The sequence below is a fragment of the Carcharodon carcharias genome, chromosome 7 (genome assembly GCF_017639515.1).
Source record: "Carcharodon carcharias isolate sCarCar2 chromosome 7, sCarCar2.pri, whole genome shotgun sequence".
NCBI classification, from domain to species: Eukaryota; Metazoa; Chordata; class Chondrichthyes; order Lamniformes; family Lamnidae; genus Carcharodon; species Carcharodon carcharias.
Genome location: NC_054473.1, coordinates 131481970 through 132058685, shown reverse-complemented (window position 1 = coordinate 132058685; position 576716 = coordinate 131481970). Strand labels below are relative to the sequence as shown.

The 576716-nt window shown below is 44.1% G+C and overlaps 4 protein-coding genes across 5 annotated transcripts; all 4 read right to left on the bottom strand.

Annotated features, from left to right (window-relative positions):
• Positions 1-56264: 56264 nt before the first annotated feature.
• On the bottom strand, positions 56265-57628 carry si:dkey-148a17.6 (uncharacterized protein LOC108190685 homolog). The gene has a single exon (XM_041192073.1). The coding sequence runs from the start codon at positions 57599-57601 to the stop codon at positions 56627-56629; it is 975 nt and encodes a 324-aa protein (XP_041048007.1). The 5' UTR covers positions 57602-57628; the 3' UTR covers positions 56265-56626.
• A 28063-nt stretch (positions 57629-85691) lies between these two features.
• Positions 85692-88841, bottom strand: LOC121279668 (C3a anaphylatoxin chemotactic receptor-like). The gene has a single exon (XM_041190888.1). The coding sequence runs from the start codon at positions 88819-88821 to the stop codon at positions 87793-87795; it is 1029 nt and encodes a 342-aa protein (XP_041046822.1). The 5' UTR covers positions 88822-88841; the 3' UTR covers positions 85692-87792.
• Positions 88842-98189: 9348 nt separating this feature from the next.
• On the bottom strand, positions 98190-100976 carry LOC121280251 (C3a anaphylatoxin chemotactic receptor-like). The gene has a single exon (XM_041192054.1). It carries the CDS (start codon positions 100963-100965, stop codon positions 99934-99936), a length of 1032 nt encoding a protein of 343 aa, XP_041047988.1. The 5' UTR covers positions 100966-100976; the 3' UTR covers positions 98190-99933.
• A 176614-nt stretch (positions 100977-277590) lies between these two features.
• bcar1 (BCAR1 scaffold protein, Cas family member) lies at positions 277591-521169 on the bottom strand. 2 transcript variants are annotated; one of them, XM_041191428.1, is made up of 7 exons: positions 520614-521169; positions 369064-369819; positions 294633-294812; positions 293495-293617; positions 289608-290867; positions 282709-282798; positions 277591-280017 (listed from the first exon to the last, which is right to left on the bottom strand). In XM_041191428.1, the coding sequence occupies exons 1-7, from the start codon at positions 520623-520625 to the stop codon at positions 279508-279510; spliced, it is 2931 nt and encodes a 976-aa protein (XP_041047362.1). In that variant the 5' UTR covers positions 520626-521169; the 3' UTR covers positions 277591-279507. The 2 variants fall into 2 exon arrangements, with proteins under 2 accessions (XP_041047362.1, XP_041047361.1); XM_041191427.1 differs by lacking the exon at positions 520614-521169 and adding an exon at positions 396302-396481.
• Positions 521170-576716: the final 55547 nt, after the last annotated feature.

Sequence of the window (576716 nt, the reverse complement as noted above, 5' to 3'; positions counted from 1 at the left end):
CTTTGAGGAAGTAATGAATAATGTGCATAATGGGGAACCTATAGATGTGGTGTACTTGGATTTCCAAAAGGCATTTGAGAAGGTGCCTCATCAATGGTTGCTACAGGAAATAGGAGCTTATGGTATAGAGAATAACATATTAGCATGGATAGAGGATTGGTTAGCTAATAGGAAGCAGAAGGTAGGGATACATGGGTCATTTTTGGATTGGCAAGCTGTAACTAGTGGAATGCCACAGGGATTAGTGTTGAACCTCAACTATTACAATCTATATCAATGACTCGGATGAGGGGACTGAATGTATAGTAGCTAAATTTATTGATGACACCAAGATAGGTAGGAAAGTAAGCTGTCAATAGGAAGAGTCTACAAAAGGATATCAGATGGAACTTTACACCAGCAGGATGTTACAGTCCCACTGGAGTCAATGGACTTTTGAATGGCTCGTTTCATTTTATGGCTCCGCCTTTGCAGCGACGGGACCGTAAAATTCCACCCGTGGATAGGTTAACTGAGTGGGCAGAACATTTGGCAGGTGAATTACAGTTTGGGAATATGTGAACTGGTCCACTTTGGCAGGAAGAATAGAAAAGCAGTATATTAGTTATATGGAGAGAGACTGTAGAACTCGGTGGTATAGAGGAATCTAGGTGCCCTGGTGCATGAATTACACAAAGTTAGTATGCAGATACAGCAAGTGATTAGAAAGGAAAATGGAATGTTGTTGTTTATTGTAAGAATGGAATATATAAGTTAGAAAGTTTTACTGCAGCTGTACAGGGTACTGTGTGCCCACATCTGGAGTACTGTGTACAGTTTTGGCCTCGTTATTTGTAAAAGGAGATAAGTGTGGCAGAAGAAGTTCAGAGAAGGTTCACTCGACATATTCCTGGGATGAAGGGATTATCTTATGAAGAAAGTTTGAAGAGTTGGGCCAACACACTTTGAAGTTTAAAAGAATGAGCGGTGATCTTATTGAAACATATAAGATTCTTAGGGGACTTGATAGGGTGGATACCGAGAAGTTGTTTCCTCTTGTGGGAGTGCTAGAACTCGGGGACACAGTTTAAAAATAAGAGGTCTCCCTTTTAAGACAGAAATGAGGAGAAACTTTTTCTCTCAGAGGGTTGTTAGTCTCTGGAATTTTCTTCCCCAGAAAGCTGGGCCATTGAATTTATTCAAGGATGAGTTAGATAGATTTTGATAACCATGGGGGTCAAGGGTTATGGGGGGCAGACAGGAAAGTGGAAGTTTTTTTTTTGTGAAGCCACAGTAAGATCATGGCTGAAGAATGGTGAAGCTGGCTCAAGGGGCTGAATGGTATACACCTGTTCCTAAGTCCTAACTGCCTGTATAACCTCCCTCTATCACCCCCATATTCACTCAGGCCCTCCTACCCACAATCTACCCACTTTTTCAGCCCAATCCCCTAACTACATTCTATCTCCACGCGCCGTAATCAACCCAACTCCAAGACACACTCTATACTCCCCATGATCACCCCAACCCCCTAACTTGACTTTACGCTGTCATGATCACATTGCCCCCCTAACCACGCTTCACCCAACCTCTCTCCATTAATATCCCATGGAGGTCAGGAAAATTCAAACTTCTGGGTTTCTGACCATGAGTCCCCCCAGCTCCATTCTAAAACGCCATCCAGATGAATTTGGGGACCACTAGCCAAGAATTTCGTGTACACAATAGAACAACTCCAGCTTATTTACAATGCAAAATATCTCAGGAAATTATGACATAAATAACAACAGCTATTGTTTAAGTCACTGCATGGTTTCTTGAGAGGTTTGTACCACCCTGCCATTTCTATCATTGAAAAAGTGGAGCAGCCAATTACCTTGGTTCCACTCTCCATTAAAATCAGTGATGGGATCAAGGTTATAGAATCACGAGAGCCACCTAGACCATTGCAGAATGGCACTGTGGGGCTCGGTATGTTTGGTGCAATCACAGGAGTCAGAGTTTGCTGTTCAAGTTAAGGAATTATTGTGCAGCTAAACATTCTGTGATGCAGATGACACTGCCTATGGTCACTAGTGCAAAGCAATGGAAATCGTAAATCATTTGGGGGAGCCAGTGGCCAGTCTCTAACATTAAATTACCATCAAAATGCAACTTCTTTTTAAACATGTAATTCTGATTGCTAATCTTCTTTATTATGAATGTGGTCATCAGTGATCACAATGTGTCGGAGTTTGCTGTCAAAAAGAGAAGGCTTGCATTTCTCTAGCCTTAGGACGTCCCAAACACTTTCCAGCCAATGACGTACGTTGGAAATGTAGTCACCATTGTAATGTCGGAGTGGGCAGATAGATGAAGTTCAATGTGGAGAAGTGTGAGGTGATGCATTTTAGTAGGAAGAGCATGGGCAGACAATATGAAATAAGGGGTCCAATTCTTAAGTGGGTGCAGGGGCAGAGGGACCTGAATGTATATGTGTATAGATCACTGAAGGTGGCAAGACAGGTGGAGAGCAGTTAATAAAGCATACGGTATCGTGGGCTTTATTAATAGGGGCTTAGGGTACAAGAGCAAGGAGGTTATGTTGAGCTTATATAAAACACTAGTTTGGCCTCAGCTGGAGTGTTGTGTACAGTTCTAGGCACCGCACTATGGGAAGAATGTGAACACATTGGAGAGAGTGCAGAAGAGGTTTACAAGAATGGTTCCAGGGATAAGAAATTTCAGCTTTGAGGGTAAATTGGAGAGGTTGGGACCGTTCTCCTTGGAGAGGAGAAGGCTAAGAGGAGATTTGATAGAGGTGTTCAAAATCATGAGCGGGCTGGATAGAGTAGATTAGGAGAAACTGTTTCCACTCGTAAAAGGATCAAGGACAAGAGGGCACAGATTTACAGTGATTTGCAAAAGAAGCAAATGTGATGTGAGAAAAAACTTTTTCACACAGCGAGTGGCTCAAGTCTGGAATGCACTACCTGGAAGTGTGGTGGAGGCAGGTTCAATCGAGGCATTCAAGAGGACATTAGATGAGCATTTGAATAGAAACAATGCGCAAGGGTATGGGGAAAAGGCAGGAGAGCCAGTGCAGATACGATGGGCCAAATTACCTCCTTCTGCACAGTAACAATTCTGTGATTCTGTAATTAGCTTTGTGAAAGCAACAACTCGCTGTCTGTCTCATCATTGAAATGCATTGGACAACGTGACAGTGATCCTAGTATATCAAACAACTCAATCATAAGGAGCATTGTGCTGAAAAATAGCTAGGAAAATAATGACGTTTGCTATTACATTAAGATTTAACTGCATGTACACCAGGATATATGTACATTTGCCACTATTCATTTTGTTTCTTCTGATCAACAGATTCTTCTTCCTACATTTTTCCATTTCTAATTATATTTGCTTTTTTCTCTGCAATTCCATACCTCCTGTTTTTGCCCGTATATCCTTCTTTTGGCTCTTTAGGTTTCTACATTTCCAGGCGTGCCTGGCAATGTGAGCGAACAATATGGCAAGAAGGCCAAAAAACAGTTTCACGGTGTCGTGAAGCCAGTTTGCAATCAGATCTTCACTTGATACAGCATCGCCAACCTCACCGTCAACACAGGACCAATCTCGGTTATCACTGGCTAGCTGGATGGCTCTGTTTTCAATGTCCGTGAGGAGCTTGATTTCAGGCATTCCTCTATCAGTCTGCGACCTCTCCCTGTTGTTGTGCATCAGCTTGTCCTGCATGAATAGAGATGGAGACAGTGTAAGCAGGACGCCTGCCAAGCTAGATGATAAGTACGCCTGGTGTGTGTGGGAGGTGATTGGTCCCATGGATGGGATGAGGACAATGAAGGTGTGTGTCAGAGTGAATGGTGATGTCCCTTGAACTGGCAGTGAGTGAGAGCCCTGTGGATGTGTGATGGGTTTGTGAGTGTGTGAGTTGAGAGTGATGAGAAGAGTGACTTACCCTGGTGGAACAGAGGACATCATTCATCCTCTTATGGCACTGGGTGGATGTCCTCTTTTGCAGGGCATTTCCACTAACCACCACTGCCACCACCTTCCAAGCTGGATTGGTGATGTTGCTGCCCATCCTGCAGCCAGAATGGAGTAGAGGACATCATGGAGAGCCTCCACTGCATCCAAAAGGTGCTCAAGGGATGCGTCATTGAACCTGGGGGCTGCAATCTTTTTGCCTTTCGGGGCCATGTCTTCTTTGCAGCAGCCGTGGGCTGGAAGCACTGAGATGTGTGCGCACTTAAAATATGGCACCCAGCGTGATGGAGCGGCGAGATGACGACATGGAGGGCATATGAGAGCCTGCCCACCATGGAAATGGTGTGATTCCTAGGAATGCATAATTAATGCGGCGGGTTTGGGCCGATACTGCTTGAGAAGTCGCAATTGCGGTCAGCAGGCAAAACGTCGTTTTCCCTGCCCACTACCACAATCTCCAGATTTAGAAAGTTGAAGTGCTACCACTGAACCAAAGATCACAGTTAATAATGCCTGCTATATTCAAGATGATATCAGCAGGTGGGGGACACATTCCTGTAATGGTGCTTGACCTCCTGGCCTCCCTGTATAAATGCAAAACTGTAGGAATATCTCAAATGAAAATTCAGTTAGGTCTCTGAAAGTGAGATCAGGGTGGAAGAGAGAAAAGGAAATTCTACATCAAAAGACTTTTGGTGAAGTATTTGTCAACAATAAGAGGAAAAAATTACAAATTTGATGCAGCTGATAAATGAGTCTTTTCTGAGTCAGAGAAGCCAATGAGCCCATTGAATCTATCCTCATCCTTATGCAGAAATGCTGTATATAATTTTACATGGGCACGATTTAAGCACAACATCAGCAATGATGGAAAATAGACAAATGATGTCACAATGTCATTAGCGCTTCATTTGAGTTCTCATGACCTTTTTTGGTGTCATATGGAATTGATGCCAAAAAATTGGGTGGCTGAGAAAATGGGTGGGGCACAGTGTTCCAGGTGGTATGGACAGCCTCTACACTTCTCACAACCACCCATACCAACACTACCTGAAAATCATGCAGGCTGAAAAGGTAAATGCAGTGTCTTTGTCTTTAAGTGATTGCAATGCTTCTATATTGTCTCTATCCCTGTGTGTCTGCACCTGCCTTTTTCTGTAACAACCAGTAAATCTATAAAAGAAAGGGCAAATTCAGTTTGTTAAACAATAAGACCAATAATTTTAAAAGGTATTAGTCACTCATAAAAAAAAATTAACTTGCCAATCCCAATGAATAAAATGAAATGGCTTGTGTCCAGAAGTTGGAAACGTGTATTGCACATTTCAGAACGACCTTGTTTTATTCATATCGCAAATTACCTCCAACATTTGTCAAAAAATGTAAACAGTCCAAAGATAAAACCAGATTTAAATAAAAATTAAATGAGGCCATTTATGGTCCAGCACCTAGTTCTCTGGGAACTTATATGCTTGTTCATCCATGCATTATTACCTTAAACATGTTCACAATAGCTAGCCTGATAAGAGGCATGCACAAACCATGGGCATTAACCAGTTTTCCAGGAGATCCACTGCTCAATTATAATGGCATTTCTTTTAGAGGATAGCTTTATCTTGCTCCTGTGTTCTCACCGAAGGGTGCAAGCCTTGTACAGCTTATAAATCAGACTGAATCAGAAGTGCACATTTCTTGCAATGCATACCATGTATAAGCGTGAAGTCTCTTTTAACTGCAGCGTGCATATATCTTTTCCCAGAATATAACTTGCTTCAGTGCTGTGCTATAAGTTTATTATGTCAAGGAACAACATTTTTGTTGCAGTTAGAACTATTGTAAATCGCTAGGTTTCTTATAACTAAAAGCTCAGCTATCTTTGCACTCCATTTGCTGCACTTGAAAGTAAGTGCTGACTAAACGTAGGACTGATAAATGACACGCAAGGCTGAAAGGTGTGAAATATACCGTGACATTCCTGTTAGCATTTCTGCTTAACGTGTTTTGTCAATAGCAGATTAATATGGATCATATCACTCAAGAGCAATCTTTAGGAATAGTTAAGGCCAGCCCTAAAATTATAAATAGATCCTTATTGTATATAAATATGGTTATCAATGGAGAAGACACACTCTTTTCTCCCTGAAGGCACAACAACAACAACAACAACTTGCATTTCTATAGCACCATTAATGTTGCAAAAGATCCCAAGGTGCTTAACAAGAGCGTTACGAATAAAAGGCTTTGACACCAAAGCATAGAAAGAGATTTCACAGCAGGTGACCAAAAGCCTCATCAAACAGGTAGGCTTTAAGGAGCATCTCAAAGCAAGAGTAATGGGTTAGTTATAAGTTGCAACAAAGTTGACTGTTCAAAGTTGTGAACAGTCTAGCTCAGCTTCAGACAGCTGCCATGAAAGAGGAGGGAAACAGTGGTCAGGGAACAGAGTTTATGGCAGGAACCAAAGACAATGGCTATGTCCTTCTCAAAGAGAGGAATTGTGTCCAATGCTTAGACTGAAAGGCCTATGTATATTTTGCTCTGTAACATTTGTAAAGGGGAATGAGATTGTTTCATACTACATCACTGCAGAATTAACATCTGAGTTGCATTGGAAAACAGTTGCCACTATTTTTCTGGCTACAGGCAGACTGGGCACCTTTTCCATATTGTTATTACATGGTCATCTTGTCCTAGCATTTGTCTGCAGCTAGAGTAGGAAAGTCATGTGTGCTTGGGCAAGTGCGCTAGGGAGAAATAGGGTTATGTAGAACTCAGTGTCAGGCACAACACAACCAGCTAATGCTTAAAAATGGGATCCAGGATTCACATGTGTCCTTCCGGTGAAAAGTGCGCCAGATCTATTGTGGTAAATGGGTTGACATTCATGCATCTAATAACTCCTGGCATCATGCAGAGCAGACAGATTATGACATGAATCAGTGTGAATTGCTGATTTGATGCCAACACTGCCATTTTCTAACTACACCCTCCACTCAAAGCCCTGTCTTAATTTTGCACCATTAAACACAATGTTAAGCAACATGAAGAATCTCCCCCACAGCCAGTAACATTTACTGGGACCATGATCAACTTACAGGTTAATTGCTGGGTTATTTCTGCTGGTTTCTGGTGCAATTGTACATGTTCTTGTTGCTTTCTGATACTTGGCTGAAGTTTGAATAGCCTGCAGGGAGTGGTCTAGCCAGTGCTGGATAACAGTTCTGTTCATTTAAAAGCTTGTGCTGAAACAAGTTGCATCCAAGCACCTTTTAATATACTTTAATTCTAGGGACTGGTTATTTACCCTATGTCAATCAGTTGTTTGAACCCTTCAAATCAATGAATACAGGGCAGAAACCCAAAGCGTCGGAGGGGGTGGGGTGGTGGGAGGGAGGGTGGGGTGCACAGGTGGGTCACCTCCCCCCTTGTCCATCACCTTAGCTTAAGGTCAGCTTTTATTTTATCCCATGCTGAAGGCCATTGATTAGCCCTTACCCGAATCTTGTATAGGTAAGAGGGTACACAAGGTACCAGAAGACACCCCACTATCAATTCAGGAATGTGTACATCTTTGTTTTGCCTCAGTCAGAATGTTTTTCCTGAAGAGTGGGGAAAAAAGGATATAACCTTCTACTAGGGCTCCACAAAACTACGCTTGCTAATTCTATAATATTCTCACTCACTTTTCCAGAACCGTTTTATCCAATTCAGGTTGCAGGGAGTCGGAGCCTATCCTGACAGGTAATGGACACTAGGCTGGGTACACCCAGAACAGGATGCCAGTCCATCACAGGGCACACGCTCACACGCAGATATATGCACTAAGAGACAATTTAACCGTAGCCAGTCGACCTAACCAGCAAGTCTTTGAACGGTGGGAGGAAACCAGAGAACCTGACTGAAACCCAGGCAGAGACAGGGAGAACGTACAAATTCCACACAGACAGAGTCGGACCCAGGTCTCAGGAGCTATGAGGAAGCAGCGCTTGCCACTGCACCACTGCGCACCGCCCCCCCCCCCAATAATATTCTCAAAGACCCCATTTCTTACAGTTGCAGTGTACTACTGCAGAAGGGAGGTCACTGAAGCTTTCTGTTCACAGGGAAACAGTTTCATCTGATTCCCTTTCTCCAAAGGTAAGCAGATGGAGTGAGCACTGGGTTTGCATGGATTGCAGACTTCCCCATGGTGCAGGACTCCATTGACTGCACACATATTAACCGTGATTCTCCAGCCCCACCATGGCGGGACCTGCTGCAGTGGATGCGGTGGCTCAGCCCATTGAGTTTCAGTGGGACCAGACAATCCCAGTGGCGGGCGGGGCAGGAAAATCCCACCCATTGTCTTTCATGTGCCCCATTTGACCCAGCCATTTTCATGAGCTAATGGGATTTTGCTCCCACTGTGAGCAGCTGGGGTTGCAACCACAGGCAGTGTATCATACTGGTGAATGCCCATTATCCTGGCAGTAATCATGATTCCTTCATTCAATGGTAATCCCTTGTGCCATGCAAGGCTGACTACTGGGCAACAACACCACATGTCATGGCTCATGAATCCAGTCTGGGACCCTTACACACATGTACACTACAGGCCTACATTGAAAACCATGCTGCCCCACGAAATATTATAGAACATACCATCGGCATACTTTAGCAACACTTCCACTATCTGAACCGTTCTGGAAGAGCCCAACAGTACTCAGCTGAGCAGGTATCAACATTTGTCATAGTCTGCTGCATGCTGCACAACCTGGTCCTTATGTGGCACAGCTGCTGCCACCACCTATTAGTTGAGAAGCTGAGGAGGAGGAGCATGAAGAGATGGAAATGGATGAGGAGGAACCACAACAGGAAGTGATGAAATAGGAAGAGGAAGGAGACTACAACAAAGACATAGAGGCTGGGCTGTATTACTCATGAATGATACCAGTAACCCTACCAGGAGTTGTATATTCACCAACAGTCCCACTCTCCGTTCCTCTCCTCTATCACTGACCACCTCTTTCCAGTAACACAAAAAAACACCAGAAAATATACATTCCAATCCAATTTTATCAATTGTACCTCTGTGCATTTCCTTAGTGCCTGTCTCTCATGTGCCTTTGCCTTTCCTTGTGCTCCTACAAGGTGCTTTCCCAGGGGTGTGGCATGGGTGGAATTAGGCTATTAAGCTTGTTACAACCAGTCCTCGGGAGAGGTCCCCTAATTTGTTACGATCCAGGGCGAGATACCCCAAATTGTTAACTTCCCAAACAGGGCCCCAATTCTGTTAGACTTCCGGGTGAAGAAGAATGAATTGGCTCCCCTTCTATTTAACCCTCTGGGTTGGTCGCAAGAAGGTTTAATTTAAAAGGGATCCCTTTACTTATGGATACCTTTCCTAGTCCAAATTGTATTTATGTTTTAGAAGGAGCCAATATAACCAGGCTTTCTTGAATCATAGAAAGAGTAAGTTTATTAGTTACTAAAAACCGGAGAAAAAATAATTAAACACAACACACATACACACAGATCAGAAATGAGAAGTTGAGTCCAAAAATAAAAGTTAAAAAAGATATACTGATCAGTCTTTGGCTTGTCCTTGAGGAGTAGATGGTGAAACATTGCAGATATTAAGTTGGGTGATTTCCGGTAAAGCTGGCTTTGACAGTTGAGCAATTGGTTTGGAGACACTGGGTTCTGCAGGTTAGCTGAAGGAGTTGTCCTGTTTCCTTTTTGACTGTGGCTTTGCTGATTTGCCTCCAGCAACAGAGAAAGATATAATCTTTTACCTGCAAGCTGCAGAGATGTCTAGTTGCTATTCTTCTGCTGCGACCTTCAAAGCACACACTAGCACACCAGAATTAGAACTCATCGATCAGGTTTGCAGCTGGCTATCTAACCCCATTTCTTTTGAATTCCTGGAAGGGATTAAACAAACATGTCTTTTGCCCAGAATCTACTTTCTTTCAACTCAGATCATGTCCACGTTCCGAGACATAACTCAACAGGAGATGATTTCTGCTAAAATGTGGTAATCAGTCTCAATGGTCTCCGCAACCACAGGAGATTAAATTCAGTTTTTTGCAGTGCATCTCTTCCTTTCAAGTGTCTGTCTGAAGTGTGCCTTGACACCTTTTTAGGTGTGACATTTCAGGGCCTCCCTGGGCTTGCTGGTCAAGTATAATTCACTTAGGAATTTTCCAGAAGGTGGTTGCTTTACAGTCTTAGCCAGATTTTGTTTGTTATGTCCCTTTTAAAAAAACACGTCTTCCTCAAAAAAGTTCAATATGTCTGTAAGTAAATGAGACTGCAATCCACTGTCATGACAACCTCCAAGTAAGGAAACTGCAGGTTGCCTTAATTGGAGGGTGACCTTGAGCAGCTTTGGGCTTAAATGGCCCAGCTTGAGACTGCACCATCTCAGCCTGAACTACAGGAGTCTAGGCCTGCTGGCTGACAGTTAACAGCAAGAGCGCTGCCAGAATGGCAGAGGTGGGGGGATCAATGCTGTCATCCTGAGAAGGGACTTGAGGCTCACACTCCATGGAGCTACTGCCACTTCCCTGGGACATTGCCTCAGCCACATTAATAATCTGTTGGAGAACAGATTGATGGACTGCTGTGAAACCCTGGTCTTTGAACACTAGTATCCAAAGCTACAACAGCAGACTGAACTTGCAAAGCAGCAGTTTGAGCTCCCACCGCAGCACTCAGACCTCTAATAGAGGCTGTTTGTTCCACAACGGAAGCTGTGACATTGAAGATTAGATGTTGCGTCATGATGGATTCCATGGGGGCTCTTATGGAAGTGGCCATGCATTCCATATTACAAAGGATGTGCTCCAAGCTCTGCACCTAACCCTGTGCCAAACTGGTGCTGGTCATCTCTATGTTCCTTAGCATTGACTACTTTCCAGTAGGCTTGCCAATACACAAAGCATTTGATTATGTACACCTATCATAGCGTCATTATGGCACAGAAGGAGGCTATTTGGCCTATTGAGACCGTGCTGGCTCTATATAGAATAATCTAGTTAGTCCCATTCCCTGGTTCTATCTCTGTAGTGGTGCAAGTTTGTTTATTTCAAGTGGCCATCCAATTTCTTCTCAAAATCATTGATCATCGACACTTCCACCACCCTTGTAGGTTGTGAGTTCTAAATCATTACCACTCACTGTGTAAAAAAGTTCTTCCTCACATTCCCCCTGTATCTGCCCAAAACCTTAAATCTATTTCCCCTAGTCCTTGTACCATCAGCGAATGTAATTGCTTTTCATTGTCTACTTTTTCTAAACTGATCATTATCTCGTACACCTCTATCAGATCTCCCCTAACTGCTCCTTCTTTGCTCCAAGAAGAACAACCACAGCTTCTCCAACCTAACCTTATCGCTAAATTCCCTCATCCCTGGAACCATTCTGGTAAATCTCCTTTAAGTCTTCTAAAGGACTTTCACACCCTTTTTAAAGTTGGTACTGGATGTAATGATCTAGTTGTGGCCTAACCAGAGCTTTATAGTTCAGCATAACTTCTTTGCCTTTGCGCTCAGACCCTCTATTTATGAAGCCCAAGATCCCATATGCTTTGCTAATTATTCGCTCAATATGTCCTGCCACCTTCAAAGGTCTATGCACTTGAACCCCCAGGTCCCTCTGTTCCTGCACACTCTTTACTGCTATCCTATGAAGCCTATATGGCCTTTCCCTATACCTTCTGCCAAAATGCCTCACCCCACACTTCTCTGCATTCACATTTGCCAATTGTCTGCCTATTCCACCAGCCTATCTATGTCCTGTTGCAATTTATTTGTACTTTCTTCACTGTTGCCACACCAATAACCATCAACTTTATTCATATTGAAGTGCTCACCTGACTCCTCTTCAGCATAACACCAGTGTGCATCCTCACATGCAGTGAACTGTAATTGCATTATATTTTCCACTCTGTGCCATTCTTTCCTCCCTCCCTGAATCCTGTGTACTCGTGCTCGGTGTCTCACTATGTGCAGATTTCCTCGCTGCCCTAACTTCTAAAATCAGTGTCAGTCACTGAGTTGGTGTAAAAATGAGTGATACTATCTCTTCACCTTTACTGGGAGCTTTCCAGTTCTTGGTCAGGATTTCTACCTTGTCGGGCAGGCCCGGGAGTGGCCAATTAACAGCCAGCCAGTGTGAAACACTTGCTGCAGTGCTCAGCACTGCCGGGGTGGGGACGGGACGAGTACAAGCACTGAAGTTCGCGCATGCGCATGAATGCGCACAATGAAAGCTCCCTGAAAGCACAGAGCTGCCTCAGGGAGCTGAAGATCTAAAAACACAAAAATAAAAAATTCACCGCTGTTAAAAGCATGTTCCCTCATGTGACTCTGTCACATGAGCAGGGACATGTTATGAATCAATTTTTAAAAATTTTATTTAATTTTTAATTGCTGTTGGAATCCTCATTCTGCCCGTGGATGAGGTTCCCTAAAATATCCAAAGGCCACTTGGCCTTTTCACCTGCCCGTCAACCGTAAGGTTGGATGGACAGCGAAAAATGTCAGTTATTACTTTAACGGCCTTAATAGACCTGTTAATCATCAGTGGGTGCATTGCTGTCTCCTGCACACGCCCGCCAACCAAAATATCGCACGAGTGCACGATGACATCGGGACATTCGCCCAACGTCATCGCACATCATTTTATGCTTGGGCAGGTCAGACACGTGCCAGCCTGCTCAGTGCAAATTTCTGCCCCTGTGTACTGAAACAAAAAAGAGACAATGGCTGGGTTGTGATCATAAGAAATCAGAACAGGAGTGGGTCATTTAGCCCATGGAGCCTGCACCACCATTCAATATTATTATGGCTGATCTGATTGTGGTCTTAATTCCATTTTTTTGCCTGCCCCCTGAGGTAATTAATCATAATCTACAAGGGATGATAGACATCTCTCTCTCTGTCAGGGAAAGACAGGTGTTTATATAGATTGGGGAACACACTGGTACAGGGATTGAACCCTCACTGTTGATGTCATTCTGCATCACACTCTAGTCATCTCGTCAACTGTTAACTAACCCCCAAGCAAGTGAGAAACAGATAACATTTATTTACCAGAGCTGCATTCAAAGCACTTCTATTTTTTTTTAAATTACAATATTTTAAAAGGTGCAGGAAAAATCTAGTTGCAGACTGATGAAGATCGTGGAGTCCTATATTTATGACATTTCAGTGAATAGACATCTAAAAGTACTTCATTGGCTGAAAATGCTTTGTGGCAATCTAAGATCCTGAGGCTCTTGCTGTCTCCAAACTGTTGCAGGTCTTTCTCAGTGAGGAACCATTCAGAAGGACTGATCTTTGACAACTCATGCCAAAATTGGACAAAATAAACACTTACACAGAATATTTTGGTCTTCCACATGGTAAGGGTAAAGGAGAAAGTTAGAACAGTGTGACTACATCAGATGAACCTTGTGTGTGAGTAAAGATTGTGTGATGAGGGAGCAGTGGGAGGAGAGAAGAACAATAAGGTGAAGAGTAGGCATGTGTCATCAATCTCTCCAGTCCCAACAGTGTCCACAGCCTCAGCCATGCTGCTGCCCATGATAGCCAGCACTGATTCCTCCATGGGATTAACATTGCTTTCTTCCAGTTCTTTCCTGTTGTCTCATGTTATACATCCCCTTCTGCAAGAAACAGAATTGTGCCAATGAGTATTCTGCAGCGTTTGGGTTATGTGGCTGTCATGGTTGAACAGCTGCAAGTGTGTGCAAGCCATGAGTCATGGGTGCCAGGTTGTAATAGGCCTGAGTGTGTAAGGGTGAAGTAAAGTTTATGAATTGAAGAGTTGAGTGTTGATTGTTAGAGATTATTGATAAATGGGTAAAGGGGAAGGAGCGAATTGAGTAATGGATGAAGCTCATAGTATAGTTCATAGGATGTGTTATTTAAAGATTAAACGGAATTACTTGACAACTCATGTCTAATCGTTAATCCCACACTGCATCCTTGCTCTTGGAGCAACACTCCTGGCATTGATCTCCACTGCTATGTATCCCCATTCCCTCCTAAGCATAGGTCTGGAGGTCTTCCTTTCCTTGCCCAGGGACAAAGAATGTCTCCTTTCTGTCCACATCTTGCATCATGACCTCCAATTTATAGTCAGAAAAACTTGGTGCTTGTTCTCTCACATGTTCAGCCGCTCCTCAAAGTATCACTGTCAAGATTTACTTTTCAAAAGCTCCTATTTTTGCAGCCATAATGTACCTCACCTTTAAGAGGTGGTTGCTGCCTTTAAATGACGCTAGACATTCAAGATAATGGGACCTCCGTGTATGCATGCCGTCAATGAACAGCATGGGCAGTGCTGGCTTAGTTATCATGTAAATCCACAGCAGCACTATTTTACTGTATTGCCTTCAACGCAATGTACAGGCATGGGTGAATAATCACCAAAATCTCCATACCCATTTTCAGGACTTAGCCCATTTAAACCCCCACCTCCATATATCTGCTATATGTATAGCCTTTCCAGCTGCTCAAAGTTATTCCACTGAATGAATCAGGAATGTTGGCACAATGGTTTCCCTGCCTGCAGAATGGGTGAAAAGGGTTCAGTAACTGTACAGTGCAGTACAGTGTAGATGCCTCAGATTAATGTTACAGTAATATTCTCAGTAGATTTGAAATAGCTATGTTTAGAATATTAACATGCCATCTGAACTGAATTTTTTTTAAAGTTACTGGCATTCTCAGGGTTAAATTGTAATACTTTAAAGTAGATGTACTTTGTTTATAATTGAAGCGTAGATCTGCAATTATATCAACGTTTCTACATGTAGGTACTAAATTAGCACTTTTCAGGTTATCTATTCTTCGCGAGAAAAATAAACGCCCATCCAAATTCATTGTTAAATTTTGGATTAAGTGGATTCTTCCCAGCAGACTTTATATGGTAGAGTTCTCACAAGCATGTTGAAGATTTTCAAAACAAATCATGGTGCAGATTTGACAGTTGTGTAATCAGGTGCTTCTTAATAATCAAAGGGATTGCACTCCCCCAATATCCAACTTTAATGTGACCAAAGACACACATCATAGAGGGCCCATGCTGAATTCCTGACAATATGGCCATGATGCAGTCATTCTGTGCCAGTTTTCTGTGCTGTGTCACCTTTGTTGACTTTATGCAATAATATAAAACTGGTGAGAATTAGTTGATAGACCGTTTTACATCTCCCTCAACTAAAACAGACTTCTAATTCCCTATTACACATTTTACACTATTGCACAAAGTCAAGGTCTATACCAGCAACTGAATGGATGAAATAGTAATTTGGAGGCTACAACATTTCCCATTGGAATAACTGGATTAATTGTAAGAGGACAGATTGCCTGCAGCTCAGCAATAAGGCAACAAATAAAAGCCCGTCAAGGGCAATACAGTTGGATTGAGAATTCTTACTATTACTACACCACACTTCATTATGCCCCCTTCTCATGTGCCAAATCCAAAGGGGGCAGTCTTTGTTGCCCAGTAGCCAGCCTGTAACCTGGTGACTTGGTTGGCGCAAAAGCAACACAGCACTGAAGACTAGTGCAGGATAATGCATCATGCTACAGATCTGCATGATGTGATGCTGTCTGTGGTTGCAAGTAAACTGTATGTTGGTGGAATGGAATCCTATTCACTTAAGAAGGGTGCCAAAATGGTGGTATAGATTACACAAGGCAAGGTGGGTGCATTCTATTGCACCGAGGACCCTGGTAAAGTCTGCAATACAAACAAAGCCTTGTATTCTCTTGTATTGTCAGTGGAAAATTAAAGTTCTAAATTACTGAACATGTAGGTGAACTTAATGTTAGCAGTTGGACTTATGGAGAAAGACTGGAACAAGTTGGGTTTTTCAACCTTGTAAGGAGGTGTGGAGTGAGTCATGTCAGAAATTGGGATTGGAACCTGACCAAAATCAGAAGAGATTACAATATGACCAAGAATTTTCAGAAAATGCTGAAATTAACTTTGATTGATACTTTAAAGAAAAAATTCGAAGTGTCACTAGTTAACTGCATTTACAAAGTGTTTTAGAGCTGAATGTAATAAAACTATAGCACCTCTCATAATCATGACCCGGATCTTATAGTTGTATCCATGTCATGAATCCTCGGTATAGTTCTAAATCGTTATTGCTATATCTAAAACTTATTGATACAGCAGTTCTGAGCTATTCCCTTGATTCACTCAGTAATTTGTTTGAGCAGAAACACCCAAATGATTGTATTGTTAATCACTTTAGCTTATCTTAGAGTTAAAAATTCACCTAGAATATGTACAAACTGTACAAATACGTATAGCTTGGGGAAGCTAGGTTACACACATCTGATCTGTCAATTTGCATCGTCTTTTCTCCACTTTCAGTCAATGTTTTATATTCATTATCCACCATACATTGAGATTTCATCTACAAATGCCAAAGCATTAATATGCATTTTCTATCTTTGTGAACTGCTTTGGATATTTCAACATATGCATCTAGTACAACATGAGTGAATAATTAAAATGGTAATTATTTGGCCACCTGAGGACCTCAATTGGGTCAGGTTTCGGAAATAGTATAGTATATTGATTCGGCATGTCCATCTAGCACACTTCACAAAGATAATGAAGCACAATGTAATCAAATGTAACTATATCCTCAGAGGCTTAGGCCTAATAAAGAGTGGTGGAGGAAGTGGAGATACATGTTGTAGGGTAGGACTGGGATGGGAAGGAATAGAGGTAGGGAAGCTAAAAGTGCCAGGAATAAGGATCCAATGAGACTTCATCAGCATCTTTTTATTACATTTCCTTCTTGGCAGCCAGACAGATTGAAAGGTTGTTTGGCTCCCAGGTGGGAAAGTCAACAGCAGAAGGCTGCAGTTGGGCATTGCTGGTGATGGGATATGAGGAGGGCATGGTGGAGCATTCAGAGTGCAGAAGTGAGGAGGGAGGGAAAGAAAGATTGGGACAGGGTGACAGGGGAGGGTCAGCAGATCACAGAGAGGGAGGCAAAGGTCATGGCACAGAAGAGAAGGGTCAGACTGGCAATTGGGGGAGCAGGGAGAGAACAATTGCACAGAGGAAATCTACGGTGTGTGGGGTAGTGGGAAAGTCAGAAAATTTACTTCCTGCTCTGCCTGACCCACAGGCAGTATTGGAAAAGCATTTGCCTGCTAAATATGACAGCTCCCACTTCCCTTCAGCTGCTGGGTTTCCTGAACTCTGGGAAAATAGGCTGACCAGAGTTAAGTTCAAATGGCTACCGAAATCTGGGAGTGGAGCCTCATTTAAATATTATAACAACAAGCATGTCTCTCCAGAGTAGTTAACTCAGATGCCCTCAAACCCACGGCCGTTAAGACAGAGGTTGTGCATTTGCAGCAGTTTGGGGCCATGTTTCACATATTTATCAATTTAAATGCCCTCCCCACAACCCTTCCGCCCACAACCCAATCCTCTCATGCCCATTGTGGAAGGGAGTTAAAATTCCCCTCTTGATTATTTTCTTATCTTAAATTAGTTTTGGAAAATAGATCATGTAAACTATTGTTCATTTAATTGATAGCCAGATGGCTCAAATGATGTGGAATTTATTTTTATCCCAGGTTGAAGATAAAAGGGAGAATATTCTCCCCGTCGGGCAGGCTGGGTGGGAGCGGGCACGAGCAGATGCACAGTCGATCGCCACTTGCAATCGGCTGCGCACGGTCATTTTACATGGAAGGGCCAAATTAAGGCCCACCCAGCGTGACACGCACCCGGAAGCACTCAGCGCTACCTGTGCGGGCGGGGGGAGGAGGTAGAGTCCGGCCGTTCGCTCTTTCGTGCATGCACCTCCCTGAAATCTCCCTAAGGCAGCTCTGTGCCGCAGGGAGATTATTTTGATTATGAAAAGTTGAAATAAAGAAAAAAAATTATTCAGACATGTCCCCTCATGCCACATGAGCTGGGACATGTCAATGAATTTTATTTAAAATTTTTATTAAACTTATAAACCCTTCATGAATCTTCATCCCGCCCGTGGATGAGGCTCCATAAAGAATGCAAAGGCCGCCTGAGCTCTTCGCCTGCCCAGCAACCTTAAGATTGGATGGGCAGCCCTGTTTATGACTTTAATGAAGTGATTAATGGCCTTAACAGGCCTTTGACAGTTCGGCGGGCGCACTGCCGACTCCGGTGCATGCCCATCGAGCTGAAGATCAGTGATGTCGGGACACATGCCCGACGTCACCGCGCATTATTTTATGCGTAGGCAAGTGGGCACGCCCCGTACACCGACCAGAAAATTCAGGCCAAAGAAAAGGCAAGGGGAACATTTATCCATCATCATAAATGCTAAATATCAAACATATCAAGGTGCCCTCCTGCCATACCTCATCTCTTGACATTTGTTTTCTCTTTGTGTCCCAAGCCAAAATGAGAATCATGAATTTAAATTCCAATCCAAACAGCTCTACACTCCTTCGAAAAGATTCACCATTTCTTGAGTAAGTTATCATTGATCTCCTGCAGTGAATATCTGAATTGGCTAAGAAAAATTAAGACAAGTCATCCCCTCTCCAACACTTCATGTTGGTCATTTACAGATTGCTGTTAACCACAACCATAAAGAAAGCTATGGGCCAGATTTTACTGAACAAAACATTGGTGCCTGAATGACAAGCATTGTTATTAATTTGAAAATCGGCCAGCAACTTATGACGATAAGACATGCCCTTTGAACTATAGATTGCCATGAGTTGTTGGCCAATTTGTACCGTTCCCCTATTTGCGTTGTTAAAGCAACATCTTGAGCTTAGCTTCCCCATGAATTTCATGAAGTTGCTGGATTTGCATATAAATTGTCCATTAAAGCTCTCACGAAAAGTTGAATCTAGTAACTAACAGCATATATACTCTTTTCATGATGTGATAATTGTTAATGACCACTAATCAACCTCTCCTGCCCAGAACATGAATTACTGTATAAGAGTGGGCTCCCATTCCTTCACATTGTGAATTGTTGTTGGAACTTAAAACACAACAAATTTTAATTTCCTACTTTCTTCTTAACTTTTCCTTTCTATCTTTTTTTCTCTCTCTCTCAATGTTTGATTCGTCTTTCCATCTGTTTATTTTTCTTTCTGTACCTGATCTGGCATTGAATTCACTCATTCAGCCTTCTTCTTAGTCCTTTCTTTGTTTATTTCTCAATCCTTTATTCTTGTTAGCTAAGGAGATGCATTATCTGTTCTACTGCTCATAAGTTCCCAGATGCCCTGTTACCCTTGTCACACTGTTATCAGCTTACACTGCCAGCAACTTTGTGGGCAATATTTTTAAAAATCGTCATGTGTATGAACAAGTTTGACTAACAGGATGGACTCCAAAAAAAATCTGGGGCTGGATTTTCCCCTTTGATGGGGGAATTGGGACTCGGGCCATTTCCCAATGTCATGATTCCATCTCCTGAATGCCCAAGCTCACCCATTGTATTCTCCTCCTTCAGAATCAAGTATGGACTGAAGTCAGGGCCATGACCTCCAGAAACAGGGTGGAGATGGAAACAGAGGCAGGCAGATGCCAAGGCATTCAGGTTAGAAGGCCACCTCCATTCACCGGGACATCAGCCCAGTTCTGTGGATGAGTGTGAGACCCTTAACCCTCACTCTACCTACCTCCCTCACCTTCCCCACACTTCCCATGTCTGCCCATGCACTCCATTACTCCTCCATATCTCCTCCATATCCCCTATGTGCCCCTCATTCCTCAGTGCCCCATGCCCTCTCACCCACCATCCATACCCCCTTATTCCCACATGCCCATTTACCCACTTCAAAAACATGATCTTCTTAAGTGATCATGAAACCGTCCAGATTAAAAAACCTCACAGTCCTCTGGACAGCTGTGTCAACAACTCCTGCTTAGCAGAATCCAATAGTAAGGTTTGAGCTCAGCCAAGCATGCATAATGAGATTCTATTGAATGACTGCATCAATAACACCTGTTCAGCTGAATCCATTACTGGGGTTTGGAACTCAACCAAGCTTTCATAGTGGGATTCCATTTCACAGATATATAAACCAAGACTCAAGAGCTGAATACAATAAACTTTTGAAGTCAGTGAAAGGCCTCAAACATCTGTTCAAGCTTAAAAACTGGAGGACAGATATCTGAGCTACAAAGACCTCAGCCACCTGTTGAAGTTTAAAAGCAGGGACAGATATCTGAACTAACATTCAATTAAAAGGTTAAATCACAGAGGACAACTGACAAAATTAAATTGAACATCAACACTTTTCAATGCATAAGAGCAGTTTATCCATTGGATAATGCACTCTAATGCATCAGAACACCTTTCCACTTTCACAATGCTCGCCAATTTAATGGCCTCATACCTTTTGAGAACAAAGCCCCATGATTAATCGCTGTTTTAAAAACATATTAACTTATCACACACCTTTACATCATAGCATGAGAAGTTGTCACCACTTTATGAACTTACCTGCCAAAAGGCTCCCAACTTCAGACTAGCATTCTCCCATAGTTCACGGCACCTCTGAGCTGTTGTGATCCAAATAGTCTTCAGAAGCTGGCCTGCCTTCATGAAAATTGCAGGAGATCTAAAATATTCACCCCAGCAATGCAGCAAAGGGCAGGAGAGCTAAGTGTAGGCTTACGACCTAACCCCTTCCATCACTGATCATAATAGCCAATGATGGGAATGGGGACAGGACCTCTACATGTGAGATCTGACCTTTCAGACCTGAAGAGCTGAACAAAGTAGCACAGTCATGGAATGCGGTGGCTGTGATCTAAACTAGAATGTGGGCAGCAAAGTTATCGATAAAATAATTTACAACAGCAGAATACTGGGAATGTTGGAAATCTTGAATAAAAGCAGAAAATGCTGGAAATACTCATCAAGTCAGTTAGCACCTGTGGAGAGAGAAACAGCAGATCAATGATCCTGGGCTGCATTTTTCAATGAATGTGGATTGCTCACACCACCTGCACCCCTCCCTCTCCAGACCCTGGACAGAAAGTCAGCCAAGGGCCGACACGCCAGAAAGAAGCAGCCATAAAATAGTGGGAGTGGGATTTTTGCCACTCAGTGGGTGGAATACCTGCCCTCAAGAGCTGCCAGCCAAGCTCTAGCAGTGCCAGCAGCACCACAGCTCAGTAGTGGGCTCTGTCAGGACTGCAGGAAGCAGCATGAAGGAGAGTGATGGCTGCCGCAGAAAGGTAAGTCCCGGATGTTTAGGGTGGAGAGGGATCTGAGAACCCAGGAAGGGGAAAGAGGGGGGTGGGGGGTGGGGGCTGGGTTTCGGTGAGCAGATGGTGCAGAAGGAAGAGGGTTAACATCTTGGGAGCAGGGGAGGCTGCCCCGACACACACAGGGCACCTCCGGAATAAGGTGCCCCCCACTTCCTTCCGACTTTTGTAATCCAGGCCACAAAAAACGGCTTGCCCACTCCCGCCCTCCTGCCCATGCCAACCATATTATGGCGTGGGCAGCATATTATCCTGGTCAATAGGCTTCCTAACAAGCCTAATTGCCCTTAAATTATTTATTTAAATATGGCAGGTGGCTTGCTGATTTCAGCACCCGCCCATTTAACGTATCATGGGGTGAGCTTGGCGTGGGCAGGAAGGTTGTGGGCTAGCCACCAACATATTTTATGTGTCACCCACCGCCGAAAACACACCAAGTGGGGTGGGGGGGTGGGGGGGTCAGTAAATCCAGCCATCTGATTCTCTGCAGATGCCACATGACCTGCTCGCTATTCCCATCATTTTCTGTTAATAAAACAATCTATCTTGGTTATGCAACCCCCAAAGTGTTAATGCACCTGGAATAAATGCGAGTTGGGCAATGGGAACAGACAGCTTCTCAACAGGTTGGTGCTGGTATAACTCACTGATTCACAGCTTCCAGTCGTTCATGCCTCTTACTACAGCAACCTCATTCCAGCCAGAGGGAAAATGCTCAGAACATTTGCAGGTGTGGAGAACACTTCTGCCAAGTGGGCTCACGTGATACCGGGCCATACTTCTGTCAGAAGTTGATTATTTTTTTTCCCCGTGCATTTCATAGGCACTTGTAGCCAGTGTACTTGGTCACCTCCTTTGTCCCTTTCAACATGCCATGCTTGGCCAGTTCCCCGAGCAACAGCAGGCACACGGTGGCCTGAATCTCTTGGGATCTATGGCCAAGCTGCTTGTCGTAATGGCCAGTCGGGAAGCCTCGCTCCTCCACCGCATATTCAAAAATAAGATTTATAAAGGAGTTCATGATGCTCATGGCCTTGGAGGAGATGCGGATATCTGGATCAACCTGCTGTGTTGATGGTGGCGATGACTGCTGTAACATTTATTAGCTTGAAAAGCAGCTCAGGAAGTGACCTGGGCCCCTGGAACATTTGTCAATTCATCACTCTTGTGACAAACTTTAAGCAAGGTTTTAAATAATGTAGGTTCATGTCTGAATTTCCAAATTCAGTGAAGTACTGATTCTATCCTTCATCCAAACATGTTACAAAAGTAAACACTGCACACAACAGCAACAAATTATTTTTATATAGCACCTTTAACATAATGAAACATCCCAAGGCGCTTCACAGGAGTGTTATGAAACAAAGTATGACAGCAAGCCACATAAGGCAGTGTTAGGTCAGATGATCAAAAGCTTGATCAAAGATGTTTTTTAAGCAATGTCTTAATGGTGGAAAATTAAGAAGAGAGACAGCGAGGTTTAGGAAGGAAATTCCAGAGCTTGTGGCCTAGGTGTCATGGTCTCTTACTGGCTGCCACCATGTATGTTGTGGGTCTTGATGTAGGCCTCAGATGTTTGTGTGCTAGCTATGCTCAGCAAGATATTGAGACTGACAAGGGTTCTGGTCAAAAACAATTATATGAAGTTTATTACTAGCAACACCTATATACAGCTTTGACTATTATTTGACTGTATACCTGACTCATAAGGCATACATAAATTCTTAATGACACAGAGCCACAGATAGTAGTGAAGATCTGGAGTAGAGATCACAGGCAATAGTGAACATCTAACATGGAGGCTGTATCTTTTATCCTCCAGCCTTACACATGGTGATGTCATAGTGATGTCACCATGCAGCTCCTTAAAGGTACATGTCATTGTCTACATTGGCATGCATACAATATCACAACATTAGGCAACTGACTCCATGGCCACCAATGTTGGAGCAGTTATAACTGAGATGATAATAAGTATCATGTTCTCTGGATTACTTGTCCAGTGGTGTAAACATTACATTAATATTACATCCTGTCCAATGCTTTAAAATCAATTTGAGGTAACCTGTTTTAGTGAATCTTGCTGTAACTCATTTCCTCACAACAGTAAAGAGAAATTTGTTTAGCCGTATTTCAGTGGCATTTGCACTGTCTGTTTTATTTCCATTTTTTTTGTTCTCCCCATCATCTCATTTTATTCCCTCCTCCAATTTTTCCCAACATTTCTTACCAGAAGAGAGAGGAGGCAGCTTGAAGATATAAAAGGGGGAATTTTACAACTGATGTATGTTGCATTGTGGAAAATCGTGAGAGCACATACATTGTATTTTTTATATATATTCATTCTCTAGACATCACTGAAAAGTCCAGCATTTTTTGTTCACCTATAGTTGCTGGGCCACCTCAGAAGGTAATGTGGGATTGGACTGGGCCAGATAAAGACAGACAGTTTCCTTCCCTAAAAGACATTAGTGAACAAATTGGGTTTTTACAACAAACGTACATATTGATACCAGCTTTTTATTCCCAGATCAATATTTTAAACTGAATTCAAATTCTCAAAGTGCCATGTTCTCTGGATTACTAGTGCAATACTATAACTGTTACATGAATATTGTATCCTAGTCAATGTTTTGAAATCAATTTGAGGTAACAGGTTTCAGTGACTCTTTGCTGTAATTTATTTTCTCTCCTTTTCCTATTGTTCCAAAAGGCAAATAGTAGGCCATACCTGTGCCAAAGGTATCACACTACAGGACTGGATATTGATCTGTTCCCCATCGCAGTCCACCTCTTGGGTTGGAACAGAAAGTGATACAGCAATGCAGAAGGAGGATCACCATGGAAACAATTTGACAGCTGGGCTTTAAAGATGCCATGTTGCAATCAGATTCTCCTCACTAAACAGGAGACCTGTTTGTCTATTTTCACATGAAGCAGGTGTCCCAATAACCAGTAATCCTTCAGTAACTAGTTCTCTTCCCTGTGAGATTTTACTGCATTAGTTTGTTCTGTGGACATTGGGAACAAGGACCAGCCTTGTCCTGACAACAATTAAAGGAGAAATGAGGGTAAAACAAGGGGAAAAAGAAAAATCGGATGGGTAGCTAACATTGTTGCATGGGCTGAGCAAGCCTCAAAGAAAGCTAGAGAAGACCATGCCAATGTCTCCACCAAGGCTATGGTGACAACGAACAAATGAACAAAAGTTAATTGCTTTTTATTCTGTTTTCAAATTCAGACTCAGCCGCATGTTTTTAAAAGGATCTGAAGGATTTTTTTATGCTTTTAGGTTTGATCACCGTTTACAGGAACATGGTGGAGTTATTGATACAAGTGAAAGATCTGTAGCCCTACTTCAAATCTGTACTTCCAGTTGAAACCTCAATGGAAATTCTTCTATATTTGGCATGGAAATGCCCCAGTTCGTATGCATGCTGAGTGAAATAAAAACAGGAAATGCTGGAAATACCCAGCCGATCTAGCAGCAACTGTGGAGAGAAAAACAGAGTTGACACTTCAATTTGAATAAGACTCTTCTTCTGTTCTGATTTTATTTTAAAAACTTTTTGTTTTATTTTAGATTTCCAGCATCCAATGTTTTTTGCTTCTAGTTTATATATATGTTTAGTGAAGGTGAATTGATGCAATGGTCAAGGTTGCAGAGAAATGATTATGTGACTTCATTTCTCATTTTCTTACATTGTGATGTCCCATTCCAAAGCAGCACAGAGTGACCAAACCTTAACTGAACATATGCAATTCGCAACCTTCATGAAGCTGCTTAGGAACAACTGTTCCCAAGCAAGCCTCCTCCATCATTTATGAGATCATGACTAATCTGTGACCTAACTCCATATACCTAGCTTTTCCCCATTTCCCTGAATACTATTGGTTAACAAAAATCTATCAATCTAAGATTTTAAATTAAACAGTTGATTTAACATTAATTGCCATTTGCAGAAGAGGATTCCAAATTTCTATCATCTTTTGTATTTTGCTGTTTCCTAATTTCGCTCCTGCAAGACTATACCTGCAGGCCTAGACTTCCCGACAAGCAAAAATAGTTTCTCTCTATCTACCCAACTGTTCCCCTTAATATCTTGAAAACTTTGATCATGATAAATTCCAGGGGATGCAATCTTGTTTGTGTAATCTTGCTTTGTATTTTAATTATAGGAGCCAGGTATCATTCTGGTAAATCTATGCTGTGCTGCCTTTAAGGCCAGTATAGCCTTCCCAAGGTGTGGAGCCCAAAACTGAACACAGTACTCCAGATTTGATCTAACTCAGGGCTTTGTATAGCTGAAATATGACTTCTACCCACTTGTATTCTAGTCCTCTAGATATAAAGGTCAGAATACATTAAACTTTCCGGGCAGAATTTTACAGCCCTGTCATGGTGGGGGCAGGGCTGTAAAATGCAACAAGCCATGCAAAAGTCTATTGACTTCGGCAGGACCACAAAATCCCGCCAGAGTAAAAGTCCTCCCTTTGATTGTTTTCCGCACCTGTTAATGACATTTTAATGATCTATGTACCTGGACATTCACATCTCTTTGGACCTCCACGAATTCTTGCTTTTCACTCTTTAGAAAGTACTCTGTTCTAGCCCTTTTAGGATATCCACTTATTTGCCTGCATCAAAATCTATTTGCCTCAGTTCTGCACATTCACTTTATTTATCAGTAATTTTATGTTTCCTTCTATGTTACTCCCAACACCGACTATCTTTGCATCATCACCAGAATTGGATATGTGGCTTTCTATTCCATCATGCAAGTTGTTAAGGAATGAGTGAATAGTTGAGACCCCAACACAGATCCTTGCAGGACACCTGGGGCAGAATTTTCCCTGATTCAAGGGGTAAGTTGAAGAACAGGCGTGCGGAGGCACGCCAACAATTGGCGCCCCTGTGCGGGAGGGGGGAATCCCTTAGTCGAGAGTGCGCTCTTTTGCGCATAAGCACGAAAGAGCGCACTCATCTCCCTGAGGCTAAGTGCTGCCTCAGGGAGACCGGTTCTACTTTTAAAAATATTAAAAATAGAAATAAAAAACTTCCTTGACATACCCCCTCATGTGACACTGTCACATGAGTTGGGACATGTCCATAGCTTTTAAAAACACTTCAATTAAATTTTTTAAAACCTACATGAAACCTCATCCCACCTGTGGATGAGGTTTCATGTTTATTCTAATGCCTGCCAGGGCTCCTGGCCTGCCCGCCAACCTTAAGATTGGACAGGCAGGCCCATGAATTACTTAGATAAAAGCAAAAAACTGCAAATGCTGGAAATCCAAAACAAAAACAAAAATATCTGGAAAAACTCAGCAGGTCTGACAGCATCTGCGGAGAGGAACACAGTTAATGTTTCGAGTCCGTATGACTCTTCAACAGAACTAAGGAAAAATTGAAAAGAGGTGAAATATAAGCTGGTTTAAGGAGGGTGGGGCGGGGTGGGGGTAGGACAAGTAGAGCTGGATAGAGGGCCAGTGATAGGTGGAGATTGCCAAAAGATGTCATAGACAAAAGGACAAAGAGGTGTTGAAACTGGTGATATTATCTAAGGAATGTGATAATAAAGGTACAGATAGCCCTAGTGGGTGTGAGCTGGGGGGAAGGGTTTGAAATAGGCTAAACGGCAAAGATAAAACAATGGATGGAAATACATTTAGAAATAATGGAAATAGGTGGGAAAAGAAAAATATATATAAATTATTGGAAAAAAGGGAGATCGGAAAGGGGGTGGGGATGGAGGAGAGAGTTTTGAAATGGCAAGCAGCAGGGAGGTCTGGGTCATGCTTGCGGACAGACCGAAGGTGTTCCACAAAGCAGTCACCCAGTCTGCGTTTGGTCTCTCCATTGTAGAGGAAACCGCATTGGGAGCAGCAAATGCAGTAGACTAAATTGAGGGAAGTGCAAGTGAAATGCTGCTTCACTTGAAAGGAGTGTTTGGGCCCTTGGACGGTGAGGAGAGGGGAGGTAAAGGGGCAGGTGTTGCACCTTCTGTGGTTGCATGAGAAGGTGCCATGGGAGGGGGTTGAGGTGTAGGGGGTGATGGAGGAGTGGACCAGGGTGTCCCAGAGGGAACGATCCCTGCAGAATGCCACCAGGGGGGTGAAGGGAAGATGTGTTTGGTGGTGGCATCATGCTGGAGTTGACAGAAATGGCGGAGGATGATCCTTTAAATGCGGAGGCTGGTGGGGTGATAAGTGAGGAAAAGGGGGGACCCTATCATGGTTCTGGTAGGGAGAGGAAGGTGTGAGGGCGGATGCGCGGGAGATGGGCCGGACACGGTTGAGGGCCCTGTCAACCACCGTGGGTGGAAAACCTCGGTTAAGGAAGAAGGAAGACATGTCAGAGGAACTGTTTTTGAAAGTGGCAACATCAGAACAGATTATCAGAACATTAATTACTTAAGTGACTCTGCCAATGGCCTCAATTGGCCATTGACAGGTCGGTGGGTGCACGGTTGATTTTGCTGAGCCCCTGCCTGCCTGAAAGTTTAAATGGGGCGTGGTGACATCAGGAGTTCTGCCCGACGTCAGCGCACATCATTTTACATGTTGGTAAGAGGGCCACGCTCCCCGCTCGCTGACGGGAAAATCCTGGCCCAGAAGTCACATCCTTCACATACCTGCTCATTATCCCCACTCTATCTCCTGCCACTCAGCCAATCTCTCAATCAGGTCAATAATTTGCCTTCAATTCCATGAGCTTCAACTTTAGCAAGCAGTGACTTATGAGAGATTTTATCAAATGCCTTCTGGAAGCCGATATTAATAATATCAACAGATATTCTCCAGCCCTTCACTTCAGTCACCTTTTTAGAAAATACAATTAAATTAACCAGATTGCCCTTTACATGCTGGATCTCTGATAAATTTAAAATTTCCAACATGTTCAGTCAACTTATTCTTAATTATAGATTTTAGTAATTTCCCATCAACAGTTACACTAACTGGTCTCGAATGGTTTTTCTCTCTTTCATTATTATTAAATAATGAAATTACATGCCCAATTTTCCAATCAAAAGGCATGGTTTCTGAAGAGAGAGAACTTTAGAAGATTATAGTTCAGACATCTCAAATATTCTCACTAACTTGTTTTAATATCCTGGACTGGAAGCAATCTGGTCCTGGGGATTTGTCACCCTTTAGTGCCATTATTTTCTTCATGATTGTTATTTTGCTTATTAATTCTGGTGGGCCCCTGTTCCTGATTCAATATTAGTTTTCTTGAAATTTCCAGCATGCTGATCTCCTCCTCCACTCTAAATACTGGCACACAATCACCACTTAACATGTCTGCTACTTCCTTATTTTCAATGACAATATCATCATCATTAGATTTCAAGGGGCTCATATTACTCCTGACCAACCATTTTTCTCTATTAAAATTGTCAAAAAATGCTTGTTGCAATTGTAATTCTTCAGTCTCTTTGTACATGAGAGTCCTGTTTTATAATAAAATTTATTTTTTTTCAAACAAATCAATCTGTAGCTTATTGTCGTTACAATTGTGTGTGAATCTTGAGGAGTACTTTTCACCTCAGCCCTTACATAAACTTTGAGAACAGAACCAGTTTGCATTTAAAAACTGTCACAGGACGAACTTATGTTTTTACGTCTGTCTAAACAGGAAAATGTCAGTCTGAATCAATGACATCCTCTGAGGCTGGTTAAAGGAATGTCAGCACCCTCTGCTGGTGAAATTATGCACATTGCATCCTGAGAAATAGGGCATCCCAGCATCCGCAGTTTTTTGTTTTTATCTCTGAATTTTAGATCCTGTTACTGGGATCAGAAGCAGCAGCCACATCCACTTGGGTGAGGATCAGCCGGCCGCACACAATCCACAGGGGAGCAGCCATTTAAGTCTGAGAGAGTTGGGGGTCTGACCGTTGAGGGAGTAGAGGTTAGGGTGGTGGAGGGGACATGAGGTAACACAACGTCAGGTACTGGCGCCATATTTAAAGGATGGCAGTTGTCAATATAATGGGGACAGCCAGGAAACCTTCAGAAAAAAACAAAGGTGGCAAAGAGAATAGCAGAAGGAAGAGGCCAGATGACTCCATGGGTCAGCAATGCCCCCCTGCAGGCTGTCCTCCAGAGTGCAGGGGAAAGGTGGGATGTCCTCTTCCCGGGAAGGGGAAGAGGAGACTGGCCCCACTCACCAAGCAACCCTGGATGGATTTCGCAGAGGTCAACAGTCACCCCCAGAACCTGGATCCAGTGCTGCAAGTGAGTCAATGACCTCTTTGAACCTGCGAAGGTGAATACTCAGTACCCCTTTGGAGCTTGCAACTGGCAATGCGAGAGGGTGTGTTTAATGGAGTGGGAGCGACCACCCAGTCTTTGGTAATGAGGTGAGGCAGTAGCTTATCCTCTCAGAGGCATGGCTCCATCTTGCCTGAATATAAATACTGTGACCACAAGAGCAGGTCAGAGGCTAGGAATCCTGTGGCAAGTAACCCACCTCCTGACTCCCCAAAGCCTGTCCAGTATCTACAAGGCACAAGTCAGGAGTGTGATGGGATACCCTCCATGTGCCTGGGTGAGTGCAGCTCCCATGACACTCAAGAAGCTTGACATCATCCAGGACAAAGCAGCCCGCTTGATTGGCACCACATCCACAAACATTCACTCCCTCCACCATCGACGCACAGCAGCAGCAGTGTGTACCATCTACAAGATGCACTGCAGGAATTCACCAAGGGTTCTTTGATAGCACCTTCCAAACCCATGACCACTAACATCTAGAAAGACAAAGGCAGCAGATATGTGGGAACACCACCACCTGGAAGTTCCCCTCCAAGTCACTCACCATCCTAACTTGGAAATATATCATCATTCCTTCACTGTTGCTGGGGCAGAACCCTAGCACTCCCTCCCTAACAGCACTGTGGGTCTACCTACACCACATGGACTGCAGCGGTTCCAGAAGGCAGCTCACCACCACCTTCTCAAGGGCAATTAGTGTTGGGCAATAAATGATGTCCTAGCCAGCAATGCCCACATCCTGCAAATGAATGATAAAAATGCCTGTGATTGCTGATCCTGAAATGGTCCCTCAAGACTGGGTGTTTGCAGATGACTTTTGTGTGCCCATGTCATGGCTCACCAGGTGGCCACCAACACAGGCATTGTGATTGTCTTTGTGGAAAGACTAACAGTTTTCATCTTTCTGCTTACAGGAAAAGACAGCCAATAAATTAAAGGAATAGTCCAAGACAGGCAGACGGATTCCTGGCCATCCTGACCCCCATGGAGGAGGAGGTGTTAGAACTGGCAGGGCAGCACAGTGGCAGTGAGGCAGGAGTGCAGAGCTAGGAGAGTGAGTGCCTGAGTGCAGAGGTCCGATAGTGCTATTTAATAACAGATTAACATACTGGAACTACATCTACTTCCATTTTTTGTGCCTATTTGGGACTTCAGTTATACTCTGGCCCCCTCAAGGGGCTGATTGCGAGGGACCACACCTCATGCAATCAACTCTTCACCCTTGCTGCCAAGTGATGTGCAACTGGATGCAGGGCAATGGACTGGGAAAATGAAGGAGACAACAGCAGGCCTAGAGAAGGATAAGGCTTTATTGAAATGGATGCAACAGGTAGCAAGGGCCAAATAAAACATATGCCTGTTAGTGTGTGCTGAGTCTCCCTAGCGCATTTGTCTTTGTGCCTTACCTGTGGACCCTGGGGTCCTCCATCTTACATCGTCTGGTCGGCTGCCTCCAACATATCTTCATCGTCAGAGGAGATATCATGATCAGCAATTTCATCGTTGTTCAATACCTCCTCCCTCTGTAGTGCCAGGTTGCGCAATGCACAGCAGACCACCAGGGTAGGCGAGACTCTCGCTGGAGCATTCTAAACTGCTCCACCAGGTTGATCAAGGCACCTGAATCACATCTTCAGAAGCCAAATGGCTCAATGGTCACTATTTATATAGCACCTTTCATGATTCCAAGACACCCAAAGGCTGCTTTACAACCAATTAAGTACATTTCAAGTGTAATCACCATTGTAATGTAGGAAACACAGCGACTGACCTGCACACAGCAAAGTCCCACAAACAGCAATGACCAGTTTATCTGCTTTTAGGTGTTGGCCGAGGAATAAATGTTGGCCAGGGCGCTGGAAAAATGCCACTTCTCTGACTTAAATAATATTGCAACATTTTCCGAGAGGGCCAAAAAGGTTTTGGTTTAATGTCTCATTCAGGGCCTTGAAGAGGTGGGTGCAGATGGTCCTAATCACCAAGGCCTGTGTCCCTGGGGCGGCCCAGGCTCATTGGCCAAGTAGACTATCAATCTGGATGGTCAGTGTCCAAAGCAGACAATCTGGCAGGTCGACCATCTCAATATTCAGGCTAATCGGCCAATGGTTGCTGTTGTTCTGAACAATCATTGGCCAAGTAATAAGATGCACCAGATTCCCCAGCTCCTCCTTGCCTACCTCGTGGCTTTCTGTTTGGACATTGGACATTGTAATTCAAAAATGAGAGTACTTGCAGGAACACATTAGTTGTATGGAACAGGCTACTAGAATGGAAACAGAATCTGCCTATCCCGAGGTTTCACCGTAACTTCCTCTAAACATGCTTCCTAACTGCAATCAGCAACGCAAGCTATAAATAAGATGTTACATAATCAACAAGAAGCAATTTTCACTGTGAATTACAGAACTGTAATAAGTGGTATGATCTTGAAATGGCAATGCAATGTTAATTATAATAAGACGACAATGTGTTAATCTTTGAATATTTTAAAAAAGGGAAGCACACTTGCCACATGGCCCCAGTTCATGCTGTTTGCAGTGGACAGGGAAGGGCAAAAACCAGTTGTCTGTTCTCAGTGGGAATGGCTAGCATTTTTTCGTTGTTCGTTCAGGAGAATGTGGGCAGCACTGTCAAGGTCAGCATTTATTGTCCAGCCCTAATTACCCTCGAGGAGGTGGCGGTGAGCCACTTTCTGGAACTGCTGCAGCCCATGTGGTGTAGGTACACCCACAATGCTATTAGGGAGGGGGCTCCAGCATTTTGACCCAATGACAGTGAAGGAATGTCGATATAGTTCCAAGTCAGGATGGTGAGTGACTTGAAAGGGAACTTGCAGGTGGTAGTATTTCCATATGTCTACTGCCGTGCCATTCTAGGTTTTAGAGGTTGTGGGCTTGGAAGGTGCTGTCTAGGCACCTTGGTGAGTTGCTGCATGCATCTTCTAGATGTGTTGGATGCAGTGCCTTTGTTTTGTTGGGGCTAAAGGATCAGGTTGCTTGCTTCGGGGTAACCAACAGAGGTATAACAAGACAGAGATAATCTGTAGACCATTCTTAGAAGAAACACATTCTGTTTATATACAAAAGAAACTCAGCAGCTACACTTATGTGCTTACAACTCAAAACCTTTTCTTTCCTCTTCAGACTCTAACTCAAGACTACTCTATAGAGGTAGCCTGTGCTACTCTGCTATTGAGTATCAAGATCATGTGGTCTTATATTACAACATTTATCTTAAAGGTATATTACATATCTGATTACTTCATCCCTCCCCCTTTACTCAGAAATACATTTGACAATTTTTTTCAAAGTATCAAATTATTCACGCAGATCAATAATTTACAAAGTCAGTCTTCCTGTGGCTCTTCTTATGCAACTAGAATGTCTCAGCTCTACAGCTTCTGATGTTTTATCCAGAATCTCATTTATTGTAGTCATCTGAGCATCAGGTTCTTCAGTAGGTACTTGCAAATTGGTCTCTTCAACTCTTTCAGGTACAGTCAGCCCTTCAGACACAGTTGAGTTCTTTCAACAGGAGGCATTCATTCCGTTTCAAACACCGGTGAAATCATTTCTGGGTATTTTTTTCTCCTCTTCTTATGTGATCCACATTGACTCCTTTTATGACTTAATCTTCCACTTTCACATGGTAGGGAAGAGGTCCCATTACTGCACTTATTTCACTACACAACCATGGGACTGAAATGAGGAACTGAAAGAAATCAGTATTAGTAGGGAAATGGTGTTAGAGAAATTGATGGGATTGAAGGCCGATAAATCCCCAAGGCCTGATAATCTACATCTCAGAGCACTTAAGGAAGTGGCCCTAGAAATAGTGGATGCATTGGTGGTCATCTTCCGAGATTCTATAGACTCTGGAACAGTTCCTACAGATTGGAGGGTAGCTAATGTAACCCCACTATTTAAAAAGGGAGGTAGAGAGAAAACGGAATTATAGACGAGTCAGCCTGAGGCCGGTAGTGGGAAAAATTCTAGAGTCCATTGTAAAAGATTTAATAGCTGAACACTTGGAAAAAAAGTTACAGAATCGGACAGAGTCAGCATGGATTTACGAAAGGGAAATCATGCTTCACAAATCTACTGGAATTTTTCGAGGATGTACCTAGTAGAGTTGATGAGGGGGAGCCAGTGGATGTGGTTTATTTGGACTTTCAGGAAGCTTTCGACAAAGTCCCACATAAGAGTTTAGCGTGTAACATTAAAGCACATGGGATTGGGGGTAGTGTATTGAGATGGATAGAAAACTGTTTGGCAGACAGGAAACAAAGAGTAGGAATAAACGGGTCTTTTTCCGAATGGCGGGCAGTGGCTAGTGGGGTACCACAGGGATCGGTGCTGGGACCCCAGTTATTCACAATATATATTAATGATTTAGATGAGGGAACTAAATGTAATATCTCCAAGTTTGCAGATGACACAAAGCTGAGTGGGAGGGTGAGCTGTGAGGAGGATGCAGAGATGCTTCAATGTGATTTGGACAAGCTGAGTGAGTGGGCAAATGCATGGCAGATGCAGTATAATATGGATAAATGTGAGGTTATCCATTTTAGTAGCAAAAACAGGAAGGCAGATTATTACCTGAAATTGAGAGAGGGGAATGTGCAACGAGACCTGGGTGTCCTCATACACTAGTCATTGAAGGTAAGCATGCAAGTGCAGCCGGCGGTAAAGAAGGCAAATGGTGTGTTGGCCTTCATAGGGAGAGGATTCGAGTACAGGAACAGGGATGTCTTGCTGCAATTATACAGGGCCTTGGTGAAACCACACCTGGAATATTGTGCGCATTTTTGGTCTCCTTATCTGAGGAAGGATATTCTTGCTATAGAGGGAGTGCAGCGAAGGTTTACCCGACTGATTCCTGGGATGTCGGGACTGATATATGAGGAGAGATTGAATCGATTAGGATTATATTCGCTAGAGTTCAGAAGACTAAGGGGGGATCTCATAGAAACCTATAAAATTCTAACACGACTAGACAGGGTAGATGCAGGAAGGATGTTTCCGATGGCGGGGGAGTCGAGAACCAGGGGTCACAGTCTGAGGACCATTTAGGAAGGAGATGAGGAGAAATTTCTTCACCCAGAGAGTGGTGAGCCTGTGGAATTCGCTACAACAAAAAATAGTTGAAGCCAAAACATTGTATGTTTTCAAGAAGTTAGATATAGCTTTTGGGGTGAAAGGGATCAAAGGATATGGGGAGAAAGCAGGAGCAGGCTATTGAGTTAGATGATCAGCCATGATCATAATGAATGGCTGAGCAGGCTCAAGGGGCTGAATGGCTTACTCCTGCTCCTATTTTCTATGTTTCTACGTTTCTATGTTGGTCCTTCCCTAAAGTTTTTCACAAATACTTTCTCTCCTATGTTAATCATTCTGTCATGACAGTCATGTCCTATTTTCTGGCTTCCCTGACTCCTTTCCACCTTACCCTGCACCCCCAACCCCAAGTTTGGAATAATTAGGCTCAATCTCGATCAGAAAGGGTGTTTCATCAACAATTCTGCAGGTGCAACATCTGTTGTCGTATGAGGGGTGGTTCCATAATGGAAAAGAAAACGTGTTACTTTAGTCGCTATAGAATCTCCAGACAATTTCTTCATGCCAGAGTTGAATATCTGAACTGCTCTCTCAGTGAGTCCATTTGAAGAAGGGTGGTATGGTGATGTTTTAACATGAATAATACCGTTGATGCTTATAAATCTGTTCAATTCAGCACTCATGAATACTGTTCCATTGTCTGAGACGACCACTGCAGGTGGTCCGTTGATTGCAAAACTTTGTCGTAGCTTGTCTATTGTAGCAGAAAATGTTGGCGCCTTCATTTTATTTATGTCAATCCATTTTGAATGCGTATCGACAATAAGTAGAAACATTGGTCCCATAAAAGGTCCCACATAGTTGATGTGTATTTGCTCCCATGGCCTTCCTGGTCACTCCCAGTGGTGTAACGGAGCAGTTACAAATAATTTTTGTACTTGCTGATACTGCACACAACTTCTCATTAAGTTTTTTATTTCTTCATCTATCCCAGGCCACCATAAATAGCTGCGTGCTATTGCCTTCATCTTGGAAACTCCAGAATGTGCACTGTGAAGTTCAGATAACAATGGCTTTCATCCTTTTAGAGGAACAATCACTCATTCTCCTCACAATATGGTACATTCCTGGCTGGTTATTTTGTACCTTCTCTGGAAATAGGTTTCATTTGATCAGATTCTTCTTCTTGTGACCAACCATAAAGAACTTGATCTCTCACTTGGGATAAGACTGGGTCTCGATTTGTCCAATTTTTAATCTGTCTAGCACATGTCGGTGATGAGTCCAGGAAGTTCAGTAATGAAATGAATTCTTGAGGAATTGGAACATCTTCATCTTTTACTTGCATGGGCAAATGACTGAGTGCATCTGCGTTTGCAATTTGATTTCCGGGCCTGTGAATGAAAGTATACTCATACGCTGCCAGGATCAATGCCCACCTTTGTACTCCTGCTGAGGCCATAGTGGGTATAGCCTTGTCTTCACCAGATAATCCTAATAATGGCTTATGGTGTGATATGATAGCAAAATGACCACCATGTGTGCATATTGGTGAAACTTCTTAACATCAAAAATGATTGACAGGCCTTCTTTTTCTATTTGAGAGTACACTTTTTCTGCTGTATTGAGTGTTCTCGATACATTATCTATAGGTCGTTCTAATCCATCATTCATTTGATGGGAAAGCACTGCTCCCAATTCATAGGGAGATACATCACACGTTGACATTGGTTCTTTTTTGGGGTCAAAGTGTACTAGAAGTGTAGATGACTGTACCAACTGTTTCACTTTTGTGAAAGCTTCTTCTTGTGTTGATTGACATGACCATCGTTGGTTTTTCTTGTGCAAGTAATCCAGTGGTGCCAGTTCTGTTGATAAATTAGGCAAGAAGCGTCCATAGTAATTGATCATCTCCAAAAATGATTTCAGTTCGGATGTATTCTTTGACATTTCTCCAATTTCTTTTACTTTTTCTTCAACTGGATATAGGCCTCGTGAATCTACCTTGTGACCTAGATAAGTTACCTCTTTCGCTTGGAATGTGCACTTCAACCTGGAAAAAACGTTTCAAAACTTACTCCAAGTTCATCAAATGTTCCTTTTCAGTGAGTCCCGTCATGAGAACGTCATCCAAATAAACTACAACTTGTGCCAGTCCTTGTAATAAACTTTCCATGGTTCTTTAGAATATAGCACAAGATATGCCAAAAGGTAAACAGGTGTATTCATACAACCCTTTGTGTGAATTAATGGTGACAAACTTCTGGGAAGCCCTCACCAATTCCAATTATTGATAGACATGACTCGTATCTAACTTGGTGTAGACAGTTCCACCTGCTAGTTTAGCATATTAGTCTTCAATTTTTGGTGTGGGGTGTTCTGTTCAATTTTGCCATTTTATTGACTGTTAATGTGTAGTCCCCACAAATTTAAAAGCTTTAGTCAGGTTTGAGAACAGGTACAATTGGTGCTGCCTACTCTGAAAATTGTACTGGCTGTATCATTCCCAGCTTTTCTAATCTGTCCAGTTTGACATCTACCTTTTCCCGCATTGCATAAGGTACTGGTCTTGCCTTCATGAATCTTGTTGTTGCCTCTGGATCTACATGAATTTTTGATTGTAGTCCCTCAGCCTTTCCAAGTTCATCTTTGAAAACCAAGGCATATTTTTGTAGCAGCTCTGATAGTCTATTCGTTCTCAGTTGGAAGATTTCAGTCCATTCCAATCTAATTTCTTTCAGCCAGTTTTGTCCGAGGAGACTAGGTCCTTTGCCTGCTACAACCATTAAGGGTAATCTCACTGTTTGACCTCTGTAGTGTACTGTGACCTTACATATGCCCTTGTCTTGTATGCCTTCTCCCATGTAAGTTTTCAATTTGGCATCAGTTTCTTCGAATTTAGTTTATGTTGCCCATGTTTCAGGTATTTAAAAGTATGCTCCCCTATCACCATAGTGGCTGCTCCAATATCCACCTCCATTCTGACAGGCCTCTCATTCACTCTCATTGTTACGTAGGTAAGCCCTGTTCTTCCTAACTTTAAATTATATAATGAATAAATACTTGAATCTATTACTTCCGGCTCTTCTACGCTTTTGTCTGAAAGTCTGCCTGATTCTATCTTTACAATGTCTCATGAGATGTCCATTTCGGTGACAGAAAAAACATTCGATCTTTTTAAACTGTGATTCATTACAATGTTTTCTGCTTCCACCTCTGTTACCATGATGCCATGCTTTTGCTGCTAAATTATCTCTTTTAATTTGTCTGCTAGTGGTGGCAGTTTCCCACTTCTGAGCAAAGCTGCGCACTTTTGTGCTCTTTTTGGCTAAGGCTCCCTGCCCAACATGGAGGACAGCGCTATTTTCACTCCTCATGACTTCCGAGTCTCACTCTGCACCTTCCATTTCCAGAGCGACTTCCAATGCTAGATTGATGGGCACATTAAAACATATGAGGATTAATAAATTTCTCTCAGAATAGTAAGTATGAATGCCAAGTAGGAAATATAATTAGGAAACGACAATCAGTTTAACTTATCAGTTTAAATAGTAAAAAGGAACTTTTTTTCTGATGATTTATAAATTGAGCAGGGGAGGGCAGCAAATGTCTGACAGTGAAATGGTAACCAGTGCCCCCTCCCCCAATCATCTGCGAAACCCCTACCCCAGGCCCAACCCACACGATGGCTGGAGTTCCAGCTAAACAATAGGAAAAACTTGAGATAAAAACAAAAAAACTGCAGATGCTGGAAATCCAAAACAAAAACAGAATTACCTGGAAAAACTCAGCAGGTCTGGCAGCATCGGCGGAGAAGAAAAGAGTTGACGTTTCGAGTCCTCATGACTCTTCGACAGAACTTGCGTTCGAGTCCAAGAAAGAGTTGAAATATAAGCTGGTTTAAGGTGTGTGTGTGGGGGGCGGAGAGATAGAGAGACAAAGAGGTGGAGGGGGGGGTGGGGGTGTGTGGTTGTAGGGACAAACAAGCAGTGATAGAAGCAGATCATCAAAAGAAGTCAACGACAATAGTACAATAGAACACATAGGTGTTAAAATTAAAGTTGGTGATATTATCTAAACGAATGTGCTAATTAAGAATGGATGGTAGGGCACTCAAGGTATAGCTCTAGTGGGTTTTTTTTTTATATATAATGGAAATAGGTGGGAAAAGGAAAATCTTTATAATTTATTGGAAAAAAAAGGGAAGGGGGAAACAGAAAGGGGGTGGGGATGGGGGAGGGAGCTTACGACCTAAAGTTGTTGAATTCAATATTCAGTCCAGAAGGCTGTAAAGTCCCTAGTCGGAAGATGAGGTGTTGTTCCTCCAGTTTGCGTTGGGCTTCACTGGAACAATGCAGCAAGCCAAGGACAGACATGTGGGCAAGAGAGCAGGGTGGAGTGTTGAAATGGCAAGCGACAGGGAGGTTTGGGTCATTCTTGCGGACAGACCGCAGGTGTTCTGCAAAGCGGTCGCCCAGTTTACGTTTGGTCTCTCCAATGTAGAGGAGACCACATTGGGAGCAACGGATGCAGTAGACTAAGTTGGGGGAAATGCAAGTGAAATGCTGCTTCACTTGAAAGGAGTGTTTGGGTCCTTGGACGGTGAGGAGAGAGGAAGTGAAGGGGCAGGTGTTGCATTTTTTGCGTGGGCATGGGGTGGTGCCATACGAGGGGGTTGAGGAAAAAAAAAAAACCCACTAGAGCTATACCTTGAGTGCCCTACCATCCATTCTTAATTAGCACATTCGTTTAGATAATATCACCAACTTTAATTTTAACACCTGTGTGTTCTATTGTACTATTGTCGTTGACATCTTTTGATGATCTGCTTCTATCACTGCTTGTTTGTCCCTACAACCACACACCCCCACCCCCCCCTCCACCTCTTTGTCTCTCTATCTCTCCGCCCCCCACACACACACCTTAAACCAGCTTATATTTCAACTCTTTCTTGGACTCGAACGCAAGTTCTGTCGAAGGGTCATGAGGACTCGAAACGTCAACTCTTTTCTTCTCCGCCGATGCTGCCAGACCTGCTGAGTTTTTCCAGGTAATTCTGTTTTTGTTTTGGATTTCCAGCATCCGCAGTTTTTTTGTTTTTATCTCTGTGTTTAATTGACTGCCACTGCTCTTCAAGAAATGCCTACCTCCTTGAAGAAGTTCTGTTCCTCTCTGCGACAAGATTTCCGTATCTCTCTGTTGTCTTGCTCACCTTCTTTGCTTTCCATTTCCCTCCTAGTGTTTGACAAGGTGTTTACTAAAACCCGCTTTCACAGCCATATCTCCTTTCTCAGTGACTGTCTCCGTCTCCGACTTACCCCACGTGGATTTCAACTGAAATTCCACCCCTCATGTTTCGAACCCACCCAGGATTACAGGTATCTCCGGGACATAAAACGTTTCTCGGACTGCTGTTCCCGTCACATTCTGAAATCCACACTCAGTGCCATGCGCCGCCATATGAACACACTCGACCTCTCCCTCCAGCAGCACCGCCGTACCCTTTTTCAAAGCTGCGCGTGCCCCCAGTTTCATTTTATCCTTCGGCTCATCCGACGCCTCAACAAGAAACTTTTTCTCTTTCTCTCAAGTGCTAAGGAACGCAAGCTACAACTCATCGACACCAACACCCATCTAGGACCCCCCACCCCTGCCTGTTCCTCCGTCCCCACCCTTTCTTCCAATCCCAACCCCAGCCGTGTATTCACTATACCCCCTGACCTTCCCCTCTCCGATGCTGAACGTTCAGTGCTCAGCAAAGGACTTAGTTTCATACCCTTACGCCCTCACCTCAATGAATTTCGGGCTCGGCATGATACTGAACTCTTCTTCCGCCGTCTTCGTCTCCGGGCTCACTTCTTTGGGCAGGAGTCCTCTCCCAGTTCAACGGATCCTTTTACCCATCTCCAATATTCTCCCTCCACCTGGACCCCTCCCTCTGGATTCTTACCTTCTCTCGATCTTTTCATTGAGAACTGTCGGCGCGACATTAGTCGTCTCAATTTCTCTGCTCCTCTCACCCATTCTAACCTGTCTCTCTCTGAACTTACTGCACTCCATTCTCTCAGGTCCAACCCTGACATTGTCATCAAACCTGCTGACAAGGGTGGTGCTGTTGTTGTCTGGCGCACTGACCTCTACCTCGCGGAGGCTGAGCGTCAACTCGCAGACACTTCCTCCTACCTCTCCCTGGACCATGACCCCACCACTGAACATCAAGCCATTGTTTCCAGGACTGTCACTGACCTCATCTCCTCTGGGGATCTCCCTCCCACAGCTTCCAACCTGATAGTCTCCCAACCTCGGACGGCCCGCTTCTATCTCCTACCCAAAATCCACAAACAGAACTGCCCCGGTAGACCAATCGTCTCAGCTTGCTCCTGCCCCACAGAACTCATTTCTCGTTATCTTGACTCCCTTCTCTCTCCCCTTGTCCAGTCCCTTCCCACCTACATCCGTGATTCCTCTGACACCTTACGTCACATCAACAATTTCCAGTTCCCTGGCCCCAACCGCTTACTCTTCACCATGGACGTCCAATCCCTCTACACCTCCATCCCCCACCAGGATGGTCTGAGGGCCCTTAGCTTCTTCCTCGAACAGAGGCCCGAACAATCCCCATCCACCACTACTCTCCTCCGTCTGGCTGAACTTGTTCTCACACTGAACAATTTCTCCTTCAACTCCTCTCACTTCCTCCAAATAAAAGGTGTGGCTATGGGTACCCGCATGGGCCCCAGCTATGCCTGTCTCTTTATGGGGTATGTGGAACATTCCTTGTTGCAGTCCTACTCCGGCCCCCTTCCACAACTCTTTCTCCGGTACATCGATGATTACTTCGGTGCCGCTTCATGCTCTCGTCAGGACTTGGAAAAATTTATTAATTTTGCTTCCAATCTCCACCCCTCCATCATTTTCACGTGGTCCATCTCTGACACTTCCCTTCCCTTCCTTGACCTCTCTGTCTCAATCTCTGGTGATAGACTGTCCACCAATATCCATTATAAACCCACCGACTCCCACAGCTATCTCGACTACAGCTCCTCACACCCTGCTTCCTGTAAGGACTCCATCCCATTCTCTCAATTCCTTCGCCTCCGTCGCATCTGTTCCGATGATGCTACATTCAAAAACAGTTCCTCGGACATGTCCTCCTTCTTCCTTAACCGAGGTTTTCCACCCACGGTCGTTGACAGGGCCCTCAACCGTGTCCGACCCATCTCCCGCGCATCCGCCCTCACGCCTTCTCCTCCCTCCCAGAAACATGATAGGGTCCCCCTTGTCCTCACTTATCACCCCACCAGCCTCCACATTCAAAGGATCATCCTCCGCCATTTCCGCCAACTCCAGCATGATGCCACCACCAAACACATCTTCCCTTCACCCCCCTTATCGGCATTCCGTAGGGATCGCTCCCTCCGGGACACCCTGGTCCACTCCTCCATCACCCCCTACTCCTCAACCCACTCGTATGGCACCACCCCATGCCCACGCAAAAAATGCAACACCTGCCCCTTCACTTCCTCTCTCCTCACCGTCCAAGGACCCAAACACTCCTTTCAAGTGAAGCAGCATTTCACTTGCATTTCCCCCAACTTAGTCTACTGCATCCGTTGCTCCCAATGTGGTCTCCTCTACATTGGAGAGACCAAACGTAAACTGGGCGACCGCTTTGCAGAACACCTGCGGTCTGTCCGCAAGAATGACCCAAACCTCCCTGTCGCTTGCCATTTCAACACTCCACCCTGCTCTCTTGCCCACATGTCTGTCCTTGGCTTGCTGCATTGTTCCAGTGAAGCCCAACGCAAACTGGAGGAACAACACCTCATCTTCCGACTAGGGACTTTACAGCCTTCTGGACTGAATATTGAATTCAACAACTTTAGGTCGTAAGCTCCCTCCCCCATCCCCACCCCCTTTCTGTTTCCCCCTTCCCTTTTTTTTCCAATAAATTATAAAGATTTTCCTTTTCCCACCTATTTCCATTATATATAAAAAAAAAACCCACTAGAGCTATACCTTGAGTGCCCTACCATCCATTCTTAATTAGCACATTCGTTTAGATAATATCACCAACTTTAATTTTAACACCTATGTGTTCTATTGTACTATTGTCGTTGACTTCTTTTGATGATCTGCTTCTATCACTGCTTGTTTGTCCCTACAACCACACACCCCCACCCCCCCCCCACCTCTTTGTCTCTCTATCTCTCTGCCCCCCACACACACACCTTAAACCAGCTTATATTTCAACTCTTTCTTGGACTCGAACGCAAGTTCTGTCGAAGGGTCATGAGGACTCGAAACATCAACTCTTTTCTTCTCCGCCGATGCTGCCAGACCTGCTGAGTTTTTCCAGGTAATTCTGTTTTTGAATAGGAAAAACTTTACCCTTTAATTTGCTGTTTTCAGTGCACTGTTTTTTGAGTCCACCTTAAGCAATTGCCTGGCATAATGACAGTGGTTATTCTGTTTAAAATACCCTATAGACACTCAGAATCATAGGGCAGAATTTCCTGGATGGTGGGGGGGCGGAGAGGGAGCGGGCGCAGGTGGGCGAGGACCCGATCACTGCTTGCGATCAGGTCCGTGCTGCCATGTTACGCGGGCCAGCCTATTAAGGCCTGCCCAGCATACTTCTTGACTCCCATGCATAGCGGGACTGGGTGGGCGCGCTCAGCCCGCCAGGTCCAATGGTGACCTGGCGGCCTGTATAAAGGAAGGCACCTGGCCACCTTGAAAAGGCTGCTCGTAATGGTTGGGTGAAGGGCTCTGCAGAGGGTCAATAGAGGCTATGCAAGTCCGGAAGGTAGGCCATCAAGGCAGGCCGGTCCGGAGGGTAGGCCATCGGGGCAGACCATGGCAGAGGGTAGGGCGGGGGGGGCCAGTGTGCTCCTCATTTTTCCATTGACTGCCCCTCCTCGAGGAGGTGGTAGGATGGTGGGAGGTGCTGGTTCCCCAGGACGGGAGGAGGAGGCCCCTCCACATGACAAACCATGCCTGGGAGGAGGTGACAGAGGTGGTGAGCTCCCGCGATGTGGTGCGGCGCACCTGGATCCTGTGTCGCAAGCACTTCAATATTTTGTTGTACTCTGGAAAGGTGAGTACCATGTTGGCATTGGCCACTTAACCCAGCAGGTCAGTATTCCTCCCTGCTGCCCCCCACCCCACCCCAATTCTGAGTGTAGTGACTGCACTGAATCTTTGATGCCATGTGTCCTTTGCTGGGTGAGCCAGCAGATATTGCCCATGCCGAGGTCACCCTGAGAGGGCGGTGAAGAGATGGGTTCTCCGCCTGCAGCATGTGGTACACTGAGACCCACATGACTGATTTGGGAGCAACCGGGAGGAGTTGCACCTAGGCGCAGTGCTGGAACACCAGGACATATCCAAGTCAGGGCGATGACATGCTGGGAGGGGAGCTTCAGGGTGACGTGGCAATGAACCATCTGCTGTCCCCTGCACTCCACGTGCTTATGCCTCCTTGCTATATAAGGATATACAATGTGGTGCCTAGTGTGATGTAGGCAGCATGTGGCCAAGGCGGTGGGAGTGGGGGGCAGTGTGGGAGGGTGGGGAACATGCCTAGCACCTTTGTGTGAGTGTTCAGCAGCAGCGGGGTGAGGAGGCACTGAAGCCCTGATATGTCCCACTCTGGTTGAGGTGGGCCATGCGCGAAGAGAGTCCGGGTACAATTTGCATAAATCAAAGCTCTTCTCTCATTTTCAGGAGAAGAATGCTCATAACGCGGCAGAGTGTGTGAAGACCGGCGATGGCCAGGCACAGTTGGCCATTCTCAGCCGGTTTGAGCAGGAGGCCCTGGATTTGGAGAGGCACCATGCGCCCAGGTCCACTGGTGTCGGTGAGGCTGGCGTGCCATGGCCAGGTATGTAGGGCCAGCAGTGAGGTCATCATTGTTCTCCCAACAGCCATAGCAGTGCTAAATGTTAAGAGATTTAATTTTGCAACATGGCTTGACCATTGCTTATGGAAGGATGAGCGCATAATGATCCGGGGGACAGGGATGCACATTGACATTGTCTCCATGTTAACTGATCCAATATCCTTGTTCTCCCTTTCAGCATCAGCAGAGCAGGGCCAGGAGGAGGAGCAGTTGAGGCCCCCTCTCACACCTGAGGGCCCTGAAGTCTCACCAGCATCACACCATCTCTGTCAAGCAGGCACCAGGACAGGGACTAGCACCCCCGTGGGAGTTAGAACATCGGCTAGTGTCCCGGGGCACAGTGGTGAGGGCACTTCACAATTGCTGGAGGAGCTGGCAGAGGACTAGGACAACAAGCAGTCCCCAGATTCTAAGTCCCAGATTCCAGGGCCTGGGGCAGTATCATGGTGGGGAGGGAAGGTGTGGTCCATGTGGGGTTTTTGATGGAGAGGCCAGGTAGGGGGAGACTGCTGGTACACCTAATGTTGAAAGGGGGCCCTTGAGAGAGGTGTACCCCCCACCCCCTTGAGCCCAGATGAGGCTTGAGCAGGTTGACCTGCTGGGCTTCCCCTCTGCCGCGAACCCCTCCTGCCAGCTTCAAAATTGGGTAAGTGACCCATAATCGGCCAATAATTGGTCACTTATGGGCCTCAGTTGAGACGAAGACAGGTGGGCCGCCTTAGGCCTTGCATGCACGCCCCTTCCCCCCAACCCAAAAAATTAGGGACAAATCAAGGCGGGTAGCAGAGGGGTGGGGAGGGTCAGCAGGGATTTTTACAGGCACACCTCCTGCAAACCTGCTGGCCGGGGATGGTAAAATTCTGCCCCATGAAACAGCATCTAAACGCAAATATAGGAAAATGAATGCCACATGAACGTAAGAAATAGGAGCAGGAGTAGACCATATAATGCCTTGAGCCTGCTCAACCATTCAATCAGCTCATGGCTGATCTGCTACTTCAGTCCACTTTCCCACCCAATCCTTATATCCCTTGATTCCCTTCGATTCCAAGAATCTATCGCTCTAAGTCTTGAATACAGAATGGCTGGGAATCCATAACTCCCTGTGGTAGAGAATTTCAAAAATTCATAACTCTCTGAATGAAGAAATTTCTCCTCATTTCAGTCCAAAATGGCTGCTCCCTTAGTTCTGGACTCTCTAGGCAGGGGAAAATAGCCTCTCAGAATCTTATGTGTGTTAGTGAGATCACCTTTCATACTTCAGATAATATAGGCCCCTTCCACTCAATTTGCTTCTAATTTAAAAGGTTATGGGGCAAACAGTAGGACAACCCTCTCATAATAATAGAAATAATAGAAACTATTGGTCCAATGATTTATAGGAGGAAGAGACAACATTGGGCCCATTTAAGAGAACGCCAGCAACTTTGAGTTAAAATAATTGGCTTAAAAGTGCCAAGGAGTTAAGCATTCTCATAGGATTTTTTTAATCAAAATGTGCTTGTTTGACCTTAACAGTGTGACAGAATTCAAGGTGTCCATAACAAAGACCTGGCAGCCAAAGTTAAATTGAAAATGTGCAGCCAGCAGAAAACGGCTGCAGTTGAATACAGAGTAGCATTAATTTTTACTGTCACAGATAGTTGGTGCAAATATTCTGGAAAGTTGCTATGCTAATCACCGTACAATATTAGCAGCTGGAAACATTATATAAATTCTAGTATCCCAATGTGATTTTTGCAGCACACATGCAAAGGGAAATTTTGTACTTCATCTCAGAGAAGCCTGGGCCTGTGATTTTTCTTTCATTCATTTTAATTAGCAGTATATCCAATCTCTTAAGGTCTCTGTTCATATCTTCAGGCCTGTATGCAATAAAACATTTTGGCTCAATGTTGTATTCCTGAAGTTGAGTTCTAGGGCATCAAACACTTCCTAATTCCCACAATTGGTCACTGTGAGTGAGATTAGGTGGTTTGTGTCATTTTGTACTGTGAACCTACAGTATATACTCCAGGGACTGGATCAAAATTTGACTTAATTCATACAGGCCCCAAGAGCCAACAGACATTGGAGACATCCTGTTCCAATACAACAAAAACAAAAATACCTGGAAAAACTCAGCAGGTCTGACAGCATCTGTGGAGAGGGACACAGTTGACGTTTCGAGTCTGGATGAGCCTTCAAATATTATACACCTCCCTGTCAGAGGAGATTATGAATACTGTGTCCATCAATGTTTTTGGCTGGACATTCTAAGTCATATTAACCCTTTTCATAAAAATAATTCTCCTTCAGCTGGTTTGAGCAACAGACGGGTTGCTGAGCTGCCACACTTCCCCCTCCCTCCCATTTCTACTGCAGGCCATCCATTATTCAGGCTTAAAAGGGACAAAACAAAAACAGAATTACCTGGAAAAACTCAGCAGGTCTGGCAGCATCGGCGGAGAAGAAAAGAGTTGACCCTTTCGAGTCCTCATGACCCTTCAGCAGAACTGAGGGCCAGTTTAAAAGGGACAGTTGAGAAATAAACTACACCTTTCCCCCTCCACTTCCAGTGAGCACAGCATGGGATAAGAATTCCTCTGGGTGCCACAAGAAGTAATAACATAAATATACTTATAATTTCCCTATAAATATTGAACAGAGAAAACCTTTCTGTTTATAATGTCTCCACATGTAACATAATTCTTATGAGCCACATTCAAGCTAGGATCTTCCGCTTGGTGTATCAGATAATTGGGATCACCAGGGAAATTCTCAACAGTATCCTACAGTACATATTTTTATATAAATTATATATATTACATAATAAGCTGAGGCCTGAGCAGGCTGATCTTATACTTAGTTATACTTAAATCTGGCCCACTATCTTCCCAGCTTACTTAACACGTCAGCAATTTGGAAATCGAAGACAAATATCCTCTTCTATAAGCCAGACATGCAGAATCTAAGCAGTTGTTTTAGAGTTATGCCAACCTTAACAGTTACATTTATACAGTGAAAACATATTAACATATATATATTCCCAAAGCTGGTTCTGCCTTTATCTATCTCCATATGGTACTGATACTTGGGAATCAGTCATAACAGTGACTAATTCTCTTATAATATATTGTTTGTTTATTCCAAGCAGCATAGCAAGCCTATTAAAATGGCAGACAACCATATGTTATATAAACATGCCAAACATTTAATTGTTCATGCCATCTTGCAGTCATTTCTAGGTTATAGTTCATAATGAACAAGGACAACCTGAAATCCTGCAGCCATGAGCTACTGAGCCTACTTTGCACCACATTGCTTGCTAAAACACTTTGTACAGTTGTGCAACAGGCAAACGCAAAGAAAGAGGAATTGCAAAAGAGAGTGAAAAAAGAACAATGCAATTACTTCCCTATCGAAATCTTTGCTCCTTGAGCTACCACAAGATAAGTGCATGCACAGTTGAAAAGGAAACCTAAAATAGTGTAGTTAAATGTAGCAAATGAAAATGCTGCTCCTGCAATTATCATTACTTCCTATTGCTTTGTTTTATATGAACCTGGGTGAGATGGGGCTCTATCTTTTATCTGCACTATCAATGTTCAAGATTTTACAATTTGGTGAATGTATTGTTTATGTTTGTACATGTGAATTGAAGTTAGTTCGTTATACGCAGTAAATGTCAACTGGCAGAAACACATGGGGAATGTGTTTTACGATAGTAGAGGCCTGAAGAAAATATACTATAGAATAGAAAAAAAGGTGGCAATTAGGTAAAAATTCTAGCTCTGAAATTTGAATCCAAAGTAATCCAAAAGGAACAGAATGTGTAGATTTGAAAATCCGTTTATTCCTGTCTCAGTGCCACATTGGAGCTGTGCTTGAGTTGCCTGGCAATAACAGTGAATCATTTTTTTTTTACCTGCGGCAGCCACATTACTTGAATGGGTGAGAGGTATCACAGTTTGCTCCTGATCTCGGCAACATGCACATGTTCTCCAGCTGGAGCTTTTGGATAGTAACGTGAAACTGTTTTTCTCCCTTTCCTTAGCTGAGACAACTTTGAGCCGATTGCCCATTGGCACCATTGTTTGGTCATTGAGTTGGAGGCAGAGTGAGACTTATGGTAGGATTCACAGCATTCAGTCTATTTTACAGCAAACAAAATCTAATCAAACAGAGCCTATTAAAAATGGTACACAGCCTACAGAGGCTATTTACAAAGAGTCCCTAGGAAATACAGCAAACAAAATTCATTTGTTTTTATTCATTCATGGGTTATAACCACCACTGGCTAGGTCAGCATTTATTGCCCATCCCTAATTGCCCTTGAGGAGGTGGTGGTGAGCTGCCTTCTTGAACTGCTACAGTCCATGTGGTGTAGGTTCACCCACAGTGCTGTTAGGGAGGGAGTTCCAGGATTTTGACCCAGCGGCAGGGAAGGAATGGCAATATATTTCCAAGTCAGGATGGTGAGTGGCTTGGAAGGGAGCATCCAGTTGATGGTGTTCCCATGCACTTACTGCCCTTGTCCTTCTAGGTAGTAGTGGTCATGGGTTTGGAAGCTGCTGTATAAGGAGCCTTGGTGAGTTGTTGCAGTGCATTTTGTAGATGGTATACACTGTTGCCACTGTGTGTCAGTGGTGGGGGTAGTGAATATTTGTGGATGGGGTGCCAATCAAGCAGCTGCTTTGTCCTGGATGGTGTCAAGCTTCTTGATTGTTGTTAGAGCAGCACTCATCCAGGTAAGTGGAGAGTACTTCATCACATTCCTGACTTGTGCCTTGTAGATGGTGAACAAGCTTTGGGGAGTGAGGTAGTGAACTACTCGCCACAGATTCCCAGCCTCTGACCTGGTCTTATAGCCACAGTATTTGTATGGCTAGCCCAGTACAGTTTCAGGTCAATGGTAACCTCCAGGATGTTGATAGTGGGGAATTCAATGATGATAATGTCATTGAATGTCAAGGGGAAATGGCTAGATTCTGTCTTAATGGAAATGGTTATTGCCTGGCACTTTCCATTTGTCAGCCCAAGTCTGGATATTGTCCAGATCTTGCTTCATTTGGACATGGGCTGCTTCAATATATAAGCACCATGAATGGTGCTGAACATTGTGCAATCATCAGCGAACATCCGCACTTCTGACCTTATGATGGAAGGAAGGTCAATGATGAAGCAGCTGAAGATGGTTGGGCTGAGGACATTACCCTGAGGAGCTCCTACAGTGGTTTCCTGGAACTGAGATGATTGACCTCCAACAACATCAACCATCTTCCTTTGTGTTAGGTAAGACTCCAACCAGTGGAGAGTTTTCCCCCTGATGCCCATTGACCCCTGTTTTGCTCGGGCTCCTTGGTGCCACACTCGGTTAAATGCTGCCTTGATGTCAAGGGCAATCACTCTTGTCTCACATCGGGAGTTCAGCTCTTTTGTCCATGTTTGAACCAAGGCTATAACGAGGTCAGGAGCTGAGTGACCTTGGCGAAACCGAAACTCAGCATCAGTGAGCAGGTTATTGCTAAGCATGTGCCCCTTGATAGAACTGTTGATGATCCATTCCATCACTTTACTGATGATAGAGAGTAGACTGATGGGGTGGTAATTGGCCGGATTGGATTTCTCTTGCTTTTTGTGTGCAGGACATACCTGAGCAATTTTCCACATTGCTGAGTAGATGCCAGTGTTGCAGCTGTACTGGAACATCTTGGCTAGGGGCAATTTTGGCACTAGCACCTAGATGTTATTAAGGATGAATTTAGAGGGTCAACAGGGCTGAGTTTGCCATTGTCAGTTCTGATGCCTAGATCGATACTCGTTGGTTTCATTCCATTTTGGCATTGTAGCGGTTTGATACAACAGAGTGGCTTGCTAGAGGGATTTAGTAGTTAACCACAGTGCTGTGGATGTAGGCCAAGCCAGGTTAGGACAGCAGATTTCTCTCCCTAAAGGGCATTAGTGAACTAGATGGGTTTTTACAACCAGATTTTTAGTGGATTAAAATTCCACCATCTGCCGTGTTAGGATTCAAACCCAGTTCCCCAGAGCAATACCCTGGGTTTCTGGATTACTAGCCCAGTGATAATATCACTATGCCACTGCCTCTCCTAATGAAACCACAGCAACATTTCCCGATAAGTAAAGGTTGATTTTCTCAGCACAATGCAGTGAGTGGAGGGTAGTTCAAACAAATTCCGTGTGCAGAATGAATCCTAGCCTCTTATAGCTCTGTGGCCTCTGGTGTGATTGATGAAGAATTTACCCAACCAGCTCCATTCTAGCCGAGAATAATGGCATCGCTAAATACGGTTCATTTTCAGTGTCCCCACTGCTGCTCCAATATAAATTAACTAACAAAGCAGGAGATTGAACCTGGGACTTTTATTGATCTGCCTGAATCAGTACCACACCTTACTTTGCATTTATCCAAGGTAGGGGAGCCCAGTATTAACACATCTTACTGCCTTGGTGTAGTTGTATTCATTGACTCATTTCATAAAGAATGTAGCCATTAGATTAAGATAGTGAGGAAAGGTTAAGTGTGAGTAAAATGCATTCAGCCCATCTAGGCTCATCACTCTACAATTAGGTCTCAACCAGCCGAGCATCCTTCTGAATGCTCCTTAAAATATTAATTCCACTATCTTACCTCATACCTGATGCCAAATGTTTCCCCCCTTTTAAGTAAACAAATCCCTTCTGAACCCTGTTTAAATTTTCCTTTTGTTAGCTTTGACGTAAACCTTCTTTTCGCCTGACTTAGTGTGAAGTAATATCCTACAGTCACATTCACCAACCCATTTAATTTTCTCCTTAGACCAAGGAGTTTAAGCTTCTCTAAGAAATCTTCACAGATCATTCATTTTATATTTGTAGCCCTTTTCTGCACCATATCTATTCTAGGTGTATTCTTTTTGAAGTGAGCTAACCAAAATTGTACACAGAGTCTCTATGAAGTGCAGTCAGTGCACGAGAAAGATTCAGTATTATCAATGTTGATGTGCAGTCTATTATTTTGGCTATTTGCTTTTTAAGTTACATCTCCAGGTTACCTCAACATTGAAAATAAATCTGACACTCCAAGATTCCTTTACTGTCATATTAAGAGCCAGAGGAATAGAAACTTGTCTTGGGCATTGACATAAAACGGACAGTATAGGATTGGCCAACCATTAAATACAGTGCCCAGTATTTCATTCCACCAATTGTAATGGAAGTGAATATCAGGCACCGTGTATAATGGGCAGCCAATCCAATTCTGCCTACTTTGTGCCGCTGCCTGAGACGAGTTTCTATCCAAAAACCTTCATCTTTTTGCATAATGCATAAACAGCAGATGAGAAATATTAATGTTTTCCAAAATCATCTTGAATTCTGGACAAAATGAATGCACCATTCTGAGAAATATGAAAACACACCTTTCATAAATATGTTTTTAAAATGGTTCTTCGCAGTATTCAGAAGTATTCCAAAAAGTACAGCACACTCTTCCATCGCAGATGGTGAGAAATGACATTGGTCAATCCAGAGTAAGAACAACTGGTGGAGAGCGGACTGGAACCAAAGGTTGGTGGGAGAAACAGTAGCTGAACATTGGGCTACCTTCAAAGAGGAGATGATTTGGGCACAGTCAAGGTATGTTCCCTCAAAAGGGAAGGGTAGGACAAACAAATCCAGAACTCCATGGTTGACAAAGGAGATAGAAATTAAGTTAAAGAAGAAAAAGTGTGCTTACGACAGGCGTCAGGTAGCGAATACAATTGAGAGCCAAGTTGAATACAGAAGGTTCAGAAGGGATGTGAAAAAGCAAATACAAGAAGCAAAAAGGGATTATGAAGAAAGACTGGCAGCTAACATAAATGAAACCCCAAAGTATTCTATAAGCACATCAATAGTAAAAGGGTGGTAAAAGGAGGAGTAGGGCCGATTATGGACCAAAAAGGGGATTTACATATAGAGGCAAGATGCATGGTTGAGGTGTTAAATGAATACTTTGCATCTGTCTTTACCTACGAGGCAGATGCTGCCCAGGCCATGGTGACAGAAGAGGAAACTCAGTCATTAAAAGGGTTTAAAATTGATAAGGAGGGGGTATTGGATAAGCTGTCAGTACTTAAAGTTGATAAGGCACCGGGACCAGATGAGATGCATCCAAGAATATTGAAGGAAATGAGAGTGGAAATTGCAGAGGCACTGGCAATAATCTTTCAATGTTCCTTGGATTCGGGGGAGGTGCCGGAGGACTGGAGAATTGCAAACATTATGTCCTTGTTCAAAAGAGGTTGTAAAGATCTGCCCTGCAATTACAGACCAGTCAGTTTAACTTCGGTGGTGGGGAAACTTGTAGAAACAATTATTCGGAATAGAATTAATAGGCACGTGGGAAACTGTGGTTCGATTTGGAAGAGTCAGCATGGATTTGTTAAAGGAAAATTGTGTCTAACAAATTTGCTGGGGTTTTTGAAGAGTTATCGGAGGTGGCTGATGAGGGCAAGGCCATTGATGTGGTGTATAAGGACTTCCAAAAGGCGTTCGATACAGTGCCACACAAAAAACTTGAGAGAAAAATTATAGGTCATGGAATAAAAGGGACAGTAGCAACGTGGATAAAAAATTGGCTGAGGGATAGGAAACAGAGAGTAATGGTTAATGGGTATTTTTCAGGTTGGAAGAAGGTTTGTAGTGGAGCTCCCCAGAGGTCAGTATTGGGATCCTTGCACTTCCTGATATATATAAATGATCTAGATCTTGGTGTGCAGGGGACATTTTCAAAGTTTACAGATGACACAAAACTTGGGAGAATTGTAAACTGTGAGGAGGACAGTGTAGAACTTCAAAAGAACATTGACACATTGGTGGAGTAGGCAGATAGTTGTGTCATGACTCACTGGGGCTAGTGCACTGTAATATCAAGCCCCACTGTTCCTTGAGGCGCAACAAAAGTGAAAAGTTTGACCAAAGCACCAGATCACCCCAATTCTACCTAACTGTTTAATCTAGGTTAACAGAATATGAGCCCTAGGTTTGTAAACTTAATAAATATATAACTGTTTATTGAACAAACTGTCATTAACCAGTGACAAAAGAAATATGAACTGCTAATTTATAACTATAACCTAAACTCTACCCCTTCTTAAATCTCTATACACACACATACAAGACACATAAAACACACAAAAACATGGATTTTAAGGGTGTGATAAAACAGTTCAATAGCACCAATCTGGAGTACAGGATTCGATGAGTTGATTTTGATCAATGTCTTCCAAATTCCTTTCAGTTCTTGTTGATGACACGAGGTGGCCTTCCAGGTCTTTCATATTTAGTTCACTGGTTGAGAACTTGCCTTTCAATGTCTCTAACAGTAATTTTTCTCTTATGCCTCTTGATAGGGGTTTTCAAGAGAGAAAGAGAGCAGATTATGGAGATATGAGGAGGAAAAGCCAGTTAGCTATTATTGTAGAATTACTGGAATCTGACACACATAGAAGAAAGATGTCTTAGATCTTTTCCTTTTCAGTCCAGGGGCTATTCTGCTGCACTGCTCTCACACAATCCCTGGTCTCCTGGTCAGGAGCCAATTAAAATGTTGTTACCAGGTAGTTCACCATTAGACCAGACTCCTCCTTGGCACCATCTTGTCTTTTATGGCACACTCTGTTCCAGGACAGCAGCATTGTATATACCTCTCACACCGTTTCAGTAGACACGTCTTTCAAACTGCAGCCATTGTAATTTTAGTCCATAGCCCAACAAAAATAAAAAGATGTGTTCTTTATAGGTGGCAGATGAAGTTCAATGCAGAGAAGTGTGAGGTGATACACTTTGGTATAAAGAACATGGAGAGACAGTATAAAATAAAGGATACTATTCTAAAGGGTGTGCAGGAGCAGAGAAACCTGGGTGTATATGTACATAAGTCATTAAAGGTGGCAGGACAGGTAGAGAGAGCTGTTTCTAACACATACAGTATTCTAGGCTTCATTAATAGGGGCATAGAGTACAAGAACAGGGAGGTTATGATGAACTTAAATAAGACACTCGTTAGACCTCAGCTGGAGTACTGTGTACAGTTCTGGGCGCCATAGGAGGGATGTGAAAGAAGAGAGTGCAGAAGAGATTCACAAGAATGGTTCCAGGGATGAGACACTTCGATTATGAGGAAAGATTGGAGAAGTTGGGACCATTTTCCTTGGAGAAGAGAAGGCTAAGAGGAGACTTTATAGAAGTTTTCAAAATCATGAGGGGTCTGGACAGATTAGATAGGGAGAAACTGTTTCCGCTCATAAACGGATTGAAAGCCAGAGGGCACAGTTTTAAAGTATTTTGCAAAAGAAGTAAATGCGAGGTGAGAAAAAGCTTTTTTACAGAGTGAGTAGTTAGGGTTTGGAAGTGTGGTGGAGGCAGGTTCAAATGAGACATTCAAGAGGGCATTGGACGATTATCTAAATAGGAACAATATGCAGGGTTATGGGGAAAAGGCAGGAGATTGGCACTAAGTTAAAATGCTCAGAGAGCTGGTGCAGACACGATGGGCTGAATGGTCTCCTTCTACATCGTAAAAATTCTGTGATTCTGAGTATCACGATATATATCCATTTCCTTAGTCTGGTTAAAGATGCTTTCCATTCAAAATTCATTGACTGTTCCACAAATATATCAAAAGAAAAAGAATAATTAAAGACCAGAGCTGAATAGAGATGGAAAGGGAATTTTCTCATGCAGGATGACAGAGTGAATGCTAAAAACAGAAGAGTGCAATATTAGGAATGAAAGGATGCAAAGAGGACCTCTAGCTCCTTTCAGTGTACCATCTATATGGCCCCTCAGTCGTCTGCACATAAATGTATATGGCAAGTACTTTTCAGGGTGTCAACTTATGTCAACTTCACCTGAGACAGAGGACAGCAGCCAAAATGAGCAGGTAGTCAGATTTATTTCTCTGGCTGGTTTCCCACAGGCATCTCATCGACAGCACAAACACGAACCACCAGAACACCCAGGAGCTTTAATCAATCTATTTCATTCTATCCATGTGTAGCTGGTGTACAACCATAAGAAGCAGTTCATGAAGGTGTGCACCCGATTCCCTGAGAGTTGTCATGATTGTTTTATACTGCAGTAGTCCAACATTCGATATCTCTTTGCAGCAGGAAACAGAATGAGCTGCTGACTCATAGGAAGCACGTGATGCCAACTTCAGGCTTAACTGTGAGGAATTCCAGTGAGGTGCAAAAGTGCCACAATGAAAAATACATGATCTCCAGAGCAAGTCATTGGCATGTTGAAGATGATTTTCAGGTGCCTAGGTAGGTCTGCAGGTATACTTCAATACCACCCAGTGAAGCTGCCCAGAATGATAAGGCAACAATCTCAGCTGAGGCAGAAGTAGGAGTATTACAAATGGCCCAAGTGCCCTGTGTTGAGCAAGACAAAACTGACTAGTGTTCATGTGCCAAATTGCTGCTTAGGAATCTCTTCTGGAATGCATATGTTTTGGTGACAGGTGAGAGGAAGTTCTGGTTTGGATGTGATTCCTTTGTCATTGCTCTCTCTCACTTTCACAGGCTGAAAGCCCCACTAACTCTCTCTATGTGACTCTCTACAACCAGGGCTACACTACAGCTCTCTTTTTGATCCAATGGTTGCTTTGAACAATCTGGTGACAAGGGATTGACTCTTCGTTCTTTCGGTTCACAGACAATGAATGACACTCGTGAAAATTAGGAAAGGCGACCAAAACCTATCGAACTTTATGGCATCAACGTCACCAGGAAAAGACAGAAAAGCGGCAGAGGAAAACAGGGGAATCAAAGCAAACAAAAACTGTAATAATATTTTTTAAATGGGCAGATGACAATTTTTCATAATTGCTTGAATTCAACATCTTTATAATCTAAGTATTGATTTTAAAATCATATGCGCACAAAAGTAGTCAATTTGAACCGACTTGTCAATAAGTCATTCATTAGACAAATGATTGTAATAAAGTATAGCTGATTAATAATGTAACATTTGTTTCTGTAGTATGCAAAGTGTCATGTGTTGTATGGCAGAGCAAGTGCTCTAGTTTTTCTTTCTATTGCATTATTTATATTACACACAATATATTTTTCAGTCGATAATCGCGTAGCGTGTGAATACATCCCATCATTGGCAATGCATCAAGTATTTACAGGCTTTCCATTCTCGTTGTATCATCGCGAGCTGGGGTATATTCATCTTTATTGGACGGGGTCATTTGATCAAAAACCTTGGCTATTACTGAAGACCGAAAACCGCTCCTCAAATTCCGGGCGGCAAATGCATAAAGTAGAGGGTTAATGCTGCTGCTGATGAAAGCTAAAGTTCCAGTAATGTATGATCCCACACCAGAAAAGTCTTGCAGCTCCTTTGCTGCGTCCGGGTCCAGCTCCACCATCATAGAAACAAATTCAACTAGGTTGAACACATGATAAGGCAGCCAGCAGATTATAAAAGCTATCACGATGCTTGCAATTAACATCTCAGACCTGTTTTTGCTCTTAAAAGTCATTTGCCCCACCTTTTTTACAACAAATCCATAACAGATAGTCAGCACTGAAAAAGGAATTATAAATCCAACCAGGGTTTCCAGTACAAGGCAAGTCACTTGCTGGGCTTTGGACTCATATTGACGACCCAAACATTGAGGGCGGCCATCGAAAATGTCCACATTTTTTACTAAAATGACAGGAACAGCGAACAGGAAAGCCAATGACCAAGCAATGACTACCACTTTGCGAACAATCCCCTTCCTCCGCCATCGCTGTGAAGCAAATGGATAGATCACAGCCAAGAAGCGGTCCATGCTCATCAGCGTGATGAAGAATACACTGCCATACAAATTGCAATAAACCAGGTAGCCCAGGAATTTGCATGGAGTTGTTCCAAAGACCCAACTATTCACGATAGAATATATCCACAGAGGCAATGTAAGTAGGACAACCAAATCAGCAATTGCCAGGTTCAGGATCAGGGTGACAGTGTGCGATCGCTGTTGCATCTTGAACAATATAATCCAGATGACAAGTGAATTCCCTGGAATTCCAACAAAGCAGGTTAATCCAAGGACGATGCTGCCTGTTATCTCAACTGCTGTGTTTGTTCCATTGTTCGGTGGCTCCATCCTTATTATGAACCCAACCAGCAACACTTCAGTTTATATGAATTCAGTTCCCCAATTAAACTGACTAAAGGAGTTGACAAGTAGATTTGGGTTGCTATTTTCCTGCCATGTACTGAAATTACAAAATATCAATACTAGCCACACCAAAAACTTCCCCTTTCTGCCAGTGGCTGAATTCAGAAATCTGGGGGTTGGGAAACGGGTGATTAAACAACTTTAACCCTCTGGAACTGCCAACCACCCCCCATGTGATGTTATGATATGACTCATTGCCAGAAGAATTTCCCCCTATGCATTAATGTGCTTCACCTTGTATATAATCTACATTCAAGTAAATAATTATGATGCTGTGAAGTATTTCTACATTTTTGAATGGAGACATAGCTCAGTGTCTCTTCTGACCTTTACAGCCAGAAATAAAGTCACATGTGGGGAATGCGGCACAAGCTTTTCTGGAGAGATTTTACATTTACTTTTGGATGAAAACATGGAAGAAAAGTTTCAGCCACGAGATATCATTGTTCCCAGTATCACAGAAGGTGATTGTAGCATAAGTATTTCCAAGGTTTCAGCAGAATAGGGAAGTCCTTAAAACAGCAAATCTGTAAGGTGACTTCAACCCCAATCTTTAACCCACATCCGAGGTACCATGCCAGCTCACTATAAACTAGACAACCCAGGGCCATTTGCAATCCAATTACAGATTAATGTTTGGAATTACATTGGTAGTATCTCAATTAAAATAATTAATGGCACAAGCTGAAAAAAGGCATCCGTTGCTACCTTATTCTGCACATGCAGAAAAAAGCTTACTGAACAATGTGGAAATAAAGTGAACCAAACTTATTGCACAGTTAAGCTGAGCATTGTGTTTTTATTTCATGCTTCCCATTGATGAAAACATGGGGCAGATTATCCTCTTCAATGTCTGGGCTCAAGTAATTTAATCACAACCTGCACATGATCTTCAGCCCATTACAGCTAATGAATGAGAAATTGTGGACCACCCGTGCCCAAAGTGAAAAGGCAGTCAACACTCTTGTGCCAGGACATTGAACAGGAAAATCTGAGCCTGTTTGTTTTGTGTGTTCTACATCTTAATCTTGTGCCCCTTTCTAATTGTTTTCCAGGTGGCAGAACTAAGACAGCGCCCTCCAAATCTATGACCGCTACCACATGATGTTGAAGTAGATGGCTAATTTTGTCCATCTTTGGCACATGTTTGGTCATTTGGAGAGTGACTGGATAGGCCAAATGTAGCATTGGCCAGGGAGGCAGCAGCTTCACCTGTTCCTACTCCAGCCATGCCCCCGCTACTGCTCAGTATGCCCAGTGATCTACATGGGCTTCCAGGTAATCATGGATGTCTCCCTTCCTGGCACAGGCTGTTGCTCACTTTACTACAGTCTCTCTTATCCAGCTTTAACATGTTGGGGAATTGAATGGAGACAACAAATGTGCAATGCTTCTCTTTCCTAATAGTTATCTGGAGTTGCTGCACACTCAATGTAAACTGCAATTCTTTGAAGCAATCATACATGATTAGTTGTATAATAAATATAATTATTATATATAATTATAAATTAATACCTGATTGAGGGGCCTGATATTGGGAAGGTGGGGGCCACTGAGAGCACTTGTTGTTGATCCATCTTCCCCATCCCCCCGCAACCCCCATCCCGCCATCACTCAGCTAGATGGCCTAGATCCCTCAGTAATCCTGAGCCTTGGGTGGGGCCATTACTAGCAGGACCCCCCACTCCCCAGTGACACTGTCAAGCAATGCACAGCTGCCGGTCTCTTATCGGCCAGCAGCTCTCAGGGGGAGGGAGCGGGATTTCTGTGCTCGGGCTCCTTGATCCATCACTATTCAGTTATGTGCCTCATTGGCACTGAAGCCAAAGGGCCTCCCATAAAGGAAGCAATACAAGGCTCTTGCCAGCTCTCCAGCTAATGCAAGTCTTCAGTTGCCTCCATTGAATACCGCTCAATGTGTATAAACTGCGCATTTATTTGTCATCTGGTCATAGTGAGTATCAAATACAAATGTTTTCTCGTAGATTCAGTCAGGTTCTCCAGTTATTAGACAAAACCTGGACATCTGCATCTCCCCGTTGGCACAAGGGGCATTGCTGCTGTGGTGATAGAGACTTGGAATACCAAACAAGACAAAATCTATGATGCTTCACTTCTCCTCATGGTGTCCTCATTGTAGCATCAGGAGACCTTGATGTTCAGACACTCCAATGCTCTGTGCTCACACTTACAGTTCCCAGCAAGTAATGCAAAACCTTTTACAGCAACTTCCCCGCTTTAGAAAACTTTGAGGGCTCTTGGAATTCTTGTCAGATAACTCACTTACATGCTAGGAGCTCACTGCCAACATATTGTAAATGTACATTATGAGCTGGCTACGGAAACAACGTTGGAGGTGCTATCTTTTGGCTGCGGCATTAAATTGAGGTCCTGTTCTGCCCTCTCTGGTGGATGTAAAAAATCCCCGGGCACTATTTCGAAGACCAATGGAGTTCTCCCCAGTGCCTTGGCTAATGGTTATCCTTTAACGAACGTCTAAAGATACATTATCAGGGTGAGTCACAGCTGGGAGCAGCATCTGGACTGCTAACTACTCGGTTTATAAATGCTGGAAGTCATTTGCTTGTTGAGATGTTAAACAATTCTGTTCAAGGTGACACTGCTTTTAAACCAGCTGGAAACTCAAATATAAACCCTATTTATATAGTGCTTCACAATGGCTTGAGGAATTACAACATGAGGTAGGTTTTCAAGCCAATACCCAAGAAATAAAAAGCAATTGGTTTCTACAATGGGTATTTGATCTGCAATTCCATTTTCATGCCCAGGCAACAAGTTGAAATTTTACATGAAGTGTCTCGAGGAAGGGGAAAATCATAGAAAATTTCTGTGGCTTAGTTGGGGCATTTTCACCTCTACAGTTAAAAGGATGTGGTTTCAAGCCTCATTCCAATAACTCAAGCATAAAATCTATACTAACACTTCAGTGCAGCACTGAGACAACGTTGGAGGTGCTATGTTTTGGCTGCAGCATTAAATTGAGGTCCTGTTCTGCGCTCTCTGGTGGATGTAAAAAATCCCCAGGCGCTATTTTGAAGACCAATGGAGTTCTCCCCAGTGCCTTGGCTAATGGTTATCCTTTAACAAACGTCTAAAGATAGATTATTTTACTGTTGTTCATGGGGCCTTGCTGTGAAATTGGTTGCTGCATTTTCCTGCACCAGTGACTGCACTTCAAAAATGGTGTGCTGTAAAGTACTTTGGGACTTCCAAGGGTATGAAAGGTGTTGTATAAAGGCAAGTCCTTTCTTTTTTTAATGAAGCCTCCATCAGCTTCAGGCAGGAGTTTCAGATGTCTACCTGAGACCCGGCCTCGAAGGTTGCACGGGGCCCAATCATCCTTCAGACAAAACGATAAACAGAGGCCTTTCTCAGGTGGATATAAAAGACCCCTTGACACTATTTGCAAGAAAGTGGGAGAGTTAGCCTGGTGTTCTAGCCAATATTTATCCCTCAATCAACATTAAAAAAACAAACGGATCATTATCATTGTTCGTGGGAGCATGCTATGTGCACATTGACTGCCACATTTGTTGTATTACAACAATGACTGTGCTTCAAAAGAAACTCATTAGATAAAAAAAATGCTTTGGGAAGTCCAGAAGTTGGAAAAGGTGCTGCATAAATGCAAAACTTTCTGTTTATTTTCCTTTCAGCCTGAAGGATGCTGGTTCCCAAGAACGGAGCATAAGAAAATCTACCTTTTGAAATTTAAATCCATCTTCTCATTGATATGTATGTCAAACTGCTCATACTAATTTAGGATTATTCCAGAAAAGAAGCAAAAAGTCTAAAAATGTACTTTCCAAATCCCAGGTTCACAAACTTCAAACTAGCCCCTGGGATTTTACCCGCCTTCTATGTGTGAGCTCAGGGGCATGGGCCAGGATATTTAAGCTGGTTGGGTTTCCATCCAAAGAGTGGGCAGAGAACACATCCCCTCCGATACTGCCTGCCCCACAGCCATTTCACACTCAAATGAGCATTAGCTGGCTACAGATGGGGCTTCTGCTCCACACTCACGAGCAGAAATCCAGCCTGAGAGAGCTGCTGGCCTATCTGATTGGCTGGTAGCTCTCTGGTCCCTTCAGCGACAGATGCTGCTGAACTTCATGAAGAAAAAGGAACTTAAGTCCTGGGACTGGATGGAATGGTAAATTTTCGGGGCCACAGGGTGGAAGGATAGAGAAAGCCTGGGTTTGGGGGTGCAGATAATGGGCAATGGGGGTGTCAGGGGATAGGCTGGGATGGGGAGGGCTGTAAAGCAGCCATGGGACCGTTGGCGGAGGTGCCCAAAGTTAGAAGGGGGCTTTTGATGGAGCCGTTTCCACCCCCCCTCCCCCGCCATCCCAAGCCTTTCCGCCTGAGGCCTAAACCACATATTATTTTCAGGCTTCCTCCACAGCCAGGAAATCCTCCCGCCAGCACTAAAAATTGAGGCTGGGCAGGAAATGGCCCTTAAGTGGCCATTAATTGGCAAGGCAGTGGCGTAGTGGTATTGTCGTTAGAATAGTATTCCAGAGACTCAGGGTAAGGCTGTGAGGACCAGGGTTCAAATCCCACCAGGGCAGATGGTGAAATATGAATTCAATAAAAATCTGGAATTAAAAATCTAATAATGTCTATGAAACTGTTGCCAATTGTCAGGAAGCCCATCTGGTTCATTAATTTTCTTGAGGGAAAGGAACCTGTCATCCTTACCTGACCTGGCCTACAGCAATGTGGTTGACTCTTAACTGCCTCCTGAAATGGCCTAGCAAACCACTCAGTTGTATCAATCCGCTGAAAAGTCTAAAAGGAATGGAACTGGATGACTGGATGGACCACGTGGCATCGACCTAGGCACCAGAAACAACAATGGCAAACCCAGCCCTGTCAACCCTGCAAAGTGCTCCTTACTAACATCTGGGGGCTAGTGCCAAAATTGGGAGAGCTGTCTCACAGACTAGTCAAGCAACAGCCTGACATAGTCACCTGCACGGAAACATTCTGTACAGGCAATGTCCCAGGCCAGCAGGGCAGACCCAGCAGAAGTGGCACCACAGTGTTATACAGTTGGGAGGGTGTTGCCCTGGGAGTCCTCAGCATCGACTCCAGACCCCATGAAGTCTCATGGCATCAGGCCAAACATGGGCAAGGAAACCTCCAACTGATTACCATGTACTGGCCACCTCAGCCGATGAGTCAGTGCTCCCCAATGTTGAACGGCAACTGGAGGAAGGACTGAGGGTGGCAAAGGTTCAGAATGTACTCTGGGTGGGGGACTTCAATGTCCATCACCAAGAATGCCTCAGTAGCACCACTACAGTCCTAGCTTGCTGAGTCCTAAATGACATAACTGCTAGACTGGGTCTGCGGCAGGTGGTGAGGGAACTAACAAAGCCAGCATTTATTGCCCATCCATACTAGCCTTTGAGAAGGTGGTGGTGATCTGACTTCTTGAACTGCTGCAGTCCATGTGCTGGAGGTGCACCCACATTGCTGTAAGGGAGTTCCAGGATTGTGACCCAGCGACAGTGAAGGAACAATGATATATTTCCAAGTCAGAATGGTGAGTGACTTGGAGAGGAACTTCCAGGTGGTGGTGTTCCCATCTGTCTGCTGCCCTTGTCCTTCTAGGTGGTAGTGGCCTTGGGTTTGGAAGGTGCTGCCTAAGGAACCTTTGTGAATTCCTGCAGTGTATCTTGTAGATGGTACACATTGCTGCTACCGTGCTTTGGTGGTGGAGGGAGTGAATGTTTGTAGATGTAGTTCTAAACAAGTGGGCTGCTTTTTCCTGGATGGTGTGAAGCTTCTCAAGTGTTGTTGGAGCTGCTCTCATCCAGGCAAGTGGAGAATATTCCATCACACTCCTAACTTGTGCCTAGTAGATGATGGACAGTCTTTGGGGAGCCAGGAGGTGAGTTACTCGCCACAGGATTCCTAGCCTCTGACCTGCACTTGTAGCCACAGTATTTACATGGCTAGTCCAGTTCAGTTTCTGGTCAATGGTAACCTCTAGGATGCTGATAGTGGGGAATTCAGTGACGATAATGCCATTGAATGTCAAGGGGTGATGGTTAGATTCTCTCTTGCTGGAGATGGTCATTGCCTGGCACTTGTTTGATGTGAATATTACTAGCCACTTGTCAGCCCAAGTCTAGAAATTGTCCAGTTCTTGCTGCATTCGGACATAGACTGCTTCAGTACCTGAGGAGTCACAAATGGTGCTGAACATTGTCAGTGAACATCCCCACTTCTGATCTTAAGATGGAAGGGAGATCATTGATGAAGCAGCTGAAGATAGCTGGACCTAGGACACTATCCTGAGGAAGTCCTGCAGTGATGTCCTGGAACTGAGATGACTGACCCCCAACAACAATGATCATCCTTTGTGCTAGTTATGACTCCAACCAGTGGAGAGCTTTCCCCCCATTCCCATTGACTTCAGTTTTGCTAGGGCTCCTTGATGCCACACTTGGTCAAATACTGCCTTGATGTCAAGAACAGTCGCTCCCACCTCACCTCGGGAGTTCAGCTATTTTGTCCATGTTTGAACCAAGGCTGTAATGAGGACAGAAGCTGAGTGACCCTGGCGGAACCCAAACTGGGCAGCAGTGAGCAAGTCATTGCCAAACAAGTGCTGCTTGATAGCACTGTTAATGACCCCCTCCATCATTTTACTAATGATGGAGAGTAAACTGATGGGGCGGTAATTCGTCGGATTGTATTTGTCTTGATTTTTGTGTACAGGACATAGCTGGGCAATTTTCCACATTGCCAGTACATGGCAGTGTTGTAGCTGTGCTGGAACAGCTTGGCTAGGGGTGCGTCAAGTTACGGAGCACAAGCCTTCAGTACTATTGCCAGAATATCGCCAGCGCCCATAACCTTTGCAGTGTCCAGTGCCTTCAGCCATTTCTTCTTATCATGTGGAATGAATTGAATTGGTTGAAGGCTGGCATCTGTGATGCTGAGGACCTCCAGGGACGTCTGAGATGGACCATCCATTCGGCACTTCTGGCTGAAGATTGTTGCAAATGCTTCAGCCTCATCTTTTGCACTGATGTACTGGGCTCCTCCATCATTGAGGATGGGGATATTTATGGAGCATCCTCCTGCAGTTTGTTGCTAATTGACCATAACCATTCGTGACTGGATGTGGCAGGACTGCAGAGCTTAGATCTGATTTGTTGGTTGTGGGATCGCTAATCTCTGTTTATCGCTTGTGGTTTATGCTGTTTGACGCACAAGTAGTCCTGAGTTGTAGCTTCACCAGGTTGACACCTCATTTTTAGGTATGCCTGGTGCTGCTCCTGGCATGCCCTCCTGCACTCTTCATTGAGCTAGTTTGATCCCCTGGCTTGGTGGCAATGGCAGAGTGGGGAATATGCCAGGCCATGAGGTTACAGATCATGGCTGAGTACAATTCTGCTGTCTCTGATGGCCCACTGCACTTCATGGATGCCCAGTCTTGAGTTGCTAGATCTGTTCGAAATCTATCCCATTTATTATGGTGGTAGTGCCACACAACACAATGGAGGGTATCCTCAATGTGAAGATGGGACTTTGTCTTCACAAGGACTGTGCGGTGGTCACTCCTACTGATGCTCTTATTAATAGTCAGAGGCCATCTGCCATGGGCTTCATTCTTCCAGGCCTCATGGCACCCATTGAGGAGGAAGAGCAGCTCAGAAGGGAGGTGGTCTATGCACATTACTAGCCTCATGGCCAGCAAGAGGACCAGCCTCAGGTTGGCAAGGCACAGAAAGACATAAAGGGGCTCACCAACAGCCACCTGCACACAGAAAAGGCTATCCCTAGGAGGTAGCCCACTTCCTTAAGTTGAACTTTCCTCTAATGTCTGAATGACAATGTCATCAAAAACTGCAGCTCTCCAAGGAGGATGCCACTTATATCTGTGCCATGCTGCAGGACAAGCTGGGACCCATGGGATTTGTGGACATCCAATGCCAGTGGCACTGAAGATTGTCGTGGCTCTCAACAATTACATCTCCAGTTCCTTCGGTGGATCCACTTGGACATGGGTGGGATCTCCCAATCGGCAGCCCACTGGTTCATCAAGGAGGTGACCAATCTTTGTTCAAGAGGGCCACAGCAACTATGTAATATATCTCTGACTTGGACAGTCAAGCAGACAGGTCCATTGGTTTCGACTTCCCATTGCTGGATTCCCCCAGTTGCAAGGTGTGATAGGCTGCACATCATATGGCTATCAAGGATCCCACAGACCAAGCAGCAGCCTTCATCAACAGGATGAGCTTCCACTCATTCAATGTCCAATTGGACTGCGACCACCCAAAGCAGATTTTTCAGACGTTGCATGGTTCACAGCAAGCAGCCACAACACCTACATACTTCGACAATCCCAGCTGCCATAGCTTTTCCATCCCTGTGAGCCTTCAGGGATAGAGATTTGATAACAAGGGCTACCCACTAAAGGTATGGCTACTCACACCTGTGAGGATCTCATACACAGGTGCAGAGGAAATGTACAATACCTGCCAGGTCCACCCGAGCGACCATCAAGCCATTGGGTTTTTGAAGATGGGATTCAGGTGCCTTGATCAATCTGGTGGAGCCCTTCAGTATGTCCCAGTGAAAATCTCGTGTATCTTAGTGGTCTTCTGCACACTGCACAACCTGGCACAACAGAGGAGGTAGGCATTGAACAATGAGGATATTGCTGATCACGATATCTCCTCTGACAATAAGAATGTGGAAGACCCAGCTAACCAGATGACATAAGATGAGGGACCCCTTGAACCATGAACGTGGCGCAGTGAGATCCAGACAGGCTCAGATACTCTAATACACAGCTGTTTCCTGTGACCTTTTTGTCCTTTCAGAAAGATTCCAATAAAACCTCACCTTTAATGAGTCCTGCTGTCGCCTCCCTTCATTTTGCACTTCAATGTGCAGTGCCCAGGTTCACAGGACACAGTGCCAAGGCTGAAGAGCTGAACAAACAGCCTTCTTTCATCTCTTCAAGAAAAAGGTGCCAAGGATGAGGAGCTGAATGAAAGGCCTTAATACATCACTTCAATCGCAATCGGGAAGGGTGTAGATGTGACCTTACAGGTCACAAAGAATTAGAGCGAGAAGCACGAATAGTGATTGAAAGATTTCACAACAGAAAGAAGATTTAGCATTTAAATGCCCCATGAAGCTCAGGTGCAGCTAGGTGCTCTTCTTAACTCTCTACGGGAGCTCCTACTAGGGTCATCACTTGCAGCTGCGGTGGAGGCAGGCAGCTGATTGGGTTGCCCCAGTGCCTGGGATAACCTTGGTCATCCTCTGACTGCCTGGGGCCTCAAAGGTGCAGGACCCTCCTCCATCATAGTGGCTTTTGGAGGTGATGGATCCACTGGCAGAGACCCAGAGATGGGCGTCAGCTTTCTTCATCCTATATAAGGCATATTTGTACTTCCCTGCTGACCTGAGGAGGACAAGGATGTGGATGAGAATCCAGGCACCTCCTTCCCCTTCTCGTCTTGCCACTGCTGCATTGAGCTCACATACAAAGACTATGGTATGCAGGACTGTGCGATCTCCAGTTGCCACTGAGTGGTCTGCTGGACCTGGCTCTCCATGATGGTCACTAGTCTCTTGAAGGAGGAAACCAAGCACACAACCATCAGATTCACAGCAGAATCCAGGATCTGGGTGGACTCCTCCATTGACCTCACCACCTCCATTCCCGCCTCACACCTCGGATTGGACAGCCCCTGCACCATACTGTTCTTAATTGTCCACTTAACTCAATAACAGAAATGTCACCCGTACCAAGACCCACACCATCACAATAAAATCCAGTCCAGCATATCTACAATATGTTAAAATTGGTACATGGAGCAGCACATCCCAAGCAATACCTCTTATGAGTGTCAGTACTTTTGTGACCCAGCTCTCCAACGTTAAGTATTAACCAACTTTAGCTAATGTTATGCCATTGCCTGACTGGTTATTTTCTATAAAAAATAACTGCCTACAGTTCCACACTCAGGCCACTGTGGAGCAGTAGCATCCTCTCAACTCTGATTATTGTCAGAGCAGACTCCTACTGATAAAACTTTGCTTGCATAACAGCTTCACATAGTGCTTACTCACTCTAGTGGTTTCAGTGTATGTCTGTGTGACAGGACTTAAGTGACTATAAGGAGCAAAGGGCAGCACAAGAGATGGGTCATACTTGCCCTCTGCTAGTCCGAGGTCGTTATCTTCATCTTGCCAAAGTCCTTGCGTATGTGCTCAAAGCCTTTCTATCTCTCTCTCAGCATTACACTGATGTGTCGCCCAGGTTATACAAAAGTTGAGGAGGCACCCTTTACCCTTTAAAACTAAACCATGAATTAGAATAAAAACAAAATGCTGCGGATGCTGGAAATCTGAAACAAAAACAGAAAATGCTGGAAAAACTCAGCAGGTCTGACAGCATCTGTGAAGGGAAAAACAGAGTTGACAGCATCTATAGTGAGACAAACAGAGTTGACATTTGAGTCTGTTTGACCCAAGGGCCATACAAACTCAAAATATTAACTCTGTTTCTCTCTCCACAGATGCTGTCAGACCTGCTGAGTTTTTCCATGAAATATAATGTTCACTCCACTAAACTAGTTTTCATCCAGCAGCATGTCACAGGAGAAACAAACAGCAAGGAGATCAGGTAGGATACAGTGAGGTTTGCCTCTAGAGCAAGATGCCATGATATAAAAATAGGCTAGGTTCAAGAGCAGGTTCCGTTCTTCCAGGCTACTGAAAATGACCTAGGGCAGAATTTTTCGTTGGGCGTGCGGTGCACGCCCTACCCACTTGAGCGTGAAATACCACGTTATGACATCAGGCAAGCGTCCCAATGTTATCACGCACTCACGATATTTCAGTCAGTGGGTGCACACTAAACTTGGAAACCCACCCGCCGACAATTAAGAGAGCAATTCAGCCCATTAACGGTGCAACTAACATAGATTTTTCATTGCCCACCCAAAGTTATGGACAGGATGAGCTTTCCATTATTAAATTTTTTTAAAGTATATGGGCAGAATTTTCATCATGTATATGTTCAGGTGACTGATTCTAATGTGTGAGCATTTTTTTCTGGATTTTAAAATCTTTATTTATTGCATTTAAATTCTTCAGCTCCCTGAAGCAGCTCTCTGCCTTCAGGGAGCTATCATTCCACACTCCCCAGTGCCCGCACTGAATTCAGCACTCGCCCTCCTCTCACCCCCACCCCGACAACACTGAGCTTTTCAGCGCAGCTTTCACACTAGCTGGTCATTAATTGGCCAGCCAGCGTGAAATCGCGGTCAGGGGCCAATCGTGGTCGGCACAATGTTCCCCGGCCACTCTCGAGCCCACCGATTGCGGGCACCCACTAAACTAAAAATCCTGCCCCTAATTTCTAAGGCATGCTATCTGTTTATGTAAAGTCATTCAGGCTCCTGTGCCTAACAGGAATTACCAGTGAACTTGTTGAAGGACAAGTGTCCATACTGACAGGCATTGCATCTTATTCTGGAGTTGTCAGATGAGTTTACCACTAACAATAAATAAAAAAATTAAAAATTAAACTGTTAGCACTGAGAGATGGGCAATATAACACTGCAAAGATGTTAGATCTAACCATGGGACACGCTCAGAGGCTTATGTAAAACAAGCCCAGATTGAATTAATCCAGTAATAATAAAAGGAGAGAAAACAGGGGGATGCATGAACAGAGAAGAACAAATTGTAACCCATACAGAGATTAAAAACAAAATGAAATATTAATAAGTTGGGATGGTTCGTGCTAATTTTTCAAAAGGCAGACTCAACCAATTGTAAATCACCTCTTCTCCATTATGAGGTAGAGATGCAATGTAAAACTAACAATTTTGCTCCCTTCACTTGTGAGTAATCTGCAAGGAACAGATTCTAATGACATTCATGAGTTAATCAAGCTGAATCCAATGAGGTTGGTATGCCAAGGGTGGAAGGGTTCAAATGCCACTTAGCTGATACCGTTGAAATTACCCTTACATTTTTGTTTAACTTACTTAATCGTGGCCAGATGATACTGCTTCTAATGTTTTCAGTAAATGTGACACACCTGAACTCATTGTGCACCTCCTGTGAAAATTCCCAAGTGGAAGCCTAAGGAGGGAAATCTTACCCAGCACAAAGACACTGCAGTTATCTATCCAAAAGGCCTGTTTTTGAGTATATTGCACATGCAACATTCTTTCTTTGTTTCATTCTAATATTTTTCTATTTTTATTCTTTATGTTTTGTTTCTCAGCCCTTTTGTTCTAAGTGGAGAAACACATTACAATGTGTCATAGATAACGCACACAGTGCCTGGACCAGAGAAGTGGCAGGAGAAGTGGCATATAGGCAATAAAAAAATCAAAGTGTGAAGAGGCAACTGGTAAGTATTACGTTCTTTTTCTCTAAGTTAGGGCAGTGGGTTAAACCAAAAAATTTAGCTAGTGGCCTAATAGGTTTTTAAGTTCTACAAGTTTTAAATTTGATCAGTTTTAACAGACTTATGTCTTAGAAAGTCTAACGCTTTATTTCTGGTAAGGTTCGATAGTATTCCAATAAATAGAAGCATGGCAGGGCACCCGTAGAATGCACATTCCGTTCCATGTGGGAACTCCAGGCTACTTCTCTTGCCAGTCCACCTGTGCAGAAACTGTCATCAGCTGCAAAAGCTCGAGCTCAGGGTTTCAAATTTGGAGAAACAGCTGACATCACTAAGGTGCATCCCTGAGGCTAAGAGCTACGTGGATAGTATATGGTCATTTTGAAGCTGAAAGATGTGCAGCAAAGAGGAACTAGATGATTACCAAACAGTCAACAAGGATCAGGCAAATCTATCAAGTATATACCACAAGTAAAGCTCTAGTTTCTAAACCAAATGCTGGTCCCGTCCAAAGTTCTTTGGATTTCAGCTTTATTCGGATTCCTTCATGTGAGACATTGTCAGAAGCTTTTGAAAACCTTAATAAACCTACTGACCTATTTGATATTCTCAAAGAGGTTCAGGTGATCTATGAAGCAGAATGTCCCCATTAATACCTGTTCTGCCTGTTTCTTATTAAGTTATTAGTATGCAGGTTTTTCTCCAGCTTATCCCAAGAGTGCTTCTTGCTATTTTGTCTATGTTGATGTTGTGTAGGTGGTCAGATCTGTCACCTTTTGTTAACTCTAGATACCACATTAGTTTGCTTCTAACACCGTGGGACCTCACGAGTGACCAAAGATTTCTGTCTGACAACAAGCCGGGCCTTGCATGTTTCTTCTTAGGCTCCATCAGAACCCTACAATATTTGCAGCTCAGTTTATTGAGTTTTTGGCCTTCAATCCCTTTAATTTGTGAAATCACTGGCACTCTCTCTAAATCCCTGAATGAAAAATGCTGGCGTTAATGAAATCCCTGTCATGGATATCTCACAATTTTAATTTTGAAAAGAGAAGCAAACACATTGTGACTTGACATTTGTTATTTTCGTCCTTTTTCACAAAGGAAATGCTTTAAAAGCAGAACTGTAAAGATATCTGTCATCACATCTAAGACATTTCACAATGTTGGAAACTTGCAATTTCATAATACATGCCACAAAATGCACCATGGTGTCTGAAGCATGTTTAAAATAAATTGAAAGTATTGTAAACTCAAGTCACATAATTCTAGTGGTGAATTTAGACTCTGCTTGATATCATTTCTCAGGGATCACTGAAGAATACACTGGGAGCTTGCCAGACAGTGGATTTTCAACTGCCGCCTTAATCAGGCACAAAGCTGGCAGAACAGCCATGCCACCTGAAGGAAACCCATGTTGGGAGACTCAAATGGTAACCAGTAAGCTGTGGGCACAAAATGGGTGCTACACTGAAGTTTGCCCGTTGTGGGATGGTGGGAGAACCAATGACTCATAGATTGATCTCAGAGTTGTTGGCAGGATGTGTGGAAGGTCGTTAGTTTAGGCTGATGGTAGCCTCGCGCATTTTTATGGAAATAGGAGGCCCCCTTCCATTCCCCTTGGCCCCACAAAAATCCCACCTCCCAAAAAAAACACTGGGGGTGCAAAATGGAGCTCAGCTGGTTTCAGAGCTACAGGAGCCTAGTGCTGAAAAGAATGGTTAGGGATCCACTCCTGACCTCGGGCGCAACCTGCACCAATCGCTATGTTTGAAGGGCAATAGTGTGGGTGCCCAATGCATACATCAGTCATATGCCATGGGAACAGATCATGACATCAGTCAGCATCTAGCCCTGATCTGCTGCATAGCCTGCCACTTCAGACCATACAGTTCCTGTTGATGTCCTCTCTTACATGTGTTCTGCTCCACCGTTATCTAATGGCATCATCATTCAACTTTTGGGTGAGGTAGTTGTGACTTGCATTTTGCTGCTGTACAGTTAATGGAAATCCTGTGTTGTTGGAGGAGTTGACAGAAGTTGTTTCAGTCAGCGGGAATGGTTCTGAACCATTGGAAGGAGTGGTGTGGATTTGAAAGGCTTCTGAGTTCACCAGCTGCTCCAAGTCATAAGCACTGTAGTTGCAGTTCCCCTTGACCTGCAGCAACATAGGGAGATGGAGCAAAGCAGTAGAGAGACAATTTTTGTAGAGGGAGAAGGAGGAGGGTTCTCAGCAGGAGACCCTGCACACACCTCAGTTCTTCAGAGAGCTTATCTCCTACCTGCATCTCAAACAGGAACACTATCTGTGGCAGTATTCTTCACCAAGTCATAGAACTGTGCCATCTCCTCAAACTGGACCTGCAGCCACAGAGCAGGGTAAGGGTGGCATTGCCAGTGGCTGTCAAGGTCAACATGGCCCCCAATCTCTATGCCAGCAGATCCTTCCAAGCCAAACCCAGTGACACCACCAACATATGGTGATAAATGTCCAAGTCAGGATGGTGAGTGACTTGGAGGGGAACTTCCAGGTGGTGGTGTTTCCAGGTCTCTATTGCCCTTGTCCTTCTAGATGATAGTGGTCAAGGGTTTGGACGGTTCTGTCTAAGGTGCCTTGGTAAGTTCCTGCAGTGCATCTTGTAGATGGTACACACTGCAGCCACTGTGCATCGATGGTGGAAGAAGTAAATGTTTATAGATGGGATGCCGATCAAGTAGGCTGCTTTGTCCTGGATGGTGTCAAATTTCCTGAGTGTAGTTGGAGCTGCACTCATCCAGGTAAGTGGGGAGTATTCCATCACACTCTGGACTTGTGCCTTGTAGATGGTGGACAGGCTTTGGGGAGTCACGAGGTGAGTTACTCATTGCAGGATTCCTAATCTCTGACCTGCTTTTGTAGCCACAGTATTTCTATGGCTAGTCCAACTCTCCATCCCTCTGGTATAGATCGTTAAAGTCCTGAAATAAAGGACACCACAAAGCAACCATTCCATACCAAATTTATTCAATCAAATTTCCCAGTAATCCACATAATATTTTGTCATTTACCCTTGTGCATTCCCTAGGTGCCGATCTTGCAGGTGCCTTTGCCTGTCCTAGTGCTCCTCTTCACTTTGTTTTTTTCTTTCATGGGATATGGGTGCCTCTGACTAGGCCAGCATTTATTGCCCAACCCTAAATGCCCTTGAGAAGGTGATGGTGAGCTGCCTTCTTGAACCGCTGCAGTCCATGTGGTGTAGGTACACCCACAGTGCTGTTAAGGAGGGAATTCCAGGATTTTGACTCAGCGACAGTGACAGAATGGCGATATATTTCCAAGTCAGGATGGTTTGAGGCATGGGGGGGGGAAATTTCAGGTAGTGATGTTCACATGAAACTACTGCCCTTGTTCATCTAGGTGGTAGAGGTCATAGATTTAGAAGATGCTAACGAAGGATCCTTGTTGAGTTGCTGCAGTGTATTTTGTAGATGGTACACACTGCTGCTACTGTGCATTGGTAGTGCAGGGTGTGGATGCTGATGGTGGTGGATGGGGTACCAATTTAGTGAGCTACTTTGTCCTGGATGCTGTCGAGCTTCTTGAGTGTTGTTGGAACTGCATTCATTGAGGCAAGTGGGGAGTATTCCATCACACTCCTGACTTGTGCCTTGTAAATGGTGAACAGGCTTTGGGGAGTCAGGAGATGAGTTACTCTCCATAGAATTCCCAGCTTCTGACCTGTTCTTGTAGCCATAGTATTTATATGGTTGGTCCATTTCAGGTTCTAGTCAATGGTAACCCCCAGGATGTTGACAGTGAGGGATTCAGTGATGGTAAAGCCATTGGAAGGGGTGGTGGTTAAATTCTCTCTTGTTTGAGATGGTCATTGCCTGGCACTTGTGTGGCGCCAGTGTTACTTGCCACTTGTCAGCCCAAGCCTGGATATTGTCCAGGTCTTGCTGCATTTGGACATGGGCTGCTTCAGAATCTGAGGAGTCACGAATGGTGCTAAACATTGTGCAATCATCAGCGAACACCTCCACTTCTGAACTTATGATAGAAGGAAGGTCATTGATGAAACAGTTGAAGATGGTTGGGCCAAGGTGACTACCATGAGGAACTCCTGCAGTGATGTCCTGGAACTCAGCGATTAATCTCCAACAAACACAACCACCTTCCTTTGTGCTAGGTATGGTCCAACCAGTGGAGAGCTTCCCCCTGATTCCCATTGACTCCAGTTTTCCTCACGTTCCTTGATGCCACACTTGGTTAAATGCTGCTTTGATGTCAAGGGCAGTCACTCTCCCCTCACCTCCAGAGTTCCACTCCTTTGTCTATGTTTGACCAAGGCTGTAATGAGGCTAGGAGATGAGTGGCCCTGGCAGAACTCCAATTAAGTGTCCGTGAGCAGGTTGTTGCTAAGTAAGTGCTGCTTAATGGTACTGTTGATGGCCCCTTCCATCACTTGGCTGATGATCGAGAGTAGACTGCTGGGGCGGTAATTGACCAGGTTGGGTTTGTCCTGCTTTTTGTGGACAGGACATACTTTGGCATTTTTCCACGTTGCCGGGTAAATGCCGGTGTTGTAGCTGCCCTGGAACAGCCTGGCTAGGGATGCAGCTAGTTCTGGAGCACAAGTCTTCAGCACTATTGCCGGAATATTGTCAGAGCCCATAGCCTATCCAGTGCCTTCAGCCATTTCTTGATATCATTTGGAGTGAATCGAAGATTGGCATCTGTGTTGCTGGGGTCCAATCCCAATGACTGCAGCATGGCTGGCAGGAAGCTGCTGACTTTTAGTTGGGAAGATTGTAGATGGTATCACCTTTACTCAGCTCTGGGCCTTGTGGGCCTAGCTGTGGACTGCATCACCTTGGCATGGGTGGCAGTAGTCTGAGCTGGCTGTCATCTCAAGAGGGGGAGCAGGTTCTTGCAACGTTCTGCCATTATCACTCCCATGGAGCGGCACCTCAGCAATCCTACTAATCTGCTGGAGCACTGATTGTTGGGCTGCTGTGAGAGGCTACATTGAACACTGAGATCTCCTGCCAGATGGCCACAGGCTGTGCTTGCATGGCATCCTTGGTCCAAGCTTCTACTGCAGCGCTCAGCTGTTGCAAGATTTCTGTGTGTGCTTCAATAGAACCTGAGACATTTGCCACCAGACTCTGCATCATGGCTTTGTACCCAGTGTGCTGATGGAGTTAACCAGTGTTGGGAGGGTGTTGGTTACAGAATGGTGTAAAGAAGTATTCGCAGTCTTTCTTAGCTACTAGAACTATTTACACATGTACAGTAAAGGGTACTGGCTAGGAGCTATCTCCATGCTTATGTCTTTACACATCTCTGCTCAACACCACACTGACCCTTGGTTCTGGGTCATGGGTCTTCTTACATCACTGTGGGCAGTATTGTACTCAGTCCCACATTAACCCTGTATGTGCCCAGATCTTTAAACTACACCTCAACCATGCTGCAGCCATTGGGATAGGACACCTGCATCACAGATGCCAGTTTTCAGCCAATTTGATTCACTCCGAGTGATAATAAGAAGTGGTTTAAGGCTCTGGATATTGCAAAGGCTATGGGCCCTGACAATATTCTGTCAATAGTACTGAAGATTTGTGTTCTAGAACCAGCTGCATCCTAGCCAAGCTATTCCAGGGCAGCTACAACACTGGCATCTACCCGGTAATGTGGAAAATTGCCAGGTTTCCTCCCCCAAGTCTTTATCCAATGTTTATGGATTTATACTAGTTTACTTTATGTCTTACACTGTTATCAGTGTCATACATTTACATTGTTTTTACTACACTATTGCTATTCCTATTTTAGCACCATTATAACATTATCACTACCCCATCTCCTGCCTTCAAGTCCTTGAATTTAAAGGTTCAGGCAGTCTGAAGGCCTTATAACCCTTCTATATCTTGTCTGCCATTCTGTCAGGTGAGTAGTAGGCTCTGTTGTGTTGGTTCTTCCTGTTGGTTGGAGGTTGGCTGGCACCTGGGTATGCTTTCATTCTTTTCTTCCATTCCTTCATGGTGCGGTTCAGCTATCGCATTGATCAATAGTTTCTGCTACACTACGTCATTTTTGGTAAAGTGGACAGGCACAATGCTCATCTCTTTGTTGCTTCTTTCTCCTCTTGTGGGATATCTCAATGCACTCTGGTTGGGGAAGAGCGTCCCTGTAGTGAGAAGAACGTCTAGTAGTATGCACACCTCTGTTATTTGTTGTCGACCGTGGGCAACTGCTACCAGGTTCCAGCATCTCTTGTGGTTGTGGAATGCTGGCAGGAGGTTGTGGTGTGTGCTCAGTGGTTGCACAGTGGTTGGACTAGCTGTTCCAATGTCGGGACTGAAGGTAGAGACCTCTCAGGTTGCTGATCACTTTCTGGGAACTGCAATGAGAATGGACAAATCTGTTCTGCAAAAAGAGAAAAGAGTTCAGAGCTGAAGTTCCAGTCTGAATACTCTTTAGTGTTTGAGTACTCAGTACCATGCAGTTCTGTTTGGTTAATGACAGTGGTTGTCTTGATTTCATCTGCCATCTTGAGGAGATCCAAGGCTATGAAGGCATCCCTGCTCAGGAGAGAGAAAGGCTGGCTACAGATGATGTACAACAGCTTGAAGCTCTGTTTGCCACCATGCTTCAGTGGTTGCAGGTTCGTACCAATGACAGGAAGTCGGAACCCTGCACGCTTATAAAGTGGTGTCTGTTGTTCAAGCCAGAGGTCTTTCAGCCATGGTTCTTTGTCCGACAGGACTGTTAAGCTGGTGCCAGAATCTAATTTAAAATTTGTTAGATGGCCATTGACAAAAATGTCCGCATTCCAAAATGAGAAACCACAATCTTTGATCTCACCCAAGAAGCATGGCAGTGTAACTTCTGGGTTTGCAGATTAGTCTTGTGGATCCTTTTTGGGCCTTTCATGCCTTTCAAGGGCTTTGCTTTACACGGTTTGCCATAGTGTCCAATCCTGTTGCAGTGGAAGCATTGGTCTGTACTCACAAGACACTGATATCTCCCGTGAGGGTGCTTTGCACCGTACAGCTGGCAAGGTCACTCTGCTGGGCGGTTCGGGAACTGCTTTCCCTGACTTGGATTGTCCCTGTTTCTTTGTGGCCCGACAGGCTGAACTGAGCTTCCGCACCGTGCTTTATTCTGTCCACTTAAGATTGCCCCATGCTTCTCATGGAGTTCTGACCGTCTACCTGGATTGCCTTGTCCAGGGTTAGATCTTCCTAAGTGTTTGGGAGCTCAGAGAGTGCATTGTCTCTCATTCCCAAAACTATTCTGTCTCTAATGAGTTCAGACTTTAAATCTCCATATTCACAACCTTCTGCCAGCATGTAGAGATCAGTTGGACTCTCTTGCTCAATTTAGATCTCTCTAGTATTATATTACCTCTTACAAGTCTTCTTTACTTTACTTCTTACAATTCTTACAAAATACATGTCAAAAGATTTTAGAAGCTCTTCAAATTTGGCCGATGATTCATTAATTCCCTGCCTTACAATGATGTCATCTACAATCGGGCCTATCGAGTAAAGCAGCGTGTTCACCTGCTCTTCTTCAGACCTTTTATCAAACCTGAAGCAATACTGTACCTTAAGAATCTTCTCCTCCAAAGACCCCAATTTTATGATTGGCCTGGGTCTTGGGTTAGTCCAAAGTGAGTTGTGAGTATGGAATTGTGATTATTGTTAAAATGTTTAAAAGTGCATGTGCAGCTTTAAGACCTTACCCACTTTCAAGATGGTATTACTGTTGACTCAGAGACAAAGGGATTTCCCCCGCTTGCCAGTCTTGGTGACCTCCACAAAATGGCAATGGTGCACTTCTTGAAAAATTTTTAGCAATGGCTGCCTGGGTCAGCTGTTCGTCGACTTCTTTTGTTCAGCAGCTTGCTTTGCTGAGTAATGAGGCATTTGAATTTAGACTTATGCTTGTTTTCCGAGCTAGACTGTCACAACGTTCCTGAGAGATTCAATTATATTTTTTAAGAGCTCGGAGGCTACGTGCTGAGGCTCCGAATCTGGGATCAGGTTTTAGCAATGGGTTCCTTTCGAACGGAGCTTCTGATACTGAATTAGTGAAAGGGTTCTCAGGACTAGTTGCCGCCTGGAACCTTAAAAGAATTAGTTCGCCCTTGCAGGTTCTGGCGTCTCTGCACTTTGAAGCTGGACTTCCAAGGGAGGTTCATTGCAGTTTTCTGCCGCAGTATAAATCTCTGCCTTCATCTTCCAAGCCTTTCCTCTGGAGCATTTTCTGGTGATTTTTTTTTTCTTTTCTCTCTGCACCCTTGGCTTCTTTTGGGAGCTTCTTTCAGTTCAGAATCTTAGTTGAAGGTTTTTCTACGCCAGGAATTTCCATGAGTGCCGGTGTTGGGCCTGTTCAGTGGGGCGAGCCAACAATATGGCATGATCGGTTTCACGACGGTGTGAACCCAGTTTGCAATTGTCCGCTCAGCCGCCGATGATGGGCCGCATTTCTCGCCATTGGACGTCAGGAACCTCATTGTAATATATCAGCATATCATTGTAAGGCCAGCCTGCCGGACTCATCCCCCCCCACCCCCCTCCACCAGCTGAATTGTTCCACGTCGGCAGGAAAACACACCAACCTGTTTCACAACAGCACATAAGCGATGTGCACTTGGCGGGTTACACTTCTCTTGGGACTTCAAGATTTGTTTACCCACCTTGCTTCGTTCAGCACTCGATGTCATCAGCACCAGGCTTCACAGACAGCATCACTTTTAGGGGGTGCTCATGGACAGGTCTCCACCTACCAGTTTGCCATATATTGGTGAATTTTCAATGGCTGCAGGGCTAGGTTTTGCTTGGGGAAGGGGGTGAAGTGGCCTCAAGCAAGGGAAGAGACTTCAGGACGAGGGCTGTACTGGGGAAGGAGGGTAGTCCAGGGTGTGTGTGAGGGGGCAAATATTGATCTGAACAAGTGGCCTCAAGATGGTGAGTTATGAGGAGGCAGTCTCCAGAGAAGATGAGGCCAGATAGTCATGTGAGGGTATGTGTGTGAGAATGAGTGGTGATGTCCCTTGAGCTGGCAGTGGGTGAGATGCTGGTGAATGCGTGATGGGCTTGAACGTGTGTGTTTAAAGTGATGAGATCGTTGCCATACCCTGGCTGCATAAATGAGATCACTTATCTTCTATTTGCATTGGATGGCCAACCTCTTCTACGCAGCATTGGCACTGACAACCGCTGCCACCGCCTGCCATGCTGGATTGGTGATGCCGCTGACTATCCTATAGCCAGAGCGGGAATAGAGGATATCATGGCGGGCCTCCATGGCATCAAAATGGCATTCCAGTGATGCGTCATTAAACCTGGAACTGTAATTTTTTTGTTTTTAGTGGACATTTTCCCTGCAGTAGTCATGGGCTAGAAGTTCTGAGATGCGTGCACGCAGCTGGATTTTAAATATGGCACCCGGCCTGATGAAGCAGCGAAGTGATGGCAGGTGGGCAAACGAGAGTCTGCCCACTATCAAATTGGCATGTTTCCCGGGAATGCATAAATAATGTGGCGGGTTTGGGACGATACAGCATGAAAACTCGCCATCGCATCTGTTGGGTAAAACGTTGTTTTACCCGTCCGCCACTACACTTAGTGCAAATCTGGGACGATTACGCCCTTAGTCTTCCAGCATTTTGGATTGTTTCAGCATTTTAATGAGGTTGAGGATTTTTGATCCCCTCCTGCCACCATGTTGAGACAGTGTTGGTTACAGAATGGTGAGTCTTAAAGAAGTCTTCATAGTCTTCAGTAGGTTAAATGTAAGTTTTATTAACTACCAGAACTATTTACACATGTACAGTAAAGGGTACTGGCTAGGAGCTATCTCCATGCTTATGTCTTTACACATCTCTGCTCAACGCTGTATTGATCCCTTGGTCTTGGTCATGTGCCTTCTTAAATCACTTTGTGCATGGTACTGCACTCAATCTCACATTGACCCTGTATGTGCCAGATTATTATGCTCCAGCCATGCTGTAGAAGATGGGCATCAATATTTGTGTGAAGCCCTGTGCCAAGTTGGAGCTCAACTCCTCCCACATGCTCCTTGTGACTGCAAGCTATCTGCCAAAGTGACAATCATTTCAGTGCACATACCCATCAGCCTTTTCCTGTACTTTGCCCATCAGAGTCCTCAACTGAGTCCTCTGCAGCAGAACTTGTGTATGACCTCACCCTCCAGGGAGCTGGCATATGGCCTTTCCTTTACACTGGCTTTGCTGCAGCCCATCCATGCCATGTAATTCACCACATGCTGACTCCTCTTCTACACTCTACCCTCTAAGGTACACATAGCCCCAGTATCTGAGCTAGTGGTGGCAGATGTCAGATCAAGACCCTTAGTTGAAGGGTCAGTCACAAGGGGGCATAAGTTCAAGGTGAGGGGCAGGAGGTTTAGGGGGGATGTGAGGAAAATCTGTTTTACCTAGAGGGTGGTGATGGTCTGGAATGCACTGCCTGGGAAGGTGATGGAGGCGGGTTACCTCACATCCTTTAAAAAGTACCTGGATGAGAACTTGGCAGGTCTTCAAGGCTATGGGCCAAGTGCTGGTAAATGGGATTAGGTCAGGTGTTTCTCATGTATCGGTGCAAACTCGCTAGGCCAAAGGGCCTCTTCTGCACTGCATGTTTCTGTGATTCTGTGAAATGACAATGCTTCTTTTTCAAAAGTCTGCTCTCCCTCAGGGCCTTGACCGGGTGGCAGTCCTTGAGTCCCTGAAAACAGGAATGCACAAGGGAAGGGTTTGGATAAGGAAAGTGGGGAGATGGATGAAAAGCAAGAGGTGCATGGTTACATCAGCTACAGCATCAGATTATGCAATGAGAGTGGGGAGGGATTTGAGGAAGTGCAGGCCTTGTCTGGGATCAAGGACCCCGAGCAGAAATCCCACCCCCCAACAGCTGCTGGCCAAACAGAGGCTGGCGGCTGGCAGCTGTCATTGCTCAGCAGCATCACCTGGCAAGCAGTGGCAGCTGCCAGAAATGCACCTACCTGAGACCCAGGATCATGGAGGTGAACGATGGCAGAATGGGAGTTTCAGGCTGAGGGTTGGAGGATTACCGGGAGTGGGGGTGTGTGTGTGTGTGTGTGTGTGTGTGGTGGAGGCCCCCCTTTCCCACTGCCAGGTTCCTCAATAAGGCACTGAGTACCTTTGAATGACGGCCCCCATGGAAACCCACAGACAATGATTGTTTCAGGTATGGCAAGTCCCATGCCCACCACTGGATGAATGCCAGTGATGCATGAGGCCCTTAAGTAGGCATTAATAGCCTCAATTAGTGCTGAGGTCAGCAAGCCTTCCTTCCCTGGATTTAAACAGGACATGGGCCAGAAGGCGCTGAAGTCCCCACCCTCCTGCCTGATTAAATGCCCCCCCTGCCACCAAACAAGCCTCTCAGGAGGGCATTAACTTCCACCTATAGAGTGGACATCAAGGTGGCAGATAGAATATAATGTGGGGAAGAATGAGGTGAGTCACTTCGATAATAAGAATAGGAAAGCAGAATATTTTTTGGAAGGTGTGAAACTTTTAAATGGTGATGTTCAGAGAAACTTTGGTGCACTCATGTCAGGAACACAGAAAGTTAGCATGCAGGTAATTAAGAAAGACAAAGACCATGTTTGCCTTTATTGTAAGGGAATTGAAGTGCCAGAATAAGAAAGTCTTGCGATAACTGTAACCACGCTGGTGAGACTATACTCGGGGAAGAATTTTACGTTGATCAGGCAGGCACACGCCCAACCCAATCTGGCGTGAAATCACATGAGAGGAATTCAGGCGAGTGTCCAGACGTCATCCTGTGATCGCGCGATTTTTACCGGCTCACTGTATATGGATGGGCACCGAGATGGGATACTTGGTGCTCAAAACATTTCCTGCACTGGCACTGACCAGCTGAGGTCAATGCTGCTGTGAGGGCTTGCAGGTCTGAGCACAACCCCAGGAGGCCCTGATTCATCTCCTGGAGGAGCCTGTGCATGAGAGTCGCTGTGTAGCCCCAGCCTCACCGCCATCGGTGGACCTGGGGGCATGGCACCTCTCCAGATCCATGGTCTGCTGTTCATAAGCCGTTAGAATGGCCAACTGAGCCTGCCCTCCGCCAGTCCACATTCTTTCTGCAGAATTGTGCACAGTCTTCTCCTGAAAAGGAGAGAGGAGCATTGATTAGTCCAGCCTGCACCTGAATTCCCATCATATCCCTGCCACCCCAGGCAGAGTGAGACATTGCAGGACTCCAGCTCTTCGCAGCTGCCGCACACTCACCCAAAGAAGCCAGAGCTTACCCCACCTCAACAGCCGATTGCCCAAATGCTGCCTCCTTCACATGTGGGACCACAAGTTGTCACTTTGCTAAGGAAGGAGGCACAAGCACATGGAGCGCAAATGCCAGCAGATGGATTGGTGCCCCTCCAACTGGAAGCTCCCCTCCCAGCATGTTAGCACCCTGACTTTGACATGCTTCCCAGTTCCAGCACTCTGCCTACATGCAGATCCTTGACTTTCACCCCCATTCTATACTCTGGGTGTCAGTGTCACACATGCTGCTGATGCTGAACACATCCTAGCTCAACCCTCTCAGGGTGAACTAGACGTGTGCATTATCTGCTGGCACACCCAGTGAGGGACACGTGCCATGGAGGATTCAATGCCTTTACTGTGCTCAGAGTTGCCGGGGTGTCCGGGGGCTGGGGGGAAAGGGTGACAGCTGCATTAAGTGACTTGAGGAAACATGGTGCTGACCCTTCCTGAGCGGAGGACATGGTTGAATCTATTGCGGCACTGGACCCATGTGCGCTGCACCACCTCATGGGAGCTGATACACTCGGCCACCTCCACCCATCCACACTTGGTCAGCTGGGGAGGCCTCCGCCTCGCGTCCCCCGGAAGAAGGACCTCCTGTCACACTGCCACCTCCTCTAGGAGGGCAGCTAGGCACTGATAAGAGAAATGCGCTGCTGGCCTATCCTCTGGCCTGGACTGCGCCGATGGCCTACACTCTGGCCTGGAGTGCCGCGATGGACTACACTCCGGCCTTGCCTGCCCCGATGGACTACCCTCTGGCCTGGATTGCCATGATGGACAACGTTCCAGCCTGACCTGCCCCGATGGACTACGCTCCGGCTTTGCCTGCCCCAGTGGCCTACCCTCTGGCCTGGACTGCCACGATGGTCTACCTTCCGGACTTGCATCAGGCACATTGCCCCTCTGATGTACTCTTCTACCAGCCATTGTGAGCAGTCTTGCAATGGCTGCCAGGCCCTTATTTAAACAGGTCTGTGCATGCCCGCCACCGCTTGCCAACTCCTGGCAAGTCGTGCACTACAATGGCGTTAATTGCCCACCCGTGTAAAATGGGGGTGCAGATCCGATCGCGGATGGCACACCCAGCCGTTACCCAGTCCATGCCCGCACAGCCTGCCTGACATGGGGAAAATTCTCCCCCATGTATATTTTCAGCAGCCTGATTGGGGTAGTTGGACATTCTTTTTCTGCTTTTCAAAACTTTATTTGAGGATTTTCGGGTCTGCAGCTCCCTGCGCTGCCTTCAGGGAGCTTTCTCTCAAAGCTGGCCCGCACCAACGTTGACTTCAGAGTCCGTTCTTTTCCTGCCCCCATCCCGGCAGTGCTGAGTTTCTGAGTGTGTGTTTCACGCAGGCTGGCCGTTGATTGGTCGGCAGTCCATTACCTGGCCGATCCCAGACCTGTCAACTGCGTCTGCCCGACGACATAAAAATCCTGCCCCAAATCCAAAGCAGGACACATTACCTTGGAGGCAGTACAGTGAAGGGTCACTAGATGATGCCTGAAATGAGAGGCTGAATAAATTGGGTCTCTCCTCTCTGCAGATTAGAAGAATGAGAGGTGCTTTCACTGAAACATGCAAGATTCTGAAGGGGTTCGACAGGGTGGACACTAAGAGGTTGTTCCCCCTGGCTGGAAAATCTAAAACATGGGGCACTGCCTCAGGGTAAAGGATCAATTATTTAAGACTGAGATGAGGAGAAATTTCTTCACTCAGAGGGTTGTGGATGCACAGTTATTTAACGCTGAGATAAATAGATTTTTGATCTCTCAGGGTATCATGGGGTATGGGGAGCAGCTGGGAAAGTGGAGTTGAGGTTGAAAATCAGCCATGATCATATTGCATGGCAGAACGGGCTTGAGGAGATGAATGGGTCTCCTCTTGCTCCTTTTTCTTATGTTCTTATTTGCAACAAACTTCCTTGCATTTTCAGGTCAGATATGGGCAGCTAGCAATCACAAATCGCTGCCACCATAAAGCACGTAACACACTGTGATTTCTTAGCAGACTCACCAGCAGTGACAGGGAGGAGAACTAGGACATGAAAAATATGTTTGCGGAAAAGGGTTAGTCCTGACGGTGTAATCGGATTTGGAGCAGCTGCCCCCTGAATGGAGACGGGGAGCAATTTCAATATTTAAGGACACTATTAGGGTTGATTCTTCAGGCTGCTGACATTTTGCCATGGGGGGCTACCTCTCTGCAGCCATTCGGGGGCCCACTAACACTGGAGGCTTATGCCCCAAAGAAGGGGCAGTCTGAAGGGGCCTACCTGCTTGGTGCCTGTGATCTTTATCTCTTTCCTTACCTCATGCACTCTCTTGATCCCTGAGCTGCCTCTCCCATTGGGGTTGTCCAGGTTCCAGAGCTTCCAGCCCTCTGATTGGAGCAGCAGCATTGGGAGCCCACCCATCCCCCTCAACTGGACAGCCCGGCCTGAGGCAGCCAATTTGGAGGCCGCCTTCAGGAAAATCTTTGAGCCTGTCCCACTGCCAGTAAGTGCAGTCTCAGGACTCCATTACTTTCCAACATTAGGGGCCCAAAGCCCATTGTGAAATATGCCAAAAATATGTGAAAAGTAATTATTAACTAAATGGTAAGCACTGACGATATTTGCTTTACCAATAAAGGTCAGACCAGAAAATGATTTCTCAACTTTCAGGTTCACCCTCTACATCTTTTATATTTCAGACTCATCCTTTAGTTCTGGTCTGTCTTTCATGCAGTGAAACAGCAATACACATATATACATTAATACATATAATGATACACATGAACAGTTATTGCCTTAATAATGATTTAATGCATGAACCTGTGACAATATTTTTATTGAAGCACAAGAAATAAAGCAGAAAGTATTGAAGAACAGTTTTGATTAACTGAAATCCGCACATCTTCAAGAAAAAAGATAGAAAGCTATCATGTAAATGACACTGAAATTTACCTTTACATTACTTGCATGTGTTGGCATCACAAGAAAAATGCAGCACAAATCTTCATTTTAATCTTTCTCAAAACTGCAGGATTCACAAATTAAGCTTTTCACACATTTTACATTTGGAGATCTCCTTCAATTAACAAGTCATCTAATTCCCTAAATCTCCAATGTTCCTTCACAACATGTAATTTACACAAAAAAAAGAAAGATTTGCATTTATATTGCATTTTTCATGGTTTTAGGATGCCCCAAAGTGCTTTACAGCTAATGAAGCAATCACCTGAGTGTAGTCACTGTTGTAATGCAGGAAATGAGGCAACCAATTTGTACACAGCAAACTCCAGAAAAATACCTCAGATAAATGACCAGATAATTTGTGTTAGTGATTTTGGTTGAGGGATAATTATTGACCAGGAGAACTTCCCTGTTCTTCTTCAAGGAAATGATTGGGGATCTGTTACATACACCTGAGAAGGAAGGCAGTGCCTTAGTTTGCCACCTCATCTTGATATATAACACCTCTGATAATGCAACACACCCTCAGTGCTTCACTGAAATACTGGCCTGGATGACATGCTGTGGGACTTAAACTTTACCACCTTCGCAATCAGAATCACTGAACCACCTCTCACACATACAGGAATAAAATGCCTGAATTAAACTTTGGTGTCATCAGATGTCAGCAGCATGTGTTGAAAGTGCTGCACTGGAGTATTTCTAACCCAGTGCTAACATACAGGAATTAATTGCATTCTGAGGAAATCTTTTCCATTGTGGCTGAAAATCAGTATTCCTTGGATGCTTTGTTTTGCTCTTTAATATTATGTAAAATGAAATAGCGTATCAGATTATTTATCTTTCATCCAAAACTGAAAATCGTTATCAATAGGACCCAGTATACATTTAAATGCTTCACCAATGCTTTCAATTTTGAAGCATTAGAATTCCCTGTACTAATTTCACATTTAATTTAATATAAGGCAATGGTTAACTTAATGCAATAAAGTCTGGTTATATGACGGCTCTTTCCCTTCAATATGACAGCCTATCAATAGCTTAGCTCTATACAGGCTGACATTCCAACACCACAGCAAAGTGAATAAAAAAGGAACTCAGGAGTTTGAAAGTTAATTTAGAAAGTATTTTAAAGGAAAAACAACCATGATATTCTCTCTTTGTAACTTTGATTTCTGCGATTCAGCAATATAAATAGCCATGGTATACATTTCAAATCATCATTATAGCACAGAAAATGAATGTGATTTATAATGCTGGAAGTTCAAGTCAATATGTAGGTGATTTACCCATACACAGACTGCTTGTGTGGTTTAATATGGGCTTACAAGCTATTCCTGATTGAATTTGAAACGTGTCTGCTTTATATGCAGCTTTCCCAGTTTTCCTGAACGAGAATGTACGGAATCATTCTCAGTGGGATAGCTGGCACAGGACAGCTGAAAGAGCCACAACCAAACCACCCCAGTTATTTGGTAATTGGAGCTGCCATTGAACGGCTATGAGCTCTAACTGTCCCTGCCCTCCTGAGTGAAGGAAAGGCACGGCAATAATCAATAACGAGTAAGAGGGTAAAATTCTGTGTCCTTTCTGTGAAAGGTCACACTGCTGAGGAGAATTGTTTTTATTTAAATATTCGTAATTAGCAGAGCTGACATTGGCAGCACCAGTGTACGAATTCAAATATAATTACTTACATTGCAATTAAGATTAAACTCCAATTCCAAACAGATGGTGGTGGGGCTCCCTTGCTATAGTTTGCTGAGTTTGGTTAGCACAAGTGCCGAATGACGGACTGGACAAAGGGATATTTGTCATCTGAAGGCAAAGCAAAACAGTAGCCACGACAATGAAACGATGATCCCTGCCACACGCTTGCACCATGTAGCCATAGGAAAATTCCTGACTCAAAGCCATTTCACCCGAGAGCAAGAGGTGAATTAATGATAGCAAGCAACCTGAAGGGGACAACTGTCAAAGCTCGAAGTAAAAAGTCCTCAAAATCCCTCTACCATTTTAGTACTAACTTTAATTATCAAACTTTCTTGACTATAATAGCCAGAAAACCAGTTAGCGCAAATAACATTTAAGAATGCCAATGGCATGGCACACTGAGTAACCAGGAACAGTGAGTTATTGTTTTACACAACTCTTTCTCTGCCTCAGCTGCAGCATTTTGCGGAGGTTTCAATGAAAGGAGGGTGAACAGATCAGACAGCTACCGCAGGGCGAGACTCCTCCAACCTACACAGGAGGAGACCCAGAAGTTTCCTCCTGTCTTGGCAACAGTTGCTACTTGGAGTACAGTGGTGATGGGGGAAGGGAGCGAGAAGGCGGGGAGAGACGGGTGGGGGAGGGAGAGGAAGCTTTACCAAATTTGTTTCGTTGAATAAGACAAATAACACCTTAAATAACCTGCAGAGAGTGCATCTCCTCCATAGTGGCACTTGTGTCCTTTTTTGTAGTATCCGTGCATCCTTTTCGAGATTCTTCTTTAACAGAATGAGTCATCTGGTCAAATAACTTGGCCAAGGCTGATAGTCGAAAACCATTACGGATATTCCGGGCAGCAAATGCATATAATACAGGATTGATGCAGCTGTTAATGAAAGCCAGAGCTCCAGCAATGTAGATACCACTATTATAGATATCGGTTAATGTATCTGACAGGGTTTGATCCGTTGTCTTGCTCATCAGTGCTATAACTGAAATCAGATTTAAAACATGGTGAGGCGCCCAGCAGATAAAAAACACAATCAGCACACTGCTGATCACTGCCCCAGTTCTGTTTTGAGTATTAAAGCTCAGTTGTTTCACTTTCCTCCCAATGCAAAAGTAACAAATAGACAGCACTGAAAAGGGAATTAGAAAACCAACAACAATTTGTAACACTGTGCACAACATTTCCTGCTGATCGGTGTCGAATTGCATGTACAGGCATTGATGCTGCCCAGTGTCATCGTCACCCACTGCCTGGTAAATCAGCACTGGAACTGAAAAGAGAAAGGCCAATATCCAGATGGCGAGCACCACCCTCACGAAAACTTTGCTTCGGCGCCATCGCTGGCTGGCAAAAGGGTAAATGACAGCCATGAAGCGCTCGACACTCATCACGGTGATGAGGAAGATGCTTGCATACATGTTGCAGTAGATGACACAGCTCAGGAGTTTACACAATGGTTCTCCAAAGGCCCAGCCGTGCACGAAAGCATAGATCCACACCGGCAAAGTGATCAGAACAAGCACATCGGTTATTGCCAAGTTCAGGATGAGCACCACAGTGGGGGATCTTTGCGTCCTCATTGTAAAAAGTATTATCCAGATGACCAGTGCATTCCCCGGAACTCCGAAGAGGCAAGCCAGGCTCAGGATGATGCTTGCCACTGCAGGTTTGGCTTCGAACGACTGATCTGTCCCATTGTTACTCAACCCCATTGTCACTGTCTTGAGCTCCTCTCCAATATGAGAAACAGCTCCGTTTATTGTTTCCTACAGCACACACTTCCTCATTTAAATCAATCTGCAAAATGGACCAATTGCAATACATTATTCCTACATCAAATAGGCTGACAAGGTTTCCTTCGTCTAGCTGCTGAAATTGTTCTGATCAGTCAGGAATCAATGGAAATCGAGAGATCCTTAGCAGAAAATTTTTAAGTCATAAATATAATAAATGAGAGTTTCTTCTACAGAGTTCTAGAAAACTATTATTTACTGTTTGAAAGTGATACCTTTAGATTATTGAATTGCACTGAATAGGGAAGTGGCAGTTTGGATCTCTGGTTTGCACTATGTTTGGTCATCTCAGCCAGGCTAGTGCCAGAGGTGCTATGAATGGGTCTCCTTTGATGACAAAAAACACCCAATGTAAGATGAGGAGTGGGCCATTCAGCCCCTCTGGTCTGCTCAATTAGATAATGGATGATCTGCTCCTCAGCTGCATGGACTCCATTTCGCATGATACAAAAACCTTTCCATCTCATCCTCAAAAGCTCCAATTGTCTGATGATAAGTAGCTAGGATTGCCAACAGTGATTAAATGTATTCCTGGAGGTATCACCACTTGACTTGTCCCACGCTCCAGCCAGTAGTCGGCCAACACAGCCATCCCATGTCGCACTACCTTCTATGCCACTTAGAAAGCAAAAGGACTCATGATCCAACGGGATTATGCTTGTTAATCACCCAAACAGTCTTTTATCCCCCATTTTCAATATTTTTATATTGGGTAAAGAGAAATCATCAAGGAAAATAACAAAAAAATCATTTTTAATGTCCCAATGATATTTCTCCAGGATTGCACACAGCAGTGTCCTCGAGATTGATGTTCAGTTCCTAGAGACTCCAAGCCAATCCTGGTGGGTTGACAACCCCATCAACAGCCTCTTGGAGGATGAGAGGCCATGATTTCCACATTTGTGTGGGGGCACACTCCAATACCCCCCCCACCCCCCCCCCCCAGATTGTGTATCGCTGATAGTGGTTGCATGCTGCGCTCTCCACAATCTGGCGATGGAAAGAGGGGACACAGTGCACACGGAAGACATAGACGCAGTTGCTCTGGTTGCACACAGTGGGTCCAGCAGTGAGTCTGAGGATGAGCACGCACAGGGGAACGCTGTGGGTGCAGACGCTGACCTGGTCAACCTCCAGGGAGGCAGGGACACCCAGGAGGCTTTAATCCAAAGAACCTTCAGCTAGCCCACCACAGATGGACCTTCAACACAGGGCAGGGCTGCAGGCTCCACACGATACCTGAGTGCAAAATCAGCCTGGATACTAACATTAACTGAGGCCCTTCTCAAAAAAGCTCAATGTCAAACAACTCACTCATAATATCATGGCTTCCTGTCCGCTTGCAGAAGTAAGGAATCACCCTGAGGCAAGGCAACATGTCAAAATTTATTGAGTGAACAAATGTAACTTCATGAAGCTAAAAAAAGGTGTTGGACTTCACACCAGATCTCCCAAAAACTACACTGGGCCAACATAAAAGCACCAGTGAGAAACCCCTGGTGTGCCTTAGTTACCTTAAATTTACGCTTACGGTGCCACGTCTAGGTGCTGTCCCCTTGCTGGCCCTGGCATCTGAGACAGCCTGCTCACTCTGCTGTCCTGTTGGCCTCGATGACCTTGGTGGATGTCCTCTGGCCCGTGGACCATTTGATGTCCCCGCCTGGGAGGGAGCGGCCAGTTCCACTGCTGGCTTCTCCCCAGTCACCGTAGCCTCATCGGATGCCACAGTCACTGGCAGAGAGGTGGAAGAGCTGCTGCCTTCATCCAGAGTGTTCTGAGAGGAGCCCGCAGAGACAGCAGGCAGCTGCTGCACTGACGTGAGGTCGCTTTGGACCTCCCAGCTCACCGTAGATGGATGGGCACCAAGCTGGGATATTTGGTCCTCAATCTCCCACACTGGCACTGACCAGCTGATGTCAATGCCGCTATGAGGGCTATCAGGTCGGAGCACAGTACCAGGAGGCCCTGACTGGTCTCTTGGAGGAGCCTCTCCATGAGACTCGCCACTCTCTCCATGAAGGAAGCATGGCATTCAGCCATGAGGCTCACTGCATCAACGGTGCATGGCGTGGACTCCTCCAGCATGAGCACCATGCCACATATAGTCTCATGTATCTCCACCAAATCATGCTGCATACCATGCTGTACTTCCAGTGTTCGCTGTTTCACAGATGACTCCAGAGGCACAACATCAGCTACCGACCGAGCATGTGCCTGGTCCCTCACACTCCTCCGACTGCTGGCGTCCGTGGCACTCTCTGTGTCTGCCTGCACCTCAAGCGAGTGTGAAGTGCCCTCACCGCTGTGCCCCGGGACACTAGCCAAAGATCTAATTGCCACTGAGGTGCTTGTATCTGTGCTGGTGCCTGACTGGATGAGATGGTGTGATGCTGGTGAGTGGATTTGTTCTGGGGCTTCTGGGGTGAGAGATGGCCCTCTGTCTCCTCCTCCCAGCTCTGCTCCGGTGATGCTGAAAGGAAGAAAAAAAACATTTGATTAGTTAAAGTGGAGACAATGCCAATGCGCATGCTGCTCCCCCAGATCATTATGCGCTCATCCTTCCATAATCAATGGACAACCCATGTTGCTAACTTCAATCACTGAGCATTCAGCAGTGCCATGTCTTCTGTGACACACATGGTTACCTGAGCGCTCGGCAAACATACCTCCCAGTGGGACCCCAACCTCACCGCCACCGGTGGACCTGGGGGCATGGCACCTCTCCAGATCCATGGCCTGCTGCTCATAAGCTGTTAGGATGGCCAACTGAGTCTGCCCTCCACCAGTCTACATTCGTTCTGCAGAATTGTGCACAGTCTTCTCCTGAAAAGATTGATTAGTCCAGCCTGTACCTAAATTCCCATCGCATCCCTGCCACTCTAGCCAGAATGAAACACTGCAGCACTCCAGCTCTTTGCAGCTGCTACACACTCACCCAAAGAAGACAGGGCTCCACCCCCTGCCGATTGCCCAAATGCTGCCTCCTTCATATTTGGGACCACAAGGTGTCACTTTGCTAAGCAAGGAGGCACAAGCACATGGAGCGCAAATGCCAGCAAATGGATTGGTGCCCCTCCCCTTCCAGCATGTTAGCACCCTGACTTTGACATGCTTCCCAGTTCCAGCACTCTGCCTAGGTGCAGATCTTGGACTTTCAGCCTCATTCTATACTCTGGGTGTCAGTGTCACACATGCTGCTGATGCAGAATACATCCTAGCTTAACTCTCTCAGGGGGAACTAGACGTGGGCATTATCTGCTGGCACACCCAGCGAGGGATACATGCCATGAAGGATTCAGTGACTTCACTGTGCTCAGAGTTGCCGGGGTGTCTAGGGACTTGGGGGGAAAAGGTGACGGCTGCATTAAGTGACTTGAGGAAACATGGTACTCACCCTTCCCAAGCACAGGAATCTATTGCAGCACTGGACCTATGTGCGCCGCAACACCTCATGGGAGCTGATACACTCGGCCGCCCCCTCCCATGCACATTTGGTCAGGTGGGGAGGCTCCTGTCTCCCATCCCCCGGAAGAAGGACCTCCCACCACACTGCCACTTCCCCCAGGAGGGCAGCTAGGCAGTTATCAGAGGATGGGCTACCTTCTGGCCTAGCCTGCCCCAATGGACTACCCTCTGGCCTGGCCTGCCCCGATCAACTGCCCTGTGGTCTGGACTGCCACAATTGGCTACCCTCTGGCCTGGCCTGCCCCGATGGCTTAACCTCTGGCCTGGCCTCCCCCGATGGGCTACTATCCGGCCTGGCCTGCCCCGATGGACTGCCCTCTGGTCTGGACTGCCCCATTTGGCCACCGTCTGGCCTGGTCTGCCCCAATGGCTTACCCTCTGGCCTGGCCTCCTCCGATCTCCTACCCTCCGGCCTGTCTTGCCCCGATGGGCTACCCTCCGGACTTGCATCAGCATATTGCCCCTCTGATGTGCTCTTCTCCCAGCCATTGTGAGCAGCCTTGGCTGACAGGCCCTTCTTTAAACAGGTCTGTGCACACCTGCCACTGCCCGCCCACTCCCGCTATCTGTGGGAGTTGATAACTATGCTGGGCAGGCCTTAATTGGCCCACCCGTGTATATTGGCAGCGCTCATCCAATCACAGGTGGTGTTTGGGTCCGCGCCTACCCGTGCCCGGTCCTGCATGGACCGCCCGACGTGAAAAATTCTCCCCCATGTATATTTTCAGGGGCATGATTGGGGTAGTTAGACATTTTTGTTCTGCTTTTCGAAACTTTATTTGAGGATTTTTGGGTCTGCAGCTCCCCTCTGATGTGCTCTTCTCCCAGCCATTATGAGTAGCTTTGCAAAAGCTGCCAGGCTCTTATTTAAACAGGTCTGTGCACACCCACTGCCCGCACACTCTGACTATCCGCAGGAGTCATCAACCTTAATTGGCCTACCCGTGTATAATGGAATGTATACTTTCAGCGGCCTGATTGGGGTGGTTGGACATCATTTTTCTGCTTTTTGAAACTTTATTTAAGAATTTTCGGCTCTGCAGCTCCCTGAACTGCCTTCAGGGAGCTTTCTCTCAGAGCTGGCCCGCGTCAGCATTGACATCAGAGCCTGCAATTTTCCCGCCCCCATCCGGGCAGTGCTGAGTTTCGTACTATAAAAACAAAAAACTACGGATGCTGGAAATCCAAAACAAAAGCAGAATTAACCTGGAAAAACTCAGCAGGTCTGGCAGCATCGGCAGAGAAGAAATGAGTTGACGTTTCGAATCCTCATGACCCTTCCACAGAACTGAGTTTCGTACTATGTGTTTCATGCTGGCTGGCCGTTGATTGGTCAGCAGTCCATTACCTGGCCGATCCGGGGCCCGCCTACTGCGTCCGCCCGACGACATAAGTATCCTGCCCCTTATCCAAAGCAGGATACATTACCTTGGAGGCAGTACAGCGAAAGATCACTAGATGGTGCCTGAAATGAGAGACTGAATAGATTGGGCCTCTCCTCTCTGCAGTGTAGAAGAATGAGAGATGCTTTCACTGAAACATGCAAGATTCTGAAGATGCTCGACAGGATGGACACTGAGAGGTTATTCCCCTTGGCTTCGGAATCTAAAACATGGAGCACTGCCTCAGGATAAGGGGTCCATTATTTACGACTTGAGATGAGGAGAAATTTCTTCACTCAGAGGGTTGTGGATGCTCCATGTGACTCCTCAAGCACTGGCACCATGCAATACGTAGCCTCATGTATCATGGCCAGATCGTCCCACATACCCTGCTGTGCTTCCAGTGTTCGCTGCCGCAAGGGTGACTCGAGAGGCACATCATCAGCCATCAACCAAGCATGTGCCTGGTCCCTAGCAGTTCTCTGACTGCCGGCGTCCTCGGCACTCCCTATCTCTCCCCGAACCTCAAGCGAGTGTGAAGTGCCCTCACCGCCGTGCCCCGGGACACTAGCCAATGATGTAATTCCCACCGAGGTGCTAGTATCTGCACTGGTGCCTGCCTGGGGGCTGAGATGGTGTGACGCTGGTGAGTGGATTTGCTCTGGGGCTTCAGGGGTGAGAGGTGAGCCCTCTGCCTCCTCCTCCTGGTCCTGTTCCAGTGATGCTGAAAGGAAGAAAAATGACATTTGATTAGTTACATTGCAGACAATGTCAACTTGCATGCTGCTCTCCCAGATCATTATGCGCTCATCCTTCCATAATCAATGGTCAACCCATGTTGCTAACTTCAATGACTGAGCATTCAGCAGTGCCATGGCTTCTGTGACACACATGGTGACCTGATTACTCACCAAATTTACCTTCCCATGGTACCCCAGCCTCACCGCCACCGGTGGACCTGGGGGCACGGCGCTTCTCCAGATCCATGGTCTGCTGTTCATAAGCCGTTAGGATGGCCAACTGAGCCTGCCCTCCGTCAGTCCACATTCTTTCTGCAGAACTGTGCACAGTCTTCTCCTGAAAAGGAGAGAGGAGCATTGATTAGTCCAGCCTTCACCTGAATTCCCATCGCTTCCCTGCCACCCCAGGCAGAGTGAGACACTGCAGGACTTCAGCTCCTCGCAGCTGCCGCACACTCACCCAATGAAGCCGAGCTTACCTCCCCTCACCGATTGCACAAATGCTGCCTCCTTCACATGTGGGACCACAAGGTGTCACTTTGTTAAGCAAGCAGGCACAAGCACATGGAGCGCAAAGACCAGCAAATGAATTCGTGCCCCTCCAACTGGAAGCTCCCCTCCCAGCATGTTAGCACCCTGACTTTGACATGCTTCCCAGTTCCAGCACTCTGCCTACATGCAGATCCTTGACTTTCACCCCCATTCTATACTCTGGGTGTCAGTGTCACACATGCTGCTGATGCTGAACACATCCTAGCTCAACCCTCTCAGGGTGAACTAGACGTGTGCATTATCTGCTGGCACACCCAGGGAGGGACACGTGCCATGGAGGATTCAATGCCTTTACTGTGCTCAGAGTTGCCGGGGTGTGCGGGGGCTGGGGGGAAAGGGAGACGGCTACATTAACGGACTTGAGGCAACATGGTACTCATCCTTCGCAAGCGCAAGAGATGGTTGAATCTATTATGGCAATGTACCCATGTGCGCCGCACCACCTCATTGGAGCTGACACCTTCGGCCACCTTCTCCCACGCACATTTGGTCAGGTGAGGAGGCTCCCGCCCCCTGTCCCATGGAAGAAGGACCTCCTGCCGCGCTGCCAGCTCCCCCAAGAGGGCAGCCAGGCACTTATCAGAGAAACGAGAGGCGCACTACCCTGCTGGCCTAACCTGTGGTCTGGCCTGCCCCGATGGCCTACACTCTGGTCTGGCCTGCCCCGATGGACAGCCCTGTGGTCTGGACTGCCTTGACTGGCTGCCCTCTGGCCTGGACTGCTCCGATGGCTTAGCCACTGGCGTGGTGTCCCCCCGATGGCCTACCCTCCGGCCTGTCCTGCCCTGATGGGCTACCCTCCGGACTTGCATCAGGCACATTTCCCCTCTAATGTGCTCCTCTCCCAGCCATTGTGAGCAGCCTTGCAAAGGCTGCCAGGCTCTTATTTAAACAGGTCTATGCACACCCGCTGCCCGCCCACTCCGACTATCCGCGGGAGTCATCAACCTTAATTGGCCTGCCCGTGTATAATGGTAGCATTCACCTGATTGCAGGTGGCATTCAGGTCCATGTCCACCCACACCCGGTCCAGCACGGATCGCCCGACATGGGGAAAATTCTCCCCCATGTATACTTTCAGCGGCCTGATTGGGGTAGTTGGACATAGTTTTTCTGCTTTTTGAAACTTTACTTGAGGATTTTTGGGTCTGCAGCTCCCTGAGCTGCCTTCAGGGAGCTTTCTCTCAAAGCTGGCCCACATCCGCAATGATATCAGAGCCCACACTTTTCCTGCCCCCATCCCGGCAGTGCTGAGTTTCTGAGTGTGTGTTTCACGCTGGCTGGCAGTTGATTGGTTGCCAGTCCGTTACCTGGACAATCCTGGGCCCGCCAACTGCATCCGCCCGACGACATAAAATTCCTGCCCCATATCTAAAGCAGGATACACTTGGAGGCAGTACTGCGAAAGATCACTAGATGGTGCCTGAAACGAGAAGCTGAATAAATTGGGCCTCTCCTCTCTGCAATTTAGAAGAATGAGAAGTGCTTTCATTGAAACACGCAAGATGCTGAAGGGATTCGACAGGACACTGAGAGGGTGTTCCCCTGGCTGGAAAATCTAAAACATGGGGCACTGCCTCAGGGTAAGAGGTCAATTATTTACAACTGAGATGAGGAGAAATATCTTCACTCAGAGGGTTTTGGATCCACTGTTAATTAAGGCTGTGATAAATAGATTTTTGATCTCTCAGGGTATCAAGGGGTAAGGGGAGCAGCTGGGAAAGTAGATTTGAAGTTGAAAATCAGCCATGATCATATTGCATGGCAGAACAGGCTTCAGGGGATGAATGGGTCTCCTCTTGCTTCTTTTTCTTATGTTCTTATTTTCAACAAACTTCCTTGCATTTTCAGGTCAGATATGGGCAGCTAGCAATCACAAATCGCCGCCGCCATAAAGTACGTAACACATTGCGATTTCTTAGCAGACTCACCAGCAGTGACAGGAGAACTAGGACATGAAAAATATTTGCGGAAAAGGGTTAGTCCTGGCGGTGGGATCGGATTTGGAGCAGCTGCCCCCTGAATGAAGACAGTAGCAATTTCAATCTTCAAGGACACTATTAGGGTTGATTCTTCAGGCTGCTGACATTTTGCCATGGAGGCCACCTCTCTACAGCCATTCGGAGCCAATTAACACTGGAGGCAACTGCCTCAAAAAAGGGGCCATCTGAAGAGGCCTTCCTGCTTAGTGCCTGTGATCTTTATCTCTTTCCTTACCCCATTCACTCTCTCGATCCCTGAGCTGCCTCTCCCATTGGGGATGTCAAGGTTCCAGAGCTTCCAGCCCTCTGATTGGAGCAGCAGCATTGGGAGCTCACCCATCCCCCTCAAATGAGCAACAAGGCCTGAGGCAGCCAATTTGGAGGCCGCCTTCAGGAAAATTTTGAACATGTCCCACTCCCTGTAATGCAGTCTAAGGACTCCACTACATTCAAACATTGGGGTCCCAAAGCCCATTCTGAAATCACAAACAAAATATGTGAAAAGTGATTATTAACTAAACTGTAAACACTGACTTTATTTGTTTTATCTATTAAGGACAGACCAGAAGATGACTACTCAACTTTCAGGTTCACACTCTACCTCTTTTATATTTCAAACTCATCCTTTAGTTCTGGTTTGTCTTTCATGCAGTGAAACAGAAATACACATATATACATTAATACATATAATGATGCATTTATTTCCTTAATAATGATTTAATGCTCGAACCTGTGACAATATTTTTATTGAAGCACAAGAAATAAAGTGGAAAGTATTGAAGAACAGTTATCATTAACTGAAATCTGCACATCTTCAAGAAAAAAGATAGAAAGCTATCATGTAAATGACACTGAAATTTACCTTTACATTACTTGCATGTGTTGGCATCACAAGAAAAATGCAGCACAAATCTTCATTTTACAGCAGAGTTGACAAATTAGGCTTTTCATACACTTTACATTTGGAGACCCCCTTCAGTTAACAAGTCATCTAATTCCCTAAATCTCCACTGTTCCTTCATGACACATAATTTACACACTTAAAAGAAAGAAAGACATGCATTTAAATTGCATTTTTCATGGTTTCAGGATGCCCCAAAGTGCTTTACAGCTAATGAAGCAATCATTGAGTGTAGTCACTGTTGTGATGCAGGAAATGAGGCAACCAATTTGTACACAGCAAACTCCAGAAAAATACCTGAGATAAATGACCAGATAATTTGTGTTAGTGATTTTGGTTGAGGGATAATTATTGACCAGGAGAACATTCCTGCTCTTCTTCAAGAAAATGATAGGGGATCTGATACATGCACCTGAGAAGGAAGGCAGTGCCTTAGTTTGTCACTTCATCTTGATATGTAATACCTCTGATAATGCAACACACCCTCAGTGCTTCACTGAAATATCGGCCTGGGTGACATGCTGTGGGACTTAAAATTTACCACCTCCGCAATCAGAATCAATGAACCACCTCTCACACATACAGGAATAAATTGCCTGAATTAATCCTTTGGTGTCATCAGATGTCAGCAGCATGTGTTGAAAGTGCTGCACTGGAGTATTTCTAACTCAATGCTGGCATGCAGGAATTAATTTCATTCTGAGGGAATCTTTTCCATTGTGGCTGAAAATCAGTATTCCATGGATGCTTTGTTTTGCTCTTTAATATTATGTAAGATGAAATAGCGTATCAGATTATTTATCTTTCTGGCAAAACTTAAAATATTTATCAAGAGTACCCAGTGCACATATAAACACAATAAATGCTACACCAATGCTTGTAATATTGAAGCATTAGAATTACCTGTACTAATTTCATTTGTACTTTAATATAAGGCAATGGTTAACTTAATGTAATAAAGCCTGGTTATATGGAGGCTGTTTCTTCTTCAATATGACAGCCTATCTATAGCTTAGCTCTATACAGGCTGACATTACAGCAAAGTGAATAAAAAAGGAATTCAGGAGTTTGAAAGTTAATTTAGAAAATATTTTAAAGGAAAAACAACCATGATATTCTCTCTTTGTAACTTTGATTTCTGCTACTCAGCAATACAAATAGCCGCACGGTATACATTTCAAATCATCATTATAGTAGAGAAAATGAATGTGATTTATAATGCTGTAAGTTCAAGTCACTATGAAAGTGATTTACCCATACACAGACTGCTTGTGTGGTTTAATATTGGACCTACAAGCTATTCCTGATTGAATTTGAAGCGTATCTGCTTTATGTGCCGCTTTCCCAATTTTCCTTTGCGAGAATGAACGGAATCGTTCTCAGTGGGTTAGCTGGCAGAGGACAGCTAAAAGAGGCACAACCAAAGCGCCCCAGTTATCTGGCAATTTGAGCTGCCATTGAACGGCTGTAAGCTCTAACTGTCCCTGCCCTCCTGAGTGAAGGAAAGGCACGGCAATAATCAATAACGAGTACAAGCGTAAAATTCTGCGTAGTTACTGTGAAATGTCACATTGCTGAGGAGAATTGTTTTTATTTAAATATCCGTAATTAGCAGAGCTGACATTGGCAGCACCAGTGTACGAATTCAAATATAATTACTTACATTGCAATTAAGATTAAATTCCAATTCCAAACAGATGGTGGTGGTACATTGAGTAACCGGAACCAGGGAGTTAGTGCTTCACACAACTCATTTCTCTGCCTCAGCTGCATCATTTTGCGGAGGTTTCAATGAAAGGAGGGTGAATAGATGACACAGCTACCGCAAGCCGAGACCCCTGCAACCTACACAGGAGAACTAGAAGCTTCCTCCTGTCTTGGCAAATGTTGCTACTTGGTGGTGCAGAGTAGTGGTGGGGGAAGGGAGCGAGAAGGGGGGGGAGAGACGGGTGGGGGACGGAGAGGGAGCTTTACCAGAATTTGTTTTGTTGAAAAAGACAAATGACACCTTAAATAACCTGCAGAGAGTGCATCTCCTCCATAGTGGCACTTGTGTCCTTTTTTGTAGTATCCGTGCATCCTTTTCTAGATTCTTCTTTAACAGAATGGGTCATCTGGTCAAAAAACTTGGCCAAGGCTGATACTCGAAAACCATTACGGATATTCCGGGCAGCAAATGCATATAATACAGGATTGATGCAGCTGTTGATGAAAGCCAGAGTTCCAGCAATGTAGATACCTCTATTATAGATATCTGTTAATGTGTCTGACAGGGTTTGATCCGATGTCTTGCTCATCAGTGCTATGATTGATATCAGATTTAAAACATGGTGAGGCGCCCAGCAGATAAAAAACACAATCAGCACACTGCTGATCACCGCCCCAGCTCTGTTTGGAGTATTAAAGCTCAGTTGTTTCACTTTCCTCCCAATGCAAAAGTAACAAATAGACAGCACTGAAAAGGGAATTAGAAAACCAACTACAATTTGTAACACTGTGCACAAGATTTTCTGCTGATCGGTATCGAATTTCCCGTACAGGCATTGATGCTGCCCAGTGTCATCATCATTATCCACCGCCTGGTAAATCAGCACTGGAACTGTAAAGAGAAAGGCCAATATCCAGATGGCGAGCACCAACTTCACGAAAACTTTGCTTCGGCGCCATCGCTGGGTGGCAAACGGGTAGATGATAGCCATGAAGCGCTCTACACTCATCGCGGTGATGAGGAAGATGCTTGCATACATGTTGCAGGAGATGACACAGCTCAGGATTTTACACAATGAATCTCCAAAGACCCAGCCATGCACGAGATCGTAGATCCACACCGGCAAAGTGATCAGAACAAGCACATCGGTTATTGCCAAGTTCAGGATGAGCACCACAGTGGGGGATCTTTGCGTCCTCATGGCAAAAAGTATAATCCAGATGACCAGTGCATTCCCCAAGACTCCGAAGAGGCAAGCCAGGCTCAGGATGATGCTTGCCACTGTAGGTTCGGCTCCGAACGACTTATCTGTCCCATTGTTACTCAACCCCATTGTAACTGTCTTGAGCTCCTCTCCAATATGAGAAACAGCTCCGTTTATTGTTTACTACAGCACACACTTCCTCATTTAAAATTAATCATGCAAATTGCACCAATTGCAACATATTACTCCTGCTTCAATTAGGCAGACAGGATTTCCTTCGTCCAGCTGCCGAAATTGTTCTCATGAGTCAGGAATCAATGGAAATCGACAGTTCCCTTAACAGGAAATTTGAAACTCATTAATGTAATAAATTAGAGTTTCTTCTACAGAGTTCTAGAAAACTATTATATCCTGTTTAAATGTTAGATTATTGAATTGCACTGAATAGGGAAGTGGCAGTTTGGATCTCTGGTTTGCACTATGTTTGGTCATCTCAGCCAGGCTAGTGCCAGAGGTGCTATGAATGGGTCTCCTTTGATGACAAAAACACCCAATGTAAGATGAGGAGTGGGCCATTCAGCCCCTCTAGTCTGCTCAATTAGATAATGGATGACCTGCTTCTCAACTGCATGGACTCCATTTCACATGATACCTCTGATATAAAAACCTTTCCATCTCAGCCTCAAAAGCTCCAACTGTGATGATAAATAGCTAGAGTTGCCAACTGTGATTGAATGTATTCCTGGAGGTTTCACCACATGACTAGTCCCACACTCCAGCCATAAGTCGGCCAACACAGCCATCCCATGTTGCACTACCTCCTATGCCACTTAGAAAGCAAAAGGACTCATGATCCAACTGAATGATGCTTGTTGATCAGCCAGACTTTACACCCCCCCACCCCCCCCCCCCCCCCACCATTTTCAACATATTTATGTCGGGTAAAGAGAAATATTCAAAGAAAATAACAAAAAAATTCCTTTTTAATGTTCTGATGATTTTTCTCCAGGATTGCACACAGCGGTGTCCTCGAGGTTGATCTTCAATTTCTGGAGACTCCAAGCCAATCTTGGAGGGTTGGCAACTCTATCAGCAGCCTTTCAGTGGATGAGAGGACGGGAAATCCACATTTGTGTGGGGGTGCACTCCAATACCCCCCAGATTGTGTGTTGCTGATAGTGGTTGCATGCTGCTCTCTGTACAATCTGGCACTGGAAAGGGGCAACACAATGGACGAGGAAGATGTAGACACCGTTGACCCGGCTGCGCACAACAAGTTGAGCAGTGAGTCCAAGGATGAGCATACACAGGGGAACACTGAGGGGGCAGACGCTGACCCAGACATACTCCAGGGAGGCAGGGACGCCCAGGAGTCTTTAATACAAAGAACCTCCAGCTAGTCCACTACAGGTGGACCTTCAACACACACCAGGGCTGCAGGCTACATGCTCGATACCTGAGTGCTAAATCAGCCTTGATACTAACATTAACTAAGGCCCTTCTCAATAAAGCTCAATGTCAAACAGCTCACTCATAACGTCATGGCTTCCCATCCACTTGCAGAAGTAAGGAATCACCCTGAGGCATGGCAACATGCCAAAATTTAATGAGTGAACAAATGTAACTTCATGAAACAAAAAATAAAGGTGTTGGACATCACACTAAGTCTCCCAGAAACTACGGTGGGCCAAAATAAAAGCACCAGAGAGAAACCCATGGTGTGCCTAAGTTACCTTAAATTTATGCCTACGGGTGCTACGTCTAGGTGCTGTCCCCTCGCTGGCACTGGTATCTGAGACAGCCTGCTCACTTTGCTGTCCTGTTGGCCTCGATGACCTTGGTGCACGTCCTCTGGCCCATGGATCATTTGATCCCGCCTGGGAGGGAGTGGCCAGTTCTACTGCTGGCTTCTCCCCAGTCGCCGCAACCTCATCGTATGCCACTGTCACTGGCAGAGGGATGGAGGAGCTGCGGTCCTCATCTGGAGTGCCCTGAGAGGAGCCCGCAGAGATGACAGGCAGTTGATGGATGGGCAGCGAGCTGGGAGACTTGGTGTTCAAATCATCTCCCACACTGGCACTGACCAACTGAGGTCAATGCCACTGTGAGGGCTTGCAGATCCAAGTGCAACCCCAGGAGGCGCTGATTGGTCTCCTGGAGGAGGCACTCCACCAGAGTCGCCATTCTCTCCATGGAAGAAGCATGGCACTCGGCCATAAGGCTCACTGCATCAACGATGCAAGTGGACTCTTCAAGTACAGGCACCATGCAACACGTAGCCTCATGTATCACGGCCAGATTGTCCCGCATACCCTGCTGTGCTTCCAGCATTCCCCGCCACACGGGCATCTCCAGAGGGTATCACCAGCCACCAACCGAGCACGTGCCTGGTCCTTAGCAGTTCTTTGACTGCGGGCATCCTGGGCACTCTCTGTCTCTGCCCGCACCTCAAGCGAGTGTGAAGTGCCCTCACCGCCGTACCCCGGGACACTAGCCAATGATGTAATTCCCACCGAGGTGCTAGTATCTGTGCTGGTGCCTGCCTGGAGGCTGAGATGGTGTGACACAGGTGAGTGGATTTGCTCTGGGACTTCAGGGGTGAGAGGTGAGCCCTCTGCCTCCTCCTCCTGGTCCTGTTCCTGTGATGCTGAAAGAAAGAAAAATTACATTTGATTGGTTACATTGCAGACAATGTCAATTTGCATGCTGCTCCCCCGGATCATTATGCGCTCATCCTTCCATAATCAATGGTCAACCCATGTTGCTAACTTCAATGACTGAGCATTCAGCAGTGCCATGGCTTCTGTGACACACATGGTGACCTGATTACTTACCAAATTTGCCTCTCCAAGACACCCCAGCCTCACCACCACTGGTGGACCTGGGGGCATGGCGCCTCTCCAGATCCATGGTCTGCTGTTCATAAGCCGTTAGGATGGTCAACTGAGCCTGCCCTCCGTCAGTCCACATTCTTTCTGCAGAATTGTGCACAGTCTTCTCCTGAAAAGGAGAGAGGTGCATTGATTAGTCCAAAATGCACCTGAATTCGAATCGCTTCCCTGCCACCCCAGGAAGAGTGGGACACTGCAGGACTCCAGCTCTTCGCAGCTGCTGCACACTCACCCAAAGAAGCCAGAGCTTAACCCCCCCTCACCGATTGCCCAAATGCTGCCTCCTTCACATGTGACACCACAAGGTGTCACTTTGTTAAGCAAGGAGGCACAAGCACATGGAGCGCAAAGACCAGCAAATGGATTCGTGCCCTGCCAACTGGAAGCTCCCCTCCCAGCATGTTAGCACCCTGACTTTGACAGGCTTCCAGCACTCTGCCTACATGCAAATCCTTGACTTTCACCCCCATTCTATACTCTGGGTGTCAGTGTCACACATGCTGCTGATGCTGAACACATCATAGCTCAACCCTCTCATGGTGAACTAGACATGTGCATTATCTGCTGGCACACCCAGTCAGGGATACATGCCATGAAGGATTCAGTGCCTTTACTGTGCTGAGAGTTGCCAGGGTGTGCGGGGGATGGGGGGGAAAGGGTGACGACTGCATTAAGTGCTTGAGGAAACATGATACTCATTCTTCGCAAGCACAGGAGATGGTTGAATCTATTATGGCAATGGACCCATGTGCGCCGCACCACCTCATGGGAGCTGACACACACAGCCATCTCCTCCCCACGCACATTTGGTCAGGTGTGGAGGCTCCAGCTTCCCGCCCTCCAGGAGAAGGACCGCCCACCGTGCTGCCACCTCCCACAGGAGGGCAGCTAGGCACTTATCAGAGAAACGAGAGGCACACTACCCTGCTGGCCTAACCTGTGGTCTGGCATGACCCGATGGCCTACACTCTGGCCTGGCCTGCCCCGATGGACTGCCCTCCAGCCTGGACTGCCCCGATGGACTGCCCTCTGGTCTGGACTGCCCTGATTGGCGGCCCTCTGGCCTGGTCTGCCCCGATGGCTTACCGTCTGACCTGACCTCCCCCGATGGCCTACCCTCCGGCCTGTCCTGTCCTGATGGGCTACCCTCCGGACTTGCATTGGGCACATTTCCCCTCTGATGTGCTCCTCTCCCAGCCATTGTGAGCAGCCTTGCAAAGGCTGCCAGGCTCTTATTTAAACAGGTCTGTGCACACCTGCTGCCCGCACACTCCCACAATCCGCAGGAGTCATCAACTATGCTGGTCGCACCTTAATTGGCCTGCCTGTGTATAATGGCAGCGCTCACCCGATCGCAGGTGGCGTTCGGGTCCGCGCCCAGCCCTGCACGGACCGCCCGACATGGGGAAAATTCTCCCCCATGTATATTACAGTGGCATGATTGGGGTGGTTGGACATAATTTTTCGGCTTTTTGAAACTTTACTTGAGGATTTTTGGGTCTGCAGCTGCCTTCAGGGAGCATTCTTTCAGAGCTGGCCCGCACCCACGTAGAGGTCAGAACGCGAATTTCTCCCACCCCGATCCTGGCAGTGCTGAGTTTCTGAGTGTGTGTTTCACACTGGCTGTCCGTTGATTGGGTGCCAGTCCGTTACCTGGACGATCCCGGGCCTGCCGACTGCATCCGCCCGACAACATAAAAATCCTGCCCCATATCTAAAGCAGGATACCTTGGAGGCAGTACTGCGAAAGATCACTGGATGGTCCCTGAAACAAGAGGCTGAATAAATTGGGCCTCTCCAACGTGCACTTTAGAAGAATGAGAGGTGCTTTCACTGAAACATGCAAGATTCTGAAGGGATTCGACAGGACACTGAGAGGGTGTTCCCGCTGGCTGGGGAATCTACCACATGGAGCATTGCCTCAGGGTAAGGGGTCAATTATTTACAACTGAGATGAGGAGAAATATCTTCACTCAGAGGGTTTTGGATCCACTGTTAATTAAGGCTGTGCTAAATAGATTTTTGATCTCTCAGGGTATCAAGAGGTAAAGGGAGCAACTGGGAAAGTGGAGTTGAAGTTGAAAATCAGCCATGATCATATTGCATGGCGGAACGGGCTTGAGGGGATGAATGGTCTCTTCTTGATCCTTTTTCTTATGTTCTTATTTTCAACAAACTTCCTTGCATTTTCAGGTCAGATATGGGCAGCTAGCAATCTCAAATCGCCGCCACCATAAAGCACGTAACACACTGCGATTTCTTAGCAGACTCACCAGCAGTGACAGGGAGGAGAACTAGGACATGAAAAATATGTTTGCGGAAAAGGGTCAATCCTGGCGGTGGGATTGGATTTGGAGCAGCTGCCCCCTGAATGGAGACGGGGAGCAATTTCAATCTTCAAGGACACTATTAGGGTTGATTCTTCAGGCTGCTGACATTTTGCCATGGAGGCCACCTCTCTGCAGCCATTCGGGGCCCATTAACACTGGAGGCAACTGCCTCAAAAAAGGGGCCATCTGAAGAGGCCTTCCTGCTTAGTGCCTGTGATCTTTATCTCTTTCCTTACCCCATTCACTCTCTCGATCCCTGAGCTGCCTCTCCCATTGGGGATGTCAAGGTTCCAGAGCTTCCAGCCCTCTGATTGGAGCAGCAGCATTGGGAGCTCACCCATCCCCCTCAACTGATCAATGAGGCCTGAGGCAGCCAATTTGGAGGCCGCCTTCAGGGAAATTTTGAACCTGTCCCACTGCCAGTAAGTGCAGTCTAAGGACTCCATTTCATTCTAACATTGGGGTCCCAAAGCCCATTGTGAAATCCCACAAAAATATATGAAAAGTGATAATTAACTAAACTGTAAAAACTGACTTTAAGTGCTTTTTCTATTAAGGACAGACCAGAGGATGACTACTCAACTTTCAGGTTCACCCTCTACCTCTTTTATATTTCATAATTATCCTTTAGTTCTGGTCTGTCTTTCATGCAGTGAAACAGCAATACACATATATACATTAATACATATAATGATACACATGAACAATGAGGGCCTCAATAATGTTTAATGCTTTAACCTGTGACAATATTTGTACTGAAGTACAAGAAATAAAGTGGAAAGTATTGCAGAACACTTTTGATTAGCTGAAATCCGCACATCTTCAAGAAGAAAGATAGAAAGCTATTATGTATATGACACTGAAATTTACCTTTACATTACTTGCATGTGTTGGCATCACAAGAAAAATGTGGCACAAATCTTCATTTTACTGTTTCTCAAAACAGCAGCGTTGACAATTTAGGCTTTTCATACACTTTACATTTGATGACCCCCTTCAGTTAACAAGTCATCTAATTCCCCAAATCTCCACTATTCCTTCACGACATGTAATTTACACACTTAAAAGAAAGAAAGACTTGTATTTATAAAGCATTTTTCATGGCTTCAAGATGCCCCAAAGTGCTTTACTGCTAATGAAGCAATCACCAAGTGTAGTCACTGTTGTAATGCAGGAAATGAGGCAACCAATTTGTACACAGCAAACCACCAAAAAATACCTGTGATAAATGACTAGATTAATTGTGTAAGTGATTTTGGTTGAAGGGTAATTATTGACCACGAGAACTTCCCTACACTTCTTCAAGAAAATGATCTGGGATCTGTTACATGCACCTGATACAGAAGGCACTGCCTTAGTTTGTCACCTCATCTTGATATATATTACCTCTGATAATGCAACACACCCTCAGTGCTTCACTGAAATATCGGCCTGGATGACATGCTGTGGGACTTAAACTTTACACCTCCGCAATCAGAATCAATGAACCACCTCTCACACATACGGGAATAAATTGCCTGAATTAATCCTTTGGTTTCATCAGATGTCAGCAGCATGTGTTGAAAGTGCTGCACTGGAGTATTTCTAACCCAATGCTGGCATGCAGGAATTAATTTCATTCTGAGGGAATCTTTTCCATTGTGGCTGAAAATCGGTATTCCATGGATGCTTTGTTTTTCTCTTTAATATTATGTAAGATGTAATAGCGTATCAGATTATTTAACTTTCTGCTAAAACTGAAAATAGTTATCCAGTGCATATATAAACAAAATAAAAGCTACTTCAATGATTACAATATTGAAGGACTACCTATACTAATTTCATATTTGCTTTAATATAAGGCAATGGTTAACTGAATGCAATAAAGTCTGGTTATATGGAGGCTGTTTCTCTTCAATATGACAGCCTATCAATAGCTTAGAATTTACAGGCTGCCATTCTAATAACACAGCAAAGAGAATAAAAAAGGAAATCAGGAGTTTAAAGGTTAATTTAGAAAGTGTTTTAAAGGGAAAAGCAATCATGATGTGCCCTCTTTTTAACTTTGATTTCTGTTACTCAGCAATACAAATAGCCATGGTATACATTTCAAATCATCATTATAGGACAGAAAATGAATGTGATTTATAATGCTGGAAGTTCAAGTTACTATGAAAGTGATTTACCCATACACAGACTGCTTGTGTAGTGTAATATTGGACCTACCAGCTTTTCCTGATTGAATTTGAAGCGTGTCTGCTTTATGTGCCGCTTTCCCAATTTTCCTGTACGAGAATGAACGGAATCGTTCTCAGTGGGATAGCTGGCAGAGGACATCTGAAAGAGCCACAACCAAAACACCCCAGTTATCTGCTAATTGGGGCTGCCATTGAACGGCTATGAGCTCTAACTGTACTTGCACTTCTGAGTGAAGGAAAGGCACGGCAACAATCAACGAGTAAGAGGGTAAAATTCTGTGTCCTTACTGTGAAATGTCACACTGCTGAGGAGAATTGTTTTTATTTAAATATCTGTAATTAGCAGAGCTGACATTGGCAGCACCAGTGTACGAATTCAAATATAATTACTTACATTGCAATTAAGATTAAACTCCAATTCCAAACAGATGGTGGTGGGGCTCCCTTGCTATAGTTTGCTGAGTTTGGTTAGCACAAGTGCCGAATGACGGACTGGACAAAGGGATATTTGTCATCTGAAGGCAAAGCAAAACAGTAGCCATGACAATGAAACGATGATCCCTGCCACACGCTTGCACCATGTAGCCATAGGAAAATTCCTGACTCAAAGCCATTTCACCCGAGCAACAAGAGGTGAATTAATGATAGCAAGCAACCTGAAGGGGACAACTGTCAAAGCTCGAAGGAAAAGTCCTCAAAGTCCCTCTACAATCTTAGTACTAACTTTAATTATCTAACTTTCTTGAAGTTAATAGCCAGAAAACCAGTTAACGCAAATAACATTTGAGAATGGAAATGGCATGGTACACTGAATACCGGAACCACTGAGTTAGTGCTTCACACAACTCATTTCTCTGCCTCATTTTGCGGAGGTTTCAATGAAAGGAGGGTGAATAGATGAGACAGCTACTGCAGGGCGAGACCCCTCCAACCTACACAGGAGGAGAACCAGAAGCTTCCTACTACCTTGGCAAATGTTGTTACTTGGTGGGGCAGAGTAGTGGTGGGGGAAGGAAGCGAGAAGGTGGGGACGGACGGGTAGGGGAGGGAGAGGAAGCTTTACCAGAATTTGTTTTGTTGAAAAAGACAAATGAAACCTTAAATAAGCTGCAGAGTGTGCATCTCCTCCATAGTGGCACTTGTGTCCTTTTTTGTGGTATCCGTGCATCCTTTTCCAGATTCTGCTTTAACAGAATGGGTCATCTGGTCAAAAAACTTGGCCAAGCTGATACTCGAAAACCATTACGGATATTCCGGGCAGCAAATGCATATAATACAGGATTGATGCAGCTGTTAATGAAAGCCAGAGTTCCAGCAATGTAGATACCTCTATTATAGAGATCGGTTAATGTGTCTGACAGAGTTTGATCCGATGTCTTGCTCATCGGTGCTTTGAATGATATCTGATTTAAAACATGGTGAGGCGCCCAGCAGATAAAAAACACAATCAGCACACTGCTGATCACCGCCCCAGCTCTGTTTGGAGTATAAAAGCTCAGTTGTTTCACTTTCCTCCCAATGCAAAAGTAACAAATAGACAGCACTGAAAAGGGAATTAGAAAACCAACAACAATTTGTAACACTGTGCACAAGATTTTCTGCTGATCGGTGTCGAATTTCCCATACAGGCTTTGATGCTACCCAGTGTCATTATCACCCGCCGCCTGGTAAATCAGAACAAAAACAGAAATACCTGGAAAAACTCAGCAGGTCTGGCAGCATATGCGGAGAAGAACAAAGTTGATGTTTCGAGTCCTCATGACCCTTCAACAGAACTAAGTAAAAATAGGAGGGGTGAAATATAAACTGGTTTAAGGTGGGGGGTGGGGGGTGGGGGGGGTGGGGGGGAGAGAAATGGTTGTGGGTACAAGCAAGCAGTGATGGGAGCAGATAACCAAAAGCTGTCACAGACAAAAGAACAAAGAGGTGTTGAAGGTGGTGATATTATCTAAAATAATGTGCTAATTAAGAATGGATAGCAGGACACACAAGTCACAGATAGCTCTAGTGGTGTTGGGGTGAAATAAGACTAAAAGGACATAAAAGGTATAGATTAAAAAATAATGGAAATAGGTGGGAAAAGAAAAATCTATATAAATTATTGGAAAAAAAAAGGGAGGGGGAAGAAACAGAAAGGGGGTGGGGATGGAGGAGGGAGTTCACGATCTAAAGTTGTTGAACTCAATATTCAATCCAGAAGGCTGTAAAGTGCCTAGTCGGAAGATGAGGTGCTGTTCTCCAGTTTGCATTGAGCTTCACTGGAACAATGCAGCAAGCCAAGGACAGACATGTGGGCAAGAAAGCAGGGTGGAGTGTTAAAATGGCAAGCGACAGGGAGGTCTGGGTCATTCTTGCAGACAGACTGAAGGTGTTCTGCAAAGCGGTCGCCCAGTCTGCATTTGGTCTCTCCAAAGTAGAGGAGACCGCATTGGGAGCAATGAATCCAGTAGACTAAGTTGGGGGAAATGCAAGTGAAATGCTGCTTCACTTGAAAGGAGTGTTTGGGCCCTTGGACGGTGAGGAGAGAGGAAGTGAAGGGGCAGGTGTTGCATATTTTGTGTATGCATGGGAAGGTGCCGTGGGTGGTGGATGAGGAGTAGGGGGTGACGGAGGAGTGGACCAGGGTGTCACTGAGGGAACAATCCCAAGAGCATGCCGCCGGGGGGGTGAAGGGAAGATGTGTTTGGTGGTGGCATCATGCTGGAGTTGGCGGAAATGGTGGAGGATGATCCTTTGAATGCGGAGGCTGGTGGGGTGATAAGTGAGGACAAGGGGGACCCTATCATGTTTCTGGGAGGGAGGAGAAGGCGTGAGGGCAGATTCGTGGGAGATGGACCGGACACGGTTGAGGGCCTGTCAACGACCGTGGGTGGAAAACCTCGGTTAAGGAAGAAGGAGGACATGTCAGAAGAACTGTTTTTGAAGGTAGTATCATGAAAACAGATGCGACGTAGGCGAAGGAACTGAGAGAATGGGATGGAGTCCTTACAGGAAGGGGGGTTAGAGGAGCTGTAGTCGAGGTAGCTGTGGGAGTCGGTAGGCTTGTAATGGATATTGGTGGACAGTCTATCACCAGAAATTGAGACAGAGAGGTCAAGGAAGGGAAGGGAAGTGTCAGAGATGGACCACGTGAAAATGATGGAGGGGTGGAGATTGGAAGCAAAATTAATAAATTTTTCCAGATCCCGACGAGAGCATGAAGCAGCACCGAAGTAATCATCGATGTACCGGAGAAAGAGTTGTGGAAGGGAGCCGGAGTAGGACAGGAACAAGGAATGCTCCACATACCCCATAAAGAGACAGGCATAGCTGGGGCCCATGCGGGTACCCATTGCCACACCTTTTATTTGGAGGAAGTGAGAGGAGTTAAAGGAGAAATTGTTCAGTTTGAGAACAAGTTCAGCCAGACGGAGGAGAGTAGTGGTGGATGGGGATTGTTCCACCGGAACTGTAAAGAGAAAGGCCAATATCCAGATGGCGAGCACCAACTTCACGAAAACTTTGCTTTGGCGTCATCGCTGGGTGGTAAGCAGGTAGATGACAGCCATGAAGCGCTCGATACTCATCGCAGTGATGAGGAAGATGCTTGCATACATGTTGCAGGAGATGACACAGCTCAGGATTTTATAAAATGAATCTCCAAAGACCCAGCCATGCACGAGATCGTAGATCCACACCGGCAAGTGATCAGAACAAGCACATCGGTTATTGCCAAATTCAGGAGGAGCACCACAGTGGGGGATCTTTGCTTCCTCATGGCAAAAAATATAATCCAGATGACCAGTGCATTCCCCAGGACTCTGAAGAGGCAAGCCAGGCTCAGGATGATGCTTGCCATTGTTGGTTCAGCTCCGACTCATCTGTCCCATTGTTACTCGACCACATTGTAACTGTCTTGAGCTCCTCTCCAATATGAGAAACAGTTCTGCTTATTGTTTACTACAACAGCTACTTCCTCCTTTAAAATTAATCATGCAAATTGCACCAATTACAACATATTACTCCTACATCAAATAGGCTGAGAGGATTTCCTTCGTCTAGCTGCCGAAATTGTTCTGATCAGTCAGGAATCAATGGAAATCGAGACCTCCATAAACAGAAAATTTGAAACTCAAAATATCATAAATGATAGTTTCTTCCACAGAGTTCAAGAAATCTATTATACACTGTTTAAAAGTGATACCTCTAGTTAATTAAATTGGACAGAATAGGGAAGTATCAGTTTGGATCTCTGATTTGCACTATGTTTGGTCATCTCAGCCAGACTAGTGCCAGAGGTGCTATGAATGGGTCTCCTTTGATGACAAAAACACCCAATGTAAGATGAGGAGTGGGCTATTCAGCCCCTCTAGTCTGCTCAGTTAGATAATGGATGATCTGCTCCTCAGCTGCATGGGCTCCATTTTGCATGATACCCCTGATACAAAAACCTTTCCATCTCGGCCTCAAAAGCTCCAATTGTCTGATGATAAGTAGCTAGGATTGCCAACAGTGATTGAACGTATTCCTGGAGGTATCACCACGTGACTTGTCCCACGCTCCAGCCAGTAGTCGGCCAACACAGCCATCCCATGTCGCACTACCTTCTATGCCACTTAGAAAGCAAAAGGACTCATGATCCAACTGGATGATGTTTGTTAATCAGCCAAAGAGCCTTTTTTCCCCCAATATTTTATATCAGGTGAAGAGAAATGTTCATAGAAGATAGAAAAAAATAATCCTTTTTAACGTCCCGATGATATTTCTCCAGGATTGCACACAGCAGTGTCTGCGGGATTGATCTTCAATTCCTGGAGACTCCAGGCCAATCCTGCAGGGTTGGCTACCCTATCAACAGCCTTTCAGAGGATGAGAGGCCCAGATTTCCACAATGGTGTGGGGGCGCACTCCAATACCCCCCGGATCATGTGTTGCTGAAAGTGGTTGCATGCTGCACTCTCCAAAATCTGGCGCTGCAAAGAGGGGACACGGTTGACGAGGAAGACATAGATGCAGTTGCTCTGGCTGCACATGACAAGTTGAGCAGTGAGTCCGAGGATGAGCAATGATCTCTCCAATGTAGAGGAGACCAAACGTAAACTGGGCGACCGCTTTGCAGAACACCTGCGGTCTGTCTGCAAGAATGACCCAAACCTCCCTGTCACTTGCCATTTTAACACTCCACCCTGCTCTCTTGCCCACATGTCTGTCCTTGGCTTGCTGCATTGTTCCAGTGAAGCCCAACGCAAACTGGAGGAACAACACCTCATCTTCCGACTAGGGACTTTACAGCCTTCTGGACTGAATATTGAATTCAACAACTTTAGGTCGTGAGCTCCCTCCCCCATCCCCACCCCCTTTCTGTTTCCCCCTTCCTTTTTTTTTCCAATAAATTATAAAGATTTTCCTTTTCCCACCTATTTCCATTATAAAAAAACCCCCACTAGAGCTATACCTTGAGTGCCCTACCATCCATTCTTAATTAGCACATTCGTTTAGATAATATCACCAACTTTAACTTTAACACCTATGTGTTCTATTGTACTATTGTCGTTGACATCTTTTGATGATCTGCTTCTATCACTGCTTGTTTGTCCCTACAACCACACCCCCCCCCCTCCACCTCTCTGTCTCTCTATCTCTCCGCCCCCCACACACACACCTTAAACCAGCTTATATTTCAGCTCTTTCCTGAACTCGAACTCAAGTTCTGTCGAAGGGTCGAGGACTCGAAACGTCAACTCTTTTCTTCTCTGCCGATGCTGCCAGACCTGCTGAGTTTTTCCAGGTAATTCTGTTTTTGTTTTAGACACTGAGAGGTTGTTCCCCCTGGCTGGGAGATCTAAAAAATGGAGGACTGACTCAGGGTAAGGGGTCAATTATTTACGACTGAGATGAGGAGAAATTTCTTCACTCAGAGGGTTGTGGATGCACAGTTATTTAACGCTGAGATAAATAGATTTTTGATTTCTCAGGGTATCATGGGGTATGGGGAGCAGCTGGGAAAGTAGAGTTGAGGTTGAAAATCAGTCATGATCATATTGCATGGCGGAACGGGCTTGAGGGGAAGAATGGTCTCTTCTTGCTCCTTTTTCTTATGTTCTTATTTGCAACAAACTTCCTTGCATTTTCAGGTCAGATATGGGCAGCTAGCAACCACAAATCGCTGCCACTATAAAGCACGTAACACACTGCGATTTCTTGGCAGACTTACCAGCAGTGACAGGGAGGAGAACTAGGACATGAAAAATATGTTTGTGGAAAAGGGTTAGTCCTGGCGGTGGGATCGGATTTGGAGCACCTGCCCTCTGAATGGAGACGGGGAGCAATTTCAATATTCAAGGGCACATTAGGGTTGATTCTTCAGGCTGCTGACATTTTGCCATGGGGGCTACCTCTCTGCAGCCATTCGGGGCCCATTAAAACTGGAGGCTTATGCCCCAAAGAAGGGGCCATCTGAAGGGGCCTACCTGCTTGGTGCCTGTGATCTTTATCTCTTTCCTTACCTCATGCACTCTGTCAATCCCTGAGCTGCCTCTCCCACTGGGGATGTCAAGGTTCCAGAGCTTCCAGCCCTCTGATTGGAGCAGCAACGTTGGGAGCTCACCCATCCCCCTCAACTGCACAGCGAGGCCTGAGGCAGCCAATTTGGAGGCCGCCTTCAAGGAAATTTCTGAACCTGTCCCACTGCCAGTAAGTGCAGTCTAAGGATCCCAGTTTATTCCAACATTGGGGTCCTGAAGCCCATTGTGAAATCCTACCCAAAATATGTGTAAAGTGATTATTAACTAAATGGTAAGCACTGACTTTATTTGCTTTATCAATTAAGGACCAGGAGATGACTACTCAACTTTCAGGTTCACCCTCTTCCTCTTTTATATTTCAGACTCATCCTTTAGTTCTGGTCTGTCTTTCATGCAGTGAAACAGAAATACACATATATACATTAATACATATAATGATACACATGAACAATTAGTGCGTCAATAATGCTTTAATGCTTTAACCTGTGACAATATTTGTTACTGAAGCACAAGAAATAAAGTGGAAAGTATTAAAGAACAGTTTTGATTAACTGAAATACGATCATCTTCAAGAAAAAAGATAGAAAGCTATCATGTAAATGACACTGAAATTTACCTTTACATTACTTGCATGTGTTGGCATCACAAGACAAATGCGGCACAAATCTTTATTTTTCTCTTTCTCAAAACAGCAGCGTTGACAATTTAGGCTTTTCATACACTTTTCATTTGGAGACCCCCTTCGGTTAACAAGTCATCTAATTCCCTAAATCTCTACTGTCCCTTCATAACATGTAATTTACACACCTAAAAGAAAGAAAGGCTTGTATTTATATTGCATTTTTCATGGCTTCAGGATGCCCCAAAAGTGTTTTACAGCTAATGAAGCAATCACTGAGTGTAGTCACTGTTGCAATGCAGGAAATGAGGCGACCAATCTGTAAACAGCAAATGCCCAAAAAATACCTGAGATAAATGACCAGATAATTTGTGTTAGTGATTTTGGTTGAGGAATAATTATTGATCAGGAGAACTTCACTGCTTTTCTTCAACAAAATGATAAGGGGATATGTTTCATGCACCTGATATGGAAAGCAGTGCATTAGTTTGCCACCTCATCTTGATATATAACACCTCTGATAATGCAACACACCCTCAGTGCTGCATTGAAATATCAGCCTGGATGACATGGACTTAAACTTTACCACTTCCGCAATCAGAATCAATGAACCACCTCTCACACATACAGGAATAAATTGCCTGAATTAATCCTTTGGTGTCATCAGATGCCAGCAGCATGTGTTTAAAGTGCTGCACTGGAGTATTTCTAACCCAATGCTGGCATGCAGGAATTAATTTCATTCTGAGGGAATCTTTTCCATTGTGGCTGAAAATTGGTATTCCTTGGATGCTTTGTTTTTCTCTTTAATATTATGTAAGATGAAATAGCGTATCAGATTTTTTAACTTTCTGCTAAAACTGAAAATAGTTATCAGTAGGACCCAGTACACATTTAAACATAATAAATGCTTCACCAATGCTTTCAATATTGAAGCATTAGAATTACCTATACTAGTTTCACACTTACTTTAAAATAAGGCAATGGTTAACTTAATGCAATACAGCCTGTTTATATGGAGGCAGTTTCTCTTCATAAGACAGCCTAGCAACCGTTCAGCTCTATGCAGGCTGACATTCCAAAACCACAGCAAAGTGAATAAAAAACGAAATCACGAGTTTGAAGGTTAATTTAGAAAGTATTTTAAAGGGAAAAGCAATCATGATGTGCCCTCTTTTTAACTTTGATTTCTACTACTCAGCAATACAAATAGCCATGGCATACATTTCAAATCATCATTATAGTAGAGAAAATGAATGTGATGTATAATGCTGGAAGTTCAAGTCAATATGTAAGTGATTTACCCATGCACAGACTGCTTGTGTGGTTTAATATTGGACCTACAAGCTATTCCTGATTGAATTTGAAGCGTATCCGCTTTATGTGCCGCTTTCCCAATTTTCCTTTGCGAGAATGAACAGGATCGTTCTCAGTGGGATAGCTGGCAGAGGACATCTGAAAGAGCCACAACCAAAACACCCCAGTTATCTGGTAACTGGAGCTGCCATTGAACTTTTTGAGCTCTAACTGTCCCTGCCCTCCTGAGTGAAGGAAAGGCACGGCAACAATCAACGAGTAAGGGTAAAATTCTGTGTCCTTACTGTGAAATGTCACACTGCTGAGGAGAATTGTTTTTATTTAAATATCCGTAATTAGCAGAGCTGACATTGGCAGCACCAGTGTACGAATTCAAATATAATTACTTACATTGCAATTAAGATTAAACTCCAATTCCAAACAGATGGTGGTGGGGCTCCCTTGCTATAGTTTGCTGAGTTTGGTTAGCACAAGTACCGAATGACGGACTGGACAAAGGGATATTTGTCATCTGAAGGCAAAGCAAAACAGTAGCCACGACAATGAAACGATGATCCCTGCCACACGCTTGCACCATGTAGCCATAGGAAAATTCCTGACTCAAAGCCATTTCACCCGAGAGCAAGAGGTGAATTAATGATAGCAAGCAACCTGAAGGGGACAACTGTCAAAGCTCGAAGTAAAAAGTCCTCAAAATCGCTCTACAATCTCAGTACTAACTTTAATTATCAAACTTTCTTGAAGATAATAGCCAGAAAACCAGTTAACGCAAATAACATTTAAGAATGCCAATGGCATGGCACACTGAGTAACCGGGAACAGTGAGTTATTGTTTTACACAACTCTTTCTCTGCCTCAGCTGCAGCATTTTGCGGAGGTTTCAATGAAAGGAAGTTGAACAGATCAGACAGCTACCGCAGGGCGATACCCCTCCAACCGACGCAGGAGGAGACCCAGAATCTTCCTCCTGTCTTGGCAACAGTTGCTTCTTGGTGGGGTACAGTGGTGGTGGGGGAGGGAGCGAGAAGGCGGGGAGAGACTGGTGGGGGACGGAGAGGGAGCTTTACCAGAATTTGTTTTGTTGAAAAAGACAAATGACACCTTAAATAAGCTGCAGAGTGTGCATCTCCTCCATAGTGGCACTTGTGTCCTTTTTTGTAGTATCCGTGCATCCTTTTCTAGGTTCTTCTTTAACAGATTGGGTCATCTGGTCAAAAAACTTGGCCAAGGCTGATAGTCGAAAACCACTACGGATATTCCGGGCAGCAAATGCATATAATACAGGATTGATGCAGCTGTTGATGCAAGCCAGAGTTCCAGCAATGTAGATACCTCTATTATAGATGTTGGTTAATGTGTCTGACAGGGTTTGATCCGATGTCTTGCTCATCAGTGCTATGATTGATATCAGATTGAAAACATGGTGAGGCGCCCAGCAGATAAAAAACACAATCAGCACACTGCTGATCACCGCCCCAGCTCTGTTTGGAGTATTTAAGCTCAGTTGTTTCACTTTCCTCCCAATGCAAAAGTAACAAATAGACAGCACTGAAAAGGGAATTAGAAAACCAACAACAATTTGTAACACTGTACACAAGATTTTCTGCTGATCGGTGTCGAATTGCACGTACAGGCATTGATGCTGCCTAGTCATTATCATCATCCACCGCCTGGTGAATCAGTACTGGAACTGTAAAGAGAAAGGCCAATATCCAGATGGCGAGCACCAACTTCACGAAAACTTTGCTTCGGCGCCATCGCTGGGTGGCAAACGGGTAGATGACAGCCATGAAGCGCTCGACACTCATCGCGGTGATGAGGAAGATGCTTGCATACATGTTGCAGGTGATGACACCGCTCAGGATTTTACACAATGAATCTCCAAAGCCCCAGCCATGCACGGCAGCATAGATCCACACCGGCAAAGTGATCAGAACAAGCACATCGGTTATTGCCAAGTTCAGGATGAGCACCACAGTGGGGGATCTATGCTTCGTCATGGCAAAAAGTATAATCCAGATGACCAGTGCATTTCCCGGAACTCCGAAGAGGCAAGCCAGGCTCAGGATGCTTGCCGCTGTCATTTTGGCTCCGAACGTCTGATCCGTCCCATTGTTACTCAACCCCATTGTAACTGTCTTGAGCTCCTTTCCAATATAAGACACAGCTACGTTTAGTGTTTCGAAGCTTGGCCTAAATAGCCAAGTGGTTATGGTACTGGGTTTGTAACCTCAAGATCAAGAGTTCATCTTCTTAACGATCTCGTGGAGGTAATTGTGGATTCAGTTTGTTTCCTGATACTGAGGAGAGAAGGTGTGTGGTGTTGGTGTTGCTGCTCCTCAGTGTTTCAACTGTTTCTGCTGCTGCCTTTGGGGTTGTTGCTTCTGCTGTGTGCTGCTGCTGCTTCTGCTGCTGCTCCTCCAGTGCTGCTAAAGGAGAGAGAGGGAGAGAAGAGAACAGTTGCTGCTGTTGCTACAGGACAGGAAGGCCAGGAGGCCAGGACTGAGTTGAAAAACAACATCCTAGGTGGGTGTCTGAACTGTGTATTTTTGTTTAAGGTGGGGGCAATTAAGGACTGTGTTTTGTAGGGGGAGGCAAGAAGACTGCCAGAGGAGTTGGGGAAGGAAGAGAGGGAGGGGGTGTGTGTGTGCTGAAACCATCTTTCTGCCACCCCTCCCCCCAACCCAGCCCTTTTCCCAGTAAAGCCAGCAATAGCTGGTGAAGACATCGCCTCCCCCTGCCTGAAGAACATCAGGCCCCCACCCACCGTCCATCCACCATCGAGGACACCCACCTGGACATTTACCTCTTTCCCTCCTGTGCCTCCCTGTCTTTTACTCCTCTACCTCCTCTCCTCTCCTGCCTAAAAGAGGGGAGGTTGTTTCTACCTCTCTCCCCCACCCCCTTTCCTCAAACAAAATGGCCAATCCTTCCCGGGGTGGGCGTGGCTCTGGCCCTAAGGCCAGTTCACCATCGCCTGTGGCCGGGCCCTCGAGGGCTAATGTGGAGGCGGTTTTGTCACCGGTGGCAGGGCCTCAAAAGAAGAAAACCTATGCGGGGGTGGCTGCTTCTGCAGCTCCAGCTGCTCCCGCTGCCCTGTCACCTTTCCGCCTCCTGACCAGGGCCCTTGGGGTAAAGAGCTATGCTCACCCTGAAATGACAATAGAGGCCTGCGTAAAGGCTATGGCTGGGGTCGTCGGCCCCTCAGCCATTGTCGCGGCCTCTAAGATGTATGGGAAGGCCATATTCTTCTTGAGGTCCGAGCGGGCGGTGCACCTCACCCTGCAAAAAGGACTCACTGTGGGCGGGACTTTTCTGGCGGTGGACCCCCTTGAGGCCACCGCCCAGAGAATTATTATTTCGAACGTCCCGCCTATTCTATCCAGTGAGCTCCTCCTCCCCCACCTTAACAAATTGGGGGAGGTCAGGTCGGGGGTTGCACCAATCCCGCTCGGCCTCAAAGACTCGGCCCTCCGCCATGTGTACTCCTTCCGGCGCCAGGTATTTGTCCGCTTGGCCCGGGAGGAGTGCCTGGAGGGGGCCTTCGTTATCAATTTTGAGGGGACCGCCTATCGGGTCTTCTGGACCGTGGAGGGCGTGCGGTGCCATGCTTGTAAGGAGGCGGGGCACGTGAGGAAGAACTGCCCCGCCTCCAAGGCCACGAGCCCCACCCAAGCGGCCACGGCTGGCACCGCCCCTCCTCCCCCCGCCACCACTCCATCTCCCTCCCCGCAAGGGGAAGCGACGCCGGCGGCCACTGCCATCTCGGCTGCCGGTGAGGCGGGCGGAGAGCCCCCGCGCCGTAAGAAGGCGCAGAGGAAGACCCGCAACCTGGAGGCGGCCCCTGAAACGCCCCAAAACCCCCAAACACCTGCAAGCACCGGCTCGGGGGAAAAGACATCATCCGGCCCCGGCGTCGTGTCCGCGTGTGCTCCCGGGCCCGTGGGTGCTAAGGCGCCGAGTGCTGGGCCCGGCGTCGTTTCTGCGCGTGCTCCCGGGGCCGGCGGGGAAAAGACGCGGGACCCCGAGCCGGGGTATCTGACACCCAAAACCCAGAGGGTGGAGTGTCCGGGAGGGCTGGACAAGGAGGAGGGGGCCTCGGAAATGGAGGTCTCCCTAGCCCCCAGCCTGACCCGGAAGAGACGTCACGCTTCGGAGGAGGAGGTGGGTGATGCCCAAACTGAAGAAGTTGGGTGTGTCCCTTCCCCCGATGAAGAGGTGGTGGCGTCTCCGCCAAGTAAAATCTCACCCTGTCCTCTGGGGGAACTCAAAACCCCTGCACCGACTCCCACCACTGTTACCCCTGTCAACCTGCTGCAGTCCCCTGAACAGGGCCCCTCGGGGGTCACTGAAGGCACCTCCCTTGAGGTGGTGCCCGACTCAGAGACCCTCGATACCCCCGAGGTACCTTCTGGCTCATCGGGGGACTGCAACTTTCAAAATTTAAAAAATGTCAACGGGTCATTGGGTGGCGGCGAAAAGGAAGGCCTTCCCGCTCCCTCCCAAACCTTAGCACCGGGCGTCCTAGTTTTAGGTCAGGAGCTTGTCCTGAGCTCCCCGGACGACCCGGTGCCGGGAGGAGAGCGGGCATCAGAACTGCCGCTGCCCTCTGACCCAAAACGTTTAGAGGAGACCAGAGAGGACCCCTCTGGCCTTGATCCTGGGGGTGGGATCGAGGAACAGGTGGGGCCAGCTGGCAGCTCCGAATCAGCCCCCGTACTCAATGCGGGGGAGGGGTCGGAAGCTGGAGGCGACGACCTGGAGGAGGACGGGGTGTCCGTGGTGAGCGCTGGAGATTACGCTGAGTCGCTCTCAAGCGAGGCGGTGGATCCCCTGGTGCCCTCCACTGACTCCCCCCTCATCCCCCCAAGGGAACTCCGGGACTTTTTGGCGAGTCATCGCGGTCGCCGAGACAGGGTTCAGTTGGCCTTGGACCGGTGGCATTCTTTTCCGCTGGTGTTCTGGTCCACTCGCGAGTCTCTCAAGTCTCCTGAGTTGGATAGGAACGCGAGGCGGAGGGTCCAAACGTTTCTCGCTGGGCTGCTGAAGGAGAGGAAGGACTAAAAAGTCCTCTTCTTCTTTTTAATGACTTAAGGTGAAGATTTGATGTGCCTTTGACAATGAAGACGACTATAGCCAGCCTCAACATCCGCGGCAGCAGGGCCGCACAGCGCAGGTTCCAGAACTTCTCGGTCCTCAGGGACAGGAAGTATGCGTTGTGCTTCCTGCAAGAAACCCATACCGTTCCGGGAGACGAAGCCACGTGGCTCCTGGAGTGGCGAGGGGGGGTCTACATGAGTCACCTAGCCTCCAATTCTGGCGGGGTGGCTATCTTGTTGGCCCCGCATTTTCAGCCGGAGATCTTGGGGGTCAAGGAGCCAGTGCCAGGCCGGTTGCTGCACCTGACTGTGCGTCTGGGGGGGGCGGTGCTTCATTTTGTGAATGTGTACGCTCCCCTGGGCACGCAGCAGCAAGCGAGCTTCTTTGAAGAAGTGTCCACTCATCTCGGCTCCATCGACGCTGGCGAGTGCATCGTCCTCGGGGGGGATTTCAATTGCACCCTCGGGGTCCGGGACCGTCACGGTACCCCGCACTGCACGCGAGGTGTGAGTAAGTTGCGGGACCTGGTCAGGTCCTTCGACTTAGTGGACGTCTGGCGAAATCTCCATCCTGACTCCAGCGTGTTCACCTTTGTGTCACCTGGAGTCGGAGCGTCCAGACTCGACCGCCTTTACGTTTCGAAGGCGTACGTGTCCTGCGTTCCGGCTGCTTCTATACAGCAGGTTCCGTGCACGGACCACCGTCTGGTGTGGGCGGAGCTCACTTCGTTCTGCGCTCGGACGGGGTCCGCGTACTGGCATTTTAATAACCTGTTGTTGGAAGACCAGCGGTTCCTGGACTCGTTCCGTCGCTTCTGGGCCGGCTGGAGAAGGAAGCGGGGAGGCTTCCCCTCCTTGAGGCTACGGTGGGACGTGGGCAAAGCTCACGTCCGAGTTTTCTGTCAAGAGTACGCGAAGGGGTCGACAAAGAGACGCAAATCCAGGGTCGAGGAGTTGGAGAAGGAGGTGCTCGACCTGGAGGCACGTCTCCGTCAGCCCGACGCGGACCCGGCCCTGCGGTCGGTGTACGATGAGAAGAAGGGCGCGCTGCGGGACCTGCAACTGGTCGGGTCTCGGGGCGCGTTCGTGAGGTCGCGGATCTGTTTCCTTAAGGAGATGGACCGTGGCTCTCCCTTCTTCTACTCACTGGAAAAAAGGCACGGGGTCCGTAAGCAGCTCTTTACGCTGCTGGCCGACGACGGATCACTTGTCTCGGATCCGGAGGGCATCAGGGCCATTGCCCGAGATTACTACACTGCCCTTTTCTCTCCGGATCCGTCCAGTGAGGAAGCTTGCAGAGTTTTGTGGGAGGACCTGCCGCAGGTCGGCCCGGAGTGCGCCGGAAAGCTCGACTCCCCTATAAGTCTGGGGGAGCTGACCGGCGCACTCGACGGTCTTTCTAGGGGCAAAACCCCGGGACTAGACGGGCTGACCGTGGAGTTCTTCAGGGCGTTCTGGGACGTCTTGGGGAGCGACTTCGCGGGGGTCCTGGGGGAGAGCATTGCTACCGGGGAGATGCCCCTTTCGTGGCGCAGGGCCGTGATTGCCCTGCTGCCGAAGAAGGGGGATCTCGGCCTTCTTAAAAACTGGCGCCCGGTCTCCCTCCTCAGCACGGACTACAAAATCTTCGCCCGAGCCATGTCTTCTCGGCTCGGCACCGTGCTGGACCACATGATCCACCCTGACCAGTCCTACACCGTCCCGGACCGAACCATTTATGATAACATCCATCTGGTCCGGGACATCATCCACCATTCCCAGAGGGCTGGTCTGTCGAGCGCCTTCCTGTCTCTCGATCAGGAGAAGGCGTTCGACAGGGTGGATCACGAATACTTACTCGGAACTCTGCGAGCTTTCGGGTTCGGGACGCATTTTGTCGCCCGGATCCGACTTCTGTACACCGCCGCGGAGTGTCTAGTGAAGGTTAACGGGTCCCTGACGGCGCCCCTTCGCTTTGGGAGAGGGGTACGTCAGGGCTGCCCCCTGTCTGGCCAGTTGTATTCTATTTGCGTGGAGCCTTTCCTGCGCCTCTTGCGGAGGAGGTTGTCGGGATTGGTTCTGCGCGGGCCGGGCATCGGGGTGGTCCTTTCGGCTTACGCCGATGACGTGCTCCTTTTGTTTAGTGACCCGGCTGACCTGCGGAGGATGCGCGAGTGCCAGGAGGTCTACTCTGCCGCTTCTTCTGCCAGGATCAACTGGGGTAAGTGTTCTGGACTCCTGGTCGGTCAGTGGCAGATGGATCCCCTACCCGAGGAGCTCAGGCCTTTCACCTGGAGCAGGACCAGCCTCCTCTACCTGGGGGTCCATCTCTGCCCCGCTGAGGAATCCTGGCCGGCAAACTGGCAGGAACTGGAGACGAAAGTCACCGCTCGCCTGCGGCGCTGGACAGGACTGCTCCGAGTGCTATCTTACCGAGGTCGAGTTCTGGTCATAAACCAGCTGATCGCCGCCATGTTGTGGTATCGGCTGGTCACTTTGACCCCTCCCCCGGACTTTGTCACAAGAATCCAGAGATTGTTAGTCGACTTCTTCTGGGACAAAAGATTGCACTGGGTCGCTGCCGAGGTTCTGAGTCTCCCGCTTAGGGAGGGTGGTCAGGCGCTAGTGTGCCTACGCACACAGGTGGCGACTTTCCGCCTTCAGACCCTGCAGCGATACCTCTACGTTGAGCCTCCTCCTAGATGGTGTGCCCTGATGACGTATTTCTTCCGTCAGGTGCACGGCCTGAATTATGACGTGCAGCTCCTGTTTATAGAACAGCTGGGCCTCGGTGGCTCCTTGCAGGCGTTGCCCGTCTTTTACCAGGACCTGATCAAAGTCTGGAAAGTGGTCGCCTCGCGACGCAGCTCTCCCCCGTCAGGAGTAGCGGCTATCGTCAGAGAGCCGCTGCTCAGGAATCCGCCCCTCCGTCCTTTTCAGTGGTTGGCGGAGAGGAGGGCTGTGGCCGCAGGGGTGACCAGGATCGGGGACGTGCTGGGTGGCGGAGGACTGGGCTGGATGCTCCCGCAGGAGTTGGCGCGACGCGCGTCTGTGAGTGTCCAGGTCGCAGCCGATGCCATCCAAGACCTGAGAACGGTCGTGCTCGGACCCGACATTATTTTGGGTCTTGAGGTGGCCCAGGTGCGCGGTGGTCTTCCGTCTGAGCGTTCCCCTGTTCGGACGGAATTCCACATTGGCCCCAAGCCCCGAACCCTCCCTCAGGCGCTGGTGCCCCGCAATATGAGCCGCCTCGGGGACATGCCCTCTGTGCCTTTTGGCACGGCAAAGAGGGGCTTTTTGTATGGACTGCTGCTGCACACCTTTCATTTTCTCGCCCTTGTCCGTCGACCGGACACGCCCTGGCGTGCCTTGTTGCCGTCCGGCGGCGGAGGCCCTCGATGGGAGGCCCTCTACGGAGGTGTCCTCCCCCTTTCTATCGGGGACCTGGGTTGGAGGGTGTTGCATGCAGCAGTCCCTTATAATAAGCATAGGTTCACGGACTCTCAGGACACATGCCCTTTTTGCGGTCTTGTGGAGTCCGTGGACCATGTATACATAGGGTGTTGTAGGCTGCACTCCCTTTTTAGTTATTTGAAAAACCTTTTATTGATGTTTTGTTTGCACTTCAGCCCCACGCTCCTGATCTATGGGCACCCGGTGCGGAAGGGGGTCGGGAAGGAGGAGGACCTCCTCGTGAACCTGCTCCTGGGCCTGGCCAAGTTGGCCATTAACAGGTCCAGGCAGCGGGCGATCGACGGGGGAGTCCCGCCCGATTGTTTGTCCCTCTTCCGCGGCTACGTTCGCTGCCGGATGTCCCTGGAGAAGGAGCACGCGGTGTCTGCTGGCACTCTCGAGGCCTTCCGTGCTCGGTGGGCACCGCGGGGACTGGGGTGTTTTGTTGACCCCTTTAATCACATTTTGATTTAAAGTTTGTAAGTTTCCTTTAAACTTTGTTCTTGGTTTTACAGCTGACCTGAATTAGGGGCTGTGCCTGATTTATCCCAATTTTGTTGATTTGGTTTTCATTTAAAAGATTATCAAGAGTTCAAGTCTCACAATGGCAAACTATGAAACAATGTAACTTCATCTAAAACAGATGGAAACAGGTTTGTATTCGAAAGAGTTACGTTTATTGTTTCTAGAGCAGCTACTTCCTCATTTAAAATCAATCATGCAAAATGCACCAATTGCAATAGATTACACCTACATCAAATAGGCTGACAATATTTCCTTCATCTAGCTGCCGAAATTGTTCTGATCAGTCAGGAAACAATGGAAATCAAGAGCTCCCTTGACAGAAAATTTGAAATTCATAAATATCCTAAATGAGAGTTTCTTCTACAGAGTTCGAGAAAACTATTATTTACTTTTTAAATGTGATACCTTTAGATTATTGAATTGTACAGAATAGGGAAGTCTCAGTTTGGATCTCTGATTTGCACTATGTTTGGTCATCTCAGCCAGGCTAGTGACAGAGGTGCTATGAACGGGTCTCCTTTGATGACAAAAGTACCCAATGTAAGATGAGGAGTGGGCCATTCAGCCCCTCTAGTCTGCTCAATTAGATAATGGATGTTCTGCCCCTCAACTGCATGGGCTCCATTTCGCATGATACCTCTGATACAAAAACCTTTCCATCTCAGCCTCAAAAGCTCCAACTGTGATGATAAATAGCTAGAGTTGCCAACTGTGATTGAATGTATTCCTGGAGGTTTCACCACATGACTTGTCCCATGCTCCAGCCATTTGTCTGCCAACACAGCCATCCCATGTCGCACTACCTTCTATGCCACTTAGAAAGCAAAAAGACTCGTTATCCAAATGGATGAAGCTTGTTAATCAGCCAAAGAGCCTTTTTACCCCCATTTCAATATTTTTTATTTCGGGTAAAGAGGTAACAAAAAAAAACCTTTTTAATGTCCCATTGATTTTTCCCTAGGATTGCACACAGCAGTGACCTGGAGAATGATCTTCAATTTCTGGAGACTCCAGGCCAATCCTGGAAGGTTGGCAAAAGCCTTTCAGAGGTTGAGAAGCCCAGATTGCCACATTTGTGTGAAAAAGTATTTCCTGAATTTTCCCCTGAAAGGTCCAGCTTCATTTTAAGGTTATATGAGCTGAATTTTCCAGGTCCATGAAGATGGGTTTGGACACAGTGAGGGGAGACGTGGTGGTGGGGGGAGGGGGTGTGGCTGGGGGTTGACTGTGGTTGGGGGGAGGGCAGAGAATGCCAAGAAAATAGAAGGAAACCTAGTCGGGTAGCTTCCCAATGCTGTCCTGCCTCCCAACGATTTTCCCAAGGGCGGGCTAGCACTGGAATCAGCAGCCTGCTCCATGGAGGTAGGTAGGAAATGAACCCCTAGGAAATTAACGCCCTAGTCAAGGGCCATTTCCCTGCTCCCCCAACACCCTCCCCCCGCCCAAGCACTGCAACATTCCTGCCATTGCACAAGGCCCTCTGCTTTGTTGGGGACCCAGCAAGACTGCAGAATTGGCTTCTCACTGGGTGGTCTGCAGGCCATGGGTGGCTGCATTAGTTGGCAGTATTCGGGGACTGCAATGTTTATGTGGGTTTAGGCGAAGCCACAGGCACTCTTCTGGAGGGTTCAATCTCCACCCTGACATCCCTCACGTTAATTTGTCACCTTTTTCACCACTGAAGGAGGCCTTTTTAGTGCCTCCATTTTGAGACACCCCCTCGGTCTCCCTCTTCTCCAGCCGTGCTCATCTCTCCTTGTGCAGCTGTCACCTGCACGTTGCTTTGGGCCCTCCTTTTGAGCATCCTGCTTCCCTGGTCCACCCACCATCCTTAATTTGACAGCAGACTTGGAAGCAGTCAATTAAGAGGCTGCTGCACATAAAGTTCTCTGGCAGGCAAGCGGAGGCCATGCACAGGACCTGCATATGGTCCCATCAGAGGTTCTCAACACCTGTGAGAAAAATCATCAGCTGTATGCCTCTTTGTTCTTGTTCCCCCACCAGGGGCAATAATTTCTCTCGATCTACCCGGTGAAATCCTTTTAACACTTTAAATAACTCAGTCTGATCACCCCTCAATCATCTACATGCAAAGGAATACAATTCAAATTTATGCAACCTAACCTCATAATTTAACTGCCTAAGCCCTGGTGTCATTCTGTCAGTCTCAAAGAAGAAAAATCTGAGCTCAAAAAGCACAGTCCCTTCCCCCTCTGCTTCACCATCCAAGAGCAGCTCAGACACAAAAGGCCCAGTTTTAACTCTGTTTAATTGAATGGGTTTTGAATGGGTTAAGGTCAGGCCCAAAGAGCACGTGGAACCCCAGATGCTTTCAGCAGCAGAAAGACAAGCAAGTGCTAACTGGGCTTTCACACACCGTTAGTAAATCAGGATCAGCATTCTGTAAAAATGAAGAGAGGCCACATTTAACTCGAAATGTTAACTGTTTTTCTTTCTCCACAGGTGCTGCCAGACCTTCTGAGTATTTCCAGCGCTTTCAGTTTTAATCTCACATTTCAAGCATCCACGGTATTTTGCTTTTATCTCAACATTCTGTAAACTTGCTGCTCCTCTAGAACCAACAGTGCTGACAATGAGAGTCTAGCAGAGGGAAGTGCTCCCATGGGCATAAAAAAACTGCCTGTCAATTAAAGAAGACAGTGCAAAAGAGTCTGTGCATTCACCTCCAGTATATTCTCTGTCATACAGGCTCTAGAAGTACTGGCCAATTACTGAATAAATGCTTCCACTAGTGCTCCCTGCAACCAGGTTCTTGGCTGAAAACTCTCTCCAGTGAGACAGGTAGAAGAGATCACAAATTCCAATCCTAAATACACAGCTCCCTGGTGGGAATGAGAATCAGGTGGATTCTACAACAGGCAGCCAGGGGTTTCCTGATAAATTTCATGGCAGGGCAGGCTGGATGGAATGTGCCCCGCCATCATATCTGGGCACCATGTTTATAAGACACTCAGACATAACTTACTGAAAGGCCCATAGAGATGGAAGGAAGGGAGTAGGACCTCCTGGTACTAAGTACAGTGACTCATCCCTGGGCATCCTCCTCAATCAGTGAAGGCCAGGAAGGGTGTCCTCTACCCAGCTGATGGGATAGGGAGGCCAAGCAAAAGGACCAACCCTGCATTGGTGCAGGTCACGGCCGCCATCAGTGCCCAAATTGCCATCCAATGCCAGAAGAGACTGAATGACCTCTTCTGCTCGGTCACGGTAGGTAAGCCTCAGCTGCTCACAGCTACATAATGAATGAATGTTAGGGATATTTGGGCCTCAGTGGCAAAGTCAAGGTAATGCCACATAGCCCTAGTGCAGTCCAGCCACTCTGCAGGTGGAGTGACCACTTGTGCCTCCTTCACCTTTCCACACAGAGAGCTCACAAACTGTCTAGAAGGGGGAGGTGTGGGGTGTAGGGTTGGGGGAGGCGGGGGAAGGGGCTAAGGCAAGCCCTGCAAAGGACATGCTTCTCTGATCCCTTATCCTTATGTGTATGGGCTCACCACTCTCGAGGGGGCTGGCCGAGAACTCTTCTGGACAACATGTAGTGCATTAATGAAATGCCACACAATCAGTGGGTTATCTGTAAGACTGGAAGTATGGAAAAAAAATGAAAATTCTCTGTACAAACAGATGCTAAATACAATTCCTCAACCCCATCCTCTCCATTCTCATTGAGCAGGACAAGTTAAGCCATAACTGGCGAGAGAGGGAGAAGGCAGGAAGGGGATGATCACACTTCAAGTGCCATGAAACTATAATATCTTTCATAATATTGTTGTAGGCTTATGGGTGTGAGTGTGGCTGGCTCTGTATGTGTGATTGATTTAATTGAATTAGAGTCAGATAAACTGCAAGGTTAAAATTATCAAAAGAGTTTAGGTGCAAAAAGGCATTTGAAATGCTAATGAGTAAAAATGGATGAGGGCTGCATGTAGGGTGTGAAGGAAATTTGTATTTTCAGACAAGTGGAAAGGTGTTTGGGTTTCAAAGGGATGGTAAGATGTTTACAACTAACAAGATAAATAGGTCAAAGTTATTATGTTTATTTTTCCCAAAAGGAAAGAGGCCATATTGACAACATGAAAGATTTTTATATTATGGGAAAAGTAAATTTCCAAAGACCTGTAGAACAATGGAACTTACAGATTAAAGAGACAGAAAACACATATAAAGAGGGATAAAAGACTATGTGATGGGGGGTGGCCATGTGAGCTTGAAAGGTACACTGTGTGAAGAAAAGTCTCCAGCCAGCTTAGCAGAAGTCTGCTGTGTCCAGTAACTAAAGTTGTGTTATAAGCCATTGGAATTCCACTGTTGAGTGTGGTAACCTTGCTGGGTTGATTTTATAATTTCAAATCTATTTTGGACTCTTGCCTTAAAGGGGGTGTGTAGTTGGGAGCCTGTTTAATTAAGAAATTTGGGAACTGTTAAAACTAAATAACCGTGTAACTGTATTCATTGGAAAGACCAAACGTAAACTGGGTGACCCGCTTTGCAGAACACCTGCGGTCTGTCCGCAAGAATGACCCAAACCTCCCCGTTGCTTGCCATTTTAACACTCCACCCTGCTCTCTTGCCCACATGTCTATCCTTGGCTTCTGCATTGTTCCAGTGAAGCCCAACGCAAACTGGAGGAACAGCACCTCATCTTCCGACTAGGCACTTTACAGCCTTCCGGACTGAATATTGAATTCAACAACTTTAGGTCTTGAACTCCCTCCTTCATCCCCACCCCCTTTCTGTTTCTTCCCCCTTCCTTATGCTTCTTCCAATAATTTATATAGATTTTTCTTTTCCCACCTATTTCCATTACTTTTAAATATTTTTAAATCTTTTATGCTCCCCCCACCCCCACTAGAGCTATACCTTGAGTGCCCTACCATCCATTCTTAATTAGCACATTCGTTTAGATAATATCACCAACTTCAACACCTATGTGTTCTTTTGTTCTTTTGTCTGTGACATCTTTTGATGATCTGCTTCTATCACTGCTTGTTTGTCCCTACAACCACAGCACCCCCCTCCACTTCTCTCCCCCCACACACCTTAAACCAGCTTATATTTCACCCCTTCCTTGGATTCACCTAGTTCTGTTGAAGGGTCATGAGGACTCGAAACGTCGCGTCAACTCTTTTCTTCTCCGCCGATGCTGCCAGACCTGCTGAGTTTTTCCATGTAATTCTGTTTTTGTTTTGTATTCTTGCATGTGTTTATTATTTTACTTTTTTTCTTTTAATAAATGTTTTAACTTAATTTTAAAATTTCTAAAGGTGTCAGTGGACTCCATTCATCTGAATTCAGTGCATAAGCCTTCTTGTAATTAATACACACTGCAAAACTGTTGTGATAGCGTGACCAAGTTTCCCTTGGGGATTTGGTCTGCCTAGCACATATCACTGGTCACACCATAACACAAGGAAGTGACCGAGTTTGAGGAGAAGACAGCCCAGCTGGCAGGGTTGGAGTGGGACTGGGACTCTTGGGTTGAGGAGACTGGATTTGGGCCTCCAACCAGTAAAGATACATGAGTGTAATAGAAACCTCAGGTCCAAGGATGCCTCCGTGTTGAAGGCAGTTCATTCTCTCACTTACAGATGCCACCAGGAAGAAGGCAATACCCAAGCCAGAAGAAGAAGACCAGTCCAGCTTCAGCACAAGCCCAAGTCTGGAGAGAAGCGAGGTGATAACATAAGAGACATGTGCAACCATAGAGCCATCACAACAGACACCTGCACCCTCCACCAGCCCAGCGACACACAACTCAGTAGGTATTAGCTCTACAGTAGGAAGGGTCTCACACTCTGGTGATCACCGCATGGACACATGTCTGCAGCAGCATTTGGAGGAATGTTGGGAAAGAGGCATCTGCGAGTCCAAGTCTGATGATAGGCCTCTGGAATCGGCCTTCCAACTGATGCTGGAGAGTCAGCAAGAGGTAGGGGAACATCAGGCAGATGTGTTGGAGGCCCTCACCAGAGTGGCACATGAATTGAAGGAGTCTGCCCACCTGCTCTCTGATGAAGTGGTGCCGACCTGTGCATGCATCAAGGTCTCCATGGGAAGGGTGGCGGAGTCCATCGAGATCCCAGTCCAGCAGATTCTGCCAGTGATGCATGCAGACCTGCGTTCCACCATGATAGCACTGGGGTAGTTTCTGTAGTTGGTATGTGAGAGGGTGATGGAGAATCTCAACCTCCCTCCAGGTGCCTCTCACGCTCCAGGAGTTAGGCAGGGACCTCTGGGGCACCCAAAGGGGGTAGGAGGGGCGGCTGGGCACCCCAGGACAACCAATCAGGAATCTCAGAGGTTGTCTGGCCCTTCTGAATCCCATTTGCCTGTGACCCTTTAAACCTCATCCTCTGTCACTACAGAGGGAGCAGCTGACCCACAGCAGGACAACTAAAGTAAGCCTGGGCCCTCCAGGCCTCAGCTTTCTAGAGGATGGCCGCCAAGGTGGTTCAACACAATGGCCAACTGGTCAGCAGGCTGCCTCCACCCCTGCTGCAGATGTCAGGGCAGCACTTAGAAGAAGTAGGAGGGAAAGGAAAATTAAGAAATATTAATCCACAACCGGTTGCATGGGTGAGCAATTGAATGTCACAATCAGAAAACTTTTGTAAATATAATCACTTTTACATTAATAATGTCTAGTGTCTTGTTTTAGCTACAGTGCTTAACTTAGAGCTCCCCCACCCTACCACTGCCACTTCCTTCTGCAGACACTCCATCATCCAGAATGAGGAATCTGCGGGAGGCAAAGGTATGTGCCAGGGCCCTTGCGAGCCATGTGCAAGCACGGTCCTGCGCACGCTGAGACTTTATCCTTCAATTGTTATGCATCCCAGGGCCCTAGCATTGCAAGTACTATATGCTGGGTTTACTTTTCAGTTGGCCAGTTGAAATGACCTGCATCTCTGTCCACCTCCCGATGAGAGATCTGCACCACAAAGCTCTGCATTGTTGCATGCAGCCTTGCAATGTTGGTAGTCACGTTTGTCCTGCACTCCAAAGCCTTCTGCCTTCCCCAGTCACTCACACCCTATTCCCCCATAACCATTGACCCCTCAGCCCCCTGTATTACTTTTGAGCTTCCACCGTTAACCTTCAACTCTCTCCCATCACATTCAACAATGTCCAGATAAACATTAAAGTCCCTTTCCTCCTCAAGAATCCCACTGCCACTACCATTGACTTGCCCGCCCTCGTGCTGCCCCTAAATCCCTGTTCATCTCCACATCCACACCAGCAACTCTCGCGCCCCTTCACGTGACATCGCTGCACCATTACCCTCCCACTCTACTGGCTCCCTCTGCCCCCTTTAACCCTCACCATTCCCTCCTACCATGGCTACCCTCAGTTTCCGCCACATGATTCCAGCATCAACTCCATCCCTGTAAACCCCTTCACACCTCAAAATCCATTCACACCTAACACCTCACCCCATGGGCCTTCAGAACTCAAAACCCCCCAACATGCACTTTAACAACTGCTGAAGACCTGGCCGCATTTCACAAAGGCCCTTCCCACCCCAACATCCCGTTCCATCTGACACTGTGAAAGACCCTTCTGATAACCCTTTCTCCAGCACCCCCAAGAGCCCCTCTAGGCTTAAGCCCCTGTGAACCTCTTCATTCCTCTCCTACCCTTCTTTCAACCGCCCCCCCCCAACCTCAAACAGACTCTCACCGCCCAACAGTACCACCTGCTGCTTTCCACTTGCAGGTGGCCAATCTGATGCTTTGGCGAAGCCCTTGGTTGAAGATCCGATCCTTTGGGGGAGTCCCAGGATGAAGGTCCGATCCTTTGGGGGAGTCCTTGGATGAAGATCCGATCCTTTGGGGGAGTCCCTGGATGAAGATCCAACCCTTTGGGGAGTCCCTGGATGAAGGTCTGGACCCTGGGTGAAGTTGCTGCATGGAGAACTCCCATTCTGCTTTGTGGAGAAAATCCACGTGGTTGAAGCTCCATCCACACAGCAGTGCATATGGTGTTCCAGGGTCTGGTCGCTGGAGGCCTCCATCTTCTCTTCTGATTACCATGGGTTGCCATGGCCTCCTTAAGGTAAGTCCTGACTTTTGCACATCCCATTGTTCCAGGTGCAATCTGGACCGGCATGATTTCCCATGTTCGACTGGGCGTTGGGGGGGCTGGGCAGGGGTGTGTGTGTGTGAGTGTGTGTGTGTGTGTCTGTCTGGCGATTCCAGTCGGACCTTCATCTGCATTCCATTAGTGGAATTATCAGTTTCATGCCAGTGTGAAATGACAGCGAGATCTTCCACTACTGCCCACCATGGTGGATAATTACTGCCAGTGGCTGGCATGAAACTGATTTTTGGACCTCCCACCAAATTCTCTCCCCGCAGCCCACCATTGAACCCACCAACAGGGGCATGGAAGAATTCTGCCCAATAAATCACTTACACAATGTTGCACCAGTCAATTACTTGTATGTTATATAGAAACAAATGCAAATAATATCATGCCCCTGGACTGAATGGGTTGCACTCTAGAATCATTAAATAAAGCACAGATGAAATAGATGAGAGTCCAAACAAAACATTCATACCTATATAAATTCATAGATTATAATAGAGGGCCTGGGAATGGGTCACATGTTAAGTTTTTTAAAAGTGAGATGTGAATTTAAGGTGGTTATAAACCAATTTGTTAAATTCTGTTGTGAATAAAATGCTAAGATCATTTCATAGGTGTTGTCTCACTCATCAATCCACCCCCACTGTCTTTGCTGACCTCCTAGTCTCCCAATGCCTCAAATCTGGGGGAGAATTTTACCCCTGTCGGGGGGGTTGTGTGAGGGCGGATGGGAGCAGGAGCAAACCCGATCGGCGCCCTTGATCGAGTTTGCACCACTATTTTACATGGGCAGGCCAATTAAGGCCTGCCCAGCATGACTTGCGCCCGGAAGCGCTGTATGCTCCCTGTGTGGGTGGGGAGAGTTCCGAGTTGGGGCCTGTGCTCTTTCGCGCATGCACACGAAAGAGCACAGAAATTTCCCTGAGGCACCTCTGTGCCTCAGGGAGATTAGTTTAAGGTTTAAAAATTTAAATAAAGAAAATAAAATATTTTAAGACATGTCACATGACAGTGTCACATGAGCTGGGACATGTCAAGGAACATTAATGAAAAATTTTATTTAATTTATAATCCCTTCATGAAACCTCATCCACGGGCGAAGGCTGCCTGTGCTCTTCACCTGTTGCCAACCTTAAGGTTGGACAGTCAGCTCAGTTTATCACTTTAATTGATATTTAAATAGCCTTAATAGGCCTTTAATAGTTCGGCGGGCGCGCAGCCGACTCGGCTGCACGCCCGCCGAACTGAAAATCTAAATGATGCGCGGCAATGTCGGGACACATACCCAATGTCACCCCATGTCATTTTATGCCTTGGCGAGCGGGGACACCAAAAATTCTGACCCTTAAGTTCTCATCCTCACATTTAAATCCTTTCGTGGCCTCCCCTACCCATCTTGCAATAATTCCAGGTTTTGTGTCACCTGCGAATTTTGAAATTTTGCCCAGCGCACCCAAGACTAGGTCATTAAAATAGATCAGGAAAAGTGTGGTCCCAATACCGGCGGCTGAGTAACTCTACTATATATTTTCCTCCAGTCTGAAATAGAAACACTCACCATTATTCTCTTTGTCCTGTCAATTAGACAACTTTGTACCCATGCCGCCCCTGTCCCTTTTATTCCATAGGTTTTAACCTTTTGCTGTTTTTAACTCTTTGCCAACAAACCTGTTATGTTGCACCTTATCAAACACCTTTTAGAAGTCCATGTACACACATTAGCTGCATTTCCCTCATCAACCCTCTCTGTTCCCTTATTAAAAATGCAATCATGTTGGTAAACATGATTTGCCCTTAGCAAGTCCATGCTGGCTTTCCTTAATTAATCTACATTTGCCCTGGTGTCTGTTAATTTTGTCCCAAATTCACTCACTCACTTTTCCAAAACCACTTCCTCCAATTCAGGGTCACAGGGAATCAGAGCCTATCACAACAAGCAATGGGCACTAGGCAGGTTACACCCAGGGCAGGATGCCAGTCCATCACAGGGCACACACTCACAGCCAATCTACCTAACCAGCATGCCTTTGGACAATGGGAGGAAACCAGAGCACCCAGCAGAAACCCACACAGACACGGGGAGAACGTGTAAACTCCACACAGAAAGGCACCCGAGGCCAGGACCAAACCCAGGTCCCTGGAGCTGTGAGGCAGCAGCGCTAACCACTGTGCCACTGTGCCGCCTTGTCCCAAATTATCATTTCTAAAAACTTTCCCAGTTCTGAGGTTAAATTGACTGGCCTATAGTTGCCGGGCTTATCCTTTTTGAACAAGGGTGTAACCTTTGCAATGCTCCAATCCTCATGCTGCACCTATGGAGGTTTGAAAGATTATGGCCAGTGCCTCTGCAATGTTCCACCCTTACTTCCCTCAGTATCCTTGGATGAACCTCATCCTGCCCTAGTGACTTAACAACTTTAAGTATAGCCAGCTTTTTTTATATCTCCTCTTTTTCAATTTTTAGCCCATCCAGTATCTCAACTACCTGCTCTTTAACTATGAATTTGGCAATATCATCTTCCTTGCTAAAGACAGATGCTAAGCATTCATATAGTACTTGCCATGGCCTCTGCCTCCAGGCATAAATCGGCACCGGTCCTCCTTTTACCACCCTTTTACAATTTGCATGCCTATAGAAGACTTTTTGATTCCCTTTTATGTTAGCTGCCAGTGTTGGGTTCCTGCAACATGAAAAGAAATCCAACACTGTGTCCAGGACTTTCTAATCGCCCCCAGCGATAAGCATTGCCATGGGTGGGACCGGAAAATTGGAGTGCGATCAGAAGTCCATTGACTTTGGGTGGGAATTTCTGTTCCTGCCATTTATTGCTATTTTTTTTAAATGAATTTTCTGCTGAACCATAAAGGATGGCTGTTACAAGTTTCATGACCACAAGGTTAGCCCTTTGCTCTCGGAGCTACCACCAGAAGTCACAAGATCAAAAGAATTCTTCACTCAGCCTGTGGAATCTCACATCTCATTGTACAGGCCTCATGCAATCAACAAAAGCAGAGGAAGTGCAGACAAACTGGCTCCCCCAACCAGAGCTATCACAAAAGAGAAGGATTGAATTCATTATACCAGAAGAGATGCTGCACCTATGGAGGTTTGAAAGATTATGGCCAGTGCCTCTGCAATGTTCCACCCTTACTTCCCTCAGTAATGACCATTTTGTCTCTCTCCTAGGGAGGAACAATGGAATTCTTGCCAGAAACACAGAAACTGATTGTTAAGCTGCAATTAACCTTTAATGTGACCAGTCATATGACCCAAGCTGCAGGCCTTTTTGGACAGTTTTAACAGTACATCTTTGGCCTCACACGCAGTCTGCTGTTTAACAACCAACTGGTGAACCACCAAGATGCAGCCCTCCAGGCAGAACTGGAGCTACTCCTCAAGCCTTTCTCTGCTGGAAGATTTCTTACCATTGCCTGCAGAAGAGCCCCAGTCTCTGTGTACCTACAGCACCAACTGTAAAGCAAATTCTATGACTCTGGTCTTCAACCAGCTGAAATCGAAATCCTACATGAAAGAATTCCTCATTGGGCTCTGATTCTGGACTCTAGAAATCACGTGAAGTAATATTCATTTCTGTGGATCTTGTACTGTTACTATCATAGCTGTAAAACTCCTTTTACTATCCACCCGCTGCCCCTTTACTGTGCATGCGTGCGTGCGTAGTTGCGAACACACCTCCCCTGGGTTTTGAATGCGAAATAAAATAACCTTCTGAGTTAATCATTATCAGGTCAAAATCCTAGAACTCCCTTCCTAACAGCACTCTAGATGTACCTACACCACAGGGACTGCAGCAGTTCAAGAAGGCAGCTCACCACCACCTTCTCAAGGGAAATTAGGAATGGGCAATAAATACTGGCCTAGTCAGCGACGCCCACACCCCGTGAATGAAATTTTTAAAATGCGAATTTGTTGCAGGCTATGAGTAAATTGGATCACACAAACTGAGGGTTTGGAAAACAGGCTACCTCATATTTTAAAAATAATTCAAAAGACCTTCTGCTCACGGACCAGCAGTGAGAGGAAATAAGTACCATTTGCCTCTCTCTCTCCTGACCGTAATATCTGTCTCTTCTCATTCTTCCTCTTTGCTGCTCTTATTTCTTTCTTCACTTCCCCTTGAACTTTCTATATTTAACCTGGTAAGGTCAGTGTGGTGTCTGCTGTCCTAGGGTCAAAAGAGAAAGAAGTTTTGCAGCAATTAAATGTATATTTAATTTATTCATGCTTAACCTTCAGACAAGGTGTGGCCTCAAATTAATTGTCTATATGCTGGGCCTTCTGGTAGAGCACCTGCAAAAAACAAATAAAGACAGAGAAATTAGAAAATGAAAGCAAAGTAGCACAAAATATAAATACAGACAGCAAGAGTTTCTATAAGTATATAAAAGAAACAAGTAGCTAAAGTAAACATTGGTCCCTTAGAGAATGAGACTGGGAGATTAATAAAGGGAAGTAAAGAAATGGCAGTGATTTTGAACAAGCATTTTGTATCAGTCTTCAAATGGTAGAAGACACAAAATGCATCCCAAGAATAATAGAAAATCAAGGGGCAAAAGGGAGGGAGGAACTTAAAACAATCACCATCACTAGAAAAAAAGTACTAGATAAACCAATGGGACCAAAGACTGATAAGTCCCCTGGACTTGATGGCCCACACCTTGGGCCCTTAAAAGAAGTGGCTGCAGAGATAATGGAAGCATTGGTTGTAATCTTCCAAAGCTTTCCATCTTCTGAAAAGGTCCAAGCAGTTGGAAATCCATATGTATAACCCCTCTATTCAAGAAAGGATGGAGATAGGAAACAGGAAACAATTGGCCAGTTAGCCTAACATCTGCCATTGGGAAAATGCTGGAATCCACTATTAAGGAAGTAATAGAAGGGCACTTAGAAAATTATAATACAACCAAACAGAGTCAACATGGTTTTATGAAAAGGGAATTGTGTTTGACAGATTTATTAGAGTTCTTTGATGATGAAGATTCAGGGTTGATAAAAGGGAACCTGGAGATGTAGTGTATATGGATTTCCAAAAAGCAGTTGATGAGGTGCCACATAAAAAGTTACCGCAGAAGATAATAGCTCATGTTGACAGTAATATATTAGCATGAATAGAGGATTGACTAACAGAGCCTGAAAACTCACCAATGTAACCACAACAGAGCTGGATTCCCATCCGCTGATCTCAGGAACTCCTGACCATCAGAATTCCTGCAATCTGAGTGTTCACTAAGTGGGTCAGAGAGGGAGGAAGCTCGTGGCGGAATGGGGCCCAGTATTGGCAGGTCTCCACAAAAATGCTAATCTCACAGGAGAAGAGCCCTTTTCCAAAATGGCTGCAATAAGGGTGCCAGATTATCAGCTGCCATAAAGAACACAGCCTTTTCAAACTTACTGGTCCGCAGCGATTCCAAGTGATGTTCCAGCAAGTATAATATATTTTGTTCAATGTTAATTCACTATGAGGGAAGTACAGCTGTAATTATGCTGCATGATATCATCTTACCAATGCCAAAGCATTTCCTGATGTTACCAGTAACCAAAAAGCCCAAAATTCCCCTTCACCTACCCAACAGCACTCTGAATCTGTCAAACATCACAGATCTTTGGGGCTACAGTTAGAAGCTAAGTTAAGTAGATCTCTGTTCCATTGCACTTTCACTGTAATTACATAATTCTACATTAGTTGGGCTTATGTTTTAGAGTGAAAACTCCTTCTTGGAGCTATTGCTTAGGCTATGATAGTTTTCTATTTTTGCCAGCACATTTAGTATCTAAGCAAATCAGACAGAAGCTGATCATTCACCATAAGACCACACAGGCAAAGCAGAGGAAGGAAATGGATAAAATGTTTCAGAACATTCGTGACCTCCAAGAAGTGGTCAGTGTGGTTTCTCCCATAAGGCTGCAGTTTGATGAGATAAAGTTATTTTTTAGGTAGACCTGTATTTTAAATTGGTATGTTTAAGTGGCAGCTCTGAATTCAGGAATAAAACCACCAGGTTTTTTTATATAAATTAAATTAAACATTTATTAATTTAACAGATTTAAACACTTACACATGTCTACAAATTACTACCATAATAACTTTTAAACAAATCCCCAAATTAATCACTCCCAGGTAAATCTTCCCCAAGGCAACAATAATCCATAGTCTTTAAACAGACACTAGGCAATGCATGTTTTATGTTACAAATTCAAATTGAGGTTCCTTTCGATTTGTTCCTTCCACAGACAGTTCTAACCTCTAACTTCCACACTCCAAACTCTTCTGTATATACTTAGCCTTCCCTTTGAATGTAAATTCTCATTATATTTCCAGGCCTTTTGAACTCCACCGCTTCTAACAATAAAACCACTTTCATAGTACCAATTTTATTAGTAATATAAACATATTGCTTGGTGTCTCCTAGCTAGGTGCAAGATTTCACCGCCAGTCTTTGAATGGTTTATTCAGCAAAATATAAGTGCACTCTTTACCTTACTGTTTAACATCTCAAATCTACTATACATCAAAGCACCCACACTAGCTGGCTTTAATCCAATTAAGACACACAGACACACCCACAGACACAGACCCTACTACAAGTCTAATATGCAATAATTTCCAATAACCTTATATACATTAATATCTTCATGACAAGAATCTGTATGCAAATGAATAATCGTTTCTGTTTAGTTGGCTGGGAAGGGGATGGTGTGGGGGGGGTGCAGGTTTTATGTGTGAACTACTGCCTATATGAGAAGTAGCTTATCAGTACAGGATTTTCAGTCAGTATACAGTAAGTATATTTATTCACAAAAATGTAAATTATCTGTGTTACTCATTTCTTAAAACAATTTCTTTTTATGTACAAGCAAAATAAAGCAAAATTCTGAGCCACCGGCTGGGAACCAGGCCCAGGGGCAGCACAAATTGGAGAATTGAAGTTACAGTACAATAACTCAGTCTCTGACTGATTGACACCAGAAAAAGCATATGACCATACTAATTCAACCCAGGTAGGAGAACACACAGCTGCCTTCCAAATCATGAAATGCAATATGCACCTTTGGCGCTCAAAAATATATCCCCTCACACTGTCTGAAAGATCTTTCAGTACTTAACCTCAATGTCACTTATGTAGCAGGCTACATTTTGCAGACACATGCTTCGCTTGGGTATAGGCTTTCACTGGTATTCTCATGTACATTCATGTCAACGTAATCCTCTCATCTAGTATGGTTGTCTTGTGTACATGCATTTCACCACAACCTCTGACCGTATGCCAATGTTTTAGTTTCACAGGATATCACCTTGCCAATAAGAACTTCTCACTGTGCTACTGTGCCAAATTTTGTCCATAATAAAGGAAAGGGGCGCTTATAGAAGTAGGACTTTCTAACATTCATCCTCTAGCTCCATGTGAGGAACATGCGGAAGAGTATCTGTGGAAAGTGTTGTGTATGGGAATGTAGAATGACAACCCTGCTCTTCTCACCCTATTCACTCATCATAAAAGCATGCTCTGAACCAGTTCACCATGTCACTCCTCCTACTGAAAGCTATATCAGCAAGCTTCTCATTACACCACAATTGCAACTGTTTTTGGCCTTCTTTGACATAGGTTGGTAATCTGGAAGTTGAACCAATATATTGCAATACACCAGGGGCAGGATTTTCCCATCGGCTAGCGGGGTTTGGGGGGAGGCAGGGCCCACTCGCCGACATGTAAAATGATGTGCGGTGACATCGGGCGGAACTCCTGACGTCACCGCGCCCCATTTAAATTTTCCGTTAGGCGGGGGCGCAGCAAAATCAGATCTGTGCCTGCCGACCTGTCAATGGCCAATTGAGGCCATTGACAGAGTCATTTAGCTAATTAATGAACCTGCTCAGGCGGGATGAGGTTTCATGTAGGTTTTTAAAAATTTTATTAAAGTTTTTGTAAAAATTACGGACATGTCCCAACTCATGCGACAGTGTCACATGAGGGGACTGTCAGGAATTTTTTTTTTCCTATTTTTAATATTTGTCACAGAACAGCCAATCTCCCTGAGGCAGCACCTAGCCTCAGGGAGATGAGTGCACTCTTTCATGCACATGCGCGAAAGAGCGCACTCTCGATTTAGGGATTCACCCCCCCCCCGGTCACACAGGGAGTGCATAAAATGGCACGTAAAATGGTGCCGCACCCCCGAATGGGGGCACTGATCAGAGGCGCGCACATTCAACTTCGCCCCCGACGGGGGGAAAATCCTGCCCCAGAATTATCAAAACTTCACAATAAGTATGACCCCAGTTTAAACTTTGCTTTGAGAAAGATGAGAATGTATTTTTCTTCTCCAGCTCTTCAATGAAAATGATAGAGGATATATTCCTTTTCATAATCTCTGCTTCCATCTCATTATCAATCAGTTTGGCAGCCAGTAATTGCCACTTCAAGGGCCTTTTAGATTTTTCACCCTCTGGGGCTCGGGTTCAACTTGTCAAATTTTTTTATTTGTCCTTGGGACAAAGGCCAGCATTAATTGTCCATCCCTAAATGCCCTCAAGAAAGTGGTGCTGAGCAGCCTTCTTGAATCGCTGCTGTCCATTTGATGTATGTAGGTACACCCATGGTGTTGTTAGGAATTCCAGGATTTTGACCCAGTGACAGTGAAGAAACGGTAATATATTTCCATGTCAGGATGATATGTGGCTTGGAGGAGAACTTGCAGGTACCACGACACCGTGGTACTGGGAACCATTCAAGTTGGGGGAGGAAATGGGACCGTAGTAGTGATAGGGGGAAGTATAATTAGGGAGATAGATACTGTTCTCTGCAGCCTCGAGTGTGAGTCCCAAAGGCTGTGTTCACTGCCCAGTGCCAGCGTTAAGTACATCTCCTCAAGATTGGAGAGGAACTTGGATGAGAGAGGAGGGATCCAGTTGTCGCCATCCATATTAGTGCCAATGACATTGAAAGGACTAGAAAGGAGGTCCTACTGAAATAATTTGAACAGTTAGGAGCTAAATTAAAAAGCAGAACCTTCAAGGTAATAATCTCAGGATTGCTACCTGAGCCATGAGTAAACTGGCATAGGGTAAATAAAGTCAAGGATTTAAATGCATGGCTCAGAGATTGGTGTAGGAGGAATGGTTTTCAGTTCATGGGGCACTGGCACCAATACTGGGGTAGAAGGGGGCTGTTCTGGTGGGATGGGCTTCACTTGAAACATGCTGGAACCAGTGTCCTGGTGAACCAAATTACTAGGGTTGTAGAGGGGACTTTAAACTAAATAGAGGGTGGGCGGGGGAGGGTTCTGGAAAGGGGATGCATAGGCTTACAAAACAAAAGAATATGGCAGCCTTGCAGGGCAGCTATTTAGGTAACGATACACAGAGTGTGACAGGAAAGGACAGAGTGTACAAACATTTTAAAAAGCAGCAAAAGGGGAAAAAATGGTGAAAAGGCAAAATTAATGGCTCTTTACTTAAATGCATAGTATTCAGAACAAAATTAATGAATTAACGTTGCAAATAGAGGTCAATGGGTATGATCTTTTCACCATCGTGGAGATGTGGCTACAAGGAGATCAAATCTGAGATCTAAATATTCAGGGTTATATGACTTTTCAAGAGGACAGGCAGGAAGGAAAGGGCGGTGGGGCAGCTTTGTTAGTACGAGAAGGAATAAATACAATAGCAAGAAATGATCTTGGATCGGAAAATCTAGAATACATATGGGAGGAGCTAAGACAAGGGAAGAAGACACAGGTGGAAGTAGTCTATAGGCCCCTGACAGTAGCTATACTGTAGGGCAGAGAATAAATCAGGAGATAATGAGGGCGTGTAAAAAAGGCAGCACATTAATCATGGGTGTCTTTAATCTTCATATAGATTTGGAAAATCAATTTGGCAGCAGTAGACATGAGCAAGAATTCATAAAGTGTATTCAGGACATTTTCTTAGAACTATATGTTGTGAATCCAACCAGGCATCAGGCTATTTTGGATCTAGTAATGTATAATGAGGGCAGATTTAATAAATGATCTCAGAGTAAAGGATCCCCTAGGAAACAGTGACCATAATATGGTAGAGTCTGAGAGTGAGAAACTTGGGTCACAAACAACTATGCTAAACTTAAATAAGGGTAATTACAATGGAATGAGGGCAGACTTGGCTGGAGTGGACTCGGAAAGCAGTTTAGCAGAAAAGATGGTTGATGAACAATGGCAGACGTTTAAGAAAATAGTTCATGACTCTCAACAAAGATATATCCTAGTGAGGAAGAAGGGGTCAAGGGGATAATCCAACCATGGTTAACCAAGGAAGTTAAGGTAAGTATCAAATTGAAAGAAAATACATACAATCTGGCAAAGATTAGTGGTATGCCAGAGGATTGGGAAAGTTTTAAATAATAAAGAGGGGGAAAATAAACTATGGGGGTAAACTAGCAGGTAATATAAAAACAGACAGTAAGAGGTTCTTTAAATATATTAAAAGGAAGAGAGAGGTCAAAGTGAATATAGGCCCCTTAGAGAATAAGGCTGGGGAAATAATAATGGGGAACCAGGAAATGGCAGAGGAGTTGAATGAACACTTTGCTTCATTCTTCATGGTAGGAGATATCAATAGCATTCCAAAAGTACTACATAATCAAGGGGATAAAGAGGGGGAGGGAATAAATACAGTAACTGTCACTGGAGAAAAAGAAACTAATGGGGTTAAAGGCCAATAAGTCTCCTGCACCTGATGGGTTGCATCCTAAGATATTAAAGGAAGTAGCTACAAAGATAGTGGATGCACTAGCAGTAACCTTCCAGGAATCCTTAGATTCTGGCAAAGTCCCAGAGAACAGCCAATATAACACTCTTATTCAAAAAGGGATACAAAAAACAGGTAACAATTGATCAGATAGTTTAACATCTGTCAGTAGGAAAATGTTGGAATCTTGTAGGGGGTGGTGGTGTGTGTGTCAGCTCCACCTCTGACTTCTGTGCAGTTCGAATTGCTCCCACTCCCTGGGTTCTAGACCTTGGACTTATTTGGGGGAATACCCCATGCTTTTTGACTGGCTGGCTCGGATCCCCATTAGGACCAACGGTAAGACTTCTACCCACTTTCTAGGTGAGTCTACCATCTCTTTCCTCAGCCTTTCTTTCAAGGTTCTGTTCATCCTCTCTACAATCCCTGAGGACTGTGGGTTGTGTGCAACATGCCATTTCCCCTCTATGCCGAGTACCATAAGGGTATTCTGCATGACCTGCCCAGTAAAGTGGCTCCCTTAGTTGGACTCCACGTGCTGTGGTAGCCCCCATCGTGAGATCAGGATCCTGGCTGTACCCAGAGCCGTGGCTGTTTGGCAGGGGAAGGCTTCTACCCACTTTGTGAACACGTCCACCAGGAGTAGGCAGCACTTCTGGCCTCCCTGGGTGATGGGTAGGGGCCCGATATAGTTGACCTGGATCGACTGCCATGGTCCCTCTACCCTCCCGATGTGTCCCATTAGGTACCTTCCTTTTGTGTGGGTCAGGGTTTTTAGCAGCACACATCAGACAGCTGGCACAGAACTCGTGGACATCGTCCCTGAGTCCTGACCACCATCCTGCCTGTTCCACCCGCTGCCAAGTGGTCTCAGACCCAGGATGCCCTGCTCCTGGACCCTCATGGGCCAGTTGAAGGAATTCCCTCCTGTGCTGCTGCGGTACTACCCATTGCTCTCCCTTAAACAGCATGCCTCCCTTTACAGAGAGGGCTGCTGTGCTGTAAGGGCCTACCTTTTTCCCTTCTGCCACTGCACTGAGGACTGCCTTGAGGACAGGGTCTTGGGTTTGGACCGTCTGGGGTTAAAGCTACCCCTGCACTCCCCCATGTCCCATTCCTACCCGTGACTGCTGCTATAGGACAAGACCCATATGGGTCCCAGAAAATGCCTGTGTGGGCACCCTCCTTAGCTAGCACGTCGGCCTGCCAGTTGCCCTCACTCCGGGGTTCTGCGGAGGAATGGGCTTTCACCTTATGGATGAAAACCTCCCCTTCCTCCCCCACTGCTGCTAAGATTTTCTCCAGCATGGGTTTCACTGTGAGGGGTCTCCCGTCAGCGGAGGTGAATCCGCGGTGGGACTAGCTGGCCAGGTACTCTGTACATGAGTTGCATGTGAACATGCTGTCCGAGCAAATCGTGTATGGGGTGGGAAAGATCTCGGGGTGTGTAACCACGTACACTACTGCGGACAGTTCAGCCTGCTGGGCGCTCATAGTGCTGGGGTGCTTAATTGCCAGGGCAAGGTTTGCCACTGGGTCATAAACTCCACACCCCGTGAGTCGCTCACCAGCAGATACTGTGCTGGAGCCATCCATATAGATTTCACGGCCTGTGGGGTGTATCCCGGCCCATAAACCTATGTCTACTTCCCAAACCCCTTCTATGGAAAACCGGTGGGCTGTTCCAAGATATACCAGGTTAGCTGCGAGCTTTGGCTTGCAGAGCCCTTTTACTTTTAGGCCCATCTGTGAGAGAAGCAGGGTCCAGTGAGCAATGGGGGCACTGCTCACTGTCCCATCCTTGATTCTCCCTTCAAGGAGCATCTGGGAGGGCGTGTGACGGGTGAGGAGGGTAATGGGAAAGGTGCCTGTGAAGATCAGCGATCTTTTCACAGCCCAATGTGTGGCCAAGAGGTGCCTTTCACAACTGGAGTAGCTCTTCTCCACATTTGTGAGTATTCTGGAGGAGTAGACCACCGGTCTCAGCTTGCCATGCCGCTCTTGGAGCAGCACAGTACTCAGGCTGTCCCCGCTGGCTGCTGCCTCCAGGAAGAACTCTTTCCCTCCATCTATGACCCCTAGAGCTGGTGCAGTCTGCAGATCTTTCTTGAGCCTGACAAATGCTGCCTGGCACCCCTCATCCCAAACCCACTCCACTCCCCTTATGCAGGAGTCGGAGCAGAGGGGCTGCTGGGCCACATAGTCCTCAATGAAGTCTCTGCAGTACCCGGTTAGCCCTAGAAATGATTTCACTCCCGTGACTGTGTTGGGGATTGGTAACTCCTGTACTGCTTCCCGTCTAGCTTTATCTATGGCCCTTTCCCCAGCGCGTATTGTCAGGCCCAGGAATTTCACCTCCTGCTGGCCGATCTGCGCTTTCTTTGGGTTCACTTTAAAACTTTCCTGCCCGAGCAATTCCAGCAGTTTGGCCAGAAGTGGGCTATGCTCCTCTCACGAATCGGTGAATAGGAGCAGGTCATCCACGTATTGTACCAGTCGCCTGGGCTGGCTGAAGCCCTTTAAACTGTTTGCCATGCATTGGTGGAAAATGCTGGGGCTATTGTGGAAGCCCTGAGGCAGACAGTTCCAGGTGTATTGTTGCCCTTTAAAGGTAAAGGCAAACTTGTACTGATCCTCTCTCCTTAAAGGGATGGACCAACACCCGTTGGAGATATCCAACACCGTGAAAGTGGTCGCGGATGCTGGGATACTTCCTATCAGGTCGGCAACTGCTGCTACCGTGGGTGCACAGGCTGGGATGTTACTGTTGAGCACCTGATAGTCCACTGTGACCCTCTAGGAGTTGTCCGGTCTGTTTTCTAACCGGCCACCGTAGGGAGTTCACATGGGTAGCTATCGGTCTCAGGAACCCCTGTTGCACTAAGGAGGACATGGCTGCTTCCATGTATGGCTCTGCTTCCCTGGGGAAGTTATATTGCTTTTGTGGTCGGGCCATAGAGTCCCCATCTACACTGACCTCGAACCCGATGACCCTCCCACAGTTGTGTTTGTGTGTGGCAAATGTGGCTAGGTGGACTCACACAAATGCCTGGAACTCCCTTGGGGTATTACTGACCATGAGTTCGAGGTTATAACCCTCTTTAGGCTTCATGGTGCACAGGGTCCCCTTCCCCTGGTTCCCTGGGATGACTACCACTCCACCTTCCTTTCCTGTTTTTGCACCCCCCCCCATAGGCAGTGATTCCCCAAATCCACTAGGATCCCATGGCCTACAATAAAGTCAGCTCCTAGGATCCCTTTTCCACCCTCCACTTCCCACTTCATTAGGATACAGGTCCACTTAGAGTGGAGCATTCCTAAACAAATGGTCAGCGGGATGGAAAATGAGCCAGCCTGCTCTTTACCTGTGAATCCCAATAGACTGTATGGGACCCCAATAGATAGAGGTGGTGGGGTTAGCTGAATGGATCATGGTACATGATGCTCCCAAGTCCAACAGATAGGTCCCCTTTACCTCTTCTACCTCCATCTCAATGAGGGGTCTCTTCCATAAGTCGTAATTAAGGGAACACAGGTAAACAGGCTGCGCTGGCTGTAGTCAGGGCTGTGGGTTAGATGGGGCTGATGGGGTCAGCGCACTGGTGGGGCTGCTACATTCCCTGGGACAGTCAATAGGGTTCTCATGGCGTCCAAAAATGACTCGAACGTGACGGGAGGGATTCCTGTCTCTGCCTTTTGGGCTGGGGTTGAGAAATCCTTTCCCTTGTTATCTTTCCAAGGATTCTTACACTCCTTCCACCAGTGTCCATTCTTCCCACACCTATAACAGTTGAGCTTTGTGCTGGGTTATTCCCTTCCTGATGCCACTCCTTCCTACTGGCCGGATTTCATTTCATGCACTTTCCCTTTAGGTGGGTGTGCATCAGTTCCTTTACCACTACAGTAAGCTACGGTCAATTGTCTGATCACTGTGAGTTCGGTAGTCAGGGGATTCTTTGGGTCAAACCACATTCCTGCTGCAGCCCTGACCTGTGGCAAGCAGTTTGCCACCAGGTAACGGAGCTAGTGGGCCCGCTGATCTTGGTCCAGGTTAGCCCGGTTAGGCCTCCCACTGCATATGCTCCTATGCACCGGCCACAACCTGCCTGCAAAAGCCTGTGGGGGTTCTCCTACGAGCTGCATTGTTTTTTCCACTCGGAGAAAGGACTTCCCTCATTCATCCCCATGGCCTCAAGAACTTCCTCCTTGAGCTCCCCTTAATCACACTGTCCCATCTTACATTGGTCAGAGAGGGACTGGAAGAGCTTATTCTCCAGGGAGAATAGTAGCATTTTGGCTTGCTCAGCATCATTGCACTTGTTGATGCTTGCTGCTTGTTCCACTTCCCTGAAGTGGACCAAGGGATCCCTATTTGCCGCAAGTTTAGTTAAATGGCTTACCATGGCCCTAAGTTGTTGGGTGCCGTGGGGAACTACGAACTGGTTTTGGAGGGGTCCCTCATCCCCGTTATCAGCGGGCAGGCCGAACCTTTGCTGCCGGGCCGGGCACATCAGCCCTGGTCCCAGCCTCTCTTGCTGGGGGTTTTCCTCCTCAGCTTCTGCCCCTACTTCCACCCACCACCCTCCTACCAGATTTCGCTAAAGCTTGGCTCTACGGGTAGTGGTCATGGGTCCTCCTGCTCCTCAACCGGGTAGGCCCTTGGCACTACCTGTGGTGTCTGAACCGTACTCCCCAAGTTCCCTGTGAAGTCGACCTGGACTGCACTAGGGCTTATCAGGCACACCATGCCTTTTGCCGTCCTTATAGCAAGGTTCAGACTCTCGATCTGCTTATGGCAGGGGCCATGGTCTGCATCTTCAAACCCCTGTTCACTCACTATCTTATAGGCTGCCCGTAAGCCTTTTACTTTCTCCTCCTGCTCTCTTACTTGTCTTGCTAGGTGGGCATTCTTTTCCCGCAACCCCAGCTCATTGTTCTTGGCCTCGGTGACCTGACACTGTAAATATTCCTGCTGGGTCTTATGCTTCCTCACTAACTGCACCCTTTCCTGGTTCAGAGCCTGCAATGCTAACAGTAACTTCTCGCCTGCTAGGGCCTTTGTTGGACTCCCAGAGCTGACTCCCAAATCTCAGCTGCTGTGCTTCAACGGGCCTGTCCAAAAGCTGGATCTGTTTCTTGAAGCACATCAGCCAGACGGCCTTTTCTATGGATTTTTTTTATGATCCTTCCCTTCTGTCCATTTAGCTGCAGCATCTACTGGGCACCCAGCCTTTAACAGATTAGTGACTTTTTTTTTTCCATATTCATCTTACTGAACACATAATTTGAAATCTTCTCTTCCATTACAGTTCTCTCTTCCAAATCAGTGTCCATTGCATCGCATCCCTTTTGCCAAGGTCCTGCCGCGGTTGCCATTATGTGGTGGTGTGTGTGTCAGCTCCACCTCTGACTTCTGAGTGGTTCGAATCGCTCCCACTCCCTGGGTTCTAGAACTTGGACTTATTTGGGAGTTGTGACGAAGTGCAGCAGACAACTGGTTTTGGTGCAAGAAAAAAAACTGAGTTTATTGAAGTCACAAATGAACTTATAACATTAGGATTACACTGATATTATACAGACTTACAAAGTACATTTAGTTAAGAATGGGGAACACACGGCATAATGAGGGAAAATCACGCTACTAATCCCCTTACCCTTGTCCCACTCACAAAACCTAACTAAATTGAACTAGGAGAGGTCAGGGATCATGCTCACCAACCAGGGTTCCTTGACAGTTCAAAATCCAGCCAGGTAAGCCAGTTGCAGTTTTAGGGTATGCTCTTTGTGTCCTCTGGGGCCTGCCATCCCCACGTGGTCCTGGTCTGTGGAATCTGCAAAGATTCTTCAGTTGGGTGGAGGGCACGGTTGTGAGTGGTCGATCTTCATGGAGGGCTGCGATTGCGGCCTTGTTGTCTTCGGTTGAGCCTGCCACCCTGTGCCCCTCACCGTGATGTTGCCTGCAGGCCTGCAAACCTTCAGATCTCCTTCCTCCGCTTGGCTCAGCTACATCTCCCTGCTTAAACTTCTCACTGCCCAGAAACAAACTGCTTTCAAAACTGCTCACCCTTCTGTGTCTCCTTTCAAAACTGCTCACTGCCCAAAACTGCTTTTCAAAGCTCAGATCTGCTGGCCCAGTTATACTGTTTTTTCTCAAATTTCTTATCTCAATCCAAATCAAGGTTAGTTCTTTGTTTGATTTTGGTAGGCTTCCCCATGTGATTGTTGTCTCGTTGTTTTGAATGGGCTGGCATGATGTTTATCATTGTCTTCCTGCCCCCATAGTTAGTCTTGAACTGAAAGTCATTGTATATCTGGAGTATTAATTGGTTCACATAATTTGCATTGATTGTTCTCTTCCTGCTTTAGTAGTTAGTAACGATTATTTATGCAAGGTTTTGATGGGCTTTAGTTTCATGTTGATTGTTTTAAGGGGAAGAGTGTGTATTCTGTCTCCTCTCGTTGTCTGGTTTCAGGTAAAAATCCAAAAGTCATATCCTTGTTGATGATATGAAAAGGTGGGAATTTTGAGAACCCCTCAATCTATTATGAAGGATGTAATAGCAAAGCATTTAGACATACATAATCTAATAAAGCAGAGTCAACATGGCTTCATGAAGGGGAAATCATTCCTAACAAAGTAATTAGAATTCTTTGAGGAGTTAACAAGCAGGATAGATAAAGCGGAACCAGTAGATGTGATATATTTGGATTTCCAAAAGGCATTCGATAAGGTATCACACATAAGGCTACTTAATAAGTTAAAAGCCCTTGGTGTTGAGGATAGTATATTAGCATGGATAGAGGATTAGCTAACTAACAGATGACAGAGAGTTGGGATAAGGGGGGCATTTTCAGGATGGCAATCTGTAACTAGTGGAGTGCCACATGGATTAGTGCTAGGGCCTCAATTTTTTACAATATATATTAATGACTTAGATGAGGGAAATGAATGTACTATTGCCAAGTTTGCAGATGACACAAAAATAAGTGGGAAGGCAAATGGTGAGGATGATACAAGGAGCCTACAGAGGTATATGGACAGTTAAGTGAGTGAGCAAAAACTTGGCAGATGGAATATAATGTGGGAAAATGTCAGGTTATGTACTTTGGCAGGAAGAATAGAGGAGCTGAATATTATTTAAATGGAGAAAGATTGCAGAAAGTTGCAGCACAAAGGGATTTGTGAGTCCTTGTGCATGAATCCCAAAAAGCTAACATATCAGTTCAGCAGGTAATGGGGGAGGCAAATGGAATGTTGGCCTTTATTTCAAATGGAATGGAGTATAAAAATAGGGAAGTCTTGCTAAAACTATGCAAGGGACTAGTTAGACCACACCTGAAATACTGTGAACAGTTTTGGTCCCCTTATCTAAGGAAAGATATACTGGCATTGGAGGCAGTCCAGAGAAGGTTCACTAGGTTGATCCCGGGTATGGAGGGATTTTCTTTGTTGAGTAGGTTGGGCCTGTACTCACTGGAGTTTAGAAGGATGAGAGGTGACCTTATTGAAACATATAAGATTCTTAGGGGGCTTGACAGGGTGGATGCTGAGAGGTTGTTTCCCCTTGTGGGAGAGTCTAGGATCAGAGGGCATAATCTCAGAGTAAGATGTCGCCCATTTGAAACAGAGATGAGGAGGAATTTCTTCTCTCAGAAGGTAGTCAATCTGTGGAATTCTTTACTGCAGAGGGCTGTAGAGGTTGGGTCATTAAGTAAATTCAAGGCTGAGATAGACAGGTTTTTAATCAGTAAAGGGATCAAGGGTTATGGAGAAAAAGCAGGAAAGTGGAGTTGAGGATTATCGGATCAGCCACGATCTCATTGAATGGCGGAACAGACTCACTGGGCCAAATGGCCTACTTCTGCTCCCATGTCCTATGGTCTTATGGTCTTCAGTCTGTCATGACCATCACAGCATCAATGTGATCACAACACAAAAATAAAAGTTACCATGAAATAAATATTCCAAACTAAATTTATAAGTCAAACCATGTCACATTGCATACTAAACATCCACCAATAAGCCTTCTGCATTCCATTAGTGCCTGCCTTGAGGGTGACTTTACCTGTCCTCATGCTCCTACACAGTGCTACCCCGGTACTGGCAGTATGGCTAGTGGAAGGTTCCTGACATTCAGTGATGGAAATTACAGATGGCCTTTGAGGACAATCTCAAGCAGCTCTGGGCCCAGAATGCCTGGAAGTCCACTGCAACATCTCGGCATAGGGGGTAGCAATCTGGGCTGGCTAGCTGAAGTGCAAGGACATTGACAAAGTGGCTGGTGAGGGGAGTTTATGCTGTCTTCCCTAGAGAGGCAGCAAGTTTGTGCTGCATAGAACCACTGCCACTGCTCCAGAATGGACCCTCAGCAGTGCTAGTAATCTTCCAGAGGGAAGATTGCTGGCCTAATGTGGTACCCTGCAAGCCCCTTTGAGCACAGGTATCTGAAGCCATGATGGCAGCAGTCCAAGTAGTTAGTCAGGCCTGTCGATATGTTGTTTTGCATACCCACCCACGATCTTCAGGAGCCTGTCCTTTGAAGTGCTCATTGGAGTCCTCTGCAGCAGAATGTGTGTCCAAAATCACCCTCCAGCGAACTGGCATCTACATTATCCTTGTCCCCAGAAGTAGCTGTAGGTCAGTCATGCTCAATTACTCATCACAAGTAGAGCCTGCCTCTAAGCTATTCTCTAAAGTACACGTAGTATCAAATTCTAAGGTGGTGTCTGCAAGTGTGAGAATGAGTGAGTGTTTCTTCCTGCTCACTGTCTTCCTGCTCTCCCAGCTCTTGTTCTTGTACCACTGCCTGACCTGGTTGAAGTTCTTGGGTATCCAAAAGGAGAAAGGCAGAGGGTGGGGTTCTGGTGAGGGGAGGGATGGGAAAATAAGAGGTGCATGTTTACACTACCTGCAGCTTGTAAATCAGAAGAGATCATGGGATGAGGGGTACATGGGATGTGAGGAAGAAGATAATGCATGAGCATGCCGTCATCTCTGATAGTTTCAACCTTATCACTGGCCACAGCCATCATGGCAGCTCCAGTGATCCAACCACTGTCTTTTTCACTGGGGTAAGGACATGTAACTGTGTCTCGGTATCCTTCTGGTTAGCTCCTGCTACTTCTGGTGGTCCACCAGCTTATCCTGCAAGAAAGAGACAAGTGTGTCAGTGAATGCAGTACAATCTGTTTAGCTGATCTAGCTGTCCTGATTGAAGGCAATGGCGGACAAACCATGAGATCTGGAGTTTGTAGCAATACTAAGTGTGTGAGGAAGAGATGAAGCTATGAAAATGAACGATTGATAGAGATTGTTGTAGGTCAGTGATAGGGTTGTGGTGTATTGAGCAGTGTGTGAGACTAGTGGTTTAGTGCTGGGATATGGCATTTGAAGATTCATTCACTGACCTTGAATACTCATGTGAGTTCATTGACCTTTGTGTGGCACTGCATCCAGGCCCTCAAGGCTGGAATCCAAGCACTGACCAGAAGGCTTATATGCTTCCACTGCCTTTGCGAAGTTTGTCCAGGGGCTTTCTGTCCTCTGTAAATAGGTGACATCTCACCTCCTCTCACCTTATAAACCAAGGCATTGTCATGAAGCTATAGTATTTAAGTACATAATATTTTGGAAAATATTTTTCTTTTAAAATAGAGGTTTACTCTGCGGGTGTGACTTAATTGGATTAAAGCCAGATAGTCTGGGTGCTTTGATATGTACTAGTTTGAGATGTAAGCAGAGAGTGGTGGTAGGTATAACTTCAGTAGTTTTCGGTTGTGCAGGGCAGAGGCAATGTAAGATCAAAAGGCAGTAGTAAGCCTCCAACTGGTTCCACAGTGAAAAGAACCTCATTTGAATTTGTAAGGTGAAAATGTTTTGCCTGGTATTTGGTTAAGCCTACGGCCTGAATCTTCTGGTCGGCAAGCAAGGGCGATGTGCTGTGCCCAATTAAGAGGTCCAGGCTGGTTTTAAATAGTGCAGGCTAGCTTGAACTCTGACAGTTCATCTAGATTTTGCCTACGCTGTCCAGGCGTGTAGCTACTCAACAGTGTGCTTAGTGCTGGCTGTATTCTACAATCATTTAAATTAGCATGAAGTTTACATGCTGCCTCATTCAGAATGTTTGCGGGCTAAGTCCGCATTGGAACTCCTGTGCCCGTTTTGGGTCCTGTTTAATTCTGCAGCCAATAATTCTTTTAAAAGCTACATGCATCATATTTTTAGTTGCCCCTGCCTACTCAGGCATGTTTTCTAAACTATCTCCGCAACTACCTTGTTGGGTAACGTCCTTCCTGGAATGCAAAGGTAAACCCAGCTTCTTTCTTCTATTGCAAACCATCTTCTTAAACACCTCCACCCCATCCTTTCCACCATCACCTCCAACAATAAATGCAAGGAGCTCATGAACTGCATTCTCACTAAGATTAAAACCATCCAATAAACTTTCTCTGCTATTTCCCTCCCTTCCCCAGTCCACTGGGTCAAACTTCCTCTGAGTTCCCCCTGCCTTAGCTCTCAACTCACATCCTTCCCCAGTTTCTCTCCTATCTCCCCTCATACCATCTCTGAGCTCATCTTGTCCATGAGTCCCACATTCTGCTCCTTTATTCCCACTAAATTGTTGACCACCTGGCTTTTCTTCCTAGCTCGATGTTAGCTGATATTGTTAATGGTTCTCTCTCCTCTGGTTCTGACCCTCTCTCCTTCAAATCTGCCATCATCACCCCTCTCATCAAAAGGAAACACCCCTTCATCCATCCATCCTCGTAAACTATCATCCCCTCTCCAACCTCCCTTTCCTTTCCAAAATTCTTAAACCTTTTGTCACCTCCCAAATCTGCATTCATCTTTCCCAACTCCATGTGTGAATCCCTCCAATCAGGTTTTTGCCCCAACAGAGTACAAAAATGGCTCTAATCAAAGTCCCAAACAACATCCTAGGTAACTGCGATAAACATTAACTTTTCCTCCTTGTCAACCTTGACTTGTCTGCAGCCTTTGACACAGCTGACCATGCCATCCTGCTCCAAAGCCCACTGTCACCCAGCTGGATGGGGCTGCTCTCAGTGGGTTCCATTCATATCTATCTAATCATACCCAGAGTATCACCTGCAATGGCTTCCCTTACTGCTCCTGCACCATTACCTCTGGTGTCACCCAAGGATCTATCCTTGGCCCCTACTAATTACCATCTACATGCTTCCCCTCAGCAACAGCATCCAAAATCAGAGCATCAGTTTCCACCTGTATGCTGACACAACCCAGCACTACCTTGCCACAGCTTGTCCACTGTCTTTAAGTTTTCTGCTTATCTGATTCGAATGTTGGATGAGCTGAAATTTCCTCCAATTAAATATTGTGAAGACTGTTGCCATTCTCTTTGGATGCCCATCACAAACTCCGCCACCAATTCATCCCTTTCCAAGGCAACTGTCTGAGGCAAAACCAAACTTTTTACAGCCTTGGTCCCAGGATGAGTGTCCAGCCACATACTCGTGTCCTCACTAAAACTGCCTACTTCCACTTCTATGACATCGCCCAATTCCACCCTCATGTAGTGGGTGCAGGGAGGGTCGGCAGCATGGGTGGAGAGTGACTCTCAGCAACCCACTGCATCCTAATGTCAGTTCCCTTGATGAAGCACTGGGTGCCTTTGAAGGAGAGACCACCTCTTGTCCCACCCCCCACCACCGAATCCTGGGAGACAAGAAGCAACTCACACAGGTTTACTTGTCCTGCTTGCTACATGGCAACAGGCCTGCCAACAGCTGGGTTAATGCCAGCAGCAGTGGGATGAGGCCCTTAAGTGGTCATTAATTGTCCACTTAAGGGTCTCACTTGGCAGCAGGGCAAGAAGGTCAACCACGAACCTTCCTGCCCAGACTTAATCGGCGTGGAGATGGGAAGGCGGCATGGTGTTCACTCATCACCCTCCCGCCTGATGAAATGCCTTCCCACCTCCAAACATGCCTTTAGTAAGGGCAGAATCACAGAGTCACAGAATCACAATGCAGAAGAGGCCCTTCGGCCCATCGAGTCTGCACCGACACATGAGAAACACCTGACCTAACTATCTAATCCAATTTACCTCTTGATTCCATATTAGTAAATCTCTTCTCTGTCCTCTCCAGTCTTTGGATATTCTTCCTGAAGCGTTGGTATCCAGAATGAAACAACACTTCAGCTGAGGCCTAATCAATATATTAATGATAATTTCTTTGCTTTTCAGCTCTATTTCTGTAATCATAATGCCAACGACCTGATATACTTGTCCTGCACTTTCAAAGATTTGTGTCCATGAAAGCCAATAAATTAATAAATATTGTTTGGCATATTAAAAGACAAATGTTTTGCAAATGCCTTTGAGTAAATTTAAAAGGAAATAGATAATGAATGTCCTTATAGCATAATTTATTTGAACTTCAAGAAGGCTTACAACAATGCTCCTTCTCAAGATGAAAAAAATAAGAACTTACATTTATTTACTAACTTATCACATCCTCAGGACCTCCCATAATATTTCACAACTAATGAATTACTTCTGTAGTATCCTGCTGTTGTTATGTGGGCAAATATGTACAGAATCTAACTTGTGCAGAGCAAGATTCCACTGCTTTTGCTGATGTTGACTAAAATCCATGGAAATCCAGCATAGAATATGCGACTGGTTGAGTAGTGGATGAAAATATGAAGCTGAAAATAAACATGAGAGCATAAAACAGGATGTTTTGGTTGGCAAATCTGACTGGAAGTTGTAGTATTAGGGTGTTCAGGACTGTAAGAGTTAATGTGGGGCCGAGGAAACAGTACCACCCACATTATGATGTAGAGAGTCACATTGAAGTAATGGAGTGTAGTGATGAGTTTGGTAGAAGTCAACATGAAGATATAACATAGTCAGGGCTGTATCCTGTATATACGTAAATGGTTATGTGTTATTAACAAACAGTTATTGTTCAACCATACAAGCCTCAAGACCTCTTTATGAGACAACATACAACATTACAACAGAAGTGAGGTGATCCATAGCCATCCAACATCACTGACCCCTTGATAATGACCATGATCAGCCTAATTTTAATATTGAAGACAAGATCCTGGTGTCAGGTACACCTCTGATGGATGTTTGGCTCTTGGGGATGGGAAACAGTGTGCTGCTATAGGGTTAAAAGTTCTGCATATATGGGTGGATGTCATTGTGACCATCTCTGTTGCAGCAAAGTTCAGAGAAGATGTCAATCAGCCCTGCAAGAAGGCAGGAGGGCCTCAGGTTCACAGATAACACACCGCTGTCGCAAGTGAGGCAGAGCAGTGTCACAGAGTGCCACAGAGTGCCAAAGGGAACCGCCCAGAGGGAATGGCAAGAGATAACCATACAATTTCATCAGGTATTGCATTCACCACTCTTGTAATAAAATAATTTTTAATATGTCCAGTCCACCACCTGTGAGTATCCTGATTTTAAGTAACTGAAAATGACTTCAAAAACAATACTGAGCAACTTGCTAGTTTCACTAGCATAACTAGTTATTATCTTAGTAATTTAAATAAGCTTTTTAATGAGGTATGTAAGACTTTTAAAACATGCCTACTAGTTCCTTTGCACATGAGAAAAGTGTACAGGAGGGAGGTGTACAGGAGGAGAGGTGTACAGGTGGGAGGTGTACTGGAGGAGAGGTGTACAGGAGGAGGGGTGTGCAGGAGGAGAGGTGCACAGGAGGGAAGTGTACAGGAGGAGAGGTGCAGAGCAGGAGAGGTGTACAGGAGGAGAGGTGTATGGAAGGAGTTGGACAGGAGGAGAGGTGAATGGAGGGAGTGTGTAGGAGGGAGGTGTACAGGACAGAGGTGTACAGCAGCAGAGGTATACAGGAGGAGAGGTGTTTGGAGGGAGGTGTACACGAGGAGAGGTGTATGGAGGGAGGTGTACAGGAGGAGAGGTGTACAGGAGTCAGGTGAATGGAGGGAGCGTACAGGAGGGTGGTGTACAGGATGTAGGTGTATGAGGGGAGGTGCACAGGAGGAGAGGTGTAAAGGAGGGAGGTGTACAGGAGGAGAGGTGTATAGGAAGAGAGGTATACAGGCGGAAAGGTTTACTGGAGGAATGGTGTACAGGAAGGTGTTCAGGAGAGAGGTGTACAGGATGACAGGTGTATAGGATGGAAGGTGTACAGGAGGAAGGTGTATAAGTCGATAAGATATAGGAGCAGAAGTAGGCCATTCGGCCCATCGAGTCTGCTCTGCTATTCAATGAGATTATGGCTGATCTGATAATCTTCAACTCCACTTTCCTACCTTTTCCCCCTAACCCTTGATTCCCTTACTGATTCAAAATCTGCCTATCTCAGCCTTGAATATAGTTAACGACCCAGCCTCTACAGCCCTCTGCGGTAAAGAATTCCACAGATTCATTACACTCTGAGAGAAGAAATTCCTCCTTATCTCTGTCTTAAATGGGGGAGGATGGCAATGACATTCAATGGCATTACAATCACTGAATCCCCCATTATCAACATCCTTGACCAGAAACTGAACTGGACCAGCCATACAAATACTGTGGCTACAAGAGCAGGTCAGAGGCTAGGAATCCTGTGGTGAGTAACTCACCTCCTGACTCCCCAAATCCTGCCCCCCATCTACAAGAAACAAGTCAGGAGTGTGATGGAATATTCCCACTTGTCTGGAAAAGTGCAGCTTCCCCAGCACTGAAGGAGCTTAACACCATCCAGGACAAAGCAGCTCGCTTGATTGGCACCACAACCACAAACATTCACTTCCACCACCACCGACGCATAGTAGCAGCAGTGTGTACCATCTACAGGATGCACTGCAGGAATTCACCAAGGCTCCTTAGACAGCACCTTCCAAACCCATGACCACTGTCATCTAGAAGGACAAGGACAGCAGATAGATGAGAACACCACCACCTGGAAGTTCCCCTCCAAGTCACTCACCACCCTGACTTGGAAATATATCACTGTTCCTTCACTGTCACTGGGTCAAAATCCTGGAACTCCCTCCCTAACAGCACTGTAGGTGTACCTGCACCACATGGACTGCAGCAGTTCAAGAAGGCAGTTCACCACTATCTTCTCAAGGGCAACTAGGGATGGGCAATAAATGCTGGCCGAGCCAGCGAAGCCCACATCCTGTGGATAAATAAATAAAATAAAGGAAAGATGTACAGGAGGAGAGGTTTACAGGATGGAAGATATACAGAAGGAAAAGCGTACAGAAGGAAAGGTGTGCAGGAGGAAAGGTGCGCAGGAGGAAAGGTGTAAAATGGGAATGGTGTACAGGATGGAGGGTGTACAGGATGAAGTTATACAGAAGGAAGGTGTACAGGTTAAAAAGTGCACAGGATGAAAGGTGTACAGGAGGAAGGTGTACAGGAGGAAAATATACTGGATGAAAAGTATACAGAATGAAATGTGTACAGGATGAAGGGTGTACAGGACCAAGGTGTACAGGATGAAGGTGTACAGGAAGAGGTGTACAGGTTGAAAGGTGTATAGGAGGAAAGTGTATGGGATGAACGTGTACAGGAGGAAAGGTATACAGGAGGAAAGGTGGACAAGATGAAAAGTGTACAAGAGAAAGATGTACAGAATGAAAGGTGTACAGGAGGAAGGTGTACAGGTTGAAAAGTGTGCAGGTTGAAAAGTGTGCAGGAAGGAAGTGTACAGGAGGAAAGTGTACAGGATGAAAGGTGTACAGGAGGGAAGATGTGCAGGAGGAAAGGTGTACAGGAGGAAGGTGTACAAGAGGAGAGGTATATAGGAGGAAGGAGTACAGGTTGAAAGGTGTACAGGATAAAAGGCGTACAGGAGGAAGGTGTACAGGATGAAAGATGTGCAGGATGAAAGGTGTACAGGAAAAAAGGTGTACAGGAGGGAAGAGTACAGGAGGAAAGGTGTGCAGGAGGAAGGTGTACAAGAGGAGAGGTATACAGGAGGAAGGTGTAGAGAAGGGATGTGTACAGCAGAGAGATGCACAGGAGAGCAGCTGAGGTTGCAGGGGACACTACTCTCACCACAGGGTATATTAACAGGGGTTCAGCATCCTTGACTGCTCAGAAGAGCTGTGCTTCTGCAGACTGAGTTTGTCACATCAGGTGGTTGGAGATGTCTGCAGCCTCCTGCAGGAAGTACCCATCTGTGCCCTGTTGGACCTGGTGGCCACATAGTACCAGTAGTTGTGCAAGTGACCACTACCCTCAACTTTCCCATCTCTGGATCCTTGAATCACTAGCAGAGACAAATCCAAGCTCTCCCCGTTGGCTGCACAGCAGTGCATTAGGCAGGTCACTGATGGATTGTTTGCCAGAGCTGACAATTATGTAAATACTTCCTGTGATGGCAATAGCCAGAACTCACAATGGCCTGAAATAAAAAAAGTAAATGCTGGAAATAGTCAGCAGGTCAGGCAGTTTGTGTGGAAAGAGCAACTGAGTTAACATTTCAGTCAATGAAACATTGACTCTGTTTCTCTCTCCACTGATGCTGCCTGACCTACTGACTATTTCCAGCATTTTTTTCATTTTATTTCAGATTTCCAGCATTTGCAGTATTCTGCTTTACAACTCACATTTGCCTGTCCTGGTCAGATTCCCACAGGTACAGGGTGACATCGATCGCACAAGTGAGATAATCTGAGCACTACCACAACAAACAGGAGTTCTTATAAATCACAATATATATTCTTCATTCAATGCACAGCTGGTGTGTAACAACACAAAGAGGTCCATGTAGGTGTGTGCCAGATTCCCTGCGAGCTGTCATACTACACCTGACCAACATTTCAGGACTTTCATCCCAGAAGGCAGATTTAAGGGTTGGCTTGTGCTAAACGATGGATACCCTCTTCAAGTTTGGCTGCTGCTACCTGCATGGAACCCTACCAGTGAGGTGTAGGAATGCTACAATGAAAGCCATATGACCTCCAGGTGTAACATTGAGCATGGCATTGGAATGAAAAAAGAGAAAGACTTGCATTTATATGGTGCTTTTTATAGCCACCAGGATGTCTCAAAGCACTTTACAACCAATGAAGTACTTTGAAGTGCAGGGCTCTGGAAAAAGTTTAGGGGAACGAGACTAATTGGCTAACTCTTTCAAAGAGTCAGCATAGGCATAATAAGTCAAATGGCCCCTTCTGTGCGTAAAGATTCTATGATTCTGTGATCACCTTCAGGAGAGCAAGGGGAATAAATCTAAATAAAAGAGTTTAATCAGTTCTGCATTAATTGATCAGTTTCATATGTTTTAGAAGAACTTAATTTATTCCAGAGATATGAACATTGTCTTAAAACAATGCTGTCCTTGAGGAAATATAACTAATAGGAATACCTTTGCACTCTTACCTTGACACAAAAGGCATGACAGACCTTATGGGGCACGGATCAATATAAATTAATGTAGGGTACAGCCCAGTATATTACACCACAGGTGTTAGTTCATTTAACTGCATCCGTACATGCAAAGTGACTGGCAATGAAAAATAAATTGTTGCAGTCATAACACCTTGAGCTGGATTTTTCCTCCCACAAAAGGAGGAATAGAGTTGGGAAACCGTAAATAAGCCACAGTGGGGCCGGAATTCCAAAATTCCTTCTCCATGTCCACTGTTTACCATCATGCCCTAGGCAGGAAAAGGATTGGGTCATGACTCCTCATGCACATCCTTTGATGTCCGGGTTGCCCATATAAATGCTGAGGGGATATTTGTTTTTCACCTCCCACAGTATTGTTGGGTCGTGCATATTTCCAAAGCTTCTGGGATCCCCATCAGGGTTGAGAGAGTCAGAAACGCTTTGTAAGAACTGAGAGGAGTGCCTGAAAGCTCAGCAGCCACTTCTATTTAGGTATTTTGTCAATATTTTAAAATCTGCCAGTGCCTGAAGAAGCTGTATTCTCTACCAGCTTTGCAGGGGGGTGGGGAGCGGACACAGAAGAGTCATTTGTGGACACACCCAGCCCAGCCATATATCTGCCAACAACAGGGCATTAGTACTGCCAGAGAGCCTGCAACAGTGTTCCAATCCTATTTTTGATCATCGGAACTTCTCCAGGTCAGCTACAAATGACAAAGATGATCAACGATGGAAGGGCAGTGGATGTTATATACATGGATTTCAGTAAGGCCTTTGACAAGGTCCCTCATGGCAGACTGGTACAGAAGGTAAAGTTGCATGGGATCAGAGGTGAGCTGGCAAGATGGATACAGAATTGGCTTGGTCATAGAAGACAGAGGGTAGCAGTGAAAGGGTGCTTTTCTGAATGGAGAGCTGTGACTAGTGGAGTTCCGCAGGGATCAGTGCTGGGACCTTTGTTGTTTGTAGTATACATAAATGATTTGGAGGAAAATGTAACTGGGCTAATTAGTAAGTTTGCAGACGACACAAAGGTTGAAGGAGTTGCAGATAGTGAAGAGGATTGTCAAAGGATACAACAAGATATAGATCGGTTGGAGACTTGGGCGGAGAAATGGCAGATGGAGTTTAATCCGGACAAATGCAAGGTAATGCATTTTGGAAGGTCTAATATAGGCAGGAATTATACAGTAAATAGCAGAACCTTTAAGTGCATTGATGGACAGAGGGATCTGGGTGTACAGGTGCACAAGTCACTGAAAGTGACAACGCAGGTGGATAAGGTAGTCAGGAAGGCATATGGCATGCTTGCCTTCATTGGCAGGGGTATTGAGTATAAAAGCTGGGAAGTCATGCTGCAGCTGTATAGAACCTTGGTTAGGCCACACTTGGAATATTGTCTGCAATTCTGGTCACCACATTACCAGAAGGATATGGAGTCATTGGAGAGGGTGCAGAAGAGGTTTACCAGGATGCTGCCTGGTCTGGAGGTTATTAGCTATGAGGAGAGGTTGGAGAAACTTGGATTGTTCTCACTAGAGCGACAGAGATTGAGGGGCGACTTGATAGAAGTTTACAAAATTATGAGTGGCATGGACAGAGTAGATAGTCAGAAGCTTTTTCCCAGGGTGGAAGAGTCAATTACTGGGGAAAAAGATTTAAGATGAGAGGAGAAAACTATAGAGGAGATGTCCGGGGCAAGTTTTTTACGCAGAGGGTATGAGTGTCTGGAATTCGCTGCCAGAGGAGGTGGTGGAAGCAGGTACGATAGTGGTGTTTAAGAGGCAGCTTGACAAATACATGAATAGGATGGGAATAGAGGGATACGGACCCTGGAAGTGCAAAATGTTTTAGTTGATGGGCAATATGATCAGCGCAGGCTTGGAGGGCCGGAGGGCCTGTTCCTGTGCTGTACTTTTCTTTGCTCTTTTGTTCTTTGTTGACAGAGATGCAGCAGCAGCATGAAACTCTTGCTTCATGAGGGCAGGTCCTTAGGCATGAGGAAGCTCAACTCTGCCTGCAAGACTGAGGTGTCAGTGACTCACAGAGTACCCAGAGCATAGGATCTACAGAAACAGGCTCACCTACCTTCAGATGAGCAAATAATAGTGCAGGAGGAGGCTGTGTCTCTCTAGAGGGGTCATGGCTAAGCTGTGCACCCTTCTCAGTGAAGACCTGCAGCCAAAATCAGTCCAGAGGCATGCATTATCAGTAGCATTGAAGGTCACCATGGCCCTTCATTTCTTTGCCATTGGCTCTTTCCAAGGCTCCATGGCTGACTTGTGTGGCATTTCAGTCAGCTGCGCACGGATGTGTACACGTTGTGACTGATGCCCTTTTCTCCAGGGTTGGTGAATTCATTTCCCACAATACTGACACAGCATCTCAAACATAGTGGGCAACAAGATTTGCCTCTATAGTTTTGTTTCCACAGGTGCAAGGCATGGTCAACTGCACACATATTGTAATAAGTGCTCACACACAGAATCCAGAATGAACAGAAAGGGCTACCACTGTTTGAATGTACAGCTGCTCTTTGACCACCGCAAGAGGTTCCTTCAAGCTTGCGCCTGTTACCCTGGCAGTTGCCATGACTCTTTCATCTTTTGATTGTTCAGACTAATCCCACTGCTCCAAAGGTGAATAATCGAAGATAAGGGAAATTCTCTGAGGACGTGGCTGCCCATGTCCCTGCAGCAGCTTCAAACAGATGCGTAGAGAAGATATAATGAGAGCAACCTCCATGCAAGGACTGTCACTGAGCAGGACATAGACCTTGTCAAGATACATTTCTGATGCCTTGACTGCTCAGAACAATCTCTGCAGTATGCACGCATGATTATTGTTTGCTGCATGCTTCATAACTTATGCTAGTGAAGGAGTCTGGCATTCAATGCAGAGGTAGGCAAGAAAGGGCCTCTATCCTCAAAGGAGAAAGAGGAGGTGGAGCAGGAAGGTGAGGAAGAAGGGTGAGTACAGGCAGAGCAAGAAGGACCGCAGGTGGCTTGACAGAGATGAGGTACACAGTGAGGCTGCCGAAGAGCAGAGGAGTCAATAAAGGACACCATCATGGCCAAAGACCTGCTCATCGAATGTATATTCACATAATGGGTGCCTTGGAAGAGTGTCGACCAAGACATGGAAGGGGCCAGATGAATGTTGAGGCTTGAAGAAAACAGCACTGAATCCATCAGATGTGGCATGTGAGAATGGTTTACTAGATGATGCACACAGTTGGCACAGTGAGAAAATGATGAGCTCTGACTACATAATGGCTTCTTAATATTGTATATATTGTAAAAATAGTTTTCACTTTTCACATAAAATTTTTTATCTTCACTATGGCAGCAACAGCCAAATTCATTGCACCACGGTTGGCTCTGCTGTACAGGGGAGGAGTAAAAAGTTTGGGAATGCAATAGTTATAGCGGGTTCAATTGTAAGGGGAATAGATAGGCATTTCTGTGGCCACAAACGGGACTCCAGGATGGTATGTTGTCTCCCTGGTGCTAGGGTCAAGGATTTCTCAGAGCGGCTACAGGACATTCTGAAGGGGGTGGGTGAACAGCCAGTGGTCATAGGTCCTAAAAGCAGAATACAGGGAGTTAGGAAGTAAGTTGAAAAGTAGGACTTCAAAGGTAGTGATCTCAGGATTACTACCAGTGTCACATGCTAGTCAGAGTGGAATTAGCAGGATATATCAGATAAATACGTGGCTGAAGAGATGGTGTGAGGGGGAGGGTTTCAGATTCCTGGGGCATTGGGACTGGTTCTGGGGGAGGTGGGACCAGTACAAATTGGACGGGTTACACCTGGGCAGGACCAGGACTGATGTCCTAGGGGGAATATTTGCTAGAGTGGTTGGGGAGGGTTTAAACTAAAATGGCAGGGGGGTGGGAACCTATGCCAGGAGTCAGAGGAGGGGGAATCAAGGACAAGAACAAAAGACAGAAAGAGGAACAAGAAAAGTGATAGGCAGAGAAATCAAGGGCCAGAATCAAACAGGCCCTCAGTGAAAAATAGTGGGAATGGAACAAATAATGTTAAAAAGACAAGCCTTAAGGCTTTGTGCCTTAACGCAAGGAGCATTAAGTGGATGATTAACCACGCAAATAGATGTTAACAGGTATGATATAGTCGGGATTACGGAGACATGGCTGCAGGGTGACCAGGGATGGGAACTGAACACCCAGCGATATTCAGTATTTAGGAAGGACAGACAAAAAGGAAAAGGTGGCGGAGTTGCATTGCTGGTTAAAGAGGAAATTAACGCAATAGTGAGGAAAGATATTAGCTCTGACAATGTGGAATCTGTATGGGTAGAGCCAAGAAACACTAAGGGGCAAAAAACATTAGTGAGGGTTGTATATAGACCCCCAAACTGTAGTGGCAATGTTGCGAATGGCATTAAACAGGAAATTAGAGACGCATGCAATAAAGGAACATCTGTAGTTATGGATGACTTTAATCGGCATATAGATTGGGCAAATCAAATTAGTACCAATACCGTAGAGGAGGAATTCCTGGAGTGTATACAGGATGGTTTTCTGGACCAATATGTTGAGGAACCAACAAGAGAACAGGTCATCCTAGACTGGGTATTGAGTAATGAGAAAGGAACAATTGGCAATCTAGTTGTGCGAAGTTTGGGGATGAGCGACCATAATATGATAGAATTCTTCATCAAGGTGGAGAGTGATTCTGAGACTAGGGTCCTGAATCTTAATAAAGGAAACTATAATGGTAAGAGGTGTGAGTTGGCTATGATAATTTGGGAAAGGTTACTTAAAGGGATGACGGTGGATAGGCAATGGCAAACCTTCAAAGAGCGCATGGGTGAACTGCAACAATTGTTTATTCCTGGCTGGCGCAAAAGTAAGACAGGGAAGGTGGCCAAACCATGGCTTACAAGGGAAATTAGAGATAGTGTTAGACCCAAGGAAGAGGCATACAAATTGGCCAGAGAAAAACAACAGACCTGAGGATTGGGAGCAGTTTAGAATTCAGCAAAGAAGAACCAAGGGATTGATTACAAACAGGGGAGAGAGCTCATCCTGAATGAGACACAGCCAGAGTGGGCATTGGCAATTTGGTGCACAGTGGGAATTTGATGCAGAGGGGAAGAGGTGCTCTTTGCATTTTGTCTTTGCTATCCAACTTCTTAAATCTTCAGAGAGTGGTCTTGCCCTGCTGCAGCAGTAGAGGCTACAAGGGAAAGGAATGACTGGTAAGTAGTACGTAAGATATTTACTACTTTAATCGCTTATAATTTAAGGTCTTTTTGTGGTTTATAGTTTGTATATTCTACAGTAACGAGGATCAGGAAAGAAGGGCCCTAGAGTAATTGATTAATTAAACCCTTTAAATCAACTTAACCCTTTAATTAAACCTTTTAAAAGGGTTAAGTCATGGCAGGAGCACTCAAAGCCGTTGTGGGCTCTTTGTGCTCCATGTGGGAAGCCGGGGACATTTCCAGTGCCTGGGACCAGCATGGGTGCAGGAAGTGTGTCCTACTGCAGCTCCTAGAAGCTCAGGTTTCAGAGCTCGAACAGCGGCTGGGGACACTGTGGAGCATCCTCGAGTCTGAAAGCATCATGGAAAGCACGTTTAGAGAGGTGGTCACACCGCAGCTAAAGGGACTTGAGGAAGGGAGGTAATGGGTGACCATCAGGCAGTCCAAGACAAACAGGCAGGTAGTTCAGGAGTCCCCTGGGGTCCCGCTCACAAATCGGTATTCCATTTTGGGGGCTGATGAGGGCACTGGTTCCTCCAGGGAGTGCGGACAGAGCCAAGCTTCTGGCACCACAAGCAATCTGTCTGTACAGGAGAGGGGGAAGAGAGGAAGAGCAATAGTAATAGGGGATTCTATACTCAGGGTAACAGGTAAGCGCTACTGTGGCCATCAACGTGACTCCAGGATGGTATGTTGTCATCCTGGTGCCAGGGTCTGGGATGTCATTGAATGGCTGCAGGGCATCCTGAAGGGGGAGGGTGATAAGGCAGAGGTCATGGTTGGTACCAATGACATAAGTAGAAAGAGGGATGAGGTCTTGCATCAAGAATTCAGGGAGTTTGGCAGTAGACTAAAAAGCAAGACCTCTCGGGTTGTAATCTCTGGATTACTCCCAGTGCCATGTGCTAGCGAGCTCAGAAATAGGAGAATAGTGCAGATGAATATGTGGCTTAAGAGTTGGTGCAGGAGGCAGATTCCTGGATCACTGGGACCATTTCTGGGGAAGGTGGGACCTGTACAAGCGGGACGGTCTACATCTGAACCAGAGCAGGACTAACATCCTTGCGGGCGGGTTTGCTAGTGCTTTTGGGAGGAGTTTAAACTAATTCAGCAGGGGGAGGGAACACAGAATGTAAGCAGAATAGGGACACATCATAATACAGTAAAACAATCAAGTCAGAGGGAGTACAGCTGCATTAAGTTTCAAGGGAGTAAGCCAAGGCTGGATGGCCTCTACTTTAATGCCAGGAATGTTACAGGTAAAACGGATGAGTTAAGGGTGAGGATTGACACGTGGAATTGTGATATAGTAGCCATCACTGAGACGTGTTTGAGAGAGAAGAAGGATTGGCAGCTCAACATTCTGGGATATGGAATCTTCAGGCGAGACAGGGGAGATGGTAAAAGAGGAGGAGGCATTGCATCATTAGTTGGGGAGTCAGTTACTGCAGTAAGGAGAGATGATATCTTGGAGGGGGCATCGAATGAAGCTTTGTGGGTAGAGCTTAGGAATAAAAAAGAGGCAGCCACATTGTTAGGCGTTTATTATAAACCCCCAGATAGTCAGCGGGAAATCGAGGAGCCAATACGTTCACAATTTGCGGAGGTGTGTAAAAACAATAACAATAGGGTAATTATATTAGGAGATTTCAACTTCCCCAACATTAATTGGGATAGACATAGTGTTTAGGGCTTGGATGGAGTGGATTTCTTGAAATGTGTACAGGAGAACTTTTTAGGTCAATATGTAGAGGGTCCAACAAGGGACGGCACAGTGTTGGACCTAATTCTGGGGAATGAAGATGGATGGGTGGCTGAGGGCGAGCATTTTAGTGATAGCGACCACAACATGGTACAGTTGAAGTTTGTTATGGACAAAGAAATAGACAAGTTGCAAAAAGATGTTTTGGATTGGGGGAGAGTGGATTTTAGTAAAATAAAGCAGGATCTGGCCAAGGTAGACAGGGAACAGCTACTTGTGGGGAAATCTACAGGGGAGCAGTGGAGGATGTTAAAAAATGAAATGGGGAGGTTACAGGCTCAACATGTTCCCTCTAGGGTGATAGGAAGGAGTAACAAGCCCCGAGAACCATGGATGACCAGAGATATTCAGGTTACGATGAGAAGGGAAAAAGAGACGCTTTTAGCAGGTACAAGGGAAGCGAATCAGCAGAGGCATTAGTGGAGTACAGAAAGTGCAGGGTGGAGTTTAAGAAAGCAATTAGGAGAGCAAAGAGGGGATATGAGAAAGCCCTATTTATTCTATAAGTATATCAATGGGAAGAGGATAACCAGGGAAAGGGTAGGGCCCATAAGGGACCAAGTGGAGCCAGAGGACATCACTAGAGTTTTGAATGAATACTTCACATCCATCTTCACCCAAGAGAATGAGGATGAAGGTATTGAACTTGGGGAGAGAGACTGCGAGATTCTTAAGCAAATTGATATGGAGAGTGACAAGGTATTGGAGGTGTTGGCAGGCTTAAAAGTGGACAAATCTCCAGGTACAGATGATTTGTGTCCCAGACTGCTGAGGGAGGCAAGGGAGGAGATTGCAGGGGCTCTGACCCAAATTTTGAATTCCTCTCTGGCCACGGGGGAGGTGCCAGAGGACTGGAGAACAGCTAATGTGGTTCCGCTATTTAAGAAGGGTTGTAGAGATAAGCCAGGGAACTACAGGCCAGTGAGTCTCACATCAGTGGTAGGAAAACTATTAGAGAAAATTCTGAAGGAGAGAATTTATCTCCACTTGGAGAGGCAAGGTTTGACCAGGGATAGTCAGCATGGTTTTGTCAGGGGGAGGTTATGCCTAAAAAATTTGATTGAATTTTTTGAGGAGGTGACCAGGTGTGTAGATGAGTGTAGTGCAGTTGATGTAGTTTATATGGATTTCAGCAAAGCCTTTGACAAGGTCCCACATGGGAGACTTATAAAGAAGGCAAATGCACATGGGATACGGGGTAATTTGATAAGGTGGATTCAAAATTGGCTTAGTTGTAGGAGACAGAGGGTGATGACAGAAGGATGCTTTAGTGACTGGAAGCCAGTGTCCAGTGGCATACCACAGGGATTTGTGCTTGGTCCCCTATTATTTGTCATTTATATAAATGACATAGATGACTATGTGGGGGCTAGGATTAGTAAGTTTGCGGATGACACAAAGATTGGCCGGGTGGTTAATAGTGAGATTGAGTGTCTTGGGCCACAGGAAGATGTAGACAGGATGGTCAAATGGGCAGATAAGTGGCAGATGGAATTTAACCCAGAAAAGTGTGAGGTCACTTTGGAAGGTGTAATTTGACAAGGAAGTATTCAATGAACAGAATGACACTAGGAAGTTCTGAGGAACAAAGGGACCTTGGCGTGTGTGTCCATAGATTTCTGAAGGCGGAGGGGCATGTTAGTGGGGTGGTGAAAAAGGCATATGGGACACTTGCCTTTATCAATCGAAGCATAGATTACAAATGTAGGGAGGTCATGTTGGAGTTGTGTAGAACCTTGGTGAGGCCACAGCTGGAGTACCGTGTGTAGTTCTGGTCGCCACATTATTGGAAGGATGTGATTGTACAGGAGGGGGTGCAGAGGAGATTCACCAGAATGTTGCCTGGGATGAAACATTTAAGTTATGCAGAGAGGTTGGATAGATTTGGGTTGTTTTTGTTGGAACAGAGAAGACTGAGGGGTGACCTGATCGAGGTGTACAAGATTATGAGGGGCATGAACAGGGTGGATAGGAACCAGCTGTTCCCCTTAGTTGAAGGGTCAGTCATGAGAGGACATAAGTTCAAGGTGAGGGGCAGGAGGATTAGGAGGGATGTGAGGAAAAACATTTTTACCCAGAGGGTGGTGACGGTCTGGAATGTGCTGCCTGGGAGGGAGGTGGAGGTGGGTTGCCTCACATCCTTTAAAAAGTACCTGAATGAGCACTTGGCACATCATAACATTCAAGGCTATGGGCCAAGTGCTGGTAAATGGGATTAGGTAGGTAGGTCAGGTGTTTCTTATGTGTCGGTGCAGACTCGATGGGCCGAAGGGCCTCTTCTGCACTGTGTGATTCTGTGATTCCGTTATTCTGTGATTAAGAAGAGGAAAATAGAGTACAAGAGTAAGCTTGCCCAGGGAACCTAAAAACTGACTGCAAAAGTTTCTATAAGTATACGAAGAGAAAAGTATTGGCGAAGACAAATGTAGGTCCGTTACAGTCAGAAACAGGGGAATTTATTTATAATGGAGAACAAAGAAATGGCTGACCAACTAAATACAAACTTTGGTTCTGTCTTCACAAAGGAGGACACAAATAACATACCAGAAATGTTGGGGAACACAGGGTTTAATGAGAGGGACGAACTGAAAGAATTCAGTATTAGTAGGGAAATGATATTGGGGAAATTGATGGGATTGAAGGCCGATAAATCCCAGGGCCTGATAATCTGCATCCCAGAGTACTTAAGGAAGTGGCCCTAGAAATATTGGATGCATTGGTAGTCATCTTCTGAGATTCTATAGACTCTGGAACAGTTCCTACAGATTGGAGGGTAGCTAATGTAACGCCACTATTTAAAAAGGGAGGTAGAGAGAAAACAGGGAATTATAGACCAGTCAGCCTGACATCTGTAGTGGGGAAAATTCTAGAGTCCATTATAAGCACTTGGAAAACAGTGGCAGAAACGGACAGAGTCAGCATGGATTTATGAAAAGGAAATCATGCTTGACAAATCTACTGGAATTTTTTGAGGATGTAATTAGTAGAATTAAAGTGCATGGGATTGGGGGTAGTGTATTGAGATGGATAGAAAACTGGTTGGCAGACAGGAAGCAAAGAGTAGGATCAAACAGGTCTTTATCCGAATGGCAGGCAGTGACTAGTGGGGTACCGCAGGGATCGGTGCTGGGTCCCCAACTATTCACAATATATATTAATGATTTAGATGAGGGAGCCAAGTGTAATGCCTCCAAATTTGCAGATGACACCGAGTTGGGTGAGAGCGTGAGCTGTGGTGAGGATGCAAGGATGCTTCGGTGTGATTTGGGATTTGGACAAGCTGAGTGAGTGGGCAAATGCATGGTAGATGCAGTATAATGTGGATAAATGTGAGGTTATCCACTTTGGTAGTAAAAGCAGGAAGGCAAATTATTATTTGAATGGCTATAAATTGAGAAAGGGGTAAGTGCATCGAGACCTGGGTGTCCTTGTACACTAGCCGCTGAAGGTAAGCATGCAAGTGCAGCAGGCGGTAAAGAAGGCAAATGGCATGTTGGCCTTCATAGCCAGAGGATTCGAGTACAGGAGCAGGTATGTCTTGCTGCAATTATACAGGGCCTTGGTGAGACCACACCTGAAATATTGTATGCATTTTTGGTCTCCTTATCTGAGGAAGGATGTTCTTGCTATAGAGGGAGTGCAGAGAAGGTTTATCAGACTGATTCCTGGGATGTCGGGACTGACATATGAGGAGAGATTGAGTCGGTTAGGATTATATTCGCTGGAATTCAGAAGAATGAGGGGGGATCTTATAGAAACCTATAAAATTCTAACAGGACTAGACAGGGTAAATGCAGGAAGGATGTTCCCGATGGTGGGGGAGCCCAGAACTAGGGGTCACAGTCTGAGGATACAGGGTAGACCAGTTAGGACTGAGATGAGGAGAAATTTCTTCACCCAGAGAGTGGTGAGCCTGTGGAATTCACTACCACAGAATGTAGTTGAGGCCAAAACATTGTATGTTTTCAAGAAGGAGTTAGATATAGCTCTTGGGGCGAAAGGGATCAAAGGATATAGGAAGAAAGCAGGAGCAGGCTATTGAGTTGGATGATCAGCCATGATCATGATTGATGGCGAAGCAGGCTCAAAGGGCTGAATGGCCTACTCCTGCTCTTATTTTCTATGTTTCTATGTTTATATTCATGTTTCCTCCATTACTGTACAATACATTTATGACCTATACACCACTGTGACCTATTTAGTTCTCTAACCAACATAGTGTCCTCCATTCTCGGACACTCCTGCGTAGTGTAACCCTTGTTGCCTGAGAGGAGGTGGGGGCAGGCTGCTCATGTCTCTGGATATGTGGTTGTGAGGGTCCTGGTGGTTGGCCTCATTGTGCAGGAACACACTGGGGCCCTTCCTGCGACTGCACTAGCTGCATCTCTGCAAGGGGCAGATGCCCTCACTTGGTCCCCTCTCACAGATGCGGCTGCTAGCTGAAGACCCGAGAAAGCTGAGGATGGTGAGATTCCCTCAAAGTGCAGGGATCCATCACCCTCCCCTTCAGATTCCTCAGCCCTTCATGTATTCCGCTGGCTGCAAGAGGCAGACTGCTGGGGTGCAACTGCCATCCCCTCTTGCCACCAATCTGCCACCTGTGAGTTGGTTCAGGGCCTTTAGCTCCTCCCTCACTACTGCCACAGAGCCATGCAAACTGTGCTGGAGCTCTCAATGGTCTTGCATGCACCACAGATGTTGATTCACCACAAGGCCATTCTCTGGTGACTGAAGCTCATGCATTTTCCAACCTGAGGTCATGACTGTGGTCATGACCATCATGGACTCCTCCATTCATAGTGTTTGGACTCTCAATGCCTCAGAATACCACAGGTCTGCTGCTGCAAGTGCAAATACTGAGTCCCAAACTGAGACTCCTGAGGCTCTTCTCATTGTCCGATGGAACACCCCCGTGACTGCCCTCCCCCATCTGGGAGGACTGTGAGCAGAAACCTTGGAATCTGACACCTCCTCCTGTATATTAGTGCTGTGCTCACCATCCAGTGCTCCCCACTTTATAGAGAACCATAGAAAAGTTACAGCACAGGAGGCCATTCAGTCCATCTTGTCCATGCCAGCTCGAGGACACCCAGGTGCCCCTCCTAATCCCACCTTCCTGCACCTGGCCCATAGCCCTGCAGCTTACAGCACTTAAGGTGTAGATCCAGGTACTTTTTAAAAGAGTTTAGAGTTTCTGCCTCTACCACCAACTTGGGCAGCAAATTCCAGACACCCACTACCCTCTGTGTAAAAAAGTTCTTCCTCATGTCCCCCCTACACCTTCTGCCACTTATCTTGAATCTATGTCCCCTGGATCTAGAATTCTCCACCAAGGGAAACAATTTCATCCTGTCCACTCTTTCTATTCTCCTCATAATTTTGTGCACCTCAATCAAGTCACCTCTCAGTCTTCTTTGTTCTAAGGAAAATAACCCCAGACTATCCAATCTCTCCTCGTAGCTACACTTTTCTAACCCTGGCAACATTCTTGTAAGCCTCCTCTGCACTCTCTCCAGAGCTATTATATGCACAAAAGTACCCTCCAGAATGCGAGTCTCTGGACTAGTGCCTGCAAAATCAGGCAGGTCCAACAGTGCATCCTCAGACACATCTCCCTCCTCATGGTGTCCGAGGTCTGCCTCCTCTTCTGGGCTGTGACCACAGCTTTGGGACCTGTGAGCAAACCACAAACCAGTCAGGAACGTATATCAGGCAGAGCATCCTCATTCTTAATTGTCTGCCTCTAAAGCTACCCCAGTGTTCATGTGCAGACAGTCAATGCCTCCCTGACAGCACATAATCAGACCTTAGAATTACCCATCACAAGTACCCGAGGTGCCATTACCCAAACCCTCCCCTCCCACTCCACCCCTGGCAGACTTTGCCACCATCTGCACAATAACATCAACACCATGGTCATGTGCACATGGAGAGCAGACTCACCATCACCCACACATCCCAACGACAGCAATTTATATTGCCCCTTTCCTCTACAGACTCGCATTCTGGAGGGTACTTTTGTGCATATAATAGCTCTGGAGAGAGTGCAGAGGAGGCTTACAAGAATGTTGCCAGAGTTAGAAAAGTGTAGCTACGAGGAGAGATTGGATAGTCTGGGGTTATTTTCCTTAGAACAAAGAAGACTGAGAGGTGACTTGATTGAGGTGCACAAAATTATGAGGAGAATAGAAAGAGTGGACAGGATAAAATTGTTTCCCTTAGTGGAGTTGTGGGGTCTCATTCCTGGTCTTCTTGAGCTCTCGGCCACTGTGTGATCTCTTCTCCTGAAAGGACAGGAAAGAAAGGGTGATGTGATGGCTCAGCAAGGCATGGAAATGGGAGAATGCTCCAAGAAGTATCCAGGGACATCTCCTCATTGGCATCCTTTAGCATGCACAGTGTTCACTGCACTATTGACCTTGGCTCATGCTCCTGCAACGCTACTTAGCAGCAAGTACCCTAAGGCCACCCAAAGCATGGCATGTTGCATGTAGTGATGCCTGGCTTCATGCTTAGTAAGGACATCTCACTCACCTTGCCAGACTGCAGAAGGTCACAGAAGCACTTTCTACACTTGTCCCAGGTTTGCTGTGACACTGGCCACCTCAGTGATCTACACCCAGGCACTTTTGGTGTATGCCCTTGTGTTTGAACACCTCATTCATCAGGATCTCCATGTTGTAGTCTGTGAAATAGGATTCTGCTGCCTCACTGGAGTCCTGACTGTTGTCTAGATCAGCCATCCTGGGATAAGGGTAGGAAAGGTACATGGATCAGTATGTGTGATACTCATATAAAATAAAAGCAAAAAACTGCAGATGCTGGAAATCCAAAACAAAAACAAAAATACCTGGAAAAACTCAGCAGGTCTGGCAGCATCTATGGAGAGGAGCAAAGTTAACGTTTCGAGTCCGAATGACCCTTCAACAGAACTAAGTAAAAATAGAAGGGAGTTGAAATATAAGCTGGTTTAAGGGGGGTGGGGTGGGACAAGAAGAGCTGGATAGAGGGCCAGTGATAGTTGGAGATAACCAAAAGATGTCACAGACAAAAGGACAAAGAGGTGTTGAAGGTGATATTATCTAAGGAATGTGCTAATTAAGGGTAGAAAGCAGGACGAGCAAGGTACAGATAGCCCTAGTGAGGTGGGGGTGGGGTGAAGGAATCAAAAAAGGCTAAAAGGTAGAGATAAAACAATGGATGGAAATACATTTAAAAATAATGGAGTAGGTGGGAAAAGAAAAATCTATATAAATTATTGGAAAAAACAGAAAAGTGGTGGGGGAACGGAAAGGGGGTGGGGATGGAGGAGAGAGTTCATGATCTAAAACTGTTGAACTCAATATTCAGTCCGGAAGGCTGTAAAGTGCCTAGTTGAAAGATGAGGTGATGTTTCTCCAGTTTGCGTTGAGCTTCACTGGAACAATGCAGCAGGCCAAGGCCGGAAATGTGGGCATGAGGGCAGGGTGGAGTGTTGAAATGGCAAGCGACAGGGAGGTCTGGGTCATGCTTGCGGACAGACTGAAGGTGTTCTGCAAAGCGGTCACCCAGTCTGTGTTTGGTCTCTCCAATGTAGAGGAAACCGCATTGGGAGCAACGAATGCAGTAGACTAAATTGAGAGAAGTGCAAGTGAAATGCCGTTTCACTTGAAAGGAGTGTTTGGGCCCTTGGACGTTGAGGAGAGAGGAAGTAAAGGGGCAGGTGTTGCACCTTCTGTGGTTGCATGGGAAGGTGCCTTGGGAGGGGGTTGAGTTGTAGGGGGGGATGGAGGAGTGAACCAGGATGTCCCGGAGGGAATGATCCCTGCAGAATGCCGCCGGGGAGGTGAAGGGAAGATGTGTCTGGTGGTGGCATCATGCTGGAGTTGGCGGAAATGGCGGAGGATGATCCTTTGAATGCGGAGGCTGGTGGGGTGATAAGTGAGGACAAGGGGGACCCTATCATATTTCTGGGAGGGAGAGGAAGGTGTGAGGGCGGAAGCGCAGGAGATGGGCTGGACACAGTTGAGGGCCCTGTCAACCACCGTGAGTGGAAAACCTCGGTTAAGGAAGAAGGAGGACTTGTCAGAGGAGCTGTTTTTGAAAGTGGCATCATCAGAACAGATGCGACGGAGGCGAAGGAACTGAGAGAACGGGATGGAGTCCTTACAGGAAGTGGGGTGTGAGGAGCTGTAGTCGAGGTAGCTGTGGGAGTCGGTAGGCTTGTAATGGATATTATTGGACAGTCTATCACCAGAAATTGAGACAGAGAGGTCAAGGAAGGAAAGGGAAGTGTCAGAGATGGACCATGTGAAAATGATGGAGGGGTGGAAATTGGAAGCAAAATTAATAAATTTTTCCAGATCCAGACGAGAGCATGAAGCAGCACCGAAGTAATCATCGATGTACCGGAGAAAGAGTTGTGGGAGGGAGCCGGAGTAGGACTGGAACAAGGAATGTTCCACATACCCCATAAAGAGACAGGCATAACTGGGGCTCATGCAGGTACCCATAGCCACACCTTTTATTCAGAGGAAGTGAGAGGAGTTTAAGGAGAAATTGTTCAGTGTGAGAACAAGTTCAGCCAGGCGGAGGAGAGTAGTGGTGGATGGGGATTGTTCGGGCCTCTGTTCAAGAAAGAAGTGGAGAGCCATCAGACCATCCCAGTGGGGGATGGAGGTGTAGAGGGATTGGACGTCCATGGTGAAGAGGAGGCGCTTGGGTCCAGGGAACTGGAAATTGTTGATATGATGTAGGGTGCCAGAGGAATCACGGATGTAGGTGGGAAGGGACTGGACAAGGGGAGAGAGAATGGAGTCAAGATAGCAAGAAATGAGTTCTGTGGGGCAGGAACAGGCTGACACGATCGGTCTGCTGGGACAGTCCTGTTTGGGTAAGAGGTAGAAGTGGGCCGTCCGAGCTTGGGAGACTATCAGGTTTGGTGGCATCAGCATTGATGACAAGTAGCAGCGTGGCAAACCATGACCCATGTCACTAATGCTGTTAGAGCTCAGGGTCTTTGAGGAACATTCATGCCTTTGTTTGAAGCATAACTGGGGATAATCATGGGAGTGCTCAGTGTGCTGCCTCCTCAGGGAGGGTTGCATTCAGATGGGGGTTGGTAGTGTCACAGCGTTTATGTTCCGAGTGGGGGGTGCAGCAATTGAGTTGTGTTCATAGATTCATAGATTTGTAGAGTTATACAGCACAGAAACAGGCCCTTTGGCCCATCGTGCCTGTGCCGGCCATCAAGCACCCATCAATCCAATCCCATTTTCCAGCACTTGGCTCAAAGTCCTGTATGCTATGGCATTTCAAGTGTTCATCTAAATACTTCTGAAATGTTGTGAGGGTTCCTGCTTCTACCACCCCTCAGACAGTTCCAGCTTCCAACCACCTGCTGGGTGAAAACATTTTTCCTCAAATCCCCTCTAAACCGCCTACCCTTTATCTTAAATCTATGCCCCCTGGTTATTGACACCTCCGCTAAAGGGAAAAGTTTCTTCCTATCAACTCTGCCTCTCATAAACTTGTATACCCGTAATCTTTCATCCTCACTATTTATGACACCACCAATTTTCGTGTCATCTGTAAACTTACTGATCATACCTCCTTTATTCACATCTAAACCATTAATGTACACTAAAAACAGCAAGGGTCCCAGTACCAATCCCTGTGGTACACCACTCGTCACAGGCTTCCATTCGCAAAAACAACATTCCACCATCACCCTCTGCCTCCTGCCACTAAGCCAAATTTGGATCCAATTTACCAAATTGACCTGGATCCCATGAACTCTTACCTTCTTGGCCATTCTCCTATGCGGGACCTTGTCAAAAGCCTTACTGAAGTCCATGTAGATTTCATCAACTGCACTGCCCTCATCTACACAACTAGTCACCTCCTCGAAAAATTCAATCAAATTTGTTAGACATAATTTCCCCTCACAAAGCCATGCTGACTATTTCTGATTAATCCCTGCCTCTTCAAGTGGAGATTAATCCTGTCCCTCAGAATTTTTTCCAATAGTTTCCCTACCATTGATGTTAGACTCACTGCCCTGTAATTGCCTGGTTTATCCCTACTAATCTTCTTGAATAACAGTATCACATTCACTGTCCTTCAGTCCTCTGGCACCTCCCCAGTGGCCAGAGAGGATTTGAAAATTAGTGTTAGAGCCCCTGCAATCTCCTCCCTTGCCTCACATAGCAGCCTGGGAATTATCTCATCTGGGACTGGGGATTTATCCACTTTTAAGCTCACTAAAATCACTTAATACCTCCGCCCTTTCAATGCTAATTTGTTCAAGTATATCACAGTCCCCCTCCCTGATTTCTACATCGTCCTTCTCCATAGTGAACATAGGTGAAAAGTAATCATTTAAAACCTCACCTATGTCCTCTGACTCCATGCAGATTGCCACTTTGGTCCCTAATTGGCCCTGCTCTTTCCCTGGTTATCCTCTTGCCCTTAATATATTTATAAAATGCCTTGAAATTTTCCTTTATCTTGCCCACCAGTGTTTTTTGTGCCCCTTCTTCGCTCTCCTAATTACTTTTTTAAGCACCCCCCTACTTTCTACGCTCTTCTAGGTCTTCTGCTGTTTTCAGCCCTCTGTATTTGCCATAAGCTTCTTCTTTCTTCTTTATCCAAGCCTCTATATCCCTTGACATCCAGGGTTCTCTGGACTTGTTGGTCCTGCCCTTCACCTTGGCTCAAAGTCCTGTATGCTATGGCATTTCAAGTGTTCATCTAAATACTTCTGAAATGTTGTGAGGGTTCCTGCTTCTACCACCCCCTCAGACAGTTCCAGCTTCCAACCACCTGCTGGGTGAAAACATTTTTCCTCAAATCCCCTCTAAACCTCCTACCCTTTACCGTAAATCTATGCCCCCTGGTTATTGACACCTCCACTAAAGGGAAAAGTTTCTTCCTATTAACTCTGCCTCTCATAAACTTGTATACCTCTACCAGGTCCCCCCTTGGCCTTCTCTGCTCTAAGGAAAACAACTCTAGCCTATCAATCTCTCTTCATAGCTGAAACACTGCAGCCCAAGCAGCATCCTGGTGAATCTCCTCTGCAGCGCAATCACATCCTAGTGTGGCGACCAGAACTGCACACAGTACTCCAGCTGTGGCCTAACCAGCATTTTATACAGCTCCGACATAACCTCCCTGCTCTTATATTCTATGCCTTGGCTAATAAAGGTAAGTATCCCATATGCCTTCTTAACCACCTTATCTACCTGTGCTGCCGCCTTCAGGAATCTATGGGCATGTACGCCAAGGTCCCTCTGATCCTCTGTACTTTCTAGGGCCCTATCATTCATTGTGTATTCCTTGCTGTGTTAGTCCTCCCAAAATGCATCACCTCACACTTCTCAAGATTAAATTCCAATTGACCCTGTTCTGCCCATCTTACCAGCCCATCTATATCAGTGACATCAACAGTGAGCTTTTGTTGTTTGTCCTTCGAGGCAAAGATGTTCATGTTCATCATCTGGAGCGTTTGATAGTACTTAAAGTGTCAGCGTTCTCACCACTGAGGGGTCATTGTCAGGCAGATCATTGTGCTGGGTGCTGTTAACTCCCTTTTTATTAGGCCCAGGTGGGAAGCACCTGCCTCCAGGGCCTGAACTCAACCCTACACCCAATCCAAAGGCACTAAACCCAAAGGTTGCCCACCCACATCTGTCGGGGATGAAAATAGGTTGCAAATGGAAGGACATGACAGGTGCGATGTCGTGATGTCAGGAACTGCCCTGACTCGCATTTCCTGAACCTAAGGGGAAGCTGAATAACTTGAAAGCATTTTCACTGATTTCCAGGTAAGTTGGATAATAAGCTCAGGATAATAAATAAAAACCGTCAGTTATTTGATCTACCCTGCACCTGCACATGATTCTTCATCTTTGACAAGTTTAGAGCATCACAGCATCAGACCTGAGTTCAGTCTTTAGTTCAGTATTTAGCTAACTAGAGAGTTTATTGAACAATAGATGAATCGGCAAATAGATAAACGGCAATTCATTTAATATATATTTACAATACATATTACACCTACTCAAATGAGAAATAAAAGTGTCTCATTTTATGAACTAAACTATTATTTTGCAGCTGCTATTTGCCTATGGTATATTCTTTTCATAGTGTAGTGTTCCCAACGACATGAGCTAAATCGGCCTAACCTACCTTTCTGATGGTTCCAACTAGCTTGACTCAACTGAGGTTAATTGACTAGCTTCAGCTTACTAATAGCCTCCAATACTGTAGCCAAGAATTTGAATAACTGCCAGCGACATTTTTAAAAACTACCAATCACATATGTAAATGGCTAAATGTGACCTGGTTCCTGGCTCCATCCACAAGCTTTACAGACCACCAATAAATCTTTGCAGTATTTGAGACAAGGGGTCTGTCAGGACAGAGAACTGGCATGGAACCCAGTTCTGTGGGAAAAGCCTGACAGAACCATGAACCCTTCAGGCACTTGTGGCCACCATCGAGCCTTCCCTGGGATTACGTTCCCCAGCAGCCAATCAGTGGCCAGGAGCTCCTCATATCTCCAGGGAAGGTGGCAGCTAGCGGCAAAGCACCCCCAGAGGCCCAGGATTATCATGGGACCTCAGATCAATGAAGGTGGGATGAAGAAAGCAGAATGGGAGTTCACAGGATAGGTGGGGACAGAGGGATTCTGAGGCAACGGCAGGGGGTGGCTTTCCATGGCCCCCCACCACTCCCCCCCCCAACCCCCTCACTTTCCAGGTGCTGGGCCTCTCAGTGGGGCATAGAGTGCCTGACTACGAGGGTCCCCTCGGATGCCACTGGCAAACCCGATAGGGTTAGCTGGGTGGCCTTCCAAGGGTGCGGGAAAGCCGTGCGGCTCCCATTAAATCCAGCTGCCACCAGTACACCTGTACATGAGCCTCCTCCCACCCTTTTTTATTCAACTCTATCAGCCTAACCTTTTTTTGCTTTCTTCCTCATGTGCCTATCCTTAAATATATCTGTGCTAGTTGCCTTAACCAAGCCTTGTGGTAACGCAATTTACATTCTCATCACTCTTTAGAAAAGATATTTTTCCCAAATGTACTGGATTTATTAGTGTCTATCTTACATTTATGACCTCTGGTTTTGGGCACCACATAAGTGGAAACACTTTTTCCATATCAACCCTGTCAAATGGTTCCATAATCTGAAAGATCTCAAACAGGTCACCCCTTAGCTTCCTCTTTTCCAGAGAAAAAGCCCTCAGTTGATCTCAGTTATCTTTCTGGATATATATCCTTTCAATTCTAATATCATCCTTGTCAATCTTTTTAGCACCTTTGACAATGCTATTATATCATTTTTATAACATGAAGACAAGAGCTGTACGTAATACTCCAAGTGCGGTCTAACCTTATTCCTCATCCCAAAATGTCTGACATAACGCTGACTGCAGGTGTTGAGAGAACAAATTGTCTTTTGATTCATTTGGTGGGGCCCTTACCAGAGTAAGATTAGACAAAAAAGATATATTTTTGTTGTAAGCTTGTCCAGTAGGGCTGAAGTGGGACCATAGCGCTGTGGTACAGGGAGCCATTCAATTGGGGGCGAAAAGAGAATTGTAGTTGTAATCCAGGATAGTATAGTTAGGGGGATTGATACTGTTCCCTGTAGCCAGGATCGAGAGTCCCCAAGGCTGTGTTGCCTACCTGGTGCCAGGATTAAGGATACCTCATATGGGCTGCAGGGGAACTAGGAGGGGAAAGATCCAGATGTCATCGTTCACATAGGTACCAACAATATAGGTAGAATGAGGAAGGAGGTTCTGCTGAGGGAGTACGAGCAGCTAGGGGCTAAATTGAAAAGCAGAACCAAAAAAGGTAATAATCTCTGGATTGCTACCTGAGCCACGAGCTAATTGGCACAGGGTCAATAAGATTAAAGAGGTAAATGTGTGGCTCAAAGATTGGTGTGGGAGAAATGGGTTCGAATTCACAGGGCATTGGCCCCAGTACTGGGGAAAGAGGGAGCTATTCCATTTGGAAGGGGTCCACGTGAATCATGGTGGGACCAGTGTCCTGGCGAATCGCATAACTAGGGTTGTAGACAGGTCTTTAAACTAAATAGTGGGGGGGAGAGTTCAGTTGCATGGAAATATAAAAAATCAAATCAAAGTTTGAGAGGGTAAGAATGCAGGTTAGTGACTAGGCTGATTGTTACCAAAAAGTGAAAGGAAGGGACAGAGTGTGTGAACACCATATTGCACCAAAGAATCATATAAGAGTAAGGAAAATTGACAATAGGGCAAACTTAAAGGCTTTGTATCTGAATGCGCGTAGCATTCAGAATAAAGCTAATGAGTTAACAGTGCAAATAGAAATAAATAGGTATGATTTGGTGGCGATTAATGAGACGTGGTTACAGGAAGAACAGGTTTGGGTGTTGAATGTCCAAGTGTTTCGGAAGGATAGGCAGAAGGAAAAGGAGGTGGTGTGGCTTTGTTAGTAAAGGGAGAAATCAGTGCTATAGTGAGGAATGATATAGGCACTGGAGAGCAAGACATGGAGTCAGTCTGGATAGAAATAAGGAATAGCAAGGGAAAGAAGTCCCTGGTGGGAGTAATCTATAGGTGCCCAAACAGTAGTTCAGCAGTAGGGCACAGTATAAACCAGGAAATACTGGGAGCATGAAAGAAAGGCACGGCAACAATCTTGGATGATTTTAACATGCATATAGACTGGACTAATCACATTGGCAAGGGTAGCCTCAAGGGAGAATTCATAGAGTGTACTAGAGATTGTTTCTTGGGGCAATATGTTGTGGAACCAACCATGGAGCAGGCTATTCTGGATTTGGTTTTGTGTAATGAGATGGGATTAATTAATGATCTCATAGTAAAGGATCCTCTAGGGAAGAGTGATCATAGCGTGATAGAATTTCAAGTTCAGTTTAAGAGCAAGAAACTTGAGTCCCAAACTAGTGTCCTGGAGTTAAAAAAAAAATAACTACATGGGCATGAGGGCAGGTTTGGCCCTAGTGGACTGGGCAGGAAGACTACAAAGTAGGACAATTGATAAACAGTGGCAGATATTTAAGGAGATATTCAATTCCTCCCAAGTAAAACATATTCCAAAGAGGAAGAAAGATGGTAAGAGGGGGGAAAGCATCCATGGCTAAGCAAGGAAGTTGAAGATAACATAAAGGCAAAAACTAAGGCATACTAAATTGCAAAGGTCAGTGGCAGGCTGGAAGATTGGGAAATTTAAAGATCAACAAAGGATTACTAAAAAAAAATTTAAAAAAGCAAAGGTAAATTATGGAAGAAAACTAGTGCAAAATGCAAAAACTGATAGAGAAAGCTTCTACGAGATTATAAAAGGAAAGAGAGTAGCTAAAGTGAATGTTGGTTCCTTGGAGAATGAGACTGGGGAGTTAATAATGGGGAATGAAGAAATGGAAGAGACGCTTAATCAATATTTTGCCTCAGTTTTCACGGTGGAGGGCACTAGTACCACCCCAATAATAACAGGTAATGCAGAGGGTATAGAGAAATAGGAACTTAGAACAATCACCATCACTAGAGAAAAAGTACTGAGCAAACTATTGGGATTAAAGGGTGACAAGTCCCCAGAACCTGATGGCCTACATCCCAGGGTCTTAAAGAAAGTGGCAGCAGAGATAATGGACGCATTGGCTATAATATTCCAATATTCCCTGGATTCTGGAAAGGTTCCAAAGGATTGGAAACATGCTAATATAATGCCCTTATTCAAAAAGTGGGGAGGCAGAAAGCAGGAAACTATAGACCAGTCAATTTAATGTCTGTCGTCAGGAAATTGTTGGAATCCATTATTAAGGAAGTAGTAATGGGGCATTTGGAAAGTCAAAATGCAGTCCATCAGAGCCAGCATGGTTGTATGCAGAGTAGATTGTGTTTGACTATTTTGCTGGAGTTCTTTGAAGATGTGACAGCAACGTGGATTATGGGGATCCTGTAGATGTAGTATATCTGGACTTCCAGACGGCCTTTGATAAGGTGCCACACAAAAGACTAATACACAAGATAAGATCACATGGAGTAAGGGGTAATATATTAGCTTGAATAGAGGATTGGCTAACCAATAGAAAACAGAGAGTCAGGATAAATGGGTCTTTTTCTGGATGGCAAGCTGTAACTAATGGGGTGCCACAGGGCTCGGTCCTTGGGCCCCAACTATTTACAATCTACATTCATGACTTGGATTCAGGGATAGAAGGTACTATAGCTAAATTTGCAGATGACACTAAAATAGTTGGGATATTAAGTTGCAATGAAGTAATTTGGCAGATGGAGTTTAACATGGATATGTGTGATGTTATCCATTTTGGTGGGAAGAATAAAAAGGCGACTTATTATTTAAATGAAGATAAACTTCAGAATGCTTCAGTGCAGAGGGATCTGGGTGTCCTCGTACATGAATCGCTGAAAGCTAGCATGCAGGTACAGCAGGTAATAAGGAAGGTAAATGGAATTTTGGCATTTATTGCTAAAGAAATAGAGTATAAAAATAGGGAAGTGCTGTTGCAACTGTACAAGGCATTGGTGAGACCGCACCTGGAGTACTGTGCACAGTTTTGGTCCCCTTACTTGAGGAAGGATATAGTTGCATTGGTCCAGAGGATGTTCACTAGATTAATTCCAGAGATGCGGGGCTTGTCTTATGGGGAGAGATTGAGCAGTTTAGGCCTATACTCGCTAGAGTTTAGAAGGATCAGAGGAGATCAAATTGAGGTATATAAGATGCTAAAGGGGATAGACAAAGTGGATGTTTCCTCTTGTGGGACATTCTAGAATGAGAAGCCATAGTTTTAGGTTAAGGGGTGGTAGATTTAAATCAGAGATGAGGAGGAATTACTTTTCCCAAAGAGTCATGAATCTGTGGAATTCACTACCTCAGGATGCAGTGGATGCTGGAACGCTGAATAAATTTAAGGAGGAGATAGAATGATTTTTAATTAGTAACGGGTTGAAAGGTTATGGGGAGAGGGCAGGATACTGGAGTTGAGGCCGAAATGAGATTAGCCATGATCGTATTGAATGGCGGGGCAGGCTCGAGGGGCTGAATTGCCTACTCCTGCTCCTAGTTCTTATGTTCTTATGTAAAACACCACGTGAAGTGGTACTGAGCCATAGATACCAGGAAAGTTCCAGATTTATTCCCTATCTTATACTGAGTTCGCCACTAGGAGAAATGCTACATTTGCTCTTGGAGGCCCTGTGTTGGGGAAGGAGAGGGAAAGAGAGATAGAAAGGAATCTATCTCCTGCTGCTCATCTCTTCCCCAACTACTGTTACAGTATGGCTAGGCGCAATAGCAGATATAAGCATTCAACTCTTGCGCAATGAGAGTCAGGTAACTTAAAACCACGAATTTTCCTTTTGTTATCAATTAACTATGAACTGGTGTCCTGCAGGCAGTATTCATTTGTTTGTGAGGTACAAAGCATTATATGTTTCCAAGATTTTTCGGGTTAATTTACACAGAAGCAAGACTTTAAAAGAGCTGAATGCCCTGTAAATATGCATAGGATATGTAAACTTTCCTCAAAAATGTGTGGAGTCATTGATCCTTTTGGACCGTTTCTCTTTAAAACTGTTCATTTGTTCAAAGACTTCAGCGAAATTTGAAGTTTTAAATCCATTCTTAAAGCTCCGAGCAGCAAGTGCATAAAGGATGGGGTTAATGCAGCTACTTTTGAAAGCCAGAGCCCCAGCTGCATCATCCATTGTTTGGTAAACCTTGTCCAGTTCATTTGACAGTTCTGAATTTGAATTCCTTACGAACAGTGAGAAAATGTTAATAATCTTTCCTGTGTGATAAGGAAACCAACAAATGACAAATGCAATCACAATGCTTGCAATCAGCTTCATTGTTTTGTTTCTTGTTTGAAAGGCCAATTGTTTATTTTTTTAGAAACACAGATGTATGAGATGGACAGTGTGGTAAAAGGAATGATAAAACCCACCACGGTTTCCAACAAAAGAAGTTCCATCTCATGCTGGTTGGTGGAATAAACTATTTCATATGGACGCCCATTTTCATCCAACTTGAGTTCAAGTGTCACATTAGGAATAGCGAGAAGGAAAGCTAAAAGCCAAATGCAAATGACTACTTTACTGACTGGTGCTCTCTTCCACCATTTCTGAATCATGAACGGGTGGAGCACGCCCACCAGGCACTCAACACTCAGCACTGTGAGGAAGAACACACTGGCATACATGGATGTGCAGATGAGGTAGAAAGTGAACTTCCAGAGAGGGATTCCAAAAATCTATTCATCAGCGAGAAAGTAAATCCAAAATGACAAAGTGACCAGGACCACAAAGTCTGCCACACCCAGCAATAAGATGAGCACAATAGTGGAAGATCACTGCTTAATGTTACAAAGAATTATCTTGACCACTACCAAGTTCCCTGGTACTCCAACAAGACATGCCAGGCCAAGAACAACACAGGCCACTGCATTTTCCACTGGTATCACAGTATGAAGTGTCCCAATCTGTTGAACAGTTTTACTGAAAAGTCTCATAGTCGAGGGGGAAGTTCAGGAGCGGGCGAGCCTCCAATTGGCGCCCCCGATTGGGGTGTGCAGCCATTTTACATGGGTGAGCCAATTAAGGCTTTGCTATGCGCTCCCTGTGCAGGCAGAGGGGGAGGCAATTCCCTCAGCCGAGAGTGCGCTATTTCGTGCATGCACGCCAAAGAGCACATTCATCTCCCTGAGGCTAAGTGCTGCTGCAGGGAGATCAGCGTCAAATTTAAAAATGGTAAATGCAAAAAAATAAAATGTCCCTGACATGTCCCCTCATGTGACACTGTCACATGAGTTGGGACATGTCCATCAATTTGAATTAAACTTTAATTAAGTTTTTTAAAACCTACATGAAACCTCATCCTGCCCATGGATGAGGTTTCATGCTTTTTCAGAAGCCCGCCAGGGCTCCCAACCTGCTCGCCAACCTTAAGGTTGGACGAGTAGGTCCATTAACTAGTTCAATTAGTTTTTAAATGGTCTCAATTGGCCGTTGACAAGTCAGTGGACGCACAGCTGATTTGGCTGCGGCCCCGCCAACCTGAGAATAGAAATGACGCGGGGTGACATTGGGACCCACCCCTCCACTCACCGACCTCAATATCCTGCCCATAGTTTCTGTGGTTGGCTTTAGGCAATTTTTTCAAAAAGCAAAACAAGAGTTAATCTCTTGCAATCTCTCCACTGATAAAAACCTTCAGCAGAAGTACTGCTTATTTGTAATTAGTTTTACTCAGGCTGGAAAGGAAGTACCATTAACCAAAGGTACTTCAGAAGGAGGAACTGAAAACAGAAAATGATTTACATGTATACAGTGCTTTACGTAATATCCCAAAGTGTTTCAAAATAATGAAGTACTTTGAAAATATAATCACTGTTCTAATGCCTGAAACACTGCAGCCAATTTGCATACATCAAGGCACCAAAACAGCAAAAGCAATAGCAGCAACAGCTTACATTTATATAGCACTTTTAGCCAAGTTCATCATCAAATTAGCTTCTTGTAGTTGAGTAAATAATTCTTCCAGATGCTGTAAATACTCCTCCCACAGCTGACTGAAAATAGTTAGATTATCAATATAAACTACACAATTATTTAGACCTGCAATTACTTTATTTGTCAATCTTTGAAATGTCGCAAGGTGCATTCTTCATACCAAATGGCATGACTTTAAACTGATATAGTCCACTTGGCGTTACGAAAGCTGATATCTCTTTTGCTCTCTCCAACAATGGTACATGCCAATATCCTTTTAGCAAGTCAACCTTTCAGATAAATTTCAATTGTCCCACTTTCTCAATGCAATCCTCCAACCATGGTATGAGATATGAATCCGCTTTTGTCACCGCATTCACCTTTCGATATTCCACACGCAGTCTTTGTGTCCCATCTGGTTTCGGTACTCGTACAAAAGGTGAACTCCAGTTACTGCAACTAGACTCAATGATATCATTTTGAAGCATGGAATCAATTTCTTTTTGTCCTTGTGATAACTTTGCCGGATTTAATCTGTAAGGTTGTTGCCTCACTGAGGATGATATTTCTATATGTATATCATATAAAGCTAAATGTGTCTTTCCCAACTTATTTCCACAAATAGTTTTGTGTGATTGCAATAGCTTTTCCAAATCACTTTGACACTTGCTTGGAAGGTAGCTCAATATTGCCTTTAAATTTTCAAGCACCCCCTTGTTATTCAATTTGATTAGAGGAAAATCAATTTCAGAGTCCTGCACTTCTACCTCTTTCTAATCATCCACCTTTTTGTTCCTCTTCCCTGTCAAAGTACTTTTTAAGCATATTTACATGACACACTCTCTGCTTCTTTCTTCTATCTGGAGTACTTATTTAATAATTTACTTCACTCAATTTCTTTTCAATCCTGTAAGGCCCACTAAATCTTGCATTTAAGGAATCACCTAGCACTGGTAACAAAACTAATACTTTTTCTCCAGAAACAAAGCTGCGAGTTTTAGCTTTCTTATCTGTCTTCACTTTCATCACTTGCAACGATATCTTTAAATGCTCCCTAGCCAACTCACATGCTATGTTCAATCTTTCCCTGAAATTTGATACATAATCCAGGGGAGTAGTTTCTGAATTTTGATCCACCAATTTCTCATGAATCAATTTCAGTGGTCCCCTTACCACATGACCATAAACTAGTTCAAAAGGGCTAAAACCAGTCAATGCATTAGGAGCGTCTCTAATAGCAAATAACAAAAATGGAATTCCCAATCCTGTGCATAATCCTGGCAGTATGCTCTTATTATAGTTTTTAAAGTTTGATGCCCCCTTTCCAAAGCTCCTTGTGACTCCAGATGATAAGCTGTTGACTTAAACTGTTTTATCCCCAAACTGTTCATTTCTTCCTTAAACAGCATGACATGAAATTTGACCCCTGATCTGATTGTATTTCTTTAGGTGAACCATATCTTGTAAAGAATTTAATTAGCTCCTCCACAATATTCTTAGTTGAAGGTATTGCTTCAGGAAACCTAGTAGACAATCCATTATTGTTAATACATACTGATTTCCAGCCTTAGGGAGGGGTCCTACATGTTCAAACATGACCTGGAAAAAGGTTCTTCAAATGCTGATATTGGGATTAAAAGCGCATGCTTAATCACTGCTTGTGCTTTTCCTGTCACATGACATGTATAACAGGTTCTACAGAATTTGACTACATCCCTCTGCAATACTGGCCAAAAAAAACCTCTGTATCTTTTCCTGTTTTCCTAATTCTTAAATGTCTCCCCCATTGAAATTTCAAGAGCATTCCTAAGAATCTCATTTCTATAATTTAATGGGATTACAATCTGATGCACCTCCCTCCAGTTTTCATTTGCTGAGACGTAATCCAACTGCCACTTACTCGTTAATATATTCCCTCGAAGATTATAGTATACTGGAATATATTTTGCTTTGGTTTCTGAAGTAGCTTTCTGATATAACTGTTTTAATTGCAAATCATTTTTCTGTAACTCCATGAAGCTCTTTGAGTTAAACACTTCAGCTGAACTGTCCTGCGTTCCTTCCTCCTGAACAATGTTATCAAATACAATGACAGCTATTTGGATTTCGACACCTTCTTTTTGCCTTTGTTACTACCTGCTTATCTTGCTAATTTTGTTCTTCCCTATGGGGCCTTTGATCTCCTTGTAATCAGGAAACAATCCAGGGTGTTCCTTCTGTAGCACTTCTGTTGAAAACACTTCTACAGGCTGCTCAATTTCCATAGGCATCACCCACATTTGCGATCCAGCTATATCATTACCCAGAATAAACTACAAGGGGCAATTTTTCCACCATGCCAACTATAACTTCACCCATCTTCCATCTGCTTTTTAAATTTACTTTCCACAGCGGAATAGATTTAGCCTCTCTATGAACCCCACTTATTATTACCTTCTCCTGCAACACTCCCTCTGAACAACAAATATCACTATCCCACAACAACATTAGGGATTGACTAGCCCGTGTCTCTTAAAATTTTAACATTTTTACTTACTCCATCCTGTACACATGGAAAGACTTTCCCTTCACATACAAAATCTTTAAACATTTCTGCAACCTGCACCTCAGAATTCTCTTGAGTAAACTGTGAATACATTCCCACTTCTTTACCTTTCACTGATTCTCCCTATTTTACCTGTACACAAACTATTGGTTTCTCCTGTGCCTGAATCTCAGAACCCACAGTACTTTTACTTCCAGAGCTTTTCTGAACCCCAATAATTCTTATAGATTTTTCTTGCAACATCCAACACACTGACTTTGTATGAGAAAACATCTCAATTTTTGAATGTCACTTCTATCTTCCTTTTTATTCTGAGAAAAAACTTCTTGGCTACTCCTTCTCTTCTCTGACTACCTGCCTTACTTTCACCTTCCCACTTTTTATCCTTTTCCAATTTGAAAGGGTGACAGGAAAAAGGTTTACTCTATGAGCTAACTCATAATCATCAGCTCTCTCTGCTGCTTGTCTTACAGAATCAACTCTCTGTTCCTCCACATGAGTTCTCACTACCGAAGGGATTTAATCTTTAAATTAATTCAAAAGAATTACTTCCTTAAGAGCTGCATAGGTTGTCTCTATTTTTAACGCCCATATCCACCAGTCAAAATTATTTTGTTTCACTCTTACAAACTCAATATAACTTTGCCCAGGCTGTTTTTCTCATATTCCTAAATTTCTGCCTGTATGCTTCAGGAACCAACTCACATGCACTCAAAATAGCCTTTTTCACCACATCATAATTCACTGACATTTCTTCTGAAAGCGAAACATTTACCTCAAGCCCCGTACCCTAACAACTTAGACTATAATAATAATGTCCTGTTTTCTTGTGGCTATTTCATCTGTTTAGCTAGCTTCTCAAATGAAATAAACAATGCTTCGATATATGTTTCCTCAAACTTCGGAAGAGCTTGTACAAATTTAAACATATCCCCACTGGGTTCTACTCTAGAGACGAATCCTTCCTCACCTATTGACATCTCTTTTCTAACTAGCAACATTTGCAGTTGGAATTCTCTCTCTTTCTTTCTTTTCTCTTTCCACCTTCTCTATCTTCACAATTTCTAATTCCCTTTTAAATGCAATTTCTTTGTCCTTTGCTTCAAATTCAAACATTTTCGCTTCCTTTTCATGTTCAAATTCTAGCATCTTCATTTGTAACTGAAGTCTCAGTACCTCCAGCTGTAACTTCCAACTGTAGATGCTGTGCTATACTTTTAATTATATCAGGTTTCCTAGCTCCCTCAGGTAATCTGCCAACTCTGTTAACTTACCTTTGGTTATTTTCTGCAACCCCAATCAGAGTTATCTCTTCTACTCCCATACAAGTGTTAGCAATTGCCAAAGCCATCTTGCAGTCTCACCACTTCTAAAATACCTCACCAACTCCTGAATCCAAAGTGCCTCTCGTACTCGCAGGCTTAAGATTCACCAATTCCTAGCCAAGTGAGGAATTAGATATATAATTTATCCAGGACAAGCCCCCGGTTGTTATGACCAATGCAGTTGGTAAAGTGGAGTTATTTAAAAATCTCAGGAGGAAACTTCAAACAATTGTCATAACCTATAATTTTAAGTGCTATGTTTAAGATGCAACTCCAAATTCAGGAATCAGACCACCAGTTCTCGAGGTTTTACATTAAACTAATTGAAACATATTATTAATTTACACAGATTAAAAATATATATACACATGGCTACCAATTACTACTAACTTTTAACAAATTGCCAAACTAATCTCCATTAAGGCAACAGCAACCCACAGACTTAAGCAAACATCAGTCAAAGCATTTTCACCTTACGAATTCAAAATGAGGTTTGTTTCATGGTGGAGCCAGCTGGAGGTTTGCAGCTGCCTTTTGATCTTACATTGCCTCTGCCCTGCACACCCGAAAACTACTGAAGTTATACCTACCACCACTGATTGAATTCAACTTCTCAGTGTCTCACCAGTCTCTTTGAACTTTGCCTTTTAACAATGAAACCCCTTTCATTTGTACCAATTTTATTAGTAATATAAACATATTGCTTGGTAGCTGCAAGAAAGGCATCACATTTTCACCCTACTTCTTGAATGCTCTATTCAAACAATGCAAATGCATGCTATCTCTCTTACATATCATAACTAGTACATATCAAAATACCCAGGTTAGCTGACTTTACTCTAATTAAGACACACATGCAGACTAAACCTCTATTTTAAAAGAAAAATATTTTCCAAAATATTATATACATTAATAGCTTCATGACACTCAGTTTGGGTTCTGTTGGGGCCACTCAGCTCCTCACCTCATTACAGCCTTAGTCCAAACATGGACAAAAGAGCTGAATTCCCGAGGTGAGGTGAGAGTGACTACTCTTGACATCAAGGCAGCATTTGACTGAGTGTGGCATCAAGGAGCCCTATCAAAACTGGAGTCAATGGGAATCAGGGAAAACTGTCCACTGGTTGGAGTCATACCTAGCAACAGGGAAGATGGTTATGGTTGTTGGAGGTCAATCATCTTAGTCCCAGAACATCAAAGCAAGAGTTCCTCAGGGTAGTGTCCTTGGCCCACCATCTTCAGCTGCTTCATCAATAACATTCCTTCCATCATAAGGTCAGATGTGGGGATATTTGCTGATGTTTCCATAATATTTGGCACCATTCATTTCTCCTCAAATACTCAAGATGTGGTTGCCTGTATGCAGAAAGACCTGGACAACATTCAGGCTTGGGCTGGTAAGTGCCAAGTAACATTTGCATCACAAAAGTATCAGGCAATGACCATCTCCAACATGAGAGAATCTAACCATCACACCTTCACATTCAATCTATCACTGAATGTCCCACTTTCAAAATCGTGGGTGTTATCATTGATCATACAAATACTGTGGCTACAAGCGCAGGTCAGAGGCCAGGAATTCTGCAGAGAGTAACTCATCTTCTGACTCCCCAAAGCTTGTCCAACATCTACCAGGCACAAGTCAGAAGTCTATTTGAAGACTCTGCACTTGCCTGGATGAGTGCAGCTCCAACAAAACTCAAGATGCTTGACACCATTCAGGAAAAAGCAGTCCACTTGACGGGCACCCTATCCACCTTCAACATCCACTCCCTCCACCACCGATGCACAGTGACAGCAGTGTGTATCATCTAAAACATGTACTGCAGCAACTCACCAGGGCTCCTTAGACAGTACCTTCCAAACCCATGACCTTTATCACTTAGAAGGATAAGGGCAGCAGATTCATGGGAACACCATCACCGGGAAGTTTCCTTCCAAGCCACTTACCACCCTGACTTGGAAATATATCATTGTTCCTTCACTGTCACTGGGCCAAAATCCTGGAAATCCCATCCAAACAGCACTTTGGGTGTACCTACACAACATGGACTGCAGCAGTTCAAGAAGGCAGCTCAACACCACCTTCTCAGGGATGGGTATTAAATGTTGGCCTAACCAGCGATGCCCACATTCCATGAAAGAATAAGTAAAAGGATTATGGAGATTTGAAGGTATAAGGCTGGCATGGCAAGCACTGATATTGTCATGTTTACAGGTAATAAAGGCATGGATGAGGGTTTTACTAAGGAGATGAGCTAAGGCAGGGACAAAGATGGGTGACCTTACAGTAGGCGGAATTTTCTCTGAATTACACCAAGTAGGGTGGCGGGCATGAAAAAAGCCGTTTTTCCTATCAGCTGCAATGGCGGACTTTTGCACCGTATCATCCACTTCCTGCCTTATTAATTATGCAGCCACAGGAAACATGCCATCTCACTGGTGGGTGGCATCTGAATTGCCATTACTTCACCGTTTCGTCACTCTGGATGCCATATCTAAACTGCAGACGCATACTCAGTTCTCAATGCTCGCCGCCCTGTGAAGACTTTGGAGGCCTGCTATAATGTCCTCTACCCCTGCTCTGGCCATAGGGTGTCCAGCAATCTCACCACTCTGGCTTGGGAGGCGGTGTCAGCGGCAGTCAGTGCCAATGCTGCACAGGAGAGGTTGGCCAACCAGTGCAGAAAGAAGATGAATGATCTCATCTGTGCTGCCAGGGTTTGTCAACCACCTCATCATCTAAACTCATACACCCACAAGCCCATCACACACTCACTGGCATCTCACTCGCTGCCAGCTCAAGGGACATCACCACTCACTCTGTCACGCACACCCTCACATCTCCATCTAGCTTCAGTTCCTTTGGAGACTGCCTCCTCAGCCCTCACCATCTTGAGGCCACTTGCACAGATCAACATGTGCCACCACACACACCCTGGAATACCCACCTTCCCCAGAACAGCCCTCATCCTACAGCCTCTTCCCTTGCCTGACGTCACTTCTCTCCCTTCCCAATCAAGCCCTAGCCCTGCAGCCATTGAAAGGCCACCCCTGCCTTACAACTGGTCGGGCAGGTAGAAATCTGCCCATGAGACCCCCCCAAAGGTAATGTGGTGCTACCTGCGAAGCCTGGCGCTGATGACCATGAGAGCTGCCCGAAGCAAGGTAGGTAAACAAACCTCGAAGTCCTGAGTGAAGTGCAGGTCACCAGATGCACATCGCTTGTGTGCAGTTGTGAAATATGTCAACAGGCAATCACACCAATGTGCCTGGATGATCCAGTGTGGGGGAATGATTCCAGCAAGCAGGGCTTATAATGAGATATTAATCTGTTGAAATTAGCTTCTTGATGTGTGGCAGGAAATGCGGCCCACCATTGACAGGTGAGGCAGATGATCATAAACTGGCTTTACGATGATGTGAAACCGGTTTTTGCAATCTCCCGATATTTCTGCTCCCACCAGCTATGCCGCCTGCCGCAAACGAGAGCGGAAAACCCTGACTATAGGTTAAAATGGGCAATCTCATTGTTGGAAACTCCTCTCAGAGTCAAATTGCCTGCCACAGATGCATCGGTCCATGACAGTATCGGTTGGAGTGACCACCGCACGGTCCTTGTGGAGACAAAGACCTGCCTTCACATTGAGGATACCCTCCATCGTGTTGTGTGGCACTACCACCAAGCTCCATGATAGATTTCGAACAGATCTAGAAACTCAAGACTCAGCATCCATGAGGTGCAGTGGGCCATCAGAAGCAGCAGAATTGTATTCAACGACAATCTGTAACTTCATGACTCAGTACATCCCATACTCCACCATTACCATCAAGCCAGGGGATCAACCCTAGTTCAAGGAAGAATACAGGAAGGCATTCAAGGAGCAGCACCAGGCATACCTAAAAATGAGGTGTTAACCTAGTGAAGCTATAACAGAGGACTACTTGCGTGCCAAACAGCATAACATAGCAAGTAATAGACAGAGCTAAACGATCCCACAACCAACGGATCAGATTTAAACTCTGCAGTCCTGCCACATTCAGTTGTGAATGCTGGTGGACAACTAAATGACTCACTGGAGGAGGAGGCTGCACAAATAACCCCGTCCTCAATGACGGGGGAGCCCAGCATATCAGTACAAAAGATAAGGCTGAAGCATTTGCTACAATCTTCAGCCAGAAGTATCGGGTGGATGTTCCATCTTGGCCTCCTCCAGAGGTCCCCAACATTACAGATGCCAACCTTCAGCCAATTCGATTCACTGCATGTGATATCAAGAAACGAAGGCACTGGATATTGCAAAGGCTATAGGCCTGACAATATTCCGGCAATAGTACTGAAGACTTGTGCTCCAGAACTTGCTGCACTCCTAGCCAAGCTGTTCCAGTACAGCTACAATACTAGCATCTACCCGGCTATGTGGAAAATTGCCCAGGTATGTCCTGTAAACAAAAAGCAGGACAAATCCACCGGCCAATTACCACCCCATCAGTCTACTCTTAATCATCAGTAATGGAAAGGGGCATCAACAGAGCTATCAAGCGGCACTTGCTTAGAAATAACCTGCTCACTGATGCCCAGTTTGAGTTCTGCAAGGCCACTCAGCTCCTGACCTCATTACAGTATTGGTTCAAACATGGGCAAAAGAGCTGAACTCCCAAGGTGAGGTGAGAGTGACTGCCTTTGACATCAAGGCTGCATTTGACCGAGTGTGGCATTAAGGAGCCCTAGCAAAACTGGAGTCAATGGGAATCAGGGGGAAAACTCTCCACTGGTTTGATTCATATCTAGCATAAATGAAGATAGTTGTGGTTGTTGGAGGTCAGTCATCTCAGCTCCAGGACATCACTGCAGGAGTTCCTCAGGGTAGTGTCCTCGGCCCAACCACTTTCAGCTGCTTCATCAATGAACTTCCTTCCATCATAAGGTCAGGAGCAGGATGTTCGCTGTTGATTGCACAATGTTCAGTGCCATTCATGACTCCTCAGACACTGAAGCAGTCCATGTCCAAATGCAGCAAGACCTGGACAATATCTAGGCTTGGGCTGACCAGTGGCAAGTAACATTCACGACACACAATTGCCAGACAATGATCATCGCCACCAAGAGAAAATCTAACCATCGCCCCTTGATATTCAATGGCATTACCGTCACTGAACCCCCACTATGAACACTCTGGGGGTTACCATTGACCAGAAACTGAACTGGATTAGCCATATAAGTAGTGTGGTTAAAAAAGAGCAGGTCAGAGGCTAGGAATCCCATGGCCAGTAACCCACCTCCTGACTTCCCAAAGCCTGTTCACCATCTACAAGGCATAAGCCAGGAATGTGATGGAATACTCCCCACTTGCCCGGATGAGTGCACCTCCCACAACATTCAAGAAGCTTGACACCGTCCAGGACAAAGCAGCCTGCTTGATTGGCACCACATCCACAAACATTCACTCCCTCCTTCACCGACACACATTAGCAGCAGTGTGTACCAACTAAAGAATGCACTGCAGGAATTCACCAAGGCTCCTTTGACAGCACCTTCCAAACCCACAACCACTATCATCTAGAAGGACAAGGGCAGCAGATAGATCAGAACACCACCACCTGGAAGTTCCCTCCAAGTCACTCACTATCTTGACTTGGAAATATATTGCCACTCCCTCACTATTACTGGGACAAAATCCAGGAACTCCCTTTGTAACAGGACTGTGGGTGTACCTACACCATGTGAACTACAACAGTCCAAGAAGGCAACTCACCACTACCTTCTTAAGGGCAACTAGGGATGAGCAATAAATGCCGGTCCAGCCAGTGAAGCCCACATCCCGTGAATGAATAATATTTAAAAAAGAATAAGTCATGGAACAGAACACTTATGGTCAAGAGAGAAATAATTAATGTTAAAGATACACACAAAAAGTGCAGCACTGACTCACAGAAAGATTAACAAGGAAATGGTAAGGTTTTGTGAATTATGGTGCCAATACAATGGTCAGCAATAGCTGCTTGTGCTATACATAGCATGGTGTGCATTGTGTGCCATCTTGTGGTCAGAATGTACCTGTGGCCCACAGGCCTGCATTTCTATTGTTTGCTACACTTAAGCTCTCAATTTTAGTGAAGTTTGTTGATACTCATTGCATTCTCACCACATGAACAGCACTCGTAATATCAGTAATAACTGATAGGTTTATTCAGCCATGTTGGGCTTTCCTTCTTGATGGTGAGTTTGTTTGGTCAATGTTGTAGGTCTCTTTACATTGCTTGATTTTATCTTGCTTTCTAATCTTCTCAGAGCTCTACTCCATCACCTACCTGAGAATATTTGGTGTATGTCCTAGCACCACATTGTTCACCTCATTTTCAGATTAAGTATACACTGGGATTCAAGCTATATAAATTATGTTCAATATGAAATAAATTAATACACTGGGGAGATTGTGTTGGAGTGGAGAAGTGAGCTCTGTGGTGAGCATTAAACAATCTCTACCAAAAAAAATGAAATAAATTTATGGTCGTTTTGGTAGTACAGAGCTTGAGCACTGCTGAAAAAGAAAACAAAGATGTTTGCTGAGCTCAGGCAAGCTTAGAACATCCTCAACATAAAGTCTTCTGGCCACAGAGTTACTCATCGAAAGACTCTACTATGAATCCTTGGCTTTATCCTCTGACAAGTGACAGACTCTCCACTCACTCAACACCACCAGCCTAAAATGGTCTGATTCTATGAACTGTGCCAAGTGACTTGATTGACCAGTTTCAAGATCTTTTGAAAAAGTCAGAACAAAAGACTTCACAGAGAATAAAAGCATTTTTTGCAGAATAAGACTTTCTATTGAATATTGATGGCTTCAGCAGTGCTTCAACTAGAGATTCTATAAACTATATTTTGATTATGTGTCCTTGATGAATACTGTGCAATGAGATATGCTGTCTCCATTCTTATCTCATGTTTATAGGATGGTTTAAAGAAGAGAACTGATGGCTGCTGTGAAATCAACATCCTGGGGGTTACCATTGACCAGAAACTGAATTGGACTAGTCATATAAATACTGTGGCTACAAGTGCAGGTCAGAGGCTAGAAATTCTGCGACAAGTAACTCACCTCCTGACTCCCCAAAGCCCGTCCACCATCTATAAGGCATAAATCAGGAGTGTGATGGAATACTCCCCACAAGCCTGGATGAGTGCAGCTCCCACAACACTCAAGAAGCTTGACACCATCCAGAACAAAGCAACCTACTTGTTTGGCACCACATCCACAAACATTCACTCCCTCTACCACCAACGCACAGTAGCAGCAGTATGTGCCATCTACAAGATGCACTGCAGGAATTCACCAGGACTCCTTTGACAGCACCTTCCAAACCCACAGCCACTACAAGGGCAGTAGATAGATGGGAATAGCACCACCTGGAAGTACCCCTCCAAATCACTCACTATCCTGACTTGGAAATATATCATTGTTCTTCACTGTGGCTGGGTCAAAATCCAGGAACTCCCTTTGTAACAGAACTGTGGGTGTACCTATACCATATGGACTGCAGCGCTTCAAGAGGGCGGTTCACCACCACATTCTCAAGGACAACTAGGGATGGGCAATAAATACTGGCCTAGCCAGTGAGGCCCACATCCCGTGAATGAATTTTTTAAAATGCTTATTGACGGGAGGTCTCTGGCATGCACAGGCAGGATTAAGAGTGATTGTAATTTATGTAAGGCTGGATGTAAAGCGGAGATGTCGGAACGTTCTCAGAAGATGTCTGGACAGCTGAAGTGGAGTTTGATCACTTCGGAACCTTGTTTGTGTTAAGTATCTCAATGTTGTATTTAGAATGCTATAGAAGTACTTTTGCATTTTAATATCTCAACTCCTCCAAATTTCACTTATTAATAAGAACATTATACTTTGGAACAAACACATGAGCCTCTTCATGCAAGAGTCTAAACCTTACACAGATCACAATGTATCTCTCAAATGAAACAATTTTTTAGAAGTGCATACAGGATACTAACTCAGGTTGAGTTCTGAGTTGGGGGAGAAAACAGGGATTTGGAGTGGGGTGAAAGCAGGGGTTTGAAGTCAGGGGATGCAGAGGTTTGGAGTGGGGGGAAGCAAGGGTTTGGAGTGAGATGAAAGCAGGGTCCTGGAGTGGGGAGACAGCAGGGGTTTGGAGTGGGGAAAACCAGAGGTTTGGGGCAGGGTGAAAGCAGGGGTTTGGAGTGGGGGGAAAGCAGCGGTTTGATGTGGGATGAAAGCAAGGGTTCGGAGTGAGGTGAAAGCAGGGGTTCAGAGTGGGGGAAAGCAGGGGTTTGGACTGGGGGGAAAGCAGGGGCTCAGAGTAGGGGGAAAGCAGGGATTTGGAGTGGGGGAGGGGGAGGCGACATTTGGACTGGGGGAATGCTAGGGCTCAGAATGGGGGGAAAGAAGTAATAAAAGTAAAGATTTTTAAAACAATGAAAACTTGCCCCCACTCATGTGAATCTGTCACATGAGCATGGACATGTTAAATATGAGTGTAAAAGTTTTTATTGTTTTTAATCACTGGACAAAACCTCATCCCGCCTGTGAATGAGGTTTCACAAAAAATGCAAAGGCCGCTTGGCCTTTTCGCCTGCCTGCCAATGGAACAGCTGGACGGGAAGTGTAAAACTTGAATCAATTAGCTGATTAAGAGCCTTAATAGGCTGCTTAATTATCTGCGGGCGCACTGCCGACTACCGCCCATGCCCGCCGACCAAAATATCGCGCGCCATTTTACGTTCGAGCGGGTCAGGCACACGCCCGCATGCCAAGCAAAAAGTTCTGGAACAAGTCTCTGAATAACCTTACACGGGTGGATTCTTTGGTCAGTCACTATGTTCCTGGCCCTTCCTCCCATAGTCCTGTCCATAGTGATTGACCAATCCACTCCAGTTGCAGTAGCGAATCCCAACAGCTGTATCCCTTTAAGCCAAATTTCTGGCTCCATTCCTGCCTTTCAAGTTTTTGTCGGAACAAGAGTCTGGTAAACATGAGTCCTTATCAAATTCTCCTCACAGACACTACAAGGCTTGGCAGACTTCGCAATACTCACTTCCCTTCACTTCCTCTCTCCTCACCGTCCAAGGGCCCAAACACTCCTTTCAAGTGAAGCAGCATTTCACTTGCATTTCCCCCAACTTAGTCTACTGCATTCGTTGCTCCCAATGTGGTCTCCTCTACATTTGAGAGACCAAACGTAAACTGGGCGACTGCTTTGCAGAACACCTGCGGTCTGTCCGCAAGAATGACCCAAACCTCCCGGTCGCTTGCCATTTTAACACTCCACCCTGCTCTCTTGCCCACATGTCTGTCCTTGGCTTGCTGCATTGTTCCAGTGAAGCCCAACGCAAACTGGAGGAACAGCACCTCATCTTCCGACTAGGCACTTTACAGCCTTCCAGATTGAATATTGAATTCAACAACTTTAAATCGTGAACTCCCTCCTCCATCCCCACCCCCTTTCTGTTTCTTCCCCCTTCCTTTTGTTTTTTCCAATAAATTATATAGATTTTTCTTTTCCCACCTATTTCCATTATTTTTAAATATTTTAAAATCTTTTATGCTCCCCCCACCCCCACTAGAGCTATACCTTGAGTGCCCTACCATCCATTCTTAATTAGCACATTCATTTAGATAATATCACCAACTTCAACACCTATGTGTTCTTTTGTTCTTTTGTTTATGACATCTTTTGATGATCTGCTTCTATCACTGCTTACTTGTCCCTACAACCACACCACCCCCCTCTACTTCTCTCCCCACCCCCCTCCCCACACACCTTAAACCAGCTTATATTTCACCCCTTCCTTGGATTCACCTAGTTCTGTTGAAGGGTCATGAGGACTCGAAACGTCAACTCTTTTCTTCTCCACCGATGCTGCCAGACCTGCTGAGTTTTTCCAGGTAATTCTGTTCTTGTTTCGCAATATTCAAGCTGTTTATGTATCTTTTGATGGTGTCTCCGATCTGCCACCAAGCAGTTTGTATGTCCGTCAATCAAGCTCCATGTCCTGATTCCACACCATTGTTGACCACATGTGTAAGGCTATTCATTGTCCTGGCTTGTAGTTCAAAGGTCATCAAATGCAGTAGGAAAAAGGACTTCTGATAAATAAAAGACTGCTTTTATTTTAGTCGTCTAACTTGAAAACAAAAAACAAAGATGTAGACCAAATACCAGCTATGAATGGCCAATTAAAGTTAATAATATCACTACTGCTTACTATTGATTAATTAATCAAAGCACAGTCATACTGAGGTTAAACCAATGTCTACAAAGTATGATTCAATCATTCAATCAATGCATTTTGAAAATCAAAAGTGAAGCAGAAATAAAATTGTAAAGATCAGTGATTGCCGGCTGTAAGCCTATAAGTTTATTTCTCAGATGGCCAGGCAAATACGCCACGAGAGACGTGATTGAACCAGGTAAAATTTGGAAGTTAGGACACAGTATCACGATTCACTTCATGAAACAATGTGACACCACCTTCTCCCCACCCCACCCCCCACCCCTCACCACTCCCACAATTTCCACCAAATAAACCTGATAACAACTTATAACCTTCACCAAATCACTGCACTAGATGAGCTTGGCTCACAGAGTGGCAAGCTCTGATGCTCTTTCACCTGGGATACTATCACAGCCCAGGCCATTTGTTGTGGGAGCTGATAGTGTGTCACTCATGACTCCAGGTTCACAACAATTGACACAAGTATGTACCATGTGGTTCTCTATTCAGAGGGACATGGCTTCCCAGATTGGACAGTCCCCATAGCTTCATTAACCTGCTTATCTGTTTGGTCAATCCTAAACCAGGGAAGTGGCTAATGTACTGCTTCTCTGTCAGCTCACAGTATGTGCTTTGTGCCTCCTCATTGAGTTCTCTTAGCATCTTGGTGCATTGAACTCCAAAAATTACCACTCACCTCTGGATGGATAATGGCCAAACTTTGGTGAGAATCACAACAAAACCATTCCAATGGCAGCAGTTACCCCTCGATGAGGTACATGGTAACATGGTGAAATTGATCAGTGGCATAGCCTTATTGGTGAGAAGGTAGGAGATGGAGATTAGGGATAATGGATCTGTATTCAAAGTGATAGGATTCATAGTGTTCCCTAGGGATCTGAACTGGTGCCTCAGCTTTTCACTGTATTTATAAATAACTTGCATGAAGGAATAGAGAGCTGTATTTCTGAATTTGCTGACATCATTGAGTTCAGTAGTACAATAAGAACATAAAAATATAAGAAATAGGAGCAGAAGTAGGCTATTCGGCCTCTCACACCTGCCCCGACATTCAAGAAGATCATGGCTGATCCGCCACAGGCCTCAACTCCTCTTTCGTGCCAGCTCCTCATAGCCCTCAACTCCCTGATATTTCAAAAATCAATCTATCTCCTCTTTAAATACTTTCAGTGGTCTAGCCTCCACAACTCTCTGGGGTAGAGAATTCCAGACATTCACTACCCTCTGAGAGAAGAAATTCCTTCGCATCTCAGTTTTAAATCAGTGTCCCCTTATTCTGTAACCATGTCCCCTGAAAAAAATATATAATTGTGTTGGAAGCATTTCAGAGAATGTTCACTTGACTCGTTCCTGGGATGAAGGGCGTATCTTATGAAGAAAGGTTGAATAGGTAGGCCTATAACCATTGGAATTTAGAAGAATGAGGCGTGATCTAATTGAAATACAAGATCCTGAGGGATTCTCCCACTAGTGGAAACATCTTCTCAACATCTACCCTGTCACGCCCCCACAGAATCTTGTACATTTCAATAAGATCACCTTTCATTCTTCTAAACTCTAATGAATAAAGGTCTAACTTGTTTAGTTGTTCTTGATAATTCAACCCTTTCATCCCTGGAATCAGCCTAGTGAATCTCTTTTGGACTGCCTTCAATGCCAGTAAATCCTTCCTTAAATACGGGGACCAAAACAGTACACAGTACTCCAGGTGCGGCCTCACCAACACCCTGTACAGTTGTAACAAGACTTCCCTATTTTTAAATTCCAACCCCCTAGCAATACAGGCCAAAATTCCATTTTGCCTTCTCAATTACTTGCGGCACCTGCAAGCTAACTTTTTGTGTTTTATGCACAAGAACACCCAGATCCCTCTGTGCTGCACTTTTTTGGAGTCTCTCTCTATTTGAATAATAGTCTATCTTTTGATTCTTCCTACCTAATTGCATGACCTCACACTTTCCTACATTAAACTCCATCTGCCAAGATTTTACCCACTCAACCTATGTATATCCCTTTCATATAGATAGTAAATAAAGTAAATAGTGAAATGGGAATGGAAATGGGAAATGGGAATAGAAAGTTACAAAAGGACATTGTTAGATTAGGGGAGTGAGAAAAACAGCAGAAGATGAAAATTAATGCATGAAAATGTGAAGTCATCCACTTTGGACCCAAAAAATATAGATCAGACTATTTTCAAAGTGGCGCCAAGTCAGATACAATGGATGAACGGAGAGATTTAGGACAAGAACAAAGTACTGTGAATGCATGAAATCTGAAACAAAAGCAGAAAATTGCTGCAAACACTCAGAAGGTCTAGAAGTGTCTGTGGAGGCAGAGACAGAGTTAACATTTCATGTCATTGATCTTTCATCGGACGGTTCTGAAGAATGAGGTGTCCAAGTATATCACTCACTCAAAACTAGTGGACAGGTACAAAAACAGTTCAAAAGGTGAATAGAAAGTTGGTCTTTATCGCAAGAGGAAAACAAAGGGTAGGAGTTATGTTAAAACTGGTGAGAGATCCAGTTAGCCCCGATCTCGAGTACTGCATTCAGTTCTAGGCACTGCAACTCAGAGAGTCAACATTGGATTTGAATTGGGTGCAATGCAGGTTACTGGAATTATATTGGGACTGAAACCATTAAATTATGAGGACAGATTCTATAGACAAGGCTTGTATTCTCTTACATGTGTAAGATTAAATGCAGTGTTAAAATGATTAAAGGATTCGAAGGCGTAGATAATAACAAATTATTTTCTTTGGTGGGAATAAGCAGAGGTTGTGATGCAGTGGCTAGCATTTGTGCCTCTGAGCCAGAAACTTTGGGTTTGAGTTTCACTCCAGGACTTGATGGTCACAGAAGTCTTGTTCACAATGTGGCCAAACAGGTTAAGAATTAACCTGAAAACCTTTCCAATACATCTATGGCATGTAGTAAGAGTGGGAAACATCAGCAGCCTGTCCGCCCTTAGGAATATTGATGCCCTTAACCGATTAATGGCCACTTAAGTGCCTCATCCTGTGCCTAGTATTATTTTAGCTCTCTAAGACAGAACTTATTCCCCAGTCGGAGCTGATTCCTGCTCTTTACCAATTAGCACTCCATGAATGTTAAATGACTGTGGGGTAGCTGGTATCAATGGGATGTGTTCCCTGCCGAGTCTTCGAGCAGCTGGTGGGAAACCCCACCATCCAAAAAACCCTGCCTCATTTCCTCTTCTTCACAAAGAGCACCTACTTCCATCTCCACAACATTGCCTATATCTGCTGCTGATTCAGACCATCTGCTGTTGAAATGTTAATCCATGCCTTTGTTATCTTCAGACTCTACTATTGCAATGCTCTTCTGATTAGGCTCCCCTCTTCTATCCTCAATAAACTTGGGCTCATCTAAGACTCTGCTGCACATATCCTAACTCACAGCAAGTCCCGTTCACTCATCATCCCTGAGCTCATTGGTTCGATGTTACATCTTGATTTAAAAATTGTCATCCTCATGTAAAATTCCCTCTATGACCTCCCTTCCCTCCACCCTTTCCTTATTTCTGTATTTGTTTAAAATCTGTTACATTTCTACCTTTTGCCATTCTGATGAAAGGTCATCGACCTGAAGTGTTGTCCCTGCTTCCTTCTTCTCGGGTGCTGCCAGGTATGCTGAATATTTTCAGTATTTTTGGATTAAACTTTTAGCTAAGCTTATTTGTATATCAGCAAATGTAAAATCTTCCCTGAACAAGCACAATCAGGAGGTGTTTTAAAATGTACTTGTTTATTTTTATTGCATCAATAATTATTCCTTGATATATTTAAGATTGATAACTTGCTGGTTGGTTTGAAGGTGGGGGCACATAAAATTCAGCACGTGGCCTGCCCACCACTTACCCTGCCCTCATACCCTGTCTCAAGTTTTACAGGGGTTGGTGTAGTATAAGGGTCTGGCATATAAAGGGTTAACATGGGACTGAGTACAGTACTACCCACACAGCAATGGAAGATAATACATGACCCACACCTAGAGGTCAGTGTAGTGTTGGACACAGCCATATGTAGAAGCAAGCATGGAGACAGCTTCTAGCTTGGACCTTTACTGTGTCTATGTATATAGTTTCTAATAGTTAAAAAAATACTTATTTTGAACTACCTAAGACTATGAATACCTTAATAAGACCTACTGAACTATGTCCAACACCTTACAACATGGTGGAAGCGAATGGAATAACTCAAAACCTCACGGAGACTAGAAGAAAATTAAAATCCTAGGAAACTGAAGGAAAAAGCAAAGAAGCATTCTGATCTGAGGAAAAGCTCAAGAATTGAAGGTGCAGAAGGAAATTGCCAGAGAAAAGCTCCAAAGAAAGGCTTGGAAGCTGAAGGCAGAAATTAAACTCCTCACTGCAGCAGAAGACTCCATTGAATCCTATGGAAGTCCAGCTTCAACACCTAGAGTGTGTAGAGTCAGCCATTAAATGCTGCAGTAGACAGAAATTGTTGTTTAAATCACAGTATGAGGAAAACCAATTCCCGAGTCATTGCCTGAACAAGTGGCGACCGAGTTCGCTCTGAACAAAGAAAAAATAATCATTAATTAAAAATGAATCACAACTGAATAGGCAGCTTTAAAAACCTAGCAAAAGCTGGGATTTGACGCTTCCAATACCTGGGAACATAGCGCTACAGGAAAGAAGACCCTAACTGGTCAATCCAGGCAGCCATTGTTAAAAAAATTTAAACGCTGAGATTGCAAATGCCATTACCACGGGCAGGCATGGGAGAACTCTTTTTGCAGTGGTGCCATCTTGGATTTTCAGAAACCTCTTAAATCTGAGCATGCAACATAAAAATTTTAACCATGATCAGAAATCCACTCCTCCAGACCAATTTGGACTTATCCAAGGCCCAGATCAATCACAAAATTGGAGAAATGGATTCCTTAGATACACGATTGCTTCAGGTCCAGATAAAAAGACAGAAGCTGAACAGGTTAATATACAACTTTATTTAGTAGGCCCGATAGTCGATGATATAATAGCTAGACAAGGAATCAACAAATCATCTGCAAAATCTGATGAAGTTTTAAAATCATTCAACATTTATTTTAACCTCAGAAGTAACAAAGTCCTTGAAAGGGCAAAACTTAATAAATAGTTGTTTGGTACTCCAGAACTTGAGTATTGCGGAAAAAAGAGACACGTTGAAGCTTTTTGTCTTGCACTCACCAGGACAATTTGCAAGAATACCAATATAAGGGGAAAGCAACCATTTATACTACATATGAAGAAAGTGCAAATTGGTTGGCAACCAATCAGCATTCTCTTCACATACAGTGTAAATAGTTGTTTTCCGCTTATTGGCATTCTTATGAAGTTTCCTAATTAGTGCAAAATGAAAACTTTGACATGTCTCTTTTTTCAGCAATGCTAAATTTAATAAATGTGTCCAGCAGCCAGGGGAACCTTTCGACTCAAAGATAAAAACAAAAAACTGCACAAGGATCATGAGGACTCGAAACGTCAACTCTTTTCTTCTCTGCCGATGCTGCCAGACCTGCTGATTTTTTCCAGGTTTTTGTTTTGGAACCTTTCAATTCCTTCATTAATGAGCTGTATAGAATGGCTAAAGGCTATGATTACAGTGACCTGAAATCTGAGCTAATCAGGAGTGGTGGACGAAGCATTCTCAGACATGCTTCAAGTGAAGGAAGATCTAACCCTTGAGAAAGCTGTCCAGATTGTCAGGCAATCTGAAATTCATTTTCAGCACAGATCCATATTAAGAGGAGAAAGCAAACTTTGGTATAAAGTAAGCCGCATCACAAAAACAGGGACGCTCCAGACCAAGGGAAGCAATACACTAATCAATCAGTAGAGGGACCATGCCAAAACTGTAGAGCAACCCCACCAGCATGATCAATGTCTGGCAATTTCAGCCCAATGTTTTCAATATAAGTGAATAGGACACTTCGGGAAGCGGTGCAAAAAAAAACAAAATGCATAGAAGATCCCAAAAGGATTCATGGGGCTGAGACAGCACCAAGAGGACACACAAACATGCTTCTTGGGTGAGGTCAAAGATCCTGAATTTTCATTCTGGAATGCAGATAACTCAGTTAATAGCCATCTCACAAAATTTGAAGTTGGACTAGGGAGCCAGTGTTACGGTCCTATCAGACAAAAAACTGTGGCTGAGAGACCTCTGGCTTTAAACAACAGACTTTATGGGCCCGGAGGAATCTGACCTTCAGTCATAGGCATGATTCTGGTGCCATTAAGGTATGGCAGAAAGCAAATCTTCGAGCTGATGTACGTCATCTGTAACCAGTCTTTTTCTCTCTTGAGCAGAGATGTCTGTGTAGCTCAGAATCTCCTCAAGATGGCAGAAGATGTCAAGACAACCACCGTCGTAAATTATACAGAACTGCAAATTCCCAAGAGCTCCACCGAGAAAGATTTTCTCAACTGGGACTTTAGCTCTGAATTGTCTTCTCTCTTTGCAGAGCATGTTTGACCACTTTCATTACAGGTGGCAGAAGCCCCTCATTAGTCAGAATAGCCAACCACTGAGATGGTTACCATGACACCTCCAGTAGATGACAGTCAAGGGAGGAACCGGCAATGAGAACAGCCTCAACCTCCGCTCGAATGCCAGTTGGAGAGATAAACCCTGGAACCATGGAGCAGATGCTGCAACCCTCAGCCAGTATGGCAGTGCCATAGAGCCAAACGCAAAGGTGAGCTTACCACCAAGTCACACCTCACAACAGGAAGAGCCATCTTCTATCCCAGCGTGCATCTTGGTGAACGACACAAAGGAAGAAAAGAAAAAAAGACGAGCCCAGGGTTTGTCCGCCCTTTAAAGAGCAGGATAAACTGACTGCCATCTATCACTACAATTGGGGAATCGACAAAGAGCGATTCAACGCCAAAGAATAGAAAAAGAGGATGAAAAGACACAAGAATTCCAGAACAATCTCTGATTCAACAAGATTTTGTTGCAGCGACAGAGCCTATCAGTCCTCCAACAAATATGGGAGGGTTATAAGGCCTCCAGACTGCTTGAACCTATTAACTCAAAGCCTTGGGGAGGGGGGTGGTATGGGTTGGTAGTAATGATGTAATACATGGAATAAACTGAGATAACTTGTAAATATGATGGATAAAGACTTGGGGGGGTGTAGTATAAGGGTCTAGCACATAAAGGGCTAACGTGGGACTGAATACAGTACTGTCCACACATGACACACACCTAGGGGTCAGTGTCACATCGGACAGAGTCGTGTGTGGAAGCAAGCATGGAGACAGCTCCTAACTTGGACCTTTACTGTACCTATGTATATAGTTTTTGTAGATAATATATAGTTTTTGTAGATAATAAATACTTACAGTTGAACTACCTAAGGCTTTGAATACCTCAAATAAGACCAGCTGAACTACAGCCAACATCATACAATAGTTGGTGGAGGTTTCAGGTAGCCAGCCTGCCTTTGGGCCTATTGAGGCCCTGAAGTGGTCAACTAATGGTCACTTTTGCTGCATGGCTAGGTGTCGGGTGGAACCTCCATTGTGAGTTCCCTGTGCCCATTGGGGGTAGCCTCCCAAGGTCATCTCCCCCCATTTTTCCTCTCCCCCATTGGCCTCTCAAATCTGGCTCCCCAACCCCATCTGGCCCTCCCGAAAATCCAGCCCAAGGAGTTGTGACCCAGTTCCTCTCTGAGAGTGACCCTGCACCACAGGGGATATCTAGCCCGGGATCTTACTCACTTAGAGAGAAACATCCTCACTTTGTATTAAAATATGATATAGTGAGAGGTTCCTCAATGATAAATAAGTATATTTTCAACTATTGAAATAAGCTTACAACTACCTCATTCAGTTTAGTGTTTCCAAGTTATAGAAAATTCAATGGTGGTTCCTACTCCTGACTGTTAGAAAGTCTAACTGTGAAAACATCAAGTTGGGAAAAAGCCAAGCTCAGCTGTTAGGTACCTCCACAACTGAATAATTCACTGACAGCTCCTTTTTGGGAGATTTCATGCGTATATATCACAATTGTTGTTTTCGATGCTGGAAATTTTCTCAGGTACAGTACAATTGGCTACTTTCAGTATCAGTCCACGTGTTCGCTATATATAGTCAGATATTTTTCTTGCTGTCCAATGTCTAGGTAAATAATAACACAATTCAAACATCAAAACAGAAATCTTTATCTGTACGCCCAGTACTGTGTCACATGAAGCTGCATCTTCCTCCTCTCTGTGAGAAGCAGGCTGAATAAACACTGTCCCCAGACAAAGACAAAAGTTTTGAATCAAAAAATAAGTCTTATTTACATAAAGAAATGAATGAACAGTAAACGATACAACATAGTGAAATATGAAGTACTATACCCTCCTCAATACATAAAATAATAAATATGCCACTCGCTTTCTCTCTAAACATTGACTTTACAACATAGGCTACTTTTTACCTTTCAACTTATGAATTATTAAAGTAATTCTGATCAAATTAAGTTGATTTAATCTTTTGTTCCAATGACTTTTTAACATGACACATGCTGCCACAGTTTGGTTTGATGGATTGTGTGGTCAAGGCCCTGCATCAAGTGACTAGAGTTTTCTCCCACATTACAGAACATTGCAGGCCCATGCTGTGAGGGAATCCTCCCTCCTTGGAGCTGAAATTCTCATCCCCATTTGGTACATTTGTACCTGAGATCAAAGTCAGCAGTGAGCACTGTTGCTTTGCCACCGGCTGCAAAATCTGGACCTCTATCAATGCCCAAAGATCAGATTGGTTAAGTAAGTAAAGAAAAGGGTTTGAAGGGATATTGGAACAGGGTGCGCAAACCTGATCAGAACTATTTGTTCACTTGGTGGATAAGTAGCCAAATTGCCTTGCTGGGACCAATGGCTATCTTTCAAGGTATAACTTTTATTTATTTCTGTAGAATAGCTTAAAATCACTCGCCCGTATGTTTCTTTAATCAAGCTAACAATATATCATTATGCCATTCTTTATAACAATAAGCACTGTTTATTGAGGAGCTAAAATGAATATCAGAATCCAGCAATTATACATCAACTATCAAGAAACTCTCAGTAGATGCGAATATTCCCAACTCCTGAACAACAAACTCAAGTACTCCAGCTCAGAAGGCTGGATCTTTTCAGCATAAATTAACTGAATAAGCAATGAGGTAAAGCCATAAGATCATGAGAAATCAGAGCAGGAGTAGGTCATTCAACCCATTGAGCCCGTTCCGTCATTCAATAAAATTATGGCTGATCTGATTGTGGCCTTAGTTCCATCTTCCTGCCTGGTCCCCAAGGTAATTAAACATAGTCCACAAGGAACCATCGATATCCCTCTCTGTTAGAGAAAGGCAAGAGGTTAAATAGCTTCAGGGGCAACAGTCTGCATCAAGCATAGGGCACAGTAAGGAGGTAGCCCTCCGTGAACTACCACAGCCAGTATGGGATTGAATCCACACCATTGTTGTCATTCTGCACCACATTTTAGCCATCTCGCTAACTGAGCTAAGCAACCTCCAAGCAAGTGGAGCAGTATTTAGTTACTGCTGAGAAAAAGAGACACGTTGTTGAAGATTTAAATCTTGCACTCATCAGGACAGATGCAAGTATGCCAATTTTCAAAGGGATCAACTATTTATACTGCATGAGAAAAGGAGTGCTGATCGGTTGGCAAGTCGGCTCTGGTCAAGACATTGCCATGGCAGAGGCACCAAAGAGCTGTTGTCCCCCATACTTTGTTTATTCAAAGAAGGTGCAATGTCTGGACATATTTCTTTTGCCTGCAGAGGACAGGTCCCCATATATGAATATATGTAGCTTCCCGCAAGTGTAAGTGAGCTCCATTCGGAGCCCAACTAGTTGGCTGTTAGTGAAATTGTTAGCACACTCGAGATTACTCAGTAAATGCTGTCCAATAATGGAATCACATCTAATGTAAAACATTATGATCTGAGTTTTGCAAACTTTGGTTTTTCCCAGCAGTACTCTTACTATTGCGAACAGCCGAAGGGACATGTTATTTGATATGGTACGCCAGTCACTGGGACTTATGGCCTATGTACCTGGCATCGCATCAGTGCTGAAAATCAAATACTACATAAGTCATTTGCGTGGTAGGCAGAACATCTTTTTGGCTTGATGGCAGATTCCTGTTACTGGAAAACTACCACTCCTGTTGCCACTGCATACTAGCAGCATGAAATGGCTAGCTTCACCTGTTGCTCAAATATTTGGGATAATGCACCCTCCCAGGTAGTCTGAGCACTTTTCAGGCCTGAAAGTGACCAGTCCACCTCAAATTACCCTGGAATGGTAAGGTCTTACCATCAGCAGTATAAATTGTTATTTCTTTTGAAATTTGGCACTCTTGCATCTGCCCTGATGAATGCAAGAAGGAAAGATTTGACAGTATGGGTGGAATTTTACAGCCCTGTCCCTCCTGCAGTGAGCCATTCAAAATTCCATTGACTTCGGCAGGACCGTAAAATCCTGCCAGCATAAAATTCCACCCCAAGTCACCATTATCAGCAATACTCAAATTCTGTACTACAAAACGACTATTAGTATTTATTTACTAGAACCACAGGCAAATTATTGCTATTTTGTTTAAATTGTGATAGCACTCTGCATGATCTTAAAAGGCTCAGGAAAAGTCGAGTCACAACTGATGAAGATCTGGGAGTCCCGTATTTATGACATAACACAGTGAATACATGTCAAAAAATACATCATTAGCTGATAATGCTTTGTGGTGGTCTAAGATCATGAGGTTCCTCCTGTATCCATGCAGTTGCAGAGTCTTTCCAAATGAAGAACCATTCAGAAGGACTGATCTTTGTTGACTTATGCCAGAATTGGACCCAATAATCATTCAGCTGACAGGTTGCCTTTTTCTTCCATGTCAACTGTTGTTTGATCCAATTTCTCCTTTAAATGGATGTTCACTTCTTCAAAGAGCTTCGCAATATTTGACATTTTAAATCCTCTTTTAAAATTTTGGACAGTAAATGCATAGAGAATGGGATTAATGCAGCTATAGGCAAAAGCTAAAATTGCACCAAAAGCTTTCACACCTGAAAGAGATTTACATGTTCCTTTGACACACATCTACATAAAAAGATGATGATGATAGCAATGCGAATGTGCCATGACAGCCAGCAAAATGCTATAGCTGCTACAACCCTCACAATAGCATCCCAGCTGTGTTTATGGTTTGAGAGGTCATTTGGTTTATTTTTGTAAATAAAAATACATAGCAAGAGCAGGTTATGATACAGGGAATGACAAAACACACCAAGATTCCCAAATAGAGTGCTCCTTCACCCCTCCAGGTAACATTCTCCATGCATGAGGTGCCTGGATTTGAATCTACAAAAGCAGGACCAGCAAAAAGAAGGGCTGAAACCCAATTAATGGTGATTACTTTACCAATAGTTTCTTGTCTCTGCCAGTTATGAAGAGCAAATGCGTGCATTACAGATACCAGCCGCAAAACACTTATCGCTGTGATGGAGAACATACTGGCATACATGAATGACAAAATTGAGATAAGTTGTAGTTTGCTCCATATAGATGAGGGAATTGGTGATTTGATAAATGGGGACTGGTGCAGTCATGATGGTGGCTAAATCAGCCACAGCCAGATTTAATATGAGCAGCAAGGTCAGAGGTCATTGGTGAATGTGACGAAGAATGATCCAGATCATGAAGGAGTTTCCCGGCACTCCGACAAGACAAAACAGACTAAGAAAATACCTGACCAGGACATTCCCTGTGATGGTGTTGGTTGCATTCGGTTCCGGACATGGAGTGGGGACCGCCATTTAGATGATAAAGTAACCAGTTAGGTTCTAGAATTATTTTTGAGCAAGAAAACCGCTTCTTCTGGAAACTAGTTGCTAGAGATCAGTGTGCAATTTAATGTGTGCTAACTTGATTTCACCATTGTATTTGTCAGTTTCGATCTGAAAGGTAATTGGATAAGAAAATACTTTGCGGGAATGTGAAGGAAGTTGCAGCGAAGAAGGAATTTTTCAAGTTTCTTGATAAATTAGGCAACTAGTCTGTCACAATTACAGCTTCCCCCTGATTGTGACAAGGCATCCTGCAAAACCTGCTACTCTCCTGGAATTAGCAATCAGTACTCTATTGTGCTTCTCATAGCCTATCTCATTGATATTTTTATCGAACTACATTGTAACCAATATACCAATATTGTAAATGATTCTCTCTTCAGATGGTGTCCCTATCCCATTTAAATCCATCATCATTAGTGCGCTTCTCAAAAAAACAACTCTTCACTCCACCATCTTTGCAAACTACAATCCCATCTCCACCTTCCCTTTCCTATCCACAGTCCTTGAACATGTTGTCACCTTCCAAATCCATTCTCATCTTTGCTGGAACTCCATTTTTGAATCCCTCCAATCAGGTTTCTGCCCCTGCCACAGTACCAAAACAGCTCTTATTAAAGTCACAAATGACACTCTATGTGACTGTGACAAAATAGGTCAACACTCCTTTCTCCTCCCTCTCAAACATCTCTCCATTGTCATCCAGCTGGATGGGACGGCTGTTACCTGGCTCCACTCGATCTATCAAATCACAGCCAGAGAATCACTTACAGTAACATCTATTTCTGCTTCTGCACCGTTACCCCTGGTGTCCCCCAAGGACTTATCTTTGACCTTCTCCATTTTCTAAAGTACACGCTGTCCCTCGGCAATGTCATTCAAATGCACAGCATCAGTTTTCATATGTAACAGAGTTAAAAATACATGGGGCAATGGGCAAATTCATCCTAAAAACCTTAGAAGTAGCCCCCAAAAACTCAGTGCCGAGGGAGAAAAATTCAAGAAAGGTAAACTCGAAGTAATTGGAGGAGCAGTGAAAATGGCAACAGAATCTGTGAGCAGCTGTTCCTCCAAAAACTGATTGTCTTCCTACCATGTTACTGCCCCATCTCTTCCAATCGCAGGTTCCCTCCCTCCCACTCTTATTCTGCTCATGTTCTTTCATCTTGCTGTGGCATCCAGTTTTCTTGGGCAGTCGCATGGCCTGAATGTTGGGTTGGACTGCGCCTTGGGCTATGGTGAATCCTTTCAGCAGCATGTTGAGTTCCTCATTGTTGTGGATGGTGAGCTGGAGGTGGCAGGGGGACAATGCGAGTCTTCTTGTTGCCCCGTGCCGTGTTACCAGCCAGTTCCACAATCTCAACAGTCAGATGGATTGGTACTTGAGCCTCCAGCCTCAAAATGCTCAGCATAATGACACTTGCGCACTTGTGCAGTAGCCAGTGAATGTGGCCAATAGGGAACTGGAGACTGATGCTCGAGAAGCAGATCTTGGCTTTGGCCTGAGCAGGTACCAGCCATTTAGGAAGGAGGCGCCACTGGTTCTGTGCTCTCTCTGTCCTGTACATGTTCCCCTGCCAGCAGAAGCTCGTTAGGTCCCATTTCCAAGGCCTGAGGAATCTGCCTATAACTTTGTCCAGACAGCTTCAACTGAGACAGTTTTGCAGCTTGGGAGAAGCCAACACTGGGGCGCAGCAGCCCAGACTGTCTGTGTGTGTGTGTGTGTGTGCACGCGTGTCTGTGTGTATGTGTGTCTATGTATGTGTGTCTGCGTGTGTGTGTCTGTGTATGTGTCTGTATGCGTTTATGTGTCTATGTCTGCCTGTCTACGTGTTTGTATGTGTGTGTGTGTGTGTGTGTGTGTGTGTGTGTGTGTCCGTGTGTCCATCTATGCCTGTGTGTGTGTCTCTCCCACTTCAGTGAGGGGCAGAAAGGGCTGGTAGAAAACCTTGAGGTTCTGTTTCAATAAGTACCTTCAGTAACTTGCTATTTTGAATTGATATTTCTGACAAGGTGTCATAAAGCTGAATTGAATCGCAAGGATGTTATTTATCCTGCACAGTGAGGAAACACTCATCGAAATTGTCAGTGAAGCTTAATTGGCATTAAATTGAAATTCTTGGTTAGATTACAACACTGAAACTCATTACTTATGTGAAACTTTTTCTGTAGATTTATACCCATGCTCTTTCTCTATTGTCCTGTAATTTGTTTGATTGCATCAAACAGTTGGAATTTGAGATGAATCAGAATTTAAATTAGGAATTGTATTTAGAATAAAAATTTGAAAGAAAGTACTGAGAAACGAAGGAAGGTTAGTGTCTGAACTCCAATGAAAGCCCGGAATTCAAAAAGAGAAAGTCTCAACAGGAGCACAGAAAAAAATAATAATTTTAACTCCTGACATGTACACTGGTAACAGCCAATTCTACCTTATTACTACCTTTCTTGTCTTCTCAAATTTTGCTAAATTATCACTGCTTCTCCGACATCCAGTACTGGATGAGCACAATTTGTTTTCAGGCCCCAGCTCCAAACTCCATTTCCTAGCTACCAACTCCACCCCTTTCCCTGGCAACAGTCTGAGATTAAATCAGTCTGTTCACAATCTTGGTGTCACATCTCATCCTGAGATCAGCTTCCGATCTCATATTTCTACTGTCACCAAAAATTGCTATTTCCACCTCCTTAACATCACCCAATTGTTCCCCTGCCTCAGCTCATCTGCTGCTGAAATCCTAATTAATGCTTTTGTTACCTCTAGTCTTGACTGGCTGGTCTCCCACATTCGAGCATTCAGAAAAAAACTCCTGCAAAATCAACTTCGATTGACTGATGACCGAATGACCATCATCTGGATAACCAAATCCAGATGACCAAAAAGCACCTCCCAGCCTAGCTCCTCTTTTCTCAACACTCAAATGGCCAACGTTCCAGAGGAGGATGCAGAAAATGCTTCAAACACATTCTGAAGCTCTCCATGAAGCATGGTAGCATTGACATTAATGATTGGAAGGAACTTGCTACCAATCGTTCAACATGTTTAGTTATGTGAAGACCCATGGCAGAAACTTGCAATGCTTTTGAAATGTTGACTCTGTTGCAATGTAGGAAACACAGCAACTTATATACTTTAATATTATTTATAGAGAGATAGGATCTAATTGTTATGAGAATGTACCTTTAAGATTGCCACATTTTACTGCTGCACTGTATTCATGTCCCGAGTAACAAACTATCAGTCCACCAGCCACAGGGAGAGCAGCAAGAAATGAAGCTCCAGCATTTTGAGTCTAAAGTGTGATTATCTCTAACTTATGGGAACCAGACATGGATCATGGCAGCAGCCGATGTCTGTGAGTAAAGACCCAAACATTTTCAACAAATTTAATGCTAAATTAGGTGGAGAAAAATCAACTTAAATTAATGCCAGAGAGAGAGAAAAATAAGTGAATCATGCAAAAATGAAATGAAACAAACACAGCTCCAGCTCATAATGAATTGGGTTGCTGATGATGTCATAGAGACCTATTTGAGTGGTTCAAACAAAATTGTAGATTGACCTTCAGTAGCTTTCTAAAAGTCACTGGCGAAGAGAAAAGGGTCAGCTACATCTTTTTGTAGGAAGGCGTTCAATTTGTTTAATAGCTGGGAGCTGAGTGAAAATGACAGCAGAAATTCAGAAACATTCAGCACACATTTCCAGCCAAAGTCAAATCATTAGATGTACCAATATGAATTTCAAGACCTCAGGCAGGAATCAGGTGAGCCTGGTGATAATTTCATTACACGATTGAAAAATGCAGCCAGAAAAGATAAAATTAAGAACACAGATGAAAGGCTGCTGTTTCAGCTCATTTGTGGCCCTGCACACCCTGGAGTACAAAAAGATATAACTGGAAAGGACAAGTTCACAATATCGCAGGCTGTAAACACTAGAGTACATACTGAAGGCACATGAAATCACAAGCAGGCAGATGAAGATGCTGACTACCCAAATGGCTAGCGTTCAGTTATGTCAACAGAAAGGCAGCAGGTTTGATGAAGTGAAACAATGACAAAAGAATGTAGAGCAGACTGAGAAAAAGATGTGCAAGAGCTGTGGATGACCACATGAGTTCGCAAAAAGAAGGAAATGTCCTGCATATGGATCAAACTGCAGATTTTGTGGAAAGCAAAATCAATGGGAAAAGATGGGCAGAACAAAGAAAGAAAATGGTAAATGAGTTATCAGAGAAACAGGGTGCGTGAGAAGTGAAGTGAACCAAAAAGTCCATGCCCTGGAAGATGACGATGAGTTTGAAGACACAATTGCCACATGAACCATACAACTGCATGAAATGGTTGGATACGACAGTTCCCAGAGAAAGGAAACTGAAAAGTGCCCTCTAATCAGAAGAAAGGAAGATCTGGTGCAAATGTATCCAGAGTGCTTTGATGTGTCAGTTGGATGCTTTGAAGAATTTGAATGTCACATTACAATTGATCCAGCAATGAAACCAGTGAATCTTCCCTCATTTCAAGTACTAATAGACCTAAAAAGAAAGCTTGAAAGAGAACTCAAAGAGATGGAAGAAAAAAAGGTATTTGCCAGAGTCAAAAAGCCTACAAATTGGGTAAATTCCATCAAGGCGAGAATGAAGGCAAATGGATGGCTAAGAATTTGCCTGGATCCCAAGGATCTTTATCAAGAATAAAAAGGAATCACTACTCTGTTCCAAGACTGGAAGCGATCACACCAGCACTGGCAGGGGAAAAAGGTTTCACTAAGCTTGATACCAGAAATGGCTACTGGAACATGAATCTTGATGGTAAATCTTTGCTGATGCCAACATTCCACACACCCTTTAGTCAGTACAAATTCCTGCATCTACCTTTTGGTCTTAAAGTGGGTCAGGTGTGTTCTGATAGAAAGTAGATAAGACATGTGAGGAGGCATTGGTGTACTGGTATTGTCACTGGACTGGTAATCCAGAGACCCAGGGTAATGCACTGGGGACCTGAGTTTGAATCCCAACCACAGCAGATAGCGGCATTTGAATTCAATAAATACCTGAAATTAAAAGTCTAATGACCACGTCTTTCACAAAGAACAGGCTTCGGTGCAGCAGAACCTTCCAAGAACAATTCTCATGAGGTTACATAATGTGAAGTTCAGCCAGGCTTACATGTGCATTGCTCAACAATCATCCTCATAAAGGAAGTGCCTTTGTTCATGTTGCAGGGGAACTAAAGGCAGCTGACTGAGATTAGATTGATTGCAACTTCATTGAACTGAGGGACAAGATGGGAGATAATTGGGCAGGGGTGGTTGCAGGGTGGATTTGGTATCCTTCAATGAATGAACATCAATGAGCCATTCAATACCTGAGACTTTGATCCATAAAAACTAAATATATTTACAAAGGTGGAAAGCATACACAGTGATTTAACACCCTTGCCAACATTGTGCATTCAGAACTTCTTAACTTTTCAAACTCTACTGCAACATCTTGTGTTCACAGCAGAGGTGGTGACAGCCTGCTGACTGCATTGCCCTGTTGCCTGAGATGACTTTGGCGGGCACCCTCTGGAGGCCTGAGGCCTGGGGGGGCCTCCTAAGGGACTCTTGCTCTGCGGCAGGTGTACCCTCCTCGCCCTGAGCTGCTGGAGATGATAGAGTCACAGGCAGATGGGATTTGGAGCAGCATGAGACCCTTGGAGTGTCCTGAGTGGACGCCCCCCGGGGTATCTAGCTGACGCACCTCCTCACTTTGGGTGTCCATGGACCCCTCCCTAACTCCTTGAGGAGAAGGGCACCTGGAATGAGGTCAAGGTGCTCCATCCCACTCTCCCCTAGCCATTGCTGGAGTGCACCCATGGCTAAAGCAATGGTGCGCATGTCCCAGCGCAAATCCACAGAAACTGTGCATTCCTCTGGACCAGGGTGTCTAAGGCAGCTGCCACACTTCCGATGGAGACTTTGATGAGCTCACACACCAGGACCATGACATCAGACAGAATGTAGACGGATTCCTCCATCCTTCGTTCCAGTCTGTTGGTGGCCTCTGACAACTCTGCCTGATGTTTCCGTGCTTATATTTGCATCTCCACCATTTGTTTTTGGACCAATTGCAGAAGATCATCATCGGATGTGGACTCTGCAGGTGCCTGGTCTGCAGCCTGCGAATGCCAGACACCTTGGCTGTCACTGCCTCCGCCTACTGTGGACCCGTGACTGTGAGGTGATCGGCAGATCATGACCCCGAGCATATGCTACAACTGGGACCCACCGAGGAGCGTGTCTCTGCGCTGGTGGAGGGTGCAAATGAACCCAGCAACACATCCTCATCCAAGGGTTCCTCGGCATCCTCACTGGAGGTCATTGAGGGGCTGGGGCAGAGTCCTCTGGAAGAGAATGTCCTCTGCCTTTTCTTGCTGGTACCTGGAGCAGAGAGATGAGAGAATTTCTCCTGGAGGTCTCCTTCTCGCTGAACCATGGAGCAGGTGGATTTGAGAGAATTACTGATTGAGTAGGCAGGCTCCGACATTAGATAGCTCAGAGTCAGCCTTCACATTTTGTCATTTTATACTGGGTGCATCCACACTGGCTTGTTGAGGGAGGCTGATCTCATCTTCCATGCAGGAACGACCTCTTTCCTCACCAGCCAACTCAGCAGCCTCCTCTTCGAAGGGTGAGAGGTCCTGCATGGGAACTAATCTCCCTGGTGACCTCCTCGCAGGCCTTTGAGGTCAAGTACGAGGGCCCGCACGCCCATTCCTTGGAAAGAGGGCTTCCCGCCTTTCCTGGAGGAGAATCCCCAGGGAGGCCTCGCTGAACCATGGAGCAGGTGTCTTTGCACATTTGGTCAACGTTGTAACCTATAACTTCAGCACACAGCTGGGGCTGAATTTTCGGGTCGTTGGACAGGCGCGATCGGTGGGCCTGGGACCGGCTGGAAAATGGGCCCCCATCTGCGATCAGCCCACGAATGCAATTTGACACTGGCTGCCCAATGTTCGGGTAGGGCCAGGCAGGGGCAGGGGTGGGGGCATGTTGTGCGCCGGGTCCAATAACAACCTGGCGGGCAGTTTAAAAATGGCATAGGCAGCCCCTTGAAGGGTGCCGGTAAAGAAGCATTGCGGAGATGGGGACCTATGGCCTCAGCAGCGGCTGGAGACACTAGGCGGGAGGGCAGGTTGGGTGGGTGCTCAGCCCATTGCTTTTCAGATCGGTGCTTCACTGTGCCCCTGGAGGAGGAGCTGACAGGAGGGACACCCTTGTACCAAGGGATGGAAGGAGGAAGACACCACACCTGATAAAGAAAGCCTGGGTGGAGGTGGCAGCAGATGTCGGCAGCCATGACGTGGTGCAGCGCACATGGGTGCAGTGCTGCAAGAGTTCAATGACCTGCTGCGCTTAGTAAGGGTGAGTACTATGTTGGCATAGATCAATGTTAAGGGCTGGCTGTCCACCTGTCGAGCTTAGGGGTGCTAGAGTCTGAATGCAACTGTCAATGATGCCAGAGCTGGCCAAGGGGGTGAGCCTTGGCTACTTGGACTGAGTGCCTTGCGGCTTGAGGCAACAATTCGGATGTGCCATGCAAGGTATTCCTCAGGTGGGGTTGGCCAGGCTGCAATGGTTCTGCAGGTAGAGAGCGGACTAAGCAATGCCCCTCTGTCCTTTCAGGAGAAGATGAGCCATAACCAATTGGAGGGGTCACAGACAGGTGGAAACCCGCTCAACCTGCTGCTGCTGACCAGGTTCGAGCAGGACACCCTGGAGCTGGAGAATCGGCACACTCCCATCTGCAACCGGTCATGAAGCGGCGGGGGTGTCAGGCAAATGTAAAAGTGCAGTGCACAAAGGTGAGCATTTCGGATTGTGCAACCATTCTAGTGCAGTCTCTTCATTGGCAGGAGCCTCAAACCTGGAGTCCCCATTGATCTTTAAAAGATGATGGCACCATGATGCAGATTGCCATTGTCTCATTGGCACAGTGACAGTGTGATGACTTTAACTAATGACATGTCATTGTTCTCCCTTAGATTCTCCAACACACACTCACTCTCTGGACCCCGGAGTGCCACCCCTGACATCAGAGAGCTGCTGGGCTTCATCTGCACCTGTGTCACAACCATTCCCTGAACCAGGCACCAACACAAATGCCAGCACCTCGGTGGGCGTTAGATCATCAGCTACATTGTCAGTGAACAGCGGTGAGGGAACTTGACACTTGCTTGAGGTGCAGGCGGAGGCAGAGTGTGCCCAGGGCACCAGCAGTCAGAGGACTGTCGGAGAACAGGGCGCGGGGCCAAAAGCAGATGATGGGCTCTGGAGTCAGCCATTAGGTGGCAGATGTTGGACGTCCAGCAAGATGTGTGGGAGGATCTGGCGGAGTTCCATGAGGGTATGCATGCCATGGTCTCCATTGTGGAAGAATCCATGTGGAGCATAAGCACTGTGTTGACCCTCATGGCTGAGAACACTGCCTCCTCCATTGAGAGAGTAGCTATTTTCATGGAGAGGCAGCTCCAGGAACAGAATGAGGGGTTCCTGGGGCTGCACTCGAACCTGCAAGCCCTCACACAGGCAAGGATCTTAGGTGATCAGTGTCAGTGTGGGGGATGGATGAAGCACCCAGTATCCCAGCTAGGTGCCCATCCATCAATGACAAACAGGGAGGTCCAGAGCAACCTCAAATTGGCACACAACCTGCTTATTGTCTCTACGGGCTCCTCTTGGGCATTCTAGATGACAGCAGCAGTTCCTCAGCCCCTCCACCAGTGACCATGGCATCTGATGAGGCTACAATAACTAGGGAGATGCCAGCCGTGGCACTGGCCACTCCCTCCCAGGCGGGGCCAGCACAGGCTCCACTGGCCAGTGTACTACTAAGGTCATCAAGGCCAACAAAGCAGCAGAGTCAGCAGGCTGTGTCCAATACTGTTGCCAGCAAGGGGCGGGGGATGGGAGGGGCACCAAGATGCAGCACTCGCAAATGTAAGTTTGCACTATGAGCACAAGAGGGGCTGTTCATGGGTGACGTATGTTCAGTTATGTTTGGTTTAGACGTCTACTGGTGTGGCAGCAATAATCATGTCAATGTGATTTCAGTGCGACAATAACATTAAATTTGCTTTTGTTGTGATGGCCTGAGTATGCTTTTTGGTGCAGGGTACACCAGTATTTAATGCTGGACGTGAGTGGCTCTAAACTTTATTGCACAGGCACTGAATGGACTTTGGGTTCACATGACAGGGCATTTCGGACATCCTGGATAGAGGCAGCAGCCCTGGCATGAGGTGGGAGCGGATCTTTGGCAGCCTAGCTGAAGAAGCATTGGATCTTTGGTGTCCCTGCCTCCCTGGAGGTTACCAAGGTCTGCCTCCAGGCCTTCAGCATTCTCCTCACCATGCTCCTCTTCTGGCTCACTACTGGATTCATCCTCTGTGGCCTGTGGAGCTGCGTTAAGACCTTGCCAGTGCCAGATAATGGAGAGCGTAGCATGCAACCACCATCAATGACACCCACTCTTGGGGCTTTTGTGGTGCACCCCTTGAACAGTTCAGGCATCGGAAGTGCATCTTCAGAAGACCTATGGTCCTCTCTATCACCGCCCTTGTGGAGGCATGACTCCTATTGTAACGCTGTTCTGGCTCTGTTCTTGGTGTCATGAGCCAACTCTTCAACGGATAGCACTTGTCACACAGCAGCCATCCGTGCTGCTGGCTGAAGCACTGAATAGCCTTGGAACCTGGGAGTGTCTCAAGATAAAAGCATCATAGGATCTGTCAGGGTACCTTGCACAGGCTTGCAGAATGTCACACAGTATCTGCACATTCATGGAGAGGAATCCGTTCCTGTTGATGAAGGCACCCAGCTGACCCGCTGGCACCTTGATGGCCACATGTGTGCAGTCAATGGCACCATGGATGGGGTGGGGGGAATCCAGGAATCACTGCAAAGCTCCGGCTTGCTCAGACTGGCTGGCCTCATTCAAATGGTAAAGAATAAAGGTCAGTACCCTCCTGAACAGAGCTTCCAACACCAGCTTGATGCAACTGTGGACAACTGATTGAGAAACACCACACAGATCCCCCACTGAGCCTGGAAAGAGCAGGAGGCTTAGAACTTGAGGGCCACTCTGACCTTCAGAGCCACTGGCATGGGGTGTCCACCCACATGGTCGGAGAGGATCTTAGGCCTAATCATCTGACAAATGGCGGTCACGGTCTCCCTGGAGAGGCGGATCCTCCTTCGACATTATGTCTTGGACATATTGAGGAGCTTGCATCGCCGCCTGTAAACCCTGGCAGCAGGATAGTGGTGTCTTCTGCTGCCCATTCTGCCTTGGACTTCCTGCTGGCCCTGCACCCATAGTTTCTGCGCATCTTCTCCCACAGGTCCCTCCCTGGAAGCTGCATTGAGACACCTGGCCTCCTCCCCATTCTGCCCCTCTCTTCCTCCTCAGAGCAGGTGCCACCAGTGGAGACCACAATCCCCATTGCCAGGGTAAGGGAAGGCTGTCTGATACCTGGAAGGATCCATATGGTCTGAATCCTCCAGGGGCCTTGGAGACACCAATGAGTTCTGAAATCAAGCCTGGAAATGCAAAGAATGAAGCCCCAAACAGAGATGAAGGTGCCAAGTACCAATAAGCAACCAGCAGCAAACTATCTCCAAAGCTCCTCACTACTCACACTGTCAATGCTGCTGCCCCTTTTTATCCTGACCTTGGATGAGGTTTGGCAAAATGTTGGCTGCCTGCCTGCCTGCTTTGCTCATGTGATGAGTGCAAAATCGCACAGGCAATGTGAAATCTTGGTCAATGGCCTTTTTAATGGAATTAACTGGTCTCTTAATAGATGGCCGGCATGGCTCCAACACCTATGTGTGCCCGCTGACCAAAATATTGCCCGAGTGTGGAATGACACTGAGACGCTCGCCCAACTTCATCTCGCATGATTTCACAGCCGATCGGGTCGGGCGCACACCCGCTTGATCAGCGTAAATTTCTGCCCCTGGGCTGCAATGAGTGAACGTGTGCTTGGATGCCATTTAAATATGGTGCCAGGACCCTTGACGTAGCGGCAGGGCACTGCTCACCCCGCCACAAGATTCAACGTGCTCCTTGCTGTTGCATAATTAATGAGCTGATTTGGTGCAAAAACCTGTCCCCCGCTGTCCAGCAGGAATCATGCCAATATTCCAGTCAGCCATCACCCTTAGGGCAGAATTTTGCCCTCGTCAGGCAGGTGCAGTGGGCGGGCCCGGGAACGGCCACAAAAGCAACCACCGCCCACGATCAGGGCCCAACCATGATTTCACGCTAGCGGGCCAATTAACGGCCAGCCAGCATGAAACGCAAGCTGCATCACTGAGTGCTGCCAGGATGGGGGCAGGAGGAGGGTGAGCATGGAAGTCAACGCATGCACATAGGTGCGTGCAATGAAAGCTCCCTGAGGCACAGAGCTGACTCAGGGAGCTGAAGGTTTAAAAACTCAAAATTAAAGAAATTTCCACTGTTAAAAGCATGTCCCTTCATGTGACTCTGTCATATGAGCAGGGCCATGTTATGAACAAAATTCAAAAATTTTTATTAATTTTTAATTGCTGTTGGAAACCTCATCCCGCCCGTGGGTGAGGTTTCCTAAAAAATCCAAAGGCCGCTTGGCCTTTTCACCTGCCCGAAAGGTTAGACAGGCAGCAAAAAATTTCGTTCAATTGTTTCTTTAATGGCGTTATTAGGCCTGTTAACCGTTGGCGGGCATGCTGCAGCTCCCGCATGCACCGTCAAACTGAAATATTACACAAGTGTGCAATGATGTCGGGACACTTGCCCAAGGTCATCACACATCATTTTATGCTTGAGCAGATCAAGCACGCACCCGCTTGCTTGTTGAAGAATCCCACCAGTCAGCTTTATTTGTTGCTGTTCAATAACTAGGTAAATAATAACACAATTCAAACTTCAAAACAGGAATCTTCATCTGTACAGCTACTACTACGTGACATGAAACCATAAGCTCCTCCTCTGTGTGATAAGCAAGCTGAATAAACACTGTCCCCAGACAAAGACAAAAGTTTTGAACCAAAAGATAAAGTCTTACTTACATAAAGAAATGAATGAACAGTAAACAATACAACATAGTGAAACATGAAGTACTATACCCTCCTCAATACATAAAATGATAAATATGTCACTCGCTTTCTCTCTAAACATTGACTTTACAATGTAGGCTCCTTTTTACCTTTCAATTTACAATTTATCTAAGTAATTCTGATCAAATTAAGTGGCTTAATCTTTTGTTCCAATGACTTTTTAACATGACACATGCTGCCACAGTTTGGTTTGATGGATTGTTTGGGCAAGGCCCTGCATCAAGTGACCAGAGTTTTCTCCCACATTATAGAACATTGCAGGCCCATGCTGTGAGGGAATCCTCCCTCCTTGGAGATGAAATTCTCATCCCCACCATCGCATTTGGTACATTTGTACCTGAGATCAAAGTCAGCAGTGAGCACTGTCGCTTTGCCACTGGCTGCAAAATCTGGACCTCTATCAACACCCAAAGATCAGATTGGTTAGGTGGGTGAAGAAAAGGGTTTGAAGGGATATTGGAACACCAACAGCACTGTGGGTGTACCTACACCACATGGACTGCAGCAGTTCAAGAAGGCAGCTCACCACAACCTTCTCAAGGACAACTCGGGATGGGCAATAAATGCTGGTCCAGCCAGCGAAGCCCACATCCCATGAATGAATAAAAAAAAGGAACAGGGTGGGCAAACCTGAGCAGAACTATTTGTTCACTTGGTGGATAAGTAGCCAAATTGCTTTGTTGGGACCCATGGCCTACTTCCAAATTGTAACTTTTTTTCTTTTTCTATAGAATAGTTTAATTAATTCCTGAACAAATGTTTCTTTAATCAAGCTAATAATGTCATTATTCCATTTTTAAAACAAGAAGTATTCTTAATTGTGGAGCTAAAATTAATATCAGAATACAGCAATTATACATCAATCATCAAGAAACTCTCAATAGATGCCAATAGTCCCAACTCCTGAACAACAAGCTCAAATACTCCAGCACAGAAGGTTGGATCTTTTCAGTATGAATTAATTGAATATTTAAGTAAGGTAAAATCATAAGATCATGAGAAATCAAAGCAGGTGTAGACCATTCAGCCCATGGAGCTTGCTCCACTATTCAATATTATTATGGCTGATCTGATTGTGGTCTTAATTCCATCTTCCTGCCTGCCCGCAAGGTAATTAAGCATAGTCAATAACGGACCATAAACATCTCTCTCTGTTAGAGAAAGTCATTGCGTGGTTATATAACTTGGGGAAGACACTGGTACAGAGCTTCATCCCTCACTGTTGATGCCATTCTGCATCACACTCTAGCCATCTTGACGGCTGAGTTAACCAACCCCCCAGCAAGTGAGAAACAGGCAGTATTTATTCACTAGAACTACAAATCAAAGCGCTTTTTTTAATTGCACGATCTTAAAAGATGCAGGAAAAGTCTGGTAACAGGCTGATGAAGAACTGGGAGTCCTGTATTTACAACATTTCAGTGACTAAACGCCGAAAAGTACTTCATTGGCTGAAAACACTGTGGCGGTCTGGAGGTTCTTGCTGTCTCCATGTTGTTACAGGATCTTTCTCGGTGAAGAATTATTCAGAAGGACTGATCTTTGGTGACTTATGCGCACAACCTTCACAATTAGCATCCCGGCGTTGTTTGCAGTTTGGAAGGTCATTTGTTTAATTTTTGCAAACACAAGTGCATAGCAAGAACAGATTATATTAAAGGGAGTGATAAAACCTATCAAGATTCCCAAGATATATGCGACTTCAATCGCCGAGGAGAGATGCTCTTTACATGGGCTGACTGGTTTTGAATTGAACAGAAGGGGACTGGCAAGAAGGGCTGAAATCCAATTAACAACGATCACTTTACCAGTAGCTCCTTGTCTCTGCCACTCCTGAAGAGCATATGTGTGCATTACAGACGCCAGCCACAAAACGCTGAGATAAAAACAAAAAACTGCGGATGCTGGAAATCCAAAACAAAAACAGAATTACCTGGAAAAATTCAGCAGGTCTGGCAGCATCGGCGGAGAAGAAAAGAGTTGACGTTTCGAGTCCTCATGACCCTTCAACAGACTCGAAACGTCAACTCTTTTCTTCTCCGCCGATGCTGCCAGGCCTGCTGAGTTTTTCCAGGTAATTCTGTTTTTGAGCCGCAAAACACATCGCTGTGATAGTGAACACGCTGACATACATGAATGTCAACGTGAGATAAGTTATACCTTTCTGCACTGGGCTGATGAAATCAGGTGAACAGTGGATGATTGATTCATAAAGGAGGACTGGCACAGTCATGACGGTGAGTAAATCAGCCACAGCCAGATTTAATATGAGCAGCACGGTCGGAGATCGTTGGTGAATGTGACGAAGAATGACCCAGATCATGAAGAAGTTCCCCGACACTCCGAGGAGACAAAACAGACTAAGAAAAAAACTCTGTGCGGTGTAGGTTGTATTCGGACTCAGACATGGAGTGGAGAACGCCATTTAGATGATAATGTAACCAGTTACGTTCTGGAATAACTTCTGGGCAAGAAAATTGCTTCTTCAGGAAACTGATCACTGGAGATCGGTGTGCTGTTCAAGAGTCATACGGACTCGAAACGTTAACTGTGTTCCTCTCCGTAGATGCTGCCAGAACTGCTGAGTTTTTCCAGGTATTTTTATTTTTGTTCTGCTATTTAATGTGTGCTAACTTGATTTCACCATTGTATTTGTCAGTTTCGATCTGAAAGGTAATTGGATAAGAAAATACTTTACGGGAATGTGAAGGAAGTTGCGGCGAAGAAGGAATTGTTCAAGTTTCTTGATAAATTAGGCAACTAGTCTGTCACAATTACAGCTTCCCCCGATTGTGACAAGACATCCTGCAAAACCTGCTACTCACCTAGAATTAGCAATCAGTACTCTATTGTGCTTCTCGTAGCCTATTTCATTGATATTTTTATCGAACTACATTGTAATCAATATACCAATTTTGTAAATGATTCTCTCTTCAGATGGTGTCCCTATCTCATTTAAATCCATCATTATTAGTGCGCTTCTCAAAAAAACCTTTCACTCCACCGTCTTTGCAAACTACAGTCCCATCTCCACCTTCCCTTTCCTATCCACAGTCCTTGAACATGTTGTAACCTTTCAAATGCATTCTCATCTTTATAATAAAAGCAAAATACTGTGGATGCTGGAAATCTGAAACAAAAACAAAAATACCTGGAAAAACTCAGCAGGTCTGAAAGCATCTGCGGAGAGGAATACAGTTAATGTTTTGAGTCTGTATGACTCTTCACCAAAACTAAGAAATATAGAAATGAGGAGAAATATAAGCTGGTTGAGGGGAGTGGGACAGGTAGAGCTCGATAGAGGGCCAGTGATAGGCAGAGGCAAAAAAGCCTGAACTCCATTTTTGAATCCCTCCAATCAGGTTTCTGCCCCTGCCACAGTACTGAAACAGCTCTTATTAAAGTCACAAATGATACCCTGTGTGACTGTGACAAAATAGGTCAACTCTCCTTCCTCCTCCCTCTCAAATATCTCTGCATTGTCATCCAGCTGGATGGGACGGCTGTTACCTGGCTCCACTCGATCTATCAAATCACAGCCAGAGAATCACTTACAGTAACTTCTTTCTGCTTCTGCACCATTACCCCTGGTGTCCCCCAAGGATTTATCTTTGACCTTCTCCATTTTCTAAAATACACGCCATCCCTCGGCAATGTCATCCAAATGCACAGCATCAGTTTTCACATGTATCAGTGTTTATAATGAAGATCAGAAGTTCGGACAACTCAGCTTGAGCTCTCCAATACCCACCACAGAGAGCATTCTGGATCATTGTTGCCTGCTGCACTCTGCACAGCCTCGCACTCAAAGGGGGGATGTCTTGGCTGAGGGGTTCATGCAGGACTCAGATGTCTCCTCCAACAATCAGGGCCAGCATGTTCCAAAGGAACATGCAGAGGTCATTGCAAGGGTACAGCGTGGAAGAGAACCCTTGATAATCTGATAGCTAACAGACTCCAGACAGAGTAAGCTGCCAAGACACCTCCTCTACTATTTGGTTTTCTATCCTCCACTGGCTGGCAGGCTGCAGTTCCTTTTTGCTCTAATCTACCTTGATTCATAATAGCGGAATTAAATTGCACTGCTTAACGTCTCCCCTGCTGGTAATTTGATCCTTTGCCTGCACCAAACTGTGCAGATATACAGAGCCCTGGTGCTAAATATGTGCAAAAGAACCTTCAAAGCACTCTGTTCTCCAAGCTCAGGCATCTGTAAGTAGAAATGAGATTTTTCCCATGCCCTCACGAAATATTAATGCACAGCAACCTGAAAGCAACATGAAATCTTACCTTGGCAAGGATGTCAAGTCGCACTCACATCTGCTCCCAATGAGGAGGGAAACCTTGCAGAGAGCTCTTTCAAGGAGTATCAGGTATATGAGTGCACAGGGAGGACCAGCATGAGAACACGATTTGTCCCCTCGAGATCACTCCTCCATGCAGATTGATCAGAGAAGTTTGTGCTCCTGCCTCCTGATCATCACTCGTGCGTAGTAAACGCATATCCTTTTACAGGCAGAATCGCCCCAGATTTGCACTAAGTGCTGTAGCGAGCGGGTAAAACGATGTTTCACACACTGGTCACAATGGCAGATATTCACACCGCATCATCACAAACTCGTCGCAGTAAGAATGCATTCCGGGAAACATGCTGTTTCCATGGAGCGACCTCTCATTCGCCCTCACCGCTTCAGCACACTGGCGGCCATATTTAAAGTCCAGCCGCTCACACATCTCAATGCTTCCAGCCTATGACTGCTGCAGGGAAGATGTCCATGGAAGACAAAAAGACTGCAGACCCCAGGTTTAGCGACTCGTCACTGGAACGCCTTTTGGATGCCGTGGAGTCCTGTTGCGATGTCTCTACCCCTGCTCTGACTGCAGGGTGGACAGTGGCATGACCAACCCGGCTTGGGGGTGGTGGCAGCGGTGTTCAGTGTCAATGCCCTGCAAAAGAGGACAGTCACACAGTTCTGCAAGAGGATGAATGATCTCCTCCATTCAGCTATCGAAAGTGACTCTTCTCACACTCTCAACTCACACATTCACAAACCCATCACACATCCACAGGGATCTCACTCTCTCTGCCATTCACTCTCTCACACACATCTTCATTATCCTCATCCCATCCATAGGACCATTCATTACACACACACGCCAGGCATATTTATCATCTGGCTTAGCAGGCATCCTGCTTACACTGTCTCCATCTCTATCCATGCAGGACAAGCTGGCACACAACAACAGGGAGAGATCACAGACCGGTGGTGGAATGCCTGAAATCAAGGTCCTCGTGGACTTTGAAAACAGAACCATCCAGCTGGCCGGCAATGACCAGGACCAGTCCTGTGCTGACGGTGAGATCGGCGCTGCTGTACCAAATGAGGATCCAGCAGTGCAACATCCATCAGACAATCATGCTGTGAGTGATGTGTCCTCTTTCACAGGCCACTGCCATGCACTAATTATCTCCCCTTGCTTTCACAGGCACATCTAGAAAACAGTTGACAGAGTCCATGACCCAGGGCCTCCAATCAAGCCCCGAAAAAACCTCTGAAGAGGAATCTGAAGGCATTCTCCCTGAAGTCCTGTCACAGCGCTCACTCACATCCTCCACCAGCACAGAGACACACACCTCGGTGGGACCCAGCTTTAGAATAGCCCTGGGATCACAATCTGATGAGCACATCGCACTGTCTGATCCACAGCAGGCGGCAGCAGGGACCTCCCTGGCATCTGGCATCAGAGGACTGCTGGAGGCCAGAAAGGATCAGATTCCAAGTCAGATGACGAGCTTCTGGACCCAGTCATGTCACAGTTGCTGGAGCTGCAAGGGCACGCTCGGGAGCATCAGGGAGGGATGTCCGCTGCACTCCTCAGATTGCAAGCCACAATGGAGGACTCCATCTGCCTTCAGGCTGAGGTGATAGCGCCGACATTGAAATGTACCAAGGTCAACACTGGTAGGATGGCGGCCACCATGGAGACCTTGGTCCGGGACATCGCTCCCTCACTGTTGCGCGGGATCAACTCCATCACTGATGCCATTGTTGACCTCCAATGGCGTGTACAAGACAGGGGTATGGGTACGATCTCACTCCAGCAACACTTTCTCCTCAAGGAGTCAGAATGGGGCCCTCAGCCACCCATAGGGAGGGAGGATCAGCAGGTGTACCCCCTGGGGTCATCCATCCAGGTGACTCCAGGAATGTGCAGCCCATCCGAATCCCCTCTTCCTGTGACCTCAGCAGCTCCAGTTCCACAGGCCAAGGATGATGACACTGCCACACAGCAGGTCCCCGAAAGCAGACTGGATCCCTCCAGGCCCTGACCGTCAGGGGACATCTGTCAAGGTCATCATAGACAGAACAAACCAGTCAGCTCCACTGTGGATGTCCGGGGAACACCAAAACGTAGTGGCAAGGTTAGGACAGTTAAGAAGATGCAACTCTTTTGAGTCAGCCAAATAAACTAAATTAGCAAAATTAGGGACAAATTAAAAAATTTAAATGGAAACTGCAAAAAAAAAGACAAAAATTTAAAGGAAACTTAAAAATATTAAACCAAAATGTGATTAAGAGGGTCAATAAAACACCCCAGTCCCCACGGTGCCCACTGAGCATGGAAGGCATCAAAAATGCCAGCAGAAACCGCGTGCTCCCTCTCCAGGGACACCCGGCCACGAACACAGCTGCAGAAAAGGGGCAGACAGTCAGGTCGGATGACCTCCTCAATCACCCGCTGCCTGGAATTGTTAATGGCCAATTGGCCAGGCCCAGGAGCAGGTTCACAGGAGGTCCTCCTCCCTCCCGGCCCCATTCCGGACCGGATGCCCATAGATCAGGAGCGTGGGACTAAAGTGCAAACAAAACAACAGTGCAAGGTTTTTCAAATAATTGAAAAGGGGTTGCAGCCTACAACAACCAACATACACATGGTCCACAGACGCCACAAAGCCGCAAATGACACAGGCATCTTGGGAGGCCGTGAACCGACACATCCTACGATTGTATGGAACTGATGCATGCAGCACCCTCCACCCCAGGTCCCGGATGGAAAAGGACAGGACATCTCCGTAGAGCGCCCCCCACTGGGGCCCTCCGCAGTCACATGGCACAAGGCACGCGTGCCCGAGCAGTGGGCGAGGGCAAGGAAGTGAAGCAGCCCATGCAAGTAACCCCTCCGCACAGTGCTAAAGGGCACAGAGGACATTTCCGCAAGATGACTCAGGTACTCAGGTTGCAGGGCACTAGCTGCCAAGGGAGGGTTCAGGGCTTGGGTCAATAATAGCAGGTCAGCCGGGTCAGTGAACATGAGGAGCACATCATCGGCGTCAACCAAGAGGGCCACCCTGATGCCCGGCCCGCGCAGAACCAATCTTGCCATCTTCCTCCACAAGAGGACTATTTTAATCTTCTTCTCCTTCAGGAGCCAAGCAAGAAAGGTGTAGACCCTCCTCTGAGGGTTCCGGTCCAACCCAGGGGCTTTTTAGCCTCACGGGTGGACCAGAACGCAAGAGGAAAAAAATGCCACCGGTCCAGGGCTGAATGGACCTTGTCTTGCCGACTGCGATTACTCACTAAAAAATCCTGGAGCTCCCGTAAAGGGATGAGGGGAGAATCAGTGGGGAGCAACAGGGGATCCACCGCCTTACCCGACAATGGCTCTGAGTCGTCCCCGGTGCTCACCACCCAAACCCCATCCTCCTCCTCCAGGTCGCCTCCAGCTTCCAACCTCTCCCCTGTATTGAGTACGGGAGCTGGTTCAGAGCTGCCTGTCGGCTTCACCTCCACCTCGATCCCAGCCCCAGGATCAAGGGCAGAGGGATTCTCTCTGGTCTCCTCTTGTGGATATGGGCCAAAGGACAGCGGTGGCTCAGAGCCCCTCTCCCCCACAGGCACCAGGTCGCCCAGTGAGTCCGGAAAAAGCTCCAGACGTAGGACAGAGGCGCCCGGTGCTGAAGGTTCGGAGGGAGCGGGGAGGCCTTCCTTAGCACCGCTGCCCGATGACCCAGTGGTCAGGGCCATGCAGGGTGTGCCGCAGTCCCCTGGTGGGCCAGATGGCATCTCAGGGGTTCAAGGTGGGTTCAGTTTGGGCACCACCGCAAGGGTGATACCCTCACCAACCCCCAAGGGGCCCTGCTCAGGGGGCTGCAGCAAGGGAATGGGAATTTGGGCTCTCCCCAGAGGACAGAGTGAGGACTTACAGGCTGGAGACACCACCACCTTTCCAGTGGGGGAAGGGACACATCCGACCTCACAAGCTGCGATGTCCTCCCCCTCCAAGGGGTGGCATCACTTCAGGCTGGGGGCTGGGGTGGCCTCCATCTATGAGGCCCACTCTGCATCATCCAGCCTCTCAAGATGCTCTGCCCTCTGGGGTTTTGGCTGGTGTATTCCTTTTAGGACAATCACCGGCTCGGGGTCATGCGCCCCACCACCGCTGGACCTGGGAGCCCATGCATGAACAACGCCATGCCCTGCACATGGCGCTGAGACGCACACGAGCCTGGGATCACGTGCCGACACGTCACCAGGGCCAGGTGATGTATTTCTCCCCGAGCCGGTGTCCCTGCATGTCTGGGGATCAGAGCCTGTTTAGGGGGGTTTGGGGGGGCTGCCTCTGCATGGCAGGTCTTCCATTGCGCCTTCTTCCCGTGCGGGGTCTCTCCCCGCCTCACCGGCAGCCAAGATGGCGATGGCCGCTGGCAGCACCTCCCCTTGCGGGGAGGAAGGTGAAGCAATGGCGGGGGAGGAGCGGCAGTGCCAACAATGGTCGCCTGGGTGACGTTGGTGGCCTTGGAGACAGGGTAGTTCTTTTGGACATGCCCCACCTCCTTACAGGCATGGCACCGCAGCCCCCCTCAAAGATGACATCAAACCGCCCCTCCGTGCACTCCTCCCGGGCCAGGCAAACAAAGACCTAGCACTGGAAGGAGTACATGTGGTGGAGACTGGGGTCCCTGAGGCCGAGCGGGATCGACACCAGCCCGGACCTGACCTCCCCCAGTTGGTGAAGGTGGGGGAGGAGGGTCTCACCAGGAAGAAAGGACGTTGGATAAGACAAGCCTCTCCGCGATGGCCTCAAAAAGATCCACCACCAGGGTCCTGCCTACGGTGAGCCCTTTGGCCAGGGGCAAGTGCACCGCCCACTCGGACCTCAGGAAGAACACCGCCTCACGTCTATGACTCTATGACATGCCTGCGGCTGCGATGTTTCTCTTGGACTCCCTGGCAGTCACCATTCCCTATCTGCCTGCTTGCCCCTAACTTGCGGTGTGACCACCTCTCTGAACGTGCTATCCACATAGTTCTCTGCCTCACAGGTGCACCTCAGTGACTCCTGCTGCTGCTCAAGCTCTGAAACGCGATGACACTTCCTGCACATGGACTCAGCTGGGTCACAAGAAGTGTCCACGACTCCCCACCTGCCACAGGATGGGCATTCCGCTTGGCTGAGCTGTTTTGCCATGCCTTAACCTTAAACTTTTAAATCACTTTTTTACTTAAACTTTAGTTACTTTTACTTACTTTAACCTTACTCTTGTACTATTAACTATAAACTGGCGATTAGTTAAAAAGTAGAAATTTTTCGGCCTTACTCACAAATCAGCTCCCTTTCTTGTGCCTATAAATTCTTAAATTTCTAAACAAATACACAGAAAGTAATTGTCTGTACTCGTGCTGTTTTCAATCTCCCGACTGTCTCTCCAATCGGCTGTTTTATCCCCCGAACTCTTGCGGTTTTATCTCCCGAACTCTTGCGGTTTTATCTCCCGAACTCTCGCGGTTTTATCTCCCGAACTCTCGCGGTTTTATCTCTGAGGTGATCCAAGTGACTACAGAAATAGGAAGATAAGGCAGATGAATGTGTGGCTGGAAAGATGGTACAGGAGGGATGGCTTTAGATTCCTGGGGCACTGGGACTGGCTTTGGGGGAGATGGCACCTGGACAAGCCGGACGGATTGCATCTGAACAGAACTGGGGCTGAGTTCTTTGCGGGGCGTTTTGCTAGTGCTGTTGAGGAGGGTTTAAACTAATTCAGCAGGGTGTGGGAAGGAGGAGAGAATATTAGAAAGTAATACCAGGGTGCACAAAATTCTGGGAGAGGCAGATAACATTAAAATGGAGAATAGTAAGTTAATAGATGGAGTCGGAGTAAGGGAGCAAGTAATGAATTCTAAATCAGGATTACACTGAATGTATGTGAATGCACGGAGTAGAGTTAATAAAACTGGGGAGTTACATGCACAAATTGCCTTGTGGGATTACGATGTTGTGGCGATAACAGAGACCTGAATAAGGTAGAGCAGACCTGGGTGTTAAATATTCCTGATTACAAGGTGTTCGGGAAAGATAGGAAAGGGAAAAAGGGAGGAGGGGAGGTGTTTTTAATTAAGGAGAGTATAGCAGTACTGAGGAAAGACGATGTGTCAGAGGATTCAAGGACAGAATCAATTTGGCTAGAGCAAAGGAATAAGAAGGATGCAATTACACTGCTCGGTGTCATATATAAACCACCAGCTAGTGGGAAGGATATAGAGGACAAATCTGCAAGGAAATTATGGAGAGGTGTAAACATCATAGAGTAGTCATAATGGGGGACTTTATTTACCCATATATAGGCTACGATAGTGATAGTGTAAGGGGCAGTGAGGGACAAGCTCCTAGAATGTGTTCAGGAGAATTTCCTACTGCAGTACGTGTCTAATCCAACAAGAAAGGAGCCAATGTTGGGAATGAGGCCAAGTAGATCATGTGACAGTGGGGGAACATTTAGGGGACAGTGATCATTTTATCATAAGGTTTAGGATGACAGTGAAAAATAATGGTCAATCTGGAGTATGAATAATCAACTGGCTGAGAGCGGACTTCAATGGGGCAAGAACAGGGCTGAGCCAGATAGTCTGGAATCAGAGGTTGGCAGGAAAAACAGTAGCTGAACAATGGACTACCTTCAAAAAGGAGATGGTTTGGGCACAGTCAAGGTATGTTCCCTCAAAAGGGAAGGGTAGGACAAACAAATCCAGAGCTCCCCGAATGACAAAGGAGATAGAAATTAAGTTAAAGAAGAAAAAGTGTGCTTACGACAGGCGTCAGGTAGCAAATACAATTGAGAACCAAGTTGAATACCGAAGGTCCAGAAGGAATGTGAAGAAACAAATATGAGAAGTAAAGAGGGATTATGAAAAAAGATTGGCAGCTAACATAAAAGGAAATCCCGAAGTATTCTATAAGCACATCAATAGTAAAAGGGTGGTAATAGGAGGAGTAGGGCCAATTAGGGACCAAAGGGATTTACACATAGAGGCAAGACGCATGGTTGAGGTGTTTGTTTTTACCTACAAGGCAGATGCTGCCCAGGCCATGGTGACAGAAGAGGAAACTCAGTCACTAAAAGGATTTAAAATTGATGAGGAGGAGATATTGGATAAGCTGTTGGTACTTAAAGTTGATAAGGCACTGGGAGCGGATGAGATGCATCCAAGAATATTGAAGGAAGTGAGAGTGGAAATTGCAGAGGCACTAGCAATAATCTTTCAATGTTCCCTGGATTCGGGAGAGGTATCGGAGGACTGGAGAATTGCAAACATTACGACCTTGTTCAAAGAAGGTTGTAAAGATCTGCCCTGCAATTATAGGGAAACTTATAGAAACAATTATTCGGGATAGACTTAATAGCCACATGTAAAAACGTGGATTGATTCAGAAGAATCAGCATGGATTTGTTAAAGGAAAATTGTGTCTGACTAACTTGCTGGAGTTTTTTGAAGAAGTAGCAGAGATGGCTGATGAGGGCAAGGCTGTTGATGTGGTGTATATGGACTTCCAAAAGGTGTTCGATACAGTGCCACACAACAGACTTGTGAGGAATGCTGTAAGTCATGGACTAAAAGGGGTAGTAGCAACGGGGATACAAAATTGGCTAAGGGAAAGGAAACAAAGAGTTAATGGGTATTTTTCGGGCTGGGAGAAGATCTGTACTGGAGTTCCCCAGGGGTCAGTATTGGAGCCCTTGCTTTTCCTGATATATATATATAAATGATCTAGATCCTGGTGTGCAATTTCAAAGTTTGCAGATGACACAAAACTAGAGAGAATTGTAAACTGGGAGGAGGACCATGTAGAACTTCAAAAGGACATTGACACATTGGTGGAGTGGGCAGACAGGTGGCAAATGAAGTTCAATGTGGAGCAGTGTGAGGTGATACATTTTGGTACAAAGAACATGGAGAGACAGTATAAAATAAAGGATACTATTCTAAAGGGTGTGCCGGAGGCAAAGAGACCTGGGTGTATATGTAAATAATTTATTAAAGGTGGCAGGACAGGTAGAGAGAGCTGTTTCTAAAGAATACAGTATTCTAGGGTTCATTAATAGGAGCAAAGAGTACAAGAGCAGGGAAGTTATGATAAACTTATATAAGACACCGGTAAGACCTCAGCTGGAGGATTGTGTACAATTCTGGGCACTACACTATAGGAAGGATGTGAATGCATTAGAGAGAGTGCAGAAGAGGTTTACGACAATGGTTTCAGGGATGAGAAATTTCTGTCATGAGGAAAGATTGGAGAAGCTAGGACTGTTTTCCTTGGAGAGGAGAAGGCTAAGAGGAGACTTAATAGAAGTTTTCAAAATCATGGGGGGTCTGGACAGAGTAGATAGGGAGAAATTGTTCCTGCTCGTAAATGGATTGAGAACCAGAGGGCACAGTTTTAAAGTGTTTTGCAAAAGAAGCAAATGCGAGGTGAGAAAAAACTTTTTAGCATGGCAAGTAGTTAGGGTTTGGAATGCACTGCCTGGAAGTGTAGTGGAGGCAGGTTCAAGAGGGCATTGGATGATTATTTAAATAGGAACAATGTGCAGGGTTGCGGGGAAAAATCAGGAAATTGGCGATTAGTTAAATGCTCAAAGAGCTGGTGCAGACACGATGGGCTGAACGGCCTCCTTCTACACCATAGCAATTCTGTGATTCTGTAAAGAAATAGGAACTAATTGTTATGAGAATGTACATTCGGTGTGCCACACTTGCGCTGCAGTCATGTGCTGAATAACAATCTATCATGCCACCAAACACATGAAGAGCAGCAAAAACTACACTTAGACCATAAGACCATAAGACATAGGAGCATAAATTAAGCCATTCAGCTCATCAAGTCTGCTCCGCCAAACAATCATGGCTGATAAGTTTCTCAACCCCATTCTCCCACCTTCTCCCCGTAACTTTCGATCCCCTTACCATTCAAGAACCTATCTATCTCGGTCTTAAATACACTCAATGACCTGGCCTCCACAGCCTTCTGTGGCAATGAATTCCATAGACTCACCACTCTCTGGCTCAAGAAGTTTCTCCTCATCTCTGTTCTAAAAGGTCTTCCCTTTACTCTGAGGCTGTGCCCTCGGGTCCTAGTCCCTCCTACTAATGGAAACATTTTCCCCACGTCTACTCTATCCAGGCCTTTCAGTATTCTGTAAGTTTCAATCAAATCCCCCCTCATCCTTCTAAACTCCATTGAGTATAGACCCAGAGTCCTCAAACGTTTCTCATATGTTAAGCCTTTCATTCCTGGGATCATTCTCATGAACCTCCTCTGGACCCTCTCCAGGGCCAGAACATCCTTCCTGAGATACAGGGCCCAAAATTGCTCACAATATTCTAAATGTGGTCTGACCAGAGCCTTATAAAGCCTCAGCAGCACATCCCTGCTTTTATATTCTAATCCTCTCGAAATAAATGCTAACATTGCATTTGCCTTCCTAACTACCAACTCAACCTGCAAGTTAACCTTAAGAGAATCCTGGATTAGGACTCCCAAGTCCCTTTGCACTCCAGATTTCTGAATTGTCTCCCCATTTAGAAAATAGTCTATGCCTCTATTCTTCCCAACAAAGTGCATGACCTCACACTTCCCCACGTTGTATTCCATCTGCCACTTTTTTGCCCACTCTCCTAACCTGTCCAAATCCTTCTGCAGCCTCCCTGCCTCCTCAATACTACCTGTCCCTCCACCTATCTTTGTATCATCTGCAAACTTAGCCAGAATGCCCTCAGTTCCTTCATCTAGATTATTAATGTATAAAGTGAAAAGTTGTGGTTCCAACACTGACCCCTGCGGAACTCCACTAGTCACCGGCCGCCATCCTGAGAAGGACCCCCTTATCCCCAATCTCTGCCTCCTGCCAGACAGCCAATCTTCTATCCATGCTAGTACCTTGCCTCTAACACCATGGGTTCTTATCTTACTGAGCAGCCTCCTGTGCGGCACCTTGTCAAAGGCCTTCTGGAAGTCCAAGTAGATAACATCCATTGGCTCTCCTTTGTCTAACCTGCTCGCTACCTCCTCAAAGAATTCTAACAGATTTGTCAGGCATGACCTCCCCTTGATGAAACCATGCTGACTTTGCCCTATTTTACCATGCACTTCCAAGTATTCTGAAATTTCATCTTTAATAATGGACTCTAAGATCTTACCACATAACACTTGTTGAAGCTCCAGCGTTGTGAGCCTAAAATATGATTATTTCTAACTTATGGGAACCAGACAACATAACAGCACACAACAAGCTTCCAAAAGCAATGTAATAATGACCAGATAATTTGTTTTTGATGGCATTGTTTGAGGAATGAATATTGGCCAGGGCACCAGGATAACTCCTCGCTTAATTTCAGAATAGTATCATAGCAAGCAGCCCAGAATCAGATTGATGTACAGGCAACAGCCCCTTAGATATTTCAGTATGTAAACTGGAATTTCTCATCTCTTGGGTTCTTCTTTTCTTGCCGGAGGAAACAGGTCATAAAAACAAAGAGAGAATGCTGGGGGAGGTGCTCAACTTGCCAAGTACCAAGTGTAAAATCGACATGGTAGATGGCCCACCCTTTAGAGAAACCTCCCAAATTCCAACGAAAATTAAAAATGGGGAGTTTGTACAAGGCCAGTATTATACCCACGTAGCAATTTGAAAATCTACCCCAGCAATGCTCGGCCTCTAATTCAAAATAAGGAAGAATTCCTGGGAGCGGAGTCCACAGCAGCGGAGAGAGATGGGGGAATGGGATATGTTAGCAGCACAGGATTATTTAAAGAATTCTGTTACTCCACTTTCTCATCCTATTCTTTAATTTACTTCCTTGCCAGCAGATCATGTACTTAACCTCTTTATCAGGTCACCATTAGGACAACATTGCAATATATATTCGCCATCTGACCAGCAACACCATTGCAACAGGAGTTCTAGAGAATTTGAGCAATGAAAATAGGAAGTTAAAGGTTGAAAAAATTGCTGAGTAATTACCCGACAACCTCCTCACTTGTTTCTGGCTATAACTCAATATCTAAAACCAATATTGCCTCTTTGCTGGGGAGCTATGCAGCAGCCCAGGACTTAGCACACAGAGGACAGTAGGCTGCGCAGAATTAGTGGTCCTGTTAAGATATGCACATCTGCAGCCGCATGGGAAGCTTCAAGGGACTGGGCAGTGCAATGAACAGGCCACACACGGCGAAGAGAAATTTGAGGGAACATTGCTAAGTAAACCCAGGTGCCAATTTTGCTCAAGCAAATAATAGAAACAGTGAGAAATAGGCAGGAGGATGCAAAAAATGTACGTAAACAATCATGATCTCCTCTTCATGTCGATGATGTGTATCTGCCACAGACTGGCAGCTGTTTCCTTAACCTATCAAAATTTCCATTATAAGACCAGAGAGGGCAAAAATCAAGTGTTACCCGTTAGAAGATCTACCTGTTTGGTTCCAAACTAATGCTCGGCGTGGTCTGAGATCCATAGCCAGAACAATGTGCCCTGACTGGCCTTCCGCCTCATTTAGAGTTGCCAACTCTGCTTCAACAGTTTCCTGAAGGTTTCATCACATGGTCTCCAACCTCAAAACGCCACCATCCCACCACTGGCCACCTGCATGTCCATCCTTGCAGCTGCCTCTCATGCTAATTGAAAAATGAACAAATTCTGCATTACCCAAATGGATAGAATCATACAATGATAGAATGGTAATGGCGCAAAAGGAGGTCATTCAGCCTGTTGTGTCCAGGCCCGCTCTCTGCGAGAGCAACTTACTCAATCCCATTCTTCTGCCTTTTCCAGTGCATCTTGCAAATGGTACATACTGTTGCCACTGTGCGTCAGGATGAAGTGGATGTTTTAGGTGCTTGGTGCGGTGTCAATCAAACAGGTTATTTTATCCTAGATGGTGTTGGGCTTCTTCAGTGTTGCTGGATAATAGTTAACTTGGAGCTCAGGTGCTATTATCATTTCAGCTAACTACCCTGTTCAAGAATCTTATAACTGCAGGACACAGGAATGAATCCACACAAGGACATTACTGAAAGGTTCAAAGCAACAGGAACTGTACACCAGCCATGTTACAAAAGATTATATGTGCAACCATTCATGAATCAGGTCTACATTGATTGTATGTCTTCAGGCTGCCTGACCAGGTTACACCATTCCAACTCAAGTGCCCATTGTTTTTTATAACATTTTTATACCCCTTCTCAGGGTAGACCTGGGTGTTACATTGACAGGACCTTATAGGGGTTTGCCCTTAATACAACATGTGCAATAGACGTCAAATTCTTTGTCTAAACCAGGGGTCAGCAACCTTAATAACACAAAGAGCCTTTTTTTAAGATATTGCATTTTTGACTAAATTTAAGAGCCACAAAGCTGTTATTCAAATGCCAATAATAATGAAAAACAGAGCCAAGGCATATATCAACAATGGTTTAAATATTTTTACAAATAAGTTCTTAATTGAATTATACTTTCTCACAAGCATAATATTAACAGAAGTTTTTAAAAAAATGAAACAAGCCATTTTATTATCATCAAAATGGTTTTGATTGATCAAGCTTGGGAGTCGCACAATTCCTTAAAAGAGCCGTGCACAATTCTGAGCCACAGGTTGCAGACCCCTGATCTACACCACGGAGTAAACGCCTGCCACAAGTTACCTTCCACCTTCCAGGGCCTGCTATAGGCTTTGCATATAGATATGCTTAGGTCTGCTTTCCTTATCTAGTTCTGTTAGCCAGTTCCATAATTCCCTCGAACGCCATCCTCAACCGTCAAGCCAACTTGCAGAGGCTTCATCTTTTGTATTTACCTGTTATCAGTTACTTATGCTGAAAGCTGTTCATAAGGTCCATTAATGAGCTGTTCATAATGGCTAAAGACCTAACATAGCTTTGAAGTGCAGCCATTTGTTGTTTTCAGTTCTTCTTGATTGTCCATAGGCCTCTAGGTTAACCCAAAGATCTTTTTGTTTGTTTTTCAGTAACAGTCATTCTTGCATGCCCCAGACCTCCCTTATCTGTGAAAGACAATGTGCAGTACTCAGCAGTTTTTATTTTGCTTTGAAATGTCTTTTGGCATTGCAAAGCATTCTGTACATACAATTTGGTCAATTCAAGTTACAACAAACTGTACCTTGAAAGGTCTGGAATACTTACATTCTGGGGCTAAGATGATTGGCCCTTAACAACCACAATCCTCTTTTTAGCTCTGAAGGAAAGTCATATGGACTTGAAAAGTCAACTCTGTTTCTCTCTCCACAGATGCTGCCAGACCTGCTGAGTTTTTCCAGTATTTTCTGTTGTTATTTCAGATTTCCAGCATCCACAGTATTTTGCTTTTAACCACAATCATCTTCCTTTGTGCTAGATATGTCTCCAGCCAATCAAGAATTTTTCTCCGATTCCCATTGATTTCAATTTTATTATGGTAAATGCTGCCTTGATCACAAGGACAGTCACTCATACCTCACCTGTGGAATTCAGCTCTTTTGTCCAAGTTGGACCAAGGCTGTAAAGAATCCTATAGCCAAATAGCCCTAGAAGATCCCAAATTGAGCATCAGTGAGGAGGTTGTTGATACATCCAGCTAATTGATTGCACTGTCAATTTTAATTTCCATCACTTTGATGATGATTGACAGGGTAATATTTGCTGGGTTTGATTTATCATAACTTTTGTGGACAGTGCAAACCTGGGCAATTTCTGCAGAGTAAAGGGTTATTGTATGTAAAAAGACAGTCTACATCATCGGTGATGTAAGATCACATGACAACAGAGTATGCTGAGAGATAGATCTGTGTGAAGCCTCAAGCTAAGCCTTGTACTCTACACAGTTAGTAGGATGTCAATCCTGACTAAGAACAACACCTTCTAAGACCCACAATGATGATAACAGATGATGACCGTGGAAAACACAATGGAAAAAGCACCAAGTAAAGAACCTAGCGACTGGGAGAAGCAGCAAGAGAAATTAATGCAGGACAGCACAGGAAAAACATCAACAGAACTCAAAGAAAGACTACAGTGAACATAGGCCATGGAAAAAATTTTACCCTTACCAACGTGCTTCGACCATGTGGAAGGCCTGGCTCAAGCTGAGATGTGGCAGAACTGGCGTCATGGATTTACAAGGTACAGAACTGCTTCAGGACTAGCAAAGAAGTCTATCAAGGAACAGGTCTACACCATAGGCAGTAGTGCAGATGATGTAATGGTCAGGCAGAACATAGACAAGAGATGATGACATGCAAAGGTGTTCTAAAAACCTCTGATATGTATTTCAGCCACCATCTTGAAAGGGTGAAGTTCAATAGATGTACCCAGGATGTATCGGGAGTGAGCATAGATTCCTTCATTAACGATTTATATCGATGAGCTGAGAATTGCGAATATGGAGCCCTGAAAGGCAAATTAATTCAGGATCGCCTAGCTGTAGGAGCCTTAGAGGATATTTTATCAGATTTTCTGCAGTTGAGGGAGAATTTAACGCTATCAAAGACTAAGCAGTTAACAAGACAGTGAGAAAGCAAAATCATGTAATTATTCGAGGCAATGGAGAGATTTTGTGGAGAAAAACAGTTGACACAGGGCAGTTTGTAGTTCACAGACGTAACAGCGCACCAATTCAAAAACAGGAAGAGCACGCAGGAGGCACGATAACTGCCATCACTCAGTGTTCTCACTTCAGTGAAAAAAGGCTGCACCAGCACAAAGAATATCCAGCCAAAAATGCAGAGCACCATTCCTGTAAGAGGAGAGGATATTTTAAATCTGTGTGCCACAACAAAACGCTCCTAACAGAAAGTTAAGGAAAAACCAATTAAAACTTGGATCATTCAAGAAATTGAGAATGAAAAAGACAATGAAGTGTCATTCTTGAGAGAAATTACAGGATCTAATGAAAACTATTGCAGCGCAGATATTATGGTCAATGGACATAAAACAAACTTCAAAATTTCAACTCTTCCAAACACAGAATAGTGGCTAAAGCAAGACTTCCTCCAAACCTTGACTCCATGGTCCAGGAGGCATTCAACTGAATGTCTAGGGACAGTTGACTGCTGAACTTCAGTACAAAGGAAGGGAAAGCACAGAAACTTTGTACGTGATCCAAAACTGTTAATCTGAAAAGCATGCGCAGAGCTACAATTCATTTATAAAGTAGAAGAACTGGGAAGCCAAGAAAAACCAAAAGAATTCAAGACAGAATTTCCAAATTTATTCAGAGGTCTTGAGAAGACTGAAACAAGTGTTCTGAAGCAAGAGTACCAGCTTCAAATAGAACTTGTGAAAACCTCAAGAACATCAGGCAGAAGATTTTCCATGAACTGCAGGTGAGGGAAACATAGGTTAGTTACCTGGAAGGACAGGTTGCATCAAGCAAGTAATGGATGAGTAAACTTGAGCATGTAAAACAGCAACAACAAACAATGGATGCATTGTCACATATTCCTGTTGAAAAGCCTGTACATAAATTTCATTAAATATGTGGAATTCTATACCTCATTGACCACAAAATTTCCACCAGCAATAACACAGAGGCTAAATGAAATTCAAAAGTTACAAAAGGTAGATGAAAAATGTGCTAAAATCTGGGAATATTGCATAAAATGATGGCCAGAATATGTTCCAAATAATCTCATTCTGAAGCAATACTTCAAGCAACTAAGATATCTCAGTGTCGTCGATGACTTGCTGATTTATGATGAGAGACTGGTCAGACCTTCAGTCCTCAGACTCGAGGTCCTTCAGAGGATACACCAGGGACACCTGGGCATTACAAAATGTCATGCTGGAGTGCAAAATTCCATTTGGTGGTCAGGGATCTCAAAATCATTAGAGGAAAATATTTTGAACTGCATCACATGTGCAATCCATTGGCAGGAGCAAAGGGAAGCATTGCTGTTATCCTCATGTCCATCCAGACCATAGGAACATCTTGGAATGGTCAATCCTTTTCAAGCTCAAGGGAAAGATTTTTCTTATAGTTGTCTACTATTACTCTAGGTGGATTGAGGTTAAATGTGTTTTCACTGTCCAACCTCAGAACCTGTCATTAAATTAATGAAAAAAATTTTTGCCACACATGGCATTCCAGATCTAGTCATTTCAGACAATGGCCTACACTTTGCAAACAAATACTTTAAGCAGTTCACAGAAGCCTGCGGATATGTCCACACAATTAGCCTATACCCACAAGCTAATGGAGGGGCTGAAAGAGGAGTAAGAATGCTGAAGAAAAATGAAGTTATTAACAAGGCACTGGAGAGCTACTGTTCCATACCGCTCCAGAATGGTTTGGCTCCAAAAGAATTCTGACGGGAAGATGACTATGGACTCAACTTACTGTTCTGCCACACATACTTATGCTATGTCTCAAGGCAGCAGACATAGAGAGAACAAAGAAGACGGAGGATGAGTATTGTACAAATCAAACCAGACTACAATCAATGCCTTAGGGTGCAGGATTGACAAGAACTCCAACCTGGGAAATCAGTATGGATTCACGATCAGAATTGCAAAGGCCAAGTCTTGGAACAGACACTGCATCCACAATGTTTTGTCTTGTAGACACTGAAAATGGAATAGTGGGAAAAAAAATAGAACTGCACTCGTTTGGACGGACCAACTACTCAGATGATCAGGAAGACAACCTGAACAAAGAGTCAGTAGTCTCTGGTGATTCACATTCTGCTGAGTTTGAGAGAGAATATGGAGAACTTGAATTCCACACAATCTCCAAGAGGGCTGAGAACAAGATCGGGGAGATTGGTGAAACCGCCACGATGCTTATCTCCATGAAGCAGGGATGAAGGCAAAGACTTCAGAGGGAGATGTAAATAATCTATTTAATGAGGTTAGAGACTTAGGGGAGATTTAGTGCAAGGGGTTAATGTTAAATATGTAAATAGACAGTCTACAGTGACAGACATCAGTGATGATGTAGACTGTATATTTACATAGACAGAGTGGTAAATCCTGCACCCTACGGCATTAATTGGAATCTGATTTGATCACATGACAACAGAGTATGCTGAGACATAGCTCTTTGTGAAGCCTCATGCTAAGCCTTGTGCTCTACATAGTTTGGAGAATCTAGAATAAAAGGTAAAGTTTACCAACAGCCTAGCCTCCAACAGTCTCTATCAATCCAAAGGACAACACCTTTTAAGAGCACAATGATGATAACAAGTTTTCTTCTGAAGAAGAAGAGTGATATTAGTCTCAAAACGTTAACTTGGTTTCTCTTTCCACAGATGCTGCAAGGGCTAATGAGTTTTTCCAGGAGTTTCTGTTTTTATTTCAATTTTCCACTTTGTTGGGTAGATGCCAATATTGTAGCTTCCCTCAACAGCTTGGCTAGAAGTGCAGCTAGTTTTGAAGCACAAATCTTCAGTACTACAGCCAGGAAGGTGTTAGGGCCTATAGTCTTAGCTGTGTCTAGTACGCTCAACTCTTTCTAGATATTGTGTGGAGTGAATCAAATTGGCTGAAGAGAGTCATCTGTGATGCTGGTGACATCACATGGAGGCTGAGCTAGATCATCCATTTACTACGTCCGGCTGAATATGGTTGAAAGTGCCTCAGCTTTGTATTTTGCATTCATCTGCTGGGCTCAGCTATCATTAACGATGGAGATGTTCATGGCGTTTCCTCCTCCGATTAATTGTTCACCACCATTCACAACTGGCTTTTGACAGGACTGCAGAGCTTTGATCAGATTCCTTAATTGTGGAATCGTTCAGCTCTGTCTATAGATTGTTGCTTCCGCTGTTTAGCATACATAATCATCCTGTGTTGTATTTTCACCAGGTTGACAGCCGATTTTTAGGTATGCCTGGTACTGTTCTTGGCATGCTTTGTGACACTTCTCATTACAACAACATTCCCTTTAAGACCACATCCTTTCATATTCATAAATTGCCAAACAACAAAGATTGTTTATCAAAAATGTGCCCTGGAAATTAATATGCACAGCATATTAATTCATCGCCTTCCATCTATCTATGCACTGCGCAATTTTCTCAAAAGATCGAATCAAATTAGTCAAGCTCCTTACATGCTATACATGCCATGATTATTCCATGATTTCCCCAGATAACATAGCTCATGCTTACCTCTAACTCAAGTAAAACTCATTGGCTGAACATTTGCTGGCTGTGGAAATCAGTGAATCAAACCACTTTCATGGTACACTGCTACCTAGAAGTTTGTGCACTTTAGTATAAACCATTATGTGTATTTATTCAGCATCTATATTTTTACACAGTTTATGAATAAGATCTCTTACATCATTTAAAAACTACCTACAAAATACACATCCAATCCGCTATATGACAGATTAGATAAGCAAGCTGTGAAGTTGCTTCAACTCCATTTTAAATGCTGTGACTAGAATTTTTCACATATCTATAGTTAGTGTTAGAAATTGCCTCCAATGTTTTAAAAACATTTTATCACCCACTGTTATTGCTAATAATGCACTTAATCCACCTTTACTACCAGGCTCGCACTTTGGCACACATATCTTTAAAGCTATATACTATTCTCTATGGAACAATCAACACAGCAGACACATCACTGCACTCAATTCCATTTTATGGACAGATGTAGGGATAATGGCCTTCAAAATAACCCTGCACACCATGAACAACTATTCAGCCTCTAAACTCTGCTGCAAAATCAAAAGCCAGCAGAGTATCCACATGTCCACAAACAGCAAATTCTCTGAAAGGAACGCACCATATTAGGATGCTATGCTCTTTTTGTCAATTTGCTCATTGGCACACAGTTTCTTAAACCCAGTGTCATTATATTACATCTAATCTCACATCATCATTATTTGTTTGTTGTAATACATTTGCTTTGTAGTATCCATGGTGTTAGCTTTAGCTTGCTGATGCCACTCTTACCACTTAGTCAGACGGTTGTGGATTCTTATCCCACACCAGCAATTTGAGCATGTAACTCAATGCAGTACCGAGGGAGTGCTGCATTTCCTGAGGTGCTTTCTTTTTAATGGAATGTTAAACTGAGGCCCCCCTCTGTCCTCTGCGTTGGACATTAAAGATCCCATGGCACTATTTCAAAGAAGAGCAGATGAGTTCTTCCCTCAATCAACATCACTAAAATAGGTTTTCTGGTATTATCCATTGCTGTTTATAGGAGATTGCTGTGTGCAAATTAGCTGCCAAATTTAGTTTCTATACAGCGCTTTGGAAAATCTTGAGGTAGTGAAATGCACTACATAAATGTAAATTCTTTTGATGATAAAACTACACTAAAGCAGGACAGCAAAACAACTCGTCACAATGCTCTTAGTGTTGCATTTGGCCCTAGGATGAGCTTTCAAGCACATATTTATTTCATTACCAAGGCTGCCTGCTTCCACCTGTGTAACATTGCACAACTCCATCCCTGCCTTAGCTCACCTGCAACTAAAACCCTCAAACAAGCCTTTGGTGCTTCTAGACTTGACTATTCCATTGCTCTCCTAATCAGCTTCCCATCAACCAAACCATGTAAAATTGTGCTTATCCAAAACTCTGCTGCCTGTATCTTAACTCGCTCCAAGTCTTATTCATCCATCTTTCTTATGCTTTCTAACCTGCAATGGTTCCTGCAATATTTCAACTTCAAAACCCTCAGCCTTGCTTTCAACTCCTTCCATGGTGTCACCCCTACCTATCCACCCTAAAAGCCTTTCACAGAATCACAGAATTGTTACGGTGTAGAAGGAGGCCATTCAGCCCATCATGTCTGCACTGGCTCTCTGAGCATTTTAACTTAGTGCCAATCTCCTGCCTTTTCCCCATAACCCTGCACAGTGTTTCTATTTAAATGATCATCCAATGCCCTCTTGAATGCCTCAATTGAACCTGCCTCCACCACACTTCTAGGCAGTGCATCCCAAACCCTAACTACTCGTGTGTGAAAAAGTGTTTTCTCACCTCACATTTGCTGCTTTTGCAAAACACTTTAAAACTGTGCTGTCTGGTTCTCAATCCATTTATGAATGGGGTCAGTTTCTTCCTATCTACTCTGTCCAGACCCCTCATGGTTTTGAAAACTTCTATCAAGTCTCCTCTTAGTCTTCTCCTCTCCAAGGAAAACCGTCCCAACTTCTCCAATCTTTCCTCATAACTGAAGTGTCTCATCCCTGGAACTATTCTTGTAAACCTACAGTGTGGCATCCAGAACTGTACACAATATTCCAGCTGAGGTCTAACCAGTGGCTTATATAAGTTCATCTTAACCTCCCTGCTCTTGTACTCTATGCCCCCGTTAATGAAGCCTAGAATACTGTACGCTTTAGAAACAGCTCTCTCTACCTGTCCTGCTGCCTTTAATGACTTATGTACATATACACCCAGGTATTTCTGCTCCTACACATGTTTTCAAAGAGTATCTTTTATTTTATACTGTCTCTCCACCGATTCTCACACACATGCCCTCACATGTCCACCTGACCTCATCTCCTCTGGAGACTGCCTCCTCAGCCATCTGTCTTATCTTCCTATTTCTGTATTCTGGGACTCCCAGTACAGTGGCACTGGGATTAATTCAGAGGTTACTACTTTAGAGGTCCTGTTGCTATTTTTCTAGTGAGCTCCCTAAATTCCGATTGCAGGACTGCATCCCCCTTCCTACCTACGTCATTAGTACCAATGTGGACTACGACCTCTGGCTTTTCACTCTCCCCCTCAAGAATGTCTTGCAGCTGTTCTGGGACATCCTTGACCCTAGCACCAGCACTTCTCTGTGTTCCTGCAATTCTGGCATCTTGCACATCACTGATATTTATTAATCCATTACTGACACTTAGCTTTTAGTGCCTTGTTCTTAAACTCTGAAATTCCCTCCCCAAACCTCTTTACCTCTCTCTCCTCCTCTAAGACACTCCTTAAAAACTGCCTCTTTGACAAGTTTTGATTACCTACCCTAATATCTCTTTCTGTGATTTGGTGTCAAACTTGTTTTTACTGATACAAAAACAGAATTACCTGGAAAAACTCAGCAGGTCTGGCAGCATCGGCGGAGAAGAAAAGAGTTGACGTTTCGAGTCCGCATGACCCTTCGACAGAACTTGAGTTCGAGTCCAGGAAAGAGCTGAAATATAAGCTGGTTTAAGGTGTGTGTGTGGGGGGCGGAGAGATAGAGAGACAGAGAGGTGGAGGGGGTTGGTGTGGTTGTAGCGACAAACAACCACACCAACCCCCTCCACCTCTCTGTCTCTCTATCTCTCCGCCCCCCACACACACACCTTAAACCAGCTTATATTTCAGCTCTTTCCTGGACTCGAACTCAAGTTCTGTCGAAGGGTCATGAGGACTCGAAACGTCAACTCTTTTCTTCTCCGCCGATGCTGCCAGACCTGCTGAGTTTTTCCAGGTAATTCTGTTTTTGTTTTGGATTTCCAGCATCCGCAGTTTTTTTGTTTTTATCTCTTTGTTTTTACTGATATCCCTCTTGTTAAGTGCCTTGGGACATATTGCTACATTAAAGGATATAAATGCAAGGAAAGAATATATAATATATAAATATAAATTATAAATATATAATATATATATATATATAAAGTATACAAATAAAAATATACAATTATATATATAATAAATAAAATGAATAAAAATATAGAAATATAGAAAAATATAAATATATAAATAGGAAAGAATATATACTCTATAAATGCAAGTTGTTGTTTAATGTGGCAAGGGAGAGAAAAGTAAATGAGCCACAGTCCCTACTCCTCAGTGCTCTTCAGCGAAACTGCAAACATGTAAATGGGAAGGCAGAATCAGGCTCAGTTTTGGTGACCTCCATGGTGATTATTCTCTCCAAGCCCTACTCAGCTAAACAGATGCTGAACCCCAGGAGCCAATGTTCAGAAGGAGAATGCTAAAAATGTACCATTAATTTTGTGGGGAACTGACAGGCATGCCATGCAATCTCTCTGCAATGGTGGAGAAGTCATGGAGGTCTACAGTACAGAAAAGGCCCTTTGGCCCATCGAGTCTGTGCCAGTCAAACAAGTACCTAACTATTCTAATCTCATTTGTCAGCACTAGGCCCGTAGCCTTGTATGCCATGGCAGCGCAAGTGCACATCCAAATACTTCTTAAATATTATAAGGGTTTCTACCTCTACCACCCTTTCAGGCAGTGAGTTCCAGATTTCCACCACCTTCTGGGTGAAAAAGTTCTTCTTCACATCCCCTCTAAACCTCCTGCCCCTTACCTTAAACCTAGACCCCCTAGTTATTGATCCCTCCACCAAGGGGCAGTGTCCAGTGCCTTCAGCTGTTTCTTGATGTCACATGGAGTGAATTGAATTGGCTGAAGACTGAAATCTGTGATGCTGGAGGCCTCCAAAGGAGGCCGAGATGGATAATCCACTCGGCCCTTTTGGCTGAAGATTGTTGCAAGTGCTTCAGCCTAGTCTTTTGCACTGATGTGCTGGGCTCCCCCAGCATTGAGGATGGGGATATTTGTGGAGCCTCCTCCTCCCGTTAGTTGTTTAATTGTCCACCACCATTCACGATTGGATGTGGCAGGACTGCTTCAATCTGATCCATTGGTTGTAGAATTGTTTAGGTCTGTATATCACATGCTGCTGTTTGGCATGCAAGTAGTCCCACGTTGTAGCTTCACCAGGTTGACACCTCATTTTTAGGTACACCTGGTGCTGCTACTGACATGTCCTCCTGCACTCTTCATTGAACCAGGGCAGATACAGCAGCAGCTCGCTCTGGTCAAATTGCAGTAAAGTGTCAACAAGCAAAAAATTTGACTTTTAATTAGCAAGGCTGACTAACAAAATAGGCATTTTAATTTCATAGCAAGAAACTGTGCAATTCTGAAACATTTGTTCCAAAGGATTGAGAAGCTAAAATAATATCTGCCTCTTCTAAAATTCCATTTCTGGATGCTTGGCGATTAAACCTCTTTGTAGGAAACAGGTTTGACTCCAAGGGAAAGTGAGTAAATGGAGGGAAGAGATAAGTGAAATGAGCTTGGAGAGATTATACAGATCAAGCTGAGACTTTTGTTCATTGAACTCTTGGGAGGTCAATAAAATTTGGACAACATCCGTATTTTTTCAGTGAAAATGTAGTTTTTTAATTAAGAACTTTAGCCTATAATGAAGGGCATTGCCAAAAAGAAGATGAGGTAATAAAAGAAACAGTGCTCAGTTCAAATATTTTAGGGAAAGTTAATTTTGTTTTGTATTTTTTTAATAAATACTAATATAAAGAAGTATGTTTTAAAGTGCATTAGATTTAACATTCTTTTCATTGCTTTATTTGTTTTGTTTGAACTGTGAACCTTGAAACTTTCAGGGGAATTGGTTTTAGAAAATTATTGAATCAGACACCGTGCTGAAGATGAATTAACATACGTGGTTGAAATGATCAAAGAATATAGAAACATTCAGCATGAGTTACTACCTCCTGATATTAATTCAGCTCTCAGAAAGACTCAGGCACACAGAAGGTTCCAAGTCAGCTACTCAAGGATAAAATCAGTCATCAGATGTTCAGCAAAAATATTTATCGTATCAACAGAAATCAGCAAAGTATTTGGTAAAGTTAATTTCTTGCAGTTCTTTGAAACTGTTTTGAATGATTGCTGACCATGTGATTGATTTAACATTAGTTTGAAAGCACGTCTGCCACTGTATGGTTGCAGGTAGCAATTATAAGACTAATTAATTGCTCAAATGACATTAAGAAAAAAGGAAATAACATAATAATGATGAAAACCACAAATTACTGATAGATACACCCTCACAAGATGGCAATAACATACCTTGTGCACAGAATATAAGACTGGAAATACAGTATGATACTCTGGGAAAGTTTGTTTTAAACATAAAACATTGCATGGATGTGACAAAAACATGGAAGGTCATGAAATTTTAGCTCAATGTCAGTCTATGTCAGGGGTGTAGTGCCAAATTTTGAGGTGCAGGAGCTCTAAGAAAATGTGTTGCTCATTTCATCTCTAAATTTACTATTACATTGTTTTCCTATGTATTAATCATTTGCATCCCCAAACATCAGTAAAACTATGCTTTTTAAGTGAAAAATATTTATGCCAGTAGGCATTTTATTTCGAACCATGTGATATTTTGAATCATTAGTCTTTAGCATAGCTAGAAATCTATTAAGCAACAGCTTAATTATTTAATTCAAGCCTATTAAAATATGAATTACAGAAAACTACTTACTTCTGACTGGGGGATCGTATATAGAGGGGCCACTGTTTTTCTTGATTTATATTAATAACCTAGTCTTGGGTGTACAGGGCACAATTTCAAAATTTGAAGATAATGCAAGACTTGGAAGTATTGTGAACTGTGAGGAGGATAGTGATAGACTTCAAGAGGATATGGACAGGATGGTGGAATGGGCAGATACATGGCAAATGAAATTTGATGTAGAACATAAGAAATAGGAGGAGTAGTAGGCCATTCGGCCCCTTAAGCCTGTCCGCCATTTAATAAGATCATGGCTGATCTGCCCCAGGCCTCAACTCCTCTTTCAAGCCAGCTCCTCATAGCCCTCATCTCCCCGATATTTCAAAATCTATCTACCTCCTCTTTGAATACTTTCAGTGATCTAGCCTCCACAACTCTCTGGGGTAGAGAATTCCAGGCATTCACTACTCTCAGAAGAAATTCCTTCGCATCTCAGTTTTAACTCAGCATCCCCTTATTCTGTAACTATGTCCCCTAGTTCAAGATTCCCCCACTAGTAGAAACATCTCAACATCTACCCTGTCAAGCCTCCTCTCTTGTACGTTTCAATAAGATCACCCCTCATTCTTATAAACTCTGATGAATAAAGGCCAAACCTGTTTAGCTGTTCTTGATAATTCAACCCCTTCATCCCAGGAATCAGCCTAGTGAATCTCTTTTGAACTGCCTCCAATGCCAGTAAATCCTCTCTTAAATACAGGGACCAAAAAAGTACACAGTACTCCAGGTGCAGCCTCACCAACACCCTGTACAGTTGTAACAAGATTTCCCTATTTTAAAACTCCAACCCCCTAGCAACACAGGCCAAAATTCCATTTGCTTTCTTAATTACTTGCTGCACCTGCATGCTAACTTTTTGTGCTTCGTTCACAAGAACACCCAGATCCCCCTGTGGGAGAGAAGTGTGAAGTGATAAATTTTGGTCAGAAGGATGAGGAGAGCTGACATAAAATAAAGGGAACAATTCTGAAGGAAATGCAAGAGCAGAGGGACCTGGGTTTATATGTGCATAAATCATTGTAGGTGGCAGGTTGAGAGAGCAGTTAATAAATTATATGGAATCCTGGGTTTTATAAAGAGGGGCACAGAGTACAAAAGCAAGTAAGTTATGAAACTTCATAAAACACTGCTTCAGCCTTAACGGGAAGAATGAGGAGGTTTTAGAAAGAGTGCAGAAAAGATTTACAAGAATGGTTCAGAGGATGAGAGACTTCAGTTATGTGGGTAGGCTGGCAAAGCTAGGGCTGTTCTCCTTGGAGAAGAGAAGGTTGAGAGCAGATTTGATAGATGTGTTCAAAATCATGAGGTGTCTGGATAGAGTAAATCAGGAGAAACCGTCCCCATCGACAGAAGGTCGAGAACCCTAAGGTGATTAACAAAAGAACCAGAGGCAACATGGAGGAAAAAATTCTTTAAGCAACAAGTGGTTTGGATCTGGAATACACTGCCTGAGCGTGTGGTGGAGACAGATTCAAATCCAGCTTTCAAATGGGAACTTAATAATTATCTGAAGAGAAAGGATTTTACAGAACTACAGAGAAAAGGTGGAGGAGTGGGACTAGCTGAGTTGCTGTTGTGGAGAACTGACTCAGAGACAATGTGCTGAATGACCTCCTTCTGTGCTGTAACCATTCTGTGTGTCTAGTGTAGATATATTCAAGGAACTTGATAAACACATGAGAAAGAAAGAAGCTGAAGGTTACCCTGATTGTGTGATCAAGAAGTGTGGAAGGCAGCTTGTGTGGAACATAGGCCCAATGGCCTGTTACTGTGCTGTAAAATCCATGTAAAGCTCCAGCAGGGAATACAGACACTATACTGCGTTTCACATCCTCAAGCCATCATAGCCAAGGAATTAATGCTCAGTAGGCAAATGCTGCAGGGTGTTTGGGGATATTGATGCTACTTTAGATCCCAGAAACCTTGAGCTTCAAAAACTCTAAAATGCCTGTTTATGAGAAAGCTGTGTGCAGGGAGTTGTAAATCTGAATTTTTTTAAGCAGTCAGGGAGCTGTACAGGAGGGTTACTGCTGTTGCTGCTGCTGTACGTTGACTCAGAGACATTCAGCAGCAACATCGTGAGTCCAGGGGCTTCAGGCCTGCCCTTCCCTCCGCCTCTTCTTAACCTCCCCAGGCTCCGGATTCACAGCCATGAGCTCCAGACATTCCATCCAACTCTTACCATCTGGCCTGAACTCAAACTCCAGGAACTTGTGGCCAAACTTATCACTGTGCCCCATACAATAACCCAGGTAGAATTGTCTTGACATGGTCCCTGTGCGGGCTGCCTCTGTGTTACAGGTCACGCAGTTCCATGTGGTTGCGAGAGGATTTCCCTCTAGTTCTGATTGTCGCCATCAATGAGCCAAATCTCCTTGCACATGTCACTCATGGAAACAAGTAGCTTCAATGTTGGAGGCAGTGAGGATTAAAATCAACACCAATCTTACAGATTGAAAATCCAGTCAGACAATTAATGGAGTGGATTCCACAGAGATCAGTGGAAAGAAAAATCAAGTGGGCATATAATGGATTGCCAATCTCAAAGCACCAAACCCAAGATATATGAGATGATGAGAGAGGTGAGTCGGAGAACAGATGTAACAGACAGACACTCAAGCAGGAGACAAAATACCAGAGACAAGACTTAACTTCTGCAGAAAGTTCAGCTGGAATTTGAATCAGCTGCTCTTGCTACTGCTTAAAGTTGCTTTCTAAAATAATAACTAAAAGCTGCAGTATAAGACACATGTTCTGTTGGGTAACAAGTATCTACAGTAACAGTGCATTGTAACTGCATTCATGCTGCCTAAAATACCTTCTATGCATCAAGATTGCTCAGTGTAACAGCATTGTAAAAAATATTTCTGAATACTTTGTTCGGGTAATATTTCTAATAAACTCTAAGTATGTGTATTTATGATTTCACTAAGAATACTGACCAAAGGAAATAGAATCACAGGTTGGGATTTTCCATGCCCATTGGCCTTGGGTGTGATCAGTGGCATGAGCAGACCATATGGTGAGAAGGCCAGTTTGCGATCGCCCACCCAACCCACCGATGGGGGCGCCATGTTCCCTGCCATCAGACATCGGGGATCTCATTGTAATACATCAGCATATTATTATAAGGCCAGCCTGCTGGACTCACAACCCCGCCCCCCACTCCCGCTGGATCATTCGCTCACGTCAGCAGGAAAACACACTGTCTTTCACAACAGCATATATAAGGTGTGCACTTAGCAAGCTGCACTTTGCTAGGGACTTCAAGGTTTGTTTGCCTACTTTGCTTCGGTCAGCACTCGCAGTCATCAGTGCCAGGCTTCACAGACAGCACCACATCACTTTTAGGGGGGCTCACAGCAGGTCTCTACCTATCAGGTCAACCATACGTGGGTGGCTTTTCAACAGCTGCAGTACTAGGGCTAGCTTGGGGAAGGGGGAGAAGTGGCCTCAGGCAAGAGAAGCGGCTGCAGGTCGAGGACTGTAATACAAAAGGAGGGTTACCCAGGGTGTGTGGGGGGCACATGTTTATCTGTGCAAGTGGCCTCAAGATGGTGAGGGCTGAGGAGGCAGTCTCCAGAGGAGATGAGGCCAGATGGACATGTGAGGGTGTGTGTGAGAATGAGTGGTGATGCTCCTTGAGTTGGCAGTGAGTGAGATGCCAATGAATGTGTGATGGGCTTGAGTGTGTGAATTTAGAGTGATGAGATGGTTGCCATACCCTGGCTGCACGGATGAGATCATTCATCCTATATCTGCATTGGATGGCCAACCTCTTCTGTGCAACATTGGCACTGACCACCACTGCCATTGCCTACCAAGCTGGATGGTAATGTAGCTGTCCCTCCTGTAGCCAGAGCAGGGGTAGAGGACATCATAGACAGCCTCCACGGCATCCAAAAGGCACTCAAGGGCTGCAGTCTTCTTGCCTTTCAGGGCCATGTGTTCTTTGCAGCAGTCCCAATCATCAATAGAATATGTTAGATTGTTAACTAAATATCATGTAGTTCAAAACGGGCACACTGTTGGCAGTGATGATTCTGCACATTGGTCCATGCATGGCCTGGGGGTAACGTTCCCTCTAAGCTGGATTGTTCGACAGGACATCGACTTCTGTCAACTTACCCTGTAAGACAAGAATAATCAGGATGATTGGGCAGACAGATTTTTTGTCTCCAGCTGGCTTCTCCCAGGTATAGGGTTCATCAGTTGGACAAACATGACAATCTGGAGTACAACCACAGGATTTTTAATAAAGTGCAAGCATTTCATTCTGTCAATGCACAGCTGGTGTGCAACCACAAGATGACGTTTATAAAAGTGTGTGCCAGATTGCTGGGGGCTGTCATGATGCATTAATACTGCAGCAGTCCAACATTCCAGATCATTTTGTATCAGGAAACAAAGATAAGGACTGGCTCAACAGAAATGAAGGATACTCTCGAACATGATACATGTGGGGAATCCCATTCATGAGGTGCGAGGACGCCACATCGAGAACTACATGACCACCAAGTGTTTTTTATTCATTGCTCATCCCTAATTGCCCTTGAGAAGGTGGTGGTGAGCTGCTTTCTTGAACCGCTGCAGTCCCTGTGGTGTAGTTATATCCCCAGTGCTGTTTGGAAGGGAGCAAGTCACCAGCATGTTGAAATTGTACTTCATGTGCCTAGATATGTCTGGAAATTTCCTTCAATGCTGGCCAGCGAGGATCTTCAGAATGCTGGCAGAGTGTGTTGCATCCGACATAACACTGCACAGCAGAGAGGATTGCAGTGGAGGGTGAGGACAGCATTGAAGAAGATGTGGAGAAAAATGAGAAGCGCTATGAAGGTGGGGTGCCATCACTTCCATTGCAGCCCTGGAATGCAGGTGATGCCCTAATAGCCTGAACGTTCAGCAAGTGACTCACTCAGGAAAAAATAAAAAATGAGGGGAGGCAGTGGCATGGTGGTAATGTCACTAGATTAGTAATCCAGAAGTTCAGGCTAATACTCTGGGGACATGGGTTCAAATCTCACCATGACAGCTGGAGGAATTGAAATTCAATTAATAAATCTGGAACTAAAAATCTAATCTCAGTAATGGTGACCATGAAACCATTGTCGGTTGTTGTAAAAACTCATATGATTCACTAATGTCCTTTAGGGAAGGAAATCTGTCTTTACCTGATCTGTGATCGCTGCCCAGTCCTGGAGATAAAGCCCTGCCTTCACATTAAGGATACCTTCCACCGTGTGGCCTAGTACTACCACCATGCTATATGGGTTGGATTTTGAACAGACCTAGTAGCTCAAACCTGAACATCCATGAGGTGCTGTGGACCCCTGCAATGTTTCTGATGATACACAGGAAGGAACCAATGGCAAAGAAATTGAGGGTGGCGGTGACTTCCACAGTGATGGGCAATGCCTGGCCCCCACCAAGTCCAGGAGGGAGGGAACAGGCCTTCTTTAAGGAGGCTGCAGATATCTGTGATCACCAGCCTTATAAATCTGAGCCTGTGAAGCATTGCCAGTCAGACAGATGAAAGAAGCTAAGCGTCTGGCACTAGATCTTCTCACACAGATAGTACCTCCTGTGCCCTCTACCCAAGTGTTTCTCTTCTTTGTTTTTTTCCCTCTGTGTTGCTGTCTGCCATTCTGCACCTCCATCCTATAGACCTCCTTGCTGGGCTCCTGGGCACTGCAGATCCCACCACAGCCTGTTATCATCTCCACAAATGATGATTGCCTTCCTTATCCAATGTGGAATCAAAAACAACCAACCTCATCCACTTCAAAGCCTCTAAACTTATCACAAAGCACTATGCTGACAAGAACTCTCTGCAAAATGTTTGCCAGAGGAACTGGCATAGTCATTAAAATAATTAAATTTTGGATCACAACCATAATTTGGGTCCAAGATGCCCACTACTGAGTTTAACAGAGGTGCTTTTGGATACCTGTAAATGACCTATTCATTGAAGTTGGCACTTTAATTAGTGCAGGGGGGCAGGTAGCTATTGCGCCAATTAACCTCCCTTTGAGGTATTTAATTAAGTCCTTCAAAAATTAATTTGACTGACCTTGAAGTTCAATATCTTCACTGCAGGTTTCCCAGGGCTCGGATCACCCAGCAGCTGAAGGGTAGTGAGAATGGCTGGACGAAATAGTTAAGTGTATTTCCAGAGATAAAAACAAAAAACTGCGGATGCTGGAAATCCAAAACAAAAACAGAATTACCTGGAAAAACTCAGCAGGTCTGGCAGCATCAGCAGAGAAGAAAGGAGTTAACATTTCGAGTCCAAATGAGTCTTCATCAGATCTAAGGAAAAATAGAAAAGAGGTAAGATATAAGCTGGTTTAAGAGGGGATGGGACAGGTAGAGCTGGATAGAGGGCCAGTGATAGGTGGAGATTGCCAATAGATGTCATGGACAAAAGGACAAAAAGGTGTTGACGGTGGTGATATTAGCTAAGAAATGTGCTAATAGGGACATTAAGGATGGAAAGCAAGATGAGCAAGGGACAGATAGCCCTAGTTGGGATGGGGTGGGGGGGGGATCGAAATAAGCTAAAAGGTAGAGATAAAACAATGGATGGAAATACATTTAAAAATAATGGAAATGGGTGGGAAAAGAAAAATATATATAAATTATTGGAAAAAGGGGGATCGGAAAGGGGGTGGGGAAGGAGGAGAGAGTTCATGATCTAAATTTGTTGAACTCGATATTCAGTCTGGAAGGCTGTAAAGTACCTATGAGATGGAGTCCTTACAGGAAGTGGGGTGTGAGGAGCTGTAGCCGAAGTAGCTGTGGGAGTTGGTAGGCTTGTAATGGATATTGGTGGACAGTCTATCAGCAGAAATTGAGACTGAGAGGTCAAGGAAGGTAAGGGAAGTGTCAGTGATGGACCACGTGAAAAAGATGGAGGGGTGGAAATTGGAAGCAAAATTAATAAATTTTTCCAGATCCAGATGAGAGCATGAATGCAGGTGCTTCTAAAGCTCAGTGGTCCTCTGGCAACAAGGGTGACTTTTTGGGGTCCTGCTTCGCATGCGAGCTAGTGGTTCTGGGGAGAACAATGACATGTCATTAGTTTAAGTCATCAAACTGTCACTGTGCATGCCAGGCACCCTGGTGAGACAATGGAGATCTGCATCACGGTGCCCTCATCTTTCAATGATCAATGGGGACTCCAGGTTTGAAGATCTCATTAATGATGAAACTACACAAGAATGGTTGCACAATCCAACACACTCACCTCTGTAAACTTCGGTGCCGCTTCATGCTCTCATCTGGATCTGGAAAAATTTATTAATTTTGCTTCCAATTTCCACCCCTCCATCTTTTTCACGTAGTCCATCACTGACACTTCCCTTCCCTTCCTTGACCTCTCAGCCTCAATTTCTGGTGATAGACTGTCCACCAATATTCATTACAAGCCTACCGACTCCCACAGCTACCTCAGCTACAGCACCTCACACCCCACTTCCTGTAAGGACTCCATCCCATAGGTACTTTACAGCCTTCCAGACTGAATATTGAGTTCAACAAATTTAGATCATGAGCTCTCTCCTCCTTCCCCACCCCCTTTCCCTTTTTCCAATAATTTATATATATTTTTCTTTTCCCACCTATTTCCATTATTTTTAAATGTATTTCCATCCATTGTTTTATCTCTACATTTTAGCCTATTTCGATTCCCCCCCAGCCCCATCCCAACTAGGGCTAGCTGTCCCTTGCTCATCTTGCTTTCCATCCTTAATGTCCCTATTAGCACATTTCTTAGCTAATATCACCACCGTCAACACCTTTTTGTCCTTTTGTCTATGACATCTATTGGCAATCTCCACCTATCACTGGCCCTCTATCCAGCTCTACCTGTCCCATCCCCCCTTAAACCAGTTTATATTTCACCTCTTTTCTATTTTTCCTTAGATCTGATGAAGAGTCATTTGGACTCGAAACGTTAACTCCTTTCTTCTCCGCCGATGCTGCCAGACCTGCTGAGTTTTTCCAGGTAATTCTGTTTTGTGTTGAAGTGTATTTCCAGCTCTGTTTGTGAGTTGAGAGGAGCAGAAGTGTTTCCCTTTGGTCCCCCAAACACCAGAGAAGCAACACTGCGATTCAACCCCTACAGTCAACCGGCAAACCTGCAACTGGACACCCTCCCCCATAAACAAGTCACCTTCGATACCTAAACTCACCTGCGCCTGACCCCCTTACTTATAAACACAACATGCCTGACCTTGTGACCTGGTTGCCTACTCAGCTGACTGCAATCAGGAAGCTGATTTGGAAAAATTTTAACTCTCCAGGGCTTCTGAGAACCCCATTATTCCAGGTTTCCCAAGCACGAAATCTTCCCTCCTCTGTTCCCTTCCCACCTCACAGTTGTCTAAATTGGTCTAAGTAAATGCAATCAAGAGATGACAACTTAAAACAGATTAACAGTTGAATCACTTAAATAAATTGTCTGAAACAAGGGGGACAAGTCCAACTAATGAATAAACACCAGGATCCTGAAACAAATGAATCATTTGCACAAATGTTAAGGGAGCTAAGGATCAATGAAACCAATGGCTACTCCCAATATTACACTAGCAATGTCTATGGGGAACATTTTGGATTTCCAGCATCTGCAGTTTTTTGTTTTTATCTGTGTGTTTAATTGACTGCCACTGCTCTTCAAGAAATGCCTACCTTGAAGAAGTTCTGTTCGTCTCTGCGACAAGATTTCCGTATCTCTCTTTTGCCTTATTCACCTTCATTGCTTTCCATTTCTCTCCTGGTGTTTGACGAGGTGTTTACTAAAACCCGCTTTCACAGCCATATCTCCTTTCTCAGTGACTGTCTCTGTCTCCGACTTACCCCACGTGGATTTCAACTGAAATTCCACCCCTCATGTTTCGAACCCACCCAGGATTACAGGTATCTCCGGGACATAAAACGTTTCTCGGACTGCTGTTCCCGTCACATTCTGAGATCCACACTCAGTGCCAAGCACCGCCATATGAACACACTCGACCTCTCCCTCCAGCAGCACCGCCGTACCCTTTTTCAAAGCTGCGTGTGCCCCGGTTTCATTTTATTCTTCGTCTCATCCGACGCCTCAACAAGAAACGTTTTCTCTTTCTCTCAAGTGCTAAGGAGCGCAAGCTCCAACAACTCATCGACACCAACACCCATCTAGGACCCTCCACCCCTGCCTATCCCGCCGTCCCCACCACGTCTTCCAATCCCAGCCCCAGCCGTGTATTCACTATACCCCCTGACCTTCCCCTCTCCGACGCTGAACGTTCAGAGCTTAGCAAAGGACTTAGTTTCATACCCTTACGCCCTCATCTCAATGAATTTCGGGCTCGGCACGATGCTGAACTCTTCTTCCGCCGTCTTCGTCTCCCGGCTCACTTCTTTGGGCAGGAGTCCTCTCCCCGTTCAACGGATTCTTTTACCCACCTCCAATATTCTCCCTCCACCTGGACCCCTCCCTCTGGATTCTTACCTTCTATTGATCTTTTCATTGAGAACTGTCGGCGCGACATTAGTAGTCTCAATTTCTCTGCTCCTCTCACCCATTCTAATCTCTCTCTCTCTGAACTTAGTGCACTCCATTCTCTCAGGTCCAACCCTGACATTGTCATCAAACCCTCTGACAAGGGTGGTGCTGTTGTCTGGCGCACTGACCTCTACCTCGCGGAGGCTGAGCGTCAACTCGCAGACACTTCCTCCTACCTCTCCCTGGACCATGACCCCACCACTGAACATCAGGCCATTGTTTCCAGGACTGTCACTGACCTCATCTCCTCTGGGGATCTTCCTCCCACAGTTTCCAACCTGATAGTCGCCCAACCTCGGACGGCTCACTTCTACCTCCTACCCAAAATCCACAAACAGAACTGTCCCGGTAGACCGATCGTGTCAGCTTGCTCCTGCCCCATGGAACTCATTTCTCGTTATCTTGACTCCATTCTCTCTCCCCTTGTCCAGTCCCTTCCCACCTACATCCGTGATTCCTCTGACACCTTACGTCACATCAACAATTTCCAGTTCCCTGGCCCCAACCACTTCCTCTTCACCAAGGACGTCCAATCCCTCTACACCTCCATCCCCCACCAGGATGGTCTGAGGGCCCTTAGCTTCTTCCTCGAACAGAGGCCGGAACAATCCCCATCCACTACTACGCTCCTCCGTCTGGCTGAACTTGTTCTCACACTGAACAATTTCTCCTTCAACTCCTCTCACTTCCTCCAAATAAAAGGCTATGGGTACCTGCATGGGCCCCAGCTATGCCTGTCTCTTTATGGGGTATGTGGAACATTCCTTGTTCCAGTCCTACTCCGGCCCCCTTCCATAACTCTTTCTCTGGTACATCGATGATTACTTCGGTGCTGCTTCATGCTCTCGTCGGGACTTGGAAAAATTTATTAATTTTGCTTCCAATTTCCACCCCTCCATCATTTTCACATGGTCCATCTCTGACAGTTCCCTTCCCTTCCTTGACCTCTCTGTCTCAATCTCTGGTGATAGACTGTCCACCAATATCCATTACAAGCCTACCGACTCCCACAGCTACCTCGACTACAGCTCCTCACACCCCGCTTCCTGTAAGGACTCCATCCCATTCTCTCAGTTCCTTCACCTCCGTCGCATCTGTTCCGATGATGCTACCTTCAAAAACAGTTCCTCTGACATATCCTCCTTCTTCCTTAACCGAGGTTTTCCACCCACGGTCGTTGACAGGGCCCTCAACCGTGTCCGGCCCATCTCCTGCGCATCCGCCCTCACGCCTTCTCCTCCCTCCCAGAAACATGATAGAGTCCTCCTTGTCCTCACTTATCACCCCACCAGCCTCCGCATTCAAAGGATCATCCTCCGCCATTTCCGCCAACTCCAGCATGATGCCATCACCAAACACATCTTCCCTTCACCCCCCCTGCCAGCATTCTGTAGGGATCGTTCCCTCCGGGACACCCTGGTCCACTCCTCCATCACCCCCTACTTCTCAACCCCCACCTATGGCACCTCCCCATGCCCACGCAAAAGATGTATCACCTGCCCTTCACTTCCTCTCTCCTCACCGTCCAAGGGCCCAAACACTCCTTTCAAGTGAAGCAGCATTTCACTTGCATTTCCCCCAACTTAATCTGCTGTATTTGTTGCTCCCAATGCAGTCTCCTCTACATTGGAGAGACCAAACGTAAACTGGGCGACCGCTTTGCAGAACACCTGCGGTCTGTCCGCAAGAATGACCCAAACCTCCCTGTCGCTTGCCATTTTAACACTCCACCCTGCCCTCTTGCCCACATGTCTGTCCTTGGCCTGCTGCATTGTTCCAGTGAAGCCCAACGCAAACTGGAGGAACAGCACCTCATCTTCCGACTAGGCACTTTATAGCCTTCCGGACTGAATATTGAATTCAACAACTTTAGGTCTTGAGCTCCCACCTCCATCCCCACCCCCTTTCTGTTTCTTCCCCCTTTTTGTTTTTTTTTCCCAATAATTTATATATTTTTCTTTTTCCACCTATTTCTATTATTTTTAAATCTTTTATTCCCCCCCCCACCCCCACTAGAGCTATACCTGGGGTGCCCTACCATCCATTCTTAATTAGCACATTCGTTTAGATAATATCACCAACTTCAACACCTATGTGTTCTTTTGTTCTTTTGTCTGTGACATCTATTGATGATCTGCTCCTATCCTAACACCCCCCCCCCCACCTTAAACCAGCTTATATTTCCCTCTCCTTGTAAAGAAAGATCAGTTCTGTTGAAGGGTCATGAAGACTCGAAACGTCAACCCTTTTCTTCTCTGCCGATGCTGCCAGACCTGCTGAGTTTGTCCAGGTAATTCTGTTTTTGTTTTGGATTTCCAGCATCCACAGTTTTTTGTTTTTATCAACATTTTCCTCCCGTTTGGGGGTCGGGGGTGGGTGGGGGTGGGGGGTGGGGGTGTTGGGGGGAGGGGGGGTGGTAGTGTGGGAGCGGGTCCTGGTGGCCGGCCTTCCGATTGGCGCCGGGTTGTGGGGGTGCCGCCATTTTGGGTGGGCGGCCCTTAATTGGCCCGCCCAGCGTGACACCCACCAGGAAACGCTATGCATTCCTTATGCAGGTGTGGCGGCGGGGGGGAGAATTCCCTCAGCCGGGAGCACGCTCTGTCATGCATGCCCACGAAAGAGCTCACTCATCTCCCTGAGGCAAAGTGCTGCCTCAGGGAGATCGGCTCCAGTTCAAATGTTGACAGAAAAGTAATAAAAAAATTTCCCTGACGTGTCCCCTCATGTGACACTGTCATATGCCCTTAACTTTTATTTAAACATTTGATAAGCATTTAAAAACACTCATGAAACCTCATCCCGCCTGTGGATGAGGCTTCATGCTTTATCTGAGGCCTGCCAGGGCTCCCGGCCTGCCTTCCAACCCTAAGGTTGGACGGGCAGGTCCATCAATCAAGTTAATTCGTTTTTTTAATGGCCTTAATAGGCCATTGACAGTTCGGCGGTCACGCAGCCAATTGTGCCTCACGCCTGCTGAACTGAAAGTCTAAATGATGGGGGCGACATCGGGACACACGTCCAACACTTCCCTGCATCATGTGACACATCAGCAAGCAGGCCCCGCCCCCACTCGCCGACCAGAAAAACCTGCCCTATGTGAACAAAATTGGGGCTTTTAGGCATTTCCATTGCAGGAGTTAATATAAAGCAAGTAATGATTCAATATTAAAAGCCTGTGTCTCATAAAGATCTGTTTGCTAAGTTTTGCACCAATTATAACAAAACAAAGAATTTCTCTGCTTGCGCTGAACAGCTCAATTCTACAGCTACAATAAAATCCTATGGGTTATACTATAGTTCTTATAATAGCTTCACTTTCTACCATTCAGCTCTATTCAAATTGGTTCCAAAATGATGCTTATGATCATTAACTAAGGAGATCACTCAGTTTAGGTTTCTTTTGAGAATAAAACTGAACATGTATTGAAGTTGAGAGCACCCTTAACACTTTAAAATATTGATGAGAAAGGCAACCTCTTCAAACTGAGCTCAATTGCAAGTGTTGCCTGTGCTGAAAGTTTCCTGATTGGCTCCAGGTCAAATTTCTCATAGCAGTACTGTCAAACTATAAATGACATCAGCACATTTACACCAATAGGACTGCGTGACCTTCCATACACTTTGGCCACATGCTATCTTTGATTTCAGTTCAAATACAAGGTAGAATTTTGGAGGCTGCAGTCAGCCTGGCAACATTCACATGCAGTATTGGCAAGGCCAGACCTAAACAAGTACAAGTTAATATAACAATTTTTGACTGCATGAATAAATCTGTTCAATACAGTTGTTTTAACACAACTTAAGCAATTGTAGACTCCAATGCAGTTTACACTGAGCAAAGACAAAATATTCCTACTCCTCAAATACTGCTTATATCATCACTTTGTTGAAATTAAAGTCACTACATCTGCACCTATTCTCTTTCCCAGACTTAAGTGGAAGGGGCAAAAAAAACAGAAAATGCTGGAAAAGCTCAACAGATCTGACAGCATCTGTGGAGAGAGATAGAGTTAATGCTGAGTCTGCACTACTCTTCTTCAGAGCTAAAAAGGTGTGGGGAGGGGGGGGGGGGGGGAATGCTTCTAGAAATGATAACTAGGTACAAAATTGATTAAGGCAAGCCAGCCCCAATTTGTTAAGGGCAACTCACACTTAACTCATTTCCTTGAGTTTCCTGATAAGGTAATAGGGAGGAGCAGAGGGACCTAGGTGTGCATGTGCAAAAATCATTAAAAGGTGGCAGGGCAGGTTTAGAGTGTGGTTAATAAGGCCTGCAATATCCTAAGCTTCATAAATAAGAGTACAAAAACAAGGAATTTATGCTAAACTTATATAAAACACAGGTTCGGCCAGTGGAGGATTGCATCCAGTTCTGGGCACACATTGTAGGAAGGATGTGAAGGCATGAGAGAGAGTGCAGAAAAGATTCACAAGAATGGTTCCAGGGAATGTTTCCAGTTATGTAGATAGATTGGAGAATTTGGGACTGTTTTCCTTGGAGAGGAGAAGGCTGAGAGGAGATTTGATATAGGTGTTCAAAATCATGAGGGGTTTAGACAGGGTAGATGGAGAGAAACTATCCCCATTGGTAGAAGGATTGAGAACCAGAGGGTACAGATTATGGTATTTGCCAAAAGAAGCAATGGTGACATGAAGAAAAGCATTTTTACACAGAGTGGTTAAGATCTGGAACGCACGGCCTGGGAGTGTGATGGAGGCAGGACCAATTGAGGCATTCAAGAGGGAATTAGACTATTATTTGAAAAGGAAGAATGTGCAGGGCTATGGGAAAAAGGTGGCATAGTTCCACTAGGTGATCCTTCAGACAGCCAGCACAGACATGACGGACTGAATGGCCTCCTTTTGTGCTGTAATCATTCTATCAATCTAAGCAAAGTTGGGGAAAATTACATTGGTTGAGAGGCTTGAGATCAGCAGATTTCATTGCTCAAAATTATTCCCAAATCACAACGCACCTCCTAGGCGATTTGAAATGTTGCAGCTTGTCAGGCAATTAGACGCATCGCCTTTAAAATACTCTTTAATTTAACCAAGAGGGTCTGATCCTTTGAGGGGACCAAAGCCCCTCAAGCTGGTCTAGACATTCTCTCCTCCCATGTCCTGTCAGACGTTCTCCCGGAATAAGATAAAATCTACATTGCAGCACGTCATTTATTCACAGTCCTCCAAACATTTAAAATATCCATGTACAACAGGTGGCTATTCAATTCTCTCTTACAGCAGCCTTTTAAATATAGGTGTTACCTAGATCATCAGGGACAATCCTTGCAGCATTTTTCACCATCTTAGCCCAGGCCACCCGCTGTCCCTCTGCTCACCCAGGCACAGTTCGCTCATTAAAACTGAACACTTACAGCAATCAGAAAACAATCTGGTCATGGTCATGTTGCCACAGACAGCCTCTGATATTTAGTCACTTTTTCAGAAGTGGTTTGTGTGTTTCTCTCTCTCTCTCTCTCTCTCTATATATATATATATATATAAAATATATACCACGTTGCATTGTAACTTACTTCAGCAATGCAGCTACAGCTCCCTTCTCTTTAAACTCAGTTTTGTTGGATTCAAAGAATCCATTCCAAGTTTCAAACCTCCCAATTTCACACCTTCCGCTGCTCTCCAGGAACACCAACTCTGCCGCTATCTTGTGGCGGGCAGTAGTATTACAGAGGGTGTGCGTAAAATGCCACAGGCAGAAAGGGAGGTGAGTCCAGAGCCCAGCCAGACTTCCAGCTTTACAAATATGGGACAAATGCCGCCCAAGGAAGAAAGCATACGAGACGCGGCACAATCGGCGGTTTTAAGTGACGATCCCAAAAAAAGCACGGTTGGTCACCCTGCTCTCAATTAAGGGAAACCCTACAATCAAGCTCTATCTTAAACCATCAAGCCAAACTTAATTAGCTCAAAAAAAAGCAAAATACTGTGGATGCTGGAAATCTGAAACAAAAACAAGAATAACTAGAAAAATTCATCAGGTCTGACAGCATCTGCGGAGTTAACGTTTACAGTCCAGATGACTCTTCAACAGAAATAAAGAAAAATAGAAATGAGATGAAATATAAGCTGGGTGAGGGGGGTGGAACAGGTAGAGCTGGATAGAGGGCCAGTGATAGATGGATAGATGTCTATGACTATTTAAGCTCAAAGTAATCAAACCAAACTATTGAGCTCTTAAACAGGCAATGACGAAGTACAATTATTTCTGACCTGATATAGTGGTATCCAGTATGATCCTGATGTCATGCCACCAAAAAAATACAAGTACCTGCAGGGAAGGAGCTCACCTAGTGAGCTGTCGTTTTAAACTGAAAATGCACATCGGCATTGATAAACAACAACTTCGTTAACTTTTATAAACAAAATAGGTCAATTCTGCAGTGCCCACCAGTCACAGACAATGATCTGTGCTGTTGGTATTATTTACAGCACCCTAGGTCTTTCAGAGAGCACTTCAGCAGCATTCAGAAACACTGTATTTTATCACTAGATGATATCAAGATTCTATATTTTAAAGACCCATCTTTTACACTCTTCTGACAAAACTGCCAATATTCCCATCAAATGCTTTCACGCAGATGCATGATCTTATAATATACCTGATCTTGAGCAATTATTCTGCCTTAGTCGAGCTCCACCCATCCACCACTGATTGTTGTATTTCATGTGTGGAGAGGGGTTCTAGACCCACTTCCAGGACTGGAACAGAAGAATCAAGGCTGATAGTCTGGTGCAACTGTGAGCGAGTGCTGCGCTATTGGACATGTCACCTTTTGGGCAAGGTGTTAAATTGTCTCTCAAGTGGACCCATGGCACTATTTCAAAGGCGACCAGAGGGAGTTATCCCCAGTGTCCTGACCAATACTTATCTCTCCATCAACATCACAAAGACAGATTATCTTGTCATTATTACATTGCTGTTTGTAGGAGATTGCTGTGTGCAAATTGGCTACATTACATAGGTTTCCTCCATTACCGCAGTAACCACATTGCCTGTAAAAGGCTTTAGGACACCTTGTTGTCATGAAAGTCAGTACATAAATGCAAATCCTTCTTTCTTGCATACTGGTTAAATATGAACCCACATGCAAAATGTAACTTAACTGAAGAGAGAGATTTTCAGATCAAACCCATAGCATAGACGTGTATTTAACCACTGCTGTATTACATATCGCTGAGCAGTCAAAATCCATTGGTCATGGATTATCAGTGTTAGGGTTTGGGCAGTTCCACTCCTTCAGAACTAGAATGGATTCCTGGGTCAGGTACAGCATGCAATAAATGCAAAATTAAACTCCCTACATGACATTACACCTCTGCATTACAGGCAATCCTGTTGCCTTTCTGAGTGATACCCGATCAAGTAATGCTATATCTTGTCCACTATAGACTATAGAGCTCCAGAGCAATGCAGCAAGAAAAAAATCTTTAGCCAATTATCAGGAACTGGAATTAAACTGAGGTCCTTGCAATGAAAGAACAAAGGTCTCGCTATTCAGTCTATTAATGACAATAACCTGGATTTTTCTCTAAGCAGTAAGGGAACATCTTCTATCGTTCACCTCTCATGCAATTGTCCACAGGCTTTTCGCAGTCGTCTCCACGGAGACTTCCACTCATCTGGTGTCCATTCGAATTCAGTGCCGGGTGATCGAAAGTGTTTGTAAGCAGGGCAAGCAGCACAGAGGCTTCTCAACACATCAGATTGAAGATTCCTCATCGAGACAAGCAGATTGCAAAGCATGAAGTAAAAGAACAGGAAATATAAATCACATTCAAACCATCATACAAGAAACAAAACAAAGATTGGGATAAGCATACGGGATTAGGACGGAACATTAAATAGAAAGACAGAAAAACTTTAAAAAGATTAATTTTTATTCTTTTAAAAATCAGCAACATTGATCATCTTCCAAGGGAATGAGACCCCACACTTATAAAATAAAATAGTCAGGGCCAGAGAGATTTCTGAGCAGGACAAATCACTTATTACACCATTAAAAACTCAAGTTAATCCTAATTCTCCAAACTCTAAGTTTTCCACGCATCTTGAGAGAGAGAATAGCGGATAATTAGCCCAAGTTGACATTATGCCAGTGATTAATGTGCAGATTCCATCAGTGAAGACTGTAGCAATGCAGCCCAAGGAGGAGCCAACAGCAACTTGCAGATTTCCTTGTTTAACTGTGCATGTGCAGACAGCATGAGTTGCTGTCAGTAGTAATGTCAAGTGCTGACAGCCACCCTGCTATTAGTACAGCAAAGTCCAGGCAAGCAATTTTACCTGAAAAAATGCCCATGCAGGAGGCTGTATCTAGAGATATCTGAATGGCAGTGGGTGCACCTGAACATTAGAAATATTTACTCTGCCCCTCTTGCCTCAGATCATGAAAACAGGACATATGTAAAATTAGTTAAACAAAATAAATCACATCATAAGATAGGTACAGAGGTAGCAAAATCACTGCAAGCATCTCAATTCATCTTTCACTCACTGCAGCCTGCAATTGCTGCTTAGATGATTCCAGGCTTATTGTCTCTACTATGCTACTCAGAAATGTCTCGATCACACTTTATGCAAATAATTCTCTAACATCATACCAAAATATGCCTTTTAACAACATAAAAGCAAAAACATACTGTGGATGCTGGAAACCTGAAATAAAAACAAAAAATGCTGCAAATACTTAGGTCAGGCAGCATCTGTAAAAAGAGACAGTAAATGTCTCAGGTCGATGACCTTACATCAGAACTGAAGATAGAAATGTAAGAGCTTTTAAGTCAGCAGAATGGGCGAGGGGGAGGGGGAGGGGGAGGGGGAGGGGGAGGAAGAACAAAAGGGAAGGCTTGTGATAGGATGGAAGCCAGGAGAGATTAACTACCAAAACGTTTCATGATGCAAAACCCAACGAATGTGGCAACAGGTATAATAAAGTGACAGAAGTCCAGATGAAGCGCGAATGGCTAGATAATTATCTGAATGCAATTCACAGAGTAATAGTCTATTCCTCTCGTCCTTACCATCCACCCCAACAGCCTGTTTTTAACGGATCATCCTCTGCCATTTTTTCCAGCTCCATCATGATGCCAGCACCAAAGACATCATCTCCTGCTCTCCCCTTTCAAAGGGATCATTCCCTCCATGATACCCTAGTTCATTCCTCAGTCACCCTAACACCCATTCCTTCCCAGAAGCACTTTTCCATGCAAGCACATGAAATGTAATACCTGTCCTTTCGCCTCCTCCCATCTTAACATCCAAGAGTCCAAACACTCCTCCCGAGTGAAATCATACTTTGCTTGTAATTCTTTCAATTTACTATAGTGCATTCTCTACAATGGGGACACCAAACGTAGATTGGCATACTGACATACTCCTTCAAGGCAATTGTTGCTGTGAGGCTTTGCAGACAGGTTGGCTCCACTTAATGGCCTTGGTATGTAGGAGGTACAGTGATCCAAATGTGCAGCCATCTTTGACTGTGGTTTCGAATCCTTGGAATGTGGCTTTCCTCTTTTCATAAAAAGCATTCAATTATTTGTTTCCAGTCAGTAAATTCATAAAGTCATTTTTTAAATGAAGCATGGTTTCACAACAATACCCACTACCACTCTCTATGGCTTTTGCATCATGAAATCTTTTGGTTAGTTAATCTGCCCTGCCTATCACAGACTTTACCTTTTGCTCTTCCTGTTCCTTGTACCCTTCTCACTGGTTTAACGCTTACATTTTTCTTATTGTTGGAGAAAGGTCATAGGCCTGAAACGTTGACTTTGTCTCTCTCCACAAATGCTGCCGGACTTTTGAGTATTCCCAGCATGTTTTTGTTTTCAATGTCTTATCCTTTCACCAATTTGAACTCTTTGCCCTCCCCCTATCCTCCACCCGCCCTGGTCCCCCCACCAACCACACCACCCCACATCCTACCGTTGTGGTTCCATTTAAAATATCATAAATCAAATCTCTTCTACTTTATTTATTATTTTGTCTCCTTGATGAGGTGTCCTCAGTTCCTTGGAAGCAGTCATGTGGCTCTTCCACCTGTAATGTTTGAATGTCTCCTTCCTTTCTCATTAATCAGACATAGCTTACCAATAAATAGTTCCTGCTGATGTATCCAGACCTGGACTTGCCATTATAGGGAAATCTATTCATTCACAACATCTGCTGTTTGCCAGTTCAAACTCAGGTAACTATATTGAGAGGCATTAACTAAATGAGTGAGAAACAAGTACAATAGCTCTATACAGGCTGGGCATACCATAGAGAGAGAAATGGAATGACAGGCTTAGATGTAGGAATAACAAGAGAAAAACAACTTTGCTGCATTTTATCTATTTTAAAAAAGATCGCTTGAAATAACATGTCAACATTATTGGAAGTTATCTGGCAGCAGAGAAAAGTGTGAAGAACAGCTGGTGGATGGGTTAAATCCTAACTCACATGAAATTGTCATTCAACAGGCCACAGCTGAGCAGAACAACTAAGAATTTGTATTCTCCGCTGCCATTTACAGGAACTACATTGTACAGAAGTGATAAACTATTACTCATTAATATTTTATTACATGTGACATTAATATCAGATTAATATATTACATGCACCATTTATATTTTAAAGTCTATTACATAGATCATTAATACATTACTGCACAAGATGGTGTTCATTAAATAAAATGAAAGTAAGACTATTACTGAACATAAAACTGTATTAATTTTGAAAAATCATTAAATTACAGTCCCAAAATATCTTGCATATAGTGTTTAAATTTTGTTTCTTGAATTAGTTCACTTTTTACCATTTAATTTAATTTTCCAGTGCCCACTCTCTGTTCGAACTAATTACCTACAGGTTGTTACAGGTGTTGGTAGGGTTGGGTTTTTTTTTGAAGATTTGTGGCCACATTTTGAGTCTCCCTCCCCTGGCTCTGCTATCAGGATCTTCCACATAGTCAGTGGCTATCAGTGCACCTCCTCCTCTCATTTTCCAATATATCCTGGTAGTGGTGTTGACTCTCCAACATTGTGCCCTGCGCATTCCTTTCTCTTCTATTTCATGCTCTCTCTCTCTAGCAGTTTCCAGCCCAGCAAGCAACTCAAGTTGCTCGCAGGCATCCTATTTTGTGACTGTCCAGTAGTGGTGCATAGGAGGTTAGTACGCACAGGGTGAGGGCAACCTTGGCTTTGAGCAATAATTAGCAAATGACTACATTCCAAAGCATGTAACAGTAAGTCGGCAGCCTGTTTTGCATCTCTCCTGATTTCTATTTCCACTGGAGTAAATGCCAACTTGCATTTCAAACTGCACAGTTGGTATTGCCAACTATGACATTTTCTTTATGGGAGCCCCTTGTTCACAATGTGAGGAAAATCATGGGCAGAATTTTTCCCTCGACGTGCAGACTCAGCAGGAGCGGCTGGGAAGCTGCCCGCGATCAGGCCCAGAAGGCAATTTCACGCTGGGCGAGCCAATTAAGGCCCCCTGGCCCGAAACATGAGCAGCAGCGTATTTTAATTGATTAGTTAATGGCCTTAACGGGCCTTTTCATTGTCGGTGGGTGCTGCCAACCGAAATATCTCGCGAGTGTGCGACAATGTCGGGACACTCGCCCAATGTCATCCCGCGTCATTTTACGCTCGGTCGGGTTGCGCGCATACCCACCTGCCGAGTGAAAAATTTTACCCCATGTGTGTGAACTCACATCCTGGCGTTCCTTGGCAGATTGTATTCTGTTCCAATGCCTGTATTGATAAACATAAGGAAAAGCTTCAAAGACCAGGGCCCTGAAATTACACAATGGCTGATTTGCACATGAAATTTTAATTGGTATTAGTACTCAATATTCCACCAGATAATATCTCAGGCCAGGCGCTTCCTCACAAAGAGGGAGTAAAATTAACCCCAGCAGCTGTCCTGTCTCTCTTGGTTCTTACACTCGCTGTCAAGGAGGAGCCATAGTTTAAAGAGTAAATAGCTCTTGATCAATAAAACTTGTAGTGTCAGGTATCTGAGGATTTCCATGTTTTTATTTTTTGCTCCATTTGGTAAGTTAATACACACAATGTTCAACACACAATATTGTTTACCTTCTTAGTTTGTACAGGAAGAGAATTCAAAGTCCAATAAGGTGAACCTGTAAGTAAACTAAAGGCTCACTATTAAAAGTCAAATCCTTAAATCTATCATCCCACTTAGCCTTACAGGTAATTTGATTTGCAATTAGGCATTTACTGTGAAATGAGATTTCACTCAGATTCACCTTCATCTGACCTGTAGCCACAACGCAATTGTACAGCAACTTATCTACAAAGCAGGTCACACTCTTAGCATCATCATCAATGCCTGCTTAGTAATAGTCACAGCATTTTAAAATAATTCATTGTATTGGAAGTATGTCACAAGAGAGTATAATCATCTCCCGTTGACATCTAACGACATTACCAACCCCCAAGTCTCCCACCATCCTGGGTGGGTCACCACTAACCAGAAACTGAACTGGACCAGCCTCATAAATGCTGTGGCTCCTCGAGCAGGCCAGAAGCAGAGTATTCTTCCCCCTGCTAAGATCACTTGTTTAAGGCAACGTTCAGAGCTTTCTGTTTGGAAGCTGAAATTCTTAGACTTGGATGGTCTTTAGTTTGGTGCTAAAGAACGGAGACTGGAGTGCCTCCAAACGCCAAACAAAACCAGCACTGGCCTAACGTTCAAAATGGATCGCAAATTTAATGGCAATTCCAAAAGGGCAGTTGGAAAATTTGTTTCCTAGGACAGTTTTGTCTGTTGCAGCCACAAACACGCAACTCATTTTAATGGTTCTTAAGCCTGTTTAATAATTAAAAATAAATCCAGTTGAATATAATACAAAAGTCAACAGCCACCCTAAACCAACCACCGTGCAAGAGAAATAAAAATTTTTATAGATATGAACCAGTATGCATTGTAAAGAATACATCACATTTACAGTAGTCTTTCACCATAATGTTAAGACCAGAAACAAAATAAAAGGATAAAATACAAAATAGTTTTTAGGCTATCAGGGGATTTCTAGCATGACTGTAAAAGCTCCAATTATGAATATTAATGTCAGGATCACTTTCACCCCTTTTACATTGCAATTCTTTAACCCATAATTTGGATTACTTTTAACATATACACTTATGGGCGCTAATTTCTAACTGATTAACTTACTCAAGCGGCGCTGTGTCAAATTGTTCTCTTCAGTCCACGCAATCTTTTACAGGTCAGTACACAACACGCATAGTCACAGCGCCTGACCATCCGTTGAGAAGAAACTGGCTACAGAATTCTAATTTTCACAAAAGCGAGATTAAGAGTCTTTGACCAGAATTTGTCAAACACAGTTGCTTATATTCATATAATGTGCAGACATATACAAAGATACATTTCTTATAGGGTTATAGCCCTCCAATCAAGTCAAATATCAGCCATTTAAATTTCAAACATACATAAAATTTTCTATATATAAAAAAAAATCTGGAGTGTGCAAGGTCTTGCCACATGCAGATTGGTTAAGTAAAGCTTAATGGATGATCCAACAAACCTCATTTAAGAAGGTTGGACCCAAACGGCTGCAATTGTCAGCAATTCTTCTGCAATGTAAAGGGGATACTAACTGTTGGATGTAAAAGATTATGGACTCCAGTCATTGACTGATCAAAGGCCGTCAGCTCTGAAGCGAGTTGATGTAATATCACAGCTCCAACAACACTGGTCGAGACTGATGCCCTTAGGCAGTCTTTGGTTAAAAGGTTCAAATGAAGTTCTCACACTTTTCCAGTCATTGTTTCAGCTGAAACCCGACTTGGTCTGTTCAACATATTATTTTTGCAAATATAATTATAGCAAATGTTAAACGCAAGTTTTTTATACACCTTCGTATATAAAAAAACACAAACTTAAATAGGTCACTAAAATATCACTATTGAGTCAGTTTTCTTTTTGCTTCCCCACACCATGAGATCCATTGTGAAAAGAAGCTGCAAATGACTTTAGCTCTGTTCACCAGCAGAAGCTTTTAATAATGTCAAGGCACCAATTCATTTGCATTTTCTGCAGTGGGCTGGCAAAAATGGATAATATTGAAATGCAATGGAAAGCATAGTGCCCAAGTGAGGTATGGTTCAAACCGTCCCGAAAACATTAATATCATTTATTTTGTTTAAACATATAATGAAATTTGAAGGGATAAGCTCACCATCTGCTGTACCTGTTAGCTCCTCATCTTCTATGACCGTCCATCGAGAGGACATTAATGATGTGTTAAACAGAATTAGAACTCTTAAATCAGCAGAGACATTTCATCAATTAAAACAGCCTCATGACAATGAAAAAGTGACTTAGTTAATTGTCACAGTAGAAAATTGCTTTCCATCTATTTTTAATGTTCCAATAATCCTCCACTCACTTTTAATGAATTTTTAAAATAGAACCCACATGTCCATGATTTAAAATCAACAATGAAAATAATTATTTCCATTTCATATGATAGAACACAACATTGAAAAGAACTTCTAAAAGAGAAAAAAAGGAGCTACTACATTGTTTAGAATTTAAATACCTTTCTGATTAATAAGAAATGGCACAATCTCACCAAAAGAAAAAGCACTTTTCCCTGTATGAGTATCTCCAGGACAATATTTACAATAATCCATTTACAGCTGTCAATTCTTTCAGTCTTAAGATGCAGTTTTATCTGCATCCTTACATTGCTGCTAACTGTCCTAGCACTATCTTGAACTGATGCGTACAGTGGGACAGTTCAGTGACTCTGTCCATCATCTCTTTGGCGGCAGAGCCAGATGGGTATTGCAGGGCTGCTGTCTTGGTTGTGATGACGATATGTTTAAGCATCTCACAAAGGAGGTTACTGTAGTGTGTGACTTTATTGCGAACCTCTTGCGACTTAGCCTGGCGGGAGAGTGTGTCCCCGATGAACACCAACTTGTGCGCACTGAGAATGACAAACTTGCTGTGAGCCACAAAGATTTTAGGAGGTTGGTTGGTGTGAATAGATGTGAAGAAGGCATCGATGGCATTGATTAATGTGGTAATATTCAGCTCACACTGTTCTGAGTAAAACAAAAGGAGCTGCTTGTCCGAGGGGCTCAGCTTGCTCTTAACTTGCCCATATTGGTGCGTTGGGGTCCAGTTTGAGAGGTCATTCTCAATAGGTCTTGTTACTTCTTGTTCAAGGCGCTCAAATTGTTTAACCTGTAGAGGAAAAGCAATAAACAAATGTCAGCAATCCTTTCTCAGGCTACTGTTACCTTGAAAAGGCACTTATCACATGAAATTGAGAATTTTCAGACAATATTAAATGCTTGGTACAGTCTCAGCTCCAAAAACTGCTGGCCCACCACTGTGTTGTTTCATTTCTGTTGGTCAGAGTGCTGCAGACACCGTGGGGCCAATTTGTATGAAAGCTCGCTCCCATGAGGAATTGTTAGTGAAAAATCACAGGTGTCCATCAGTTAATGGATAGAAAATTGTGAGGGGCTCAGCTGTAATTTCAGGATGTAAGCTCCCGATGGGCAAGAGGCACACACTGAGGAAGTCCTCCCCTACACATTGTGAAGCTTGAAACATTCGTGTGGTGTGCTGAGGAAAGCATTAGCTGAAGCTGGAGTAAAGTATTACAGGTGTTGCTATGTCATGATTTCTTCCAGTTTCCCACTCTTCATGTAATATTCTAAAACTATCAATGAGACAGAGGTGTGGTGGTAATGTCACTGGACTAATAATCCAGAGGCCCAGGTTGGTACTCTGGGGACATGGGTTCAAATCCCACCATAGCAGCTGGAACAATTTGAACTCAATGAATAAATCTGGAATATAAAGCTAATCTCAGTGATGGTAACCATGACAACCATCACAGATTGTTGCAAAAACCCACATGGTTTACTAATCTTTCTTTATGGAAGGAAATCTGCAAATCCTACCTGGTCTGGTCTACATATAACTCCAGACCCACAGCAATGTGGTTGACTCTTAATTGCCCTCTGAAATGGCCTAGCAAGCCACTCAGTTACATACAAATTAAATTAAGAGTAGGCCATTCAGCCCCTCAAGCCTGCTCCGCCATTCAATAAAATGATGGCTGATCAACTCCACATTCCTGGCAACCTCGGGTAATCTTTCACCCCCTTGCTTATTTGGAGCAATCTCCTCTGCCTTAAAGAATCTGCCTCAACCGCATTTTTTCAAAGAGAATTCCAAAGTCTCAAACCTCAAGAAAATTTTTTCCTCATCTCTGTCTTAAATGGGTGACCCCTTATTTTTAAACAATGACTTTCTAGTTCTAGATTCTCCCACAACAGGAAACAGCTTATCCACACGCATCCTGTCAATTCGCCTCAGGAATTGTTTCAATCAAGTCACCACTTGCTCTTCTAAACTCCAGCGGATACAAGCCTAGCCTGTCCAACCTTTCCTCATGAGACAACCCACTCATTCCAGGTATAAATCTGGTAAACCTTCTCTCAACTGCTTCCAACATCTTTCTTTAAATAAGGAGACCAATACTGTACAGAGTACTCCAGATGTGGCCTTACTAATGTCCAGTATAACTGAAACATAACCTCCCAGCTCTTGTATTCAATTCACCACGCAATAAACTATAACATTCTATCAGCTTTGCTAATCACTTGTTGCACCTGCATACTAGCCTTTTGTGATCCACGCACTAGGACACCCAGATTCCTCTGCATCTCAGAACTCTGCAATCTCTCACCATTTAGGTGATATGCTTCTCATTTAATCATCCTGCAAAATGGACAACCTCACATTTTGCCACATTATACTCCATCTGCCAGATCTTTGCCTACTCACCTATCTATATCATTTTGTAGCCTCCTTATGTCGTCACAACTTACTTTCATACCTATCTTTGTGTCATCAGCAAATTTAGCAACCATACCCTATGTCCCTTGATCCAAATCATTTATATAAATTGTAAAGAGTTTGAGGCCCCAACACTGATCCCTGTGGCACATCGCGCATCACATCCTGCCAATCAGAAAGTGACCCATTTATGCCTACTTTTCATTTACTGTTAGCTAGTCAATCTTCTATCCATGCTAAATATTACCCCCTATACCATGAGCTTTTATTTTCCGCGATAATCTTTAAGGTGGCACTTTATCAAATGCCTTCTGGAAGTCTAAGTACAGTACATCCACCGGTTCCCCTTTATCCACAGTACATGTTACTTCTTCAGAGAACTCCAATAAATTGTTAAATTTGATTTTCCTTTCACAAAACCAAGGGCAACTAGGATGGACAACAAATGCTGGCCCTGCCAGCAATGTCCACATCTAGGAAAATTTTTTTTAAAAACATCAACTGAAGGAGACAAAAAAAATAGATTTTCTCCATACTAATTAGAAGGGGGAAATGTGTTCCTCCTTTGTCTAGGAGGGCTATGCCAATTCTAGCATCCATATTTCCTGTAGCAACAGCACGCACACCTAATAATGCACCCCTCGCATAGCCCTAGTTCAGATCAGCAGAGGCCAGAGAGCAATGCAGGCAGTTTTATTTTCTAGATGACTCAGTTCTGCACTGGTTAATGTTTTGCAAACTGACACAAAGATAAAAACAACTGATTTACAATTCCAAAAACCCAATCAGTATTTTCACATCATGACAGCATCTGATAAGGATAAACGGTTCACTAAGACACTTTCTCTCCTCAAAAACAATTTTTCACAGTGATATGGTCCGATTCTTAACCTCAAGGAGAAAACCTGGTTAAGACAGGAGCTCTCTTTGAAATCAACCAAAGCCCTTCGGAAGGGTCATGAGGACTCGAAACGTCAACTCTTTTCTTCTCCGCCGATGCTGCCAGACCTGCTGAGTTTTTCCAGGTAATTCTGTTTTTGTTATTGTGAAATCTGATCTCACCTGCTGCTGCTCTAGTTGAGCTTTGCCTTGCCGTATGATATTCTCTTTCTCCAACAGCTCTTTCTGAGTTTTCTCAAACTCTTCTTTCCCCTGAAATTAAAGAAAGAGTGTGCAACATTAATGAAAGCAAAGCTGTTAATGACCAAATGACTAAGAAGGCACTGCCCACCAAGAGTAACATTGTAAAACAGACACTGAAAGGATTTTGTTGTCAGATTCTGTTTCTTGCTTCAAAATATTTCTTGTGCATCACCGACACCGCCAAATATGAACTGCCCAAATGATTCACTCTCAGCGTGGAGGACAATGCATCCAGGACAAATTCTTCACCGCGCACCCCTAATTAGGTCCATGGGTAACTGAGTTACAAGAACGGCAACTCATGGCCAGCCACAGCTGAGTGGGCTTATTCCAGCCAGGGAAAAATCAAGGCCTTACAATTGATCACAGCACCTCAAGGCCTGGGAAGCGGGGCACAGAAAACCGCCAGGGTTCTCACTGCTGATCCTCATTAGTGCTAGACATTGAGAGCGAATCTGATGAGATAAAGATCAATTCGAGCCACAGCACACTCCTAAATGGACTCTTGTTACCCAGACGGAACACTAGTGTCTTCAGGAAAAGGAGGCAAGGAGAATAAAATAAACTTACACTGCATTATACAGTGGAAGCTACTGATTAATGAAACCAAACTCTATGGATGGACAGTAGGTGTCATTTTGTTACAGATCGGACTCGGAATTTAAAATGAGCCTTTTTGCTTCAAGCTCTCCTTACATTAAATCAGCTCATGTGTCTGTTCAACTATTATCCAGGGTGTCATCTTGTATTAGAAAATGAATTTGCTTCAATTTCATTTTTTTTTTAATCTCTTTTTTTTAGAATACCTTCAAAAGATCTGAGTTTGCAGTGCTCCGAAATTCTCTTGGTGCAATTGGGGCTGCAATGGCCAATGGCTGCTGCTGCAGCGCACCCCCCCCACCCCCCCCACCCAAAGCAAAGTGCTGCACCAGGCCCCTCAATTCTTCCTTTGTAACATCTTATACAATAAAGGAAGCTTCTTCAAATTGCGATTGGTTGTTCTTAGGCAGCCCTAATCTCTGCCTCTAGACCTTGGTTGCATTAAACAAATGAAATGCCCATTCACAGTCTGCCTTAGAGTAGCAATCAGTACTGGCTGTAAATACCAATGTTGATTATCACAAAAACATCGATAATTATGCAGATTAAGTTTTTAATGCAGCAAGTGGTGGGGGTTTGGAATGCACTGCCCAAGGGTGTGATGGAGACAGATTCAATTGTGGCTTTCAAAAGGGAAATGGATAATAATCTGAACAGGAAAAATAATTGCAAGGCTACGGGGAAATGGCAGAGGAATGGGACTCGCCGAGTAGTATTTACACGGAGCCAGCATTGACATGACATTCTAAGTGGCCTCCTCCTCTGCTGTAATCATTCTATGATGAAGACTATTCAGTGTAGGAAAGGAAATCACAGTACTGGACATCAAAATTGTCTCAAATCTTCGAATTTGAACTCCTTTTGTTTCTAATCATAATTTATGGGCTGTGATTATGGAATCATTCCATAAAACATGTAAGGGCATTAAAAAATCCAAAACCCAAGAACAGGAACAAAAGTCGGCTGCTCAGCCCCTTCATCATGTTCCATCATTCAATGAGAATATGGCTGATCTGCATTTTAATGCTATCCACCTACTTTGGCCCCGTACTCTCTTGTATAAGCTCTTGGCTAGCAATAATCTATCACTCTCAGATTTAAAATTATTAATTGATTTAGCACCGACTGATTTCTGTGGGAGAGAGGTCCACACTTTCATCACCCTTTTTGTGATGAAGCATTGTCTAACTTCTCTCTGGTTCACTTGGCTTTCAGGTTAAGACATGTTCCCTTGTCCTAAACTCCACTGTCAGCAGAAAAAGTTTCTCTCAACCTACAGTATCAATTCCTTTCAAAATCCTAAAATCCTCAATGAAATCACCCTTCAACCTTCTACAATGCAGGGAATGCAAACATAATTTCTGTATTCTCTCCTCATAATCTAATCTTTGGAGCCTCAGTGACATTCTGGTGAATCTGCACCACACTCCTCCCAAGGTCAACATGTTCTTCCTAAAATCTACTGCCCAGGACAGTACACAGTATTCTAAATCTGGTCTACACAGGGCTTTCTATTTCCTCCCCTTTATTTTTTCCCTCAATGTTCCATTAGCCTTTTTGACTTCTACTTTATAGCGATCCGAGTATAAGGACCTATAACCTCTTTAGGCCTCCACTCTTCCTAGCTTTTCGCCATTTAAAAAATACTCAGATGTAACCTTTTTTTGGACCAGAATGGATGAGGTCACACTTAAACTACATCAAAATCCATTTGCCACAGATATTCCCACTCACTTAATCCAATTATGTCTCTGTAACTTTATGCTCCTGTCTACACTACTTACTATATGCACCAATCTTGTCAACAAACTTGAATATATGGCACTATACTGTCTTAACCAGGTCATTAATAAATGAAGTAGATCGTTGAAGCCTTAGCACAGATCCTTTCAAGAAACCACTCATCGCTTTCTTTCGATTAGAATACACACCCTTTATCCCTACTCTCTCTCTTCTACCACCTAACCAAATCAATAATTTTCCTTCAATTCCATGAGCTTTTAATTTTACCTAAGAGGCTTTTATGTGGAACGTTATCATATACTTTCTGGAAGTCCATATAAACTACATACCCCTGCATACTACTTTAGTTACTTCCTCAAAAAATTCAATTAGGTTCATTAGATAGGACCTATCCTTTAGAGAGTCAATAAAAGTTTGTAATCAGGTCAAATTTCTCTACGTGTTCAGTTGCTCTGTCCTTAGTTACCCTGGGTAATACCAGAACTGTTTCAGTAAAGAAGAATAATGCAACAACAACGTGCATTCTTATGGCATAATTAACCTAGTAAAATGTCCCAAGGCACATTGCAGGAGCATAATCAAACAAAACTTGACACAGGTAAAGAAGTGGACATTAGGACGGGTTACAAATGTTTGGCCGAAGAAGTGGGTTTTAAGCTGCGTCTAAAGGGAGAGAGAAGGAGCGTTGAAAACGTTTGGGGAGGGAAATCTAGAACTTAAGGCCTAGATGGCTGAAAGCCTGACTGCCAATGTTGGGGCGAAAAAAATAGGATATGGAGAAGAGGCCAGGATTGTAGTAATGGAGAATTCTATGAGGAGTACATTGGTTGAGAATTATAAAAGGAGATAATTTTTCCTCTGCTTTGTTCTTGAGAAACATTATGTACTCAGGTACAAAGCAAAAAAAATGAGATTGCTAAAGTGACACTGCATCTGTCCCTTTGAACTAGGCATTAGGCACTATACTCCACTCAGAATGGAGGCCATCCGCACGATCGACATTAAGACTGTGAAGATCGGGAAAAAATTGCCATCTTTTTGCTTTAAAGCTGACTGAAAAATCTCTCTGGGCTGGTGGGTGAGTTTCTAACCTGTTTTCAGGGTCAAGCCCTAGGCTACTGATATGGGCGAGTTCAGATCAGATCAAGTGTAGTGTACTGAAGGTGCTTTCTGCCTGACTTGCACCCAAGCAGAAGAGAGGAAAATCAGAGATAAAAACAAAAAACTGTGGATGCTGGAAATCCAAAACAAAAACAGAATTACCTGGAAAAACTCAGCAGGTCTGGCAGCATCGGCGGAGAAGAAAAGAGTTGACGTTTCGAGTCCTCATGACTCTTCAACAGAACCGAAGGGTCATGAGGACTCGAAACGTCAACTCTTTTCTTCTCCGCCGATGCTGCCAGACCTGCTGAGTTTTTCCAGGTAATTCTGTTTTTGTTTTGAGAGGAAAATCAGCCCATCCTTTCCATTATGATGAAATGCCATTTCTTTTTGCCATAGCAGCAAAGGCACCACAAGGTGGAGCTGTAAGACCATGCTGCCTCCAAGTCTCAGCAAAAGAAACATTGGAATAACATTTGATTACAACGCAAGGTCAGATTTTCACATCGAGGTTATTTTTTCCTTCCCCTACAGATAATGCACAACATCAATTATCTGTCCTTGGATCTGAAAGGAGTTGTCAATCACTGAGCAGTAATAATCTGATCAGAGTGTAGTATATGTTAAGAGGGAAAAAAGATAGCTTAAATTTTTGATAAAACAAAGCCAATGCCAAGGGCCTAAGAAAAAGGATTCCAGAACAGCACCAACTGTGTTTTAAACATTTAGGTTGTTTCAATTAGCCATAGATAGTATTTTGTTGGAGCGGAATTGGATTTGATTTTTAAGCTAGTCTTCACTTTCGTGTAATTCAGAGTACACGCTGAATTGATTTTACATATTTGTCCTCGATTTGAAAATCACTCCATGGCTTTGTCCCACATACCTCAGCGATCTTCCCCAGCTAATTGTCCCTCCTACCATGCTGTGTCTACATCACCACCCCTAGCCATTAAGTATGCATCTCACCAGCACCATGTCCCCAGCTATCTGAAATTCCCTTTCTAAATCTACCCATCTTGACCCCCATCCCCCTCCCCCCCCACCCTCACTTCCTTTTTCAAATACTTTCCAGAAACCCTTCTTTACCACCATGCATTTAGCTCTGCCCAGTGTTCAGGAAACGTTAGAAGCACTCAGGAAGTCAGTCAGCATCAGTGGAGAGACAAGGCAAATTAGTGTTTCAGCTGCTGATCCTTCATGAGAAACAGCAATGGGCAACATCAGTTGTGAAAAAAGGCCCTCACCAGAGAAGTTAACCTGTCTGGTCTCTCCACAGATGCTGGCTGATTCGTTGAATGCTGGCAGCAGTTTTTGTCTCAGCTTCAGGTTTTCAGCATTTGCAGGGTTTCCCTGTCTTGCTTTTTCTGTACATTAGCAGCACTGTTATTCTTGTTGAGTCCTAGCAGTGCCTCAGCCCCTGTGGTTTAATACACCTCAAGTTGTCTCACAAGCTCTTTTTCTTTGTGGTTCAGGATGGTTTCCCTCTATCGGGTAAAGGGTTTCCTGGCCTAGATTTTCCAACTGCGTTACTTTTATAAACAAGTTACCATAGTCCTTAAAATAACACCCTTCTGTAAATTTAGGCTACAAAAGTTGTTATTTGCAGCAAATTATCATGATCAATTGTGGGGATCAGCAGCCAGAAAAGTCCTCTTCAATATGTGTGGCAACTGATTCACTACCTCAAAAAATAGTAATGATGAGGAAAACCTTTTTATTTTACCACTTCACCTCTAATCTGACCATGCATGTCAGAGTACACTAATGAAAATGAATAAACCTGTTCCCTGCTACTGTATTTGGTCCTTAAACTGCAGATTCATCATCAATCACAGCTCTTCAACAAAGTGATTAGTCAATTATATAACAGCAGAGATTGCTGTACAAAGCAAGGGGCAACATTCAATATTTGAAATTTAGATTTGCAAGAAGGACGCAAGCAGGTTGAATGGCTGCTGAAAAACACTAGGAGTTAAGCAAAAACATAGAAAAAGTGTAGCAGTCTGTTTATTCTTAAATTCCATTGCCTTTATTAAACTCACATCCAAGGGGAACCTTGTGACCCCTGTGGAAGGGACAGCTGAGGGTGCAATGATTTCACCAGCTTTTGAGATCCTGGGAAATAATGACTAAAAGTAGGATGAGTCCAAATATCAACATAGTGGGATGTAGGGAACCAGAAGTTACCTGGAGTTTAAGGGATCAATCTAAAAAATTTAGAAGGAGCTATGACCTCGACTTTGTTGATAAAAAAAATGAGAAATCAGAACAATTACAATGGAGGGGTTAGGCACTTGAGCGGAGAAGTCCTTTGGCCAAGTCTTTTCCATGTACCCTATTCAGTAGGCCATTCAATAATCCCCAGACTAATACCTTTTACTAAACTAACCAAGGAGTTGAAATCCATAGGCTCTTGTGTTCACGGATAGAAGGTCTGTTCATTAGCTAAGATGACCTCACCTAATGAAAGAGCCCTTGTGATCCTGAAGGCTTGTGGATTAGAGCTCCAGTTAGTCTAATAAAAAAAAAAACGCACTTACTTACCCGGACCTGATTTATGAGGACTGATGCCGCTGTACTAAATCATTTATATAACATTATTTTAAAATGAGTTAAATGATGAACCCAAAGTAATCTTCAAACACATTACAAGTGCCAGGTCTTAGTGCCACACAAAACACTTTGCGGACGATTTGTAAACGCAGCTTTCTATATACAACCATCTCTTTGGGATCTGAGAGCAGTTTAACTGCTTTCAGAGTGCTATAGGGGTGTCAGAGGAATACATCACACTTCACAAAATACAAGGGGAAGGAAAAATTATGGAAGGGCATCCAGACTTGCGAAAACCAATCGTTTCCACCTAGAGCAATGCTATGTAAATAAACAGAATCTGAAAAAGGGGAAAATACAGGACCCAAGCTGCTTATATCTTGGAGATTAAGCAAAGGAAAAGCTCAGCGGAACCTCTCCCTTCTTCTGATCTTTGTTCTCAGGCTTATTTTTGGTTTGGATATTTCCCTTACACCAGCAATATCTTTTTATTTTTTCTGCCTCCAGAGGGCACCGACTCTTTGTTGGGGTTCACTTCCCCAGGTGACGGTCACCTCCAGTACCCTAGGCAGTATTTATGTGAGAGCTTGGTAGTGACTATGAGCAGCTATTCAACCACTGCAGCTTCACAACTGAAACCATCCTGCCCTCACCTGACAACACAGACATGGAGTCTTCAGTAACTGGAAAGTTTTAGTTCTAAAAGTTTTTAGTCTATTAGCCTATGTAGTGATTTTTTAAAAAAAAAACTAAATTAATAGTATGCACAGCTGTACCAATGCAATAAGATCAGATTTGAGCTTTGGATCAACACCAACCTGTAAGTGAACATAGTCGTAATCCTCCATCCATCCACTGCCATTATTTTCATACTGAGTGTCTGGTGACTCTTCAGCTGTATATCTTGGTGGGGATGGTAGAGGCCTTGCCTGGATATTGGCCTTATCTGTTAATCCTGTCTGATAGTTTGATATGTTGTTGTTATTCGTTGAGTGGCTGCCACTCTCAAAGCCAGCAGGGGACACGGTAGACTTGTTATCTCCCTGTTGTGACTTTGTCCGTTTGAAGAGCAATGAAGCATTCCCATGAAGGAAAGAGGCAAGCTGTTTGGTATCATCAGGGATACCTCGCGAGTACATCACAAATCGGTCCAGATCATCGGCTGAGCTTTGCTTGCTCATGATTAAAACATTTAGTGCCCAGTTACAGTTGTCCAAAGCCTGACTGTGTTTGAGGAGAAGTTGGTAGACATCTTCCATTTTTTGCACCTGCTTGTTCAGCTTTGTGTACAAAGTGCGGTCAGTCGCTTGTGTGGAATTTGCAACAGCTCCACGTGCAAACTCCAAAAGCTCTTTCACAGAATTCTTTACTCTCTCCACTCCTGTCTTGATGTACTGTACATTGGCCTCCATGTGCTCACGATTTCTCCAGCTGGTGACAATGAAGGACATGAGATAGGAAATGGAACTCTCCACATTTTGCTGGTGTTTTGCCAATATCTCCATTGCTACTTCTAGGTCCAAGTTGAGCTCCTTACTGCTTGGTTTGGGCGAGACAGAAGATTCTTTAACGGGAATGACATCAAGTGAAGATGTTGAAATGTTGCTCCTTGTGCTGCCTGTGCTGGAAGCTGAAAGTCTCTTGAAGTTGTTAGTAATTTCTTCTGTTGTGGCATCTCTGCACACCTGAGGAGGCACATCATAAATATAATCCCCCTCAGATTCCTCATTCAAGATGACCTTCCCTCCAGAGGCTGGGACACCTAGATCCCGTGGGAAATCATACACATCCTGCAGAGATGTCTGATATCCTCCAGGTATTTTGTGGCTTGGAGGAACATCATAGATTTCCTGGCTGTTGGATGTATCTGTTAGTTTCATTGTCAGTGGAGGTACATCATACACATCATCAACTGGATAACTGTCATGTGCTGCAGGGGTTTGAGGTGGAATAGTATATCTCATGGGATCTGTACCCTTTGGTGTCCTGTGAGAAAACGATGGTGGAATGTCATACGTATCTTCAGAGATGGGTCCATCTGGAACATCCTTACTTACAGATGGGGGAATGTCATAAACCTGTATTTAAGAAAAATGCAAACTTTGAAGGAAGTACTGGCTAGGTTTTCCAAAGTTCATAATTGGTTTCAGCAACACATGAGCAACGCAATTACTCTGGGCCCAAGATTCTAGGGTCTCTCCTCTCACAGTAAATTTGGGTTGCTGCCTGCTACACCATCCTAGGGTCAGTCAAATAATCAGGGCAGATGGACCATTCCTGTGAAGCCAAAGAGGTGGCAGCCTGACTGCCCACTGGAAACTCAGAGCCTCACCCAGCCCACTTAAGAGGCAAGTCAGAGGCCCTTACCAAATCAAAGGGTAATCAAAACAATGTTTCCAAATTACAGTCAAAGGGAAAATAGGAATATTAATTTGAAGGTTCCCTTTGCTTGGGCACCCTTTGGGGGACTTAGGGCAACCCATAATACATCCCATGTCTACTCTCAACAGATGTATTTCTTTGCTTTTCCCAGTTAGAGTGAATTTCCAGAGTTGGCCTGAACACCTACGGCCGCATTCCCAATGCTGACTATGGACCCCCCTCCCCAGCAACCAGTCGATCAGGTTGCATTTACAGAGAGTGGAATCCCAGAGGCTCTGATTTCCACCCCAAAATCCTGCCCCTCCCCCATTCCTCCAGCAGCAGAGCTATCAGAGCGTCCACACACCCCAACCCCACTCTTCTCCCCTACCCAACGCCACAGGAATTATGGGCTCATTAATTGACATTCAGAGAGACAATGTATAATATAAAAGTGTAACTTTCACATGTGGAGATTTTATCCTTCACGCTAAACATCCAATAAAATTCTTCCTGCAGCAGTTAAGTTAACTGATTTGAATAACCCTCCACAAATCCTGATATTACTGCACTGGTGCCATTTTATAGAGAGATAGGCCACAAGTTCATGCCCACAGTAGTACCTTCCCAATCCCAACAATGCTTCAGGTCCGGACCTGGCACATCCCTATGGGCCAGGAAATAAGAAAGAAATTCACCCTCAGCCATTTTAATGGCTATAGGCTGTTAAAGCAGAGGCCTCGGTCATAGACATCAAACTCCTCTCTCCACCTGGGACATGAACATGACCCAGAGAGATCAAAAAGGGAGGGATCATTTTTTCTCCTCCCTCTCCCATTCATTTCACCTTCATTAGAAAATGTCACCAAACAAGAAGAAAAAAAAATCCAGAACAAAATGGTTTTGAGATTTTTGACCATTTGGTCATGGTAGAATTTAGATCATTTAAGTATAAATTACAGCAAATAGGTTAAATCCACCTCACTCAGCTTCTAGGACACATGGATTAGATCTGAAGTGGCTCTTCCACATGTCAACTTCAGATAATGGAAGCTCATATAGACATCCCACTCAACATGCAGGTCTATTCATTTGAGGACAGCAAGGGGTAGCTGCAAGGAATCTCACTTGGAAAGACTGGCAAGCCGTTCATTGGCAGCTCGAGAGTCCAACCCCAGACACAGGAATTCAGGAGAGGGTCAGAGGTCAAGCCCTTGGTTTCCTGTCAAACCAAGAAACAAAAAAGGACAAAAGAAGCACATAGCCTGGGAAAACTAGCAACCCAGACCTAGAGAGAGAGAGAATGTACTCTGATTTAATTTCAGAACTAACTAGTTTCAGAGAATTGTCTCTGACCGGAGAGCATTTATCCTGCTATAGGGACTCTATGACGCAAAAGAAGCAGTGTTAGAGCAAAAGGCTGGGTCACAGGCTTAAAGTGAGAAGTTTACTGTCAATGTTCATTCTTTAATTGCAAAATAAAGCAACTTTATAACTTATATTTGCTCTCGTCTCACTAAAATGTTGATTAGTCCACCCTTGAAAGATGGCAAGGGGAACAGGGTGCCACATACGAGATGAGAATATTCTGCTCCCATAATAAGGAGTTCACAGTTACATTTCCCTGAGTTACATTATCATATGATTAAACATTGGACAGCAATAATAAATTGATCATAAAGGATGTGGGGAAGCTTACAATGGAGCTTAACAATGTTGAAACGAAGGGAACATCTTGTACAGGCTCAAAATTAACAGTTATCATGCAACAAAAAATATAGCATATAATTGAGTCCAGAGCACTCTGGGGACAGCAAATTGTTTGGATAAATGAGAGTTCATTTAACTGGAACGAATTACATTAAGGAAGGGTCAGTTATCTAAAAAAGATAGTTGCTCCAAATACCAGAAGTGAGATAAGCGGAAGCACAATATGTATGCCAACACATTTGAGTAAAAATATGTGTAAGACACTCTTGAGCCTCTTCCTTTCCCAATTTTCTTTCTTAGGCTATGCTCCCTGTGCACCCCTACAAACCCCCACCCTAAACAATACAGATGGAAGCAGGGAAAGAGGTAGCTTGGCTTAACTGGCCTGTGTTGTGTGTTTCCCTCCCTCCCTTGTGAAGTTTGCAGATTTCTTCACAGACTTCATCTAAAAGTTGCTCCTTGAGCAAGACACCAAAGGATACCTGCAAGGAACCCCCGCACTCTGCCCTGGTTTCCCCTTTCTCCCCCTGGATAACTCAGACCACTGAGAAATGTAATTCACATCACAGTCACACAATGCCACACCACACCAGCTATCTTAAACAGATATATCTGAAAAGAAGCGGATACTCACTATTTGTTGAGTCTGGACCTGGTGCTGTAGGTTCATTTCTACACTGGGGGGTACATCATAAATTTCCTGGGATTTATCTCTGTTGTTTGGACCCTTCACTGCCATGGGAGGAGTATCATATACCTGATAGAAAGGAGCTGGGATTAGAATGTTGATTTCTTGCCTTTAACAACTATTAATCCTGCACAACTGATGTTTATGTTTCAAAAATGTTCCTCCACGATTTTTATCCAGAAAGAATCAGTGACCATTCCCTTTTACTTATCACAGTGGAACCAATAAATATGTTCAAAAGCATCCATTATGACATTCCCCAGACATACAGCTATGGCCTCGTGCCCAATCTCCCATTGAAGCGGATGAAAATCTTTGAGGAACTGCACTTATTCATTACCCCCTCTGAATACCAAAATTCCACTGACCTTCACTGTGCCTAAAACATTTTTCTGTTCTCTCCTTGCATGTTGTATTTTATGACATTGTTGTGTTTTGCACTGCACTTCAAGGCAGGTTATAAATGATTGCTATCATGAGAAAAGGCTTTTCTGTTAAAAGGGACACTGTCATCACAATAATAGATGCTTTACAAGCATTTTTCTTTCCTTGGGGGAGAAAACAATCATCCATCTTTGTTACCACGATGACACAATATTCCAACATGACTTATGTTGCAACTGACTTGATGGGCTGAAAGTTCTATTCCTGTTCCCCTTGCCTTGTCATCGTGTTTTACAAGTGACGGTAAACAGAAGGCTTTGCCATTTATTTATGAGGACAGTTCTCCTTTAATAGTCAGCAAATTAATCTTTCCATTCATCTCTTCGCTGTTTGTGGGAGTTTGCTGTGTGCAATTAGCTGCTGCATTTCTTACATTGCAACAGTCGCTACACTTCAAAAGTACTTTATTGGCTGTAAACTGCTTTGTGACATCCTAAGATTGTGCTATATAAATGCAAGCCTTTCCTTCTTTCAAATGAAACATTAATCTGATATGTATTTGGACTAAAATATACTTAAGCTTTCGAAGCATTATTTAAGATGCACGAGAACAGTTTTCATCTAAAATGTTTTTCTGTTTTTCAACTACAGTAGCGTTAAAGCTTTGCACTTCTAATTAAATGCCAAACCATTAGCCCACCTCTTGTCCATACTGATTTCCAGAAGATTCCATTCCTCCTCTAGTTGGAGGCACATCATAAATCTCCTGCAAAGCGGCCGGAGGAGGATTTCTTGATGGTAGGATGTCGTATTCATCTTGCTCCATCTGTGGAGGTGTGTCATAAACATAGACTCGCCCAACTCTAGTTGGAAGGACAACCTGAAAAGAGGGAATAATGCAGTTATAAATCAGTTCATAGCTTCACTATGATTCAATCTCAGTGGTGTGTTAGTGTAGCTGACTTTGGTCAATTAAAAGACAAATTGTAGTTCAAATTCTCTGACGCACTCTTATATGGCTGCTAGCCATCTGATCTCTATCAACATACAGTCTTCAAAGGAAGGTTTCACTTGAATGGTTATTGGGAAAGGCCACAGTACATACAGAGGATACATGCCAGAGACCAGTAAATCAGGGCATCAAATGGCACTGACTATGTAAATCAGGAGTGTCACAAATGTAAACTGTGACGATTGTGACACAGGTGGTTACTTTTCTAAGCCCTGCGTGCTCCAATTCCAGATTAGCGTTGTTACATACTGCAATAAACAGAACATAGCCAAACAAACGTTGGATGGCGAAGTGTTACAAATCTAACGTGTTAATTAAGCACATTTTTCAAAGCTGTAGTATATGCGAAGTAAACCACTTTTGCCATGCTCTTATCTCAACAAAACAACATGATTTTACCAAGCAACACCATCACACATATGAGATTCTGTTTGGGAACAGGGTTCCAGCAGGCTCTGTGCACGCAGGATTGCCAAGTGCAAACTAGTGGCATACAGCAGACATTGTATGAACACATGGAACGGGGTTAACAAGGCTGTTGAGAACAAATGGCAGTGAAAAAGAAACCACTGCTTTTTTCCTTGCAGTTTTAATAATTATTTCTAGGTACCTTTTTGGACACTAAACCCCAGAGTCCGTAACCATCGTTTAGAGACTTGAGCACATAATCAACATTGTATTCCAGTGCAGTAATGAGGGTGTGCCGCATGGTTTGGAGATGCAGTCTTTTGTATGAGGCACTAATTTGAGGCCCTGTCTGCTCATTAGGTGGATATAAAAGATCCCACGACACTTTTTCAAAGAGGAGCTGGAGAGTTCTCTCCGGTGTCCTGGCCAATATGTATCCCTCAGTCAACACCACAAAAACAGGTCCACTGGCCATTATCACATTGCTGCTTATGGAGCTTGCTGTGTGGAAACTGACTGCTGTGTTACCATCACAACAACAGTGATTACACTCAAAATGTATTAATTGGCTATAAAAGCATTTTGGGACATCCTGAAAACTGCTAAATAAATGAAAATCATTTCCTTTATAAACTGGACTTATAGACCACCTGTGAACACTTTGCAACAAATCACCAATACAGATTACGAATAGAAAGAGCTGAGCATTTGCCCATCAACATTCAGTTACAGTCATGTTAAACTCCTCTGTCACAGTTCTTCAGGTCAAGTCTGGAGTTTCACTCGTGAGCTCTCACTTTATCATGCTTGTTATGTAGCTGCAGGTGGATTTGTGTATTTAAAATATAATGTCAAACAAGCTGAGCTTTTTTACTCGAGTTATCTGACTGACCTTGAACAGTAACCGTCGCCCTGCTGCTGCTCACTTGGGTTTGATTCAAGCAAAATACCATTCTCTGAAACAGAATCAAGAACTGAAAGGAAAGCAAGTTCACAGGTGGTACTCAATACATTGTCATATTAAATCCATGCTCCCTTTGGTCTTCCTGCCACTGTTCCTTTCTCATGTTCTTTCCTCTTTTTAAATAGGCTTCAGCTTTTACTGGAATCCAGTTAACAAGTGAGGGCAGCTCTCTGCTTTGCACTAGATACAGTCAATGTAGTGGTTATGTTACTGGACTAGTAACCCAGAGCTACTAATCCAGAGCTGAGTTCAAGTAACAGTTTACGAAAATATTGGGAATAAAAAAAAGTGACTAAAGTGGCAGATTGTCATTAAAAGCCTAACTAGTTCACTCAAGTCCTTTAGGAAACGTCTGTCCTTATTAAGTCTGGTCTACACGTGGCTCCAGTTCCAACACCAATGTGCCTGATAATTAAGGGCCCTGTGGCATGGCCTAGCAATCCACTTAGTTTCATTGGACCCAGAGAAACTAGGGATGGACAATAAATGTCAGCCTTGCCGGTAACACCTGTATCTTGAGAATGAATTAAATCAACTCAAATGAGCCTAAACAGTGAAGTCTATTTAGAAGTGGGAAACTGCTCACACAATTGAGGTGAGTTCAATAGTGCCATCACCCAATGCCCCTACATACAAAGAGTCGGAGATGGGACCTTCCCGGGAAATATGATTCCGGACTGTTCCAGATAGTGCTTTTACCCACTGAGCCACTAAATCATAGAATTTACAACATTGGGGGAGGCCTGTCAAGCCTGTGTTAAAGCCAGCTCCTCATGTGGGGAAATCCACTAATCCCATTGAGGGAACAATTATTTCTAAAATAAATGAGAAACACAGAGCAACTTTGAAATATTCTGCTAGAAACATCCAAAGTTCCTTCATTGTCCTTTCACCTCACTTAATATCCTAATCTACCAACTCTATTCACAAAAAATATACACAAATGGAGCCTCAGCAACATAGAACAAAACAAACACAGAGAACAACTTGACATTAAGAGCTATAGCAATGATGTCCTGGAAATACAATTTGCTTTAAAAGGTTCCAGTTAGAATTACTCTAAATGTATTAATGTTGGAGTTTAGAACGGTATGAAAATGCTGCACAAAGTGAGAGCTGAATGGCCTAGAAGGTAACTGCACCAGCCAGTGCATCACTAGGTTACACAGCAAAAGCTCACAGATTTGATCTCTGGTCAAAGTCCCATGACCTGATCTCAACTGTTGGGTCACTCCATTTGACCTTCACATGTGTATGAATGTTGCAGGGCAGCCAGGCCAGGCTCAAGTTTCCCCAGTCCAATAGCCTGCTAACAATCATGGGCTAACACACACAGGGTGCCCAACATATGCAGAAATGTAGACCAAAAGGAATTAAATACAGAAAGGGATTAGGGAAAGCAATGTTCAAGGCTGCTTTCTTTCCAAGAGGGACCACGTACAGATTCACAGAGTCATACCTAGCACAAAGGAAAATGGTTGTGGTTGTTGGAAGTCAATCCTCCCATTCCCAGGACATTGCTGCAGGAATTCCTCAGGGTAGTGTCCTAGGCCCAACCATCTTCAGCTGCTTCATCAATGACCTTCCGTCTATCATAAGGTTAGAAGTGGAGAAGTTCGCTGATGATTGCACAATGCTCAGCAACATTTGCAACTCCACTCCCCAGATACTGAAGCAATCTGTGTCCATGTGTAGCAAGACCTGGACACAATTCAGGCTTGGGCTGATAAGTGGCAAGTAACTGTCGCACCACACAGTGCTGGGCAATGACTGCTGCATTTCCTACATCACAATGGCTCCACTTCAAAAGTGCTCCATCGGCTATAAAGTGCTTCGTGACGTCCTGAGGTCATGTAAAGTGCTATATAAATGCAAGCCTTATACAGTAAATAGGAGCTACCATTAAACATGTGCACCACACAACCCTGAGCACTTGTTATGATCTTGATGCCTAAAGCACATTGTAATCTAAATAAATTAAATGTTCAAGAACAGCATAAAACAACTCTAATGAACAGCAGCCCACATTTACTATGTTACAGTAAATCCGAGGCTGACAGGGTGAAAACAGTTAACCCCAGACCAAAAGTCAAAACCTGTTGAGTAGACCTCATCTATGGAATGTAAACTCCTGAACTACTGTTGAATACCAGGTGCTGTGTGACAAATTAAACCTCACAATAACAGAAGTCAGTTGTCACAGAAAGGGAAGGCATAAAGAAGAAGATATTCTCCCCTAGCTTGCCAATTAATTCTATTGAGTCCCTTGCCTCCCAGATTAATTATGTTCAGTCACTCACTGTTCCAAAAATAAGACTGTGGGTTTTGCCTCCATGGACCCCTCCAGAGCTTGGATGAAACTGCTGGTACTCAAGAAAATGACGACTAACTGTGGAGACACAGCTGTTGGCCCAGTGCTGCCAGAAAACTTTGCTCTTTGTAGTAAGTACAGTAAAGGCTGCAGAAGCAACATGAGCAGCAAGAATGTATACTTTGTGTGAAAATGTGCGTGGGTGTCAGGGCCAAAGTGTGCACGAGACAGGCGGTGGGGGTTGTGAAATATAGAACAGCAACTTTCAAGCAATCGTGTAACAAAAATGGTACAAGAGGGAAGGGAAAGGAAACAAATGTATTCAATCTACGACTCCTACACTGGGATTAGAAGCCATGATGGGGTGGATTTTTCAGGGTCACCACGGGTAGTAGAATTGGACGGAGATCAGTGCAGGCCCATAAGAGAGGCTGCCTCATTTTCTGCCCATTTAAATTAATGGTTAGCAAATTGGACAAACTCCATTAAGCGCATTGGCTTCTCCTGATCTTCCCCCAATTCCGGATTTTCCCATATTCACTGTGTCCAGATGATCTAATAGCCTTGGATGGAGGAACAGGAAAATTTAACCCTGTAGCCAGGCACCCGAAATTATACCGTGAAATCCCAGGGGATTTGTCCACATATTTGTGTTAAATGGAGCTTTGTGATAGCCACAGAGGCCCCATTCCCACATGAATGTTTCTATGTAACACAATATGCCTACAAACAGGGTCTACATCAAAAAAACAGCATATTCAAATGCCAAATTAAAACACAATAGAGTAGTAAATGTATGAAAAATTCTCCATTCAATTTGTTTACAGTGACTTGGCCAGGGCCGGGACCCGCCACGGGCAAGGTGGCGCCCCAGCTAGAAGTCCATTGACTTGTGGCGGGACAGAAAGATCCCAGCGGCGGGCGGGTGCAGAAAATCCCACCCCAGATCTTTGCATTGAAAATGTCAGGAGTTAGCTCCAGAAAAACTCCATAATCTTTCTCTGCTTAGTGTGCTGCCTTTGGATGTGCGCATTACAGTCCACCATGTCACCAATGCAGTCAAACGTTTTTGTGCTACAGCACAAAATCCCAGAAATCTCTACTGCCTTTGCGACATTGGCTGGGGAAATAAGCAGGTGAATGGCTGGGCATGCATCGGACTCTTCAGGGTCATTAGCCTTCTCGGCTGAAGAATGTACTGCATTTATAACGGCATCATCTGTCAGTTCTGTCATGCAGCATAAGGCATCATCCACCTTCCTGTAAGTTTCCATGGTTCTCTTGGCTGGAATTTCCATGCTGGCCTCCCACAGGCGAGTGAAAAATGCCTCGTCGTCCAGTTGGTTGGCCTCACCCTCCTCTTCCTCATTCACGACGTCTTGTGCAGTCATAACCTCTTTGAACCCAGTGTGGTGGAAGCAGTTGGCAATTGTGGCTTCTGTCACCATCTTCCACACCTTTTTCATCCCGAACATAGTCTTTAAAACAGTTGGACTGAACTCTTGCTTATTATCAATAATCTCGATAACCCAAGATATCAGCTGGCATCAGTCCATCAAATCTATGCTGGCTGTCTGTAGACCAATCAATTCTCCCTCTCCACCCCCATAGCCCTGCAACTTTATTTCCCTCAAGTGCCCAACTAATTTCCTTTGAAATGATTGATCATCCCCACTTTCACCACGCTTGTAGGCAATGAGTTCCAGGTCATTACCACTCACTGCTCAAAAAAGTTCTTCCTCACACCCCTGCATCTCTTGCCCAAAACCTTACATTTTTTCCCTTATTCTTTCATGGGTGAGTATTGGTGACAAGGCCAGCATTTGTTGCCCATTGCTATTTGCTCTTGAGAAATTGGTGGTCAGCTGCCTTCTTGAACCACTGTAGTCCATGTGGTGTAGGTAGACCCACAGTGCTGTTAGGGAGGGAGTTCCAGGATTTTGACCCAGTGACAGTGATGACATGGCAATAGAGTTCCAAGTCAGGATGGTGTGTGGCTTGGATAGGAAATTGCAACTGCTGCTGTTCCCATGCATTTGCTGCCATTGTACTTCTAGGTGGTAGAAGGTGCTGTCCAAGGAGGCTTGACGAGTTGCTGCCTCTATCAAATCTCCCCTTAATCTCCTTTGTTCCAAGCAGAGTAACCCCAGCTTCTACCATTTAACCTTGTAGCTAAAATCCCTCATCCTTAGAACCATCCTGGTGAGTCTCCTCTGTCTGGTCAGCCTCCACTGCACCCTCACATCCTTCCTAAAGTGCAGTGACCAGAACTCGACACAACTTGACTGGTGTGGTGGTGTAAAATGGGTATTCTCAGACTCCACTGACTGCAACAGAACTGAATATCAGGGGCAGCATTTAACAGGCGGCCTTTCTGGTACCACCTATTCTGCGCCACCACCCAAGACAAATTTCTACATGCTTGTGTGTGAACACTGTGGAGAATAGCATTAGGGCTGGTTGTGATAGCTTTGTGGTCAAATATCACACTCAGCAAGACTCTAGATTCTCAGATGAAGTACTGTCACTTGAACTAGATAGCAAAGAGCAGCAAGTGCCTGCGGACTCAGAACCCCAGCCTTTATGGACCTTCACAGTCGGAGGGGAATTCAAAGGAGAAACAAAAACTCCAAAAATTGAATTTTGTTTGTGTCTGCCTGACTAACTTTAAACCCTTTTCAAAAACCTATTAGCACCACTTGAAAAAAAGCAACAGTCTCAGCATGAACCAACAAAACAATCTACTTTTTTTTAACCCAACATCACACCAGAGTTGTTCAATTACTTGACAAGTCACTTGATTTTCAGATGTCTGAATTGTGCTCAGCAATAAGTTCCCAGAAAATCCAACAGACGACATGCGTTTCCTCTGAACTATAAATAGATCCAAGGAATGGCTAAAATTCTTGTTAGAAAAATAGTAACATACTGAGTCAATTTTAATGCTTCCTGGCATCACTGATGCAGTTTGCAAGAGGCCAAAACAGGGGGCGGGGGGGGGGGGTGGGCTTTGCAAGATGTTTTGGATGTTAAGGAATTTTTCAAGTTTTTGTTCCATTTGATTCATGAGTAGCTGAAGGATGAACATGTCAAGAATGGATTGATTTTATCGTGGCCACCATGTGGGGAATGATAGGTTGCTATGGATACAATGTGACAGAATGCTAATACTGGAGCTGAAGGCTGGGGATTGATGTGCCGTCCGTCATGCACCAAGAGTCTAAATTAGGGAGCTAATTAATATAAATCTGAGGTCAAACCCTGTGGGTGGTAACATTACTGAATATGTTTTGTTGTGCAATAATAAGGAAAAAGCCGATCTGCTTTCTTGATGACCCTTCTATGTTCTAAAAAAAAATCATTCTGGATATATGGGTGTCGCTATTATTATTGCCTAGCCAGGTTTCCTGGTGAGGGTTTTGGTGGGAGTGGGCCTTCTTGAGCCACTGCAGTTTGCATAGTGAAGGTGCTCCCAACATTGCAGTTGTTAAGTGGGGAGTGCTAGAATTTAACTTAAGTGACAATTAGGGTTGTCAACCCTTCTGGAGCGACCAGGGATTTACCAGAATCGGCAAAGAAATCATTCGGGGAGATTGGAACATGTCTGCTTCCTTGTTTGCCAGTATTCATCCTGCACAATGATGTCCACATGTGCCGCAACATCAGCAGGGGAAGCACGGTGAAGGGAGCAGGGGGGAGAGTGGCGGGAGCACGGGGGAAGCACGGTGAAGGAAGCAGGGGTGAGGGGGAGAGTGGCAGGAGCATGGGGGAAGCAGGATGAAGGAAGCAGGGGCGAGGGGGAGAGTGGCGGGAGCATGGGGGAACCAGGATGAAGGAAGCAGGGGCGAGGGGGAGAGTGGCGGGAGCACGGGGGAAGCACGGTGAAGGAAGCAGGGGCGAGGGGGAGAGTGGCGGGAGCATGGGGGAAGCAGGATGAAGGAAGCAGGGGCGAGGGGGAGAGTGGCGGGAGCATGGGGGAAGCACGGTGAAGGAAGCAGGGGTGAGGGGGAGAGTGGCGGGAGCACGGGGGAAGCAGGATGAAGGAAGCAGGGGCCAGGGGGAGAGTGGCGGGAGCAGGGGGAAGCAGGGGCGAGGGGGAGAGTGGCGGGAGCACGGGGGAAGCACGGTGAAGGAAGCAGGGGCGAGGGGGAGAGTGGCGGGAGCATGGGGGAAGCAGGATGAAGGAAGCAGGGGCGAGGGGGAGAGTGGCGGGAGCATGGGGGAAGCACGGTGAAGGAAGCAGGGGTGAGGGGGAGAGTGGCGGGAGCACGGGGGAAGCAGGATGAAGGAAGCAGGGGCCAGGGGGAGAGTGGCGGGAGCAGGGGGAAGCAGGGGCGAGGGGGAGAGTGGCGGGAGCACGGGGGAAGCAGGATGAAGGGAGCAGGGGCCAGGGGGAGAGTGGCCGGAGCACGGGGGAAGCACGGTGAAGGAAGCGGGGTGAGGGGGAGAGTGGCGGGAGCACGGGGGAAGCACGGTGAAGGGAGCAGGGGGGAGAGTGGTGGGAGCACGGGGGAAGCAGGATGAAGGAAGCGGGGTGAAGAGTGGCAGAAGCAGGGGGAAGGGAGCAGGGGCCAGGGGGAGAGTGGCAGGAGCACAGTGGAAGCAGGATGAAGGAAGCGGGGTGAAGAGTGGCAGAAGCAGGGGGAAGGGAGCAGGGGCCAGGGGGAGAGTGGCGGGAGCATGGGGGAAGCAGGGTGAAGGAAGCGGGGTGAGGGGGAGAGTGGCGGGAGCACGGGGGAAGCAGGATGAAGGAAGCAGGGGCGAGGGGGAGAGTGGCGGGAGCACGGGGGAAGCAGGGGCGAGGGGGAGAATGGCGGGAGCACGGGGGAAGCACGGTGAAGGGAGCGGGGTGAAGAGTGGCAGAAGCAGGGGGAAGGGAGCAAGGGTGAGGGGGAGAGTGGCGGGAGCAGGGGGAAGCACGGTGAAGGGAGCGGACGGAGTGCTGGGTGGAGTGGCGGGAACAGGGGGAAGCACAGTGAAGGGAGCGGGGTGGAGAGTGGCAGGAACAGGGGGAAGCACGGTGAAGGGAGCGGGGTGGAGAGTGGCAGGAGCAGGGGGAAACACGGTGAAGGGAGTGAGAGGGGGAATGGCGGGAGCCAGGGGAAGCAGGGCGCAGGGAAAGCAGGGTATGCTCTTTTCTGTGTTTGTTTTGTCTGTGCCATCTTAATGTAGGTAGCTGACACTGCATATGTGGGGCCTGCGCCCTCAGTGCTTTGCCTACTCTGTCAACAATCGCAGCTGTTTTTAAAGACGTTATGTAAGGCTGTTTAGGAAAAGGTAATCAAATTTTTTTTTAAAGTTTTTTTGATGAGGTCAGATGGAGACTAAATGTCTGCCTGTTTGCAAACCCAAATATTGTTGATTTGAGCACCAATTTCTTCAACTCAAAGTATCACAGCTGCTCATGCTCTCTATTTAACACCGAATACCTGCAGTACCTTCCAGGTTACCGTGCCGCCACACACAAATAGTTTAACAGGAACATTGTTGCTGGGGAAGCCCTATTTGTCAGCTGGCTTGGTGTAAAAGCTGACTATCTAAAACTACCAGAATAAAATGGAGTGCTCGTTTGGCAGGTATAGCTCTAACTTTACGATTGTAGTCTCCTCCTTGATTCCCCCCAACAGAGGAAGCAGTTTCGCCCACTTACACCACACCACTGGCTTTCCATGATGTCGCTTTTGAAAATGTCTCCCAGACTACGCCAAGCCAGAATTGGCAACCTTAGTGACAATGAATGTCCAATACAGAGATCTCTGGGTGTCCTTGTACACAAATTATAAAACGTTAGCATGCAGGTACAGCCAGTAATTAGAAAGGCAAATGGAACGTTGGCCTTTATTGCAGTATAAAAGTAGGGAAGTCTTGCTAAACTGTACAGGGCATCAGTGAGACCACACCTGGAGTAATGTGTACAGTTTTGGTCTCCTTACTTAAGGGGGATATACTTGCATTGGAAGCAGTTCAGAGATGTTCAGTAGGCTGGTTCCAAGGATAAAGGGGTTGTCTAATGAGAAAAGATTGAGCAGGTTGGACCCAAACTCATTGGAGTTTCGAAGAATGAGAGGTGATCTGATTGGGACATTTAACATTCGGGAGGGGGCTTGACAGGGTAGATGCTGAGACGATGTTTCCTATCATGGGGAATCGAGAACTGGGGTCACAGTTTTAAAAATAAGGGGTCTTCTATTTAAGACAGAGATGAGGAGGAATTTCTTCTCTGAGGGTCTTTGGAATCCTCTTCCCCAGTGAGCAGTGGAGGCTGGGCCATTGAATATATTCAAGGGTCAGTTAGATAGATTTTTGGTTGATAATGGAGTCAAGGGTTATGGCGGACAGAGAAGAAAGTGCAATTAAGACCACAATCGGATCAACCAGGATCTTAATGAATGTGGAGCAGGCTCAATGACTGAACGGCCTACTCCTGCACCTATTTTCTATGATCTTATGAAAAATATTCCGATTTCCTAGAGACAATTCCTAGAGCAAATGAAGGAGAAATTACTTGGTAAAATTTTCCAACCCTCTCACCCTATCACCATCAGTTTGACAAACAGGCACAGGCTTATTAATCAGTTAGAAACATCGCCAAGATATGATCAGGTCTTTCTTACAAGACAGACGCGGTCAACATGAAACACCAATACTGTGGAGTTTTAAGCAAGTTATTTGAGGATCTTTCAAGGAGGATATCATTAATTAAAAATCATGCTGACATTGCATTGTAGTACTGACGGAATGCTGCACTGCCAGAGGTGCTGCCTTTCCAATAAGTCCAAGGACTTTGTCTGCCCTCAATGGTGATTGTAAAATATTCCATGGCACTATTTCAAAGAGAACAAGAGAAGCTTTCCTCTGTCCTGGTCAACAATTATGCCTCAATCATCACTGAAACAGATTAAAGAGTCCTTATTAAATTGTTGTTTGTGGGATCTTGCTGTGGGCAAATCAGATCCCTACATTCCAACAGCGGCCATGATTCAAAAGTACTTCATTGGCTGTATACATTTTAAATGTCCTGAGGTCATGAAAGGCGCTATATAAATGCAAGCTTTTCTCATGGACAGACATGTGGGAGTTCATGTACAGTCTTAGCTTGCATTGCCCACACCTCCTGTTATTTCTATCAATACTCTGGTGCAGTTACAAAATTAATTCAGCCAACACATTCATTTTAACGTAAAGAACGATAAGGGGACTTAACTTTTTGAATAAAAATATGACTGGATTTTCTTTGTCTGTAAACTCTGACACAGTTTGCCATAATGAGCCTATTGTCTTCAGCAGCTATTAGAAATCAATAGGGTTTTGTTAAATACTTGGACACTGTGACCCGATCAGTACTTTTAATCTTCGGTCTGTGCTACAAAACCACACTGTGTTCCCTTTGTCCTTGTTGATGTAACTAATGATTGAAGCTGAAATGATTGATCTTGACACATTAGCAGCACCACTTGATGTGGACTGTTTGGTCACATAATAAATCTCTTCCTTTTATAAGTAGGTGCATTGGATCATTTCTTCTGATCAGAGGATGGGCTAGCATTTAATTGATGGGTCGGAAATACGCAAACTGTCTGCAAGTCCCTGAGTACAATGCTGCAGCTCTCACACTGAGCTCTTTAGTTAATCCACTTTAGAGTAAAGTAAGCATAATGAAGGGCTCATTATTAAGGCCAGAACAAACATTTGCTGTAAAAAAATGCATTTTAAAAGATTATGAAAACTTTAGTTTGAAATACAATTATACTGTGTAATGTTGGACCATAGCAATGAGCTGGGAAGTTGATTCCAAATCTAAACAGGGCTAATTCCTATCTAATCTGCTTAGATTTTTCCTAAAAGAGCCCTGTTCAGACCAATTCAAAATTCCAGACATGATTGTTGCTTTTTGCCAGTAATTACAGAGGACTACACTTTTCTCTGGTTGTTAATGTTAAGGAAAAAGTAGACATGAGTCAGCAGGTGAGTAAATCTATTTCGTGAGAATTGAAGTATTTGAGAAGTGTGGATGCCACGCGGAACATTCCTATAGTTGTTACCACTTCTGAACATTTTGCGCCAATGAAGACCAATAGCAGGAAGAATAGGTGCACAGCCGCCAAATTTATTGATGTGCTTGAATACATAAAACTCACTATTGAACAGTGACTTCAGACCAGTCACACAACATTGTGTTTTAACAGAGGATTGTTTCAATTTACTTCAAAATGAGCTACACACAGATCTCATCCATTTTGTCTGCCTTAATTATATTCCATCATAAAATCTTTTGCACATTTCAATTCGATAATAGGATTTTGATTCAATAATAGGAAGTTAAATGACTGAGAATAAAGAACTCTTCCTGATTCAAACCCAATGTCACTTCAGCAAGTATAGCAATCTCCAAAACTATTAATAGGACAGCTACGGGCTCTCTCAGTTCTGAATAATTTCTTTGCTGCAATTCTATTTCATTTATACAAAGAAAGGCCTGGAGCTTCACATGTACAATTCTTTGAAAGTAACAGGAGAAGTTGATAAAACTGTTAAAGCATATGGAATCCTTGGCTTTATTATCAGAGGCATAGAGCACAAAAGCAAGGAAGTTATGCTAAACGTTTATAAGTAACTAATTAGGCCTCAGCTGGAAAATTGTGTCCAATTGCGGGTACCACTCGTTAGGATGGACGTCAGGGTCTTCGAGAGATGCAGAGGAGGTTTACCAGAACAAAACCAGGAATGAGGAACTTATGTAGGGAGACTAGAGAAATTGGCGTTGTTCTCCTTGAAGAAGAGAAGATTAAGGGGAGGTTTAATAGAGGTGTTCAAAATTTTAAGGGCTTCATGAGTAAATGAAGAGAAAAATTTTCCACTCATGGTTGGGTCAGTAACCAGAGAACACAGATTTATGATCACTTGTATTACACCAGAGGGGAGAGGAGGAGTTTTTTTTAAACTCAATGAGTTATGATTTGAATTCACTGCCTGAAAGGATGGCAGCAGTCGATCTGTTAGTAACTTTCGAAAGGGAATTGGATGTATTTTTTTTCTGAAAAGGACACAGTGAAAGAACAGGTAGCTCATTCAAAGAGCCGGCACAGTTATGATGGGCTGAAAAGCCTCCTTCTGTGTTTTAAGATTCCATGATTAGAAAACTGCCGAACCATACATGATACATCAGAGTTGCAGGGTCATGAGAGACTTGAGGGAGTGGTCATCCCTGCCCTTTTGCGAGTCAACTGTGGCCTAGGTAAGGGTCCCATGCTCAGGGTTATGAGCCATGTTCAATGGCAGAGCCAGCAAACTTTTGTTGGTGACGGCAGAAGAGCTAGAACCTCGACAGATAACAGCCACTAACTGATGCAGGATCCTTTGGGAAGAGAACTTGTGCTTCTTTGAAGCACACATGAGGAAGGCAATGAGAAATGTATCTTCTTCTCCCTAGTCATATTGCTCATTATCCATTGAAGTCGAAAATGGCAGGCTCTTAAAGCAACTGAGAGGGAAATGCAAGACCGCAAAGTGTGGAGAAATGAGCAGAGGACATGCCCTTAGGCACATCACCACTACAACATCATCACTCTACAGTGACATTATGTGAAGAAAGGTGTTAAGAATTGTGGAGTAATTTTAACAACTGAAATGACAAGGTTTTGATAAATGGAATGAATATACAAACATGTATATAGTCTGCCTGTTAAGATTTTCAACATGACTGAGATAGAGGGATTGCCTCAGCCTTGCACTAGCGACAGCCACTTTTCAGGCAACGTTTGCAGACAGAAACAATCATTACCAGGACTTATTAGTAGCATAGCAAGTAACATTACAATGATCAACAAGGTTGTAAATACCAACAGATGACAGCCTACCTGACAGCTCACTGTCATTTGGGTATTTTGTCAGCCTTAAACATCCCTGCAGTACTCCAATCCCAAAGCTGACCTTGTGTCATTACTGTCCTGTAGAATAATGACCAAGCAACATGCTAATTTGTACCGCGACAACCACTGGAGTACAATGAGTAATTTCAACTGAGGTGCTGCCTTTAATTTTCTTCTCAAAGCACAGATAATTAACTATTCCAGACAGGCCAAAACAAAACTGACTTTTACAGCTGTCAACCACAAGTTACACTGAACAGGCAGTGAATTCAAATCGTAACTTGTTGAATTGGAAGCAGAGTCAGGAAAACCCAACTCAGGAGAACATGCCCTGGATATTCAGATGTTTGTTCCCAGGATGAGGAGGGCAGGGAGTTAATGGGACTCAGGACTGTCGCCCTGAAAACAGTGCTGAGGCAGCCACAGGAGCTTTCAGGTGTGGAGGCAGGCTGTTTTAAAGGCCAACCTTGGTGCTCCAGGACTTGGTCCCAGCTGTAAAAAAAAAGACAATAAAACCAAAAACAGCCTTCTAGCCCTCACCTTTCACACATCCCCATGCCAACTCATGCCACCTCAAGCAACCCCACCCACTCCTCATGGCCTCTCATACCATCTCTGCCAACCTAAGCCTCACTACCCACTCCCCATTACCCTCCATGCCAATCTATGTCCCCATACCTCTCCAAGACCATTTATAACCACTATGCCAACTTATCACTTTACCCACCCCATGGTCCTTTATAACTCCTATGTTAATTTAGTGGCAACTCATGCCAACTCATGACCCCAGCCCACTACCCTCCATGCCAACTCACCCAGTATCCACCATGGGCAGACTTCAGGAACCATTGTAAGATGAAATAAAATAAAGCTCCTAGCGCAGATAGATGACTTCACCACATAATAAAAAACACTTTCATGAAAACCCATTCAATACATTTAAATTCCTTCAAGTATTTAATCCCTTGTAAAAACAAACATTTGTATTTATAGCCCCACATCAAAGAATTTATAACCACTTAGAGCTGTCAATCAAATTGTGAACTTACAGCACCCCCCCCCACCACCCACCCTCACTCCCCCCCATCACCCCCCTTGCCACCAAAGAGTGTGCTAGTGATAATTTGTGGAATCAGTCATGCAGCACTAATCCTATAATGATAACTCTCAGGCTTATTTCAACAGACAGCTGGTGAAATAGCAAGCACTGCTTTTTTTCAACCAAAGTCTTTTTTTCAAAAACGTAAAGAGCTTGGGGATTTTAATGCCTTTATAGTTGACAGTTTCACTGAGTTCATCCACTTTTTACACACATTCATGTCTAAATTTAACAATTCCAAAAGGCACCATGCCTCCCACAAAGGGGCGCTTGACATTTCCAAAAGGGTACCTAACCTATCTGAATAACTAATGCAGTTTTACACCTTTTGCTCAAAGATTTAAAGTCCATGAGTTGGGCATTCCACTAACGAATTTGCATCTGTTTGAAGGCAGCTGCCCTCTTACACATGCAGCATAGATGTGCAAACTACAACCTTCCCTCGCCCCCCTCCCCAGCAAAAATGGTGAGTGCTGAGTTCAGCAGCGGGATTTCCGGAATCAGGATTCCGCCACCATTTTGGCTAAGGTGTGGAGCCCTTCCTTCGGACCAAGCTTTTGCGATTAAAATACCTTTGGATCAGAGTTCCTCCTCATGAGTACCAATACAGGTTAGGGGGGCAGGGAGTTAGCAGCTCACTTTAACTTAAAAAAAAGTTATAATAATAAATTATAGAATGAAAATAAGCTGTCTAAAAAAGTATATACTGTCAGTAGAAATTTATGGTTCAAGCATACACTTGCTCTACTCCTGTGGCATTACTTATGGCCAAATTAAAATATTGGTATTGAGCAGGCTTCAATAACCAATTGAGACCTAGGTTTGTCCACTTGCTGGGGCCAGGCCTTCTACTTAGGCAAATTTTCAGATAGACCATGATAATTTAAACATTTATATCCACCTTCACCTGCATAAACTTTACATAGGAGTTTTAAATTGTTATTGATTTAAAATTATATTCTCCAGTTTTCAGCGTAAAACTAGAGGCTAGTCTCAAGCTTAATATTTCAGATCAATGTTATTTTAAGGTCAATATTAACAGATTTAATTTAAGTGGGTTGTCGATATTAAGACTTCTGACTTTATTGTGGAATATGATTTTTGGCTCTAACTGGGTATTACTGGCCATTTGATCTGTAAGATCTTCTGGATACCATAGACCATTCAGAATGCTATGCTCAAACAACTGGGCATTCAAATCAGAGAAAAGGATATTTACAGATAGGTACAAATGAACAAATAACAGAAACAGAGCAAAGCATTTAAATCTATAAACATTAGCCCAATGCCACTAGTATTCCTTCCTGAATGGTTGGTTCTCCCATCTGAGATGTGGCAAACCCATCAGGAAGGAAGGCAATCAACATTACTTCTAGTAGATCTGTAAAAGAAGTTAAGGAATACACAAGACCCCAAGGGGAGGAAACTCCCTGTTTCCGAAAATTGTCAGACTGATCTTGACTGTACAAGCTGTTCAAATCCAAAAATAATTACCTCTCCTATCTCCCCAGCACAGCCCTTATATCAGCCTCACCCAGTTGTTAAGAGTGTATTTGTGCCAGCCATTCCAAATTTGCTAAAGTAAAACTTGTTAGCAAACAGCATTTCTGATCAAAAATATTCTTCACTTTGCTTTGGGATTATCATCAGGGGTAGGAAATACATTTCCTGCAGGACTGATACTCCCAGCTGCATCCACATAACTACAAGTCCTTATTTTCAGCAACTTGGAAAGTTTTCACTCTGTGCAATATTTTTTATTTAAGGTTTGAAGATAGGAGAAGTTAAGTGTCCTTAAACCTACATAACAGGCTGATGTAAATATTCTGAATAGCCTTTTTTCATTCATATCTTCTTCAGATCATTTACTTATAAAAACATGACAAACCTCTCCACAGATTAAACAACATTTGTTTCTTCAACACAGTGACAAATATGCACCACCAAAGACCGGGTAAGCCTGATATTGATGACTGCGTTAGGAAGATATGAGAGGTAATTATTTTTGGATTGTACATCTTAAGATGACAGCTTTAGGAAGTAGGGGGTTTCCTCCTCTTCAGGTCTTAAGGGCACCATAGTAGAGCTTAATGTTGTCCTTGCCTAACAGTGTCTTCACTCGTCCCTCATATACTCACATCCACCAGTGAGGACTGGAAACCCTAATCAATTTTTCTCTACTTAGCCAAGTCTCAGCATAAATACTGTAGCTACAAGAACAGGCCAGAAGCTGGGAATCCTGCGATGAGTAACTCACCTCCTGGCTCCCCAAAGCTTGTCCACCATCTACAACGCACAAGTCAGGGGTGTGGTGGAATACTCCCCACTTGCCTGGATGAGTGCAGCTCCCACAAAACTCAAGAAGCTTGACACCGTCCAGGATTGGCACCCCATTCACAAACAAACATTCACTCCCTCCAACACCAACACACAGTAGCAGGAGTGTGTACCATCTACAAGATGCACTGCAGGAATTCACCAAAGCTCCTTAGACAGCACCTTCCAAACCCATAACCGCTACCACCAAGAAGGGCAAGGGCTGCAGATAGATGGGAACACCACCACCTTGAAGTTCCCCTCGAAGTCACTCACCATCCTGACTTGGAAATATATCGTCATTCCATCACTGTCGCTGGATCAAAATCCTGGAACTCCCTTCCTAACAGCACTGTGGGTGTACCTACACCACATGGACTGCAGCGGTTCAAGAAGGCAGCCTGCCACCACCTTCTCAAGGGCAAACTAGGGATGGGCAATAAATGCTGGCCCAGCCAGTGAAGCCCACATCCCATGAATGAATAAAAAATAAAATTCTTGGATTAACCGCTCTCCTAATTAAGATCATCAAATTCAGCACATGGCATGGGTCATACCCAGAATTTTCCTGTTCTGTAAGGCTAAGCTATTTACTACATAAAATCATTGAGCTGTGGAAGGAGGACAAGCTCCATTTCCAATCCCAACAGGGTTTGTTAGTTTACTACGTAACAAGTCACAGCATGGAATAATCACATAATATTACCCAGTTGTTGCAAATACATATTTGTATTTCAATTAATTAGAAGTTTTTTGGCTTAATGCAGCAAAATACTAAAATGCCTATGGACACAATTCGGGTAATTTGTTTCCTATATTTGCACAAAGATGTTTGTAGAAGGAGAAATTGAGCCCTCCCTGTACAAACAGGTGATTAGAAAGCAAATTCTGTTGTACTATGTTGAAAGCAATGACATCCCACACTGCCAACCATGTTGTAGTATGGTGCGCAGTGATGGCTCAATGAAAAGATCTTGAGACTTTTATATTGAAACGTGAATGCTTTATTGTTAACCTTTAACTATTTACAGATCCTAAGTACAGTCATGCATGGTGCTGTTACTGCCATGCAGGCTGGTTCTTAAGCGTTCTTACTAGACTGTTCACTCAGTCTATTACCATGTGACTCTATTAATTATATCATGATGCCATTCTCCAGTCCCACGTTAACCCTTGTTCTATCAAGCATCTTTACATTACAGTGGCATGCAGGCGCATACAACATCATACAACAATTGCCATTTCAGCGTTAATTAGCAAAAGTTTGTAACTGGAGCAAAGACAACAACTGGGTAATATTACATGATTATTCCATGCTGTGACTTGTTAAGTAGTAAACTAGCAAACCTCGTTGAGATTGGAAATGTCCTCCTCCCACAGCTCAGTGATTTTATGTAGTAAGTAGCTTAGCCTTACAGAACAGGAAACTTCTGGGTATGTGCTGAATTTGATGATCTTAACTAGAAGAATAGTTAATCCAGGAATGCTGTGATTTAGTTAAATAGACAAAAATTGCCTAGGGTTTCCAGTCCTGACTGGTGGCTTCAAGTATATGAGGAATGAGTGGAGACACTGTTAGATGAGGACAATATTAGGCTCTACTATGATGCCCTCTTGGGTCAAATATCTTAGCTGCACTCACCATCAAGGCTTACATTTTAGAAAGACATTCATTATCAAATCTTCTTGCGAAATGGGAGGAGAAGGGAGAGCAGAAAAATTAGCACAGAAAAATGTCAAGGAAGAAAACTAATGCCTTATAATAATTGCTGTTGTCTTTATCACACTAAATAGGTCCCAGCACCATACTTATGGAAAGTACACTGTTTACTGCTGAGGATGAGCTTATGGTGCTTACAGCAGTTGAGATCCAACATCAATTCTAGACTACTGGCCAAAGAAACAACAGCTGCGGTATCAGATTCCTAAGCCACAGGTTGTCATTTTTGACATTGCTGGACTTCAATTCAAATTCGCTGAAATCCATTCACAGCTTCCCCATGGATTAGGCTGCTAAATGCATCAGCTACCCAGGGAACAGAGTTGAACTCATCTGAAGCAGCAGTGGAACACTACAATAGACCCAAATGTTCCCAGGTTAAATGTGCTTTGCAGAAGAGTGCTCATGGAGATGTTGGACAAGGGCAGAGTTAGATTCAGCTGTGGGGCCCTGAACTGTCATTAAGCTTGACAACACAATCAAGTGGTCAGGACCCACAGTATCATATCCCAACGTGGATCACCAAGTTCAGGGAGAGAAGTCAAAGTTTAAATGCTTTTTTTGAACAAACATAGCTTTCTGGTTTTTGAAAGTGGTCTAGGTAAAGTAATGATTGGTTTGGAATTTGGTACGTATAATTGAATTAATTCCAGTATAACAAAACAGGACAAAGTCCAAATATTCAATTTTGTTAAACAATCCTAGCTGAAGGTCTATTTCTGATATCCTAGCATCATCGATAAAGCCTCACGATAATCCTCACTGTCACAGTTTGGCATGAAGCTTCCCCCGCACGCAGTGCACATCAAGGATCTGGGCACAGATGGTTGCAGACCGAGTTGGGCTCTCCATTTAAACAGGTGACAAATCCTGCAAGGTCCACTGACCACTGAATCCAAACTCCTAATGTGCACTCCCACCAGGCAAAGCTCCACAATGGAAAAATAAATTTGCAAAATGTCCCCTTTTGTGCTGCAAAGCAGCAGGACGTGGACTCTAGTGAGAATCTAGCTGATTTTCCACAGCATCTTTAACCAACTGCTATTGACTGATGATAGCAAACAGCCCAGAAGAATCAGAGTATCTACCCAATCCATCACAGCAATGGTATGAGGCACAGCACAGGAGCATCTTATGTTGAGGGAGGGATGGATTCAAAAAAGGTGCAAGATGGGAATATATTTGAAAAGAAGTATTAGCTGAATAATGCAATGCCACACATTGTAACTGGCAGTGTTGTGCGTACAGTATTGCATACCATGCAAAACTGGCTATTCTTAACAGATGGAGGGGTGAAAATAAACAACTAACTCTCTGGCGTTGCTTAAAGAAATAATTTGGCAGCATGAGGGCATCACCCTTGGAGTCATCCTTTTGTATTTTAATGAAGGTTTTATCATATGCCAAAGACTATTCAGGCAGAACTTAATGAATTTATTCCTTTTGAAAGACATCTCGAACTGCTCCCTCAATGAGATTTGAGATGATGCTCAAATGTTTACATATATCGCATATATGTTTCCTACATTACAACGTGACTATATTTCAAAAATACCTCATTGGCTGTATCAATGCAAGTCTTTCATTTTTTCATGTGGATATTGCTGACAAGGCCAGCATTTGTTGCCCATCCCAAACTGCCCTTCAGCAAATGCTGCTAGGCCATTTCAGAGGGCAGTTAAGAGTCAACCACATTGCTGTAGTCTGGAGTCACATGACTGTGTAAGGGCAGTAGATTTCTTTCCCTAAAGGTCATTTAAAGGTCATTAGGGAGCTAGATGGGTTTTATGACTTCATGGTCACTATTACCAAGACTAGCTTTATATGCCAGATTTTTATTAGTTGAATTCAAATTCCACAACTTCCATGGTGAGATTTGAACTCCTGTCCCCAGAGCATTAGCCTGAGCCTCAAGATTACTAACCCAGTGAGATTACCACTACACCACCATCTCCCCTATTTCTTTGTATATGTTAGAAACTATTGAAGCTGAAAGCCTTCAAGTTATGCAGCAAATCAAGGCCATACAGCCACAGATAGGCTTAGTGTCACACTGGTTACAAATTGCTTCTTAATTACTTCAGCCAATGTCCTCCCTTCCTTCCCTGGGAGTGGTTCCAGGGATGAGGAACTTCAGTTATGAAGATAGAAGGCAGAGGTTGGAATTGTTTTCTTTGGATAAAGGAAGGCTGAGGGAAGATTTGATGGAGGTAACCAAGGTCACGAGGGGTCTGAACAGAGTAGATAGGGAGAAACTTCCCACTTGTGAAAGGATCGAGAACAGAAGGGCACAGATTTAAAGTAATTGACAAAAGATGCAAAAGCAATATGAGAAAAAAAAAATTCACTCAACGAGTGGTTAACGTCTGAAATGCACTGCCTGAGAGTGCAATGGAGGCAGGTTTAATCGAAGCATTCAAAGGGGAATTAGACTTACCTGAAAATGAAGATTGTGCAGCGTTATGGGGAGAAGGCAGGAGAATGGCACTAAGGGAATTGCTCATTCGGAGAGCCAGTGCAGAGATGATGGGCTGAATGGCCTTGTCCTGCGCTGTAACAATTCTGTGATTCTCTCCTGCCAAACCCTTGTTGAATGCATTTCCACACAATGCCCTGCAGTACTCAGTAATGGTGGCCCTGTACGAGTCTAGGCAACTAGTGATGGTAGACTACCAGACCAAGGGAGAGGGTAAACACATCCTAACCAAGACACTCAACAGTTGGCTGTTTCACCAGTAAGTATAGTCCAGCACAAAGAGGGGGAAAATTACAATTAGAACCTAGGACCTGGTGGCTCAACTGTTTTACTCACCCCTCACACTGCTTCCAATGATGATGTTTTACGATTTATTGGCACTGTGGCTCTTACATCTAATGGTTTAAAGATAGGCAAGCAGGGTAGAGAGACTATTTTAAATGAGCTGAGCTTGAGTGGATGTGAGCAGCATTCTTCAAATTTGTAAATGGCTCCATTTTATACGTTCCCTGTTTTAAGTCTTGGAGCCAGGGCAGCAGTAGATTCCTCTGACTGCACAAACTATTGTGCGCACTGTTAAAGTTGTTGAAAATTGTGATAGAAAATATAAATTAAAAGAAGTTGCTTTGTGCTGCCAATTTCTGGAACAAAATGTAGATCTCATTTGAATCAGCTTGTATTGTAACCAATTTTCTGATTGCTCAGGAGTTGTGTTCAGTCAGCTTCTAATTGCTGCTAAAAGCTGGTGAATTACAACACTTGTTTGTGACAGACTTAAAAGTTTCCACATATAACTTCTGTGTTAAAAACATTGTGGCACTTAAATTGTTAAAACTTCCCTGAGCGAAAACACTTTGCACCAAATGTCTCATCAATAAAGAAATCTTAGGCTTTTGGTTACATCTTTTGTCATTCTTTTCAGTCATCTCAGCAAGTGAATAGCACTTTAATTTGTTGCTCTGAAGGAAGACGCTGTAAACTGGATCAGTGGGACCTTCTTTCACTGCAGGCAGCGTCTGTGCAGCACCACAAAACCTGACTGTCCAACACAAGTAGTTTTTGTGGCCTGCTAGTGGGGTAACAATAGCTTTTGTGTTCAGTGAGGCATTTCTCAATGCAAATGCCTCTTTTCACACTGCATCTTAATAACGAACGCATTTTTTTCCACACAATTCAGGATGCTTTTCTGGAGAGTGGAAGTTCTCAGCAGCATTCAAATCTGTACGAGTAAGTTTCAAGTATAGCCCTGACAAGACAATGTCGATTCAGGTCTAGTACTAATGAGTGATCAAATCACATTGAGCAAAGATCAGGGTGGAGCCTGCAATTCAAAGTAAGTTAAATACAAGCCTGCAACAGCTGGTCCTAAATTTGCTGTCTAATCAGCAGTACCTGCACAGACATAATCCACCAGCTATCATGACCCTTTGATGGCACAGACACAGGATCTGTTCCCTGAATTTACACTACACCATTGGTTTCCCCCATGAACCAGTAAAGTGCTCTGTACATGCGTAGACCTGTGGTGCACAAAGGAGTAAACTATTGCCTTTTGGTTACTGCCACAGTTTTTGAAAATGTGGTAGAAAATGGAAATTAAAAGTTATGTTGTACTGCCAATTGTCAGACCCAATAAGAAAAAAGGTCTCATTTAAATTAAGTGTTTTGCTATCAAATTACTGATAGTTCAGCAGCCAAGTTGTGTGTCCATTCAGCTTCTGCAAAAATTATTGCATTGTATGTAACTGAGCTAAAACGCAGCTACACAGTGTTAATAGTGTTAAAAGTAATTTGGCACTCAAATAGTTAAACTTCCCTGAGCAAAATGCTTCATTTGCACCTAGTGTCTAGTCAATAAAGAACCCCCAGGCTTTTGGCTACATTTTTTGTCAAGTGTGAACAAATTTGCCACTGCACAAAGCATAATTTAGTTGCTTTTTGAAGCACAGAATGTATAGAGCAGTCACATTTTACATAGAATTACATGAAATATACAACTCAGAAACAGACCATTTGGCCCAACTAGTCTGTGCTGGTGTTTACACTCCACACAAAACTCCTCCCATTCCAGCTGGCTCATTTCACCCTTTTAGTATTCCCTTTACTCTCATGTGTTCGTTTAGGCTCCTTTCAAAAGCATCCAAGCTATTTGCCTCAACCACTTCCTGAGGCACAGAATTCCATATTCGAACCACTCTACGTAATGAAATTTCTCCTTACTTCCTTTTTGGATTTATTAGCAACTATCTTGCACTTACACCCCCTAGTTTTGCATTCTCCCCCAAGTGGGAGCATTCTCTACACATCTACCCTGTTAACCAACCCTTCTATAGTTTTAAAGCTCTCTATCAGGTCACCTCTTAGTCCTCTCTTTTCTAAAGAAAAAGCCCTCAATTGTTCAATCTTTCTAATAGCTGTAATCTCAGAGTTCTGGCACTATCCTTGTAATATTTCCTCCGCTTTCTCCAGTACTTCTACATCCATTTTATAGAATTGAGACCAGAACGATGCACAGTGCGGTCTGACACTCTTCCCATACTAATTTAACATAACTTCACTAGTTTTGAATTCTATATGCCAAGAAATAAATCCCAGGTCTTTGCTAACATTTTAAATTGCTTTGCTGATCTGCGATTGTGCTTTTAATGACTTGTTCAGCTGTATCCCAAGATCCCATTGCCCCATTAAGTTTCTTAATTTCTAAGATTTGGGGGATGTTTCTGTTTTTCTGACTGAAGTGTATCGCTTCACATTTATCTACTTTAAAGTTCAATTACTATTTAGCTCATTTTAGCTCTTTTAAAGAGGACATTTGTGAACCGGATGGGGGGTTTTTACAACATTTATTGGTAGTTGTCATGGTCACCATTACTGAGAGCAGATTTCAGTTCCAGATTTATTAATTGAATTTAATTTCCACCAGCTGCCATGGTAGGATTTGAACCCATATCCCCACAGCATTAGCCTGGGCCTCTTGATTGCTAGCCCAGTGACATTACCACTATGCCACCATGGCAAAGCCTCAATTACTATTTAGTCTTATTAAGTAACAGCATGACATAATTGCAATAATGACCACACATGCAGTACCCTGACGGGCCTCAGTGATAGGTGTGAAGGCCTATTTAAAAAGATACTGCTGAGGTCTGAATTTTCCTCCCATTCCTTCCAAACCATTAGTATGTTAACCTGCAGGTTCTTCCATCTTCAATATGTTGAAATCTAAGCTCATTGTACAGCCTCTTAATCAAAATTATTTTTCCCCCACTTCTCACTGCATCTAATTCCTTTCTAGCCACAATCTTCAGCATTCCACAACTAAAACTAACGTCAGTTAATCCCCAAAAGCAAAAAACTGTGAATGCTGGAAATCCAAAACAAAAATAAAAATACCTGGAAAAACTCAGCAGGTCTGACAGCATCTGCAGAGAGGAATACAGTTAACGTTTCAACTCTTCAACAGAACTAAGGAAAAATAGAAGAGAGATGAAATATGAGCTGGATTAAGGGGGGTGGAACAATTGGAGCTGGATAGAGAGCCAGTGATAGGTGTAGATTGCCAAAAGATGTCATAGACAAAAGGACAAAGAGGTGTTGATGGTGGTGATATTAGTAAGAAATGTGCTAATAGGTGACATTAAGGGTAGAAAGCAGGACGAGCAAGGTACAGATAGCCCTAGTGGGGGTGGTGTGGGGGAAAGGGTTGAAATATGCTAAAAGGTTGAGATAAAACAATAGATGGAAATACATTTAAAAATAATGGAAATAACTGGAGGAACAGCACCTCATCTTCCGACTAGGCACTTTACAGCCTTCCAGACTGAATATTGAGTTCAACAACTTTAGATCATGAACTCTCTCCTCCATCCCCACCCCCTTTCCGATCCCCCTTTTTTCCAATAATTTATATAGATTTTTCTTTTCCCACCTATTTCCATTATTTTTAAATGTATTTCCATCCATTGGTTTATCTCTACCTTTTAGCCTATTTCGATCCCTTCCCTCCACCCCACGCCCACTAGGGCTATCTGTACCTTGCTCGTCCTGCTTTCTACCCTTAATGTCACCTATTAACACATTTCTTAGCTAATATCACCACCGTCAACACTTCTTTGTCCTTTTGTCTATGACATCTTTTGGCAATCTCCACCTATCACTGGCCCTCTATCCAGCTCTACCTGTCCCACCCCCTTAAACCACCTTATATTTCACCTCTCTTCTATTTTTCCTTTGTTCTGTTGAAGAGTCATATGGACTCGAAACGTTAACTGTATTCCTCTCCGCAGATGCTGTCAGACCTGCTGAGTTTTTCCAGGTATTTTTATTTTTGTTTTTGTTTTGTATCAGTTAATCCCTATTCCCCAGATAATCCCTCGTCCCTCATCTTCTGTTTGATCCTTTCAATCTCGTTGGTGTCTGCACTATGGACTTTGAGCTTTCATCTTGGCTTCTCAAACAAAAAAAAATCAGGACACTGGAACATCCTAGTAGGGCACAGTAGTACCTTTAAGGCAGTTTCTGTTCATAGCATGTCATCGGCAGCCCTCCCACTGCTCATGGCCTATGATAAAACAAATAAGGCAACCTCTGCAGTTCCCAATAAGTCCTGGGGCCCAATGTATCGTGGATGCTGACAGCAGAGTTCTGAGAAATAGAAAAAGAGCCCCATTGTATTGGCCCTCCAATAGGAGCTAAAGGACCTAGTTGCACTCAAATAGGGAGACAGGTACTTGGAAGTCACGGATGTCCAACAGAGCACATCTTTCCCAGAACCTAAGCAGCAATACAAAAATGCCTTACTATATCAGATGACCTATCCTCAGAGAAGACCCATCATCTATTAGAGTATCTGACTGCATTGTGAGATAGGATGGATATAGATAGTTTCTGAAACAGTTAATGATGGATTTAAAAAAAAAGTTCAGAATTAATGCATACGCAGATTATCTACGTATTGTGATACACAAGGGGGTTTTCAATAGCTCTTCACCTGCAACAATAACTCAATGAGGGCCATTGCAAAAATAAATAAATCTAAGACATTTATCAACCTCTTCGACTTAATTATGTACCAACCTATACAGTCTCTTCCAGATTAAGTTCCAGAGCCACCGAGCTCCAATAGCAACTCCTGGCACATAATAAACTTCTTTCATCGAAGATGCCGCCTCAATATTTAACTCTTCAGTGCCTACATATTCTGCTTTCTGTCCCCTGAAGTATGGGTATCCCTGAAGGTGTTGATAAGTCATAGAGTTCTAAAGATTTTATTTAATCTAATGACACACCCTGAATATCATTTATTCAATGACCATTAAATTTAATTTAATTTGGTTTTACAGTAAAGTTTAATTACTCCTTCATAAAAGCAAACATGATGATAAGGCCTCTCTTGCAGGCTCTCTTTGTTGCCATTAATCATTGTTCAATCCATCCTGACCATTGTGATAGTGGTAGAAAATGCAAATATATAATTGTAAAATGAGGAGTATGGCTGTGAAGATTCTTGGAGCTGTTCGAGGAGCACAGCTGTTTTAGAGGGGGAATTGCTGAACTCCACTTCCAGCTCTGCAGGAGTCTCTGGGGACAGGACAGTGGGCACCTGTGACAATTAAGCACATCTTGGACACATGCTGAAGGCCACTGGCATGAAGATCCAGATCAGCCCTACTTCCTCCTTTGCAGTAAGCCAGATACCAGGTCCTTCCTGATGTTTGGGTTTCTGAATGATAACTCCAGCAAGGAAAAGCCCTTCTGATGGCCCCACTTTACTGGACATCCTAGGCTAGGATTGGAACAGAAAACACTGCACAAACCCAAGCCCCAACAGATGCAGCAGCTCCTCTTCTGGGCAAAGAAGCAGCTTTTCCAGGGTCTGGTAATTCTCTGCTCTGACCAGGTTCTCTTGCATCCAGTCTACCTCCCACGCCTCCCCTCACTACACCAGTGACCTCAAAGAAATTTGGAGCCTCTAGAGTTTAGTTTAAAAAGGGAGTGATTCTAGATCTGACCAAGCATCTGGGAACTGCACCCAGTGACCCGCAATTCCCTGTAGGTGTGTGCTATAGAGTTGAACAAGACAAACTAAGCTCTCTTACCAAATCTGTTACTGCACTTGGCACATCACAGCATTAGTGGATTGACATGTTGAGGGGATGGTTATTTGGTGACTATTCTATTTCAATGTCAGAATAAATAGACATTCTTCCCTATGTTTATTTTAAACAAACTGTTTTAATGCAGCAGCAGTTCATTGGGCCATATGTTTGCTCCTATTGTCTATGAGTTACCATTGGCTGCATTAGACCTTGTTCCACTAAAGCATAAACATATCTTTTTATTCTCCCGTCTCCCAGCAACTGAGACAATTCCTAAGACTGCAGCACAGTCCCAAAAGTGCTGGAAGTCCATTTGGAGCTCACACTAACGATCATTATTCACATGTCAGCTTAGCTCAAGTGTACAGGCAGACCACTTCACGACAGAAGTATTAGCAACAAGCCTGAGCTTGCCCTCATCTGGCAACCATGCACTCTCCTGTACTGGGGTCACTCAATACCAATCTATATGGAAAGCCTGGCTTATTCTTCTCCACCCATGTTCAAGGACACTGAGACAAATTCCAACAGGCCCACCTCGGTCTAACCTGAAATTAGACAACTCAGCAAAGACCTGAGGCCTTGCCTAAGCCTGCAGACCTTCAAAAACATAAAAGCTTTTATGAAGGATTTTTAGGCTGTTGCCATTTTGACATAACCAGTAGGCCGAACCCTTGACTTCCAATGGACTGAAGGTAGATGTTGGGAATCTCCTTGGTGGCTCTCCCAATAAACCGATAGAAACCATGATTTATTCAGGAATTCTGCCAAAGTTACAGCGACAGGTCAGGAGAACACCCAACTAAAGTTCTGCCAACTGTATTTTTCTTAAGCATTCAGAACTTCAAACACCGCCAGCCCCTGTATTTTGTATTTCAAGCTTGTGGGGCAGGGGAAAAAAAGAAGAAAAATAGTGGGGGAGGAGGTGAAAAATTCCAAAAACCTCATCATACAACAACCATGGCCACATCACTGCTTTGAGAAATACTCTAAGCAATTTAGTCAGCAGCGCTATGTTTGTTAAACAGCAGCTGTGATTTGATAGCTCCAACCTTTTTAAAAGCTCCTTGACAATATCACCTTTACTCCAAAACTACATAACACCCATGAAGTAACTTCTGCAGCCATGGTGCAAATTGTAGTTTGCAAAATTTTAATTTAGGAGGGTATATCATTTTCACTTGCTCACAATAAGATGGTACACTCAGTGCTTAGAAGCATGCAAAGCTTCTGGTTATAATGGCCCTGGAGGTATGATACAATTTCAGAGAATTGTGGGAGTAAGGGGCTGTGGTCATATTGCCCATGTACTATTCTTAAATCAGGGAAGTTGAGCCCTCTGCATTTTCTGAAATAACATGGATGTAGCTCTGCTCACCAGTTTTTCCCTTATAGCTCGGTGTCCGACAGGTGCTGAAGGTCATCACCATTTTTCACCAAATAAAGCTATTAAGGACGCAGAACTCTAGGTTTGAATCCCTCGAGTCAGGCATCGATCTCTATCACAGTACTGAATCAGTTCTTATCAATGTCACAAATCACATCCTATGTAAATGTTACAAAGGTAAACTTTCCCTCCTCATCCTTCTAGACCTGTCTGCAGCCTTTGACAGCTGACCACACCATCCTCCTCCAAAGCCTCTCCATGGTCATCCAGCTGGCTGGGACTGCTCCCACCTGGTTCCATTCTTATCGATCTAATCATAGCCAGAGAATCATTTGCAATGGCTTCTCTTTCTGCACCGGCACCATTACCTCTGGAGACCCCCCAGAATCAATCCTTGGTCCCTCCTATTTCTCATCTACCTGCTGCCCCTCAGTGACATCATCCAAAAACATAGCATTAGTTTTCACACGTACGCTACCAACACCCAGGTCAACCTCCCCTGCCATCACCGCTTTTGCCTCCTCCACAGTTGCTGAATTATCGGACTGCTTTTCTGACATCCTGTATTGGAGGAGCAAAAATTTCCCCTTATTAAATATTGGGAAGACTGAAGCCATTGTATTCAGTCCCTGCCACAAACTGCTCCCCAGCCACTGACTTCATCCATTTCTCTGGCAACTGTCTGAGACTGAACCAGACTGTTCACAACGTTGATATTATATCTGAGCTAAAACCCAGCAACATATCTGCACCATCATTAAGACCACCTATTTCCACCTTCATAACAGCATCCAAGTCTGCTTCTGTCTCAGCTCGTCTGCTGCTGAAAGTCTTCCACATCTTTGTTACCTCGAGACTTTTAATCTTCAATCACACTCCAAGCCAGCCTTCCAACATTCCACCCTCCTTAATCTTTAAGTCATTCAAAACTCTGCTGCTCATGTCCTAACTTGTACCAAGTCCCATTCACCTATCGCCTTGTACTCGTTGACCTATCCTGGTTCCCAGTTAAGCAACAGCTCAATTTTAAAATTCTCATCCTCGTCTTCAAATCCTTCCATGGACTTGCCATCCAGACCCCATTTCTAATCTCCTCCAGCCCCAAAACCCTCAGAGATAACTACGCTCCTCAAGTTCAACCTCTTGACCACTTAATCCACCATTGCTGGCAGCGTCTCCAGCGCCTCGGCCATAAGTGCTGCAAATCCCTCCCTAAACTTCTACACCTCTCTTACTTCCTTCAAGACTATCCCTAAAGCCTAACACTTTGACAAAACTGCATTAACATTGTTTTACGTACTTTGATGACAAATTTTGCTATATAATGCTGTGAAGCACCTTGGGATATTTTATTATGTTAAAATCGCTGCATAAAGACAAGTTGTTATCGTTGCTGCTGATGATGATCTATCTGGCATTAAAAACAAGAACTGACAGGACAGCCAGCTTTTTTCTGGCATTAGAAATTGAAAAGGAGCCCATGGCAAGCCCAGGTCCAAAGTGTCTTAGTGTTTTAAGTTCAAAAAACCAAAATCAATTCCACTCCAACTGCAATAATACAGCATCACTTTTCAAGCAAGTCTTACTACAGACATGTTAAATGTTGATACAAATGAAGCATTATATTGTGAAAAGGTAACTGTGAAAGGCTTGAAACAAGCTAAAGTACACACTGAACAATCAAGAGGGCATACTGGAGGTGTACAAGGTTACATCTAATACAAACCCAACCTATCCCAGTATGTTTCCCGTGCCATGCACTGTATTGCAGGACTGGGATTACATCATTCTCTATTCTCGGACAAAGGCACTTATGGAAGCAATTACCCGATGGAATACAAAAGGAGGTAACAAATGGGGCCGAGTAGCTCATTCCTGCTGTCTGTAACTATCACCATGGCATCAACAGCAGAAAGCTAATTAAGTGATGCGATTAAATGTTACTGAGTCTTCAGAACCAACACTTAAAACAAGTGAGTGACATGGACTGCTTTGTCTTTTAAAATAAAGCAAATTAAATCAGGACAAACACACTGCAGAATATTCCACCGTCAAAGTAAAGCTGAAAGGGAGATTGACTATGTTGAACCAAGGTTTTTTCTGAGTATCAGGCAACATTGGGAAAAGAGGCAAAAAGAAGTAATCATTTCAATCTTGGAGAATGAATAAGGTGTGTGGGTTAAGGGAGGGATCAGGCAAAGGTTAACACTATTGGGTTGGAGAGATTCAAGAAGTAGTAGAAGCATAAATGAAATGGTTAGCATGAAAGCTTGGAAGATGATTCTCCCATTTCAAAATCCAAAAGAAGCAAGTAAAGCATTGAAGCGCTGAAGCTTTATTACACTGACCCTGTGGGACGAAGGAGACGGGGAGATGCCGACCCTGCGGGACGAAGGAGACGGGGACGGGGTGGAGGGGGGGCTGATCCTGCGGGACGAGGGAGACGCCAGCCCTGCAGGACGAAGGAGACGGGGAGACGCCGGCCATGCGGGACGAAGGAGACGGGGAGACGCGACCCTGCAGGACGAAGGAGACGGGGAGACGCCGACCCTGCGGGACGAAGAAGACGGGGAGACGCCGAACCTGCGGGACGAAGGAGACGGGGAGACGCCGACCCTGCGGGACGAAGGAGACGAGGAGACGCCGACCCTGCGGGACGAAGGAGATGGGGAGACGGGGAGACGCCGACCCTGCGGGACGAAGGAGACGGGGAGACGCCGACCCTACGGGATGAAGGAGACGGGGAGACGCCGACACTGCGGGACGAAGGATAAGGGGAGACGCCGACCCTGCGGGACAAAGAAGACGGGGAGACGCCGGCCCTGCGGGACGAAGGAGACGGGGAGACGCCGGCCCTGCGGGACGAAGGAGACGGGGAGACGCCGGCCCTGCGGGACGAAGGAGACGGGGAGACGTCGGCCCTGCGGGACGAAGGAGACGGGGAGACGCCGACCCTGCGGGACGAAGGAGACGGGGAGACGTGACCCTGCGGGACGAAGGAGATGGGGAGACGTAACCCTGCGGGACGAAGGTAACGGGGACGGGGTGGAGGGGGGGTTGATCCTGCAGGACGAAGGAGACGGGGAGACGCCGGCCCTGCGGGACGAAGGAGACGGGGAGACGCCGGCCCGGCGGGACGAAGGAGACGGGGAGACGCCGGCCCGGCGGGACGAAGGAGACGGGGAGACGCCGGCCCGGCGGGACGAAGAGACGGGGAGACGCCGGCCCGGCGGGACGAAGGAGACGGGGAGACGCCGGCCCGGCGGGACGAAGGAGACGGGGAGACGCCGGCCCGGCGGGACGAAGGAGACGGGGAGACGCCGGCCCGGCGGGATGAAGGAGACGCCGGCCCGGCGGGACGAACGAGACGGGGAGACGCTGGCCCGGCGGGACGAAGGAGACGGGGAGACGCCGGCCCGGCGGGACGAAGGAGACGGGGAGACGCCGGCATTGCGGGACGAAGGAGACGGGGAGACGCCGGCCCTGCGGGACGAGGGAGATGGGGAGACGCCGGCCCTGCAGGACGAAGGAGACGGGGAGACCTGGCCCTGCAGGACGAAGGAGACGGGGAGACGCCGGCCCTGGGGGACGAAGGAGACGGTGAGACGCCGGCCCTGGGGGACGAAAGAGACGGGGAGACGCCGGCACTGCGGGACGAAGGAGACGGGGAGACGCCGGCCCTGCGGGACGAAGGAGACGGGGAGACGCCGGCCCTGCTGGACGAAGGAGACGGGGAGACGCCTACCCTGCGGGACGAAGGAGACGGGGAGACGCCGACCCTGCGGGACGAGGGAGACGGGGAGACGCCGGCCCTGCGGGACGAGGGAGACAGGGAGAGTCCGGCCCTGCGGGACGAAGGAGACGGGGAGACGCCGGCCCTGCGGAACGAAGGAGACGCCGGCCCTGTGGGACGAAGGAGACGGGGAGACGCCAGCCCTGCGGGACGAAGGAGACGGGGAGACGCCGGCCCTGCGGGACGAGGGAGACGGGGAGAGGCCGGCCCTGTGGGACGAGGGAGACGGGGAGACACCGGCCCTGCGGGACGAAAGAGACCTATTAGACGCCGGCCCTGCGGGACGGAGTAGAGGAGGTGACGCCGGCCCTGCGGGACGAAGTAGACGGGGAGACGCCGACCCTGCGGGACGAAGGAGACGGGGAGACGTGACCCTGCAGGACGAAGGAGACGGGGAGACGTGACCCTACGGGATGAAGGAAACGGGGACGGGGTGGAGGTGGGGTTGATCCTGCAGGACGAAGGAGATGGGGAGACGCCGACCCTGCGGGACGAAGGAGAAGGGGAGACGCGACCCTGCAGTACGAAGGAGAGGGGGACGGGGTGGAGGGGGGGTTGATCCTGTGGGACGAGGGAGATGGGGAGACGCCGACCCTGCTGGACGATGGGGACGGGGACAGGGTGGAGGGGGGGCTGATCCTGCGGGAAGAAGGAGACGGGGAGACGCCGGCTCTGCGGGACGAAGGAGACGGGGAGACGCCGGCCCTGCAGGACGCGGGAGACGGGAAGACGCCGGCCCTGGGGACGAAGGAGACGGGGAGACGCCGGCCCTGGGGGACGAAGGAGACGGGGAGACGCCGGCCCTGGGGGACGAAGGAGACGGGGAGACGCCGGCCCGGCGGGACGAAGGAGACGGGGAGACGCTGGCCCGGCGGGACGAAGGAGACGGGGAGACGCAGACCCTGCGGGACGAAGGAGACGGGGAGACGCCGACCCTGTGGGACGAAGGAGACGGGGAGACGCCGACCCTGCGGGACGAAGGAGACAGGGAGACGTGACCCTGCGGGACGAAGGAGACGGGGAGACGCCGACCCTGTGGGACGAAGGAGACGGGGAGACGCCGACCCTGCGGGACGAAGGAGACAGGGAGACGTGACCCTGCGGGACGAAGGAGACGGGGACGGGGCGGAGTGGGGGTTGATCCTGCGGGACGAAGGAGATGTGGAGACGCCGACCCTGAGGGACGAAGGAGACGGGGAGACGCGACCCTGCAGGACGAAGGAGAAGGGGCGGGGTGGAGGGAGGGTTGATCCTGCGGGACGAGGGAGACAGGGAGACGCCGACCCTGCGGGACGAAGGGGACGGGGACGGGGTGGAGGGGGGGTTGATCCTGCGGGACGAGGGAGATGCCGACACTGCGGGACGAGGGAGACGCCGACCCTGCGGGACGAAGGAGACGGGGAGACGCCGGCCCTGCGGGACGAAGGAGACGGGGAGACGCCGGCCCTGCGGGACGAAGGAGACGGGGAGACGCCGGCCCTGCGGGACGAAGGAGACGGGGAGACGCCGGCCCTGCGGGACGAAGGAGACGGGGAGACGCCTGCCCTGCGGGACGAAGGAGACGGGGAGACGCCAGTCCTGCGGGACGAGGGAGACGGGGAGACGCCGGCCCTGCGGGACGAGGGAGACGGGGAGACGCCGGCCCTGCGGGACGAGGGAGACGGGGAGAGTCCGGCCCTGCGGGACGAAGGAGACGGGGAGACGCCGGCCCTGCGGGACGAAGGAGACGGGGAGACGCCGGCCCTGCGGGACGAAGGAGACGGGGAGACGCCGACCCTGTGGGACGAAGGAGATGGGGAGACGCCGACCCTGCAGGACGAAGGAGACGCCGACCCTGCGGGACGAAGGAGACGCAGACCCTGCGGGACGAAGGAGACGCAGACCCTGCGGGACGAAGGAGACGGGGAGACGCCGAACCTGTGGGACGAAGGAGACGGGGAGACGCCGACCCTGCGGGACGAAGGAGACGGGGAGACGCCGACCCTGCGGGATGAAGGAGACGGGGAGACGCCGACCCTGCGGGACGAAGGAGACGGGGAGACGCCGGCCCTGCGGGACGAAGGAGACGGGGAGACGCCGACCCTGCGGGACGAAGGAGACGGGGAGACGCCGACCCTGCGGGACGAAGGAGACCTATTAGACGCCGGCCCTGCGGGATGGAGTACAGGGGGTGACGCCGGCCCTGCGGGACGAAGTAGACGGGGAGACGCCGACCCTGCGGGACGAAGGAGACGGGGACAGGGTGGAGGGGGGGGTTGATCCTGCAGGACGAAGGAGATGGGGAGACGCCAACCCTGCGGGACGAAGGAGACGGGGAGACGCCGACCCTGCAGGACGATGGGGACGGGGACGGGGTTGAGGGGGGGGCTGATCCTGCAGGAAGAAGGAGACGGGGAGACGCCGGCCCTGCGGGACGAAGGAGACGGGGAGACGCCAGCCCTGCGGGACGAGGGAGACGGGGAGACACCGGCCCAGGGGGACGAAGGAGACGGGGAGACGCCGGCCCTGGGGGACGAAGGAGATGGGGAGACGCCGGCCCTGCGGAACGAAGGAGACGGGGAGACGCCGGCCTGGCGGGACGAAGGAGACGGGAGACGTGACCCTGCGGGACGAAGGAGACGGGGACGGGGCGGAGGGGGGGGTTGATCCTGCGGGATGAAGGAGACGGGGAGACGCGACCCTGCAGGACGAAGGAGAAGGGGCGGGGTGGAGGGAGGGTTGATCCTGCGGGACGAGGGAGACGGGGAGACGCCGACCCTGCGGGATGAAGGGGACGGGGACGGGGTGGAGGGGGGGTTGATCCTGCGGGACGAGGGAGACGGGGAGACGCCGACCCTGCGGGACGAGGGAGACGGGGAGACGCCGGCCCTGCAGGACGAAGGAGACGGGGAGACGCCGACCCTGCGGGACGAAGGAGACAGGGAGACACCGACCCTGCGGGACGAAGGAGACGGGGAGATGCCGGCCCTGCGGGACGAAGGAGACGGGGTGACGCCGGCCCTGCGGGACGAAGGAGACGGGGAGACGCCGGCCCTGCGGGACGAGGGAGACGGGGAGACGCCGGCCCTGCGCGACGAAGGAGACGGGGAGACGCCAGCCCTGCGGGACGAGGGAGACGGGGAGAGGCCGGCCCTGCAGGACGAAGGAGACGGGGAGACACCGGCCCTGCGGGACGAAGGAGACCTATTAGACGCCGGCCCTGCGGGACGAAGTAGACGGGGAGACGCCAGCCCTGCGGGACGAAGGAGACGGGGAGACGCCGGCCCTGCGGGACGAAGGAGACGCCGGCCCTGCGGGACGAAGGAGACGGGGAGAAGCCGGCCCTGCGGGACGATGGAGACAGGAAGTCGCCGACCCTGCGGGATGAAGGAAAGACACTGACCCTACAAACAAAGGAGAGGAAGACACGGAGTTTGAATTAAGCTGCAGCACCTCAAAGCTACAGTGTCACACATGTCAAAATATTGTTGATCATCTAGGTGAGAGGAAACGTTTTGTTGAATGGATTGGACAGCAGGAAATTACAGTAAATATCCAGAGCTTGAAGTGAGACAGTGTGAGCTGGATCTTTTTTGAAAAGCACTTAACATATTGCCATTTTTTAAAAAAAAACATTCTGACAGGTGCTAGATCTTGTCACAAGATCCTAATATTTAAGTTCATGATCCTTTGCTGTAATACTGAAGAAATGTTGGGATGAGTGCATCTATGAATAGGAGTGAAAGCAGTTTGCTTGGAGCTGACTGACCACCATTTTATTACTGCTCCCAACACAGACTCGAGCAACGCCCATTGCTCTTCAAAGTTGCACTGTAGCTGCTTCATCACTAAAGCCGTGCTATCAGATGCACAGCTGCCATTTCACAGACCTAAAGGTCATCTTATCCATTTTTACAGCATTCATCCGTCAAATTCTAAACAAAATGAGGCTTTGATTTGTTCAGTTCAATTTTGCTGAATAAAAATGTGTTAAAGGGGCAGTATCTCAAAAATAAAACATATAGTGCTTGGTCATGATGCAACTTGGGTTGAAATCATATTGTCGAATTCCTAAATAAATCAAAAATGACTTGCAGAAACCTCTTCCACAAAGGTCCTTTCAAAGATGTGGTTTTAAAATGCAGCTTTAAAACAAGCTGCTCATCATAACAGGGATCAGGGTTGATCCTAATGGGCTACTTGTGTCTGCTGGAACAAGCAGCAGCAGACTGCGCAGAAACCACACAAGGTTGGACAAACAATGCTACGATAGTGGTTCTTCTGTCCAATGTACATTGACGACTTTGCCATCCCTACTTTCATAACTCGAGTTATCAAGTTATCATTGCAGTAATTCAGCTATTAGATGGCTGGAAACCATCACTGGATTTCAAAGATGTCAATTTTCCAGCCCTGAAACCATGCTGTAGGTATTTGACATAAATAGGTTAACGGCTCCACTAAAATAGCAGAGAAAGACATTTGCAGCCAAATGGTGTGCAGTAGCATCCACTGACATTATTTCAGGGCTTGCAAATGTTTAAATAAAATCTAACTGACAAAGTTCTCTCGCATGATTTGAAACATGCAATCTTCTTCCTGCCTGATCTCGATTCCAACTCTGCAAGCTCCCACTCGATATCAAACATAAAACATGAAATTACAGTGCACAATTTTTAAAAACTGCATGTGTGCTGCACTTTATAATATAGCAAGTTGCTTTACTGCAATCATTGCTGTAATGCAGGCAAACATAGCATCCAGTTCACAGACAGCAAAATTCCCCAAAAGTCAAAACGAGATGAATGACCGTCTAATTTGCTTTTGACAATGATGATTGCAATTGCAATGCTGGTCATTACACAGAGAACTCCCTGCTCTGCAAATAGTGCCATGGGTTATTTTTTACATCCATCTGCCCAATCGGGCACACAGCATCCCAGTTTAGCACCTGATCCCAAAGGTGGCACCTTAGGTACTCAGAGAATGTGCTTGGGTCCCAACATGGAATTTGGGTCTGCAATCATCTGACTTGAAGACAAAAATGCAAGCAACCAAGGCAAGTTGGTACTTCAGTAATAGAAGCACAGCCATTTTCCATATATTTCTATTTACAGGCTTTTGGTTAAGACAATTTGCCATGATAATTGAAATGACTATACGAATAATGATTGCCCAGCTGGGTCAGAGACACTGACCGATGAACAGATCTCAGGGCAAAGGCACTGATCAAAGCAACTGTCTTTTTTTTAAAGTTGGAGTTTCAGCCTTTGTCCTAATGGCAACAGTTTGAGAAATGAATTGGGTAATGTTTATAAGCTGGCCTTAAAGTTTCACATTGGTTTAAAAGAACTCTCAGCATAATCACTAAATAAAAGCATAACAGTATCCACATGATCTAAGGGAAAGTGATGGCATAGTGGTCTGGTCACTGGGCTAGTAAGTAATACTCTGGGGACCAGCGTTCGAATCCCACCGCTGGCAGATGGTGGATTTGAATTCAAATAAGTATATTAAAAAAATATAATTATGATGACCATGAAACCATTGCCGATTGTTGTAAAAACCCATCTGGTTCACTAATGCCTTTCATGGAAGGAAATCTGCCATCCTTACCTGGTCTGGCCTACATGTGACTCCAGGCCCAAAGCAATGTGGTTGACTTTTAACTGCCCTCTGAACAAGGGCAATTAGGCATGGGCAATAAATAGCCAGTGATGCCCACATCCAATGAATGAATTAAAAAAATATCTAATTTGACCTAAAAGGCCAAAGTAATCACGAAGCCAACAAAGCCAAAAAAAAACAAAAATACCTGGAAAAACTCAGCAGGTCTGGCAGCATCTGCAGAGAGGAATACAGTTAATGTTTCGGACTCGAAACGTTAACTGTATTCCTCTCCGCAGATGCTGCCAGACCTGCTGAGTTTTTCCAGGTGTTTTTGTTTTGGATTTCCAGCATCTGCAGTTTTTTGCTTTTATCTTAAGCCAAAAAACAATTGCTTTGTATGTCATACAAACAATCATTGAAAGCCAACAGTGGGATGTCCCTCCCTGGACCCTCTGCAGTTCAGCCCCACAGAGCCTGTGCAACAATTGTCCTTAGATTTCTGCAGGCCATGAATCTCAGCATTTAGACATCAGCTTGCGACATCAAAAGTACTGATGTCAAAAGTCTCTCACTATTTCTAAAACAAAAACAGAATTACCTGGAAAAATTCAGCAGGTCTGGCAGCATCGACGGAGAAGAACAAAGTTGACGTTTCGAGTCCTCATGACTCAGTTCTGTTGAAGGGTCATGAGGACTCGAAACATCAACTTTGTTCCTCTCCACCGATGCTGCCAGACCTGCTGAGTTTTTCCAGGTAATTCTGTTTTTGTTTTGGATTTCTAGCATCCGCAGTTTTTTGTTTTTATCTCACTATTTCTATTCTGCAATCTTAGGAACCATCAACCAGTCTGCACCAGAGGCATCAAGTCAGGTTTACTTAAAACTGAAACTTAGTCCACACTACTGATGTCAAAAGCCATCTCAGGAATCATTGACCTGCCTGCTTCAGGGGGCAGCTGGAGGAGAGTAGCTAGGCACAGGAAGGACAGCACCAGGCAGAAGAGAGGGGCCAAGGATACAAAGGAGAAGGAGACACTATCCTCAGCACAGGATCTACAGGCAGAGGCAGAACTACCTGATGACACAGAAGCAGTGTCAAAGGAGACTGTGACCATCTAGGCAGGTGGTCACAGTCCCCCCATCGGTGTGGACCTCTGCAGCATCTCACAGGCAGCTGCACACCAATGAGGCACCCAAGTGACAGATACCCTCTTCACCAAAGCTGATTAACAAGTCAGATTCACAACTGATGGGGCATCGCAGGCCCAGAGACTGGGTCTGATGTCTGGACCGGTCAGATGGTGCCCTGCATCAACCTCCTGTAAAGATTTTGGTCTTTGTGGTAGTCTCCATAATATGGCCCTCCAGAATGGTGTGGAACTTGGTAGATGGTGAAGCCCTGGAAGGGGACAGTTCATCATGCGAACAGCAGAAGGTATGAGGAGCAGCAATTGGGGCAGAGGGAGATAATGCTGAACAGAGAGGTACCTCTTGTCCCTCATGAGGGGTCCTCCTCCTGCTACCCTCCAGAAAGAGGACCTCACTCCACTCCCTTGGGCACCAGTCCTCCTGCTTCCCTGTGACATCTGCCTTTCTTGTGGTGCGGTGAAAGGCTTCAGCATACACTCTATCCCTCAGGACGACCTGCAGCCTTAATGACGGCTGCCACGGGTGTCCGAATCAGTCTCCCACTTAATCTGATCTTTCTCCATTCCTGACCCCACCAGCTTTAATTGGACTTACTCCAAATAAATTAAGGGCTGATCCCCGCAAAAATCTGAACTTCAGTCAGTTTCCCCACCAGAGATTTCTGACGCACAAACAGACCCAGCTCCTGTTTCTTGCCTCAGTGGCAAAAGCTTGAGTCTCATACAATTTCTATCCTGCAATTTTAGGAACCATCAACCTGTCTGCACCAAGAGGCATCAGGTCAGGTTTACTTAAAACTGACATTTAGTCCACACTACTGATGTCAAAAATTAGTCTTAGCCACAGAGTCCTGCAGATATTACATTCAGTTTGAATCTCAGCCGACTCTAAGTGAATGCAATCTTCCAGGATCTGCACTCTTGATTGTCCTTGATCATTGTATACAGTAGAGGGAATGCTTCATCATCTTCATCAATAATCTATATAGCATCTTTAACAAGGTAAAACGTCCAAAGGAGTGTTATGCTTTCAGTCTTCTTTGATACTGTTTAATGTAAATGATATTTAAATTGTCTGCTAGTTGCTGACTAATTGAGTCCTGGAAAGGCCACAAACTTAAGAAATGGCTTAAGATACATTTGCTTCAGCTTGAAAAGATTCATCCATTTAATCAATTAGAAGAAACATCATGGAAAGGCAAATTTCCAACCTGGGGTGCAGCAAGAATTGTCAGAAGTCAAACTGGTCTGCTGAATGCACTGTCCTGTGCACGAGAGTAAACTGTCCCCTACCCATGATATTTAGTGAGGTAGATGTACTACATACTGTGACAATGACCCATATAGGGATAAAGATTCCAAGTTCGATCCCGGGTTGTGCTCAAATTTGCCTTGTTCAGCAATGCCAGCATCCTACTCTGGTTGCTGTAATTGGCCTTGGCAGTGCTGTGCTAGTGAAAGTGAATGAAAGGACAGCTTTCGTCTCTCCTGTTCCTTATCCAGAAACTGCTGCAAGAAATGCATGCGTGGTGGATGGATATTGAGTGATGACATGACCAGCCTGGGTTGTGATGGTACTGATGCCTCATAAGACCATCAGACACACTATCACTGATCATACATTAACTGCTTGTGTGGGATGGTGAAAGGCAATGGGGCAAGTTGAGAAAAATGGAGGGCAAAAAAATAGAAGGGTAAAGTAAACGTTGAGTACTGATTGGCAGAGACAACAACCCCTCACAGTGCCATCTGAAAGGTGCTGGATGGGCAGAAACAGAGAAACACATGATTCTTTTGCTGTGCTCCACAGGGGGTAAAAGGGGTCAGTCATATTGAACAGGTGTAGTTTCCAAAATGCCAGGCTATGGTCCTTGAAAGAAACTGTCAGTAACATTACTATCAACCCAGCTGGTTGTATAAGCAACCCAACAAGTGGCAAAGATCACAAGGTTTATGCATTTCTTAAATTCAACATCCATTTCAATTTGCAAAGATCATTAATGTCAAGGGTAAGTCTTATCAATAAGATCCATTTCATTAGATACCCTAATCACTATTAAGCCAGTTTTGTCTTTATTAACATGAAACTCTGTTACAGACCACTCTTGGTTTTGTGCAGCAGAAAAGGATTGATCTCCCTCAATCCTACATTGCATCAATATCACACGATCATCTCATTGGACTCTCAAATGCCAGTTGACTGCGATCCTCACTGGCACCGGACTGCTACAATGATTCACCTGCATGGCCTGTACCAGATATGACTGAGCATCAAGGGCAATAAGGACGTGGACCAGCATTCCACTTATATTACAAATAGGCAATTATCAGAGTTGCTGAAGACAAAGTAAACATTCATTCTACACATGTGCAAAGGACATTCTGCCCTGTGGGTATAAATATGGCAATGTACAACTGCTATGGATCTTATCATTGAGCAGCCAGCCTCAAGCACTCATTAGTCTTCTGACCTGTGTGTTACTCTAGTTGCACCTCACAGTTGACAACATATGCTACAACTGTTTTATCCAGCACAGTAAATCACCTTCACAATGTAATTTGGCGTTTACACTTACAACGGTGACTCTGAAATCTACAACATGTCATTGACAGCTCCTATACAGTGACACACACCTGCTCAAATTCTTTCTTTTCCCTATAGATAAGGATCATAGCTGCTTAGTAGCAAGGTAATTGGATTTATTGGAGGCAAATCCAGGCACAAAAACATACCATTTCACTGGTCTCATGTTGAACTAACAACTCATCAATTAAATCCAAAATTGAACTTAGATGCTGATTGCCATTTTTCTAGAACCGTAGAGGGCAATTTTAACCTAACACCCCTGAGAAATCTAACAAAATAGAGTCCATCGCTGGTTTTACACACTACCCACTACCTGATTTTACTTTCCAGTAATATCAAAGTGGCCTTCCTGCTTGGGTTTCCTGCTTGGCAAGTTAGGCTAAAATTACAGCTATCTCCACACCTCCCTTCCCACCATCCACCACCATGCTCCACCCACCAACCCCCTCCCCACCCCAGATTTGCTTATAATTTTAAGCCACCTTTACACAGCCTCTCCTCTAGTTCAGATTCCGGGAGAGCAGCTATCTCGTGGGGTTTTGCATTACTAGACCCAGCTCTCTTATCCCAGCTGCAGAATACTATATAACCATGATCATGAGTCTTATCGCTGGGATTAGAGAGCAGAATCATTAGCATGAATGTGGGAAGCCCAATCTTTATGGATCCAGGAATCTGAACAGCCATGGTGCATGCAGCTCTACAGGAAGCTTCAAGAGTCTACTTGACACAGTGCTCCTCGCTCCACTTACCTAGACGTGATAAACATGTTACTCATGCTTGGATCAAGCTAAATCCTGAAATGACCAAATTTGGACATGGTCTAGGAGCTCATGCTTGGCCTCCCGCAGTCAGTCCTTTGTAAGATATTACAGCTATGACAATACCAAATGCATTAAATAAATTATGCTTATGTTAAACCAGCAGCTACATCTTCTGCCTCAATAAACTGTTTGCAATATTCTATTTTTGTTTCCATTGAGAGCATCCAAGACTGATGGTCCAACTATAAACCTGAGAGCAACTCTAATTTTTTACCATGATTCTAAATGTTAGTTGGAGATTAAACTGGGATACATTTTTACATTGCATTTATGGGGTCACTTTTGTTAGGTTTGGGTATAAAACATTGGCTCTTTATGCCAGAAGCTTAAAGGTCAATGAGAAACTGTTAGCAGGGTAGTTCCCAAAGCTACAAAATAACTCAATTTAATAAGTACCAGCAAACATATGGGAATTAAAACGTTATAAATTCCTTGATAGGCCTCAGCTGGAGTATTGTGTCCAATTCTGGGTATCACACTTCAGAAAGGATGTCTCGGTCTTGGAGAGGATGCAGGGAAGATTTACCAGGATGTCAGCAGGGCTGAAAGACCTTCGTTAGGTGAAAAGATTAGAGAAACTGGGATTGTTTCCTTAACAGCAAAGAAGGTCAAGGGGTTATTTAATGGAGCTGCTCAAAATTATAAAGAGGTTTGAGAGAGTGAAGTTGTTTCCATTGCCAGAGGAACCAGATGACACTGATTTAAGATAATTGGCAAAAGAATCGGTGGAGGGAGATGGAGATGAAGAGTTTTTTGGGTTACACAGCGAATTGCCATGACCTGGAAAACAATGTCTTAAAAAGGGCAGTGGAAGTAGGTTTGATATTAATTTTCAAAAGAGAATTGGATAAATACTTGAAAAAGGAGACAGTTACAGTGTTACAGGGAAAGAACAGGGTATGGGGCTAATTATATAGGTCTTTCAAAGAGTTAACACAGGCATGAGGGAATGAATGGCCTCCTTCTGTGTTATAAGATACGATTTTCTGTAAATTGGGTAAAACATTGAATTTAGGTTTGAATACAAATGGTAGTTATAGTGTTACAGCATATCCAGCTACATGCTGCTAATCATTTGGACTAAACTACTTAGCACCACAAAACAAATGAACTATGCTCTTCCTAACGAACCTTCTATATATTTATGAAAAAGATTTACTGAAGATTCTCTCTGTGCCTCAACTGAGGAATGATTGTCATCAGATGTGTAAAGAGAAAAGCTACACAAAATTCCCCATGTGGGTTGCTTTGAATGCCAGCAGGAAGGCTGGTTTATTTAGAAGGCCTATTTATTTATTTACAGATGTTTACTTGAGTAAAGCTTACATCTGTTAAACCACAGCGCTTACAATGACATCACTGGAGTGTTCCTTCCCATGAAAACAGATTCTACAAATCACTGCCTGCTGCAAACTGGAATCTGAACAGACTTGAGCTAATCCCTTATCATCAGGTATCATTGGTTACAGAGACAAAAGGCTGCAAAAGGGTGATTTGTGAAAATTAACCCTTGAGTGCCTGATGGAGGAGGACTGTACCTCCAGCCTGTAAGATGCTGTGCTTCCATTAACACAGATTCCTTGCACCATGAAACTCATGACTGTGACAACCACAATCAAGTTGCAAACTGCCATATTAGATGTAATTTAACTTCTGCAGTGAGTAAACACCCTCCCCTACATGCACTGCACACCCAAGTTTTAAGCTGCAATATTCCCCCCTCCCCACAGAGAGTTACTAGAGAGGAAGACAGCAACATGAAGGTGAATTGGACAAGACCCATGGCAGACCCAAGAGAGAAGCATGCCAGCTGAAAGCAGGCAGACTTGTATAGGAGACTGCCAACAGCTGCATTCAAATTGTACCTGAACCCATATGTGGCATGATAGAACAGTACCAGACAGTTTTTGAAACAAAAACAGAATTATCTGGAAAAACTCAGCAGGTCTGGCAGCATCGGCGGAGAAGAAAAGAGTTGACGTTTCTAGTCCTCATGAGCCTTCAACAGGGTCTATTGAAGGGCCATGAAGACTCGAAACGTCAACTCTTTTCTTCTCCGCCGTGCTGCCAGACCTGCTGAGTTTTTCCAGGTAATTCTGTTTTTGTTTTGGATTTCCAGCATCCACAGTTTTTTTGTTTTTACCAGACAGTTTTTGGTTTAATCCCTGGCCTATGCTGAGTTGGGGGATACTGCAGGGCCACAAGAGGGAAAATAAATCAGCCAGGGTTCCTGATCTTCTTCCTGTGGCCTTTTACAGAAAAATGCATGTATGAAGGCACAGGATCAGGCCCAACTGTTCCCCACCACCAACTTACCTTGCTGGTAGCTGCCACAGACCAATCTTGAGGCCTCTTTGGCATCCCATAGTCCGCAATCCAAAAACAGGAGAACCTGGTTGCTGCCAAAACGTGCAGCTGACCAACACACTCCACTGGTTGGTCACCCAAAACCCAAAAAATGACCTCTTCTGTTTATTGTTGGTGTCTTGTATACTCAGGTATGCTCTGAAGTGAATGAGGCTCCAACCCAAGAGCACAAATCAGAAATTTAGTCACTTAGCACACAAGGCTTTCAAACTATTTAAACTAAATCGCCCAACTTTGCTGTAATAAAAAGTGAGGTTATCAGCACTCGCCATTATTACAGAGTAAACTGCGCAGCAACTTCTGACATCCGTACATTACAGGTAAACGCAAGTCCAGAAACTGATGACAGAAATACCCTGTTCTTCCACAAGTGCACTGTTGCAGTCCTCGCCAATGAACTTAGTGCTGAAATCACAGTCCTGCATAAATGTAGGGTAATTACCTAATAATACCACACTAAAAACAGCGGGAAAAGTTAAAGCTGTTGCATTCAGGAGTAATTAAGTTTTGAAACTGCATAATAAGCATCAATTACTGTTGAACAACTACTCTGGCATTGAAAAAATAATTTTACAAATGTAGAGTCTCATTCACTCAAAAAAATTAATGTTGCAGATTTTTTTTAAACTTAAATTTTTTTTAAATAGTTGCATGTATTTTATTCTATTGTCTCTCTCCTTTAGCCCCATCTAGATGTCCAAATTATTACACCTTATTACATCTCCTGTACATGATTGAAATCCAATTTATATCTCTTGCTTTTTTAATTCATGGTTTGTAGTGTGTTTGTCAGTTAGGATTCTTCAATCTGATTGGTTGAAGAGCCTCGCTATTGCTTGTCCTGCTGATAGGTGTCCCAGAAACTCTGTAGAGGGCATTGCATTTGATCAGATACCCGAGCAGTAAAACTCTCCATTATCAAGCCTGAAAAAGCCAATGCCACTGAGAGCAAAATCTGGGCCATCTTTGTAAAGTCAAGGAAAGTATGGGCTTTAATTTCCAATAAGCACTTCCAGTAGATGGGGGCTCCCTATTGCAAGTGCAAAGTCCAAAACATCTAATTTGGTTCACACAGTAGTAGTGTTATAACCGGTGATTATAAAAGAAAGAATTTACATTTATATACTACTTGACAACATCTCTTCAAAATATCCTGAAACGTTTCACAGTACAATTAAGTAACTTTTATGTCTTTATATGAATAATAATTTCATTTATATCTTGAGTCAGAAAATAAAGCCTGTGCCATTTGCTGTGTGGACAGTCAATGTTTCACTACAGTATTTCAAACAACTTTAATGCCCATTGTGTTGATAAACAACACAACTCTTCTATTTAAAATGTATTGTTTCCTTCAGCATTTTTTGCTGCAACTTTGTGGGATTTCCCCCATCACCACCAGCACCCCCACCCCCTGCCAAGGTTTGCAGATAATTGCAACTGTTGAGTAGTTTTGATCTGTGATCAGTTTTAAATACATTCTAGATGTGCCAACAAAAATTAGTCTCATCACTGTTTTGTCTGGAAGGATTCATCTGAAATTCCTGTTCTACCTAAAAAGAAAACTTTCCCACCCTAATGCTGAATGGAAATCTATGAGTAGGCCTCAAAAGTAACAGGATTAAACTAGACCGAGAACCAATCTCATGCCACAGGAATAGTGATTGCAGGAGTAGAATTCATCCATGTCCTGCTACACATGTTCCAAAGGGAAATTATATAACCTATCTATCTTTTTGATAATGATGGTGTTATCATTCCAAAATAAATTTGACTTGAGGGTGGGGGGTTGGTAGGGTTTATGTTTGCCCTGTCACAGTCCTACGCGCAGGGGCTTTGATGCAGTACTGAGGGATTGTCGGAGGTGCCATCATCCAGGCAGCTCATTAAACTGAAGCCCCATCTGACCTCAGGTGATCGTACAGATCCCATGCCATTATTTTGAAGAGCAGGGGAGTTCTCCACACGGTGTCCTGCCCAAGATATATCCCTTAACCAACGCCACTAAAATCATCATTAACACATTGCAGTTTGTGAGACCTTCTGGTGTGCAAATTGGGCTCCCGTGTTTACTACCACAGTAACTATACTTTGAAAGTACTTTATTAGCTATGGGGCATCCTATGGTCATGAAAGACATTGTATAAATTTCTCTATTGAAGTTGTAGAAACTGTCAGCGAAAAACATCTGCATAGAAAAGTGAGTGCACTTTTTCTATTATGTTGGCAGCCTCAATGTTTTTGAAATCACAGGTAATTATAAGCTACTGGTTCAGCTCTCTACAATAAACGTAAATTGTCGATACCATTTCATTACAAACAACATTAATTAAAAGGAGCTGTTAAGTGCTGATAAACAACAAAGATGTTCTGTTTAAATAGAATTGATTTTTTCAGTATTTTTCCTCTACAACTTTGTAGGATTGTTTTGCCAAGGTCAAAAGTTAATTGCTAAAGCCCTCAAGAGCTTTGAGTTTAGATGAGTCACGTGCAGTCCAGTCTTCACCCTAGTTGTAACATATCTCCTTTTTATTTTCTGTACCCAGTGCTACTGGTATCATTATCAAAGCTTACTGAAACAATGAACAATATTGAGAGAGTTGCAATCTCTGGGTGAGAGTGTCCCTGGTCTTAAGCCATCGGTTTTAATCAATTTCACAGGTTGGATCATACCCAACATTGACTGGAACGAGGCCTCTGAAACACAGTACATTGGTACTGATTTTTTCCAATTGGAACTGATGGCCTACACAGACTGCCCTCACGGTCAGCTTCAAGCCAGCACCAATTTGGAAGCATTACTTGTGTAACCTGGCAGAGAATTCAAGAACTGCAGAATCCAACTGCCACATTTCCTCTCTCTACCGCCTGCTGCAACCTCCTGCTACCATCAGCTGCGTCCCTCCTACTTCCCCACCAACTTCAATTTATACCAACATCCCAAGCTCCAATAATGGCACAGAACCTGGTAGAACTGGAGCAGAATCTGCCACCTGGTATCAAAGCCTGTTTGTTCGTAAGCCTGGCTTTAATCAAGAAAGTCATTTTTGCAATAGTGCATGGAATAAGATGTAAAAGTAGATTCTTAATTAAACGTGGAGAGACCCATTACTGATTTAGAGAGGCATAGTGTTCAAGATAGAGGGATGGCTGGTCATAATTGATCTATCCATAGTAGAGGGCTCAGGTGATTCAGACATAGTAAATGTCAGTGAATTAGCAAGTCATCCACATATTAGTCCACTGTTGTACCAACCTATAGCTACACAGGAGACCTGGAGAACAATGGTTACAGAACCCTGACAGGATACAATTACTCATTACAAAAACTCAATTAATTGCTACCTGTGTTCATTTTGTGTGTTGACTCAGAGGAAATCAAGACAATTGCTGACAAAGAAACAAAAAGATCTGAAAAACATTTATCTGATGAAACAGTTAGTCATTTCTCTGCTCAAAAATTCTGCCAATGTGTGAGATGGAAATATCATCAATCAGCAAAGGCCCTTTCCTATTGCGCAGCGATGTCCATATCCCACAAATGAATATAAAATAAAGGCTACCGCCATACTGTGGCATTGGTGATCATTCCTGCACACTGACAATTTATCCTTTTCATTAATTTGCCTGTTAAGAGCCTGCTCAATGGCTCAGTTGTTTTCCGATGATTAGTTGGGTGGCCTATATTTTAATTCATGCACTCTGTGAAACTCTGAGCTCCATGTGCCTGCTGCCAACCAGATTCCCCACGTATCCTCCAACACATTTCCATTACCCATTAAGGTATAGCATTCACCACAGGTATACTGAACCCAAGTGCAGCACTAGATTTTAGTCTGAATTTTCAGGATGGCGGAGGCATCCTAAGAGTTGGCAGGGAACACATCCCCACTGACTCCAGCAGCCCCGATGCCACATTACGCTCTAACGAGCGTTGATTGACACAAGGTGGGATTTCTGTCCTTCGCTTGGGAGGAAGTCCCGCCTTGGAGAGCTGCCAGCTAATCAGATTGGCTGGCAGCTCTCCAGGCACAGCACTGCAGTGGCCAGAAGAGGCACTGCAAGGAGCTGCTTGGCACTGGCCCAGGACATGGAGGACAAGGTAAGTGGCAGGGAACGCCTGGAGGATCATGATGGGGGAGATCGGGGTCTCAGGTGATGCGCTTGATGGGGGTGGGTGGGGGGTGGGGGTGGTGTTCAGAGGTCACCGGGCCTTAAGGAGAGGTCTCATCTCATCAGAACAGGGCTTCTGCTGGGGGTGCCCTGACTTTCTGCCCAAAATCCAAATATCTTTCCCCCTGAGCTGTCATTAGCCTGCCAGCCTAAAAATTGGGGTTGGATGGGAAATGACCCTTAAGTAGCCATTTAAGGGCCTTAACTGGGGCAAGGGTAGGCTTTCCCTCTGAGGCACTGCCCACCCCAGTGTAAAATTGCTCCGATGTCAGGGTGGGTGGGAACCCAGAGGGAATCCTGGTCGTGCAATTTCACACTCCCCACCTCAGTCTCCGAACCCTTTGCGGGGAGTGTAACTTCTGGCCTTTGTTACCATCTCATCTGACTGAGACCTGCATGGGGCAACTGTTCAAGAAGCACAAAACAGGAATGTTTAATTAGAGTTTACAATCTTCCTGGATTGTCTGGGAGTCACCCAGAATTGAGCTTTGATCTCCTGGGCACATTATTTTAAATCTAATACTTTCACCATCTGACAATGAAGGGACACAGGGTATCTCTCACTTCCATATTAGGATTTCCACTATAAACAAAAAATCCAGGACTTCGACAGTGGCTCATTTGGTACAGAAATCCATGTCCCTAAACTCCAGAATTTATTCCCTAAACCTCTCTGCCTCTTTCCGATTCTGCTTAGAATCTCTTTGACCAAGCAGTTGGTCACATGTCAAAATGCCCTCTTTAGCTCAGTGCCAATGTTTTGTCTGACTGCACTTCTGTGAAGTACTTTGGGATGTTTTACAACATTAAAGGTGCTATACAAATGGAAGTTGTTGTTACCTGAGCCATATAGACCAGCAGGTCCCTGGTCTGATTCCAGGTGTGTATTGAGTTAATTATCTCAGCTGGTGTGGGCATAAGGAAGCTACAACTGGCCTTGCACTCTAGGCTAGATAGAGGCAAAAGCTGCTAAAGTGCCTGCTCCCAATGATTGTCCAGTGACCTCAGCTGGAAGATGTGCAAGTGTAGTTTTGGTGAAAACACATCAAAGAAAGCATTTTTTAAAAAGAGTGAGCGCATGCATTTTAAATCTTTCCACACAAAGAAAAATACAGCCTGAGGACTTACAATACAATCAGGCGGAGATCCAAAGGTCAAACACACACTCATTGAGAAACAATTGCAGTTTAATTTACTGTTTGCCCTTCGTTTTCCCTGATGACCCCTCCCTACTCCTCTCCCCCAACTTTGTATATCTATATTGAAGAAATTCTTCAGATTATCACTTCGTTAAAATGTTATCATTCCCCTCTCCATTGTCCTTCGGAAAGACACAGCTGCTCTCACCTATCACCGAGACCTGACCTTATTACGAACGGCAATGTATGAATTGGCAGGCAAGATGTTCAGTGCATTTATCAAAAAATTAAATAATAGACAGTGTGACAAGTTAATAAAATGAGGCTTCTTACTCCCTGGAGGTTGTCCTGTATTTCCATTTCTCCCCACAACTAACAACAGATGCTGCTTCAGATACACAGAATAATAGCTTGTAGAATAAAAGCTTGTATGCTTAGAAGGCAGCAGAACTCTCTTCCCCGACAAAATTGTTGAGGCTAGGTCAACTGAAAATTTCAAAGCTGAGACTGACAAATTTTTGTTTGAGTAAAGTTATTGAGGAAAATGGAATTAAAGACGGGCACAAGGAGTTAAGATACATATCAGCCAGGATCTAACTGAATGGTAGAATAGCCCCAAGGGATTGAATGGCCTACTCCTGTTCCTCAGTACATAACTCCTTCTGGGATAAAGGCTTTGGGCAAACAGCTCAATCAAGCCTAGGAGGGGCTGCGATACCATTTTAGTGGTGGTTGAAAATCATTCAACTTTTTTTTGTTAAGGCCACCTAATCGCAATTAGCTACACATTTCAGCACTATTTTTTTAAACAACTTGTCACTTGATTTCTAGTCCAAAGCTGCACTATTTAGACATTGGCTCACCTACAGATTATAAAATAAATACTAGAAGAGGGCCAATAATTCTGCTCCTTTCCACTATTAGAGCTTGTACATTCACCAGAAGTCACAGATCAAAACAATCGCAGGTGACTGACTGACTATTCAGTTGAAACTGTTCAAATACAAAGACAGTCATTTCCTCTACAGAATAACTGGCTAATTGAAAAATGTCAACATGTGGTTGCTGAGGTGCAACTACTGTTGAGAAGCTGGCAACATCACCTTCAAACGATTGATCAGTCAATATAGGCTGTCTTAAGTGTCAGTTTGATTTAGTGCTAGCATTCCTGCTTCTGTGTCAAAAGGTCGTGGGTTCAAGTCCCATTGCAGGATCTTGTGGTACGACTTCAGGAATAGCAGGCAAGTTTTGTCAGTGTCCTAACCAATACTTATCCCAAAGCCTTCATCATCAAAACTATTAACTGGTCACTTATCTTTAATTACAGTTTGTGGGTCCTTACTGTGCTCAGTTTCGCTGCTGTGTTTCCCTACACTACAACAATGACTGCATTTCAGAAATTATTCATTGGTGACAAAGCTTTTTGGGGTGCCTCAAAGAAATAAAAGCTGCTACCTCAATGCAAGCTCATTTCATTCATTCATCTTTCCACATCTGCCCTCACATTCAGTTCTACGGAATAAAATTTCTGAAGGAAATCTGCTACTAACCAATGCCTACACTACAAACACTCTGCCGAACTATCACTCACAATGAGATAAGGTAGTTCAAGGTTGTTAATAGCCATGTTATTTTGCAGTTGAAATGGCAGTGGGAACTTACGACATTTCTTATTTAGTCTCCAGTATGCACTTAACTTTCCAGTCTTGCCAGCATTTTTAACTTTGTTAATGGCTTATGATTTTGTCCTATTTTGTTCTGTGTACGATTCATGGGGATAGGATGGAGAAAAAAAATTCTCCCTTGTCATCGTTAAGCTCAGTCAAATTCAATAGAATAGTGGGGGAAAGAAAATCAATATAGTAATATCACAACTGTTGGCAACACTAACTTCCTGCAAACTGAAATATTTTAGTCAAACCACCATTTAGTGTTAAAGGCTTGTCCCAAACAGCCTGCAAACAATTCCCTGCCACTCTGGTTGCTATGTGCAGCCTGTAACCTTTAACTAATGATGAAATGTTTTATCCATCTTAGTGGATATACAGAATAGTCAAGAATATTATCTCAGACTTTCTTGCAATTTATTTTTCATAAGAGTAATTCCTGAAAGGATGAAAAGCCTTGTTAAACGTCCATTGCTATTATTGAAATAAAGGTGGAAGGGATGAAACAGAGATGACAGAGGAGAAGAGGTGAAAAGATATTTCATTTTTATTGCTTGTAACATATGAATGTAGAGGGAGCAGACAGAAAGCAAGCAGAAGGAAATCAGCTCCTTTTATGCCTTTATGAAGTACTGAAAGAGAAATATTTCTAATTCCGACAGGAAAGGAAATGGGGCGGGTATTCATAACTGAACTCTGAAGTTTTATTTGGGGACAGTGTCTGAAGAATTAAAAGTATGCGAACCAATTAAACATTCCACCTCCGTTTGTGCATTAGTTGCAATTAGAATGAATCTTTTTAAGTCCAAGTGGCTGCATGCTGTTACAGTAATACCTAATACCATTGCAATGTTACATATATGTTTGGAATTCCAAACTGCAGAACAGCAGATCACAGTTGTTGCAGCTGCCCCAGTGACTGACAGCTGAGCCCGAATGGGAGACATACCATTAAATAGAGAGCTTCCTTCCCCTGCCCAGAACATTTTCTTTCTGCTGATAGCCTAGATAATTTGGTTTTTCAATTCTTCATAGTAACCAGAGGAAAAGTACCACTGGAAACCTTGCTGGGGTAGGTGGTAGATAGTGTGTTAAGAATTCAAATAAAATCTCTTTATAAAAAAAAAATTCCCTTAATAACCCTTTGCCAGTTCTCAAGAAGAAAGGATAAAAATGGCTGGTGTACAAAGTTTAAATCTTGGAAATGTATTTATTTAGCAGATGCAGTAGGGATGTACTGCTTAACAAGACCAAAAGCTTTGAGAAAGCTGAGGCTGTTAATCAGAATGGATGTCAGTTTTGTTTAGATACAACAAATCCTTGTACATAAAATCTCCCTTTATTGGAGCATAGTTCTCATACAGATTAAGATCAGGGACACAAGACAAGCAGCACATACCAAGAGGGAATTTCTTAGCAACATAGCTTAGGAACATAAGTAGGCCATTCAGCCCCTCAAGCCTGTTCTGCCCGCCATTCAATGAGATCATGACTGACCTGTGACCTAATCCTATATAACTGCCTTTGCCTCAATTCCCTAAAGCCTTGATTACAAAAAAAATCAATCCCAAATTTAAAATTAACAATTGATCCAGCATCAATTGCTGTTTGCGGAAGAGAGTTCCAAGCTTTTAACATATTTGGTGTGTAAATGTGCTTGCTAATTTCATTCCTGAAAGGTCAGACTTTAATTTTTAAACCGCGTGCCCTCGTCCTAGACACCCCAACCAGCAGAGCTAGTTTCTATCTACCTACCCTCTCTGTTCCCCTTAACATCTTGAAAACTTCAATAAAATCACCCCTTCAGCTTCTAAGTTCTAGGGAACACGATACTAATTTGTGTCATCTCTTCTTATAGCTTAACCCTTGGAGTTCAGGTATAATTTTCGTGAACATGTGCTGCACTCCCTCCAAGGCCAATATATCCTTCCAAAGGTGTGGTCCCCAGAACAGTAATTCAGGTATAGTTTGACCAAGGCTTCATATAGATGAGGCATGATGTCTACACCTTTTTATTCTAGTCCTCTCGATATAAAGGCCAGCTTTCCATTAGTGTTTTTGATTATTTTCTGTACCTATTCATGATGTTTTAGTGATCTAAGTACCCGGACCCCAAGTTTCTTTGGGCCTTCATTATTTCTAGCTTTTCATCATTTAGAAAGTACCCTGTTCTCTCCACTTTAGGTGCTTCCATTTGTCTACACTGAAACCCCTTTGCCTCATTTTCGCCCACTCACTTAATATACTAAGATCTTATTCTAATTTTAAGCTTCCATCTGCATTGCTTACAATGCTGCCTGTGTCATCAGCAAACTTGGATATGTGGCTTTCTATTCCAGCATCTAAGTTGTTAATAGAATGAATAGTTGAGGCCCCAACACAGATATCACTGGTCACATCCAGCCAACAAGAGTACCTGCTCATTATCCCTATTTATCAACAGGAATCTTTCAATATGAACAAAAAACAGTCCTGCACCGAATAAAATATGGAATCTCTGGCTACTATAAATGGAGGAACCACCATTTGGGCACAAGGATGAGAGAGGTACAGTAGACCTGGAAATACGGTGAAACACAATTATAAACTTGGAAAAACTCAGCAAGTCTGGCAGCATCTGCGGAGAGGAACACAGTTAACATTTCGAGTCTGAATAACCCTTCAACAGAACTGAGTTTTTCCAGGTATTTTTGTTTTTGTTTTGGATTTCCAGCATCTGCAGTTTTTTGCTTTTACAATTATAAACTTCACTCCCTGTGTAACGCTGGAGTGGGGTTGGGGGCAGGGCATGGAAGTGATGGACAATGCTGGAGATGATGCTTTACTCACCCTACACGGGAAACCAAAAGGAACCCGAGTGAGAGAATCCTGAGTCCAGGGTGCACATGGTTTTATAAACGTTTCAGCTATGCACACCAGTTGACTTAACCAACATGGCGACCATCTAGGCTAGTGTCCACCCTCATCATTCTTTCCCCTGCTCCACCACAACATCTGGCCCAGAGACAGCATATTCTTGATGCATGCCTCATTAACAGCGGTGTTAGTCAAACCAGCATTCATTTTGAAGATAGGCAGACTGCAAGATACAATCTTTTAAATGCCAGTAAAAATCCCATGTACTAAAATGGAATGTAAATTGTTCAATCACAACCCCATTTAATCTGGTCCTGCTCAGTACTGCTAGTTTCCATCAGTCCTACAGTTTGTAAAGTTTTGCACTGCTTCAAACTGAAGCCACAAGGTGGGTGCAGCTTCATTGAATGGTAATTTGTTCCTCTACTAGACTGCATGGATTCCCTCAAACTTGTTCTAAGTGTCCTGATGCAAAGTGCTTTGATTGATTGGTAATGATTGCCTCTTTGTTGATGTGCTTGTATATAATGTTGCAGATCTAAAATGAAAAGTCTGTAAGTTATTCCAGCATGGTTGTAACTTATGGAGGAGTAATTGCTATTAGGTCAGGCTGCCGTAAGTTATCTTCTTTCTCTGGTTTCTAATCCTATTCCATTTGCTGCTTGTCAAAGTTCCCAGGGCATTAGCAGATGCGCCAATGTCAGCCGCTAGGATGCGCCCATCTGCATTGCAGGGTGAAGAATTGATTTATTCCTCACTTCGATTACAGCCAGTACTTCATGGGTTCCCCACATTCCATTACATTGGATTCATGTAAAATGCAAAATTTTTATAAAATAAAACAGACATGTGTCAATCCGGTTCTTTTGGTGCAACATTCAAACAAATTCTATTCCAGTTCAGCTATATTTTCTAAATGGCTGGAAATTACAGTATAGCATACAGAACACTATAAGAACCAACCTGGTATTTTCTTAGTCTGAATTTGTCTTGCGTTTACATGCTATCAAAGGGCTTCATCTGTCAACCTCTCCTCAGCTGTTCACTGTAGCATGCAGAGATTCTTAGGAACTACAGCTTATGAAGCGGATATACACAGCTCCAGAATAAATAATCATGATTTATAGGTGGTACTTAAGTACAAAAGGAAACATTTCAATTTGTGACATGGACACATTAGCCCATTTTCCCCTTTCATTATTGTACCCAGAACAGAGTAGGAGCTCAAAGTTGCACCAATTGGATGTTGCAGCTGAGATGACTTAATCATAGAACAGGGGAGTAAACAACCTTTGTGCAGTGAACATCTTCAATAAGGGCAGTAAGTGATTGTACAGTTTCACCTCTATTTAAAAATGAGATTGCAGAAGGCTACAAACACAATGAACTAAGGCATTTTTCATTTTAATGATACTGAATGTTCAATTTATTCAATTGCATCATTTGTTTCCATTTTGCATCGAAAATCTTATCCATTTACGTCCGAAATTTAAAAAATACTGATTTCCTCAAAGGGCAAGCCAGTACAAGCAGGCTACAGCAAAACATTTTTTATCATGACATACAAGTTAAGGATATTGTTTTCATTTCCTTAATCAAAATTTTGAAATTCAAGCTGCAGCAGTCTTTAATTTTAAACTCCAACCTCATAGGAATCAAAGACAAATTTGTTTAACAGCCTACAATGGAGATCCCTGAAAGTGCACAGTTTGTTTGCAGATTTGGTCCTTTGATGGTGATGCATTCAGTGAAGTAAAGGACTGACATTGAATGGTGACCTCCCCAAAGAATAGTCATTTGAAATTGGCCAGTTCTGGTCACCAACATACATGGGAGACCACGCTCTGGGGGTAGCACACAGAAGATGCCAAAAGATGTTCCCCAGTATTCAACGTTTCAGTTATGAGCAAAGATTGGAGGAACTCAAACTCTTCAACCTTAAAAAGATACATACCTCAGGGCCATCTTTTTGATGTTAAGATTGCAAAAGTACGGATGAGGTAAAGCAAGAAAATTATTTTAAATTAACTTGAGGGAGTTGGACATGGCAGGGTGCGGGAGTAGTGGGGGTGGGGGGCAGGGTGCCAAGAGGTGTGGTGCCACAGATTTAATCCAGTAAAACGTAAATTTAGGACTAATAGCAGGAACTTTTCCTTCTCACAAAGTGACCAACATATGGAACCTGCATCTAGATAATGGAGTGGAGACAAAATAAACATGAATCAGTTAAGGACCAATTGGATGTTGCAGCTGAGTCGACTTAATCATAGAACAGCACAGCACAAAAAGAGGCTATCCACCACATCGAATCTATACCAGCTCTTTTGAAGAGAAATCCAGTTTGTTTCAATCCCCATTTTTCCCATAACCTTGCATTTCCCTTTTGAATTTGTATCCTCCAACCTATCAAGCAGTGCATTCCAAACCTTACGCAGCTCATCCGGTACCTCATCCATAATTATCCTATGCCTTTGTGAAATGCCTGACAACACTAACTCCCTGCAAACTGAAACCTTTTAGTCAAACCACCATTTAGTGTTAAAGGTTTGTCCCAAACAGCTTGCGAACAACTCCCTGCCACAGGAGAAAACTAACAAGGTGACTGGTCCACGCAATAGGCAAAGGAAATGGAAGGAAGCAGAGGCATAGCATATCCCGACAGCCACTGGCAATGTCAACCTAGAGCAGTGGTGGTTGGCTGCCTGCATGCTGACTTGGAACCTGCAGGTAAAGTTCCCATTGCATACTGCCAGATTACCATAACTTGCAATATGGTTCTGCCCTAGTGGCAGCTGCACACCCTGACACACCTTCTTTGATCTTTGTCTTCATGGCTGAAAACCTGTGGAGGTGTTTGAAACACAAGCCCCACAATTTACAGAAAAATGGTTATTTAAGCAAGATACCAGTTTAGCTTTAAGAGCTCCCTCCCCTCCCGATAATGCTGCTGGTCTATAAATGTCTGCTTATAGTGGGCAGAGATGCTGAGGCCAACTGTGTCAACTAAACCATCACCCCAGGTCAGATCAACCACTAGGATTAAATTCAAGATCTCCATGTCCTGTCCCATTCAGAACCATACCTGGTGATGCATCTATCTAATGCGGCAAGTTCACACAATCACATATACTGACACAATATCAACCTTAGCTCATAGCTTGTGCTCTTAACTTGGGGTCAGATACTTATGAGCTCAATCCCCAGACCAAGAGTTAAACATGTTAATGTTTAACATAGTACTGCATTGTCTTTTGGATGACATTCTAACCAGAGGCACAGTCTGCCCTCCCAGCTGGATGTAAAAGATCCCATATCACTATTTGAAGAAAACAAGGAAGTTTTCACAATGCCCTGGCCAACATTTATCCCTCAAACAAAAGCAGTCGAACTGGCCATCCATCCCGAGGCGGTGTGTGAGACCTTGCTGTGTGTAAAACAGCTCCAGCGTTTGCCCACAGTGACTATACTGCTGAAACAAATTCTCCCTTTACTGGATCTAGAAAGCCCATCACATTTTTCTAATAAGCTGATAAATAATCTTTTGCATGTAGATACAAGCACATCTGCAGCATGTTTGTAATTATTTAACAGACTAAATATTTACTGCCTTAAAACTTCATTATGATGTTCAGATGAAAGATTTCAGAAGGTTGGTTGTATCAGCACAGTGTCAAATGACTTAGGTCATTTAGACATCAAACTTAAGCAATGGGCTAAAATCTTCGAGCCCCATTATGACAGGCTTGGAGGCGAGGGGAGCTGGGGAAATAGGGGGTAGTAGGGCCAGGAAAGCCTCCCAATGGATTCTCACTGGTAGGGACGTTTCCCTGGGACAGCCTGGGAAGTGGACTGCCTGCGCTTCCACTGCATGGAGGCAAGTAGACAATGCAAGGCCCCAATTAGGACAATTTTGTGACCAACTCCATGGAGGTGGCCTCCCTGTGGCAGCCTCCCTATGGCAGGATGGGGGCTCATTAGAGCCTGAGGCTCCATCCCCGAAAGCGGGGTCTTTCGTCAAGAAAAGTCACATCTGCAACCCAAACGCTCCTACTAGAGAGGGTTCCCTTGCGCTCTAAGGAGCTACCAGCTTGGCTACTCTGAAATTTTCATTTAGATTTATGCCTCAGAAGGCGCCGTCACATTCTCCTACCTGCCTCAGCAGCATCCAACCTGTGTGGCTGCTGAGGCTCCGGAGCTGCTGACGCTATGATTGGGCCAAATATATCGGGAGCCTGCCCAATGTCCCTAATAGGACGGTGAGTGCAGAAGCAGCAAATTGGAAGGTGTCTTCCTTCTGGCACCAACATCCCAAACCTGTGGAAAAATTCTGCCCCAAGAATTTGTCCAAAAAATACCTACTCTCCTGTCAATCAGTGGCAGAGCCTTTATTAAAATTTCCAACTTTAACATTAGTTTCATTTTCTTCACTGCTTTTACTTGAGACGAAAATGAGTCAATGTTAAGCATACAGAAACAAAGTAACATGACTTGCGCTTTTACAATACCAAAGTAACTGATTAATTCACATCAAAGGAGTTATGCAACATTCACATAAAATTCCCCCAAACCCTGCCAGCATTTCAAAGGCAGCAAATGTTACAATGTTCTCGTTTTCTTGTCTAAACGCCTTGGAACCGAGCAAGTAACTGATCATCTGGGAACTCAATCACCTCCAGATTTTCAAAGTCTTTCCCAGATCCACTAGTGAGCAGCAGATTCCTTAGAAGATGGTATTTCATATCAGTTCAGGCTGCGACTTCCTTACCCTATCTCTTGGCATGTACAGTTAAAAACCTAATGTTTTGTGCTCTTGGCTATGTGTCGATGACCCTACGGAACGCAACTAAATGGCAATTTGGGGAACACTGCTGTAAAGTTATGTTCATAACATTGCTCCTAATGTTATGTTCAACACACGGCTCCTAAAAGTATGGCACAGCTGCTGACATCATTCAGAACATGCTTAACTCTTGCCAAAATGCCCAACTCCAAAACAGAGCCCACAATCAAGCAGAATTTACCAGTTACACCACATTTCCATATTGGTTTCGTAAAAACCATACACTCAGGAAACAGAATTAGCATTTGGTTATTATCTGAAAGGATCCTATATATAAAGAGATAATTCTTTGATCATTGAAAATACAGTATTAACTAACAGTTGCGTCAATTTATGTCTCCATGTCATGTTGAGTGGGCATGAATGCGTATATTAAAAATGTGTTCCACATTTGGAGGGCTAAGTTATATAAACAAGCATTACAGTTTTGCACATTCCACTTTATATTTCTAGCTGCATTTGCTGGTATTAGGGGTGTGATGGGAAAGGGATAGGTCTGCAACTGCCATCTGTACCTGATAGAACAGTTTGTAAACTCTAGAAAGAGTTAACCTCTTGTCCTACTCAGCAGAGAGGTTTGCACCCTCACCGCAGTGAGTCAGCACAATCCTGGTAATCTTGCAGGTGGCCTCACTTGCAATGCCATGAGATCCTTGGCACAATACCCACCTTGAGGCAGTGTGGTGTCTGTTCAATCCATAGAACCGGATTTCAAATGGGTTTCAGATTGACAGATACTTGAATTGTGGGCCTGATTGCAGAATTAAGTCAGGCTGCCACTTATCCTGGATAATCGCTGCATATAACAATATGTGTCAATTTTGGAAATGTTCAGCATGATAAAGGACATGCAAGAGTTCTACCCCATCAAATGCTGCTTCCAAATGATAAAGATTTGAAAATACTGTGCCTCTCCCCTATTCCTTTCTCCACAGGAAATGACAAATACTGTTTGCTGCAAATGATTAAATAAGACAAGTAGCAACATTACTCGAAGTGACCAAGTACACTGTAACATATTAACGGGCAAGCAGCAATTACTCTATGTTCCAGCTCCTAAACCAAGGTTATCCTTAAATGCTTCAACAATATATCGCCAACGGTCAAAGTTCTCAGCGTGTGGCCAAATGCAGGCACATTGTGCAACTTTCAGCTGATGAGGCTGAATAAAGGCTGTGCTCCCATGAGCTTCAACTCATAGGCTGGAGTGAGAAACTGTGCATAGTCCAAGAACTGAAAATGGCATCACTACATCAGCAAGGGCAAACAGTAATGGCACCTCATGTGTCTGTAGCTAAGTGTCCCAATGACAAAATGATGAAAGGGTTGGAATTTTACAACAGTCTGTGCCAAAGTGCAGATTCAAAATGGAGGCATCAAGCAGCAACTATGTTTCAACCACATAGTGACAGTGAAGCCACCTTCATCACAACCAACATTTAGAAATTAAAAAGCAGCACATCACTAATCTAAAGCAATTTCAAAGGTTTCCAGATGGAACGCTGTGACATAGTACCTTTCTTTCCAATCCCTGGTTCAATGAATAAACACACTGTATGGCAAGCCAAAGAGAGACCAAAGACCCAAGGCTTGCACCCTGGTCTGCACTGAGCGAGTCACTCAGAGTCAGTGTAGAAATACACTGCTGCACCCACGTCATCATCTATGTAGTGGATAGTGGGCTCCGGTGGGGCAGGAAAAATGAATCAGCCAGGTTTGCTGCCCCTAAATCCTATCCAGTGAATATATCAAGTGGACATTGGACAGGATGGCATCAAGTCAGTTTTGATGATCTGCAGAGTCATGTAGCTCATCAGCTGTTGTAAAGGTTTGTCTGGCCTCTCACTAAGGGGTCTTGAGACTTGTATGTTTAAAACTGAGCCATTTATTGATAACCCATAACTATGTACATATCCCAGGTACCGCCATGCATGGGTACTGCCTCCATGATGGCACCTTCCAGACTCCAATATCATGTGACTCTCTACATCATACCGTGGGCAGTACTGTTCCCCAGTATCACATTAACCCTTGCTCTGCCAAACATCCTAATGCTACAATGACATGCTGCTATCAATTAAAGGCATGTACAACACCAGCTCTCACTATCGTATCTCATTATTTGTGTGAGTGTCCAGAAGGTTACTGGCATCTGAGTAAATGAACCCACAATGAGTCAGCACCTTCAACAGAGAGAAGAAAATTCAGGAAGGGACTTTTCCTTTCCAATTATTAACTTAAAGAGAACTAATCAAGCGCATAAAGACATTACATACTAACTAATGACTGTCGAACAGTGGGCTGAGCAAACCTAGAGAGTCCAGTTCACTGCACAAATTACGAATTTCCTTGCAAATCAGAAATTTCTTTTCATAAACAAGATAACTTTAGAAAATCTCACAAAGTGGCCACAACATGGATTTCACATAGCTCTTTACTAGATAAATTTCCATTGAGCAGTTGAAGCTCGAATGGAAGCTGAAATGTACAACTCTTCAGCTATGGGTTGGCAGTTCACTCGCCATCTGTCACTTTTTTTAACCATCCCCTCTTCTCTCTTGAAGATTCTCTGCTACTTTGCCCATGTGCACCAGAGTGCTAGATGATAATTCAATTCCAGTGGTCCTGTTCTCAGCCAGCATCTATTAGGAGTCCCTATATACTGTTCAGGCAGGACAACCCTGGCACTTTGTTTTTGCCTTCCCTCCAACAGTAGCACCCCTACTAGTGCTTTTATTGAAATCAGCTATCTCAATAAACCAAGGTAAAAGCAAAAAACTATGGATGCTGGAAATCCAAAACAAAAACAAAAATAAAAATACCTTGAAAAACTCAGCAGGTCTGACAGCATCTGCGGAGAGGAACACAGTTAACATTTAGAGTCCATATGACTCTTCAAAAGAACAAAGGAAAAATAGAAAAGAGGTGAAATATAAGCTGGTTTAAGGGATGGTGGGACAGGTAGAGCTGGATAGAGGGCCAGTGATAGGTGGAAATAACCAAAAGATGTCATAGACAAAAGGACAAAGAGGTGTTGACGGTGGTAATATTAGCTAAGAAATGTGCTAATAGGTGACATTAAGGGTTGAAAGCAGGACGAGCAAGGTACAGATAGCCCTAGTGGGGGTGGGGTGAGGGGAAGGGATCGAAATAGGCTAAAAGGTAGAGATAAAACAATGGATGGAAATACATTTAAAAATAATGGAAATAGGTGGGAAAAGAAAAATCTGTATACATTTTTGGAAAAAAGGGGGATCGGAAAGGGGGTGGGGATGGAGGAGAGAGTTCATGATCTAAATATTCAGTCTGGAAGGCTGTAAAGTGCCTAGGTGGAAGATGAGATACTGTTCCTCCAGTTTGCATTGAGCTTCACTGGAACATTGCAGCAGGCTATGGATGGACATGTGGGCATGTGAGCAGGGTGGAGTGTCGAGGAAGAAGCGGACGGCCATCAGACCATCCCAGTAGGGGATGGAGGTGTAGAGGGATCGTACGTCCATGGTGAAGAGGAGGCGGTTGGGGCCAGGGAACTGGAAATTGTTGATATGATGCAGGGTGTCAGAGGAATCACGGATGTAGGTGGGAAGGGACTGGACAAGGGGACAGAGAATGGAGTCAAGATAGCAAGAAATGAGTTCCGTGGGGCAGGAAGAGGCTGACATGATTGGTCTGCCGGGACAGTCCTGTTTGTGGATTTTGGGTAGGAGGTAGAAGTGGGCCATCCGAGGTTGGGAGACTATGAGGTTGGAAGCTGTGGAAGGAAGATCTCCAGAGGAGATGAGGTCAGTAATGGTCCTGGAAACAATGGCTTGATGTTCCGTCGTGGGGTCATGGTCCAGGGGGAGGTAGGAGGAAGTATCTGTGAGTTGACACTCAGCCTCTGCGAGGTAGAGGTCACTGCGCCAGACAACAACAGCACCACCTTTGTCAGCAGGTTTGATGACAATGTCAGGATTGGACCTGACAGAACGGAGTGCAGCAAGTTCAGAGAGACACAGGTTAGAGTGAGTGAGAGGAGCAGAGAAATTGAGATGGCTGATGTCACACCGACAGTTCTCAATGAAAACCAAGGACCTGCCTACTCTGTATGATGAGAGAAAGGAGGTTTACTGCTGAGCTATTGGGACAGCATCTATAAAACCACTAAGCTTTGATTTTGTGATTGGTATTAATCAATTTATAAATCAACAGGTTAAGGTCAAAATAACATTGATCAGAAAATCTAGGGTCACATTCTGAATGTATTTAACTTACCTTTTTACAAACCTCAGATTTTAAAATAATATAATTAACAAATTCCCAATTTCTTTTCCCTTCTTAGCCCTCCCGTCCAAGAAAAAAAATCAGGCTTCCCAATCCTTATTCCATTTTTGAGATTCATTTGGGCATTTTCATGTCTCATTCTAGGGTTTCTTCAGTACCATCTATACAGTCACTGACTGTTTTATAAGCACTTTTGGGTTATCTCTGCCTGTATTAAATACAGCCAAAACCTGGGGAGTATAAAGTATTGAGAGGTATCACGATTGTCCACTATTTCACAGACCAGGACTCCAAACACTTGGGTGTTGCAGAAGAGGGTCGTGGTTCATTTTACTCCTTATTGCAAAAAAGCTTCAATAATTAAAGTAATGTAATAAAATTTATTTTCCAAAATAAGTATTATAAAAGCACCAACTTCATTACTGAAAGGCTGGTGCTGTCTACTCTTCACTCCAAATCATCAGAGCTCTGAGGTGCAGAGGGATCTGGGTGGCCTAGTGCATGAATCACAAAAGGCTAATATGCAGGTACAGCAAGTAATTAGGAAAGCTAATAGAATCATATCATTTATTGCAAGGGGAATTAGATACAAAAGTAGGGAGGTTATGCATTAGTTGCACAGGGCATTCGTGAGACTACATTTGGAGTACTGTGTACAGTATTGGTCACCTTATTTAAGGAATGATGTAAGTGCATTGAAAGCAGTTCAGAGAAGGTTTACCAGATTAATACCTGGAATGGGCAGGTTGTTTTATGAAAAAAAGATTGGACAGTCTAGGCTTGTATCTGCTGGAGTTTAGCAGAGTAAGAGGCGCCTTGATTGAAACATATAAGAGCCTGAGGGGTCTCGACCTGAGGGTGGATGTGGAGACGATGTTTCCTCTTGTGGAAGAATCTAGGGGTTACTGTTTAAAAATAAGGGGTCTCCCATTTAAAACAGGAGATGAGGCAAAATTTTTTCATTCAAAAGGTCGTGAGTCTTTGGAACTCTCTTCCTGGAAAGGTGGTAGAAGCAGAGTCTTTGAATATTTTAAAGGTGGATAGATTCTTGGTAAGCAAGGGGATCTTAGATTATCGAAGGTAGGTAGGATGCAGATTTCAGGTTACTATCAGATCAGCCATGATCTTATTAAATGGCAGAGCAGGCTCAAGGGGCTGAATGGCCTACTCCTGCTCTGTTTTCGTATGTAATTAGCAAGTTAATTTATGAGTCACATTTCAATTTCTGTACTAAATGCACCTTTTTTAAGGTCTAAATCAGCCATAGCTCTTGGCTACATGACACAGTCATCCTCTATAGGCACAGCTTGATAGGAGGCAGAAATATCTTGCTTGTATGAATGAAGTCTAAGTGTTTGTACATCTTAGTTAGGAGCCATTACTATTACTGCAGCAAAGCGTTGGATTGAGTGAGGCATAAAGCTACAACATATGGATATGACAAGACAAGCAAATGCATCATTCTGGTGACCGTGGCTCCTCAGGTGCACAGAATCTCTTTTTGAGCATCAAGGTTTAGGCCAGAGATGTGATAACCTAAATCAAATCTAGATGTGCCCTTAATGAAAGCCCCTGTGTTAAACAGGATAAAGAGTATTTTAAAGAGTGGTCCTTCAGTCAGCAGTGATTTTAGTTCGGGTCAGCTTTCCAGTAATCACTGTCCATTAGGAAGGAATGTTTCATTTTAAAAAATCATCAAGAAATCATCCTCACTTGGACAAATATATGAGAAGGATTTGAAAATCAGGAATATTTTTAGTCAGCCTCATTGTTTCCAGCAGCATTTTGAAAATAAGTTTTCCACAGCCGCTTGAGCTGTGGGAATGTGGAGGTCAGTTAGAACCGTATGAAATGCAAATGCTTCTCTCCCCCATTTTAGTATAACTGTGCATTATTGATCCACATTGCAAAAGCAATAGAAAAAGAGGGCATCCTAAACTCTGCCCTCAGGAACTATATATTAAAAAACTGGAGGCTTGGGAAGGCTAGACAACTACGAGGAAGAAAGGAATAGAAGGATACACTGATAGGACGAGATGAATAGAAGAAGGAAACTCATTTGGCGTATAAACATCAAGGTAAACTTGTTGTGCTGAATGGCATGTTTCTCTGCTGTAGGCTCATTGCAATTCTAAGTAATTTCCCTCTAATCCTGCGACCAATGGTGTGCTCAATGTGTTTCTGCTTCCAGTGATAATGTGTGTTTTTAAAAATTATTTCTTATGAATTTTATTTTCTTCTGCAGATGCTGACTTCATGTTGGGCTACAATTCCATTGGCATGTTGGGGGGGGGGTGCAGAGGGAGTGGCCTTCGACCAACTCATCCAAATGGCCCTTATTCACCTGTGATTTTTGAATCCGAGGCTGGGATCACAGCTGTGCCCAGTCTGTCCTCATCCAATGACCACATACAGCAGGGGGTCATTGGATAGTGATCAGAAGCAGGAATCATAACTGATTTTTCAACCACCTAACCTTGGGGTGAGGCTATTGCAGTCTCGCTGCTGCAGGTTCCAGCTGAGATCAGTCAATTCAGCACAGGCCAGGAATTAAACCGGTGATGTTTCTGGTCTATATAACTCAATTCAAGTATTGGTTGGATAAAGTTATTGGTGAAATGGTAATGCATACAGGATCAGGGATCGGTCATCCAGCCTTTTGAATCTATTTCATCATTCAATTAGATTACAGCTGATTTTTTTTAAAACTCCATTTATCCCTTTGGTTTCATAATTCTTAATACCCCTGTTTAACAGAAAGCTATTAATTTCACTTTTGAAGTTTGCAATTGACCTGATCTGAACGGCTCTTTTGAGGAGCGAGTTCATGAAGTACTTCCTGACATCACCCCTGAACAGACCTAACTTCCATTTTAAGGTTACGTTCCCTTGTTCCAGACTCTCCAACGAGAAGAAATGGTTTCTCTCTATCTAACCTGTCAATTCCTTTGAACAACTTAAACAACTCAATTAAACCATCCCTTACCTCCTCTATTCATGGCAATACAAGCCCAGAATATGCTAGTGCACAGTAAAAGCCTTTAACTGATTTACTTATTCCAGATAATATTAGACACACATAGGGAACGTGGTGCCAACTTGAATCTGCATAAAGAACCCTTATATCAGTTATGGAATTTGGTCAACAAATTGCAAGGACCTATTGTAATATATTACTTAAAATTTTGAAAATGATTATCACATCTTGAAGGTGTTGGAAAATCTTTTCTTTGTCCCTTTGCAAAGATGATTTCATGCTTCTTCTGTAATGCAAATACATCATTCACATCCGAAGCATGTTATGCCGCATAAGAAAATAACAAAACCACATTAAGGTCTTTTAGGTTAGGAATGGCCAAACAGTGGCCTGTTGGCCAATATGCAAGACCAGGCAATCCCCGGGCAGCAACAGTGGAGCAATGAAAATCAGGGATGTGCAAGAAGCTGGAAATAGAGGGGCACAGAGATCTCCAAGGACTCATGGACTGGAAAATAAAATATTTATTCTTTCATCTGTGCTGTTTGAATTTTCATAGACTTGGAAGTTTGGAAGAGGCTGTTCTGGTGTTGTTGCCTCACCAGTGGAGTAGCCCTAAATAACAAGCCTAAAACTTCCCAGCATCAGCAACTTGAAATAGGTGCAAATTAGTGGGAATGAGAACTTCAACTCTGTGCGTCCCCCTCACCTTCCGACCCCAATATGCCCAGAGGAAGACTCCATGATATACACCAATGCACTTCTCAAAGGCAAAAATACCCAGTTCCAAGCTTTTCCTCTTTGTTTTTGTTAATGCCCCTACAACAAAAAATAATCATAGCTCCTTAACAAGACAAGGAGGATGCCAGTACAGATCTGAAAGGTGTACAGAGCGGATCCTCAGCTCTTTTGCAATCAAGCGTGTGCGTGATTTGTGAAATTGGTGTACAGCTGCCTCGAGCAATAAAGTTTTGTCAGCCAGACTAGATGTGATGTGCATCTTTAGGGTGCAAACACTTCAAACATGCTGCTCATCACAACACCGCATTGCCAGATGTCTTCACTGATTAAAAGGTGCAGAAGGAACAACTGTGCAGAATAAATTAGCTCCTTCAGGAAACCCCCTACAGTTCAATTCTGCCATTACCATTAACAGCAAGGGAGGCCTATTGCCAGGCCTCTTCTTGAGGCACGGGTAAACAATAGTAAAAAATATTTTAACATTATACAAATCTGTATCATAAAAGCTTTCAGACCATTACCAAACCTGCAGCTTCAAAAGCTAACCTCCATCAAGATGATTAACACTTGAGAAGGCAAACAAAATCTTTATTCAGCTGGGTTATTAAATACTTAAATGTAACCTACTCATCAGGTAACATCCTTCTTGAAAGGTTAAAGGAAGGGAGCTCTGTAATAAGTCAGTGTAAAAACAAGGCAATGTAAATCTAATAACAAAAAAAATGCATAAAATACCAACATCCTTAGAAATGCTTATGATAAGATTACTAATGAAGATGCCAAATGTGACAATGGATCTGCATATTTTAAACTGTTGCAATTGGGATATTCCAGCTTCAACTTGTGTTTTAATTTTCTTTCGCGTGTACCGTATTTGAACAAAACTTTCCAAAATTCAAACTCAGCTCAGCTGAAACCTGATCCAATTTAACATAATAAATTAGCAAAGCTCAATAGGGACTGTTTGTGTTTCCCCAACATGTAATATAAATAAATATTTAACTGCTTTGTACAAAGGCGCACAGCCGTTGAGATATTAGCATCCCCTGCAGAATCATGGAGAGTAACATACAAGAAGAGGCCACTTGGCCCTTCAAATCTGCGCCAGGATTTTTGCAGAGCAATAAAGACAAAATACTGTGGATGCTGGAAATCTGAAACGAAAACAAAAAATGCTGGAAAAACTCAGCAGGTCTGACAGCATCTTGGAGAGAGAGACAGAGTTAAGGTTCCGAGTCTGTATAACTCTTCTTCAGATCTGAAGAAAGTCATACGGACTCGAAACGTTATCTCTCTTTCTCCACAGATGTTGTCAGACTGCTGAGCTTTTCCAGCATTTTTTGTTTTCGTTTTTCCAGAGCAATCTAGGTTGTCTTACCCCCCTGCTCTTTCCTTATATCCTTACAAAACCTTTTCCTTCAATATTTATCCGATTCCCTTTTTAAGGCAACTATTCAATTGTTTCAACCGCCCTATCAAGCAGTGCATTCCAAATCCTAACCACTCAATGCTTAAAAAGGTTTTTCCCTCTTGCCACCTCTGTTCCTTTTCCCGATCACCTTAAACCTGTCCCTCCTGGTATTAGCCTCTCAGCCATTGGTAAATAGGAAGAAACTGTTTCCAATGATGCTTTTAAAAACCTCTTATCAAATTTCCTTTTAGCCTTCTCTGTCCAAGGACAGCCACACCATTTTTTCCAATCTATCAATGTAACTGTAATCTCTCGCCCTGCAAATTCTAGCAAATCCCTGTTCTGTATACATTGCAGCTGCCCACATTTCAGATTTTGTGTTGCTTGTCTGCATCTGCAGATTAAAATCAGTAGAGTTTCCCAATATTCCCTTGCTCCTACCCCAGAAAACCAAAGTCTGCAACACACCGAGTACAATTTCTGATGCACAATAACTGAAGGAAGGGGAAACCAGAGAACACAGTGCCAGTGTGAACAAGGGGTGAAGAAAACCAGAGAACACGGTGCCAGTGTTATCGAGGGATGAAGGAAACCTGGGAACACAGTGCCAGTGTGAAGTGGGGGAGAACAAAAAGAGTACCAGGTTAAACCAGTGGTAAGAAGAAGAGTGCCAGCTGTACTGATGTGATGGACCAGAGCTGATGAGGGGAGGGGGTGCGAAAAGCCTATATATGAATGCGAAATTATATGTACCATTGTCAATCAGGTTTAGTAACTGATATACAACTGCAATTGCCTGTATTTTCCTACAAGAAATGAAGGCAGATTGCCAAAAATTTTTGCCATAACCTGGAGGTAATGTTGGGAATTACGACAACATAAATTGAGAAAAGCCAGTGCCCCATTGCAATTTTGGTATAACTACATGTCATATTCCTAAATTCCAGGCTGTTTTTATATTGTCAGTTTTTTTGGGGTTGTGTCAGACTCTAAGATGATTGCCAGTTTTTTGTTAGTTTTCAAAATTGTTTCAATAGCACAGCATGAGAATCTGTCATATAAATGCATTCAATTGATGGTTCTACCCACAATTAGGCCTGTGGCCCACAAGGCCCATCTGTTTGGAACAGAATCTGCCTTTAGGCCTTCCAACATGAAGTCATTAGACAACGAACCCTTTGAAAGATTACATGTTGGCCAGCTCTACAATCACATGGCACAGGAGGCGGCCATTTGGCCCATATTGCCTATGCCAGCTCTTTACAGCTTTCCAATTAGTCCCACTAGCTTGCTCTTTGCAAATGTTTCATGTTCAAGTATAAATCCAATTCCCTTTCAGAAGGTACTTCCAACCCCCTTACAGGTAGGGCATTCCAGATCATTGTAACTCACTGTATTTAAATGTTTCTCATCTTACCTTCCCTCCCCCCATCCCAGCTTCGTTCTTTTACAACTTATCTTAAATCTGTATCCTCTGGCTACCGATCTTCCTGTCATCGTCTATCAAAAGCCCTCGTAATTTTGAGCACCTATTAAATTTCCTTGTACGAGTAAATGTTTATTGGTAACAATTTGAATATACAGTTAAGTATTTTAAACACAACTTTTTCCAGTTACATTAAACACAGGAACAAATGTAGAAATAGTCTGACCTACCCTGACCTTAAAAAGTAACGAGTAGCTTATTACCATTGTATTTCCCCATTTGTTTGTGACACATCATTAAATGAACCACATTACCAATTATTTCCCATTAAGGCCAAGTGCCAGTTCATCAGCTGGTTACTGACTGTGACCTTTCTGGTTCTGGCTAGGTTTCATGTTCTCCTTCCCAGCACTTTCCTCTTATGTGAAAATTAGGGCAGACTTAAAAGACACTTTTGAATTTGTTTAAAATATAAAGATGAGCTGCAACCTAAGGCAGATATCTGCTCGCTTTGACGAAGTTTCACTTGGCATTTTCTTGCCATTACCTCTATCTGCAAGTAAACGAGTCATAGCTGACTTTACACCAATTCTGAAGCCTTTCCCCAAACAGTAGTGTGCTTTTACATCTATGACCTTGCTGCACAATACCACAATACCTAAAAACTTGTACCTGAGTGTGCAGACAACATCAGATTTATCAATGGGAATTGCAAGATCAGCTTACACACAAAGATGGAATATTATCATCAGGGACCTCTTTACAATTCAAACATTTAAGAGGCATTATGATTAATCTCAACATCCTTTCATTTAAATTTCTATTTCTGGTTTGATTTCTGAACGTTATGTGCTGATAAGGTCATCGAGGGTGGCTGGCTGGTTTAGAGTTACTGGAGCCCAATCATGAGTGGGGAGCTGAATTCACTTCAATTCATAATGAATGACTTCGATAAAAGTCATTAACCCAGGAGTGCTTCAACAGCCCTGTCAGTGCAACCAAGTGTATTAACTCATCTCCCGCACACTGACTGACTCAGGAAGTCCTCCCAGCTCTTATCTCCTCCTCAAACGATGCCAGGGAGACTCATAAGAACTTAACAATGCAAAAACATTTTAAGAACAGGAAAAGACCATTAGGTTCAAACAAGTCCTGTATTTTGCAATCCCTTCTCCAATTGTCTCTTGAACTCATTTATGCTGCCCACTTCAGGCCTTTCATAATAACTTATTTTGCAACTGAAGCTGTCTTGACTTCCCTTCATAAAAGTGTCAGTTTTGTTTCAGTGATAGCACACTTGTCTGAGTCTATAGGTCGTGGGTTTGAGCCCATTCCTGACACATGAGCACATAATCTAGGTAGACACTCATTACAAAGGGAATGCTGCACTCCCAAGGTACCACCTTTCACATGTGATGTTATACCGAGGGCCGTTCTGCCTTCTTGGGCATATGTAAAAGAGCCCATGGCACTATTCAAAGAGCAGAGAAGCCCTTCCAGTGTCCTGACCAACATTTGCCTAATGTGTTTCCTACATTATAACAGTGACTACACTTCAAAGGTACATGATTGGCCGTGAAGCACTTTGGGACATCCTAAGGCCATAAAGGGCACTTTGCTAAAAGAAACACGTATATATATATATATATATATATATATAAAAAAATATAAATGCTTGGCATTGTCTCGCAGAAGTGTCAAAAAGCATTTCACAAACAAAGTAAGCGCTAACTATTATTGAAGCAAATGTGACAACCATTTTGCGCACAGCACAATCCCACAAACAGCAATGAGGTACTTTTAGTGATGAGTGAGGAATGTTTGCCAGGACACTGAGATTTCCTTGCTGTAATTCAAGGACAGCATTTCCTCACTCTTAATCAAAGAGGGTTGTTAATATACAACTTTCTCCCTTAAAGGCAAGAGTGCTACCAGTTGAATCAAGCTATACGGCATACACCTAACTTTCCACTTTTTAACATGTGGCATTTGACCATCTCATCTTCGCCAGAAAATTTGGATGAATTTATCCATTCCTTTCATTAACATAAAAATTCCAACTAGATCACCTCAAAACATCATCCTTTTTCCAAAAAAAAGGAAACATTTTCTTCTGTTCTTTAATTCCTGATACAGGAATTATTTTCAATTGTTTCTGCATCTTCTCAAAAGCTATGGAACCCTGTCATGATTAAATGGCCAGACTGCACACTGCACATGGTATGAACCAAAGCTATTAAAACCAAGAGGGGCACTTAAGGCTAATCTGCCCGGGTGGGGAATTCAGGTTGGATGCTCATTTTAACCCCACCCAATTTTATGCCACAATGTATTCAATGGAATCTGACCAGAACTGACCACATTCCCTTTAGACAGGTTAAATTCAAATTAATAAATACCTTAACTTTCTTTTACAGTATTTTACTTCACTAAGTGCCGGAATGACACTTTTATAGGTGAATTAATTGATGTAAAAAAAAAATAAACTGAAGAACCTTAATTATATTTTTTATTACACATTGTTGTTTTAAATGCTTTACTAGTTATGGTTGGGGCACTCTTTAACGTTCCAAAATTAAAGAGATTATTTTATGAACTCCTTTAAAGATTACTCTTTTTATGCTTGGTTGAATGGTCTAGATTTTCCCCCTCCCTCTGTTACTGCAGTTCAAGGTGATAAATTTGATGTGAGGAACCCAATAAAATGGACTGATCAAAATAAATAACTACTTATTGGTTTATCTACTGATTCTGCCTGTACATTGTTTGAAGGTGGTATTACCAAGTTGCATGTTTAAAGTAAAGTTTCTTTTAGCTGCATGGTAGTACAGAGCTTGAGTATTGCTGCAAAAAAACATGTTGTCGAAATTTTTCATCTTGCACTCATCAGGACAATTCACAAGAATACCAAATGTAAAGGGAGCGACAATTCCTACTTCATGAGAAGAGAGTGCTGATCAGTGGGCAAGTGGACCCTGAATCAGCACCCTCTTCTCATGAAGTATAAATTGCTGCTTCCTTTACATTTGGTATTCTTGCAAATTGTCCTGATGAATGCAAGACAAAAATCTTTCACAATATCCATTTTTCTTCAGTAATACTAAAGTTCTTCCATTTTAATGGATTCTCCTCTAGGAGACAGTTGGCAGCTTTCATTCCCTTTGGTATATGCATTGCTTATGAAAGGAAGCTCTAATATTAGGATATTATAACTGAATTTTATTTTGACAAAGGACAAGTAATGCCTGCAATGATCAGGCCACGAGATGGATCAACGGAGCCCCAGCTTGGCGTTCCTGTTAATCCCCAACCTGGCCATATAGCACAGGATACCAGGTAAAGAAAGACTGGGTCAACCATCTTAAACTTATAAAGTTCAAGCAATCTGATTTCTCATCCCAAGTATCCACATTTTTGTTTGTACTATTTTAACTATGGTGATTTTACCATCAGCTGCCACCTTGCACAGTGTCATTGTGATTGATAATCATTGATAAACCATTGAGTGTTACTACATCTCAGTTTCTTATCCTCTCCAAAAGGATGACAATGACTGATGAATGGGAATTCTCTTCCTATTTTCCACAAATATTAATGGCAGACAAACTGTAGATCTATTTTTTCTTAAGATGTGTCCTACGGGTTGCATCATTTCATGTAATTCACTTACCTTTCCCACTGGTTTTGTTCCTTCCCAGTTCCTCTTTTCCAGGGAAGGAGGTACCTGGTAGACATCTTGTGATGGATTCATGGATGGAGGTACTTGGTAGATGTCCTGGGCTGGATTTGCGGATGGAGGTATTTGGTAGATATCTTGTCCAGAACCCAAAGATGGGGGTACCTGATAGATATCCTGAGGTGGACTCTTCGATGGTACCTGGTAGATGTCCTGGGATTGGTTCATAGATGGAGGCACCTGGTAAATCTCCTGGGTTGGATTCATGGACTGGGTCAACTGGCATTGAGATGTAGTCTTCTGATACAATGTCTGCTGCTGCAATTTTGTTGGAGTAACTGGGTATTTGTTTGACTGGTTCTGTAGTGGAGGGACCTGATACAAATTCTGCTGTACTTTGTTTGATGAGGGCATCATATAGACATTGTCTCCCTGGTAAGCAGGGTGCATAGATGTATACTGTGAAGACTGGGATGGCATTTGGTATACATTCTGTTGCTGGTAAGGCTGTGGTGATTGTGGGGTCTGTTGCATTTGGCTGGAATTTGACTGTTTTTTCTCATACATTCCCACTAGGATCTTTAGGCGGTTGCCAGGTACGATACCTTGTCGCCCATGTAGCGAGCAGAGCCACCATCCATCTAAACCTCCTGTGTTACGTTCCAAAACCGTCATGATATCCCCTTTGCGAAATGTGAGTTCATCTGGTGATTCAGCCACATTATCGTATAAGGCTTTTGCCAGTACATTCTGAAACAAATTTAAAAAAACATTTTAGGTGTGTCTCACATTTCTAAATCTGTACATAAAGAATGCACTTAAATACAGTATGTCTGAACTACATATTGCCAGGAGTTATTTTGCTCAAAATGTTTTTATGCAGCAAAAGATTTTTCTAGACCAGATTTCAAATCAAGTACATGCATGAATAAGTTTATAAAATACTTGGCTCAATGTGTTAGTTCATTAACTTATAATGCACTAAGAGTCGTGGATGATTTTTTTCTCTTAATATCTGTTGAGAAATCATGAGCTTATAATCACATTTATCACTTCACTGCAAATTGCAAATGGGTGAAACATTCTTTAAAAGTATGGTAAATTCCACTTACAGATGTGTTACACATCAACATTTAACCTGTTCCATTTAGAGTTCCCCAAATGCTTAGCTAATTTATCCAAAAAAAACGTAGGTCACAAGTACTCAATGAATGGGGCTAAATTATCTCAGGGAAACTTACGTAAAGGACTTGGGAGCAACAGTAGGTAGGATATTTCACTCTCAGGAGTAACAATAAGATAAGTCACACCTCAGTATCCAGAACATCTTGGTAAACAATTAAACAATAAGCAACCATAAACGCTGGAGCAGAGGCTGTCCTGAAGCTTTACAAGTTCTCAGACTACATTATGCTATTGTGTTCAATCTGGGACACCATGTCACAAAAAATATCTACATGCATTGGAAAGGATACAGAGCTGGGCAACAAGACTAATCCCAAGTGTAAAAGCTCAAACTCTTGTTTCGAAAGGATATGGTAAAGGGGAGTTAAAAATATTAAAAAGCATGAAATAGATTACTATATAAATAAAAGTTGTTATTCTAGTGTCTCTATAGTATGAAAAAAATGCCTCAAGGCACTTAGTGATTATTTCAATGAATTTGGAAAGTAGGATCAAGGGGCATAAATGGAAATTGGTGAGAAGTACTTATTTTAAACACCAGGAGGGACAAAAAGGTTTAAATATTTGAACTATATCCTAGGGTGGCAGAAGAGTAAAAACATTTGGTTCTTCAAATTAAACACTGGAGAGTTAAGGTAGACGAATGTGTGGCAAAGCAAATCCTTTTGCTCAATGCTTATTTATGTAAAATAGTGCTACACAATCCTAAGGTGCTCTATTCCAGAGAGAGGGCATTGGGGACTAGACATCTTGGCTTACTATCAGTGGTATGGTTTTGGGACACCAGCCATGACCACTTTGGAGAGACTCTTGTACGTCTGGCCGGCCTGATCTGGGAGGACACATTTGCCTGGGGAGAAAAACAAATCTAACACAAGGAGTATCCAAGTATTATCATGTTGCTTCCTGTACCAAACATTCACCTTCTGCCTTCAGAGTAAGCCAGCTGTCAATGTCTAATGATAAAATTCTTGAAATACGGCACACAGCAGATTTCACTGTGATTTATTACTTTTATCTCCTAACTTTCCTAATTTCCCTTATCTATTAATACAACAAGGTTTCCTTAGAATACTAATCAATCTCAGTTTTGTCACAACACTTTTTCGTTTATTGACCATCTATCTTCCAATTCAGTGTATAGTGATTGACAGGAAGGCTAGAAGTCTAAATGTTCTTCCTTCAAAATCAGCCCTTTCATCCTAAAGGTTGATGATAAATCGAATTTTCACAAGCCTGAACACTTCTAACATATGAACATACAAACATATGAACAAGAATCAGGAGTTGCCCCTCATTCAGCCCCTCGAGCCTGCTCCACCATTCAATAAGATCATGGCTGATCTGATAATATCCTGAAATCTGCATCCTACCTAACCCCAGTAACCTATCACCACCTTGTCTTTAAGGATCTATTCGCCTCTGCCTTAAAAATATTCAAAGACTTTGTTTCTACCACCTTTTCAGGATGAAAGTTCCAAAAACTCACAACCCTCTGAGTGAAAAAAATTTGCCTCATCTCGGTTTTAAATGGGCAACCCCTTATTTTTAAACAGTGACTCCTAGTTCTAGATTCTCCCACCAGAGGAAACATCCTCTCCACATCCACCCTGTCAAGACGTCTCAGGATCTTATATGTTTCAATCAAGTCACCACTTGCTCTTCTAAACTCCAGCGGATACAAGCCTAGCCTGTCCAACCTTTCCTCATGAGACAACCCACCCATTCCAGGTATCAGTCTGGTAAAGCATCTCTGAACTGCTTTCAATGCATTTACATCCTTCCTTAAATAAGGTGACCAATACTGTACACAGTACTCCAAATGTGGTCTCACTAGTGCTCTGTACAACTGAAGCATAACCTCTCTACTCTTGTATTCAATTCCCTTCGCAATAAACGATAACATTCTATTAGCTTTCCTAATTACTTGCTGCACCTGCATATTAGCCTTTTGTGATTCATGCACCAGGACACCCAGATCCCTCTGCAATCTCTCACCATTTAGATAATATGCTTCCTGCTAAACTTGACAGTTTCACATTTTTCAACATTCTATACATATTTTAAATTTGAGGAAATTTGCACTTTGGAATAAACGGACCCAGTGATAAGAACTTGGAACTTCTGCCGAAGGCCATACTCCCCAGGACCTATTTTTTTCATCATTTATTTGAACATATTTTCATAAGTATAAAAAACACAGAATGTTCTGTTAAATCAATGAGACTTTCAAATGCAATGTAGGAACTATTCATCACTGATGATCAGGGATACTCTATAATTGCTTTGTGATATCAGAGTTGTTCATGCAAATAAGCTATGTAGGTGCACCTCACAGGCGAAGGTCAAAATACATGGTAGGGCAGATTTTCCTCCTTACTGTGCCTAGGTAACATGGAAGGCCTGCACTGGGAGGGCACCCAGACCCTGCACAGCCCTGGCTAGGAAACGGCAACGTTCTGATTCAGCTCGCCTCCTGAGGCCCCAAAGGCAAAATCAGCCCTTATGCTGTTATATTGTTATATTATTGCAATATGATTTAGGAACTATATGTTCATGTGTATCTCTACATAAGTATCCAGAGTGCCGCATTACTCACTACAGTCTGTATCAAGCTAACAAGATATCAGTCATAATGTGATCTGCAAAATACATTCGACGAAGTTCCAGCATTTGAGTTTACAAGTGTGATTACTTCAAACCACTGGGAACTGCATGACATAACATATGCATTCTATTTATAACAGTTGTGTTGTCTGATTATTAGTAGAAGAAATGTTAAGATTGAATATTCACAAGTTATTTACCATATAACAGCTTTAACGGGTCAAGTGGGTTATGAAGCCAGGGAAGGTGAGTTTGCAAGTCATACTTGCGTATAAATTAGTTCCCACTGGAGGTGGGAGAAATTGTGCTATGCAATATTGCAACAAAAGCATTACCTTAGTCCCATCAAATTCTTCCATCTGTGAAACATAAGCATTGAGCATTTCTTGCTTAAATTAGAAGATTAATGAATTTCAAACAGTTAACATGCATGGTACTAAAATAACGACGAGTTCAACTTGATAATGTTACTGTACCTGGTAGGGAAATGTGTAGTTTTATCGCAGATCTATCAGTAGTTTAAAACAGTATCAATTTCTAAATCTCTGGCCCTGCCACAAAAATCCCCTGTTGTATGAATTAGTTTTTCAGTAAAAAGTGTCTTGCACCAATAAGAAAAGTTTTCACTTAAAACAATAACTGTTAGACAATGAAATGTTGACACTGAGCAGTCATTCAAACCTAAGGTTCTGAATGTTATAAACCAAGAGGACAAAATGGGAGCAGTTTATCAATGGGAGTAAAAACCAAGAGTGAATTATTACCATTTAACTCACCTCAAATATTAGTTATTCCTTCTATGCTGTGGTGCATGGTCTGACAAAAACCAAGCAGTGTTTTTTGATATCTCTTCCTGTGGATATTCTGAGAGCAGCAGAGGTGCATCTGCTGGTAATATAGGTCACTGTCTATGTAGGGTCTGGTGCCACAGTAATAAGAGGCTTTTCTTCTCCTCAGGCCTAGTTTAACAGGAAATAAAGGACTGCCCTCATCGAATAAAAAGGGCACTACAGAAAACTCTGTGGTAATGCTTACACTTACATCATGCTCCTCACGAATAAAAACTTCTCAAAATGTTTCGTACAAAGAATTACTTTTGAAGCGTAATGTTGTGTGATATTTTTCTACATTAAAAGGTGCTACATTACTGTAAGTTACTGTTGTTGTTGCTAAGGATGCAGGTATTTGAGGTGTCCGGAAGTTATGAAAGGCACTGTATAAATCGGAGTTTTTGCTCTCTTTTCCTTTCTTTCAACAGCAGCATTGTCCCAGATTATGGTAATATGGTAAACGGACTCAAATTCACATCCATTTGCTCCAGCAGTAAGAGCGCTAACAACTGAACCAAGTTAATAATGATGTCTCAATGTGCAAGATTTTATATCAAGCCATACAGATTAGGAAGGTGAAGCTGATCTCAAATTGATCTGCAATGAAAGCATTACCATTGACCTAATTGTCCCCTGGGTTCAGCAGGGAAGAATAAAATCAAGAATCTCAATTCTCATCTAAATCCAGTGCCCTCTACGAGAACAAGTGGACCTCACATGAGGACAGGATTGTAAATTCAGCTGCAATTCTTCACATGGGAAAATTACTTGTTGATCACACATATTGGGAAAAGTAATGAAGTGCTGCAGATGCATGTGGAACTATAAGTCATCATGAGTCAATATCTTTTGGACCAGAGAGAAAAATTGGAAAATAAACACACTGATTGATGTGCTCCCTAAGCTGTCTGCATTCCATAAAAGAAATGCTTAACTGGTGAAGGCATGGCAGTAGTAAGACCTGTACAGGTCTAGGACTTCAAAACTACTCCATCTCTGAAATTTATCCTCATTTTCCAATCCGATCTTTCACACAGCAGTTTTTCATTCACCTGGAATGGGTGTTCTTCGATACAGGGTTCAAGTCTGGTTTTGTCCTAAACAATAACTTCCTACCATAATTATCTGCTACTCGGTCCACCCACATGGGTAGTGGAGAGACTGAGTAAACCATTGACCTAAAAAACTCCCATTGCCACTCCTGCTGAATTTGGCAGTATGTGACTGTTAACCTTCCCAGAAGCAGGAAGTGCCTGTTGCATGACTCATGGGTATTGCAGCTTCAAGCATCCGGCAACCTAATGCACAATTACTGACACAGGTTTTAAAACTGGGAATACAAATTCAAACTGCAGCAACTTTCTCCAATATGCACTTTGCCACATTCTAAATTCAGTCTGTTTTCTAATTAGTGAGAAAACGTTTCTTTTCTTTTAAATCAAGACAATTCTACAGATAAGCTTCCAACAGCATGTCTTCCTCTACCCACTTCCACCTATGTAACATCACCCATTTCTAACCCTATCTCAGTCCGTTTGCTGCTAAAATCCTTACCCCGTGTGATTGTATAACCAAGTCTGGATGTGACAATGTTAATATTCAAGGCATTCTTTAACAAATGTAAAAGACCATCAGAATTCAGTCACTTTTAAAGATTTGAGGTATGGGTTTATCACACATTAAAAAACCTTGCATAACTGTAGAGTTTCATCAATATAACTCAAGCTTTTGCATGATACCCATGATCCAAGACAAGATTTGGCACAAGTTGAAGAAGATTAAGGGAATTCTCGTGCTGTCCTGACCAACATTTTATCCCTCAACCAACATCACCAGAGCCAAATATCTGGCCACTTACTTCATTAATATTTATAGGACCTAGCTTACACAAATTAGTTGCTGCATTTCTCTACACCATAAGGGTGAGTATTTCATTGGCTGTAACATGCATTGGAACATCCTAAGAATGTCAAAAGATGCTATATAAACGGAAGTGTTTTTGTTTCTTTCTTTCCTTGACTTTCTCATCAGGTTCACTAATAATTTATGTTTTGCAAGATACAGCATCAGGTAAACCATATTTAAAGCAGGTGACATTTCGGAAACATTCAGCCTTCAAAAGTTTAGTTACTATGGTGAGTCCGTATACACTTTGTAAACACACACAGAGAATTTTACTGCAGTTATTAGATTTGGACCTAATGCCATCGCAGGCATTGCTCATGCAATGATGCTTGATGATTTTTCACATGATCTGCATACCATGAGGATGGTAAGAGGGATTGTGCTATGCTTTTCCAGGAAGGTTTTCACTCTGGGGCTGGCCTGGATTTGTCAGAGATGGCCTATACCATCCAGTTAGCTGCCATGATAACAGCACAGTAAAGATCTGCAGCTTTGGCTTTCCCCAAACCCTGGGGTTGTGAGGGGGGGTTTGGTGGGAAGGGCACATCCTACATTTTGTATATCACAAGATAAAAATGTAAATTTGAAGGGACTCTATTCTTTGACGGCTTGGTGGCTAAGGACAGCATCTGGTCTAGTACTGAGCTATACAGTAAGGAAGGCCATCAGTTTGATCACTGGCCTGCACTGAGTTAGCTGATCCTTTGTGAGAGGACAGCAGAGATACTAAGTTTACCACCTTTGGATGTTTCTGTTGGATGTTTGGAAATGCAGCATGAAGTAAGTGGTTAGGTATTTGGTTCTGGTGATGTTGATTGAGGGATAAAACGTTGGTCAGGACACCACGAGAATTCCCTTAATCTTCTTCAAATCGTGCCATGTCTTGTCTTGGATCATTCATCCCTGCTGGACGGTGCAGGAGTAGCTTTCCTGCTGGGCCTGTGCATTCTTTCCTCCAACTGCATAGCCCACAGTCACTCCAGGCACAGACTCAATCCATAATCACCTAAACACCAGGGAGCAAATCAGAATAGAGAGCAAGCTGGGACTGCCCCTCTCACCTCATCCCAGTAGGTACAGTGAGCCTGTATAAACTGCAGGTGAAGGGAATTCCCTCAGGCTACAGAGGCCCCATGAAATCCTCGGCAGAGACTGAATGCAACAGACCTGATCTGATGATGTTCTTCCCTATGCCGGGGATGTACCGATGACTCAAGCACAGGGAAGAGGAAAATCTACCCTTGTGTGCTCGTGATGTTAGGGGAAGAAATAACTGGACTCAGGAGTTCAATCCCCATGGAAGAGTTGTCAGCAGACACACAACTTCTAGGCTCACACGCAGAAGAGGGGAAACATTAGATAAAGAACACTGGGCTGGATTTTACAGGAAGACAGTGGTCCTGCACCCCCCGTCCCCAGCTAAGAAGTAGGCAAGCCCACCCCTGCTTGGCCAAGTTGCCTGAGCTGATTTATTGGCTGTTGGCCTGTTAGTTGGCTTGGAGGAAATCCCAGGGACGGTGGCCACTTTTGGCACTGCAGGCAGTCCCCAATGGCGAGAAGCCGTGAGCCAAACTCAAGGGTGAGTGGGGGTTTCCCTAGGATCAATTTGGCAGGCCTGGTCGGGGTGGTGGTGAACTTCGTGGGTGGGGGAATACCTTAGGAGAAGGGACTCCGTTGGGCACAGGATGCCAAAACAGTGGGTTTGACACCGCCTTCCCCGCAAATCCTAACTGAAAATCAGGCCATCATTAATTGGCCAAATAAGGGCCTTAATTGTCCCAAGGGCAGGCTTGCAACCTGCCTCACCCCCAGTGGAGCAGTGGGCAGGCACCGGGCAGGGCACCACCATTATTCCACCCGATTTTATGACCCATTCCCTTCACCTGCTGGCCTACTCCCGCAGGGTGGGGGGATGAGGGTGTAAAAGTCTACTCATTCTATTTCATTTGGTATATTAGAAGTGCTCACAAAAAGAAAAGCCTTCTTTCTACTCCCACTGATTCCCAGACATGTTCAAACACCCCCACACAGCAATAATATGACAGAAGTGGGTTAGGGAAATACAGGTTCGACCGAACCATCCTTTTTTTAAAAAAGAGGCCTTAAACTGCCCTTAATGAGCTCATCCAATGAAACATTCATCCAAACTATTGCAGCATCTTCTCCTTTCCACGGATTCCCAGTGTCCGTCCTTTAAGTTCATGTGTGAGTTTGACAGTCAGCATCAGTAGGCTATGTGGCTGTGAAGGCATCACAACCTTTCCTGAGCCTAGCCTCCCCTAACCTCCAGGCTGCCAATCAGTTGCTGGAAGCTCAGCTGGGTTTTCTGTCTATTCTCCCCCTCCTGCCATTCTTACTGCTGGCATGACTGAGACCAACTTAGCACTCCACAAAATGAAGTATGAAAGCAGATATCCCCCAACCAGCAACAGAGTTAGAGTATTGTTGAGGGCGAGAGGGCAGGGCAGTTAAATAGCATCAATCTGACAGGGTTTTTTTTAAATAAGGGAGGTTGGCACATTCTCTGAATAAGTGTTTGGCCCCCTCTTGACTGATCTGTAGAACGGAGCATCAGCTAATTCATGTGCAATGGACTCACTCCAGCTTTGTTTAACCACACACTGCCCTCATGTCACCTAACATTAATACTATCCAGCCAGCCTGAAACCAGCAGTAAAATCAGCAGGTGAACACAGTCAGTGGCACTGTTATGGGAGACACCTCATTATTATTGAATTATTGCACTATTAATAGCTTGCTTACCCTACAGTATGTTTCTTCTGATTGTTATTGTAATACTAGCAGTGTTTACCCTACCATAACAATTTCTTCTCTTTTTTTTCATTCATCTGATTGGAATGTCTGAACACTGTAATTGTATAGTCTGTCCCAGCTCACTTTCTCAAACTTCTGTTCAGCTTTGCCATAAGTGTCAGCAGGAGCCACTGATGAAATGAGATCATATTCTTGTTGGCTCACTGACACCCCTGAAGGATTTACACAGAAAGAATACACACATTTTCTCTCTCTCAGACATAAATCGTTTAACTCTTTCCAGTTCCACAGTTTTCATTGGATGAAGCAGCATTCAACAATATTGTCAGCTGCTGGCCCTAACCTTCATACAGTTAAGAAAGAACAGATTCTTTGTCAGCTCTACTGATGCCCAAGTGGGTAAAAGTAACGTGTGGTGTACCAAATACCAAGCAGGAAGATATCAAGTTTCACCCTTTGGTGCTCTACGATGTTAAGCTGAGCACGGTCGTGCCAACAGTAAGGATGGCACAATCAACTTTGCATCACTGGGCAGACGAACAGAGGAGACAGCGAACCTAGCCAAGCTTCCTGCTACTGATCGTTTGCCCAGTAACAGTGTGTGGAGGCTGGGATCAGGTGAAGGTGTGGTACCCCTGCAGTCAAACAGTCTCCCAACCCTTGCTGCCCGACTCACACATGAAGAATGGTGGCTGGGATCCTGTGGGAATAAGAAACAGCAGTGGAAATATGGATGAGGATTTCAGCAAAAGATGAGCTGAAGTAGGGGGCAGAGGTGGCCAATGTTACAAAGATGGAAGCAGATGGTTTTTGTGGAGATTATATAGGGGTGGACACTCAGTTCAGAGTTGAGCAGGACACAAAAGCAGTAGTCTGGTTCAGCCTGAGACAGCAACTGCTGAGGGGACTGGAACCAATGGTGAAGCTACAGAGGTTATGCTGTGGATTGAAAAGGACAGTTTTGATCTTCGGAGCATTTAGCTAGAAGAAAGGACACTTCATCTAAAGCCGGGCACTGGAGAAATAGTATGATAACAGAAGCAGTGAACGGGACAAAGTCAGAGGTTGTACTCCAATGTGATTCACTGGTTTCCAGTTGGGAGGACTTGAGAGGAGAAAACTAGAGTATAGGACTGAGAACTTAAGTTCAGAACGTGTTCCAAATTGTCTGAAGTAAACATGCTTTCCTGCACTTCCACTGTGCCCTCTCCAGATTGAAGCTGTGCACAGGATAGAGTTGAATGGTCACAATGACGTATCCACTGAGCTTTTCCTTCCAGCAGGAAATGCTAGAAGAATTGTATTAACCTATTTACACCAGTCAGATGCAAATGCCATTGATTCAAAGTTGGCCTAAAACCAATATTGAGGAGGTGAGAGTTGCTTAATATGAAACACGAGCAGAGTAGAACTGTAACTCTGATCACTTACACCAGCAACTGCATTCCTTTCATCAAGTAAGCCCCGAATTCATGATTTATGGTGAAAACATTAGAAATGATAGACAACTAACAAATGGTCAAGCAGTCCAAAACCTCTGCATTCTGCCCTACAGGGAGCAGAATGGATATGGATTCTGCAAGCTTGCTCTATCTGTAAAAATAAAATGATCCCAAACAAACAATCACAATCTCAGAAAGTAAACCAAAAGCCACTAACTCAATGTGCTGACATATTTACTTAGTCATTCTGCGCTGGATTGCTAAAGCAGACTCTGGTGCTGCATTCTTCTTTGAAAAAAAGATTAAAACAAATTCCTGACTTCCATCAGGATTAACCCCCACTATAAAAGTTTTCTTCCTCACTTTCTTATCCTTTCATCCTGACTTTCAAATAATAAATGTTGACAAGTATGTGCATCATAATATGAGTGCTGACTCCTTCAAAATGAGTCAGCCTGTTGAGTTATAGCATATTCCTGTACACAAAGTAACAGACAGGATTTTAGAGCAAAACCAAACAAGTTTTTTTTCTGGCTTGGAGTCATCCTGAACCATAGCTAACAGGCTCTGTACAAGATGACGCTTGTCTGGTTTTGACCTCTCCATTTCCAAAAAATCTCACAAGCAGTTGAAGACCTAAAACATTAGGTGCTGCTGAACTCCAGGTGCTTTTAACTTTGATACTTCTACAGTTCAGGTTGCAGGAGACGAATATCTGGCTTGATCCCCGCATTTACATCACTAAATCAGTTTCCCTATGCCAATAGCAAAATGAGGGGTTCTAAAAGAAGTCTTTATTAACCAGGCGGACATGGGGAGTTGGTGCATAGTCTCTCAAAACACAAACTACAGAAATAGGGAAGGATTTGACAATTTCAAAACTAGAGCTGGCAACTGCCTCTGGATAACTTTGTGACAGTTGTACCTTCACTCACAGTACACTGTGTTGACTTGAGAAGCAAATGTGACTACTTTAATGCTGGTATTATTGGAGTGTTTGCGCAATCAGCTCCCAAGTATAGACCTTGCCAGTGGACAACCCAATGTAAATCGGTGGTTTTACTGACAGAGGCACTGAAAAACAGCCAGTAAAAATAAATGGTTCTTCTTCCCTGATGGCTTGAGCACTCCAGGCTAGTGGCAACTGGCGGCCTGTTCTTTATGCAGCAACATCTCACTAACACCAGTAGAAAAAGCAGAATGGTGCAACAATATTCTCATGAAAGATGCTCCAACAGCAAGTTACTCGCTTTCTGTCTAAACTGAAGATAAACTGGACTAGTGATTGATGAATTGCAAGATTTGCTGTAGTGTCTTAAGTACAACGGAGATCTGAGAAACACTAACTCCAGAATAACCCAGGAGGTGAATGTTAAATTGCGATATTCTGTACTAGGACACTGAACCTTTCATTCACCTTAAAGCTCTGCCTTGTCCATGTCACCTAGAGGTACAAAGCATTGTTTCAAGCCACAGAGTAATCCTAGCAAGACTCTATGTTTCATGCATCAGAATTCTGTTGGGGGCCTCGCATGAAAAACAAGAGACCAAATCCACCAAGAACAAAAAATATCATTTTCCTTTGAAAAATAAACAAAGCCCAGCGGTTTGGAGACTGCCCTCCCCACCTCCCAAAATAGCTGCAGCTCTGAACCACTCTTTTCCACCACTCATCATGGACTGTTTTGCTTCCTGGTGGCAGAGATGTGGCCACCTAAAAATAAATAGAATTCCATTGCTGGCGATTCAAGTGTTGTGTTAATTTGTCTCTGACCCTACTTGACTGGGTACCAGAAATTAAATACACAAAGCTAATCACAGGGCCCGACAGTGGAAAAAAATTATGCGGTAACAATACTCGTTAGTGAAGAGTGAATACTTAATAAAATTATTTGTACTATTTACACCCCTGAAGTAGTAGATAGGGAAGTCCAAGTTCTTCCATGCCCTGCCAGCACCACCCCTCATCACCACCACCACACACCTCTCAACTCCCCCACCACCATCACACACCCACCTCCCCCTCCTAACCACACCCCCACCACTAACATTTTCCATCCATTCAAGAAAGAATGGCAACTCTCTCGTTTCCAGGTCAAAAGGTTGTGGGCTCAAGCCCCACTTCAGGCCTAAAGACATAATCTAGGCAGACACTCCACTGCTATACCGAGGGAGTACTGTACTGCTGGAAGTGCTGTCAAACTAAGGTCTCTTCTGTCCTCTCTCAGGTTGTCAAGAAAGATCCCATGAAACTATTCGAAGAAGACCAGGGGTGTTAATCCTGATGCCCTCATCAATATTTACTCTTCAGCCAGTATCACTAAACAGATACCTGTTCATTATCTCATTGCTATTTATGGGAGCTTGCTGTATGCAAATTGGCCACCCCATTTTCTATATTACAACAATGACTACATGTCAAAAGTGTTTAATGGCAATGAAGTGCTTTGGGAGATCCCGAAGTTGTGAAATGCAATATATAAAGCCAGTTTATTCTATTAAAACCACAGAGGTCACATTCACCATATGTGCTCCTGATGGACAGAACCCTGCAACTTGGATGCAAATTTCATTCCTTTTCCCCCTGATATCTTTACCACCCTGTAAATTTAATGAAATTAAACCTGGGGCAAATACCAAGAGTGAAGGTTATTCCTTTAAACCTCATTTCATGAGAGTGAGAGAAAAAAAAGATAATGGTCAGAAGATCAATCCTACTACTTCTCATCCAGCCCATTTATTCAGGCAGAACCCAAAAGTCAATATTCCTGCTGACAAGGAAAAAGTCAACATAGGGCCTGTCACTAGTGCCAATTAGACCAGGTCATAACCCACATTTGAAGTTGTGCCAGGACTACATGGGAAATAGATGTCTTAATGTTCTGCTGCAACTTCAGTAAATTAGCGAACACCTGAGGAAAAGGAGTAAATGGCTGAAAACAGCGGCTTCTGCCATTTTCCTGGCACTTCTAACAATCTGATTTGGTCAGTGGTCAAGGACAGGAGGGTGTGACTGTAAGTCAGACAGGTAAGGGGACCCAGGGGGTAGGAGTGCGAGACTCTGCAATTGTCCCAACAGGTTTGAGGTTCTCTCAGCTTGTTTGGATGAGTGTAGGGGCTGCAGAGTGGATAAGCAAACTGATCATAGCACCGTGGTACAGGAAGCCATCCAAGCGGAGGGAGCAAAAATGAATGTGATAATAGTACGGGACAGTATAGTAAGGGGGATTGACACTGTTCTCTGTAGCAAAGAGCGAGAGTCCGGACAGCTTTGTTGCCTGGCCGGTGCCAGGGTTCGGGACATCTGTTCAGGGCTGGAGAGGAAGTTGCAGTGGGAGGGCGAAGATCCAGTGGTCGAGGTCCATGTAGGTACCAACAGCGTAGGCAGGATGAGGAAGCAGGCTCTGCATAGGCAGTATGGTGAGCCAGGCACCAAATTAAGAAGCAGAACCTCAAAGGTAATAATTTCTGGATTATTACCTGGGCCACATTCAAATTGGCATAGGACAAATAAGGTTAGAGAAATGAATGTGTGGCTCAAAGACTGGTGTGGGAGAAGTGGATTCTGGTTTGTGGGGCACTGGCACCAGTATTGGGGAAAGTGGGATCAGTACCACTGGGACGGTCTACATCCGAACCGTGCTGGGGCTGGTGTCCTCGTGAGCCGCCTAACTAGGGAAGTGAGAGGTTTTAAATTGAATTGTGGGGGCAAGGGATCAAATTTGGGAAGATGCAGTAAACCAAAGAATAGAGACAAGGTAAGAGAGACAGGTATTAATATGGGAAATGATAAACAGACTGTGACAGGAAGGGACAGAGAGAACAAATCTAAGAGTAACTCAGCAGATAAGGCTGCACGTTACAAAAATAATAAAGTGACAAAACTAAAGGCTTTGTATCTAAATGCACATGGTGTCTAAAACAAAACAGATGAACTGATAGCACAAATAGAAATAAATAAGCACGATCTGGTCGCCATTACAAAGACATGGCTACAGGATGACATAGACAGCAACCTGATATTGAAGGGTATGTGACATTTAGGAAGGACAGGAAGTTAGGAAAAGGTGGAGGAGTGGCACTGTTAATTAGAGAAGGATGACCTAATTTCAGGAAACCAGGATGTAGAAGCAGTTTAGGTTGAGATGAGGAATGATAAAGACGCGGTATGCAGGCCCACTAATCATAACTACACAGTAAGACAGAGCATAAAAGAAGAGATAATGGGACCCTGTCAGAAAGGTAATAATCATGGGTGATTCTAATCTACATAGAGACTGGAAAAATCAGATGGGCAAAGGAAATGTAGATGAGTTCATAGATTATTTTCAGGGCAGTTTCTTAGAACAGCACATTCTGGAGCTAGAGGGCAGGCTACACTAGACCTGGTATTGAGCAGCGAGATAGGATTAATTGATAACCTCCTAGTGAAAGCATCCCTAGGTCGCAGCGATCCTAATATGATTGAATTTTACATTCATTTTTAGGGAGAAACGAGTGTGTCCAAGATTAGTATTTTAAACTTAAATAAGGGCAATTATGAAGGCATGAAAGCAGAGCTTGTGAACTGGCAATTGAGGTTAAGTTATAGGTCAATAGTTCATTGGCAGACATTTAAAGGATATTTCAGAATACACAGAATGTATATATTCCAACGAGAAAGAAAAATTCCTAGGGGAGGGCCCACTATCCTTGATTAAATAAAAATGTTAAAGACAGTATCAAACTTAAAGAAAAAGCATATAATTACAAAGACGAGTGGAAGGTCAGAAGATTGTAAAGAATATAAAGAGCAGCAAAGAGTGACAAAAAGATTAATAATGAGGGAAAAATTAGAATATGAGAGAAAGCTAGCTAGTAATATAAAGATGAATAATAAGAATTTCTAAAGATACTGAAATAAGAAAAGATTTAACAAAGTTAGCATGTGCTGGGGAATTGATACTGGAAAGTAGGGAGATGGCGGATGAATTAAACAGGTATTTTGCTTCGGTCTTCACTACAGAGGACACAAGTAACATCCCAGAAATGGCTGTAAATCAGGAAATGGAAGGGAGGGAGGAACTGGGGTAAAATTACAATCACCAGGGAAGTGGTATTGAGCAAATTGTTGGGGTTGCAGGCTGACAAATCCCCAGGTCTGGGTGGACTTCACCCCAAGGTTTTGAAAGAAGTGGCTACTGAGATAGCTGATGCATTGGTTTTAATTTTCCAAAATTCCCTAGATTCATGGAAGGTTCTATTAGATCGGAAAATAGCAAATATAACTCTTTTATTCAAAAAGGGAGGGAGACAGAAAGCAGAAAACTACTGGCAGTTAGCTTAACATCTGTCATATGGAAAATGTTAGAAGCCATTATTAAGGGTGTTATAGCAGGGCACTTAGAAAAATTCAAGGCAATCAGGTAAAGTCAACATGGTTTTGTAAAAGGAAAATCATGTTTAACCAACTTCTTGGAGTTATTTGAAGGAGTAGCAAGTGCTGTGGATAAAGGGGAGCTGGTGAATGTACTGTAATTAGATTTCCAGAAGGCATTTGATAAAGTGCCACATCAAAGGTTATTGCAGAAAATAAAAGCCCATGGTGTAGGGGGTAACATATTGGCATGGACAGAAGATTGGCTAGCTAACAGGAAGCAGAGAGTTGGCATAAATGGGTCTTTTTCTGGTTAAAAGGATGGGACTGGTGTACCACAGGGATCAGTGCTGGGGCCTCAACGTTTTACAATTTATATAAATTTGATGATGACACAAAGAAAGGTTGGAAAGTAAATTGTGAAGAGGGTGTAAGGAAGCTACAAAGTGACACAGATAGGTTAAGTGAGTGGGCAAAGATCTGGCAAATGGAGTATAATGGGGACAAATGTGAAATCATTCACTTTGGCAGAAAGAATTGAAAAGCCTATTATCTGAATGATGAGAGATTGCAGAGCTCTGAGATTCAGAGGGATATGGGTGTCCTAGTGCATGAATCACAAAAGGTTAGAATGCAGATTCAGCAGGTAATTAGGAAAGCTAATAGAATGTTATCATTTATTGTGAGGGGAATTGATTACAAAAGTAGAGAGGTTATGATTCAGTTGTACAGGGTGTTGGTGAGACCATATCTGGAGTACTGTGTACAGTACTGGTCTCCTTATTTAAAGAAGGACGGTTGTCTTATGAGGAAAAGCTGGACAGATTTGGCTTGAATGCACTGGAATTTAGAAGAGTAAGAGGCAGCTTGACTGAAATATATAAGAACCCGAGGAGAGTTGACAGGGTGGATGTGGAGAGGGTATTTTCCCTTGTGGGAGAATCTAGAACTAGAGGTCACTGTTTAAAAGTAAGGTGTTGCTCATTTAAGACAGAGATAAGGAGAATTTTTTTCTCTCAGAGGGTTGCGAGTCTTTGGAACTCTCTTCCTCAAAAGGCGGTGGAAGCAGAGTCTTTGAATACTCTTAATTAACAAGGGGGTGAAAGGTTATCAGGGGTAGAATGTGAGGTTGAGGTTACAATCAGATCAGCCATGATCTTATTGAATGGCAGCAGGTTCGAGGGGCCGAGTGGCCTATTCCTGCTCCTAATTCATATGTTCGTATGTTCGACCACTAAATTTGTAGAATGATGTAATTATAGAAGTTTATGGCACAGAAGGAGGTCGTTCAGCCCATCATGTTTGTGCCAGCCGAGAAAGAGCTATCCTACCTAATCCCACTTTCCAGCTGTTGGTCCATGGCCTTGTGTAGGTTACAGCACTTTAAGTGCAAATTCAACTTCAGAACCTCCCAGCCACCGATTTTGAAATGTTGTGATGCAGGAAACACAGTTCCTGTGAGGCTGCTCAAACAGTAATGAGATAATAAACAGATAATTTGTTTTAGTGAAGCTGATGGAGGGAATTCTAACCAGGACAATCTTTTAATTGCTCTGAGGTTTTCTGCCTTCATTGCCCTTTCAGGCAGTGAGTCCTAGACCCCCACCATCCTCTGGGTGAGACATTTTCTCCTCGACTCCCCTCTAATCCTTCTGCCAATTACTTTAAACCTACATCCCTGGTTATCAACCTCTCTGTTAAGGGGGATAGATCCTTCCTATCTGCTCTCTTAGCCCCTCATTATTTTATGTACTTCAATTGAGTCTACCCCAGCCTTCTCTGTTCCAAAGAAGGCAGCCCTAGCTGATCAAATCTTTCCTCATACCTAACATTCTTCATTTCTACCACATGCTTGTACATCTCCTCTGTAGCTTCTCTAGAGGGATCACATCCTTCCTGTAAAGCAGTGGCCAGAACTAGCGTTTTATAGGTTACTTGCCCAACCTCTCTGCTCTTATATTCTATGTCTTGCCTTATTAAGGAAACAATCCCGTATGGCTTCTTAACCACCTTATCCACCTGTCCCGCTGCCTTCAGGAATCTATGGTCATGCACTCCAAGTCCCTCTGATCCTCTGCACTTCTCAATATTCTACTGTTTGTTGTCTATTCTCTTGCCTCGTTTGCCTTCCCCAAAGGCTTTACCTCACAGCTCCCATGGATTGAATTCCATTTGCCACTTTAGTGCCCACCTGACCAGTCCATTGATATCTTCCTGCAGTCTACAACTTTCTTCCTCATTATCAACTACACAGCCATTTTTTGTATGATCTGCAAACTTCTTGATCATGCCTCCTACTTTTAAGTCTAAGTCATTGATAGATACCATGAAAAGCAAGGGGATGATGAACTGACTCCTGCAGAACCCCATCCAAAACAATCATCCAATCACAAAAACGACCTTCAGCCATTGTAAATGTCAGCCGTGGCACAATTGGAAGCACTCTCGCCTCGGAGTCAGAAGATTGTGGGTTTCCATCCCAGTCCTGACTTTAGCATGAAAATCAAAGTTACTAGTCTGGTGCAGTACTGAGAGGACGCTGTACTGTTGGAGGTGCCATCTCTCAGATGAGAAGTTAAACTGAGGCCCTGTTTGCCCTCTCAGGTGGATATAAAAAATCCGATGGCACTATTTCAAAGAGCAAGGAAATTATCCCAGGTGTCCTGACCAATCTCGATTTCCTCCATCAACATAAACAGACCAGAGTAACTGGTTATCGCATTGAGGTTTGTGGGAGCTTGCTGTGTGCAAATTAGTTGCTGCATTTTGTACACTTCCCACACTACACTTCAAAAGTATTTCATTGGCTGTGAAGCACTTTGAAACTTATGGTGGTCATGAAATGTGTTATATAAATGTACGTAGTCACCTTCTTATCCTTTGGCCCCTGCCATTGAGCCAATTTTGGATCCAATTTGCCTACTAAACCTCAATATTTTCTTTCTCACTATGTTCAACCCATCCAATATTTCACACTCCTCCTCCTTAACCACATCAGCTGCATCGTTCTCTTTTGTGAAGACGGACACAAAGTATTCATTAAGAACCATGTCCACTTCTTCTACCTCCACACACAAATTATCTTTCTGGCCTCCAATAGGCCCTGTTCCTTCCTTAGTTATCCTTTTACTCTTTAAATATTTCTAAAATATCATTGGGTTTTCAATTCAGGACCATTGCAATTTCTGCAACAGTTACAAGTTTGAGTTCTGGAACAACAGCTCAGTTTGCATTCACTGATCCATAGGCAATTTGGAGCTATTTAGATTTGTTTGGTACTCTTTTAAAGGGAAAAACTGGGGCTGAGAATCTGCTGTCAAGACTCAGTGTGAATGGCGGACACCAGTCAATGATACCATCTCTCTGGATCCCACTTAAAGCAAAGCCAAAATAAAAAACAGCTTAAAAATGGCCCTCATATAACTTATATGGGACTGAGCTGATTGCTGGCTGAGCTGAGCTGGAGATGGGAGACTTGAATTTGGGCACTCAATTTACATGAAGCTAGCGCTTTGCCCTGTGACCCTTGAAGAGAACTGGTAAAACGTGCCTGTTGAGGGTAATCTAGTGCAAATCAAGTCAGTAAGGGTGGGGTTCAAAGTCTTGTGATGAGTGTTCAGTGTTCCACAGCTAAAACCACTGAGTCAGGTCTCTCTAAACCTCCCTTCTCTGACTGTATGTGCTGAAAATTAGACCCTGATCCATCACAACTGTTTCACCGGCAACAGACACACACCTAAACTCTACTGTCAGAGGTGACTCTCTGCATGTGGAAATCTGGCTACATTGTCAACTCTTTCTTTGCTGCCAAGTGATAGATTTAAGTCCTTATGAGGCATACTGTCATCACACCAGTTCTGAATCATCCTGATCCACGCCACTGATTTACTGAATGGAATCTGGACGCAGAAACACATTCCATCCCTTCGACTCAGGAACATTCAGTAACAGTCTGACATTTCACAACGACATGCCTACATGAGCAGCTCACTACACAGCTTTTAAACAAAAGCACTTTTAGACCAATGCTTGAAGCTTCACTGCCCTCTTCCCAATAATCTTCCACCTATTTTCACGTCAGGCTCATTCATTTCAAATCAACCAATCCATGAATTTCTCCTGCACAGGCTGATGAGAATCAGAAATTAAAATGCATGGACCACATTGGTAAATAGTCATTTTTAAATTAGGCATACAACAAGGATGGGCTGGGTGAGAGGCAGAGGGTGAACAAAATGGGAAAGAGAGACCAATATCTGAATGTTAAAAGATGAAACTTCAAAACAAAAAGTATAGCAGCTTGATCAAAAACATTAGCTTTGGGGAGAGAAAACCAGGAAAACCTTTGAGACATGATGCCGTTTCAAACAGGAGATGGTCTTTCAAGGGATAGAAGTCATGAGATACAAAGTGTCTTTGAGGCTTTGAAGATACAGTAAGGAATAGTGGCTATTCATTTGTTCGTTTAAAACGTGCAATATATAATTTGTAGCTGCCACAGATATGGCCACTTTTCAAGGAAAATATCAGAGGATGAACCCTACAGCGGAATGAGTATCAGTAATGACCACAGGGATGTTATCCATGTATTGGCTTAATGAAAGCTAATGAGTATTGGAATTGTAGAAATTCACATCATCCATTACAAAACGATGCTGACCTTGTAACCTTTTCTCTTTTCTTGGTATAATGGAGGCACTGGCCTTTCCAATGGATAAGACCAGCGATCTCCACCTTTGTAAAATCGTTCATCTCCATCCCTGCCTCCACTCATCTGCTGCTGAAATCCCTGAGCCTTTGTCACCCATCAGACTTGATTATTCCAATGCTTCCCTCATCGGTCTTCCATCCCCAATCATTTAAACTGCAGCTCACAAAAACTCTGCTGCTTGTAGCCTGACTTGCGCCGTTTCCCATTCTTCACCTTTCTTACTGGTGTTACAATCCCCAGAGAGACCAAAAACTTTGAAAAGAAAGGAATCTCCGTGATGCCAACAGAAAGAAAACCGCTGAATGAGATTTCAGTTTTTAAAACTTCCACTCTAACAAACCAACCAAAATCAACATACTTCAAACATTAATTAACAAGTGAAGGATATTTCAAATAAAAAGGTAAATTTCACTTTAAATAGTTGGTACAAAGCATTCGCATCACTTCCCATATAAACATTGCACCACGTGCAATAGGACAGAATTTCCATCTCAGCTTCCCAAAGCGAGAGAATCTCTCATTTTCCACTCAATGGATTTGGTCCTTGAGTTGCTTTCAACGGCAACCATATTCTATCCAAGGTCTCCAGATACAATTAATACCAACAAGGAGCATGTCTACAAACCCTCTCTCATTCGGGTGATGACAGGCCTGATGGAACAGAATCCCCAGAGACTTCTTTTTCTGATCCCTTTAAGTCTGGCTGGCTCTGGCAAAACTGAAACAGCAGCAGTGGATCTTGTCCAATCCACAATCCCCTGCTTTCCATGTCCTCAGCTCTCAGTCCTTTACAACTGCATTACACACAGTAACATAGTCCCTATTCTAGTCTGAGAGCCCTACTTCAACACTAGGATCTGTTCTGAACTATAGGTTCTAAGACCAATTGTATTCTCCTCTTATTGCCAAACAGAAAACTGAACACTCAGAGAGCTTTGCTTGTTTCCGCTCACATGAAATCTGTGTTCAGAACTTCTGCCACAAGACAGATTGGTACCCAACACAATTGCAATTAGCTTCCTATTCATCCTCTGCTTTTTAACTTTTCATTCCTAAGGCAACTTCAGATCACTTGGGCATTCCTTAGAACTAAAACTGCCCGTTAGGAAGTCCACTTACACCCCTTTTAGAATACTCCACCTTAGAGTTAAAGGGGGCATCACACAAAAAGAAAATACAGGCTTTTCCCAAATCACATGGGTCATCATACTGACCTACATTGGCTTGCACTACTCCAATGTCTGAAATACAAAATTCTCACCCTTATGTTTAAACTGCTTCATGCTTCACCTTTCCCCATCTCTGTAACCTCCGCCAGTCCTACAGTTATGTCTCACCAACACCAAATTGAACTCTCCTCTGTCTTTGCTTAGTACAATCCCTTCATTTCAAAACTGGAGGATGCAGCTTCAGCTGCCTACAGCCTACACTCTGGAATTTCTTCTCTGAATCCACTTCCTTTTTCCCTCCTTCCCCTACTTAACACACACTAAGTTTTTGGTCACCTCTCCAAATATTTTCTAATTTGGTTTGGAGTAATTTTGTCTTGATTACTCCGCTGTGAATCACATCGCAAATTTATTCTATAGTAAAGATGCTGCAAGTTGCCGTAGTTACAATTACTGCTAGGCAAGGAGCGATCATGATAAAACTTAAATTCATGCATGACTGCTGCTCTGTGCTACAATTAAATGGGCATTTTTTCAACAAAATAAACTCCATCTCCTCCTCATTAATTCAATTAATACAAAAAAGCCTGAGGATAGACTTCTTTTCTAAAATGAATTCTGTTAAAAATACATGTAGCAGGCACAAAAATGAGAAAAATACCGTCAGGGTTACCGTGAGGTCCTGTACAAAAAAATGTGAAAGCAATTTGCTTCCCCAATTCCCCTGTCCCTTTTATTATGACTAGCCTGGTACCATAGACGGCAGCAATCACAGTTGCGCAGAAACTAGTAACAAAAATAGTTTCTTTCGAGATTTCTGGTATGTTGAGATTTTGGCTAATGATATATTGACTATTCAAAACTGGGACCCATTCAATCTTTCTGTCTATTTACAAACCCATAGTTCCTTGAGGCAAGCCAAAGCACAGGCTTGTTTCACATTCCCATAAAGATTCAAAAGAAAACATTTACATATCAACTAAGACTAGGGCTAGTATGCCTCAGGAGTGGCGATAACATTCATTTACTAATAGGTCAAAGAGAAAACAAACTAATAAACACAGTATGTGGATCTATACAGCATTAGCACCTCAGATTGCAACTCCCTTAAACCCAGGTTTACTGAATTAGGTTAGGTATCTGTCAATAGTTCTGGAATCTATCCAGCTATCAACAAGCACAGTTACTCCTTGCTACAGCGCAAAAATCTGCCCCAGCTTGTACCTGGTGGTAGTAAACATGTTGGATTTTGCAACTTGTTATCTAACAAGGTAGGATTTGGCATCAAACACATATTCCTAGCAGCCCGAGGCAGAGAATCGTAAAGATACAAAACCACGGGCTGCTGTGCAGCTCATTTGAAATTTTAAACTGTTCAAATGTCGTTCAAGTAATTCCAATACAACTTGAGGGAAAAGCAAATATGCTAAGGAGGTCACAACACACATTTTATCACCAAGGATCATGATCCATTTTGTTAATTGATGAATACTAGTAACTGAAGGCACCTTTTTTAATGACAGGAATGCAGTTGACAACACGCACACAGGTCCGACTCCCTCCATTACCTGCACTCCCAAGGTGTAAGACAAGCCCAAGTTGTAGAAAGCAACAGTATGGTGTGGGTCGCAGGTTCTGCCACTGTGCTAAGGAACCCATCTGCAGCAATGTAAGCTCATTTCCCATTGTTTGTTTGGGTGGAATTCAGCATTAGAAAGGAGCCCAGTGCACCAACGGGGGCTAGTTGCCAAGTCCAAGCATGGGAGACGAGCACATAACATAGCTCTTCCAAAACTGAATGCACAATAAAAATGCCTTTATATAGTTCTGTTTAGCCCCATCCAGATGTGGAGTTCGCCTGCTTTATCAGAATATAGGAACAGGAGTTGACTATTCGACCCTCAAGCCTGTTTGTCCATTCAATTAGATTATGTCTGATCCATATCTCGACTCCACTTACCCGCCTTTGTTTCTTATCCTTCAAGACCCTTACCAAACAAAAATCTGTTATTCTTGGTCTTGAAAATTTCAACTGTCCCAGCATCCACAATCATTTTGGGGAGGGCATTCCAGATTTCTACTACCCTTTACATGATGAAATGCTTCCTGGTTTCACTCCTGAATGACCAACTCTAATTTTAAGATTGTGCCCCCTTCTTCTGGATTTGCCCACCAGAGGAATCCATTTCTTTCTATCTACTCCACTGAATCCCTTTATCATTTCAAATACCTCTTCAACGTTCTAAACTCAAGGGAATGCAAGTCAAGTTCATGCACAATCTCTTTAGGCCACAATATGATTCTACTGTCCCTGTCTTAACTTACAGCAAATTCCATTCACCTATCACCCTTGTGCTCCCTTGACCTACACTGGCTCCCAGACAAGCAACATCTTCCTTTTAAAACTTCTCATCCTTGTTTTCAGATCCCTCCGTGGCCTTGGCCCTCCTTATCTTTGTAATCGCCTCCAGCCCTACAGCCCACTGCAATTTCTGCACTCCTCTAATTCTGGCCTCTTTTGTATCCCCATATCCCCAATCTTAATTGCTCCACCATTGGTGGCCTTCCCTCAGTTGCCTAGACACCAAGCTCTAGAATTCCTTCCCTACACCTCTTCACCTCTCCACCCTCACTTTCTTCCTTTAAGACACTCCTTAAAACATACCTCTTTGACCAAGTTGTTGATAATCTGACCTAATATGTGGCTTGGTGTCTTTTTTTTTATGTAATGCTCCTGTGAAGCACCTTGGGACATTTCATTATTTCAATACGTTAAGGCACTTCATAAGTTGTTGTTGGTGTTACTCTATGCTTTATTATAATATGCCACCTGCTGTCAGTGCCATAACATCAAGTGAAAAGTGCCTCAAGACTTACCAATTAATCCTTAGCTTTGCATTCATTCCAAAAAAGCAAGGCTACATTCATACATATGGGCTCCCTTCAATGAGTTTATCCTGTGAGTTGCTATACCATAGACATCAGGAAGGTCCAGGTTCAAGTTTCAGTGTATACTGATTTTACGTGTCTAATCCAGGATGGCAGGTAGGGCCATTAGCCTTCAGCATCCCTGCTTTAGGCAAAGGAAAATCAGCCAGGATTTCTCCTCCTTGTCAATATTTGTTCTGGTCAAAATTCATCCCTCAACAAATATCACTAAAATAGATGACCTGATCGTTGGCAGGGACCTAATGTGGACAACGAGAGTCTTGTTGGAGAACTGGTGGGAAAGCTGCATCACTTTTCTCCACCCAGGAGGCCCAATGCTATTCCGAGGTAACCAGTCAATTACCTGGACAGAGTCGAGCCTTCCATCAGATTAAGCCCTCTGTAGGGCTGAAATCTTGCCTCTAAGAACTACTTGTCAATCAGAGGCCAGCAGCTCTCCAGTACTGGCAGTGCCACCAGGAAAAGTAGCCACTATTGGGGGCCTACCATGAGGATTGCCCATGGATCCTCAGGCAGAGTATGGACAAGATGGGGTGGGGGTGGGGTCACTGGCGAGAGTAAGGGAGGGGAGTCAGCAGCAAGGGCATGGTGTGACTTCCTGAAGGGCCCACCCTTCCCAATACTGGGTCCCTCAATCCGACACAGAGTACCAGTGAGCAAAGGATCATCTCCTCCCCTGCCGTTAAGCCGCTGGCATACCTGACAGGATTTTCTGGGAGGTGTCCCTGGATGGGGAGACCCCACCTTCCACTGGGTTAGTACCTATGGGCATGAAGGCCACCAGCTAGACTTCCTGCCCCAGACTTGATCAGAGAGACACAGGAGGGCAGCAGGATCTCCACCCCACACCCTCCCAACCAATCACACAGTTCCCACCGTCTCTGAATTCACTTTGGTGGGCATTAAATTCCAGACATTATCTCATCGATGTTTGTGGGAGCTTGCGGTGTGCAAGCTGGCTGCCATGTTTCATATAGACAAACAATGGCTACACTTCAAAAATACTTCATAGCATGTCCCAAAATACTTGGGTTGTGAAAGGCACAATATAAATGCAAACTCCTTTTTAAACATTAACTCAGCCGCTGCTGATAGTGAATATTAGGTGAGGGCAGGTTTGTACCTGGTTATGGCTCCCCCAGAGTTGAATAGGCCAACAGTTGCTGTCAAAGTGCACGTAACAGCTATTTGGACAAGATATCAGAAGACAGCTGACAACAATGGAACTATAACAAACTTCAGCAAGAGGCCAACATGTTTGGGGGTGGAGAGACAAGATTTAAAAAATGCATTTGCAATATAATATAAGACACGCACAAACCTGCGTGAAATATTTATGTTGTTTATGGAGGGAAGTGCTCTTATTCAATTGACATTTATTTTTCCTCTACAATTCCTAATTGTAAAGTTATCAGAAGTCAGGTATCACTCACACACACACACACACTCACTTAAATTACTCCAATTCTATTCAGCTCACCTTGACTGTAGTCTGACACCTACCTTTTGTGATTCGTCAGCTGGGGAGGAGCTGTGATTTCACACCCTCCAGTCACGAAAACTCACACCACCAACACACTGACAAGCACGCCTGCTCCCACAACCTTCGCCTGCGGTTATATGTGACTACTTCCACACAGATCTGCCAAGAATTGGAACTCTCCTTTCCACTGCACCCACCCGCCTGCCCGCAAAAAAAAGGCAAACAACTTACAAAAGCTGTTCTTTCCAAGCTGCTTCACCTAGGCATGAAATCCCAACGAAACAAGAAATGCATCACATATACGCCTGTGGGGGCCATGCACCAAAACAACTGTCAAATGATACCATTTTCTGTTACATTTACTCGTTAGAACAAACGTAAAAACTGACACGCTTGAAAATGCATTGCCTCTGATTCAAGAACTAAGTAACCCTACCTTTTCAACATTTACCTACTTTCCTGAATAGACTGATTTGCCACTGAACGTTGCGTGTTCTCATTGAATGTCACTAGATTAAGAACCCTCTTCATTGGTAAAGACAGATCAGGGTTGACCTTATTGACATGTGTAGTATAGGATCAGGACAGACTCTAATAAATCAGGTCCCGAGTTTTAAAACAGAAAGCCCCAGAGCTAGAAGCAGATCCTGGTTAAATCACTCCGTTTGGCTCTGTAATTTAAAAAAGGCCTACAACAGCAGCAATCTCTATAGACGTTCGCTGACCCAGTGAGGATCTTCAGACAACAGCACAATCCTAACCCTTTCAGACACGGCATCGGCATTCACTAAGGGGTCACATATACAGTGCAGGCACTTACCAAGTAGTTCATCATTGATTTTTTTTTGTTCCGTGATGTGAAAACCACTCCTGATCCCCAGTCCCTGAAAATAAAGCTCCTATACCACTCTCCTGTAGTGTGTTTTAAGTTTAATACATCATCCAGTAGTGTGACCTCACTTGTGTGGTATGAAGTACTAGGAGCTGCCTTGCAAGCACACTGACTGGGAGGGAATGCTCGTTAGGTAATCTTATACTTTCCATGGATTCAGACAGGCTCCCGAGGCCCCTGGCTGCAATACGATTGGTCACAGTCAGCTTTTTCATTTAAATGAGCTTCCACTTAAAACAGTATTGTGAAGAGCTCTGCCACTGAATGGCGCTGTGTAGAACAAACATAGTACAAAGAAAAGAAGACTGTGCTCTGTAAGAGACAGTGACCCCCCTGCTTTATGATCTGACAAATAAGATTTAAGGAGGCTGTATGGTATGGAATTTAAAAGGGTCCCATTTTTATTTTGCACAGTTTACAGCTCCACACATGTAATCTATTACCCAAATAACCATTCTCCATACGTGTGCTGTGGCAATGCCAGAAAGCTGTTCCGCCACAAGAGCATCACAACTGAGTCTAAGCCCAATATTTACGCTTTCTAAAGGTCACTGGACATTGGCCAGAAGCAGGAACCTTGGCTTTTTTTTAAAAAAACCTATCGTAGGGACACTAGTTAACTTTCCTGGAATGCACACCATTTTGGTTACACACATAAAATGGCTTCTGAGGTGAGATACAATGGGCCAAATAGCCTCCACCTGTTCTGTATGATTCTGATTCTTGGGTGAGGTTCTGAAGAATGACCAGTGCTTGATGGCAGCATACCATGTATGTAGCTGTACCCACTGCAAAGAAAAAAAAGTTTTCTTTTCCTCTTCTGCTGTTCCTTTCTTGGTCTGTCCCAGAACCCCATGCTTCTTTATCACTGCAATGACTCCATAGTGTCTGAGATGGTTAGATCTTTCCTTTTAGCAGTTTTCTTCTCTCTTTCCTTGAAGTGCTGCATTGTACTTCTGCAAGCACTGGCCATCCTTCATCCAAGAATCATATAGAACTGAAGGAGGTCATTTAGCCTATTTTTCATGTGAAAGTCTGAACTTTGAGTGTCAACAAGCTATTTGGCTTAGTGGGGTGGGGTGGGCAGGGCATTGGGAAAGCATTTCACAGCTTGATCCTCTTTTCTCACCTGTCAACAACACATATGCACTTCCAGCAAGTGTCACTGGGCAGTGATCAGAATAGAGCAATCTGGCTTATTTTGTCCTTCCTAGCCAAGGTGCACTGAAGTCTTAACTTTGAGTTCCCCTAATTCCACCACAGCTAATCCCCACAAACTCAGCATAGTGCAGGCATTGAAGCTAGGTCTCTCACGTCTGTATGGTTTGAGTCTTCAATGGAGTCTTGATAAACTTTACTTAGTGAGAACTTACTCCACAGCTCCATCTCTGATCCCACTCCATGCCATCGATCAATTTACAACATCAGATGCCCCCCCAATAATCTATCCCTTGCCTCATCCTCCTCATGTCTCATATTCCACCCTGCCCTGCCCCATTTCCTGAATCCTTCATCCGCCTTCCAGTCTTCTCAGTTTGTCTACCTTGGGGAAGACTGTGATTTGGGCACAGTCAGTGTCCGGATGCAAATTGCGCCCAAAATTTCACTGTGTTGAGAAGTGTTTTTTCCCCTTAAATTTCCACTCAAACTCACTTGCACAATGACAAATGCAAGATCTGCCATGAAGCAGCACAATCAGGCAACATAGAAAGGAGCAAGTTGAGCCAAAAAAATCGTTTTAAAAAAATATTCTTTTACGTATATTTGGGAGTGGTAATTTGGTGCAGTTTGATGAATACAGCTAAAAATTGATTTATCACAAAAAAGTAAGCATTTTTAATCATAGTGGCAATCCACCACATACGAGTAACCTAATTTTAAATGGCTAAAAGTGACTTTTAAGAAAAAAACGGAACCATTTGCTGGGCGCGTTGGGCAACAGTAAAAACACATAGGGAAGAATTTTCTGGCTGGTGGGTGGGAGCGGGCCCAATTGCTGCCCCCGATCGGGTCCCATGCCGCCTTTTTATGTGAGCGGGCCAATTAAGGCCCGCCCAGCATGAATCGCGGCTCCCGAGGACAGCGGGAGTGGGCAGGCGACGGCAGGACTGCAATGACCACTGGGTCCAATGGCGACCTGGCATCTGTTTAGAAAAACTGCCGCAGCCTTTCAAAGACTGTCAAATATGGCTACTGGACAGCACTGCTGGCAAGTAGGCCAGGCAGAAGGGTAGAGCAGGGGGGGCACTGTGTCCCTCGTTTTTTGGACGATTGCCTTGTTACCCTCCTCGAGGAGGTGGCAGCATGGCGGGAGGTCCTCATACCCCAGGAGGAGCCCCCCCATGACCAAACCTGCCTGGGAGGAGGTAGCGTAGGTGGTGAGCTCCCGCGACACGCTGGGTTCTGTGCCGCATGCGCTTCAATGACCTCCTGCGCTCAGGAAGACTGAGTACCATGTTGGCATTGGTCACTTAACCCAGCAGGTAGGCTTTCCCCCCTGACGCCCCCCCCAAAGTCTGAGCGTAGGGACTGCACTGAATCATTGACAGCATGTGTCCTTCGCTGGATATTGCCCATGCCTAGGTCACCCTGAGAGGGTGGTGATGAGATGGGTTCTGCACCCGCAACATGTGGTACACTGAGACCCACAATACTGTTTTGGGGCAACCTGGAGGAACTGCACCTAGGCGCAGAGCTGGGGAACTCCAGGACATGTCAAAGTCAGGGTGATGACATGCTGGGAGGGGAGCATCAAGGTGCTGTGGCACTGATCGACCGGCTGTCCTCTGCGCTCCACATGCTTACGCCTCCTTGCTATGGAAGGTTGGACCACATGATGCCTAATGTGATGTAGGCAGCATTTGGCCAAGGGGTGGTGGGTGGGGACAGGCCTGGCATCTTTGTGTGAGTGTTCGGCAGCAACCGGGTGAGGAGGCACTGGGGCCCTGCAATGCCCCACTCTGGTTGGGGGTGGGCCGTACAGGAAGAGAGTCCAGGTACAAGTAGCACTAATCAATGCTCTTCTCTCCTTTTCAGGAGAAGGATGCACATAATGCCGCCAAATGGGTGTCATTTTGTTCTCTTAAATTCCTTTTGTTATGACATTAAATTCAGACATGGCTGAGGGTGCCTCTTTTCTTCTGCAGATGGATGGTTACCAATAATGTTAGGAGTGCTTTGTGGGACATTCAGCTTTATTGACAAGGCCCTTAGTTAATGTTCCTATCCAGGCAGATTTTGCACCCAGTATAGAGCCTGCAGCCCTGGCGTGTGTTGAAGGTCACATGGTGTGCTAGCTGAAGGTTCATTGGATTAAAGCCTCCCGAGTGTCCCTGCCTCCCTGGAGTACACCCGGGTCAGCATCTACCTCCTCAGCATTTCCCTGTGCGTGCTCATCCTCAGACTCATTGCTGGAGTCATCGTGTGCAGCTGCAGCCACTGCGTCTGCGTTGACGTCTTCACTGTCCACTGTGTCCCCACTTTCCAGCGTAAGGTTGTGGAGAGCGCAGCATGCAGCCACTATCACCAACACACAATCTGCGGGGTACTGGAGCGCGCCCCCTGAACAGTCCAGGCATCGGAAAAGTATCGAGAAGCCCAATGGCTCTCTCCACCACAGCCCATGTGGAGGCGTGGCTCCTATTGTACCGCTGCTCATCTTCTGTTCTTGGATCGCGGAGAGGCGTCATGAACCACCTGCTGAGGGGATAGCTCTTGTCTCCCAGCAGCCATCCATCCAGCCGGGCTGAAGCACTGAAGAGCCCTGGAACCTAGGAGTGTCTGAGGATGTAGGCATCGTGGGAGCTGCCTGGGTACCTTGCACAAACTTGTAAAATCAGCATCCTGTGATCACACACTATCTGCACGTTCATGGAGTGGAAGCCCTTCCTGTTGACGAAGGCACCGGGCTCACCTGCTGGCACCTCGATGGCCACATGTGTACAGTCTATTGCACCCTGGACGCGGGGGAAGCCAGCAATGGCCGAAAAACCTCTGGCACGCTATGTCTGGCTTGTCTGTTCCCAATGGTAGTGGGTGAAGGTCAATGCACGCCTGAACAGAGCATCTGTACATGCTTGATAAGTGTGGGCAGCTGATTGGCAGACACCGCAAAGATCGCCCACCTACCCCTGGAAGGAGCCAGAGGCACAGAAGTTGAGGGCAGCTGTGACCTTTCAAACCACTGGCACGGGTGCCCACCCACACAGTTAGTGGAGATCTCAGAGCCAATTATCTGACAGATATAGTTGACTGTCCCCCTTGAGAGACGGAGCCTCCTTCGGTACTGCACCTCAGTCATATTGAGGTAGCTGCTTCACCGCTTGCATACCCTGGCAGCAGGATAGTGCCATCTTCTGCGGCCCCTTCCGCCTTGGTCTACCTCTTGGCCCTGCACCCCTTGTGCCTGTGCCTCTCCTCCCGAAGGTGGCTCCCCTAGAGGCTGAATGTGCACTCCTGGCCTCTTCCCCCTCCTAGCCCTCCCTTCCTCCTCAGAGGAGGTGCCTCCAGTGGAGAGTTCAGCTCCTATTCCCAGGCTAAGGGCCCAAAAATGATTCTTCACTGCAGAGTGCTAACCTGAAGGTTGTGAGTCCAGTCCAAGCAGCTGGTATGAGTTTTGAAGTACTGCAGCTCACAAAGGCAAGTATCGTAACTTTGAAAATTAAGTATTTGACAAAGCACACTCGCAGCCCCACTGAGCCCTCTTATCCTGCCTGTGGATGAGGTTTATACAAACGTGTCCCACCCGCCTGTCCGATGCAATGACTCGAAGATCACACGGGTGCCAAAAAAAATCACCGTCAATTGGCGCCTCAAGGGCCTTAAGTGGCAGGCATGCATCGGATATCATCGCGCGCCTGCTGAATGAACGAAATATCGCGATGGCGCGTGGTGACATCGGGATGCTCGCCCGATGTCACCGCACGTCATTTTACGTGTCGGCATGCAGGTCCCACCTCTGCATGCCAACGGGAAAATTCTGCCCATAGATTCTAAAAGACCCAGGCAAACTAACATGATACCCAGAACAGTCAAATTCAAAGTGAGTTTTCTTAACTTTAGTTCTTGCAGGCAACAATTTGGGCACAGTTGGGGGTTTTCTCACACTTGTTAGATCTTAGAATTCCTTCCTTTGCACACAGCCTTCTCTCCTTTATACATATTTTCTCCTTTGAATGCAAATTCCCATTGTTTCACTATGTCTTTGGACTTTACGGGCAGAATTTTGCCCTTGATGGGTGGGCGGGCCCCATCGGCTTGGCAATGGGCGGGCAGCCGATCACCGCCATCGAAACGGGCCATGCCACCATTTTAAGTGGGTGGGCCGCCCAACGGGAAGCGCTATGCGCTTCCTGTGCGGGGGGGTGCAGGGGGCATTCCCCAACTGCCAGAGTGCACTCTTTCGTGCATGTGCGCGAAAGAGCACACATCTCCCTGAGGCAAAGTGCTGTCTCAGGGAGATCGCTGAAAGGCTGGCAAATATAAAAAATAGAACAAAAAAAAATTCATTAACATGTCCCCCTCATGTGAAAATGTCACACGAGATGGGACATGTTAATGAAATAAATAAAAACTTTATTAAACATTTTTAAAACCGCTATCAAACCTCATCCCACCACTAATTAAGCTCAGCTGCCAGTTGCGCTGAGCCGAAGTTCGCACAGGCCCCTCAAAATCATCAACGATTGGCAAGTTAAGGGCCTTAATGAGGCCTTTAATTAATGGCGGGCGCGCGTCCTGCTGCATAGCATGCCCTCCGACCGAAATATCGCGATGCCGCACGCTGACATCGGGATGCGCTGGTGTGCGGGCTCCGCCACCCACACGCCAGCCAGAAGATTCTGCCCAACCTCTCTAATAATAAAAATCTATCATAGTACCAATTTTACCCATAATCTTTGGGAAACATAAACACGTGGTTTCTTAACTTCTCCTGGCTAGGTGAAATTTTTCACCCACTCTTTTGAATTCAGGCTACTCTGGTTTATTTAAAAATGCAAATGCTCCCTTTACACCTCACGTTCTAAAACTTAACCCATGTTTACCTACTTAACATTGCAAACCTAGCTTCTCTTCTTAAATCAAAGTCTTCACACCAACTGTGTCTAACTCAATTAAGTTCCACAGACACATATACATAGGCACAGACCCCATTATTACTCTACTTTATAATAAGTACCAAATAACATTATAAAAATTATTATATCTTCCTGACAGTGGAGCCAGCATCTTGTGCAATGTTTTTTAAACCAGCTGAAAAGATGGTGGAAACTTGAATTGTGCTGAGCTTAATTTGCATTTAAAATTCCATGAGCGTTTGCGCCAGTTGTGCCAATTTCGGGCGTGATGCGCCGGAAGAAAATGGTGCGACTGAGGGGGAATTGCTCCCATTATGTCTAGCTTCACCCTCACAGCTGGAAGTGTTTCCCATCCAGTACTATTCCATAACTCTTATTCCTGGCAAGTGAGAAGAGGAGCAAACTGGCTTATTTATGAACTAGACTGGGCAGAGAGGAAATATGGGATTGAAGCCCATTATTGTTAAAATCCCATATAAAGAATCAAAATCCTGAGATATGAGAACATTTTAATTGTGATTGGGACTAACCATACATTTCATTTTGCTGCTGGTTTAGAATTAATCTGAACCCTCCTTCTTAAAGACGCAGTCTTTAATCTCTTAAAAATGGTAAAAACTGTCCCTGACCACAGCGGCAACACCACCGAACAAAAAAGCATCGTGACAGCTCACATGGCACTGTTCTGTCACAATTTTGTGTAATGCCAGGAAAACAAACTGACAGTCTTCTGAATACCTAGAGCTGTGTGTCAGAATGCTGATAAGACCAAGTCATCAGACTTCAAATCCTCTTGGGTTTCAACAGCTCACACTCAGGTTTTTTTTTTCTCTCCGATACTTTCCCACTCCAGCTAATATTTTAAAATGTCCAGAAATGGGAATTAATGTTGACCACTGGTGACACACTGAACTGCCTCAAAAACTATAAAGTTTAAGGTGAAATACACACTAAGGCAGGCACCAATTGCAAAATCTTGTATTGGCATCTCCATTCCTGTAAAACCAATTCACTTTTTGGTCACAAAATTTTCCTTTTTTTTTGCTGTACTTTATTGGTTGCCGTTTGTCATTGGGAATTTAATGATTTTTTTTTAAAGCACAAGCTCTACCTGTCCTACAAATAGGAACCAGATAGCACGCAGGAGCTGGAAGGGTTCTATCTGCCATCTTTTTTTAATAAAAGGTATCAATTAGGCCAACATCTAGATCACCATCATCTGTCCTCTCAGGTGGATAAAAAAGATCCCATGGCACCATTTTGAAGAAGAACAGGGCACTTCTCCCCAGTTCTATGGCCAATATTTATTCCTCAAACAATATCACTAACAGATTATCTGGTCATTATTACAGTGTGACTTGTGGGGTCACCAGATGTCATGTTTCGTACAATATAACAGTGGCAACACTTCAAAAGTATTTCATTGACAGTAAAGGGCTTTGGGACACCCTATAGTTGAAGAGACACTATGTAAGTGCAAGCCTTTCTCTCATTTTGATTTTAAAATGTTTATAGGCAGTCTAGCTCATAGCTCCAGCCAACTACAACTGTGGCATTAACAGAATATCACAAATACTGGCTCTGGGAATTTCTATCTGCTTTTCCCATTATTTTCCCATACAATATAGACTGCACTATTGATTTATGAATCCCTCTTAATTTACAGATATGCCTAGTGGAAAGAGAGGAGCCCATCCACAGAAATAACAAAATGAACCCATCCAGCCCTCTGACAAAAAAAAAATAAATAAACTGGGCACTAAAATCAAATTCAACATTACTCAATAAAATAAGGAAAGGCCATAGGTTCCAGCAATATCCCAGGGATCTTTTTAACCAGGTTCAGTTACAATCATGGTCATAGATCTCACAAAGTCTTTAACTGTTTTATATAGTGGACTTTTTAAAACACATCAACAAAAACACAGCAATGTATTTCAGACAGGGAAAGTCATTGGTCCAACCAGTGGCTCGTCCAGTTACATGCAGTCTCTTTCATAACATAGCTTTATTTCAAATTTAATGATCACGGATCACTTCCAATGCCAGAAACCATTCTATTTCCTTTTTGAAAAGCCTTAGCATTTGTTTGACCACACATACTTAATGTTTGTCCTACCCTTATCCTAAATGAATTCTACTTGAATTGCTCATTTACATTTGTTGCTTTGTCTTGAATTAACGGTTCAGGAATTCTGCATACTGCAGAAAATCATAACTGTTTCAACTTACCAAACGTCTTCATAATTTTAAAAATTATTAGAAAAGTTCCAGTGTGCAAAATGACTCTTCAACTACTATACTTAACCCCTACATTACAAATATCTCTTTTTAAACAAAGGGGTCAAAACTGGAAGCCATATGGTGTTCCATTTCAAAACTTAGTGGAAATATTACACCTCTTTCTAAAATGTAAACCAGAGCAAGATGGGAGGCAAAGGCAATACTGAGCGACTTCATAGCTCCAACTATTAGCTACATGATGATGAGACTCTAGATTTTTTTCAGGGCTACCAGTGGTCTCCCCAGAATTTCTACAAGAAGGCAGTTTCTCTGGGGTTTCCATCAAAGTTATAGCAGGTCAGTGGCAACCCTGTGGAATTAGTGGCTCCCTGGTCCACCATACTAATGCTGGCTTCAGAGGGTCCTAATGTTGCACTGCCAGTATGCCACAGCTGCCACATGATTCATCTCTTCTCAAGTAGTACCATTGAAAGGTTCTGTTTGCAAACCATTAATTCCAGATGGTCATATCCTTTTAACTGTATTTTGAAGCTTTCTGTAGTAACCATGGACACTTAACAGCATTCAGCAAACTGTTGTAGCAAGCACCAAGGGCCAGTTAGCAAATAATCACCCAGATTGCTCAATTATAATCACCAGTTCCATACTTCAATTTTGTAAAGCCAAGCAAGCCCATGGAATACGCTGCTCATTTAGTTAATCTTCCAACCAAATATTCAACTAAGAATGAACTCGAAAGAGCTATCAGTGTACTTAGCCAACAGCGTATAGCATCCATTAATTTAGTTGTGGGGAGCTGCAAATGGTTTCCCCAGGGAGTCTCAACAGGAGATGTCCTTCTCAGTGGGTTACCCTGGGAAAATGCACTCTTTTAAACAGACTCTTCTTCCTTGGTTTACAGTTGGGTTTCCTCTTAACATTAACAAGGAAACTAAGAAAATCGGCCACTTAGCTTATTGTTATGATGATTACATTTCCAACCAGTGTTTTTAGCATATTGCATGGATTGTCTATGGTCTAAAAATAGAAGTACTTTTTTAAACAAAGCACAAGTTCTACAGTTTTATTTAGCCATATGTAATGGCCACAAGTTTTTTCCCCGTGACACAGAAGCTTTATAGACATTTCATCAACATAACAGCAGTCTTTATTTAAAAAATGATTTTTTCACCATACTGTTGCACACCTTTCCCAGAAAACACAATATGAAATTCTTCAGCCACATGTTTCTGACATACGCTAACTTCCTGTATGCCTTCAAGGAGCTGGATCAGTTTTTGATTGGAGCTGAGAACACATTAGATAGAACGTGACACTGAGTCTAGACTGGACCAGATGAATCCTGGTGGGTTTGGGGAGGGATTTTCCAGAGTATTCTTTTCCTTTACTGCCCCCTGGGTTTTACACTGTATTTTTGCCTCTCCCAGGAGGTTACAAGGACATGGCAGGTCAGGGGTAGAAAGAGAAAGGGGGAAAAAAGGCATGATGCTTTGGCCATCTTGAAAGATAGGCAGGCTTGCTGGTACACCTGGTCTCTTCCTGCCCATTCACATTATGAAAAATAAATTTTTCCTTAATTTTTAATTGTATCCCCCCACCCCCCACACAATTCCATTTCACAAGTCTGCAAGCAAACTGTGTTAGGTCCTCTCCCACTTGAACTCATTCTCTTAGTCCGCTGGTTAGGAAGAAGGTATCTTCAGCTGACGGACTTTTATTATTCAGTTGAGAAGGGCAGGAGGGGGGGGGGGGCAGTCCGCAGCCCCCCCATTCTATGCCATTGATCTAATGTGTGAGTGGGGAAGCAGATTTAGTGTCACCAGGCTTACCTTCCTTTAAGGAGTTCTTCTCTCGTGTTTTCTTTTGCCAGCTGGTTTGTCCAAGCAATGGAGCTAACACATGCCAGAATTAATGCATAACACAGTTAACCAACATAACCTTGTCCCATCTAGGGTTGCCAATTCTGGTTGCACATATTCCTGGAGGTTTTATCACATGACCTCCAACCACTCTACCTGTCAAAACAGATGTATCCACAGCCCCCATCTCCGATATTTTTAAAGCTAAAAAACAAACGTTTTCCTATGACCTTTCTTTTGGAATGCTCACACCAGTGTCCATTAGATTAACCTTTAATTCCTGCAGACTTCAGGATAATGGTGGAGGGTTGTCAACTATATCCTCCATCATCTTCTTAGTATGTTTATTTTGGACCACACTGAACTTAGTGCAAATTTACCAAGACCCTCGTGGAAAGAAGCAAAGTTAATGGGTAACAACAGGCAGCAATAAAATGTACAGTGAGTGGTGTGTTGCTTAAAATTTTAAAAAAGAGATAAATGTATTCACTTTCCAAACATATTACAGTCACACTGTAATCTGAAATTGTTTCCAGTGCTTCAGTACAAATCAGCTGCTGAAATAAAAGGTCTTTCTCCCAGACCTCGCATATACTCGCCTCTCCTCTATCCATTCAGAAACAAACTTATGTGAACATTTCAGGAATGTGCTACTTTCCCAAAAAAATGCATCTCATCCCAGTAATGGAGGGAATGGCATTTCCTCTCTCGGGCTAAGGCTGTCTGGAGTTACCTTTGCTATTTGATAATGAGCTCACAAGCACAACATACAATTAAATTAAAGACATGCAGGTCCTCCCACAACCCATCCACTGGCTTCAGATCTGCTTTCAGCTTTTATGAGGCTTGGGAAGAAGTTTTAGAGAAGTCAGCATAGTCACGTAACAGGGAAGAACTTTTGCAAATCATTTGTCACTACTCTGGAGCTCTCAGGAGTACTGACTGACCCTCACTCCACTTTTTCCATCACAGAAAAGAAAACATTATAAAAATGATTTCATATAATCGATTGTGTGCTGATAATGAAATACAATTACATTAAGGTCATACATTACTTGCCAGGTTATCTACATAATGCAAAACTATGTATTATATATAACATAGGTTTGCTTTTTATATGCTATGTCGTATGAGATTTAAAATATCTTAAAAAGGTGCAATCTGTCTAATTAGCATAGACCAATACTATATGCAGGTGATCACCTACTTGCAACTGTATTGACAAAGTCTTATATTCAGAGTATGAGGGTTCAAATGCTAGCCTGCACTATTATAGGCTGTGACTGCTTTGGTCAACTTCAGCTCGTTCCAGCTAGAGAACAGCAACAAGCAAGGGGGATTTGAACTGCAACCAGAAGGACCAGGAGTGGTTTCCCCAGCCACCTCCCTGTTAATCTACTTGAAACCCACAATCGGATCCCATGATTAGATCCCAACTGAACGTACCCCACACTCCCTGTCTACTAGTAATCCATGCTGCCTTGTCTATCCCCCCACGAACTACTGACAGTTGGTGACGACTGCTTTATCTGTGATCTCTCCCTCCTTTTCCCTCACTGACTATAACCTATTGGCACAGATCCTCCCACCATTCAGCCTGACAAGCCTCTTAATCTAGCTGGTTGCTGACTGGATAATGGGATCAAGACATTTCTGAGTTTCTCAGCTGCTGCACCTGCCCCCATTCCCACCCCCTGCTCTGTCTCCCTGTAAATATCAAGGCAATTGTGTCAGAACACCCCATGTAAAGGGAAGCAAAGAAAATGTTCCCCTGGCAAAATGCCCAGTCTCCTGGAATCTCAGAAAATTTAACCAGTGAGCCAAACAGGCCAGGGTGTTGTGTTCATTGACTTCAGCCAAAGTGATAGTGGGAAAATACAGTTAGCCGCAGGAGAAAAATTCCTGCTTTTGATTTCCATCCAGCTTCCTTACTGGAAGTGTGTGTATGCACTGGGTTAGGATAGGATCAGATTCCATTGTAATGCTTCCTGCAATTGACTAGGCTACCAGCATTCTCACATGAATAATGGGCAAGGTACTATAGGGATACACATACCCATGGAACCCTAGCCTAGCAAAAAAGTCAACAGCTTCTGGAGACAAAGGTGGGAAGCAGTGCTGATAAAGACCATATATGAGCACAAGGGCATCCATCTATTCCACCCAACATTGCCCAACTGAGAACATTACATCCTTAGCATGAGCACAGGCTGAGGAAGTCGCATAGAACTGAAAAGATTTGAAAAAAATACCTGTGCTGTAGAATCTCACTCCGTATCTTGACCTTGTACTCATTTGGGAATCTGATTGGACTGATTTACACTGGTGGTTTAATGGTCTGTATCTCTGACCTCCAGCAATCTAGGAGATGGGAGTCTTGCCAGTTTGACATGGGTACTGTGATCATTTATGGCAGGAAGGGGTTAATTTCCAAGCAATTTATGGTGAGCATGCATCTATAGAGAAATAACTGGTCAATTGCCCAATTTCCCTACCCCCTCACCCATTCACATAAAACACATTCGCTTTACAGAGATAAAAACAAAAAACTGCGGACGCTGGAAATCCAAAACAAAAACAGAATTACCTGGAAAAACTCAGCAGGTCTGGCAGCATCGGCGGAGAAGAAAAGAGTTGACGTTTCGAGTCCTCATGACCCTTCAGCAGAACTCTGCTGAAGGGTCATGAGGACTCGAAACGTCAACTCTTTTCTTCTCCGCCGATGCTGCCAGACCTGCTGAGTTTTTCCAGGTAATTCTGTTTTTGTTTTACATTCGCTTTAGAGTTTGGTTGCAGGTAATTAATTATCTTTACCGGGTAATGAGTTGATGTAGGGGAAAGCACACTGATATTACTCTGTCCTTGCTTGCACAATATCTCTTAAAGATTTGTGTTAATTTCTGAATTTAGCCTGCAGGAAAGACAATACCATGAATGTAGAAGTTCACATTCACTGCATCACCACGTAACCATATATAAATCCAAGGACAGTCAAGTACAAGTCTGGAAAAAATGTAACCCTATCAGAAGGCACTCTGTTACCACCTATCTCATTATCTCTAAATTCAGCACAATTGAAATCCAGCCCCATGTGGCTCTTCCAAGAGAAAAAGGAAGCAGTGGGAGGTAGTTCCGTTAAAATGGACCTACTTGCTCCTGGGCTTTTTATTCTCATCTAAATGTCAATGTCTTTGCTATTATGTGCAAGGACATTAAGCATCATTGAGAGAGGATACCAGAGCCAGCAGAATGCATTTTTACCACAGAACAATGGCACTGTCCAGCTACTGTGGATTGAAAATCCTTCAAATGCATTCAGATTGGTCGTATCCAGTTGAAATGTAAACTGCAGTAATCTGCTCGAGGACTGGAACTATACTGGGAAAAGCCAAATCTCAACACTCAGTTTTTGCATAAGATTCGGACCATCAAATGCAGACTCATGGCCTTTAAGGAGCTGATTACTGGTGATATTCTAGAACCAGGAGCAACTGCCGGTTCACAACATACCCACTCGATGTCTGCGAAGGTCTGATTTGAGCACGTGCCCAGTCATGTGTTGCAAGACCAGTGAATTAATTAATCTTCTGATGAAAAAGTGCTAACGCTACTGTGCCATATTGCTATAGTTTCTATTTTACTGGCAGAATTTTCTATGTTACTGGCCCTGCTATTTACTGTTCCAATTTTTCTTTTGAGCATTTACTATGGCTCAGTGGGATACGGAAGTCCTTACAACCACCACCCTGTCTTCAACCATCGTTTTTGTTCTGTTTGAAGATGGCCAAGCACTTCCCAAGATTCTAAGAAGCCATCCAGATAAAAAGCAAAGACAAAAGAACCAGACATTTGTTAAAATGCCAATACATTTTGTAAGCCACTGCACAATAAAAGCAATAGCATCATCTTGCTGACCCCAGAGGCTTAGATCTTAAATAAAGGAAAGTGCTGTAAACACTCATCTGGTCTCGGAGCGTGTGCAGAGAGAAACAGAGTTAACATTTCAGGTCAATGATCTTGCTTCAGAAAGGAAACATTGCTTGGCATTTTCAAAGGGGTCAGGACCTGGTGCGAGCGGACTTTGGAAATCATGGTCCCAGAGGTTGTCTCGGGATCCTAATGCCTCCAGGACAGTTTGTAATTTTCAAAGGCCCATTGGGAGTAGGGAGTGAAAAATGCACCTCCTTGAGAGGCCTGTTTGTTCCTGAATGCAATCTCCATCGTTTTTTCCAACAAGCCCAAACAGCCTTGTGCGTACCATTGCACAGTTGTAAGTTGACCATAGGGCCAAAATAGCTTTCTCTGCAATTGTCTTTGAGACAAATCTATGGGGCTAACTAGCACTGCCAAGAGCACTGGTCCTAACCTTATCGTTCAAGGCTGATATCTGCCTCATTTCACCTCTGTAGCCTTCCCAGGAGCTGCCTACTCTAATCGGCAAGGCAGTGGCACTCCCCAACATGGCTGCCATCTACCTTTGCTACTGGGACCAGCCAGGCAGCTGGGGGGGCCTCTAACTGTGCACCGAGCTCGCCTCCTGGCCAATTAGGCTATTTACATTTAGAAATCACGTCACAAGAGCAAGCAGCTCAAGCGTGAGATCAGGGTCCAGAATTCAACCAGGTGTCGGGTTCCCAGCCCGCATTGAAAATTTGGTCCGTTTATTGTGTTTCCCTCTGCACAGATGCTGCCAGATCTTCTAAGTATTTATGGAATTTTCTGTTTTTATTTCAGATTTCTGGCATCCAGCTGGTAAAATCATAAATAACATGAGATGCTGGAGACAGCCCACAGCAATACCAAATGGAATACCACCTAAAGGTGGCGATAGCAACAATAATTAGTATGCCTGCATCATTTACAACAAGGCTGACTCTGTTCACCTGATGCAAGAACTTCACAAATGCTGGAAATTTGAAAGAAAATAAATAGAAACACCCAGCAGGTCAGTCAGCATCAGTTAAAAAAAAAGTTTCTGAAATAAACCTTCACCAAAACTGAAGTCTGAGAGATTACTGTGCATTTTAGTTGAATTGGAATAATAAGAGTTCAAAACCACACTGAAAGAAGAAATGAAGGGTTCTGAAATTAAGTCAGAAAATGCTGGACAGAGTAGATAGAGAGAAACTGTTCCTGCTCATAAAAGGACCGAGAACGAGAGGGCACAGGTTTAAAATCATTTGCAAAATAAGCAAATGTAAAGTGAGAAAAAAAATATTTCACACAGCGAATAGTTCGATTCTGGAATGCACAAGGTGGAAGTATGGTGGAGGCAGGTTCAATCGAGGAATTCAAGAGGGCAACAGATGGTAGTTTTAATAGAGACAACGTGCAAAGGTATGAGGAAAAGGCAGGAGTATGGCACAAAGTCATAATGCTTAGTTGGAGAGCCAGTGCAGACATGATGGGCTGAATGGCCTCCTTCTGTGCCATAACAATTCTGTGAATGCTGCAAAATGACAGTAAAGTCAGCCTTAACCATATATGGCAACCTCAAAAGTGTGCAAGAGCTGATAAACAGATTCAAGAAAACTGACTCAGCCCACAAAAAGCTGACAACTCAAGTATACCTTTAATTATAAACCTTTGACTTATTAAAACAAGTGGTTAAACAGGCTTCACGCCTTAAGCAATAAATATAGCCTACATTTCTTGACATCGATGGAAGGGAGAATATAAGAAAACCTGAAGGTGAAATACAAATTTGGTGCCACAATTTTAATGGTCAATTTTCAGAAAAGATAAGGAGGACAAGGGTCCTGGGTCAAACTCCCATGAGAAGTTTCTAGTGTTCATTTAAAATTGTACCTTCCTGTTAATTTTGAATACTTTTATATTAATATTGGATAGATTTTTAACCTGGAAAGCAAAGGTAAACAACAAAATGATATTTGGATTTTCAACAGGCCAACAAAACTATCATTTCTAGTCACTTCCCCAAAAGTTATCCTCCTATGCCCAAAGTCTCCTACCCCATCACACATACAAAGGACAAGAAATTGGGATCATTAGCATCCATTTTTGGGTGCTAGGGGTGCCCTTAGAGGGCCAGCAAGGCTTCTTCAGTTCACATTCACACTTGTAGAGTGAATAGTCCAGTTGGTACAGACGCTAGCACGTGTGGAGTGAACATCTGTCAGAAGTATGCTGAGTTAAGTTGATCACAATATTAGTGTTCAACACAGTTTGATGCCAGTACTACCATTCTGGAGCTCAACACTCCAGCCAATTCCCTCCTTCATCATACACAGCTGAACATACATTCAGCAGCAAGAAGGAACCCCCGCCCCCCCCAACCCCACCAACACATCCATGCTATTTACAGGGGTCATCAACTTTTACAGGTTAGCTGTTAGTTGACTTCTTCTGAGTGTTGCTACGATTTTACAAACATTTGGTGTTTTCTACAATTGCTTCAAATTATTAAAGGTTACAAGAAATGGGGTGAAAGGTATTCACTTCATGGCTTCTGGCCAAACCAGTTGCTCCCAGGCATGGGTGTACTGGAAGATATTCCCTTTGGAAAACAGCATGATTTGGAGAATGAACAGAGGACATGCAGAACAGGGCAAGCTGTAGGAAGACGGAGGAGGAGGGAAGGAAAGAAAGGCTCTCACAGCAAGAGGTCATAACTAACCAAGGTGTACAGGGAGCAATTCTCCTGCCTGAACTTCAGCCAGGAACTGTCAAGACACCTGTCCTTCAACAAGGGCATCCTCACAGAAATCTGCCACCTGCAGGTTTGAGCAGTGGCTGAGGCTACTGCTGCGGTTGGTGAATTATCACATTTGATGCATTCACTGACCTTGATTACTTGCGAGGTCATTAATTTTCTTGTGGCAATGCATCCATATCAACCTGGCATCATCTTCTAATGCCTGCCCACAGTATGCAGTGACCTGACTCATTTCCAGGAATGAGGGGCTCCAAAAGGAGCAGCACTGAGGGGCGAGATGCCCAGTCCACAAAAATTTGCCCACAACAAAAAGGCAACACTGCTCAAGCCCCTAAAACACTGGCTGTCTGTGACAAACTGGGATAGTTGGCATGTACGTCTAACAGGCACTGAATCAGCAGACTGCTGCATACCTACAGGGTATGGCCACCAGGTGCCTGGTTTTCTTTGTGGGCTCAGCCCAATTATGCTGATGTGTCACATCCCAAACCTGTGTAATTAGAGTGAAGCTTACAATCCTGTAGGTTTTCCTCTCCATGCATTTTTACATGCCAAAAATATTTCTTCAAGCTGAAACTAGTCAAATTCACAAAGCCAGCCCTTGAACAAACAATAGTTTCACTTTCCAGTATATTCATAGTGAAAACAAGATCGCAGTTTCATAGAACACAAATTAGGCTCCCACCTAGCCTGCAATTTCTAAAAGAATGAAATTCATGACAAGTTATTCAAGCTAAACTGTTTGTTTTTCATGATAGAATCATAGAATAATATAGCACAGAAGGAAGCCATTCTGCCCATAAAGTCTGTGTTGGCTCTTTTTGAAGAGCAATCCGTTAGCTCCATTCTCTGCTCTTTCCCCATATCCTTGCATTTTTATTTTCTCCTTGAGTGCCGATAAGTGAAGAGAAACTAATTCCACAATGGTGAGTTTTAAGTCTGAAAGGCAGCCTTGCCTGCCTGCCATATGTAGAGGAAACCTGGGTCTTCCATCGTTTAGTAGTTTAAAATGTACAAGAAAAATCTTTTTCTTTTCAATTTTCTCACCCAGGCCTTTCACCAGGAAAAATGGGAAGAACAAACAGGAGGGCACATATACTCTTCACAACTGATCACCTTTGCCCTCACCCAGGAAGAGGTGTTGACATTCTAGATTAAGAATTTAAGCGAAAATGAATGGACTTTTATTGACAGATGTAAAAGAATTGGACACTGGGTGCAAAAGTGAGTGTCATGTGGACTCAAGGAATGTATTAGCCAAAAGCATCCTTGAAAGGGACTGAGCGTAATTATTGATTCATTGCTTTGAACTCGCTATTGGGTAAGCAAAGTAATTAAAAAAGCAAATACAAAGCTGGGACATATTGCAAGAACAGTAGAATGCAAGCCTACAGAGGTTATGTTAAAGTTTTATGATCGACCCGTTAAAATCAGACTTGGATTATTGTGTTCAATTCTGGGCACCATTCCACACAATGAACATAAATGTATTGGAAGGAAGCAGAGAGTGAAAACCACAAGAATTTTCCCCAAGTGTAAATGAAGGAACATGAGAAAAGTCAAGCCGTGCACTCTAGAGAGGCGACTAAAGGGTGACCTCACTAAATGAAATAGATATATAAAAAGTAAATATTGCAAGTAAGCTAAAAAGGATGACAGGACATAAATTGAAATGAGGAAAAGTAAACTTAAAACAGGTGTTATGAAGAATATCCATGCTCAAAGGATGATCAGTTTTGGAATCATGGAATCATTTGTCTTCCATAATAATGATGCACAAACCATGTGCTGGTTACAGTGAAGATGAAAATTTACTTCAAAGAGCTAAACTAAATGCGAGAGATATAGACATCAGGGACTTTCTAATTGTGCTTGATGGGTGAGTGTAACATTGGGTGAGGACAGGACTGGCTCAGCAGTAATAGTTCCTACAGCCTTCATCAGTCACTCTCTGGGCTCACTTTTGAGGAGATATTGGAGGGTCACTAGTATGTCTGAAACCAAATGGCAGTATGGACCATTCCTTTTAGGAAAGAAAGGGAAAGAGGAGAAATACAAGTCCACTGGACTAACAGGTGGAGGAGGAAAACGCCGCATCCTTTTTGCACAACCAATTATTGTAACCATACAATGCATGTTGCTACTTTTCAGCAACCCCAATGTAATAGAAATCAGATAAGTATCATCTGAAGACTGAAATCCAAGTGTCAAAATTATTTCCAACTATCTGATATGGGGAGATTCTAATACAAATGAGGGTAAGTTCACAGTGCTGAGAGTAGAGACTGGGTTCAAAGACAGGCAAGTGGGAGAGGATTGCATGAGAAGGATAAAGCCTGACAATATATGCAGCAGAAAACCAACCATAGTTGTTAAACTTAGAACAGACTGAAATCCAAGACCTTCAGTCTCAGCTTTTAGGTGCTCACCTATTCAAGTTTGATGACAGTACAACCACACCCATACTGTCATACTATTTTATTCCCATTAACTGGATATTTCCAGCAAGAGGATAGGGAATGGCATAAACATAATATTAACTTAACAGGTACCTGCTGTGTAATTAACTATGACTGAGAACAAGCTATTTATTAAATCACCAAAGGAGATGCTGGTGTGAGATTTTACTAAAGATAGAATGAGTGGTTTCATCACTTAAACAGGCTTTTATGGCTGGATTTTCCCTGGTGAGCATGTTTTGCAAGCCTTTCACAGCTTGCAAACTGCAATCCCTGCACTCACACTGGTTCCCAACACCTTGATTTTAAAATTCTCATTCCTGTTTTCATATCCCTCCATGGCCTAGCCTCCCCCACCCCCATCTCTGTAATCCCTTCCAGCCCCTCAACCCTTCAAGATAGCTATACTCCTCCAATTCTGGCCTGTTAGCATTCCCGATTTTAATCACTCCACCAGTTGCCTAGGCCTCAAACTCTGGAATTCTCTTCCCCATACTTCTTTGCTTCTCTACCTCTCTTCCTTTAAGAAGCTCCTTAGAACATCTCTCGTTGACCAAGTTTTTGGTCATTTGACTTAACTTCTCATGTGGCTCGGTGTCATTTTTTTGATAATGGTAACGTAAAGCACCTTGGGACATTTTATGATGTCAAAGGTGCTATATAAGTGGCTGTTGGCAAGGTGCCATAGAATCCGGTCCAGAATTTTACATTGTGGGTGCTCACTAAGGACAGGCCCTTCCACTATGGTCAGAGGGGAAAACTGGGTGGGTCAGGGGCTAAGACCAGTCTCTGGGCCCACACATACAGATTGCCTGCTTGGATAAGATAGGGGATGGTCAACACTGCCCATGGAACAGTGCCAGACAGACCCAAGACTATCAGTATAAGAAGGAAAAAGCTGGCAAGAAAATACAGATCAGTATTGCTGGTCCAAGCTCTTCAGTTCACATTTTCACCAAAAATACCACTTCCAATCTAGGATTTTTCTTTGTTCATCAAAGACACCTCCTATTTTAAATCTATTTTTTCTTCCCCACAACTGCTATTCTGCATTGTAAAGAAAAAAGGTGCCTGGCATGTTCCAAGGCCTCTCTCCCCAATATCGTCCTTCAGAATTCAGAAAAATAATCAGATTGGCAGTACTCAGATTACAGAGAATTTACAACAGATTCAACATAACCAGAGAATGCAGGAGTGAGGTATACAGAGAGTACAAGGGAACTGCAGGAGAGATATGGAGAATACAGATATGAGAATGAGTTACACAAAGACTACAGAATAGCTGCACATGAGTGCACTGTAGAACAACAACTTGCACTTATATGACACCTTTAAGTTTTAAAAAGTCTCAAGATACCTCATGAGAAAGAAAGAATAAAAGGGTGGCTCATACTGTATTATACGTAGAAAGAGAATAAAGAACTGCTATTGTGTGATATAGGAGGGTCTAATTGTTTTGAGCTTGCCTCACACCTGGGGGCAAAGATCAATGTCGCATTGCTGTCTGCTGCAGGGCAGTACAAATGCTGTTACAAATGACCCTCAAGCAAGGAGCTGTGGGCATCTACAAATAGCTACTGTCAGATAGCAAATTCTTTATTAATAGCTCAACAGCAACAACATGCATTTGTACAGGACAATTAAGACAGTAACACATCCCATAGCACTTCACAGGAGCTTTATCAAACAAAATTTAACACCAAGTCATATAAGGGGATATTAGGACAGGTGAGCAAAAACTTGATCAAAGAGATATGTTTGAAGGTGCAACTTAAGAGGAGAGATAGTTGCAGGGATTTAGGGAAGGAATTCCAGAGCTTTGAGCCTAAGGCAGCTGAATAATGTCTCAAGTTAAGAGAGAACTGGTTAAGAAGCCAAACTAAACTGGCTCTGCACCCGATTTGGTTGACATCTGGAACAGATGGTACAGCAGTACAGGAGTGGCGGATAACCATGTGATATGAGAGCGCACTAATATGGCATCTGTCACGTCATCAGTAAAATTACTGCCACTAAATTATACACAGAAGGACAAGAGACACTGGCTAGACCACAGGGGTGACTTGTACTATGTGGAATTCATCTAGGAATTGTAGAAATGTTTCAGGAAATGAAACTCATCTTTCTGAAAATAACTTTAGCTAACTCTGCTACAGCACACCTCACCACAGGACAATGAAGCACCCCACTGTACACAACTTGCCAAGTCACTCTTTTAAAAAAGGCCAAAAAAAAACTTCCTGCGAATCTCCTTATCGTTCTGTCCTAATGTGCAATTGCCAGAATAAACTGTATAAATGTTTAGAGTGCTATACTCCATTGTGCATTGAAAAAGGGAAGCAAGCTCATCCTTTTCAGTTTATTCACAGTCAAATGTTAATGAAGATAAATTATTTACCTTGTCCCCAGTTCTAAACTACATACTTAAGGCCAATTTGTTTTTTTCTTAAGATGCCTATATACTTAAGGCAGGACAACAATACGAGCCTCTGGGTGACTGGCTGCAAGTTTGGGGGTGGGTGGTGCCGAATTCTTGCTTTCAGCCATTTGGCTGTACAGAAATGCTGTGCATGACCAAGCAAAGGCAAACAAAGATTTGAGCATAGGGCTGCTATCACATAGGCCACAGTTAGCCTTCCAATAGCAGCCCTGAATGTCTGGGAGAAGGCCATCGGCCTATCTTCTAACTGAATTCCCCCCTTTCCCCTCACTCAGACCTGCACAGGATGAGGAAAAAGGAGCAGGGAAAGGAATTTTAAACCTTTCAAAGGAGAGGAATGTGTCTAAACCAAGCTTTGTGGCCCAACCACTTGCAAACATGCACAATTATCTATATAGACTGCAAATCATTGACTTAAATAAAAATAACCCTCACTGTTATATATGACACAAGAATAGTCATGTACAGTAATGAATGAGGACTTTAAAAATATGTACATATAGCTTATGGCACGATCTTAAAGGGTTATAGTTAAATATAAATGTACTACATATGTTATTCCCTTGGTGGTTTAGTTGTAGAAATGTTTGAAACACACTTTACACCAGTGTGTCCTCTCCTGAAGGGGCTGGCTTTTTGCCCTATAAGGGCAACAGGTACCAGCAGCCTCTGATACTTCCCACTAAAGTGGTCATTCTCTATTGTTGTGCTATCTTGATCCTGGAGAGAAGCAAAATTGAGCCCAATGCAGTCCTCACTTGAAGGCCATACGTATGTCCTTTCTGGCAGGCAATGATCAGGTGTGTAGCCCCTTGGCCACATTTTTCTTCTGTCCGGCCTAAGTATGCCGATTGGAGCATTCCTACTTATGCCACACAAGATCAGCTAACAGAACATAAACCAGGGATCAAAAGTGGGAGATTCCTGGTCCTTGGGACTTAAAGCCTAGAAGCAATTTACTTCTACTTTCAGTCGTTCTCTAGGACTACAGTGCTTGGAGACATGCAAGATCGGGGTAAGTCCAAAGATCGTGACAGGTCCAGCAGTAGTAGCCTGTGGTAAAATAAAAGAATCATCTTGTAACATGATGGTACACAACCTACTCAATCATTATTTGATTGGGTATTACTTTGTGGTTTAATTTCTCAGAGCCTACTGCTCACAATCATTGCGTAAATGTTGTATGGGGTTTAGACATTTTAAACCTTCTCCCTACAAAAGGCTGCCCTTGCTGCTACTTCCACCTGTAATCCACTGTAAAGAAGGACATTCTCAACAGATACTCCAGGATCTACCAATAGGCACTTCCATAAGACCATTTCCACTCCATTCATTTCATCTCTTCCCCCTGCTGGAATGATACTGCCATCCAGAAAAGCATTGAGCAGCCAAACACTAAACAAAGAAACTCACTGCCAACAGTAGGTGGATTTGGAAATCAGTTGGTAATCAGATTGACAGGAGGGGTGACATGGGTCTCGGGTGGTCATGCCAAACAGGCGAATTGGCAGCCTGTTCGCACCCACCCAGCTTTCTTTTCCATTGAAGTTAGTGGAATTTTTTTTCCCCAAGGCAGGAATCAAATGCTTTACCATGTCCTCTCTATTGACAAACCGAGGTAAAAGGTCAAAGGCCAGATCACCATCAGAGTTGCAAAGAGGTGAAAAGATGGTCCCATGAAGGTTATTATTAGAGGCTTATCCTTGCCGACTAGGAAGATCCAAGACTATATTACCACTGTGGCGGAGTTTGCAAATCTCACCCTGGCAGTACCAGCAACACTGCAATTGATGCCAGCACAGCTGGCTCAGGGAGGGACAAGTTAAGCAGTGTTACTACTCCTGACTATTATGCAGTAACTGGAGGTATGTCTGGTGAAGACAGTAGCAACTTCAGGTTAAAATAGCCCCCATAACCCTGCAGACACTCTCAAGCAATACTGACACATGAATAAAGACCACAATATCGAGTTATTATAGGGAATTTGACACTTGCTGAACATGAAAGCATCTTCTGGAGAGGAGGGAAAAATAGATGATGAAAATTTAAAGAGAAAAAATGTAGGAGAGAGAACAATGTAATCTAGGCAGCTGTACGAGAGAGTGAGGCAGGAAGTAGTAAGGAGGTGACAGTGGGCTTGTGTTTTTAGAAGGGGTGTAAGTTGTAGAATGAATCCCTGAAGGCAGCAGGACAGGTAGATAAGGTGGTTAAGAAGGCCTGTGGGATACTTTTGTTAGTTGAGGCACTGAATACAAGAGTAGGGAGGTTATGTTGGAGCTGTTTAAAACTCTTTAGGCCACACCTGGAGTACTGTGTGCAGTTCTGGTTGCCACACCATAAGAAAGATGTGATTGCACTAGAGAGGGTGCAGAGGATATTGCCTTGGCTGGAGTGTTTCAGCTATGAAGAGAGACTAGATAGGCTCGAGTTGTTTTCCTTAGAGCAGAGAAGGCTAAGAGGGGACATGATTGAGGTGTACACAATTATGAGAGGGACATAGATAGGGTAAATAGGAAGAAACTTTTCCCCTTAGTAGATGGATCAATAACCAGGGGGCATAGATTTAAGGTAAGGAGGAGCTTTAAAGGGGATTTGAGGAAAAAAAATTTTATCCCAGAGATTGAAGGGTGTCTGGAGCTCATTGCCTGAAAGGGTGGTAGAGACGGGAATGCTCACAACATTTAAAAAGTATTTAGATGAACGCTTGAAATGCTATAACGTACAGGGCTACAGGCCAAATGCTACAAGATGTGATTAGAGTGGATAGGGGCTTGATGGCCGGCATGGACACGGTGGGCCGAAGGGCCTCTTTCCATGCTGTAAAACTCTATGACTCTATGAATGAAAGGGTCAGAAGTGACCAGCTTTAAGGCTTGGGGAAAACATGTTGACCTATTGAATAAAGATCCAACTAAATTTTAAGCACAAAATTAAAATCAAAAATGAATTACCGTCACCCATTATAGTTAGATGATTCAATGACGTACAGTAATAAATACTAAAAAAGTAGAGTGGCAAAGGAGTCCTTCACAACAATGAACTGGATTCACCTCATTAATTCACAAAATGAAGCCTGCAAGTCATTGCTTCCATCATAACAAGGAGATCGAGCCTGAGGTGATTCCATGGAGAAAGAAGTGTCTCAGAGTAACAGATTATAAGAGTAAGTTTCATGGAAATCAAGAGAAAGGAAGTCAGCCAGACATTATTTATGGAAGGCAAAAACAGAATTACCTGGAAAAACTCAGCAGGTCTGGCAGCATCGGCGGAGAAGAAAAGAGTTGACGTTTCGAGTCCTCATGACCCTTCGACGGAGAAGAAAAGAGTTGACGTTTCGAGTCCTCATGACCCTTCGACAGAGGGTCATGAGGACTCGAAACGTCAACTCTTTTCTTCTCCGCCGATGCTGCCAGACCTGCTGAGTTTTTCCAGGTAATTCTGTTTTTGTTTTGGATTTCCAGCATCCGCAGTTTTTTTGTTTTTATTATTTATGGAAGGTGCTGTCAAAGCAAGTGCATTTCAAACACTGGAGGAGGTTTGGGGTGATCGACATACATATCTTATGAAACCAGGCACACTGTTGCTTAGTAATACAGAACGTTTCGTCATCTGGTAGGATGTTAAAGTAACATCACTATCACTTTACACAGTGCTATATCCTAGGGGGAAATGTAGGACTTTCAATTCAATTTAGCTAAAAGCAGCTGGGTACCTATTAATTGCTGTGCATCACAGTTCCTCATCTAAAATCAAAGCCATTGTGACCCAATAGTTGCTTGTTGCTGCAGGGAACACCCACCAGCGGAGTTGATGCCGCAGCGCCTTTTCTCGAAGATTTTGTTGTCGTCCTTTTGGATTCAGCCACCCGACATGTCCACAAAAGGGGCCTGTCTGACTGCGCTAGCCACACGCAGAGGTCAAATCCAAAATTTCACTCGGGGTATAAGACGCGTGCAGTGAATTTTACGGGAACGCTTTCAGGTGAACTCGCTTTGTTCCACTGGTGGGTAGAAAGGGGAGGGATTCTTGCCCCAGGCTGGCTCCTATGTGTCATCAACGTGCAGCGCACATTAAAGGCCTCCCACAGCGACTTGAGAAAATCTGGGTTTACACCAGCCTGATTATGAATAAATTACCAACCCTAGCAATCAATCAATTTGTCAAGGTAGAATTACTCAACTAAAAATAAATTAAAAGGCAGAAGGATTAGGAGATAAAAACAAAAAAACTGCGGATGCTGGAAATCCAAAACAAAAACAGAATTACCTGGAAAAACTCAGCAGGTCTGGCAGCATCGGCGGAGAAGAAAAGAGTTGACGTTTCGAGTCCTCATGACCCTTCGACAGAACTTGAGTTCGAGTCCAGGAAAGAGCTGAAATATAAGCTGGTTTAAGGTGTGTGTGTGGGGGGCGGAGAGATAGAGAGACAGAGAGGTGGAGGGGGTTGGTGTGGTTGTAGCGACAAACAAGCAGTGATAGAAGCAGAATATCAAAAGATGTCAACAACAATAGTACAATAGAACACATAGGTGTTAAAGATAAAGTTGGTGATATTATCTAAACGAATGTGCTAATTAAGAATGGATGGTAGGGCACTCAAGGTATAGCTCTAGTGGGTTTTTTTTTTATTTTATATAATGGAAATAGGTGGGAAAAGGAAAATCTTTATAATTTATTGGGAAAAAAAAAAGAGAAGGGGGAAACAGAAAGGGGGTGAGGATGGGGGAGGGGACTCACGACCTAAAGTTGTTGAATTCAATATTCAGTCCGGAAGGCTGTAAAGTCCCTAGTCGGAAGATGAGGTGTTGTTCCTCCAGTTTGCGTTGGGCTTCACTGGAACAATGCAGCAAGCCAAGGACAGACATGTGGGCAAGAGAGCAGGGTGGAGTGTTAAAATGGCAAGCGACAGGGAGGTTTGGGTCATTCTTGCGGACAGACCGCAGGTGTTCTGCAAAGCGGTCGCCCAGTTTACGTTTGGTCTCTCCAATGTAGAGGAGACCACATTGGGAGCAACGAATGCAGTAGACTAAGTTGGGGGAAATGCAAGTGAAATGCTGCTTCACTTGAAAGGAGTGTTTGGGTCCTTGGACGGTGAGGAGAGAGGAAGTGAAGGGGCAGGTGTTGCATCTTTTGCGTGGGCAAGGGGTTGTGCCATAGGAGGGGGTTGAGGAGTAGGGGGTGATGGAGGAGTGGACCAGGGTGTCCCGGAGGGAGCGATCCCTACGGAATGCCGATAAGGGGGGTGAAGGGAAGATGTGTTTGGTAGTGGCATCATGCTGGAGTTGGCGGAAATGGCGGAGGATGATCCTTTGAATGCGGAGGCTGGTGGGGTGATAAGTGAGGACAAGGGGGACCCTATCATGTTTCTGGGAGGGAGGAGAAGGAGTGAGGGCGGATGCGCGGGAGATGGGCCGGACACGGTTGAGGGCCCTGTCAACGACCGTGGGTGGAAAACCTCGGTTAAGGAAGAAGGAGGACATGTCAGAGGAACTGTTTTTGAATGTAGCATCATCGGAACAGATGCGACGGAGGCGAAGGAACTGAGAGAATGGGATGGAGTCCTTACAGGAAGTGGGGTGTGAGGAGCTGTAGTCGAGATAGCTGTGGGTGTCGGTGGGTTTGTAATGGATATTGGTGGACAGTCTATCACCAGAGATTGAGACAGAGAGGTCAAGGAAGGGAAGGGAAGTGTCAGAGATGGACCACGTGAAAATGATGGAGGGGTGGAGATTGGAAGCAAAATTAATAAATTTTTCCAAGTCCTGACGAGAGCATGAAGCAGCACCGAAATAATCATCGATGTACCGGAGAAAGAGTTGTGGAAGGGGGCCGGAGTAGGACTGCAACAAGGAATGTTCCACATACCCCATAAAGAGACAGGCATAGCTGGGGCCCATGCGGGTACCCATAGCCACACCTTTTATTTGGAGGAAGTGAGAGGAGTTGAAGGAGAAATTGTTCAGCGTGAGAACAAGTTCAGCCAGACGGAGGAGAGTAGTGGTGGATGGGGATTGTTCGGGCCTCTGTTCGAGGAAGAAGCTAAGGGCCCTCAGACCATCCTGGTGGGGGATGGAGGTGTAGAGGGATTGGACGTCCATGGTGAAGAGGAAGCGGTAGGGGCCAGGGAACTGGAAATTGTTGATGTGACGTAAGGTGTCAGAGGAATCACGGATGTAGGTGGGAAGGGACTGGACAAGGGGAGAGAGAAGGGAGTCAAGATAACGAGAAATGAGTTCTGTGGGGCAGGAGCAAGCTGAGACGATCGGTCTACCGGGGCAGTTCTGTTTGTGGATTTTGGGTAGGAGATAGAAGCGGGCCGTCCGAGGTTGGGCAACTATCAGGTTGGAAGCTGTGGGAGGGAGATCTCCAGAGGAGATGAGGTCAGTGACAGTCCTGGAAACAATGGCTTGATGTTCAGTGGTGGGGTCATGGTCCAGGGAGAGGTAGGAGGAAGTGTCTGCGAGTTGACGCTCAGCCTCCGCGTGGTAGAGGTCAGTGCGCCAGACAACAACAGCACCACCCTTGTCAGCGGGTTTGATGACAATGTCAGGGTTGGACCTGAGAGAATGGAGTGCAGTAAGTTCAGAGAGAGACAGGTTAGAATGGGTGAGAGGAGCAGAGAAATTGAGACGACTAATGTCGCGCCGACAGTTCTCAATGAAAAGATCGAGAGAAGGTAAGAATCCTTACGTCACATCAACAATTTCCAGTTCCCTGGCCCCTACCGCTTCCTCTTCACCATGGACGTCCAATCCCTCTACACCTCCATCCCCCACCAGGATGGTCTGAGGGCCCTTAGCTTCTTCCTCGAACAGAGGCCCGAACAATCCCCATCCACCACTACTCTCCTCCGTCTGGCTGAACTTGTTCTCACGCTGAACAATTTCTCCTTCAACTCCTCTCACTTCCTCCAAATAAAAGGTGTGGCTATGGGTACCCGCATGGGCCCCAGCTATGCCTGTCTCTTTATGGGGTATGTGGAACATTCCTTGTTGCAGTCCTACTCCGGCCCCCTTCCACAACTCTTTCTCCGGTACATCGATGATTATTTCGGTGCTGCTTCATGCTCTCGTCAGGACTTGGAAAAATTTATTAATTTTGCTTCCAATCTCCACCCCTCCATCATTTTCACGTGGTCCATCTCTGACACTTCCCTTCCCTTCCTTGACCTCTCTGTCTCAATCTCTGGTGATAGACTGTCCACCAATATCCATTACAAACCCACCGACACCCACAGCTATCTCGACTACAGCTCCTCACACCCCACTTCCTGTAAGGACTCCATCCCATTCTCTCAGTTCCTTCGCCTCCGTCGCATCTGTTCCGATGATGCTACATTCAAAAACAGTTCCTCTGACATGTCCTCCTTCTTCCTTAACCGAGGTTTTCCACCCACGGTCGTTGACAGGGCCCTCAACCGTGTCCGGCCCATCTCCCGCGCATCCGCCCTCACTCCTTCTCCTCCCTCCCAGAAACATGATAGGGTCCCCCTTGTCCTCACTTATCACCCCACCAGCCTCCGCATTCAAAGGATCATCCTCCGCCATTTCCGCCAACTCCAGCATGATGCCACTACCAAACACATCTTCCCTTCACCCCCCTTATCGGCATTCCGTAGGGATCGCTCCCTCCGGGACACCCTGGTCCACTCCTCCATCACCCCCTACTCCTCAACCCCCTCCTATGGCACAACCCCTTGCCCACGCAAAAGATGCAACACCTGCCCCTTCACTTCCTCTCTCCTCACCGTCCAAGGACCCAAACACTCCTTTCAAGTGAAGCAGCATTTCACTTGCATTTCCCCCAACTTAGTCTACTGCATTCGTTGCTCCCAATGTGGTCTCCTCTACATTGGAGAGACCAAACGTAAACTGGGCGACCGCTTTGCAGAACACCTGCGGTCTGTCCGCAAGAATGACCCAAACCTCCCTGTCGCTTGCCATTTTAACACTCCACCCTGCTCTCTTGCCCACATGTCTGTCCTTGGCTTGCTGCATTGTTCCAGTGAAGCCCAACGCAAACTGGAGGAACAACACCTCATCTTCCGACTAGGGACTTTACAGCCTTCCGGACTGAATATTGAATTCAACAACTTTAGGTCGTGAGTCCCCTCCCCCATCCTCACCCCCTTTCTGTTTCCCCCTTCTCTTTTTTTTTTCCCAATAAATTATAAAGATTTTCCTTTTCCCACCTATTTCCATTATATAAAATAAAAAAAAAAAACCCACTAGAGCTATACCTTGAGTGCCCTACCATCCATTCTTAATTAGCACATTCGTTTAGATAATATCACCAACTTTATCTTTAACACCTATGTGTTCTATTGTACTATTGTTGTTGACATCTTTTGATATTCTGCTTCTATCACTGCTTGTTTGTCGCTACAACCACACCAACCCCCTCCACCTCTCTGTCTCTCTATCTCTCCGCCCCCCACACACACACCTTAAACCAGCTTATATTTCAGCTCTTTCCTGGACTCGAACTCAAGTTCTGTCGAAGGGTCATGAGGACTCGAAACGTCAACTCTTTTCTTCTCCGCCGATGCTGCCAGACCTGCTGAGTTTTTCCAGGTAATTCTGTTTTTGTTTTGGATTTCCAGCATCCGCAGTTTTTTTGTTTTTATCTCTGTGTTTAATTGACTGCCACTGCTCTTCAAGAAATGCCTACCTCCTTGAAGAAGTTCTGTTCCTCTCTGCGACAAGATTTCCGGATTTCTCTGTTGCCTTGTTCACCTTCATTGCTTTCCATTTCTCTCCTAGTGTTTGACAAGGTGTTTACTAAAACCCGCTTTCACAGCCATATCTCCTTTCTCAGTGACTGTCTCCGTCTCCGACTTACCCCACATGGATTTCAACTGAAATTCCACCCCTCATGTTTCGAACCCACCCAGGATTACAGGTATCTCCGGGACATAAAACGTTTCTCGGACTGCTGTTCCCGTCACATTCTGAAATCCACTCTCAGTGCCATGCGCCGCCATATGAACACACTCGACCTCTCCCTCCAGCAGCACCGCCGTACCCTTTTTCAAAGCTGCGCGTGCCCCCAGTTTCATTTTATCCTTCGGCTCATCCGACGCCTCAACAAGAAACTTTTTCTCTTTCTCTCAAGTGCTAAGGAACGCAAGCTCCAACAACTCATCGACACCAACACCCATCTAGGACCCTCCACCCCTGCCTGTCCCTCCGTCCCCACCCCATCTTCCAATCCCAACCCCAGCCGTGTATTCACTATACCCCCTGACCTTCCCCTCTCCGATGCTGAACGTTCAGTGCTCAGCAAAGGACTTAGTTTCATACCCTTACGCCCTCACCTCAATGAATTTCGGGCTCGGCATGATACTGAACTCTTCTTCCGCCGTCTTCGTCTCCGGGCTCACTTCTTTGGGCAGGAGTCCTCTCCCAGTTCAACGGATCCTTTTACCCATCTTCAATATTCTCCCTCCACCTGGACCCCTCCCTCTGGATTCTTACCTTCTCTCGATCTTTTCATTGAGAACTGTCGGCGCGACATTAGTCGTCTCAATTTCTCTGCTCCTCTCACCCATTCTAACCTGTCTCTCTCTGAACTTACTGCACTCCATTCTCTCAGGTCCAACCCTGACATTGTCATCAAACCCGCTGACAAGGGTGGTGCTGTTGTTGTCTGGCGCACTGACCTCTACCACGCGGAGGCTGAGCGTCAACTCGCAGACACTTCCTCCTACCTCTCCCTGGACCATGACCCCACCACTGAACATCAAGCCATTGTTTCCAGGACTGTCACTGACCTCATCTCCTCTGGAGATCTCCCTCCCACAGCTTCCAACCTGATAGTTGCCCAACCTCGGACGGCCCGCTTCTATCTCCTACCCAAAATCCACAAACAGAACTGCCCCGGTAGACCGATCGTCTCAGCTTGCTCCTGCCCCACAGAACTCATTTCTCGTTATCTTGACTCCCTTCTCTCTCCCCTTGTCCAGTCCCTTCCCACCTACATCCGTGATTCCTCTGACACCTTACGTCACATCAACAATTTCCAGTTCCCTGGCCCCTACCGCTTCCTCTTCACCATGGACGTCCAATCCCTCTACACCTCCATCCCCCACCAGGATGGTCTGAGGGCCCTTAGCTTCTTCCTCGAACAGAGGCCCGAACAATCCCCATCCACCACTACTCTCCTCCGTCTGGCTGAACTTGTTCTCACGCTGAACAATTTCTCCTTCAACTCCTCTCACTTCCTCCAAATAAAAGGTGTGGCTATGGGTACCCGCATGGGCCCCAGCTATGCCTGTCTCTTTATGGGGTATGTGGAACATTCCTTGTTGCAGTCCTACTCCGGCCCCCTTCCACAACTCTTTCTCCGGTACATCGATGATTATTTCGGTGCTGCTTCATGCTCTCGTCAGGACTTGGAAAAATTTATTAATTTTGCTTCCAATCTCCACCCCTCCATCATTTTCACGTGGTCCATCTCTGACACTTCCCTTCCCTTCCTTGACCTCTCTGTCTCAATCTCTGGTGATAGACTGTCCACCAATATCCATTACAAACCCACCGACACCCACAGCTATCTCGACTACAGCTCCTCACACCCCACTTCCTGTAAGGACTCCATCCCATTCTCTCAGTTCCTTCGCCTCCGTCGCATCTGTTCCGATGATGCTACATTCAAAAACAGTTCCTCTGACATGTCCTCCTTCTTCCTTAACCGAGGTTTTCCACCCACGGTCGTTGACAGGGCCCTCAACCGTGTCCGGCCCATCTCCCGCGCATCCGCCCTCACTCCTTCTCCTCCCTCCCAGAAACATGATAGGGTCCCCCTTGTCCTCACTTATCACCCCACCAGCCTCCGCATTCAAAGGATCATCCTCCGCCATTTCCGCCAACTCCAGCATGATGCCACTACCAAACACATCTTCCCTTCACCCCCCTTATCGGCATTCCGTAGGGATCGCTCCCTCCGGGACACCCTGGTCCACTCCTCCATCACCCCCTACTCCTCAACCCCCTCCTATGGCACAACCCCTTGCCCACGCAAAAGATGCAACACCTGCCCCTTCACTTCCTCTCTCCTCACCGTCCAAGGACCCAAACACTCCTTTCAAGTGAAGCAGCATTTCACTTGCATTTCCCCCAACTTAGTCTACTGCATTCGTTGCTCCCAATGTGGTCTCCTCTACATTGGAGAGACCAAACGTAAACTGGGCGACCGCTTTGCAGAACACCTGCGGTCTGTCCGCAAGAATGACCCAAACCTCCCTGTCGCTTGCCATTTTAACACTCCACCCTGCTCTCTTGCCCACATGTCTGTCCTTGGCTTGCTGCATTGTTCCAGTGAAGCCCAACGCAAACTGGAGGAACAACACCTCATCTTCCGACTAGGGACTTTACAGCCTTCCGGACTGAATATTGAATTCAACAACTTTAGGTCGTGAGTCCCCTCCCCCATCCTCACCCCCTTTCTGTTTCCCCCTTCTCTTTTTTTTTTCCCAATAAATTATAAAGATTTTCCTTTTCCCACCTATTTCCATTATATAAAATAAAAAAAAAAAAAAACCCACTAGAGCTATACCTTGAGTGCCCTACCATCCATTCTTAATTAGCACATTCGTTTAGATAATATCACCAACTTTATCTTTAACACCTATGTGTTCTATTGTACTATTGTTGTTGACATCTTTTGATATTCTGCTTCTATCACTGCTTGTTTGTCGCTACAACCACACCAACCCCCTCCACCTCTCTGTCTCTCTATCTCTCCGCCCCCCACACACACACCTTAAACCAGCTTATATTTCAGCTCTTTCCTGGACTCGAACTCAAGTTCTGTCGAAGGGTCATGAGGACTCGAAACGTCAACTCTTTTCTTCTCCGCCGATGCTGCCAGACCTGCTGAGTTTTTCCAGGTAATTCTGTTTTTGTTTTGGATTTCCAGCATCCGCAGTTTTTTTGTTTTTATCTCTGTGTTTAATTGACTGCCACTGCTCTTCAAGAAATGCCTACCTCCTTGAAGAAGTTCTGTTCCTCTCTGCGACAAGATTTCCGGATTTCTCTGTTGCCTTGTTCACCTTCATTGCTTTCCATTTCTCTCCTAGTGTTTGACAAGGTGTTTACTAAAACCCGCTTTCACAGCCATATCTCCTTTCTCAGTGACTGTCTCCGTCTCCGACTTACCCCACATGGATTTCAACTGAAATTCCACCCCTCATGTTTCGAACCCACCCAGGATTACAGGTATCTCCGGGACATAAAACGTTTCTCGGACTGCTGTTCCCGTCACATTCTGAAATCCACTCTCAGTGCCATGCGCCGCCATATGAACACACTCGACCTCTCCCTCCAGCAGCACCGCCGTACCCTTTTTCAAAGCTGCGCGTGCCCCCAGTTTCATTTTATCCTTCGGCTCATCCGACGCCTCAACAAGAAACTTTTTCTCTTTCTCTCAAGTGCTAAGGAACGCAAGCTCCAACAACTCATCGACACCAACACCCATCTAGGACCCTCCACCCCTGCCTGTCCCTCCGTCCCCACCCCATCTTCCAATCCCAACCCCAGCCGTGTATTCACTATACCCCCTGACCTTCCCCTCTCCGATGCTGAACGTTCAGTGCTCAGCAAAGGACTTAGTTTCATACCCTTACGCCCTCACCTCAATGAATTTCGGGCTCGGCATGATACTGAACTCTTCTTCCGCCGTCTTCGTCTCCGGGCTCACTTCTTTGGGCAGGAGTCCTCTCCCAGTTCAACGGATCCTTTTACCCATCTTCAATATTCTCCCTCCACCTGGACCCCTCCCTCTGGATTCTTACCTTCTCTCGATCTTTTCATTGAGAACTGTCGGCGCGACATTAGTCGTCTCAATTTCTCTGCTCCTCTCACCCATTCTAACCTGTCTCTCTCTGAACTTACTGCACTCCATTCTCTCAGGTCCAACCCTGACATTGTCATCAAACCCGCTGACAAGGGTGGTGCTGTTGTTGTCTGGCGCACTGACCTCTACCACGCGGAGGCTGAGCGTCAACTCGCAGACACTTCCTCCTACCTCTCCCTGGACCATGACCCCACCACTGAACATCAAGCCATTGTTTCCAGGACTGTCACTGACCTCATCTCCTCTGGAGATCTCCCTCCCACAGCTTCCAACCTGATAGTTGCCCAACCTCGGACGGCCCGCTTCTATCTCCTACCCAAAATCCACAAACAGAACTGCCCCGGTAGACCGATCGTCTCAGCTTGCTCCTGCCCCACAGAACTCATTTCTCGTTATCTTGACTCCCTTCTCTCTCCCCTTGTCCAGTCCCTTCCCACCTACATCCGTGATTCCTCTGACACCTTACGTCACATCAACAATTTCCAGTTCCCTGGCCCCTACCGCTTCCTCTTCACCATGGACGTCCAATCCCTCTACACCTCCATCCCCCACCAGGATGGTCTGAGGGCCCTTAGCTTCTTCCTCGAACAGAGGCCCGAACAATCCCCATCCACCACTACTCTCCTCCGTCTGGCTGAACTTGTTCTCACGCTGAACAATTTCTCCTTCAACTCCTCTCACTTCCTCCAAATAAAAGGTGTGGCTATGGGTACCCGCATGGGCCCCAGCTATGCCTGTCTCTTTATGGGGTATGTGGAACATTCCTTGTTGCAGTCCTACTCCGGCCCCCTTCCACAACTCTTTCTCCGGTACATCGATGATTATTTCGGTGCTGCTTCATGCTCTCGTCAGGACTTGGAAAAATTTATTAATTTTGCTTCCAATCTCCACCCCTCCATCATTTTCACGTGGTCCATCTCTGACACTTCCCTTCCCTTCCTTGACCTCTCTGTCTCAATCTCTGGTGATAGACTGTCCACCAATATCCATTACAAACCCACCGACACCCACAGCTATCTCGACTACAGCTCCTCACACCCCACTTCCTGTAAGGACTCCATCCCATTCTCTCAGTTCCTTCGCCTCCGTCGCATCTGTTCCGATGATGCTACATTCAAAAACAGTTCCTCTGACATGTCCTCCTTCTTCCTTAACCGAGGTTTTCCACCCACGGTCGTTGACAGGGCCCTCAACCGTGTCCGGCCCATCTCCCGCGCATCCGCCCTCACTCCTTCTCCTCCCTCCCAGAAACATGATAGGGTCCCCCTTGTCCTCACTTATCACCCCACCAGCCTCCGCATTCAAAGGATCATCCTCCGCCATTTCCGCCAACTCCAGCATGATGCCACTACCAAACACATCTTCCCTTCACCCCCCTTATCGGCATTCCGTAGGGATCGCTCCCTCCGGGACACCCTGGTCCACTCCTCCATCACCCCCTACTCCTCAACCCCCTCCTATGGCACAACCCCTTGCCCACGCAAAAGATGCAACACCTGCCCCTTCACTTCCTCTCTCCTCACCGTCCAAGGACCCAAACACTCCTTTCAAGTGAAGCAGCATTTCACTTGCATTTCCCCCAACTTAGTCTACTGCATTCGTTGCTCCCAATGTGGTCTCCTCTACATTGGAGAGACCAAACGTAAACTGGGCGACCGCTTTGCAGAACACCTGCGGTCTGTCCGCAAGAATGACCCAAACCTCCCTGTCGCTTGCCATTTTAACACTCCACCCTGCTCTCTTGCCCACATGTCTGTCCTTGGCTTGCTGCATTGTTCCAGTGAAGCCCAACGCAAACTGGAGGAACAACACCTCATCTTCCGACTAGGGACTTTACAGCCTTCCGGACTGAATATTGAATTCAACAACTTTAGGTCGTGAGTCCCCTCCCCCATCCTCACCCCCTTTCTGTTTCCCCCTTCTCTTTTTTTTTTTTTCCCAATAAATTATAAAGATTTTCCTTTTCCCACCTATTTCCATTATATAAAATAAAAAAAAAAACCCACTAGAGCTATACCTTGAGTGCCCTACCATCCATTCTTAATTAGCACATTCGTTTAGATAATATCACCAACTTTATCTTTAACACCTATGTGTTCTATTGTACTATTGTTGTTGACATCTTTTGATATTCTGCTTCTATCACTGCTTGTTTGTCGCTACAACCACACCAACCCCCTCCACCTCTCTGTCTCTCTATCTCTCCGCCCCCCACACACACACCTTAAACCAGCTTATATTTCAGCTCTTTCCTGGACTCGAACTCAAGTTCTGTCGAAGGGTCATGAGGACTCGAAACGTCAACTCTTTTCTTCTCCGCCGATGCTGCCAGACCTGCTGAGTTTTTCCAGGTAATTCTGTTTTTGAGAAGGATTAGGAGAATGGGCTTTGACACCTCTTGGTAACTCACTTTGTATGCAAATAGCATCCGACTGGCTTCCCATGGCCAAAAGCAAATCTCAGAGCCCGATCCAAGAGCGTCAGAAAATGAGACAATGGCCCATTTCCACGTCATATATATTCTTGAGTGGCTTCCTCCATAAACCTCCTCAATCCCAATGAAAACACAACCAATGGGCTAAGCAAGCTGCAGCTTCGTTGTCATGGACACGGAACTGTACGCATACGGAATCGCATATTTTATATTAGATTTCACACTCTTGCTATGGCCACAGTGAATTTGGTAGGTGTTTTTTTTAAATAATGAGCATGACAGCTTTTAAAAATTAGACACACTGTTAATTGGTAGTGTTAATTGAAGGGTCATGAGGACTCGAAACGTCAACTCTTTTCTTCTCCGCCGATGCTGCCAGACCTGCTGAGTTTTTCCAGGTAATTCTGTTTTTGTTTTGTTAATTAGCAGTGTTTGTTAGCTAGGATGTTAAGGGTTACGGAACCAAAACGGGTAACTCTTTCGAGTACAAACCCGTTTCCATCTGTTTTCAGATGAAGTTACATTGTTTCATAGTTTGCCATTGTGAGATTTGAACTCTTGATCTTGGGGTTACAAACCCAGTACCATAACCACTTGACTATTTACGCCAAGCCCCAAAACGGGTAGGTGGAGTTCAGCCATGGTGTAACTGAATGGTGAAATTAACTTAAAAGGCTGAAAAAGGCCCGATCCTCTTCCTATGCTCCATTGGATAGTTGTGTGTTTATCCACCGAGGCACACACACCAGGAGGATTCTATTCTAGTTTGTACTGAATTAACTGATCTCACCTGGAGTACCAACTGTTAGAGTCAGTACTCAATTGTAGGTTGGAAGGGAACCTGGTCACTGGGGAAAAGCATTGGTAAATGAGAAATAGACAAAGTTACAGCTGCTTTATTCTGATTGTTAACAGTTTAAACAAGTGTCTAAGCAACCCTCCGAGTGCAATGAGTCTGTTTTAATTCTCTCCAATCTGGCTCTTGCTTTTTTTCTCCTTCTTTCCTAAAGCCCCTAGCATGATCCAGTTGTCGAAATCCAAAACCTCAAGTGGTCATTCTTCATGTGTCAGTTTATACTGCAATAATTGACAAACAACTCAAATGTGGGGGCTTTACCATACAGCCATATTCAGTTATCACCTGATGTCCACTCAAACTTTCCAGGAGAATTTCTCTGATGGAGCATGCAGCAGGCAGATCCTTATTATTTTTTTCCTCTTACATGTGTTCCCATTCATTCAGCTCCCAGGCCAAAAGCAGTGATTGCCTTTTGAAAATGGATGCTTTCCCCATTTAGAACGATAATAGTACTTTATCGATGTTGACACTGCAGTTGATTGGAGGACACCAGATCACTGCAGCTGTTTAATGCATCAACTAACCCTCCCACATTTACAAGCATTTCCACAGGGATCTTCCATAGCATCCTTTCCCTGTGTGCATGCATGCACTTCCAAGTATCTGTGGTGTTGTGCCAGTGGGAGTTTATTATGGCACTGCTCTCTATTTCAGCATGATCAGAAGCAGGAACCCTGGGTTAATTTATCTACCTTAAGCCGAGAGGCACTGATCCACATTGAGGTATCATACCAATCTCCAACTAAGATCACGAAGAGTCTAATCTGGAACCTAACATTTTTAGGACATAGGCAATGCTGGGAAAGCCAGCATTTAGTACCTTGCCTAATTGCTCTGAGAAAGTGGCAGTGGCCAACCTCTTCAACCATTGCAGTCTGTATAATAAAAGGTACTCCTGCAGTGTCACTAGTTAAGGTGTTGTGGGATTTCAAGTCAGTAACAATGAAGGAACAATGAAATATGTCCAAATCCAGATGATGTGTGACTTGGGAGGGGCTTGTTGTCCTTGGGCTTTCAGGTGATCGAGATAGTGGGTTTGGGAGGTGCTGCTAAAGGAGCCTTGGTGACTTGCTGCGGTACATCCTATAGATAGTGGTTGCAGTGTGCACTACCTACCTACACTACATGGACGGCAGCGCTTCAAGGAGGTGGTTTATCACCACCTTCTCAATGGAAATTGGAGATGGGTAATAAATGCTGCCCTTGCAAGAGATGCCCACAACCCATGAAGGACTTTTTTAAAAAAACTGCCACACAAAAATTGTTGCCACTTGTAGCCCACAACATGTGTCTAATGAATTTACCTTGGAAGGGGTCAGTGAGTGTGGAGGTGGAGGTGGGGGGAGATTTAAAAAAAAAAACAAACTCTTTCATATAACTAAAACAATTACAAGCACAAAACTATGGAACTGCTTCTTCTGATCACAATTATAAATTGTTCCTTAATGATAGGAAGTCACTTTCATCTCAAACATACTTTACTGCCAGGAATGCTATTCAGAAAGCTTTAAGTAAACAAGATAAAGGATTGTAAATATGTCCATCAAACCAAGGGGTCTTGTATGAAATGGAAGCAACAGGTATTACTTATGGGACATAGAAAAAGAGATTACTTTGGCAAAACTCTTTCCCTCCAATTTCTTTTTTGTCCCATCAATTGTCATATCAATTCTCAGATAACCAAACACAAAATGTTTCCGTTTTACCCCTTGGTTAAGCCTTGGCTTAGGTTTATCACTTAGACCATTCTATTAACTGTTCAGCTACAGTTATTCCTATTCTGTATAACTCCCCGGTACAAGAACTAGGATTTCCACACATGTAATGCTATAGTCCCCTATGTAATGCATTGCTTAGTCCCCAATAATCTTCCATTAACAGGGCACAACAGATGGTTGGAGTGTTTGCATGCCGACAGGGAAAGGAATAGGCATAGTGATCTGGCGCTCTGCACTGCAGTGCCAGCTCTGGTAAAGTACATTTAACAGTATCTGTTAAATAGCAAAAAAATTCCAGTCTCAAAATAGAAATACTGCTTTTGGTCTGGGAGCAAAATTAATGGCAATCTGTATGAGTGAAAAACCACAAGGATCTTCCTGTCCCGTCAAAACAATTTACTTGGAGAGGCTCTGGATAGTTATAATATTCATTCATGACTGTGAGACGCATCAGAGCTTACATTATTTTACTAAGATCATACACTATAATCAATAATACAAAGAGGTTGGTTTCAAAAGTAGGTTATATTGCAACTCACACCATCCATTTATGAAGACTAAGGCTCTCCAAGGATTTATTGAGCTCTGCATTCTTCATGGTCATTACCAATATTAATGCAGGGATGCCTGAGCGAGCACAACATTTTTGTGGTCAATCGAACCACAGTGGGTGTGTCTATGGTTACAAAACAGAATGTATGAAAACAGACAATGCTGAGAACTGGGGAGGCGTGTTATTGAATCTGAGGAGTCCCCAAAGAGGTTTGTGGATTCTGAAAAGAAACTCTGAAACAAAGTACCACATTCAACAAAACCTGATGACTAAATATCTGTACTGATACCTTTGCAATCCACAGCTGAGCTTCCTCAGGCCCTTCAGAATGGAAGTCCCTCCTATTCCTCCGTATATGGATCTCTTGTTGCAGTACCATTCTTTGTTCAACGAGAGTGACCCTGGGACCAGTGGTGTCTTCTAAAGCCATTTGAATCATATCAGTCTGTCAGGTTTTTGGGATCAATGGAACCATGTTGCTAAACAGTGTCACATATGCATTTGTAGGAATAGAATGGTATGAAACTTTTCATGTCTAAGTGTTCTTTAAATTTGGTAGCTGAATTTATAATAACCCTCAAAATACTGCAGATTCTGGAAATCTGAAATAAAAATAAAAATATTGTTGGGAAAACTCAGCAGGTCTGGCAGCATCTGTGGAGAGAGAAAGAGTTAATGTTTCCAGTCCAAAATGACTCATCAGAACTGGAGAGCGGTAGAAATGTGATGGGTTTTATGCTATTGAAAAGGAGAGAGGGGCAGGTGGAGCCAAACAGGAGGTCAGGTATAGGTTGGAGGTCAGGAGAGATCAAATGACAAAGATATCATGAAACGCAAGACAAAGGGAGTGGTAATGATGGTATTAAAGACTAAAGAAGGTGTTATTAGTGGAATAAAGGTCAGCGCTGTCTGAAAGCAAAACATGAGACTAAGATACAAACTGGCATTTGGGCGGGTTGGGGGCAGGGGCCCCGGAAAACCAAAATCGCAGACAGAGTTCATGGTCTGAAGTTGCTGAACTCAATGTTGAGTCCAGAAGGCTGTAAAGCGCCTAATCGGAAAATGAGATGCTGTTTCTCCAGCTTGTGTTGGGCTTCACTGGAACATTGTAGCAGTGTCATGAAGCTATTAATGTATTTAATGTTATTAAAAAAAAATTTAAATAGAGGTTTAGTCTGTGGGTGTGTCTGTGTGTTTTAATTAGATTAAAGCCAGCTAGTCTAGGTGCTTTGATGTATAGTAGTTTTGAGATGTAAACACAGAGGTAGCGGACATTTGCATTTTGTTGAATAGAGCATTCAAGAGTGGGAGTGAAATCTTGCACCTAGGTAGGAGAGACCAGGCAATGTTTATATTACTAATAAAATTGGTACAATGAAAGGGGTTTTATTATTAGAAGAGGTGGAGCTCAAAGGTCCTGATGATACAATGAGAATTTACATTCAAAGAGAAGTGCTGGGCATAACAGAAAACAGTTGTGTGTGTGCAGGGCAAAGGCATGTAACGTCAAAGCAGCTATAAACTACAATTGTCTGCAAAGGAACCAAAGTGCAAAAGGACCTCATTTTGAATTCATAAGGTGAAAATGCTTTGCTTGGTGTCTGCTTAAAGTCTATGGATTGTTGTTGCCATCGTGGAGATTAGTTTAGGAATTTGTTAAAAGTTATGATAGTAGTAATTTGTAGCCATGAGTATATGTTTAACTTGTGTAAATTAATAAATGTCTCATGTAGCTTGATATAAAAACCTCTCGAGAACTGGTGCCCTTATTCCTGAATTTAGAGCTGCAACTCAAAACACACCACTTGAAAATATAGGTTATGACAGTTGTTTAAAGTTTCCCTCTGGGATTTTAAACAACAGCCTTTACCAACTGCTGTGTCATAACAATTGGGGGCTCTTGCGGGATAAAAATATTTCTAATTCCTTGATTGGTTTGGAATTGGTGAATCTTAAGGTTACGAGTACAAAAGCTTTTTGAATTCAGGAGTTGATGAGGCATTTTAGAAGTGGTGAGACTGCAAAATGGCTTTGGCGATTGCTAAGACTTGTCTGGAAGTAGAAGGTATAACTGATTGGTTTGGAAAAAATAACCAAACGTAAGTTAAGAGTTGGCAGATAAGTTAAAATTAGGGTTATCTGAGGGTGCTAGGAAATCAGATATAATTAAAAGTATAGCACAGCATCTACGTTGGAAGTGAAACTTACACTAGTGAGTCACAGGTGGAGGTAGTGAGACTTCAGTTACAAATTAAGTCGTTTGAATTTGTACAAGCAGAGGAACTGAAAAAGCTTGAATTAGAAGCAAAGGACAGAGAAATGGCTTTTAAAAGGGAACAAGTAGAAAGGCACGAGCAAGAAAGAAAACAAGAAAGGGAATTACAAATTGTGAAGATAGAGAAGGAGGAAAGAGAAAAAGAGAGAGAATTCCAACTGAAAAGTTGGCAGGTAAAAAAGAGAGGCCAGTAGGTGAGGAAGGGCTCATCTTCAGAGCAGAACCCAGTGAGTAAATGTTTAAATTTGTACAAGCTCTTCCGAAATTTGAGGGAAAAGATTTTGAAGCATTCTTTATTTCATTTGAGAAGCTAGCTAAACAAGTGAAATAGCCACAGGAAAACTGGATGTTATTATTACAATCTAAGTTAGTGGGTAGGGCGCATGAGGTATATGCTTCGCTATCAGAAGAAATGTCAGTGAATTATGATATGGTGAGAAAGGCTATTTTGAATGCATATGAGTTGGTTCCTGAAGCATACAGGTAGAAATTTAGGAATATGAGAAAACAGCCTGGGCAAACATATATTCAGTTTGATAGAGTAAAACAAAGTAATTTTGATCAGTGGATACGGGTGTTAAAAATAGAGGCAATGTATGCAGCTCTTGGGGGAAGTAATTCTTTTGGAAGAATTTAAAGATTCAATCCCTTCGATAGTGAGAACTCATGTGGAGGAACAGAGGGTTGATTCTGTAAGACAAGCAGCAGAGAGAGCTGATGATTATGAGTTAGCTCATAGAGCTAAATCTTTTTCTCGTCACCCTTTCAAATTGGAAAAGGATAAAAAGTGGTAATGTAGGTTGTCAGGGAAGAGAAGTTGTACCTGGAAGTTCCCAGGAAATTCTTTCTCAGAATAAAAAGGAAGGTGGTGGAGTTAAAAGTGACATTCGAAAATTGAGGTGTTTTCATAGTAATAAAGTGGGGCACACAAAGTCAGTGCATTGGAAATTGCAGGAAAAATCTGTTGGAAATGTTAAAGTACAAAAAAGCTCTGGAAGTAAAAGTACTGTGGGTCCTGAGGTTTAGGCACATGGGAAACCTGTGGTTTGTGTACAGGTGAAACAGAATCAGTGATAGTTGAAGAACTGGGAATGTGTTCCCAGTTTACTGAAGAGAATTCTGAGGAGTAGATTGCAGAAATATTTAAAGACTTTGTGTGGGAAGGAAAAGTCTTTCCGTATGTACAGGGTGGAGTAGGTAATTTTAAGAGACACAGGGTCTAGTCAATCCTTAATGTTGTGGGATAGTGATATTTGTTGTTCAAAGGGAGTATTGAAGGAGCAGGTAATAATAATGGGGCTCATGGAGATGCTAAATCCACTCCATTGTGGAAGGTAAATTTAAAGAGCAAATGGAAACTGGGTGAAGTTATAGTTGGAGTGGTGGAAAAATTGCCTATTTCAGGGGTTCAATTTATTCTGGGTAATGATATAGCTGGATTGAAAATTAAGGTGATGCCTATGGTAGTTGAGCAGCCTGTAGAAGTGCTTTCAACAAAGGTGTTACAGAAGGAACGTCCTGAATTGTTTCCTGATTGTGTTGTAATGAGATCACAGGCTCATAGAGAAGAACAAGAAAAACGAGAAAGGCAGACATTTCAAAGGCAAAAAGAAAGTGTTGAAATCCAATTAGCTAGCACTGTGTTTGATAACATTGTCCAGGAGTAAAGGATGCAGGATAATACAGCTGACGTGTTTAACTCAAGGAGGTTAGTGGAGTTACAGAAAAATGATTTGCAACTAAAGCAATTACATCAGAAAGCTTATTCAGAAACAGAAACATACTGTATTCCAGTATGTTATTTTCGGGGAGATATTTTAATGGGAAAGTGGAGGTTGGATCCTGTCTCAGCAAATGAAAGCTGGAGGGAGGTGCATCAGATTGTTATCCCATTAGGGTATAAAAATGAGATTGAGGACTGCTCATGAAATTCCAATGGGGGACATTTAGGAATTAAGAAAACACAGGAAAAGATAGAGGGGTTTTTTTTGGCCAAGATTGCATAGGGATGTAGTCAAATTCTGTAGAACCTGTTATTCATGTCAAGTAACAGGATAATCACAAGCAGTGATTAAGCCGGCGCCTTTAATTCCAATACCAGCATTTGAAGAACTTTTTAACCAGGGTCACAATTGACTGTGTAGGACCCCTCCCTAAGACTAAAAGTGGAAACCAGTATTTATTAACAATAATGGATGCGTCTACTACGTTTCCTGAAGTGATACCTTTAAGAAATATTACAACTAAGATGATTGTGGAGGAATTAACTAAATTTTTTTACAAGATATGGTTTACCTAAAGAAATACAATCAGATCACTTTCATGCCACAGCTGTTTAAGGAAGTAATAAACAGTTTGGGGATAAAACAGTTTAAGTCAACAGCTGGAGTCAAAAGGAGCTTTGGAAAGGTGGCATCAAACTTTAAAAACTATGATAAGAGCATACTGTCAGGATTATGCACAGGATTGGGATACAGGAATTCCATTCCTGTTATTCGCAATTAGAGACGCTCCTAATGCATCGACTGGTTTTAGCTCTTTTGAACTAGTTTATGGTCATAAGGTAAGGGGACCACTGAAATTGATTCATGAGAAATTGGTGGGTCAAAATTCAGAAACTATTCTCCTGGATCATGTATCAAATTTCAGGCAAAGATTGAACACAGAATGTGAGTTGGCTAGGGAACATTTAAAGACATCACAGCAAGTAATGAAAGTGAAGACAGATAAGAAAGCTAAAACTCGTAGCTTTGTTTCTGGAGAGAAAGTACTGGTTTTGTTATGAGTACAAAGTGTTTCATTAAATGCAAGATTTAGCGGGCCTTACAGGATTGAAAAGAAATTGAGTGGGGTCCAGATACACTGATCATAAAAATGTCAGGAAGAGGTACAGACAACAATAAAAAGTTTAATGGAATGCTGGCCTCTATTATATAGAGGACTAGGACAAGGGGGTAGATACCATTCTTCAGCTATACAAAGCCCTGTTCAGACTATACCTGGATTACTATGGTCAGTTCTAGGTACCACACTTTCGGAATTATATATTGGCCTTGAAGGGAGTATACACACGTTTACCAGAATGAAACCTCTATTCCAAGGGTTAAATTACAAGGAGAGATGACACAAATCAGGGTTGTATTACCAGGAATTTGGAAGGTTAAGGGATGATTTGATTAAGATTTTCAAAATGTTAAGGGGAACAAATAGGATACATTGCGAGAAACTATTTCTGCTGGTTGGGAAGTCCAGAACTAGAGGACAGAATCTAAAAGTTAGAACCAGGTCTTTCAGGAGTGACACTAGGAAACACTTCTACAAATAAAGGGTGGTAGAAGTTTGGACACAAACTCCCACAAATAGCAACTGATGCTAGATTAGTTGTAAATTTTAAATTTCAGATTGATAGATTTTTGTTATTCAAAAGTATGAAGGGATATTGGGGCAATGTGGACAAATGGAATTAGGTCACATATCAGCTATGATCTCACTGAATGGCAAAACAATGGCCTTCTCCTGTTTCCATGTCCTTCAAAAGCACTTATCTCACTGGAAAGCATTGTGGGACGTCCTGGGGTCATGAAAGATGCTATTCAAATGCAAATTACCTTCCTTTCTCCTTTCCTTTCAATTTAAGGGATCCTGATGGTTTGAGGCACCACATTTTTAAAATTTCCAAACTACTCTGTCAATATCTGAGAAAGGTACAACTCTGCCTTTGCAGATTAATTTTGTCTCTCCTCCCTACACATCTTGAATAGAATTATGGAAAAGCTCTTTGTGTAATAATCAAAGAGGGAGTCCTTCGCATGGTGCATCTGTTAGACAAAGAATGCCTTTGTATATAATCATTATTAGCCAAGGCGAAGAACATTCTGGAAACCACATCTAACAATTCTTCGTTACCTCTAGATTTTGTAGTTCCAAAACTGCCTTTTGATTTGTCTACTGACCTTTGTGGTTTTGGTTGAACAATGCATTCCAGATGGGGATTCCAGCACCAGACCCTGTGCCGGCCAGAATAGGTTCAGGTTTCGCCTAACTCTCAAAACATTCCAGACATATTATGTATTATGTAAAAACATTTTTCATTTTGTAGTTTAAGGTCATGGATTCATATAACACAATAGTTGGCCATTTGGCCCACTGTGCCAATGCCACCTCTTTAGTATCTCTATCCAGTTCATCTCATTCCATTGCTTCCATCACCAGCCCCCATGACCCTGCAATTCTTTGTTAATTGTTCATACACTTCCCTTTTAAAAGGTAATAATGAATCCACTTGTACAACCCTTTCAGGCAGCTCATTCCAGGTTATTAGCTCCTGACTGACTTCAACTTAATTCATTTGCCTAAAAGGGCTTCTATTAGATTTTGTAATGGAGCAATAAGTCTGCAGAATGGAAGTTGTGGAACTGGGAAATTGCTACCCAGGTCACTGCTTTGTATTCCCTCGCTGATCTCTGCACTTTCCCGCTGGAACTGAAGTTGCTATCTTCCCCCTATGGATGCTGCTCAGATTCCAATTGTCATCTCACAGGGGATTCAAAGAATTAGGATGAGAGATCTTCCCTGTATCTCCTTTCTATTGCATGAGATACTAAAGTACAAGGGGAATTTTTGCAGCATGTTAAAAGGACATCCATAATTTTACATACATACATACATACATATTCAGTGTCAGCCATGTTTCAGTCAGTGACCCCTTCGCCTCTGAGACAGGACATTGTCTCAATCCAGAGATTTGAGCACATAATCCAGACTGACAATCTATGGCAACACAGAGAATGCTGCACTGAGAGGTGCAATCTTTCTGATGAGATGTAATCCAAGGCCCTGACTGCACTCTCAAATGGACCAAAATGTTCCTATGGCACTATTATTTCAAAGAGCAGCAGAGCTCTCCATAATAAATATTTACCACTCGCCAATAGCTAAAAACGCTGTTTGTGGGAGCTTGCTGTGCATAAATTAGCTCGCATATTTACTATATTCCAACCCTGAGTGCACTTCAAAAGGTACTTCATTGGTTGTAAAGCACTTTGGAGACATCCCAAGTCATGAAAGGTGCTATTGGAATGCAAGTCTTGCTTTTCTCTTTCTATCTTTATAGTATAGAAGTTGCTATTTATGTTGCTTCTTTCTAAATACACAAATCAAACAGAACAGATTCTTTGTGACTTGCTCCTCGTAAGCCTGCCAGTGACACCAATATCCTGCGAATGAATAAATGTTGTCAAATATCTGACCATATACAGTAGTAAAGGGAAGGAACTCTTGTAGCCACAGTTGTGATTTTAATCGATCACCTCTTACACAGTGCAACTTCATGCTCAATATAGTGCTGGATAAACCTTGAACACCATTTTCCTTGTCTTATGCCTCCTAAGCTATTAAACACTCCAGAAAGTTATCTATAGGGCTGAGATATTCAAAAAGGTGCAGGCAGATGCATCCTAAAACTTGTGCTGGGATGTAGGATTCCCACCACCACAACGACCCCTTACCAATCAGCTCTGGTGGATTTTTGGTCAGCTCTGTTAATTTTTGTCTAATAACATTCCTGTGAAGCATCTTGGGATGGTTTACGGTACTGAAGGCCCTTTAGGTAAATACAAGTTTGTAATCCCTGGATTTAAACAGCATTTAACATGACAATAAATTGATCATTAAATCCAAATTTCTAACTCAGAATCCCACAGCATTGTCAAGCCTACAGTGCACATATTATCTTGTATGTATAAATTACACTGTTTCGGGGTACTGACTGCCCCTGTGGTATCAATAGAAAGAGGGAAAAGAAAGCACAGAGAGAAACTGGAGTACCCCGCCCCCAACCAGCTTGTAGGAGCTGGCAACACAGGTCCTTTTCTAGTGGATGGAATGGCACGACAGTCCTACTACAAGGAAAGCTGATGCAGCAGGGAACACTTGGAATTTGGTTATTTCCTGTACAAAGGATAACTTTCCACAGTTCACCAATATGATGGGAAAGCATTCTTATTATTATTTCAGAAACATGATTTAAGGCACTGACAATGACACAATATAAAATGAATTTCAATACGTACCCGCCAATGTTTCCCACTCCAGCCCATTTCTCTGTTCTTCTCCAAACATCGATGACTTCACTTGCCCCATTGGCAGCAGTAACCCTGCAACACCTCATCCAATGGTCATATTCTTCTATGTGACCCTTGAAAATTAATATTGGGCAGACTAGTTGATTGCAGGCAAGTGCCTCAATCCAGTCTGATTCTAGCAAGAATTATTGGATAGGGATCAACAGTAGGAACACTGATTTGAACCCAGAGGCACTGAGACCAAGTCTAGCCCTCTTACTGCCAGCTCAACAGGTATGAACTCACTCAGTCCAGACCAACCATCTAACCTGGGCTCAGAGGCTAAATAGAGAAACTCACTGAGCTTAAAGGTGCTTATGTAAATGCAAGCTGTTGTTTTCACTGGGTTCTTTAAACACCATTTAAAATGGCAAACAATTGATCATTAAATTCAAACTTTTAACTTGTGGTATAGTTTTTTTTGGCTTGAGCCCTTTCAGTTACAGCTCATATAATAAGCTCCCATGTGATACTTGGGGGAAAAAAATTCCATGGTCACTAAGTCAAGTTCTCTGAGGAAAAGTAGCGGATCAGCGTGGCAATGTCAGACTACCTGAAACAGCCGATTCACCGATTTGAAAATTGCTATGGCGGAGGTGTGAGTCAGCCAAATTGGGCAATGAAGAGAGTCACACTTACACACTGAATACCTGCAGCAATGTGAATATTTGCAGTCTAATTCATTTTTTATTCAAGTTAAAAGCTAGTCACAACAGACACAATTGATGATGCAATTACATTACTCATCATTGGCACATACCTTGGTTTTTGTAACTAGCTCTGTATGTTGCAAGATCATAATCTGGAATGATAGAATGGTTACAGCACAGAAGGAGGCCATTTGGCCCATTGTGTCCATGCCAGCTCTCTGCGTGAGCACTCACCTAGCTCCAGGCCTCTGCCTTTAGCCCATAGCCCAGCAATTTTTTTTTTATCTTCAGGTAATGACAGAGTCCCCTTTTGAAAGCCAAAATTGAGTCTGCCTCCACCATACTCTCAGGTAATGCATTCCAGATCCTAAAGTCCTAACAACATGCTGCAAAAAAAATGCTTTTCATCATGTCACATGTGGTTCTTTTGCCATTCATCTTAAATCAGTGTCCTCTGGTTCTCAACCCTTCTGCCAATGGGAACTGTTTCTCCGTTCCTATACTGGCCTGAGCCCTCATGATTTTGAGCACATTTTTCAATTCCCCTCTCGACCTTGTACAGAGATGTCCAAGATCATGAGAGGTCTGGACAGAGTATATAGAAGGAACAGTGAATTTGAATTTAGAAATGTCACAGTTGTTTTTCAAGGAATTTAGGTTATTTAGATGGCAGGGAATTTTATCCAGCAATGCAGTTACATAATAAGCTTCAATAATCTGCTGATTTAGGGATCCGAAGTAACCCCAGTTAGGTCAGATTTGGAGTTTGAGCAGAATTCCTGTGAAAGGGCAAAATTCAAATTACTGTCCCACTTAGAAAAATGAACTTGAACTGGTAAAAGAAAATCACAAAATCTTGCACCAAATTCAAACAATCATACATTAATAGGGACTTTGGTCTTCCAGCTTCTTTGACCATTCAGAACAAGCCAAACTGAGGGCAAAACGCTTATTCCTCATTTTTAGTAAAAGTCTGCTGTTGTCTGGTTTGGGCCAGAGGGGGATTCACTGCAGCAGCTACATCAAAATAAATCCTAGGATTAAGGTTTCTGAACTGCAGCCTGCATTGCTCACTCGAATACAGTCCTCTGCTTCCTATTCACATCTATCGTCATGAGCTGAGCAGTGAGGGCAATTTCCATTGTGTGCAAAGATTTTCTCTATGGGCTGTTGCATAGGGTCAGAACTCCGATAATAAAGTGCCATGCTCAGTAGCAGAGAGAGCATTGTGTAGGCACAGAGAATGGTTTGTTTAATGCAAGCCAACAGCTGTACAATCAGTCAACAGCTCTGCCCATATGATACAAGCATTTGTGCTTCTGGATGATTCATGCTAGGACAGGTTAGATGTGACTCGTTTTCTCCATTTTAGTGTCGCTGGCCTTTTAGTGAAGTTTACACAGAAGCTGCGGGGGCACCGAAGCAGACAATACCACCTGCAGGCTCATCCCATCAGAACGCTGTCTGCTTTCAGCACATTCAGGAGATGGCAGCTGTATCATTAAACTGCAAAAGGCAGAGCTTTTACTATCCACCCCTCCCCTCCTGAAATGCATTGTTCACTTCACAGAAGGACACTAGAGGGCAAAGGGGGTGTGTGTGTGTGTGTGTGTGTGTGTGTGTGTGTGTGTGTGTGTGTGTGTGTGTGTGTATGTGTGTGCGTGCGTGTGTATTCTCTCCTGGACGCTGTTACATACAACTGAGGAGAAAAATCGTACAGGCATTAAAAAATTGTATGTTTTGCTCATTAGCTATAAATATATCAGCGATTGGGAAAAAAATAAATAGGCTGACTGGTCGAGGCAGAAGGTCATGTGATAAAACTTTCAGAATTACATCCCAATCAGAGTTGGTAACCCTCGTATGTGTGTGCATGTACGCCATGTGTGCAAGGCAAGAATAGGAATTGGAAGCACTGTAATAGTTCCAGTTATCAGCTGCTGGATTGGACTGAAAGATCATCTGCATCATAGATTTCACCAAGCATGGAGAAATTCCGGAACTTTGAACAAGCTCCTTGGAATGGCATTTATAAGCATTTCTAGGAAACAATTAACTCCCATGAAAATGTCTGTAAACCCCTGAAGCTTGGGTTGGACCACGTTGCCTAATGTTTGTGCACAAAGCATTGCATCCTGTAAGAACAGAGTTGTCTCATACTATAATTTGGCACTTGTAAATGTTGACGATTCAGAGTATTTCTGTCATTCAGCACTTAAAGTGGACTGATAGTATTTTGCAGCTGACTTCCAACATTGTACTAGCTGAATATTATAAGAAATAAATTATCTAGAATTCCATGTCACCATTGATTATTTTCTGTCATTGTATAGGCACAGTGTAAAAATCCTGTTTCATTATCTCAGTAATGAAGCTGAGATGCACTGAGACAATTGGCTGTATCTTGGCAGACCAAATTGCAACTCCAACTAATTTTTAAAAATAACTCAAGAGAAGCTGGAGGGGGGTGGGGGGGGGAGGAATCATGCAAAGAAAACTCCGGAGGCACCGATCCGAGCATCTAACAGCTGCAACCAGTGAGTGGCAGCAATCGCTACACCAAAGCAACCAGCTGGCACAGGGGGAGGCAGGGGAGGCTCATCAGACATCTAAGCGAAATTATATTTTCAGCAGGGAATTTGCTGCTGCGCCATAAGCAAGGCGACTCCTGAAAATTCAGTAATAATTCGAGTCGAAAGGCTGAGAGCGTTTGGGGGCAGGGTCAGAGAAGTTGGGAGGGACAAGCCCTCCCATACCCAGATGGTGTGGTGCCCCTGGAGAAAAAAAATACCTGCTTCTTGTAATTTATCAACAGCAGAGCTTCAAAATGTTTTCATGAGGTATTTTCTGATAACAGTGGTCGTGGCGTGGGTAAGTCTGTCTTCTGCTAAATAACAGATCAATGTTGATACCTGCATATAGTAATACCATAAGATTCTAGGACAAAATTAGCTGTTGAAGTTTTCCCCCCTACACATTCTTCCCTGAAGGCAGCAGTTCAAGCTATGAAAGGGCTCCACAGCAGGTTCACCCACCCAGTATTCAAGCTGTGGTTGCCAAACCCTAAGTTCTGGTCAGTATATTGGAGGGAGGCATTACTATCGCAATTCTCTCCTCCCCAACAGGCAAATACAAATCTTGTTCATAAGCCTTCCACCATCAACCGGGCATCAGGAGGAACTGGATTCCCTCTACCCGACTACCAAGATTTATAAAAACAAAAAAACTGCGGATGCTGGAAATCCAAAACAAAAACAGAATTACCTGGAAAAACTCAGCAGGTCTGGCAGCATCGGCGGAGAAGAAAAGAGTTGACGTTTCGAGTCCTCATGACCCTTCGACAGAACTTGAGTTCGAGTCCAAGAAAGAGTTGAAATATAAGCTGGTTTAAAGTGTGTGTGTGGGGGGCGGAGAGATAGAGAGAGGTCTCTCTATCTCTCCGCCCCCCACACACACACTTTAAACCAGCTTATATTTCAACTATTTCTTGGACTCGAACTCAAGTTCTGTCGAAGGGTCATGAGGACTCGAAACGTCAACTCTTTTCTTCTCTGCCGATGCTGCCAGACCTGCTGAGTTTTTCCAGGTAATTCTGTTTTTGTTGTAGAAAAGTTGTGCCTGCTGAGTGACAGAGACTAAGAACTTCCTTGATATTGGGTTTTAACATGCTATTTTCACCGTCCTTCTCAAAATTCCCTCTATCCCAATATATTCAGTTGACCATATGACCGGCTGAAGTTATGTTTCCTCAGACTCAGCCATGGTATATGTTGGGGTAACCTCCAGCTCCCCCTTCAGGAAAGGCCTCAAAAACTTTATCAAAATGAAGCATGTTCCACCAGCTTGACCTTTCTTTTAAATTAACCCTGTATTTTACATTTTTCACTTGAAATATCATCAAGTTTTCCCCAACTCAGTACTACACAACAATTTTCCCTCTTAAGGAAGCAAATCATTAGCACAATCTTTCATTCTCCCTTCCCCAGTTCTTTGCAAGCTACTACCTCAGTTGACCTGCAGTAACCTTTCTCTGCCATCTGTGCTTCCTTGACCCAGCTCCATTTGGACTAGCTGCTTGCTGCTCCATCTGGTACCTGCTACCGAAAGACAGGCATCCCACCGCCCACTGGAGTGGTTCTTGTCAGACATCATTATTTTCCAGAAAGAACATCATCAAAATGTGCCTCTCAATACAGGAAAATAATCACTTTCAACTTTCACTTTGAAAAAAATGAATCATTGAAGAAATGACTATGGAAAAGAATTAGGGGTCTTTTATCGCACATATATCGCAGTATGGTGCAAGAGTCCAGCACCTCAAAGCTTTCACATTCAGGGTTAATAGCCTGTTAATCTTATACGATTGACTGCTGTTTGTCAATGTCCACGTCTGGTGAAGCAAATCGAAAAAGCCCAGTGTTCAAGTGACTCATAACCCAGCCCATTAACACAAACAATGACTTTACTATTGGATCCGTTCATTGATGTAGCGCTTCATCTCTTCAGAATGCTGTAGTACATGCCAGCCTGTGGAGTCACACACTGAGAGGTGAATGAAAAGCTGTCTGTACAGATGATCTCTTCCACAAGTGCATTTTGGGTTGTGTAGAGAGTTTTGCCCTGAATGTGTTCATTCCGTATCTTAAATGCAAGGCTCCTGCAGCACTTTTCCTATTAATTAGGTGGGCATCAGCGGTTGGGTTTTCATAGAAAATTATTACAAGCCTGGGTTTGTGCACAGCCAGTTTCCTTGAAATTGTTTAGTGCTAAAAAACATTTTCCAGTACTTTAGATCCACAGAATCCAAAAAATGAAATTTGAAATAGAGGGTTTGCAATTCAAAGAGGGTTTGTCTTTCTAAAAATACATTAAAAATTGGGTAGGAGTTGATGTACTTTTGTTTTTGGAATTCCTTTTCACAAGGCAGCTGAGGAAAATGGGTTGGGGGAAGGCGGTGGGGTGACGGTGTGGTTGGAGGTTGACTGCCATTAGGATTTAGACTGTGCATTTGCTTGCCCAGCAAGTTTAAACAGTATCAGCTGAGCCACAGAGGCCTAAATAGTCTTCTGTGTATGTTGAGTTATTTGCTGTGAGGTAGACTAGTAGTAGACACTCTGCATCAGAGCCGCTAGCTACCGGGGGAAAGATTAGCAGGAGTTTCTGCTCCTGATCACTATCCAGTGAGTCCTACTGGAGACTGGTGTGGACAATTGATAAAGCTGGGATTGGACTTGGCTGTGACATTGAAGTAAGTTCATTGATTCTCACTGTCGAGATTCACATAAGAACAGTGACCACATGGGTGAGGTACATGTAAGTCGATGTACAGCCATATCCCAGTAAGTGAATGACATGAGGTGAGAAGGTGAGGAGAGAAAACTGGCAGAGAAAAGAGGCAAAGATAAAGAAATTATAATACAATGTTGCACATCAGCCATGCTAAAAAAACTATAGAGAATTCCATTAAAAGAATGAACACAAAAGATCCCAGCACGGTTCATCACAAATAAGGATTCAGAGAGTGGTGAATCTATGGAATTCATTGCCACAGAAGGCTGTGGAGGCCAGGTTATTGAGTGTATTTAAGACCGAGATAGATAGGTTCTTGATTGGTAAGGGAATCAAAGGTTACGGGGAGAAGGCGGGAGCATGGGGTTGAAAAACTTATCAGCCACGATTGAATGGCAGAGCAGACTCGATGGGTCGAATGGCCTAATTTCTGCTCCTACATCTTATGGTCTAAATGTGGGACCCCCCCTTGGTCTATCCAGCTTATCAATTCATTGGATCAACTTGCTAAGTTACCAGCGGATCCAATCACAATGCTCCTTCCATATAATATTCTAGACATTTCTGAAGATGAATGTAAGAAAACAAAAAGAAAAAAATAATTTCTGAATACCTTTTTAAGTCTAATTTTTCATTCCCCACAAGCTACAATATGCTATATACAAAGAATACAAGTCAGGGTCTGCCCCCGAGCTTTGGCCAGTACTGGAACCAGCCACATTGAGCTGAACAGGCTCATATTGATTTTCCCTTCTTCTTGCTTGTGACTGAGTGGGGAGAAGAAGGATTACATCCTGCAGTTCCTCACCGACAGCCTGGCCAGGAATTGGTTTTGAGCTGAGAAACCAGTGTCTGGCATGGCCAGCTATAAAGGTCATCAGTAAAGATGTCCACTTTGGGATAGCTATTTATTTGAAAATTAGATAGCAAAACACCCTATCTGGCATACTGCATTCATTTCTGGGCACTGCACCCAAGCGGGGGTATATTAGTCTGGGACGGGGCACCACAGGGAATGATACAAGGCAAAAAGGGTTGAATGACAAGGATAAGTTGCACAGAGTAAGCATGGATGCCCTTGAGTATAGAAAATAAGGAATGTTCTAATGTTTAAGACAATTAAAGAATTTTGAGAGGGTAGATAGAGAGAAACTATTTCCTCTGGTGGGGGGATCCAGCAAAGAGGGCAGGACCTTAAAACTAAAGCTTGGCCACTCAGGGATGATGTCAGAAAGTACTTCTTCACACAAAAGGATAGTGGAAATCAGAACTCTCTCCAAAAAGCTATTGAGGCTTGGTCAATTGATAATTTCAAAACCGAGATTGAGAGGTTTTTATCAGTTAAGTGTAGCAAGGGATATGTATCAAAGGTGGCTAAATGGATTTGGGGTATGCATCAGCCATGATCTAAATAAACTGTGAAATATGCTCATGTGGCTGAAAGGCCTACTCCTGTTCCTATGTCTCTCAAGCAGATAATACAAATTTGAGGACAGCCAAAAGGAGATAAATTTCTACAAGCATATCCCCGAAACTCTAAAATGAACAGTTTGAATAGAGGCAAAGTAACAGGGACATTGAATGATTATCTCCCGATGCTCCACAACGATTCCAGGGCCTACAGGCTAGTCCAGATTGAAACTGGTTGTAACGGAGATAATTGGAGGATTGGGAGTTTGCAAGTTTGTCACTTGATCAGAGGAAGAGAAGTAGAGATACTGCAATTTTTCACTTCAAAAACAAAAACTTGGTCCTTATCAGTTCAAGTCAGATAAAACAGAGACAATTTCCATCGCAGGTGCCACAGGGAATTGGTGCTCTAAAATAGTGGTGAGGAAATGATTTGATGCTAATTCTGTCAAAGTAGACTAGGTAGGTTACATTTACAGCGCATCTGTCACACACAGTTAAAATGCCCCTGGCAGTAAACAGTTGTGACAGAAGATCTGTCAGAATCAAAAGCTCCAGAGCAGAAACTGGCAGCAGAGGACAAAATAAACTGTAAGTAGATTTGGAAATCTGAGGGGAGATTTTTGGAGTTGACAGCCAAATCAATGAGATGTATCCTAGTGATTGCCAGGTGTCTCAGCACTCCATCTTTTTTTTTTAAAAAGGTATAGAACAAGAGAATTCCACTGTCAGCTCTAGGCAGTAATTCAAAATCCCAGTTACTCGTAATATACGTGGCTCAGTCTTCCCGGATCTGTTCCCAGTCACAGCTGGAACAATGTCAGTCGAAATCTGAAATGTGAAATAACTGTAGGTCAGTAATTCCCAGGTTAAAGCTGATGGTTATTAGTGAGCCCTTGAAATACTGCATGGAAACACCTGAATTTTACAGAGGGCATAATCCGCAAAACAGGTGTGACCAGGCATCATCAAAATACCAATTTTCATTGCAGAGTCTTCAATGTGAAACTAGAATTTATGGGGTAAGGTGCAACAACCAGAATCAAGTGTAAATGTTCCTAACCATGGAGAAAAATAACAGAACTTAATGAGTGCATTTTTAAAAAAAAAAACATTTATAAACTCACAACTTAAAAATTGGAATCTTGCAAAGAACTGTTGGAAACAAATCTGTTCTCTTTAAGGGAAAGACATCTGGGAACAGTAAAAACTAAAATTCTAGATCGATAAATTCACTCCTATAAGTTTAAGAAATACTATTTATTGCTGATTACAATAAATTAATTTCTACAGTCCGGGTAGAGAAGGATAAGGAGGTAACTACCTTACTGAGATAGACGCGATATTAAATGGTACAGACAATTTGTGTAGATCATTGCAACTGCATTGCAGTAAGCCACACGAGTAGACTGAAATTACACACAGCAGCACAATTACAGCAAAGATGCTGCCCTCACATATCAAAGGTGGTCATAGATGTGTAACTATTGATGAAATGCCTTACATTAAGGAATGTAACAGACGCTGTCCACCAAATGACACGTCGTAACTCTTCAACATGTCAAATTGTTTTGCAGGCATAATTTATTTGACTTAGGAGAAAGTGACAGATAGGCAAAGACCCACTGGTCCATCCAACCTGGCCCACAGCCTTGTGCATCACAATTCATTAAACTACTTCTCACTCTGCGGTGTCAAGAGTGTGGGAGGCAGGGCCATAGATTTCACTGACATACTGCTCCTCGTTGAAAAAATAAGAGTTACTAAAAGGGATAACACCTCAAAACAAGACAAGTCCATTCATCAGAGCAATCAAATGGATTAATGCATGGAGAATATTCCAATGGAAGGACTAGGGGCCCAGTATTCTGTCATCGAATGCTGTGTTTACTCCCCAAGTGATAGGTAAGACAACTAACCACGTAGGAGTAAATATATGATCATTCAGACAGAGCAAACAATTGCAAAGCAGAGTCAACAAACAGAAATGTAACATTGACTGACTGCTTCCTGTCAGAGTCCAGATGGCGAACAGTCCAAGGCTGCAATAATGACGCATTTCATCAACAACTGGTGACTGCCAGGGATAGGTTGATTGCTCTGCGAGGGTTGACCCCTCTGTCCGTGCAGCACAATAAAAGAACTCTTGAAGCTTATGCTCTGCAGACTGACCTGACTTCTGCTTACACTGTTTCTTTCATCTTTCCCATTTTCTCATTAACTTTACAGTGCAATTCACATGGCGGGGTGGGGGGGTGGCGGGGGAGGGGGGCCCTAATGAAATGTCTACAACCTGAAACATTAATCCATCTCACCACTTTTCAGATTTCCAGCTTTTGCAGGTATCTGAGTCAACAGGCTGTGAGTTCAAGTCCCACTCCAGAGACTTGAGCGCATAATCCAGGTTGGCTGTGCAGTGCAGTACTGAGAGAGTGAGGGCTGCACTGTCAGTGGTGCTGCCTTTCAGATGAAACATTAAATAGAGGACCTCTCTGCTCTCCCAGGTGGATGTAAAAGTTCCGATGGTACTATTTCAAAGAAGAGCAGTGGCGTTCTCCTTGGTGTCCCATCCAATAGTTATTCTTCAACCAACACTGAAAACAGATCTGATCATCATATTGTTGTTTATGGGATCTTGCTGTGTACAAATTGGCTGCAGACTAATGCCATGAAAGGTGCACCTCTCTTTTCCATCTTTTACTGTATCATCTCAGATGTACTTGTTTTATTAATAAAGATCCATATGAAGATGATTGCCAAGCTTGGCTCTGTAAAGTGTCAAGGCATCAGGACAATATTTCTCTCTGAGCACCTGACAGGCCTGGGATAGGCTGCGTCTGTGAGGAGACAGCAGATCCTTGCAGGACCTTGGACCTAAAAATTGGGTTGAGGCCTCCAAAATCTGTAGCCGTGTTCTGAACCTCAGGGATGGGGCTGGAGAATGATATCGAGAAGGCTGGGATACCTCAGATAATCCTGGACAAAGGTGAGGGAATGAAAATTTTAAGTTCCAAACTCCAGCTGCTGATGCAGGGATAATTGGAAGGTGGACCCTCAGCCCAAGAAGGGTAGACGGCAAGGAAATGAAGTGTGAGTGATGAGACTAATGACTGGAAAGCAAGTTAGCAGCACAGTCCCATTGGTGGTGTGTTACAGAACATCCAGGGAGTCTGAGCTGCTGTGTTAACATGCACTTTTATATGCATGTTCTAGTCCGGGGCAATGGATAGTGATGGTAGAGGCTCCAACTTTCTTTCCATCATGTGGCTGACCAGGAATCTCTCCCACTCTTACCACCTCATATTGGTGTGTTGGAAGGGTTTTGCAGACTGCTATTCAACCAATTTGGCTACATTATGAACGCAACTTCCTTAGCCACTGCATCCTGGAGTGGGTCTCAAGCACAGAGCTTCTGCCTCCGTGGACGCTACCCACTGCTCCACAAGACCACCCATTGACTGTTACACATCTGGAAAAGTCCCATGAGATTCCAGGGTTGACTAGGCTGGACATACCTTTGTCATTTCCGATGCCAAGACCAGTGCTGGATGGTCCCTCTGGTTTTATTCTTATTCAACATTTTCGCAACAAATGGCTACAACTGAGTGGTTTGCTAGGCAGTTAAGAATCAACCGCATTGCTCTGGGTCTGGAGTCACATGCAAGCCAGATAAGATAAGTGACGGCAGATTTCCTTACCTAAAAGGACATTAGTGAACCAGATGGGTTTTAACAACAATTCAGTAATTTTGTGGATTTTTATTCCAGATTTATATAATTAAGTTTAAAATCCCCAGTTGCCATGGTAGGATTTGAGCTCACATCTCCAGAGCTTTGGTCAAGGTTTGTGGATTAAGAATTCAGTAACATTACCGCTATGTGACTGCTCCTAATAGCTGACAGGACTGCATTGTTACTTAAAATGGGCATCAAATCCTTACTTCAGCCTTCAAAACTGCCCAACTCGGGTCCAAGGAGAATAAGATTCTATATTTTAGTCATAGCTAATTTCACAGAAGAATGCCACTCTGGACTTTAATAGGTGGGAAGGCTGCCTCTTTTATTAGATAAACTTAATTTATCACCCTCTTGGTGGTCTGGTCAATGGTTAAATCCAAGTAATTCAGTCAGTCATTTGTCAGCGCCAAAAGCAAATAGCCAGTGTTGTAAATTAAACATTTCTTAGAAAAGGTTAAATTTACAGCTTTTATAGTTAAGCATATTTCAGTAGAGCCTGCACAATCTGTGTAGTCACCAGTACAGAGAAGGTTCTGGCAGGCAACCAGAATTAAAACGACATCTCTTCTGCACAGAGTGTTTACCATGCCAATCACTGGAACTCGGAATGCGAAAGAAGCACTCAACATAATTGACGTCTTAAACCAGTCAGGGCACGAATGGTGGAAGGAATCAAATTGCATCCGAGGCCACAGCAAGGTCATGGAGGGGGAAACTATTGTTATTAAAATTAACTGGAATAATGCATAGCGCGCCTCATGAGGCTGCCCAAACGTCACTCAAGTTAATAAAAGATGTCCTTCAGGCTACTTTTAAAAAAAAATTGTAAACAGCAGTTTTGGTACTATTTCAAGATGTTCCATCATTGCACCATGCTGTTCTGTCTCCCTGCAATACTGAGCTTCTCATAAGAAAGCAGAGGAATTGTCTGAAGACACTAAACTTAACTTTAAAAATTTAATGAAAAGGTATTATTCCCCAATTTTTAATTTAACTTCCCCCTCCTCTTACATACACCCATCAAGAGGCAGCAAATCCATTGGGGGTGGGATTGTTTCACACGGTGCACTTTTGCTAATAGCTGAAGAAACCAGAGCAAGTCAGAATCTGCCACAAGTATCACTATGAGGTGGTTATCAGGTGTTGCAGTGAGGTGTTGTTTTCAGTGTTAGCGCCTCCTGTCAACCTACTGTAGTCACTGATCATCACAGTGGCATATACCAGCCCACAGGTAATGTCACCATTTCCCTCTGTTGGCTCGTGTCTCCCAAGTGTGAAAATCAAAATTTAGAGCCTTCATGTCACAGTTGCAAACATCCTTGAAGCATCTTCTGGCTTAGGCTACCTCTCCATACAGAATATCCTTGGGAATGTGTCTATCTACCATCCCAATAACAGAACGTGCTCAGCTGTGGGAAAACAGCAACAAGGTTTACCCTTCACTGGGTTTTGACCAATCCTGGGGATAGCTACAGAGTTTATAAAATACACCCAAACTCATGCCTATTCAGACCCCATGTCCTCTTTGTGGCCTCCCCACCCCTAGGCAATTTGGGGACCTTTGACCCAAGGACTTCCGTTGACCAGTACCAAGCAAATGCGCAGCAGAAAACATCAGTCTTTTTCTGCTGAGTTAATCATCAATGCCATCAGTTCACCTTAACAATATCCACAACAGTTGGACATAATTTCAAAAGTTGTGTGTGGTTGAATTCTACATCTGTGCTTCAGATTACAGGAAACATCTTACAGTTTAAAATGTAATAAAATAATTATGCAATGAAGATTGAGAATAATCTTTGAGCACTTTCAATTTATGGGCAAAGACAAAATCCTATGTTTTTTGTGTTTGTGAATATTGCTTTCTAGTTATGAACATTGCTGCTCACTATGACAACAAATACATACACAGACACACACAGACACTGAGCTTTCTTTTGCAAGCTGAGATGAGGTTTAAGAACCTGAAAGACAATAGAAAGATCAGAACTCTACACTGTTAAGTCCCCATGGAGTCTATCAGCCCAACAGCATGACAGTGTTATTAAACTGTAAGCTTTTGTTAGCAGGATAAGTCAACATACTTGGGAAACTTCTTTGCATAGAAATAAACAAACATTATTTTATACACTACCATTTACCCATTGACCTAGATGAGCTGTAATAGGTTGACTCTGCTTCGCTGGAGATATTGAATGTAAGCGCTTGATGACTAGGGCTGCATACCCTCTTGGATTCTCTAGGAGTCTCTAGTAATGGAAGACTGATCACCTGGGCACTCCAGCTGGCATTCATGCCTGTGGGCCCATGTACAGTTACTGCAAGAGCTGCTGGCACAAAACCCTTGCTGCATCCCTCCCCCACCCCATCAATAAACCTGCCTTCCTGGTGCTCAGGGTTCAACAGTTACAACTGGCTGTTGACAGGTTCTCAGCCGTTCCCTGCCTCCCATTTCAAGGAGCAAACTAGCATTTCTTTGTAACTAGTCCCTCCCTGCCACTGTAATTTAACAAACCACACTTCCAGTGCAGTTACGGTGGTGGACAGAGGGGTCAGCCAGATGGAAACCACAGGCCTCAGTCAGTCAGAATTTCAACTCTCCGACTGAAAGCTGCCTGCAACTGGTAAGCAAAATGTAAGATAAATAATTTCTTATGCAATCTGACCTGATACTGGTGCATATGCTAAAAAGCCTGTGCTAAAAATTGATCACAGACTTGTGAAATATGTAACGTGCCCAAGCCCAAGATTCAATTTGGAGTCAATTTAGTTTGCCACCTAGAACTGCAAGCTTTCTGTTCTGCTCACTATAAAAATTTAAATGGAAATAAATTAGTGCGACAAACAAAGGTATCCCCGTGGACACAAAAGCAAATACTGTGGATGTTGGAAATCTGAAACAAAAACAGAAAATGGGAGAAACCCTATTGATGAAACAGTTCAGATGATAGATTATCGATCTGAAATGTTGACTTTCTCTCTCTTATACATGCTGCCCGAATGTTTTCAGCATTTTATTGCCTCCACGGATTTGCCCTACATGGAGAGTACGCTACAAATGATGAAGCTCCTCTCAGCCAACATCCAAGGTTGCTGAAAGAAATAAAAGGTGGAGATAGGAGAGATTCTGGTCACAATCTTTCCATCCTCCTTAGATGGGAGCATTGCTGGAAGACTGGAGGATTGCAAATGTTACACCCTGTTCAAAAAAAAGAGGGGAATAAACCCAGCAACTGCAGATGATTCGGTCTAAAGTCATGGTGGAAACCCTTAGAGATAATAATCAGAGACAAAATTGCCATTTTGAAAAAGGTGAGTTAATAAATGACAGCCAGGATGGATTTATTAAAGGCTAATCATGTTTGACTAGCTTGATCGAGAACCTTTATGGGTAACGGAGATGTTTGATGACGGTACTGTGGTTGACTTTAGCAAACATCTTTTGAAGGTCCATATAATTAAAGTACTACATAATAAACTTGTTAACAAAACTGAAACCCATGGAATTAAAGGGGCAGTGGTAGCATGGATACAAAGTTAACTCAGAAACAGCTAGTAGTGAACAATTGTTTTTTTCAGATAGGACACAGTGGTGTCCTCTAGGGGTTGGTATTAGGATCACTGCTTTTTCTGAAATATGTCAATGACCTGAGCTTGGATATACAGAATATCATTTCAAAGTTTGCAATGACATGAAACCTGTAAACAATGAGGAGAATAGGAACAGGTTTCAGGAGGGCATAAACAGGCTAGCGAAAATGGAAGGCACATAGCAAATGCAATTTAACACAGTGTGAAGTGATAAATTTTAGTAGGAAGATTGAGGACAGGCAATATGAACCACTTGGTACAATTTTAAAGTGTGGGGTGTGGGGTGGGGGTTGGCAGGATCAGAAAGACCCAAGAGTGTATATACACAAATCTTTGACAGTGGCAGAGTAAATTGCAGAGCCCTCAAGTACAAAATGTAGGAAGTTATGCAAAACATTTATAAAACACTGTTTAGACCCCAGCTGGAGTATTCTGTCCAATTCTGAGCATCAGACTTTTAGGAAGGATGTTAAGCCCTTGGAGAGGGCGCAGAGGTAATTTACTAGAATGGTATCACAGATGAATGATTTCAGTTACACAGAGCGATTAGAAAAGCTGGAGCTGTTCCCCCGGAGCAGAGAAGGTTAAGGGGAGACTTAATAGAGATGTTTACAGGGTTTTGATAGAGTAAATAAGGAGAAACTGTTTCCAATTGCTGAAGGGTTGGTAAGCAGAGGATACAGATTCAAGTCAATTGGCAAAAGAACCAGGCACAGATGAAGAGTCTTTTCTTAAATCCAGCAAGTTATTCCTGAATACAAGGGTTGGTTCAAGCTGAGTTGATAATCACCTTCAAAAGGGGAATTGGATAAAAATTCTTGAAGGGGAAAAATTTGTTAAATTGTGGGGAAGGAGCAGGGGAATGGGACTAATTGGATAGCTCTACAGAGAGCCAGCATGATAGGCCGAATGGCCTCCCTTGTGCTGTATCATTCTATGATTTCTTGGGCCTGGATTAAGGTAGAAGTTCTGCATAAACAAGCCCCTTTCTCTCACACTTCACATTCTAAAACAAGGTTATTTTATAGTCTATGACATAATTGCAAGTCAGCTGGTTACCACAAAGTAGCTCTCTGTACTTGATGTAAAGCTGCTGCTGTATATGGGTAGTTTGCTGCATAGTTTGTCCTTGGCTGCAGGTAACAAATGTCAAGCTAACACGACTCGGAAACATTTCTGTCCAAAATATTTCAATTTTAATTATCAATTTTAAAAAAGTTCTTCAGTGCCATGACATAATTTTTGCATTAGGAATGTTTGAATACTGAGCCATTCAACTCAAATAAATCAACATTTACATACAATGGCAAAATGTCACATGATCAGATCTTCAGGTATACGTCCAACCAGAGTTGGCAAGCCTAATGATGATGACAATTCTTTACTCCGCAGTTGTACATCAGCATGCTAGACAGGGCTCTCCAGATTCCCTGTACCCGTCAGGGATGGGGCCTTTCCTGCTTGGGACACACATTGGAAAATTATGCACTCTTTGCAGGGAGGGGACTGTGTGACTCAGCAGCTTCAGAAGGGCAGAGGGAAATCTTCAGAAAGAAATCTCTGGGGCAGATATTTTCTATCGCCTTTTTCTACTCAGAATGATTTGTTCAATTCCGCTCCTTGTATTTATAAGAGCCACATATCCAAATTTACCAATGACACAAAGATAGCCAGCATTGTAAGCAATGTAGATGGAAGGATAAAATTACAAAACAACATTGATAGATTAAGTAAATGGACAAAACTGTGACAAATAGATTTCAATATAGATATGTTTTGGACCTAAAGAGCATAGAACAGGGTCCTTTCTGCATGGTGAAAAAATGGAACTACTGCAGGTCCAAGAAGACTTGGGGGTCCAGGCCCACAGATCACTCAAATGTCATGAACAGGTCCATAAAATAATCAAAAACACTAGTAGAGTACTGGCCTTTGTATTCTAATTCTCTAGATATAATGGAGGTGGAAGTCATGCTACAGCTATGCAAGGGTTTTGGAGTTACTGTGAGCAGTTCTGAGCAGCATACCTTAGGAAGAATATACTGGCCTTGGAGGGAGTGCAGCATAGATTTAGCAGAATGATGACTAGATGCTAAGGATTAAATTATGAGGAGAAATTAAACTAACTAGGGTTGCATTCCCTGGAATTTAAATGATTAATGGGTGATTTGATTGGTGTTTTCAAGATATTAACCAGAACAGATAGGGTATAAAGAGGGAGACAATTTCCATTGGCTGAGAAATCGAAGCCTAGGAGACATAATCTAAAAATTAAAGCCAAACCTTCCAGGAGTGAAATTAGGAAATACTTCTACAAGCAAAAGGTGGCAGAAGTTGGGAACTCTCTTCCACAAACGTCAACTGATGTTAGATCAATTTCTAATTTTAAATCTCAGGTTTATAGATTTTTGTTAGCCAACGTATTAAGGGTTATGAGGCAAAGGTAGGTATAAGGAGTTAGGTCACAAAGCAGCCATGAGCTGATTAAATGTGGAACAGGCTTGAGGGCTTAAATGACTTACTCCTGTTCCTATCCTGTGCATTGAGTTAGGAGATATTAAAGGGTGGCAGTGGAGGAGAAACAATATTAATTGACACTGTGCTAGGGAAGTGAACCATCAGCCAGGGCTCCTGGTCCTGCCACTATCGAGTGGCATGTGCTGGAGTCTGACCGTCTCCTAGAGGGGGCAGCCTTGATTGTGATTCCCTCCACAGTCACATGGTCTGCCTACAGCCACTAAGTTCATGGAGGAAGAACAGTTACTTCATCAAGGTAATGCAGGCAGTGGTGGAAATTTATGGAGTCACAGAATCACAGAATTGTTACTGCACAGGAGACCATTCAGACCATCATGTCTGCACCGGCTCTCCAAACAAACAATTCACCTAGTGCCATTCTTCTGCCTTCTCCCCGTAACCCTGCAGATTGTAATTTGAAAAGAAACAGTCCAGTTCCCTTTTAAATGCTCGACTGAATCTGCCTTCACCACACTCTCAAGCAGTGCAGTCCAGACTCTAAACACTTGCTGGGTGAAAAAGTTTTTTCTTGTAACACTTTTGCTTCTTTTAGCAATCACTTCAAATCTGTGCCCTCTCATCTCAATCCTTTCACGAGCGAGAACAGTTCCTCCCTATCTATTCTGTCCAAACCCCTCATGATTTTGAATAATTCTATCAAATCTCCTCTCAGCCTTCTATTCTCCAAGGGAAACAGTCCTAACTTCTCCAATCTAACTTCATGATTGATGTTCCTCATCACAGGAACCATTCTCATGAATCTTTTCTGCACGCTCTCCAATGCCTTCACTTCCTTCCTAAAGTCTGGCACCCAGAACTGGACACAATACTCCAGCTGAGGCCGAATAGTGTCTTGTACAAGTTCAGCATAACCTCCTTGCCCTTATAATCTGTGCCCTATTAATAAAGCCTGGGGTACGGTATGCTTTATTAAGCCCACTCTCAACCTGTTCTGTCACCTTCAATGACTTATGCATACATACACCCAGGTCCCTCTGCTCCTGCATCCCCTTAGGGTTGTACCCGTTATTTTATATTGTCCTTCCTAACAAAATGAATCACCTAATAATTTTCTGCATTGAGCTTCATCTGCCACCTATCCGCCCATTCCACTGACTTGTCTATGTCCCTTTTAAAGTGCTATACTATCCTCCTCACAGTTTACAATACCTCCAAATTTTGTATTGTAGGGTGTCCAACAGAGTAAGGGTTAAGGTGGGACTGGAGAACAGTACCACCCACATTGTGGTGTAGAGAGTCACATGATAACAGACTGTCTGTGGAGTAGAGCTTGGAAGGAGCCAGCACAGAGACACCACCCAAGCTTGGCAGTGGATATGGGTTACCAATACAAGGTTTATGTTCAACCATACAAGCTTCCAGACCTCGCCATGAAACACCAAACAACCTTTATAACGTGATGGCGGCAAAGGATGGACCTCAAAATCCCAGACAAGCTGGAGAAGGAACCCAGAATCTCAAAGCATGAAGACGTAAAGAAACTGAAGCCTGATCTAAGAGAAATGCACATAAATGGAAGGCAGAGTTGGAGATAGAAATTGAAGGCACAGTTGGGAAGCGCCTAAATAAAACACTCCATTTCAGACCCGGAGGCTGAAGGACTCCACCAGAACACATGGAGGTCCAATGCCAGACCTGATCGAAGGCTGAATCAAGGAACCTAACTAGATCCAAAAAAAAAAAGGCTGAGCAAAATTCAAAAAAGGCAGCAAAGAAATCCACTGTACAGCTGAAAAGCCAGACCTGATCAAAATAAAGGCAGAGTCACATGGTCTCATTGTAAAAAAAGCTGAGCAAATTTCAAGAACCGAAAAGGAAAAAAGGCTGAAAAAAAAAAATCCACTGTGCAGACGAAAAGAAGAACCTGAGTTGAAAGCAGAGTCAAGAGACCTCGCCAAATCATAAGGGTGAGCAGAAAAAAAAACCGTAAAAAAAAGCTGTGTTTACCTTTTAAAATGGGCAGACATCAGGATTAGCACATCCAGAGTGCAGCTCAATGAAAGCTGCAGCAAAGGGACCTATAGCCAGCAATATAACATGAGGTGACTGTGCTGCACTGAAGGAAGGAAAAGTAAGAAAAATCATGCAGTTTTAAGAAAAATCCCTTTCAGTTGAGTCCCTGGCTCCTTGTTTAAAAAAAAGGTTCCTTCAGAGTTAACAATTCATAAATTTAAAAAAACGACCTGCAATCTCAGCGGGAGCCCGCTGAAACTGAAAAGCATAGGAAAATCACAGAGGAAAAAAGAAACAGCAGCTGCAGAGCCATCTTGAAAGGGAAAAAAAAGTGAAAGAGGTACTCACTTGTTACAAAATATGGCTATGGATCGAAAATTAAAACTGCCAGACCAGTTTAGGCTAAGAAAAGGACTTTACCAGAACCCAAAATTGGAGAAGAAAGTTCTTAGATTACAGGAGTACATCGAGATTATGTAAGAAATCAGAAGTAGTGCAAGTTAATACATTTTTATAACTTGTTTGGTGTACTTACAAATGAAATAATCCTAAACCAAGGTATAAGTGAACACTCAACCACATTTGGCGAGCTATTAAAAGACTTTGACAAATATTTTAAACTCCAAATTTGTTGGAAAGCGCAGACCTTAAAAGGTCTTGAGCACCCCCAATGAAGCACCGAGGGAGGCAGCAGACCCCAGGCCGAGGCCCCAGGATGAGGGAGGCAGCAGAGCCCAGGCTGAAGCTCCTGGCCAAGGGAGACAGCAGACCCCAGGCCGAAGCCCCAGGCCGAGGGAGGTAGCAGACCCCAGGCCGAAGCCCCAGGCCGAAGGAGGTAGCAGACCCCAGGCCGAAGCCCCAGGCCGAGGGAGGTAGCAGACCTCAGGCTAAGGGAGACATTACTCAAGCAAACAACAAGATGGTTGTAGAGCATGATAGCGTATTGAAGTGCATGAGCTGAAGAGTTTAGTGCAGAAGAAAGAAGAGGCTGAGAAGCAGCCAAAAGGCTTAAAGATAGAGTTTTTTGAAAAAGCTGACACATTACCCAAACTGCAACAGGAGGTGGCACTGCGGATCAAGCTGTTGGCTCGGAATGAAAGAAAGCTATCTGAGATAACCCAAAGGAAACAAAACCTGCAAAAAGAAAATGAAGCTATTCCACTGGAAAATGTTCTTACCAAAGCTGAGTTGAAGGAACTCAACCAAATGTAAGCCAGGCACAACAGCAGGCAGAAAAGGTACTGAAAGAAGTTGCTGCACCGAAAGACTCTTTGAATAAATATATAGCCCTGGAAAGACATGAGGAGCTAAAGAAGTTGAACACTACTTCAGCAAAAGCAGTGTTGCAGCTTTCAGTAGCGACAAAACAATGCACTGAAGCGCAGTGTAAGTTGGCAAGAGGTCCTTTAGGAAATAGAGATAGTTTAAGTAAGTTGTATGTGCACATGAATGTGTTAGGAATAAGGTGTATCTTTAAGTTTAAGTTCAATTTATATACTTTTTCTATTTGTGGGCTAAAAGGTAAAACCTGGGACCTTGAGTGGAGACAGCAGATCTAAAGCTCTGTTTGTATACCTGCATTTCTAATAAGATTTTATGACTCTAAAAGGAGGGTTAAAGCCACCAGAGTAGAGAAAAACACTGTGCTGTTGCCTGGCAACAGGGGTCATGGGAGGGAGATCCACCCACACACACACCGGGAGAAAACTAAAAGAAAAGTAGTTCGAGTCCAGTTGGTAACAGTTGCCAGCAGAAGCTGCCTAACAGAGGGACAGATAGCAAGTCCCTAAATGAAGCTGCCATGGGCAGCTGGACAGGAGAGGGAACTGCAGAGAAAGCAGGTTTCCCCAAAGAAACTAAAGAAGAAAGTACCAAATCCAGGGGAGTGGAACAGTAAAAATTCCAAGAGGACTGTCTAGCTAAAAGACAGGAATCTAGAAACGGTCCTGTTCTGTGGAAGTGAAACTAAGGGGAAGTCGGAAGGTCCAAGGAGACAGCTGAAGGTTTGTAACTCTTTACTATGGGCATGTAAAGCAGAGGTATTCTGTTGGCACGGCTGAGTCAGTGAGAGAGAGTGCGTGGAACGAAGTTTGAATGCACGTGGTGATCCAGGAGAGAGGAACATTGGAAGGAGAGTTCAAAACTCTGGAGGTGGATCCTCTGTGGAAGGCATCTAAGAGAAAGTGTCAGTTTGGGTTAGATTCCAAAGCAAGTTCTTGGAGAATGGAAATTGGAAACCCTTACGTGAAAGACAGAGTTCAATGAGACTGGTTGGTTCAGGGTGTGACAAGCACCGGGAGGGAGTTGAAGAGAGATCCATAATTTGGTTTGCATCTGTCACTTGGTTTCAGAGTGTGGTGTGTCTGACCACAGGTCACTATTGGTTTACATGGACTGTGTACTTACTGTGAACATTAGAGTATATGATAGCTTTTGTAACTTGTATTATCCTTATAAATCTCTATATCTGTGAAGGTACAGTTGTCAGTGAGGGAATATTGTAATATAATTCATTTTTTGTTTAATAAATATTTTATTCTTTTGTTAAAAGTTCATCGTCTGACTCCTGTGATTTGGTTCTGCGGCCACTCTCCACATATCTAAACAAAAATAAAAGTTAGGATCTATCCAGCCAGTTCCACCCTGGGATCAGGCTTGCCCCAGTGGTGACATCAGCTAGGATCATAACAAATGCAAAAAGAGACATAACCCTTCAGCAGTATGAAGACTGTCTTGAACAGCAGAATGAAAGAACACCAGAAGAAACTCGAGGAGTTTCTGATAAATTACAAGAAAACTCAAGACAAAGCAATTGAGTTTCACAAAGAGAAGGAAAATCTGTTGAATTACCATCACATGCTACAAGGATCCCTCAGGTCAAAGTTTGTTCCTCTGAAAAATTACAAAGAGAAGCAAAATTAATTTAATGTCACTCTAAGCAAACTGAAGAACCAGTTGGCAGCGAAGACTCAGCAATGATCTATATTCCAGGAGGAAACCAAGAGGTACAAGCACTTTATCAAATGCCTTTTAGAAGTCAACAATTTCAAGCGAGCAGAGCGGGGGTTGGGAGGAGAATTCTGAGGAAAGCAGAGTATTCAGAAGGCTATAGAGGTAGGGGAGGCTACAAGGATAGGGAGGGTTGAGACCATGGAGGATTTAGAGCAGGACCTTCTTGGCCCAGCATCTCAAGTGGCTGAGCATATGACCACCATTTTGTGTGTTTACAGCCTTATAGACTGAATGTACATGACACTAAGATGAGCATGGCCACTGTCCATCAGAATGATCCTCCAAAGCAGCACAGAGATGTGCCCAAGAACAGAATAGATGTCCAAGACTTTGCTGCCCATAGGGGTGACACAGGCTCAGGTCTACAAAAGGAAACAAAAATGAAATCTCTGAGCAAAGAGTGAAAACAGAAGCAAGAAATGAGCCTAGTCTCTGGGTGGTTACAGCAGTGGTTTATGGGTACCGATAACACAGATGAAACACACAAATTAACAATTTTTGATGTGGAAAAACATTCTACATGTGCTGCAACCTTCAGATACTTACCCACCACTAGATCCAATGAATCATCCCTTCTCCAGCCCAAGTGCAGACACATTAAGTAAAGCTAGTAAAATGTGAACTAAAAAGTAAACAGATATACATATATACTTAAATCGCTCTCAGTTTAAAAAAAACACTCCTTATATAAATGACAAGAAACCAATGTTGTACATGAGCAGAGTTCACTGCAATACACTCCATGCAGTGATTGCCATTTTATTTATTGAACACATCAGTCTCCTGAAGCACTCCTAAAGTGAACCTTGTCCAAATTGGGGCATCTTTGAATTCATCCTTCTCTCTCCCAAAAATCTCGAACCCACCTCAATTTAAGCTGCTTTGGATTAAAACGTTGTTTATGATTGGGGGTTGCCAACCCTTCAGGACTGTCCTGGAATCTCCAAGGATGAAAGATTAATCTCCGGGAGAAAAATTCCAGGGGAATTAAAAAGGGAAGAAGAGTGTTTTACTCATTCTCTTTTGAGCACTTTTGTTAATTAGATATAAAAATTTGGAGATGGGCAAAAATGAAAAAAACGCAGTTTGACTAATCGAGGGGGTTGGAGGTGGGAGATCAAGTGATGAAACATCCAGGAACATGTTGAGAGTTGGAAACCTGCATTCGGCCCTTTTCCCTTCTCCCTACTGCTTTGGATGAATGGATGAATCAGCCCCTTTCAGCGCAGATGAAGAGGCCGTCTAGCCTTGTTGGCAACAGACTGCCTGTGCTGTTTATGTTTAAAGCGAATTAACCATCTCAAGATTCAAAACCTAAGCACATTTCCATCTACCAGCAATGTAGACAGTACAAACAGGAGAGTCACTTCACCGAAGGGATAATGATTCTCTCAGATTGCAAGAAAAAGTTGTCCCTTGCATTTGGCTATTTATATCATCAGATAATATACACCTTGATCTATGGTAGTCTAAGTCAATTTCTGAAGTCTCAAAAAATTGTGCCAAAAAACAGGGCCAACTTATATCCCATGTATAAATTGCGAACCACAGGCATTGATGAAGGTGGTCACCATTTTTGAAATGTGAAATGAAAACACCAGTAATTCAAATTAAATCAATGCGACAATGTGAATTAATTCTACAAGGATATCACTAATCACAAAATGTTTTAAAAACCGTCAAATTCGTTTGTCTTCAGCATCCAATGCAAATAGCTCATCGAGTCCATTCGGAGTCACTATGGCCATGACATCATAAGGATCCCACTCTGGGTCAGATGTTGCGCTTTCGCTTTCAGAATAATCGCTCCACAGCAAATCATTTTCCCCTCCATCCGTTAAATTGGATATTCGACATTTTTTGAACAATCTGATGGCGGTGTGTGGCACTAATAGTATCCCACAATTCGATAACAAAACCACACAAAACATTAAGCGTGTGAGCACGCATATTTCCACTCTTTGTGAAGGCTTTTTCTTCATCAAGCATCCACCCATTCCATTCAGCGGGAATATGCTCCTGGAATGCTTGTTGAGGTACACATGAACTATGGATGTTAGACCCCCACTATAAACTGCAATGTGGGTATTATTTCTTCACAGGCACCCCCATTGGTTTATATGGGATCTGAACATGTCCCGCACTAATAAGCTGCATTCTTTGCTTAGGCCATCAGGAGGCCTATCCGCATATTATCAATCCACAACTTCACTTCATCCAACCGTTGTCATGGACATGCACAAAAGCTCCTCCAGGAAACCTAATTTTTACATGGTTTTATGTTTGAAAACTACCATCGGATTTAATTTCATTCCAACAGGCAAGCAGGCTAGTACCACTGTGAATCTTATCTGCTCGCATCCTGTGATTTTCATTCGAACTGTTTTTAAACTTTTCCACTCCAAAGCTCAGTTGCTGGGCATAGTGAAATTCATGGGGTTTTCACCCATGTTGGTGATGTGATATAATGGGTAATCATGTTTTTGCCCTGTCTGATGATGAATTGCTGGAAACTGGTAGTTTTGGCATTTTGATCTTTTGGTGGTCTCCGAGCAATCTTGGTCTTTTGCCAAAGCACTGGAAATTTTTGCTCCATAAAGAGGCTACACCAACTAGCTGTTATTCGGAAATCTTTGCTGGATTCAGGGTTCGATTTAAATGGGCCAAATGTGTATATAAGCATTGCATTTCTGATGACGATGAAACCATTCTGACAATTTTCAAGGACCCATTCTGATACATGCTTTTCAAGATCAGGCCAGTGGTTGGTCCCTGTTCTCATGGAGCATTTGGTCTTGGGCATCTTCTTGAGGGTAGATTCCTTCCTCTTCCTTAGTCGCATCATTTTTTCATGAACACTAAATTGCCTCGCTGCAACAGTTATTTGACGAGTTAGCAAATGTCACAATTTTTTTGTTTGAAACCAGCTTTGTACTTCATTCTTTTTTGCCGGAGGACACATTTCTGTTCATCATTCACCATACGAGGTCTGCACTGTGTGGTCACGTCCTAAACTCCCACACATCTTTTCACAACATGGCTTGTATCACCTGCTTGATCCCATGCGCCGACTCATAAGGTGAGTAAAAGATGCATTTCTGAGGTGAAAAATTAAGGCCAACTTCTAATGCGAGTATAGCATTTTTTTTAAGTAGAAAAGGATGAGGATGGTCGCCTTATGCGTCGAGTATAGACCTAAACATGGCCTCTTTGGCTATGAAAAAATTGGATAGTCTTAAATGCCACGATCTACCATAAGCATTGAACTGCCTTTAAATTTAATTTTTCTTTTTCAATCCATGCTGGTAAAAACAAATTGCATTGTTACCCAGTCAAACCCTTCCTGTTTCACATTGGAAAGGAGGTATGTGTTCTGACATGACTTTGGACATTCTAGTGGCGTGTCTAAGTTATCAAGGGGCACTTCTTATAATGTTGGATATATTTATGGAAATCAGCAAGGATAGCTCACAACATTTTTGCCTGGCAACTATTTGTAACACACTTGTGCAGAACAGTTCAATCTGAAGATCTGGAACAGGCAAGCACATGACATTCTGATTTTTGATTTTCTTTTCTGCTATTTATATATCAAGGACATAAAAGAAATGAAGAACGAAGTTCAGGAACAATTTGGATGTAGACTTTATTATTAATTCAACAAATATGTATCTGGAAACTGCACTAACTGGTGCTGTTTTCGGACAGGAAACACTTACAGTAGTGCACAAGAATCAAACTCTAAAAGGAAAGAGCAATTTTTTTTCCTTTATTTTCTTTTAATGGGGATGTGGGCATCGCTGGCAAGGCCAGCATTTGTTGCCCATCCCTAATTGCCCTTGAACTGAATGGCTCGCTAAACCACAGGTTAGACCAGATTTCCTTGCCCATAGGACATTAGTGAACCAGATTGTTTTTACAACAATCGATGATAGTTGTCATGGTCACCATTACTATTCCAGATTATATTAACTGAATTTAAAATTCCACCAGCTGCTGTGGTGGGCTTTGAAACCCTGTCCCCAGAGCGTTAGCCGGAGCCTCTGGATTACTAGTCCAGATGACATACCACTGCGCCACCATCTCCCAGATAGTTGCTGATGCACACTTAAAGTGCTTTGCACTTGAAGTATAGTCACAGTTGTTATGTAGGAAACACTCAGTCAATTTGCCCAAAGATCCCACAAACAGCAAAGAGATAATGAGCAGATAATTTGTTTTAGTGATGTTTGTTGAGGAATAGAATATTGGGAAGACATCAGGGAAAACTCCCCTCTTCTTTGAAATACTGCCATGGTATCATTTATATCCACCTGAGGAAGACGGCATTTGACATCACACCTGAAAAACAGCCCCTCTGTCAGTGCAGCTGTCCCTCTGAAGTGTCAGCTTAGATTATATGCTCACGGCTCCAGAATGGGGCTTGAAAACACAACATTCTGATTCAGGAGCAAATCTGCTCACTTAACCCATGGCTGACAGCTTGACATGCATAATGTTCTTCAATTATTTCAGCAGAGTCATTGAAAATAAACATGTAAAATATTGAATTCAGGAAGGTCATTCAATGGTATTAAGCATTCAGCCACTAATGTTATCACCAGTGGTTGTGGTTGTTAGAGGTCAATCGTCTCAGTTCCAGGACATCACTGCAGAGATTCCTCAGGGTACTTCCCTGAGCCCAACCATCTTCAGCTGCTTCATCAATGAACTTCCTTTCATCATAAGGTCAGAAGTGGGGATGTTGTTCACTGATGATTGCACACAATGTTCAGCACCATTTGTGACTCCTCAGACACTGAAGCAGTCCAAGTCGAAACACAGCAAAACCTGGAAAATATCCAAGCCTGGGCTGACAAATGGAAAGTAACATTCACGCCAGACAAGTGTCAGGCAATGACCATCTCCAAGAGAGAATCTAACCATCGCCTCTTGATATTCAATGGCATTACCATCACTGAATAACCCCACTATCAACTTCCTGGGGTTACCCATTGACTGGAAATTAAATAGGACTAGCCAAATAAAATACTGTGGCTTCAAGAATAGGTCAGGGGCTAGGAAACCTGTGGCAAGTAATTCACCTCCTGATTTCCCAAAGCCTGTCCATCATCTACAAGACACAAGTCAGGAGTGTGATGGAATACTCCCCACTTGCCTCGAAGAGTGCAGCTCCAACAACACTCAAGAAGCTCGACAGCATCAAGGACAAAGCAGCCAGCTTGACTGGCATCCCTTCCAGAAATATTTACTTCTTCCACCACTGACGCACAGTAGCAGCACTGTGTACCATCTACAAGATGCATGGCAGGAACTCACCAAGGCTCCTTAGACAGCACCTTCCAAAACCACAACCCCTACCATCAAGTAGGACAAGGGCAGCAGACACATGTGAACACCACCACCTGGATGTTCCTCTTCAAGCCACTCACCATCCCGACTTGGAAATATACCGTGTTCCTTCACTGTTGCTGGGTAAAAATCTGGAATACCCTCCCGAACAGCACCGTGGGTGTACCTACACCACATGGACTTGAGCAGTTCAAGAAGGCAGCTCACCACCACCTTTCAGGGCAATTAGGGATGGGCAATAAATGCTGGCCTAGCCAGTGGTTGCCCACATCCCATGAATAAATTTTAAAAAGTTGATCTCACTCTGGGTGGCAACTGGTGTGCCTTAACTGGTCTCAGCATGACAGGGACCAGGGAGGTAGGATTATCATTCTAGATTGCTGTTTTATGACCACTGCTGTAAGGTACATGTATGGACCTCAGCGGAGGACAGATGTGGCTTGTCTGTGACCCCCTCAATGGGAGATTAGCTGCCCAGCACTCACTGTGCAGACTCACACATGAAAAGAATGCCACCTGGGTGACGAACAAGGAAAGAATTACTACCCTAACTTACCTGATTATTAGCGATTATAATATGAAAATATTACTTGAACCATTCAACTATAAGTTACAGCAGTCTGTCATAAACATCGATTACCCACAACAGCACCAGCCCAATGCCACTCAACCCCCTGCCCACCCTCTCGTCTTCCTCCTTGCTATGTTGAATCCTCCTGGGTTAGGTCACAATACCAGTGATGGTACAATGGAGATCTAACTATGTAGAGTTTCTCAGTCCTTTGGCAGAAGGGTACAATGGCACAGTTAGCTCATTATCACGTGGTGCTGCTGGCTTGCCTGATATGGAATTTTTTTTTAAGAAAAAGAGCATCTCTCTGTCTAATCTCAACAGCAGTGCACATAAGATGCTGCACTTAGAGTGACAGTTACAGGGGAGGGAGGGAAAACAAAAAAGGTAAAAAAAGAAAATCCATTTTGGAGAAAAACGACAGTTAATATTAAGGAGAAAACTATTTAAACAATGCCCTAAGAGAATCTATAGTGTAAAAGCATACAGATCTTTGGCCAGTATGATGTGAGAACAGGGATCTCTGATAAGATTCTTACTTGCTTAACATTTAATGAATGTCAGCTCATGGGGCTGGAATTTAGCGTATGAACTTTCATCTCTGGGATCTGGTCCAAATCTCATGCATACAGTTAGCAGTTGTTGCTGAATCTACCCTCCAGTTTACACAGCACGGAGATTCCATAGCAAAGGGGGGAACTGTTTGCTGGATTTGGATAACAGAGGGAAATAACACAGCAGCTGTGCACATTACCCATGATACCACCTGCAGAGCCTTCCATAAAGTATAGATCCACTGTCAGAGCTAATCAATAATAACAATACCAAAAACCTAGTCAAAAATGTCAGGTTTAAGTACGGTCTTAAAGTAGGAAGAGCGAGAGATGGATTGGTTTAGGGAGAAAATTCCAGAACACTGGGCCTAGCCCCAAACCAGGAATGTTCTGGCTAATTGCTTTCTTTCTACCGCTACCTGGCTAAGACCCAGAGTAGTCCAGTAATTGGACCAGAAGTCTGCGTGTTTCAGAGATTATGGGGTATATTATTGACATCACTATATCTTTGGCTTCTGGCAGAGCAGATGAACTGTCCAATTTTCATTAATGGAATAAAAATCAGGCAGTTCTATAAAGAACATTTGATCCAGTCCAAGATCGTCACTCAGGCAGTGAAGACAACAATCTACCCCAATGACATTAATTCTATGCCAACAAGGGAATCAGTGCCACTGAACAAAGTGTATATAACTAGAAGGTGAGGTTGTCGCAGCCATAGCTCAGTCAAGGTTCTCACCTCTGAGTCAGAAGGTTGTGGATTCACTCCCGAGACTTGGACACAAAATCTCGGCTGACACCCTAATGCAGTACTGAGGGGTTGCTGCACTGTCAGGAGGTGCTGACTTTCAGCCAAAACGTTAAGTCTGAGGCCCCATCTGCCTTTTCAGGTGAGCTTAAAAAAATCCATGGCACAATTTCGAAGAAAAGCAGAGGGGTTCTCCCCAGTGTCTTGACCCATAGTTAATCACTCAATCAAAGTCACTAAACAGTTGATCTGGTCATTTATTTCAATGCTATTTGTGGGACTTTGCTGTGCTTGGCTGTTGCACTTCCCACATTACAACAGTGACTATACTTCAAAAGTACTTAATTGGCTGTAAAATTGCTTTGTAAGGTCCTAAGGTCAAGAAAGGTGTGGTATGAATGCAAATCTTTTTCTTCTTTCTCATAAAAACCAAACAATCAGCTTGAAAACAGAATTGAGAGGGGCCTGACAGCAAGTCTCCTGTCTGCCTGTAATCGGAGTGTGGGAATGCTACCTTCCCCGAGAAATCCAACCTCGTGTGAGATAATGAATCTAAGCACGAAGAAAGAATAGAGAAGAAATAAATTGAAAAACATGCTGCAGTAGGAACCATTTACTTATTCACCAGCAGTACAAAGCATAGGGCTGACTAATCCTTCAGCAATTTGTTTTAAACAGTTTTTATTTTGCTCTTCAGTTGCCAACTCCAAAAATGTGGGTAGCCACATCAAAATATATACATTAATTGGTTAGCTCTTTTAGAGAGTTGGCAGGGACAGGATGGGCTGAATGGCCTCTTTCTGTATTGTATGATTTGAGCAATCCATGACAGGTGGCAGGGACTCCCTTGCTGCTGCCATCATGGTTTCATTGCGCACGAAGTTAACTCCTGTTTCGTCGCTGTGGTCTCACAAAGCAACATCCTTAACTCTAGGTGTGGGCAAGGGCATTCCTGGTTTACAGGAATAAGGATTGGGCTGAACATAACAAAGGCAAGCCAAAGCGGAGCTAACTCGCCATCCCAAAACTCAGGGTGCAATGCAGATACAGCTATAAACACTGCTGTTTCCAGAATCACAGGGAATGTGTGCAGTGGCAAAATCTTAATTGGTCATTGGTTAGCTGTTAGAACCAGACTGATGGCATAATTCTAAACAACACTGAAATGACGCATTTACAGCGACAGAGCCTGATGCCTAGGATTGACATTTTGTTTGGTATCAATTTTTAATGACCGCAAGTTTATTGTTCTCTGCATTCCCTAGTTTTGGACAGCACTAATGGTTTTTTTCAAAATAAAGTCATTGATTCTGCCTCTGCACTTGTTGTAATAATTTTCTTTAAATAATGTAACAGCTCAGGATTAACGACATGTTGGAGAAAATAATAAAACTACAAACCCAGTAAGCTGTATAAACAGATTAATACTGTGGCTAAAGAAGATGAGGTGACAAATTCATCGACACCTGTCATCTGGGAACATGGCTGCCTCAGGCTCCAATTGAATCATTTTGATTCAAACAGCACTGGCCTGTGCTTTGCACCGGAGAGTGGGGTAGGGAATACATTTCTGAGGAATCGATCCAAGCACAGATTTCTAATACAACAAATCACCTTCCATTCCCTTCCATCACCTACGATCATGAGAAATAGGAGCAGGAGTAAGCTAATCGTCCCATAAAGCCTGCTTTGCCATTCAATAAGGTCATGGCTGATCTGATTGTGGTCTTAGCTCCATTTTCCTGCCTGTTCCCTATAACCCTTGCCTCACTTGTCAATCAAAAATCTGTCAGTTACCTGATTCTCATCACATTGCTTATTGTGCATCACTTGAATCAAGGTTGAAGAATGGCATCCAATTAATATGATTTTTTTTTGCTTCCATTATTAATAAGCCATAACAGAGTCTGCTGGCATGGCATTTAATCACATCATTGTATCCACAGGCACATGATGTCATGCTGATGATAATTACTTGTGGCACTTCAGATTATTCTCATCCTCCCCAATTTACTGCAGCAGAGTGAAGATATTGCTCCTTTTACTGACAAGTTATAAAACTTTATTAATAAGGATGCATTTTATTGGCTGGGACAAAGGGTAAACACCTCAGTCCGATTACTGGTGAAGAATCCACTTAATTCACTCAAACCGATACCATCAGTTGTCTGTAATGCTGTTGTATTATCAGCACAAATTGTGGTTTTTAGTTTATGGGTGGTGAGAAGTGAACACACATCATTACGAGATAGAGTAAAAGTGGGTCAGTGTGTATATATATATATATATATATATATAAGGATATATAGGGATACATTTGGGTGTGGCCAACTTTACTCGCTTTTCCTTTTAAAAAAATGGTTAGAGCTAGATGACAACTGGTAACTGTAGTGCACTTGACATCATGGCAGCTGGGTAGTGTAAGGGCGTCTCACTAACTCCCAGTACACATTGATTTGTGCTCTGTCCACAGCAGCAGGAACTCGAGGCAAGTGTCCCAGTGCAGACATCAATTGTCTGATAGCATCAAAGGTCCATTGATTGCAGTTGCAGGAAGTCGTGTTTCCTGCTTTAATTCATGTGGCAACACATGTTCAAACCAACTGGTCACAGTAAACAATGAAACCTGCAATAACAGTCTTCATCACTGCAGTCTTTCCCTGTGAATGGTGCACACATGACAGAAAGACTTAAAATTGCATATTAACCTAGTTCCACTCAATTGTGCTCTATTCAATGCCTATACAGAGTAGTTATGTCGCTCTTCTGGTTATTCAATGTCAGCTACAATCATAGCTGTTCACTCAGCTGTGGCTCAATAGTAGAATCACTCACCTCAGAATCAGAAGGTTATTGGGGTTCAAATCCATGCCTGAGACTTCAGCACAAAATCTCGGCTGACACTCCAGTGCATCACTGAAGGAGTGCTGTGCTGTTGGAGGCCCTATCTGCCCTCTCAAGTGGATGTAAAAGATCCCATGGCACTACACAAAGAAAAGCAGGGAGTTTGAATTCTGGCCAATATTTATCCATCAAATCAGCATCGCTTAAGAAAAAAATCTGCTCAGTATTTCATTGTTGGCTGTGGGAGTTCACTATGCATAAGTTGTCTGTTGTGTTTCCTACATGACAACAGTAACTGGAAAGAGCTTTGGGATGTCCCAAGATCATGAAAGGTGTTTGGGACTGCATTAATGATGGAAAGTAAATCACATGGAATATTTTTCTCTGTGTTGGCGCAGATTTAACATGGATTCTACATGACTCCCACTAGCTCCATAGTGGATGGAATTGACATTTTGATTCAGCAATGTGCAAACCACTCAATTCAATTTTACATTCCCTCTCTCTCTTTAAAACCACAGGGTAACGTCAGTTTTGGGCACCTAAATGATGGTATTCACGCAGCTCATAGCCCAACCCAGAGGCCCAAGACTCATTCAAACTTGTTAAGCCTTATTCTAATATTTACGGTTGCCATATCAAAAAGGATTCAGCACAAAGGTGTGGTAACCAAATTTGAGAGATATGGGCAAAATAAGAAAAATTTCTTGAGAAAGAGGGAGAGAACCACAAACAAAAAGTGAAATTGTGAGACCAGCATTCAGGGACACTCCAGTTTTTCCTTTTCAGCTTCTTTCTATTTTCTTCCATTTATTTGGCTCTGGGTCAGATTTGTCCTTTTTATAAATGTTCTGCAGTCTAATCACAGCCGAGAAGCAGTTCAAGGCAAAATTTAAAGCCTTCTTTCCCCAGTACACTAGGCGCAAGGAACAATCAGAACATCAAAAAGTTAATCTCATTCTCCATCACCTGATCTAAGACTCAATCACCAGCCCCAAAACTCATTCTTATTTTTTTGCAGCAGCTCCAGAAGGTACTAAATGACCAACATTCAGCTGGGTTATTCCCTACACAGATTACTTTGAGCAAATTTTGACTGCAATGTTTTCAGACTGGTCACTGTCCTGTGGTCAATGAGTAGATGGGAACAGGAGTAGGCCATTTAGCCCCTTGATCTGCTTTCTCCAATCAATTAGATCACGGTTGATCTCTATCCCTTAATACCCTTGCTTAACAAAAATCTATCAATCTCTGCTTTGAAATGTTAAGTTGATCTAGTCTCAGCAGCTTTTTTGGAACAAGAAACAAGCTTTCCCCTGTATCTTTGAGTGAAAATGTTACAATCTTTCTGTGATTTAAATTATGTACTTGTGATTTCCCTGAAAAGAGTTCTATGAATAAAATTGAGGTTCCACATGCTCAATTCCTACAATTCTTCCTCTAGTGATGGGAGCCTGGTTGAGTTCCCCAACTGCCTACATTGCAAGTTCCTGATACCAGGCATGCAGTCATTGGGAGCCACCTGTTGGACTCCAGTTGCTTCTCCACAATAAAGTTGCCCGCACTGTTGATGTGCGTTTCCTAGTAAATAGTCATTTGGTAGTATAGAACTTGAATATTGCTGAAAAAGAGAGACAATTTTTGTCGAAGTTTTTCACCTTGCACTTATCGGGACAATGCACAAGAATACCAACATCAGGGGAAACAACACATTTATATTGTACGAGAAGAGAGTGCTTGCCAATCAATTAGCACTCCCTTCTCATACAGTATAAATATGTTGTTTCCCCCGACCTTGGTAGTCTTGCGAATTGTCCTGATGAGTGCAAGGCAAAAAGCTTTGACAAAAAATGTCTCTCTTTTTTCAGAATTTCTTAGTAACTTCATCTTGGAACAGCCGCCGTCTTAGACTGAGAATGTTACTCGATGTAATAATGATTATGGAATGGAGATGGATACAGATCAACTATGGTCTAATTGAATAGCAGAATAGGTGCAAGGGGATAAATGGCCTTCTCCTGTTCAAAAGGAGAAAAACTTTACTTAGAGAAAGGGGAAGATTAAAGCATTTCACCTAATTGTCCTTATGGACAAGTATGTAATTGGGTGAAACGGCAACATCAACAGATCCTAGCTTTAATCCTTGGTTAATACAGAAACAGCAGACCTAATCTGGTGTCATAGCGGTTTAAGCAGAGCTTCGGGAAGGAGCTTTCCTCACCTTTTCTAGGGATTTAGTCCACCTGCAAAATTCAACCACACTGCATTTTAAACAGTTCACATTTGGTCATCTAAGAAGTGATGTGAGCAAGTCCAAATGCTCACTTGTAATACTTAAAGGGGAGTTTCAAACTAAACCCAGATCAGACTGGTAAACCTGACCATCTCATATTGCAGATTATGCATAGGCATGACATCCAAAGCCACAGTATGAAACCAGCTTTCATGCACTAAGCACATATGGCCATGTTATGGGCTTGGTCTTAGAACTGAAGAAGCACTTTAACAAAAAGGAATGACATAAGTTGTAAAATTAAACATTACTAAGTAGCCTTGTAATTTAACAGCCAGGCACTTATATCTGGGCTGAAATACCAAATTGCTCTGAGTCGCTCCAACAAATGTGGAATTATGCTTTATGCAGCTATGAATGCAGAAATATTCCAATCAGTTTCAGAATGATAACAAGCTGCCTAAAGTCTTCAATGTACTTCATCCTCATGCTGGAGCCACTTTGGGGAAAACCCGCCGCTGAAATGGTCCCTTTGTCTCAATCAACAATGTCATTCTTCACAACATTTGAAATTGTCATTTATCCTTCAAGTGGTTTCTCCACACCGTCTGCTATGATGCGCTGCCATCAGTTCCCCAGGCACTTCAGTAAGAGAAAAGCCAGAATGCTGAAGTCAGGGTGGGAGTGATAAAGGGAGATGACAAAGAAAATGAGTCACGAGCTTAAAGAACGTATCCTTTAGCAGGGAGTTGCTTTACCGCAGGGAATTAGAAAATCATGGAATACAGCAGCTTTAATTGGATAAACATTTGAAACAACGGGCTGTGCGTACAGTCCAGGACAGTGAGATTCATCCTGGATTGTTCTGGAAAAAATCCGGCTCAGACAACAAGCCAAATGGTCTCCTGTGCTCCAAATGTCTGTGGCACAAATGCAATGCTCCTGCAAATAGATCTGCAGGGCTGTAGGTCACATGGTGCATTCCAACTCTCAACCTTGGGAAGGAATGCACCACATGATTGTAAGGTGGCCTTGGGCAGGGAAGAACTGGAGAACCCAACACTGGCACCCACCTCTGAATACCCCATTCTGGCACAGGCCTCAGAGAGTCTCTTCTGGCCACTTCCTCAATCGTGAGCACATTTATGATTTTAACCAGGAAAAATCGCAAGGAGCAATTTCAATGAAAACTACTGTGACAATAACATTTAGCGTACACAGATACCATCGCAACACCTTGCTCACAGGGCATTGCAAATCTTAAAAAGAAAAATAATCATCTCTTCAAACCTCATAAGACCTAGAGTTTGAGGAATAACCGCCAAGTCACAGAAACATCAACATCCTGAGTAGCCAGATTGTGTCGGAAGCAGAAAAGGTATTTTTGATCGCAGCAAGCACTAGAAACTGCCTTATGAGCTCAACATGCATAAAGCCTACTGCAAAAGACAATCACCTCAGCAGAGCAGCCAAATGCAAACCACGCCTTTCAAGCCACATAACTTTCTTTCCAGTTTTCTGCTCCCCCTTTCTCAGAGGTTCAGAGTTTTTCAGTAAGCAGCAAGAAGCTTCTGTTACCTCATCTAAGAGACTGTTTTTCACATGCCAGTCTGCTTACTCTCCACAGAGTTCACCCACGTTGTGGGTTACAACAAGAATTGAATTTGCCACTTAAGGCTGATCTGTATGGCTCAATGCTACAGATCCACATCCAAATCTTAACATTAGGATGTGAGTCAAAGTGGGACATCTGAAGGCCTAATTCTCCTCTGGTAGTATGCTGCTCAGTACACTTGTGTAAAGTCCCTATCAGGACTATTTTAATGCAGTTTAAATTGGGCCATTCTACAAAAGGAAAGGAAGTCTACACAACTGCTTCCTGAGAAAACTAGACCTTTAAGTGAGAAGATGATCATGTTCCCGGTCCCCTCTCCCAGCATTCAACGTTATTCTGGCGCTCACCGTTCTCATTGTGTGAAAAGCCATCTCACTTGGTGGTCCCCATTAGGAGACATGGAATCAATTTATTGATTGGCAGTAAGTGCACAGATAGATTGGTGCCTCTGCATTTACAATTCTATTCCCTGACTGCAGGCCAAAATCAAAGAAGAAAGCCTCCTTTAATGCAAGGCGAGGGGGCTGACAATATAACACAATGCAGCATTACAGCAGAGAGATTCCTTGTTGGTCTGTACAAGGCTATAAGTCATGCACCACCACAGCCTGAGGGCTGGTTCTGAATGGGTAAAAAATAAACAGGAAAAATCGCAAGCCTCTTTGGCTCTGGCTTTTAAATGTTACTAGGTGACATTTGTTAAATATAAGAGGTGGCACAACCATTCTGCGACAGCATGGAACCATTGCAGACTGACACCCAGAATCAGACTCAAGCGGCCAATTGTTGCAAAGGGCATTTATTGCTCCAGCCTGGTACGTGCTCATCTGTATTTTCAGAATCAGCATTTTCAATAACATACTAATACATACAACAAGGGTCTAGGGAATTGTTGCCCAGTTACGAGTCCTGCGCTCCTCGGGATTTTGATGCTGCATTATTTTTGTTCTTCACTGGCTTCAGTGTCCGGATCCCTGGCCTCCTAATGGCATTTGTACACTGAGAAACTACAGATGGAATTCTGCCCACAGTTAAGAGCTAGTGAATCAAAGCTTCACAGATTCTGACCGTGGACAGGAGTCAAAAATCCACAGTGAGAAAATGAGGCTTCCAACCCATTCCTTTCTCTGCTGCATTTTGTGCCATGACTACACCACAACAACTTCCATTTATACAGGAACCTGAAAGTAGTAATAACATCCCAAGATGCTTCAGAGAAGAGTCATCAGACAAAATTTGACATCAAGACTAGTTAAGAGATGTTAGGACAGGTAAACGAAAGCTCGGTCAAAGAGGTGGATTTCAAACAGCAACTTTCTTGGAATGGGAAAACTGGGTGTAGTGTTCCCGTTAGGCATGTTAACTGTCTGTAGTCATGACTGGGATAAAGTACAATGGTCCGCATGCATGATGTGAACAAATGATGAGTGTGACAGCACCTCCAATTTAAATTGCAGGCCAAAAGGTTCACTGAAGCATATGAGGTGTGACCTGGAATTATTTCATCACTACTTTCCTGTGCAACAGAACACCCCAACAGATCAAAGGCAACGAAGCCAACTGGAGGAACCCCATGAAGTGACTGCTGAGGTTAGCTCACTCCGCACTGGTCAGGCAACTGTATCTGATAGAATTCCAACCAGCAATGGGTGGGAAATTCAAGTCTTCTCCACATACTGAGGGAATGTCAGAATCTGTGCTTCCAGCAGGTCCAGGAAGCTGCAATATATTAGTTGGGGCAGCCTTGTACACTCAGAACCATAGGGGCAAGATAACAAGGTCCTTCTACAAAGAAGCTGTACATAATTATTACATCAACAAGCACATGCTGAAGTCATTACTCTGTTGCAAGCTAGTGGTGCTCAGTTTAGAAAAGGAGGATTTGGGATTTCGAAGCTTTTTGAGGCAGAAATATAGTGCGATGGATTCATACTGCGTTAGTGGGGTGAAGCATGCTGACAGACTGCAGTGCAAACTGATTTGCTCAATTTTCACTGCAACGGCTATTCCAGGATTTCAGCGCACCCACAAAACAAGCTCCCCAAACAATGGCATGGCCTAGTTGAAGTAGTTCAAATGTTGGGTGTGGTTTGTTAACAAAAAAAAAACTGATCAGCCAGGTGGTGCGAAACACAGTCAAAAAAGTCATATCTATTGAGTTCTGTGGAAGGGTCATGAGGACTCGAAATGTCAACTCTTTTCTTCTCCGCCGATGCTGAGTTTTTCCAGGTAATTCTGTTTTTGTTTTGGATATCCAGCATCCGCAGTTTTTTGTTTTTATATCTAAATGCTTCTTTGTCTGATGGGGAAAATTATATACAGGGCACCTGCTGTAGGTATGGAACACATTATCCTTTTAATCCATGTGCTGCAGCAAATGCAAGACATACTTTCTTCAGAATTAATGGCCTTGACAGAAGAGTATAATTTGCAGGAGCCCTTCACTGCTGCTCAGTCACTACCATTAATGAAGAGGCCAATTAGACCCATGGGTGCCTACACTGTGAAATTTGATGCCTATGTAAGCAGGACTCTATCAACTTGGTCACTTGACTTCCTACTCAATAAAATTTTATCCAGTCCACCACATTATGTGAGAGTTAAGAGGAAGACAAGTGTTGCAATGAGCCGTTGTTCTTTGGATTTAGTTACACTTTTGAAGGCGGAACATTCCATCCAGGTACACTGATATTGCTTCACCCTTTTGGCCTCTACCAGCTATCCTGCAATTTGCGTACATGGCAAATGATAATATCAGCTTGAGTTCAGCGAGAACCTGCCAGATGGAGAGAGATGCCACCTGATACAGAAACTGCCCAGGGTCTTCCTACTTCCTCTAGGAGAGCACTTTAAGAGAAGGCTGTTCTCCCATCTTGCCCACTCCACTACGGAGGTGACTACATGTAAACTGCACTCATTACCTCTTCACAACTGTGTGTGTTAATTATTATCCAATGTATTACCTGCTCCTAAACTCCCACCTGTAAGATCAACATTGATTCAGGCTATCAATGGTTGGAAATTCCAATCAAATCGTGATGAAATATTCAGTTAAATAGGTTGAAATATTTGAAAAAGAAGCAATCAATCCATGTGAACTATTCAATTATGTGACTTACAAATACATGGAACATAACAGTGGAAAAAATAATTAAATGTTGTTGAATAAAATTGAATGTAATATAGCTCACCTGAAGGCTCAATGTGTTTAACCACCATGCTAATGGAAAATACAGAACTGGAAACTTCTAGCTCAATTCCGTTTCTGTTCTGAGTTAGCTGCCCTTAAAGGCAATTGGGAGGAGCATAACAACTTATTTCAATGAATCTGCATTAGGGAAGGGAATATCAGTGAAGTTCCTTCTCCTGATCACTATCCAGTCACCCCTCCTGGCAGTGTTTATGGGAATGTTGAGTGCGGATAGGATTAACTTTGTTGTGATGCCCTGCTCCCCTCCGACCACTTTGGAACAACTTTCCAAATATTGTATGGTCATTTGGTTGCAGTGCCAGAACCAGACTAGCAACCTGTACCACAGCAAGGAATTGATGTTCTAAGAGAAGAAAAATTGAGGGAGAAAACAAGGAGGAAAAAAGTATAATGTGATGTGTCACTAATTATTGAATTAGGACCAGCAACAAGGAAAAACCTAGCACAGAGAGGAGCCACGTGGCTGTTTCCCAGTGCCGGGGCCTGAGTTGAGAAGGAAGACTGTAGAAACTCAGGTTTTTCAGTTGTGAGGTTAGCCAAGTCAGAAGGTTGTGGGTTCAAGTCCCACTCCAGGACTTGAGCAAATAAAAAATCAAGGCCAACACTCAGTGCAGTACTGAGGGCATGCAGCATGAGACATGCTAAAGCCAGGCCCTTTCTGGCCTCTCAGAAGAACATAAAAGATCTTGTGACACCATTTCAATGAAGAACAGGTGGTTATCCCCGATGGCCTCACCAATATTTATCGCTCGCTCAACTTCACAAAAACAGCCCATCTGCTCTTTATCACATTGTTATTTGTGGGAGTTTGCTAAGAGGAAATTGATGTTGCATTTCCTACATTACAACAGTGACCGCACTTCAAAAAAGTACTTCCATGGTTGTAAAGCACAAAGATATCTGGTAGTCATGAAAGGCGCTATATAAATACAAGCCTATTCTCAGAAAGGAGATTGTTGAGAATTGATCTTGCAAATCGCAGAGATGTAGAATATAGTTAAGCATTTGGAAATGGTAAACCTGATAGATTTAATTTTCTAATAGTTTGAACTCTAAAGGCAATATCAAGAAGCTTTTCAAATGGAGAGAGTGATCAACATTTGGAATGCTTGTTCAGATGCAGAGCAGAAGAAAAAACAACTAGATGACGCAATGGAGGAAATGTATGACCTTTCTGGCCAGATGAACTAAGATGAGCCAAATAGCTTTCCTCATCCATAGTTATCTTGTGATAAGTTAGCAATTTCTTGATAAAGGGTTCATCCAAATGTTGATGCATGCTGCTCTGCGAGACCAGGTAATGATAATTCCACGAGGAGAGTCACAACTACCTATCTAGGGTCGTTTCATTCCAACTCTCGTTATATTCTGAACGGACAGTCACCCATCACCACAGCACAAGTATACAGTCCAAATGGCTCCTTCCAACTTGAGGATGATGAGAAAGAGAAGGGTGGGAGAGTTCTTTCAAAGATCTGATGCAGATGTGATTGGATGAATGTCCTCCTTATGCTGTAACATTCTATGATTGTATATTTGGAGTCATTTGGGAGAAGTGCTCAGAATTGGACTATCCTGGCTGGAGGACAGTGTATGGTACCAGACAGTTTGGAAGGGGTCCATCGTACAAGCAAAGCAATCTAATCAAGCTAATTGTGTGCTTGCAACATTTTGAAAGCCACAATGGAGACGCCGCTCTTCAAAAGCTGCGACACTCAACAGCTCTACTTAGGATAACTCCTTGGGCTTTACTGTGATTCCCCAATCATTGTAAGCAGTGGGCTTCCTTCCACCTCATTGTACTAGGCCACACATTCACTCGGATCTGTTCCTGATTAAACAAGGTGTTTCCTGACATCTGCGTGAGGGTCAGACAAAAACAATGCTGGTGGAGTCAGCTGACCGGAAACAGGAGGCTATTTGCCAGGAAAATCCCTACAGATGCACACATCTCACCAATGCAAACAGCAAGGAGGGTTTCCACTGAGGCTAACAGTGCCAAGTAGGCCTTTAACCCAGACTAACCATGTCAAGGAGGGCATTAATCTGGACTAAACAGTGCCAAGACAATTTATGAAGTTTATTAAAAGGGCATATTTACACACATTAATGACTGAAACTAAGTAATTAATGTAAATTTGAAACAGTGGAGCACAAGTTAGCACCTCCCCCACATTCAAACAATACTCCTTTACAAAGCATTCAGTTTTCTGGCCATTAGCCAATTTCTTATCAATACCAAGTTTCATTTCACATCACTGCCATTTTGAACTTAGCTCGTAACATTTTGTACAGCATTTTGTGAAATACTTCTCGAAAATCTAGAGCAGTTTCTCCACAGGCCACTTTCAGGATCTTCCCTTTCTGAATTTGTGCTGAATGATGCTTACTAGGTTATTATTGTAAGATATTCCTCAATTTTACTTCCATTATTTTGCACAGTATTGGAATAAGAATAATTGGTCTATAGTTGCTGGCATCTGCAGTCACCCTTATTGAAAATGGGTACCTCAACCTGTTTCTAATCTACTGGGATCTTCAAAGAGCTCAGCGACTCCCACAAAATGATCAACAATGCATTACAAATCCCCTTGCTGTCTCAATATTCTGGGAAAAATTCAATCTTGGCTAGGATTTATTTGTTTTAGCATATCTAGGATTTCCATCTTGTTTACATCAAAGTAGTTAAGTTTACAATTTTTTTATTTTGCAATTTAAGGAGGAAACATTGCTCATGTCTTCTCTAGTGATTACATGCAGGAAGTAATCACATTTCAGAGGAATATGCTGGGGCAGTTCCAAATTCTGCCAACCCTATTCCAAAATCCCCTCTTCTTGGAAATGGATCATGATGCTAAGGCCTGAGCCAGGGAAAAAAGGCAACGACTTTTAAAACTGGAGTTTCTCATTACAACTCACAGATATAGCAAAATGATAGGCAATATTTCAGTTTGCTATGAATAAAAGACAAAATAATTTCTCTATCAGAAGGTTCTTTGCCAGAATTCCTACTTCAGTGAAATTGGTTTTGGCCACAATTCAATTTGCCTTGGTATACAAATAGAGCCAGTCACATGCTCTCTCAATCTCTCGCTCTCTGCTAAGGTGTCACAGGTGGCAAATGTGAGCTACAGCACACTTACAAGGTGACTGATCACAAGAAGAATCCCATCTAGTCCATTCCTTATTAACACATAACTAGCTTGCCAAGAATCTTTTATGCTGTGATCAGAATTTCCATAAACTACAGATAAAAAATTAGACTGCAACACAGTCAGTCTAATCATTCACTCAGCAAATCAGTGGCCACAGCAGACATCATTCCACTAAGTGTTATTACTCTTCTCACAGCACTGTCTTAAATTTGATGACACAAACACAACTGAGCTTCCATACGAACATACAAGTGAAATGAGAGGCTTGAAACCATTATTCTTGTAGTGCACCCTGGATGAGGCAAGATGACATTTTGTTATCTTTCCCTCTAGCTGGGATACAGCTCCATAAGTTCACAAAAAAAAAGAGACCATTTGGCCCATCGTACCAGTGCTTGAACTAGCATATCAATTGGAACCATCGTAATCTAATCCTTACTTACTTCAATGACACCCCAGTGCCTGGCAGCCCAGATATGAATGTTGGCAGGCTATCTGAATGTAGACAGAAGAGAAACAAAGCCAATCAGATCCCATCCTTGCCTAACGTCTGTGCCTGGAGGTTCCATATGAGTCACTACAGAAGAGAGATAAAGGGCAGGCATGTGGACAAACTTTTCTTCACTATTGATCAGGGGTGCCAATTGCAGCACCTTTGTCCCCTTCCTTGCTGACAACCGTCAAACTCAGTAGATTGGGTATCAGATCTCAAAGCTTCTGCTCTGTATGGATCAGTACCACACTGGACAGTATCTTAGAGGAGCTGGAGAGATTCTTGTTGTGACCCCAGGCACTAGCAAACTGTTTCCACACTCCTTCAATGAAGCACCTGCATGAAATGTCATCAAAATGTCTTACTTAAAAAAAGAGAGAGAATGGGGGTAAATTTGACTTTAGACAATAGTGTAAAATGTACGGTATCAGCACAACTGCCCATTGACTGCCTGTCCTGATTTTTGATCTCAATTGAAATGAAAATTGGGAGAAGTAATTATGGGTAGCCAAGTTGATTGGACAATAGTGTAAAGTATGGACAATAGTGTAAAGCATGTGTTAAGTCAAAATAATCCTCCTTGATTCAGCCAACCATGTCTCTCACCAACATTTGCCAGCTAGCTTCAGCCTGTACCCCTCTCACTCTGAATCTGAAGGTTGTAAGTTCCAGGTCTTCAGCACACAAACCTAGGCTGATACTTCAGAGTGGTACAGTCATCTTCTCTTTAATGCTTGTGGTGCCCTGCTGTGTGCAAATTGGCTGCCATATTCCCTACATTACAACAGCGCCTAGACTTCAGAAGTACTTAATTGGCTGAAAAGCGCATTGGTACATCCCGAGGTTGTCCTACATAAATACAAGTTCCTCCTTTCCTACTGAAGGAGTGCTCCATTGCTGACAGTGCCATCCTTTGGTGAGGAATTAAGTGGCCAATTTCTTTAGTTCAGGTAGATGTTAAAAGATTCCAGAGAACTACCTAAAGAGCAAAGAGTTCGCATGACATCGTGGCCAACTTTCCTCCTCTAACCACCACCAAATACAGTTCAGCTGTTCATTTACCAAACTGCATTTATACAATCTTGCTGTGGCAGGAATCTTCCCAGAACATTAGCAAACAATTCCGTACAATTAAAAACTAGCATCATACACTGGCACAGCAACAGAGCATTGGTTGAACAACAGAATATTCTAGATGCTGGAAATCTGAAATGGAAACAAAATGCTGGGAAAAACTCATCAGGTCAGGCAGCATCTTTGGAGGAAGAAACAGAGTCAATGGGTGGAATCATTCCATATTTTTGCACCAAGTGCAGTAGCGGGCAGGTAAAACAATATTTTAGCCATCAGCTGCAATGGTAGGTTTTCATGCCATATTGTCCCAATCCTGCTACATTATTTATGCATTCCCGGAAAACACATTGTTTCACTGCTTCATCACACCAGGGCCATATTTAAAATCCAGCTGCATGCACACATCTCAGTGCTTCCAGGCCACGCCTACTGCAGGGAAAATGTCCACAAAAGCCAAGACGACTGCAGTCCCTAGGTTTAGCGACGCGTCACTGGAACACCTTTTGGATGCTGTGGAGGCCAGCCGCAACGTCCTCTACCCCCGCTCTGGCTGCAGGATGGGCAGCGGCATTACCAAACAAGCTTGTGAGGCGGTGGCAGCAGTGGTCAGTGCCAATGCCCTACAAAAGAGGACAGCCACCCAGTACTGCTACAGGATGAATGGTCGCATCCTTTCTGCCAGAGTAACTCACTCTTCTCATCACTCTCAACTCATAAACCCACCAGACATCCACAGGGATCTCACAACCACCTCAAGGGACAACACCACTAACTCACACACACCCTCACATCTCCATCAGGCTCATATCCTCTCGAGCTCACATCCTCATTCCTGTCCATAGTACCACTCACTACACAAACATTCCATGCAGTGCTGTGTGTCCTGCTCACACTCTCTCCATCTGTTTTCATGCAGAAGAAGCTAGTTGACATGAGCTGGGAGGGGTCCCAGACCAGAGGCAGAGTGATCCACATTAGGCCACTCACTCACTTGGAGGAGTGTACCATCATGCTGACTGGTGAGGATGTGGACCCTGCCTGCGGCGATAGCAAGATTGGCAGTGAACACCCGCTGAGGATCCTGCACCACATCATCCTTCTCTCAACGCAACAGTGAGTGCTCTATCCTGCTTTTGACTCTGTTGCCATGCACAAATTATTTCTACTTTGGTTCACAGGGAGCTCTGCCAAAGGACCAACACCCTCAGCCAGCCATTCCCTCAGCTCCATCCACATCCTCACCTCCAGCCAAGAGGACTCCTCCTCCAGTGAAGAGGTGGAAATAAACAGCCAGGAAGACCCGTCACCACAGAGGGAGCAGCCGGCCCACAAGTAATTCTGGAGGGTAAGGTGTGTGTGGCAGGGCCTTTCGGAGCCTCGTACTAGCACTCTCCCAAGCACGCAGATTGTTCACATTTCACACTCATCTCAATGTTCTGAGCATTTTCAATGCTGCCTGCTGGGGTTTGCTTTCAGTAGTCCATCTGAGCTGGCCTGCATCTCGGCCCACCCACTGTTCACACTCCCATGCAGCACAACTCTCATTTCACTTTTGATTTAGCAAGCATGGTCTGGTTTCACTGCACTGTGCGCTCCCCCATCCTTTACCCTCCCCTGATTATCCATTTCCTCTCCCCCATCACAGTTGACTCCCAACCCGGGCATCAGCTTCCACCTCCCTTCCGTTACCTACCAGCCACAGCCCTTTTCCTTCGGGGATGTCCAGTTGAACGTGCACGTTCCCTTCTCCCCAAAAACCCCATCCCCATTCACCTCTCCGACCACCTCCTCCCCACCTCCAGGATCTGTGTCTGCCTCTGGGTCCCCACCAACCACACTCACCATCCCTTCTACCACTACCATCGAACCCTTACCTCTTCCTCCAGCCTCACGTCTTCTTCCAGCCTTATTCCACCCCCTTCCTGACTCCTCTCCTTCCTGCACACCTTCCTCCCCCACCCCAGACACCCTACCCTCTCCACACCCCTTCCACTTAGCTTCCCAGTTGCCATCTTCTCCTGTGTTATCCCCTCCTCCCCCAGCTCTCTCTGCCCCCCTCCCAACCTCTCCCCCAAAACACACTTTCATTCCCCCAGGTCTCAACCTCACCACATCCTGACACCTTCATTTCCAGCCCCCCCCTGCCCTCAACCTCAACCCATCCTGACACCTCTTCCTCTCCTTTGGGGAAGACCTCTGTTCAGTCTGCAAACATAACCCTGAGCTGCTGGTGGCCTGTTATTATAATTCTCCACCTAGCTCTCACACTGAATTCTCTGTCCTTGGCCTGCTGCACTGTTTCAGTGAAGCTCAATGTAAGATTGAGGAGCAGCACCTCATCTTTTGATTTGGCATTTTACAGCCTTGCAGACTCAACACTGAGTTCAACAATTTCATACCACAAACTCTGCAACCCCTATCCCTTCCATTTTGTTTCATTTTCTTTGCATGTTTCATTTTTTTCCCTCTTATTTTGTCTTTCAGACAGCAGCATACCTACTCCAAGCGCATCTTTTGTTTCTTTGTCTCTTTTCCCACCCGATCACCATTCTCTTTGGCCTGGAAGACTAACTCTTTTGTCATTCAATCTCCTCTGCCTTCCACCCTTTCACAGACCTTCCTTTTGTCCTGGTTCTACTCATCCCTCGCTCAAACCCTATTACATCTCTAATTTTCCCATGTTCTGATGGAAGGTCATCAACCTAAAATATTAACTGTCTTTCTCGCTCCAAAGATGCTGCCTGACATGCTGAATGTTTCCAGCATTTTCTGTTTTTATTACAACCCATTGGTTAACCCCTGACTCCTTGTGCTACAGCCTGTTAGTACCCACATTTGACTGCCTGCGTGCCATATTTCTTCTGATAGTTATGTCTACAGAGGGAACAAAGATTGGCATGTTTCTGACGGACAAAGGCATGAGCATCACAGATAGGAGGACAGTATTCTCCAGCATTGACTCTGGTTTCTCTGACGTATTAATCTAGCCCGCCAAATGGCAGAAGGGACTGTAAGTAGACCATTTGTTCAAAAAATAGCATATGAGGCAAGAGTAAGCTAAAAGTATGCACATGTTGGGGACAGAAGGATAGCAATAGTTCAACCCCCTATTGTATTCAGCTTCACAGTTCCCAGTGGGGATTAAAATTCTGGGATAACTACTTTGAATTAGGATTTGAATTTAAGAAAAGGAGGAGCAGACCAGATGACCCCTCAAGCCTGTTCCACCATTCAATACAATCATGACTGACCTTCAGCCTCAACTCCATCTTCTCGCCAGCTCCCCATATCTATTGATTCCCCGACAGATCAAAAATCTATCTCGGCCTTAAACATACTCAGTGATGAAGCATTCATGACCCTCTCGGGTGAAGAATTCCAAAGATTCATGACCCGTCGTGTGAAGAAATTTCTCCTCACATCAGTCCTAAATGATCAGTCCTTATCCTGAGACTGTGCCCCCTCTGTTCTAGATTCCCCTGCTGGGGGAAACAACCTGTGTGTCTACCCTGTCAAGACCCTGCAGATTTTTGTATGCTTCAATGAGATTGCCTGTCATTCTACTGACAAAATTCCAGAAAGTATCGGCCGAATTTACTCAGCCCCTCATCATAGGACAACCCTCTCATCCCAGAAACCAACCTAATGAACCTTTGAAGTATATCCTTCCTAAATATGGAGATCAAAACTGCACACAGCACTCCAGGTGTGGTCCCACCAAAGCCCTGTACAACTGTTGCAATTGATATTAAAAGATGTTTGCTTATGAGCAAACCATTAACCATGAAAACACTAATACAGCATCGCCGCTAAAAATGTCAAAAATAAACAGATCTGGAACTAAAGAAATCGAGTGCTTGTTCTCACTCCAGGCCACAATCTTGGATCAGAGCCAGCACAGGGAGCTCCCGCTGTGAATCTAACACATATTGCTTGAAGTTATTTACTATACTGTACACATCAAAAGAAAATTCCAGCAGGCAGCTTAAATGTTTGAGTTTTTTTAAAAAAAAACGGGGGCTGGTTTCACAAAAGTATTTGACAAAATTTTTATTATTTTCTTTGGGAAAAGCAGAAGAAACCCACCTGTCATTTTGTGTTGTGTGTGTATATGTCATTTTAAATATGCTGATATTAAACATGTGAGTCAGCAAAACATGCTGAGATACTGTATTAATGCAACTGGTATAGAATCAGATGTGGGGCTGATGGAGCCATTACCTTACTGCAAGGATAAACCAACATCCAAGAAGAGGTATTTACATGTTTGAATGAATTTGATGGCCTGACAAGGTAAACGCTGAGAGGTTATTTCCCCTGACAGGGAAGTCTTGAACTGGGAATCAAAGTCTTAGGATAAAGGGTCGGCCATTTTAGGACTGAGATAAGGAGCTGAGAGTCTTTGAAATTCTCTATCCCAGAGAGCTGTGGATGCTCCATTGATAAGTGTTAGGAGTGAGATTTCTAGATTTGTAGACAGTAAAAGATTCAAGTGATATGGGGATAGAATGGAAAAGTGGAGTCGATGTTTGTTTAGCCGTGATCTTACTGAATGGCTAAGCAGGCTCAATGGGTCATATGGTTTAATCCTGCTCCTAATTCTTATGCTCATTTGGACAGAGAGAATTCTTTATTGTCCAATGCTTCTCAGAGTGAATTACAGTCCAGTTCACTGGCCAGATCATTCACTCTCAGCAACCACACATACTGCGTATGCAGAGTGGAGGAGAAGACAAGAATCAATACAGCATGCATTTAGGGAGGGAAACCAGCCAACGTGATAATTGACTCAATACCACACCTCTATTTCCATGGTTTCATTTAACTGCTGCAGTTCAAAGGTTCAGCTAGACAATGCAATGAGCAGTCAACAGATTAATCTGATGTACAGATGTCATCCCTGGAAGTAAAAATCTCAGAGATATTTGTTCAGGTTGCAAACTAAAGTACTGAAAGATCACGCTGACCAATAAAATAAACAGGGATTGCAGGAGCACTGTTAATGCCAGGAACCCTGGCTGATTTTTGCCTTCTTGACCCACAATGTAGGTTGGGGGGGGGGGGGGGGCAAGGTCAATTATAGCATCTCTACCGCCACCCCAGCTAACAACCTAAAGCCATAAAAAGGAGTGACAGAACTTCCGATAGGAGGGGGACAGTGGTGCCATTTTCTTGAAAAAACAGGGGAGGGGTACAAGAAAGAGTACCCCAGCTTAACTACTGTAGTTTTGTTTTAAGAGGAATTGGGGGATTGGCAGGGTGGGGGAAGATGTTATGTATCCGACATTGTACAGATTATTATGAAGTGCCTATTATGAAAATGTGGTAAAAACGCCAATTAAAGTTCACTCCAGAGCACCAACAGAAGAATGAAACAGGATCAGTACAAGCTGTGCATGCTGGGATCCTCAGGCATTGAGCCCAGAAGGTTTCTGTAAAATGCTGGTGTTTGGAATAATCCATGGCAAAAGGCCAACATTCTCTGTGTTCACTGCCACTTAGTCAGTTAACTTCAGTTCAGTTCCAATGTTCCTACTCTGCAATTCACATTGATTAGTAGCCACTGGGTAGAGAAGTAATAATCCGAGTGGCACAATGAACTGATGCCCCAGCACACTGGAGATGGTGACATAGTGATGACAGCACTGGACTAGTAATCCAGAGGCCCAGGCTCAGGGTTCAAATTTCACCAAGGCAGCTGGTGGAATTTAAATTCAACTAACAAATGTGGAATAAAAAGCTAGTCACAGTAATAGTGACCATGAAACTATCATCGATTGTCATAAAAACCCACCTGGCTAATGTCCTTTAGGGAAGAATATGTGCCATCTTTACCTGGTCTGGCCTACATGTGACTCCGGACCCATGGCAATGTGGTTGACCCTTAACTGCTGTCTGAAATGGCCTAGCAAGCTACTCGGCTCAAAGGCAATTAGAGATGGACAACAAATGCTGGCACACATCCCATTAAAGAATAAAAGAAAAAATACTGTGCCACCACTTGGTACAACATGTATATATCGTTCTGATGCCACAGACTTTACCAGATCACATTACTGAATAAACAGATACACAACAGTACTTTAAAAGGAACCTTTGCAAACTTCCTAAGGAGGACAGGAAGCACATGGGGGATGCTGTGAAGAAGGAGTAAAGGTGAGAGAGCTGAGGACCTGTTACAAAACGATCTCTGCCTCCACTGGATCTCCGCAGGTTTGCTCCATCCCCTTCCCCCTCCACTCACCCTCGAGATATGTCACTTGGTTCGTACCTGAAATCTCTGAATGGAAAAGCAGACACATGTTTCCAAGAAGCAGAGAGAAAACACTCAGGAGGCCAAATAAAAGTAGGGAAATAAAAAGGTGCAAGCTCACGGAAGTGTAATTCCATGCCTCAAACCACACACCAATTTGCTGCCCAGAAGGAAAAACCATTTTGAAATGTTCAAATCCCAGTAAAACCCAGTATTACTGGCATAAGTAACATAGGAGTTCCATTTTAAGATATACAAAGATCAGCTCGGACACTTTTTACTGGTACCCTTCACAGCTGTACTGTTTTTTTTTGCCTTTTGGAAACCAGCTCCGAACTTCTCACTGACCCGTCTCAGAATAAAAGGACCAGCATGTTCCCAAGGTCTCACTAGATCCTAACATCTACGGCACTGTTAAAGAAGCTATCAAATTACAGCAACAACATTTTGCTACTCAACTACGACACCTCAAACCTGTAATCTGGCTGTAAAAACAATGCTAATTGAGTATGTCCAACAGCAAGTTAAATCTATATGCTAAGGGGAAAAACAACTGAAGAGGAAACCGGCTCTAAGAGAGTGCAAAATAAATTGCAGCCTGCTGTTGGGTATGGATAAAGTGCAAATTGCACCCATGATTTCAGACCCTGCACTTGGTCCATTCTCATTTCGTGTGTTCGAATTTGCGGTGTATCACTGCTAATCAGAATTCCAATACTGCTGAGGAACTTTAAACCAGCCAACACTGCCTCATTGCATTGGTGGCAGAACCTAAATCATAACAAACCACATATCACAGCTACTGGAAAGGAGATCACTCTTAAAATGGTGGAAAAACAGGAAATACATTAAAAAAACAGAACACTGGAGGCCTGGTGCCAAGAAGACAGAGCACATTCCTTCAATTGGCTGTTTATCTCTCTTTGTATCTTATAGAATGAGGTGTTTCGCCTTGAGACCTACAAAAAAATGAAAGAGCAGTGCTGTCTTTGAGTTTTAATGAATTCATCCAAATAATTTACCTCAGTGCCCTGCTGTACATCAGCCATTCTAGGTTAGGTCGGGGCAAAAGATTCGAGGAACCGGCGTTGTCCAGCTCAACACAGAGTTTGTCTCCCCTTTCCATCAAAGGGTAAGTTATATCTTGGGACTAGACTCCTGACCCAACTTTCACCAAGCCCCAGTATTCACATTGTCCGACAGAAGAAGAGACAATATAAAAAAAAAAAATCGCTGAAAAATTGTGGAGCATCAATGGCTAGAAACAAACTTCAGCTTTTAAACTAGTTAACATTGGGAAACAATTCTGAAGAGGGGCTCGCAACCAAAATATTAACTCATCTGGTTTCTCCACAGATGCTGACTGACCTGCTGTGCCTTTCCACTATGTGCTATTTTTGTTTCAGATTTACGTCATCTACTTATCCTGCTTTTAATCGGGTTTGGAATTCTAGGAAAGGTTTGCCAAAGAAACTGTTGGAGATCACTGAGGCACAGTTTTAATAAAGCACAATAAGGACTCCATTATTTTTCTTCTCTTTCAAAGGCTGGAAAATAATAAACTAAATGGGGTAGAGCAGCTGGTCCCAGGGTATGGTTCCAACACTGTGGCCATCTCCTAGACCTCACCCATACAGCCACTCTCCATGCATAGGGAGGATTCACAGACTGTTTGACCATGTGGGTTTCTCAGCCAATCCCAATCCTGGCCTTACACAAATGCTGTACATACACACGCTCCAGCAGGACTTACGGGATTGCTGATAGGAATAAGAATTCCGGCCAATTATTCTCTCCTATATCCCCAGATCTCCCCATTCCTGCACTCCCTTTAAAAATGTACCAGTGCAATCAGTCAGCCAGACATTGCATAGCATAAAACACTAACCCTTACTTACCACGAGCATTGCCATGAGGTTCACTTTGTAGGAGCAATCTCAACACACACCACAGATCAAATACAAAACCTTTCTCAGTCAGACGGACTCAGTTCTACACTAGTAGTGCAGCAATGACTAAACCATCAGGGGAAACATTGAACACGAGCCATATTTAGAAAAAAACCGTTGCCTCGACAGCTTTTTCTTCCTGTGAGAACTAACTATCTTGGATACCAGCAGGCAAAATGTCCTGAACACAATGGACATCCCAGGGAGGGGTAGATGTTTTGAATCTGCTAATAGAAAATTTGCCTTGCAAAATCTCCAGGTTGCTTCCAAGGTCCTCTCAGACTCTCCACTCCTCACAGGATTCCCACCACAAGTATCAACATCTAGTTTCTTTGAGTGCCCTCTGCTTGGCATCTAAACATTGGACAGGCAGGAAATGTTGTGGGTGGGGGTGGGGGAGCAGTGTTGGGGAGCAGTGTGCAGCGACAGGAGGACAGCACAGGAGTGTCCAGATCTATTTCTTTCAATGGATGTGCCCAAACCTGCATCTAGTCCAGGTGCAAGCCCAACTCCCCCTATATTGAAAGATGCAAGGAAAGCCCAGTAGAGGCCTCATAACAGGTCGCCACCTCTTTTTTTCCTGTATCTGGGAACTAAGCACATCCCAGGAACTGGCAACAGAAAAGATCTCTTTGTATGCTCATACAACACAAAAGGATTAAACATTAGACCTAATGAGGCCCTTTTAGGTAAGAAATCTCATTAAGTGTTCCTGATCTTCTAGCAATATCATTGTGAAAGCCTGCTCCTTTAGTCACTAAATACGTGCACAATGGGTGAGGGGCTAATGGTACAGTGCAACATCCTGGCCCAAATGCAATCAAAGACCACTTTAGCTAATGAGTTGGGAAATTAAATTCTAGGCCTGTCAGGAATTCTCTGGTTGAAATTTCCATCACAGAGATGGTGTAAGTAATGTTAATTACGGAAACCACGTACTGCAAGTCGATGTAGACTTGAGCTGGTTTCACAGATCAGCAGGAGGATTTGAATTAGACATAATTCCTGGACCTAGTAGGTAAGGGAAACAAAATGATTGTCCCTGCTCTGTGTCCTCTCTTGGTCCCACAGTCAAGAGGAACCAGCTGAAGTTAGTGGTAATAACGTTTCATTAAATTAAAGACACCAGGGAGCAAGTTGTTGTTGCTTAAGAACCGAACAAAAATACAGAGAAAGGGACAATGATTAACTTCTGTAAATGTTTAAGCTACATCTTCTCCTTGACCCTATCCAGAAGCTGTTTCCCTTGCAGTCTAATTGAAAGCACACAAACCCCCAGCCCCCACGTTCTCAGTAGCCTGAGAAAAGGCTTACCTCAGCAGATTCTGACAGCACTACATTCAGCGACAGATGGGTTTATTAAAATACAACAGTGTGTGTGAGAGAGAAAAAAGATTCAGCTTGGCATGATCAAACACTGCTGCTGGTGTGAAGTAACAATTCCCTGTTAAAATGTTGGGAGCTGTCCGAATTCTACATCGCACTGCTATTCATTTTAACAGAGAATGCTTTCAGCATCTAGATATTCCAGGGACTTTTAAAAAAAAATCTTCCAGAAAAGGAGTTGGTCAGACCTGCAAAGAGCACAGCGTGAAGAACCAACCTTTAATCCATTACTTTCTGTGAATACAGGGCTGCGCAGGATATTTTCTGCCTCACTATCCACGCAACTAAAAACATTCGTACCCAACATCCATTTATGTTGCAGAATTACTGCCAGTTGTGAATGTGTAGTTGCTCAAAGGTCGTGAACATAACTTTATGATTTTGACCACAAGCCTCCCCTGGTTTTGAGGGTAGGGATGTTTTACTTGACTGCCACTTTAGAATTGTCAAGAATCCAGCCTGCCCACACCCAGAATGAAGTTGCAGTCCTCGAGTCAGTTGTTGGGGGCAGCGGCCGTTCAAGCCCATTACTGGCCACAACCCACATTTGCCACGCCAAGATTCTCGGAGTGAAATCACTACACAATGCAGTGCCGTGTGCCAACAGAGTTCAGGATATTACCTAGTTTACACCTTGTAATATTGCTGGGGTATACAGGTTACAAAGAAGGATGTTTATTCTCCTTCTCCCCTGCCTCCCAGTTAAAGTTGGGCTTCCATGTTGACCTCCCCACCATCCTGCCCAGAATTAGGTGGTGAAATGCAGACATCTCCATGACAGTTACCATGTTCATCTTGTTGGTCCAAAAGGAGAAGTAAAGGAAAGGCTCCTTCCTCCTCCACTTCCACCCAACCCCTACCCCCTCTGTCCTGGCCAGATTTCCCTCCCAAGTATTTAACTCAGGCTCTAAGCACAGACTATGTGCTGAGTTCAAACCAAGGTTGGAACCTGGGTCATCTGGTCAGGAGTCCTGAATTGCAGCATTGTAGCTGCTGGGCATCTGAAAACATCAGTATTTGGAATATTGAGAGAACTAGTGAGGGATCAATGCTGATATTCACCCATTCAATCCACCTTGTCACATTGATAAGTACCATTGAACACACATACAAACATATCATGACCATTAAAGGCTAGGAGAACAAATTCTGTAGGAGTCAGTGAGAGGTCAGCAGTGGTAGTGATGTTACATTGGATCATGGTCCCTCAAATGACAGAGAAAGCTGCATACTGATCCTGGATGAACTTGTACTTGACTGCATACTGATCCTGGATGAACTAGCTTAACATCTGTCATTGGGAAAATGTTAGAGTCTATTATAAAGGATGTAATAGCAGAGCATTTAGAAATACAGAATATAATCAAGCAGAGTCAGCATGGCTTCATGAAAGGGAAATCATGCCTGACAAATTTATTAGAATTCTTTGAGGGGGTAACAAGCAGCAGGGTAGATAGAGGGGAATCCAGTAGATGTAATATATTTGGATTTTCAAAAGGTGTTCAATAAGGTACCGCACATAGGCTACTAAATAAGCTAAGAGCCCATGGTGTTGTGGGTAGTATATTAGCATGGATAGAGGATCGGCTAACCAATAGAAGACAGAGTTGGGATAAGGGAGGCATTTTCAGGATGGCAACCTGTAACTAGTGGAGTGTCACAGGATCAGTGCTGGTTCACAATTATTTTCAATATATATTTATGATTTGGATAAGGGAAATGAATGTACTATCACCAAGCTTGCGGATGACAAAAATAGGTGGGAAGGCAAGTGGTGAGAATAACAGAGTCTACAGAGGGATATAGACAGGTTAAGTGAATGGGCAAGAACTTGGCAGATGGAATATAACGTGGGAAAATGTGAGGTTCTGCACTTTTGGAAGGAAGAACAGAGGAGCGGAATATTATTTAAATGGAGAAAAACTGCAGAAAACTGCAGCACAGAGTGATTTGGGGGTGCTTGTGCATGAATCACAAAAAGCTAACATAAGTTCAGCAGATAATAGGGAAGACAATTGGAATGTTGGCTTTTATTTCAAAGGGAATGGTATAAAAATAGGGAAGCTTTGCTAAAACTATGTAAGGCACTAGTTAGACCACACCTAGAATACTGTGAACAGTTTTGGTCCCCTTACCTGAGGAAAGATATACTGGCATTGGAGGCAGCCCAGAGCAGGTTCACTAGGTTGATCCCAGGTGTGCAGGGATTTTCTTATGAGGGGAGGTTGAGTAGGTTGGGCCTGTACTCATTGAAGTTCAGAAGAATGAGAGGCGACCTTATTGAAACATATAAGATTCTTAGGGGGTTTGACAGGGTAGATTCTGAGAGGTTGTTTCCCCTTGTGGGAGAGTCTAGCACCAGTAAGGTGTTGTCCATTTAAGACAGAGATGAGCAGGAATTTCTTCTCTCAGAGGGTAGTGAATCTGTGGAATTCTTTACCGCAGAGGATTGTAGAGGCTGGGTCATTGGGTATGGTCAAGGCTGAGATAGACAGATTTTTAATCAGTAAGGGAAGCAAGGGTTATGGGGAAAAGGCAGGAAAGTGAAACTGAGGATTATCAGATCAGCCATGATCTCATTGAATGGCAGAGCAGACTTGATGGGCCAAATGGCCTACTTTTGCTCTTACATCTTATGGTCTTCTGGTCTATCTCTGTCATTATATTAAACTCCAGAGTCCTAGGCATTGGATCATGATTAATCTCTAGAATGTCACTGATGCATCTCCATGTCCCAAAACCAAACATTATAATGTCTGACTAGACGATTCAGAAACCCCAATATATCGTTCACTGTGAACACTCCAATCTTGCTTCAAGATAGTTGGATCCACCAATGAATGTAGACTATGTTTACTGGTCAATGTGGAAGTCGTCCAGTAGTAATGATTGCTGCATAACAGAGAGCTCAAAATGTTAACTATTGCTAAGTATTAGTGTTTAGATATGATAAAGCGTTCATGGCATAATTTAAAATTGTTCTGAATCATTCAACACTGACAGTAGCAGATGTGCTGGTATTCCATATGTTAAGTGACTTGGATGCTGCCATCAGAATTCTTTTGCCCTCTTTACATTATAGCACAGCCACCATTGACAGCAGACCTGAGGTACAAGTGTGACAGTGCAAGGCAAGAATCAGGATGTGGTTTACAAAAACTCCTCCAGAACACCAGCATCACTGGCAGAAAATGCAACCAGCTAGGGACAATGGTGCTGGCTGCCACTTGACAGGCCCACCTATACAGCAAGGAAACAGCAGGGCTTGTTTGAGCTGACACACTAGTCATCCTGATGTTACTGCCACTCCCATCAAGGAAAGGCACTGTTTCAACTACAGATAAACCCTGCTAGAATACAAACTTAGGTAAGACCCATATCTCCATCAGCACCTGGAACCCACCTTCTCGTTGATCTGAAAAGCAGAGATCCAAGCCATGGCAATTGAATGGCTCTTTTAAATGGAGCCTCCAGCAGGAAAACTAGAAGTTCACAGGTACAGTGAAGCAAGCAAGCCCATGGTTCAGCACTGCTCTCCTGGAGCCCTGGCACGAACATAAAGTTGGCTCAATGGAACAGAAGCACGAGTGGTGACGTGGGTTAGAACCACAGGCCCAGGTATGTACATGGTCGGGATTTCGGAGTGGGGTGGGACTGGAGGGGATAGGAATTATGGCTGGGAAACCTGGAAGTCGATGCTTCCCCAAAAATGCCATGGAGCACATGGCTCTAGTTAAAAATAAAATTCTCTGTCCGGCAGCCAGACTGAATGATAGGCTGGTATGCCCAGGGAAGAGTAGGCCTCAAATGTCAGCACATGCTCACGTTTCATTCACCAAATAATCATGGGTTCTCCTCAGGATACATTACAAAAACATTTCCAGATCTCATCCGTCTACAAGAAAGGGCCTGTGGAAGACTGGCTGCCAACACAATGCCGGAAATTGTGCTCACCACCATTCAGTCTAGGGCAAGGCTACTTCCTAACAGTTACAACAATGAATCTTACAGATGGAAGCTCAGGGAGGTGGCCAGGAGCCTAGTGATGAAGGGAGAAAGGCAAATTTATCAAAATGCCTAAAAACAGCATCCCTGTTAATATGATGGAGTTGTATTGCACATACTAACTCAGCACATTTTATGCAGGGATGTGTACAGATGTTTTAGTTGCACTTTTAGTCAAAGTAAGTAAATGATTATGTCCAGACTGAGACTCCTGTCAGTCTCCCTGTAGCAAATGGTGATTTATGTTGCAGTACATTAGAGTTAAACCTTGGCTTTGGGATCACCTTCCTATAGTGTGACCACCTACACATCCCCGACAGGAATATCACAGGGGAGTCCATCTGTAACATTTCTACTGGGATTGATTTTTGGGTCTCCAAAGAGGTCTCCTGGTGTACATTTGCCTGAACTGTTCACCTGTTACTGCCATTATATGGTCATGAAGGTTGATGGTTTTCATTGCAATGATTCACACTTGGAAATCACCTGTCAAAAATTACTACCTGAACTTATTCCTCAAGGGGGTCATTATATCTAGAGATCCCTGTTTCAAACACTTTCTTGGAGGCTACAGGTTTCACTGGCTGTGCCCAGATACTAATAAGGGTATTATTTATTATTTTTTTGTCTTGTTTGACACTGGGTATTAACCATCTCAACAACAGCAATGATATTATGTTTTATAAATGCTCCACAGATACAGAAAGGCATCTCTGACATTGTTGAGTGGGCGGTGGACAAAAAATGTCTGACAAACACTTTTTCATGGAAGCAATACCACTTTAATAGAGCCCAGAGTATTGACAAAGCAATAGAGTCAGTCAAAGGAAGGGATTCAAAACGGAATGGATTTCAAAGAAAAGCAATCCAGGCCAGATAAGCCTGTTGCCTAGAGACTCCAGAAATCACAGCAATGAGGTGAATGCGAAAAGTGTGACAACAAAAGATGGTACTTCACTGAATTTGTGTTGCAATGTACTGTACTGTGGCCTGAGCTGAACTATACATCACTACAAAGTATTTAGAATGAAAAAAACTGCATTTGAAAAACAAAAAAAAATTTTTGTATAATAATAAAAGGCTTCTCCTTTGCAGTTACTTTTGTTAAAACTCAGCCTTACTTTCTCACCTCGCTATCTAATTTTCACTAAGGAAGTTACACAATTTGCAATGCTTTCTCTGAGCATATTCCCAGGCAACCACGTTTCACACAGATACTCAGTATCTTGACACTGGACAATTTTCAATTCCTTCCCTAAGCTTTTCTCTCCTCCATTGAGACTCTCCTTGAAGACTACCTTTTTGACAAAGCTTTTTGTCACCCATTCTAATGTCTCTTTCTCTGGCTCAGTCTCCATTTTCATTTAATTATATTCCTCTGAAATGTCTTGGAAGATTTTACTATGTTAAAGGTTCTATACAAATGCAAGGTGGTGTTGTTGTCAAATGAATTTGTTCAGTCAGAAAGATCAATTTTGATCATTATTAAATGCTTAGCTTGAAATCTAAGCAGGTGAACAATATGGGTATACAATCTCCTTTCTGATAGTGTCGTTGGCACTGCTTGTGCTACTGTTTTAATGCAACTTATACTAAGCCAACATGCAATAGGGAGGCCACAACCTACTGCCTGTTGAACTGTTTTGCTGGCCCATCCATGCTTCCAGCACAAACATACACTTCAGAATCTGGGGAGTGCAATCAAGAACAAACTTGACTGACTGAAAGCAAAAGTGAATGAATAAACAGCCTCAAACAGGGGCAAGGCATGATAACAACTAGAAGAGATCCAAGTGAATCCAGTAAGCTTACATCGCCAACAGATTCACTCTTCTTGCGTACTGTAAGACATAGTGAAGCAATCAATACTGGAAGGAGTAAAAATTGCAGGGATATGGGAACAGGGTGGGAGAGTGTGACTAGCTGGATTGCTCTTCGAAAGAGTTGCTGCAGATACAATGGGCTGAGTGGCTTCATTCTGTGCTGTATAATTTGATGATTCTCTGACATCACAAGTGTCAGTTATTGAACCCTGGCAGCAGAGCTACTGGAGGTTCAATGCCAGCTTCATCCTAGGGCCATTTCAATGCTTTATTGGATCTCTGTCCTGTCAAAGAGCTATTTCAGCCAGTTTACTCAAAAATATTTCAGGGCCTTATACTGCAGTTGACAGGGAGCACATTCTCACACATACAGTTATACATGTTACAGTTCCACACATATTCTGAACTTCAAAAACAATACAGTTCCTCTCTCAGGGGAAGTCATGCTTACCTGCAACTCCTAGTTAGATGGTTTTGGCTCAGTCATCAGCGTGGTACCCCAGGCAGATCACATAATTCCTGCTTACAGCTAAAAACGTCTGTACACACAAATAATATTCACATCCATAAACGTTTCTAGCACATCTTTCAGGTGAGAGATTGAAATGCTCTCTCAGTTGGGCTTATCTATGACACTATTCCAAGAAGTCTAGGGGAGTTCTTCAATTGTCCTGGTCAATATTTTTCCCTCAAACAACATGTAAAACTGATTACCTGGTAAAACTGATTACCACATGGCTGATTGCGGGAGCTTGCTGTGCTCAAAATGGTTTCTGTGTTTCCTACATTACAACAGTGATTACACATCAAAAGAACCTCAATGACTGCACAGCACTTTGGCACATTCTGAAGTCATAAAGGGCACCAAAGAAATGCAACTGTTTTATTCCCTTGTGAAAACCATAACCATTGCAGAAATGTCCAAGATGACTGAAAGGAGACGGCAGCAATAATAAACAAACAGCTACTGGCACCTTTGTATCACCAGACCAAAAGGATCTTAAATTCTGGCAGGGTCTTTTATTTATTTAAAGTCGAGTTGATGTTTTGACACGCAGCAATAAATCTGATGAAAATATATATGTACAGTAGATTAATTTCTAAATGGCCAACAGTAAATGTCAAGTCATAAATATCTAGAAGATTCTTAAATCATCAATTTGTGTGGCTGTGGTCTGTAGCTCCAGCGACAACCTCTATGTTAAAAATGAACCCCCATGGGGGCTCCCTAGCCTTGTCACTCATCACAAGAACAAAGCAACTCAGGTCACAAATGAAATGTGGGAAGGAGAGAAATGAGCAGAGCGAGAGAACTGTTCATGATTTGCTGCTAAATGTGTTAAACTGCTATGAGATGAAGAGTGAGCAGGTTAAAATTAAGCGAGAAAATTTATAGCCTGCTCATTTTGTAATTGGTTCCACAGAAAGTTCTTATGCTTATAACATCAACTACAAAATCAAACTTATCAAAATAAAACAAAAGTGGAGTATCCAATCAAATAAATTCCAAAAACAGCTACATTCATATACAGTAGAATTTGAATAAACAAAAATTTGTAAATTAGTATGGCATTATTAGTAAATAATAGTTTGCTCAATACATTTGTGACTTCCTCCACTCCACCACTGGTGGCCTTGTTTTCAGCTATCTGGTCCTTAGGCACTGGAAATCCTTCCCCAAATCTCTCCATTTCACTCCTCCTCTAAGACACTCCTTCTTTGACTAAGCTTTCGTTTACCTGTCCATATGTCCTCTTCTTTGTCTCAGTCAGTTTTCTTTTGTTTAATTACATTCCTCTGAAGTGCCTTGGGATGTTAAATAGAAATGCAAGTTCTTCTTGTTGTCGCAGTCAAATAAAGGAAACTGGACAAACCACATGAAGGATATGTTGATAGAGTGAGATTAAGGAAGGAGAATTGTGTGGAGAATAAACACTAGGGATATGTCTGTTGGGCCAAATGACTTGTTTGCTGAAAAATTCAGTGTTAATTCTATGTAATGATTTCCCCTTTCGACTTGAGTTAACAGACCAATTGATGTGGTTAATACAAGTATGCCAATGTCTCTTTTAATACAGTGAACACAGGAATGCACTGTGATGTATGTTAATTGTTCGATCATTAATATCCCCAGCAGTATTTTCCTGGCTATTGCATTGTCTTTGAGGGTTTGGCATTCTTTGCCAGTGCTACATTGTAGACAGATACCCAAACTTACATGGTGCAAAATCAGAGCATAGTTTTAACTAACTTACTAAATATAATACAAAAACAGAATTACCTGGAAAAACTCAGCAGGTCTGGCAGCATCGGCGGAGAAGAAAAGAGTTGACGTTTCGAGTCCTCATGACCCTTCAACTTTTTTACTAAATATAATAATTGGCGCTGGAGCATCCGTGGAGTTAACTAAAAAAGGCACACATTGTGCTGCAGAGCTAGGCGCATTTCAGAAAAAGTATTTTTGAACAGATTTTTGATGTTTTTGGAATCCAGCCCAGGTAACCCAAAGAACAAGGAATGCTTTCTCTCATAATTTGCTTCATGTTATGGCTTCATTTAGTGTTGGGCTAAAAGAAATATTTTTTTCTCCATCCCTAGGTGTTTGGTTGCTGTCTTGCTGCATTTTTACATTTAGCAGAATGTGTCCCCGAGCTGTATGGAATGAGACGTTGGGTATTTTACATATTGCCTTGGAGGAAGTCATTGTCACAAATTGGTACCCTCCAACAGTTGCTACCCAGCCAGCTGGAACTGCTCCAGGGTATGCTGAAAATACTGTGCAGCCATTCTGCAAAAGTCGGGTATAATATCCACACTGACTAGCTATTTACAAACACAAGGACAAGATCCATATTTATCTGCTGTGCAACAGAAATACATCACATCTCCTCTGTGCAGTTCTGGCGACTTCATCTATTCACTCCTTTTCCACATCACCACCCACCACCTGCCCCCCCCCCCACCCCCAACCCCCCGCCACCCCCCTCCCCCACCCACCCACCGCCCCCCCCCCCCATGCCCCCCTCCCCACAACCACAAAGTCCAATATTTTTGTAACTAGTAAAAAGAACTGTTCAAAGAAATCTTTTTACAACTACACTTTTTAATGCTCTTATGTTTTTTTTCCCCTGCGTTGCCCCTAGCAGTGCCCAGGAGATTTGTCTTTCATTGCTGGAAACTCCAGGACAACTCTGGAGGACTGGCCACAATAACGTAAGCACGTCTCCAACTGTGATTGAACTGTTAGCCCTATCACACACACCTCCCATTTGTCTTTATACTGACTAAGGAAGGACTAAGGAAGCATTTGTGCATGAAAATAAGTTGGTTTGACCTTCAGTCCTTCCCCCTCCAGTATTATCCTCTCTGCTCCTATGTTGAAAGTATGGGCTCTTTGCAGAAGTAGAGTTCTGAGTGCCTGACGTCCTTGCTGACCCATCTAATGAACATTCTTCATACAACAGCCCAGGTAGTGAGTGTCAACTGATTGTTCAATCGTATTAAGTGCTGCAGCGAGTCTAATCTTATCAGCTGAGGTTCAGCGGTAGCACTCACACCTCAGATTGTGGATTCAAGCCTTATTTCAGAGGCTTGAGCAGATAATCAAGGCTGACACTCCAGTGCAAAATCGGGGGAGTGCTGTACTGTCAGGGTGCTGTCTTTCCAGGTGAGGCATTAAACCAAGGTTGCATCTGTCCTATCAGGCGGATGGCACTGCCTTGAGGAAAAACATGGAAGCTCAGTATGATGTCCTGGCCAATATTTATCCCTCATCCAAAATCACAACAGATTATCTGATCATTGTCACATTGCTATTTGTGAAGTATTGATGTGTGTAAATTATCTGTCATGTTTCCCTGCATTACATCAGAGTCAACACTTGAAAAAGGACTTAATTGGCTATAAAGCACTTTGGGACATCCAAAGGTTGTGAAAGGTGCTATAGAAATATAAGTCTTTCCTTGTCCTCACCCAATATCCACAGATAGTGGCAGGAGGGTAGGTGATTGTAATCAAGAAATATTACTATTTTCTTTCATAGCTTCAGGGCACTCAGGTTAATTGTAGAGAAATCTAAAACTTCCCTACAACACCATTTAAACCCACACAACATGGTCACAGGCATATGTAACACAATAACAGCACAGGTCAAGTGACTCACAGTCTAGCTATAATTGACTCACCAGAAGCCTGCAATCCTTCTCAGCACTGCTGATCATCTCTTCTTAATGGTCTCCTCAATCCTGTCCCACTCACTGAGTGGGTGAGCCAAATGCCAAAGTTCCCATTCCTGGCACACTTCCAGCTGACTCGCTCCATTGCTGGCTTTGTGCATGTGGAATGTTTCAGCTCCCTTTTCACTCCCTCAGCTGGGATGGAACAGTCGAGTCTGGCAAGATCTCATTACCCACCATCAATACTGTTCCTTTATCAAACTGCCAGGAAGAAACACATCCGTCAAGTAGGAAAGATATCCCACAGGAATCAGTGCTGGGGTCTAGTGCGAACATCACAACTACACCCAAAATATCCTTCATCTCACATTCTATGGTGCTTTATTATAAAGCTTTGGGTTATAAACGTTGCATTTGTACAAATTATAAAAGTCAATAATTGCACGGCAAAAGTCTATTACCAAAGACCTTTCCAACGGCTCAGTTAGTTCACCCATCAAGTAACCAATCTGCAAAGTTCAGAAGGGTCACACATTCAATTCCTAGCCTGTGCCAATTTACCTCATTGCAAACTGAATGGCTGTAGAGGCACCTCAGTTGGCCTCATTAACTTGACATCAGGAGAAGGGGAAAACTCCACCACGACTTCACACTACCCTGTGATGTCTGCGGGTATCCTGGGTTTGTAATGACAACATTAGGCTCAGCTGGGAGGCCTCCATTGATCATAAAAAGCCAAACAATACCTAGCAGGACTCAATGTGCAATAGCTGCTTGGGCAGATCCTATTGTGTGATCACAATCCAGGGATCTTTACATCAGCAGAAGCTAAGGACCCCCACATTGGCAGTGAATCAACATCCACTGGAGAGTAAATGGGAGAAAAGGAGAAAGTGGCAAGAAAACCACAGAGATCAGCCAATAGAGGATCTAAAGAAGAGTAATATCAAGCTGCTGATTTTCTTTTTACTGGGCTGTGGAGGAGAGCGCTGACACTTGGCCCACCTTCTCCAATAATCTCCCCTGAAATTTATTCTGGAAATTGGCAGTGAGGCCATTTTATTACTTCAATAGGTGACTTCGCATGGAGATGGTTTTAATTTTTTTTTAATGCAATATGTGAACCCAAAGCTCCAAAACCAACATCCTAGTACACTGCAAAGAATTCAAAACATTACTGCGCCATTGCTTTACATTAACTGGTTAGTGATTTGCATGCCTCACCCCCTCCCCTCCCCTGCAGTTTGCCCCCTGTTCTCCTGAAGATGCTGACTCATGAAGCGATGCAGGCCCACAGGCACTCTCAGCCCTCCAGTATCTTGCCTATCTGGACAGTCAACGTTGGAGTGCTAGTGACCCCACCTTTAACCTAATCCTGAGGGTGAGCCAATCAAGGTGTGCTGCCAACTGTTTTTTGCTAACTTGGATGTCACACACAGAAATGGTAGTGAGCTAACATTCAATATATTTTAAACAAACGATGCACAGTATAGAGGAATACTTTTCAAGTAACACTCCAAGGATTTAAGGGGACAGTGATGAGATGTTCTATACATGTGCATTATCCATCTCACTGGCCACTGAAACTCAAACTCCCAGGTGGTAGGAATTAATAAACAGTAACAAGATGAACACTAACAAGCTCTGACTGTATCAATCTCACAATGATAAATTCTTAGATTGCAACTAATCAGGTTCCCACATCTACAGAATTGGACAGGAAGAAAAGCACATTTTTCAAATTTGTCAAAATGTCTCCCTCTACTAATCTACACCAGCTTGGAATCTCTCAGGAAAATTTCCAAGGCTGGGTTTGTACCTGTGGAACCCATAACTGTGTCTGTCTCATTCCTACATTGGCATCCACTGGGTGGAAGCAAGGAGTATTGATTCATTCAAATGCAAAGTATAGATTTACTTTTCTCAGAAATAGTATTTTGGGATACAGAATATAAATAATTTGAAAACTGATATATGGCTAGTATAGCATGCTTGGATGGAACAGGTGAGTTTAGACCTATGGTTCTCATAGCTTTCCACCACTGGAGTCTTCCTTGATTCTGGGTTTTGATATTGTAGACTGATTATAGATTAATTGCTAAGATTAGTCAAAACTCCATTATTGTTCTATCATGCAATTACCAGGATGGTAGAAGACGAACTACATAAAATTTCCAGCACCAAAAAACCCCTGCACCCACTAGTAAACCTGCCAGTGTTTGTGCTTCACATGAGCCTCCTACCACGCTACATCATCACATCTTGGGCTGGATTATGCACTGAGGGTGAGCTCCCCACACCCATGTGTAAATGACGGGTGGGGGTGTGCCCACCTCTGCTTGGTAGGCTCACTCCGCTTTAATTTTTCAAACCTCAGCCTTTTAATTAGCAGGAGGTGGAACTTCTCTCCATCTCAGAGAGAACATCCCACCTCATAGAGCTGCCAGACCAGAGGTCCACAGCTCTGCACTAGCAGCAACAGTGGACATTACTGGTATTGCAGGAAGAGCAATCGTGGATGGCCCGGAACCCAGGTACATCCAGGGTCTTGCCGAAGCCAGTTTGGCAGGCCCCAGTGAGATGGGGTGTGGGGAGCCAAAACAGTGGCAGGAATGAGGCACTCCAATTGGCAAAGGGGGCCTGGGAATAAGGCATCCCACCCCCACCGCCTTTCAACAGCTTGCAGGTTCAAACCTCAAATGGGCCATTGGTGGGCGGCCCACCCGACACCTCCCCAACCACCCATAAAATTATGGCAGGGCGGGCAGTGGACATGCCGCTGACAGCCTGGCCCCCTGATTTACAGGTCGATCTGTCTGCTTTCCTGCCCGCATATGGCCCGTAAAATTCAGCTCCTTATCATATTCTTCTAGTCCCTTCTCCATCACGTAGATGATTATCTATCATCCCTTTAAATACATGTATGCTATTTGCCTTGACCACTCATGTGGTAATGATTTCCATATTCTTCCCACTCTCTCAGTAAAGAAGTTCCTCATGAATTCCAAATAGGATTTATTAACGACCATCTTATATTTATAACCTAGCTTTTGGATTCCCCTACAAGTGGGAACATTTTCTCTACTTCTACACAATCGAGCCTCTTCATAATTTTATAGACCTCTATCTGAGACCACATCTCAGTCTTCTCTTTTCTGGAGAAAAGTGCCTCAGCCTCAGAACTAGATGGCCCTTGCTCCTTTATTTATGCAACAATTCATATAAAATTTCTTCCAAACCAATTTAATGCAGTAATCTAATAAAACCTGAGGCGTTGAATGAGGTGCTTCCAGGTGTGTATTTTCCTCCATTCAGCCAGTGTGTGTGAAGAAGTAGGCGAGGGTACAGCCATGTTTTCCCACTTCCTCTACACATCAACTCAATTCATGAAGACAGCAAATGGAAGTGGTTGCAGCCCTTTCATGCAGCATGCAGGAGACAAATTGTAGTTAAAGAGCCACATCTTCCACAGGCAAAGTAAACTGTTCTTTCAAGATACTTTAACACAGAACACGTGTTAAATTGCATCTTCAGAAAGCTTTACATTTCTGTTCATGGGCCCAGTTTCCAATACTTGTCATTGTTTAACAGACTGCTTGCAGGCAACAGCTAGCGCGCTGATGCCCATCTAATTTTCACTGAAAAACAATCCCGCAGCATTCCCTGGCAAATTGCAGCACATTCTTTCCAACATCAGTTTAAAAAGAAAAGCTCGTTACCATCAGCAATGTCAAATTAAAACTGCTGGGTGCCCCTCCATATGGAATCTCTTAGAACTATACATTGATTCCATTTTCTTTCTTTCCCTTAAGTGTCAATTTTAGTTAGCTGTACTGTCTCTATCAAAACTATCTTTAAATTAGATCAACAAATAAATAAATAGCCATTGGAAACTAATTTGGTCACTTTGCAACCTTTCGAGACTGGCAGTAAGTAGCTAACTTGAATGCAAGATAGAGGTCAAAGGGTCAGAAAACATAATTTGGGCCCAAAGTGTGACATTATTTAATGCTATTCCCAGTCAAACAATAAAAAAACTATTATAACCATACTTTGTAAGTCATTAATAAGCTGTGCCTGAAAACAGTTTGACAATTTGATAAAATGTTTCAGCAATAATCCAGAATTTCTTCCTATTTCATAAAAAGGATTGGGGAAAGAAGTCCAACCAGAAATAACTATTTATTAAATGCATTTATACACTCTAATTGATAGCAATTGAAAGAGATGGCAAATGCATCAATCTTTCTGAAACCCCTACATAAAAAAAAATCTCAGTTCACATTATTTAGCAGTTAACTTAATGATGACACAATGGCAATGGTGACACCTTGTACCACATCATGGAATGATAGAATTTTACACTACAGGATGAGGCCATTTGGCCCATTGTATCTGTGCCAGCTTTTAAAAAGAGCTTTCTAATTATCCCAACAACCTTGTAAATGTCTCCTCTTCAAGTATATATCCAATTCCCTTTCAAAAGTTACTACTGAATCTGCTTCCACCCTCCTTTCAGACAGTACATTCAGGGTCATAACTTGCTGCATTAATAATAATTTTTATTTCCCAACCTCAACCACCCCCTTAGCTGGTTATTTTGCTAATTATCTTAAAATTATGTCCTCTAGTATTGACCCTCCTGTTTCAGCTTAACCATGTTATTAAAACTTTTCATAATTTGAATATCTCTATTAAATTTCACCTTTCTGCTCCAAGGAGAGCAATCATGGTTCCTGCACATAACCTGAAAGTTCTATTCCCTGGTACCATTCCAATAAATCTGCTCTGCATCCACTTTAAGGCCTTGATATCCTTCCTAAAATGTGATGGCCAGAATTGGATACAATACTCCAGCAGAGGCCTAACCAGAGATTTATAAAGATTTAATGTAGCTCACTCTATTTTGTATTCTTGTACCCTATTCCTCTATTTATAAAGCTATGGATCCAGTGTGCCTTTTTAACAGCCTTATCAGATTGCCTTGCTTCATGTAATAAGAGGATTCTCAAAGCTTGACTGCATAGCAGAATCTCCATTGCTGATTTTTAAAAAAGTTTCTAAACACTTTATGCAAAATCAAAATATTAATATTAGAAATTTAAAATATTTGCTTTGAATAGTGATCTTTACTTCAGGGATTCAGACTGCAATCATTTTAAACAAAACCAAGGGAAATTGATTCCCAGTGTGAGGGGAATGGTTAGAGATAGGCACAGGAGAGACAGGCACAGAGAGCTTGCCTGTTTGGTTTACTCTGCTGTAGCTGAACTTCCAGCATCAAAGCAAGTGGAAGCAGGAGTCCACAAGCTTGTTTCTTGTTCAGGTATAGCTTTCAACCAAATGCACTGTTCCAGCCCTTAAAAATGCAATCAAATTCAATCTGTATCCAATATTAAAATGGGGAATTTGCTGGGCTGAGTTTAGAGTGAGCTGTGTTGCTCACACTCTGCCTGTCAGCCTTGATGTCATCATGCCACACTTCAGGGATTTGGACTGCGATCCTTTTAAAGAGAACCAAGGAAAATCAATTCCCAGTGTGAGGGGAATGGTAGGAGACAGACAGAGAGACAGACGGAGAGAGACCATTCAAGCTACGAGAATTTTCAACCTTGAAACAAATATTTAGTAATATGTGGGACACTGCATTCAATCTCAGGGCAAGTGACAGAAATGTAGGACAATCTAAACAGCCAAGAATGGGTCTTCAACAGCAGTATCTAATCAGTTAACAATTAATGGACAAGTTTCATTGAGCCATTGCTCTGAAGGACGTAGCAGCTGGTATTTTTAGTATGGAACAGCAAAGCTATTCCCTGATGTGTGCAACAACGTCACAGAGCTTACGTAGACCTGGTGCACCAGAGCATATAGTACTTGACCCAAAAATGTGGGTCATCCTAGTCAAGAGAGTGCTCTACACTAAGGGCTGCAGATAATTAATCTGAAATGCAGCACCTTTCTCTGACACCCAATGCTATCTTTGGGAAACAGGCAGGGAGAGTTGGGGAGTAGCAGGCAACAAGACCCATTTTTGAAAAGTATCTGAGGGAGTATTTTCCCAATTACACCCAGAAACCATAAACATTACATTCTTTGTATTACATTTGTCTTTACTCTAAGGTAAAGAGGGCAGAAACAAAATACTCTGGAGGCTGGAAATCGGAAATAAACACTAAAAATACTGGAAACATTCAGCAGATCAGGCCTCATCTTAAGAAAGAGAGGAACAGGTTCACACTTGAGGTTGATGTCCTTTCATCGGAACTGGAAGAAGTCAGAGATTTGAGGTAATATTAAAAAAAGGAGCTGATCGAATTCCAACTGCTAAAAGCAATCGCACCGCACACAGAAACTGTGTATTGTTTTATCACTGTGGCATCCGAGCACAGTAAGTGATACAAAACAACTAATGACTCATAAGTAATTGTAAATTGCGGCAGGCTTCAATTGCTAAATAAATACATGGAACACTGCCTTCCATTTTCTAAAGCAGCAAAAGCATGCAGCTTCTTCCTTAAACTTAGAAAAAACATGAAAACATTTAAAACTTATCCATAGAAACAAAAAGAAAGAAACATTTAAAATGCACACATCAAGGGCTAGAATCCCTCCACAATAAAGTTCTCAGCTTAAGGCAAGAGGTTTAATTGGTCACTAAATACTATAAGGGTGACTGGTAACGAATGATAAAAGGCTCAATACAGCTGTTGATCAATACCTAATAACAGATTACAAGCCATTCTGCAGTAAACAGTGTGACTGCCTCAGAACTATCGTCTGCTGAGAGGTATTCAGAGTGCCTTGCGCCAGTCAGAAATCAAGGCTTTGCCATGAATAAGGGAAAACAGCAAATAGATTGCATTTGAAATGACACCGATGGGAGTAGTGCTTTCACGACCAGAGTGTATTTGTGTTTCTAATCGAGGATTTAACTAAACGATGTTTCTTTCTTCAATGATTAAAAATCATTTGAATGCACAGTTGTAATGCTGAGCCAATAGTGTAAACATAAGAAAATGCTACCTGTTTTTTCCACAAACGGCTAAACAGGCCTCTTTTGTTACCTACTGTTTGTTTCCACAAGGACACACGGGACTTCAGCAGCAAAACACCTTTAAACTGCTTCTGAGAAGTTTCACGCGGATATTTGATTTGTCCAATGCAAACCATTATTTTTGGACACTGTAGGGCTAAGCAGCTTCAAGAGCTATTTTACCCTACTCTGTGTACCTCAAAATACAACTGGCACAGAATAAAGAGGTTGCATACACATGGGATATCAGCAAGAGATTACCCCACCTCCTGATCCTTTTATCCAACACGTAATGTCACAAAGTCAGGAGACTGCAATGAAACACTAAGCCAGCAAGGCACCCAAAGAGTGCTGCAATGCTGATTATCTAAAGCTGTATCAGGTCAAGCAATATGTGCGGGGACAACATGGGAGAGATGGGATATGACAGCTATCCAGAGCTAATAAAGCAGAAAGACAAAAGGCCAGCATTTTGAATGGTGATTGGCATAAGCTCCTAAACAAGAGGGCCACAGTCAATCAGCAGCTTATTAAATCCAAATGATTAGATTGTTGTGCAGTGAAACCGATGGCTACTTCTGGCAATGTTAGGGGGTAAGATCAAGCTGGAAGCTTTGATCTAAACTGCACTTCCTCTCACCTGTACCATGGCCTCATTTTTGACTTTGTGCTTCATGTTTTATTAGTTATCACCAAAGATTTCCTTTGATGAAGCTCTGTAACCACAACAAAGCATACGCATGGCTTTGGCTGAGCTTATCTCACTCAGTGTAAAATCCAATCTAGCCTTTACAAGTTTATATGCTGTGACTAAATGATTCTGTCACATTGAGATATAGAAAGGTTATTGCTGCCGACAATTCAGAAAAGCAGTTTTCCTAAATAATTTCATCCCATTTTCTTCATTTTTAACTCAACTGTTAGTACAACACAGCAGCTCCTGTATAACACTCGCTGACGTACACAATCTCCATCATGACAGATGTATTACCTTTGTCATCCTCTCAACACCAATGCAGGCGAGTTGACATTTATTTCATTGCTGCGTTCAAACTGGTTGCCTCATTTCCTACATGAGGACGGTGACTACACTGCAAAAATACTTCATAAGCTGGAAATCGCTTTGGGACCTCCTGAGGTTGTGAAAGACACTATACAAATGCAGTTCCACAATCAAAAACAAAAATACCTGGAAAAACTCAGGTCTGACAGCATCTCCGGAGAGGGATACAGTTGACATTTCGAGTCCGTATGACCCTTCATCAGAACTAAGACATATAGAAATGAGACAAAATATAAGCTGGCAGAAGTGGGTAAGTGGTTATTCTTCATGGGCGGACCTAGAGAATAAGTGCCAGTAACTTACTTCAAAAGCAACAATGCCACAGCACAACCTATACATTCCTTTTTTCTCCTTCCTAAAAATCTCTTTTACATGTTTTCTCACGCACAAGGAGGATTGTCGAAATATAACTTGTTAACTTGCACACAAGCTCAGCTAACAGTCCAGTGCAGTTCTGAGGGAGTGTTGCAGTTTTAGAAGTGCCAGTTTTCTGATGAGGAGTTAAACCCCTCTGCCCTCTGATGTGGTTGCAAAAGGTTCCATTGCACTATTCAAAGAAGAGCACAAATGTTCGTCCAGAGTTCTGGCCAACATTTCAATTGACTGGCTGTTATTGCACTGCTGTTTGAGATCCTGCAAATTAACTGTTGCCTTTCCTACATTACAACAGTGACTACATTTCAGAAGCACATCATTGGTTGGCATTTTGGAACATCCAGATATTGTGAAAGTCACTATATAAATGCAAGGCATTTCTTTTAAACCCAACATCCTTTCACATCCACATTGAGGTTATTGATTAGGAGCAGGAACACTGGCTGACTTACTTCCATTACTGCTGCATGGCTGAGATCAGCTAATTCAGTACAAGGGTCAAACCTGATACTAAGAAATCTAAAGTAGTTCCTCCTTGGTCTGTATGATTTAGCTCCACAGGAAGCAGTGTCCTCATCAAATCAGCCATTGGGGAGCTCCTATATTACAGATTTTAAAAGTGTTAATTTTTCAACAGGCAAATTAAAAATATCTTTCCAGCAACTAAAATCCTGTTAACGTCTTTTGGAGAAAAGAAGGGACACACACAAAAGTTCAGGGTCTAAAGTTAGCTTGTGCATAGGATTGCAACACAGGATAAAGTTCAAAAAAATCTCACTGCAGTACGGGGCAATACAGTGACAATCCAGATGTGGCCCAACATTCCCATTTTCTCAAATTTTCACACGTGTCAGTTAACACCCACCACAAGCCTTTTAGTCCATCGTTTCTTTTTTGTAGAGCTACCAATTAGTCTGATTCCACCACTCACTCCCCATAGCTCTCAAATGTTTCCTTTTCAAAAATACCCAATTCACTTGAGGAAGTTATGAATAAATCTGCTTCCAACATCCTTTCAGGCAGTGGTATCAGACCATAGCAACTCGTTGTCTAAAAGATTTCTCCTCATCTCCCACCCTGGCTCGTTTATCAATCATCTTAAGTTTGCATCCTCTGGTTACCATCCAGTACACCATCAGAAACTTTCCTGTAATACTGCAAGACTGGCAAATCCTCACTAGTTCACCACTATTGAGATGGTTGAACAGTGGTTATAAAACAGTCAACCTGATATTGGAAAGGAGGGATTATTTGAACTGTGCAGTTCCTGTTCAAACTGCACACAATAAACTTTTGCATAATTATTTACAAATTCATATGCATTTTGTTCATCTTCCCCAAAAGCATATTTGTCAACGGTCTAATTTATTTTTCATAAAATCCTAGGGACTTCACAAAATACTATAGCGATCCAACAGGCACACCAGCTCCAATTTAACTCACGATATTTTTTAAACTCTACTTCCTGCCAGAGTCGGCAAATCACCTCACACCAGCACATGGGTGATTTGCCAGCCTTCACAATTGCATTCATTCTGCCAAGAACTTTGGTTGTCACGAATAGTAAGAGAAACAGTGAATTGTCCAGCTCTGCACAGATGCTGAGTCACAGTCAAATCCTGTCAGCAAAACCTCTGTCTTAGCTCAATTCAGCGCTCAATGTATTGAAATAGGGTGAACTTCATTCCAGTGAGATGCACCAATCTAAAACCATCAAGTGGAATATCAGGAACCGCCTTCAGGAATCCAATGCTGTTCCTTTTGCAGTGTATAATTATCGTACCATTTAGGTACTGTAATGCTACAACCCTGTTATTCAATGATTACTGGCAGTGCAGGGCTACCACATAGTTCTATGTTAAACTCACTGCAGCTGTGATCTCAAGGCTGTGTCTCAAATATTAGAAAAAAGCCTCATTCTGTCCTTGTACTAGCACATCCTGAAGAAGAGTAGCAAAGTTAAACCATCCAAGCGGCCATTTTAATCTATTCACTGCAATTATAACTTGGGCCCAGATCATGTGCTGCAATCCCAATTACTCCATGCACAATCCAAAAATTGGATCTATGTTTCAATCTATTAAGCAACAGGAGAGGAAGTTCATATTGTGCTGGGACAAGTTTCAAGTCAGCTTTTAATTTGTGTGCAGATGTATTTTGAGCCATTGAAGTGTAGGTTAACATGATCTCTACCACCCAGAAGGACGAGGGCAGCAGGCACATGGGAACACCACGACCTGCAAGTTCCCCTCCAAGTCATTTACCATTCTGACTTGGAAATACCTCACCACTTCTTCATTGTCGCTGGGTAAAAATATTGGAACTCCCTGGTTAACAGCACCATGGGTGTCACTTCACCATAAGGGCTACAGCAATTCAGGAGGACAACTCACCACCACCTTCTCAAGGGCAAGTACGGGTGAGAAATAAATGCTGATCATTCCCGTGACACCCACGTCCTCAGACTGAAACAGGTCTCTACCAGTCGGCCTCAAGACGAGTGAGTGGAGTGAAGAAAAAGATTAACCTTGGTCTAATTGAATGGCAAAATAAGCTTGCATGCCTGAACGGCCTATTCCTATTCTTATTTCATTCGCTGCTTCTGGACTTGTTCACTTTCCCCCACAGTCTGTATTCTATTGAAACAGGTTCCCGTCACTCACGACAGCTTCCCTTTGGCTTTCTGACACTGAGGGCAGAGGGTTTCTGGGTACATGTTAACGTGGAAAAGCCAAACTGTGTACATGGGAAAAGTTTCTGGATCACGGTTTTTCTTTTCTATTGCTTGTTTGGGGTGCGGGGAGGGGAGGGGGGTTGGAAAGAGAACAGAATTCTGAGGCAAAAAGATGGTAATGCTCAAGAGGATTACTAAGAAAGATACACCCCACCCTCATAACATCAACAGATCTTTTGTATTCTTGCAATGTGTTTGTAAACAAAAAGAACAAGATTTGCCAAAATCACTTTAAATATGAGAAGCAGACATTCCTCCATACGTGACACCAATTCTACACTTCAGGAAATGCTGCATTTATAATATTCCGCAGCCGATACCACGTCAGTTTAAAACATAACGCATTATAATAGACGAACGTAAAGTTGTTTCTTTTACGGTTGCGAATACTCTGCAGAGTGCAATCCACAAGTAAAATAAATCGCTAAGATCCCCAAACCTCCCCCGCAAAAAAAAAGAGCTAATTAGCAACTGGCAAAATGTTGGCATCTGCTCTATCAGCCTGCAGTGGAGTGGACGTGGTGACCCCTTGCCCATCGCTCCAAGCGACAACAGGAGGTGGATGGGGCTGGGTTCCACACCCACACATAGACACAGACACACATACACAGACACACAGGCGGGTGCAATGTACGGACTGGGGAATGCTCGGAGCCTATTCAAACAGCCGCCTAACATCACCAGCACTTTAACCCACCAGAGATTTACAAAGGGCAGCGGGTTGCTCCAGTTGAATCCCAGTGAGGCTCTCGCTGGTCTCCAGCGAAGCTGAGTTTTACTGCACCGAAAGATATGCAGAGCCAGGAACAGATCGAGACTTTGCAATTGCGGGCATACTCACCGGTACAGACATCTCCTGATCGCTCTCTGCCTGGTTGCCAGGTGATCTTATATTGTGTTGTGTTGGGTGTCAGTCTCACTCCAGTTTCCTCCCAGTGTTGGGATAACTGCCTGATTTTCCCGAAGATGATTAGCTGGATCCCATATTTCCCTCTTCCGCCAAGGATTGTCACCCTCTGTTCCACTTGCAGCTTTTTTGGGGGAGAGGTAGATGGTTTGGGGAGGCGGGGTGGAGTGAAACAACTGCAGATTTGTATTGTCAGCAGCGGCCGCTCAGTGACAGCCGCTCGGAGCCGCTGACATGGACCTGATGCTCAGCCGAACAGAAACTGCGCCCTGGTGAATTTCCACTCGCTTTCCCTCCTCCTGCCTGCCTGCCTGTCTCTCCGGCTTTTCCAATCCGCTGCTGCCTGTAGTCCGACTCCTTCAGCTGCAAATTCAAACAAAAATAACTTCTGGCAGAACACTCGGGCTCGGATAGACTCCTTATTGCGGTGGATCGAGACCACAGGCACAAGCAGACCTACCACCAGAACCTCCACCACCTCTTCTCCTCCTCCCGCCCTCCTCTCCTCGCAATTGGCTGCAATGACGAAATCGGCAACTTCACCTTAAAGGCAACGCGAACCCGGCAGAGCGCAGGCGCTGGGACAGCGACTCAATCCATTGGGAAGTTTTGTTATTAAAGGGACACCGCTCCCATCACCCAAGAGCTCCCAAATATCCTGCCCTGCATTGCACATTTTGTTTGGGCTGATAGTGGTCGCTAAATGACATGACAATAACTGGGACGTTTTGTTGTTGGTACAGTCAGCTATTTAAAAAGTCGAGATAGAGTTTCCGTTCATAGAGTGCAGGTCCAAAGGAGCGAAGTCCAAATAGTTACATGTTGGCAACACCTAAAGCTTTAGAAACAGTACACAGTCATTGCTGGAGTTTAATCTTCTAAAAATAACACAGCACAGAGCCAGGACTTTTTTCATTCATTGATGGGATGTGGCTAGGCCAGCATTTATTGCCCATCCCTAATTGCCCTTGTTAAGGGAGCATTTCTAAGAGTTGCTGTGGGTCTGTCCTACATGTGCTAGGCTCAACATCTTCCCTCTAGGGTGATAGGAAGGAGTAACAAGCCCAGAGAACCATGGATGACCAGAGATATTCAGGTTACGATGAGAAGGAAAAGAGAGGCTTTTAGCAGGTACAAGGGAAGCAAATCAGCGGAGGCATTAGTGGAAGTCAGAAAGTGCAGGGTGGAGCTTAAGAAAGCAATTAGGAGAGCAAAGAGGGGATATGACAAAGCTCTGGCTGGTACAGGTAGGGAAAATCCCAAGATATTCTATAAGTATATCAATGGGAAGAGGATAACCAGGGAAAGAGTAGGGCCCATAAGGGACCAAGGGGGAAATCTATGGGTGGAGCCAGAGGACATTGCTAGAGTGTTGAAAGAATATTTCACATCCGTCTTCATCCAAGAGAATGAGGATGAAGGTATCGAACACGGGAGGAGAGAGACTGTGAAATTCTTAAGCAAATTGATATAGGGAATGACAAGGTATTGAAGGTAAAAACAGAATTACCTGGAAAAACTCAGCAGGTCTGGCAGCATCGGCGGAGAAGAAAAGAGTTGACGTTTCGAGTCCTCATGACCCTTCGACAGAACTTGAGTTCGAGTCCAAGAAAGAGTTGAAATATAAGCTGGTTGAAGGTTTGTGGAGGGGGGGGCGGAGAGAGAGAGAGAAGTGGAGGGGGTTGGTGTGGTTGTAGGGACAAACAAGCAGTGATAGAAGCAGATCATCAAAAGATGTCAACAACAGTAGAACAAAAGAACACATAGGTGTTAAAGTTGGTGATATTATCTAAACGAATGTGCTAATTAAGAATGGATGGTAGGGCACTCAAGGTATAGCTCTAGTGGGGGTGGAGGGAGCATAAAAGATTTTAAAATATTTAAAAATAATGTAAATAGGTGGGAAAAGAAAAATCTATATAATTTATTGGAAAAAAAAGGAAGGGGGAAACAGAAAGGGGGTGGGGATGGGGGAGGGAGCACAAGACCTAAATTTGTTGAATTCAATATTCAGTCCGGAAGGCTGTAAAGTGCCTAGTCGGAAGATGAGGTGTTGTTCCTCCAGTTTGCGTTGGGCTTCACTGGAACAATGCAGCAAGCCAAGGACAGACATGTGGGCAAGAGGGCAGGGTGGAGTGTTAAAATGGCAAGCGACAGGGAGGTTTGGGTCATTCTTGCGGACAGACCGCAGGTATTCTGCAAATCAGCCGCCCAGTTTACGTTTGGTCTCTCCAATGTAGAGGAGACCACATTGGGATCAACGAATGCAGTAGACTAAGTTGGGGGAAATGCAAGTGAAATGCTGCTTCACTTGAAAAGAGTGTTTGGGCCCTTGGACGGTGAGGAGAGAGGAAGTGAAGGGGCAGGTGTTGCATCTTTTGCGTGGGCATGGGGTGGTGCCACAGGAGGGGGTTGAGGAGTAGGGGGTGATGGAGGAGTGGACCAGGGTGTCCCAGAGGGAGCGATCCGTACAGAATGCCGATAGGGGGGGTGAAGGGAAGATGTGTTTGGTGGTGGCATCATGCTGGAGTTGGCGGAAATGGCGGAGGATGATCCTTTGAATGCGGAGGCTGGTGGGGTGATAAGTGAGGATAAGGGGGACCCTATCATGTTTTGGGAGGGAGGAGAAGGCGTGAGGGCGGATGCGCGGGAGATGGGCCGGACACGGTTGAGGGCCCTGTCAACGACCGTGGGTGGAAAACCTCGGTTAAGGAAGAAGGAGGACATGTCAGAGGAACTGTTTTTGAAAGTAGCATCATCGGAACAGATGCGACAGAGGCGAAGGACCTGAGAGAATGGGATGGAGTCCTTACAGGAAGCGGGGTGTGAGGAGCTGTAGTCGAGGTAGCTGTGGGAGTCAGTGGGTTTGTAATGGATATTGGTGGACAGTCTATCACCAGAGATTGAGACAGAGAGGTCAAGGAAGGGAAGGGAAGTGTCAGAGATGGACCACGTGAAAATGATGGAGGGGTGGAGATTGGAAACAAAATTAATAAATTTTTCTAAGTCCCGACGAGAGCATGAAGCAGCACCGAAGTAATCATCGATGTACCGGAGAGAGAGTTGTGGAAGGGGGCTGGAGTAGGACTGGAACAAGGAATGTTCCATATACCCCATAAAGAGACAGGCATAGCTGGGGCCCATGCGGGTACCCATAGCCACACCCATCACCCCCTACTCCTCAACCCCCTCCTGTGGCACCACCCATTGCCCACGCAAAAGATGCAACACCTGCCCCTTCACTTCCTCTCTCCTCACCGTCCAAGGGCCCAAACACTCCTTTCAAGTGAAGCAGCATTTCACTTGCATTTCCCCCAACTTAGTCTACTGCATTCGTTGCTCCCAATGTGGTCTCCTTTACATTGGAGAGACCAAACGTAAACTGGGCGACCGCTTTGCAGAACACCTGCGGTCTGTCCGCAAGAATGACCCAAACCTCCCTGTCGCTTGCCATTTCAACACTTCACCCTGCTCTCTTGCCCACATGTCTGTCCTTGGCTTGCTGCATTGTTCCAGTGAAGCCCAACGCAAACTGGAGGAACAACACCTCATCTTCCGACTAGGCACTTTACAGCCTTCCGGACTGAATATTGAATTCAACAACTTTAGGTCTTGAGCTCCCTCCCCCATCCCCACCCCCTTTCTGTTTCCCCCTTCCTTTTTTTTCCAATAAATTATATAGATTTTTCTTTTCCCACCTATTTCCATTATTTTTAAATATTTTAAAATCTTTTATGCTCCCTCCACCCCCACTAGAGCTATACCTTGAGTGCCCTACCATCCATTCTTAATTAGCACATTCGTTTAGATAATATCACCAACTTTAACACCTATGTGTTCTTTTGTTCTACTGTTGTTGACATCTTTTGATGATCTGCTTCTATCACTGCTTGTTTGTCCCTACAACCACACCAACCCCCTCCACTTCTCTCTCTCTCTCCGCCCCCCCTCCACACACCTTCAACCAGCTTATATTTCAACTCTTTCTTGGACTCGAACTCAAGTTCTGTCGAAGGGTCATGAGGACTTGAAACGTCAACTCTTTTCTTCTCCGCTGATGCTGCCAGACCTGCTGAGTTTTTCCAGGTAATTCTGTTTTTGTTTTGGATTTCCAGCATCCGCAGTTTTTTTGTTTTTATCTAAGGTATTGGAGGTGTTGGCAGGCTTAAAAGTTGACAAATCTCCAGGTCTGGATGATTTGTGTTTCAGACTGCTGAGGGAGGCAAGGGAGGAGGTCGCAGGGGCTCCGACCCAAATTTTAAATTCTGCTCTGGCCACGGGGGAGGTGCCAGAGGACTGGAGAACAGCTAATGTGGTTCCGCTATTTAAGAAGGGTTGTAGAGATAAGCCAGCGAACCACAGACCAGTGAGCCTCACGTCAGTGGATGGGAAACTATTGGAGAAAATTCTGAAGGAGAGAATCTATCTCCACTTGGAGAGGCAAGGATTGATCAGGGATAGTCAGCATGGCTTTGTCAGGGGGAGGTTATGCCTAACAAATTTGATTGAATTTTTTGAGGAGGTGATTAGGTGTGTAGATGAGGGTAGTGCAACTGATGTAGTTTATATGGATTTAACCAAAGTCTTTGACAAGGTCCCACATGGGAAACTTATAAAGAAGGCAAATGCACATGGGATACAGGGTAATTTGATAAGGTGGATTCAAAATTAACTTAGTTGTAGGAGACAGAGGGTGATGACAGAAGGATGCTTTAGTGACTGGAAGACAGTGTCCAGTGGCGTACCACAGGGATCTGTGCTGGGTCCCCTATTATTTGTCATAGACTTGGATGACTATGTTGGGGGTAGGATTAGTAAGTTTGCGGATGACACAAAGATTGGCCAGGTGGTTAACAGTGAGGTTGAGTATCTTGGGCTACAGGAAGATATAGATGGGATAGTCAAATGGGCAGATAAGTGGTAGATGGAATTTAACCCTGAAAAGTGTGAGGTGATACACTTTGGAAGGAGTAATTTTACACGGAAGTATTCAATGAGCAGCATGACACCAGGAAGTTCTGAGGAACAAAGGGACCTTGGCATGTGTGTCCATAGTTCTCCGAAGGCAGAGGGGCATGTTAGTGGGGTGGTGAAAAAGGCAAATGGGACACTTGCCTTTATCAATCAAGGCATAGGTTATAAAAGTAGGGAGGTCATGTTGCAGTTGTATAGAACCTTGGTGAGGCCACTGCTGAAGTACAGTGTGCAGTTCTGGTCACCACATTATAGGAAGGATGTGATTGCACTGGATTGGTGGGGGAGAGGAGATTCACCAGGATGCTATGAAGAGAAATTGGATAGACTTGGGTTGTTTTCGTTAGAGCAGAGAAGGCTGAGGGGCGACCTGATCAAAATGTACAAGATTATGAGGGGCATGGACAGGGTGGATAGGGAGCAGCTGTTCCCCTTAGTTGAAGGGTCAGTCACAAGGGGACATAAGTTTAAAGTGAGGGGCAGGGGGTTTAGGGGGATGTGATGAAAAACATTTTTACCCAGAGGGTGGTGATGGTCTGGAATGCGCTGCCTGGGAGGGTGCTGGAGGCAAGCTTCCTCACATCCTTTAAAAAGTACTTGGATGAGCACTTGGCATGTCATAACATTCAAGGCTATAGGCCAAGTGCTTGTAAATGGGATTGGGTAGGTAGGTCAGGTGTTTCTCACATATCAGTGCAGACTCAATGGGCTGAAGGGCCTCATCTGCACTCTAATTTGGACTAGGTAAGGACAGCAGATTTCTTTCCCTGAAGAGCACTAATGAAGCAGATGGGTTTTTACAACAATGTTTCATGATCATCATTAGATTTTTAATTCCAGATATTTATTGAATTCAAATTCCATCAGCTGCTGGGGTGGGATTTGAATTAGGTTCCTAGAGCATTACACAGGGTCTCTGGAATACTAGGTCAGTGACAATACCACAACACCATCACCCTCACACTATTCAGTAGGACATTGGCTTCTGAGGTTATCTGAAGAGAGTCTGTCCAATCTCAGCACCTTATGCTGGACCAATCACTTTAAACGCTATTACTAATAGATCATTAACAGTGTCCCGGAATTCTACATGGTTCCCTGGTTCAATCATTGAATTATTTTCGGTGCCACAAAGCTGACTCTTCCATCCTCAGTGTGTCTGCGAAGGAGAATAGCCAATGATTTATTTTCAAGCTGTGACATGAATTCTTTTTAACTGAAGCATTTTTGAGCAATAAGTCATTTACCCTCATTATTTTATCCTCTGTGGATTTCAATAGATAATAATTTGAAAATGTTTCTCCAAGTTGATTAGTTACAATTTCAGTTAAAGAAAAGTTACTGCCTAGTCCACTAACACTATAATAAAACAGCAAGTTCTACTGACAGGTCACAGACCTGTAATATTAACTCTATTTCTCTTGCCACAGATGCTGCCTGACCTGCTGAGTTTTTCCAACACTTTCTGGTTTTATTTCAACATGGTCTTGATTACAAGTTCTGACACAGCAGTAGTGAAGGTACAATTCAACTCCATGCTCACAGACCAGGGAGAGGGGATAAGTTGCTACTCCTGGTTGTTACTCAAAAATCTCTGTTCAAAGTACCTACATGTGGGTAATTGGTAAGAAGGGGATTGGCCTTGTCTGTGATGACCTCCATCAACACTCGTCGTTCCTGCTCATACACAAGAACTAACACTCAGTGTCAATGTTCACATTTAGAAAATGTCACATGGATAAGACAGAGGTGTGCCAAGATTCCCCCTGCACACTGAGCCCCACAACCCATATATAAAAGATTACACTATAACACACTGATTTCAAGGAATACTTTATTGACGGCACCACTTTTGACACCAGCTAAAATAGCTTAAAAAATTAGAGCGGTCTCTTACTTTAATTACCAGTCATTAAGCAAAGGCTTTTAGAGAGTTTGGATGCTTCAATATTGCAATGAATATTCTAATGATCATTCTTTTGTTAAAACAGAACAAGTTGTACACATTTCCTTGTTAAATATTTGCAAATATACACGTTTTTTATATATATATATATGAATGAGTGGGGGTGTGTGTATGTGTATGTGTGTTTTACTGCTGCTGATTTCTAATTGCTGGATACCTTTTTATTTAATCTTTTCCTAACTGCCTGCTCTCTGCTCATTTAACTCTGCTGGTGCTTCCTGCACATCTTCTTCGCTGTCCACTTGTCATCCTGCCAGTGTTCGTGCTTTCCTGGCAGTTCACCCAATTTCCTATTGGTCTTCCACTCTTCTGCGCATTCTTTTGTTTACCAGCTGGTGTTTTTTTGACAGTCCTCTCTGCTGTTTGCCAATCCTCCTACTCTACAGGCAATCCTACCTTTAAAGGAGGACTTGTATTTCTACAGAGCCTTTCATGTCCCCAAGGCATCCCAAAGCTCTTTACACTTCTAAGGTGTAAACATTGTTGCAATACAGGAAATGCAGAAGCCAATTTGCACACAGCAACCAGCATTGAAATAATTGAGCTTGGAAGGCCATACAATTCTCAAGAGTTACCAACACTATACCAGATCCTTGCATAAGTTGCATGCTAAACAGTATGCTTGAGAGGAACAAGTGACTTTGAACCCAACGTTCCTAAAATTTTCCAAACTATTTTCTTCACCTCTACGTCCCTTATAAACTAGTTGATGGAGACTGATTAGTCAACAATATGATTAGTCAATGACTCCAATATCATTGTGTCATGTAATTACCAGGATGGTAGAAGTTGAACCAGATAGACTCTGGTCTATTATCATCGAGCAATTCCAATGTTTCTAAAAGAAGGGAGAAATTGGTACAGATAAAAGGAAAGTGGAAGTAAAAGACTAGATCGATGTAAGCTTAGGGATAAGAAGCTTATATGGATATGGATTAAAATAAACAAGAAAAGACACCTCGTCTAACTTTTCCTTGCCCATCTGTGCAATAAATGCGATCATTTGGCGTCAATGTCACTTGTAACTTAATCCACCTGATTTCACCTTGGAGTTGCTTAGACAACCTTATGTTGCATGGCAGTGCTTTAATCTTTGCAGCCTTTAATTACATTTGCACCTGTACAGCAATTTATTCCAACCACTGTCCGCATAAATAATAAAGCACATCAGTGAAAACAGTGAGAACATGGAATAAAGTGGCACTGCAATTTTCTGATAGTACTACAACAGACGATTTCCTGTATTCCAGCCTCTTCCTGTCAAGAGATGGGGTCTTCTGAGTTAATGCTTTTGCCCTTGCCCTCTCATCCCATCACATGGCTGGGAAAATGATTTGGCAGCCCAACATCCTGTGACAAGCCTTGGAAGCGTTTACACTTACCGCATGTAATGAGATTTGTTGCTCAGGTATTACAATTTTCCATAGAAAGTGAAAATACCAGATTCTGAGTTAAAGCCATGTATAACAAAAAGGCCATTGTATTTAGTGGGCGGACATTTGTGAATTACATAATGCCCACTTGGGATGGACCTCACAACACCATAATCGCTGATAACAAGATTAAAAAATGTAACCAATAATGCTTGTAAACCCTTAGAAGTGTTTGAGCATGTTAAAAGCTGCTATACAACATTAAGGTTTGAAAAATGTTGTAAACTGCTCAAGCTTCACTTCTAGAGTCTTTAATACAGCATCAGGATCCTTTAATTGTGTTAAAATCTTGGAACACAGTCTGCTCCAGCTGTTACTTTCGATATAACATTATATACGTTACATGTGGAATTCTCTTGACACTGATTTCATGGGACTTTCTTCAAGTATTAAGCTAGGACATGACAAAAAAGTATAGTAATCTTCTGTGATGATCACCTCAGGCCTCACTGCAACATTGTAACTACTCTGAAACAGATTGGAAACCAACTTTAACAATGGCCAATAAATTAGCAAAGCATCACACAGCAGATGAAACTGTGATCCCCCATCCGTCACCCACAGGAGAACAATTGCATTACATTGAATAGGCCCTTATAAAGTTTCATATAACTATGCAGTGTATGGCATATACCATATTTTTCAGTACATTAACTGAAACAGGGACAACAGTTAATAAAGCAAGGAGTGAATACAAGGTTACAATGTAGTTAATTGGTATAATGAACACTACATGAGAAGCTTGGCATTTGCTTCACAGCAAAGCCTGTATAGATGGGCAGTTATGTTGAACAATAACTGTCTTTAATGGGCACTTTTTTCATTCCCAATCATATTACTGCATTTCAGATATAGAAAGAAAAAGGAAGACTTGTACCAAAAAGTGCCATGGGATCTTTTACATCAACCTGAGAGGGCAGATGGGACTTCAGGGTTTAATGTCTCACCCAATTGATGGTACCTCTGACAGTGCAGTATGCCCTCAGTACAGCACTGAAGTACCAGCCTAGATTTTGTCCTGACATATGGGATCTGAATGCACCACTGACTCCGAAGTGAGAGTGCTATCACTGAACCATGGTTTATATGTGTGTGCTATGTCTAAATTAAACAAATCATCTGATACCCTGTACTTCCTCTTTGACTATACAGGCTGCAGTTCAAAATTATGAAGTTTGTTCACTGAATAATAGTGTGGATAAACACGGGACACATTATAGAGACCAGCAGCACATGATTTACATCTCACTTGTCGGTCTGGACCATAAATCACTAGTGACAAAACCAAAGAAGAGCTTTGGCAAGACAAATCAGATATAATTCATTTCCCATTAATGTCCTGCTGATGTATGAAAAAAGCAATTATGTAACTGATTCTTATGTCGTCTTCTTCTTAGGCAGTCCTTCGGGGTCGAGGATGACTTGCTTCCACTCTGGTTCAGTGGGTTCTGAGTTGGCTGATAAGTCCAGTGCCAGATCTTCAGACTCTGTCACATGTGGGGTAGGTGGTGGTTGGAGGGCCGGGCAGAGGAGTTGTTTGGAGATTTGTGTGCTCACTCCGATGCCTTGGCTTCACCACTGCCTGTTGCTGAAGAAGTCTCCTGACGTGTTCAGTACCTTTCTGAATGAACTACTTCCATTTTGGTTGGGCACAAACAAGGGTCTCCAATGAGGTCAGCAGGGATGTTTGATCTCTTCAGAGATGCTTTGAGGACATCCCTAAAGTGTTTCTGCTGTCCTACTGGCAGTCTCCTGTCATGACCGAGTTCTGTATAGATTAGTTGCTTCTGAAGTTTCCTGCCAGGCATACGAACAACACGTCCTGTTCAATGGAGATGGTTTGGCGTGATTAACAAGCTGGGCAGATTGGCTTGGGAGAGGACACTGCCGTTGGACTGTATTTCTTGGCATTAGATTTGGAGGATCTTGTGAGAACACTGCTGGTGGTACTTCTCCAGTGCTTTGAGGTGCCTCCTATAGATTGTTCAAGTGTCTGAAGCATATGGGAGTGCGGGGATCATTGCTGCTGGTAAACCATGATCTTAATCCTGGGATGTGGGCATCATTGGTTAGGCTAACATTTACCAATCCCTATTTGTACTTGAGAAGGTGGTGGTGAGCCATCTTTTTGAACCGCTGAAGATTGGATAGACTTGGGTTGTGTTGGATAGACTTGGGTTGTTTTCATTGAAGCAGAGAAGGCTGAGGGGCAACCTGATCGGGTGTACAAGATTATGAGGGGCATGGACAGGGTGGATAGGGAGCAGCTGTTCCCCATAGTTGAAGGGTCAGTCACAAGGGGACATAAGTTCAAGGTGAGGGGGCAGGAGGTTTAGGGGGAATGTGAGGAAAAACTTTTTTACCCAGAGGGTGGTGACAGTCTGGAATGCACTGCCTGGGAAGGTGGTGGAGGCTGGTTGCCTCACATCCTTTGAAAAGCACCTGGATGAGCTTGGCACATCATAACATTCAAGGCTGGGGGCCAAGTGCTGGTGAATGGGATTAGGTATGTGGGTCAGGTGTTTCTCATGTGTCGGTGCAGACTCAATGGGCCGAAGGGCCTCTTCTGCACTGTGTGATTCTGTGATTCTGTGATCCTGTGATGTGGTGTCAAAAAACCCACAGTGCTATTAGGGAGGGAGTTCCAGGATTTTGACCCAGTGACAGTAAAGGAACGAAGTTATATTTCCAAGTCAGGATGGTGAGTGGCTTAGGAGAGGAATGTCCAGGTGTTGGTGTTCCCATGTGTCCGCTGCCCTTCTCCTTCTAGATGGTAGAGGTTGTGAGCTTGGCAGGTTTTCTCTAAGGAGCCTTGGTGAGTTTCTGCAGTGTATCTTGTAGATGGTACACACTGCTGGCTCCCCAAAGCGTGTCCACCATCTACAAGGCACAAGTCAGGAGTATGATGGAATTCTTTCCACTTGCCTGGATGACTGCAGCCCCAACAACACTCAAGAGACTTGACACCATCCAGGACAAAGCAACCCGCTTGATTGGCACCACATCCACAAACATTCACTCCCTCCACCACCGAAGCACAGTGGCAGCAGTATGCACCATCTATAAGATGCACTACAGGAACTCACCAAGCCTCCTTACATGGCATCTTCCAGACCATGACCACTAACACCTAGAAGGCTGTAGAAGTTGGACAGACTTTGGGGAGTCAGGAGCTGAGTTACTCGCCACGGGATCCCTAGCCTCTGACCTGCCCTCATAGCCACAGTATTTATCTGGCTAGTCCAGTTCAGTTTCTGTTCAATGGAAACTCCTAGGATGTTGATGGTGGGGCATTCAGTGACGGTAATCGTTTTGAAAGTCAAGGGGCGACTGTTAGATTCTCTCTTGTTGGATTATGGTTATTGCCTGGCACCTGTGTGGTGCTAATGTTACTTTCCATTTGTCAGCCCAAGCCTGGATATTGCCCAGTTCTTGCTGCATTTGGACATGGACTGCTTCAGCATCTGAGGAGTCGCGATTGGTGCTGAACATCATGCAATCATCAGCGGACATCCCCACTTCTTAACTTATGATGGAAGGAATGTCATTGATAAAGCAGCTGAAGATGGTTGGATCAAGGACACTACCCTGAGGAACTTCTGCAGTGATGTCCTGGAGCTGAGATGTTTGACCTCCAACAGCCACAACCATTTTCCTTTGTGCTCGGTATGACTCCAACCAGCAGAGAGTTTTATCCCTGCTTCCCATTGACTCCAGTTTTGCTCAGGGTACTTGAAATGCTGTCTTGATGTCAAGGGCAGTTACTCTCACCTCACCTCAGGAGTTCAGCTCTTTTGTCCATGTTTGGACCAAGGCTGTAGTGAGGTCAGGAGCTGAGTGGCCCTGGTGGAGCCCAAACCAGGTGTCAGGTTATTGCTAAGCACGTGCCGCTTGAGAACAATGTCAATAACCCCTTCCATCGCTTTGCTAATGAGCAAGAGCAGACCGATGAGGCGGTAATGGGCTGGGTTGGATTTGTCCTGCTTTTTATGGACAGGACATATCTGGGCAACTTTCCACATTTCAGAATATTTCCTTATCCCTCAACAGCTCTCCAGAACAGCTGCTTACATTTCAATCTCACCTTTATGCTGGAAAAATGTCTGTTGATGCTTTACAGAGGCTGAAGAAAATAAAAAGAGGCTGAGCCATAGAATGAGTGATCAGGACAGCTGACCAAAGGCTTTGTCAAAGAGCTGGCTTTTAAGGAGCCTCTTAAAGGTGGGATTTAAGGACAGTATTCTAGAGTGTGGGACTTGGATGGCTAGAGGCATGACTGCCAATGAGGGGGGTGGGGAAGGGAAGCTGATGCACACCAGGCCAGAATTAGAAGCATGGAGAGTTTAGGAGATGGGGTTTAGAGTTGGAGAAGGTTACAGAAGACAGGAGGGGTGAAACCATGAAGAGATTGTGCTGTCACTGGGCCATCGTTGACATGTGTGTGCCATAACCATGAGACTTGGTGCAAGGTAAGGTATGGGCAGCAATGCTTTGCTTGAACTGAAGTTGATGTGGGTTTAGGGTAGAAGGCTGAACCAGGCCTGCATTAGAAGAGTCAAGGCTGGGGATGAGAAATACATGGAGCATGAGAGTTTTAGTGCCAGATGGAATGAGGTAAGGGTGAAAGTTGATAATGGTATTGAAGTGGATGCAGGCAGTCTTTGTGATGGAGAGGAAATGGGACTGAAAGCTCAGCTTGGAGTTCAACAAGATGCTGAGATTGCAAATAGCCTGATTCCCCTTGAAACAGTGGCCAGGAAGAGGAATGATGTTGTTGGCTGGGTTATGGGTGGGGCTTTTGTCTTTCTACTCATCCAGCACTGAGTGTCAGATAAGCAACTTGCCGGCACAGAGATGTGATGGTGGGATAGATATGCATGCCATCAGTTTATGTATGAACGCTGATCCCCAAATCTGCAGGTAATCTCATCAACTAGTTGCGTATAGATCTGGAACAGGAGGGACCAAAGTTGGAAGCCCAGGAGACTCCAATGGTGCTGGTGCTTAGGTGAGAAGAGAAGATATTGCTAGGGATGCTTAGTTTATGATCACAGAATCTTCATGGCACAGAAGGAGGCCATTCAGCCCATCAAGTCTGTACCAGCTCTCCAAATGAGCATATGACCTAGTGCCATTGCCCTGCCTTTTCCCCATACTCCTGCACCTTGTTTCTATTCAAATAATCATCTAACTGCCCTCTTGAATGCCCCAATTGAACCTGCCTCCACCATGCTTCCAGGCAGTGCATTCCAGACCCAAACCACTTGTTGTGTGAAAAAGTTTTTTCTCATTTCACATTTGCTTCTTCTGCAAATCACTTTAAATCTCTGCCCTCTTGTTCTTGATCTGTTTATGAGTGGGAACAGCTTCTCCCTATCTACTCTGTCCAGCCCCTTCATGATTTTGAAAACTTCTATCAAGTCTCCTTTCAGCCTTCTCCTCTCCAAGGAAAACAGTCCCAACTTCTCCAATCTATCCTCACAGCTGAAGTTTCTCATCCCTGGGACCATTCTTGTAAACCTCTTCTGCACTCTCTCCAATGTGTTCACATCCTTCCTATAATATGGTCCCCTGAACTGTACACAATGTTCCAGCTGAGGGTCTTATATAAATTCAGCATAACCTCCTTGCTCTTGTACTCTATGCCCCTATTAATAAAGCCCAGGATACTATATGCTTTATTAACTGCTCTTTCCACCTGTCCTGCCACTTTCAATGATCTATGCACATATACACCCAGGTCTTTCTGCTTCTGCACTCCATTCAAAATTTCCCCCCTTATTTTATATTGTCTGTCCTTGTTCTTCCTACCAAAATGCATCACCTCACACTTATCCACATTGAACTTCATCTGCCACCTATTTGCCCACTCCACCAACTTGTCTATGTCCTCTTGAAGTTCCACACTGTCCGCTTTGCAGCCCACAATGCTGCCAAGCTTCGTATCATCCGCACACTTTGAAATTGCCCCTGCACACCAAGATCTAGATCATTAATATATATCAGGAAAAGCAAGGGTCCCAATAACGACCCCTGGGGAACTCCACTACAAACCTTCCTCCAGCCCGAAAGACATCCATTGACCGTTACTCTCTGATTCCTATTTTTCAGCCAATTTTGTATCCACATTGCTACTGTCCCGTTTATTCCATGAGCAATAATTTTTCTCACAAGTCTGTTGTGTGGCACTGTGTCAAATGCCTTTTCAAAGTCCATGTACACCGCATCAACAGCATTAACTTCATTGACCTTTTCTGTCACCTCTTCTAAAAACTCCAGCGAGTTAGTTAAACATAATTTCCCCTTCAGAAATCAATGCTGGTTCTTTCTTTATCAACTCATATTTTTCCATGTGACTACTAATTCTATCCTGAATAATTGTTTCTAGAATCTTGCCCCTCACTGAAGTTAAACTGACTGGTCTGTAATTACTGGGCTTATCCTTACAACCTTTTTTGAACAAGGGCGTAATGTTTGCAATTCTCCAGTCCTCTGGCACCACCCTTGTGTCTAAGGAAAACGGAAAGATTATGGCCAGTGTCCCTGCAGTTTCTACTCTCACTTCCCTCAATATCCATGTATGCATTTCATCTGGTCCCGGTGCTTTGTCAACTTTAACTACTGACAGTCTATTCAACACTTTCTCCTTATTAATTTTGAACCCTTCTCATGACAGAGTTTCCTCATCTGTCACCATGGCCTGGGTAGCATCTATCTCTTTGGTAAAGGCGGCTGAAAAGTATTTATTTAATACCTCAGCCATGGCCCTTTTGTTCATGTGTAAATTCACTTTTCGGCCCCTAATCAGCCCTACCCCTTCTTTTACCACCATTTTACTATTTAAATGCCTATAGAAGACTTTGGGATTCCCCTTTATGTTGGCAGCCAGCCTTTTCTCATAATCCCTCTTCGCTTCTCTAATATGCTTTTTCACCTCCCCTCCGAACCTTCTGCATTCCTTTTGGTTCTCAATTGTATTTTCTACCTGGCATCTATCATAAGGACACTTTTTATTCTTTATCTTAATTTCAATTTCCTTTTTCATCCAAGGAGCTCTGGACTTGTTTGCCCTACCTTTCCCTTTTGATGGGATATACCTTGTATGTACCTGAACCAACTCTTTTTTGAAAGTAGCCCATTGTTCAGTACAGTATTTCCTGCCAATGTTTTTTTCCAGTCTATCTGGCCCAGCCCCATTCTTGCCCCATTGAAGTCAGCTCTTGTGCAGTTAATTATTCTAATTCTGGATTGTCTACTGTCCTTTTCTATCATCATCCTAAAACATACAATACAATGATCACTGTCTCCTAAATGTTCCCCCACTGATGCTTTATCTACTTGGACCACCTCATTTCCAAGAATCAGATCCAACAGTGTGTCTTTCCTTGCTGGACTGGACACATGCTGCTGTAGAAAATTCTCCTGAACACAATCTAGGAACTTTTGCCCCTCTCTGTCCTTTACACTACCACTACATTCTGGTTAATTAAAGTCCCCATTATAACTACTCTATAGTGCCTGCATCTCTCTGTAATTTCCCTGCAGATTTGTTCTTCTATGTCCTTCTCACTAGTTGGCAGTCTATAGACAACGCCGAGCAATGTAATTGCACCCTTTTTGTTCCTTAGCTCTAGCTAAATCGATTCCATCCTTGAAACCCAGGACATCCTCTTTCTCCAGCACTGCAATGCTGCCCTTAACCAATCCCCCCACCCCTCCTCCTTTCCTTCCTTTCCTATCTCTTCTGAGCACCTTGTATCCAGAAATATTTAACACCCAGTTTTGCCCTTCCTTGAGTCAGGTCTCTGTTATTGCCACCACATCATTTTTCCACATGGCAATCTGCACCTGTAACTGCCCAATCTTATGTACTACACACTGTGCATTCACATACATGCATAGTAACCCTGATTTAGATTTTGCTACTTTCTCCCTTACCTTGACTTTACCTATTAACTTACTATTCTCTATACTAGTGCTATCTGTCCCTCCCAGTATTTTCTGCACCCTGGTATTCCTCTCTAATATTTTTTCTTGGTTCCCACACACCTGCCGAGTTAGTTTAAAGCCCTCCCAATAGCAATAGCAAAATGGCCCGCAAGAAACTCAGTCCCAGCTCAGTTCAGGTGCAACCCATCCAGCTTGTACATGTGCCTCACCCCCGAGCCAGTCCCAGTGTCCTAGCAATCAAAAGCACTCCCTCCTGCACCATCTTTCCATCCGCGCATTCATCTGCCTTATCCTCCTATTTCCATACTCACTGACAGGTGGCACTGGGAGCAATCTGGAGATTACTACATTAGAGGTCCTGCTTGCTAATTTTCTACCTAGCCCCGTAAATTCTGATTGCAGGATCACATCCCCCTTCCTACCTAAGTCATTGGTCCCAATGTGGACCCCGACCTCTGGCTGATCACCATCCCCCAGAAGAACGTCCTACAGCTGCTTTGTGACATCCTTGACCCTGGCACCAAGGAGGCAACATACCATCCTGGAGTCACATCCACAATCACAGAAATGCCTCTCTGTTCCCCTAACCAATGAATCCCCTATCACTATAGCTCTTCCTTTCTTCTTCCTCCCCTCCTGTACAGCCAAGCTGCTCGCAGTGCCACAAACTTGGCTCTGACTGCACTCCTCTGAGGATCCAGATACCTCACCAACTTCCAAAATGGAAAACCGATTTGTGAACAGGATCCCAGGGGACTCCTGCACTACTTGCCTACCTCTCTTGGACTGCATGGTGGTCACCCATTCCCTCCCTGTCTCCAGGCCCTTAGGTTGCAGTGTGACCACCTCCGTGTATGCGCTAACCATGTAGCTCTCAGGTTAGCAGATGTGCCACAGTGAATGCAGCTGCCACTCAAGCTGTGAAACCCAGAGCTCAAGTTTCTGCAGCTGACAGTACTTTCTACAGTTGACGTTTCGAGTCCCCATGACCCTTCAACAGAACTAAGTAAAAATAGGAAAGGGGTGAAATATAAGCTGGTTTGGGGGGGGGGGGGGTTGGGGGGGGGGGCGGTGTGTTGGGACAAGCAGCCAGTGTTAGGAGGAGATAACCAAAAGATGTCACAGACAAAAGAACAAAGATGTGTTGAAGGTGGTGATATTATCTAAAGGAATGTGCTAATTAAGAGTGGAGAGCAGACAAGCAAGGTACAGATAGCTCTAGTGGGGGTGGGGTGAAATAAGACTAAAAGAGCATAAAAGGTATAGATAAACGATGGGTGGAAATACATTTAAAAATAATGGAAATAGGTGGGAAAAGAAAAATCTATATAAATAATTGGAAAAAACAAAAAGGAAGGGGAAGAAACGGAAAGGGGGTGGAGATGGAGGAGAGAGTTCAAGATCTAAAATTGTTGAACTCAATTTTCCGTCCGGAAGACTGTAAAATGCCTAGTCGGAAGGTGAGGTGCTGTTCCTCCAGTTTGTGTTGAGCTTCACTGGAACAATGCAGCAAGCCAAGGACAGACATGTGGGCAAGAGAGCAGGGTGGTGTGTTGAAATGCAAGCAACACGAAGGTCTGGGTAATGCTTGCGGACAGACCGAAGGTGTTGTGCAAAGCGGTCACCCAGTCCGCGTTTGGTCTCTCCAATGTAGAGGAAACTACATTGGGAGTAACGAATGCAGTAGACTAAGTTGAGGGAAGTGCAAGTGAAATGCTGCTTCACTTGAAAGGAGTGTTTGGGCCCTTGGACGGTGAGGAGAGAGGAAGTGAAGGGATAGGTATTGCATCTTCTGCGTTTGCATGGGGAGGTGCTATGGTAGGGGGTTGAGGGAGTGGACCAGGGTGTCACAGAAGGAACAATCCCTATGGAATGCCGCCGGGGGATGAAGGGAAGATATGTTTGGTGGTGGCATCATGCTGGAATTGGCGGAAATGGTGCAGGATGATCCTTTGAATGCGGAGGCTGGTGGGGTGATAAGTGAGGACAAGGGGGACCCTATCATGTTTCTGGGAGAGAGGAGAAGGCATGAAGGTGGATGCGCAGGAGATGGGCCGGACACGGTTGAGGGCCCTGTCAACTTCTGTGGGTGGAAAACCTCGGTTAAGGAAGAAGGAGGATATGTCAGAGGAACTGTTTTTGAAGGTAGCATCATCAGAACATATGCGACGGAGGTGAAGGAACTGAGAGAATGGGATGGAGTCCTTACAGGAAGCGGGGTGTGAGGAGCTGTAGTCAAGGTAGCTGTGGGAGTCAGTGGGCTTGTAATGGATATTGGTGGACAGTCTATCATCAGAAATTGAGACAGAGAGGTCAAGGAAGGGAGGGGAAGTGTCAGAGATGGACCATGTAAAAATGATGGAGGGGTGGAGATTGGAAGCAAAATTAATAAATTTTTCCTTTAGATAATATCACCACCTTCAACACCTCTTTGTTCTTTTGTCTGTGACATCTTTTGGTTATCTCCTCCTATTACTGGCTGCTTGTCCCAACATTCCACCACCACCCACCACCCCCCCCCCCCCCCACCCCCCCACCCCGCCTCCCCCACTTAAACCAGCTTATATTTCACCCCTTTCCTATTTTTACTTAGTTCTGTTGAAGGGTCATGAGGACTTGAAATGTGAACTGTGCTCTTCTCCACCGATGCTGCCAGACCTGCTAAGTTTTTCTAGGTATTTCTGTTTCTGTTTTTGTTTTGGATTTCCAGCATTCACAGATCCATAGTTTTTTGTTTTTATTTTTGTTTTTAGCACTTTTTGCACATGTGGTCAGCCAGGACACCGGTGACGTCCATGACGTCGCACATGTTACAGGTAATGCATTCTACTTGACTGAACTGCCCTGTCATGCCTTAACTCTAATTCCCTTCCGTTAACTTTATTCTACATTGGATTATTTATATTATTTTACTATATTGGGCTTAGATTCCCCTTATTCCTGCTGCTTCGCAGTTAAATCCAAGTATAGAAACACTAAAAATATTACACTTTCCCAATTTACTCACCAGTTCCTACTTAACAAGGCCGCCACTCTTTCTGAGGAAAGGTAGAAAAAGAAAGGAACACCTCCTCCCTTCTCACCAACCTCCCTCAGTCACCAAACTCCAACTGGAGTACTCTACTGCAGCCAAACCAGCACTCCAGTGCAGACAAAGTCAGCACTGTAAGATAGCCTACTATTATACTCTCTGAACCTGAAACCTGATTAAGCCAGGATTGGCTAGGTAAAAATGTAACCAAGTAAGGGCAGTCCCCTGGAGAGGGACAATATAGGAAAGGCTTTGGAGGAGATTGGTATAGTTGACTGTGTCTCAAATCCCAGATGACCTGTCATTGGCCAAGTCTTGAATATTGCTCCTCTAACACCTCTTTTATATTTTGAAACAGGAAACATGAAAAGAACTTGACACCTGACAGGTATCCCACCTCTCACCTAAAGGTTTCAACTTCTCCCCCTATACCGTCAAAACTTTATTCTTTTAAACCTTGGTGGTGCTCTGTCTTAACCTCTAACTTTCACCTTTTTTTGATGAACAGAATCTTTTACTATTGCAGAAGTTTCTTTTCAAAAGAATTGACAATTCCACTAATAAGAATTTGATTTGCTAGAAAGAATTTGCATTAATATTGCACCTCACCACATCTCTCAGAAATAGTCCATGCACTCATATGGCTTTATTTTTTTTGAAAGGCCTCCTAATGTAGGCAAAAGAAATAGCCACTCTGCACTTAATGTTCTATAAGCAGCAATCACATAAAGGGCCAATTAGACCAGTTTTGGTGTTATTGGGTAAGGGATATGAAGAGAACACCTACCCATCCTTGAATAGCTCCATGGGATCTTTAAAGCTCACCAGCACCACTGAAACAGGCAATGCTGTCTCAGCTTAAAGATGTCATCACCAATATTGCAGCATTCCCTTCATCAGTTTTAATTTTGCACTCATATCCTGGAGTAAGAATTGGAACCCACAATCTACAAAAACTTAAAGGCAAGAGTACTTCAACGTGATGCTCCAGTGATGTAAACTTCACAAGTATGCATAATTTTTGAAAGAGATTATGTTATACTGATGGTGTAAAGTGAACTGACGCAACTTGAATACTGATAAACTGTTTCTATAAGTTCCCCATATAAATAGCAAGCTAGCTGGCTACGAAACAGATAATAGAGTGTGGGTGGCGGAGTGGGGGAGGTGTTGTGGTGGTTAACAGTAATGAACTAAGACTGGCAAAAGGTGGGAAATGGTGGGCAGAATTTTTCAGTCAATGTGCGGGGGCGAGCCCGACACGCAAAATCCCCGACGTCACCGCGTGCCATCGCAATATTTCGGAAGGCAGGCACTATGAATTCCGAGGTACACCTGCCACTAATTAATGGGCCAGTTAAGGCCCTTGAGGCAGCAATTGAATATGAGTTTTTGCAGCCTGTGCGATTTTCAGAGCACTGCACGGGCACAACGGGCAGGCGGGTAGGCCACATTTTTAAAAACCTCAACCACGGGTAGGATAAGAGGGGTGAGTGGGCTCGCTAATGCGAGTTGTTAGAACTCTAGTTTATTAATTACTGCTACTTGCTTGTGTGAACAAGACAACTTCATTTCACTTCAGAGCTGCTTTGACAGAAATAACAGGCTTCAGTTCAGGACCCTGGAGGAATAAAAGCACTTGGGGCCTTCCAGCCTTTCCCTCCCCTGGTACTGGGGATTGTGGTCTCTGCTGGAGGCACGTCCTCTGAGGAGGAAGAGAGGGCCAGAAAGGGGAGGAGCCAGGAGTCCATATTCAGTCTCCAGGGAGCTACCTTTGGGAGGACAAGCACATGCACAAGGGATGCAGGGCCAACAGGAAGTGCAAGGCAGAAGGGGCCGCAGAAGATGCCAATATCCTGCTGCCAGGGTATACAGGTGATGAAGCAGCTTCCTCAATATGTCTGAGGTCCAGTGCCAAAGGAGGCTCCTTCTCTCAAGGGAGACAGTCACCTCCATCTGTCAGATGACTGGCCATGAGATCAGCTCCAACATGTCAGTGGTGCTGAAGGTCACAGGTGCCATCAACTTCTATGCCTCCGGCTCTTTCCAGGGCTCGGTGGGTGATCTTTGTGGAATCTCCCAATCAGCTGTCCACACTCGTGTCAAACGGGTTACAGACACTCTGTTCAGGTGTGTATTGACTTTTTCATTCACTACCACTTGGATGAGGCCAGCCAGGCAGAGTGCTTGGTTCCCCCGCATCCAGGTGCAATAGACTGCACACATGTGGCCATCAAGGGGCCAGCGGGTCAGCCGGGAGCCTTCATTAACAGGAAAAGCTTCCGCACCATGAATGTGCAGATAGTGTGTGACCATAGGATGCAGATTCTGCAAGTCTGTGCCAGGTACCCTGGCAGCTCCCATGACACCTACATCCTGAGACATTCACAAGTGCTGAGGCTCTTCAGTGCTCCAGCCCAGCTAGATGGATGGCTGCTGGGTGACAAGGGCTATCCCCTCAGAAGGTGGCTCATGACGCCTCTCCACCATCCAAGAACAGAGGCTGAACAGCAGTACAATAGGAGCCAAGCCTCCACAAGGGCTGTGGTGGAGAAAAACATCAGTCTTCTCAAAATGCGCTTCAGATGCATGGATCGTTCAGGTGGCGCGCTCCAGTAAGCCACTGATAGTGGTTGCATGCTGCGCTCTCCACAATCTGGCGCTGGAAAGGGGGGACACAATGGAGGAAGAAGATGTGGACACCGCTGCTCTGGCAGCAGACGATGAGTCCAGTAGTGAGTCTTGAGGACGAGCACACTCAGGAGAACGCTGAGGGGATAGATGCCAACCTGGGCAACCTTCAGGGAGGCAGAGACACCCAGGAGGCTTTGATCTGACAATTCTTCACCTAGCCTACCAAAGATGAACCACCACCACATGCCAGGGCTACAGGCTCCATACTCGCTACCTGAGAGCAACATTTGCTTGGTCAGTAAAATGAACTATGTACCATTTCAATAAAGCTCAATGACAAACAAGTCACTCATAACATCCATGGGTCACCCTTCATCTGCAGAACTAATGAAGCACCCAGAGGCTTGTTGAGAACCAAAACATTTAATGATTTGCAACTTGGCATACAGAAATCAAAGTACATTAAAAGGTGTTGAACAGCACACCAACTTAAAAGTAACTTAAAAATGGTGCAAAAGAAAACCACTAGTGATAAGCCTGTAACAAAACAAAAACAGAATTACCTGGAAAAACTCAGCAGGTCTGGCAGCATCGGCGGAGAAGAAAAGAGTTGACATTTCGAGTCCTCATGACTCTTCAACAGAACTCAAGTCCTGTTGGCCTTGATGACCTTGGTGGCCATCCTCTGGATGACATGGAGGCTGTGCTGGCCCCACCTGGGATGGGGCGGCCAGTGGCACAGTAGCATCTCCCCAGTCACTGCAGCTTCATCGGATGCCACAGTCACTGGCAGAGGGACGGAAGAGCTGCTGCCGCCATCCAGTGTGCCCTGAGAGGAGCCCGCAGAGATGACAGGCAGCTCGTGTGCCAACGTGAGGTCGCTTTGGACCTCCCTGCTCACCATTGATGGATGGGCACCAAGTTAGGATACTAGGTGCCCCATCCATCTCACACACTGACAGTGACCACCTGACGTCTTTGCCACTGTGAGGGCCTGCAGGTCTGAGCGCATCCCCAGGAGGCCCTGATTGTTCTCCTGGAGGAGCCTCTACGTGAGAGTTGCCACTCCAAGGAGGAGGCTGTGCGTTCGACCATGAGGGCCATTGCATTGCTCATCCTCCGCATGGATTCCTCCATCACGGAGACTATGGCATGCATTCCCTCATGTATCTCCGCTAGATCCTCCCATACACCCTGCTGGACTTCCAGCATCTGCTGCCTCAGGGACGATGCCAGAGGCCCATCACAGCCACCGACTGAGCATCATCTTGGTCCCCAGCAGCCCTCCGACCACTGGCGCCCTGGGCACTCTCTGTCTCCCACTGCACCTCAAGTGAGTGTGAAGTGCCCTCACTGCTGTGCACCAAGACACTAGCCGATGTTCTTATTCCCAGCGAGGTGCTGGCATCTGCGCTGGTGCCTGCCTGGCTGAGAGGATGTGATGTTGGTGCGTTAATGTCTTCTGTGCCCTCAGGGGTCAGTGGTGGTCCCTCAGCCTCCTGAGTCTCATGAGGCTGAAAGGAAGAACAAGGACATTTGATTAGTTACACTGTTAGTGTGTATGCCTGGCACCTGAATCAGGATTTGCTCCTCCTTCCATTATCAATGGGCATCCCATGTTGGAGGCTGAAATCAATATACAGTCAACAGTGGAATGTTTGCACTGACAGGCATTGTGACCTCAGTGCACGGCACTCTTACCTCCCAGTGGCACCCCAACCTCACCACAGCCATTTGATCTAGGCGCATGGCGCCTCTCCAGCTCCAGTGCCTCCTGCTCGTATCTGGTGATGATGAGAAGGTGGGGCTGCCCTCCACCAGTCTGCAGCTGCTCAGCATTATTGTGTGCTGAATTCTGAAAGGAGAGAGGAGCATTGATTAGTCCACTTAAAACGGCGGCATGGAGCTGGTCGCGGGTGGCGATAGGCTCTGCGCCCGCCCCTGCCCGCTCCCGCCAAGCCCATCCACTATATGAAAAATTCTGCCTGGTGTTTCGCAAGGATTGGTGCATTACCATTGCAACCTTGCCACCCCCACTGAGGAAAACCTTGCAGGGCTCATCCAATTCGTGACCCTGGAGCAGCAAGACACTCACTCCAAGCAGCCAGGGCTCACCCCCTTGCCCAGATGCTGCCTTCATCACATTTGCTCCCCACACTCTAAGAACTTCCAAACCCACAAACACTACCACCTAGAAGGATAAGGGCAGCAGATAGAAGGAAACATCACCACCCCGATGTTCCCCTCCAAGTTACTCAGCATTCTGACTTGGAAATGTTTCACCATTCCGTCACTGTCACTGGGTCCAAATCCTGGTACTCCCTCCCTAACAGCGCTGTGGGTGTACCTACACCACATGCAGCAGTTCCAGTAGGCAGCTCAGCATCACCCTCCCACGGGTAACTAGGGATGGGCAATAAATGCTGGCCCACCCAGTGAAGGCCACATCCCGTGAATGAATAAATTTTTAAAAATTCAGAGGCCGGGAGGGGCAACCTAGCTGCTGTTCTAAGTGATGCACGCCAACATGGTACTCACTCTTCCCGATCGCAGGAGGTCATTAAACCGCTTGTGGCACTGCACCAGTGCGTCTCACCACATCGTGGGAGATGGCCCGTTCTGCCATCTCCTCCCAGGCATGTTTTGTTAGGTGGGGGGCCTCCACCTCCCGTCCCTCGGCACCAGAGTCTCGCAGCGTGCTGCCACCTCCTCAAAGAGGGCAGCAGGGCACTCATCAGAGAACTTCGGGGCCAACTGCCCCGCCAACCTGCCCTCCGGGCCAGCCTGCTCTCCGAAAACGCTCTCCGAAAACGTTCTCCATCATGCTCCTGGCCGAAATCAGTAGCAGCCTTAGGACAGCTGCCTGCGCCGTTTTTGAATAGGCCGCAGGTTTGCCATTGGACGTTGGCCTGCTGCTGCCGCCTGCCCCTTCCCACTAATCTCGTGAGCCGCGATTTACACTGAACGGGCCTTAATTGGCCTGCCAACTTAAAATGGTGGCATGGAGCTGATCGCAGGTGGCGATCGGCTCCGTGCCTGCCTTTGCCTGCTCCCACCGAGCCCGTCCACTATATGAAAAATTCTGCCTGGTGTTTCACAAGGATTGGTGCTGGGATCACTATTTACATAAATAATTGGGACTTGGAAATTAGAAGTACAATTTCAAATTTGTGAATGACACTAAATTGAGGAATGTAGTCAGTAGAAAGAAGACGACAGCAAAATATAGAAAGACATTAATAAATTTGTAGAACGGATGTGTGATTGGCAAATTAACTTCAACAGGGATAAGCGTGAGATAGTAGATTTTATAGGAAGAATAATGAGATCACATACTCCTTGGAAGTTAAGTATCTATATGTGATAGAGAAACAGAGGGATCTGGGGGTACAGATACACAGATCACTAAAATGTAGTGATGCAGGTTAAAAAGGCCATAAAAAAAGCAAACAAAGCACTGAGGTGCATTTCTAGGCAGATAGGATTGAAAAGTAGAAAAGTTATGTTGAACTTGTATTGATCCTTGCTTGGTTAGACCCTACTTAGAGTCCATATTATAAAAAGCACATAGAAGTATCGGAGAAGGTGCAAAAAGATTTACTAGAATGGTGCCGGAACTAAAGGTTAGGAAAAAATTGAACAGAATGGGGCTCTTTTCCCTGGAGAAGAGAAAACTGGAGGTTATGCCTAAAAAGAAGTCGTCAAGATTTTAAAGTGGTTGATAGGGTGGACAGAGAGAAGATGTTTCCACTTGCAGGTGACACCAGAACTAGGGGACATAATATAATACTGCCACTAATAACTAAATCCAATAGGGAATTCAGGAAAAAATAGAGAATGGTTATAAAGTGGATCTTGCTTGAAGCAAGATACGTAAATGAAAGAGAAAGGAATAGAAGGAAAAATAGTTGGGGTTGGATGAAGAAGGGTGGAAAGAGGCTCTGTGGAGCATAAACACCAGCATTAGCTTGTTGGGCTGAATGGCCTGTTTTTGTGCTGTAAATACTTCATAATTGCAATGGTTGATGTAGTATGTTGGAACACAATAGAGATACTAATACTAAAGCAAATGTAGATTAAGTAATTAAAATATAGATCTTAGTGCAGTTATATGTGAGAATTTATATTTTCATCTCTTTTCATTTTCCAATGGTGATTCAATATTTCCTAAGGACACATTAATGATTTTTTAGGTATATAACATATTCTCAGTAACATTTACTCACAGTTTATGTTAGTAAGAGAAACTACATTTAGGGCTTGAAGGTTTCCTGTTAATAATACTACTCAAACTTTAATAAAGGTGCCTGTGTGCTGTATGCTAAATGATTAATGTTAATGAGCTTTCTCTCAGTTTGAAAGTAATATACATGCATTCACTTCTTTTCCCTGTGGGGCTGATTTTGCACATTAAGAAGTAGAAAGTCCAGACTCTAGCAGTTAATTTTCAAGTTTCTTACAGCTGGGATGTGAGAAAATCTGCATATCAATGTATAACCTTGAATCCATGCAAGAAGATACATTTTTCACTCATGAATGACTGCTGGATGTCTTCTTAAGATATCCAGTGTCTCTGTGGCTGAGCTAACTGGACGATGTGCAATATGTTCTCCAACAGATTAGCTACTGTAATAGTATGGGGAACTTACAAAGTGATTGCAGTAAGATGTGGGCACTAAAAACTATTTATGTAGAACATCCAAATGTACAAAATTGGCAGGCAGGAAAGGGCCAGTTGGTCAATTTAGCCTGCCCTCTGCTCTACGTCCTCATCACAAAACTAGGCAGTTTCATATATATGTTTAAGAGGAATAAAAGCAATTGTTGGCAAATATAAAATGGGGGAGGATTTTATGGGGGTGAACCGAAAAGTCTGTGGTCATCTGAAACCCAACTGTCCCTCAATGATACTTAATTGAGTCAGAGTGGGACCTTCTACCCTCAGCTGGGAAGAAGTCCTACCCTAGAGAGCTGTCAGCTCATCTGACAGGCCAGCAGCTCTGTAGTCCATGCAACATCAAGATTGAGTAGTGGTCATTGCTGGGACTACAAGCAGTTCCTGAAGGAGAAGACTGATGGAACCTGGACTTCAGATAAGTCTGGGGATTTTGACTGGACCTGCCTGGCAGACCCCAGCAAGGGGGTGGGGAGAGGTGGTGGTATTTTAGAGGCCAGTGGAGGGAGCTTAACAGAGAGAGGGTGTGGGGGCGCTGCCTTTGATGGGCACAGGGAACCATGTCCTGCCCAACAGCAACCCGCTCAGTGAAAGTAGTCAGGCTGCCTGCCTTGCTTCTGCCTTCTCCTGCCACATGTATTAGAGTGATGGAGGCCATACCCGCCCAACGTAAGGTGGGGGACAGGTCGCGGGTCAGCTGGAAGGAGGCTGGCAAGCCACCTGTTTTATTTTATGAGCCCTCCCCACCTTCAAATATGCCAGCAGAGGGCTGTAAAATTCAGCCCATGACCTGTTTGCTCACAAATGTTAATAGTTATCATACATGGGCGATATGGGCATGCGTGAGATATGTGCAGGTGCTCCCTGCAGTAACGAATGTAGGTAAATCTGTGCTGCACGAGCAAATCTCGGCTGAGCAGTACTCAGGTGGTACATTTTGCCTCAGTGCCCCTGGGTCAGGGAGGGGAAAATCAGCCAAGGCTCTTGCTCTTGATGACTACTCAGCTACCTGGCTGGAAGGTAAGGGCAGGATTAAGCACTGCTGTGATGCCTTCCATGGTTAAACAGACTGCAGACAAGCAATTCTTGGTTTTCTGATTGGGTGTAAGGCTAATTGGAAGTGGAGTGGTGTGAGAACAGCATCTGCCTGAACTGGAGTGTGCTGACCCTACACTGTCTTTGCCTCAAACCTCATCATCCTCAGTCTGAATAATGTACTCATGGATGCATTTTTGCTAACTCCTTAGAATTTAAGAGCGTCACTAAGGAGTTGTGGTCTGTCTTTATCTTGAAGTGGATACAAAGAATATAATCTGCAAAGTTTTCAAAGGCCCATGTAGCAGCTAATGCTTCTTTCTCTATCACTGCTTCTCTCTGTTCAATCTCTGTCAGTGAATGGGATGTGCAGTAAACTGGCCTACACTTTCCATCTCTCTATATCTGAAAGAGTTCAGCTCTCAAACCTGTAGAAGATGCATCTGCAGCAATGAAAGTGGGTAGTTCCAGGTCATAGTGAGCTAAAATATCAGGTGATATCAGCATCCCTTCTGATTTTCTCAAAGGATCTCTGTTGTGCTTCCTCCCAACACTGTGTATTGTCCTGTTGTAACAGCTGAAGTCATAGCTCATAGACAACAGATAGGTTGGGCAGGAACTTTCTCGTTGGTTTACTATACCCATGAATCTCTGGAGGTCAGTCATGTTCTGAGGAGCTGGAAACCCCTTGATTGCTCTTGTCTTCTGTGGATCAACTCTGACACTGGACGCATCCACAATGTGTCCAAGGAATTGACAGTCGGCTCCGAGAAGTCACATTTGTTATTGAGTGTAAGTTCTGCTTCCTGTAGGTGTTGTAGCACAGCTCACAATCTAGTGTCATGTTCTGTATGAGTGGATCCATGGATCAGGACAACATCCATGTGACATACGACTCCATCCAGTCCTTCTAGAATACTTGACATAGTCCTCTGGAAGATTTCTGGTGTTGAAGGGATGCCGAAGGATAGCCTGTTGAAACAAAACCTCTCAAACGGTGTGATGAAGGCTGTGAACAACTTATACTCTTCATTGAGTGGTAGTTGCTAAAAACCATCTAACTTTGTGAAGATTGAACTCTCACAATTTTGCTATGTTCTTGTCTGCAGATGACATAGGATGAACATCACATTCAACTGCTTTGTTCAGTTGTGTAAGATCTACAGATTCTGATGGACCAGTTGGGTTTTGGCACTGGAACCATCTCCGAGCACCAACTTGTTTGTTCTGTCACAGGTGAAATAACCCCTTGCTTCAACATAGAGTCAATTTCCTTCTTTACTTCTGGCAACAGTGGATGGGGAACTTTTCTGGTTGTAACCAGACATACTGGCTTCGTTTCAGGACATAGAGTGATGTGGTACACTGTCTTCAGCTTTCCTGGTCCTGTGAACAGCTGTGGGAATTCAGCTCTCAAGTTTTTGGGCTGATTTTCTCAACTTTTCTCTTCTTCCACTCTGGCAATCAGATGTAAGTCGGTACCGACTTTCCGGCTCAAGAGTAAACAGCTTTGGTTCAGGGTCACATAAAAGGATTCTGTGATTTTTCTCTCTCTATGCTGAAGGGTTGCATTCAGTTGTCCTATGACCTTGAGTTCTATTCCTCCTGGCCAGTTTAGTTTTATGTATGATAGCTGAACAGAAATTTTCTTCAACAATGGCTCAATATCAAAAAGAACCTAAACTGCTGCGCCTGTGTCTAACTTAAAGTGTGTCTTGGTTCCTTCTAATAGGATATCAGCACTCCAGTAGCTTTCGCTTGGATCCTGGATCTCTCCAAGGAAAGGCAGCTCAATATCATTGATATCTTATACTTAGAAACATAGAAACCAGTAGCAGGAGAAGGTCCTTCGGCCTTTCAAGCCTGCTCCACCATTTATTAAGATCATGGCTGATCACCCAACTCAATAGCCTGCCCTGCTTTCTCCCCAGTAGAAACATAGAAACTAGGAGCAGGATTAGGCCATTCAGCCCTTTGAGCCTGCTCTGCCATTCATTATGATCATCCAACTCTATAGCCTGCTCCCACTTTCTCCCCAATAGAAACATAGAAATTAGGGGCAGGAGTAGACCATTCGGAACATACTTCATGGAACTTGCCACTTCTTGAAGGCTTTTATTTTTGCTTGTTCTGTATAAGCTTTTTGCTGCAGCACACAGCTGGAAGGTGACCCTTCTATCTGCATAAATGTATTCGGCCCCTTTGGCGGGACACATTTTGTGCCTATGTTTCTTCCCCCACCAATAACATTTAGCTGAGGCAGTTGATGGATGCTCTTCTTGCCTGTCCTGCTTTTGTACAGCCACCTCTCTACTTGTAACTACTCCACTGAGTCAGTCATTTTTAGGATATGGTTCACCCTGTCACCCTGAATCACCAATTGATTTTGCTTCCTGACCTCAGTTTGTCTGCTCAGGTGAATTACCTTTGTTAACTTTAAATCATCTCTCAACTGCAAGTGGTCAGACAATACTTCATTCAAGACTCCAACAACAATTCTGTCCCTGATTAATTCAACTTTTAAGCTGCCACATTCACAGTTCCCTGCAAGTCTAAACAGATCATTGATAAATGTGTCAATATTTTCCAATTTCTTTAGGTATGTTTATTAAATTCAGGCCGCTCAACAATTGTATTCTTTCTCAGATTAAGGTATGTATCAAGTGTTTTTATTACATCATCATATGTAGCTTTTTCTTCATCGGTCCCTTGCCTAGCGAGGATATCATTTACACTGCCACCCATTACATATAATAGTGTACTGACCTCATTGCTTGGCTTTACCACGAGGCCCAATGCGGTGATACCTGGCGGACCTTCAGCACAAGTTCAGCCATGCTTCTGCCTGATTGAAATTTGCAACTTGTTCGAAGCTTTCCGGTAATGGCAGAGACTTTTCCATATTGTTCTTCCACTCGCTGCCACCATCTAATATTCTCGGTCTTATTGTGCTAACACAGAATGTTTACAGAGTCTGCTGAGGTAAGCAAAGCATTAGCTTTTATTTGACAGCTATCTTACCGTGGCTTCAGCTTGCCACTTGCTTTAGAAAGCAAGATCATGAGATATTGCATCACTTCCTGTGATGTATATTGTGTCTCATTAGCATATGACACCATTAGCATTAACCCCTTATACTACAGTCCACGGGTGAGAATAGAGAAGAAATTGCTTGCTGGAGCAGACAAGGCATTCATCACTTGCTTTGGATGAGTTTGGTTGCCAAACACTTTATATGCCATAATTCCACTGTGAATTATCACCCTGTGCTACACTGCTCCTTTGTTATAGGCATATCTGTCCCAGTGTGGGTGCAGGTGGTGCAGGGCAGAACCCAATCTACATATCATCCCTTCTGCTGGTCCTCCTATTTCCCCCCACTAAAACATAGATAAAGGGGCTTCCCACAAGGAAACCCATGATTATATAATTGCAACTGTTGTGTGTTGGCTGGGGGTGGGAGGGAGGGGGGGTGTTGTGGTGGAAGGGTGATTATTCCACAAAAGCTCCTGCACACCTCAGTGAAAGCAGCAAGAAAACAAGAATGAGGTGAAATACTGAAGATGCTGGAAATCTGAAACAAAAACAAAAAATGCTGGAAAAACTCAGCCGGTCTGACAGCACCTGCGGAGAGAAAGAGAAAGAAAAAACATTTCAAGTCTGTATGACTTTTCTTCAGAATGTTTGAGAAATGGAGTGAAAATTATGCATGTGTAAAAAATCATCTTCTCAGTCCCCAGTACACTTAGATGGTTGGGTAGATGACTGTGTTAGGTATGCAGGAACTCAAGAAAATGCTCAGGTGTCTAAATGATGCCATCAGAACAACATTAACATATTAAAATTAAGTTCACCTATGCTAAAAAGTGGAAACAGCCCATGTCCAGCTTGGACATGAACGGCCAAGTGGCCTCCTTCAGAGCTGGATGGTTTTTTTTGATTCTATGATTAAATCCCCTGTTGGAAATGCTTGGGATGCACCCAGTGGGTAGCGGATCTCTACCTTTTATCTGATTGATTATGCTTATCCATTGGAAAACCTATGCTTCAAAGTTTAGGTTTCGGAGAATGGTCATTTAAGTGGCCTATCAGAGGATTTTTAAAAAAATTAATTCATGGGATGTGGGCTTTGCTGGCTGGGCCAGCATTTATTGCCCATCCCTATTTGCCCTTGAGAAGGTGGTGGTGAGCTGCCTTCTTGAACCGCTGCAGTCCATGTGGTGTAGGTACACCCACTGTGCTATCAGGGAGGGATTTCCAGGATTTTGACCCAGCGACAGTGAAGGATTGGCAATATATTTCCAAGTCAGGATGGTGAGTGACTTGGAGGGGAATCTCCAGGTTGTGGTATTCCCATCTATCTACTGCCCTTGTCCTTCTAGGTGGTAGTGGTCGTGGGTTTGGAAGGTGTTGTCTGAGGAGCCTTGATGAATTCCTGCAGTGCATCTTGTAGATGGTACTCACTGCTGCTACTGTGCATTGGTGGTGGAGGGAGTGAATGTTTGTGGATGTGGTGCCAATCAAGCAGACTGCTTTGAATTGAACGATGTCCAGCTTCTTAAGTGTTGTGGGAGCTGCACTCATACAGGCAAGTCGGGAGTATTCCATTACATTGCTGACTTGTGCTTTGTAGGTGATGGACAAGCTCTGGGGAGTCAGGAGGTGAGTTATTCATCGCATGATTCCTAGCCTCTGACCTGCATTTGTAACTATAGTATTTATATGGCTAGTCCAGTTCAGTTTCTGGTCAATGGTAACCGCCAGGATGTTAATAATGGGGGATTCAGTGATTGTAATGCCATTGAACATCAAGAGGCAATGGTTGGATTCTCTCTTGTTAGAAATGGTCATTGCCCAGCACTTGTGTGGCGTGAATGTTACTTGCCACTTGTCAGCCCAAGCCTGGATATTGTCCAGATCTTGCTGCATTTGGACATGGACTGCTTCAGTCCTATCTGAGGAGTCACAAATGGTGCTGAACATCATGCAATCATCAGCAAACATCCCCACTTCTGACCTTCTGATGGAAGGAAGGTCACTGATGAAGCAGCTGGAGATGGTTGGGCCTAGGACACTACCCTGAGGAACTCCTGCAGTGACATCCTGGATCTGAGATGACTGACTTCCAACAACCACAGCCATCTTCCTTTGTGCTATGCATGACTCCAACCAGTAAATTGTTTTCCCCCGATTCCCATTATCTCCAGTCTTGCTAGCAATCTTTGATGCCACACTCGGTCAAATGCAGCTTTGATGTCAAGGGCAGTCACTCTCACTTCACCTCGGGAGTTCAGTTCTTTTGTCCAGGTTTGAACCAAGGCTGTAATGAGGTCAGTAGCTGAGTGGCCCAGGCGGAACCCAACCTGGGCATCTGTGAGCAGGTTATTGCTAAGCAAATGCCGTTTGATAGCACTGTTGATGACCCCTTCCATTACTTTACTGATGATCAGAGAGTAGACTGATGGGGCGGTATTGGCTGGTTTCGATTTGTCCAGCTTTTTGTGTACAGGACATACCTGGGCAATTTTCCACATAGCCAGGTAGATGCCAATGTTCTGGCTGATGATTGTTGCGAATGCTTCAGCCTTATCTTGTGCACTGCTGTGCTGGGCTCCTCCATCATTGAGGATGGGGGATATTTGCCTCCTCCTCCAGTGAGTTGTTTAATTGTCCATCACCATTCACGACTGGTGGAATAGGACTACAGAGCTAAGATCTGATCCGTTGGTTGTGGGATCGCTTAATTCTGTCTATCACTTGCTGAGTATGCTGTTTGACATGCAAGTAGTCCTGTGTTATAACTTCGCCAGGTTGACACCTCATTTTTGGGTATGTCTGGTGCTGCTCCTGGCATGCCCTCCTGTAATCTTCATTGAACCAGGGTTGATCCCCTGGCTTGATGGTAATGGTAGAGTGGGGGATGTGCCGGCCATGAAGTTACAGATTGTGTTTGAGTACAATTCTGTTGCTGCTGATGGCTCACAGCACCTCATGGATGCCTTGTGTTGAACTGCAACATCTGTTCGAAATTTATCCCATTTAGCACAGTGCCACACAACACTATGGAGAGCATCCTCCATGACTGTGCAGTCTGTCATGGACCGATGCATCTGTGGCAGGCAGGTTGGTGAGGATGAGGTCAAGTATATTTTTCCCTCACCACCTGTCTAGCAGCTATGTCATTTAGGACTCGGCCAACAGTGGTGCTACCGAACCACTCTTGGGGGAAGTCCCCCACCCTCGCCACCCTCCAACTGATGTTCAACATGGTTGATTCATCAGCTGAGGGAGGGCAGTATGTGGTAATCAGCAGGAGGTTTCCTTGCCCATGTTTGGCCTGTTGCCATGAGACTTCAAGGGGTCTGGAGTTGATGTTAAGAACTCCCAGGGCAACTCACTCTTAACTGTATACCACTGTGCCACCACTTCTGATGGGTCTGTCCTGCCAGTGGTGCAGGACATACCCAGGGATGGTGATGGTAGAGTCTGGGACATTATCTGTCAGGTATGATTCTGTGAGGACTATGTTGCTTAACTTGTCTGTGAGTTTTTGTGGTCGTTTCTTAGGTGGATTCCAGGTGATCCGCACAGTTTTGTGACTTTGTAGCAGTTTGTTACAACTGAGCCTCACACTTAGGTCAGACCAGGTAAGGACAACCAGATGGGTTTTTACAACAATTGACAATGTCATCATTAGACTTTTAATTCCAGATCTTTATTGGATTTAAATTTCATCAGCATCTGCCGTGGCAGGTTTCAAACCTGGATCTCCAGAGCATTACCCTGGATTTCTGGATTACTAGTCCAGTGACAATACCACTACACCATCATCTCCCTAATGCTTGTGGAATGGTACAGTATAGCATGGCTATGGTACTGGATTTGCAACCCAGTGGTTCTTAGTTCAAATACTATGATAGGAAGTGCTGATATTGAATTGCAAAACTGGATAGCACAGGGAAGAAAACAATGATGAAAGTTGCTGGATTATTGTTAAAATCCAATTGGCTTACTAATGACCTCCAGAGAGATGAAACTGCCAGTTCTGGCCTACGTGGACTCTGGTTCTATACCATGTTGTTTAACCCTTAATGTCCATTGAAGTGAGCTGCTCGTTTGGAAAAACAATCCACAGTGGTTCTTAGGGTAACTCAAGATACATATTAAATATGACTTTGCCAGTTTTGACCTCCTCCTGAGAAGAAACGTAAAAAATATACTGCAAGGAGTCAATACCTCTATGGGAGAAACATTGGATTAAAATAAAATAAAGTGAAACCAATGATTGAAGGATTAGGGTAAAGCAATCTTTGTTCACAATTTTAATTTAATTTCTAGTGGAGCTGTACCCAACCTATTGAACTCCAGCCAGAAATGCAAACACCAAGACAAAGTCAATATTACAGGGTATAATTAAGCTCAGTGCCAAGTTTGTTAAGGGTCAGTGCAGTTTTTTTTGATATACTAAATCATCCCATTTACGTAAACAAACAGAATCAGCACAACTACAGCCCAATTGCAACCCAGCCCAATTCAATTAATTCAGTTCAACATTTAAAGAAGTACCATGTTTGCTTGGTTTAATACCATTTCTATTCACAATGTATCACAATGAATGAGAATATGATTGAAATGCAATCAAGAAAAAAATGATCCATGATTCAGTAAAGGGGACTTATATGCAAATATCTAGTGTATTCTATCTTTTCTGAGTAGATTTAAAGCCCTTTTCACCGATAGTTGCCCTTGGTGACAGGTGCACATTAGCGATAGCATGCTATAATGTAAAGTAAGTGATTTGCTGGTATCCAATTCTCAACTTTTTATTGTTCCTGTGTGTGGTAATTATAGTTTTATGTAATGTATACCTTTAAGATGGATGTTACAAAAAAATCATATAATCTTATGTAACCAATAAAGGAGTAGCAGGGGCTACCTCTGTAGTCAGTAGCCTGTAATTAATAGTTAGTATTATGGAGACAGGGTTTGAGTTGAAAGCAAAGCACAAAAGTGTAGCTGCTGAGCACCTTTGTAAATAAACAGAATGTGTTCCACCTAAGAAGTGTCTGCTGATCAACTCTGTCTATTGCACCAACCCAGCCATCCCACAATAAGCGTGGAACCAGGATCCGTAAGTCCCAACAAACTGGTGACTAGGATCCAACAAACTGGCAACAAGGAAAAAGCAAGGAAATGACACAGAAAAAGCAAGGAAAATGTGAGGATAAAACAAAGATACAATAAATTCGCTTCGAGAATAAAACAAGTTAACAAAAGAACTCAAGAGAAACATAATCAGGCTGTACCTCACACAGTAATTGTAAGTAGAATTTCCGTCCTAATCATCAAAACAATCCCCTCACAGAATGCCACAATTCAGAAGAATTGATCCTTTCGATCCAGCCATGGATGATTGTATTTATTATTATATTGAACACCTCACGTTCTTTTTCCAAGTGAATGACATTATTGGGGAAGAGAAGAAGCGAATGATCCTCTTATCTAAATGTGGGAATAAAGCCTACGACTTGATTTGAAATTTGACAGCACCCAGTGCCCTAGATTCGAAACGTTTTGATGAATTGGTGGACCTTGTGAAGGGTCATTACCAGCCAAAGCCTTTGGTAATGATACAATGGTTGAAATTTGACTCAAGAAATAGAGCCCCGGGGGAGACAGTTGCTTGTTATGTGGCAAGTTTGAAACAGTTAACAGAACATTGCGGGTTTGGTACATCTTTAAATTACATGCCCAGAGATCGTTTACTGTGCAGTGTGAATGAGGACACAGTTCAGAAGAGATTACTGTCTGAAACAAATTTGGATTTTAAGAAGGCACTAGAGATAGCACTGGCCATGGAAAGCACAATGATGGATTCAAAAGCCATACAGGAAGATCCAGCCAAAAAGGGCGCGAAAATGTAAGACTCTCCCTTGAAGCGGGAAACAGCCACTGCTAGCAGAAACATAAAAAGAAATGACTTAGCAGTGAAAACAAGGAATAATTGCAACAGAGATGGAAACAAGCAATCTTATAATGATTGGCAGTTTAAAAAAATCGAATGTTTTTATAGTTATCCAAACAGACACATAATGAGACAGTGCAAGGAAAGAATCAGGCAGCTGTTCAAACAAAAGGAAAAACTCTGTGAGATCTACAATGTACAAGAGCCTGAAGTAAAAAATTCAGATATTTATTCATTATTTAATTTGAAGGTTGGAGGGACAGAACCAATACATGTAACAGTGAAAGTAAATGGCAGGCCCAACAGAATGGAAGTGGACACAGGAGCTTCCACTACAGTAATTGGTGAACACACCTTCAAATATCTGAACTATGGTGAACATAAACTAAATCTGGAAGAACTGATGCCAATTTAAAAACTTACATGGGTGAAGACGTCCAAGTCAAAGGCATAAGCAGAATTACTGTCCATTACGGAAGCCAATCGGTAAAACTACCCTTGATGGTGGTAGCAGGCTAGGGGCAAGCCTCCTTGGATGAAACTGGCTAAAGGAGGTTAAGTTATAATGGGTTGAAATTTTCCAGCTGAGAGCAAGTGGATTACCTGAGTTACTACAAAAATACGCCTCAGTCTTCAAGGACAAGCTCGGGAAGATCCAGTGGCTGCAAGCAAAAATTCATGTGGATCCAGAGGCAACACCCCCAGATTCATGAAGGAAAGACCAGTATCTTATGCACTATGGGAAAAGGCTGATACCAAACTGGACAGATTAGGCAACCTGTGCAGTTCTCAGAATGGGCAGCATCAATAGTCCCTGTCCTTAAACCTGACCAAAGCATTCAAATTTGTGGAGACTACAAGTTGACAGTTAATAAAGTGGCTAATCTGGACAGACAACCCATACCAAAAACCGAAGACCTGTATGCCAAGTTGGCAGGTGGAACCGCCTACACGAAGCTTGATATGAATCTTGCTTATCAAGAACTAGGGTTAGAGAAGGTCTCGGGAATTTGTCACAATGAATACACACAAAGCGTTGTACCAATATACCCATTTACCTTTCAGTGTCTTTTCAGCTTGCGCCTTATTCCAGACAACAATGGAAAGTTTACTGCAGGGATTGCCCCACGTTGTAGTCTATTTAGATAATGTTTTGGTGACAAGGCTAACTGAAAAGGAGCATTTGGCAAACTTAGAAGAAGTTTTAAAATGTTTATTGCAGGCCGGAGTGTGTTTAAAAAAAGAAGACGCACGTTCTGAGTGAGGGAGGTTATCTATTTGGGTCACCGGGTAAATTCACAGGGCCTCCACCCGGTTGAGGAAAAAGTGAGAGCCATAAGAGAGGCACCTGTGCCAAAGAATACCTCAGAGCTCAAATCATTCTTAGGAATGATCAATTATTATGGGCGGTTCTTACCCAATTTGTCTACAAAACTGGCACCCCTGCATTATCTACTCAAGAAGAACCAACATTGGTCTTGGGAGAAAGAAGCTTCATTAAGGTGAAACAGTTATTGCACTCGTCCAACCTATTAGTTGATCAGAGGAAAGAATTGGTGTTGATATGTGATGCATCCCCCTATGAAGTGGGAACAGTGCTCTCCCATCGAATGGATGTTGGCACAGAATGGCCAATAGGTTACATATCAAGAACGCTCACCTCAGCGGAAAAGGAATACTCACAGATAGAAAAAGAAGGCCTGTCCACCATCCTTGGTGTCAAGAAATTTCACCAGTATGTACATGGCTGCCATTTTACTCTCGTTTCAGACCACAAGCAATTGCTCGGATTGTTCAGCGAGGACAAGACTGTATCACCCATAGCCTCAGCAAGAATACAAAGATGAACGTTGATCCTGGCAGCATACGAGTATACTTTCGTCATAGGCCCGGAAATCAAATTGCAAACGCTGATGCACTGAGTCGTTTGCCCTTTCAAGATAAAGTTGAGTATGTCCCAGTTCCACAAGAACTAGTTTTGTTGTTGAATTTCTTAGATCCATCGCCGGTGTGATAGACAGATCAGAGACTGGACAGTTCAAGACCCAGTCTTATCCAAAGTACGAGAACAAGTGCTTTATGGTTGGTCATAAGAGCCTGTATCTGATGAAATGAAACCGTACTTTAACAGAAGACGTGAAATAATCAGCCAGGATGGTATCTTATTGTGGGGGGCACAAGTTCCTCCAAAAGGAAGAAAGTCATTGTTAATTGAATTACATAGTGCACACCCAGGAATTTCCCGAATGAAGACCATAGCATGCAGATATCTATGGTGGCCTGAGATGGATGGAGAAATAGAGAGATTAGTGAAGAATCGTGTGCAGTGTCAGCAATTGTAAAAGTTACCTTCAACAGCTCCATTACACCCTTGGAGTGGCCAGGAAGACCATGGGTGTGGTTACACATTGACTACGTGGGACTTTCATGTGAACAATGTTTCTGTTCATTGTTGATGCCCACTCAAAATGGATGGACATATATGAGGTGAAGTCACCAAAGTCTGCTACAATTGAGAAGCTATGTCAAAGTTTTGCCATTCACAGACTACCAGAAGTAGTCGTTTACGATAACGGCATGGCATTTACAGGTGCTGAGTTTCAATGGTTTATCAGCCTCAACGGTATCACTCGTGTAAAAACTTCACTGTACCACCCTTCCTCAAATGGACCGGCTGAAAGAGCGGTTCAAATGTTCAAGTCAGGCATGAAAATGTTAACTGGAGATTCCATAGCAACCAAGCTTGCACGCTTTCTTTTCCATTATGGGACTACCCTCACACAACAACAGGTGTCACACTTGTGGAATTATTGATGTGACGCCATCTCAGGACAATATTGAGCTTAATAATGCCGAATTTAGGGAGGGAAGGTGGAAATGAGTCAGGGGAATCAGAAAACTAGGCACGACTGGCATAATCATGAGAGGAAATTTACCACGGGAGAGACAGTATACCAAAGTGGTTACCAGGTGAAATAAGTGCAGTGACTGGATCTCTATCTTACCATGTGAAGGTGGAAGGCTGGGTCATTCAGAGACATGAGGATCATCTAAGGAAGAGAGAAACAAATCACCAAGAAATGATTCCACCAGTGTTTGTGACTGGGTCAATGTTTCCTGTTGAGAGAACTCAACCTAGTACAGATGTGTTAGATGTGTCTGTTTTACCAGCAAGAGTTGAAAAAACAGACTTGCCTGAAGAACCTGATGTTCAGATAACTACAGAAAAGGAGGTTCCTAACAAAGCATCTGAAGTTATAGAAAACAAAAACAGAATTACCTGGAAAAACTCAACAGGTCTGGCAGCATCGGCGGAGAAGAAAAGAGTTGACGTTTCGAGTTTTTCCAGGTAATTCTGTTTTTGTTTTGGATTTGCAGCATCCGCAGTTTTTTTGTTTTTATCTGAAGTTATAGAGCTGAGATGTTCTACACGCCTAAGGAAACCCCCAGAAAGACTGAATTTGTAAATTACTTATCTGTGTAAATAAATTGCTATTTTGAGAAAATTGTACTTGTAAATGTAAAATGTGTTTCCGAGTAATGGAGGAGGGATGTGGTAATTACGGTTTTATGTATTATGTAGAATACCTTGAAGAAGGATGTTATAAAGGAAGACCATATGATCTTATGTAACCAACAGAGGAGTAGTGTGGGCCACCTCTGTAGTCAGTAGCCTGTGGTTAGTATTATGGAGGCAGGGTTCGAGTTGAAAGCACACAAGTGTAGCTGCTGAGTGTACCTTTGTAAATAAACAGAATGTGTTCCACCCAAGAAGTGTCTGCTGATCAACTTTGTCTGTTGTACAACTCGGCCATCCCACAACAAGCGTGGAACCAGGATCCGAAGTCCGAACAAACTGGTGACTAGGATGCAACACTGAGATTGGTGATTGTAGGTGCAGAAAATGCATGACTTTATCTATCAACTGTGAGAATGAAAGGACAGTACTCAGAGTCTGTGGGTTTTCACCAGTGCAATATCCTACAGGATCCTGGCATTAAAAGTATCTTTAAAACACTTAAACGTGAAAGAAAAAATTAAAATGCAAACAAAAGTGCGGGCAAGGGTGTGGATAGAGTTTAGAGTTGGCAGTTAGTGCGTGACCGGCTTCTTCTATGATACATTTCAAATGATATGGTAATTTAGGTGAGTACAGATGTCCTTAAGCACCAACACTGCTAATGGCCTTTGTCTCACTGAATCCTCACTGGACTGTGAAGTTACCGGACAGTGAGCTGCAGTTGCATTTAGAATTAATGGATTCTCTTTACCTTATCAAATATATTACAGCAGTAAATTCCAAAGTGATTTGATTAAATTGCTGCAAAGTTTTACATGTATGTAGGCCTCCTTATGACACAGTTATGACCCAAAATTAATAAATAATTCTGTCACTCATTTATTATTCTTTTACCTGTAGCAATGTGTAACATTATCCGTCACGTATTTGAGTAGCAATCCTGTCATCCTTCCACTGCTGTGACTGCTGAAATCTCATTTAAACCTATGCACAGCTAAGTGGCCTGTCAATCAACAAATACTTTGCTAAAAACCTGTCTGAAACTCACTGGCAGACTAGAGCAGATAACTATATGGGTTACAAAAAGAATCAACAGGCAATATTTTAAAAACACCACAGAGTGGGAACACATAATTACTATACTCTTGCTGGAAAATTCTTCAGGTCACTGTGTCGAAGGGTCATGAGGACTCGAAACGTCAACTCTTTTCTTCTCCGCCGATGCTGCCAAACCTGCTGAGTTTTTCCAGGTAATTCTGTTTTTGTTTTGGATTTCCAGCATCCGCAGTTTTTTTGTTTTTATCACTGTAGGAGGTACTGAGTGGAGGTGAGGTCAAGTTGCTCCATACCATTCTCCCAGTGCACAGGCTCAGGGCCAAATCATTCATTCCCAGTTTCAGTACCAAACAATCATGGTGCAGGATGGATTTACAAGTCTCAAAATTGCTAAACTAGTCCCCAGATCCCTCCCACCCCACCGCCCACCCAGATCTGTTGCCCCACTAGCACAGCAGGAGTTAGTTCCAAATTAAAAGCAGAAATACCCCAAATAAAAGAGAGAGGAAGAAAGGTGTAGAAGAATATGTTGTTCAGGGGAAATGCTTTCTGTACGCTTTTATTCTCCCCCCCCCCCACCCCCACACCCCGTTTTACGAAAAACAAATCATATTTGTTATTTAATTTCACATCTTAACTTTCAAGCAGTCTGATATTCAACTCTACTTTTAAAGCAATCATCATGCTTCTACACTATGTATAGAACACACATCAGGTCAGCTCTAGTGAGCCTTTTATTGAGATAAAATTATTGTTTAACTGCATTGTTGGATCTGCAACAAATCTTTTTCTTTTTAAATCTTTGCTGCCTCATAGCTGTCACTACACTCCCACTTTCAGAAAGGAGGAAGGAATTTTCAGGCTGTGCGTCCATTTATGGCTGCCATCAGTGTCAGCATGATGGTAGACGGGAAGTGCACTTCTACCAGCTCTTAATGGTTTTGTTCTTCTCTGAAATGGAATGAACTATTGGTGTGAGAGCCTCAAAAATGATGAAGAAAGACTTGCAGTTAAACAGTGCCTTTCACAACCTCAGGATGTTCCAGAACACTTTATAGCCAATGAAGTACTTTTGAAGTGCAGTCACTGCTGTGAAGTAGGAAATATGGCAGCAAAGCAAGTTTTCTGTAAATGTAAAAATGAGCATGTTAGTATAACACTGCCTTAAAAAAATCAAAATCTTTGGTATCAGGCATTCATACCAAACTTGAAAATTCAATGCTTTACAAAAATATCAGCAACAATTGACAAATCTTGATACTTTCAGACAAACCCTGGTCACCTGGTCAGGAGCCAATTGTTGCCAGGCAGTTCCCCATTAGACCAGACTCCTCCTTGGCACCATCCTGTCCTTCATGGCACACTCTGTTCCAGGACAGCAATATTGTATATACCCCTCACACTGTTTCAGTAGACATATCTTACAAACTGCAGCCATTGTAATTTTAGTTCACAGTCCAACAGAAATAAAAAGATATGTTCTTTACAACAGTCCAACAGAAATTTTAAAAAATTTCTTTACAGGTGGCAGGTGAAGTTCAATGTGGAGAAGTGTGAGGTGATACACTTCTGTACAAAGAACATGGAAAGACAGTATAAAATAAAGGATACTATTCTAAAGGATGTGCAGGAGCAGAGAGACCTAGATGTATATGTACATAAGTCATTAAAAGTGGCAGGACAGGTAGAAAGAACTGTTTTTAAAACATACAGTATTCTAGGCTTCATTAATAGGGCCATAGAGTACAAGAGCAGGGAGGTTATGATGAACTTTAATAAGATACTGGTTAGACCTCAGCTGGAGTATTGTGTATAGTTCTGGGCACCACACTAGGCGGTGGGAAGGATGTGAATGCATTGGAGAGAGTGCAGAAGAGTTTCATGAGAATGGTTCCAGGGATGAGACACTTCAGTTATGGGCATTGGTCAAATGGAGAAGTTGGGACTATTTTCCTTGGAGAAGAGAAGGCTAAGAGGAGACTTGATAGAAGTTTTCAAAATCATGAGGGGTCTGGACAGATTAGATAGGAAGAAACTGTTCCTGCTTGCAAACGGATTGAGAACCAGAAGTCACAGTTTTAAAGTGTTTTGCAAAAGAAGCAAATGTGAGGTGAGAAAAACTGTTTCACACAGCAAGTAGTTAGGGTTTGGGATACACTGTCTAGAAGTGTGCTGGAGGCAGCTTCAATTGAGGCATTCAAGAGGCCATTGGATGATTATCTAAATAGAAACACTGTGCAGGGTTACGAGGAAAAGGCAGGAGATTGGCACTAAGTTAAAAAGCTCAGAGAGCCAGTGCAAACATGATGGGCCGAATGGCCTCCTTCTACACTGTAACAATTCTGTGATTCCCAGGGAAGTCAAGAAGAAAAAGAACAAAGTCATGTTCAAGGTTTTTCTTTTGACGCACACATTAGTCCAGAGTGATCTACTTTATTTAAACTGCGTGTATTAATGAAAAGTAGGTTACCTCCTTTGAGCAGCAATTTCATTCCAGTCAATCTGAAAAAGCTCCACCCAGGAGAGGAAGAAGTGTCAACTCTAAATTCCAAATCTCTAAGTAACAACAAAGGAAGTTCAAAGAATCTCCTCCCAGAGTTATTTTTTAAGTGTTAAATTCATCCAGAGTTACATTTACTTCGGTATCCCCAGATAAGGAGGAACAAAACCTCCCAATCACCATTTAATAGTCCTGTTGAAAGATCCAAGGCCGAGGCGCATGTGTTTTTGGGTGCTATGAATGCCTTGGGAACCAAAATGACATCCATGGTGCACATGCCCACTTCTGATGTGAGATGTGCTGGCCACCATTTTGGTAAAAGTGTTAGCACACATGCAGTTAACGTCTGTGGGAAGAATGCAGAGCAGGCAGATCATAACATTAATCACCGCATTCTACTGATTTAATGACAGTAATGCCATTTTGGGGCTCTATCCTCCAGATAATAGGGGACCCAGCACAGATCCCTGTGGTACGCCACTGGACACTGTCTTCCAGTCACTAAAGCATCCTTCTGTCATCACCCTCTGTCTCCTACAACTAAGCCAATTTTGAATCCACCTTATCAAATTACCCTGTATCCCACGTGCATTTGCCTTCTTTATAAGTCTCCCATGTAGGACCTTGTCAAAGGCTTTGCTGAAATCCATATAAACTACATCAACTGCACTACACTCATCTACACACCTGGTCACCTCCTCAAAAAATTCAATCAAATTTGGTAGGCATGACCTCTCTCTGACAAAGCCATGCTGACTATCCCTGATTAAACCTTGCCTCTCCAGTTGGAGATAGATTATCTTCTTCAGAATTTTCTCCGATAGTTTCCCATCCACTGACATGAGACTCACTGGCCTGTAGTTCGCTGGCTTATCCCTACAACCCTTTTTAAATACCGGAACCACATTAGCTGTTCTCCAGTCCTCTGGCACCTCCCCCGTGGCCAGAGAGGAATTAAAAATTTGGGTCAGAGCCCCTGCGATCTCCTTCCTTGCCTCCCTCAGCAGTCTGGGACACAAATCATCCGGACCTGGAGATTTGTCCACTTTTAAGCCTGCCAACACCTCCAATACCTTGTCACTCCCCATATCAATTTGCTCAAGAACCTCACAGTCTCTCTCTCCTCATTCTCTTGGGTGAAGACGGATGTGAAGTATTCATTCAACACTACCGATCTCCTCTGCCTCCACCCATAGATTGCCCTCTTGGTCCCTTATGGGCTCTGCTCTTACCCTGGTTACCCTCTTCCCACTGATATACTTACAGAATATCTTGGGATTTTCCCTACTTTTACCAGCCAGAGCTTTCTCATATCCCCTCTTTGCTCTCCGGATTGCTTTCTTAAGCTCTACCCTGAACTTTCTGTACTCCATTAATGCCCCTTGTACCTACTAAAAGCCTCTCTTTTCCTTCTCATCGTATCCTGAATATCTCTGGTCATCCATGGTTCTCTGGACTTGTTACTCCTTCCTATCACCCTAGAGGGAACATGTTGAGCCTATGCCCTCCCCATTTCGTTTTTGAACACCCCCCACTGCTCTTCTGTAGATTTCCTCACAAGTAGCTGTTCCCAGCCTACCTTGGCCAGAACCTGCCTTATTTTACCAAATTCCGCTCTCCCCCAATCCAAAACATTTTTTTGCAACTTGTCTATCTCTTTGTCTGTAATAAATTTAAATTGTACCATGTTGTGGATGCTATCACCAAAATGCTCCCCCAACACCACCTCAGCCACTTGTCCAGCTTCATTCCCCAGAATTAGGTCCAGCAATGCATCGTCCCTTGTTGGACCCTCTACATATTGACCTAAAAAGTTCTCCTGTACACATTTCAAGAAATTCACTCCATCCAGGCCGTTAATGCTATGTCTATCCTAATTAATGTTGGGAAAGTTGAAATCACCTAATAATAATTACCCTATTGTTATTGTTTTTACACACCTCCGCAAATTGTGCATATATTTGCTCCTCAATTTCCCGCTGACTATCTGGGAGTCTATAGTAAACACCTAACAATGTGGCTGCCCCTTTTTTATTCCTAAGCTCTACCCACAAAGCTTCATTTGATGCCCCCTCCAAGATATCATCTCTCCTTACTGCAGTAACTGACTCCTTAACTAATAAAGCAATGCTTCCTCCTCTTTTACCCCCTCCCCTGCCTTGCCTGAAGATTCTATATCCCGGAATGTTGAGCTGCCAATCCTGCCCCTCCCTCAACCACGTCTCTGTGATGGCTACTATAGCACAATTCCATGTGTCAATCCTTAACCTTAATTCATCCATTTTACCTGTAATACTCCTGGCATTGAAGTAGAGGCCATCCAGCCTTGCCTTACTCCCCTGAAACTTAATGCAGCTATACTCCCTCTGACTTGATTGTTTTACTGTATTATGATGTGTCCCTATTCTGCTAACATTCTGTGTCTCCTCCCCCTGCCAAACTAGTTTAAACTCTTCCCAACTGCACTAGCAAACACGTCTGGCTCTGATTCAGATGTTGACCGTCCCACTTGTACAGGCCCACCTTCTCCAGAAACAGTCCCAGTGATCTAGGAATCTAATACCCTCCCTCATGCACCAACTCTTAAGCCACGTATTCATCTGTGCTATTCTCCAATTTCTGTGCTCGTTAGCACGTGGCACTGGGAGTAATCCAGAGATTACAACTGAGAGGTCTTGCTTTTTAGTCTACTGCCTAACTCCATGAATTGTTGATGCAAGACCTCATCCCTCTTTCTACCTATGTCATTGGTACCAACATGTACCATGATCTCTGCCTTATCACCCTCCCCCTTCAGGATGCCCTTGAGGATGCCCTGCAGCCGTTCAATGACATCCCGGACCCTGGCACCAGGGAGACAACACACCATCCTGGAGTCACGTTGATGGCCATAGTAGCACCTATCTGTTCCCCTGACTATAGAATCCCCATCACATCATCCCCTTGACTACAATGTAAAAATAAAAGTATCCACAAAATAAACATTTCAAAATGAATTTATAAATGAAATCATGCCATATTGCATACAAAGCTCAACCAATCACCTTCATGCATCCATGTCTTCCATGTGCCCTTGACTGTCCTCATGCTCCTATGCAGTGTTACTTTAGTGGCTACAGCATGGATGATGGAGGACTGCTGAATTTCAGAGGGGGAGACTGCAGATGGTCTTGCAGGATGCCATCACACAGCTCTGGATCTAGAAGGTCCAGCTTTGGAATGCACCACTTTGACGTGGTTGGCTGAGAGGCAGCAGGAAGAACACTGGCAAACTGGCAATGATTGGGAGGATAAATCACCCTGAGAGAGGGCAGCAGGTTCGTGCTCCACAGAGCCACTGCCACACCCTTGGGTCAGAGTCTCAGTAATCCAGTAATCTCTTAGAGGACAGATTGCTGGAGCTGCTGTGAGATCTTGAACACTGTAATCCACAGCCATGATGGCACAATCTGAACTTCCACTGCAGCATGCAGACTTTTGGTGGGAGCAATTGAAGCTGAGACTCTGTATCATAATTGGGTTCACAAGTGTGATAATGGAGTTGGCCATCACTTTCACACTGGAAAGATTGGGCTATGAGTTCTGTGCAAAGCCCTGTGCCAAGTTGGTGCTGGGCCCTTCCCATCACTCTAACATTGATCACAATTCTTGATGATCATCAAGGGACAGTTTGATGCAGAAGGTCTTCTTTGGATTTGCCAGGCAGGTGATGTATGTGGTGCTGACCTTGGTTCCTTCAACCTTCAATATCAGTGACTGGATGTCATTGTCTGTAATTCTTTTTATGTGGTCATTTCTCACCTTCTTGTCCCAGGTCGGCAAGGGTTTTCTGCTGATACTATTGAGGATGGAGAGAAATCTGCCCTGAAATGTATTCTTAAACATCTTTCACCACCGCTCCACACCTCTTCATCACATCATCACTGTCTACTTGGTCACCTCCACTGCCCAGCCAGGTTGCACTTCTTGGGTATCTGAAAGAAAAAAAGGCACAAGGATGAGATTATGATAATAGGAGGTGGAAAATTGAGAGGTGCATGCTTACATCATCAGCAGCTTGTAAATCAGATGGGATGAGCAGTAAGCAGGATATGAGACGTATTAGGTATGAGGATACCAGCATGTTTAATGGATTCAGCCCGGCTGCTGGCCACAGCCTCAGCAACGGCCCTTCAAATAATGGTGAACACCATTTCCACCATGGGGGTTAGGACACGCTGTCCTGTCCTGCTATCTCCGATTGTGTATCACCTTCTCTGCAAGAAAAAGTGAAATGTGTCAGCGTTGTCCATTATGATGATGTGGTTGTCGTGGTTGAACAGCTGACAGTGTGTGAAAACTGTGAGATGTGGGTGTGAGGCTTGCAGCAGTGTGAAGTGTGAGAGTGCACCGAGAAGCTATGAATGTTAGGGACAAGAAGTGATTGAGACAGATTGTTGGTAGCTGAGTGATGGGATGTGGTGTTTTGAGCAGTGAATGTGACTCATGGTCTAGTTGTGGGATATGACAGTTGAAGATGGATTCACTGGTCTTGACGGTTTGTGTGAGGTCACGCATCCTCCTGCAGCACTGCATCCTGGTCCTTGGGGCTAGTTTCCTGATATTGACCTCCACAGCTATCTGCTCCCAATGTCTTATCATCATATCTCTGGAGGACTTCCTGATACTATTCCAAATGATGTCAGAACCTGCAATTATCATAATGCATCTTCCCTTTAAGCATTGCAGATTTGCTTTAATAGTGCAAGCTAGCTTTATATAGAGCCAGCAAGCAATGGTTTTGGGTGCCTTGGTGGATCCGTGCAACCAACGAACAGCACTGGCTGCACACAGAAATCATGATAATGGGCATTACGCATGAAGATGCTGTGCTGCCTGCATTACATCAAATGGTTAATCACACATCATCATCATCATCATGCCTGTGCCTATTTCAAGAGATATCCAATTTAGTCCTCCAGATGGAAATCCTCCTGTCAAAAATACAACCAAAAAAGTGGAAAACAGGAAATCCTACGGTGGAAAGGGCAGGAAGCAGGGCAGTCTTGTCCCAGAAATCTACTAATACTTGTTCAGTCAGCTACTGGGAAGTGGGCAACATAGGAACAGGAGACCATTGAATCCCTTGAGCCTGTTCTGGCAGTGAGCTGATGATCACAGTTCAACTATTCTTACGTTTTGGAGAGCTGCTTGGCCTCCATTCCATATCCTCCTGCAGCACTGTGACTTAGATGGATCTTGCAAGCTGCCTCTTCATGGCACCACATATTGGAATTCAAGGATAAAGAAAGCTTTGCTTCAGAACCCCTTCGGTGTATGGTTCAGTTACTTCATTTTATGTGTAATGAAATTTTGCAAAACAAAATGAACTACAGTCATCTTGTGAATCTGCTAATATGACAAAGATGAGTCCCATGTTGCTGACTGCCACAATGTTCAATCAATCGTGACAGTATGAAATGGTTATTTGAGTGAACCATGCTGTCATTATATGCCCAATATCAGACGTTTCTAATCTCATGATAATCATTTTCCCCCACACCATTAGAGTTTTTTTTAAAGATAAAAAGCTGGAACTTATTTTCAATGTAAATATCTATAAGTTTTATTCAATTTTCAACAGAGAAACTATTTTATATGTGGGAACCATACGGAAAATTCAGAGGAAGTTGCCCGATTGATTACTACTGTTTAGAATTTATTGGGCTGGATTTTCAAATGCTCTCAGGGTCAGGACCTGGTGTGAGCATCATTTCAAAATTGCTGCCCCTGAGATTGTCTCAGGATTCTGATGCCTCGAGGACATTTTGAAATTCTCAAAGGGCCAGGGCTTGGGTGAGGGGGTTGGGGAGAAGAATGGAAAACCCCCTCGCCAATTACTGGTCCATGATATTCCTTAAGGAATTTGTTAAGGGGCCTGGCCAGTGGAGAATGTGAATTTTAATCTCTGTTTTGGCAAAGCTGAACTGTTTTGTGCTTGTCAAGTGCCCATGTAGCTGTTGGTTCATTGCAGGGATATTGGAAAGTTCATTTGTCTTTGTTGAAAACTGAGTTTTGATGGGCCAACAAGAGCTGGGCTGTACCTTTTCTGTATTTGCATGGCTACTTTCCTCTGTGCTCCAGCTACTGGCCCTTTGATGAGATGCCTGCTCCATTGGGTATAGCAGTGACAGTGACAGCTCCCAAAATGGCTGCTGCCTGCCTTTGTTGCTGGCACCAGGCAGGCAATTCCCACCTCTTGGACACTGAGCTTGCCTCCTGCACAATTAGGGCATTTACATTTTAAAATAGCGTCACAAGAGCAATGCTATTGAGGCATGGGGTCAGGTCCCGAAATTCATTCAGGTGTCAGATTCCTGAACCTGCTTTGAAAATCTTGCCCAGATTGTGCAATTAATATTGTGATTCTATTATCTACAATCTTTAGATATACTTTAAAAATTGTATGCATTTTTAAATTTCTGCTGCACTGCTTTGCAATCACAGGCATGCTTGAAGGCAAGTGGTAGATTGGGGACCAGGTAGAACAATTGGAAAGTTAGTTTCCCTGAACAGCTTTCATGTATCTTCTGGTAGCTCTTTCAAGAACAGCTTTGACAGAAACAACACAGTCTATTTGACTGTGCTGATAATCTTCTTCAGCTTAGTAACACTTTGTGAAGGAAGAGACCATTGCTCTATCTAGTCTACCCATTCCAAAACTCCCCATCAGTTTCCTTTCTGTGATTCTAGATTCTAATGGCCGGAATCCTAGTTACTAACAGGAGTTCAGCCAATCTGGATTTAAATCCTGCCATGATTTTCTGTCTCACCATCCCAATGGCTAATCTGTTACACTTTTCTGAAAAATGTGTCCAAAATTGCTTATTTCCTTTAAACTGTGTCACCCTAGTCCTCAAACACTGACAAAACATTTCAAATCGAATTTCTTCATATAACTTTAAGGACTTTTTCTACAAAGTCACAGGTTAGACACTACTTCCTCAAACCCAGCTTTCTAAGTTCTGCCATCTCCATGGTAATCTGCATTCATTCCAATAACTCCACCTCTTTCCTGTAATACAGAGACCTAAATTGAACATACTCCGGGCATGGCCATGCCATGAACAGATGCAAATTCAAAATAGCCTCCTTTGACTTATAAATCACAGGTATACATTTGAATATTTTATTTGTTTAATACATGTGATAGTTGTAATAGCTTATCCATCAAAACCCCTAGATTTCTTTTCTGTTCTGTTATCTTTTAATATGTTACCTGCATTCTTAATTCTTCTACTTCATTTCATGGATTTACATTTTTACATTTGTCTGTGTTGACTCTGTCTGCCGTTACTCTGTTCACTGAACTATTCCTTTCAGTTATCACACATTATCTGTCAATATGGGCAAGAGCACTCAATTTGGCATCATCTGCAAACTTGGATATCTTAGAAAATATTCCATCCTCCAATCATTTACAAAAGTTTAAACAACAGTGGACCCAAAACAAATCCATGTGAGACTATAGTGGCAACCACTGCTCATTCTGATACCTCCCCACACAGAAATGGCATTTGTCTTGAAAGGGCCCAATTCAACTGAGTTGGTATGGGGTATTGATTCTAAATACCCCTCACATAATCTGGTGTTCAACCTGCACACATACTATTGTGAAAAGGCACGTATTCAATAGGTACTGTAATGACTTGACAGAGCAGGCAGATTTCAACAAGGAACAGATAAACCTGATTACAGAGAGCTTTACAGGTGCTACATGCTCGATCAGGAGTCTCGTCAGGAAGCCCCATCCCTAGATTTCCCGCGCTTAGGGCTCATTGGTCAGAGCCTCCCAGAACATCACGTGACCCCTGATTGACAGCAGGAGAGCCTATACCCTCAGTTACTACATTTCCATTCTAATTTTTTACAATTTCTACTTACAGAGAAACATTTGAATAGCCAAGAACATATGCATATATACAACTCCAGATGATTAAAGATCAAATCTCTGAGATACTTTCCTAATACGGCTCTAACACTTGAGGTTCCGCTACAGGATTGACAGGATCTGGAACTGCATCACGAGACACATCATTAGAAAGTGGCAGTTCAAAGTTTGACAACTCTACAGAGACATCGGGCATGTCTATTCTAGATCAATTGGTCACCTCAGGAATTGAACGTTCGTTGTTAATCACAATCGGAATAGTTGGTTTATGGAATGTCTCTCTAGCATGAATATAATCTACGTGCTTATGAATGATTCTATCTTCCACTTGTACTTGTACTTGGAAAGATAATGGACCAGTCTCTGAGACAATGGTTCCAGGAACCCAATAAGGTCCACCTCTGAAATTTTGCACGAATACCATGTCACTGACACTGAACGTGCGAGCTTTGCTGTATATATCGTGGTTCAATTTTTGATTACTCTGATTCCACTCTACTTTCCCCTCTAAATTTGGAAACACCAGGCTTAACCATGCATGTAGGGTGCGTTTCATCAATAATTCAGTTGGTGTTGAACTCGTAGTCGAATGTGGCATTGTACGATAACTGAGAAGAAAGTGGGAAAGTCGAGGTCCTAGAGAACCTTCTGATAACCTCTTCATTCCAGATTTGAAAGTTTGTACAGCTCTCTCAGCTAAACCATTCAGTGAGGGATGGTAAGGGACTGTTTTAATATGTCTTAATATTCCATTCCGATTCTTGAATTTCTGAAACTCTGTGCTGGTAAAGGCTGTACTGTTATCAGAAAAGATGATTTCAGGTATACCATGTATGCTAAAACAGTGATGTAGTTTCTCGATAGTTACATTCGATGTTGGCAATTTGACTTTGTACACATCCATCCATTTAGAATGTGCATCTCCAACCAACAAAAAACATGGTGCCTAAGAAAGGTCCTACATATCCCAATATGCAGTCTAACCAAGGGTCGACTAGGCCACACCCACGGATGCAAGGGAGCTGAAACAGGCAACTTCTGTTGTTGCTGACAATGGAGACAGTGCTTGACCATGCTTTCAATGTCATTATCAATGCCTGGCCACCAGACATAGCTTCGCACAAGTGAGGGAGATTTCTAGGGTACGCTTAAAGTCGATGTCGACCTCAGTGAGTAAATTGCACTGAATGGCGTCACCCTGAATGCCACAAACTAATCGGTCCCATAGCACATCATTTAATGTGTCCCTGAAGTTGCAGTGTTCTGTCTCTCTCAGGGCCCTGACTCTGAAATTAAATTTAAAATACTGCATTATTATGGGTGGCTCTGGCTGGAAGTGCGATTTTGCGAGGTCCACTAATTCATTATATTCATTAAGAATTGGGCATACTCAGGGCCAGCAGGTTGTGAATGAGATTGTATGTCAGACTGCCACATACACTCAAAAGGATGGCTTTTTCTTTTCCTCTACGGTAATTTTGTTTGCTACAAAATAAAATCCGAGGCACTCTACATACTGGCTCCAATCTTTCATGGTCACATCATAAGGATCGATTCTGCTGAAGAGTGGCATGAAGAGTAGTCTTTTCTTTTTCTTAAGATTTGATGTACTCACAGTAACAAGGCAAGGTGCAGCGTCAGAGCTATTTTATCCTTGTCGCCAAATGTGATGACTTGATGGAGCGGACAGGTTTCAACAAGAAACAGATAAACTTTATTACAGGGAGCAAAAGTCACCTAAGGTTGGGCCTCTGATCCATGCAATTAAAGCCTGTGTGGATGTGGATGAGGAAAGGATGATGGTATGTGTCCCACCTGCCTATCTCACGAATAGAGAGCCAGCTAACACTCACTGTCAATGCTGACAATGCACAATAACCACATGGGCAAGCTGCAGATTGGTGACCATTGACCATGGAGCTGTACTTAAAAATGAATCAGGAGAATATTGAGGATGGGGTGGGTGTAGTGTCGGTGGGGGGGGGATGGGTGGCACGTGAAATTTTGTGAGAAAAGGAAGAGACAAGAGCAAAGAAGTGTGAGGTGGTATGTGGGAGCACAGGCATGGTTAGGACTGTGCAGTTGTATGGGAGGCCTAGCCAGAGAACCCAAAGGGATGCAGTGTAAGGGCACATATTCAATGACAATAACTAATCACTTTGTAAATATTTTTATGTTCCTGTAGTAACTAAGGGTGTAGCCTCTCCTGCTGTCTATGAGGAGAGGCTATACTCCTCTCCTGAGGTGCTTTTCAGATGCTACATGCTCGATTAGGACTCTCGTCAGGAAACCATGCTCCTCGGATTGCCTGCGCTTAGGGCTCATTGGTCAGAGCCTCTCAGAACATCACGTGACCCCTGACAAACAGGAGAGGCTACACCCTCAGTTACTACAGCAACATAAAAATATTTACAAATTGATGTTACTGTCATTGAATATGTGCCCTTACACAGCATCCCCTTGGGTTCTCTGGCTAGGCCTCCCATACAACTGCACAGTCCTAACCATGCCTGTGCTCCCACATACCATCTCACACTTCTTTGCTCTTGTCTCTCCCTTTTCTCACAAAATTTAACTTGCCACCTCCATCCCCCCCCAACCCACCCAATACAACATCACCTCCCCCCAGCATCCTCAGTATTCTCCCTACTCATGGTTAAGTACAGCTCCATGGTCAAAGGTCACCAATCTGCAGCTTGCCCATGTGGTTATTGTGCATTGTCAGCATTGACAGTGAGTGTTAGCTGGCTCTTTATTCGTGAGATAGGCAGGTGGGGCACATGCCATCATCCTTTCCTCACCCACAGCCACACAGGCTTTAATTGCATGGATCAGAGGCCAAACCTTAGGTGACTTTTTTCTCTTCTGTAAATAGTATTATTGAGGTCAGAGCACCTAAATGCTGCCACAATTGGGATTGGCTAACAGAGCATGAAGAGACAATTCAATGTGGGTCCCTCCAGGATCATGGAATAAGCTTGCCAAACCAAGAGTCAAGTTTTCATGGCAATATTCTTTGTTGCTCTCTCTAGACAGCAGGATGAAAGAGAGAATTCGGAGGCAGGTGTGTGCCTGTGTGTGTGTGTGTGTGTGTGTGTGTTGGTCGGTGGGGGGAGAGCACTAACTATAGCTGTGGGATGGTTCTGTATTCAAATTGCAGACATTGACAACTGTCTCGCTCCACAGAAGGCTGTGGGATCTGCAAACACTTATAAAACCTCCAGCAAGGCAGAAAAACAAAAGGAGGACAGAGAAAGATAAAATAAAGGAAAAAGAAAAGTGAAAGAATATAGTTATGGCACCAGGACATTTCCTGCGACCCATAAGACAGATTCAGCTTACACTGTATATTTTTAGCACCAAAAAATTTCACAGTTGATGATTTGTCAAATGTTGACAGCTCTGTTTTAGAGTATTTGATGCCTTGGCAAAAGGAGATGAAAGGGAAGGGAGAAATATTTTGGAACTGGAGGCAAAAGAAAAGGAAGGATCTACTCTGGTTACTCTGACATGATCTCCATTATAAACATAGTGCACACTGTGGTAACAGGTGGTAGCATCTCTGCCGCTGATAGTGTCTCAAACATGAAGAATGTCCAGTTCCTGAGGCAATAGTTCATCTTCCCTCACATATAAACTTAAAAACACAGACAGCTATTTAGCAGGACTGATAAAGTACTAAACTGTCTAATAACATTTTAAAAATAAACCTTAATTAAAAACTCTAGAGGTATGAGTGTTCTTAGCAATGTGTTATAACAATGTAAGAATGTTTCTAACATATCAATGGAGGAATATTGTATTGATTCCATGGTCATTGTTAAGGATTTAAGAGTATTGACTTACCGCATAACTCACACAATTTTTTATGTTGCTTTTCAAACTTTGTTGTGAGCTCTCTTGAATGAAACAGCAACAACCATGGTGTATTTCTCCCCCTGAAATTTCTCCTCACATCTCTCCTGAAGATGGCAACCTAAGCTGGGTGATGGTCCCTTGAGCTGTGCTGGCTTGACATTGCTCTGCTAGATAGCTACTCTTCAAGTGTGAGCCCAGAATGAGCCTCTTTACATCTGTGCCTGATCCTAATCCTAACCCAACATTCATAGATGTATATTTCTAGTAGGGATTGTTAGATTGCAAAACAAGTGAAGACAAAGGAGATTTATCCATTCAGAAATACCCAGAAGTCTGCTCATTGCGGTATCTAACTGTCTTTATGTCTAGGTAATTTATGAGGAGCTGGAAATGACAGAATGTTTTTCCCCTCCCAAACATTGGAGCCAATGGGAGAATTTGTATAGCTGCCAGTGTCATTCAACTGAAATCGCTACTGCAGTTCAGAGACCGAATCTGGGACATTCTGCT

Bases quoted from the DNA above. Each gene is read 5' to 3' on its own strand.
- bcar1 (XM_041191427.1), bottom strand. The intron at 293,618-294,632 runs GTGGGCTAATGG...CCTTTCTATCAG, and splicing joins GAAATCAGTATGGACAAGAG to GTATATGATACTCCTCCCAT. The intron at 282,799-289,607 runs GTTGGTGTTGAT...CTTTAATTTCAG, and splicing joins ACGACTATGTTCACTTACAG to GGGAAAGAAGAGTTTGAGAA.
- LOC121279668 (XM_041190888.1), bottom strand. From the start codon at position 88,821: ATGGGGTTGAGTAACAATGGGACAGATCAGTCGTTCGAAGCCAAACCT.
- si:dkey-148a17.6 (XM_041192073.1), bottom strand. From the start codon at position 57,601: ATGGAGCCACCGAACAATGGAACAAACACAGCAGTTGAGATAACAGGC.
- LOC121280251 (XM_041192054.1), bottom strand. From the start codon at position 100,965: ATGGGGTTGAGTAACAATGGGACAGATAAGTCGTTCGGAGCCGAACCT.